At 40.7% G+C, this 576,716-nt stretch overlaps 1 protein-coding gene across 1 annotated transcript; it reads left to right on the top strand.

The window, feature by feature from the left end:
- Nucleotides 1-178,282: 178,282 nt before the first annotated feature.
- Nucleotides 178,283-467,516, top strand: NLGN4X (neuroligin 4 X-linked). The gene is made up of 8 exons (XM_064573691.1): nt 178,283-178,446; nt 207,297-207,467; nt 211,247-211,333; nt 244,095-244,883; nt 348,897-349,049; nt 452,946-453,131; nt 456,650-457,439; nt 465,933-467,516. The coding sequence occupies exons 4-8, from the start codon at nt 244,412-244,414 to the stop codon at nt 466,780-466,782; spliced, it is 2,451 nt and encodes an 816-aa protein (XP_064429761.1). The 5' UTR covers nt 178,283-178,446; nt 207,297-207,467; nt 211,247-211,333; nt 244,095-244,411; the 3' UTR covers nt 466,783-467,516.
- The last annotated feature ends 109,200 nt before the right edge of the window (nt 467,517-576,716 follow it).

The following is a 576,716-nucleotide window of genomic DNA, read 5'->3' as shown; positions in this document are numbered from 1 at the left end:
CCCTGTATTAGACCTTGAATCCCATGACTTATTCCATAACTGGAAGCCTGAGCCTCCCACTCCCCTTCACCCATTTTGCCCACTCCCCAGCCTCTCTCCCCTCTGGCAACCACCACTTTCTTGTTTGTATTTACATGTCTGTTTCTGTTTTTATTGTGTGTGTTTATATATTTTGTTCTTAAATTCCACATATAAGCAAAATCAACAGTATTTATCTTTGTCTGGCTGACTTATTTCACTTAGCATTATGCCCTCTAGGTCCACCCATGTCGTTGCAAAATGCAAGATCTCACTCTTTTTTATGGTTGAATTACACACACACATATACACCACATATTCTTTATCCATTCATCTATGGATGGACATTGGCTTGCTTCCATATCTTGGCTACTGTAAATAATGCTGCAGTAAACATAGGGGTGCATATAGCTTTTTGAGTTGCTGTTTTGAGGGTTGCTTTTGGTAAATACCTAGAAGTGGTATTACTGCATCCTATAGTATTTCTATTTTTCACTTTTTGAGGAACCTCCATACTGTTTTCCACAGTGGCTGCACCAGTTTGCATTCCCACCAACAGTGCACAAGAGTTTCCTTTTTTTCCACACCCAACACTTCTTTCTTATCTTTTTGATACTAGCCATTCTGACAGGTATAAGGTGATATATCTCCTTGTGGTTTTGATTTGCTTTTCCCTTATGATGAGTGATGTGCAGCATCTTTTCATTTGTCTGTTGGCCATCTGTACATCTTCTTTGGAAAAATGTTTATTCAGGTTCTCAGCCCATTTTTAATTGGATTATTTGTGGGGTTTTGGTATTGAGTTGTATAAGTTCTTTATATTTTTTGGATATTAACCCCTTATGGGATATATCATTTGCAAATATCTTCTTCCCTTCAGTAAGTTGCCGTTTTGTTTTGTTGATGCTTTCCTTTGTTGTGCAGAAGCTTTTTATCTTGATGAAGTCCCGATAGTTTATTTTTGTTTTCGTTTCCCTTGCCTCAGGAGACATATCTAGAAAAACATTGCAAAGGCTGATGTCAAAGAGGTGACTGCCTGTGCTGTCTTCTAGGATTTTTACGGTTTCAGGTCTCACATTTAGGTCTCACATCCACTTTGAGTTTATTTTTATGTGTGGTGTAAGAAAGTGGTCCCATTTCATTATTCTGCATGTGGCTGTCCCAGTTATCCCAAAACCACTTGTTGAAGAGATGGGCTTTTTCCCATTGTATATGCTTGCCTCCTTTGCCGTACATTCATTGACCATATAAACATGGGTTTATTTCTGGGCTCTCTGTTCTGTTCCATTGATCTATTGCCTATTTTTGTGCCAGTACCGTACTGTTTTGATCACTGCAGGTTTGTAATACATCTTGAAATTTGGGATTTCAAGCTCTGTTCTTCTTTCTTGAGATTGCTTTTGCTATCTCAGGTCTTTCGTGGTTCTGTACATAATTTAGCATTATTTGCTCTAGTTCTGTGAAAAATACTGTTGGTATTTTGATAGGGGTTGCATTGAATCTGTAGATTGCTTTGGATAATATGGACATTCTAGCAGTATTAATTCTTCTGATCCATGAACATGGAATATTTTTCCATTTGTTTGTTTCATCTCTAATAGTTTTATAGTTTTCAGAGTACAGGTCTTTCTCTCTTTGGCTAAGTTTATTCCTAGGTATTTTAGTCTTTTTGGTGCAATTGTAAATAGATTTGTTTCTTTTTTTTAAAGATTTATTTATTTACTTATTTGAGAGAGAGACAGCACACAAGCAATTGTGTGTGCGGGTGAGCAGAAGGAGAGAGAATCCCAAGCAGATGCTATGCTAAGTGCAGAGCCCACCACAAGGCTCCATCTCATGACCCTCAGATCACAACCTGAGCCAAAACCAAGAGTTGTTTGCTTAACAGACTGTGTTACCCAGGTACCCATTGGATTTGTTTCTTAATTTCTCTTTCTGGTACTTCATTATTAGTATAGAAACACAACCTATTTCTGTGTATTAATTTTTATCTTGCAACTTTACTGAATTCATTTATTATTTCTAATAGTTTTTTGTTGGAGTCATTAGGGTTACCTATGTATGTATCTTCTCATCTGCAAACAGTGACAGATTAATTTCTTCCTTACCAGATTGAATGCTCTTTTTTCTTTCTTTCTTCCTTTCTTCCTTCCTTCCTTCCTTCCTTCCTTCCTTCCTTCCTTCCTTCCTTCCTTCCTTCCTTTCTTTCTTTCTTTCTTTCTTTCTTTCTTTCTTTCTTTCTTTCTTTCAGTTGCTCTGGCCAGGACTTCCCATACTATGTTGAATAAAAGTGCAAAAGCGGACATCCTTTTATGAGTAATTTGACATTAGACAAAGCCTTCAAACTATGTCTCTTTCTTTGAAAAATTAACTTCACATTGTATATGTCACTAGGTAGCACAATGAAAATTGTAAACTATACTTGTTAATTAAAGCAATTACAATTACGAATGTCAAAAATTAGCCATGAGGGTGAGGTTCTCTTTTCAATATCAATGTGAGAAATGATCGTCTTACATCAGTTTTTTGTCATTGCTGCTTCCGACACCCCCAGGGATGATGCTTTGCCAGTGTCAGTAAATGCCACAGAATGCAAGGCAAATTTGGGAAGACAAGAGAAAGGTCCTCAAAGCCTTAATGCCACCCTATTCTTCAAGATCCGACCCAAACATCTCCCTCAATATCTCAGGGAAGCAGAGCTGATTATTTCTGCCTTTCACCATGATGGCACTTAATTCATAATTATAGATTAGTCAGGGCGCCTGGGTGGCTCAGTCGTTAAGCGTCTGCCTTCGGCTCAGGTCATGATCCCAGGGTCCTGGGATCGAGCCCCGTGTTGGGCTCCCTGCTCAGCCAGAAGCCTGCTTCTCGCTCTCCCACTCCCCCTGCTTGTGTTCCCTCTCTCGCTGTGTCTCTCTCTGTCAAATAAATAAATAAAATCTTAAAAAAAAATAATTACAGATTAGGGTAGGGATCACCACACTTTTTCCAGAAAGGCCCACTTGGTATAGATTTTCAACTTTGCAAGCCTTGGTGCCTCTGTCTCAAACATTTGACTCTGGTACTCTAGCAGAAAAAGCAGCCACAGACAATATATAGGTGAATCACTATTATTGTATTCCAATTAAACTTGATTCACAGACGTTTGTGTTTCCTATAGTTTTTAATAGACTCATATTGGAGTTGAACAAAAGGTATAGAAATGTCCCTATGCCCCCTGCCCCCACACATGCACAGCCTCCCTTATCAATACTTTCCCCTCAGAAAAATCCCCTGCCGGAGGGTACATTTGTTGAAAGCAATGAAGTTATATTGACATATCAGATCACCCACTGTCCATAGTTCACAAAAGAATTCACTGTTGGTGTTGCTTTGTGGTTTGTACAAATGTATAATGACAAGAATGTATTACAGTATGATACAGAGGATTTTCAGTGCCTTAAAAATCCTCTGTGTTCTGCTGAGTCATCTCTCTCCCCTTCAACCCTTGGCAACCACGGATCTTTTTACTGTCTCCACAGTTTTGCCTCTTCCAGAATGACACAGAGTTGGAATCATACAAGATGTGCCTTTCTCTCAGATTGGCTTCTTTCACTTAATAATAGGCATTTAAGGATACCCCGTATCTTTCTATGGCTTGAAATCTAATTTTTTTTTTTTTTTTTTTTTTTTAGTGCTGAACGATATTTCATTGTCTGGATGGACTAGTTTATCCATTCACCTGCTGAAGGGCATCTTGGTTGCCTCCAAGTTTTGTCAGTTATGAATGAGGCTGCTGTACCCATTCATGTGCAGGTTTTTCTGTGGACATAACTTATTGACTGATATGGGTGAATACCAATGATGATACTGCTGGGACTATATAATAACAGTAGAGTTTCATATAATTTTCACATGTCACAAAATGCTATTCTTCTTTTTATTTTTCCAACTATTAAAAAAAATTTTTTTTAAAGATTTTATTTATTTGACAGAGAGAACACAAGCAGAGGGAGACAGGGAGAAGCAGGCTCCCTGCTGAGCAAGGAGCCCAATGTGGGACTCGATCCCAGGACCCTGGGATCACGACCCGGGCCGAAGGCAGCCGCTTAACTGACTAAGCCACCCAGGCATCCCTAAAAATATTTTTAAAATTATTCACAGGCCATGCACAAACTAGGTAGCTGGCTGAATATAGCCTGTGGGCTCTAGTTTGTAGATCCTTGGTCTGGACCATGCTCTTGTCTCAATACGTAAGTGTGTTTTTTTTTTTCTCCTCTTTGTCTTTAAGCCTCTTTGGGGTAGGAAGGGTTAACTCACATTCATGTTCAGATCCTGAGCACTTATTATAGTGCCAGGCATAATTATTAGTAGAAAGAATAAAATCTGGAATAAAAATCTGCATTCCCATCAGTGATAACTACCCCCCAAAATGACCTTGAATATCCACATATTTCTCCCACAGCAAAGTTGAGAAAGAGATTTCTGCAACCATAAACCAAATGCATTGACAACGCAATGTAAATAGTTCAAAGGGATATTAAATATTGAATTTTAGACCCCTTATAGTGATAAGTAAATTTCCCGAAACGTGTCTCAATGATGCATTAAAAGTAGAGGCACATCAAAAGATTCGGCAACGACTGCCAAGCTGATGCCGTCTAGTCAATTCGAAGCGAGGTGGGGCTTCCTGTCCTACTTTGCCTTCTGTGTCACAGACTTGTTTGTGGAAATGCATATTAGTTTAGAAGGAAGCACTTTAGGTTCAGAGGCCTGATGCAAATTAATTAATTAATTCAGCCTACAGCAAAACATCTATATCAAAGGACTGCAGTACTGCCAGTGCCATCGATGTTTAAAACATGAGTTTCCATTTCATTTTATTTTTAGAGCATCGCTTTCAAGAATGTATTCAATGCCCTTATCCTCCATGCTGATCTGCAGGTTGACTTCAGGATCTTGGAATTTAAGGGCCTGAGCCAAGTGAGGGGTCATGGTCTTCTGACTCCTTCACAAGATGTCAGGAAAACCCCCGAGAAGCTTTGTCCAGGGACGTGTGGTGATCAAACGAAGACCTATCGAGCCCTGTGTGTCCCCGATCTTTCCAACACCCCAACTTTGCCATCAGCTGCCCTTGACTTTACACATTCAGACTTGAGCTACCTGTCCTCCCCATCCATTGTCTCCTTCCTCATTTTCCACTTTACACAGTACTTAAAACACTCATCAACGCTCTGACTCAGTCTTGTCACCCTTTCTGATCTTTGTTCCTGTTCTGATAACTGGCTTTTGGCTGAAGACCCCACCCCCACCTATGCTCCAAGCCTGCAGACCACTATCTTTACCCAAGCCCTGTCTGCTTCTTTGATAACCCAGCCCCATAAAGACAGGGGTCTTGCCTTGATCTTCCCATTTCATGACAACTGAGTTTGTTTCTTGGACATGGCCCATTGCATATGGCACTGCTGATTCCCAGCATACTTTGCATACATTGGCTATCCTCTTGAGTTTGTGAAGGGGAGCCACTGCAGGGTCCTCAAGCCCACACTCCTCCCATCTTCCAGCAGCTGGGATCTTTGCAGCCTGTGGATACTGATGAACCCTTCTCTGCTCCAGGCCTCTTATTTCCTTTCTGCCAGCTAACTGGGTCTGCACTTGCCTGGCCCTCCATTGTGGGGAGGGTCTAACTCCATGTCATAACTCTCACTACATTCCTTGGTCAACAGCCTAGACCTAGACCTTCCAGTCCCAAGGTTTGAGGATATTTACCTGTGATAAAGTGGGGCCTGGGTTTTTGGATTTAGGGTGCATGTTTAAACCATCCATGTTTTATGAAAACATTATCTCAGTTGGTGATGACTAGGTATAGTGTGTTGATTGTGTCCTTCAGATACTCAGGTCTTAACCTCCGGCACCTGTGAATATGTCCTTTTTTGGAAGTAGGGTCTTTGCAGATATAATTAAGATGAAATCATACTGGGTCAGGGTGGGTCCTTAGTCTAATGCCTGGTGGCTTCACAGGACAAATTAGAAGGAGATTTGGATATAGAAAACATCATGTGAAGACCGAAACAGAGGCTGGAATGATGCATCTGTTGATAAAGAGCTTCAAAGATTGGCAGCAACCACCAGGAGCTGGGCTGGAGGCCTGGAACAGATTCTCCCTCACAGAGCTCAGAAGGAACCAACCCTGCCCACACCTTGATTTTGTGGGCATTTATGACAGCTCCCAGAAATGAATACACTTGTGCAAAGGACCGTGGTTCACAGACATGACATGAGGTAACTCTGGAGACAGAAGAGTCCTGTCATTCCCTCACAGTCCGTTCAGTTGGAGAAAGCTCACTCCTGTGATGCCAAGCAATGTGGTTGAAGCCTCAGGTTTCTCCTTTTCACCAAACCTATGATTTTTTTTTTTTAACGAATGGGGAAACGACTTGCATCTTTGCCTAAGGAATTATCACCCAGACTAATGGCTTTCAATAGTATCTCTCTATGCTGACATCTAAATCTTTGTCTCTAGTACATGCCTCTCACCAAGCTGCAGACACACATACCCACCTGCCTTCTAGGAGCCGATATTTATAAGCCCTGACCACATGCAATGATTTTTATGATTTAAGTGGTTCACCTCCACCTGGGGAGGAATATCGTCTTTCACATCCACTTGCCAGGTAAAGAACTAAGGGCATAGAATAGTTAGGTTCTTGCCCAAGCTCCTACAGCAGTGAGAGAAGCTTTAAGAAATACATTTGATGAGAAGGGGACAACACACGTGGTCTGTAGATCTGCACCATAAATATGCAGTGCGGTATTAGCCAGTGGTGACTAACCAGCAGGGTCGTGTCATGGCTTCAGCATTTGGGCGCGTGACTCAGCCACCCACTATGGCCACAGGCCACCTCTCTCTGAATTTTTGCACTTCTAAAAAGGAAGTACCTTATCTACCCCATAATGTTGTAGGGGAAGATGAACCATCTGGCAAGTATCAAAAGCATAATGAGCGTTATCACGGTTGTTAATATCACTATCATCATTGGGGGGATAGTAATACAAATCATAATTACACTTACCATGGAGTGGCTTTTTTAGTGCGGTGCGTACAATGAGCGTGCATCATCTGTGGGAGACAAAAACACTCCAGGATTTAGTCTTGATCCAGAATGATAATCACAGAGCTTGGATTTAGACTACAAGGAAGGTAAACACAGCCGTGCCTGTTTGTTTACTTATTGTCTATGGCTGTTTCCACAGGGTAGCAGCAGACTGGAATAGTCACAACAGAATCGGATGGCCCATTAAGCCTAAAACATTTATAGTCTGATGCTTTACAGGGAATGTCTGTCAGCCCCTCCTACAGATTATCAGAGGTACTGAGCATGATGTCTGCTGACCCCTACTGCAGATTACCATATGTTCTGAGCACACAACCTTGGTGCTTTATATACATTGTCTTTAGATGCCCAACTACCTGCTTGACAGGGTCTGTGTTTGTCATTGTTGCTGGGTGCTCAGAATAGTTCAATGTTTGCTGAACACCAGATAACAGCCAAGTGGTGTGTTAGGATTCGAGGTTCTGGAATTCTAATTTTGAAGCTCTATTCCACACCCCTGAAAACAGGGAACAAGTTCCTGGGGCTTGAGCAAGTAGAATCAGGGATCCCCTAGCATTGGATTCATTTCAGGGAGAACTTGGGAGAACTGGAAGTTGGTAAGATGCGTCAGGGCTATAGTCCTCTAACAAATGGAGACATGGCAGAATACCAAGGAAACAGGACTTCCCATGTAAATGGAACAGAGGATCCTTCTACACCACGTAGTTCTGTAAACGTAGCCGAAGTGCTCCCCAAGAAATAGTTACAGGCCTATCCGCATATCGACCGCTCGCCTGAATGTGCCTGTACATTTGAAAAGTACCCATGCTTTATAAATACCAACAACACATCAACCAAACATCTAGGTACATAGATATGTATGGGGCCATGAACTGCCACCGCCACACAGACTCATGGGAACAGACTCTCCTCCAGAGGGCTGATCCTCTGTTTCTGTTCAAGGAATGCTAATTTCTGGATGTTCATGGCAAATCCTTATCACGGCAAATTATCCCTGGGAGTTACACAAAAATGTCGTTTGTTTCAAAGAGCTGTCCAACTTTAAAAATTGTTCTAAGACCTCTGTTAGGTAGGTGAATTCAAACAAAATGTATTTAAGCCTTTATTGTTGTTCACAAATAAATGAAAATAAAGAACATTCATGGCAGTTTGCATTTCTTTGCCACCCGGTAAATAAATAAAAGCCCAAGGCTTACTAATAATGAACTCTGAATGAAAGTTTTTATCGGAAGTAGTCACCATGTCTATATCAGCAGGTAATATTCAGCTTCCAACACTGACTTGAACTTTGTTTTAAAGACCAGTTCTGAAAACAATCAACTAGAAACAAAGAGTCTTGGAGTCTACTGGGCGTAATCCATCACGAACAGTGAAAGAGCCAGCATTACGTTTCTGGAAATCTGTCAGGACATCGAACCACACGCACGAGGCAGACAGATATATCTTCCTGCAATTACATTTCCTTTTTGGTTGACATCCTCAGTATAAATGGTGGTCTTCATTTCTTTAGTCCTGTATTTAGTACATAATGACTCCTTTATAGAAATTAATCATCATACGTTTTGCCAAAATAAGAGATCACCATCCAGATTGTAATACCTTTAATCAGCTTACATAGTCTTGAGGGAATCACATCATGAAAAAATCATATTACTTTCTATGCTGATGGAAATCATCTTTATCTCTGCCACCTGGTATCAAAGCCGCTAAAAGTAAGTGTCTATGGAGCTCTTGAAAGGTGGCCGGTATGTTGGAAGAACTGAATTTTACGGGTTTTTTTAACTGAAGTGTAGCTAAAACACAGTATTTCATAGTTTCAGGCGTACAGCATAGTGATTCGACAAGTCTGTATACGTTACGCTATGCTCACCACACCGTAGCTACCATCTGTCACCTGTCTTTACATGCTATTCCAATACCATAGACTATATTCCCTAGGATGTGCCTTTTATCCCTGTGACTTACTCCATAACTGGAAGCCTGTGCCTCCCACTCCCCTTCTCCCCTTTTATCCATCTCTCCCCATCCCCCACCCCTCTGGCAACCATCAGTTTGTCCTCCGTATTTAAGGGCCTGCGTCTGCTTTTTGGGGATCATTTCTTTTGCTTTTTTAGATTCCACATATAAGCAAAATCATATGGTATTTGTCTTTCTCTGACTTACTTCACTTAGCATTATACCCTCTTGATCTGTTCCTGTTGTCATAAATGGCAAGATTTCATTCTTTTTTATGACAAATATTCGTTTGTTTTTAAAGATTTTATTTATTTGACAGAGAGAGAGAGAGCGAGAGCAGGAACACAAGCAGGGGGAGTGGGAGAGGGAGCAGCAGGCTTCCCGCGGAGCAGGGAGCCCGACACGGGGCTTGATCCCAGGACCCTGGGACCATGACCTGAGCCGAAGGCAGACGCTTAACCAACTGAGCCACCTAGGCTCCCCTATGACAAATATTCTATTGTATATATACATACACCACTTTCTCTTTATCCATTCATCTATCTTTGGACGTTTAGGTTACTCCGTATCTTGGCTATTGTAGATAATGCTGCAATAAATATAGAGGTGCATATATCTTTTTGAATTGGTGGTTTTATCTTCTCTGGGTAAATACTCAGTAGTGGATTTACTAGATCATGTAGTGTATCTATCTTTAATTTTTTGAGGAACCTCCATACTGTTTTCTACAGTGGCTGCACCACCTTGCATTCCCACCAACAGTGCATGAGGGTTCCTTTTTCTCCACATCTTCACCAATACTTGTTATTTCTTATCTTTTTGATACTCACCATTCTGACAGGTGTAAGGTGATATATTTCCTTGTGGTTTGATTTGCATTTCCCTGATGACACGTGATGTTGAGCCTCTTTTCATGTGTCTGGCCATCTGTATGTCTTTGGAGAAATGTCTGTTCAGGTCCTCTGCCCATTTTTAATTGGCTAATTTGTGGGGTTTTTGGTGTTGAGTTGTATAAAGTTCTTTATATAGTTTGGATACTAACCCCTTATGGGATATATCATTTGCAAATATCTTCTCCCATTCTGTACGTTGCCTTTTAGTTTTGTTGAAGCTCTTTATTTTTATGAAGTCCCAATAGTTTATTTTTGCTTGTTTCCCTTGCCTCAGGAGACATGTCTACAAAAATGTTGTTAAGGCCAATGTCAAAGCAATTGCTACCTATGTTTTTTCTAGGATTTTTATGGTTTCAGATCTCACATTTAGGTTTTTTATCCATTTTGAGTTTATTTTTGTGTATGGTGTAAGAAAGTGGTCCAGTTTCATTCTTTTGCATATGGCTGTCCAGTTTTCCCAACACCATTTGCTGAAGAGACTGTCTTTCCCCTGTTGTGTATTCTTGCCTCATTTGTCAGACACTAATTGACCATATGATCGTGGGTTTATTTCTGGGCTCTCTATTCTGTTCTGTTGATTTATGTGTCTATTTTGGTGCCAGTACCATACTGTTTGGATGACTATAGCTTTATAGTATGTCTCAAAATGTGGGATTGTGACGCCTCCATTTTTGTTCTTCTTTCTCAAAGCTGCTTTGGCTATTTGGGCCCTTTGAGATCCTTATAAATGTTAGGATTGTTTGTTTGTTCTGGTTCTGTGGAAAATGCTGTTAATATTCTGATAGGGATTGCATTGAATCTATTAGCTGCTTTGTGTAGTATGGACATTTTAATGATCTTGATTCTTCTAATCCATGAGCATGGAATATTTTTCCATTTGTTTATATTATCTTTGTATTCTTTCATCATTGTTTCATAATTGTAGCCAATCCCAATTTTAGCTTAAATTGGCACATGTAGCTAGTGATGCTGTACTGGAAATTCAGATCTCTTTACCAGATGGTATTAATCTGATTAATTAAGTAAAACTTAGAGTCTTTAAAACTAATAATAATACTAAAAATACAGAGTGATTTTTATGTACGCCAAGATATAGGTCAGTGATGGTTACATTTTGAGCCATAGCTAAATTTGCACGTTAGCCCACATGAATATAGGAGCTCCCTTCCATTGTGAGGTTCTAGATGCAAGATTATCTCATGTGTCATGAGGGTGTCCATGAAAACTTTTATCATTGCTTTATAACAATGTGAAGGAGGAATTCTTGGGTTTTTACCTCTTTCTATAAATCTAATCACTTGCTGGTTTTCAAGGTTTCCGCTCTGGTAGGCTGAATAATGCACCCCACCCCTGCCAATGTCCATGTCTTAATCTATGGACCTTTGCATATGTTATTTTACATGACCCTTATGAGCTAAATTGCTCTTCCTCCATTTATATGTTGAAGTCCTTACTCCTACTATCTCAGAACATGACTATATTTGGAGGTGGGGCCTTTAAAGAGGGGATTAAGGTAAAATGAGGTCATTATGGTGGGCACTCATCCCATAGGACTGATGGATGATAAGAAGAGTAGTTGAGGACATAGGCGCGCACAGACGGATGACCATGTGAGGACATGGGGAGAAGACGGAATGTACACGCCAAGGAAAGAGGCCTCAGGAGAAACCAGCCCTGCCTATGCCTGGATCTCAGACTTCCAGCCTCTAGAACAGAGAGTGAATAAACTTTTCTTGTTTAAGCCCCCCAGTTTGTCATACTTTCTTATGGTAACTCTCTCTAATGCATTGGTAAAGGGTCTTTCTGGATGAAGTTTAACCTATGGACCTTGAGATGGAGAGATTATCCCAGATGATGTGAGTGGGCTCAATCTAATAAGAACCATTCCTGGTTGTGTTCAGAGAAACACAGCACAAGAAGAGGCAGGGGAGATTCAAAGCATGAGAAGGACTGAGTCAGCTGGGACTGGCTTTGGAGATGGAAGAAGTGGGTTATGAGCCAAGGAGTGTGGGGCATCTCCAGAGTCAGAGAACAACTTGCAGCCAACAGCCAGCAAGAAAAGGAGAAGCTCAGTTCTACACAAGGACATGTATTTTGCCAAGAGCCTGGCTGAGCTTGCAAATGAATTTCCCTGCAGAACCTCCAGATAGGAGGCCATTTGAGCTAACACCTTGATTTCAGCCTTATCTGTGAAATGCAAACTGAGATTTGCATTGAGCCACTAAGTGTGGTGGTAATTTGTCACAGGATCCATAGAAAATCAACACACATCTATATAATCATTATCATTCAATATTAATAATACCTGGTATTCACAGTTTATGGAGCCCTTTAATTAGCAAACTGTTGAGGGAAGAAATCATTGTTGTTTTCTGAAATCATTGAAATCATTGTGCTGAAATCATTGATGTTTCCTCCAGGTAACCCATCCATAAACAGAAAGGTGACCAAAGGCCAACATACTTAAAATGGTTTTTTGCAACTGCAAGCACCTCTTCTGGGTAAAATACTACTTATGTCAAGGACCCGATTTAAAACCACCTAGGGTAACTACAGAGAGAGTTTCCATGTTTCCTGGAGGAAACCCATCTATAAACAGAAAGGTGACCAAAGGGCAACATACAGAGTAGATACAAAGGTACTTAAAATGCTTTTGTGCAGCTGTAAGCACCTCTTCTGGGTAAAATACTACTTTTGTCAAGGACCCGACTTAAAACCACCTAGGGTAACTACAGAGAGAGTTTCCAAAACCTGATTTACCCACACAGCCTTCATGGTGGAGTGTGTTATAAATCCCCTCAAGGTGTAAGACTCCAGTGGCCACATTCCCGTTCTCAGCATTGTCAGTATAAGTCATTGGATTACTTACAGCAAATTAGCTGCAACTCTGCAGACCAAAGGTTGATATTTATTCCCCGCCCTGGGGTTGACTTGTGGCTTTCTTGGGCATCCTTCTTCCACTTGCTTGGGCTTAGCACACTAACATACCATAAATATTTAAATTTAATTGTATTTTTTCTGTTATTGTTACCAACCAAATCATTTTTCCCTAAAGAAATGCATTAGGCTTTTGGTTCACTATGAAACTGCTAAAGGTACAACATAATGATTATATGAACTCTTCATGACCAACGTTCAACAGCACGATTTATTACCCACCTGCTACTTAATTTATTGTAATAATACTTCATTCTACCAATATTGATTTAGTGCCTACCACATCTCAGGAACCTTTCAAAAGGCTGTGTGGAAATAATGGGAATAGACTTCCAGTGTAGTAGGGGACGTAGGCATGCACAAAGGGGTGATGCCTGCTCCATGGAAAACAAGTGGACAGCCCCCAATAGGGAGATGTCACAGAGGATGAGGAAAATCTGCCCAGGGAAGACCAGCAAAGATGTCCTGTCTTTGAAAAAATGGATGCGTACGTGGTCTTCATGAGTGAGTTGGAGATCCCCAGGAACATCCCAGGAGGAAGAACAGCCGAGGTGGAGAAAAGAGCAAAGGAAAATACTGGGAGATATACAAGAACCTATAGCACTGCTTGAGGTTTGATACGGCTAAAGCAGAGTTAGACAGTGGGGAAATGTAGCCACTTTCTGTATTTTTCCGTCTGGCTCACAAGAGAGGACCGTGGATCTGCACTTCTTCCTCCTAATCTGAAGATCACACAGCTTAGCTCCAATCATTGACTTACCTCATCTCATTGGTTCTGGCTTGTGGCACCATACCACTGATGGTTTGATTCTGGCTTTAGTGAGTCCCAGACATGTTTCATGTTACCCATCTCTGCAACTTTCCAAAAATGTCTCTTCAAGGATCCTGTCCCCTGTTTGTTCAGTTAAATGTGAATCTAGGTTCTGCTGCAAAGGGACCTTACAGATGGAGTTAAGGTCTTATCAGCTGACCTTAAAATAGAATGTTCTGGACTATGCAGGTGAGCACAATATAATCGTATGAGCCCTTAAAAGTGGAAGAAGCACTCAGGGAGACGTGTGGGAGAGGGAGACAGAGGAAGGATGAGGTTCATCAAAGCAGGAGGAAGACTTGACCCTTCATGGGTGGCATCGGGGGGCCCAAAGGCCAAGGAATAGGAGGGACAGATTCCAGAAGCTGACAAACTTGCAAGGAAACAGGGACCTCAGCCCTATAACCCTATTCTTCCAACCACAGGAATGTGTCTGCAAATGAATTCTTTTCATGAACTTCCAGATGAGAACACAGCCCTCTCTACACATTTATCTTATTCTCGTGTGACTCTAAGGGGAACACCAGCTGGGCCACGCAGTGCCAGGAAATCTCATCTACAGAAACCACAAGCTAATAAATGGGTGTCATGTTAAGACACTAACTTTGTATTAATTTGTTATGGAGTCATAGAAAAGGAATTCCCCATGTCTTGGAGATCCCTGGTGACATTGAATGGAAGTGGTTTCACATCTCAACACAGCACTGGGGAAATAAATGCCCTGAAGATCCAGCCTTTTGACACTCGACCTCCTTTTTTAACATGAGGAATTTCGGAGGAGTTACAGCTCCCTGAACGTGATACCAGACTCATGCCTAAACTTGCCTTGTCCTTCCATTGCAACAACACCAAAAGGACATGAGCATTTCCAATTACTTAGCTCTGGGACAGCTCTGGGATTACCACCATCACGTTGACAGGTGCAGACCGAGCGCATACTCTGTGTGGGATTAAAAAGGGGTGCAAATAGTAGAAGCAAACCATCTCTGGATCTTTGTATGGATCTTGCACACATAACAGGATATAAACTTGCCTTTCCAGAAGGTCACTTCAAAAGACAACTAAGTATAAAACAGCACATAGCAAACATGTCTCATGGGTGTGCTGCCCATACAGGGCTGGAGTTGTCTATCAAGGGAGACTGTGGAATGATGATTTAGGTGGGGTTTCAAATCCCCATCAGGACTGGAAACAACACCACCAGCAGGAAAAATAGCATGGAACTGGGGGGAAAGTTCAAGAAAAATTAAGATATTGTGAGCAGGCCAATGGGGCTCAGAGGGCTAGAAATATAACGAGGACAAGACTAGGGAAGTCTGTGGAGTTAAAGAATGAGAAACTGAAGAAGGACTTACAGGGAACAAGTGATTCAATGAAATACATACTTCCCAAGAATTCCTTTATGTGGCCGTGGAACATAAGATGGCATGTACCGGGCGTAATTGAAGGCACAAGACAATTTAGGAGTCATGCATTCCCTTCAGGTTTGACTCTGTAGTGGCTTTATTTCAAGGTGCCTGCATGGAAGAGGCAAGATTCAGAGAGTCTGCAAAACCCTGACCAACAAGAAAAATGACACATAAATGTCGTGGGTGTACGGAGAGATTGAGGGGGTGGGTAATTCATGGTGGTCAAATTAAGCATGGCCGGTTGGTTCCTTTTAATTTTGTGTGACTCAATCCAATTTTCTAAAGCAAAATCCTACAGCTGAAATGAAGGAGAGTACGATTACTGATAGGAAAAAATTGTGTTTTATGAGATTGTCTCTTATGTTTCATGGTCAAGGGGTACATTTGTAAGAGACGGAATTAAATATATGTACATATATGTGTAATATATATACACGTATGTCCACATAAATATCTAGATATAATACATGTGCATAGATATATTTCATCTCTCAGCAATGCACCATTTGGCCATACGATATATGGAGAACTGGACTTTTAAAATCAGGTCAGCCCACAAGAAGACACTCGTTTTAAAGACAAGGAAACTGGAATTGAGTTACTCAAAACTTAAATGGTAAATGGGCCCATTAGAACATTGTCCTTTGAACTCATTCCCAGGGACTCTTGTCTTATTAAGGTATTTCATGTGTCCTGAAAGCATTTGATTTAAATTTGTGAAAACGAATGTTGAAATTAGATTGCACCTGTTACCCATTATTCAAACTTCTAATTTCCACATTTGTAAAAAAAAAAAATCACTTTTCATTGACTGATCTTATGAAGCCACATTATAAAATTTAAGCTAAAAAAAAAAAAGTGCATTCACAAAAATAACCCGTTTACTCTTTTATATTTTGAGCACATGCAAATGGGTTCATTTGGCAGCATGTGAAGAATCCAGGAAGACACACACCATCCAAGGTACATGGCTTTCCCAGGGCAGTAATGCTCCCGCTTCTTGTGTAGAGTCATTCAAGACAATAAACTGGAATGTTCAGCTCTGCTTGGGATAGTAGTTACAGCATGGATTGCCCCAAGTCCCTGCAGAGCCCTGGGCATTATGTCATGCCATAAACATCTTTTATAAGCCTTGCAGATGTTTGTCTTGCAGGTGTTAGCACACCAAGTCAAGTGACTGCAAAAAATAAATAAAAATTGGGGACTGAGGAACGTCACCAATTTCTGCTTGCCATGATCCACTGTTACCGTCTCAAAGCCTGCTTTCAACTGTTTTGGTTTTGGTATCAGCTTTATTGCCATAAAATTCACAAAACATACATTCCACCCATCCAAAGTGTACAATTGAATGGTTTCTAGAATATATGCAGTCTTGTGTAACCACCATCACAACCAGTTATACAACATTCTCATCACCCCCCAAAACACCCTCTGCCTCCCTCAATCTCCCTGATTAACCCCCCAACCCTACGCAACTACTAATCTACTTTCTGTGTCTATATGGATTTGCCTGTTCTGTACATTTCATATAAATGGAATCATACAGTACTGTCATGTGACTGACTGCTTTCACTTAGAATAATGTTTTCAACAAGTGTTGGTGAGGATGAGGAGAGAAAGGATCCCTCTTGCACTGTTGGTGGGCATGCAAACTGGAGCAGCCACCCTGGAAAAGAGTATGGAGGCTCCTCAAAAAGTTAAAACTACAACTACCATATATTCCAATAATTCCACTACTGGGTATTACTCAAGGAATATAATAACCATGAACCCAAAAGATATATGCACCCCATATTTATTGCAGTATTATTTACAATAGCCAAATCATGGAAGCAGCCTAAGTGTCCATTGAAAGATGAATGGATAAAGAAGATATTACTCAACCATAAAGAGAATGAAATCTGGCCATTTGCAACAATATGGGTGGATCTAGAGGATACAGTGCTAAGTAGGATAAGTCAGTCAGAGAAAGATAAATACCATATCATTTTACTTATATGTGCAGTTAAAGAAACAAAACAAAGAAAAGACAAACAAACAAAAAAAAACCCAGACTCTTAACCCTAGAGTTAATGGTTACCAGAGGGGAGGTGGGTGGGGATGAGTGAAATAGGTAAAGGGAATGAAGAGTACACTTATCATGATGAGCACTGAGTCATGTACAGAATTGTTGAATCACTGTATTATATACCTGAAACTAATACAACACTGTACATTAATTGTACTGGAATTAAAAGAATATTTCCAAAGTCTACCCATGTTGTAGGATGTATCAGTCCTTCATTCCTTTTTATGGCCGGATACCATTCCGTTGTATGGATACACCATATTATTTATTCATTTGTCTATTGATGGACATCCAGCTTCAGCAATGTGTTTTGCACTGAGTAGAAATTTGTCCCTGCTGACACAGATGAGCCATGCCTGGTTGTCATGGCATGATTCCCCATCAGTCCTCAGAAAAACCCAGAGGGATTTGGCGGTGGATGACGTGAAAGCTACAGTGAATTCTAGGTCAGCTTCCCATTTATGAGCTCTTCATCCCGGTCCATGTGCTCTCACTAAATGAAGGCAACTGCACATCCATGGGAGGATGGGAGTTCTTTGGACGTGGGTGCTTAAAACAGAATCAGACCTTGAGCACAGAACTTGGCAAGTGTTGCCAGCAGGAGACTGGGGGATGGAAAACAGGACAGAAGGGGAAAGCTAATAAAATAAGCAATGATTTTGAAAACAACATCAACTGGAGGTTGGAAACAATGTGGCTAAGCTTCTCACATTTATTCCAATCAAGAAAATAAGAATTAATTCATAAGGTTCCCGTGACTCAAGACTAGAGGTATTCTTGGTGGTTATGGGAAAAAAATGCCCTTAGGAAAGCCACTCACAAATGAATATGAAAATTGTATTATCACCCTATCCTTCAGAGTCCTTAGCTGTATAGCCTGCCAATTCCCCCCAATAGTTGCCATGGACGAATGTTCTATTGAAAATCCCATCCTCTGCCCAAACCTATCCACTGAAAATTGCATTTTTATTCCACCTATAGTGAATCCGTATTTGCTTTGAGCAATTTCACTCCACTCCACTTCATGAATATCCCACTTCTTAGCAACTTCTAGAAAATCACTTGAAGCTTTTATCGCTTGTGAACATAAGTGTGTTTGTACATACAAATGGAACTCTACACAGATGCATGATGGATCACTTAAAGCAAATCTCTTAAAATAATGGACCAAACTTATGGATCCAAGTGCTATTTGTCAAGGTGCTCTCTACCATTTTTGAAATTCCTTTGGTATAAATTGTTTTAGAAAGACAACATTTCCCATCCCCCCCCCAAAAAAAAATCTGTTGGTTTTTTTTTTTTGCTTTAAAAGTCTCTTGATTTTCACGAAGGCAATATGTTCCAGTTTGCTAAAATTGGTTATACTTATCAATTGCATTACACTTATAGCCCCATTATTAATCTTGAGCTTTACCAACTGAACACACTTTTATGTGCATTATTGTGTTGACTCACAAGAGGCATAGAGGGAAACTGAGGCACAAAGCTACTTGCCTAATGTCACATGATGAGTCTTTAACTTGGGCCAGAACTCACAGGCTTTATCTTCCAAATCTCCTCCCATTCTCTCCCTGCTCTGTCATGCTGCCATTTTGGTTACCCACCATATTCACCATAGTCAGCTCTGAGTGAATTTGGCTATTTCCCAGAGACTTAAAAAAAAAGTCATCATCAATGAAGACAGAAAAATAATGAGTTGCTACCTCTGAAAACAATAGCGCTTATATAAAAATATGTAGGCCACATGGTGTAAGGGAACTACAATTAGCTGGACAGAGAAGGGCGCCCACAGGAGGGTGCCCACAGGAAGTGCTAACTAACTTCTATTTATGCTCTCCATGGGCATCAGAACTGCATTTCACTCCCCCTTGTGCTTTTATTTTGAAAATGTCAAAACTATAGCAACATTGTAATGGTAATACAATGAATACTTATATACCCTTCATTTAGAGTCGCTATTAATATTTACCCTTTTTTCTCACCTCTACTCTTTTGGATTATGCATGCTCTCAAACATATATATACAAATACGTAAATACATAGGCAAGTATATAATGCACATATATGAATACATATCAAATACATAAACATTGTGTATATATACATATACACACATCCTTCTGAATCCATTGGAAGTAACTACATTTTACTGATAAATACTTTAGTGTGCATCTCCTAAGAACAAAGACATCCTCCCACATATCCATAATACATCTCAGGTATTTAAGATCGATAAGATAACATCCAGTGTTTCATCCCATATTAAAATTGTCCAATTGTCACAAGATTTCATATTTGTATTATATATAATGAGATTACATCTATACTGCAATTACGTACATAAAGACTGTACATCTATCTAATCGGACTCTAGTTAATAATCATGCTTGGCATTTGCTTGTAATGCCTTTTCGCCCTCTATAAATCTAAAATTGCCCCTCTGCCGTTTTGGTTCATTTCCAAAAAATTGACATTTTTGAAGAGTCCATCCTGCTTGTTTCATAGACTACTCTTCAATTTGGATTTGTCTAATTGCTTCCTTCTCGTGATTAGATTCAGGTTAAGCTTTTTGGCAAGAATATTACTTATGTGATTTTGAGCAAATCCTATCAGGAGCCCGATAATGTCATTTCCTGCGTTTGTTCCAAGATCATACCTTTGATCTAAGATATGTATCGACTCAAACAGGGTAAGAGGGGCTGAGGAAACATTAGTCTCATCACAATTGCTTGTCTTACCATTCGGTCTTTCAAAGAAAAGAAAAGAGACATACTGGAATATTTTAATTAAGAAACACATTGACGTGGTTTAGGTTAATAGCTCACTGACTCTGGAACAAGTTCCGACATTTTCTAATCGAAATCTACAAAATATTAGAGCATTAGCTTAGCTGTGACATGAAGATCCACTCACTGTGTGTGCACTCAGTATTAGAAATCCCAAGTTCTCTATGTGACTCTAATTGCCCCAAATTGCTGCAATTTTCTGTAATACCTCCATGGCACTTAATCTCACCTCTAATCCTCATACAAGGCAAAATGGGAATTTTCTTATGGCCCAACTGGAAATTAGGCAGGTTTCTGTGAAGGTCGCTGACTTCACTTTACCTTCTGGGGTAGTCAGAAGGAGTTAATCATAAATAAATGAGCATCAAGTGCCTGGCCTAGTCCATCCCTGAAAATTGCATTCAGTGCATACTCATCCTTTCAAACATCCTTGAGCATTTATTCAGGGACATTTTAAAATCTGTAGCAATCACAGAGAGTGTGCATGTTATGATAAAAAGCATCAAGGTGAGAAAGAGAAAGGGACCATTGTTGGTTTTCATAATCAAGGAGTAAAGTTGAGAGAGCCTATCATTCTCATGTGAACAATGATGTATTAATACATTTAGCAGTATGCCCATATGTCTGCCAAAACCTTGAATGTTGGACAAGCAAAATCTGGGGATTCATTCACAGTATTCACATCACAAAGAAAGACATCAGAAAACTTAACTATTAAGCAGGTAAATACAGTCTCTGTGTGTGTGTGTGTGTGTGTAGCTTTTTTACATAATAGCTTTATTACTAAAGCATATATGTAAAATATAAATAATTGCCAGGATACCTTGTGTAACCCTCTGTTTCCATTTTTGGAAAAAAGAAACAAAGAAGTGTCTAGACTTGCGCATAATTGCATTGTGTCTAGACTTGCCCTTATATAAATACACACTAAAAATGCAGAGATTCCTGCAAGCTGAAACTTACAAAAATTTGTGTAATAGGATATATTCCTCCTCAATACCGATCATCATGCATTTATTTTCACAACCAATTTTGACTCAGAGATCAGTGGGCATTCATTTAAGTGACACATTAAAATATCCTCTGGACTGAAGATAGCATTGGTTGAATTATGAGAGACCATGGTAAAGAGAAAATGCATCCTTTCTGAAGCTCATTTCTAGCATCACTGCCTTCAGCATGTCATAATTTTAAGTCTTCTCTTCTGTTACGATTTCCTCCTGGTGAAAATGTAGAATGCCGGCCACAGGGGGCTCAACAATCCTTGTTAAATCATCTCTCTTCTTCAGGCCACAGACGTGTGATTCATATTCCTGTAGTTTTGGGTTTTCCAGTGTCACTAGGGAAGCGGGGTTCTTGCATTCCTCGTTGGAGGTCACCTTCTTTCCAGAATTAAATAGCCAAAGCAGGTTTCAGTATCTTCATATTTTCATGAAAAAACATTATTTTTTGTCTTTAAAAAATTTCTAATTCCAAGTATAATTAACATAAAAGTTAATGTTAGTTTCAGGTGTATAATATAGTGATTTAACAATTCTGTACATTGTTAAATGTACTGTACAGTGCTCATCGTGATTAAATGGGCTCTTCAACCCCTTCACCTGTTTCTCCCATCTCCCCGCCCGCCTCCCCTCTGGTGACCACCAGGGTGTTCTCTAGAGTCAAGAGGCTGTTTCTTGATTTGGATTCTATTTTTCTTGTTCCTTAAATCTCACATACGAATGAAATCATATGGCATTTGTGTTTCTCGGACTGACTCATTTCACTTAGCATTAAATCCTCTAGACCCATCCACGTTGCTGCAAATGGCAACATGTAATCCTCTTTGATGGCTGAACAATATTGATTTGTATATATATGCCACATCTCTCTCCATTCATCTATAGATGCACACTCTGGCTGCTTCCATAATGGAGCTATTGTAAATAATGCTGCTATAAACACAAGCGTGCATATCGCTTTTCAGTTTGGTGTTTTTGTATTCTTTGGGTAAATACCCAGCGGTGCAATTGCTGGATGATAGGGTAGTTCTATTTTTAACTTTCCAAGGAGCTTCCATACTGTTTTCCAGAGTTGCTGTACCAGCTTGCATTCCCACCAACAGCGCACGAGGCTTCCCCTTTCTCCGCATCCTTGACAACACTTGCTGTTTCTTGTGTTTTTATTTTAGTCATTGAAAAACACTATTTTTTAAGTCACTAGGTTGGAATTAGCTTTTGATCTCGAAGCCATGGGTCTTCAGTCTGTATAAGCTATAGCAGGTTGATGGCAAACGATGGAGTTACCTTCCCAGGATGAATTCTTTTCCTAAGGCAAAAGCCTCCCCACCTCCTTTTTTTTTTTTTCTTTTTCTTTTTTTCTACTCTTTGGGAAATACATTCTCTTACTTTCTATAAGTCTTTTGATTCCCACAATGAGTTTCCACATGGGAAATGTTTTAATATACTTAGACCAGAAATTTTCTTCATTTTAAGCTCCATATCGGTCTCCCTGAGACTTTTTCACCCAATAATACAAAGCCCCCTCTGCTCTCTGAAATAAGACTTTTTCATTCATAGATTATACGAGTTAGACTTTATGGAGTGGATCTTTCTATCCCCATGCCATCATTCAGGAATAGACTTGCAGAAAGGTGAACTGAAATACACACCTTTAAAGATCTCAAGGAGAACCTTGCACGGTGTGATTTTGATCATTCCTTCCAGTACTATCGTTATCTAAACCCCAATCTCCTTTACACTTAAGATTCAAGTGACTCTCTTCTTGTGATGAGCACCGGGTGTTGTATGGAAGTGTTGAATCACTAAATGCTACACCTGAAACAAATATTACACTGTATGTTAACTAACTGGAATTTAAGTAAAAACTTGGAGAAGAAAAAAAAAGATTCGAGTGACTCTCCTTTTCCAGACTGACTTCGGGTTCTGTCTCAAGACAGATCTTGGCTCTGGTCAAACTGGTCGGTTTTCGAAAGCTTCAATGTGGGTTGAGTTTTCCTTCACCCCATGCATTAAAGCCACCAAATCCTAATGTTGCACTTATCCTAACGAAGGCAGACTGGTGGTTCTGCTGATCCATCCCCATGCACTCATGGAGAGCCAGCTAAGGCAATAATATCAACAGAGCCCACCCAGCTGAGTCTTCTGTGCTCTGTATTCATGCATGTGTGTGTACATGCAATATGTATGTGCTCTGCATTTGTATGCACACACACACACGTGTGCATTTTCCTCTCCACCTTGAATCCACATCATGCTAGGCACACACGCTGTGGGGTCAAGCAAGCTAGATTTGACATCACAACTCAGCCATGAGCTGATGTGGCCCCTTCTGTCTGTTTTCTCAGCTCTAAAAAGTAGACCAGTGCACCAACGTTTATGAGACTGTTACGGCTGGAAATCAAATGATATACACATAGGGAAAGAACCTCCTACGTACAAAACATTGTTTCTGTTCCTCCTCCTTGCAGGATTGAATGCCACTCACTTTGTATTAAGTTCAATACTATAACAATAGAAGCTTGATAATTATATGTTGGCGCATTAATTGATTTTTAAAATTGATTAAACATCAACCCAGTTAATTATGCCTCCTCAATTTTCAAACTGCTTAAAATGGCATGTCAACCTATCATCTCCTTTACCAATTTTTTTTTTTTAAGATTTTATTTATTTGAGAGAGAGAATGAGAGAGAGTAAGCACATGAGAGCGGGGAGGGTCAGAGGGAGAAGCAGACTCCCTGCCGAGCAGGGAGCCCGATGCGGGACTCGATCCCGGGACTCCGGGATCATGACCTGAGCCGAAGGCAGTCGCTTAACCAACTGAGCCACCCAGGCGCCCCTCCTTTACCAATTTTAAGACCCAGGTTCCTGGGGCAGAACACAAGACAGCGTTTACAACCCTGTCTTTTCGATGATTTCCCTTAAAAGGTCCTTAAATCATCGACAGCCTTCTCTTCCATATCCGGACCCCAGATGACTCCCTGCTTCTGACCATGTTTGAGACAATGCTGGTTTTATTCTCTTCTCTTAGATGTACCATCCCCCGTTTGCCCTCAAGCTACATTGTCTCTTTAAGTAAAAACCAGTCAAGTGAAGAGAGAGAATGAGGTCCCTGTGCCAAGGAAGCCAGGCGTTGGTTGGGACAGTGGCAGGTTCTCCAGAGTGTGTGCAAATAAATTAATTCACTTTACCATTGTGAAAATGGTCTGGGAGGCTTGTTCTTTTTGCCAGCTGGGGAGAGGCCATTAATTTCAGCTCACTGAACTGAGTATTGGATCTTGCTAAGTAGTGAAACACAGCTCGACCTGCCACCCTTTCCCAACACACAATTCTTGAACAGACACAGCAGGTAATTCAGTGGGCGTCGATGGGGAATCAAATCAGTGTGGCCGGAGTTCACGTATCTACCTAATTTTCCCCAAAGTGGGAACCAAATGAGTGATGGATTTCCCACGGATCCGTCCTGGCATTTCGTGCCCTGCTGTCCATTTTAAGGACACTTGTAAACAGAATTACATTTGTTTCCATCTGTTGTTTTGTTACTGTTATGAATTAAGTGAGGGCGTAGTAAATTGTTTCTCTTACAACATGCTTAATGTGCTTTCCAAGCAAATGTAGCCTTATTTGTATGTTTATGGTAGGCACAGACACTTTTGGTCGATGGGTCGGAGTCCAAATTCCAATATCCCCCTTGGTAAGCTTTTTAAATTCGTCACTTCTCCTTGAGTCTTTGTTCCCAAGATGTCAGAGGAGCAGAGAATACCTGTTGTTATTACTATGTCATTGTCAATAAATCTTTTTAAAAATAAAGAATAGGGCGCCTGGGTGGCTCAGTCGGTTGAGCGACTGCCTTCGGCTCAGGTCATGATCCTGGAGTCCTGGGATCGAGTCCCGCATCGGGCTCCCTGCTCAGCGGGGAGTCTGCTTCTCCCTCTGACCCTCCTCCCTCTCGTGCTCTCTGTCTCTCATTCCCTCTCGCAAATAAATAAATAAAATCTTAAAAAAAAATTTAAAAAATAAAAATAAAGAATAGACACTGTTACACAACAAAATCAAAGACAGCCACATTAAGAGTTTTAATTGTGAAGGTCTTCTGCTGCACTCCCTGGTGGAGCCATCGTGGTCCTCCGCCATCTGGTTACCCCATCAGCCTTAGATTCCTTTACTTTTTCTCACAAAATCTATGCTTTAGACAAAGGATTCTTAGGATTCGGAGAATAAGCTGCAACATGTCCAATATTTTTGACCTCGAACATGACCTTCTCTGTGACATTACAAATCAAGGAATTGTCTTCCCCAAAGCACGTGGTGCATTCACCCCTCTTTTTGGAGACGTGATCAAATGCCTTATCCCAACAGACTTTCCCACTCCCTACAGTGAGAATACACTAGGCTTCTAAAAGCACTTGTCAATTTATATGCCTTCCCCTTTTAAACCGCTAGGGTCCTTTTCTTTGTATTGTTGAGATATTTTTGTTCCAAGTTGGGGTAACTGGACCGCAAGAATGAACACAACAGTACTCCCTAATTCTTAGAGCCTCAGGTTGGTCAATCACGACACCTTAGGGTTTCTTTTTGGGAAGATGACCTGATGTGTGGCGATGATCTTTCTTCCAAACCAGATTCAGAGCCTTAGGAACTAAGGCTAGAGCCTGGCGGCTTAGGGTTTACTAGTCCAGCGTGATTTAATTCAGCCTAGGTTATATACCCTTTTGGTCACCTTGACCGCCCTTATCTATTTTAACTCTGAGCCCTGTTGCAGAACCTAGTGGAAGACTTTGTCCACGTAGTATGTCTCCCTCACACAGCATTCTCTCTGAATGACATTGACACAGTTACATTCAGGGCCAGAAGCTAAACCATTTATAGGAGCACATTGGAAAATGTAAAGGAGGGACCGTCCACTGTCCTAGCAGATCCACGGGCATCACTTGCGTTCATCATCACAAGGGTGGCCAAGTCTCCTGCCTATTGCTATGCCAGGTGCATCCCCTTTTCACCATTAATCTGGTTTTCTGCGCCCATGACTCACCCAGGAGAAGGCTGAGATGTGCAGTAGAATCTTCCAAGATGTTTGAAATGTGTGCTCAGTAGTATAGCATTTGCCCAGCTCACTGGTGCCCTCCTCCACCTTCAGACGCCAAAGGATAAAGCAACAATATGATACTAACATCTGCTTGATGGATCCAAAGCCCAGAGCTCCTCCCCCACACCACCACAGAGAGAAATCCTTCCACTTTTGGTACGTTAATTTTGTACTTCATGAACTGTTTCAAGGCAAGCAATTCTTATATAATGCCAAGCAGAGGACGGTGAAGGGGTTCTCTGCTGTTCTTCCTGAAGGACCTGAAAAATGGGAAGTGCCCATTTATGTTCATTGAACACACTGAAGGTATTGCCTGTCCTCTGTATTATAGGTATTTGCCTAAAACATTGATTTCTTCTATGAAAATGTGAAGCTCATTTCATACTGGGACTGTCTTATTTTATACATTTCTCAGAAGATGCCTTTTGTATAAACTCCTCAACTGTTTATAAAGGGGCAGCCTGTTTCTAAATATCACATGCCATCCATGTCAGAATGAATCATAATTCCGGTCTGTCCTCCTTGTGGAACAGCCTGAGGCCATTAATTTGCCATTCCTGAGATGCTCACTTATTTGAGGAAATAACAGGTGTTTGGAGGAACAGAGATGCAGGCAGCACCGAAAGGCAGTTTTCATATAGTTTTAGAACTACCTGCATTTCCATCATAAGGATTCCCCAGATGCAATTTTTACGTGACAAATAAAGATATAGAAAATACGTTTCATTCAGCTACATTGATTTTTTTTTTTTTTCCTAGCCTGCGTCTACAGGACCACAGTGATTATAGTAAGAACAGCTGAAATAAAATGTCTGTTACAGATTGGCTTTGCTCCCCGGTACAGCATTGTGGAATAGAATCCGGAAGCATGATGCTCTTCATCTTGAACAATGCAAGCAGAGTAGGCTGATGTGCTTTATATTCTAACCGCAAAAAAAAAGCAGAAGAAATACATGCCAACATTTAAGTTAGCATAATCACTTGGTGGGATTTATCTTAAAAACCGCATCGTCCACGAAGGATAAAAACAGCTTCAACGAATCACTCCTACATGAAACATATTTTGATACTAAAATTTAATGAACTTATATATGCAATTTTTCTTGCTTTGTGCTTTCACTCTGAAAACCTGGGAGATGCCTGCTAATACGTAATCCTTTCCGTGCACGGGAGCCATGAATCAACTGAAAAGGCGCCGTACCAAGAATCCGATGGGTTCCTGGTTCCATAAGCTTCAAGATCATTGCGGGGACTTCAGCCATTCCCTTCGGTTCTGTCTTCTTTTCTGGTTTGTCCTAAGAGGCTGCTAGGATTAGTCCGTGCTTCTGATAGTAAATAAAGGCAGATTTCTGTCACCACCACCTAGTGAAAGTTGAATTATCTCTGTTTTTAAGTTCTGCTTTTTTGTAGTTGACACACAACATTATATGAGTTTCAGGTGTAACACATAGAGATTTGACAATTCTATCTCTTACTCTGTGCTCACCACCATAAGTATAGTCCCCATTTGCCACCATGCAACACTATTCTAATACCATTGACTATCTTCCCTATGCTGGGAAGACTTAATTATTTTACAATTGGAATTTTACAATTTATACTCCTCAATCCCCGTCACCCCTTTTGCCCATTTCACCCCCCACTCAGCAGCCACAAGTTTGTTCTCTGTATTTATAGGTCTATTTCTGCTTTTTCTCTTTGTTCATTTGTGTGTTTTGTTTGTTTGTTTGTTTTAGATTCCACATGCAAGTGAATTTTTATGGTATTTGTCTTTCTCTGTCTTATTTCACTTAGCGTAACACCCTCTAGGTCCATCCATGTTGTTGCAAATGGCAAGATCTCATTCTTTGTTATGGCTGAGTAATATTCCATTCTGTATATATAGACCCCATCTTCTTTATCCATTCATCTATCAGCAAACACTTGGGCTGCTTCCATATTTTGGCTCTTATGAATACTGCTGCAATAAACATGGGGGTGCATGTAGCTTTTTGAATTGATGTTTCTGTTTCCTTTGGGTAAATACCCAGTATTGGAATTACTGGATCACATGGTAACTCTACTTTTAGTTTTTTGAAGAACATCCATACTGTTTTCCATGGTGGCTGTACCAGCTTGCATTCCCACCAACAGTGCACAAGGGTTCCTTTTTCTCCCCACCCTCACCAACACCTGTTGTTTCTTGTGTTTCTGATTCTAGCCATTCTGACAGGTGTGAAGTGACATATCCTTGTGGTTTTGATTTGTGTTTCCCTGATGATGAGTGATGTTGGGCATCTTTTCATGAGCGTGTTGGCCACCTGGATGTCTTCTTTGGAAAAATGTCTGTTCAGGTCCTGTGGCCATTTTTAAAATCAGATTATTTGATTTGTGGTTTTGGTGTTGAGTTGTATAAGTTCTTCATATATTTGGGATATTAACCCCTTATTGAATACAACATTTGCAAATATCTTCTCCCATTCCATAGGTTGCCTTTTCATTTCTTCTCAGTTCATTTTGATTCGCTGAGCAAAGCTTTTTTATTTCGATGAAGTCCCAGTAGTTTATTTTTGCTTTTGTTTCCCTTGTGTCTGGAGACATATCCAGAAATATGTTGCTACAGCCAGAGTCAGAGACATTCCTGCCTATATTTCTTCTAGGAGTTTACGGTTTTAGGCCTCACATTTAAATGTCAGCTAATGTTAGCTAATAGTCAAGTTAGCTCATGACTTACATTTTCTCTCTTAACCCCTCAGAAAGTGTATGAGGTAAGAATTGTGAGTCCATTTTACAGATGAGGTATAGGGCTGTAAAGCAGGTGTTGGTGAGGTCACATGGTCTATATTGAGACCGCTCGACTCTGCTTCGTTGGGCCAGCAGCCATAGAAGATGCTAAATGAATGGGTGTGTCTGTGTTCCAATAAATCTTTATTTATAACAACAGGCAGTGGGAAGGATTCAGTTCATGGGTCATAGTTTACAGACCCGTTTTCTAAACGATCATTAGTCGTAACCTTAGTTGGGTTGCTAAGCAAGGTTTTGAGCATTCCTGAGTATGTGTTTTTATTTATTACATAAGATCCACGGTGAAAATGTTGGAAACCACAGAAAACGCTAGAAAATGGCAGTCATGCATCTTCCAGAGACAATCCCTCATAACAGGTGTATTTCTGTCTCATCTTGGTGGTACTGCTGGTAGATTCCTATATATACATTGGTTTTGCTTCGCACACATCATATCATTTTTCTTTGCCATTAAAATCCTTCATGAATATGGTCTCTGTGCGCATGCCACCATCACCCGCTGCCTTATGCCTGCATCCAATGACATGCTGAACCCTAGATACAGAAGGCTGTCTCTTTTGCCTCAGGGTGCGTGCTATAGACTCAATGTTGGTGGTTCCTCACACCCCTGCAAAAAAAAAAAAAAAAAAAAAATCCATATGCTAGAATCTAATCCCCAGTGGAATGGCACCAGGAGGTGGAAGATGATTAGTTCTCACAAATAGGATTAGTGTCCTTATAAAAGAGATCTCAGAACCTCTGTTACCCCTTCCTCCATGTGAGGGCACGGCAAGAAGATGGCCATCTGTGAACCAGGAAGCATGTCTCACTGACCAGGAATCTGCCAGCACCTGGATCCTGGACTTCCAGCTTCCAGAGCTGAGAAATCAATGTCTACTGTTTATAGACATCTCCCTATCCCCCCTAAGCCCCCTGTTAGAGCAGCATGAACAGACTAACACAGTGGTACTGAGTGACTTGTGGGTCATGCTCCCAACCTCCCCATGGGATCAGGTTGAAGTAGACGTACATTGAGATCACATCAACCTTGCTTCTCCCACCCCAGCCCTATCCTCCTCTCCTGAGAGCTTGTCTTCCAAAATTCACATGCACACGTGAGATTAATCCTCACATGCTCTTCCAGAAAACCTGACCTAAGATACTGGTTTTATATATATATACAGAGAGAGAGAGACAGACATCTATTTGGATCTTGGTCTTAAAAACCTCATTTTAAAAGATCCTAGGTCTCAAATTCTTATTCTTAATTCCCATTGTTTTATATATTTTGAAAACGAACAGGAAATAAGATCCCTGTGATTTCCTAAGAAAAGTCTAACAAGGTGTTATAAAAGCTTACAAAGCTAATCACTTGTCTTTAGGTATGAGATAATCCATTTGCTGAGTAAGATAATGGGTCTGTCTTCTGAGTATTCAACATCATCTCAAAGTACAGTGGTGAGCTGAAGGCTTTACGGTTGGGAAAAATAAACCAGGGGATTAAAATAAATATAATAGCCGGAGACCAACGTAATTTAAAAGTTCTCCCTGGGAGGGACATAAAAGTAAAATGTTCAGTTTTGATCTTCGGTATAGAATTCAAAGAATGTTACATGTGTGGGAAGGAAAGAACACACTTCTACTGATAAAAAAAAAACAAATCCTGGGTCTAGCTACTGTACTCAAGTCACCATGCGATCAACCCTCGGAATCCATTGCCCCAACTCCAAAGGAGAACTTCTTAAAACCACCATTTCCCTTGCTTTTCCCTCAAGCCATCCAGGTTGTGTCTCTGTTACTGATGTGGGTGTCTTTGTTTGAATGTTCCCAAGCAACTATTTTCACCAACATTCTAAACAAAATGGAGGAATAATCTAACTCCTTATCATCTTTCTTAAGGGTTTTGTTTTCTTTTTAAGTCACCTGAATACACATTTAAAGTAATAGAAACATGACTCTTTTTCTTTTCCACAACAAACACAAATGCTTGTCTTGAGGCAGAATTTTCCCCTAAGGCATAAAAAGCTGGAAGCATTTCAATCCTGTTTGTTTTTCACGAATGCCCGATCTACTCCGTGAAACCTTAGTAGGGTTTACTTGAGCATGAATTACCTTATCGTTTGCCTCTCTGTCACTGTAATTCTAGTAGACAGCTATAAGGCTGTCAGCCCTTCATTCATTTCCGTGATTGCAAGTGCCAACAACTTCTTGGCATCAGAAACGCTGTGGATCTCCCACGAATCCACGCTGGTGGGTGTTCACTACCAGAACCGACCCTGGTCCGTAGGATTCTATGCTGTGTCAGCCGTGTTTTTTGTGTGTCCAAATCATATACCGACACACTCAATGTAGAACCTCCTGGTCCTAACTTTAGTGGAGTCATTAATATAAATTGTGCAGGCTTCTTAGATTTCCATGTGTTTTGGAGTGAGCCTTACAGACAGGTGCTATGCTGTTTGACTTCAGTCAGTGATGCCTGGTATTGCTTTACGTTCAGTGAGCACTGGAGCTGGCTCCCAAAAATGCAACAGGGTGCATCTCTTCCCATTTCCCCACTGAGTGACATCACATGCATAGCTTGACATCAGCCCCAGTAGGAGTACTTAAACCCCAGAAATTGGAAAACACGACGAATCCAAGTTCTCCCCCAGCTCCTTTGGAGAGTCTGTTTTGAAGCGCTTGCTAGTCTTCTGCTGCCTAAACCTCTGACCCAGCAAGAATGATTAAGAATAAGGCCAAAAGCAAATACACCCTTGCACCTGAGTACAGAGGGAATGGGATGCTGAGTGACACAGAAACCGCCCAAATCTTCGCTGCTGATTTATAAAATGGAGGTGGGGTCTTTGGGGGTGATTAGGTAGGGCCCCATGATGGGATTCGTGTCCTTGTGTTAGAAGAAGAGACACCAGAGCTCCCTCGCTCTCCACCAGAAGGTGGCTGTCTCCAAGCCAGGAAGAGAGACCTCACCTGGCACCCTGATCATGGACGTCCCACCTCCAGAACAAGTGTTCTGTGATGGAAGATGCCCGGTGTATGGTACTTTGGTTTGATAACCTGGGAGGATCTGGACACCTGGCAAGGAGGAAACCAGTGGTGGTTGATGATCTTCACTGTGATTTTCAAAGCTTCAGAAGCACTGTTTTGATACCATTGCAGAACACACCCATCTGTACAACCTAATTTTGTGTTGAAGATGGGCGTTTAGAAAGCAGAGCATCACAGTAATTTCCCACTTCAGACAGGTACCTTCTGGATGGAAAATTTAAATAAGCATTCACATTTCAACTGGAGATTAAAATACTCCCATTGGCCAGGTCTGGCCAGGTAGAGGCTCCAGTGGATGGATGGAGATGTAGAGATATCAAAGTTTACTAGATGTACAACATATATTTTTAAAGATTTATTTATGTATTTGCAAGTGGGAGAGGGGCAGAGGGAGAGGGAGAATTTCCAGCAGACTTCCTACAGAGTGCAGAGCCCAACGCAGGGCTCAGTACCAGGACCCTGAGATCACAACCTGAGTGAAATCAAGAGTCAGGCGCCCATCTGACTGACCCACCCAGGCACCCCTACAACATATTTTTTTTTTATACTCTCCTTAAAATGGTCCCATGACAGGAGTGCCTGGGTGGCTCAGTTGGTTAGGCATCAGACTCTTGGTTTCAGCTCAGGTCGTGATCTCAGGGTTGTGGGATTGAACCCCCAGTCGGGTTCACGCTCAGCATGGAGTCTGCTTGTCTCCCTTGGCCTTTCCCCTTCCCCTGCTTGTGTGCACAGGCTTTCCCTCTCTCTGTGAAATAGGTAAATAAATCTTTAAAAAAAAATAGTCCCATGACAATTATATCCAAGTGTTAAATAGCTAGCTTCTGTGTTTCAGATATAATTTTATTTATGGTAAGAAGATCTGGCTGAATGAAGGCTAGCCATGATAAAGGGGGAAACCAGCAACACGTCCCGCAATGAATGACCAACCAGTTCTAAGCACAGATGACGTCTTCCAAAGGAAGGGAGGTGGGTCATTTTGTCTTGAGAGAGACCAGAGAACTGAGAAAAAAGGAGGGATGTTCCAACACCTTTTTTCCCCACTCCGGGATGGGATAATTCTGTAGCAGGTGGAATTGTGTTGCAAATAGAGTGTTGAAGAGCAGAAGAGATTTTTATGTGCAAAGGGGGAAAATAGCACATGATTCAGTAAAGATGGATAAAACTAGTGAATGCGGGAAAATGTTTACCTAATGAAGAGAACGAAGAGAGGGAGTGGAGGACACAAAGGGTGAACAGGAACCTCAGGGGATGCTCAGGGGGGTAAAATTAAGGATGGGTCACTGTCCATCCAAGGGGACCCATACCATGTTCCTGAACCAGATGAGACCCATGGTGCCTGCCTTGGCAAGGTCCAGAGGGAGCTGAAGAGAGAACTGAATTTATTGATGTGGGTCATGTTGAATGGTTCTGTCTGGTGAAAATGTAATAGGAGACACTTGTGTCATTTGAATTTTCTAGTAGCTACATTTGAAAAAAAAAAATGTAGACAAGATAGTGACATTGATTTAAAGTCAGTATTTTATGTAACCCAATATATCTAAACTGTTCTTTCAACATAGATACTCCATATTAAAAATGTTCTGAGGAGGTCATGTACATATTTTGAAATGAGGTGTGTGTTTTGTACTTACAGCCTATGTCTGTTCAGACTCCCACATTTAAAGAGCTTCATTGCCTTACCTGATAAGTGGCCGCCATATTGAATAGCACAGGTCTATGGTGAACAAGTGCCCATGGTATATGGGTCTGTGCCTTTTAAATATGATTTCTCTATCATATGAAAGCTCCAGCCAACCCCCCTGAGATCTTGAGGGTTTCATGATCATGCTTTCCCCTGCCACTTTATCTTGTTACTATCATTTCTTATTACTATTTATTTTTGCCAAAACTTATGATGGGCAAAAGCAGACTCTTCTGTTGATCCAGCACTTCTCAGCATCTCTGCTTGACAGTGACACATTTCCAGATTGTTTTCTTTCTTGTACTCTGGTCTGCTCTGTTTTTTCTCCCCACTTCAGCTGCTCCTGTGAGCTCCATGCCCTGGTGGAAATGAGACAAATGAGGAAACTCTGTTGATGTGAGAGTGATAAATTGCTGAGAGACATCCGGATTTTCCACATTTTCTCTTTGTCCATCAAAGCGAGAGAAACAGCACCAATAAGTGATTGGGAAAATGGGACTGGTCTTAACATGGTGCCTCTGGCCCAGAAATTGCCTCCTGACAGAGCTGAGGTGTTTCCACAGGAGACAAGCCAGCATCCAAGCATTTGTAATTATATACAGAATATGCTTCTTGACGTCTGTATTTAGGTGCTTATTTATTTTGTACCCCAAAGAATAATAAAGGCAGCCCTCCCCAGGATGAACACAAGAAGGGACTAATGGACCCTTGGTTTTTTGTTTGTTTGTTTAAAATTTTTATTATGTTAATCACCATACATTACATCGTTAGTTTTTGATGTACTGTTCCATGATTCACTGTTTGTGCATAACACCCAGTGCTCCATGCAGAACGTGCCCTCCTCAATACCCATCACCAGGCCAACCCATCCTCCCACCCCCTTCCCCTCCAGAACCTTCAGTTTGTTTTTCAGAGTCCATTGTCTCTCATGGTTCGTCTCCCCCTCCGATTTTCCCCCCTTCATTCTTCCCCTCCTACTATCTTCTTCTTCTCCTTTTTTTTCTTAACATATATTGCATTATTTGTTTCAGAGGTACAGATCTGTGATTCAACAGTCTTGCACAATTCACAGCACTCACCATAGCACATACCCTCCCCAGTGTCCATCACCCAGCCACCCCATCCCTCCCACCCCTCCCCACTCCAGCAACCCTCAGTTTGTTTCCTGAGACTAAGAATTCCTCATATCAGTGAGGTCATATGATACATGTCTTTCTTTGATTGACTTATTTCACTCAGCATAACACCCTCCAGTTCCATCCACATCGTTGCAAATGGCAAGATCTCATTCCTTTTGATGGCTGCATAATATTCCATTGTATATATCTACACCACATCTTCTTTATCCATTCATCTGTCGATGGACATCTTGGCTCTTTCCATAGTTTGGCTATTGTGGACATTGCTGCTATAAACATTGGGGAGCACGTACCCCTTCGGATCACTACATTTGTATCTTTGGGGTAAATAACCCAGTAGTACAATTGCTGGGTCATACGGTAGCTCTATTTTCAACTTTTTGAGGAACCTCCATACTGTTTTCCAGAGTGGCTGCACCAGCTTGCATTCCCACCAACAGTGTAAGAGGGTTCCCCTTTCTCTGCATCCCCACCAACATCCGTCCTTTCCTGACTTGTTAATTTTAGCCATTCTGACTCGTGTGAGGTGGTATCTCATTGAGGTTTTGATTTGGATTTCCCTGATGCCGAGTGATGTTGAGCACTTTTTCATGTGTCTCTTGGCCATTTGGAGGTCTTCTTTGGAAAAATGTTCATGTCTTCTGCCCATTTCTTGATTGGATTCTTTGTTCTTTGGGTGTTGAGTTTGATAAGTTCTTTATAGATTTGGGATACTAGCCCTTGTCATCTGCAAATATCTTCTCCCATTCTGTCGGTTGTGTTTTGGTTTTGTTGACTGTTTCCTTTGCTGTGCAAAAGCTTTTTATCTTGATGAAGTCCCAATGGTTCATTTTTGCACTTGCTTTCTTTGCCTTTGGCGATGTTTCTAGGAAGAAGTTGCTGCGGCTGAGGTCGAAGAGGTTGCTGCCTGTGTTCTCCTTTAGGATTTTGATGGACTTCTGTGTCACCTTTAGGTCTTTCAACAATTTGGAGTCTATTTTTGTGTGTGGTGTAAGGAAATGGTCCAGTTTCATTCTTCTACATGTGGCTATCCAATTTTCCCAACACCATTTGTTGAAGAGACTTTCTTTGTTCCATTGGACATTCTTTCCTGCTTTGTCGAAGATGAGTTGACCATAGGGTTGAGGGCCCATTTCTGGGCTCTGTATTCTGTTCCATTGATCTATGTGTCTGTTTTTGTGCCAGTACCATGCCGTCTTGATGATGATAGCTTTGTAATAGAGCTGGAAGTCCAGGATTGTGATGCCGCCGGCTTTGCTTTTCTTTTTCAACATTCCTCTGGCTATTCGGGGTCTTTTCTGGTTCCATACAAATTTTAGGATTATTTGTTCCATTTCTTTGAAAAAAGTGGATGGTATTTTGATGGGGATTATATTGAATGTGTAAATTGCTCTAGGTAGCATTGACATCTTCACAATATTTGTTCTTCCAATCCAGGAGCATGGAACGTTTTTCCATTTCTTTGTGTCTTCCTCAATTTCTTTCATGAGTATTTTATAGTTTTCTGAGTACAAATCCTTTGCCTCTTTGGTTAGATTTATTCCTAGATATCTTGTGGTTTGGGTGCAATTGTAAATGGGATCGACTCCTTAATTTCTCTTTCTTCTGTCTTGTTGTTGGTGTATAGGAATGCCACTGATTTCTGTGTATTGATTTTATATCCTGCCACTTTACTGAATTCCTATATGAGTTCTAGCAGTTTTGGGGTGGAGTCTTTGGGGTTTTCCACATAAAGTATCATATCATCTGCAAACAGTGAGAGTTTGACTTCTTCTTTGCTGATTTGGATGCCTTTTATTTCTTTTTGTTGTCTGATTGCCGTGGCTAGGACTTCTAATACTATGTTGAATAGCAGTGGTGATAGTGGACATCCCTGCCGCGTCCCTGACCTTAGGGGGAAAGCTCTCAGTTTTTCCCCACTGAGAATGATATTCGCTGTAGGTTTTTCATAGATGGCTTTTATGATATTGAGGTATGTACCCTTGATCCCTATACTCTGAAGAGTTTTGATCAAGAAAAGATGCTGTACTTTGTCAAATGCTTTTTCTGCATCTATTGAGAGGATCATATGGGTCTTGTCCTTTCTTTTGTTAATGTATTGTATCACATTGATTGATTTGCGGATGTTGAACCAACCTTGCAGCCCAGGGATAAATCCCACTTGGTCGTGGTGAATAATCCTTTTAATGTACTGTTGGATCCCATTGGCTAGTATTTTGGTGAGAATTTTTGCATCCATGTTCATCAAGGATATTGGTCTGTAATTCTCCTTTTTGATGGGGTCTTTGTCTGGTTTGGGGATCAAGGTAATGGTGGCCTCCTAAAACAAGTTTGGAAGTTTTCCTTCCATTTCTATTTTTTGGAACAGTTTCAGAAGAATAGGTATTAATTCGTCTTTAAATGTTTGGTAGAATTCCTCTGGGAAGCCATCTGACCCTGGGCTTTTGTTTGTTGGGAGATTTTTGATGACTGCTTCAATTTCCTTAGTGGTTATAGGTGTGTTCAGGTTTTCAATTTCTTCCTGGTTCAGTTTTGGTAGTTGATACATCTCTAGGAATGTATCCATTTCTTCCAGGTTATCTAATTTGCTGGCATAGAGTTGCTCATAATATGTTCTAATGATTGTTTGTATTTCTTTGGTGTTGGTTGTGATCTCTCCTCTTTCATTCATGATTTTGTTGATTTGGGTCATTTCTCTTCTCTTTTTGATAAGTCTGGCCAGGGGTTTATCAATCTTGTTAATTCTTTCAAAGAACCAGCTCCTAGTTTCGTTGATCTGTTCTACTGTTCTTTTGGTTTCTATTTCATTGATTTCTGCTCTGATCTTTATTATTTCTCTTCTCCTGCTGGGTTTAAGCTTTATTTGCTGTTCTTTCTCCAGCTCCTTTAGGTATAGGGTTAGGTCGTGTATTTGAGACCTTTCTTGTTTCTTGAGAAAGGCTTTATTGCTATATACTTTCCTCTTAGGGCTGCCTTTGCTGCATCCCAAAGATTTTGAACAGTTGTGTTTTCATTTTCATTGGTTTCCATGAATTTTTTAAATTCTTCTTTAATTTCCTGGATGACCCATTCATTCTTTAGTAGGATGCTCTTTAGCCTCCATGTATTCAAGTTCTTTCCAGCTTTCCTCTTGTGATTGAGTTCTAGTTTCAAAGCACTGTGGTCTGAATATAGGAAGGGAATGATCCCAATCTTTTGGTACCGGTTGAGACCTGATTTGTGACCTAGGTTGTGATCGATTCTGGAGAATGTTCCATGGGCACTAGAGAAGAATGTGTATTCCGTTGCTTTGGGATGGAATGTTCTGAATATGTGTGAAGTCCATTTGGTCTAGTGTGTCATTTAAAGTCTTTATTTCCTTGTTGATCTTTTGCTTAGATGATCTGTCCATTTCAGTGAGGGGGGTGTTAAAGTCCCCCACTATTATTGTATTGTTGTCGATGTGTTTCTTTGCTTTTGTTATTAATTGCCTAATATAATTGGCTGCTCCCATGTTAGGGGCATAGATATTTACAATTGTTAGATCTTCTTGTTGGATAGACCCTTTAAGTAGGATATAGTGTCCTTCCTCATCTCTTATTACAGTCTTTGGTTTAAAATCTAATTTGTCTGATATAAGGATTGCCACCCCAGCTTTCTTTTGGTGTCCATTAGCATGGTAAATGGTTTTCCACCCCCTCACTTTCAATCTGGGGGTGTCTTTGGGTCTAAAATGAGTCTCTTGCAGACAGCATATCGATGGGTCTTGTTTTTTAATCCAATCTGATAGCCTGTGTCTTTTGATTGAAAGATATGAATTTAGTGCCATTGTATTGTCTGTAAGGTGACTGTTACTGTATATTGTCTGTGTTCCTTTCTGGTCTTTGTTGTTTTTAGGGTCTCTCTTTGCTTAGAGGACCCCTTTCAAGATTTCCTGTAGGGCTGGTTTTGTGTTTGCAAATTCCTTTAGTTTTTGTTTGTCCTGGAAGCTTTTTATCTCTCCTTCTGTTTTCAATGACAGCCTAGCTGGATATAGTATTCTTGGCTGCATATTTTTCTCGTTTAGTGTGCTCTGAATATATCCTGCCAGTCCTTTCTGGCCTGCCAGGTCTCTGTGGATAGGTCTGTTGCCAATCTAATGTTTCTGCCATTGTAGGTTACATATCTCTTCTCCCGAGCTGCTTTCAGGATTTTCTCTTTGTCTCTGAGACTCGTTTTACTATTACATGTCGGGGTGTTGACCTATTTTTATTGATTTTGAGAGGGGTTCTCTGTGCCTCCTGGATTTTGATGCCTGTTTCCTTCCCCAAATTAGGGAAGTTCTCTGCTGTAATTTGCTCCAATATACCTTCTGCCCCTCTCTCTCTTTCTTCTTCTTCTGGGATCCCAATTATTTTAATGTTGTTTCATCTTATGGTATCGTTTCTCTCTCAAATTCTACCCTTGTGATCTAGTAGTTGTTTATCTGTCTTTTTCTCAGCTTCTGTATTTTCCATCATTTGGTCTTCTATATCACTGATTCTTTCTTCTGCCTCATTTATCCTAGCAGTTAGCGCCCCCATTTTTTATTGCACCTCATTAATAGCCTTTTTGATTTTGACTTGGTTAGATTTTAGTTCTCTTATTTCTCCAGAAAGGGTTTCTCTAATAACTTCCATGCTTTTTTCAAAATAATGGACCCTTATTGATTGCTTTGCTGTACCCAATATTGCTGTATTCTCCTCCTCATCTCAGATTAAAAATAGGATCTCTGTGTACTTATTTAATAATCTTATTATTTTAGCAACCATCTCTTCCCTTGTCCAAAAGCCATTTCTATTGCTTCTTTTTTAGGAATGGTCAGTTCCTGTTCTTCACCCATTGGGTACCTATCCATTGTGGGTTTGGTAATCATCACATCGTAGGAGCTGCTCGTGGAATAGGGAGTTCAGCCTTTGCTTGTGATATGAGTGTCAATATTGTTTTCTTAGCTGTCACCTGGGAATTCAGTGTAGGATACAAAATAATATGTAAGTGTTGTCCCCACAGATGAGCAACAACCAATTAGAAGAACATGTAGAAAGACAAAAAAAAAAAAAAAAAACAAACCTGAAAAATAAGAACAAGGAGGATAGTTGAAAGCCTTTGAGGTATTAGTATAGTATATTTTATTTTTAAATATTTCATTTATTTAATGGAGAGAGCGAGCACAAGCAGGGGGAGCAGCAGAGGCAGAAGGAGAAGCAGGCTCCCCACTGAGCAAGGAGCCCAATGTGGGACTCGATCCCAGGACCCTGGGTTCATGACCTGAGCTGAAGGCAGATGCTCAACTGACTGAGCCACCGAGGCGCCCCAAGTATGGTGTATTTTAGAGTCCAGCAACATAAACGAGCCCCTGGAAAGCAAAATAAGTATTTCACATTTGTGTAAGTGTAAATACTTAGCCCTGTATTGTCCCTTATGGTAACCACTAGCTGCATGGGGCCATTTAAATTTTCTTTAATTTAAAAAAACACTGTTCCTTAGTTGCATCTGCCGCTTTGAAAGGGATCAGCAGCCACCCTTGGTTCCAGTGGCTACCATATTGGATGACACCAATGTGGACCATTTTTATGATTCTTAAAAGTTCTGTTGGATAGCTCTGGTCCTTTGTCCATTCAGTAAATTTTTCTTGAACTATATTCTAAGCACTGCTGTAGTTATTGTAGATACCAGCAGAGAATAAAACAGAGATGGCTGCCCTGAGAAGTTTATATTCTACTGAGAGTTGCACAACATACAAAGGTGGTCAAGCCTTAATTCATAGTGCGTCTGCCTCATACACAAATTCAGTACAGAACTTATTCACATATTTAGTTTCCTTTTTACCCATGAGCCTCTTGTGAACAGCCAAAGGAGCCCTACTCATCTTTTTAATCCCTGAGCATGATACCGTGCCTGGTACCTGCTGTTAAGTGCGTGACAGGAGTTTGATTAATAAATAAAATCATCTTTATGACTCATCTGCCATCTTGTTCATAGGGAAACAGAAACAAAACTCAAGAGACTAAATATCACTCAGTACGTGGAAGAACCAAATTTAACATCAACTCTCTGAGTGTTACACTATCTACAGAGAATATTAACATTCATGGTGATGGATTCTGGAGCAAACCATCCTATAAAGAAACACATCTGGATCTTCAATATTTGAAGAAAAGATAATTATCATTGGGAAGTTCACTCAATTTAAGATAGAACTTTTCAAGAGAACATAAGGTACACAAAATGTTCTTACTTCCTTTTCCGTGGGTCCTTTTAGCATTAAATCCTCAGTTCATTGCAGGTCCCTCTGAGAAAGAATGGGACAAGCCAGAGAAACACTTAGGCATGGATTGTTATAATGTGTCTTGGTATTCATATTGAATTTCACTTTATGATACCCTCTTTTAACCCAAATTAGTACATAATGATTTAAATACACACAATTATATGTTTTTATTCAAAGTGCTCATTTCCTTTCTAAATTGAATTCCGTTCATCCAAGCACTGGCAGAGTGTTTATTTTCAATATGTGTGATTATTCCAAATTCTATTTTCTCTTACAACCAGTTTTTTTGTGAACATAAAGTAAGTCCTACACAGTTTCCTGGAAAACCAAATTAGTTGTCTGTTGGTGAAGTTGTAAACCATAGATATCTGGAAAGAAAAAAAGTTGTATTTGTCAAATTAAATGCAGCTATTCAGGGCAATATCAAAGTTTGTTATGTGTTCTGGAAAGCTGTGAAAAAATTGTGAAAGTTGCATAATGATGTAGGTTTACAAAGTCCTTCATAAAATGACATGGATTATTTGCACTGCATGCTCACAATTTTAAAATATATATATTTTTAAATTTCATTAGTTTTTTTGACAAATAATAAAAGGTACGGGTAGAAAGGCATTGACAGGAGAGCATAAAGAACAGAAAACACAATCCCCATGACTCCTGAATTTCTTGAAATAATGTCAAGTATCTTTTGGCTTATTTCAAGTATCTTTTTTCTATGTTCGTTTTCGGTTATTTCATTTCATTATTTTATACATTTCATTGTTAAATACACAGTGTCTAACATTCTCATTAAATAGAATGTAATCTAGTGATTGTGATTTCAATCCTGTGTATTTTTAAAATCTTCATTGCTTGTGGCTGTCCAGTTCTCCCAACACCATATATTGAAGAGACTGTCTTTTTTTCCATTGGATAGTCTTTCCTGCTTTGTTGAAGATTAGTTGACCATAGAGTTGAGGGTCCATTTCTGAATTCTCTGTTCTGTTCCACTGATCTATGTGTCTGTTTTTTTGCCAGTACCATACTGTCTTGATGATTATAGCTTTGTAATCGAGCTTGAAGTTCAGAATTGTGATGCCTCTAGCTTTGGTTTTCTTTTTCAACATTCCTTTGGCTATTTGGGGTCTTTAATGGTTCCATACAAATTTTAGAATTATTTGTTCCAGTTCTGTGAAAAAAGCTGGTGGTATTTTGATAGGGATTGCTTTGGATGTGTAGGTTGCTCTAGGTAGCATAGACATTTTAACAATATTTGTTCTTCCAAAGCATGAGCATGGAACGTTTTTCCGTTTCATTGTGTCTTCCTGGGGAGGGTATGTGTTGTAATGATCACTTGGTATTATAAAAGACTGATGAATGACAGACCTGTACCACTGAAACAAATAATACATTATATGTTAATTAATTGAAAAAAATTTTATTGCTTAGTTATTTCTTCCCAGAATCAAAACCATGACTTTCGAATATATGAAAATTTAGTAATTTTGAAGGGGACCTTACATTAAGTATGAATCAGATTTGGAAGCAAAGTTACTCACCTGAGCACTGAGTGTCCAAGGACTTCTGCTTTTCAGGTTGTCAGATTGGACAAACACCCCTTCGGGACACCTGTCCCTCTAGACTATAATTTCCTTCCTGGGCTAAAGTGTGTCCTTCTTTGTCATGACATTGGATGGATCAAGTTACTTCTAGAACATGTGATTATTATGCAGTCTTAGTCTCTAGCATAGATTCCAAGTCTCCCTTCTCCAATTCTGCCCCCTCCCATCAGAAACTGCCTATTTTTATCTGTTCCCCCCCCCCCCTTCCTGCTCTGTCTGAAAGGGCCCCTATGTCCATTTGAGTATTTTCAGTTCAAATATTTCCATGGCCAACCAAGGCACCGAGTAGGCATTTTGAAAGACACCAAGGCAAGCAAAAAAAACTGCAATCAAGGGGTTTAAATCGAGAAGGAGATGAAATAGAAGATTGCCTTATAAATAAATGATGGGAGTATGCCCCTCCTTTTCATCTCCATGTAGCTTACCCTAATTAATGTGCATGTTGTCACTATTCATCATTCAGTAAAGATAAGGATTTGATTCCCAATAATGAGTAGAATGTCCATGTGATATCCATGTTTATAATTGACCCTAGGCTGATTAGTATTGTAGCAAATTAGTAACAATATATTATTAATGACTTAGTGCTAACCGATGGAGGTCAGTCTAAATTAGTGAAAATCATTTATTTCTAGAGTACTCATTTACAAATTAAGTGCTTGCAGATTTTGTCCACACTGCTGATGGATAATGAACAAAATATGCCCGTTTGCCATTATGAAATTAATTATGGCTGAATATATAGCCTTTTTTTTTTTTCCCCCTCACCCAACCTAGGCTGATTTAGCCACTTAGCAATGCCCTCATACTTTGGTTAGATATCAGGACTTTCTGGCCCTCCAAAGCAGCCCAGCAACTTGGCTGTCAGGTGGTAGGATTCCAATGAAGGCCAACTCTGCCAACAATATGAATATTTATAGACACATTTTGATGAACTCAAGAAACTCTCTACTCTCTGTTTCTGGACACAAACCCTCTTCATGAAAGATGCACATAGAGATAGAATGATACTCCAAAGGCAGGATTAAGCAAGCATTAGGGTTGGTTTGGACAAAGTGTCCCTTTGAAATGTGAAGGATGGGGACACATGACACAAGACATATGGGACTGTAGATCAAGAACATTGTCCCAAAGGCATTGGGTGGGAGATGGCTAGTTTCCCTTAACCATGTAAGCTTGCTGTGTGTATTCATTCTTCGTGGCAGCTGAAGCATATAGCCACACTCATGGTCGTTCCAAACAATGCAGATTCACTTATCTTAGAGTTCTGTAGCTCAGCCGTCCGCCATGGGTCTCAGGGGGCTGACAGCAAGGCATCTGCAGGGCTGCGATCCTTCTGGAGGCTCCAGCAGGGAATCTGTTTCCTCGTCCTTCCATCCTCCAGAGGCTACCTACATTCCTTACTTGTGGCCCTTTCCTTCCCCTTCAAAGTCAGGAATAACAGTTGGAGTCCGCACAACTCAAGTCTGATCTCTTCTATGTCCGTCTTTAAAAGTGGGTGATTCCATTTTTTATTCCATTGAGCCCACCTGGATAAACCAGGATAATCGCCCTATTTTAAGGTCAGCTGATAGGCTTTAATACCACGTACAGCCTTAACGATGCCTTGTCAGGCAAAGGAACATTTTCACAGGTGCTGGGAATTTCAGTATGTAAACAGGTAGGAGCAGGGCATTATTCTGACTACCATACTCTACAAGCACATGTCTTGTCTACACCCATCACCAGAGAAGAAGTATTTCTTTTTTTTTTTTTTAAAGATTTTATTTATTTATTTGAGAGAGAGAGAATGAGAGAGAGAGAACACATGAGAGGGGGGAGGGTCAGAGGACGAAGCAGACTCCCTGCCGAGCAGGGAGCCCGATGCGGGACTCGATCCCGGGACTCCAGGATCATGACCTGAGCCGAAGGCAGTCGCTTAACCAACTGAGCCACCCAGGCGCCCAAAGAGAAGTATTTCTTATATCCCTTATAAATAAGGAATCTCTGTTGTAGATTTCAAAAAGGATGTTTGGAATATATCCTTTATGGGTACTTGAGGATTTCTGATTAGTGACTTAGAGTGCTCACTTCTTATACTAGGGAGCAAGTAAAGTTAATTTTCGTACACAAATACATCATTCAGGATATAATGAGGCGATTTAAAGCAAAATGTCAAAAAACGATAAAACACCATGCATGAAATGCAGTTTCTACTAGGAAGTAAGCTGAATGTTATCTCTTCAATTTATTGGGCAAATGCTTTCTGAGTCACAAGTGCCCAAAATACAGGATTAAGAAAGAAATCTCAGAGTAGGAATAGCTCACAGACAGCTTTCGTCCAATTTCCTCATTTTAAAGATGAGATATGTAAACTGAGAGAATTGGTGTAACCTGCTGAAAATCACAGATATAGTTAGTGACAGACAGAGCTGTGACCTAGATCCTCTTAATCCAAGTCTGGTTTTAGTAGCAGAAATAAAAGTTCACCCCTCATCTCTGATAATAACCCTCAAGGAATTTTTATTTAGAATTATTTAAAAATTTCAAATTAGAATTATTAAAAAAGGATGCTGAGGGAAAAAAAAGGAGGGAACAAAACTTTTACCAACAAACTCTACTGAATTCAAAAAAATCCAAGTACAACTCAGTAGTTTGTGAATTATTAAAGTCTGTATCATTAATCTTAGGAGCCGTTACATGATGGGCAGGATGGCAATAGATATTTATTTAATAAATATAAATTAATTAATAGATATTAATCAATATTTAATATAGATATTGAATAAATCCTTTGCAGGGGGTTCATCTGTCTCTTAGATTCAAAAATCTCTTTTCCCCTCTTTTGAGCTATAACATGAATGCATCAACTTTCCATGCAAATAGAATGAGTCTACCAAGTTCAGTCTTAAATACTCAAGTGGGTTTTAAAAGGGCTAACCATAGAATTTAAAAGTTGAGACCTGTGAATGAAAGCGGGTAACTGGGCACCTGGGTGGCTCAGTCGTTAAGAGTCTGCCTTCTACTCAGGTCATGATCCCAGGGTCCTGGGATCGAGCCCCGCATCGGGCTCCCTGCTCCGTGGGAAGCCTGCTTCTCCCTCTCCCACTCCCCCTGCTTGTGTTCCCTCTCTCGCTGTATCTCTCTCTGTCAAATAAATAAAAATCTTTAAAAAAAAAAAAAAAAAAGAAAGCGGGTAACTTCATGAACCCTCGTTAAAAATGTAAAATTTCAACAAAAATTCCTACGAAAAGTCTTAATAGCACACAATGAAAAGAGTTTGCTCATGCAAATTGTAAATGTGACTGAGGGGGAAAAGTATAAAAGTGTGTGACGTGTCCCCCAAGTTACGACATATTTCAAGATAGGTGCTTGTGATAGCATTCTTTATTAAGGCAAAATTTTTACCGACAGATCTTCTGAATGAAAAGACACCCAAATATGTATTTGGACTCTCAGCCTCTTTTCTACAATGTGAAAATTACACCATCATGTAGAAACTGAAATCGCTATTTATATCCTATGTTAGTAGAAACTATATGTTGATATATCTAGGAAATTCCTGATACAAAAGCAACCCCTCAAAAGGGTAACCATAGATCGAGAATATTTTTGTATGTGTTTTTTTTAATAGCTTTGCTGGGGCATAATGATATATAAACGTTCCACCTCTGATTCAAACAATGACCACCTGATATTATAATACTTATGGCAATGCATATTTCCCAAATATTGTCAAGTATGAACAAGAAACTGTGCACTTTAATTATATTTTTCCACATATAACTCGTACACATCACCTCAAATGCGCTAAACAAACAATATGCATATTCAGTGGGTTCAAAGGAAGAGTGAAGTAGAGATTTATAGAGTGATTTGAGAATCTTTCCACTCAACCACTTCAGTAATATAACATCCAAACTATGTTCTCCAGAAAACAGAATGCTAAATTCCAGGCATTTTCCATGATAGGTGATCATTTTGTGCAAAGTAAGTTTGCTTTCCTCATATGGGAAGCCTCTGAGGCCTGCCCGCTGGTTTAAACTTACAGAAAAATCATGAATAAATTGTGGGTTTCAACTTCTCAAATCCACGTGTCAGTAAAAAGCATAAAAAAAAAAAAAAAGCAGGAAAGCACTCTTGATTCTCCACTTAGCCACTGACATAGAGTGAGCCCGTTCTTTGGGAAACAAAGGGAAAATGGTTTAAAAGCCACATCCTCCTAGAAAGGGTAATTTGTTAGGGCAGTTAAGAAGGCAAGTGATTCCGGTATTCTGTAGGGTTGAGAGTGTATTAAGGTGAGCCCCAGGTGAGCAGAAGCAACGCACATTGTCCGTGCCCTGCTGCACCTCACAGGATTATTCCAGACTTTCTGTTTGGGTTCTTGGGAACACAGAAACAAATTGACGTTCCTTAACCTGTGTTCATAGGCGTTGTGAATAGAAAAGAGTTCTTGCCAGCAATGTCCTGCAGGTTGCTGAAAGGGCTTCCCTGTCCCTCCAGCTCACTCCAACCCCCACCAACCCATGCACACACCTCGGCTGGTCACACGGGCGACGTTCATCTCCACCAGTAATTTCTGAACGACAGACTTCTGTTTCACACAAAAGGGCTCCGTTGAGAATCAGTCTTGCGGGTTTTTCAGAATGAGATGTTTCTATTCCATAATTTCAAGCTTGGCCAGCTCTGAGCATTATTCTTGCAGGTAAATAGGAGCCCACGCAAGGAACACATGTGGACTCATTATAGACGAAGGGAAGTGAAAAGGATTTTCTCATTTGGAGTTTATCCAGCTGGATTTATAGTTGATCCAATAATTGCTTTAATAGGGGTGCACGATTCAGAGCACATCTTCAAACATCCCTGTACCTTTGATCATTCCCTGGAACTCGGCCCTTAGAAATCACCTGAGTTGTAATCACCAGGGCTGAACGACGTGAGCAAAGGGTACTCTGGAGACTTGTGTGATCCCGAGTTAACAAGCGAAACGTTGGTACTGCTGTGAATATTGGGATGGTAGCTTCTAACTTTAAATGAAATTTAAGATCAGTTTGAAGGGCAGTTTTTTTAGGGAGCACATTTTTAAGAACAAGTACACAACTGGATAAGGGAATGCGATTGGAGCCCGTTGATGCCTCCAAGAGGGACTCATGGCTTTGTGTGGTAGAAGAAGTCACCGTACTTCGTTCAAATCCTTGCAGATAATTTTCAGAGCACTTGTGGGAACTCTTCTCTGTCTTCGGACCAGCATTCCTGATGCGTTCTCCAGATTACTCTTCCTAGAGTATTAGTCGGTATTTGTTATGGATGGGCTGGATTGTGAGCCCACCCCCTTCCAAATTCAGATGTTGAATTTCTAACCCCAGCTACCTTGTTTGGAGGTAGGACCTTTAAAGAGGGGATTAAAGTAAAATGAGGTCAGTAGGGTAGACCCTAATGCAATATGACTCATGCCCTTATAAGAAGAGGAGATTAGAACACAGGGACAGAGGGACGACCATGTGTGGACACCGAGACAAGATGGCATCTACAGGACGAGGAGAGGGGCTTCAGGAGGAACCAGCCTCTGCCATGCCTGGATCTCAGACTCCCAGCCCTGAGGATTAAATTGTGAGAAATAACTGTTGTTTAAGCGCCCCCAATCTGCATTCTTTGTCACAGCAGCCCTAGCAAACAAATACCACATAAAAAAAGCAATCCCCATTGCCATGAAAGGTTGGGAAGCCGAAGGGAAATGCAATCCAACACAAGTTCTTCGGGTGAGCATTTTGAACAGCATTGTTTTCTTGTGACCCTACAAGAAACAATGATTATATGCAGTGCATTCCAGACTTCTCTGGCCACAGATCCTTTTAACTCCAAGAACTCGGGGAAACCTTTGTTCTGATACATATCCTTTTGGAAACATTGCCCTGCACTGAAGTGCTCTAATTAATAGAAATACCCATTCATCTCCAAATACCCGCTGTTTGCATATCACATTTTGCCAGCATCCCATTTAGTGTTGCTGTGTGGAATTATCAACCAGGAAGAGTCGTCTGAAAAGAGGTAAAGTCCTGATTTCTCTTCCAAGACACATCTTCCAACATAAATGAAAAAAAAAATTGCCTGTAAGCATAACTAAAAAAGCAACACCTCTTACTGGCGTAGTGGTTTGAAGTTAAGCTTTAACACATCTTCCTCCATCCCAGAAATTGTGTGAAAGAAAGAACTTTCTCTTCTTTCCTTCTTTCTCTCCTCCCTTTCTTCCTTCCTTCTTTCGACAGAGAAAGAGATGAGGAATAAATGAAGCAATTTTAGGCAGCTTATTGGGGTATTTAAGACCGTAACTTTGGAGTCCATTCAAGCTGCCTAGAATACTCTGCCTAGGAAAATCCATTAACCCATCCGAATCTCAACTTTACATCTACTCAGTGAGAGAAAATACAGGACACACTTGCACCTCGCGGGGTCAAATTGAGAATTAAATGGGCTGATAAAAATAAGCAAGTAACAAAGAGCCTCGTATAGCAAATACTCAGGAAGCGCTAGGTGTTGTCTCTATCAAGTTTATCTTAGCCCACAAAGGAATGGTGCAGATGACTCCCAAATGGTATCCTCTGATATTCCATCTCCTCTGCTTTTCCACTGCAGATAAATCACTTTTTTGAGACTGGCGAATAGGGACTGATTGCCCAGAGCTTAATCAGAGCTAAGTGATCTGATAAAACCACTATTTTTATCCTACAAAGAAAGATAAGCTCATTGGAATGCAAATAAGCAAAACTGTGGGATCTCCCCCACATTTATGAAGAAACTTAGAACTTCAAAACATATCCCCCCAAAATAGTGATGCCCACCAGTGTGTCAGTGAAATATATTAAAGGGGTGTTGGTGAAAATTACCTACACACCAGAGAAAGCACAATTTACACTCAGCATATGAAAGTCGAGCCCCCAATTCTGCTTTATGACCTTCAAAATCTATCATCCAAATAAAGTGCAATTCTTACCTTTGTTTTGTTTTGTTTTTTTTTAATGGGTTTTGGGCATGCGTGTTTGGGTCTTTGATGTGAGTTTCTTCTGTCTTGCATCTACAGATCTTGGGTTCCTTTTCATGGCTCTGTGTTTACTTTGTATTAGAGACAATCCCAGCAAGCTAGTTACACACCAGTTAGCACATCGAACACTCACATATTATTCAGTGATGCACAGGTGAGCATGACAAATATGCTTCTCTTTGCCAAATTTAAACTTCAGGCCTTTCATGAGGTCAAGTCATTTTCAAGAATAAATACATGTTGCCACAAGCAAACAAAAGAACACAACCCTATTCCAGCAATTCAACCCACAGTCAACTTTTCATACATCAATGTAACACAGAGGTTACAGGCTGCCCGGTGTAAACATGGAGCTGGAGTGCATGGTGTTTTCTTGTATTTGTTTTTTCATTCAAACTTTTTATTTTGAAATAATCATAAATTCACCTGCAATTGCACGGAAGAGTAGAGAGAGATTTTGTGTACCTTGCATCCATTTTTTCCCAAATGTAACTGCTGCTTTTTATTTTTAATTTAAATTCAATTAATTGGGGCGCTTGGGTGGCTCAGTCGGTTAAACATCTGCCTTCAGTTCAGGTCATGATCTTGGGGTCCTGGGATTGAGCCCCATGTCTGGCTCCCTGCTCAGCAGGAAACCTGTTTCTCGCTCTCCCTCTGCCCTTACCCCTGCTTGCTCTCTCTCTCTCAAATAAATAAAATCTTTTAAAAACTAAATTCAATTAATTAACATTTAGTGTATTATTAGTATCGTAGGTAGAGTTTAGTGATTCATCAGTTGCATATAACACCCAGTACTCATTACATCATGTGCCCTCCTTAATGCCCATCACCCAGTTACCCATCACCCCAATGTTTATAGCAGCAATGTCCACAATAGCCAAACTATGGAAAGAGCTCCAGATGTCCAATGACAAATGAATGGATAAAGAAGATGTGGTTTATATACACAATGGAATATTACTCAGCCATCAAAAAGAATGAAATCTTACCATTTGTAACAATGTGGATGGAACTAGAGGGTATTATGCTAATGAAATAAGTCAATCAGAGAAAGATAATTATATGATTTCTCTCATATGTGGAATTTAAGAAACAAAACAGATGAACATAGGGGAAGGAAAGAAAAAATAAAATAAGATCAAAAGAGAGAGGGAGACAAACCATAAGGGACTTTTAACTCTAGGAAACAAACTGAGAGTTGCTGGAGGGGAGGTGGGTAGGTTTTTATTTTTATTCTTTACACACTTATTCATTTAAAGATAGCAATGATGAACACATTACACATTGTTAATAACATCTGGTTTAAAGTATCAGTTTGTTCCATAATATGAAAGAGCTGATGAAAGATGAGATTTGGAAAGAAAATTTTATCGACCTGATTTATAACACCTAAGTTTGACAAAAACATATAAATTTTACTAAAAATCTTAGTGTTTTCAGTTTTGATGGTTCTATTTCCTTGATTTATTGCTTATTGCCTTTGCCTACAATATAAAGGATTATTTTTTAGTTTCTGGACAGCAGAGATTCTGTATCTAGCCAGAATAATTTCCTATACTTTATGTTGACTTTATTATATTCTTCATTATTTAAGAAATAAAAAGAACAAAGATTTCCTTTTCCTCACTTGTGAAAGAACTAAGATTCTTTATAATCATGTTACTTTCTTTTTGTATTACTTTACAATGTTTTATTGACATTACCTGCGGTCTTTTTCAAATGTGATTTATTGAACATCTAAAATTGGCTAGATTTAGATTTTAGAATTTGATGTCTTGTTTCCCTTAAAAATTGAAAGATTCAGCCACAGAAGACCTATATTTTCACAGGCAAACAGGGTGTGGTGCTCTGTGATTCCAAATCAAATAGACACAGAGATTTGTCAGATTTTCAGCAAGAAGTATTTGAGTTTCTGTGTGGCCCCTAATCTCATGCAGATTGCTTAGGAGAGGGGTCACTAGAGCCCTCGCTGGATCCCTAGCTCCCCAGTCGTGTTCTTTCCCTACCTAAAGTCTGGGGCTGCGCTTCTGCATGCTTGCCCCGTTGACCTTCTCGCACCCAGCTTATTCTTTTTTAAAATTCTTTTAATTTAAATTCAATTAATATATAGTGTATTATTAGTCTCAGAGGCAGAGGTCAGTGATTCATTAGTTGTGCATAACACCCAGTGCTCATTATATCAGGTGCCCTCCTCGATGCCCGTCACCCAGTTACCCCTTCCCCCCACCCACCTCCCCTCCAGCAACCCTCAGACTTATTCTTCACTTATTCTTCATGTCAGTTTTACCCTCTGACCTCACTGGCATTTAAGTATGAGCCTCTTGGCTCAAGGTTACTCTGACGTAATTCAGAACCAAATGCACGTTGGTTATACGTCTGAGAAGTAGAAAGACATATCAAGACTGTTGATTGCCCATCAAAGAATATGTGCCTGATCTTGCGCAAGAAGACAGAAATCAGAAAGAGTGAAGGAAAATCACTGGAGAATTTTTGACACTGACTTTCGGTATGAGACCAGATCCGTGTGTGGGCCCTCGTCATGGCTCAGGTTGCTATGTGTTCTGTTGACTCCACAGGTCGTCCACTCTTCAAACCTGCTCAGGAACAAATAGAGTGTCCCAGCTGCCTGTTTGCTGCTACAGATATTGAGGCTGAGTCTACAGAAGTCCCCTTTAAAGGAGTCAGTATGGAGGACCACTGACCTGCCTCGGTGGTAAGCAAATATCGATGAAGTTGGCTTGGTTTGGGTATGGGCCAAGATAGAACATTTGTCATCACGTGGGACGCAGGTTCCTGGTTTTCATGTTCCAGGATGGGCTCACATTCTTTGGTGATGGAGATGACGTTGTGAATGCCAACCTTAAGTTTCCCTGGGTCACTGTGGCTTCATCCGCCACAGGTGTACGAACAACCGACTCGTTAAGAGCCTTCCCGGATGTAGCCTATTTGAAACGGCTCTGGACCCCCTTTTCTGTCCCTAATGCTGGAGGAACTCGTGCCCATCACCTAGAATCAGCAAACCTCTAGTGCCCCCCATTTATAGGGACACTCTGCTATTGCATTTCCTTCCTTTTGCTATATGAGTATCCAACCTCACGGAACTGTGCACCTGACCTGGGGCCAACCTCTGAGCTATTTAGCAGGGAGGTATTTGTGGGTGTGGAGTTCTCTATATATGCATTATATAATATATAATGTAAATATAAATATATATAATTATACAATAATATATATAATGTTATATATAAATATATAATATATAAAACATACACAGGTTGCTCTTCATTCAACCTTTGCTCTTATTCATAATTCATAATCCTCGTCTTGTGGGTGCTGATGGGTATGTGCTGTCCCAGCTGTCCCTTAGATGATCAGGTCAGACTAAACACATTCATCTCCCTCTTACCATATTGAAGCTCTTTTGAGGCTTAGCTCGGTGTCCTTACAGCCCAAGGCATGTTATTTTTGGTACTCAGTTTGGCAAAATGCTGACACTCTTTGAACTTTAGTGTAAAGACATCATGTCTTATTTCTGTTGACAGATTATCTTAGTACATGTAATATTTAATTCGATTGAGCCTGTGGTAAAAAAGTGTCAATATTCTCAAAATAGAAATAGACTAATATCAACCCTAAATGAAGAAAGGCATAAAGTACGATTTTCTCTTCCTGATGCAGATGCTTATATTTGTAATTGAAAAATTTAATCTGTCTTTAGATTACCTGAGGGAATTCCAAGAAGTTTTAGCTACTTTAAATAACAATAATTTTATAAAATGCTCTGAAGTATTTGTCAATACACAATAGTGGTAATCAATCTTTCTAAACTTCCGTTAAGTTACTTGGATTCTGGGTCTTTAATTGATGGGTATTATAAGCGATAATGCTATTTCACTTGCTCTTCAAAGAATGAAGATAGGAGCGAGATATAGCCCTAAATTCATAATTACTTCCACTTATTTTTTCTAATTTACTTTTAAAATTCAGCATTTTGTATTAGGTAAGAAGTCTTTTTTTTTTTTTTTTTTTTTTTTTTTGCTGGTGGCAGGAAAATGGATTTCAACCTTTTAATTTACCTCTTTCTTATAAATCTGGACTGGGGGGGACTTAGTATGTTTAATAATTATTTCTAGAAAGAACATGTACGACTTCCCTGGGTTCTTTTTCTTAACACTAAGTAAACATCAGTAATAGCAAATCTCGTAATCATACGTAAATCCCATTACTGGAATTCAAATTACTTTGTGAAGTTTTGAGAAAGGTGAATGATCATATTTTCCAAAATAATCCACTTTATTATAACTGTGGATTAATTTTTTGGTCAATGCACATTTATTAATTACCATGTTCCTCTTATAAAATATCTCAAATTGAGTCAGAGTAGAAATATAGAGAGAAAATTCTGAAAAACAATTAATCTCAGTATAACATATCATATGTACTTATTTATGCACTTTTGTTCCCCATATATTTTCAAAAGGACTTTGCTACCTTTGGGCTTTCGCTAACTGTGGTCGTTAATTTCATCTCAGGGTAGATATACTTTGGTAGGAGCCTACTTATCCAGAATTTACTCTGTTCTGCATTACAGTTTAAAATCAAGTTTGGGCATATCTAATTCCACAGCAATGGTGTTGTATGCACATTTCTTAGAGTCCAACTGTATGTTTTCTTGAAATAATGTGTGTCGACCCTGTCACTAGAACCTTTTTTGCTTGCATTGACCTACATGATAACATGGACCTACATCCCTACCACAGCTGGTTTGGGTGGTTTTTTTTTTTTTTTTTAGGGACAAGGAACAGAGAGGAGCACAATTAATTCACTGCTCCCTTGACTAGTACAAGTTCTGTATATCTTAGATTGTAGTTCTTTTGGAGTTGCAGACTATTGCATTTCTGCATGGTTTGCAATAATTATTGAGCTTCCTGAATTCAGTCCTTATGTGGAATCCCTGGAAAGATCATTCTGACAAGGGGTATAGTTTCTCTTACATTGAACTCAAGTTAAGACGCTCCCTGGTGATAGACAATCAAACTTGACTTTACCATGCTAAAGTAATGAATGAACATGAGTCACAGAAGTACATTTCAAACCATTATGGGTGATAGCATTTTAAATTTGGGGCTAAGTTAGCAAGACAGATGGCAATCAATGACATATCTTTTTCCTTGACATTTCACATAATCTCCCTGATATTTTACCTGGAAATTAAATTATATTTTCTTGGATATAAGAAAAGCCACACACACAATGAAATGATAGAAAGCATTTGTGATAGGGCACCTGGGTGGCTCAGTTGGTTGGGCGACTGCCTTCGGCTCAGGTCATGATCCTGGAGTCCCTGGATCGAGTCCCGCATCGGGCTCCCTGCTCGGCGGGGAGCCTGCTTCTGCCTCTGACCCTCCCCCCTCTCATGTGCTCTCTCTCTCTCTCATTCTCTCTGTCTCAAATAAATAAATTAAAAAAAAATCTTTAATAAAAAAAAAAAGAAAGCATTTGTGATAGATGGTTGAGTATGGGTTACGGGAGGTGAGCATGGGTAGGCAAAAGGGTAAAAACTATAGAAAGATGCCATCTTCCGTAAAGTATGGCACAAGAGGGACACATAAGATTTCTGACAGATTCCATATTAATTCTATTTGTTGGTGTTTTTATAAATGATGCACCCAGGCATGTTTAGCTCAAGGGGACCATCAGCAGCAGCATATTCGTAAGGCGGAACTCTTTACAGGGAGGTTCCGCATCATGCATTTTGCATATTATGTGAGAGGCTGGGAGGGCCAATCAGAGCAAAACTGAGCTGCTCGGATTTTTGCATCTTTGTGGATCACTCCTTCGCAGCTGAGGTTTTGCTACAAATATTAATGCTTCGAATGGTTTCCCTTCTGCTGAAGGGCATGTTACACTGCAAATTTTCAAGGTAGATAGAATAACAAATGTGCAAAGAGGAAGAAGTCTAGCTCCACAGTGACGGTGGCTGTTGAAAGAGTGGTTCTGCCTAAGGCTCTTTGGAAAGAATATCACTGAGATTGAGCAACACGAATGAAAGGAGAGAATATTGGTATACGTTCCTTCTCTGGTTCTCCAGAAAGAGTACGTCTGTAGTGTGTGAGGTAGGGATTCAACATGGCTGGGCACAAACAGAGACCATGGTCCCTAAAGCACATAAAGAATATATTTTAATTTCTGGATTGGTTAACATTTCTTTCCACACACCAGTTCTCAGATGTGCTTATAGTTGCACTGAATATCTGCGTGACATAATGCCCCAATACTGATTTTATTATAGCAGCATGATCATATCTGAGTCATGAACACTATCCTCTTTCTGAGAAAAACAAAATAATGAATCAAAACTCACATGATATTTAAGAGAATGACTGCTACGCAGGTGGGTGTCAACTCTGTAGAAATAAAGGCATAATTGATCACTGAATGTGTTTATGGAATTAAGCAATGAGGGTCAGAGAATGGAATAAGTTTCAAATAGCTGGATTTAAAAGGGAATCATTTTGGGGGATTGTATGATAGATAAATGCTTTTAGGCAAGTATATCTCAGGGTGACAGTGGCCCTTAACTGGTTGCTTATGGAAAGTAACTAAGAATCCATGCAAACAGACCATTTCCACAGCAGGAGAAATGAATCTGCCCACCAGGATAAAGACACAACAGTTTGAAAGAGAATTCTTTTGCATCCTCACCTTGAACTTGGCATTTGATGGCTAAATTTGCGGCTTATTTCCAAATCCCTCAAAACAATTGCCAGACATGGGGTTTGTAAGGTAAATCCCGTATTGTGGAAGCAAGTGTAAAAGAATAAAACATATGTATAAAAAGATTTGCTGTATCTGAGTGATCAGCACCCACATCATGGGCTCAGTGGAGTGAGATGTAGGTTCATATGCAGACAGATACGATACCATCCCTGCCATTGAGCAAGGCACAAAAAATTAATGTGGGACAAACGCGCCTAATAGTAGAACCATATATTTATCAACTTGATAACGTTTCCTTGATTCACTATGTTTCACCCATAAAATGAAAGAAGGTGGGACACCTTGGTGGCTCAGTCGGTTAAGCATCCAACTCTTCATTTCAGCTCATGCCATGATCTCAGGGTCCTGGGTTTGAGCCCTGCGTCGGGCTCCACACTGAGTGCAAAGTCTGCTTGAGATTCTCTCTCCCTCTCTCCCTCCCACTCATGCTGTCTCTCTCTAAAATAAATAAATAAATCTTTAAAAGAAAGAATGGACATAGCCCACTTGTAAGATCCTTTGCAACTCTGAAATTCTGTGATCATGAAGGGGCCACGATGGGTGCTATGATTATCTTAAGAGCTCAGAAGGGGGGGAAGTAAGGGGAGCTGGTCCAGTTAAAGATGATTTTCGTAGTCGGTGGGTTTGGGGCTAAACCTCAAAGGTGCTTGGCACCCAGGTGGACAAAATGGAAACGGGGAGGGTGATTCTTTGGATGAGAATATTAGCAGAGATTGAGGGAAGGACTGTTGATTGGTGAGACCATAAGACAAAGTTTAACACAGAGTGTTCATTGAGAGGCACAAGTTCTAGAAGCAGACACAAATGTGGGAGCAAGACTTAACATGGCCTTGAGGGACACACCAACAGGTTGCTTTTGGATATGTAGCAACAGCAAGGAAGTAATGCAACATAGAGAGCAATTGGAAAAGACTTGGCTTGGCCAAGTGGCGCAAACAGAAGAAAGACAAACCATGCGTTCCTGTGAGGGGTCCTCCTCTCCTGGAAATGCCGTTATAACAAGAAAAAAAACCATGCACATGTGGTCAAAAGGGACAAGATGAACCTCATGTGGTCCAGCCAGCTCTGCCCTGGGTGGGGGGGTGGACCAGAGGGGATTTGGGTGGAAAATGGGATTTCCCTAAGCATGCGTAATTAGCCCCGTTTTAGCTTCTGCAAACCTACCTGCTGCATCTGCCGCTGCTAACTGTAAAGGATATTGAGGTAACCGGTCTACAGCATGGTCCATGCAACTCTCAACAGACCTCAGATTGAGTTTAGATAGTGCAGTGTCATCTGCTAATGTGATTTCCCAAGGCCGAGCTAGCTGCTTCCTGCTTGGTCTGCCCCTGGGTTTCCCCATCTCGGCACTGATGGTATTTGGGGTCCGATATGTCTTTGCTGGGTGGCTATCCTGGGGAATGTTTAGCAGCATCTCTAGTCTCTACCCACCAGAAGCCAGTAGTGAGCGTCCCCGGCGGGACAGTGAAAACGTCTCTAGACATTGTCAAAATCCCCTAAGGGACCCCATTGCTGCTCCCTTCCCCCTTCTCAGCTAAATGCAGTAAGACACCTCACTTTTGTGTTCATGAATTAAAGACTGCAGGCTCTGAGTTTTCCGTGCTAGGCTCCGCATCTCCCATGCCTTTATGAAGCCAGAGATAATTCGGAAAAAGCCTAGGCATTAAAATTTCCGACTAGGTAGCCTCGGTTATGTGCAAAAACCCTATCCCCTCCTTTGATATTTTGGGCGCTAAAACTGCCGGACAGAAAGGCTCTAGTCAAGCTGCTCCTGCTTTCCCTCATAAAGGACATTTTAGAAAACAGTGTCACCTCTCTGAAATGATTGCTTTCATCGTCCCGTGACACTTTGGAGGATACCTTTCCAAGGTGGTCCCCGGGACTCTGTGCTTTGGGGGCCATGCTTTAACCCAGAGCCTCCGAAGGCCCTTCTGGTCCCCGTGACACGCCAGCCCGGGAATGCAGGCCTGAGCCAAGCAGTGCCGTGCGCTTGCCTCTCCTGTCCCTGGCACCGGGGCGCACGCACCTGGAGCAGGCCTCCAAGGCGCGTCGAGGGCTGTGGGAAAGCCCGGCTGAATGAGCTCATTGAAGGGCAGTGATTACAGTGAGGACACTCTGAAGCTGGCAGAGCCTTCAAAGGGTTCCACGGGGGCATTCCTCTGCCAGGGAGAGCGAGGAGGTAAGAGACCTAAAGCCCTAGGACCCTCCTGCTTATTAGCAAAGCCCTGGAAAGCGGCACTCTCTCCTCCCCCATAAAATGAAGTTATTCGGGATCCTTCACGGGCCGGACAGCACAACAAATCACTTTTCCGAACGTGAGCTTTGAAGTCGAGGACACTCAGCTACAGAGCGTGCCCTTCTGTGTCTGCTTATCCATCGAAGAGGCTCTGCAATTAGGGTGTTTACCCAAGTGCGCCATACGCCCCAGGGTCACAACAGAAGGGGTATAGCAAGCAACGATTAGGCGATTAGGCGCTGACTGTCTTCACTGTGCCGAAGGGGATATGGAAACGCTCCTGGAGCTTGGGTCATTTGCATCACACAGTCCGTGAATGGGATTCAAAGGGTTTGGATATACGTTTTCGAGGTGGAATTCCTTTCACTTTTGGAGATTATGAGCTCTGTCCTCATCAATCCTTCCCTTGGAAAGAACACCGGGGACGACGCCCAAGCCCTTCATCCTCTGGGCACCATGGAGACTGGTTAGATTTTCTGGAAGACAATCGAGTTGGGTGCCCTCCTTGCATGTCCCCGCTGGGTGAGCACGTCTAGCACCCCAAATACTGCTGGCTGACCTTGTTTCTGTAACTCCTCCAGTCCCCGAACCCGCAGTAGGCATCAGTGAGATTGGCAACACTCGCATCTCTGGCTATGGCTCAACGCTCCCATAGTCTGTGGTGCCCCGTCACCCTGATTCCTTCTGAAGTTACTTTTATGCCATCAGGCATCTTGCCCTTCAGCCTGGGTGAATGCATTCCACCCAACATGTACACATCAGCACTTTGAGTTCTCAGTAGAGAAAACCGCAAACCTCACGTCCCCACCAGACAATTGTCTTGCCTACTGGACAGCATCCCCAAGGCCAGCAGAACACACCATTGTGATATCTGGACACCAACACGTTTCCAGGGTCAACGGGCAGCCTCGGTTCTAAGGGGAAGCCATTGGCCATTGGGGAAGCCACTGGTCCTTGCAGCAGATGCGCTGTGGAGCTTGAGATCAGTGGCTCTGCCCAAGGATGCTGCAGACTTGAAATCCTACCGCTATTTGAAAACTCCAAATTGCTACTTCCTTCTCCCCAGAGACTGAGTCCTCTACTCCACTGAGACTGGTATTTGAGGGAACCTCACACAATGCATTCTGTGGACGTTGGAGAAACGTAAGACACGGTTTGACTTTCAGAGGCTCCATGGAAGAGCCATGCATAGATGCAGCTTGACAGCACCGAGTTCCTTTTTCATGCGTTCTTCATGAGCGCTCATCTCCTGAACCTGCAGGAGAAGGAAGCCGTCCTAAATACCTTCCCCTAGGCACATCACTTGGCCTTCAAAAATATAAAGCCAAGGGATAGTAGAACAAAAGTGAAGGATTTGAATCCTGGGAAGGAGTTTGCTTTGGCAGCCTTTCACATGTGTTATTAGGATAGGACATAAAGTTAGTTATTTCCAACTTTTGTTTTGTTTTTTTTAAGAGCAAGACAGGTATAAAGTCAATAAACACCTGCTAGATCAATACTTGCTTCTCAATGACACCAGATGACAGATCAATATCTCTGCAAGATCATTTCTTTAATGTCAAGTGACCAGTTAATTTTCTTGTACTTATTTTTTCGCAGTGAGATTGATAGGAGCATTGTTTTTGTTTTGCTTTAAGAAGAACCTGAACTTAGGTTAATGTTTAAGGAAACCCCCTTTGGGGACACCTGGGTGGCTCAGTCGGCTAAGCATCTGCCTTTGGCTCAGGTCATGATCTTGGGATCCTGAGATTGAGCCCCCAAGTCCAGCCGCATATTGGCCTCTGTGCTCAGCACAGAGCCTGCTTCTTCCTCTACCTCAGCTTCTCCTCCTGTCCATGCTCTGTCCCTCAAATAAATAAATAAAATCTAAAAAGAAAGAAAAGGAAACCCCCTTTGGCATGTCTGTACATGCCCGTCCATCCCCAGAGCTGTGCACAGACCACCTGTGCTTTCTTAGCAGCCTGTGAGCTCGTGAAGTCTGGTCCTGGCCTGCCGTTCTTTTCCCAGAAAGCCCAGAGTAATTAAGTGGAGAGAGCCCGTTTTGTTAACTGGTGCCAAGAAAAAAGATCAGATAAGGAAAGGTCACTGTGAGGAGGAGGGGTGGGCTGTTGCTTCATTTTTAGCAAACACTGTGCCTTCCCTAACGTCGCTGTCTTCTGACACTGCATCATTTGTCAAACGTTCTTCGAATCAAGGGGTGATTTAAACAAAGCAAAATGTGGCACCAAAAAGAATGTTCCTTTTGTTATTGGTGAGAGTAGCCCCAAGATCAGAGAATGATGGGGACTCCAAAGGACAGAAAGAAACACAACTAAGTTTATTTTACATTGGACCCAATCTCTGGGTATTTGGGGAGATGCCAATGTGTGTGTGTGTGTGTGTGTGTATAATTTTTTTTTTTTATTGAGAGAGAGAGCACATGAGTGGGTGATTGGGGTGGTGCAGAGGGAGACGGAGAGAGAGAATCTTAAGCAGGCTCCACACTCAGTATTGGAACTCACTCTGGGCTCGATCTCATGACCCTGAGATCACAACATGAGCCAAAACCAAGAGTCAGATGCTTAAGCGACTGAGCCCCTCAGGCACCTCTAATTTTTAAAAAGAAATATTTCTGCTTTGGCACCATTTATGTTTTCCATAGGCATTTCTTTGGAAGACGGAATATAAAGGAAAAGTGAAGGACTAACTGCTAGACCCCAAATATGGCTGGTGTGGGGACTAAGAAAGGATATATAGTATCCTTTTTTTCAGTTACAAGCCATTGTCCTTCTCCTTTGTTACAGCATCCCTGTTCTGAAAAGGCTCACGGGCCATCACTAAAAATCAGAATTGTTAAAAATAAAATAGGCAGATCAATAGAGGACATAAAGTTGCCCATGTGGTCAGGCAGGTTGCTGGGGGTGGCAAGGAGAATCAGAACCTTACCGGTGTGTCTACCTAAAATCTAGCATAATTTGCCATTGGTAGCATTTCACGCGCCTACGTGGTCTCTCCAAGACAAAACAGTGTATGTCATTAAAAAGAAAGGAAAGGAACCACAAAAGTGGAAGAAAGTAGTAGAATGAGAAGATCTCAAAAGAGATGAGAAGAGGCAATTTGTGAGTCCTGACTGTATCCTGCAGAGGAGGAGGAAGAAGGTATTTTCAGAACAAATGGGTATATTTGGACGAGCACGTGATAGCGCATAATGAGATCAAACTACTGTGATTTTTCATAAGTGAGAAAATGTGGAAGATGGAGAACATCGTCCTTCCAAGGAGAAGCACACCGCGAGCGTGTGAGGCTCACAGCAAAAACATCCGAATGCCAATCCAAAGTCGTCACATTTCACGTGTATCCGGGGTGCATGGTTGGCGTGGCTCCAGATTAAGCTGGGCATCAGGGACATGTGATGAGCTCTATGGGAAACCCCTGCCCGTCTCCAAGGGATCCATGCAGTACGTGGGTTTGAGTTCACGCCTGATAAACAAGGATACAAGGCTGAGAGAAGCCAAGTAGGGGACACTCCAAACAGATGGACATGGAGGTTCTGTGGCAGGACCGAGAGAGAATGACCCATGTGTGGGGCGCCAAGTAGGCTGGTATTGCTGTGTTCCAGCCAGCACACAGTTTGCATGGCACGGGGTAGCACTCAGCCCATAACTCTTACAAGACCACGAATTCAGCAGATCACCTTGTCCTTGTCTCATCTCCACACCCAAAACTGGAAATCAGGATCCCACCCAAGGTAGGCATCTCCCAGGTCATGCAGGAGGGGTAGCCACACCATGCAGTAAAGCTCTGTTGGAAAGCAGGCCAGTGAGACCCAAGGAACAATCATGGCACACACCCTGCCCCTTTGCGGCCTGTGCCCTTGATGGTTGGGGGTGCCCTGTCTCAGCAGGCATGCCATGGAGACTCACAAGGGATGCCATTCATGGAAATATTTATACCCGGAGTGATATCCATGCATTGCATGCATTGCTTATCATTCCTGAATGGAACTCTACAAGCACGCATTGCTTATCATTCCTGAATGGAACTTGACAAGCACGCATTGCTTATCATTCCTGAATGGAACTTGACAAGCATGCATTGCTTATGATTCCTGAATGGAATTCTACAAGCATGCATTGCTTATCATTCCTGAATGGAACTCCACAAGCACGCATTGCTTATCATTCCTGAATGGAACCCTACAAGCAGGAAAGACTCCGCACCCTGAAATTATTACCAGGCTGTGGATCTAGTCCCTTACTCCATGAGTCGGGTGCAACCAGCAAACATGGATCAAGTAACATTGAGCCGCGGAAGACACTGCAGAAAGCAGAGGATCCAAGAAGAAGGAGCCATGCAGAGTTTTCACAGGTGCATGTGGGATTGAGCCAAGCCCACACAAAAAGGTTCCAGAACAATGGGTTTGAACACTCAAATCCAGCATTGGGTGTTGCAGATAAAAAGACCAGAGCCATTATTTATAAGCACGTTTATGAAGACTTTGATGGAGGACAGACCTCTCCTGCTTTGAAGGCAGACGGCTTTCACTGCAGGCCAGGAGTACCTCCTTTGTGGGAAGGGACAGGCTTGAGCGCTCCTAGGACGGGGGATAAAATGGAGGGGAGGCATGCAAGGTGGGACGTGGCCGAATGACTGTGAGTCCTGAGAAGACAGAGGTCTGTGTGAGTCGGAAATGCCCGGGAGCCAGGAACGCTGACAGTATCACTCCCAGTGGGAGGGCACGAGAACATCAGTCAGGCAGAGAGCCAGTTCAACCTTCCCCTGCCCTTTGGTGTAGACAGACCCTCAACAGATTGCACAAGCCCCACCAGCGTTGGGCAGGACCATGTGTTTTACTGGATGCACCAATTCAAATGCTCTTCTCATCCACAAATACCCTCACACACACACACCCAGAAATAACACCTGACCAGCTAGCTGGGCATCATGACCCCTTGGGTGGACACACAAAATTAGCAGTCAGCCTGCCAGGGTGGATTCGGACTGTGCCGTATGCCCCCCTCTCTTCCCTGTGATGCCACAAGGACATTGCAGAGTTCCCGAGACCCCTTTAAAAAAAAAAAATCACGGATGTCCATTTATAACACTGCGCTGAGACATCGGCTGTCCTGAATCAACAGTTGCTATGGTAACAATTAACAGTTCAGATCAAAATGCTATTAACGTGGAGGCAAAAGAGCATTTCTTTGAAAATGAATAAAAAAGGGTTTCCTGGAGTATGAACCATCATTTAGGCTCTGTTCAGAACAGACCTCACTCTGGACCGGCCGCAAGCATACATGATCTAGAAGCTCTCCTTGCAAACTTGCCAAACCTGAGTGCTTTCTCTACAAGTGCGTTGTTTTCGTGGTTGTGTGTGTGTGTCTGTGTGTGCATGCACTCATTCTCGGGGTTCAAGTGCAGAATGATGTAAGAGGTTTATCAACAGGGGCGCCTGGGTGGCTCCGTCGGTTAAGCATCTGCCTTCAGCTCAGGTCATGACTTCAAGGTCCTGGGATCAAGCCCTTGCACTGAGCTCTCTGCTCCCCCTGGGAGCCTGCTTCTCCCCTTCCCTCTGCCTGCCACTCCCCCTGCTTGTGCTCTCTCTGTCAAACAAATAAATAAAATCTCTTAAAAAATAAAAAAGAGGTTTATTAACAGATAGGTGTGAATCTTTCAAAATTGGATCTCCCGAAAGGAAGGGACATTTCCGCACAGCCACCTGCATAACGCGTCCGTCCTCGCTTAAAAGTGCTCCTGAGTAATTAGAAACCGTCCTGATATTACCCACCACCCTCTTTAGAAAGTTATTAAGCTGATTCGTTAGTAAGAACAGTGTAAATAGCATTAGCAGAAGGACTTAAATTGTTTCCTTCTGAAGACTAACTCCTGGGTAACTAAAGCACTTTACTCATAATTATTTCAGAGGGAAATTATCACCAGAGCAGAACAAAAGTGAAATTCTTTACGTTACAAAATGTTTTTCATAGGCTGTAGGGGGAAACAAAAAAGCACGTTCGCATCCTTGGGGGTTTCCTTTGTAAATGATCCAGTGGCATTGGCCTGATTCTATAAATGCTCAGACTCATTCTGAAATGATTTTTGACCTGGGTGCATGATCCACCCCACCCTCTGGGGTTCTTTATAGAATCTGTTGAGGCCCCCTTTTTTGAATTAAATATACACGTATCAAACCAAAATTGTAAGGCGGGGTTCTGCAAATTTCTTCTTGAAGGGCTACATAGTAAATATTTCAGACTTTCAACTTTTACAAACCAAGAAGCAACACTGGAGAGATTATGTAGTTATATATGCTATACAGCCATTTAAAACTTAACCATTTAAAAATGCATCCGACGCTCGAATTCGGCTGAGGTCATGATCTCAGGGTCATGAGCTTGAGCCCCGAGCTGGTGGACTCTGCGCTGGGCGTGGAGTCTGCTTGTGATTCTCTCTCTCTCCCTCTCCTCCTGCCCCTCCCCTGCTCCCACTCTCTCTCTCTCTCTCTCTCTCGAAAATAAATAAATAAATCTTTTTTAAAAAATAAAATTTTAACCATTTAGAAATGTAAAGGCCACTCTTAACTCACCAACCATGACAAAAACAAAGAAACATAGATGGCTGGTCAGATTTGGCCCCTGATCTAAAGTATCAAAAATGCCCTAATACAGAGATGTTGGTAGTAATAAAAGTATTAATACAGTCACTGAAACTTATAGGTCCAAGCTTACGAAATTATTTCACACATTTTACCTTGTTTAATTTACAGAGTTCCTACTTCCCTACCATCATTTTAAGTGATACCCCCAGGGGGAGTTTTTAGGGAACCATTTGATTTAATGCCAAGGGGACAGAACCGTCTTTTTTGTCTGAAATGTTCATAAAAGGGACATGATTTGTGGCATCGGCTGGCATGTGAATGAGGGCCAAGAAGCTCTGTATGCTGTTTTATTGACATTGCCCTCAATGAGACAGGATTTAGAGTAAACCAATAGGTAATGCACAATACCACCAAACCCTTAGAAGGATTTTCAAGGATGAAAGACATGTGATCAGGTTTCCAGTACAGACTTTGGAGTTTTTTTTACCTACTTGCATGTAGGGTCCTCTACTGACTAGCCTGTTCCAACCATTGTTGAAGAAATAAAACTTCCATTGTAGACATTTCTGTGTATTTTTTGGAAGCCCCAATGAGAGTCACCCCATCTCAGTTTTGCAGAAATCATCCTAATGTGTGAGACAGTGGACATTGCCAAATTAAGTACTGCGTGTCAAAAAAGAAAGGAAACTGGAAAATGCGTGCCCTGCTCAACCTCGTAACTAATGTTATACAGAAAAATAATGGGCGTCATGTCCAACGTCATCTCAACACCGAGACAGAAGACAGGAAATCAGTAAAAATCATGGCAGAAGATGTTTGACTTGCTTCTTGACAATGAAGTAAACTGTAACCCCGGGGTCAGGCGGTCCATCCATCACTGACCACTCATCATTCTGTGGTTAGTAACCTGTTTCCCCTTCTCCCCTTGCCCCCACCTCCCGCCAGCCACAGGAATTTGATATCAAACTGAGGAATTTTAACATTCCAGCCAGCTGTAAACATTTCTAGAATGCCTACCTTCCCCCCCCCCCCCCCAACTCGTACGTTTGGCTCAAATGCTCCTTGATTCTTAGGACCCGGTCTTGTTTCTTGGAATACCATCATGATGACTATTCCACAAAAAAAGTATCTTGAAAAGAAACGATCATTAGAGGATGTAATAGAGAGAGGTGCTAACCAAAGTTACAATGGCAATTCTACTACAGGATATACATGTATCAAGACATCACACACCCTAAATGTACACAATGCTCTCTGTCAAATATTTTTTAAATTTTAAAAACCTCAGAAAATATCTTGGCAATGGCTATGTTTTTTCTCTTGTGACCCATATAAACCCAGAGCAGTATAAACCACAAGCATGATGGTCCAGCCAGAAAGAGTGCTTCTCCCTCTCCCTCTGCCTCTCCGCCCATCATGTGCACTGTCTCAAATAAATAAATAAAATCTTTGTTACTATTAAAATGAGAGGAGTTTTTAAACTTACTTGTGAAATACACATAACATAAAATGTACCGTCTCAGCTATTTTTAAGTGAACAGGTCGGGGGCGTTGAGTACATTCCCATGATTGGGCGATCATCACCTCCCACCCATCGCCACAACACTCTGTATGTTGCTAAACTGGATGTCTGTACCCGTTAAACACTACCCTCCCGTCCGCCCCTCCTCCCAGCCCCTGGCAACCACTGCGAATGTGTCTCTATGGTTTTGATGATGTTAAGTACTTCCCATAAGTGGAATCATACTAATGTGTCCTTTTGTGACTGTCTTATTACACTCCGGCATAATGTCCTCAAGGTTAGCAAAGGGAGTTTTTAAAAGCTCGTTTCACAAGGCACAAAACTGTAGAATACAGTAACCCCAATTTAGGATCCTTTAGAACAAGCTCGGGTAGAATTAGTGCTTCTGGGATCCAGTGATTGGTTCCTCCGCATGCAAAGATGAACAACATAATTAAAATGCATGTTTCCCTCCTTCCGACAGTGTCCACTTCCTGTAAAGACATGGGGGCAGGTTCAGACTTTCGTCTGGGGATTTAATTAGAAACTTTGTCCTGAGAGGGAATATCTCCCAATTAAAAAAACAGGACACAGGGTAATAACGAATAAAAATGATTTAAAAGTGCATTGGAAATGTACCCTGATCTATCTGTGCAAAGTGATAAAGATGATTTGGGTGTTTATGGGCGGCTGTGTCCGATAATAGCCAAATGTGCTCAATGCTGGGAAACAACATAACGTGCTTTTGATATTGTTGTTTTCTGAAATGGTCATCTTGTTTTGTGGTTATGTAAAGCCTTATAGGCACTCTGTTTAACAGAGATGGAATGGCTACTGTTTTGTGGCGTTGGGAAGGACTCTTTTTCCCCACGTGTTTTTGCATCTTCTTGCTTCATGGCTTCTTACATGATTATTGATTTTAAAGAACAGTAGGGCATCCCACACTTGGGGTATCAGGAAGAATAATGAGTTTGTTTGGCCTTAATACAGTAGGCCAAACCTGCACTAAGTGTAAAGGGCACTAATTTGTAACACACCGTGACTCCTGAATTTTACTTCGAGCTTCTTCAGCAATTCTCTAACCTCAGATGAGACGCGCGGCTTTTCATGCACAATGTGAAATGAAGCACCTGGGTAGATCGTGAGTCTTCAAAGGAGATGGTAGCTGAAACTGCAATCCATTAAAAAAAAAAAATCGAGACAAAAAAGCCAGAAAGTGAGCAATGCATGAAACAGCCAGATAGTACGTCTGCTTCTCATCCCTGCCCCTCCTCACTCCTGGGGGGGCTCAGTACCACCCTTGGGTCTCCAAGCACAGTTTGAAGACTACTGGTAGTCTCTAAAGGGCCACCGCACTTGGTTGTAAAACACACACATAAAATAATACACAATTATATTAAAACGATGTAAATTAATTTGAAAATGAATGATTAATATTTCTTTTTTAAGATTTTATTTATTTAGGGCGCCTGGGTGGCTCAGATGGTTAAGCATCTGCCTTCGGCTCAGGTCATGATCCCAGGGTCCTGGGATCAAGTCCCACATCGGGCTCCCTGCTCCTTGGGAGCCTGCTTCTCCCTCTGCCTCTCTCTCTCTGTCTCTCATGAATAAATAAATAAAATCTTTAAAAAAAAAAAAAGATTTTATTTATTTATTTGAGAGAGAGAGCGAACATGACCATGGCGGGGAGGAGCAGAGGGAGAGGCAGAAGCAGGCTTCCCACTGGGCAGGGCGCCCAATGTGGGGCTTGATCCCAGGACCCTGGGATCATGACCTGAGCCGAAGGCAGACGCTTAACCAACTGAGCCACTTAGGCGTCCCCAGATGATTAATATTTCTAAAAATAAAAGTTACCATCAACAAAGAAGAAAGTCAAGAATGTGAAAGACTATTTGGAACACGTAGTTTATAAGTGTTTATAAGTGATATCAAGAATAAAATAATTCGGGGCGCCTGGGTGGCTCAGTTGGTTAAGCGACTGCCTTCGGCTCAGGTCATGATCCTGGAGTCCTGGGATCGAGTCCCGCATCGGGCTCCCTGCTCGGCAGGGAGTCTGCTTCTCCCTCTCCCACTCCCCGTTTGTGTTCCCTCTTTCGCTGTGTCTTTCTCTGTCAAATAAATAAATAAAATCTTAAAAAAAAAAAAATAAAAGAATAAAATAATTCGGGGCGCCTGAGTGGCTCAGTTGTTTGAGCGTCTGCTTTTGACTCAGGTCATGATCCCAGGATCTTGGGTTCAGGCCCTGCATCGGGCTCCCTGCTCACGGGGGAGTCTGCTTTCTCCCTTTCCCTTCATGCTCTCTTGCTCTCTCTGTCAAATGAATAAATAAAATCTTTAAAAAATTATTTTAAAAAGAATATAATAATGCAATGTATTATAATGCATTCATATACATAAGAATATATGTATATTATTATATCATCTACAAAGAGAAAAGCCAGGAATGCACAAGACTATTTAAAACATGTTTTACTCCAAACATATCAAGAACATAAGAATGTGTTGTATTATAATACCTTTATATACATAAGAATGTAAATGAATATCTGTGTATATAAGAATATATAAAAGTACATACACATATACACACAGTCTGATAAATCAGTAAGAAAAGTGGCAGAAAGGGCACCTGGCTGGCTCAGTTGGTGGAGTGTGGGACTCTTGATCTCAGGGTTTTGTGTTCAAGCCCCACGTTGGGGATTACTTAAAATCTTAAAAGAAAGAAAAGTGGGGGAAAACTCCATACAAAGTAGGCAAGAAACCAAATAGCACTTGGAAGAAAAAACCCGAATGGCCAATAACACATGAACAGCTGTCTTTTACTCGCGGACAGAGAAATTCAAGTTAAAACATGAATAAAACTCCCTTAAGTTGAGCAAAAAATTACATCACTGTGTAAAGTACTAAGGAAAACATGAAGCAAAAAAAAGAAAAGGGTCCTCTTACTGTTAGAGGGAGCATGGATTGACACACCTCTTTGGGAAGCCTCTGGAAGCCTCCATAGAACTGAAGATGCATTCAGCCTTCCAGCTAGCTGTCTACTTTTGAGAATCTTGTGTGCACAGAATCATGGACAAGAATGTCCCCAGTACTGCTTGTAATAATGAAAAATTAGAAATCAGCCACATTGGAATAATCCATTTTAAGTAAAATGAATGAACTGTGATTGCAGGTATCAATCCAATCCATGTCAAACTTAATTATGAATGAAAGATGACCTTCAGCATACCATTTACATACGTTTTAAAATAGATGTATGGATGGTAGGTAGGTAGATAGATAGATAGATAGATAGATAGATAGATAGATAGATCTAGATGATGAATGGATGGATGGATAGATAGATGGATAGATACATAGATATATTGGATGATGGATGATGGATGGATAGAGATGATAGATACATAGATTGGGTGGATGGATGGCTGGCTGGCTGGATGGATGGATGGATGGATGGATGAACAGACAGACAGATGCATATGTATTAGAATGAAAACCCAGGGATCCAAGAGAATGTTAAACCAAACTGATTAAGGTCTGCTGGGAAGAGAGCTAGGGAAATAAAATCAAGGGCATGTACATAGGGGATTTAAAAATATTTCTCAAGGACGCCTGGGTGGCTCAGTCTTAAGGTTAAGCGGCTGCCTTCAGCTCAGGTCATGATCCCAGGGTCCGGGGATGGAGCCCCGCATCGGGCTTCCTGCTCCACAGGAAGCCTGCTTCTCCCTCTGCAGCTCCCTCTTCTTGTGCACGCTCTCTCTCTCCCCCTGACAAATAAATAAAATTTTAAAATCTTTAAAAAATATTTCTCTAACATGTTTTAAGACCCATCATAGAGAAAGCATGAAGGAAATATGGCAAAGCTCTTGACAGTGCTCTGTCCTCCGCAATATCAAGCCTGCTAACATTATCTCTTCAAAAATATATTTCTAGGATATGAGGAAAATTACATTATTTTCCTAGTGAGAAATGGTGGCTCATAAGTCTCAAGTGTCTTAAGTAATTTCAAGTGGAATATGCAATTAATAATTGATATGTTTATTTTCCTCGTTCATTCATTTCATGTTTCCCCCCCCTGTTTAAATGTGATTGTTTTTATATATCAGCAAACACTATCAAGCAACAAATAGTTGAGACCTTCCCATTTGAAAATATGAATTTTGGGGGGGCGCCTGGGTGGCTCAGTCGGTTAAGCGACTGCCTTTGGCTCAGGTCATGATCCTGGAGTCCCGGGATCGAGTCCCGCATCGGGCTCCCTGCTCAGCGGGGAGTCTGCTTCTCCCTCTGACCCTCCCCCCTCTCATGCTCTCTCTCTCTCATTCTCTCTCTCAAATAAATAAATAAAATCTTTAAAAAAAAAAAAGAAAATATGAATTTTTTTAAGGAATAAGTTAGCTCATGTGTGTTTTATCGCTAGCCTCGGTTAGTTGCAAGAGTGTAAGTACCAATGTCCCCTGAATGTAGCAAAGCTATGCCCCTGTGCATGGTGTCCTCCTGTCCTTGCTGTCTCTTTCTTTCCCGTAATCAGACTTTCTGGTCTGGACTTTGTATCCCTTTCAGCGAGGGAGGCAATCCCGACTGTGGTGCCCCTGAAATCCTCAATGTGTCAGACACCAGAGAGTTGTATACGATTTGATGTTGAGGGAAGCAAGTCTGGGAAGAGAACACCATACTTCCAGGGAGGAGGAGCAGAGGAATAGGCGCCAACCCTTATGGAACCTGCTCAGGTCATCCTTGCTTGAAAGGGAAGAATATTAGAGACTTGTTGCCAATGTTTTTAACTACACACATCCTTTATACATATGTATATGACACACTCACATGAACAAATATGTCTCTATATATGCCCTACATATATGTCTCTCTCTCCCTCTGTCTCTCTGCATACACACAATTATTATTTTTTAAAGATTTTACTTATTTATTTGAAAGAGAGAGAGAGAGAGCACAAGCAGGAGGAGTGGGAGAGGGAGAAGCAGGCTCCCGGCTGAGCAGAGAGCCCGATATGGGGCTCGATCCCAGGACCCTGGAGATCATGACCTGAGCCAAAGGCAGACGCTTAACCGACTGAGCCACCCAGGCACCCCTGCATACACACAATTATTTATTACGATATGTAATTAAACCTTATGTTTATGTTAACATATTGGTTATTAATATATCAACACTAATACATTCATATCTGTAAGAATGCAAATGAATGTTATGCTAATTAACATATTAGCATGTGCCTCATATAATAATATGTTACATGGTATATCATATCACATAATATATAATTTATAATATATAATAATATATCAACCTTTATTATATTCAGATAATATTACTTGATATAATAATATAGTTCATATATTTATATGTATCATATTTATATTGATATAGTATTTATGTATTAAGAAATACTATGTGCACAATAATTTAGAGTGTTTTATGTCACATAGGGTTCTAAATAATGCTACATTTGTTGCTTTCCCAATTTAATCTTCACAACAGCCATGAGCTATTCTTATACCCATTTTATACAGAGTACCAATACCCCAAGAGGCAAGTTACATGAGGTTCCAAGAAAAGAAGCGCTAAGGGTGAGCAGTGATTTGATTCCAGCCTGCGTGGCCTAGAGAGATCCCTTCCTAACTGTTGGAAGTTGCCATTGGTTTCCACTTTTGCCAAGTGCATGATGGCACCTCAGAAGATATGAATGAGCCATATATCCAGAAATCTGTCATATTGAATTTAGCATTAACAGCTTTAAGGTTAGTCCTCACCATATGCATTCAACATGCATTGTCACTCTTAGAAGTATTGGACCACATCTCCATGTAACAAGTGCTTGTCCACCTCCAAAACCAAAAGAGGGAGATGAAGCATCCTTGGTAAATTGCATTTGTCTCGCTGAGGATACAGATGTTGCAAAGGAAAAGTTGTAGATGCATCTAGGTTAATCACCAAAGAGAATCACGAATAGCCCTGGATCTATTTAAGTAGGTCGTGTATGGAACATTCTCTATGTATTGAATATTTTAAGCCCCATTATTATCATTATCATCTACAGCTACATTTATCATCATCCGCAAGTAATGGAAAATGTTTTTGCAAACTCCCAAAGCGCGGTGTGCTCATCTCAGAACGTCCTGTGCTCTTAATGCATTTCTTAATGATGGTTCCAAGTTGTGATGGGGAGCAGGGGCTTTGGAAGTCAAAATGCCAGTATCTCATTGCAGCCTCATGTTCAGGTGGAGACAGCCCTGCCCATCTTACAACAGACACCAATAATACACCGAGCTCAAATTACCAAGACTTCACTTACTGAAACCAAATGAAATATCAATAATCCTTTTTAAGGTAATTATTGCACATATAAAATCCACCTCTGATTTTTGTACAAACAAGCACAAAATGGGAAGATGAAAAGATATTGCAGATGCATTCAGACGTTGAGTTTCTGACCAAGGAGCTTCAGCATAAAATAATTAGTTGCAGCTTTAAAGGAGATCTTATCTTATGCTTATCTTAAATTGGAGTTGGTCATCCAGATGAATTGGAATGGCTATCTGTGTGTGAAGAATTGGTAGAAATACAAGAGCCTTGGGTTGGGTTCTTAAGAAACAGAAGCTGAGACAAGAATGTGGGTGCAGTTGATTCGCGGAAGGAAAAACCAGCAAAGAAGGTCGGTGGGCGGGGGCGGGGAATGCCAGGAAGCAGACAGGCATGACAAAGGGACAGCCTCTGCACAATGCAGCCTTGGTCTGACATCATGGTGGGGCTCGATGTCATGGTCCCCATGGTGGAGAGGTAGGGTGTCACTTTCCGAGTAGGGCAACTCATTGTCAACCAAGGGCAATGCTCTAGGGGGAGACCAGCTGTGAGCCATTGGCACCTAATTCGGACAGCTGATAGACAAGTGCACTGGCCCCGTGAGGGGGCGCTTGGGCAAGGTACCAAAACAGCATCTATCACACCTACCAACTCCTACACATGGAAGTCTCTTTAAGCATTCATTTACAATAATATGTCTCTTCCTGCTGTGACTCCTAACACCTACCACTCAGAAATTCCAACACCTTGAATTCAGATTAAATCATGATTCTTATGCTGGCCAAAATTGTACATAATTTAAGGCCATGGTTTCTAAATCTTTATGTCTATCCCCACTGTAAGGTACAGATTTGTAAATAGCAGGTTGTTGTTTTATAAGATTTATTGGCATGATTTCAAGATCTGTGGTTCGTTTTGTACACGTGTTTTCCTGGCTTATAAATCCATATACTTCAGCTAGAGCTGATGCTTAGAATAAGGATTTCTCAATAAGAAGCTGAACAGGATTTTTATAAATCAAGTGCAAAATATATAGTTGAAACTTCTAAAAGCAAGGATTTATGTATCCTCACAATAAATCATGAGTCTAAATATCCAGAGAGTCCCACTGATTTTGTGTTAATCTGGTCAATTGGTGGGTAAATACTTCATGCCTCTTAATCCAATTCATATTCATAATTAGAACTCTTTATTTCCGTAAATATCTGTTGATTTATGGTTATCCTAAATGCGTGCGTTTGGAGGAGGTTGGAAGCTTGCTTGCATATTACCGAGGATAAGAAATGCTATCACCATGAGAATGAATGAAAAATGTACAACAATAATATTAAGTCCCATATGTAAAGGATAAAGCAGAATTTGAAATCTCTCCACTTCTGTTCTCAAAAATACACCATACAGTAATTATTCTTATGTGATATTAATTCAACTTTATAACTATAGAATGTTTTATGATTGACTTAACATTTTTTTATAATTTTTTTTAAATTTTTTATTTATTTGCGAGAGAGAGAATGAGAGACAGAGAGCATGAGAGGGAGGAGGGGCAGAGGGAGAAGCAGACTCCCTGCTGAGCAGGGAGCCTGATGTGGGACTCGATCCCGGGACTCCAGGATCATGACCTGAGCCGAAGGCAGTCGCTTAACCAACTGAGCCACCCAGGTGCCCGATTGACTTAACATTTTTATGCCTACGTCTTTATTTTATTCTGACACTAGGAAATAGGCAGGGTCCGTAGAATGTCTACTGACTCCAGTTGAGAAACCGAGCCTCAGACACTCCATGCATTTCCGAATGTCACGGAGGCAGTCTGGACATCACGGCTGCTCGCTCTGGGTCCTGCCCTCCAGCTGTCCTCACACTCAACCCCGTGCGCTTTAGCACGGACCCAAATGCTAATCAGGAGGGAAGCCTCTTTATGGAGACTCTCCTCTCTTTCCTCAAAGTCTCTATACTCCAAGAATCATGCAAAAGGTTGGAAAGTTCATTGCTTTATACCCTTCTCCATCACCATGGGAGGGAACAATATGTCGGCAACTCACCGCCAACATAAGCCACATCTATAATTGTTATTACAGCTTACCTCTCAGCATTATATGTGTTGCCAAATGCCAGAGGACACTGACCAGGGCTCACCTGTTATAGTTGATGCACGGACTAACAGTTATGCCCACAGAGAAATCCCATCAGCCTTGCAACTGGGGAGCTGGTTCACTAGTGGTCTTACTGTCATAAAAAAAGAAATATGGATTTAATTTTCAATGAAGAATTAAATACTTTGTTAATATTATTAAACATGAAGGTAATGTCTTAAAATTTTAATCAATGATTAATGTCATGATGGGAAGGCTGTATGCAAGGGGCCTGTCACAGAAAATGTGTTCAGTATTCTATATAAATGACTAAGTGACCATTTAAAAAGATGAAATACAGGGAGGAATTGGAATTTGGGTGTGACTAGGTCAGGAGGATGTTGAACAAGGTGACTATATAATTTCATCATTCATGCAGGACTAGGGAGAAATAGGGACAGAGAAATTTTACAATTTTATGAATTTTATAATTGTAAAATATTAATTAAAAGGAAAAGTTTGATCAAATTGATGGAGCTGTGTATTAGTCCTATTTAAAAGTATATGTTAAAAAAAAAAGATAGTAGGAAGGGAAAAATGAAGGGGTGGGAATCGGAGGGGGAGACTAACCATGAGAGACTATGGACTCTGAGAAACAAACTGAGGGTTTTAGAGGGGAGGGGGGTGGGGGGGTGGGTTAACCCGGTGATGGGTGTTAAAGAGGGCACGTACTGCATGGAGCACTGGGTGTCATACGCAAACAATGAATCATGGAACACTACATCAAAAACTAATGATATACTGTATGGTGACATAACATAATAAAATAAAATTTAAAAAATATATATATGTTTTATTTATTTATTTATCTGAGAGAGAGAGCACAGGCGGGGGGAGAAGCAGGCTCCCCGCTGAGCAAGGAACCAGATGAGGGACTCTATCCCAGGACCCTGGGATCATGACCTAAGCTGAAGGCAGATGATTAACCAACTGAGCCACCCAGGCATCCCTAAAAGTATTTCTTTAGGGGAGCCTGGGTGTCTCAGTTGGTTGAGAATCCAACTCTTGATCTCAGCTCAGGTCTTGATCTCAGGGTCGTGAGTTCAAACCCTGAGGTGGGCCTGAATAAATTAAAAAAATAAAAATAGAAGTATTTTTTATCTATATACAGAGACACATGCATCATTAAAAAATATTTCTTGGGGTGCCTGGGTGGCTCAGTTGGTTAAGTATCCAACTCTTGTTTTCGACTCAGGTCATGATCACACGGTTGTAGGATAGAGCCCCATGTCAGGTTCTGTGCTCAGTGTGGAGTCAGCTTGAGATTCTCTCTCTGTCTCCCTCTCATTTACTCTCTCTCAAATAAATAAATGTTTTAAAAATATATATTTCTTGCATCCTGGTTCTGCGTAAGATGTATATTAGCCTGCTTGGGCTACCGTAACAAGATACCCCAGAATGGTTGGCTTAAATAACAGATTTATTTTCTCATGGTTCTAGAGGCTGGAAGTCCAAGATCAAGGCGGTGGCAGGGTTGGTACCTTCTGAGGATTCTATCCTCAGCTTGTTGATTGCTGTCTTCCCGTGTCCTCACATGGCCCTTTCTCTGCATGTGCTCATGCCTGGTGTCTCTTCCTTTTATGCGGACAGCAGTCCCATTGGATTAGGGCCCCACCTTTCTGATTTCCTTGAACCTTAATTACCTGTTTATACAGTACCCCCAAGAACAGTTATACTGGGGGTTGGGTTTCAACACATGAATTTTGAGGAGATACAATTCCATCTGTGAAATGGGGACAGTGCATTGTATGCTGACTCTCCCTGGACAAGATGCACAGAACAGCAATTTGGAGACTCTGAAAACTGTATGGCCAGTACACAGTCATTGGAATGGCCCAAATCCAACATTAAATGCAGGCAAGGGTGTGGAGAAAAGAGACTCTCATGCATTTCTGGTGAGAACATAAAATGGTACAGTCACATTGGAAGACAGATGGTTAGTTTCTTAGAAAATGAGACATCCTCTCATCGTGCAATCCAGTAATCCTGCTCCTTGCTATTCATTCAGGACATTGAAAACATGTCCACTGGATGCTGACAGCAGATTTATTCATAATTGTCAAAACCACGGTTTGCTAATATCATCAGTCCAATCTGGAAAGATGTTAGGTATGGAAAGCTCTCAGTAGCAGATAAAAACTAGATTTTTCTCTGAAGCCAATGGCTCACTCTGTTCATTTTTGAAGTACTTAGGCGGGTGCATCAGACATTCTTTTCAACTGTTCTTGCACGAAAACAGCCGCTATCTCAGTTTGCAACTCAAGTAACTGCACATATGCTTCCCTGCAAGACAGCAATCATACTTCAGTATGCAGAAGACCTCCATGTGCACCTCGTTTCACCATGCAGGTGACTAGTGGACCTGCGGAGGGGTTGAGATTTAATAAAATCAACAGTTTTTTTGTTTCATAAAGGTTGCTCTTAAGTGAAGCTGTCTTTCCCCCCCCATTGTCTCTGAGGCTGGAAGGTACTGAATAACACAGTGACTAACGGTAGATATTGATGCCATTGCTTTGACTGGTTCTAAGTCAACAGTAGTGTTACTTACTATGTTTTGCATCTTAAGTACAAATATCAACATTGAGAGAAAGGCACAAAACATGATGATGTTCTGAAAATTGTTCTGATCTCCTGTTTTGATCTCCTTCTGATGCTCTTGGGAAATCCAGGGGTCCAGAAACTACATTTTGATCATGGCTGCTTTAGCCCTAGTATGTTCATTTGTAATTATCCACAATCACAGCTTGAATTTTGGTATTTTGATACATTTTGCTAGAGCAGCTGCTCCTGTTGCAATGATGAGTGATTTGTGGACCACAGACACTGCTGAGGACAAGTCTACCCCATTGCTTTTCCATTTTCTACGAACGTCACCTACCAAGACATGCATGCCCTTCCCTAAAATTTGTCTTCATATTATGACAGCAAAACAAACAAGTGCATCTTCCATGTTGAACACAGCATTCATAATACACCAGGTGTTTCAACGAAACACAACAAACTTGGAAAATGTCTACTGTTACTCCTTGAATTGGCAACAATTCGACCAGTGTTAGAATTCACGGATATTTCAATATTCTCAAGTTGTGAATATAAAATTGATGTCATTCCTCTGCTCAGGAAGGTGAGGCTTTGCCAATAGAACCAGCATGCTAACAATCTTTGTGTTACTTTTCGTACATGCACAAGAAAACTGGGGAAAAGGATGGATAATTTCCAAAAGTCATTTGATCTAAATGAAAGATCATGCTTCCCAAAATGGCGTGCAAATTCATTTTCTGCAGCTCTACATGTTAAATCCACTTGCAGTCACAGGCTTACAAAATAACCACAAAATTTTGAAATAAATGCTGTTACATCTACAGATCTGTATCTTCTGCTTTTCATGTGCCTTGTGAGATCCCAACAGCATTCATGCTGAATTATAGATATTGACTGCCCATTTGAAGGACAGTGTTAATTACTTAGCACCTAGAAGGGTGCTTGTATTTCAGGTAGAACCACTCACAAAACTACCTGTTTATTGCACATACCACCAGAGAAAATCACAGCAGAATCTGGAACTTCAGAGTGGAAGAATACCCCACCTATCATAGCTTATTTTAATGTAATGATGGGCAATGATGCAATTAACTAAAAATTAAAAATCCGCCATGAATACTAAATTAAAAATGATGCTGAGGAAGTAGACAAAAACATGCACATTTGGAACATGCAAGAAAAGTCCCATGCAAACCAGAAAATGTGGTTACCAGATGTAGAAAGAATTGGGGGAATAAATAGTCTCGAATGTCATGGAGTACCCAACCTCAGTCGTTCTTGATTTCTGGGAGAAGCGATGATCATCATGATTTGAGAACTTGTTAAAATGTATCAATTGCATCCCCCAGGAGAATGCACCTATACTCAACATTTTGCCTAGAATTTCAGTGTCCAAGGAGATCCTGATTCTATCGATAGATTCCATAAAACCAACTCTTCAACGGTGGCTATAGATTGAGTTGTTGTGACTGTTGTTATAAGAATTTACTGTCACTATTGTCATTTACTGGACAGAAGCCAGGAATGATAAAAACTTCAGCATTGTACATTGAGAAGAGAAGAAACAAAATAAAACAAAAATGGTACCATTCCCCACACAACTTTGAAATATCCCACCAGGTATTCATTTACATTTAAAAAAAAAAAAGCTCCAATAATTATCTGAATCTAGAACCTGACTCGATTTTATATCTAAACTCAAGAAGTACTTTTTTTCACACAGTTTTAATAGGCACTGAGCTTTCCAGGAACACAGCTACCAAGTAATTAGGGGGAAAATTGTCATTTATTTGTTTGGAAATGTACCAAGAGTTGTTAACAATTTCAGAAAAATTTCAACACTGCTCAAGGTGTTTGAGTCACGGCCATGAGCAACTCACCCACCAAAGCTTTGGGCTACGTCATTATGTCAGTAGTGAAGATATATATTATATTATTGCATTTTGCTTCCCATTTACTGCTTGTGTGAATTAGGGAATTCAACCTCATCATTAATGTTATTAAATTAAGTATATAGGTAAGTTATAGCATAGTGGGTAAGATTTCATCCTTTATCAGATTTGCAGTCTTGGTCAAGTTGTGTACCTCTCTCTGACTCTGTTCTGTCATATGTAGAATAGTGATAAAAAGGACTCCCTACACAAAGCTTGAGAATTAAGTGAGTTACCACTTTGTGTGAAAAGTGCTTGTGCCTGAGACTTCGTATACACCATATAAAGTTAGCTATCATTAACATCGTCATTATTAGTTATTGCTATACATGTGTGAGCACCAGGGGTATATTTTAAATATTCGGTATATAATAAATAGAAAAATATTATTATAGAAGTGGGAGATTTATGTCTCTCAAATCGACAGAAGGAATTTAAGGAACCCAGTTGAGAGACAATGAAAATTGCCTTCAGTGAGAGACGTGACTTTAGGTCTACCTTTTTAAAAGAGACATGCTTTACTCCTCTTTCCTGAAATTTATCCTTTTGTTGTTATCATTGAAATGTTCCTACAAACTAGAGAAGAAATCTTAATTATACTTGGACCTGTAGATAAATTAAACATTCCATCACTCAGTACTAGAATGCATTTCCTTTACATTCACTAAGCATTGATTGAAAGGATTTTCTACATATGAGGGAACAGAGTCAGAGAGAGGTACACAACTTGACCAAGACTGCAAATCTGATAAGGATAAAATCTTACCCGTTATGCTATAACTTCCCTAATTCGCATTTACAGAGATGTCTTCAGACATCTGAATTACATTTTCACTCCCACAAAAGCAACATCACGGAGTCACACTGCAAACTATGGCCATGCCACCTTCCTTCGTGTGGCTATTCACGAAGTCTTCGCTTGTCATGTCTGCTCAACGCACATCCAACTGATATTGCAACCTCATCTGTCAAAACTTTTCATAATCAACTGATTTCTTCCTCTGTGCTCTCCTAGGTGCCCCGGGCATTCGGCACCACCACAGTGGTGGTAATACTTCAGTGTCTTGGGGTTGCTGAGATGCAAATCTATTTGATTTCTGCTGGTAAGCATTGGCAACCCTAAGACAAAAGAGATTCTGAGAAATGACAGGGGTTTCATAACTTCTTGTAATACAAGTCAAATCATGTGTGATTTTCTTGGCTCTGTTTTAGGGAGTAGAACCAGGGACTCTTGCTAGCTATATATATATTCATCTTCCTGAAAAAATATGATTGCTTACATTTTTTTCCCTCATTCTCTGGATCTCCCGAGCTTAACTAATGCCTATTTGCCCTCTGCCCACCCCCAAAATTACTCTTTAAAGTCTTGCAATATTGGATGTGGATACTGCTCTTTGGTTCATGAGCCTTAAAGCAAATAGATCCACTGTCTTTCCATATCAGGAAAGAGCAAACTGCAATGACTTATCAGGAAAAAAAAAAAAAATTCCACACTGTCTCCTACCCAAGTTATCAATAAACCCTGTCTGAAGAATTCACTTAATGAAGATTGATGGAAGGAGAAATAGCCCACCTACAGTCTAGCTTTGTGAAACATCAGGAGTTTGTGTTCTCTGATTGTTTGCACAACACTGTTTTGGACATGGCCAAATGGCATTCAAATTTGGCTTGGGTGCTCTACCATCTGCTTGGGTTGAGGACGCCACACAAAAATGTCCTTATAGCCCACCATCTCAGTGGTTGTAGAGATGCTGTGGTCAGTGTTGACCTCTTTGTCTTTTAACCTCACCATATTAGAGCCCATCCAAAAAAATTACAGCTTCATGTTGCGGAACGCTGTTTCTGCTAATGAATCCATTGACTCTGTTGTTTTTAATGGAACGGCAAGTGCTGAGTTCACTCCGATTAACTTAATGGACTAGATTATGGTTTATTTCTATAATTCTAATTTTTATTTACATGTGTTTTTTTCATTTTTATCATATGTATTATAACAGGTGTAGGAAATATCCCTTTTCTCATGTTGCCCATCCCCAACCCACTCTCCTCTAGCAACCAACAGTTTGTTCTCTATATTTATGGGTCTGTTTCTGTTTGTGCTTGTTTGTTCATTTGTTTTGTTTTTTACATTCCACATATAAGTGAAGTCATACAGGATTTGTCTTTCTCTGTCTGGTTTATTTCACTTAGCATAATACCCCCTTGGTCCATCCATGTTGTTGCAAATGGTAAGACCTCATTTCTTTGGTAAGACTGCATAATATTCCATCACACACATTCCACTTCTGTACCCATTCACCTATTGATGGACACTTGGGCTGCTTCCATGTGTTGGCCACTGTTATAATGCTGCAGTAAACGCAGGGCTACATACATCTTTTCAAATTGGTGTTTTCATTTTCTGTGGGTACATACCCAGAAGTAGAACTGCTGGGTCACATGACAATTTTATTTTTAATTTTTCAAGGAAACTCCTTACTGTTTTCCACAGTCACTGGACCAGTTTGCATGCCCACCAACAGTGCACAGGGGTTCCTTTTTCTCCACATCATCACCAACACTTGTTATTTTTTGTGTTTTTGATACTAGTCATTCAGACTGGTATACAGTGATACCTCATCGTGAATTTAATTTGCATTTTCCTTGTGATTAGTGATATTGAACATCTTTTCATGTGTTTATTGGCCACCTGGATGTCTTCTTTGGAAATGTCCATTGAGGTCCTCTGCCCATTTTTTATTTGGATTATTTGGGTTTTTATGGTGTTGAGTTTTGTAAGTTCTTGTGTATTTTGGATATTAACCCCTTATTGGATATATCACTTCCAAATATCTTCTCCCACGCAGTAGGTTGTCTTTTTGTTTTGTTGATGGTTTCCTTCACTGTGAAAAAGCTTTTTGTTTGGTGTAGTCCCAATTGTTTATTTTTGCTTTTGTTTCCCTTGCCTCAGAAGACATATCTAGAAAAGTGTTTCTATGACTGATGTCAAAGAGATTACCACCTATGTTTTCTTCTAGGAATTTTATGGTTTCATGTCTCACATTTAGGTCTTTCATCCATTTTGAATTTATTTTTGTGTGGTATAAGAAAGTGGTCCAGTTTCATTCTGGTGCGTGTCCAGTTTTCCCAACACCACTTGTTGATGAGACTGTCTTCTCCCCATTGTGTATTCTTGCCACCTTTGTTATAGATTAATGGGTCATAGAATGTGTGTTTATTTCTGGGCTCTCAATTCCAGTGATCTATGTGTCTACTTTTGTGCCAGGATCATATTGTTTTGATGATTACAGCTTTGTAGTCTATCTTGAAATCTGGGATTGCGATACCTCCAGTTTTGTTCTTCTTTCTCAAGATTGCTTTGGCTATTTGTGGTCTTTTGTGAATCCATACCAATTTTATGGTTATTTGTTTTAGTTCTGTGAAAAATGCTATTAGTATTTTAATAGGGATTGCACTCAATCTGTCGATTGCTTTGGGCGTGTCTCCTCTGTAGTATTTTTCCTTGATTCTTGATGTACGTGGCTCTGAAGTTGGAAGGTCCTGACTCTCCTGAGAATGTTAAAATGCCCTGTGGTGCAAAGCACAGGGAATGTCTGGAAATTGATTTCCTTTCCTTCCAATATCAGAACAAAGCCATGCCGGGGCGCCTGGGTGGCTCAGTTGGTTAGGCGACTGCCTTCGGCTCAGGTCATGATCCTGGAGTCCCGGGATCAAGTCCCGCATTGGGCTCCCTGCTCAGCGGGGAGTCTGCTTCTCCCTCTGACCCTCCCCCCTCTCATGTACTCTCTCTCTCTCTCATTCTCGCTCTCTCAAATAAATAATCTTAAAAAAAAAAAAAAAAGAACAAAGCCATGCCAATACCCATGTGAGGAGCAGTGTGAGCCCCAAACCTCTCTGTTGGCTTGAGATCATTTTAAAGTAATTGGTACCTGAGACAGAAGCCTGCCAGAACCAGCCTCCCTCCCCCCTTACCTCCAGGAGCAGGAGCTAAGGAGATTTCCATTTCCATCCGGAAGAAAGACACACACTTGCCTTTGCCATGAGTGAAGGGAACTAGCAAAGAAACTGCACATATGTCCATGAGACAAGACGTTAGCCTTGAAATCAGCTAATTCCAGAGAGCAAGAAAATAGAGTATGATTAGTGCCTGCCAAGTAACCATGTCCTGAGATCCTTACCAACTCCCCTTTTCCTATAGACCCTAGTGTAAAACAAAAACAAACACATCAGCCCCCAGGTAGGGAAGAAGGTGAGGCAGAAAAACAGAAGTACCATCACTCCATATACTCTAGTTGGCCAGTCTACAACAGACTCTAGCTGGGGAAAAAGAAATGTTTTAAATTAAAGTCAAGGGGTTTTTTTTTAATTTTTGTCTGTAATCGGATAATTTAAACAACTGAATTAACAGTAGATTATATGACCAAAACCAGTTGAAGGGGAGAGACTCATTGAAGGTGTTCATAGAGGCAGAAAGAGCAACATTAGGATGGATTCTGATTCCATGTTAGGAGTCCAAGTGGTAAGGATCCCAACCATGTGCTCAATGAATATTTATCAAGTTCTGACTAAAGCTACAGACAATGCCAAGTACCAGGGAATCTGAGAGAAATGGGACATGGTGCATCTACTGGATGAGGTCATGGTCTTGGAGAGAAGTACAGAGAGACCTGGGCCCTCGGAGAATGCCTCACCCTCTCTGCTGCATGTTCAGCAATAGATCTCCTATGAACCCAGTGGTCACCCATTCTCAACAGAGACAATATCCTAATTAATTGAAGGAGTGATGCCATGTTCTCCACTCTCAGAAAATAAGATAATTAAATGAACACTAGTTGACATTTACTTTAAAGAGGCCATTCTTAAAGCATTTCTTATGTGGCTCCTCTATTAAGTACAATCAATATTATGCTTTGGGATTAGTGGATCATCTTTTAAAATCTTTGTTACAATTAAAACTGGGAAGACAAAGTGAATGCCCATAAAATAATGAACAATAACAGTCTCAGTGTATTTACCTGTTACTCTGAAGCAATTACAGTAAATGCTGCAGGATTTTACTAGGGTCAGATGTAACCTGATTAGTAAAAAGCCCTCATAAACAAGGTGGGACTTGCAGAATGATTAGGATTTATCCCAAAAGAAGGGGGAAGAGAAGTTTTTCCATAGGAGAAAAGGATAAAATGAGCAAAGGCACTGAGGGTTAGGAGGGAGTGTTTTGTTTTGTTTTTTTTAAGATTTTATTTATTTTTCAACGGAGCGAGACAGCGAGAGAGGGAACACAAGCAGGGGGAGTGGGAGAGGGAGAGGCAGGCTTCCCGCTGAGCAGGGAGCCCGATGTGGGACTCCATCCCAGGACCCTGGGATCATGACCTGAGCCGAAGGCAGACGCTTAACGACTGAGCCACCCAGGCGCCCAGGAGGGAGTGTTTTGAGAGGCTTTGCTTAAATCACACTGATGAAAGTAGACTTTGGTCATTGGAGAATGGTCAACATGAGTTTGCATAACTAAAAAAGTAAAAACTTAAAAGAGTCCTAGAAATCCAGAGGGGAATGGTCAACATGAGTTTGTATAGGTAAAGAGGGAAAAACTTCTTAGGAGAGTCCTAGAAATCCAAAAATTTGCATCTATGAACAATGGAAGAGCACAGTAAGGTTTGGAGCAGGGAGTTGGGATATAAATAAAACTTAAATGAGATCAAGCTCATAGAAGTCATTACCAGTAGACAGAAATAGGAGAGTCTCCAGCTAATGAACTTCACTGGGAGGGTGCTGGCATCCTCCAGTCAAGAAGGTGAGTGGGAGAGGTAAAGTCAGGGTGAATGGAAACAAAGGGTGTGTCAGATTTTCTCGCTTGCACAAGTATGGCCGACTAGCTATGCCAAACCAACATTCCCCCCAGAAAATACATAGCAATTCCGGATAAAGTGTAACAAACATTGTTTTAAATACAGAGTTCATTATAAGGAAATGGAAATAGTTCATTTCTAGGGGTAGAAATGTAACAGCACAAGAAATAAGAGTGTCCAGAGGGATCAAAACTTCTCTAACGGAAGTAGCCATTTCCAGGACAGAGAGTACACAAGACCTTGGTCTGATACCTAGGATGGAGTTGAAATTGAGACCTCTTTTCTGCAACCAAGAACTCAAAAGGCTCCTCTGCTGGTCAAAATTTGCACTAGAAAAAATATCCACCTGTTAATACAAGGAAATAAAGATATGTACTCTTTCGATCTGAAATCGATTGGAAAAATGTCTCCTTTGACAATTTACGTAGAACTGCTGTAGTAAAGATTTGGGAATTCAACCTTATATTTGGTGCATGATTTAAGAAGGCCCAACACAATAAATGATTACCTTAAATAGGACTAGTATTGGTACCACACCAGCACCTTAAAGGTGGTTCTTCCGTGGAGCAATGCACCCTCAAAATGAGCAGGATTCTCGCAGAGAAAGCATATGTTAGGTAAATACACAAACCCCAATGACAAAACACACAAGGCAACAAACCACAGACCACTGAGAACAAGAGTTAGTTATGGGAGCAAACAGCAGGTTAGATCTTTAAAAAATAAATCTTTACACCATACCCATCATCCTCTCCCCAATAAGCTGTATCAACTTCCTTCATCTTATTCCCAATAAACTATTCCTACAACTTCCTTCATCCTTTAACACAAGAAATACACCAACTTTCATCATGCTATTGCCCATAAACTATATCAAACATCTTCCATTATCGGGGTGCCCGGGTAGCTCAGTAGGTTAAGTGTATGCCTTCAGCTCAGGTCATGATCTCAGGGTCCTGGGATCGAGCTTTGTGTCAGGCACCTTGCTCAGCAGGGAGTTTGTTTCTCCCTTTGCCCCGCCCCCCATGTGTGCTTTCTTTATCTCTCAAATAAATAAAATCTTTAAAAAAAAATCTTCCATTATCTTATTCCAAATAACTATTTATACCAATTTCCATCATCCCACCCCCAGTAAACTATTTCTTCTGGAGATGACTCCATGACTGGGGCATCTCCTACAATCTCATTGCATTTTCACCTTCCCACCTTGGTCTAGCGATTCTTACTTGGAACACCAAGTTTGGCTACATCCAGAGATGACCTATTTATCAAGCAATCCTCAAGAAGCCAGGCAAAGCCACAGCCCTGGATGATTGAATGATTATGACAGAGGGGCATCCAGAGCCTTGGAGGGAGATTTATACCTTGGTTGAGAACCGGGACAGTTCAGACCAACTCCACAGGAGATCTGATGCTCCATCTTTGACAATTGTGTAAAGACTTCTTTAAGTGAAGCAATTGCCCTGTGTGGTGTCCTGTCCACAGGTAGGAAGAGAAATCAAATGTCACTGTTTTTTTTTTTTTTCTATTTCCAATGTGGATTCATCATCTTGGACTTTAAGGTCCTTTTATACCCACTTATACTCTCCATCTGTTATAGTCCCTTCCAGAAATGAGTCCTGCATCCTTCTTACCTGGCATGTAAAGAATGCTTTTATGTATCATGAAATGATCATGTTCTGACTTCCAGGAATGCATCCTGGTTCTGCTATTCTGGAATTATGTGAACAAGAAAATACAGGTGTCTACATATACCATGATCTTATAAATGTCAGTCATGACTACTTGCTTCCTTATATTTCCTAGAACAATCAATATTTAACCTATAGCTCCCTAATAACCTTTACTTTTTCAATTTTATACTGGATCAGTAGAGGAAAATCAGTCTTCAGTTACCTTATTACTCTTCCCAGGCAGAAGTTCATACAAAGGCACTTGGACATTCTTGAGGTCATTGATCACACATCCTGAAAGCTGCAGATATTAATTTTGGTTGGTAATTCTTTAATATGCAAAGAGCCTTAATATTGTTTTGATTGTTTGCCATGCATTTTGGCTTTGAGACTATCAGCTGATGTTAAACATTGCCCTTTATGGGCTTATGGAGATTCTGGAAGTTTATCGCTTACAAAACTTGCTGAAGGTAGTAAGAGGCAATATGGCCCAGTTTTGTTTTGTTGGTTAAGGGTAATGGAACCCGTTTTAGGGGAAAGAAATACAGAGTAAATTCCCAAGAGAGGAAATGCCATAGAAGTTGGATTGGGAGGCAGATGATTTTTAGCAGAGAAGAACTGGAATGGTAAAAGAGTTTGAGAGCTGTCAAATAGAATTCTGCTAAATACATGAAGATTCTTTGTTATATGAAAAAAAAATACAGTATAAAATAATGTATATAGAAAGGTAACTTTGGTGTTGGAAAGGGGTTTAAAAAGATTACCTATTCATTTTTTATTTGCATAAAAGAAACACTGGAAGGATACCTAAAAATCTAATAAATAATTTGCAAAAAGATGAAATGTGAGCAGGAAGTGTCACAAAGCATACTTTTTATATTATTTTAAGTTTTGAATTATCAGAAAGTCTTACTCATTTTAACATTAAATGAAATTTAAGTGGTTTGTAAAGGTGATAAAGATATAGATTAAATCATTAATCCCTGATTTTCTAGTGTAAATCCACTATTCAGGACATAATTCTGACCAAGATGGAATTAGTTGAGACAGTAACATTTTGTTTTTTGTTTTTGTTTTTGTTTTTTAAATTTTATTATGTTATGTTAGTCACCATACAATACATCACTGGTTTTTGATGTGGTGATCCACTATCCATTGTTTTCGTATAACACCCAGTGCTCCATGCAGGACATAGTAACATTTTGAAGGTGAGTACAACTCACTCTTTGAAGAGGAGGCAATTTGGATGTGCCCACTGGTTTTAGGCAAATGATTTATTGATATATATGTTTTCATGGCTTGAGATTCTCCACAGAAAAATTACTCAAGCAGAACAGATTTCCTCAAAAATTAGATCAAAATGAGCCTGAGGATCAGGGAGGTTTTTGACTCTAGAATGTTCAAGGAATATGTTCAGATTATCTGACAAGCCCTCAGGGGGAAAATACAGAAGTGAGGCAGGGACTGTACTTTGAGTGTAAAGAAAGCTCAGGTTCAGAATAAGCAGACACACCTTAAAAAATGCCAAGTATACCAGAAAATGTTTCTAATTATGAGTTGCTATCAGAGTAACATGGCCTATTGCTTGCTACAGAAGACATGTTTTTCGTCACTGATGTAGAGAAAGCTCACTGGTCTTCTACTTCTCTTCAGTGAGACTGATGGTTAGGCTAGACAGGATACAGCAGACATGGTTAGATAGGAATGGGAGACTGGGAAGTCTAGAACATTGTCTGCCCAGTGTTCATTGTACTTTCTTTGATACTTGAGTGGTCCTCATACTTTCTTCTGAGCGGCAATATATCCCATCAGGAGAGGACTCCATGGCCCATCCTGCCTTGAAGCTGGGTAATGTCATGTAACGTGGTCTAGGCAATGGAATTTAAGTGGAAATCATTGCTTCGGCTTCCACAAGGATGATCTGACATAAACTAGAATTGGCTGGCTCATCTCTTTTATTCTCTCCTCTTCTTGCCTTGATGGGATGGGACACATGATGGCTAGAGCTACAGCTATCATCTTGTCACCATTGAGGATAGAGAGAGCAAGAGAATGGACTAATTGTAGCCTTGACCTTCCTGAACCACTGAGCCAAAGTAAGCACCTCTCCCTTTATAAATGAGAACAGAAACAGTTCATTTATTAATTACGTTAACAAGAGCTAACATTTCTTCAGCATCTACTATGTGTTAGGTTCTTCTCTAGAACCTTCCCCGGTACTAACCTATGTAATCCTTGCACCATGTCTATGAAATTAATACTACAATTATGCCCATTTGACAGAGGAGGAAATGCAGTGCTAACTCACGTTAACACAGGTCCTAAGAGGCAAGTGGGGATTCCAGGTGGAGATTCACACACTTCTCTACCAGGCCCCACTGCATTCCCAAACCCCCACTGAGCCACCGCTCTGAAAGTCATTGTTGGCTACAATTTGAATAGACCTGGTCCCCAGGGGATAACATGCTAGGAAAGGAGTCCCTGAAGCTGTTCTCCTAAATCCTGTGTTCATCATTTTCTGGTTTCCTCTTTGTATCTACCCTAACAGCATAAATTTATCTTTCTAATATGTGCACCCCTAGAGTGACAGAGATGGAAAAGGAGGGAGGTGTGTATTACAAAATGAGTTGTCTTACCTGGAAAATGAATTTTTTTTTCCTGTAAAAAACACAGAAGTACGACACAGAAGGGTCGCGTGTATATTGACACTAGCCTCTCATCCTCATGACATCTGCTTCTTCCACTCATGTGGGGTTCTAGTGACTGCCGCCCCCATTCCTGTTGTGAGCAAAGAGAATCGCTGAATTAAATGTCTATTTCCCCATCTGCAGGCTTGATTGGAGACCAATGACTACTTGGAGAAAAAGACTTTCTTCTGTCTCTCAGGAACGCTAGATTTGATGTTATTTCAAGTCACTGGTTCACATGGCAACTCCATTCCCCGCCCCCACTCCAAACTCTATCAACCCCCATTTCTATTCCATAGCTGGCCATTTGTAAGGCCTTACAAATTATTTAAATCATCTTAAAATATAATGAGCTTTAATTCACTTAAGCTGAGAGAATATTTTATGTGCCCTGTACAGATTATTTTGTTGAGGTGGTGGAAGGGCAGGGAGACAGGTGTCATGGAAGAATAAGTTCTCCAACGTCTGTCTCAGAGAGTTGTGTCAGCAAAGAATAATTCCTAGGCACACTGAAAAGTAACAAGGCTCTTTCACATAAACTACTTCTCGCAAGATGAGAGCAGTTGCAGCTTAAAGTAAACGTTAATCATTTCTCCAACGTCTGTATCTGCCATATTTATTTTCCTAAAAACCCTGAATAGTCCCTTGAGGGCATTAACAGATACAACCACGGGGAGATGCCTCTGAATTTGGTCCTCCTGCTGCAAAGCAGACATTTGTACAAAACAGCATCTAAGAAATAGGTTAGGGATTCATCCATTCGATCATATTTTATAGTCGATGGGTTCCATATAAAGAAAGGGATGCAATGATAGAACTTACCTTTCCTTCTTGAATACTAAGCTGGTACTTATTATTTATCAAGGCGCTACAGATTGGCTGTGCTGGGTATATTTATTATGGATGGATGTGCATTCAAGAGTTATTGATTTTATTATAGAACACCCCGGATGTGGGAACTAGGAATACATTTTGGAATTCAAATATGTCAGATTCCAGTTTGAGGGGGGGAAGGTGGATGAGGGCAGGAAGAATCAGTATGAGAAGCTTATGAAGTGGACGTGATAAGGCAGAAGCATTGATTTGCACATTATTCATTTGATGAGCCAGAGGCTTGAAGCAAAGAGCTGCGTTGGTTACAGTTTCCATCTTCAAGACCAATACTCATTGTAGTATTGCAGTGATTTGGTTCTTTAACATAACATGTGGTGAACTGTAGGGTTGGTGTACGTTGGCTGTCCATTCAGAAAATACCAAAACGTATTTCTAATTTGTGGGAAAAATATAAAATTTCAGCAATGCATTATGACAACACTTAGTCTACTTTTATAGGCAACCCATCTTTGGCAGTTGTCAAAATATTGGAACCCAAATATTATGAGAATGTTTCATTTGAAAAATACTAATTCTGCACTTCTCATATTATGCTGTGTACTTGTTTCCACTCATAGTCATGGAGTTCATTGCTTTTTCTTGGAAGTCCCTTCAAATCTGCTTCTTTTTTTTAATAAGTTTCTGTCTTCCACACTCTTCCCAAAGAGTGGGTGATAATAAATCATTCTGATTTGATTCCTTAATACATTTCTTGCCATTCCTCACTGAGCCGTGGCATAGCATACTAATTCTTTCATGCCAATCGAATTCACAGATTCTTTTATTTCAATTTTGAATCAAAAAATGAACTTTATTGATCCAAATATTGCGATCTACCAGATTCATTAAACGGTGAGGTTTCTTGTTGATGCTTGGAGAAAAGAAAAGTTTTACAACGTTGCTGTGAAAGAATTTGGTATTTGAAAGTGTGTTGCAGGGTGCCTGGGTTGTTCAGTTGATTGGGTGTCCAACTCTTTATTTTAGCTTGGGTCATGATCTTAGGGTTGTCGGATTGGGCCACGTGTTGGGTTCCGCACTGGGCATGGAGCCTGCTTAGGATTCTTTCTCTCTCCCTCTTTATTAAAAAAAAAAAAAAGTATGTTGCTTCTACTTCTTCACCATATAATAGTGATTAAAATGCCATCATGTAAACATCACTTGTAAACATTCAAATATCAATTATAAAAAATACATTTTATACACGCATTATATAAATTATAAAGATTTTACATAACCTTAGATAAATTTTAAAATTACCATGAGTCTTGGTGGCTCACAAAACCTGAGAGGGGGGACTAGAACTCAAAGTGAGAAAATAGCGCAAACCAGCTGATGAAAATTCTCACTCTGTGCAGAAAGACAAAAGTAGCAATACTCTTCAGCTCATCCTAGTCTCCCGAAACACGGAGACAACAATATTTCTACAGAACCCGAATGTGATGATTGACCTACAGCAGCCCCTGGCAAACACTGCTGCAGAGTCCCAGTTTTCTGGTTTCCTTGTAACAACATCTAACAGCAAGGACACACCTGCAGGCAGCCAGAATCCCAGGTGCTCACAGTTTCATCGGCTGACCTCTTAACCTCTTCATTTTTTTTTTTTTTTTTAAAGATGGCGCCTCTCCAGACACAAATCAGTTCTGGCATTTGGGGCAAAAATCCAAATATGTAAAACTCCATGTGTCTCCGGTGGTTTTGGCTAGGAAGTGTAAAACTAGACAACAGGTAATCTTGCTCCTTGGGAATTATCTTGGAATTATCTTCCCTCCCTGTGCATCTTCAAATGGACGCTGGGTGATATCTGACAATTATAGAACTTCTGCCTGTGACTAATTCCAGTCTGTCACTTCCTCTCCTTTTCCCCTCCCTTCTACTCCCTCCCTCTTTTTAGATCACACACTGACACTCCTGTGTTTGGACCATGCACCTCCAGGTCCACCGAGCATTTCCAAGCTACTGGCTGTCTGGGTCATGTTTAATCATGGTGTCTCCACATCAGATGCCACCAAGTGATGCTAGTGACAGGGAAAGCAAACCCAAATCAAGGCTGACTGCATGATATGCAAAACTCCCGATGATCACCAGTTAAGAATGCAAACATTCCCATTTAGTGATGATGGTCGTCTGGGACACAGCATTACCGTAATCTGGAGTAGCCTGTGTTCCTGTAAGCGGATGCTGATGCACTCCTGATTGCAGCCCAAATAGTAGGTCTGACACAAAACTCAGAAAGGTAGCGTGTGGTAAAAGAAACTCCAACCATGGGTGGACCCTCACCCCCTAGAGGGAATTCAGAAGTCAGCGCCTCCACTTGTCACAGTTCACAGAATTCTGAAGGCGCTTACCCACATGGGGAAGTTAACTGGAGGACACTCAGGATACTCATGGCTTCGATTCTTAAGGGTATGATAATAGGCAAATAGAGGCTCCTCTAGAAACACATGGTTTTTAAAAACGAAATGGTAACTTACTGTTGAGGACAAGTTTATTTTATGATATGCATATTTCAAATCAATTTAAATTCTATGTAGTTTATTAGTTGTAAAATATTAATTTACTGAAGAAACATTTATTGAGCATCTACTCTGTGCTGAGAACAAGCTATTCCTAGGGAGACCATGATTTAAAAAAAAAAAAAAGGGCTTCCTTTTTTGTAGCATAAAATTTTTTAAAAGTAACTTTTTATATGAAAGTGCAGACTTACAGAAATTCTGCAAAATTACTCCAGGCAGCATACATTATTACCCAGATTTATCTAGTGTTGTTTACCCCATTTGTTTTATTTTTGCTCTGCTGATAGATAGCAGGTATAGATAAATAAACATAAATATATAGATGATAGATGTAGGGATAGATACATAGATACATAGGTAAATAGCAGATATAGAAAGATAAATGCATAGGGAGATGATAGGTAGATAGATAGCAGGTATAAACAAACAGATAGATGGTAGATGTAGGGATAGATGGATAGATATGGTGGATGTGTGAATAAATGGATGGATAGATGGATAGTTAGATGATTGATAAATAGATACAGATAGATGATAGACAATTCTGACCCATTTAAAAGTAAATATGCTGGCCCTTTGCCCCTTTGTGTTTCGATGTCTCTTTCCTAATAAATAGACGATTCCCTCTGTAACCACAGAATAGTTTTCAACTTCAGTGTATTTCACAGTTAATATTATGTATTGTACCATCTGAATTCCAGTTTTTTATTCAATTAAATAATGCCTTTTCCACATTTTCCCCTCCAGTGCAGGATCCGGCCTAGGATCAGGGATCACATTAATCGTCATGTCAGCCTGGCCCCTTTAATCGGGAAGAGTATCTCAACTTTGCTTGGGCTTTGGTAACACTGACATTTCAATGACCGTGCGACACTTTGTAATAAACTGTCCTCGTGAGTTTTCTGCTGCTCTCCCATGTTTCAGCCCTCATCGTGCGTGCCCAGCTAGAATATTTCCTAAGTGATGTGTCTTTCTCAGGGTATAGTGAAAGCCCCGCAATGTATGGATATGTGTCCACCTGTGCCTGATGATGCTAATATCGATCACCTGGCCAGCTCTGTATTTTCACCTAACCACAAACAATTAATATGTGTGGAAACACTTTCAGACCATCCAAATAGCATGCTTCTTACGGAATCCCCTCTACCATGGATGGAACATTCATATGGAATTCCTGCTCAAAGGGATCTTTGCGCTGATGACAGCAAAAATGTTGTTTTTCCTATGCTGACCCTCCTTCTGCAATGCATCCCACATTTCACTGGAAACAAGATCTCTCCTTTCTTCCACATTTACTTCTCTCTTTATTATCGGTGAGGAATCATGGATTCCTGATGGTTTTTAATTCTCTACTGTACTGAGATATCTTTTCCCATAGCGATAAGCAGTGATAGGTGTATTTGGGGTGTATATTTTGTTGTTGTATTACACCATACCATGTATGTGATTTTTAAAAAAATAATATATCCTGAAAACCACTTCATATCAGATCATAAAGATCATCCTCATATTTGACAGCTACACAGTACCCCATTCGTGTGCGCCATGATTGGTTCAACCACCTGCCCCCATCTGGGCATTTACAGACCTTCTCGTATTTACTGTGTGATTGGTAGCACTGTGCAAACAACCTCGTGCGTTTGCATTCAGTGTCGGTGGACGTGTATCCCTCCAGAGGGTAAATTTCTAGAAGTGGGGATGATTGAGATGTGTGACGAAGGCATGTGTTGTCCCGTTACCTTTTGTCACCTCCCTTTGGGAGCTGTCCATTTGCAGCTCCACGGGCAATGTTTCCCACCAGCCTGGCCACTAGATCCTATTGCCACGGTCTTAACATCTCCCAGCGAAAGAGGAAAGGTATCCTCATGCTGCGTTAGCCTGCATTTCTCCTTGAGAGTAAAGTTCAACAGCTTTTCACAAGGACTCCTTAAAAGAAAAAATCTTTTCTGTGTGAGTTGTCGTTTTATACCTTTGCCTAATTATTTAAAAATCTGTGCCTTTTCTCATTTTTATAAACCTTTGGGTGTTAGGGATGGTAGCCTGTAATATATTGCAAATACTTTCTCCTCATTTATCTTTGTTTTTAATTTTGTTTATGAAATTTTATACCATGTGCATTTTTTTTTTCCAATGTAGGCAAATGGTTCCATCTTTTCTTTTATAAATTTTGGTTTTATTACATCTAGGTGTGGCTCTTAGAAAGCCTTTTCCCTACACAAAGACCATAGGAGAATTTTTCTAGTTTTTATCTGACTACTTTCTAGTTCTGGTTCTTTTGCCTTTTCTCTGGTCCACTGCAGATCCATTCCTGAGTATGATCTGAGTGGATCTAATTTTATTGTCCCTTAAATGGCTGTGTACCTCTGTCATCGTGCCCTTTATTAAAACATCCATTATCCCTTGGGGCTCCTGGGTGGCTCAGTCGGTTAAGTGACTGACTCTTGATTTTTGGCTTAGGTCATGATCTCGGGGTCGTGGGATCAAGCCCCACAACAGGCTCCTCACTGGGCGTGGATCCTGCTTAGGTCTTCTGCTGCTCCCCCATTATTTGCATGTGCTCTCTCTCAAAAAAAAAAATCCGTTATCCCCAAATGATTTGAGATCTAACTTTATCCTACCCTAGATTTCTCTCTTCTTGGGTCTATTTCTCTTCTTTCTGTTCTCTATTTCATTCCTTTTTTTTTCTTTCTTGGACAGTTCAACATAGTCTTTGTCATAAAGACTTTGCTGTGTATTTGGTATATTTGCTATATGTTTAAAATATACAGTGTGACTAGACTCCTCTCTTAGACCCTCCTTCTCAGTATAAAACATGCTTTTTTGATGAAAACAGTCAGAAATTGGTGGGACCTCTTCAGTCCTGTACTGTTGTTGACCTTGGGTTCTTTTTTAAAATCTTTCAGAGATGTCAGCCTATCCAAACAGTCTTCAATCCACCGATAATCTCTTGAGCGCATTTTTAAAATTTTTTTATTTTTTTTTTTTTGTACACCGATAGGAACATGACAGACACACGTGTCCTATATCTGCATTGCAGAAATGAACAGGGCTGTCTTGATTTTCCATTGCTGCTGACAGAGGCTGTTAAATTATCTCCTCTGTAATTGAACATAATGAACATTAGGGTTTGAGATTGAAATGCTGCAGTATTGTCTTTTATAAACAAATGAAGACCCTATGGACCATTATAAGGCTTCCAGATATTGTATCTCAGTCTCAAACAAAGGTAATTTAGTGTTCAGTTAATCTCAGGAGGTGGGACAAGCTGTCTCACATAATCTCCTGTTACCGATTTATATGTATTGTTGTATCAAGTAATAGCCTGATCTAAACTGTAATAAGTGCATTTTCGGCCAAACATCATCTCCAAGTAGCCCATATGTTTAGTCCAGATACTTCATAAGAATTTTTAAATCTGTAAGAGATTTTTATTTTTTTTTAAGAATATATATTTTTTTAAGATTTTATTTATTTGAGAGAGAGAGAATGAGAGAGAGAGCACATGAGAGGGGGGAGGGTCAGAGGGAGGAGCAGACTCCCCGCCGAGCAGGGAGCCCGATGCGGGACTCGATCCCGGGACTCCAGGATCATGACCTGAGCCGAAGGCAGTCGCTTAACCGACTGAGCCACCCAGGTGCCCCGTAAGAGATTTTTAGAGTATGTTTCCCACTATAAAATATGGTCTCTTAAAAGCTCTCATCAGTTTATTACTATAGCTATAATTGATTATGAATTGTTAGTAAATCATTTTAAAAATTCCCTTGCAATTAGGATGTTTTAGTTCTTATTTTTAATTGTTCCAACCAATGCCTCATAAAAGCTTTCTAATAAATTTTCTGTTGACAATGATTAGGAATGCATAAATACAGTAAAATCCTGACTCATGGAATGTTATGATCCAATCCCACAAAATATTTTCTTTATATTTTATGGTTCAAAAAAATCAGACTGTAAAATAAAATCATATTTTGTCCCATTTCCTAGCCTTCTCAAAGTAAAACTGAATTTTATTCTGAAAACATCACAAGTGGATATAAATCGTTAATAAATTGTCAGTACATATGGAATTGCCATAACATATCTTCATTTTATAAATATACCTTAATTTGTTTTTTTAAAATGATACTAAGTGTATTTGATCTAGACACGTCATTTTAAAATGTAGTTGTGACATGTAGTCTAATCAGGAAACATACATTTATAAAAACAAGTTGATCTTCTTAAGCTTATGTTTCATAAAATTGGAAAATCATTTAGATGGTATCATAAGTCAGTAAGAATATGAAGGAGACCACATTTTAATTATGTATCTTTTCAGATAAAATATGAGTAAAATTCCTACTTTAACTCTGGCTAATGATGCAATTAGATCATAAATATCATAAGTCAACAGATTTAAAGATAGATCAAATACAAGTATCCTATGATACGAGTCTAATTATAGACAATTTAGCTCTCTATTTTTAGTTGTACCATATCCTGTACCCGTTCCATCTTTTTCAACTAATTTATTCTTTCCTCTGGCCTGCCATACAGAAAATTCTGGATTGGAATTGAGCAATAGGCTTCTGGTTCTGAATCAGCCTCTGATTACTGCCAGTTGTCAATGCCTGGTTTTCTCACCTATAAAGTAAGATGTGGGTTGGTCAACATTCAAAATGGCAAACTGGATTTGTCATCAGTTAGAAACAGCTATATGATAGTCTTTGATGAGGAGAAATGAGGCTTCTCTAGAAATAATATTGATCATTAAGTCTACATAGAAGCTGAAAGATGAGCTGGAGGCTTGTGTCCCAAATACCTGCTTCAGATATCTCTCAAATGTCCAACTCTGTGTGTAGAAATGAAGTTTACCATGGATGTGTGGTCTGTGTCTCATGCCCCTATTCTGTTCCACTGATCTATTTGTCTTGATACCAATATTACGCTGTCTTGATCACTATAGCATGAATGTGTCTTGAATAGAAGTAGTATGAGGCCTCCAAATTTGGGGGTGGGGGAGATTCAAACTTTTTTTTTCCCCTTTGGCTATTCTACATATGAATTTTAGAATAAGTTTATCAATTTTAACAAAAAAGCCTGCTGAGATTTTGACTGGGATTGTGTTGAATCTGGAGATTGATTTGGGTAGAAGTGACATGTTGAAACCTACATAGTTTTCCAACGATGAACAAAATATACCTCTCCATTTATTTTGATCTTCAAATTCTCTGAGCAGTGGTTTGTAATTTTCAGTGTACTGGTCTTGCACATCCTATGTCAAAGTTATCCCAAAGTATTTCATACATTTAATGTTCCAGTTATTGATGTTGCTTTCCCAGTTTCAATTTTTGAATGTTCATTGCTGGTATATAGAAATATAATTTATTTTTGTAGATTGATCTTTTATCTTGCAGCCCTGCTAAATACACTTTGTATTTCTGGTAGTTATTTTGTATATTACATTGGATTTTCTACATGGATGATCATGCCATATTCAAATACAGTTTTAATCCTCCTTTTACAATCTGCAGGGTTTTTTTTTTTTTCTCCCCTCATTGAACTGGCCGGAATTTCTAGCACAGTGGTGAAAAGCAGTTGTGCAAGCAGGCGTGTTTGTTTTGTACTGATTTTAGGTGGAAGAATGAATTAGGAAGAATGCTATTAGTTGTAGGATTTATGTAGATGCCTTTTATCAGATGGATCATTTCTTTTTTTTTTAATTTTTTAAAAATTTCATTATGGTATGTTAGTCACCATACAATACCTCATTACTTTTTGATGTTGTGATCCACGATTCATTGTTTTCATATAACACCCAATGCTCCATGCAGTACGTGCCCTCCTTAATACCCATCACCAGGCTAACCAATCCCCCCTCCCCCCTCCCCTCTAGAACCCTGTTTGTTTCTCAGAGTCCATAGTCTCTCATGGTTCATCTTTCCCTATGATTTCCCTCCCTTCAGTTTTCCCTTCCTTCTCCTAATGTCCTCCATGCTATTCCTCGTGTTCCACAAATAAGTGAAATCATATGATAATTGACTTTCTCTGCTTGACTTATTTCACTTAGCATAATCTCCTCCAGTCCCATCCATGTGGATGTAAAAGTTGGGTATTCATCCTTTCTGATGGCTGAGTCATATTCCACTGTATATATGGACCACATCTTCTTTATCCATTCATCTGTAGAAGGGCATCTCGGCTCTTTCCACAGTTTGGCTATTGTGGACATTGCTGCTATGAACATTGGGGTGCATATGGCCCTTCTTTTCACTACATCTGTGTCTTTGGGGTAAATACCCAGTAGTGCAATTGCTGGGTCATAATATGCTCAAAAATAAGAAATTATAATTTCAGGAACACATTGAATTTCAACAAACTGTTTTCTGCAAATACTGAGATAATCAAGTTGGTTTTTCTTTTTTAATCAGTTAGAGGACATTGAGTTTGGATGTTAAAACAACCTTATATATTTGGAATGATCCCCCTTGATGTATTACCCTTTTTATGCAGTTTTGATACACTTTGCTAACATGCATTTAGAATGCTTGACTGTTAGAAATATTCATCCACAGTTTTTGTTTGTTGTGCTCTTTCTCCAGTTTTATGCAACAGAATACCCACCTCCCCCCACCGCATATACTGTTGCCATGCATTTTAGTTTTATATATATAATAAATCCCACAAAACATCCCTTTCACTTTTGTTTATACCATCAATTATATTTTAAAGATATTTCAATAAGAAAAAAATCTTATAGGTTCATGAAGGAGCTTCTGCTTTTCACTCTTGTGTTAATCCAGATATCCTTCCAATACTATTTTCCTTCTGGCTGAAGGTATTCTTTGGACTTTTTTTTTTTTTAAGTAGGCTCCATATGGAGCCCAACATGGAGCTTGAACTCATGACCCTGAGATTGAGACCTGAGCTGAGAACAAGAGTGGGCCACTTAACTGAGCCACCCAGGCGCCCCTGGACATTTATTATGATGCAGATGTGCTGGTCATGAATTCTTTGGGGTTTTATATGTCTGAAAATGTCTTTTCTTTACCTATATCTACTTTAAAGATATTTTTGCTGGGTATAGAAATCTAGGTGACTTTTCTTTAGTACCTTAAATGTGTTTCTTCACCATCTTTCTTAAATTGTTACTGACAAGAAATCTAAAGTTATCCTTATCTTTGCCCATCTATGCAAAACTTTTTTCATCTAGATACTTGTTAAGATTTTATCTTTATCACTGGTTTTGAGCAATTTGATTATGATGTGCCTTGGTAAATTTTTTCTTATATTTCTTGCACTTGGAGTTTGTTGAGATTCTTGGATCTATAGGCTTACAGTTCTTTTTAAATTTTGGGAACTTCTGGCCTCTTTTTTCTCCTTTGAGTATTCTAAATACCCACACATTAGGATACTTGATGTTTTATTACAGTTCACTTATTTTCATTTTTCATTCTTTCTCTCTATATTTAATTTTTGGGTAATTTCTGTTGCCATGCTTCAAATACTCTAATATTTCAATGTAGAATGTTGTGAATTTTACCACTTTGGGGTTGGGTATTTTTATTCTTATAAAAATTCATAGGCTTTCTTGGGGCACCTGGCTGGCTCAGTTGGTTGGGCGTCTGCCTTCCACTCAGGTCATGATCTCAGGGTTCCAGGATCGAGCCCCACATCAGGCTCCCTGCTCAGTGGGAAGTGTGCTTCTACTTCTCCCTCTGCCCCTCCCTCCTGCTCATGCTCTTTCACTCTGTTTCTCTCTCAAATAAATAAATAAAATCTTTTTAAAAATTCATAGGTTTTCTTTTGGGATTTAGTAAAGTTATTTGGAAGGAAATTTATCTCTAGTCTTGTTTCTAAGGTTTGGTAGCAAGACCTGAGCAGTACTCAAGCTGTGGAGAATGATTTCCCCCCTTACTGAGGTGGAAACTTCTTCATTACTTTATGCAATGTCTTAAATACTATGAGATTTGTTTTTCTTTCTGGAGGGTGGAATCAGACACTGCTTACAGTCCTCTCTGAACACTGAGCAGTGTTCTAATTCTTTGGATGGTTGCATCCCATCCTTAGATAATATGTATGCACTGTATTGGCTACATAAATGCATTGATTAGTAATTTGCTAATTACTCAAGGCAGGTACTCTGCAGTTCTTTTGGGTTCTCTATGCAGCTTTCCTTTCTGCAAACTCTGTCCTGAAAATTCTAACTGCCTTGTTCTCTCCACTCTGAGGTCCATCACCTCAAACCAGGAGTCTTCCTGGTTCTGCTTGGGTTCCCATTCTTGCACCACTACCTGGTATCTCTCTCAGAGCAGCAGCTGTTTAATGATAGTACTCATATCATTTGTTAACCATCTTTCTGGAGTAACTGTCATTCACTGACTGATATTCAAGGTCTTGAAAACCCTTGCTTTACATATTGTTTTTTTTTTTTTCTTTTGTCAAGATGACTTCCTGTTAGTTACTCCTTCTTAAGCAGAGGTAGAAGTCTTAAGTCAACTTTCTACATCCAAAGTTACATAATTTCTTGTTATGAAGAAATCTGTAATATTTGATCTAGCTCTGAGAAGTATTGAGAGCATTTTTTACACCAATAATTTTGTTGCCTGGCTACTTTCCCAGATTCAAAGGTACATCTGCTATTGTCTTCAGCCCAAGTGAAACAAGTTTGCACTGGCTTTTCTATAATAGAGAAGCAATGTAGATCAGTGTTTAAAAGGCTAGATTTCAAAGCCAGAATCTATCGGTTTGTATCGTAGCTGCAAAATATTCACCTGTGTTCCATTGGGGAAGTTACCAAAACTTTCCATGCCTCCATTATCTTATGTATAATGTAAGGAAACAGGAGAGCTGCCTTATGGGACTGTGGTAAGGACTAAATGAGCTAGTATTTGTAAAACACTTGGAACAGTGGTTGGCACAGAAGCACAATATGTGGTTGTTAAAAGAAAAAGTAAATGGTAACTCCAAAAAGGAATTATAAATGTTGCAGTGAAATAATGGGAAAGTACTATCTGTGATTTCAGGAACCATTATGTAGACAAATAGCTCTCTCATTCCAGTTGTAATGGTTTTATCAATAAATTATGCTTAAATCTTTTATAGCACTATATCACATCACTATTTTTTTAAATGGGTCACCCAGACAAGATTGAAATTAAATCATTAATCTTATTTTTAATTCAGAATTTAATGATACTTGCTACTAAATACATAGAGTAATTATCAGCCCTCCAGCTACTAACAAAAGAAAAGGCTTTTTTTTTTCTTTTGTTTTTTAGAGGAAATGGATAAACATGTGCTTAAAAGGGAAATGTTAAATGATGTGATGGAAGAATTAGGTCAGTGCCCAGAAACTCAAGGTTGAGTGGATTCAGGAGAGCATCTTAGGATTCTCTCTTTGAAATTGGATCTATAGCACACTTTTTTTCCCAGGAAGGTTAGATGGAGTGACCAAGGTTCCCAGCTGTGATGGTACATTCCAAATGTGGGAAGAGGTAGGCGTCGTGGTTTGATTACCCAGTCACTTTTTGTCTTGAACCCCTTTGCATATGAAGCTTTAACCTCCCACCTCCTTCACTTTATAATTCTCATTCAGTGGTTATAATATAACATTATCCTAATTCAGAATGCTTATGAATTTAGGAGAGACATTAGTTTTAGTGCCTTCTATCACTTGATCAGAACTGGACGCATGAGTTAGGAAAGCATAGTCCTACAGTAGGACAAGTATTTGGACATTTCATGTTGTTTGCTTTGTGCAAGTTCACTTGACTTGGAGCCAGGAAGTCTGGCTCAAGATCCTGGTCATTAAATGCTACATGAACTAAGGAAGGGGGGAAGGCAGGTGTGCCTTTGGAAGTCGGCTTTGCTGAAGTGCCTATTCCAGAAATCCCTTTCCTATGTGTATGATAAATCCCTTTCCTCATCCTGTATGAATCTCTAGAAAAGAGATTCTTGAGGGATTAGGAGGGTAGGAGGGAAGGAGCCGCCATTTTGCAGGTCACCAGTGTAGCTTCTGATTTACTGACTCACCTTGTTGGTGTGAAGCAGTTCTGTGTGCCTCACATTCCCCAGCTCCTTCTGTTTCTCTAGGGCACAGGCTCGGTGTGCGTGTGCACCTCCACCATGAAGAGCCCATGAAGAGCTCCACCATGGAGAGCCACCATGACAGGATGCTGTTGCCACAAGGTGAGAGGCACCAATAATGCACACAAGTTTCCATCCATCTTCACTCATGCTTGTGAGCTCCAGCCCGCCAGGATCTCTTCCCCTAACATCACTTGTCCCTTCGGGACCACCTACTCTGTGTATTCCCAGCCTCAGCATCAGGCACAAGGATGACAGCCTGAGGAAGCATGCTCAGACCACTCCACAACTGTGGGAAGTCAAATCCCTGCCACAAATGTAAACACATCCTCTAAGGGACTGTGTTTCCATGATAGCACCCGGGGTGGTTTGCACGAATTGGGGGAAAGGTAGGTGCACAGCAAATGCATAAATACACATGAGGCCGCAACACTGAGAATAAATACCTTCCTTGCAAATGCGTTGCAACTTGGTCCTGCTCTGAATCACAGGTATCAAACATGTTTACCAGAGTGTATTTTTTTTCTTCCACAATTTCTGGAGAGAAATGATCACCAGTGAGATATCAGTTGGGGTGCTTTAGTTGAATAATTAACATAAGGAGAAACACCTTTAAGTATCTGAGGAATGATTTTTTTTTTTTTTTTTTACACCCTAGGTCATATCCTTTAGATATGAAACAATGAGGATTTTCTTCCTGTTCTTTTAAAAGTAGACATTTATAAAACTAACACAGTAATGAATTATGGATTTTTTAAGAGATAGAAATTAGTGAGAACGAATCCCTTTAAAGATTTCTCTCTTTCTGGATTCCTTAAAAGAAATTAAAAATAAATAGGGGTGCACCAGTCTTTTGATCAGGAAGTAGCCAAGAGTCGAAGGTACCCCAGTCCTCTTACTGGTGTCCACATTTCCAACACAGAGAGCCACCTGGCTGGGAGTCAGAAAGGCAAATGCCTTGCTTTGTTGTGACCCAATTCCTCACCCATCCCTGACTCACTACCCATGCATCTTCACACCAAAGACAGATGAAGGGTTTAATATGCAGGACAGTTACTTCACGAGCACCATCTCTACTAGTAGATGTGTAGAAATGGGATCCCCAAATCATCAGTGTTTCAGGGAACTCTTTCCCTTGGAGCGGTGGTTCTCAAATCGTAACGGATATACATGAATCTCCCCGGAAACTTGTTCGGATGAAGATTATGTCATAGGCATGGGGTCGGTCCTGAAATTCTGCATCTCCTACAAGCTCCCAGGCAATGAGAATATTACTGGTCCAAGAATGACACTTCCCATAACAAGGCCTTTAAAGACCAAAAATTAAATACCTTAAAGAATGAAAGATTCATAAATTCCTCAGATGCATTTCTTTTTTTTTTTAAGTGAGGGGCATGGTGACTAAATTATAAAGACCTTCGTATCTTCAGGATGTATGTATCTGCTAATGTGAGGTGTCACTGCCTTTATAAATGTTTTTTTAATTTTTCTCACCGACTTCACAGTAAAGGATTCGTGATGAAGAGCCTGGATGTTTTTTACTTCTTCCAAATATTGACTTAGATGTGCATCGCAAGGTTTTATTTGTAATTGATGGTAGAATGTGTACCTGTATTCTCCGATTAAGGAGCCAATTTATCTACCTATCACATGCAGAATATTCAAGATGAGGTCTTCAAAAGAATGGTTGCAAAACATGTTTGATTTTCAAACCCTCCTTAGTTACATCCTGACACCCCAAAGTGAAACGGAAATTTAGCAATAATCTTATTAATTCAAAGCCCATACCACGTGGAGTCCTGAATTATGTGGTAAGGTTATTTTGACACAAAACAAATTAACAGCTGAAGCATTAAAAGAACCCAACAGATTGGCCGTGGAGAAGCAAAGGGGAAGAAAAGTAATGTGTTTACAAAAGACAGGAGACAAAACAAATTCAAAAACAATGCTGACATTTAGAAACAAGATAACAGATTAAGAATACAAAATGTATCAAGTCCAGGCTGCTTCTATAATCTGTTGATTTACATTTAAAAATGAAACCCTCATGAATTCCCCAAATTGTTTTGTATACATGGATGTTCACTAGTTTTTTCTTTGAAAAGATAATAATGCTTATTATGTGAGACTCATGTTCTCTCTCATACTTTGTAAGCGGCTGGTAGTAGGCGTGACATGGATAAAAATGATATTTCTTTAAAAAAATGGGGACAGTATTCAAATCTGTGAAATGATCATTGAATTGATGATGATACTAATTCTCCTTGATTTTTCATTAACAATCAGGAAAAACAAATCATCTGTGATGTAGAAATATGTACTTTTTTTTCTTTTTTAAGGACAAACTAAAAAGAGACCCTAGCATGGCATCCATTTTTGGGACATGGGTGAGTCTAAGATTTGAGAATTGTCGATGTGGAATTAGTTTTCACTCTCCTGGGATGACCCCACCCAAACCACAGACGATGTGTTTGAGCTTTCAGACAATAATACTGTACAGGTTAATACCAAGGTCCCTTCTGCTATGGTTTCTACTCAGTAAGTCTGGGATGTGACCTGAGACTTCACTTTTTTTTTTTAACAAGTTTCCAGGACATGTCATGGTGCCCTTCTAGACCATAGTTTGAGAACTGTTATTTTACATCATAATCTCTCCAGCTCCTTTCTTCCAATTTCCTATCCTTTTTTTCTGTATATGCAGGAATTAATTACCAGTGAGAAGGTCTCCATTTTCCTCCTCTTGCTTTTGTACAATACAAATTATCAATACATATGTGCATTGCAGGAAAAGGGAGAAAATGACTTAGGTATTAAGAGAAGCCTTCCCTTGCTTTAGAAATACATAAATCTCTAGCGGAGCCTATCTGTCAAAGAAAGAGCATGTAGAAAAAGTTTTAGAGGTTTTGTCACCATTTAAGAAAAAAATATTTAAGGTTTGGTTACATGTTTAAGTGGATCGATCGATCTTGCCTCTTCCAACCTACCATTTTTGGTATTAAAACTTTTCATGTTTAACAAAGAGATCTGGTGTGACTCAAGGCCCCATCAAGGACAATAAATTTCTACACCTGTTGGCCCCAGAGTATCCTAATCTGGGATTCATCCAAGAAATTGCCCACTGGAGCATCACTGGTCAGGACAAGCCCAATGCCATTTATCTAGAGATGTGGAAATGGCCAGTCCTTATCAAGACTGTTTTGCTAGAGCTTTACTTTTTTACAGAAATGGGACATTTCCCAAACGGGAACAGAAAGAGTTCCTTAGAGAAGGAAACTCTACCAGTTTCCTATTGCTCCCATAGCCAATCACCATGAAACTACTTTGATTGAAACAACACAAATTATATTATCTTACGTTTCTGGAGGTCAAGATTCTTCCGTGGGTTTCCCTGGGCCAAAATCAAGATGTTGGCAGGATCGAATAATCGCATGTATTCAAGCTCGTACCTTTCGCGACAGATTCTACTAGGCTATGGCGGGCTTTGGAAAATGGTCTGTGGATTTGTTTGTGCCACGTTATCTCATCAGTTCATTTTTTGCGTGCCTTTCCACCTTGTAAATGGTGCTCCATAAATCCATTAAAGAACAAATTGGCAAAGTTGGAGGCTGCTTCCAGATGCCTGGGTGGCTCAGTCGGTTAAGCATCTGCCTTCAGCTCAGGTCGTGATCCCAGGGTCCTGGGATCGAATCCCACATCGGGCTCCCTGCTCAGCAAGGAACCTGCTTCTCCTTCTCCCTCTGCTCTTCCCCCTGCTTATTCTCTCTCTCAAATAAATAAATAAAATCTTTTTAAAAATTAGAGGCTGCTTCTCACTTTCTTGGACTTTTTCTGGTTTGGATAATGCCGAGAAGCAACAGCATAAAATTCTCTTCACTCCTATTTTAAATCCTTTTTCTTTTTTTTTAAGTTGTCACCATGATTATCAGAGAAGATATAATACAGATCCACAAATAGTAAGCAGTTAAAACTTAGCTTATTTGACATTACTGAGCTATAACCACTGTTAACATTTTCACATATAACCTTCCAGTTACCCCTGGGTAAACACGCTCTTGGGTGTTTTTTTTGTTTGTTTTTTTAATTTTATTATGTTATGTTAGTCACCCTACAATACCTCATTGGTTTTTGATGTGGTGATCCACGATCCATTGTTTTCGTATAACACCCAGTGCTCCATGCAGTACGTGCCCTCTTAATACCCATCACTGGGCTAACCAATCCCCCCTCCCCCCGCCCCTCTAAAACCCTGTTGATTTCTCAGAGTCCATAGTCTCTCATGGGTCATCTCTCCCTCCAATTCTCCCTCCCCATTTTTCCCTTCCTTCTCCTAATGTCCTCCATGCTATTCCTTATGTTTCACAAATAAGTGAAACCATATGATAATTGACTTTCTCTGCTTGACTTATTTCACTTTGCATAATCTCCTCCAGTCCCATCCATATTGATGTAAAAGTTGGGTATTCATCCTTTCTGAGGGCTGAGTAATATTCCACTGTATATATGGACCACATCTTCTTTATCCATCTGTTGAAGGGCATCTCGGCTCTTTCCACAGTTTGGCTATTGTGGACATTGCTGCTATGAACATTGGGGTGCATATGGCCCTTCTTTTCACTGCATCTGTGTCTTTGGGGTAAATACCCAGGAGTGCAATTGCTGGGTCGTAGGGTAGCTCTATTTTTAAATTTTTGAGGCACCTCCACACTGTTTTCCAAAGTGGCTGTACCCACTTGCATTCCCACCAACAGTGTAAGAGGGTTCCCCTTACTCCACAACCTCTCCAACATTTGTTTCTTTCCCTGTCCATTTTTGCCAGTCTAACTCGTGTAAGGTGGTATCTCAATGTGGTTTTGATTTCCATTTCCCTGATGGCTAATGGTGATGAACATTTTTTCACCTGTCTGTTAGCCATTTGTATGTCTTCTTCAGAGAAGTGTCTGTTCATCTCTTCTGCCCACTTTTTGACTTGATTATTTGTTTTTCGGGTGTTGAGTTTGAGAAGTTCTTTATAGATCTTGGATACCAGCTCTTTATCTGTAGTGTCATTTGCAAATATCTTCTCCCATTCTGTGGTGTATGTGCGTTTTTAATCTCAGTTGGGCAACACTGTAGAACTCTGCTTTTAACTGTTTTCTTCACTTAAGATACTCTGAGCTTCCTTCTTGTTAGTTTAGATCTATATCACTATTAGAATCGGTTCAGGGGGTGCCTGGGTGGCTCAGTCGGTTAAGCATCTGCCTTCAGCTTAGGTCATGATCCCGGGGTCCTGGGATCGAGTCCCATGTGGGGCACCTTGCTCAACAGAGAGCCTGCTTCTCCCTCACCCTCTGCGGCTCCCCCTGCTTATGCTCTCGCTCTCTCTCAAATAAATAAAATCTAAAAAAAAAAAGAGAGAGAATGGGTTCAGATTATCCTGTTGTATGTGTGGAAGTGTATATACGGAATAAGTATGCCCTCTTCCTTGACTCTCAAGTTTTTTTTTTTTTATGTTACGTTAATCCCCATACATTACATCATTAGTTTTAGATGAAGTGTTCCATGATTCATTGTTTGTGCATAACACCCAGTGCTCCATGCAGAATGTGCCCTCCTCAATACCCACCACCAGGCTAACCCATCCTCCCACCCCCCTCCCCTCTAGAACCCTCAGTTTGTTTCTCAGAGTCCATCGTCTCTCATGGTTCATCTCCCCCTCCGATTCCTCCCCCTTCATTTTCCCCTTCCTACTATCTTTTCTTTTTTAACATATAATGTATTATTTGTTTCAGAGGTACTGGTCTGTGATTCAACTGTGATTTCTGTGATTGACTTATTTCGCTCAGCATAACACCCTCCAGTTCCATCCACGTCATTGCAAATGGCAACATTTCATTCCTTTTGATGGCTGCGTAATACTCCATTGTGTGTGTGTGTGTGTGTGTGTGTGTGTGTGTGTGTATACCACATCTTCTTAATCCATTCATCTGTCGATGGACATCTTGGCTCTTTCCACAGTTTGGCTATTGTGGACATTGCTGCTATAAACATCGGGGTGCACGTACCTTTTTGGATCCCTACATTTGTATCTTTGGGGTAAATAACCCAGTAGTACAATTGCTGGGTCATACGGTAGCTCTATTTTCAACTTTTTGAGGAACCTCCATACAGTTTTCCACAGTGGCTGCACCAGCTTGCATTCCCACCAGCAGTGTAGGAGGGTTCCCCTTTCTCCGCATCCCCGCCAACATCTGTCGTTTCCTGACTTGTTAATTTTAGCCATTCTGACTGGTGTGAGGTGGTATCTCATTGAGGTTTTGATTTGGATTTCCCTGATGCCGAGCGATATTGAGCTCTTTTTCATGTGTCTGTTGGCCATTTGGATGTCTTCTTTGCAGAAATGTCTGTTCATGTCTTCTGCCAATTTCTTGGTTGGATTATTTATTTTTGGGGGGTGTTGAGTTTGATAAGTTCTTTATAGATTTGGGATACTAGCCCTTTATCTGATAAGACATTTGCAAATATCTTCTCCCATTCTGTCGGTTGTCTTTTGGTTTTGTTGACTGTTTCCTTTGCTTTGCAAAAGCTTTTTATCTTGATGAGGTACCAATAGTTCATTTTTGCCCTTGCTTCCCTTGCCTTTGGCGATGTTTCTAGGAAGAAGTTGCTTCGGCTGAGGTCAAAGAGGGTGCTGCCTGTGTTCTCCTTTAGGATTTTGATGGACTCCTGTCTCACACTGAGGTCTTTCAACCATTTTGAGTCTATTTTTGTGTGTGGTGTAAGGAAATGGTCCAGTTTCATTCTTCTGCATGTGGCTGTCCAATTTTCTGTTCTCAAGGAGTTTTTGACATACTATTTTAACTTTATAAAATATCTTCATATCTGAAAAAAATGGTCCTCTTTATATTTCAAAACTTACTTGAAAAATCTACAAACCTTATTTGTCCAAAAGAACTTTCAAGTATTTCTTCAATTAAAACTTTGATATTTTGAATGAATTTGCATTAACCGGGTTGCAGTGGAATTTATCTTTATGATTTAAGTCTTTCTAGACCAGCATGAGCTGTGTTTCCCTATGTCCTCAGTGCTTTCTATTAAATCATATCGATTTTGTCTTAAAATGTCCTTCCACTGAGATTGAGAAATCCATCTTTCTTCATATAGGTCCAGAGACTTTCTCATTACTATTATTCCTATTTGGATGTGTGTAGCTTTTGTGCAAACAACACTGTAACATTATGTTTCCTGACTGGTTATGGTTTGAACCTAAAAACCATATTGACTTTATGTTTTATTTTTTTTTTAATTTTTGGAAACATTTTATTTATTTATTTATTTGAGATAGAGAAGAAGAGCAGGGGGCAGAGGGAGAAGCAAGCTCCCCGCTGAGCAGGGAGCCCCACGGGGAACTCGATCCCAGGACCCTGGGATCATGACCTGAGCCAAAGGCAGATGCTTAACCAACTAAATCAACAGTAACAATTTAAAAAAAAAAAACAAAAAACAGTTACTGTTTTGTCCCTGGGCTTCACAATGAACTTACATAATTTTGGATATTATTTGTTTTAAGTTGACTCTTGTGGTCAGCTATCAGACCATCTTCAGACCATCAACAATTTTGCCTCCTGCTATCAAATGTGTCCCATTATCTTTCTGATGGAAAATTATAGACAAAACCAGAATGAGAATTCTTGTCATCTCCTTGATTGCAGTTAAAGGAAAATATCTAGTGCTCACCTTTAGTATGACTATCATTTTGATATGACCATTTTTTTATCATGCTAGGAAATGTCTTTCTCTTGCTATTTTAGTAACCAGTTTTATTAGGTATGCATATTGCATTTTATCAAATTCATTAATGCTGTCTAATTTATGAAGAAAACTGCTTACTCTTTCTGCTCTGCCCACTAATACAGTGAGTTCTATCCTTGGATATCACCATGTTACCTGCCTTGTATTCCTGAAAGGATCCTTATTAGGTAATGACATACTGTTCCGTTATTGTCCTAACTTCTTTCTCTGTTCTTGGAAAATTGTAAATACACAGGAATCCTGTGCTTCATCAGAACTTAAAACAGCTCATTACATTTATGGCGTAGTCCTTTGGCAACCTTCTCAAGGTCTTTTGGAACCATTGGTCTAAGAATTTTCCCTCTTCTGGAGCCAGTTTTGATCATTTATGTTTTTGCAAAAATAATACTCCGGTTCATCCTCATTTTCAAATTATGTATATATATATTGTAATATATATTATGTATCAAGTTATATATAAATATATTACATGTTATATATATAACATGTTTTATAAATTTAAAACATTTGGATATGAACAATGAAAAATAGGATTTTCCTTGTATTCTATATATAAATATATATCTTTCCTGAGTATTAATTTCTTTACATAGCTTATAATTTTTCACTCATTTTGGATATCTGTAGGTTTTTTAAATGCCTTTCATACTTATATACTTGACATATTTTCTTGTTTGTTCCATAGAAAATCCTATTTAGCGTGATTTTATAAAAATATGCTTTTCTCTAATCCATTCACTTCCACTATTATTTATATTACTTCATTTCCATTTGTTCTCGTCCGTCTTTAAAGTCCTTAAATGAAGGCTAAGTTGCCTATCTTCATTTATTTTTAGTAATACATCAGTTTAAAGCTATGCTATTTCCCTTGAGCCCAACATTCCCAGCATGCTAAAGCTGAAGATAAACTTCTCACATTGTTGACTTTTGATCTATTGATGCAGTTTTAATATTCAGCTTCCCTTCAGCCTTACCTCCTCCTTATCCTCCACATTTCTGCCAGAAACCTTAACAACATTCTCATCAGCATGACTTCTACACGTAAATTCTCCATTACCTGCAAAGCGTCCTTTCAACTCTTTAGGATGGTATCTGTCCTTTCTGATCTGTCTTACTGGTTGACCTTGGAGTCCTGCAACCTCCACACAAATCCTCCTGTCAAGCCTGTAGGCAGCAAATTTGATTCTTTGAATACGCCACAACATCTCCTGCCCACCTTTCCACACTTTCATTCCTTCTCTTCCTTTATGGTCTTTTCTGTTCCCTCCTGCTCTGTCAATGTCACCTCAACTCCTAACACACAGAAGATTCACGATCCGCTTTTGCTGAATGAGCAAAGCACATGATTGCCTAACTCATGCCACCATATTTCATGGTTTTCTTCATCTACTGACACAATTTCAGATCCACTCATCTCTCACATAATCATCCCTCAAGGTACAGATAATGAGTAGATAATGCAAATCTCATGACCTTGCCATTGCACAGCCTTTTTGACTTAGTAATGATTCGGCTCCCCCCATGGCAGGGCTAATCTCTGGCATCTTTGTGAATTTCTTCATAGTTGTAGCCATAAAATATCCAAACCAGAGTGACTTTTGAGGCTTCCTGTCCCCACATTGCAAGGAGGCAAAGCTCAGCCCCACAGTGACTGGCCTGCAGACATCATGAAGGTGCAGACAGAGGACTGAGGTCCATTCCCCTGAAACACACCCAATATTCTCTCTGTTTCCCAATAGCTGATCGCCTCTCACTTCCCTTCACACACCTTCACTCTGTCTTTGATTCCTGCTCCCCTGAGCACATGTGGCCAGGACCTCACAGCTGCTGTATTGGCTACATCCCGACCCCACCGCATTAGGTCAACCTGAAAAACCCTGTCAGAGAAAAGAAAAAAAAAAACACAGCTCTCACACCTTCCAACCAAAAGAGACACGATCAAAATATACTAACAGACAGGTTTAAAAAATGCAGTTTAAGGCAAAAACAAGATCCTTACCTCTTGGTGACTGGGGTAGAAATTGGCACCATTTTGGAGGAAAGCTTTTCAGCAAATTGCTTTAGAAACTCTGTATAAGTGTTCATAGTCAACACTGACGATGAATCAAGGTGCCCGTCATAATTGAGAGCATCATGGCCCATCTCCTGGAAACTGCCGATGTCACAAACACGCTGATCCCCAATACTGTGATGTCATCAAGAGCTGGGACTTACACTCAGTTGACAGGTGAGAGATGCATATAAGTCTCAGTCCTGTCCAGCCAGATGCCAAATCGCCTGCTCTAGGATATGATCTAAAAAGTGATCATCATAGGGTATGAGAAGCATACCCCACACCTCCATCCCATTGCTAATGTCAGAGATCTGTGGAGGCACAGAAAAGCGGGAAAAACAGCTTATGGATGGAGGAGGGGGGGTCTAAGATTTGGTAGCCTAGACTGGATGCTCATCAAAGATGCCTGTATTGGGCTCCACGAAGAATCTTTACTTCAAATGAAACCACCCCTTATGCATCTTTCTGAAGGGGGAAACGGGCAGATGTGGATGAAGAGATGGAAAGAGGAAGGTGCTCTTTACCTCTAGAAAACAGACTCATCTTGGTAAATTCTCTCTTTCATGAAGTCCATCTCTATATATACACAAATGTATGCTACATTATTAACTCAAAGGCATACTTCATTTCCTATTTCCTTATTCTATATTTCATATTTCCTAACATCCTTTCTCTGTTCCAGGATCCCTGCTGGGGTCCCACATTACATTCAGTCCACGTGTTTTCCTAGGTCCCTCTTGGCTGTGATGGCTTTCCCAGACTTTCCTTGTTTTTGATGAGCTGGATGATTCGGAGGAGGACTTCTCAGGTAGAACGTCACTCAATCGGGATTTGCGGGATGCTTTTCTCAAGTTTAGACTGGGTTATAGGTTTTGAGAAGACAGAGGCACATCCTAGCTAGGGTATGTTCTGTTAGTATGACCGTACAGTTGGTGTTGAGCTTGATTGCCTGACAGGGGTGGTACTTGTTGGGATTCTCCACAGGAGAGTTACTTTTTTGTTGTTTACTAATATATTTGCTACATACGGAAATGCACAAAGAAGGAAATGTAAATTACCCATAATTATACTACCATTTCCTATTAGGTATCTATCCTTTTAGTTATTTCTGTAACTATACATCTGTATCTATATATAGCTATATTTATATCTATCCAATCATTTTAACTTGTTTTATTCATTAATATATTGCAATTTCGGCCCCTGTCATTACCTATCCTGGAACACCATCTTTAAATAGCTGCATTGAAATTCAGCTCCTTTTTATTTGATCCATTCTCCATTTGGGGCATTCAGCTTCTGCCATCTCTTCACTGTTAATAAACAAAACTTGGAAAAACCTACAATTAAATTTTTGCACACCAACAATTGTTGCAAACCAACAATTGTTTACTTACAGTGTATTTCTAGGAATGGAATTGATCGTCAAAGGATGTTCATCTGTTTACAGCCTTTGCTAGATATCACCGTATTTCCTCCTAGAAAGTTTGTAACAACCCATCAGAAGCCTTCAGTGTGCTTATTTCCCATTAAATATTTCCTAATATTTAATGTAAATATATGTACGATGCACAGACACACACTCTTGGTTCTATTTTGCTGGAGAATTCTTCCCAAAACATCCTGTGAGCTTTCCTTAACCTAACCCTAGCATGCCTTAAGTATGCAAAGGAATAAACCATGGGCAAGACCTGCAGAAGAATAACCTAGAACATTTGCCAACTTTGCCATTTCTTTTCTCAGGCCAGCTCAGATGGCCAATATGCAAGGTTTCCGGGTGTGATGAATCACCCATCCTGATGGTAGTTTTTAAATAAAGCCACACATTGTTGTGAGCAAGAAAGAGAGGCCATCAGGCGATCGGCATACATGGGATGACACATGTTTACACTGCACCCTGTGTACAATTTCAGGGGAAACAGCCCATTGGCTGTCACCGATGCTTCTTAAAATAACAGTACACGTTTCCTAAAGGGCTGCCTACACATTCTGTGGTCATTGCAATTGTGCTTGAAGGAAGAATTGGCCCTGGGCACATGGCTAAGTAGCAGGAAGATGTTCTGTTATAATTCCAGAGGCCTATGCAGGTGGATTTGGACACATTGTGTTGCAACTCCTATTTAAAGGGCCATCCAGGTGTTTGCAGGGCCATGATTTACCTTTCCATTAATAAACACATGTCCTTCTATTCAGCCAACATGCAGGGTAGCTTTGAAATCAATGCTTCTTCGACCAAAGTCTGAAAATCCCTCTGTCATAAAGGAATAACAATTCATTTTCAAACCCTTTTTTATTGACTGGGTGGATCGTTTTTGCTTTGTAGCTCACTCTAACTCATGAAATCCCATCTGGACAAGGATAATTCTCAAAAACTGTTCTCTCTCTTTGCAATACCTTAGAATTCTTTCATATAATCTCCATACCTTGAAACTGAGCACACAGGGCAACACATAGAAATCCAGCTAACCAAGATTAGAAATGATGGCTATCTCTTTAAATATTTTTAAATTGCTTTAATTAACAGAATATTGATTTCAAACTGTTGAGAAAATAGAATCCCATCCTGGAAATTGGAGCGTTTTTACTGAACATATGTATTTAGAAAAGTTTTGAATTAGCATCACACATCATTTAACTCACCTCAGTGTAGCACCTGAATAGGAAAAATAAATTAACATTAATTAGTGCCAACAGCCCATAATCATATTTTTAAATATAGCTTTCATTTTCCATCCCAATGTCATGGGACATTTGAATGTTCTTTTCAGTTCCTGAGCTTTAATTTTTTTTTTTTTTTTATACCGAATCCACTTTTCCCATTCTTGCCCTCTGCTGGAAACTACAGGTGGTGGTCGGGCTGACAACCAATTCTGCAAACTTAGTGTAAAGTGGAGATAGAAGGTCTGGAATGTGGATGAGGAAACGTAACATTTAGTACAAGCATCACTCCTAACCCTCCATGTGCATCTACATAAGCTAATAGATGTCTCTGGAACACAGCTTCCTCGTTCCTCAAAAGAATATACATTTTTACTGGTCCCCAAATTGAGAGATTGACAATGACATAATGATTATAGAAGTTCTTTGTAAACTGAAAAGTGCTGTACAATTGTCAGAACATTATTGTTTGTAAATGGAAGAGGACAAGTTCCTCAAACTTCTCAGCACAATTTAAAAGTACATTTCTCTTAATATATTTTCCATCATTTCTAAGATTACCAATACTTTCATAAGTATTGCTGCATCATACTTAAAACTTGTATTTGAATATCATGGGATCTATCGTATGTCAGGTTTTTTTGTGTGTCTTGTTTATATTTTGGAGGAAGCATTAAAATTGAATTTGAATTTTGGTAAATACTAAATTCTACTAAAGGTATTTGGGGATTCACACTTTCATTACTGTTAACACAAGTTTAAGACTACTTACATAGCACACGTCATTTGGCTGTATATTTTTTAGAATGAATGGACGTATATGGGTCAAAATTTGAACACAGATCATTAAATTCATTGTAGTAGTTTTCCTACATATATGGAAAACCAAGAAAAACATCTGCAGGACATCTGCAAAAGATCAAGGGTTAGCATCTTACTTAATGGTGAAAGGTTGAATGCTTTCCCCTAAGAACAAGAGCATGACAAGGACAAGGATTTCTGCTCTTACCACTTCTACTCAACATTGTTCTGGAAATGCTAGGCAGGACAGGGAAGAAAATACAATCAAAGGTATGCAGATAGGAAAAAAAACAATTTGGTAGTCAGTTTATTTTAATAAATTCAACAATAATTTTTTTTTAAGATTTTATTTATTTATTTGACAGAGAGAGACACAGCGAGAGAGGGAACACAAGCAGGGGGAGTGGGAGAGGGAGAAGCAGGCTTCCCGCGGAGCAGAGAGCCTGATGTGGGGTTCGATCCCAGGACTCTGGGATCGTGACCTGAGCCGAAGGCAGACGTTTAACAACTGAGCCACCCAGGCGCCCCACAACAATAATCTCTTAAAAAGGTATGCAGATAGGAAAATAAGACCATCTTTATTTGCAGATGTCATGATCTCATATAGAATATTCTAAGGATACAAGCTCAATATAAAAAAAAATCAACTGAACTTCTATTCACTTGCAGTGAATAATCCAAAAAATAAAATTAAGAAAACTATTCCATTTATAATAGCTTTGAAAATAATAAAATGCTTATCCCAAGAAAGAAGCACAACTTATATTCTGAAAACTAGGACACACTGTGGAAAGAGGAAAGACATCCCGTGTTCATGATTTGGAACACTTCATCTTTGTTAAGGTTAATAGTACTCACCAAAGCAGCCTACAGATTCCCTGCAAATTCAACAAAACCCCAACGGCCTATTTCAGAAATGGAAAAGTTGACTCTAAACTTCATACATAATTGCCAAGGACCGTGATAGACAAAGCATTCTTGAAAAGGAAGTTGGAGGACTCACATTTCCATCCGTGGGTCCACAGAACGGACCGCCAGTCCCCCATAAAAAGGAATGACCTACTGACATGTCCTGCAACAAGGATGATCTTGGGCAACATGCGGTGTGAGAAAAAGCCAATCATAAAAGACCACATGTTGTGGAACTCCATTTATATGAAACGTCTAGAGTAGGCAAGTCTTTAGAGACAATAAGTGCATTAGTGGTCACGGGGTGGAGCGGAGGGGTGGTGAGGAATCGCATGCAAAATGTACATGCTGTCTTTCTGAGCTGATGAAAATATGCTAAAATTTATTGTGATGGTTGCACAACTCTGTGGCTAGAAGAGAAACCGTTGAATTGTGCGCTTTTAAATGGGTGAATTGCATGATGTGTGAATTATGTCTCAATAAAGCTGTTACAAGAAACCCCAAAACTTGTGGAAATCAAAGCGTTCTATAGCTTGGACCATTTGTAACTTGAGTGAGTTCTCATAGTGTCAATTTATGTTTCCTCCTATATCCCAAAGTTCATGCTTAGCTGAATTCTGGGAGCTTGGATTCCTTTTGCTTCTTGAGGATAAGTGAATTAATTCCTGCCTGGATGTAGAGAAACATTTCATGTTTCAGTGTATGGAGTTCTAATAAACACAATAAACTGACAATCAATCTGATGCATCTGGAGCAACTGTTAATGCTGGGTGCTAAGCCGAGGGCTTTTGATGATACCAAATAATTAAATGCACAAACAAAAGCATTCCCATCTTCAAGTTCAAGATGGCCTAGGCCAAGAGATACCTTTTTTTAAATTTGTTTTTTAATTTCTTGTCTAGTATATATTTGAATGCAGAAATTATAAATTCATGTGTGGTCAAATCAATAATTCTGTCTAGTGCCTGGGGTTTCTATCTTGCTTCAAAGTTGTCTTCAGTTCAGCACTGTATTTCCTGTTCCTTTCTGGAATCTCTACCTCCGTATTTAAATTTATATAAGGAAAAAATAAGCCCTTTAGATAAATAGGAATATCTATCCATCCATCTTGTCTATCAACCTACTTGTCTATCCATCCTATCTATCATCTATCTATATCTATCTATCTATCTATCTATCTATCTATCTATCTATCTATCTTGCCAATCTATTTATCCATCCTGTCAATCTATCCATCCATCCTGTCAATCTATCTACCTATTATCTACCTACCAATCCATCTATCCATCTGTCCATCTATATCCGTCCTATCTATCATTTCTATATACACATAGATACTATTTAGAATTATAGATACATATACACATATATGTCCATGTCCATATGCACCTCTTTTTCCCTCCCGTGGGCACATTACTCTCTCACAAATGCTTGTTAAATGTGCTCTCTCTTCCTCATTGATTGGGATATTCTCTTTGTCATACACTAAATTCCCCTCAGCATGTCAATCTATTTGTGGACCCTTTGTCCTGTTGATCGCTCAGTGATTATTGCTCTGCCAAAATACCAAGTGGCTCTGAAACATGTAGCTTTATAACACATCTGTGTATCTGGAGGGTCTGGTGCCTCCTCACTCCTCTGAGACCCAGCTTTTCTCATGCTCAAAGAAACCCTGTTGGCATTTATATTGAGATTGCTTTCAATTTACAAATTAATTTAGGGAGATTGACATCTTTACAATACTGAGTCTCCCTCGCCAAGAAAAAAAAAACACGTTTTTCCACTTATTTAATTCCTATTTAATATATGTCACTGATGTTTCAACATTTTCTCTAAATATGTTTGTACATGGCTTGTTAAGTTAATTTTGAGGCACTTTATTTTTTGCTTATTTGGTAATGTGAGTTATCTTTCTGTCAGCTTATTCTCTAACATCTTATTACTCATATGTGGGGCAATTATTGAATTTGCGTCAATTCCATAAACAGCTATTTTACTTTAACATCTTAATGTCTCCATTTTTATTTTTCCAGATCATTCCCTTAGGCTTTAGTTATAAAACTAACCTTTCTGAAGATAATAGGTATAAAAGGTATATATTTTATTTCTCCTATGTATTGCATTAGATAGTAATTCTAGAATAACATCAAGCATTGATATTCTGGGTCACCTTGAAGGCAAATAAAGAAAATCTCAAAGGCTCAAGGCAGAAAAGGTAACAAATGAAACATCAGGGAAGTGGTCAAGATCCAGAAAGAAACGGAAGGAGAGCCAGTGGTTCTACACAAGAGAGAATTTTGACCCTGCACGGCTCCTTGGGGATTTCATAGGAGCACACCAACCTGAGATGAGCAAACTCCTGATGGTCCCCCAGGGATCTGTGCCTGCATCTGCTGACCCATAACTCAGTAGCACTTACCACATTGACCCATCCGCCTGGATGGCCTCTCTGGTAGCATGAACTCACCCTGGAACAAAATTGCAGAGATGCAGCTTTTGGAGGGCACAGCCCCCTCATTCCTCAATGGAGGGCATCACCCTCCACTCTGCAGGAAAGGAGATACTTGTTCATCGTTACCTTCTATGACTAAGATTTTTTTTCTGTTCCTCCCTCAACTGTCCCACCTGCATGGGATCCCTACTCTCATATAGGCTGTGAAAAACAGGTCCACCCCCTTATCAGAAGCCTCACAAGAAGAAGCTGATAGTCCATTTCCTTAGTTCTTAACAGAAACCCCTCAAATATACAAAATGTTCTAAATATAGTATAAAAGACTATTTTTATTTTCTGGAACCATTTCTGAGTAAACGCGGTAACTTTGAGGCATCATTAATCCTGAAAATGCACTAATGCTTTCTACAAATCAGGAAACTCTTGCATCAAAATAAAGAGATTATCCTGGATTCATTATGATGGTCTAATCTCCAGACCTTATTTAGGTTTGCCAATTATCCCAATCACATCCTTTAAAGTCAAAAATTACATTTCTAGAATCACACGAGACATTTGATCGTGTCTTTCAATCTGGAGCTGTTCCTCAGATTTTCCCTTGACCTTTATAACCTTGATAATTTTGAAGTTCACAGGCTGGATGTTTTGCAGAATGCCCCTCAAATTGGGTTTGTCTTATTCTCTGTATGATCCCATTCAAGCTATGTATCTTTGGCAGGTATATGTCCGGAAGTAATGATGTGTTTCTCTTTTGTTACGATCTTGTGGTGAACAACATAGTTTAGTGCCATTATCAATTTGTCAGTTCATTCAATGGCTTCTAATCCATTCAAACTGTCCCCAGAGTGCTAGCTCCTCCAAGTTAGCTTCTGTGTCTTTTGACATGATTTCCTCACTCGGGCACTTCCTGACACAAGATATTCCTAACTCAGCTTGTACTTTTCCTGATCCAGCCCTGGACTCTGCCATTTTTTTCTAAGGCGCCCTTGTATCTCTTAATAAACAACGGTGCCTAGAAGCCAAAATCTAGGTCCTTGGTGTGCTCATTACCATTGGACTGTCCTTGTTCCCGGACCCCCTTACTAAACAGAATGAGGGATACATGCACACATTTATATCTGTATCCATTTCTTTATGTCTCTGTATCAAAAACCGGGAGTTCACACAAATACCTCGGATCCTATTTCCACACCACAGGCTTCATTCAAGCTTCTTCCATTCCTAATTTTAACTCTCTTATCTGACCATGAGAACCTTGGCTCCCACTCTGACCTAAGTACATGCTTATTTGTTCATCCCTCTTACATGTTTGCAATCTCCCGTAGCTGATCTTGCTTCCACTCCCCGATACCCGTGCCCCCTCTCCTCCTTTGGACTTCAACATCCCACACCAGGCAGCCTTCCTATGTGGCAACTCCTCACACTGGCTCAGGCGTCTTGGTCTGGACCACTGAGGCTCTCTCCCTGCCCTGGCATGAACATCTGTCATTCTCAGCCCTACCCTATGGATTTAGGATGAACTGATTAAGAAAGGAGAAGGAAGAAGAGCTTGTCGGCAAATTCCATGCTTCTCTAAGGCTGGGCTTACCTGTGAAGAAAATATTTAATTCTATTTTCCGCAACAAAGGAACAATCATGCATTGGATTAGATAAAGTAACCCTGACTGATTAACTAAACCCCAAACTGTATAATGGTCCAAACACTACAGCAACCTTTCTTGCCTGATGTCCAGAAGAGGCTATCTTGAGTCACATATGACTCTTCTCAAAGGAATGGTTCAAGCACAGTTCCTGTCCATTGTTTGGTGCCATAATTTTTCATAGCCAAGTTCTCAGGCTACCATGCTTGTCTTCATCCTGAGAAAGGAAAGAGAAGGAAGCATATCATTAGATGTTTAGGCAGCAGAAGTGAAAGTAGCCCCCATGAATTATGTTCACCTCCTAGAAGTCAGGACCTCACTGCAAGGCAAGCTGGATGCATGCTCACAACGTATCCAAGGAAAGAAAAAATGGGACATGGCAGTTAACCAGTTTCTGCCAGACAGGACATACCACAGTTCAAATGCAGATTAACATATGGGCACTACATAATGGAAAACTCATGATACTATCAAGGGAACAACCTTCTATTATCAATGTGTGTGACTGCAACTCTCCAAACATGTTCACCATTACCATGACTACTCTTTCAGCTTTGCTGTGTCCTCCTCCAAGAAAGGGGGGCCATCTTTTTTCTAAACCATGTTCAATGAGCAGACATGACTCAGTGTGACTGGTTCTGTGAAAATTGTCTTACATTATTAAACACAGAGGTTATTTTTCCCCCTCTGGTTTTTATTATGTCCCTGTTTATGGTGCACTGTAAGGAAGAACAGTGTAATAAACATGTTTTCACTCAACCATCTTTGGCCAGGAACTTCAATAAATGCTTGTTGACAAAAATGTATAAACAAATTCATTTTGCATAAACCCAAGGACTCATTAAAAAACAAAACTATGAGAAGTGGAGATTCCTGGCACAAGACACATTTCTGGTAGGTTCCTCCCACTTGATTATTGGAAGAAATCTCAGGGTTGAGTGATAAGAAAGTCCATTTTCTTGCTAATGCAGCTTCCAACGCATGTGATGCTGAAATCAGCATCATGTAGATGGTGTCAAATGTGTGAACTTTAAAAAGAAAAAAAAAATGTAAATCATGACAGTGATCATATTTACCAAATATTCTAAAGTATGCTGAGAGCTTCACTATCCTAGAGAAAAGGATTAATGGACATTGTGCTCAAATTTGCTTTATTCTAATTCCTTTGGTATCTCTTAGCAAATATTTCATTTTCCTAACATTAAGGAGATGATACCTGGCAGATCATTTTTTATCTGTAGCTCTTTCTAGCTGATCAGGAAAAAAATCGAAAACAAAAACAAATAAAACTAGAGTGGCAAAACCTCCCGTACATTTTAAACTGAACTTGAGACTCTGGCGTAACCAGAATTTGCCATTTGGTCCGTCAACATGGAAAATGTTAAGGGTCTGGCCAAAGGTCAAGATAAAGATGAAGAAAGATGAGGAACAGTGAGGAGAAAGACAGAGTTCACTGAGGTCACCCCTAAGCTGATATCAGGTGGACAGCATCTCTACCATGAACGATGGAGGGGCCCAGACGTCACCCCCACAACTGCATTACTCCGACACTGGCAGCTCGGGTTCGCCTGGTCGACCACGCGTGCTGCCTCCCTTCCCACGTCAGCTGATCCGTGACCCAAGTCATCACTAGCTTTGTTTCCAGACCTGCATAGGATCACCAAGTTCAAAAAGAAAACAATTTTAACGTTTTTACAATAAACGTTCTCCCTGTGTCTATTTAGTAATTATAAAGATGGAACTCTAGTGTAAAATCTAAGGAATGTTAAGAAATAGTGTCCTTGCTGTTTGTGGCCTAACAACCACTTACTGGAAAGACTGTAATTTACTCCATGTGAATTTAAAATGTTCGTGGCAGAGCAGAAGACTTCTCAGTTTGCACAGCATGATTCTTAGAGGGGGTGGTGTTGGAAGTGAGATGGGCAGCAATCCATGTAGGAAAGCAAGCCTTGGGAAGGAACAGGAGTCTCAGTAGTGAAGGAAGAGAGGGAGTGTCGAATTTCCTCTGCCCCGCACGGGCCTCGCCTTGCATGCTGCATGCTGCTAGAGCCGAAATTCGGTGTCCTCAGACCTGTAGCAACCAGGAGGGGCACAGAGCTGGGACGGGAAATGTGGGGTGGGTGCGAGATGGACGGAAATCAGCTCTCCAAATCAAGGAAAGCTTTCAGGTTTCCCCAAAGAGCGCAGCCCAAGGTGTACGTGGAGGGGCAAAGTCTGGGTTTTCGAACCTAAATGATGAAACCAGATTCAGAGCAGCTCGGAGTAGAATCCCGGTGCAAATCATTGGTAGCTGGGCAACCTCTCCCATCGTTCAGTCTCTTCATTTTCAAAGCAGGACTCCTCGAGTCTAGTTTACAAAGCACCTGTGACAATATTTGAAAAGCTGACACACACTGACAACTCCAGAAGTAGGGGTACCTCCTCTGCCGATGTCCTGGTTCAAAAATGCTGATTTGCCTGAGACCTATTCTTAAAGGTGACATCACATAATTTTGGAACACTAATTGGATCTTGAAACCAATCCTTGCAATGACGAGGCTCTGACTCTGCACGCCTTCTGCAAACATCAGGCTTTTGTAGATCTTGCCTCACTCAAGATCTTCCCTCACTCACAGGAGACGTTCTTAAATAATTAATAATGCAGGAGATTTGCTGAATGGTTATTGTTGAGAATGCTCTGAGATAATGTTTTCTGCAATGAAAACAGACTGGTGAGCAGGACATATTCCCCCTGCCTCTTTCTAGCTTAAAATAGACTGGGGCGTTTTGGCCGGTGATCTAGAGAGTCCTCAGAAATACATTTGAGGAACGCCTCACCCGGGGGGCTGGGAACATCCCCTAGGACAAAAAATAGTAGTGTGGAATAGGGGACAAAGGACTACAGGGGAGACAAGCAGGTGAATGAGTCAACAGTTGGGGTCAGAGAACAACATGGGGATTATGATACCATTCTGCCATTTTCAGGGTTGCAGTTCTCAGAGGGATGCTGGAAAGCATTCTTCATGAATGCGGTGGAGTGACAGAGAGAGACGCCATTAGAAACTTAGCGCTCCAAGCTATTAAATGTAGTTTAGATTGCTTATGTGGGGGGAAAAAAAGAAGTAGCAGGCAAGGAAAGAGTAGGCTGAATGAAAAACAGGCAGAGCTGGGAGAGATTGTGTGGCGTTCTGAAATGCTATCCCAAGACGAAGATCTGCTTTGTAGTCTGAAAAAACAGAGCGAAGCATGGGGGAAATCACCCCAGTAACATGGCAGCCAATTTGAGATGGTGGAATGAATACAAAGGAATGGGACACAAATTATTTTTTCACCAAGTGTTTTTTTTTTTTTTTTTTCATGATGAGAGAATGTATTAGATTTCTCAGCCTTAAGGGTCCTCCAGAATGTTAGAACTTGGGAAAATAAAGACCACTGGAGGGGAGGACAGTATTGAAACCATGATACAAAAAAATTTTTCCCAGCCGAGGAAATAATTGAGTTTGGTGACCTGGAGGGCTTGCCAAGAACTTCATGGAAAAGTAAAAGAATCACATACAGGCATTCAAGCAAGAAATACAAGTGACCTAAAAAATGGAAGGAAAAAAATAGATTATTCTCAGGGAGTTTTCCACAACAAATGCCATAAGATGATTTAAAAATAATGCGGAGTCTTTAAGGAAAACGGTCGAGGGAAAACATGTGTAGTCTTAGTTCACTTGTGAAAATAAAACAAAGTCAGTCATAGTGGAAAAGGATCAACAATGTAAATACCTCCTGTTGGCAAATGTTTAAATAGATCACATTGCATCAAGTCAATGGATTATTATGTAATTGTGAAAAGCATACATCAATTTAGAAAATATAATATGCTATATTAAGTGTTAAATAAAGTAGATATAAATAGGATCACGAAACATAGAAGATATACTTGAAAAAAGTGTGGGACGAAATGGAGACAAGTGTTAGTAATTATGTTTAGGGGGCTTTCCTATGATGCTATTTTGTCTCCTAATTATCTGAAATGCAAAGCTGTCTATATTTATCCTGTGTTCATTTAACACAGAAAAACCAAACCTTAATATTTGATTTTTTTTTTATGTTTGATCATCAGCAGTTAACAGATATTTACTCAAATCAGCTTAAAAATAAAGATGATTTCCTTTCCAGGTGCTCACAGACCAGAAAGGAAACCGGACCCGGAGGTCAGGCTGTCAACAGGCTGAGTGCATGGAGGTCAGCGGCTCCTTCCCCATCTTTACTGCGCGGGCCCCTCTTGTTCTATCCTGTGTCCGCTCCTTGCTTCTGCAGGTACCAGCTCCTTTATTTCTCCTCCTGCTGTTCCGTGCCATGATGCCTCTGCTTCTCGTTCTCCTTCCTCACCGTCCTTCTGCATTCCTGCAGACTCAGCTCACCTTCTTTGAGACCTCACCATCTAAGACTTATCTAGCTGAGATTTCTGAAAGGAGCATCTTACTGGCCTGCTTGATCCCTGTGCACCCCAGCCCTCACCTGACATGTCCAGCGTCTCCCCCCGGGGTCAGATGCTTTGCACGGGTCCAGTCCACAGTGTTCAGGGCATGAAAACAAGACTCTCCACAAACACTCCTTCAACAGGGGACATAACCGGGTGCCGCAAATAAGGCAGTCACCATAATTGAAAATCAATAGATAAAACCGTTGACCATTTCGATCATAGACATTTAGTTAATTGCTAGTACTCAGCATGAATCACTGTGCCACTGTCTAAGGGATGGCGCGGAGGGGGCTGAAAACAAATCCTTGCTTCAAAGCACATCCAGTTCTTTTCTGCCACCTTGTTATAGTCCTTGAAACCAGTGGACACTTTCTTTTAAAAGCATCTGTTTATTAGATTCATGACTCGCTGAAAATAACTATAATCATACTTCTTACTGAGTCATGTGCCATGTGCTTGTCACTCATTTAATAACTAACAATCTTCGGAGGCTAGCATTATTACTAATTCATGGCCAAGTCGTGGCTAGAAGTCAGGCTTGGTTAACTTCCAAGACATGGCCCCTCCGTGCTGTCCCCATGATAAGGCATCGTGGCACATAACACACACATGGATATCAGAGACAGGCACAAACTAGACTCCCCTCAAGTTTCCGTGCACTCCTCATAATAGGAAATGAATTTGCTGATGCCTCTCCCAGAATTGTATGACCTGTGTTTACTTCCAAGACCAAGAGACCATGGAGCCTAATTGTGAGTAACAGGCATGGGTAGAGCATTAATTAGCCATGCCCATCCACGTGGGCATAAATTCTTCTCCATCTCTTTGCCCACTCCCATTTGTGCTCATAAAAAGGGGAGTGTGTCTTGTAAGCACATGTGGCTGGTCTACCAGCATACTATCTTTACTTTTCCAATAATTAAGATCATGCCCGATAAGGTCATGCTAAAACAAAAAGCAAGGAACACAAAGTAGTACTTTAGGTACATATCATCCACTGAAGAAAATGTCAGTTAATGACCTGAACAAAAATTAGTGAAAAAAAAAATAAGGTACTTGGAATGGGATTGAGTTTCCCAAGTACAGGGACAAGGCTAAGCTCCTGCGATCAAACCCAGTGCGCCCATATGCTGTGGGAAACGAGACAATTATGCCAGTGATTCAGATGAAACCAAAATGTTTACCAGCAATATAGCAACATCACGTCTCGACTGTGACATGTTTTATCTTGAATTAAGGAAAATAAAATACACAGTTGTGAAGTTTTCTTCTACGTGTGACTCGGATCCATTGCAAAATGTTTTCTTTAATGAAGAGTGCAAGGTTCTGCCATGATAAAGAGCAGGAGGTTGAGAAAACATCTCTGTTCTCATACCTTGTCTATCACTTACAAAAGTGCAAACTTGAGAGAGCCTAATAAGCACACTGAGCCCAATCGTCTCTGTCACAGCATCTGAAAAATAACACTGCCTCTGGTCCTGCTAACCTGTCCGCTTGCACTAAAATAGAAAAATAATTTAATGAAAAAATACCATCAGAGAAATTTAGAATAAAACAATGGTGAGATACCATACACAGGCACTGCAATGGCCAAAGTCCAAAACACTGGCCACACCAAATGTTGGGGAGGACAGGAGCGACAGGAACTCTCGTTCACTGCGGGTGGGAATGCAAGATGGTGCGGCCACTCCAGTGGTTTCTCCAAAAGTCAAACCTACTCTTCCGCTATGATCCAGGAATGGCACTCCTCAGCATTTACCACAAAGAGCTGAAAACTTCTGTCCACAGAAAAACCTGCACACGGACGTTATAGCAGCGTTGTTCATAAATGTACAAACTTGGACACAACCAGGGTGTCCTCCAGTAAGTGAACAAATACACTGTGGTCCATCCAGATGATGGAATATTATGCACACTAAAAAGAAATGAGCTCTCACTACTGGGTATTTACCCCAAAGATACTAAAGTAGGGATCCGAAGGGGTACGTGCACCCCGATGTTTATAGCAGCAGTGTCCACAGTAGCCAAACTGTGGAAAGAGCCAAGATGTCCATCGACAGATGAGTGGATAAAGAAGATGTGGTATATATATACAATGGAATATTATGCAGCCATCAAAAGGAATGAGATCTTGCCATTTGCAACGACATGGATGGAACTGGAGGGTATTATGTTGAGTGAAATAAGTCAAACAGAGAAAGACATGTATCATATGATCTCACTGATATGAGGAATTCTTAATTGCAGGAAACAAACTGAGTGTTGTTGGAGTGGAGGGTGGGGTGGGAGGGATGGGGTGACTGGGTGATAGACACTGGGGAGGGTATGTGCTCTGGTAAGCGCTGTGAATTGTGCAAGACTGTTGAATCTCAGATCTGTACCTCTGAAACAAATAATGCAATATATGTTAAGAAAAAAAAAAAAGAAGAAGGTAGCGGGAGGGGAAGAATGAAGCGGGGGATATCGGAGGGGTAGACGAACCATGAGAGACGATGGACTCTGAAAAACAAACAGGGTTCTAGAGGGGAGGGGGGTGGGAGGATGGGTTAGCCTGGTGGTGGGTATTGAGGAGGCCACATTCTGCATGGAGCACTAGGTGTTATGCACAAACAATGAATCATGGAACACTTCATCTAAAACTCATGATGTAATGTATGGGGATTAACATAAGAATAAAAAAAAAAAAGAAATGAGCTCTCAGGTCATGAAGAGACATGAAGGAACTTTAAGTGCACATAACTAAATGAAAGAAGCCAATTTGAAAAGTCTCTATGGTCTATGATTCCAATTCTGTGACGTTCTGGAAAAGCCAAAACTGTGGAGACAGTAAAGAGATCAGTGGTTGCCAGGAGGTAGGGGGAGGGATGAGCAGGTAGAGCACAGGATTTTTAAGGCAGTGAAACTACTCTGTATGATATAATGGTGAATACATGTCATTACACATTTGTCCAAAATCATACAAGGTACACCACCAGTGGTGAGCATCCACCACCAAGAGGGAACCCTAATGTAAACTACGGATCTGGGCAATAATGATGTGCCAGTGTAGGTTCATCAGTTATAACGAATGTCCCACTCTGGTGGGTTGATGACGCGGGGAAGGTTGTGCATGTGTGGGTGCCTGGGGAGTACGTGAGACATCTCTGCACACCCTTCTCAATTTCACTATCAACCTCAAACTGCTCCAAAAAACAAAATCTTTTAAAAACAGATTTAGGGTGACTTCTAGTAGTAATCGCAATATGGAAGTTAGCTATAACTAATATGCTAAAGCACAACCATATCATGGTAGAAGAAGACAAGGTGTGCATCTGTGTTGCATATGCAATGCCTGCACTATGACCGTGGTTCCTATCTAACTGAGATACTTATTGTGGAAAATAATCTTCTCGCCGCAGGTCCCTGGAATACTATAAAGCACCATGCAACTGTTGGTCTTATTCCACTTCGTGCAGGTATTTTAATGGACCCTATTCCTTAAAGTACAACAGATTTTATTATTTTGTGCTGAAAGTATTCACTGAGACTCCTCAAGCACAATTCCTGCCTGTTTCAAGCCATTGGCAATTACTTAAAAACAAACAAACAAAAACCTGAAAATGTTCTAAGGAGGTTAATAATAATGTAAATTCCACCAGGCGGAGGGAGATGCATTTAATTAGGAAGTTCCAATTTAAGCTTAGGGATTGCAGGTGCTTCTCACCACCACCACCTGCCCCCTCCCCACCCTGTATAAGCTTCCAACTCACTGCCTATGGTTGTGTCCTCCAGGGAAATTTCATACTCCTGTCTTCTTTACTCACTACTTCAAAACTCAGGTGAACAAAGCCCACTCTCCTTTGCTCCCCATGCCTCCAAACAAAGCTGGTCTCTGTAGTATGACAGTCAAAATATCAAACAACCTCTTTTTCCTTCATATCTACTGAGGTTGTCAGAAGCTGCAAAGAATGTCACTTCCACTCTTACAAGGAGAAAGAGATGGATTACCTACAGAAAACTGAACTTGCCTTGAGCCCTCCAATATGGACAAGACCCTCCAACGAGCGATGAGATACTCCAACTCTGTCATCTGTCTCAGCACGAGGGGGAGAGCCATCCTTCAACTTTGGCAAGTGTAGGCAAGGAAAAATCATTCTCCCTCCACCTTTCTAGGTTCTTGGCTGAGAACTCCCTGCAATGAAAGACAGAGGAACAGGACAAGGGTATGGTGGTTCTGCAGATTTAAGCCAGTGTCTTCACTGGTGATAAGAGTTTCTAGAGATTCAGCCATCCTCATCTTTCTGGAATAGAGAAGGAGACACCCTTACAAATGGAAATCTCCCTTATAAATGTAAAAAGTAAATTCTACTAGGTTTTCCGAGCTTTTCCTGTGCCTCTAGCTCCTCAAAAATAATCAGCCAAAGAAGCATTATGCCGAAGAGGCATATTTTGGTGTGCCAAATTCTATTCCCCTTCATCATGTTGGGGAGGAGGAATTTCCTCAGCCCTTCAAGGTCCTTCTAGCTGGACTAAAAGTCAAATTGACATGAGACACATTAACAGGAGAAAATCAAATTTAGTTTATACGTATAAGGAATCCACACAGATTTGGAAATTCCAAAGAGAGGCAACAGGAGACTTAGATGAGCTGAGCAGAGGGATAGGGGTCTGAGGACACAAAGGGGAACAAGACCGTTAGCAGGAAGGTCATAGGAGGTGTTTGGAAAACAAAGTTGCCCGCAGTTTCTTAGGTAAAGAGGAATGTCTTATTAATACCTCTTTTCTTGCACAGGCTCTCCTTTCCAATGTAAATTTAGGCAGAAGTAAAAGGCTTTTCCTGAATCTGCTCGGTTTTGATTGCTTTTAACTCAAAACAATGTTCATGCCAAAGTGGCCCATCTTGAGGCAGCCTGCCATTGGCATCTACAATAAGCAAGGCAAAATCTGCTAAAATATTAACCAACTTTTATAGCTCAACCAAAGGCTAGCATGCCAATTTGGAATAATCCCAAGCCCTCTAAAGTAAATTTTTGCAAGACTTTGAAATGTAATGGATGCCCTAGTTAGCTCATCCATTCAGGTAATCTCTTCCTTCGTTGGCCTTCACCAGCCTATCTACAAGTCTCCAAACCACAACAAACTGATAGCAGTAATTCCTGTCCAGATCAATGCGAATTAGATCCAGTGGAATGCAATTGGTTTTCACCTTGTCAGTTTTGCCAGTGTGATATTCTTTTGATGAGTCAACTTTGCTAGGTTGCATAATGGGAAGCCAATACAAGAGTTGGTCAATTTTACATCCATTTCTAAATTTATTTCAGTGTTTTTTATCAGGCAGTAAATGTGCAAACTGATTATATATCTTACCGATTCCCTCATTAATTAATAAGTTAAATAAAATATTTCGTACATGCTTATTTTATAGCTTACTGAGCATCACGGATTTACCTTTTTCTTTTTCTTTTTTTTTTTAAAGATTTTATTTATTTGACAGAGAGAGAGCACAAGCAGGGGGAGCAACAGGCAGAGGGAGAGGGAGAAGTAGGCTCTCTGCTGACCACAGAGCCCAATGCAGGGCTCTATCCCAGGGCCCTGAGATCATGACCTGAGCATAAGGCAGACACTTAACCAACTGAGCCACCCAGGCGTCCACCTTTTTATTTTTCCTATGTGCTTAGGACCCCAGACACAAGGGGGTCTGCACTTATTCATAAACCCTCAAGTGGTCTTACTGTTTCTCATGAGAGAGGTTGGAAGCAGACTGGGACATGAGACAGAGCCCACCTCAGAGGTGCAGGCAAGACCGAGATGACCAACACCTGCCTGGGGAAAAGCACAAAGACTCACAGGCTTCCCTAAATTCCCCACTCGTAGGGAAAGAAATCTTAAACCTCTGTCCAAAGTTACAACAGATGACATCACCCCCAGGGCCCAGACACAGATGCTTTGAGGCTAGGTCAAGGGTAGCAGACAAAGCCTCTAATCCTAGGGGAGAAGCAGAAATCCTTTTGGCCCCAAGATCCTATGCTGATGAGAAGCAGCACTCTGCTATCTCCAGGAAAAGGGCATACGCTCCCTCCCACCCAAGACCAACTGTAGGTGCCAAGCCAAGTTTGGCTGACATGGAAGGGAGGCCAGGGATGCTGAGAAAGTCCCACCTCCAAACCCTGGGAATAAAAGAGCAGCCTCAATCTGGGACTAGATTACGAAGACAGAACACCCCACCCCTTTCCCCCCAACCCTGCCCATCCTTGCCATCAGCTCAGCATGGATTAACAAGCAACATCAATGTGCTGCTGGAGAAATGAAGGAGCGTGAAGAATCCACTCTGGGGGGGTAAAGTGAGTGGGGCAATCCAAAAGCAGAAACCATGAGAAAACACTTAGCCTCTGACATACAGCCCTAAGCACATAGTAACAATCCCCCAACACCCACCCACACACACATTGGACAAATGTGAAGCCTGTGCTGTCCTGAAGAGCACCCAAACCCAGCTCCATTCATTGCCAACATTACGGGGAGAAATACAATTTATTTCAGTTTTTACCAGGTCTTGCTCTTTTGCAGGCAACCCACTCTTAACAAGACCGCCCCCTCCCTCACCAACCAACTTGGTTTTATGCTCTGTTCCCACCATCTTGAAATGCATGATAACTTTTGATCAAGGGGCTCCGCATTTTTATTTTGTATGGATCCCTGGATATGATGGAGCTGATGCTATCCTCTACTATTCTGTCTGTGACCATCATCTTTCAACAAGTTAGACCATAACTTTCCATACTGTAATTCAGGAAGCCCTCTTGTGTCTGCAGGACCCCTTCAAAAGGTCCTTGGGCCAAAACCCTGTTCATAATAATGCTCAGACATTGTTGCCTTTTTCCCTCTCTCATTCCCTCACTGGTTTGCAGGAAAGTTTTCCAGAGACTACATGACATGTGATATTATAACAGATTGAATGCAGAAGGCAATATGAAAATCCAGCTGTCTTTTATCAAGCTCACTAGGGAGATTTGCACAGATACAAAACAATGAGACCCTAATCACTATTTTTTTTAAAAAAATACAGTCATTTTTAATAAAAGATGTTATTTATATTAGCACACAAAGGGCTTCTTGTATCATACATCAATTTAATGTAATAATAAGTAAATACTTCAAATGTTTCTCGGTTTTCATTTCTACTCTGCTAAATAGTGAATAAATGTAACCCAGATTAAAAAATGTTCATTGAGGTCCTGAATCCTTTTTTAAAAGACAGAGTGGTTCCCAGATTTAAAAAAATTGGAAAACTGTTGAGTTAAAACATGTTGCCTCCTCCCTGCTCCCTAAAATAAAAATTTCAGAAAGGTTAAATGTGCTCAGTGAGCTGATTTGTGTTGACGTGAGATTCTAATGATGAACCCTAACCCAACCTTGAGGAAGACCCGTTGCCCTTCTTTGCTACGGATACTCCATCACTTCTAAACCTCAGAGACACAAATGCCACGTTGTAGAGCTTTCGGAATATTTAACTGTTTCTCTTCTGTTTTTAGAAAAGGCAGCTAAGGATGATAATGCATCAAGAGAAAAGACTAAGTGAACTGAAATGTGTCTATACTGAGGGAAAGGGGACAGGATTTAGTATATGTGTAAAGTATATGGTAAAGTATATGACATTACTACTTTTCACTGAATATTAGTGAGTGCAATTAATACTCCTTTATGCAAAGATGTCCCTGGTCAAGTGGCTTTAGGTGACTTTTCTCTACAAGGATGTCCTATACTTTAATGTGAACATGAATGTGCACATGGTGGTGGTGGGCAGAGGGGGCGGGGTCTATCACATCTTGCTCTCAGAAGCAAGTTTAGGATGGGGTTGAGCTTCTGCCTTTTTTAGCAAGCTCCCAGACAGTGCTCCTGCAGCCCACGGACCAGGCTTTGAGTATCAAGGAGACAAACACAACCGTGTGGGTCTCTCATGCATGTGGTCTTCCTGGGCTCCCAGGAAGAGAAAGTGGGGCGGATGAGCACCTAGCAGCTGTATGACCCACACAGATACTTGCATAGTCATATTTATTTGGGGCTTAGGTGTGTTAGGTATATTTATCTTGGAAAGGACATTTTGCCTAAGTTGTAAAACCTTCTGCATTTTCATGTCTGTACTTAAGGAAAATAGAGTACAATCTCGTTATACTCGATATTACAGGGCCTGCCTCACAAGAATTCACTCAAAGTCCATAAAATTTTCCATTTTGTCCAGAAAATTTCCTCTAAAAAAGTCCATGTTTCATCTCAGTGCCAAGAACTAGGGTTTTAGGTGTCTGCAAAGCAAAATAAACAAGCCCAAATGAATCTGAATGGCCACATGAGAAAATTGTTCTAACTCGTGTTTGTATGACTGATTAAAACATGGCTGTATTTTATAAAACATAAAAATTAAATATGGATGGTCTCTGAAGAGAGCCGTTTACATCTAATTTTTAAAAATAAACCTTTAAATGATTTACATTTTATTTTCCTATCTAAGCACCAAAAGATTTGATTAAAATTTTATCTACTTTGCTATCTGCTGCTTTATGCAATTACTATCCCCTTGGATGATTTTCTTTTTATTATTCTTTAAAGAAAAACTGCAAAGATAATACATGGATAAAGTTGAAGGATTTTACAACAAGGGAATTTTCTCGGTTTTACAACACTTACACTTTCACAAAATTTTGAGTCAGAAAATCCAGAGTTGGGTTCCAAAGGAGGAGTATTCAGTGGTAGGGCAGGTGCTGCCCATTTCTGACAACTGCACTGGAGCGCATATAGGAATACACACAAGGCACATGCACACTTGCAGTTAAATGAATGGCCTTTGAGCTGCTGACACCATGAAGGACTTCTACAGTTTCCTGACATACTTACTGTAATGTGGGACCCTCGTAGCCAACGATGGCAAGACAGAGTGTACTATTTCTGCATCGATATGAGGTTATTACAGAACCTGTTTTAAATCAAATGGGATGAGCAATTGTATGACTTGAAATCCTTTGGTTGCCACTAAGCTTGGCACGGATGTATGTGTCCCATGAAGATAGTGCTAAAGTGGAGATACCGAATATAGCAAAGCCTTTGGGTATTCAGCAACTCAGCCTCATGGCAGAAAACCTACTGGCCTTGCAAAGACACAATGCAGTTTTCCAAATCCTGAGCTAGAAAAATGTCATTGCAAAGTCTGTGGGACTGGAGCGGACTGATTTTCTCCTTCAGTTGAAGGGTTTTCTTTACCTAAGGGTCTGAGGATGGCAATATTGGTAGAATGGAAGGTATTTTAGGAAATTTTTATAGAAAGGCAAACGACTAAACCATTTAACAGGAATATACTTGAGGAGGTACAGAGCAGATTCAACTTCCTTTCGATGGAAGACAATTCAGGGATGAAATCTCGGTAGCAACCATTGTTGTGACAAAGAATTACAGACAGCTCAGATGATTCAGTCTCCTGTGAAGAACATAAGTAGGAACAGGATGTGAATAAGAAGGAAATGCTGGGGGTGGGGATGGGGCGCCTGGCCAGCTCAGCCAGTGGAACCTGCAACTCTTGATCTCAGGGTTATGAGTTCAAGCTCCATGCTCGGTGTAGAGATTATTTAAATAAATAAATTTAAGGAAGAAAATACTGATGTTTTTAAAAGCACATCAAAGTGCCTCAACATACAAAAACTTTAGGTGCCATTCTGTACCAAGACTTTTTTGTTTGCTTGTTTTTACTTTGGTAGGGCATGGACATCATAAAATATATTCTCTTAAATCCCTGGAATGTACGAGTAGAGGAGTAGAGTATGCATATTCTTGAGTGTACTTGTAACTGACTGAGGAGGCCATTACTTTCTTACACAAAACGTTCCTAAAAATTAATACAACATTGCAATATGAGAAAATCAAGTAACAACCTCTTTGCTCAAAAGAGAACACTAGGTCTATAAAACAGAAAATGAGCCCTCAAATGTTTCTTTTAGACAAAATTGTCAATGACACGAGTTCAGCATTTCATATGTGTTTGTTTTTTGTTCTTTTCCTTGAGAATGTCACATGCAGTGGCAAACTTAAGTCCCACAGGGACCTCAAGAGAATGCAATCTCATAACCTGCCTGAGCTTCACTGTGGATTCTTCCCCAGTCAATCCTCTGGATGACAACTCAACCCAGACAATACCTCTATGGAAGCTCAGATAGACTCTGTGCCTGAACTCCTGACCCACAGAAACTGTGAGGTCATAGGGGTTCCTGGGTGGCTCAGTGAAGCGTCTGCCTTCGGCTCAGGTCATGATCCCAGGGTCCTAGGATCAAGCCCGGCACTGGGCTCCCTGCTCGGCAGAGAGCCTGCTTCTCCCTCTCCCACTCCCCCTGCTTGTGCTCTCTCTCTGTGTCAAATAAATAAGTAAAATCTTAAAAAAAAAAAAAAAAATCTGTGAGATCATAAATGTGTGTTATTTTAAGTTTGGCACTAGACGTGGAGGATTAGTAATAATACCTGGAAGAGCGTGACTGGATGCATGACTTAGTCTTGTTGCTGAATGTTTTCTGAAGATGGTGCAATCTCTAAAACAAACACAATTCTAGCATGAAGTAATTCATGTTCGCTCCACAGGTATCAGTAAAGAGGTGAGGACTCTGGACCTGGAAGAGAAAGATTCTACAATTTTATCAATTACTTGAAGGTGTCAACTCATTGAACCTTCCTTGGTCTCCATTTCCTTATTTGGTTGGTGCGGATAATAACACCTCATGGGGAGTTGATTAACTAAATGGAAAGAAATCGCTCAAAGCACCTCAGGCTGTTCTCCATGTTTTAGGTGCTTGATCTATGTGATTTGACTTCCTTTCTTCTGCAGCTAACTGAGGAGCTGTGGTTCTCTAAAAACAAAATGAATCAAATGTCTTCTATTCCATGCATACTATGGTTTTTATTCTTATCATTTTTATTACTCATGGAGAAAGGCAACAGATAGTAAAGCTCCCTGATCTGAGGCAGTTTTCAGTAAATGGAGATCTGTCTCTCTCTCCTTCTATATGTTGTTTGATGGTCTTCCAAACTGCAAGGCACAGCATTTTGCATGTAGGTTAGATGTATTCATTTAATCATCTATCCAATAAATATACATTGAGGACATCATTTATGCCAAGCATGGGGATAGACCCTGAGGATTAAAAAAAATGAAAACATTACTCTAACTCTTCAAAGAGTTTTCTATGGTTCCGAGAGTTAAGGTTTTGCTTTGATTTCCTCTCGCTGTCTCAGCAACAAAATTCTGTAGCATAAGGGATGAAGGCCAGACCAGAGTTGGCCAGGATGTCACCTTAATCGAAGCATCATTCCCATTTATAAGATGAACAGTGCTTTAATAGATAAAACCCTATCTTCCTACACCTGTAGAAAGATTTCAAAGCAGATGGTTTGCATATTTTCCCAGGCTTTGCCAAATTTTTCACTGATATTCAATGACTTATTACACTAGCATCACTTTGGAATATATACTCTTAAAGACAATACTTCTCAGAGATTATGTGTCCACATGAGTAGTACAACATGCCCACTTCCATCTAGCTCCTTACAGTGAACTCTTGATGAATTATGTGTAAATGGACCGACTTAATTCAATTGATAGCATAGTTTGCTCAAGAATGAAAATGAGAATAATTCATTTTTTATAGATGAAAGAAGGCAGAGTCCTGCCCTCAATGAATTTACATTAAAAACAAACATTAAATATAGATGGCAGTCTAAAAAAAAAAAAAAAAACACTTGACAAGATATATTTAGGGACCCAATCACTCTAAACCATTAGAAAAGACAAACATCAAACACTTGACCATATTCTTATTCCCATCTATTTTTGATTCTTATCAAACTAAATAGATCTCTTCACTAATTTAATTCCAATGACAATAAAACTGAGCAAACACAGAAATCATAAATCAGCTCTCTGCTAACTGAAATCATACATTCACTAGAGGATTTCATGGAGAGTTTAAAAGAAATTCACAATTTGCTCACATTCTCCATCATTGAAAAATCGGAAAGGTCAATCATCTTGTTTGGAACTCTCAGGGCACCCCTGGGGGCTTCTACCAATTGTTTCACTGGCCCATTCTGATTCCGTTAATGACTTAAGTCCACAGTACAAGGTACTTTTGAATACGCTTGAATGGCAATTTGAGATTTCATTGTTGTAATAAGATGCCTCTGCGTACTTTCCTTTCATCAAAATGGAAAGAAAGGAAGTCTTTTGGAAACTAAGTGAACAATGGTGAGAGAAGGCGGATGTTAACCTTGACTCCAAGCTGCACAGTGTCCCCGGGTTCTGGAGTCAAGGGCCGCCACCGCCAGGTCTCAGAATCAGCTTGAAGAATGTTGCTTCCTGCAGTGTTCTCCAAGTCCTTAGCTTGGGGGCTTTTCAGCAGCAATCTGTTGTAGCCTGTGAACCCAGCTCCGTCTCTCACACCCCCAAAACGATGAGCTCACTGTCTCTCCCTTTTTTTTTTTTTTTTTTACTTTCTTGGAGAATCTGGGCTGTAGAAAAAGCAGTAAAAACATTTACATCTCACTGTTGGAGCACGAGATGTGGAAACACTCATTTTACAACTTAACCCACTGCTTAAATTGCACTGTGAAGATTGCAGAGATTAAATCATAACTCCCAGGAGCATCGACGGTCTAGAACTTAATGAAGGAGAAGGGCCCATTGAAATATATATCTTTTATATTGCTTCTAGCTGAAACGGTCGGCTCATGGTCGATCTGTCTAGAAGTTCTTAAAAAAAAAAAAAAAGCAAGAGTATAATGGCAGAGGGAGTTACATAATGCTGCAGGTTATTTTTAGAATTATTTCCATGCTCTGAAAAATAACTCAGGAGAGACTTACATTAATAATGTGTGTCTAGCTACCTAGGAACACACTGAACATTCTGAGCAGTGGGGTGTGCTTCCCCTGCTTCTCTGAGAAAAGCCTTGCCGAAGACTATCCTTGCTTTAGCATTTCGGGTCTGACAACGCATGACAAACGTCATCCGGTTTTCATCTCATATTCTGAAGCTTGGGAATCGCCGCAGAAATGAAGGTGCTGATTCGGGCTGCCGATAACTGCCGAAGGCATTTCTCTTCACCAGTTACACGTTCCAGGGTCCGTCCTCTCTTGGACACATACTAAATCAACACTGCTCTGTACCCGTGTTTCATGCCCACGGTTCTTCCCAAGGTAGCGTGGAGAATCTATAAATATCAGCACAGTTTCACATTTCACTTTGTCCTTAAGGTATTTTGTTTTCCCCCAAATCTGCTTTCTTTTGAGAAGAGCCTAATTTCTTTCTGAGCCAGGAGGCAGGAGACACTCAACAGAGGAGCGGAGTCCACAGCCACCATGCCTTCTAGGATGTGGTGGGGAAAGTCACCACCAGCGCTGCCACATGCAGTGTTTGCTCACAATTGCAGGAACGTGGACTCCGCCGCCAGGGGTGGGCATGTGCATATTACAAAACGAGCGGGTGTCATGGCGGAGGTACCAAGCAGGAATGGCACATGGTGCCAAGCAGGAATGTCCCTTCAGTTGTCCCGTGAAGGGACACGGGGAAACTCTGCAGTATCTTCACGGTGAATGCCTCCTTTTCCTGATGCCAGAGACCAAAGCAAAGTAGCTCAGTAGGACTGAGACTAGGGATGTCCGACAAACTTTCTTCTCTCGGAGTGTGCAGACTTTTGGGCTCATAGGTGTTGAGAAGAAGCAGCTCATAGCACCTGCAAGGTCTGCATCCAAGGGGCTCAGTAAGTGCTGAGTGACTTTCAAAGTGTCTTGCCCCCTCCCACTTCTGGGCATATATCCAAAGGAAATGGAATCGGGATCCCAAAGAGATCCCTGCACCCCCATGTGCACTGCAGCACCATTCACAGTAGCCAACATGTAGAAACAACCCAAAGGTCCACTGACAGATGAGTGGATAAAGAAAATGTGGTCTATACCCATACAATGGGATATGAACCCACCTCAAGAAGGAGGAAATCCTGCCATTTGTGACACATGGATGAACTTGGAGGACATTATGCTAAGTGTAATAAGCCAGACACAGAAAGACAAATACTGTATGAAGTCACTTACACATGGAATCTAAAATAGTCAGGTTCATAAGAGGAGTGGGTAGAATGGTGGTTGCCAGGGGCTGGAGAGAGAGGTGTTGGTCAAGGGTACAAAGTTTTGGTTATGTCTAATGAATTAAGTTCTAGAAATCTGTACAGCATAGAGGCTATAGTTAATGATACTGTAGAGTATATTTTAAACTGTGCTAAGAGGGTAGATCTTATATTAAGTGTTATCACACACACAAATGGTAATAATACATAAACAAGGTGAGAGGAAACTTTTGGAGGTATGGATACATTTATGGCATGGATGGTGGCAATAGTTTCACGGGTATACACTCATCTCCAAACTCATGACGTTGTATACATGAAATGTGCATACCTTTGGTATGCCAATCATATCTCAATAGAGCAATTTTTTTAAAGGCTGTTCTGCTACAAATTACAAAAGAGAAGTTGTCCATTTACCCCGAATATGAGTTGGAGAACATTTCTATGAGGGGAATTTCAAGTAGCAAATTAATAAACCTTGTCACCAACGACAGCACGCTGAGTCATATACAAAGTGAAGGCACGTGTTGGAAAGATTTCGGAAAGCCTTTTCCAAATCCCTGCAATGGGCAAGGTGATGAGGATTTGGTGTACCAAATCCAGCTACCTGCCCTGAGATTTCTCTCTTTTCCCATTTTCTAGACCAAGTGCAGAGCTCTGGGTCCTGGGTCAAGGTGTCCCCTCGATGTTAATATCTCTTCCCAAAATAGGTCTCTAAGCTTTGGCTCAAATATCTCCTATCTCATGGTGGGCTCATAATTCTCCTTCCATTTCTCCACTTAATTTCAATAGTGCATGCTCTTCTTTGTGGTCTTCAGAGAAGGACTTTGAAATTTTAAAACCCTTTGCAGGTTATTTAAAAGATGTCATCATTTCTAAGCATCAGGGGCAGATGAGAACTGATAGTAAAAGGCATCTCTCTGAGCCACGGTTGGCTTTCAGGCTTTAGACACCTGAAAAATGGCACACGACACAGTCTTTAGTGTTATGGATATTTGGATGAACTCCTTCCCGTGGGTTGTGAGTGTCTTCTAGTTGTCACTTGTAAGAATGAGCATCTTGCTGTGGCCAAACTCCCCCCACCCCCATAAGAGGTGGTAAAATGTTGAAACTCACCCAATTTGATTAAGTGCCTCCTAACGACCTGCTTATAGTTGGTGGGACAAGATCTCACACAGTGTGAAAGAGCTTGTGTTTTCTTGCTACTCTTTGCTGATGATGGAAATAGACTCTTCCGGTAGGGGTTGAATTGCATTCCTCCCCAGATTTGTGTGTTGAAGTCCTAACCGCCACCCCCACAGAACTGTGAGCTTAATTGAAGACACAATTAAGATGAGGACATTAGTGTGGTCTCTAACCCAGTATGCCTGATGTCCTTCCAAAAAGAGGGGGATTTTGATACAGAGACACACACACAGGGAGAAGACCACCACCTGTAATCAAGGCGAAAGACCTAGAACAGATCCTGTCCTGTCTTCTTGGGCCTCAGAAGGAACCAAGCCTGCCAACCCCTTGGTCTCAGACTTCCAGCCTCCAGGAGACAAGCCACTTCTGTTGTTAAAGCCACCCAGTTCTCTGTGCTCTGTTATGGTGGCCCTAGCAAACTAATGCAATGCATAAGCTAAACATCCCAACATGTGGTAGACCGTGGTCTACCATACTTAAAACATGCCCCAAACAACCACAACGAGGTCTAAACAGAACTTGAGGGGAGCAGAAATATATATAAGTTTAAATAAGTGCAAAATTCTTTCTCTACTCATAAGTAAAGAAATGCAAATCAAAAGTGGTGGGAACCTCTATTTTAAATCTTCGAATTGACAGCAATCTAAAACACAGATAACCCATAGCGAGTGTTTCCATAGTGATACTATGAATCGGGTAGCCCTTTGAAAGGGAGATTTGACCAAGCAGATCCACACTTAAAATGCTTGTGGCCTTTGACCCAGCATTTACTCCCCGTTCTGGGAATGCACACTGAAATACACACTCCCCTGCGGCAGAGGGATTTATGTTTTGCGACGTGTACATTGCAGAACTGTTTTATAATAGCACAGAAATAGGACAAAAACAGCAAAATGACCATCGACAGAAATTAAATGACAGCAATCCACAAAAACAACAACAAAAAAATGACAGCAATCCACAAATGGAATATTAGGTAGCCATGAACACGTGTGTGCGTGTGGGCATGCACGTGCTTATGCACTTCTGAGCTCAGATACACTTCTTCCAGAAGGTTCCAGGAGAAGGATGTAAGAGCCTCCAAGGGAACAGTGTCTCCAAACCTGCTCTCCAGCAATGGTGAATTCATGCTTGCATATCTTTGTGACCCTTGGGCTTTTCACTTTTCCCTATGTGCTCTCACTTTCCGTTAGAATCATCCGTTAAGTATTCTTGAATTCCTTCATTTCCATTAACACGATGCTAGACTGGACTCTGTTTTTATAAAAGAATCATGGGCTTTCGATGAATAGTTGGCACTCTACAGAGGAGGCTATGAAAACAGAACTGTGGCGCTGGCCCCTGCTTATTCACATCAGTGCTCGATGCGGTTGAAATGCAGCCTACTGTAGGATAAAGACTAATAATCAGTTCGTTTCTGAGCAAAGAAAAGGCCAACATTGCCTCGAAGATACGAGAGAGCTTTGAAGTAGTATCTCGTCTTAAGATCATTCGTCATTACTTCCATCTCGTACATAAGAGGGCCGGGTTAAAATTGGCCCTGTCCACATATTCATACCCTGTAATTGATTTGATTTCGAGCACATCTTACAATCTGTGTTTTGTGCTTAAAAGGAAAGAAGAAATCGTTAATAGTAACAAAAACTCGGACCATAAAACTTGCATTAAAGAGCTAGGAAGGGAAAAACCTGACATCTTGGATTTGCAGATTTCTTTCCAGGTTCCAAAAATTATGCCAGGAAGTATGACAACCTTAAAATATTCTCAAGTGCCAACAATTTTCAACGCCGTTGCTGAGCAGACAGGCTGTAATTGTTAAGAACACTTCTGACGAACCCGTGGAAAAGAAAGTACTTGACATTTATTTAATTGTGCTGCATTAAAAGGTGAGTAGTTACCAAAGTGGATATTGTGATGATCAGTAGATGTGTGTAACAGTAAGATACAGATTTGAACTCATGGCCTTTGGAATTTGGCGAAGCCTCTTTGATCAGCCAGACTGTGGATAATTTATAAATATCAAACCAACGGAGTTTGCTTCTGCAGAATTTAGGAAATCTGACAGCTCGACGTGGCAGAAGCAGGAGGCCGCTTTCAAAATGCTGAGCCAGCTTTTTTGTCATGGAATTGAGTCACTCTTGCCAAGGTTTGAGCATTTCTGGGAAGTCCAAAGGGCCCTGAACTTGGAGTCCTGTACTCCAGTACCTTTCTCTGATTCACTGGTGTTGTGTTTGTACCCTCGAAATTCACATGGTGAAGACCTAACCTGGAGCACCTCAGAATATGACCCGACTTGAAAATAGGATCAATGAAGATGTGATTAAGTTGAGACGAGGTCATAAAGGTGGGTCCCAATCCAGTATGACTGCTGCCCTTATGAAAAGGGCAAATTTGGAGACACACACACAAGGAGGGCTGTGTGAGGATGAAGCAGGGATGGGCATGATTCATCCGCAAGCCACGGAGCACCAAAGATGGCCAGCCAGCAAACCACCAGAAGCTGGGAGACAGGCCTGGAACAGAGTCCCTCACTGCCCTCTGAAGGAACCAACCCTCCCCATGCTTCGATCTCACACTTCGATCCCCTATATTGATGAGAGAATAAATTTCAGCAGGGACTCATGTCCCTGAGGAACGCCTATGGCCAACAATGAGGAGGGAACAATTGATTGGTTCCGTCATGGGCAAGACATCCCATCTGCAGAACGAGGCTAAACTGAAAATATTTCAAGGAAAACATGCTGAACCTTCCTCAAAAAATTATATTCGATTATTAAGACCTATACTCAAAAAGTTTAAATTGACCCTATGGCCAAACCCTCTGGAAGTTGGGAAAATCAGTCCCGAAAGGAAAACCATGCCCCAGATTAGACTTTACATTTGCAGTCCTAATGAGATTTGTGTGACTTCTCGTAGACACAATTTTAGAGCATGAAGGAGGCAACCTTTCAAGTTGACATGTGTGAGTGTCTCCGACTGGCAGAAAGGAGGGTATAAAACAAAATCTAACCACGTGAGAAGACTCACACATGAGAGTCCCAGCCCCCATGTTGTATGCCAGTGGGACGTCCCTCGTTTTATTGAATCTCTCCTAAAGCACCTTTGGTCAGCTCCAAAGAGTAGGCATGCATCCCCCAAGATGTGACATCTGAGTGGTCAGCCCTGAGCTCATGTCCTGGCCCCACATTCACTGGCCAGGCATCCACTGGACTTGTCCTGGCCCTGCATCCACTAGGCTGCCCTTATGCTAAACTCTCTGTCTCCCACAGCTCAGCAAATCCTAAGCTGGGACGCTACACAAAACTTGAGTAGAAGGCAGTTGAGAGTGACTACACAGAAAACAAGAGAACCTGAAACAGGTTCCTAGGTATGGTGCTCATACTTCCCATGGGTGAATGTCCCCTGTGCCCAATGTGGCAAGGATGGCAAGGGATGTCAACTCCTAGGAGATAGAAGACTTCTCGGATGATGAGCTTGGCTTGAAGACTCCCAAACCACCTTTCCCAATTTTCCTGTTCCTGTTCTCTCTCTTTTCACTCAAAGTCAGACTTAACATTGAGCTGTGGTTGTTCTCCCAGCCTCACCCAGATCTCGCCCCATCTCTCCCTCAGGCAGGTGTTTCTCCGAAAACCATCCTTTCCTGCTGAATCATGGCTTGTCTGTTCTCCAAGGTCCATCTTGGAGTCGCCTTATCAGGGATCTCAGAAGAACCCAAGCATCCTTCTGTGTAACTCTTCCATCCAAGAAGGTATGTCTGTTTGTTTTTCTAAAATAGTAGCTGTTTTCTGTAAAATGAGAAGTTAAGTCTTCACCAACTCAGGAAGAGGGGAGAAAATGCCCCCAGCTTTCAAAGGACTCTTAGACCATTCTGGAGCCATGATTGTTTCAAAAATGATTATGGTTTTATGGGGCGCCTGGGTGGCTCAGTTGGTTAAGCATCTGACTCTTGATTTCAGCTCAGGTTATGATCTCATGGGTCATGAGTTCAAGCCCCATGTCAGGCTCCCTCTCTCTCTCCACCCCTCCCCCTCCCCCTCTAAAAAGAAATAAGTAAAAATAAACTTTAAAAAATGGTTAGGGTGTAGTTTGGGTAAAAGTATAAGCTGCCCAAGCAATTGTTAGATGTTTACAGTCACGAAGTTTGGCTGTGTCTGATGGATGTACATAATTCTTTTGGGATCGTCTTCAGGACCAAGACAAAGGTAAGTCAGAGCCCATGAATATCAATATTTTTAAAAAAATAGCCTGACATGTAGAATTAAACAATGAGTAAGAGCTAAAGAGAGAGTTGAGCGTGATTTGTATTTTTTTCTTTTTTCTTTTTGAGTTTACTCCTAAGCCGTCCCAAATACATGTATTTAGGTCAAAAGCTAGGCTCTGTTACTCAGTGATACCAATCTGGGTTGACCTGGATAGCATTTTTTTTTTTTTTTTAATGCCAACACCCAGGTCCATCCAATTCACAGAAATCTTGTTTGAACTGGTAGCAACTGGGATTCTTACCAGGCATGAGTGGTTCTAAACCCCTCCCCAACCCTCCCTTCCCCAGTAATTACAACACACAGCTGAAGTGGAGAAGGCCTATCTCCCACGTTTGGCTACCCTGTTAATTTTAAGCAAACTAAATGATCAAATCTGTAACATAAGATTGTCCACAGAAATGTATAAATGTTATAAAAAATATTTCTTAGGATCCTAGCTACTTCAAAGAGCTATGTAATAGTTTTAAGAATAATAAAATAGGCAGAACTTTATATGTAAGAGGAGCTAAGTGATTTATATCTGTTATTCCACTAACTATTCATAACAAGCTCAAATAAACATGATAACATGATCTTCCTTTTGATCTGATGTAAGAATTAGTTACATTTTGGTATGTGAATAAGATGTTTTTATATTTTTCTATGATTTATTATATGAAAATGAATGGTTGTTATCATTGATTAGAAGTTTCAATATACTGCACAAATAAGCCAGTTGAAATACAAAAGCACATACTTAGGAACTTTTGACGAATGTAGATATAATTTTAGATTCATTCAATTGCATTCCTTGCCCTCCCTGCAAAGAGATCCAGCAAGCAAGTGTAAACAGATAGGAAAGAATTTCCTAGATCTTTGTTATGTGATAAAAAGATAAGGCTGGCCAATTGTGTACCTTCAAATTTTCTAGAAACCTCTTAAAAAATAAGCAAAGCAAAACTGGTGAAATCAGTTCTAGCAATATGTGTGATGTGACCAAATATAGACAAAATATCATCATCCCAACATGTGATCAATATAAAAGTCGTCATAGCATATCCGGCATTCTTTCTGTTGTGGTTCTAAGTGTTTGAGATCTGATGTGTATTTTCCACCTTGAGCACATCTCAGGTTGGACTGGCCACGCGTCCAGTGCTTATGGTCACATGGGGCCACCATCTGTGCAGCAAAGACCTGCTTCATCGTTATCTCCAGGCAATAACCTGTGAACACATCATCGATATCCAAGTAACATAGGATGTTGTTAGAGATGGATGAGGCTGTAAATAATTTCTAGTCAAGAGGCATTTTACCAAGGATGATTCTAGGACTCCAGAGAGTTTAACTGGCTTGCCTAGGTCACAAAATCAATAGCAAAACTAGGACTAACCTCATTCTCAGCACTAGATTGATACCTTGTATACTTGTGTGCGTAAATTTAGTTACCATGGTAAATTTAGTTACCGTTTTTCCTACCACTAGTGTCCTAGAATGATATGCTTCCTTGGGATTATCATTCTAGTATGGTATGCAGACACTGGTGTGATCCCTGGGCTTCCCACCCCATAATGTTCATGCACTAAAATCCCCTCCCCTTGCATATGGGCAGGTGCCATGATTTGCTTCTAGCCAAGAATGTAACAATGGCGAAGGAACTTTTCAGATGTAACGAATATCCCAAATCAGTTGATTTTGAGCTTGCTCAAAGGGAGATTCTTCTGGGCTTCATCTAACCAAGTGAATGCCCTCCCAAAGCTGAGGGACTCTCCCTGCAAGCCTGATGACATAAGCCTCTATGTTGCAGAAATCCAAAGGGCAAAGAACAATGGGTGACCTCTAGGGATTGTGGACCGCCTCCAAGACCTGTGGGCAGGCTCCAGACAGTAGGTAGCAAAAAAGGCGGGACCCTCAGTCATATACCTACAAAGAAATGAACTCTGTTGACAAGCTGAATGTGTTTGCAATTGATTCTCCCATTTGAATCTCCAGATGTGAACACAGCCCGGCTATGACCTTGATGGTAGCCTTTTGGGACCCTGAGCCAGGATCCAGCTAACCCATACTCCAGAGGCATGGAAACTATGAGATAATGAATGTTTATTGTCTTCAGTCTCTGTGACAGAGACAAGTTGTTAAACAACAATGCAAAACAAATATTATATCATATCTGTTCCCAAAATTTCATCAAGTGTACCCTACAGATAACTGATGACTTCTTAACAGTGGAATCAATGATTAATTGCTTAAAGACTCTCCTTCAAAGTAAGTGGTTGTTGGAGAGTGAATAAATCAGATAGATCACTTGAATGGAAATTAAGTCATACTTTTTATGCATTAGTATTATATACCTTTCAGGTTTATGTGTCAATTTTCTTGTTTGATCCATTGAGATTAAACAATCTTAAGGGACGTTGCGATTTCCTTTTAGAAAATCAAGAAACTTGGGTGCCCATAAGACATTGTCATTAAAAAAAAAAAAACACAAAAGGCTATTACTTCTTACAACCATAATGTACAAAAGATCAAAATTTTCAAAAGTTATGTTGTGGAGTTACATAACAAGAAGAGGACGATCAATTTTAGATTTTGGTCATGGGTCGCAGTTCGAGCTGCTACAGCATGTGAGGACCATGGGTTTCGATGCCAAGGCTTTATAAATGATCCTGCTTATATATCTGAATGATATCTTAATAGCTGTTCCATCAGGGGATTTCTGTTAGTTCACATAAAGCCTACTGCTCATTTATTAAAAGCCTTTGGCATTGTAATATAAGAGAGAGAAAAAAAAATCAATGTGTTCACTTTAAAAATCAATAGATTGCTGATGTTTGGGGTGAGTGTAGAAAGTACATAATTGCAGAGATCTTGAAAAAGGAGAGACCTCATATTTAAAGATGTCACACAACCAAGAGAGGGTCAGATGTCCTGAAACCATAGGTTCTTCAAACAAGTACTTTCCATCTAGGTAGAACTCACAGTTGGTCTAAGAAGTAGGAGAAAAATACCAGCTAGCAATACTCATTTCTTAGTATGTTCAGTTCCTCGAATAATAAAACAACAGGGATAATACTCATAGCTTGATTAAATATTTATTCTAAATCACTCACTCTGCTAAGGGCTCTAAAAAGTCTACACTGTATCTACCTAATGGCTGTGATGGAGGGAATATTATTTATCCCAATTAATAAATGAGCAAAATGTGCCAGAGAGAAGCAAAGTCTGGATTCGGAACCAAGATCTCCAACTCTCGGCTTCAGTGACATTATAATGGAATCATCCATGTATGGGGTATGTATTGCCATGGGACCAATTATCCCAGAACATAGCAGCTTAACACATTGATTAAATGAAACCATTTATTACCTTAGAGTTTCTGCAGCTCAGGAATCTGGGCATGGCCTGGGTGGGTCTGGTGCTCAGGGTCTCACAAGGGTACCATCAAGATGTTCACCAGCTGAGAAGAATCTGCTTCTCAACTCACCCAGGTTGTTGGCAGCACTGAGTTCCTCGCGGCTACAGCACTGAGCACTCTGGCCGTGTCTGGAGATCAAGCAGAGGCCACTGTCCTATCCCAGGAGCTATCCTCAGCAGCTCACCAGGTGGACCTTCCAACATGACCACCTACTTCTTCAACATCAGCACCAGAAAGCATCTAGAGAGAATCTGGTGGCAGGATGGAGTTCTATGCAGCAGAAGCAAACGTGGACATCCTAAGATTCTGGGCACCCCAAGGAGGGGGGCCTATACAGAACGTTATATCACAAGATGGAGGCCATTGGGGGTCATCTTAAATTCTGTCCAACACAGGTGGAGCGCGAGCCAGCTTCTTCAGTGTGGTTGCTGACTTCAGGGACCCACGGCAGAACCTTTTTCTCGGGGAGGGCCCACTCCATCTTTTAAGGACTTTCATCTGATTAAGTCAGACCCACCCCAGATGACCTTTCTTTAGCTGAACTCGAAATCAATCAATGTGGAACCATAAATGACATCTGCAGTCTCCCTTAAAATTCCCCATACCTCGTGTCTAGAAACAAGTCATTCTAAGGGAATTCACACCTTTCTGAACACCAGGGAATGAGGATCACCAGGGTCACCCTGGAAGTACAGGGTCCATCACACTATATTTGAAATGTTTATGCACAGTATCTGAGAATCTACAATTCCAATCACAGCCATCTATGATGAAAGCTAATAAGAGAAATATATTTTTCAGGCAAAAACAACTCCAAAAATATTTTACCCTTTGTAAAGACACTATGAAAAGATATACTTCAGCACAAAGAGTAATAAACTCGATAGGAGGTGCTAGGATTCAACGTGCTACATAAATAAAGGCCATATGAGCTATTTTGGTAAATCTATAAATACACATTAATTGCAAAAATGGCTTTAATGCAGTATTAATATTTATACTGAAAAGTAAGCTGGAACAGAAATGCTAAAACAATCTGAGCAAGGACTGAGGGGTGACTAGTGTGAGCACATTAACCCCATCGTCTTGGGCAAAAAGAGGATAAAATTACTTAGGTGATTCAAAGTTATTAAGAAATTGGAAATCTGAACATTTAAAAGAGCAAGTCGGGAAAAGTAAGAAAACTGAGAAAGGGAGAAAAAAAAAACAGAAGCCAGACACAGGGCAGGGTGAGAAATGGAAATGCAATTTGAAATAGTAGGAATATGTCCTAATATATCAGGAATCACAGTCCATACAAAAGGCTAACGCCCCTGCCCCCATTAACAGGTACAGACACTCAGACTGGATTAAAACTAGCTAAATAAAATAATAATGCAGCTCCGGACTATTTACTAGCAACCCATCTATAACAAAACAGCAAAAAGCATTTGAAAATAATGGAAATGAAAATTGCACAAGAACCAAAATGCAGCAGACATACAACTGAATTGAAGACAAAAGCAGGGAACAGAGGTTAGGGTATTACATCATCAGAAAAACATCCCACTGGGACGCCTGGGTGGCTCAGTCGTTAAGCGTCTGCCTTTGGCTCAGGTCATGATCCCAGGGTCCAGGGATCCAGCCCCGCATCGGGCTCCCTGCTCGGCGGGAAGCCTGCTTCTCCCTCTCCCGCTCCCCCTGCTTGTGTTCCCTCTCTTGCTGTCTCTCTCTGTCAAATAAATAAATAAAATCTTAAAAAAAAGGAAAGAAGAAAAACATCCCACTAAAAATGCATGATAATCTCAAACTTGTGTTTCAATGCTAACAACAGTCTTGACATACCTAAAGTTCAAAATGACAGAATTACCCAAAGACATTTTGTTTTATTTTTTAAAGATTTTTTTTAAGTAATCTCCATACCCAATGTGGGGCTCAAACTCACAACCCCCAGATCGAGAGTCACATGCCCCAGTGACTGAGCTGGCCAGGTGCCCCTCCCAAAGATATCTTTTAAAAAAGATTTTATTGGGGCGCCTGGGTGGCTCAGTTGGTTAAGCGACTGCCTTCGGCTCAGGTCATGATCCTGGAGTCCCGGGATCGAGTCCCGCATCGGGCTCCCTGCTCAGCAGGGGGTCTGCTTCTCCCTCTGCCCTCTTCCCTCTCATGCTCTCTGTCTCTCATTCTCTCTCTCTCAAATAAATAAATAAAATCTTTAAAAAAATAAAAATAAAAAAGATTTTATTTACTTATTTGAGAGAGAGCACAAGCAGGGGGAAGGGCAAAGGGAGAAGGACAAACAGACGTCCCCCTGAGCAGGGAGCCCGTTGCGGGACTCGATCCCAGGACCCTGAGATCATGACCTGAGCAGAAGGCAGACACTTAATGACTGAGCCACCCAAGGGGCCCCTGAGAACCAAACATATTTTAAAAACCCATCTTCAGTGGGAGAATTGAGTGACCCTCTGTCATGTATTACAAAAGGAAACAGATACAAAAACAAGAGGAGGATAAAACCTGCAATCTGGTCATTAACACGCTCGATCTAATGGATACATCATAAGAAGATAGCTAAATATGCACAACAAAAGAGACATTCAGCATAATTTTTGCAGGGCACCTGAATCACTGACCACGTTTAACCAGTGCTGCAAAGGAAATCTGAGAAAGAATCCCAAAGAACCGAAATCACCAAGACATTGTTCACTTTGCGTTTGCAATTATATTAGACATCAGCAGTAAGAAAGTGTAAAATGTGCGTAGACGACAGGGCAATTGCTACGTAATAAAACACGCAGGATGCATTGGATGGAAGATGGAAATCAGGAAAAAAAAAATTTAAGCCATTATTAGAAAACACGGAACCAGAATGACTAAATATTTGGCTTAAGAACAAGCGTTCTGGAAATTGCTAAATTTCTCAGCCCAATTATAGCCACTACCTACTATTATTGTTCATACAGACCTTAAAATTATTCAAATTATCCCATAAATGCTGATTTTCCACGAGTCACATCATAGTTTTGGGAACATGACTATTCATACAGAGTATAGCACATTCGGCTCAATCATACGTTTCCCCGTGCCCTGAACATTGAAATCGTACGTCTTGGGGCGCCTGGGTGGCTCAGTTGGTTAAGCCACTGCCTTCGGCTCAGGCCATGATCCTGGAGTCCCGGGATCGAGTCCCGCATCGGGCTCCGTGCTGGGCAGGGCGTCTACTTCTCCCTCTAACCCTCCTCCCTCTCATGCTCTGTGTCTCTCATTCTCTCTCTCTCAAATAAATAAATAAAATCTTTGAAAAAAAAAAGATGGAGAAAGATCTTATAAGTTTCCTAAAGTAAATTCTCCAAGAAAGGGAGGGGAAGCATGTCTTTAAAAAAAAAAAAAGAAAAAAAAAGAAATCGTACGTCTTGTTAGGACTTGGGTTGTTTATTCGTTTTCTCTATGATAAAAGTGCTTGCTCGCTCTTTGTCACTGTGCTTATAACATATTTACATTGAGAAACTTCCATTTCAAAACTAGCGTCTTTTATGCCACTCACACACTGTATAACAGGATGTAGAAACCATATGGTATCTGAAAAATGTATGGATTTACAATCTCCCTAAGCGTAGAGGCAGATGATGAAGGGTGAAAACATATTGCGCAGAAAGGTAAAAAAGAGGGTGAGATCACGAATTACGATTTTTTACGTTGATGTCGAAATTTTTGGCACACAGGTTCCTAAAAACCAGGCACTGGATTTTTGCAACACCTTTGTTAGGACACAGGATCTTATTAAATGTCGGGAAAAACAGGTGCCATTCATCAAAGAAAACTATCATTGGGAAAGCTGATAAAAAATGCAACATCATCCATGGATAGGTTGGAAATGTCCTTTTTAAAACTACCCCTTGGGTAATTTAAGAGTTAAATATATAAGATAAATTTCTAACTTTATTTTTGTTAACACTGTAGCTACAATTTAACTCTTTGAAGAGCTGTTTAGGACCTGAAAATGGAAATTTTCTATTTCTATTTCTATATTTCTATAAACTCCCGTAGTTTTTAGGAGGACACCAGCTTTCAGCTGAGGTCATTGCGATACCGTGGGAAATCCCAAAGGGAGAGAAAAAAAGAAAAGGTACTGTTGCTGAACAATCTTTGATGGTAAAATTTCTATAACAATGTAATAATCACATCAAAGTCATCACCTTTCCATATAACCTAGTCCTATAATAAAAGGAACTGAGAAAATTCAATTAGTTGTAGAGCAGTATTAGCCCGAGCACGTTTGATTTTATGTGTGAAGCAATTAAAGAGAAAACAACATTCGTTTAATTATTCTCTCTGAAATAAGATTATCTTCAGAAACCATTTGGCACTTTTCAAAAAACACTATTATTTTCCTCTCTCCTTCCTGTATCCAGATATATATTTGGAGAGTGATTCAGGCGTAGATGTTCTGAACATCTAACAGCTAAGAGAGTGGGTCACGTTAAAGCTAATAAAAAGATGTTGGGGGCGCCTGGGTGGCTCAGTTGGTTAAGCGACTGCCTTCGGCTCAGGTCATGATCCTGGAGTCCCGGGATCGAGTCCCACATCGGGCTCCCTGCTCAGCAGGGAGTCTGCTTCTCCCTCTGACCCTCATGATCTCTCTATCTCATTCTCTCTCTCCAATAAATAAATAAAATCTTTAAAAAAAAAAAAAGATGTTGGCTGATAATTGCACCCGAGTAGATCATGTACCCAAGCATGTTCCCCTTTGTAGCTACAGAATGTAAGCTGAGGGTCAGCCCGGGGCCCCTAAATCCTCCTGTCATAGGCACCTATGAAAGAATGAAGGGCCCATTCATAATCTGCTTGGATGGCCCATCACTGTCCCCAGGGTCTCAGGGCGCTTGCAAACCCTGGTCCCTCAGTTTTGGGGGCTGGGGCACCCCTTGCATGGTTCCTTCCTACTGCAAAGGGCGGGCTGCCTCCTGGGCAACCAACCTCAGTGGACACTCTTAGAAGATTAGGGAAGCTGAGGGTGCTGAAGAGGGATTATGGACAGAACAGTGAGAGCAATTGCTTTCCAATTCCTTTCCCACACTCCTCCCCTAAGCCCACCCTCATCCCCGGCCTCTCTGTTCCTATTCTTCACCCTCTCACCAGAAACCCCAAACTCCTCGACGATGCAGAACAGTTATCTTTCTCTGTCTTTGAGACCTCTCTTTCCAGGTCAGGTGCAGAGACATCACCCTTCACACCCGGAGAGACTTTTCCAGGTGTTTTCCGAAGCCAGGACTGGGCGAACGTCTTGGGCAAAGACACAGATAGTAACTACTCTAGGCTTCATGGGTCGGATGGTCTGTGTGGCGGCCTCTCCGCCCTTCTGGGAAGCACGAAGCACGAAGGCCTGCTGTGTGTTGATAAACATTACATACGGACACTGCAATTTAAATTTCCTTTAACCTCCTTGCATCAATGAAGATTCTTCTTTCATTTATTTTTCCAACAGTTCCAATGTACCATCTTTTCTAGAGCTTGCAAGTTCTCGGATATGGCTGGACTTGGCCCAGAGACCGTGGTTTTCCAAATTCTGCCGTGAAGAACGGGGTTCTCCGATGCTATGGTTCTTGACACTCGGTCTGTGAACATCGCAGCAGGCTGATTTTTAAAATAACCTTTTTAAATGTTTAAAATAACACTTAAAAAACTGTACGACATGAGGACGGGCCTCCACGGAACAGGGACACTTGGATTTGAGACCTAGGTCAGATTCCCTTATGGGACAACTTGAAGAATCAGCATCTGTGGAAAATGACATAATAATAATTCCTCTGTTGCCCAATTCTGTGGATTTTTGAGCAGCAAACTTGAAGGAAAATGGAGAGACTGTAACTATGTATCATTTCCTAAAAACAAAATGGAAAGGAGCTCACGTGGCTGGGATTTGATTATTCAAACATCGAATGGAGAAACGTTATTACTTGCAAGCATTACAACAAACACACCCGGGAAAAGAGATGGAATTTCCCATATTTTCTCTCCCCCATTTTGCCTTCTTTTTTTTAAGTAATTAATAAAGGGGCACCTGGGTGGCTCAGTAGGTGAAGCGTCTGCCTTCGGCTCAGGTCAAGATCTCAGGGTCCTGGGATCGAGTCCTGTGTCAGGCTCCCTGCTCAGCGGGGAATCTGCTTCTCCCTCTGCCCCTCTCCCTGCTCGTGCTCTCTCTCAAATGAATAAATAAAATCTTGAAAAAATAAAGTAATTAATAGATATGGTATCGACTGATTCACATCCATAGCTTAGACACCATGATTGGGATTGCCCCCGAGATGAAAATCATTCTGGAGTGCTCTGCTCAGCACTGATCTTCAATTAAATCTTCAATTCAAAGGTTGGAGGGGGATCAATAAAGAATTACTGGAAGGAAGCACGTTTGCCTTAGGATTTTCCCGTTTGCTCCATCCTTGGCTTCCAAATTCCGGATTCCAGACTCCCGTTAGCAAGCATGCTCTAGCTAACGACCCACAGGGAGGCAGCTTTAATACGATTCTAGTCGAACAGTTGACTTGCAAATTGTACGATGCCCAACCTCTATTCACATTAGTTTTGTTTTAAATTATTTTCATGTTTTTATTGATTGAAACTTTTGTCATTACCCTCTTACCCTCCGGGGTGTGTGTGTACCCAATCCCACAAATTTCCTAGATAGTTTGGGTGCACACATCTCTAACTCTACTGCTCCAAACTAACTAGTGGTCTGGACCCTTCGTATTGGGATCGATGGCAAGAAGCAAATCCATCCTTCCAGGAAAAGAATGGCCATCATGTGAAATGCAGTGCTTGTTGGAGAATAAATGATCAGGGCGTTCAGTTTCTCCTGCTGAGCGTTCTGTCTGCAGAACGAAAACTGAGATCAACATTGCATTCCTTTGTGTTTAATGCAGGGTACGATACTTAATAAATAATAAACCCAACAACAGCTTGTACAATAGCCCTATTCTGCTTAACAAAAACAATCCTCATTGTTTAGGCCCAAATGTAACTATGGGAGACATTCCCTCTATCCTCGTCTCTAGATTTATTTAAGAATGAAATGGGAGGAAGAAATGCATAAATAGGGGGTGGAAAATCCCATTACAGTAAAGTGGAGATAAACATTTTAAAATGGAATTCTTTGCCTGGTCTTTCCTATTTTAGATTCCTGCAGAAAAGCTGTAACGTCTTTTCTTTGATTCTTTCTATAGTCTTGAAATCAAAACTTGTCCTGAATAGTGCCAAACACTGAGCTTAAAAAGTTAAAGGAGAAAATCACACTGGTTGAAGCTTGTCTTCATGCCTAGACCAAATCAACCCTGACTTAATGGCCAGACCAAATTGGTTGTTCAATTTCAAGGTCTACCAAAAGAAATTGGGTGTGCTTTCTATTCATATGACTGCAGAGCTAATGTTAGGACAGCCAATCCACTTCCAAAGAAAAACAAATACAAAACAAAAAAAGAAAACAAAACAAGAACCCCTTAAATTCAACTTTGTGTTCTCTCTGGCTCACCCAGAAACAGAATGAACTGTCTTTGGTTTCAGGTGTTTCTAGATAAATCCACAGTATCTTCCAAGGCAACTTTTCTTTAGGCTGTGTATGGATTTGTTTGCAGAAAAACAGGAGTAGCGCAATACAGGGTTTAGCAAGAAGACTCTGAGCACGAGATGGGGATGTCAGAGATAATTGGTTTTTTCCTTCTCATTTTCCAAATGAAATAAATCCCGAGGGAAGACACTCTTCCAAACGGTTATATTAAGTTATATATTTATTTATCTTGACAGGAAAACGTCCCAGGAAAATTCAGAAGACAGTGTGGCCAACTCCGGTCAGATTTGCCAATATTAAAATGAAGCTGGGTTTCTGGAGTTTTTTCAGGCTTCAAGACACCGTGTTTCTTAGCTAGATTCTCTTCGCTAAGTGCATATATCTACACTACCTTATAACAGGTAGGAGTCAAGATAGATTCTCAGGGCAGATACACCCAGCTCCACCTAAGTGGTAATACCCAAAGCAGATTGCAAAAATCTAGTTGTTAACAACTAAAACCTACCTTCATACAATGGAGGGCACTTCTCAAACTTAAGGCGTCCCACAAAAGCAATCTACAAAGAGGGAGCCAATTTTACCACAATGAGGAGCTCTTTCTAGATGCTTCTGGGCACGGCTTGTGCAATACATGAAAACGGGCCGTGATACATTCTTCTACTGAAAACGTGCTACTACGTACAATGTATCGCATCCACACCCTGAAATAAACATGCACACTGCTTATTAGTTACCTACTAATGCAAGCAACTTGCCACCGAAACCCATTGCCTTTATGACAATCCGAGCGTAATTTACTGGGATTCTACAGTGTGGTGGGAACAGCATGGTTTGGTTTTGTTTTTTGCACATAGTATCTTCAGTGTAGATCTCTGCTTTTCATCCCCAGTAACGTTGGTAGCCATGCCCCCATGCATCCCCGTTAAATGAACACATTCAAAGAAATAAGCACCTGGCCATTCAAACCACCAGGAAGAACTTGGATGTCAGTGATTTGCCTTCCCAGAAATCTCCCCAGCTGGAGAAACTGAGAGCTTTGCACAGCTTTTGGAAAAAAAAAAAAACAAAAAACAAACGTAACATCATTTTCCTAAGTGTTTTTAAACGTCGAACTTGACAAACAAAACATTTCGACTGCCACTCTGAGAAAGTAAGTATGAATGACCTTGTAGGAGTAAAGCTTTTCAATCTGCATAACAGCCGTACTCTGGTGAAAGCTTCCTGCCTCTTAACCTCCCCAGAGCTGAATATAAGAAATCAAATTTAGCACATTCCTGTAGTTAAGTTCATAAATTGTTTCCTGTCTTTTTTTCCTCATAAAATAAAATATTCATCCATTGCAAATGTTCAAATTCAATCACTATATTACTTTTACTGAAATGTCTACTTCAAAAAGAGAAACCAGGAGATATTATAAGACCTAAATCTTATAAAAGGTTTTTACTAAAACCAGTTGAAATTTTGTGTCACTATTATTAATCCTTTTAAAGTGTGAGATTAATGTTTAAATCCCTCTCCCTCAACAAAACAAAACTCCATAATCTCACAGGAAAAAAAAATAGCGTTTTTAATTTTATATCCTTTAATTATCATTTAATAGATCATTGGCTTATGATTTAAAAATAAGAGTTTGCCCGTCTTTGCTTTAGGTGGACAGATGTAGAATATTTTCTTGATGATTCCAGTTGAGTCAGAGTATCCACTGTCATTGTGCCTGATTCATCCCCACGGGGGAAAGGCAGGTCAGCTTTCTCGCTTTCTCCTATTTCCCAGTTGGATCACTGGGATACTGATGGTATTCTGGAATCCAGAATACCCAAGGGAGCTTTTGTGTGCCAAGAACACTTACCGTGTGCATTTTGTTCGTCTGTTTTGCTGAAATATGAAATTTCTTAAGCAACTTCGTAAATGATCTGTAAAGATTATCAGTAAAATGAATAAATGAAATCTATAAATTATACAGTTATTGAATATGCTGAGCTAACAACTTCAATACCTACCTCCTAAACCCAAGAATAAAATCCCATGCCTGATGTCTCAGTTTCTCTTCTGACCATCCCGCCCTCACCCCCCTTCCCAAATCATGAGAACCTGACCCCATCTCCTTTGGAGAAGGGTGGTGGCTCAGGGACGGCGGTAACCAATCACCAATTGCATTATAACCAACTTTGCTTTTTTATCTAAATCTAAATTTGCACTTGCACATGGTAGGTTTGATGAGGTTTTATTTTGAGGAGTTTTTAAGAGTTAAGCATGGTTGGGGCGCCTGGGTGGCTCAGTCGTTAAGCGTCTGCCTTCGGCTCAGGTCATGATCCCAGGGTCCTGGGATCGAGCCCCGCATCGGGCTCCTGCTCGGCAGGAAGCCTGCTTCTCCCTCTCCCACTCCCCCTGCTTGTGTTCCCTCTCTCGCTGTATCTCTCTGTCAAATAAATAAAATCTTAAAAAAAAAAAACAGTTAAGCATGGTTAAATTTTACATATGAAAACTTGATTACCAGGAAGCGTGGTTGCTTTAGAAAGTTCTATGTCAGAGTGCCCGGGTGATGTAGTTGGCTAAGCAACTGACTCTTGGTTTCAGTTAAGTTCGGGATATCTTGGTGGTGAGCTCAGCCGGGAGTCTGCTTGTGATTCTCTCTCTCCCTCTGCCCCTCCCACTCCTGCTCTCTCTGTCTGAAATAAATAAATGAATGTTTTAAAAAAAAAGTTCTTCTATGTTGTCCGTATGAAACTAGTATAATATTGTATGTTAATTATACTTCAGTTAAAAAAAATAAAGTTCTGGATCCGTAGTGAAAGGATCAGAGTAGAAACACAGGGATCAGAAGAGAAGGGCTTACAGTACCTTCATCACAGTAATGTGAATATTTTGCAAAGAATAATAATAAAGCTACCTGGAACAGAGCACGTTTGTGAAAGGCCATCAAAACCCAAAGAAACGCAGAAATGGCAAAGTTAAAGTAGTCCATTAACAGATAGTTATACATACAACAATAGAAAAGTGATGGTAGACTACGTTTAACTCTTTGATTAATGTGAACAGTTGATGCATTAATTATATTTGTGAATTCTGAAAGGGTATCCTACATAATCAAGGCCTTATCCACATACTACCCCCTGATTCTCTTTAGTTTTGGGGGTGCTATTCTGGACCCCACTATATCATCAGATCCCTCTGTTTATCTTCCTATTTCCACATTCTGGGACTTCACGTTGGTATAGAATATCAGCAAAGATCCAAGTATTTCACCACGGAAATCATCACCTGCTACAAATCAGGACATACCTTGACCCAGAAACCCCATAGTTAAATATTTTTCTGCATGTCACTATGCTTCACATATATTTTTTCCACGACATAAATGCATTTCTTGAGGACAATGCCTTATACCATTTCTTGTAAACATTAAAGTGTCCTGCACTATACTGAGCCCATATGCATTACTAAATCTATATTTACTTACTTTTTTGAGTGGCTTTGGACGCTATTTGAAGAAATGTAATGTCTTATAATTTGCACTCATACATTTAATGTCTCGTAGCAGTATTATCAACTTATTGTTCATTATCACTCCAGCCCCAGGGAGGCTTTTAAAACACATTTTCCTAATCCACCTCCCTGTGTTTTGTGTATAATATATATTAGATACATTTATATAATATATATTAGATATGCTCTAAATCTGCTTATGTCCTATGTATATAGAGTTGACCCCTGATAACATGGGTTTGAACTGTGCGGGTCCACTTACATGTGGATTTTTTTTTTCAATAAATACAGTGTAGTACCGTAAATACATTTTCTCTTTTTTGATTTTTTTAGAAGTTTTCCCTTTATTAAGATTTATTTATTTGATAGAGAGAGACTATGCCTATGAGTTGGGGGAAGGGCAGAGGGAGAGCATCTTCAAGCAGACTCCCCGCTGAGCGTGGGGCCCAACCCCAGGCTCAACCCCATGACCCATGAGATCATGACCTGAGCTGAAACCAAGAGTCAGAAGCTCAACTGACTAAGCCACTCAGGCACCCCTTCTCTGCGATTTTCTTAATAATATTTTCTTTTCTCTAGCTTGCTTTATTGTAAGAATGTAGTTTCCAATACATATGTAATATGCGTTAATTGACTGTTTATAGGCTTCTGGTCAATAGTAGGCTATTAGTGGTTAAGTTTTTGGTTACTCATGGATTTTGGACTGCATGGGGGGGTCAGCACCCCTAACCCCTGCATTATTCAAGGGTCAACTGACTATATATGTTTCTTTATACCTAAAAATAATAAGTTTTTTTTTTTTTTTGCCAGTTTTTACCCCCTTAGTACCACTCCTGTAAAGAATGTTTTACTATCTGTCACTGTCTTTTTCCATTCCTTGTTAGGAATGAAAATTCCTACATGAAATTCTTCTTCAGTATTTTACTTACGTGTTTTGCTGTCTCTGCTTCTGTGTAGGAAAGAGAATGTTCTTTGAAGTCCTGCTGGTCGATTTATTAGCTACTTACATCAAAAACATGTTACCCAGACTTGCAAAGCCTCACCTTCCTCATCTGTGTTATGGAGAGATTGAATACCCTCTTGCTCTACTTGTCAAAAATATTCAGTAAGATAATATATTTGGGGGTGCCTGGGTGGCTCAGTTGGTTAAGCGACTGCCTTCAGCTCAGGTCATGATCCTGGAGTCCCGGGATCGAGTCCCACATCGGGCTCCCTGCTCAGCAGGGGGTCTGCTTCTCCCTCTGCCCTCTTCCCTCTCGTGCTCTCTGTCTCTCATTCTCTCTCTCTCAAATAAATAAATAAAATCTTTAAAAAAAAAAAAAGATAATATATTTGGAAAAGTCTCTCCTATTCCCTGACAGGCCTTCCCTCCAGTTCCCTGGCTGTGCATAAAAATCAGCTGTTCGAGCTGCATTCTGATGAGCATCTTTTCAGAGTCGCTGCAACATTTATGTTCCAGGACTGGCTGATGCTGATGAGGCCTTAAAAGAAATGGATGCTGATTCTTGAAAACACAAAGGCAGAGTCGCTGCATAATTGTGCTGTTTTTCCTGGAAATTGATGACAAACTTGTAAGAAAATATCAGCACACGTTGGCCTTCCTGGTTTGGTCACTTCTCTGTCATCCAGCGCACCAAGGCACCTGGCACTGCCTGCTGAGCCAGATTCAGTGATGGATTTGACTCCTTGGTTCTTCTGTGTACACTTTCAGGAGCTAGGTAGCATCTGAGATTTTACTCCGTTTGGAAGCTATCAAGCCAGCCAGCCAGGGTTTCACGGATGCTGGCAGAAGACACAAAACCCCCGGGTCAGAGACAAAACGCTATTATTCACAGCACAGCAAGCAGTATGATTGCTCCCCTCTCCCCTCCAAGCTCCAAAGGGGCAACGCACAGAGGCCCAAGTGGAGGCTCCACATGTATCCTGAGCTGATGGAAGTCAACTATGTTATAATGGGCAGCACACAAACCTGCCCTTTGCTCAGTAAAAAGACACTAGCCATCTTTCCAGGCTGTCGACTCTGCAAACCTTCCTGAAAAGATAGTGCAGAAGACATGAAGAACCAGTACTTCCCTTGCAAGTCATACAGGACGTGAGAGAGACCTATGAAGAGTGTCTCCCCTCATACATCACTTAGGTAACTGTTAGGTTTACGAGGAACGCAAAGCACTCTGTGGATTTGCAAAGGAGAACATGTAAGCCAATAAATTCCATCTCCCCTCTGCTTTGTTACAGCTTTCAGTGATTCCAGCTCTTCATGAGTGTTTTGAGCAGGAGCTAAATGTAGGAGGAACTAAGCATGGTTTCCCTACTGCCTGTCTTGACAGCTTTTTTTTTTTTTTGCCAATTCCAGCAACTTCTCTACCACTTAATGTTTATACCCCACATGGAAGATGTGGGGACTTGAGCTTCTCAGTGCTACAAAGTGCATGGAGCCAGATTAGAAGGGAGAGAAAAAGCAAAGAGAGGAAGTAGTTCCATTCATCCAGATTCATTTTTTTCTGACGCAGGTGTAAGAGTGCAAGTCATTACAATTCTAATGCACTAGTCCTTTGCAAATGGAAAGGTCCCGAGCTCTTCTCAGAGAGACACAGAGATCAGAAATTGGGCACAAAAGAGTAAGGAATATTTGTAGATGAACTACCTGCTTTGCAACTCTACTATATTTAAATAATTAGATATTATTAATTTCATTGTTAAACTCTTAATGCAAGGTTAAATATCTTCATGGGCTCTGTGTAAGATCGAGTTAATAAATGGTATTTTTAAAGTGTTATTATCTACTGACACGAGACCAACCAGACCTGAAAGTGGAAAACAGTTTAAGGGGAAAGACAATTCACTTGGGATTCTGCTGTTTGCTTTTTTTCTCCTTTCTCCTCCTCTTACTGGTGCTCCTCATCCTCCCTCTCCTTTTCCTTCTCCTTCTCTCTCTCTCTTTCTCTGCTTCAGCACTAATACTAAGTAGATTTTCAATGTCTAGACTACCATAATGAGGAAAAAACCCCTAAAATTGGAAATAATGTAAGAGAAAACATGGTGAAGAGCTGACAACTTCAAACGATGCATAGAGGGAAGTTTGTTTCTCAAGGAATTTTCTAGCAGACTTATTTAGCTTCTAAGCCAATGTGGGGTTTCTGATTTCCATGAGAAATGAAAGTGTGTGTTATTAATTAAGAAAAAGGTGGCTTGAAAGAAGCCAGATGGTTGAGGGGTGAGCCTTTGCAGGGAAGACAGCCCCGCTCCTCTGACAAGCCAGGTGTGGTACAGATGGATGAACCCCAGGAACACCCAGTTGCCACACTCCAGGAAAGACTACAGTGAAGTGATGGTGTTTCAGTCGAGTGCCAGCCCGGAGATTAGCTAAAGTCTTAGAGGTTGCAAGTAGCTGCCTAGTTTTTGTGCACCTTTCTGTTCATATAGAGCAGAAAGATTCGAGAAATCCCTCTGGGAGACCATTCTGCATGGTTAGAAGTGCTTTTCCAAAGCCCTGGGCAAGCAGCCTTTGGGGGTGGGGGGAGACCAGGAGTTATCAGAGCTGCTGGGGCCTGGACCCAACCAAGGGGAGGCTCTCCTGGGAGGGGCAGCCCCAGGTGTCTATCTAGACATGTGGATGGATTTGAGGGCGGCTAAAGTCTCAGGCCATCCAGAACTTCTCCACGGAAAGCTGGTGTGGCCCGAACCCCAAGAAAGGGCCATGGGGTCCTGGGGCAAAAGGAGAGAATTGCTGAAGTATGTGAGCCCTGCCTCCTACTGCCCAGTCCTTTCTGGGGTGGCGGCGGGGGGGTGGGGGAGGGAAGAATGTCTGTATGCCTGGGTGTGAGAGAGAGAGACAGACAGACAGAGAGAAAGGGAGGAGGGAGATGTTTTTTTCCTTAGGATTATGAAACACATTTTGAATGTGAATTTAAGAATAGGAGCTCTACATGATTTTTATTTTCTTTAAAATGGCCAACTTGGAATAAACATTCCTTTGTAGTCTTGTAACCCATCTACTAGGTGCTCCCATTAAAGACTATTGATCTCCGATTGCTATCAAAGAGGGCTTGTTTACCATCACTGTCGGGGATCTCTGGACAGAATAGCTTGATTATGCTAGTTATGTGCGGGTGACTTGCGATGCTGTGGGCATGCGGATCATGTTCACCTGGGGCTTCACGTTTCCACTCTGTCGATAAAAACCATGTTGCTTCATTTCATACCAGAGGGTTAGTGATTTTACGACTGGATTAGATGACATTTGCAAATGACTTCACAGTGGTCTCCCCAAGGAGGGAATCTCAACGCTCCAGAACGACGACGCGGTATCGATAGGAAGACAGGTGACACTGACCCTTCCCAGGAGATTTTGATTGATGTTTCTGGAGTAATCTGCCCACGTTATGAGATAAAAGTAGACTAACGAAAATGAAACAAAATTCAACTTCTGTTATGTGAAAAGTAAGGGACATTTTTATTTTATTTAAGATTTTATTTATTTATTTTAAAGAGGGAGAGTGCATGCACACGAGTTGGGGGAGGGCCAGAGGGAGAAGGGGAGACTCTCAAGCAGACTCTGTGCTGAGCACAGAGCCGATATGGGGCTCAAGCTCACAGCCCTGAGATCATGACCTGAGCTGAAATCAAGAGTCTGACGCTTAACCCCACTGAGCACCCAGGGGCCTCATAATGAGCATTTTTAAATTGAAGCATTAGAGAGCTTATAGTCCAGTGAACAAGAAGTGTGTAGACAGGCACACACGCCTCACACACACACGTTCTAAATGCTGTTGGAAGTAGTGGATTAACTGCTTTGAGAATATGGGAGGTGGAGTGATGAATTTTTCTGATGGAGTGTTTGAGGGGAGTGGGTGGTTATATGAGGAAAGCATAAGTCCTTTGGAATTAAGTAATATTTGCAAGCCTCTCACATCCTGGTTAGCCCAGAGCTGAGCAGGTGGAAGGGTGGATTCCCTCATCTCTCCTCCACTTGATGAGCTGTGAAAAGATCAAGGCTGTCGAGGAGCATTCTGAGCCAGGGTGAAGAAAATCTATTTTGCTTGATGCAGAAATTACAGATTCCGTTGTCAACTTCTGCCTTTCCTCTAATTTGATACCTTTTGGCAGGATTTATGAGCAGATGATGTACTTGTGGTTCATTCATCTATGGTGTGTCGGAAAGAGCCAAGCAACCATTCTGAAAGCTGTAGGATTTGTAGCACATTGGTTCAACTTGTCCAATGTTCTTTTCGGGACTGCCATCACTAGGCATATCCACCCAGGCAGACACAGATGCATGCACAGGGACTTATGTCCTATGAGTTAGCTGTTCCAGCACAGCAAATTACCCCAGACCTAGAGGCTGACACTCATACTGACTAGGTCACGGCTTCTGTGCGTCCACAGTTGGACCGTGGCTTAGCTGAGTGCTCTGCTCTAGGATGTTCAGGTCTTGCAATATCAGTGTAAGCCGGGCAGGGGCTGAGGTTTCATCAGAAAACTCGAGTGGGGAAGAAGCCACTTCTGAGATCACATAGTTGTTGGTGGGATTCAGTACCTCCCAGGTGAACGGACTGAGGACTTCACTTCCTCACCAGCTGTGTTTTCACATGAAGATGTGGCACAGAGTCCACGGTTTCCTATGTAATTTTGGTCACACAGACTTGGAAAATACAGAAAATTGTTTTCCATATATACCAGGAAAATACCACCATATTACTAATATAGCAGTGGCGTATAACAGTTGGGTCCCCATTCAAAACACATCCATCAGTCTTAATATATATGTTCCTGCCTCTCTGCTACCACATGTAAACGTACACACACACGTACATATATGTACACACGTGTGTGCACATGTCACATGCAAAGCATATTTGCAATACTTCACATCTCAATGAATGAGCATACAAAGCTAAAATAATTATTTTAATTTTTTAATTATTTTTATTATTTTTTTAAAAAATATTTTATTTATTTATTTCTAGAGAGAGAGTGAGAGAGAGTGAGAGCACAAGCAGGGGGAGTGGAAGGCAGAGGGAGAAGCAGGCTCCCCGCTGAGCAGGGAGCCCGATGCGGGGCTCGATCCCGTGACCCCGGGATCATGACCTGAGCTGAAGGCAGACGCTTAACCACTGAGACACCCAGGTGTCCCTAACATGTTTATTTTTAAAAAAGAAATTCCAAAATGAACCTTTAGTTCAAAAGGATAAACGACAGCATTCGTTCTAATAATTTTTTTGTCAGCTACACTTTATTGTTTCATTCTTTAAAAAGTTTTTATTTAAATTCCAGTTAGTTAACATACAGTTAATATTAGTTGCAGGTGTACAATTGAATGATTCAGCATTTCTGTACAACACCCGTGCTCATCACAACAAGTGCATTTCTTCATCCCCATCACCTGTTTCCCCCATCCCCCCCACCCACATCCCTTCTGGTGACCATCAGCCTGTTCTCTAGAGGGAAGAGCCTGTTTCCTGGTTTGTCTCTCTCTCTTCTTTTCCCTACGCCAACTGCACTTTATTTAAACTGAAAATTACACACCATGTGGCATTCACCAGAGATGTTCCAGTTTCTACTGGCATGGATGACACCTGTCATGAACAAGAGGGAGGGCTGTCTGATCTGGCATCACTACACAGACTACGTCCGTGCTGCCCCTAATATTTAACGTCCTTTTCTGCACCTCCCAGTGCTAAATTTCTTCCTTTTCAAATACAGATTCTCTGAAAAATAAAGTATGGAAGTAGGAAGAGAGGTAGTGTACATACACAGGACAAAGACCTGTGACAGGGCAGAATCAGGCATGAATCAACCATTCTGGGAGCATAAACATCTATCTATTATATATCATATACATATATACAGAAAGTTATATACATATGTACATATAGGTATGTATATGTACCTATTTAGAAAATACATATATATATACAGAAAGTTATATATGTACATATAGTTATTATGTCTATATAGTTCCAATATGCAGAATGATATATATTAATATATAATGATGAAATGCATATGTTTTATATAAATATGACTATAACATATTATATATTATATAATTATATTCTATATTTTATATACAGATATAAATATATATTTAATATAATATACTTAATATAATATGTATTATATATGAATATCTATTATATACAAAATATAATTATACCATATTATATTATTATACATACAATATATTGTATATTTTATATATATTTATAACTATACTATATATCACATTATTATATATAATTATTTTATATATTATATATTGTTATATATAATATACATTTATTTTATATATATATTATAGAGAAATGTAAAAATATATATTATATATGAGTTAATATATACAATATATTATATATAACTAATTATAATTATATTTATAATATAAACATAAACACTGTTTTATAAATGTATAACTATACATACATACAATATTATATATGTATGATGATAATATATTGTATTTTATAAATATACATATTTAGAAATAAAATAGGGGTTATTTAGGGGCGCCTGGGTGGCTCAGTCGTTAAGTGTCTGCCTTCGGCTCAGGTCATGATCCCAGGGTCCTGGGATTGAGCCCCGCATGGGGCTTCCTGCTCAGCAGGAAGCCTGCTTCTCCCTCTCCTACTCCCCCTGCTTGTGTTCCCTCTCTCGCTATCTCTCTCCCTGTCAAATAAATAAATAAAATCTTTAAAAAAATAAAATAAATAAAATAAAATAGGGGTTATTTATAATATATATTATATTGTTTGTAACCCTGTGTATATATTATACATAACCCTATATAATATATAACCTTATATATATTACTAAAGCTATATATATTATATATAAATATATAAATTATAAATATATGCATATTCATATAACTCTATGTATACGACCCATCTCTATTTTATATATAAGTATATATACATTTTATATATGAGATATACATCTGTGTATATATATTTATATATATAATTCCATGTAACCTAGAGAGAGGAAGTTTTATGCACATTTTTCATAATTTTCAAGTGTAGTGTGTGTTCTTACTTGTCAAAGGGACACAGACATTGTGAGAGAATTTCATAAAAAGTCTTAGGCAATAACAGTGAAAAAATTGCTGCAAATGTCATTTAAAAACGAACTCTAGCTATTTGGGATTTAGTATTCTTGGTTTTCAAAAGCAATAGTTAATGGCTTTCACATCCACAGTGAATACTGTGAAATTCAGGAGCTGGAATACTTTCTAAAAATCAGGGCCATTTAAAAGTCATTTAGGCTAAACATGCCCAGTGATGAAATAGTAACCAGGGAAAGAATTTAAAATAATCAGATGGAAAGTCAGCACAGTGCATATCTCTGTATAGTGGATGCATATTACATAATTAATGGTGTTTTATGGGTTTAAAATAATAGAAGGACAAAAGCTTAGGAAAGACTGGAAGTGGACCCTCGTCCAAGAAGTTAATTATTCCCATTTCTCAGATGCAAACATTGCGTTAGGGGCATGCACAGCCTTCTTATTGGAAAATAGAAACTTTAATGTATTTCCTTAAAGCTTTCTAAGTCTTATAAAACACTTTACCTACAAAACCGATGGGGATAGATGAGAAAATCGCTTGTGTCTCTTCCAAGTAAGTGTCTTTAAGTATATTAACATGGAAGAGAAGGTATGTACCTTACACCTCTCTTAAGTGATTGACATGAATTTGAAATTCATTATAATTTAACTTAGACTGAAGTTTACTTTGTATCACTGAAAAGACAAGGTTTATTTAGCAACTTTGGAGGATACCATAAGAATTTGTAAACCACTAAGAGTAAATATTTTTAAGGTTTCCAGCATGTTTCCCTTATTCAATCTATGTTTTTAATCATATTATAATCTAGTCATTAAATCCAATTTGGGAATACTACTACTCAAATATTTTGTAATAAATTAAGTACATTATGAAATCCAGTTTTATTTATTATATGTAATATATATGTCTGAATCTCTGTCTTTTGTATATCTATCTATCATCTATCATATGAAAATTATTTCATGTCCTATCCTTTCTCAAATTTACTAAAATTCATGCTCTGATGTGGTCTCATGTAATTGTGACCACCCAAAGCATTTACCATCATAATGTTGCAGAGATTTTTTTTCCCAAGATTGTGTGTACAATGGTAAATGAATACAAAAAAATACAATGAATAAATAAATACATAAAAATAAAGTGGGACAGTTGTATTGATAAGAAAGGCCTTTGATTAAAAATATTTCAGGATTAACTACTTATGGGCAAAGACCATGTCTTATTTTTCCATCCTTGGTATTTTATTTTATATATATATTTTTAAAGATTTTATTTATTTATTTGACAGAGAGACATAGCGAGAGCAGGAACACAAGCAGTGGGAGTGGGAGAGGGAGAAGCAGGCTCCCCGCTGAGCAGGGAGCCCGATGTGGGACTCGATCCCAGGACCCTGGGATCATGACCTGAGCCGAAGGCAGACGCTTCACGACTGAGCCACCCAGGCGCCCCATCCTTGGTATTTTAAAGAGTTCTTGGAATAAGCAACAATTCTCAGATTCATGTTCATTAAACAAATGAGTAAGAGTAGCAATCAGCAAACTACTTAAAAACAACCCCACCTCAATCCCCCTGCCTCTAAATTTGTCATATCATTTCCACCCCCACCCCACTTCATTGTAAGACTACAATCATGGTTTCAATCTCCTCATCAGGATCCCACTCATGAATATGCCTACAACATTCAGTGGAAGCCTGTCAATAATCTGTTGATTCCCAAAGGCAATGGTGCTCTCCCATCCTCCCCATTACGATCTCTGCAATTTCTGCAGCTCTCCACACAGTTGACTCCTGTCCACTCCTTTGGGAGTTGAGACTCCTCCCTTGAATTCCATACCACACCTTGCTTTGCCAGAGCTCTTCTGCAGGTGGGACCAAGCTGCTGTTTGTGCTCAGACTGCCATTTGGACGCCTACTCCAAAGTCGGTTCCTCCAAAGACCTGTCTCTCCATTTAAGCTAACACTTTCTCTCTTTTACACCAATATTTCAAGTATCCCATGCACTGGGTCTTCCGTCAGATTTATTGACCCTACTCCAAGCTTCCTATTCCTGTCAAATCTCAATCTTCCAAGGTCTGTGTGCCAATCACATTGACAGGCTCTGTCAGGATCTCAAGTCAAAGTCTTCAGTTTTCTTCCCACTCAACTTCTTTTGGTTTTGCATATTATCATTTATCTTAGCCTTTCCATCTTGCAACATCAAGGCCATCTTCTTCTAAGGTCCCAGCCCACTGTTAACCAATTTCTAGGATTTCAAGTCTTATAATCATTATTCCACCCACCTCTTGGTTTTGACTTTTACCATTACCACCTTAGTTTATGAATGCTACAAAAGATTACTACCTGTGCTCTCCTGTTCTAGAATGTTCCTGCTATAAGCCATCCCTAAAATGAAGCCATACCCTAAAATGCTTCAGGGTAAACTCCCTGAAAGTGAATCTGTGTCTCTCGTGTGCTAACGTCACCTATGATTCCAGTCAATGGATGTCCATAACCCTCCATAACTTGGTCTGACCAATGTCTCATTATTCTTCTTCATGAATGCTATGAACCTACCATTAACTCACCACCATTAGTATGGTCACGGTTTAATTTAAAGGCTTCTTACAAAAGATTCACTTAGCAAAGTGTCCCTAAAAATGCAGGTCCCTAGAGCTAACTCAAGACCCACTAAATCTGGATCCTCAGCGTTGAGTTCCAAGAGCATGGAACAAGCTAACAAGGTGGGTCCTTAGGCACCTTGAACTTTCAGAACCTCTGTCTACTCTGTGTCCATTTCTCTCTTCCAGACTTTGTTTACTTGGAATGATTTCCCACCTCTGCTCTCCAATGCTCCAGAAAAACCTTATTTATATATGAAAGATTTTCTCATCTTCCCTTCAGGAAGCATGCTATGCTTCTCATATGCTTCTAAGATGGCATATACCATATATTACCTTGGATTTTACTGATTTAACACCCCCTTAGATTTTAAGCCTCTTGTATATTATACATATTTATATCTCCAATACTGTGTGGCAATTAATCGAATAGTACATATTACTATTACATTAATAATTATTATTCTACTTCATCATATTTCTGTTTTGTTTGAATCCTTGTTTTAGCTGAGTTATGAGTTAGTAGTATTGCAGTGGTCCACCTGGTTTAGCCAAGACTGCATTTAGGGTTAATTGTGTCCACCCCACAGGAGCACAAACATTATCCCAGAATGTGGTTGATGGAGACAACAAGATGGAATCATCAAGAAGAGCAATGGTACAGGAGAGATTATTTGTCAGGTTCTTCCATTTCTCTGGGCCAGGCTCAGTTCATATCAATCGCCCTTCTTTGTAGGCTATGGTTTTGTATCTTCCCATGACCTGTTTCTCCATCTTGCCATACTGCACAATTAGATTTCAAATGGGAGCATAAAGAATTATACTCTTATCTCTCCAAGAATTCTGGATTTAAATCTTTCCAACTCCGGGCGCCTGGGTGGCTCAGTTGGTTAAGCGACTGCCTTCGACTCAGGTCATGATCCTGGAGTCCCGGGATCGAGTCCCGCATCGGGCTCCCTGCTCAGCAGGGAGTCTGCTTCTCCCTCTGACCCTCCTCCCTCTCATGCTCTCTGTCTCTCATTCTCTCTCGCGCAAATAAATAAAAATCTTAAAAAAAAAATAAATCTTTCCAACTCCATTCACCACATTACAATCTGTTCTCCCAACAGGTTAAGAACCGGTGTGTTTGGTTCTTCCTCTTCTGACCCTGGTCTCATGTGATTAGGATTAGGGAAAATTATAAATTCATACAATTACACATTCACTTTTTTCTTAAAATAATTACTCAGTCTGCTTAAGTATTCCCCCCCCCCCCCCCGGGGCCTGAGCCTTTTTTTTTTTTTTTTTTTAATATTTTGTTAAAGCTTAATAAGATCATTCAGAACCAGGTAACAGATCTCAGGAAACAGGTCTGGTACTCAATCAACCCACTGCCCACACTAAGACAGACATTAAGATCGTACCCATGGATCCAAGCTCTCCCTCTCCAAGTTCACGTTTTTTTATGCTGCCTTAATGTATTTAGACATGACCTTTCCTACACCCATATCAATTGCTGTATTCCTTTTCTTCTCTCTCACTCCTCTCTCTCTCCATTATTCAGGACATTTCTCTAGGACATCCACCCTTCCAAGAGACTCAGAAAATTATCTCCTTTGCTTTCAGAGTTTTGTCCCCTCCAACTCATTCTCCATTGTGATTGTCCTAAAATGTAAATCTGATTCTTTCTTTCCTAGGGTGGCTTATACTATGTTATGGGTGCCCTACTGTCAATGGGATAAATTCCATCTGTTCAGCATGGTATTCAGCATCCTCCATACATAGGTCTCAGGACACGTCTTCACCCTCTTGTTTCACCTCCCTTGTTTGCACACTCCGTGCCCTGCTCACACCACACCCCCTCTGCTTCCAATCCCCACCTGCCGGGAGTCGATGATACGCATTATCCACGGTATTTCCGTAGCTTTTTTTTTTTCTCAACTTCTGCATCTGAACCATGACTACTTACTTCTCTTTCAAAGAAAGACCCTTCCTTCAGCATTTCCACCTCTATGGATCCCTATGAATTCATGCATCAGAGGACTTTTTCCACACCTTGTAATCATTTCCTTTTCTTACCTTTTGGCTACCTTGCCCACCAGACCATATGCTTCTTCAAAAATAAATGGGTGTGACTTACTCACAAATGCATTTTCAGTGCTTAGGATTATGCCCGTGCTTAACAAACACTTGAATTCATAAATCAGTCAATTAATTAATACACTCTTGGCAAAGCCAATGACTTTCTAGCCTCCTATAAACTACTGTGTTAAGTGGAAGCTCTTTTCTAAGCTTTGCTTTGGGAAACACATATGTCTACATCTATATTTTTGTACTGAATCTATATACGTCACTGATTTGGGGGAGAGGCCATATTTATTAACGATACTATTATGTTACTGGATCTTACATAGCTATTCAATAATAGAAGAAAAATATATTTGTATAAAACATATAAGTTTCCTCTATATATGCAGGCATATGTATTTGTATACATCTTTTTGATAAAAGGTGTTTTCATACATAGTATCTCACTTAATCATGCTTAGAAACCCACAAAGACCGATTTTACTGTTTAACAGATGTAATCTCTCGGATTCACAGAATATGCCAGACTTTCCAATACGTCAAAGCCAGCAAGGGTAGACACCAAACATGAAAGTAGGTCCCCTGACTCAGTATGCATCACCTTCCCCTTTATTGGCGCCCCCCCCCCCCCCCGAGAGTTCCTCTCTCAAAATGTGTGAGGAATCCCTAATTATCCCAACACAGCAAATACTGAGTGCTGGTTGGATGCCTCTGTCTGTCGTCTAAGTGCAGAAGCAATAGTGAGGATGTCCTTTGGGTAGGGGACAGAATCTCTTTCCTTTAATAAATAAATTCTTGGGCCTGTGAAATAATTTTAAGAAAAGCAAGCATTAATTTAGAGCTTCTTGCATGTTGACTCCTTGTGTTAACCCAGCTCATATCACGATGATACGAGGAAGTCTTTACTTCTATCATCTCCATTTTACGGATGCAGAGACAGAGACAGAACATTTAAATCCACACCTGAGGTCATACGCAACTTCAGCCCAAGCAACGTAGTTTTAGCCACCGCACTACACGGCGTCCCCTGACTTACCACTTAGGGACCCTCAGACTTTGCCCATGCAGAGCCAACTCCTTCTAAGCCAATGATAAATACCAGCTCATATCACCAAAGTTAGAATTGGCCAGGAAAAGATAAACTCCTGGACCCTGGAAGCTAAGATGAGCTATTTAAGAATAACTGGCCAAATCCTAGCAACATCTCCAGGGTTGTATTCATCAAAAACATGACTGTATCAGAAAAGAAACCAACAAAAGCCATCGACCCATCACCTGGGCATGAGGGAGGGTCTGTCCTTTACAGACCTTCCACCGCAATTTGGTGCCAAAAAAAAAAAAAAAAAGATAATCTTGCTTCCCAATATAGCCAACGGTAACACATTTGTGAGCCTGACCACAGGGAATAGCTCCTTAATATAGCTATTTAAGAATAACTGGCCAAATCCTAGCAACATCTCCAGGGTTGTATCCATCAAAAACATGACTGTATCAGAAAAGAAACCAACAAAAGCCATCGACCCATCACCTGGGCATCAGGGAGGGTCCTGTCCTTTACAGACCTTCCACCGCAATCTGGTGCCAAATGAAAAAAAGATACTCTTGCTTCCCAATATAGCCAACAGTAACACATTTGTGAGCCTGACCACAGGGAATAGCTCCTTAATATAGCTATTTAAGAATAACTGGCCAGGGGCGCCTGGGTGGCTCAGTTGGTTAAGCGACTGCCTTCAGCTCAGGTCATGATCCCGGAGTCCCAGGATCAGAGTCCCGCATCGGGCTCCCTGCTCAGCAGGGAGTCTGCTTCTCCCTCTGGCCTTCCTCCCTCTCATGCTCTCTGTCTCTCATTCTCTCTCTCTCAAATAATAAATAAATAAATTAAAAAAAAAAAAAAAGAATAACTGGCCAAATCCTAGCAACATCTCCAGGGTTGTATCCATCAAAAACATGACTGTATCAGAAAAGAAACCAACAAAAGCCATCGACCCATCACCTGGGCATCAGGGAGGGTCCTGTCCTTTACAGACCTTCCACCGCAATCTGGTGCCAAATGAAAAAAAGATACTCTTGCTTCCCAATATAGCCAACAGTAACACATTTGTGAGCCTGACCACAGGGAATAGCTCCTCTCCGCTTGCGCCCTTGCAGTGCAAACCCTCCAAGAGTTAAAGATGTTTGCAAATACTGTAGCGAGCTTGGGGGTGGAGGAGAGCCGAGCAGCCAGGGAGCCAGCTTCGTTGGGCGCCCGGTGGTGGCACGGTGGCCGAGTGTGACGCGCTCACCTGTTTCGCCACCCCGGCCCCGGGGATCTCTGCTACAGCTGCTTTGCCCTGGGATTAGCTGCTCTTCGCATTCGCTTGTAGCTGAGAATGTGGTTTCTGTTGGGACCGAGTGCGGAGATCTATTGGTTGCTGGCTTTCTAAATTTCATTCAGTTTGGTCCAATAGCCGAGGGGGATCGGGGAGACATCGGGAGCTCTGTGTTCCATCTCCCCCTTTCCGCGCAGACCCGTCTCTGCCTCTCAGCACAGAGCTCTTATTCAGACCTCGCTCTGCCCTTTCCTGCTACGACTCGGTTGCTTGCCCCTCCTGACCTTTTAGGGCCGAAACAACGAATTTCCTCCAAAAGGCCGCCGCGGTGGTCCCCACATTCCTTTGGAGGAGCAGCTCTGGTGGGGAGTTGGAGAAGGCACCAGCTCCTGGATGCAACACAGCCTCCCCGAATCCTACCCTCAGCCAGGGCTTCCCTAGAAAAAATCTGGACGTGTTAAAAAAGAGCAGCCCCAGCTAATGCAGCTTTTCCACGACTAAGGTAGGTGCCGTTTTAAGACGTGTCTCTGGGCTCCTGATGCATTTTTAAAGCCTTTTAAACATTCGGACTCGTGTGTGCTCTCCCCAGCAAAAGCCTCACCAAAGGCGCTTGAGCTTCACTTCATCCAGCATTTTTTCTTTCATGTTATTTTGGAAACCCGAACAAGACTTTTCTCCCATCTGCCGCTCCATTTCTTAGGTGTGGGTGGGAGGGTGGACATGTATGTGTGGCGCGTCCTGTGTCAGCTTCATGCACGGCTCCACAGAAACATTTGATTTTGTTTTTCCTTTTCACTTAAAAAAAAAAATTGGGGGACCCCCTTGGTTTGGAAGCATTTTGCTGCAATCAGCTATTTGAAGGGCTCTGGGGCCCTGTGTGATGTGTTTACAAAGTAGCGCTGTCTTACATACAAATAAACAGAAGAGTGTGGCGGGGAGAGGAGGAAAAAAATTTATCTGCAGTAGGGGGAGAGCAGGAGCTCAGCGCCAGTTCTCTGCAAACCGGGACTGGAGATGCACAGACAAGACTACTTCTGGAAGACTGTGAGCAACCACGGGCTGTTTTTTTTGTTTTTTCTTTCCCCCCTTTTTCCCCCTCTTGTTCTTTAAGGAAACTCAGCTACCACCTCCTGGGGTGCTTTTTTTGGCGCGGGGGGGGGGGGTTAACCGAGAGAAAAAAGGAAAACAGGCTTGGCTGGGGTTGCATTAAGCGATTTTTTTTTTTTTCCTCCATCGTCTGCTGGCCTCGTAGAAGATGACGGGTGATGTGATGCACGAAATAACGCACGTGATTGATTAGGACCTGGCTGGGCTTTGCTGGGGAGCGACCCGGGCGCGCCGGAGACCCCGGGTGGAGACCAAATGACGGTAGAGCTGTTCGAGCTGTTTCTGCAAAGCTGGGGAGCGGGCTCCATGCCCCCCTTTTCCCGTGCGTGTGGGTAGGGGGGAGGCAAGCGGAGTTAAGGGGGGGAGGGTGGTGTTTTGCTCCTTCGGGAGCCTTTGGGTCCGGCCTGGACCTTTTCGGGGGGCACGCAGCTGCCTGGCGGGCGCCATCCCCGCGCTGCTTGCTTGTCTGCCGGACCACAAAAGTTGGTAGCTGCGGGGACAGGCGCCGGGCGCCGCAGCCCGGGTCTCAGGGGGTTGCAGACCCCAAGTCGCTGCCCACAGAGAACCCGGTTCCCGGGAGCAGAGCTCGCGGGGCGCACGGCCGGCCGGTACCCTGGCCTGTGCTGGAGGTGGGGAGTCTGGGCAGTCGGTTCCGATATGTGGGCCCCCCCATGGCCTCGGGCAACCTAGCACAAACCCCCCATCCCAAAGCTGTCCGCCGTCCCGCGCTGCAAATTCCCTCCTGCCCCCCCCACCCCGCTCCCGCATTCGCGGCCGATTTCTCCCCCCCCACCCCCAATCCCGCGCGGCCCGGCCTGGCCCCCCTCCCACTCCAGTGGGCAGAGCTGATCGCAAAGATCCGGCTCCCGGCTGCCCGAGGCGGGGTGGGGGCACAATGGGGAGTGGGCGAGCGGCTGTGCGACCCCGGAGCCAGCCGGGGAACTTGAGTCCCGCTCCCTCCCCCAGGCCGCGGCGGCGCCCCTTCGCCTGCGCCGGCATCCGCGTGGCCCGACCTGCGGACGTGCGTGCGGGCGGGCGGGGGTGGGCGGTGGGCGGTGGGGACAAGTGTCGCTCGGCTGCAGACCCTGCGGGCGGGGACCGGGGGCTGGCGGTGGTGCGCGCAGGGGCCGACCCCTCGGCTGTCCCCTCCCCCGCCCGCTCTCCCGGGCGCCCGCCGCCTCCCCGGGCGCGCTCGCCTGGCTGCCTGCTGGACGCCCTCCCGTCTCCCCGCCCGCGCCCCCCAACCCTGCCCCGGCTCCCTCGGCCCTTGGCGGGCGCGCGGGCTCCGCGTCCTCGGCGCGGGTCTCCCGGGCGGCCCCGGGGTCCGCGCGCCCAGTTCGGGGCCCCGTGCGGCGCGCAGCCCTGGGCCCGGGCGCACCATTTCGGCGCCTGCCCGCCGCCAGACACAGCGCCCCTTCTTCCCCGGGGCGGGCGCGGGGGCGGGGGCGCTCGGAGCTCCGCGCCCCGGGCCCGCGGGACCACCTGGGAGCGCGCGTCCCGCTCGGAGGGCGAGGGGTGCGGGGAGGACGTCCTCCGCATCCCTCCCGCCCCTGCCCCAGCGCAGGCTTGCTCCCTGTCTTTCCTTTTTGGTTGCGGGTTGTCTTTGCTCTGACTCCTTCTCCTGGACCGACCGGCAGGTGCGGGTCTCTTTCCATTTATTATCGGGGTCGGGGGGGAGGGCACGCAGCAGGCAGCGTTGGGGGGCCCGGGGGTGGCTGGGGGCCGGCCCCCTTGGTGTGTCCCGGCCGCCCCTCTGGCCAGGCGCCGGGTGCGCGCGGACTGCGTTAACCCGAGCGCGCCGGCGAGACTGGGGCGAGCGAGCACCGCGGATCCCAGTCTGTCTTTTGCACCCAACTTAAGAAATTTGGGGTGAGGGCTGCTGGGTGGGGGTTCTTAAATCTAGCAGGTGCTGTTCTTGCGAGCAGAATCCACAAGGTGGTAGTATGGATTCTTCTTTTGATTGGATTTTTTTTTTTCCCCTATTTGGTCAGTCGTGGGGCGGGGGGGGGGGGGACGGTTTTATGTGCTCATATCCTATGCTTTTTGGAAGGGATCTGCCGCTGGATCGGCTCCCACATCCAGGGCGCGTTGCATTAACTGTCTTCTAGTGAGAGCTGGGGCGAGCGAGGTCCGTGCCCGGAGTCAGCACTTAGCAGGATTTGAGGGACGCAGAGAAGCAAAAAAGAAAAAAGAAAGAAAGAAAGAAAAAAAAGTTTAGGGAGACCTAGTTATCGTGATGCAGAATTTCCAGTCTGTGTGGGCGTTCCGCAGGCAATACGCAAGGGCCAGGTGAAGACCACTGTTGGTAGGTACCTCCTTCGGCCAGAAATTAAATGACCAGGAGAGAAGAAAGATCCGACTTTCCATCAGAACAAACCAACAGCAGCCGCTAACCGAGCTCCACGGTTGGAAGGGAGATGCTTAACCGGTTTCCTAGAGGGTGGCAGAGCGCAGAGAAATGAGCAGACTGCACAGAAATCTGCACTTTTGTGGGGGCGGTGGGGAGCGGGGTGGGGGTGCAGAGTGAGATTCCATGCCTTCAGTTGTCTGTAGGAAGGGGTTAACAGCAATTGTGAAAATCTCAGACAGGTTAATGGCACATTGTTGCATCCATCCCTTATTTCCAGAAAAAAAAAAAAAAATCTGGGTTTTGTATTTGTATTCGTCCCCATATCGAGAAGGTAAGAATTTCACGGAGGGTTCTGCAACTATATATATTTTTTTCAGATTAGACTTCCAGAATTGTGTTATCCAAGGAAATCCAATATGTATATATATATACTGTATATATATATATGGTTTATATGTGTGGCATATATTTGTAGACATGGCCGTTTTCAAGAGTATCATCCTTGACGTGTAAGAAAATGATCAGGACCGGTTGTAGCAAGTGGAAAATTACTTCATCAGTTTTAAATCACTGAATTCAAATGAGAGGATTGTGTTCTTTGGGAAGCCAGAATGATTTGGAGCAGGAATTGAATGATAATTGTATTTTCATAATAATAGCTGTGCTTGGAAGCCGTCTTTAAGGTGTTTTGACATATTTTTCTTGGATAAAGGAATTGTTGCTTTCCTTTGTATTTTTTTTTTTCTTAAATAATGCTGAATGTAGGTTTGGCCTTAAATCCAGAGATCCAGCTAATTTTTACCCAAATCTAAGAACAGAAAAAGATACTTGAGACATAACTGATACATAACTGAGGGGCAGGTACAGAGCTGTTGCTAAATTTGCAAGTGAATGAACTTGAGGATTGTCAAAAGTTCATTATTATTATTTTTTTTTTGGCATGGAATGTGTAGACTAATGATAAGTATATGGGGGTTTTTCTTTATTTCTGAACTTGGCCTTTTCATTTGGTTTTCTTTGTAGTAATTTGTGGAAAGCTTCTGGTCTCTGCACAAAGATAGCGTGCTTACTGACTAAGCCTGTTACATTGCTTTCAGAATGTGCAAGGGTCTTTTTCAGAACTCTTTAGAATATAGGCGCTCTTATGCCCAGACCACAAGGAAAAAAAAAAAAAAAAAAAGCCTGGAGATGGTTTTCACAAAAGTAAACATTCAAGTGTGCATGGGATCCGGCCTCTGTTTAAGATTGTCTTGTTTTAATTGGAGCTCCGTATTTTAAACATTGAGTATATGGTTGAGTATGGTCAGTAATGCAACTTGTTGATGGAATTTATTTTATTCCAGTGAAGTTTCAAGATAAACATATTTTAAGTTCCTAAATCCTCACTCTGCAGATAGGCTTCTCTGGTTAAAACATTGGGAGAGCTGATTTCAGTATGCTGATTTCAAGAGTAAGGAACACTTTTCTTTTTTCTTTTTTGTATATAAACCAGTCTGTGTCCTTTCTATAATGTTTTCCACCTTAACGATATATGTTCTATTCCCAAATGAGAAAAATATGTTCAGGGGTTAGTTTAAACCAGTTGTGCATTTTTTTTTTTCTGGATACCGTATCCTTTGAGAAGAGACTTCATGTTCTGCTTAATTACGTTAAATAATAATAATGATGTGAAGACAGACTGTGCCTTCTATGTCATAACAGCTGATTTCTTAAACTTGTCAGCTATCAGTTTCCGATCCAATAGACCGCGTCTGCCCGGTCAGGGAGAGAAAGTGAGACTCTCCGAGGTGAACGCCACGTGGTCGTAGGCAATTAGGTCATCTCTTGTGCGCTCATTCATGAGCCATTCGCTCAATGAATATTTTCCAGTTTTGTCATTTTTCTCTCAACAACCTACATGGGGCCTTTCAAAGCCTCCACTATTCTTTGGTTCGTGAATGGCACGATGGGAAACCCTCCTTTTCTTGGGGAGAACAGAGGAACAGAAATGAGCAGGGGGTAGAAATCAACTGGTGCAGCCTAGACGTTCGCCATTTTGCTGTCGATGGCCTTTCCGCAAACATGCATGCGAAGCTTTTCTCTCTGCAGTGGTTATAACTAAACAAAGATAAATAAAAGGCTCATAAACTCACAGCAACGGAAGGTCGGTAGAGGGGCACAGCCAGTCCCCTTCGGGCTCTCTTCAAACTCCAGACACTGAGTGCTGAGTTCACCTGTTGCGGGTGTTTGCATACCTGAGCTCCACCTGCCTGCGCAAATTGGCCAGTTTCTGGAATGATCCTCTTATCTCACCCCACCCCCCCCTTCCTTCCTCCCAGAGGCGGTACCTGAAGGAAAACAAACCAAACCCCAATGAACATAAACTATGGAGTAAGATGAGGTTGTATTGAACTGATTCCAGAGGGGAAAAGAGTAATCTTTGTATAATTTAGTGAGGAAATGAGGAAGCATAAAGCCTAAAACCTCATTGGAATAAATCTCCAGGAGACAGATCTTTATTCAGGATAGTGTTAATGAAATGGCATGTGCTTTCACAGCTGTTTGGAAATGTGTGGAAATTATCCAGAGTTTTGTTTGGGTGGCTTTATTTAAAATGTATGTTCTATAAATAGGGAGTCCCTACAGTAACTGAGTTCTGTTTTGGGATTACAATGGGACCTTCTTGGTTCTGCATGTTAATGTTGCTGAGCATTCTGGTTTCAAGAGGCTAATTCCTCATGGGATGATGAGACCCTGCATCTTGAAGTTATCATTCCAGGTGCATTTTTAAATTTTATTTTGTCGGGGTAAGAGCATGGAAGCTGAGATCTGCCCTCTTAGCAAACTTTTCAGCGAACAACACAGTATTGCTGACGCTCGGTACAAGGTTGTGTTGCTCATCTCTAGAATTTACTCACCTGGCTTAGCTGAAAGGTTATGCCCATTGATTGCTAATGCCCATTTCTCGCTTTACCCAGCCCCTGGCAACCAGCATTCCACTCTATGAGTTTTAGAATTTGTCTGTGTTACATACTTGCAGGCATCAGTCCGCTCCTCTTCTAGGCTCCATTGCCTTTTGTGTTTCTGGTTGCTTGTGCTTTTTTTTTTTTTTTGCCCAGGAGGAGCAAAGGATACATATTTTGCAAAGTGCACTTCTTTAAAGTGTGGAAACTTGCCTGCTCTCTTTGGACAATAAAAAGAAACGACTTGGTTAGTTTGAAGTTGCATTTCTTGGTCAGGTTTTGGATCCTTCGAAAAAAAAGAACCAGGGTTAATGACCCTGAGTGGCACTGATGGGAAACAGCACTGAAGGTTGATGCTCATTTTTGCAAAGTGTGGCAAAAGTGTCTTGGTCTGTTCCCACAGCTCTGTTGGGATTTGCTCTCGGTGTCATTTTCCTTGTTTCGTATTTCAACATCACCAAGGCTTGGTTCAGAACTGGGGCACGAACGCATGTTGCATTACTTGGATGGCCTGCGGCATTGAAGGGGTTTTGCTCTCAGGAACAATGGGGTGGGGTGGGGTGTGGAGACCAGAACCCCGTGAGATCGTGTGCCTTCATTGTTTGCAAATGCTTCCTACTTAAGGATAGCTGTCAATGCGCTAGGGGGCGAAACAGAAAAACACTTTTTTTTAAGCAAATGCATCTCCTATACCAGTCGGATATGCCCTTGTTGTCTAAAGGAATGTGGTAATAATTGAAACGTGTGTGTTTATATACACACAGATGCCCAGATGCACAAGAATAACCAAGAGCTATTTCTTTCTTTTTTTTTTTTTTAAGATTTATTTATTTATTTGAGAGATTGAGCATGCAGAGGCAGGGGTAGAGGGAGAAGCAGATTCCCCACTGAGCAGAGAGCCTGATGCGGGACTCGATCCCAGGACCCTGAGATCATGACCTGAGCTGAAGGCAGATGCTTAATCAACTGAGCCACCCAGGCGCCCTGCCAAGAGCTTTTTCTTGCGTAAAATGCTTTTTTTTTCAGCCAGTGCAACACATTACACCTACACAAAGGAAAGATGTGATTTTGTCCCATTTTCCCCGTTTTTCGTGCCTCCTCTCCGTCATGTACCAATCATACGACATACTGAAATATTCATCATGTGAGTGATCTGCAAAGCGCTTGTGAGTATTTCTCATTTGAGGGTGAAGACGTTCATTCATAAAGGGACCTAAATAAATGGAGAGTATGTATTTAGGGGCAACTATCCACGATCTCCATGCGTCCTTGAAGTTTTGTCTCCTGATTGGAGCCATGTTTCCTAACAAGTTATCCATCACCCACGTTAATGGTGAAATCATCTATATGATCATTGCAGTAAGACGCTACCCCATCTATACGATCATTGCAATAAGACGCTACCCCATCTATATGATCATTGCAATAAGACGCTACCCCTTCACAGACATTGATCTCGTAGCTTCTTGCATACTGGGATGGAGAAGTGCACTATTTCTCCACGGACCAAACTGGGCCCTCCTTTGAAAAGGCTAAGCCCATCACCCTTTTATCTGCCTTGCCCTTTATTTGTTTGGTGCCATAGGGGCTGTGCGGATAGGCCGTGGCCATTGAAACATTGTAGCATTGTATTAGCACAGAAGAGAAACCCAGTGATTCCTTTCATAAACACCCAGAAGCTTGAAGTCACAACAGTTGAGAAACTCACAATAGTCTCTTTATGGTCTTGGGTCCCTCCCTTCCTGCAGAACTCCTCTGCATTCCCATTCCGCTCGGACTGTTCATTCATGTGGCGCCTACCCGCGAAGCACTGAGAAATCCCAGCGGACAGTCGCCGGGGAAGGTGAATGCGTGCAGCTTGGCTCTCCTCTCCTGGCTTCTCACTCCACCCCCGGGCACGGGGTCTTTAGAAATAGGATTCCGCATCACAAGACTGCAAACACACTGAGGTCCCCAGCACATCAATATGTTAGCGTGTAGGCATGAGTGGCCTCTAGACACTTAAAGCCACAACATAACCAGGAGCTGTTTCTTTTTTCTTTTTTTAAAGATTTTATTTATTTATTTGAGAGAGAGAGCATGACCTGGGGGAGAGGCAGATGGTGAGAGAGAGGCAGATCCCAGGACCCCGGTATTTATTTATTTGAGAGAGAGAGCATGACCTGGGGGAGAGGCAGATGGTGAGAGAGAGGCAGATCACAGGACCCCGGGATCATGACCTGAGCCAAAGGCAGACGCTCAACCAACTGAGCCACCCAGGAGCCCCAACTATGAACTGTTTCTTGCATAAAATAATTTTATTGGCAAATCGTATCTAGAAACCTTGCATCATTTAACTAGCCAAATTTCATTTAAAAATGTATACAATTGGGCGCCTGGGTGGCTCAGTTGGTTAAGCGACTGCCTTCGGCTCAGGTCATGATCCTGGAGTCCCGGGATCGAGTCCCGCATCGGGCTCCCTGCTCGGCGGGGAGTCTGCTTCTCCCTCTGACCCTCCTCCCTCTCATGCTCTCTGTCTCTCATTCTCTCTCTCTCAAATAAATAAATAAAATCTTTAAAAAAAAAGTATACAATTACTAATATATAGGATTACATTTATATACAGTCATTATTGTACTTCTCTGCTATCCATTTAATTATATTTACATTCAATTTATGTAATTGATGAAGAAAGCCTTCATCATCTAAACTTGGTATATTTCACAATTCACTGGAAAGCTTTTATATATCTTTTTTTTAACTTTTAGATATCTTGATGAATGAATTCATTTAGACATATATATACAATTACGTGTTTTATAATTTTATATAAATATATAACCTACATAATAAATTACATCAAAAATTACTGTAAATATATAGTACATTTGTAGATCTAGGTAGATAGACGGTCCTGCATTTTCCAGAAGAAAGTATCGTATGTGGTGAGTAGGTTTCCAGGCTGGTCCACAGTATCGATATTTAATGGTCCACAGAAACTATCCACAGAAACTACAGCTTGGAAGATCTATTACCGCGCGTGCATGTGGGGAGAGGCATATTGCAGTACTCATGGAAATGTAATTAATTCATATCTTGTGTGCTTTTGTGAACCATTTGGGACCTCTTCTGTCAGGGGGACCATGTGGCTAGCCATGCATCTTTCCTGCTTGGATGGGTAGGTAACTTCTGCTCCTCTCCAAAAAGACTATGAACACCTGAAAGTAATTGTGTCAATGATATTCCAAAAAAAAAAAAAAGCATACCATACAAAAAAGACTGCAGCTATCTACAGGTATGTGGGCAGGAAAGACGACCATGAGCATGGGGGTGGTGGTGGCCACGGCACCCGGTCTGTGCATCTGTCTGCCCACCGTGCGATACGTTCTGTTGGTCTTTTGGTGGCCTTGTTCAACATGAAAAACCAGTATGGTAGACTCAGGAATGGAGCTCCTTAGTGAGCCCTGGCAGGAGAGAAATTGCGTGACTAAGGTATTTCTGTGTTTTTCTGGAAAACTAGCTTCTTCCTGCACTAGAGGTTTGTTTCTTGTGTTTGCTCTTGCCTTCTTCCCTTGAGCTGTTTGACTGAACATGTACTATATGCCAGTTATAGGCTGGGGGGTAAGTTTAGTGCTGGTAGTAAAGAGATGAATTGGGAATATGCCAAAACTCTCAAAAACCCCTGGGTGTGAATGCTCATAAGAACGTGGTTAAGGTCTTTGGGTCATGAATGTATCACCCCGTCCTGTTTGTGGTGTGTATTACGGGTTCTCCCCTTCTGTCCCTGCCCCACCTTGCTTCCTAGCTCTCCTCTGTTTTGGGGAGTAATGAGATCTCTTTGGTCCTTAAAGGGCTGAAGGAATGATAAACTTAACTAGATAAGAGGCAGAGATCAAATCGTCAGGAAACAGTAGCAAATCGTAACAGCAAAGAGTTTCCATGACAATCTGAAAGGATCCTTCTCTTGCCATATGTGTGCGGCTGGGTCTCTTTTTAAAAGCTGTCAAACCCCGTATTTGTAAAACACTGATTTTCAGTTCGGCAAATCTATGAGTAAATGCATAAAGCAGAGGACTTTGACTCCACCAAGAACGGCATGCTCCTGAGACATTTTTGCTGTGCTGGTTGAATGAGCCTTTGGTGGTGGACATGTTCTCGTCGATCCCCGCCGGTTCCTTATGGTCATTATAAAAGTCAATAGGCAGTTGTTAGCTCTGTCAGCATCCCAAGGCGTGAGCAGCACCTGGAGTCCTACTGTCCCCGAGTCTCAGAAACTGAAAAATCACAGATAATCAGCTCCTACTGCACACCGTTGCTGGAATCTCTTTTTTCCACCATGTGAGATCTTTCAGCTTCACGCACCAGCCTTGAAAATAGACCACGTCACTCGGATGGGCAAGATGACATTGTCCCAGAGAAAGGTTTTCTCTTGGGGCGATTCTTTCAAAAATCATGCAGAAGTGATAGCAATTGATGGAAAGAGTTCCGAATCCGAGATTCTCTCTTGAGGAGGATCCCAGCTCAACTAATTTTGGAGAACCTCACCTGTCATACCCCTCTCTTGAATTTTACCCTGAAGACAGGCACATTAAGGACTTGGGGAGCCTCGTGCTAATGGATTCAGGGACGTGACAGATAATTTGAGATTCCTTGTAATGAGTGTTAACCCAAATTACATAACTATCTTCACAGAACTATGTTGAGAATCCTTGTGTTATATTTTATTGACAGAGCAGAAAGAAGAAATAAGAGAATCTAAGGTTCCTTGAGAGTGTTTCAATTGTCAGGGTAATCTGCACAAATAATCTTGCTATTCTTCCCCCCCCCATTCCATTTATTTACTTAATATCTGTTGAAGGCTAAAAAGACTATGTTGCTTATTATCCATATGACAATCCATTTAACAATGCCATTTTGCACCTCTTTCATACAAATTTAAAAAAATATTCTGTGGGGTGGGTAGAAACAGTAAAACATGAACCAAAGTCTTATGATTCAGAACAAGGAAGTCTTATATCAGAATCTCCCTTCTAGTGTGTGTGTGTGTGTGTGTGTGTGTGCATGTGTGTGTTTAATCTCTCATGTCCTATGTTCACTGTTACAAAACAATGGCTTAATTCAATGTTGATAAATCTTTTTCAAATAGTTAAAGGCAAAATCACCAGGGCCATAGAGCTTAAATATTAGCAGTCAGGTTCATTTTATAGTTTTCAGATGAAGATGGTAACACTGTTATATTTTAGCTACATTAAGAGGACAAAGTCCTAGAGTTGGACAGAGAGGTGAAGATGTTCCATACGGGGTGGGGAGGTGACCTGGAGCCTTGGCAAAAAGAAGGCTGCCTGGCCTAGGGGACGCTGGGGTGATACCTGTGACCCAGATTAAGCCAGCAGGAGCTGGGAGATCCAGATTTCATTTAACACTGCCTAATGTGAGTGTTCCATGTCACCTTTTTTTTTTTTTTAGAGATTTTATTTATTCATTTGAGACACAGAGATACAGAGACAGCATGAGCAGGGGGAGAGGCAGAGGGAGAAGGAGAAGCAGGCTCCCCGCTGAGCCAGGAGCCCGACGTGGGTCTCGATCCCAGGACCCTGGGATCATGACCTGAGCCGAAGGCAGATGCTTAAGCATCCGAGCCACCCAGGCGCCCCCCTGCATGTATATATTGTAAACCGTTCACGTGCTGAGCTCATTCTGTGCGAAGAGCTGCAATAGTTAGGATCGCATTACAGACAATTATTTGGAATTCATGCCATTAGAGAATTAGAATCCTTGGGAAGTAGACATTTGGGGAAAAAAAATACAAAAAAATACCCCCCTAAGGCCAACATCTTACTTTGGATTCGACTTTGTCTGTTAGCACAGAGTTCAGGATAAGTAGCTGAAATGTGTACCCCAGTAGGTGACGCAGGAGAAAATAGTTCTCTCCGAGGAAAATGGTAAAGCAGACCCAGGGAGAAAGTCTAAGTTACATGAAAATTAAGTAATAGTTAAATGTGCAGGAGGGCGCCTGGGTGGCTCAGTCGGTGAAGCGTCTGCCTTTGGTTCGGGTCATGATCTCAGGGTCCTGGGATCGAGTCCTGTGTCGAGCTCCCTGCTTAGCAGGGAGCCTGCTTCTCCGTCTCCCTCTCCCCTGCCACTCATGCTCTCTGTCTCTCTCAAATAAATAATCTTTTTAAAAAATAGTTAAATATGCAGAGAAAGATCGTACAGTGCTCCCTCCTCATCCCTGGATTTCAGTTACCCCTGGGTCTTAATGCTGTCCCCGGTGTTGAGGAAGAAGGTACGTCTCCTCCTGACCTAGCCTCCCACTTGGACTGGTCACAACACCTGCATCCTACACTTCACCTACCCCTGCAGGCATCGGATCATTTCCCTTCTTCACGCGAGGGAGGGTGAGGACAGGACAAGAAGGTATTTTGAGAGACAGACCACATTCACATCACTTCTATTAGAATATATGATTATACTTGTTCTTTTGGATTATGAGTTATTGTGACTCTCTTACTGCATCTAATTTATAAATTAAACTTTATCATAGGTATGCATGTATGCTATATGTGGGGTTCGGCACTCTCTGCCGTTTCAGGCATGCACGGGGAGGTCCTGAATCGTATCCCCCACGGAGAGGGGGGGACCCTTGTATAAGTAGCAGGGATTCTAGAATGGCAGAGCAGAAAGTGGGAGAAAACTGAAGTTGTTATAGCATAAAACGGCAATGTGAAAGGAGTGCTAGGTGGTGAATTGTAGAGCATGCAAAAACGGGCAACAAAATTATTACAAAACAACAAAACTAGGGGCACCCGGGTGGCTCAGTTTAGCACCTGACTTTTGGTTTCGGCTCAGGTCGTGATCCCATAGTCGTGAGATCGAGCCCCACTTCGGGCTCTGCACTCAGCATGGAGTCTGCTTGAGATTCTCTCTCCCTCTCCCTCCCCCTCACTCTGTCGCTCTAATAAATAAATAAATAAAATTTTAAAACAACAGCAACAAAAACCCCCCACACAACCCAATAAAACTGGAAGGTAGTCATGGTAGTTATTTGTAATGTGGGAAAAATACCATCTCAACAAAAGACTCCTGACAATCTAGGTTCATAGTAGAAATCAAACGGTAGCATGTTAGGAGGATGAATCAGTTCACACCTTTCTTCAGTTCTTTGTGCAAAGGTGTTTTATGATATATATATAAATATGTATATAAAAACAGCATATTTTGTGTTGGTTTTATATATATATAAAATATAACATGCATGCATATTTTATACATAAAAACTACATGTATCAGTATACGTATAGACTGATATTTTACCTGATAGATAAATATTTTATATATTTATCTAATTTATATATTTTTATATAAAATATCAGCATACATATGTAAATATATATACATCAGTATATATAATTGATATCTATATAATTTATATAAGTTATATAAATATATATATTTACATATGTATACATAATTTACTTTTTATTGGGAAACCTATCTTAAGATTTTTAGTGTATGTGCTGTCGAAGTGAGCGGTTTCTGAAGTCTTTTTTTAATGTTTTATTTATTTATTTGAGAGAGGGCGAGAGAGAGCATGAGCTGGGGGAGGGGCAGAGGGAGAGGGAGGAAACAGACTCCTGCCGAGCAGGAAGCCCTGTGCAGGACTCGATCCCAGGACCTTGAGATCATGACCTGGGCCCAAGGCAGGCACTTCACGGACCGACCGAGCCCCCCAGGCGTCCCCTGACGTTTGTAAAAGACAAAACGTACCCTGCATTCTGTAATAGCATATCGGAATCGGTAAAAATGCAAACCTATTAGTTACAGCGACAAACTTGGGTTCTTACAATTCTATTGCTAAACCTTTCCAAGGTCTCCGTTTACCTTTTCTCTTTTAAACTTAAGGATGAGACAACGAGGAGGGGAAGCAGGTTGCAATGCTATATTTAACCATAAACTATACCCCCCCCACCGCCCCCAAATATGCGGTTTCATTCAGAGAAACCACAGCTGAGCCTGCAAATCCGCAGCATCTGCGGGGCCTCGGGCCATTCCTGGAGCGAGGCGCGGAGCCCGGGGCGTTTTGTGACACGTTGCCGGGCATCCCTGGGTCTCCCAGGTGTTGAAACAACTATCCTTGACCATGCCACCCACGGTCTTTGCTTCCTCTGGTTTCTCTTCAAACTTGCGGGTTGGCAAATTCTCTCTGGAGGAAGGACCCCGTAAACCGCATGTGTTCCTAATGGTGTTGCCAGTCATCTGTGGTGGGTGAGGCAGGTGGCTCCTTCTGGGGCTGATCCTCCCCGGAGCTTCTCTTCCTTCCTCCTCTCCTCCTCCTCTGCTCTGACAACCTTCCCAGCCTGCTTCCCAGGACAAACAAGTAGCTACTATGTAAGCTTTGTGGCTATTTCAATTTTATGGATTATTTTTCCGGGTGGGGAGAGGGTACGGAGTGCAGGGTGCAGTGATTCTAGAAAAGTATACGTCTTCATCCACTTGCAGTTGGGGGAATACAAAAATCCGCCTCAGTGATGATTAAATTGCCTTATCACATACAACATAGAGTTTGTTGGAATATTCATGATAATACTAGGCAATAACTTAGAATCACAGATTGTTAGGACTTGTAAGAAACCGAACAAACGTTTGTATTCCCCTCCATTTATGTGGAAAGAAAGTGAGTCACATGGAGCTTCCATGATTTATCCCAGCTGGTTAGTACTTTTATTTTACTTAATTTAAAGATTTTATTTATTTGAGAGAGAGCATGAGCGTAGGGGAGAGGGAGAGGGAGAAGCAGGTTCTCCGCTGAGCAGGGAGCCGGACGTGGGGCTCCATCCCAGGACCCCAAGATCATGACCTGAGCCGAAGGCAGAGGCTTCACTGACTAAGCCACTCGGGTGCCCCTGCTCAGTACTTTTAAAACACTGTTCACGAACCTGAAGGGGAATTGCCTGAAATTTCAGGGTCTGATACATCTCTGTTTGCCAAATCATCCTATGCATTCACAGAACAAAGCACAGGAGGTCAGTTTCAAAACCTACTTTTCTTTGCAGAAATTTAACAAGGTAAATGATTTTGCTGACAGGTGCCAGGGGAGGTCTTCAGCTGGGGGCGGGGGGAGGGAGGGAAGGCAGATCAGGGCGTTCGGTCCACAGGAGCTGGTCTGTGCATGTCCTGTCTTGGCATGGTATCTTTTGATTACCCCAATCTGGGGGTGACTCGGGGAAACCTGGTTTTTGCTTAATTGGAGTATGATTAGCATACAATGTTATGTGAGTTTCAGGTGTATGATTTTGATTCGAAATGCTATAGATTCCTCCATGCTCCCGGTGAGAAGTGTATCACAATATCATTAACTCTATTCCCTGTGCTGTACTTTTCATCCCTGTGAGTTATTTTTATAACCGGGAGGCTGTCCCTCTGAACCCCCTTCACCTGTTTCTCCCATCCCCACCACCACCCCCTGCGCGCCCTCTGGGGACCGTCAGTTCTCCGGATTGGAGACTTTTTTTTTTTTTTTTTGTAGGGAATTATGCTAACTGAAGTAAGTCAAACAGAGAAACACAAATACCATATGATTTCACTAATATGCGAAATCACACACACACACAAAACCCCAAAACAGATGAACAGACAAAAGACAGGCTCTTCAATGCAGGGAAATCTGTATGTTTACGATTCATCCGTATCAGAGTCAGCATAAGAATGGCTGACTTACCGTGAGCGTCATGCCCTATCTTGTGCGTCAACAAAGCGCACTCTGACCCTCACATTTTTGGATAATGGTCTGTTGTCATGCACACCTGAGGAACCTGGAGGATTGGAACGTCCCGGCTTTTATGGAGATGCCTTCTGTGTCCCTGAGAATTAATTATTGTTTGACACGCAGCTCACCTGCATAATTACCCACCCTTTGTGCTTTGCACTGTGACCTAAGATCCCGAGCCTGGAGCTGTGCGTGGGGAGGGCGCTCTCTTTCTGTTCCACGTACTCAACGCTTTTCCCCACGATGCCTTAATGCAAAAGCACTTTAAACGGATCCTTTCTGATTTCAGTGAGAGGCATTTTGAAACTTGAACTTTGTTGTTACTGCTTTCATACCTCGGGGCTTTGATTCCCCAGGATTAAAACCAGGAGCTGATTATTCCAGTGCATGGAAAATTTCAGCGATAAGAAGTTGGCAGACCCCCCCTCCCTCCCTGGGTTGCAACGCGGATCCTTTGATTCTTAAACGTTGATTGATTGTACAGAATTTAACCCTTTTTTTTCCCCTTTAGGACATTTTTGCAATACTGTTTTCATTTTTAGAAGTAAACTTTAAAGTCGTTCTAGTTTTACAAAACATGATGTGAAGAGTATAGACAGTGCAGGGCGCCTGGGTGGCTCAGTCGTTAAGCGTCTGCCTTCGGCTCACGTCATGATCCCAGGGTCCTGGGATCGAGTCCCACATCGGGCTCCCTGCTTAGCGGGAAGCCTGCTTCTCCCTCTCCCACTCCCCCTGCTTGTGTTCCTGTTCTCGCTGTCTCTCTCTGTCATATAAATAAATTAAATCTTTAAAAAAAATATTTAAAAAAAAAGAGTATAGACAGTGCCTGTTGACCTGCACCCGGTTAGCTCACTGCATTGCCGTTGGGACATCAGTCCCAACCGAGGAGCCCACACCAGCACATTACCGTGAACCAAACCCCAGACTTTACTGCGATTTCACCCGTTTTTACCTAATGCTCCTTTTCTGTTCCAGGATCCCCTCGGGGAAACCACATTGCATACACGGTCCGTTTCCCTTATTTCTCCTGTACTCGGGGGCGCTTTGGATGACCTTGTTTTTCATGACTTTCATCGTTGTGTGGTGTGAGGGTAGAATGCCCCCCAGTTCGAGTCTGTCTGATGTTAGAGAGTATTATGTGTTTTGGGTAGGGGGGGAGGTTGCACAGAGGTGAATGGTCTTTATCACTCTATCAAGGGCGCATACTGTGCACATGACTTTCCCTGATGATGTTGCCCAGCTGAGGTAGTGGTAGGTTGCCGGTTTCTCTACTGTGAAGTCTCCTGACCCCTCACCTTTCCAACCTCTGTGCTTTTGGAAGCGAGTCACTTAAAAGTACATGCAAGGTGAGGAGCACGGAGAATTCAGCTGCATGCCTTGGATGGTGCAGTACTGACCTCAGGGACTTAGAATTCTTCTCTGGGGAAGATGTGCTGCACCCTCCTAATGATTTCTTTATTGCATCATTCATTTACATCGGTATGGACACGTGGATGTTTAATGCATCCTTCCAGTACTACTTGGCAGTATCCTCCAATACATACTGTTACTCCTTTTGCTCCTTCTACTGTTTTGCTGCCGTGATTTGGACCCCAAGAAGTCTTTGCATTTTGGTAACTCCAGATTTCCTGCAGAAAACCTCAGTGGACCGGCCACATGCACAGTATATTTGACAGAGCTTCCTTGCCTTTGCTTGCAAGCTTCCGAGGTAGGAAGCAAAGCCCGGCAGGGGTGTGGGCGCCGTCCCTTCCCACAGCCCACGCTAGCATTTTTCGACAAACACGTATGAAGTTGTAGGAACACACCGCTGACCCGAGACTTCCAGGGCGGACCCAGGGAGGAGGTTCCATTTTGTCACGTTGGCTGCCTGGCCCCATGCTTCTACTGGCCACAATCGATACTTTTAAAAAGTAACCTCATTCTCTCAACCCATGGTGTGCGTTTTGATATAAAACTTTAATATGCATACGGGTGATGGTCACCTAAGTATATCTTAAGAAGCATTCTTGTTGGAATTCTGGGAACTGGGTCCATTTTATGAATAAGGCACACTGTAGCCTTTTCAAGGAGCTTTTTTTTTTTTTTTTTAAGATTTTATTTATTTATTTGAGAGAGAGAGAGCACAAGCAGGGGGAGTGGGAGAGGGAGAAGCAGGCTTCCCGCGGAGCAGGGAGCCCGAGGCGGGACTCGATCCCAAGACCCTGGGATCATGACCTGAGCCGAAGGCAGACGCTTAACGGACTGAGCCACCCAGGGGCCACATCTTTCTTTACATTGTATCTATCCGTATATATGCCATCGTGAGCTTTATACTTCCCACAATATGGTAGCAAAAGCCACTTGAGGATAATTAGAAATCTTCTTAAGCATTATTTCTCATGATTCATTCTGGCAGAAGGTTATAACTTAACTTCATCATCATCATCATCATTATTTTTTTACCTTTAGGATATTTATTCAGTTTTGCTCCTATAACTTATTTTCAAATCCTTCCGTGTACATGCTTCATCATAGGGGCATGATGTATTTTGTTGTGTGTATTTCCATCTAGTGTTTTGATTTGTAAACTTTGATTTGTATCCTTAGAAAAATGACCTTTTCTATGTACTTGAAATCTGACTGGATATTTTACTATGGAGAATTTCAAGTACTTGCAAAAAAATGGAATCATGAATCCCATGTACCCATCACTCAGCTTCAGAAAGGAGGATTGCATAGTCTAGTCTTTCCTATTTAACCTCATCTACTTCCCCTGTTCTCATTAGGGCACCATGGAATTCATCTAAGCATATACCAGTACATTGCTCTAAAACATAAGAACCTTTTTTTTTTTTTTTACATAGCCATTGTATCTTTATCACACCTAAAACTATAATCACCAACTTGCAAGCCAAAAACGTAAAAAATGATTTTTTAATATTTTGCTGCCTCACACAGGGCTACGCATGACAATAGGTCGATTTCTGTTTTGAATTTCTTTTCATCCATCTGCACCCCGCCCTCCATTCTTTACTCTTCATTGCAGAGTCTCATTGAAGAAAGGGCTATTTCTACATAACCTACAGAAAAGTAGGTTATAACATCAGCAAAACGTAGCACTCGGGTTATTTTTAGAGGAACATGAGTGTTGTCCATAATCTTCAGTCTCAGGTTGCAGCAACTCCTTAGTGGGGGATAAGCCCGTGTGGCCTGAGGCAGACCTGTCCCCCAGGAGGAAAGCTGTATGAATACAGCCAGGTGTGTGTGTGTGTGTGTGTGTGTGTGTGTGTGTGTGTGGATGGGGGGCTCTGTGGGCTCCCTGCATCTCCTGTGTTCTGGTTCCCAACAGATGTACCATGCTGACAAGAAGCAACGAGAAAGAGGAATGAAGATAGACTTAGTTCCATCATTCAACACATACACACACACTCTTCCAATTTCTTCCCCTTTGCTGACTCAGTCAACCAAATTATGTCACTTTGGTAGAAGCCCATGTGGTGGATTCTATTGGCAAAGACAAAGACCACAGAATAGCAACCTAATGTACTACAATCGTCATTGGCCGTTGTTCCTACACTAATGTGTATTTGTGCAGGTGATTTTCTGAATCTTGATGGAAGTGTGCCCCGTTTTACTTACTTTTCTCATTTTGTTGAGGAATAATTGCCATCCATCACCGTATACATCTAAGCTGTATGGCGTGGTGGTATGATTTGCGTCCGTTGTGAAATGATTATCACAGTATCACACTTACTGCCCAAGGTTGAGTTAACATCCATCTTGTCACATAGATACAGTTAAAAGAAAAAGAAAAAAAAATGTTCTCCTTGTGATGAGAACTCTTAGGCTCTATTTTCCTAACTTTTCTATGTATCGTGCAGCTTAACTATGATGTTGACGTGGTCCTTGTGCTGTCCATTACGTCCCCAGGACTGACTTAGCGTATCCCTGAGAGTTTGTGTTCTTTGACCAATTTCCTGCAATTCTGCCTCTCCCCACCGCCCTGCCTCTTGTAACCACAAGTCTGCTCTCTCTTTCTATGAGTTTGGGTTGTTTTGTTGTTAGGAGTATTTCCTTCTTGTTTTTTTTTTTTTTTTTTTTTTTATGGCTGAATAGTATATTCTGTTGTGTAAATATACAACATCTTGTTTATCCATTCACCCGTCGATAGACACTTAAGTTGTTTCCGTGTCTTGGTTCTTGTAAATAATGTTGCTATGAACACAGGGATGCAGATACCTTTCAAGCTAGTGTTTTCATTTTTTTTTTTTTTTGCATATATCCCCAAAAGTGCAATGGCTGGATTATATGCTAGCTCTGTTTTTCACGTTCAAGGGAACACCATACTGTCTTCCGCAGTGAAGGTATAACAGTTTACAAGCCCACCATATACATGGCCATCGTTCTCATGCTAATGTGAGCATGCCCTATGTCAAGATAGCTTCGGGACAATCCAAGGACTAACAAAGATGGTTTCTTATCACTCTTGGTTTATTTTATCCCTTTCCCCCCCACAGCTTTTTTGAGATATAATTGGCATATAACACTATATAAGCGTAAGGTGTAGCTGTTGATTGGATATATTTATATGTAATATGATCGCCACCATAGCTTTCATGAACACCTCCACCTGGTCACACAGTTACCATTCCTTTTTGGTGGACAGATAAGATTTCGTCTCAACAATTTCCAAGCGTCTAATCCATTAGTGTTCACTATAATCACAATATCTTGTATTAGATTTCCATGATTATTCACCTTCCCAGTGAAAGTTGGGACCCTCTGAGCAGCATCTCCCCATCTCCCCGTCCTGTGCAGCCCCTGGTAACCAGCATTCTACCCTCTGTTAGTAACATTATATCTCCTCCCTCTATAACAGTGACCTCGAGGCCCTTGGCAAGAATGGCTGTATGTCTGAGAACAATGATACACGTTACATATTTCACTTGTGAAACAAAATAAAAGGAATGACTTACCCACTTTTCAAACGAATGCTTTTGCTAGATGCAGCAAACTGTGCCCCCATTGTTGGTGTGGGTATGGATGCATGTGTCTGTGCCCTTAATAAATCCAAACTTCTACAACGTACACTAGAGATCCTAAATTACTGTAAGTAGAAGATCATTGCAATTGATTACAAGAAGAATGCATCAGAGGACTTTGCAAACCGACAGGTGCTGAATAATACTTAAGAAATGATTGGATGTGCTCAGATGTGTGATAGGAATACATCTCCCTTACAAACAAGATTTACTGCCCTTGGCACTGTTGATATTGGGGCTGGGTAATTCTTTGATGCAGGTGACTTCCCCGTGCATTGTAGGATGCTTCGCTGGATGCCTGGCCTCAAGCCTCTAGATGCCAGGAGCATATCTCTTCCCAGCTGTGACCATCAGAAATGTCTCCAGACGTGGCCAGATGTCCCCTGGGGGCTAACATCCCTCCCACTTAAGAACTCTGTTATAAAATGAGGTGTACCTCAGCCACATTCTCATTCTCTTTGGGGTCTTAGGGGCTGGACGTGACCGGAAACCAGGGGGCAAACAGGACAATACACACAAGATCCTTGGAGCGTTCTCATAACAAGAATCGACTATGAATTGTATCCGTTGTAATAAGCATTAGGTTGATGTTCAGACGCAGTCGTTATGAAGCGCTTTATCGAAAAGGAAAATGGAAGTGATGAATGTAAGAGAGAGCTTTAGAAAAAATAGAAAGAATAAAAAAAAATTCTTGATAAGCATCTTTCAGATCCAAGTACAGAATGCCATGCAGCTAGCTTATCTAAAATTGGGCAAAGGCACGTTGCAGATGGAAATGCAGTAGACGGGAAGACGGTGTTTGAACGTTTGACGCGCAGAATGATTTACCGTTCTATAGACGCCCGCAAATCGGTGAGCGCTGCCCCTTAGTTAGAACTTATTAACATCCATGCAAAATACAAACAATGGGCTGCACAGAAAATGAAATGTAAGACTCATTGGAAACGGGGTTCTATTTTCTGAGCTGTTACGCCGATTGATTAAAATTAGATTCTCCAACAAAGTAAGTTTTAATAGTCTGCGAGTGAATACAAGATGAATTTATATGGAGAAGTGTGTGTTGAAGAGACGGTATTATCAGCCTCAGAGATTTGGAATTAGTGTCACCAACCCCAAAGAAGGCAGATGTAAGATGTGTCGTAAATGACTTCATAATAGCTTATTTTGTGTTATCATCGTTTTTAACTTCTGGAAGAAGTAGTCACCTTTTACATTCTTACGATAAAAGGGTGATGTAAAAACAGTCACTTTTATTCAGATAGTCATAAGTCGGCACGTGAATGTGCCTCATGTGAGGTGCACTCCTTCCCTGGTTTCTGAGAGTCTGAATGATACACTGCTGTTATTAAGAATTTAATTCTGTAACCTTGCATTGTGGGGGGGTGTATGCTGGTCTTTTCCCATACATATTTCAGGTTTTATATTTGCTACGGCGAATATCATTTCATGGCCTTCGTTTCTAAATGTCCTGTCTACCTCTCTCCTTGCCTCCATTTTTAAACCTTTGGTTATATTTTTGAAATGCTGACGTCATGGCTAAAATACCCAAAATAACTAATGGAACAGATTTAAAGTAAGTTTTTGTTGCACAAGGGAAGAGGCAAAGAAGCGAGGGTCCGGCAAAAATACGAGGGGAAACCCATGTATGATGCAACTATTCCATACAGGGTTTGAGGTATGTATGCAAATTGCTCCCACCAACAGTTTGGTTGCAGTCGTCCTTATGTTGATAGCGGATGCATGTGTGAATGAATTATGCCGAGAGCACACATTCTGACCTCATTCCTCAACCTGAAGCGCATGCACAGAAACAGCAAGGTGGTTTTTGTCGGGTGGTAAAATGCCTGGTTGAAAGTAAACCCACCCAGCCAGTCACCCAAATGTTCTGTTTCCGCAATTCCAAATTCCAGTGTCTGTGCGTGTGTGTGTGTGAGAGAGAGACAGCGTGCGACTTTCCCGTTCGGTTTGTCTCCAGGTTTGACACTAGAAGTTCAAGTAGAAACACCACGAATCCAACCATGCACTTTTACAAACAAACCAAGCGTTGTAGGTTGAATTGTGTCCCCCAGCACGATAGAATAAAGTCCTCACGCCCAGCATCTCCAAATGTGACCTTCCTTGGAAAAAGGTTCTTTGCAGATACAGTTAAGAGGTCAGGCAAATGGGCCCCGATTGCATGACTATCTGTCCGTCTAAGACGGGAACACGGCATATGCGGACACAGGCACACACAGTGGGAAGACAAAGTGAAGACTCAGACCCACGGGGAGAATACAGCTGTGGGACGATGGGGACAGAGGGTGCAGCAATGCTCGGGCAGAGCAAACACCAGCAAGGATGGCCAGCAACCCCCCTGAGCATAGAAGAGGCATGAGCCTCTTCCTTTGGATCCTTCTGAGCAGCGTGGTCCTGCCGGCACCTTGATTTTGGCATTTTGCCTCCAGAACCTTGATGGGAGAATAAATTAAACCATCCAGCTTGTGGTGCTTGTCCCTGCAGCCCTGGGAACCCCTCCAAGATGCAGGGCTGTGTGCAGGACCAACCCAAAGGTAAGCAGCCAGCCTGGGTAGAACCGGGTGAAGGGCAGAGCCCTGGCCCAGCCCCTTGCTCGTTCCTTAGCCTCCCCCGACTTCTCTGATACAGTCCGGCAGTTGGGGGGGAGGGGCGGGGGGACATCTGTCCCCCAGAGTCACCTTTGTTTCATCAGCATCTCAAAGACGATGCCACTGCATCCTATCACAACACCCACACATTCTGGGGGTGGGGGTGGCGGTCCCCCTTTTTATTTGGAGCCCTCTGCAGGGACGTGGTGGGGCCTCGTACTCCTCAACTGTAACATGAGTGGGTTGGACTGATCCCCAGGTCCTTTCCAGCTCATTCTGCGGGATTCCAGAGCCATGATCATTGTAATTAAGACTCTTGACTTGAATGTGGCTCATTTTAAACCATGATTAGCGATACGCACGCTCTGTGTATTTTCTGAATAAACTTCACTGTGACCTGGTTAAGGGGTGCGTACGAATTGAGAGGAGGGGGTGTGCAACCAGAAATTGTGAAATCTGTAGCAAATCCAGAGGTGCTGACGTGCTGGACCACGTCTAGATGATCACAAGGCTGGATAGATCTCAAAAGCATGGTGTAGCATTTACGGTAGAAAATCTACATTGCGTTAAACCTAAACGTAGGGCCTGGGTGTGATTTGTCCCCTCCTATCTTTGCCTCTGTCTTGCTTCTGTACCTCACTCTGAGGAAGTATTAAGACCAGCATGGGTTTTCTCCAGCGTATTTTCAACTTCTAATCATGCATTATAAACAGTTGAGTAAAAGAGATTTCTCAACCTTTATAGAGTGGAATAGGATTTCTTTCATCTCCCAGTTGGTGTAAATGTCAGAACCTTTTGACAATATACCGAACATTTTATACATCGAGCAACAAGTGCCTGTTGGACTTTTTGTGGGGAGGAAGGCACGTCAGCTCCCTCTTGGTGCGTGTGGTCTGGTGGGGGATGAAGGCACATCTCAAATGATGACATGAAGTGCATGTGACATCATTGCCTTAAGAGTGGCAGAGTCAATGTTTGTGGGGTTGGGAGGACATGGGGATTCTGGGTCCACGGGACATCTTCCAAGGGAAGTAAGACCTTCCACTTGAGAGGGGGCTGAAACAACCTGAGGAAATGGTGGGGAAGAAACAGATTTTGGACCCTGAAAGTGTGGCGTTCAGAGCTGGTGCTGAAACACCCCTGGGATGTGAATGAGGGACAGAGCTGGCTTTTGGACTCTTGGTTTGCCTCCGTCCTGTGCCCATGCATCCGTGGTTCAGAGTAGATTCCCACCCATTTTATATCTGTCCTCAGAATAATACTGTTGGGAAGATTGTCAGTGAAAGAACCCACTGAACCCTATGTCTTAATTGTTTTGAAGCCTATCATCTATGGCAGTATTTCTCCAAACTTGAGTATCAGAATCCCTTACAGGACTTCTGGGCTCCATCCATTAGAGTTTCTGAGTCAGCGGATCCGAGATGGCACCCACATGAACTTGCTGCTACTGGTCTAGGGGGGTCACACTCTGAGAATCATTGCCTTTGGGTCTTTTCACGTTATATTTCCACAAACGACCTGTTTAATTTTTGAGTCTTGTACTATTTTGGTCCCTCCTATTTGGAAGGTGGCTTTAACACTAACTCTGGGTCTGGTGGTTTGCTTTTGACATCGAGTCTTGCTCTGCGATTTACACGTTGTATTTGTTTTCAGGTTCCCAGTCAGTTCAAGCCAGTGCATATTTATTGGGCCTCTACCATGTGCTATGGACTGTGCGGGATATAAAGATGAATAATAACCACCATAAAAAAAACTCATTGATATGCTGGATGCTGTTTATTCCTCCATGCTTCCAAATGCTTGGCTCATAATTCAAATCACTTGAAGGCAGCTGATTGTTTCCCACTTCAGGGATCCAAGGGCACATTCTGTCTTAAACAACCAGGCTGCATGCAGCTATCTTGCCTTCAGAGACTGAGAAACCATGACTAGAGCTTCACTCATTCATCCATTCATTTGATAGTCACGTATTCACACCTTATTTTGAGAAGGTCACCAGACCAGATAATGCAAGACATAGAAACATAGATAAGATTCAACCCCCCGGTCCCGGTGAGATCACCATCGCAGTAGAGAAGACAAAATGATCAATGAACTCCTTTTACTACAAGGTATGCACACCATATATTCCATAAGGAGGATGAAAACACAGACCTTGGAAATATAGAATCTTATTTTCCACTGTAAGATTCCATATAGAATCTTATTTTGCACTGGTATCACTCAGGACAGTTTGTTGTTTGTCTATCGCCGCATAAAACATTCCCCTAAAACACAGCTTAACACTGCAAATATTTATCATCTCATAGATTTTCTGGAAGTCAGGAATTGAAGAGCTGCACAGCTCGGTAGTTCTGGCTCGGGGTCTGCCGTGATGCTGCACTCCAGTTGGAGACTGGGGTGGAAATTTTACAAAGGCAGTGGAGAATCTCACTTATGTGTCCCTCCCTTCACAGGAGGCTCATGTTCTTTGCCACATGAGACACTCCCTAAGGCCAGTCACACATTGGCTCCTGGCTTCCTTGATTTGGGGAGGAGAGAGACAGGATGAGAGGGAGGGACCCTAAGATGCAAACCATTGTCTTTTCTACCTTGATCTTGGAGGTGGTACATCACCAGGTCTGCATGCTATTGGTCACACCTAGTACCAATCTGGAATGGAACAGCGGGAGGGTGTTGGTACAGGGGGCAGGGACCACTGAGGGCCATGATGGAAGCCAGTTTGTCAGAGAAACTTGTACAAAGGAGGTTGCTTATGATCTGTGTCTCAGGATGCATGGGGTTCTGTGTGAAGAGCAAAGGAGGGTGTGAGTCGATACGGGTGTGCAGCAAGTGTTGATAAAGGCACTTCTCGAATGATGACATACATGCATGTGACATGTCATAATTCACACAAATGCGTGTGAATGGGTTGAGTGTCATTTCAAGCGCAGGTGGTTGCGTTGGATGACTCAGTTGAAGTTGGAGAATTCTAGGTGGTGGAACCCAATGGTAAAGCCAACAGATGTTCTTCCGTTGGATCTGGAGGAGCCCTGTTGTTGCTTTTGCTGAGGTGAACCATTCACGGAATGTCAATTTTATGGCAGATATGATGGAGGGAGGTAGCAGTAGAGATAGAGGTTGAGGCCATGAGGCTATTAGTGTGAATTGAGATCTAGCGGCAGTAGACACTGAGGAAATCATGACATTCCTGCAAAGCCCTGGAAGACAGTATTGATGGCTACGTCTTGCATAGAGAACCAAGTAATGGGGTTGCCATTGGAGGCTGGTGTTATATGTCAGGTGATTTCATTAAGGGAGGAGAGAGGGTTCAGGAGTTGGGTGGACGGGTCAACATTACCAGATGCTACAGAGATCTCTGAGACTCACAGAGAACAGGTTCTTCTTGGTGATTATAACGTAATGGATGGACTTGAAAAGGATGCACTTCTCAGTCCTCCACATTCTCTGGTTTATAGTGTTCCTTTCTGAAACTGGTCTCCCATGCTCATTATCAAGACCTTCCCCACCATTCTCCTCATCTGCCCACAAACGTACTTATGTCCTGACACGTCGTATCTTGAAAGAACTCGTCATAACAAACATTTCTTGATTTCTTCCCACATCTCTCCTGCTTTCTATTCTGACAGCACACCTGGGCTTTGTGGCTTGCTCCGGGCACCAGTGCAGGGGCTGACCCTTCAGCACAGCCAGTGTTCTTCTCGGAGTTTCTCTGTAGACTCTGACAAGTTCTTTGCCCTTTCCTTTAAGGGGTTTTATCCTTCCTTGAATTTCTGAACGTCCTCCCCTCTGGTTCCCCTCTACCGCCTTTCTACTCCTTTCCTGAACTTTTCTGGATCCTGCTGCTCCATCTACTCCAGCCCCAGACCACTTCTCCAGCTTCCAGACTGTCCCACGTAGCTTTGCCTCTGTTCGTGATGTAACCATGCCTTCCACTTGGGAGACCCCCATGTCCTTACTTTCTGCTCTGACTTCTCCCTCAAGCCTCATCCTGCTCTCACAGTTGCCTCTTTTTGGACAACTTCGTCTGTGTGCTCTGCCAAAAGCTCAGTTCAGTGTGTCCAAATTCAGCCCATCATCATTCTTGCCAAGCTTGCCCCATTCCCCGCATTTTGTTTTCCCAGCAGAGGCATCTTCTGCACTCAGTCCCTCATCCTGCACTTTGCATCCCCTCTCCAGTCTGCCTGCTGTAGATCGCTTTCCAGGTCCCTTTCTTGCTCTGGCTATGATACATCTCTACTTTCCATGGCCATGTTCTCACTTGACGTTTGCTCGTTTACTACTGTCCTGTCTATGGCTTTTCACACTCTACCATCTACTTTTAAAACTCTTCCTGCTCTACCTTCCTGAATGATAGCTTGCATCAGAGGACTGTCTCTTCCAGAAACTTTCTGTAAGCACACATGGTCTTCCATCTCCTGAACCGGTGATCTTCAAGTCTGTCCTGACCTCTCTTCCCTGGTACTTCCTGTTCCGTCCAAGCTGACATCTCTGGGATTCACCACACCTGTTCCTGGCCTTTTTGCTCTGCCATCCTCAGGCTCTCCTTCAACCCGGGTACTGTTGTATTCTCTTCCCACGTTGGTTGGGAAAACCACTCCTCCACTCCTGTGTTCCTCCTTCACTCACACACTCAATGCTTCCTGTCACCAAATATGTGGGGTTTATGCCACACAGTGACATTCTCTGTGGCACTAGGAGGGTGTCCTACAATTCAGTTCAATTTGACACTAACTGGAGTCGGCGCAGATGCCACCAGGGAAGAGCTCAGTCCCACAAGACTGTATCCACCACAGATGTCAATTGCAAGCAGTAGGTCCCCAGGTGACTCACAACTTTTCTCCAATTCGACTACAAATCAGAGGTTCCCGCAACCCCCTCCTTGGATTGCATCATTTGCTAGAACACCTCACAGAACTCAGGGAAACATTGCTCTAATGTCTTCCAGTTAATTTTATTATAAAGGAGATGATAAAGGATACAGATGGAGAGATACATAGGACGAGGTCTGTGAGGGTCCTGAGACAGGAGCTTCTGTCCTCCTGGAGTTGGGGTGCACCACCCTCCCAGCCATGGATGTGCTCACCAACCCCAGAAGCTCCTTGAACTCCATACTTTTCCTTTTTTATGGAGGCTTCATCATGTACCCATGACCAATCTTTAACTCAGTCTCTAGCCCCTCCATCTTTCCAGAGGATGGAGAGGGGCTGGACATTCCAAGCTTCCAACCATGACTTGGTTTTCCTGGTGACCAGCCCCATTTTGAAACTATGTAGGTGCCCACAAAGTGTTGCCTCATTAGAACAAAAGACACTCCTATTACCCAGGATATTCCAAGGGATTTAGGAGCTCTGTATGAGGAACCAGGGCCAGAGACCAAATATTAGAACAAAGATGTTCCTAGTGCTGTTATCACTTAGGAAATTCCAAGGGTTTTGGGAACTCTGTGCCAGGAGCCCCAGAGGCAGAGCCTGATACATTTTTTTTTTTCCTAGTATTTCACCCTTATCCATACCTTATCCATCACATGAGGCCTAGACTCTGTCATGCTCACTTTCTTCTCTAGCTTTGGCATGCATTATGGACCCTTGTCTCTGGCACTCATTACTTTCTACCAAAGGAGCCAGGCCCCCTGATGTTTCCTAGCTATGTGAAGTTGATTTTTTTCATGCTCCGGTTTTCTCATCCACAAGAGAGTTAAGTAGAGAGTCCCTCCATCTAGAGGTGTTTGCAAGATGAGTAAGTTAACGAAGCAGGTAAAGTACCTTAAAATATAGGCACATCGTAAGGCAGGCTGTTCGCGGCATTTATTTTTAATCTTATCTTCCTCCTTCTTGCTCTGAAATGTTTCACAAAGGTTGGCTTCATGTTACACTTAAAATCAAACCAAAATTCCCTTTACTGACCTATTTGGCTTCACACAGTGAACCTCCTGCCCACCTCCGCAGCTTCACCCCACAGCATTGTCTGATTACCACCTTGCTGGTATACCAGTTGTCTTTCAGTTTTGTGATCCAACTAAGCATGTACCAAATTAGGGCGTTGCCTGTCCACTTCATCTGCCTTCTCCCTTCCCACATAAAGTGGGTTACATGCTCTCCTGTCTGCATATTTAGCCTCCTGTTTGCTTCCTTCTTGGTGCTCCCTCACATTGGAAAGCGTTTTTATTTTTTTCCCGCTTACATGTGTTTTAATGTTTTCCTGCCTTCCCTTAAACACGTGTGTTTCAGTGAGTTCCGCTCAGAGGAGACGCTCATTGGGTGATTATTGAAAAAATGAGTAGTTACAAGACACTCTGTGGATATTCACTGAATGAATGAGAAAATCAAAGGTTGCAGGTTGAGGACAAGTGTTAACAACCCAGACATCTCAGTTTTTTTAGACAATATAGCCAAACCAGAGAGAGTATGAGAGAACATCTTTGATCCTTTAACCTATTTGTTGTAGAAGGGAGTTTGTCTTCCCCCTAAGGGAACATGGTTCTTCCTCAATTATTGAGCTTATACACTAGCATGATTAACTGAAAATGTGTGGATTATTCAATATACTTATGTGATTTGTTTTTAGATGCCTTTTTATCCTAATTTTTTCCTCTCTTTTTTTTTTTTTTTTTTTTTTTGCTGGTAATCATTTCCCTACACTTTTTACAATTTTTTTTTCTGTATTTTTTTTAAGGATAGCATCAGAGAAAGGCTTCAAATTTCCCATTCTAGTCCATGCCTAGAAAATTGAGAGTGATGAATTTTAGGAATCTTAAGGATTTTGGAGATTAATTATTTACTGTCTTTCACGAAAGCTATAAATTTGCTTTGCTCTGCTGTTTGTTTCTCCTCCTTGCTGAATAGATGACTCGAGTCCTTTTTAATTTTGTTGTAAAGGTTTGGGTCAAAATTAGCAATGTGGGACAAGAAATGAATTCTTTGAGAGTTCATCCGAATTGTGGGTTGACTTAGGAGGATTAGAATTGTGTAGAACTGATGGTATATATTTTAAGTTACGCTTTTCACATTCTAAAGAGAAATTTCTCTCTTCGTTGTTCTTCACTCGACTTCCATAATACTAAAAATTAAACAGTTTGAACATTGTATAAAACTGGGAGCAAATCCAAGGCAGAAGCAGATCTTTTATTAAATATGCATCTTTTCAAAAATGGATATAATTTGGAAGATTGTTCTGTTTGAGAGATGGGAGATAAAATTTGGGTTACATAAATTAGGTTACTTACGTTGATTTGAACATTTATGTACACATCTAGAAATATCCAGGATGACCCCTCTGAAACCTAGACATATGTTCTTTTCTTATGTGAGCATGCCTTTTATTTATTTATTTATTTATTTTTTTATAGCTACCCAAGAAACCTATCAAAATGATGAAAATTCCACTCATTTTCCTTGCAGAAATTTGGCAGGTCATTGTGACTCAAAAGAAAATTAAAGGATAAATAAGCCTAGGAATTTTAAAACAGTTTTAGGGGCACTGGGTGGCTTAGTCGGCTAAGCATGAGCTTTTGGCTCAGGTCATGATCTCAGAGTCCTGGGATCGAGCCCCGCGTTGGGCTCCCTGCTCAGTGGGGAGTCTGCTTTTCCCTCTGCCCCTCTCCCCCTGCTCCTGTTCTCGTTCTCAAATTACATACACAAAAATCTTAAATTTTTTTTAAATACCTCTGAAATATATTTAGGTTTTAAAAATCAGTTTATCGGGGTGCCTGGGTGGCTCAGTTGGTTGAGCGACTGCCTTCGGCTCAGGTCATGATCCCAGGGTCCTGGGATCGAGTCCCGCATCGGGCTCCCTGCTCGGCGGGAGGCCTGCTTCTCCCTCTCCCACTCCCCTGCTTGTGTTCCTGCTCTCGCTGTCTCTGTCTCTGTCAAATAAATAAATAAATAAAATCTTTAAAAAATAAATAAAATAAAAATCAGTTTATCTTCTCCAGTGTTTGCACACGTGTGTGCAGGCCTGGTGCAGTCTTTCATAATGGTGCTGTTGAAGCCTTGGGGGCCCCGAGCCCAGTCGTGGTGCAGACTTCTCCAGGACCCTGCGGGCTCTGTGCAGCTTTCTGCTCATGCTTTCTGTAGGCTGTCCTCTGACAAATATGACCCTTCTCCCCACTTCTTTGTAGCTCCTAAGACTTTCTTAGAGCTGTCACCTCCACCACGCCTGGTACTTTCTATTCCTTTATCAGTGGTACGAGAGCTCCTGCAATTAATTATGAGTACTTGCTCTGATGATGCCCTCCCTCACAAGGACACAAACTCACTGGGGACACGGGTGGTCCCGTTAGTCTTTGGAATTCCTTTTCTGCCCTCATATCTCATTCATGGTCTGCATTCATCAAATGCTTGTGAAATGAAATGAAAGGATTTCTAGACTATATTTATTACAAGTTATTTAGGAACGAAGGGATACAATCATATCAGTGCCCTCTTGGAAAGCCAAGGGTATATGAATGCCATCTTTTATGAACGTATTTATATCTTTCTATCTTATATTGTAGGTATCCTTTTGACCTACTACCCAGGGTGATTTGCAATGGCTATGAACGTCTTCATGAACCCCCAGATCTTCAGTTGTAAAGAAGAAAGTATATGGAGAGGCTTTCTTGAAACATTGTCATAGTGTGGAATAAAACATCATTCTCCGTTCCAAGCCTCATATTCCTCAAAAGGTCTGTATGCTTTGACTAATGTACTCTCCGTATGCTAAGATCCTATTAAAATGATATGATAATTTTATGGTAACATTTGCTAATATATGAGCGAACTATAATGTTGTTAATATACTAGTAACTCATAAATATTGCGTTAATCAGTGCTTCCCCCTTTTTAATACACCTTGACTGTTTGAAAACTATCATCACAGGCCATAGATGTCTTTAAAAGTTTCTTGGGGCACCTAGGTGGTTCAGTCAGTTAAGCATCTGCCTTCGGCTCAGGTCATGATCCCAGGGTCCTGGGATTGAGTCCCGCATCGGGCTCCCTGCTCAGCATGGAGTCTGCTTCTCCCTCTCCCACTCCCCCTGCTTGTGCTCTCTCTCTCCCCTCTTGCAAAAATAAATAAATAAAAATCCTTTGAAAAAATAAATAAAATATTCCTTTCTAGGGGTGCCTGGCTGACTCAATCAGAAGACCATGTGACTCTTGATCTCGGGGTTGTAGGTTCAAGTTGGGTGTAGAGATGACTAAAAAAAATAAACTTAAAAAAATTCTTTTCTATATCAATGAATACATATTAAGTACAGTGTAAGTCTTTACAAATGAGAAGTGTATGATAGGGTATACTTTCTATGTCAAAACTTAGATTATACAATGTAATGTCACATCATTTCCAAAATAATCCAAAATAATCAGCTATTTATAGTCATGTTTATCTGTCCTTTAAGGCCTTCGAGATAGGCCATCCAGGCCAAATGTAATAGTAAAATCAAGAAGTATTTTAATCTAAGAAAAAAAGTAGTATTTTTTTTTAAAGATTTTATTTATTTATTTGAGACAGAGAGAATGAGAGAGACAGAGAGCACATGAGAGGGGGGAGGGTCAGAGGGAGAAGCAGGCTCCCTGCGGAGCAGGGAGCCCGATGGGGGACTCGATCCCGGGACTCCGGGATCATGACCTGAGCCGAAGGCAGTCGCCTAACCAACTGAGCCACCCAGGCGCCCAAAAAAGTAGTATTTTAATCTAGAGAATTTATTCTTTAACCTTTGAGATAACACTATTCAGCTCGTGACTATATCTTATAATTTAGCTTCAAATACACGAAGTAAGGCTTCCTGCATTATGTCCCGTGGTGAATCAGGGAGCAGAAAACACATGAGAAAAATGGCATATTTGCCTGGGGGAGTGTTGGTGATTTGCATCCTCCCTTGATTTCAACGGTTAGTCCCAAAGTGGCATAACTAGGATGGATGTCATAATGGGCCCTTCTCTGTCTCGGACTTCTCAGTGTTGGGGCAGTTTCTCACACAAAAACCAGTCTGGGAGAATGTTATGTTGTGAGTTCACACATGAAGGGTTATCCTCGAAGAAGAAACTAAGAATATTTGGAATGTAGTTAACCTTGCACAGCAGGAGACATAATACACTAAGGTGGGGGGTAGGCTCCAGTAAGAGAAGTAGGGGAGTTGGTCAGAGAGAGGGAAGCAGGACAGGTGGAGACATTCCTGATGGAGGCTATACCAGCTTCAAATACTGTCCTCCCAGGGCGCCTGGGTGGCTCAGTTGGTTAAGCGACTGCCTTCGGCTCAGGTCATGATCCTGGAGTCCCGGGATCGAGTCCCGCATCGGGCTCCCTGCTCGGCGGGGGGTCTGCTTCTCCCTCTGACCCTCCTCCCTCTCATGCTCTCTGTCTCTCATTCTCTCTCTCTCATATAAATAAATAAAATCTTTAAAAAAAAAAATTAAAAAAAAAAAAAATACTGTCCTCCCAGACAGAACCAGTGCGGGTGAACAGAGTACTTTCCAGGGACTTTCGCTCAGCTAGATGTCCACGTGATGGGACTATTGATTTCGTTCTATCAGACTTTAGTAATACCAGATTTTAAAATAAAACGCATGGCAATATGATTAATCATTTCATCCTACTTGTGGACCTTAAAAAAACACACAAACAAAGCAAACCAAGAAACAAAAACTCAACCTTAAGATAATAATGAAGGAACGTTTTTCTCTACCCCATCACAAGAAAAAAAAAAAGTACAGCCAGTCAGACGTAATCCATACTAATGTTTCTAGAACTTTGTAGTTGTGTACTTAACACTTGCCTGTGGGTGAGAGCCAAGAGATGACCTGAGATCAGGTGAAATAGAAATAGGGCCAATTTTCAAGTTGTAGTATTAATGATAAAGCTGGTATTCAGTGAGCATCTACTGTGTGCATCACTCATGCACTAGGAGTTTGTCTTTGCTAGGGATATCAAATAGCCCCCCTTTTGCTGACGAAAACCATTTCAGCTGTAGATTCCCACAGTGTGGGGATGGAGGATGTGGGACAGAAAAGATGCTCATTGTCCCACCTGAGCCCGGGTAGCAAGGTACCTCGTGTGACAGCCCTACTTTTGGCAGCTCTGTGCTCTTGGGCTAGTCGCCCAGTAGCCCTCTGATTCCCTTTTTTTAGCTCATGGTGATAATGCTCTTCCCTACCTTCTACAGTTCTTGAGAAGATAGAACGAGTCCCTATATAAAGCAGTCGGTATGTGAAATGTTGACCCACTGCGTACGTGTTAGCTATGATGGTTCATTTAGCTGAAGAGGCAGCTTGATTTGGTAAAGTGAGTGATGTCCAGGGAGACTCAGTTCTTCCTCCCTCTGCCTCGAAGCCTATGAGCTGTGTGACTTAGCCTGTGGACATCGGTTTTTCTAACTGTAAAATAGATGTCTATAGGCACCCTGCATGGCTATAGAAGGGTCAGCAATGATGAATGCCATTGTGATTGTTTTGACACAGGAATTCATTTTCACAAATATATTTCAATCAACGGTGTTCCTGAAACCCCTAATAATAAGTAATTGTGCTAGTTGTTATGAGTAATCAAAGCATCATTAAAATAGGACCCCACTTTCCCTCAGTTTAATAATGCGCTGGCTCATTACCTTTGAAACCCAAAGACCTCATCTACTTGCTACTGATACTCCTCCAGCCTTGAGGTAGCGCGACAAGTGCATTAAATGAAGTAGTCTCTCTTTCCGTTCACTCTGCTTCCTAGCGCTCTGAAATGGTGGGTGTCGGCAGCAAGTTGGTGTTCTGTCCAATAGCTCACAAGGAGCTACTTGCCTTGTTGTGATCCTCACTTGTAAGTAGAACGAGCAGCATTGGGTGAGAGTCACACTCTAAAGAGAAGATTCAATGTTGAGATGACAAGAATAATGCTCAACGATCCTGGGATGATTACTACTCCAATAGACACAAGTTTTCTCATAGCCGAGCCAAGCACATGGCGCCATGTTGGGTCTCGCCCATCCTGACCCGTTGCTGTAGGGGAAAGAGCAGTGTCTGCAGATAAACGATTTCTAAAACATGGATTGACTCTCTTCACCAATTGCGTTTTGCAAAGATGGAAAACTCTTAGTTTAAATTAGCTGGAAGGCAGGTAGACATGGGCTAAATTGACTGTCATCATCAACAAACATGGAACAGAGCCCCAATGAATGCAGACGAGACTGGAAACCTCAATCTGTCTCCCACTGATTCTAAATCGTCATGCCGCGTGAGGACCAGGATGGATGGTTGTGGCTTCTCCAGTTAAACACAGCTGTGCAGGTGTCCTGTTGTGATTAGTAGCTTGACTTACTAAGTACCCAGTTAAAGATCACTTTCTGCCATTACCAGCTAGTTCCTATAACAACCCAAAAGAAAGGTTATGTGAGCAATAGAACCTTGGCTTTGAAGCAGACACACCAATCTCTTTCATTGCGTGGACCAATATGTCTCTTTGCCGTTTTTATTTTAATAGGGACAGATGTGTTGAGATGGAAAAGACAGCAAGGATATGTCCACGGAGGTGTTTTTGAAGGCATCTTCTTAGAAGGACAATGTAATGGTGAGTATCGAAATCGTGGACTTCTGCCGACTTACGTTATGGATGCGTTTGCAGCCTGGGTAAATCAAATCTAGCAATGCTTTCTGGCTCCTTTGGTAGTAAAAATAGTTTTCTTTCTCACAGTCTATTGGAAATGAACCAAAGGGCAAAGCGCTGATTTCAAGCTCATGTGGAGTGCATAGAATGGCATGCATTGGAAATTGAGGATTTTGTAAAAATTGCTTGTTCCTCCAAATAGCGACAAGGCTGAATATGTCTCATGAATTAGGTATACACAGATGAGAGGCTCAGCTTTCTGACTCACCTCGTATAAACCTTTCCAAAATTTACCCTCAAGTCCGTTGGCCACTGGAAACCCACTCTGTTCTACATTGAGCATCTCAAGCTACAAGGGCATTTGAATGGCAGTGGCCCCTCGAGAATGGGATCCAAAATGTCAGAGGTGTGGTTCTAACGCAGGCCGAGGGGCCCACTGAGACCACAGGATCTTTCTCTCTATCTGGAGAACAGGAATAGAGCACATCACAGGGAAAGGGAAATGGGTGGAACACTTTTGTGGTCTCTGGTTGGGAGCACTTGTTAGTAAAATCATTGCACACTTCAAAATCTGGACCCGTCCCTTCCCATACTTAGATTCGAGAAAGGATGTGTTTTAATATGTTTCAGGTAAATGGTTATGTCTTTTCATGGCTCAGCTGTCATTTCAAGCCCTGCTAAGGTAGTATTTATGATTATATTACTCACATATTCGTTATCTACCATCTTTCTCATCAGTGTGAATACCAGGCTTCCAAACATTTTCCACCATTGAGACCACAAATGGCTTTTAGCTTCTTTAGACCTGACCACGTAATTTCCATCTTTCCTCTGTCGGTAACAAACTTACGTAGGATTCCTGGATTCTACAGGATTGTCAAAGTCGTGTTTTTTCTATGAGACCCTTGTTCCCAGCAAACTGGATTTCCAAACTCCTCCCCCATTTCCTGCCATAAAAAAAAGGGGGGGGCTAGTTCTTTTTTCAAAGACTATTTTTAATTGACAAAGACTCACGCTGTCCCCCTTTTGTTATTAACATGCAAATTTGGAAGATGATGATAGATGGGAAAATGATTACTATTTTTACCTGGTAGGTTATTTTACCAAAGGCATTGGACATACACAGGCATTTCTCATCAGCACATACACCTAAATCATCATTAACAGCCCATTATGTAAATTCCTTTGTCTTCTGAATTGTTCAGCTTTCTAAAAAAAAATTGGGCTTCCCCCCCTTGCCCCCGTTTTTATTTCCTCTTCTCAATCTGGAGGAATATTGCTATCTAACCGGGGCATGAAATCTTGGAACGATTTGTCTTCCTTCTCACACGATTTGATTTTGTAACAGCAACCCGATGCATCTCGGTCATAATCATTTCGGTAGCCGCTGTGCTAGGAGCACTCTGTTTAATACAATCAGGCTGTCCTGCTTCCAAGGAGAAGCCGTGGTAATAGGTCTGGCATTGCGCTCCGAGCTGTGGACCAGTCACAGCTCATAATGTGACAGTTCACATAATGAAACCCAGAGGGAACATTATATAAAGTGCACAATCAGGAGGGGAGAATGAGGACTTCTGAATCTAGAAAGGCCTTTTGGATTTTGGCCACGGGCACTTAGACCAGGCTTTATCGACGTGTGCGTGTGCAAGAGGTTGTCTAAATACCCATCTGAATCCGGGTGTGCTTGGCGCTCACACTTTGGGGTGGCCTCGACGAGGGGTGATCCCAAGTTGGAACTTCCTATATTATATGCTGAGGACAGATGCGTGGCTAGATGCAAAGCTCACGACAGGGAGTTTTCCTGTTCGGGCATTCCCAACATGTCTCCATGAGAACTGAGAACTCCATGGGTCTTCATTTGGAGTCACTGTCATTCACGAGGGGTGCAGGCTTGTGTATGGGGCAATGGTGCCTTGATCTAGGTCTGCTGATAGATGTAAAGAACAGAGAGACAAGCGTCCATTCCCCATTCACAATGGGGCTTCTGAGATTATAAATGAAGAAAACCAGCTGCCTAGGAAAAACAGATCATTCAGGAAGCCTCTCTGATACTTTAAAATTTCAACGTATGCAACTTGAATCACATTTTCTATACAGTGTTGGCTGAGCATTTTCTGCTTTTGTAATCTCTGTGAAGGGAGGCTCTTGGCAATGGATTTTCATAGCCGTCTGGGTTGGCATTAGAAATTCCTTGATTTTATTCCCAAGATGGCTTATTAGTTCAATTCAAAACTGATGACCAAGGATAATTCCTTCCACAGCAATCCCGGAATCGTAATTTTCATTTTTAAATGAGGGGATCCAGAGATGAACCAGGAACTGGGAACTTCGGGATTATATGGAACTGAATTTATGAGTGTATCAAAGATGCTGATGATGAGGACTAGTGTAGGGGCTAAGAATAAATTTGAATGTTGAGATAGTTTGTTTATAGTCTATTTAGTTCTGAACTCGTTATGCCGATAGATCTTTTGTGAAATATTTTGTGATTCAGAGGGACACAGAGGAGTTCTGTAAATCCATTTGGTACAGCAACTGGGATGTAGACTTAAATATAATAATATAAAATTTACATAAATATAATAAATAACGTAAATATTATATGATTTATAATAATACTTTGTTTTTGGTTCTCCTTAATCCTTTTCCTTTCAACTATCTTCCAAACCCATAATGTGTCCTTTGCACCCACACAATACTGGTTGCTTTTACCCCTAATTTAATGCCACTTTTCTGCCAAAATGATATATTTCAGAGTACAATAAAGGGGCAAGTGTATCTAGTTGAGTAGAGCATTTTACACTATTTTTGAGTTATTTATGCATAAGTTAATTCTGTTGCTCTCTGGAGGACATAACTAAACTCGACTTTTGAGTAAATGACCTGGAAACACGTGCAGGCGTAAGGTGAGCTAGCCATGACCTGTCTGCCATGACCTGTGGGCAAGTCACCTGTTTTTAGAGGTTTATTGGAACATAGCCACACCCTGGCATTTACTTTTTTTTGTCTATGGCTGTTTTACATCTGCTGTGTCAGAGTTAAAAGGTTGTCCAGAGCACAGGACCTGGGAAACCAAAAATATTTATTATTTGACCCTATACCATGAGTTTCCCAATCCATACTTTAGGGCGTGGCATGGTTTTTTGGAAAGTGGGAAGGCCATTCATGGAGAACATCTTGGATTCACAAATCAGTCATGAATATTAATATAAAATAAATTATGCATGATTATATAATACATGCATATACACCATGTACATGCATATGTATGTGCATACATGCACGAATGTATTATGTGTGTATACATATATACATAAGACATGTGTGTACATATATGTTCTTACATGGAGAACATCTTGGATTCACAAATCAGTCATGAATATTAACATAAAATAAATTATGCATGCTTATATAATACATGCATATACACATGTACGTGCATACGATATGTGTGTGCAAGCATGTATGCATGTATTATGTATGTACATATATGTATACAATAGTATATGTTTTCACACTGGGAATTCTATCAATGCCTCCTCTACACCCTTTTAGACACAGAGCAGGTGTTTGTAACCTGCAGCGTGGGACGCATGCATGAGTGGGGTCTGGGAGCCCTCGGGAATATCACCTGTGAAATCTCCATGCACCAGGGAGAGATTTGACGACCATCCACACGGCACGTGTGAGGTTGCTGACACGCACCGTTGAGCATGCATCCTCTTTAGCTGTTGCAGCAATAATTCTGATTGCTGTGTCTGGTAGGGCTCAGGCTCCCAATTAAGCCAGTTGACCATGGGGAGCCATCTTGGCTGGTGTTGGCATGCCCCCGTCCGTTTGTTTTGTGATCTAGAAGAAAAGAACACTTGATTAAGTGCAGGCAATTATTGTGACTTTTCATCCTGCGTCACTAAACTTTTCAGCAAAGTGCATTTGGTAAAGTTAAAGCCAGGGGGTTCATGGATTCCATTTTTGGTGTGTTTGAGAATTTGAGGGCAAGATAATTCTGACTCAGCAGGCTTCCTTGAAGTGGGTAATTAATATCCATAGGGAATGGGGTTGTTTTGTTTTTCTCCGGCAGGTTATTGGATGTCATACTTGCCGTGCTGTGATAGTAAATATTAACAAAATATATTTCACTTGTAGATGATGGAGGATCTTTTGCTTAAGAATGTTCCCTTATATGCCCCTACTTCTTTCCCCTTCTGTAGTGATTGATGATACAGGAGTTTCCGTGGTGTCCCTCAGTATGAATTTATTTAACCATGAGGTGGGGTTGATGGGGAAAGGCAAAACTTTGGTGAGGCAGAATGTAACCTAATCCACACGAACGTGGTTAATGCGCTGGAGGGGAGCACCGTTCCCCGTTCCCTCACACGAATCTTCCCAGTGTCCTTTAGAGGCAGTTGGAAATTGAAGTAGAACATTTTCACTCTTCCCCGTACCGGGCCCAGTGCATGGCATGTAGGAGATTCTCAGGAAGTGTTGGGTGAACGCGGGTCAACATGCTCAACCCCGTAGTTTTGAAGTGGGGCAAGGTCTAGTCCTGGCTAAGTAGACCACATAGGAGAGTGACAGTGGATGAATCCTCTTACCTCCTCCTGTCCCTTTAGCTGAGAAGGGAAGGGAATGAGCCTGCAAGATGCCAATTTCATCTGACCCTGGGAAGGCGTCCTTCCACGCCTGAAGTTTCCCTACAAATTGGTCCAGAGCTGACCAGCCTCTAAGAGGATGCACCTTTTTTCTATTATACAGAAAATCCTTCCGCAGTTCTTTCTTACCATGATTACATTATTGCAGAAAATACATTTTAGTAAAGGGGGATCTGACCACCAATTAGGGTATGTGTGCTGGGGAGGGTTTCCCACACTGTGAAGAAGGTCTCTGACAGCCACTGGGTCCTGCAATTTAATGTGATGCCAACATTATCTACGTGCAGACAGTGTCAGATCCCACAGGGTAAGGGCTCAGTCCTACATGAATGCCCACCTTATACTTCAGACACCAACTGCAAGTTCATGCTGGTACTTGTGCTTCTGACCCACAAGCCGTATAGATCAGAGGTTCCAACGGTCCCCTCCGTGGGTTCCATTAATCTACTAAAGCAGCTGGTTCACAGAACGTAAAAAGAAACATGTCACTCACTAGATTATAGGCTTATTATTAAAGGCTGTAACTCAGGAACGGCCCCGAGTAAGGTGTGGACAACGGGCATGGAGCGTCGTCCACGGTCTCCCCACGTCTGCATCTCTCCCCAAACCTCTCCATGTTCACCAACCTGCAAGCTCTCTGAACCCCATCCTTTTGGGTTTTTATGGAGGCTTCTTCATTACACAGACAGGATTGATTAAATCATTGGGCGCTGGTGACAGATCCAACCTCCAGCCCTCGCGGGGGTCAGAGGTAGGTAAGTCAGAGGTAGGACAGAAAGTTCCAGCCCCTCTAGTCAATCACACAGATGTCTCCATTAGCAACCAGCACCCATTCCTAGACGCTTTCCAAAAATCACCTCATAACCTAACCAAAAGCACCTTCATTGCTCTTACGACTTAGTAAATTCCAAGGGTTTTAGGAGCTCTGTGCTAGAAAGAGATGAAGATCAAATAAATTTTTCTTATTATAAATCCCAATATCACATTCAGAAAAACCAAGCATCTTATTTTTACCCAGAGATGAATAAGTATTATTTTCTTCCTTCAATTTTTGCAAACCTGGAATTAGAAGAAAAGAAATACGGTGTCTTACGGCATTTGTCTATAGGTGATAGGCACTTGGAAGCAATGCAGTGTAGACTCTAGAAAGTTGTTTCTCCCTGCCCCCGGTATTTGTTCTAGTCTCATATATATGCACAGAAGAATATAAATTATTTAGCATTGACTTATCTGTAATTAAGTCTTCTAAATGGACTAGTATTTTAGCTGCTGTATTTTCTTCTCCAATTACTTAGAAAATTCAAGCCTTCCTTGGGGAACACTTGGTCTTTCGCTTGGGCTTTTAATGGTAATTGATTGGCTTGTTCAAATTATGCTGTTCTGGGAAGAAGGTTAACAAATAAAATCTGGCAAGGTGATAAGCAGAGGGGGTCGGATAAATGAAGACCACTCTGTGTCCAAGATAGGTGTCCCCATGAATTTCTTACCTTTCCAAAGTTACCGATTCATAACGAAGGTGAAGTTTACAGTGGGAAGTGGGCTGCCCACAGAGTTAGTGTTTCGGAATAGGTGTTCCTGTGGTCTGTCACTCGTAGGATTTACGTGTAAAAGCCTTTTATAACCATGGCTTCATTAGGAGTCTCGAATAATTTAATTATTTTTAAAGATTTATTTATTTTAGAGTGACAGAGAGAATAGGGGGGAGGGGTGGCGGGAGAGGATCTCAAGGGGACTCCCCGCGGAGCGTGGATCCTGACGTGGGGCTCCATCTCACGGCCTTGAGATCATGAGCTGAGCCGAAACCAAGAGTGGGACACTCCACCAACTATACCACCCACGAGCCCCTAATTTAATTCTTTTGATATGATGTCATAAGTTGCATGTTTAAAATATTTAAACCAAATACTTGCTCAAAAATTAATGAATGAGGGCAACTACAGTTGACAGTGAATAACTGTCATTTATCATTTTCTGCTCGGAAACATCAGATTACTGTGTAAATGTCTCACGGTGCCGAACCCGTTTTACCATCAACGAGTTGTCAGGTATTTAAAAAGCATTTCAATTTCTGTGGTTAAGTCCTAGAACCAGTCTTGGAGATGATGTGACATCAGCCATTGCTTACATTTTTTAAAAGGAGTAAGATATTACTGAGTTGGGATTCCAGAATATCTGACCAGAATTAGAACAGATTTAAGGACGAAGTCCGTTTAAATCAGTTTCGTCTACAGTGCATGAGAACATCTGAAGTCATGTTCAACAGTGCTGCCATCTTGTTTTTGTGTAGTAAAGATCCATGAGTGGATCTTCTATATTAAAGAGTCATTGGAGCAATTCTTTTTTTTTTTTTTTTTTGGTATGGAAATGGCTAAACTGCTTTCAAAAGAACTTACCAAATGATTTGACCGTTCGGGGCTGAGAAAGCAAACACCAGCTGTCATGGCGTCTGCGTCCTCACCACTAGATGCTTGAGGATCTTTCATCTAGGTTTCTTGTATGCCCTGTATTTGGAAATGCACTGACAATCTTACACGTCCGAAAGGCACCATCCTGCTGCTCTGTACCTGCTCTGTCTTTCTTAAGAAACTAGTGACAGTTACCTTCCTCCATTGCTATTCTTTCTGCCAGGTATGAATTTCTCATGGCTGCTTTAACTGATGATCACAACCTTAATGGTCTTCACAGCACACCTGAATAAATACAGCTCTGGACGTCAGTTATTGGGGGTAAATACCTGAGTGTTCCCCCCAGGCTGATGCCTTTTGTGAGCTCTAGGAGAGAACGCATTTCCTTGTGTTTTTGCACATCAGGGGGCTGCCAGGAATCCTTAGCTTGGGGTCCCAGATCACTTTTCACCCCTCTGCTTCACTGGTCACATCTGGTCACATCCAGTTCTATCTCCTTTTCTGACTCCCTGCTGCCTTCTTCTATTCAGGACCTTGTCATTCCTCTGGGCTCACCCGGATCATCCAACACCATTCCCCATCTCAAGACCCTACATTTAATCACATCCGCATAGTCCTCGTAAAGTCCTTTGCTGTGGAAGGTTATATAACGTTGACTCTTGAAAAATATGGGTCTGAAATGCCTGGGTTCACTGATACATAGAATTTCTTTTTTAAGATTTTATTTATTTATTGGACAGAGAGAGAAAGAGCACAAGCAGGGAGAGTGGGAGGCAGAGGGAGAGGGAGAAGCAGACTCTCCACTGAGCAGAGTCTGATGCAGGGCTCGATCCCAGGACCCCGAGATCATGACCTGAACTGAAGGCAGATGCTTAACCGACTGAGCCACCCAGATGCCCTGAATTTCTTTTTATCAATACAGTCTTGTAAATGTATTTTCTCTTCCTTGTGATTTTCTTAAGAACGTTTTCTTTTCTCTAGCTTACTTTGTTGTATGAATACAGTACAGAATATGTAGAACGTACAACATATGTGTTAATTGACTTTATGTTTTTAGTAAGACTTGCACTCAACAGTCGGCTGCAAGTAGGTACATTTTGGGGGAGTCAGAAGTTAGATGTGGATTTCCAGTTGCACAGGGGTCAGTGCCCTGTTGCTCCAGGATCAGGGATTCTGGGGATTTGGAAGTGCATGACTTTGGGGGGGGGTGCATTATTCAGCTTACCACGTGTAGGCGGCCATGATCTTGTCCATGACCTTGAGAGTGTCTGTAGATGCATCTCAACTGTCCTCGTCAGTGACCTCCAGGACATCTGTCCCCTTCCTTGGGATGCTCTTATCATGCCTGACAAGCTCTTGTTTCTCCTCCTCCTTCCCGAGGCTGCTTCTCAGACTCTCCATAAGAGCCCTCCTCACTTCTTGTTCATTAAGGTTTAGTTTAGCTCTCGCTCACAAGCATATGCACTTGGCATGTTCCTTCCTTCTTTGCTCTGTCTCCTTCTGGAATCCCACCCTCTGTACTTGAGGGTGGGTGTGTCTGGAGGACCCCTCCCCTTGTATGAACAAAGACTGGGGGCTGCTGCAATGTCCTCTGGTGACTTGGCCCCAGGCTCCCTATTGCATCCCATTTCTCACATCCCTCCACATGCTCTGTCCTGGGCAGCTCAAACTATTCAGAACCTTCCAGAATCAGTGGTGTTGACTCAGACCCTCATGTGTCTTCAGGTATTGCTTTCTTCCCCTCCCTTAGCTGACCTTTCTTCCTGGATCTGAGTTCCTGAAAAAAACCCGGTTCCATCTTATGTCATGAGGTCACCTGAATGTCATTTCCCAGGGAAGCCTTTCTCCTCCATGATAATCATGTATTGAAGAGGGCACCTTCATTTTTGGCATTCTCCTGCCCATTTCCTTAAATGTCTGACTTCCCGATGAGCCTGAAAAATCCCTCAAGTATAGGACATATTTTGTATTATGGAAACCACCACCCCCTCTGACACAGTAACCCCACACGGTCCAACGTGATTTATTGAATTAATTGAACTAATATTTAATTATTGAATTTATTGAATTAATAACACAAGAGTGATGAAGTCGATCCTTGGTGATCGCGTCATGACTTTGTCCATCTCTTCTAAGTGTATTCATGTTCATTCCATAGCATGTGCATCTCTGTGTGAGGTATATTGTAATGGATTATTAAAGAAGGTATTAAACTTGAGGGTTCTTTGTTATCGTCTGCTAGAATTTATTAACATGCATGCAGAGTTGTCAAAAGAGGGCCAAGGTTCCAAATGACCATACCCCATCCTAATGTTCCAGAGAGCTGTGGATGCACCAAGGAAAATGAGAATGAAGTTCTCCCCAAAGCACAAAGACTTATCACTGTTGCTTAGAGGGAGACAGGCAAAGTATTGGTGCCTTCTAATGTGATAGTGTTTTCCCCAGGAATGCTTTACCTTCACTTGACTTAAAGAAAAATATAGGCCCTGGTAGTGGAAATGAACTGATAACCTTGTGCCATGGCTCTGCTCTGCGTATGGCTCTGCTCCAGGGGAGATCCTAAAGAATAATGCTTTCAAAATCACATCAAGAAATCAAAGTGAAGATTAAAAAAAAAAAAAATTGCTGTCAGCAGTTTAGACCTTGTGAAGGTCATGTAGAGAACCACTTACCTGGAGTTTACAGCAACTCTGATCTCTCTCCTATTATTTTTTTGAGGAAAATCATAGTCAAAGATTTTTTTCTTAACACAGTCTCTGCTGCTACTTTCTGTTTATAAACAGTAAACAAATGCATTCAGCATTCATTATCTGCAATAAACGGACATATCCAGCGTTCCACTGGGAGCCTTTCATTAGGTTTAGTGTAGCGCTTGCTCATGTGCGTATGTACTTAGCACTTTTGTTCTTTGTAGGTTTCTTGTGTTCAAGACTTTTCAAATTGAACCCAGTTCCGAAAGCTACACATCCATTTTTCAAGCACAAAATGAGGTGAATTTACTAAAAACTCAAAGGGATCTCAGTGACAGGACATTAATCTATTTTAATCATGTCTCATAAGCTCTGAAAAAGTGGTCACTTGACTTCAGCATGATAACTAGTAAATGACAGGGAGTCATAAGGAGATGTCCTTAGGAAGACAGAAAGGGACCCCACGTCACAGCCTTGTAAGCTGAGAAGAAGCCACCTCCTTCTCCATCTTGTTTTTGCACTTGGCTTCAACTGGAACTTTGATGGTGTCCTTGTGATTTGCGCTTGCCTTTTGGTCCTGAGAGAGAAGCACCTGCTCTCTCCACCTGCTTGACCTGAGAGGTTGGGTTTCAGGTGGCAAGTAGTCAGTAAAGAGAAAGCTGAGCTTAGTGAGAGCCCTCTGAGCAGATGAGGGTGTGAACCCAACACTGAGCAGATGAGGAGCATGTTAACCGAGCACTGAGCAGAGGAGGATGGTGTGAGCCCAACACTGAGCAGAGGAGGATGGTGTGAGCCCAACACTGAGCGGATGAGGGTGGTGTGAACCCAACACTGAGCAGATGAGGAGCATGTTAACCGAGCACTGAGCAGAGGAGGATGGTATGAGCCCAACACTGAGCAGATGAGGTTGGTGTGAGCCCAACACTGAGCAGATGAGGAGGGTGTGAACCCAACACTGAGCAGATGAGGAGCACGTGAACCGAGCACTGAGCTGAGGAGGATGGTGTGAACCCAATACTGAGCTGATGAGGGCATCAGAGTCAATGAGCACCCATCTAGTGGCCAGACCATGGTACCCCACATGCACCCTGGGAAATTCCAACATCAGGGTTTCTCTCTCTTAGCAATGCCATAAAAATCACATAAATAGCAGGACTCTAAAGTTTAGCCTACTCTCTTTTTTTAAATGACTTTTCAAAGCCCTTGACACTCACGGAAAATGGCTTACATTTAGGATGGCATGATCGTATTGCTGGGATGACATTACCGGAGGCTTTATCCCCTTCTCTTGAGTATATTAATGTTTTATAGCTTTTTGTCATCAAAATATGCCTGATTTTCCTTACCATGCCATTCTCAGAGGTTTGGTGTTTTTTTAGGTCTTAAGATACAGGAGCTTTCTTGGCTGCGACCTTCAAAAGCTTGACTTGATGTTGTCTCTTTGCCAGTACCATGGAATTTAGCTTTCCTCGGTTTTACCTGAGTTATGTAAACTGTGTCAGCACACTCACACGAGTGACAAGATCAGTATATGCTTAGCATTTCTATATTTTACTCCTTTTTAGGATAAGTCCTAAGTGAGGGAGATGTGTTTCTCAGGCTCATGTGCACATGATCTTGAATGATGTGCGTGCTGGTGATGATAGTGACTGTCAGCACATTGCAATATCTGATTTTAAATAAAATGAAATAGTCCGTGCCCGCTACAATAATTATGGATGCGTTTGTTTGCTCTGTGGTTTTCAACCTTCCTTTCATATACATGGTCCTATTTGATTGTGGAACAGGTTAAGCAGAGATATCGTATCCATTTTCCATGGGTAGAAAGTGAGCTCTAAGGAAGTGAATTGGTTGCCAGAAAAATCACTGTGGGCTCTTGTTCAGTGATTGTCTTGTCCATTGGGTCCACAAGGATCAAAGGAGATGGTGCCTTCCTAGAACTACAGAGTGACAAAATCAGTAGATGAATTGTGTGATTTCCTCAGTTATCGGAAGTTAGTGGGTGAACATGATCACATCTGATTGTGCTCCAGTATGTCATGTAGACCGCCTTTTATGTCTGGTGGTTATAGAAGCCATAGTAATATTCGAGAACACAGAGGGAGAGCGCTACGAGCAGGCCAGGTTCATAGCACCATCTGAAATCTGTCGACCTCCATCATCGTCCCACTTTCTAAACGTCGGATGTGTCAACTTTGTAGATGCCTCCTGGTGTTCTTTAAAAATGTCCAGAGGTTCTTCCATCTCTAAGCAGTTTTTCATGTTCAAAGGACATGATTCTGCATGAGTAATCTGTTATGTGGCAACTGGCTAGAATTATAAGTCAGTCTAGACCATCCTATACAGGAAATAGACACATACCAAGATATTTTATGATGCTTGTGGAATCAAAACAATGATAGATGGAACAGGATGTTATTTACGTGCACAATATAAGGGGAATCATGTGCCCCCAAATACCGTTATTTCTTTTTTCACCGTACCACCCTAGCATTCTACCTCCTGAACCCAGCGTTATCTCTTTGGGCTATCAACCATAACGTAGGCTGACAATCAGATAGCTTTTCATCTGTGCTAGGATCTGTTCCAAGTGCTTTTTATATACTGACTCAATCATCTCAACCGCTGTATCCAGTACTTACCATTCATATTGGTTTCCTATGGCAGCTGCAACAAATTATTACAAACTCAGTGGCTTAAGACAACACACATTTATGATGTTACACTTCTGGAGTTCCGAAGTCCACAATGAGTCTTACGGATCTAGAATCAACATGGCAGCAGGGCTGCATTTCTTCTCAGGCTGTAGGGGAGAATCTGTTTCTTTGCCAGAGCTCCCAGAGGCTGCCCCATTCCTTGGCTCATTGCCCCCTTCCTCTGGCTCCAAAGCCCCTGGCTTCAGTCCTTCTCATACTATGATCTCTCTGGTTCGCTCTCTTCTGTGTCCCTCGTTCTTTTCTAACGATCCTCATCCTTCCTTTGGGCCCACCTGGGGGGATCCAGGATCATCTCCCCATCTCCAGGTCAACCGATTAGCACCCGTAATTCTATCTGCAACCTATATGCCTATTTTCCACATAACAACATATTCAGAGGTTCTGGGGATTAACATGGGGGCATCTTCGGGGGGCCATCATTCTACCTACCACACAATTATGATCTTTACTTTAGAGCTGAGGTCTTCACCAAGGTCATAGGGTGGATATGAGGTAGAGGCATGGGAGAGGATGACCACGGCGTGAAGCCAGGAGGCCACTGTCAGTGTTTGCTCTGGGCTTGGGGGTAGGGCACATACTTAACCAGAGATCCTTGTGAATCCAAATCTCTCAGGAGCTGCCTTTTGACCTTGAATATGAAGGAGCAGGTACAAGGCAATGGGTTAAAAATAAGGGGGAGGGGGAAGCAGAGTGAAATTAACATAGACAATGAAATAGACCCAGAATATTAAGCCAATCTGAGCAATTTTGGAGTCCTAGATTTTTGTGTGTATGTGGAAATAGCAGGCACCACCTTCTTCAAAATCTGAACTTAGTGGGTGCTCTTTTTTCCCCAAGAAGACTTAGAAATTTTCCATGAATTGTCAGAAGATAAAGGTGTCTAATGATTCCCCAGACAGGATATGGAGGGAATGCGTGCCCCTCCTCTGTCCTTTGTAAGCACTTTGATCGTGGCTTCAGACACGTGTTAATTGCTTCCATAAACTTGTAAATAATATTTCCACAACATGAATGGAAACTTCCTCAGTAATCCTTTTTGTTTTGCACATTGTGGCTTTTATTTTAAATATTCAATTTTGCTGATGTATTTTAAGAACTCAGTTAAATTACAGAGGGATTGATTTGAAGTCAGCAACCTCTTTATATTAACGCTGCCAAATATCCTTTAACGTGAGAGTGCTAAGAGACACCAGAAAATTTAAAGCTCAATTAACACTGAGGGCTTATATTATTGAATCGTTTCGGCTCTACTGTGTAGAATGCCATCACATCGGAAAGACTTTATTTATTTATTTTTTTTTTTAAAGATTATTTTATTTACTTATTTGAGAGAGAGAATGAGAGAGAGCAAGCACATGAGAGGGGAGAGGGTCAGAGGGAGAAGCAGACTCCCCGCCGAGTAGGGAGCCCGATGCGGGACTCGATCCAGGGACTCCAGGATCACGACCTGAGCCGAAGGCAGTCGCTTAACCAACTGAGCCACCCAGGTGCCCTGGAAAGACTTTATATCCCAGTGGTTAAGAGCACAGGATTTAGAAGAAAAAAAAAACCCAAAAAAGTGTGAATACTTGGCACCACCTCTCTCTCCTTAGACAGGTGTCAACTTTATATATATATTTTTTATTACCAAGGAAGAACCTACATTGACACGTCATTATCCCCCAAACTTCACAGCTTTCATTAGGGCTCCCTCTTGGTGGTGTACATTCTGTGGTTTTGACCTATATCCAGCATGACAGCATCATACAGAATACGTTTATTGCCCTAAATTTTCTCTGTGCTCTGCCTAGTCATCCCTCCCACCCCCTGCCCCAACCCCTGGCGACCACTGATCTTTTTACTGTCTCCATGGTTTTGCCTTTTCCAGAATGTCCTAGAGCTGAAATCATAGACCATGGAGCCTTTTCAGATTGGCTTCTTTCACTTAGTAATGTGCATTTAAGATTCGTCCACATCTTTTGAAACATAGCTTGATTGCTCACTTCCTTTTAGCCCTGAGTGCTATCCAATTGTCTGGATGGACCCCAGTTTATCCATTCACCTAGGGAGGGACATCTTGGTTGTTTCTGAGTTTGGGCCATTGTGAATAAAGCCACTATAAACATCCACGTGTAGGTGTTTGTATGGATGTAAGGATTCAACCCCTTTGGGTAAACACCAAGGAGCATGATGATTGCTGGAATATACATTATTTGTCACGTTCTATAAAAGGGAAGAAGCTACTTCTTGTCTTGACTTCTGAAATGGTTATGTGCATTGGGAATGAGAATGCACTCAGCAAAATCATTCTTCCAAAGACAGTGGCAGTTTGTTTGCCAACGGGATTAATCAGAGCTATTTTTAGGGTAGCATTTCTAGCATGGAAAACAAGCAAGTAAGAGGAGGCGTATGGAAGTGCCCATTTCTCGGCAGACCAGCCCACTGACCTCCGTTTTTTGGGTGAGGATGGTGTAGTAGGCAACGTGAGCTTACTGACATCCACATCCGTTGTCACGTGTGTCTTAGTAACAGACATCTACCACGGTGAGCTTAACGGAGACCAATGTAATAAATCATTGATGTTACAGAAAATTACATCTGCTTCCTTGTCATCTGCTTTCCTTCCCCTACATGTACATGTTTTCCACATCTTTGCAACCTTTCCCTGTGTAAGCTTCTCCTCTAGGGAAAATGTATGGGATTTAATTTTCTGTAGATGTAATCCTAAAATTGGAAAGTTAATCCCACAGTACTGTTTAGATAAGCCATGGACTTTTCATTTGCAAATTCAAGGATATGGAAATTGTCATAGACGGCTGATATATTTCGGATAAAAGACTAAAGGGCCAGAGAATGTCTGTAATTCTGAATGAATGCGCGGTCTGGCGTTTTTTGCAAAACAGCTGTATCGCATTCTTCTGCTTTGATAGGCAACTCTGTTTAATAGTTTCTTTTCTATACTTTTCAAAGTCATCTTTGTGCTTCTTACCCTGCGGAAATGAAGGGGGGTCAGCAGCGTAACCGGTTGCAGGGATAGGCGGTTCTCCCACCCTGCGTTAACGTCAGTTTTGCTGCTGCCTCAAACAAGGTGATTGAGGTGTGGGGAAAATGCCAGTGACCACGGCGCCGATGTCTACTCTTTCCTCGCATTGGATTTTGGGGACTGCTTACTCCCACGTAGCATATTAGCATGTCCATTGACCTTAGAGCTTTGTCGGGAGACCTGCAAACAGTCCGTTCCACTAAATGTTCGGGTGTCTAAACATATACATGAGGTTCTTCCTTAGGGTTTAGATGGGAGACCCTAGCCTTAGTGGAAATGCTGGTGGCCATTAGGAGAACTTTTGGCAACATATGATGGACAGGACACAGCTTACAGTCTTGAGCTGATTGGATGATGTAGATGGAAGAAAGTGAGAATATTAATTGAGGAAAGTTTAGAGCTCAGTGTTGGCAAATATATTTTGTCGTGCATTTGATGCATGACACTCCCCCTCGCTCCTGGGGCCATCTTATGCTTCCACGTGAATTTTTACTCTTAGCCCTATTTCTTAGTAATCTAAAAATTGCTTTAATCTAAGATGCATAGATTAGATTATGTATTAGATGCATCTGTGCCAGATAAAAATGAAAAACAAAAAGAAATACTTGGTGACATGCTATGTAAGAAGAATGAAATAATACACGAAATATATTGGATCAAGCTAGGTCTTAAATGACTTTGGAAAGCATTTACTTTGATGTAATGAGATTGCATCTCGTAGAGTGCATTCTCCATGCTTCCGGGTGGTATAATGGTACATGATCTTATGCTACCCCACCATTTCTCTTGCTAGTTTATTTTTTAGTGCAGGTTCTTGTATTATGTGCAGAGCTATTTTTGTCAGAGTAAGAAAAATAAATCATTTCCACGGTGGTGGAGAATTCCATGTTTCCCTTTTTGCAGGCTGGATTGAACACATGCATCAATCTTGCTACCTCTTCCAAAACCTTGTGCTCAATTGAAGTTCTGTGAGACCACACATTTCCATCCTCTGTAGCAAAGTAGTGTCCTTCACCCCACTCCTCAGGAAACTGAAGAAATTTATGCGGGAGGAATTCAACCCAGACAAGAAGCACCAGGCACTTGAAGATTTAGTGAAGTGAGCACTGAGCGCTTAGACCGAAAACTAGGGAATTAGATAGAGTTTGCTTGCCAGTGGCCAGTCAGCCTTTTCTTTCACCCTCTCCTCCCACCAGGGTGAAAGCCACTGGACATGCACAAACTGATATTGGAGGATTCTTTTTTTTAGATTTTTTTTTTTTTTTTTTTTTATTCATGAGAGAGCGAGAGAGAAAGGCAGAGGGAGAAGCAGGCTCCCAAGGAGCAGGGAGCCTGATGCGGGACTCCATCCCAGGACCCTGGGATCATGACCTGAGCCAAAGGCAGACGCTTAACCATCTGAGCCACCCAGGTGCCCTGGAGGATTCTTTTTTATGGGGAAGCTGAATAGGCAGTTTCTTCTGAAAAGAATCCCATAAATGGCATTTGAAGACCATTTGAGTAAATTGCTTTTTCATTGTACAAAGTTCCACCTGCTGAAAACCCCCACATAGAGCTTATTCTCAAATGAAAAAAGATAGTCTTAATCCTACATATTATAGTGAAACCTGTAGTAAGAGAGTCTAAAGATAGCCAATCGAAAAGGGTTATCTGGATGAAGCACACAAAGCATCAAATAGAAAACACACAAAAAATCTCTAATCTATAGCTTGTGGGGGATAAGGCAAAATATTGATCCTTAAAACAAACAAACAAAAAAGAAATGCAGATCCTATGAAAAAGTAACATAATAAACATGCTTTTAAAGCTTGGATGGGAAAATAAATATGAGGATATTTCCTGTTGGTAAAAGCTAATGAGAGAGTGATAGGAAAAAAATGAAAAAATTAAAACTCAGTCCAGGAATTTATCATACATGCAGTGATTCTGGAAAGACATAGATATGACTTCTAAATAATTTAATTTTTCCTTTGGCATCAAAAGACCTGAGCTTCCAGATTTTGTGGCTCACTGGATGCCCAACACGTGACTGGAATGAACCTTACTCCCAAGCACACTGTCCTGGGATTTCAGGACAGTAGCTACATTGGGGAGATACTGAGAGGTTGGGATCCTCAGAGCGGTTGGAGGAGCATATAAAAAAAGACAACAACCCATAAATAATCAAGAGTTAGAAGGCCATGGGACCCTTCCAAGTCTTTACCGGAAGTTTGGAGACAGAGAAACACTTTCGCAGTTGTAAGAAAAGCAGATTTTGACAAGGTAGAACTCTATCCTGAACCAAACTGTCAATGTGAAGTCAAAGTAAAGAAATTTTTACTCATGCAGGTTTTGAAAGATTTACCTTTCATGCACTCTTTCTCAGAAAGCTGTGTATTCCTTCAAATGTCTTCCTTCCAATAGCAGAGTAAATAAAATGGAAATACTTGGTTTCCAAGAAACCAAAATGGACTCAGTGGAAGATGGTGGAAGGAATTGGGTCTGAAATGAATGCTAGGAGCACATTGGGACAAAAAGGCTCCTAGAGAGACAGACCTGGAGGAAAAAAATAAAAGGAAATAGGCATTTGACCCTGTGCAAAGAGTACTTGAGATGAGCTATAGTTTTGTGGGAGCATTTAGAAAAATTGAACAGTAGACAACAGAGAAAACATGAAAATGAAAACCTGAGGCTGTTACTGTCTCCAGATAGAATAGGTTATTCAGGGAAGGAGATTTTATAGAGTACAAAGCTCAGTTCATGAGTGACCATGAATCTCCTGGTTACAATAATGTTAATATTGAAGAGTGATATACCCCAGAATAGTGTTGTCACTCTGCTGGGATGTGCGGAGGGAGGATGCAAACAGGGTGGTGGTTGCCTGTAGAAAAATTTTAGATAGCATCCAGAAATAATATATAATATATCTCCTGAGCAGGCGTGGTCATGGCATGGCTGTGGGGCTGGTGTGTGTCGGGGCAGGGATTTGCTAGTTGGTGTTACTGATGCTGTTTAAATGATGCTCATAGTTTGGGTTTTAGGACTTCATGCGAGTCTTTGTTGAGACACAGTTTTTCAAAAAGAAGAAAATAAAATAAGGCCCCAGTTGCCTGGCGTATGTGCAGAGCCCCATCAGAAGCAGCACCATTTTGCAAATTTGGCTGACCCTTAGCATGACCTGGAGAATTTCAAACATACCCGATACCTATGCTTTAGTCCCCCAGAGATGCTGGCTGGCTGGGTCCTGGGTGCCACCTGTGCAGTGAGATTTTTAGGAGTCCCCCAAGGATCCTAGCACACGGTCAAATGTGAGAACCACGGGTCTAGAGTAGCACAGGTCATTGCTTTGACTTAAAATCCCATCCACTGTTCCCTTCATCTAGACACAGTGCTTTGGGTTAAAAGAATAAGTCAAGGATGCCTATTGAGCAAATTTCATCACTCAGTCGTTTATTTTGTCCCCTCTCTTCTGTGATGTGTTCTTTAGAGAAAGCCTGTAATCACTTAAAAATGACCTAATGTTTTCTCCCAAAAGCTTTCTATTTTCTGGTTGTTTTACTTTTATTTCCCCCCCTTAACTGAAGTCACAGAATGTTCTTGTTTTGGAGTGCTTTGCCTATCCTACGGGAAGCCCATTGTGCATGGTCCGTGGCGCTGTTCCAATGTAATTGTTCCAGTTTCTCCTGTTTCTGTGACTGCACATGAGGTTGAATTAAATATAATTTTCTCTGCTTGCATTTCCCTGGCACTCATCCCAAGTGGCCCCGCGCAGGAGCTCCGTGTATCCGCTGGTCTCATTCCGTGAGGTCCTTTCAGTCAAGGGCCAGGGACATCATTACCAGTGCCAGAAATTTGTTCAGTGGTCAAGGATGCTTGTATTGAAGCAAAATTTTCTTTCATTATAACCTGCTCTTTCCCAAGCTGCTACAATGGGGAGGACTGAGTTCCTATGCACGAGCACTGGCGATGATCCATAGACCGCTTTCCCTACCTTTTGCAGCAAGCCTCGTCTACCTTTCTTCAATGCACCTTCCACCTGGTCAATATTAGACAGGTTGTAGGTCTGCATGTTCTCCAACGAGATGCTGCTAGCTTTCACCAACATTTATGTTTGAGTCCCTTTTATCCTCGGAGAAGCTAACTCATTAAAACCATGCAGTGCTGACATTTAGAGTTGGCACCATGACACAATCTTCATCTTGAGTCTCTTTGTCCAAGTATTGATTTTTGGAGAACTGACTCATTTGTTCTCCCTCTCTGCTGGAGATGCCTGTGGTCTCTCCTCCTTTGAGGTCCCTTCCGTGATCCGAGAAACCAAAGTGTTTCTGATGGGGAGCTATGTCTCTACCCTGCCTCTTCCGATTTTCCTTTGCTTTTTATGAGTTTTGGCTTTCTAATCTTGCTCTTTTAGAATATCCTTACAGCTGATGAATTTTTTAAAAATATTCCTTTGTGTATTTCTATAAGCTTTTAATCTGTGAGATAAAATTGAACACCCAAAATGTCCTGATTGGGGGTGGGTCTTGTAATTTTAATCTAGTCTGTGAAAATCTTAGGGAAGAAGCTACTGTCTCTCACATACACAACAATGTGTACACACCTATTCACACACACATATAAAACTGAAGCTTATTTGTTTTTTTTTGTCGTTGTTTTTAAAGATTTTATTTATTTATTTGAGAGAGAGAGAATGAGAGACAGAGAGCATGAGAGGGAGGAGGGTCAGAGAGAGAAGCAGACTCCCTGCCGAGCAGGGAGCCCGACGCAGGACTCGATCCTGTGACTCCAGGATCATGACCTGAGCCGAAGGCAGTCGCTCAACCAACTGAGCCACCCAGGCGCCCGAAGCTTATTTGTTAATACATATTGAAGCCAGTTATCTGGGCTGCATAAATTCAACACATTTTCCTAGTGACCTAGTTAATTCAAAGGACATACTTCATAGAGGCAAACTGTTTTATATTTGTTGTTTTAAGACCTTTTTGATGCGATCGGCTGGCGGTGCTCTCATATTTGAAGTTGCAGTAGGAACTCTTAAAATGGAACCTTCCCAGTTGGTACATTTCCACTCGGGGGAGTTTGCCAGGTGATAATTTCACATCCAGATTTCACTGATGTGAGTGCCACATACTCTCAGTGACACTGTCTGGGATGGCCAATTGAAAACATGCAGAAACACTCTTGTTAAGAGATAATTAAACATGGGGGAAATAGAACAATCATGGCAGAGGATTTAATTGGGTTTAATTGGGTTCGGAGGAACAGGCTTCGGTAAGAGAATAGCTCTTAATAGGAGGTCTGAAAATAGCCAAGGAAAGCATTAATTGCAGAAAATCTGTGACATCTGATTACCTTAGGGAAAAAAAAAAAAAAGGACCAACCTTTTTATATCCTTCTGTATAGAGAAGGAGGGGACTGGGAGAAAGAAATCGTCCCATACATATATTTAAGAAACACAAGGAGTTTTGAGATTCAAAAGGGATCAAAAATGATGCCCATACCAGCAAGAGAGAGACCTACCCTTTTAGAGTTTCAGGATTTTGCCATTTGTTATGAAGTACTCTGGAGCTTATATAATATTGAGCCTTTCCTGGTCTTTTCTCTGAGAAAGGGAGCATGGGGGTTGGAGGGTGGGGATTGAGAAGCATCAGGGTGATGCACGCCCCTATCAATTCTATTTATCACTGGCATTCTTTCTCATGGCTTCATAGAAGAGACTCCCCTTGAGCACATAGCATCCAATTTAACATTCCTTTATTTTCAGGTTGTAGGTGTGAAATTTAAGGGGCTTTGTTCAGAGAAAAAGACCATGTGGTTGCTGGAGTCTCTCCGGAGGTTAGAGGTGCCCTGGTCTTGCAGGTGATCCTGCCCCCCCAACCCCCCACACCCATGCAAAGGGCACACACAAGTGTTTCAGTTCCTGGATGAGAGAAGCTCCAATGTTGCTATTAGCTACTTGTTGTGGGCACAGCTTTGGCCTTTAGGGATGCCAAGATGACATGATCTCAGGTTCCACCAAAGGTGTCCAGGGAGAGGTGACCAGGAAGACGTCCTTCACCTGGGTGGATATGACCAGAGCCAAGCGAGACCTGCAGGTGGAGGGAAGGGTCATTTATTTTCATGGTGGACTGATGCAAAGGGCAGGTCTTCCCAAGGGAGGGAAGAAGAGCTAGAAACGCCTGTACGAAAGAGTTGAGTAGTTAGTCTTCATTTATCCAACCACAGCCACCTTCTCCACCAACAGAGAGCTGTGCTGTAACCTTGCTGTATCCACAAGGTCATGATAGCTGACTATCTCCTCACCACCCTGAGGCAGGTTGTGTCAATAGTTTGGCCATTAGTCAAGGGTTCTTAACCATCAATGCTTGGGGTACGTGTGTGTGTGTGTGTGTGAGAGAGAGAGAGAGAGAGAGAGAGAGAGATCCCTTTGTCAGCTTGGTGAAAAATAGACCTTTTTTCTAAAAATAACACTTTTAGGGGCACCTGGTTGGCTCAGTCAGTTAAGCATCTGCCTTTGGCTCGGGTCATGATCCCAGGGTCCTGGGATCGAGTCCCGCATTGGGCTCCCTGCTCGGCGGGAAGCCTGCTTCTCCCTCTCCCACTCCCCCTGCCTGATGCTCCACCTGCTTGTGCCCCGTCTGTCAAATAAGTAAGTAAATAAAATCTTTAAAAAAATAAAAATAAAAACAACACTTTTAAGTCCTGAGATAAATAAGCTTAAAAGGAAACCAGTTTTAATGGAAGAGTTATCAAGATATTTTTTTAAATGTGCCATAATAACGTATGTACTTCTTTCCTGTTTATTACATATTCAGATCTGGTTAAGAGCCTCATTAATGCCACAATTTCAAAATGGCAGTGAGTTTATGTAGTATTGTCTGTTGTCTGCAATAGCATTAATTTGATAGGGAAATATATGTGATTTTTATTGGGGGAAAATTGCAGGAATTTCTGATACTGAGTGTGTGTGTGTGTCTGTGTGTGTTGCACTTAGCCTTTGTAATTGAAGAAGAAAATACCACATTTCAGTTTACATTCAGCAAAAACAAAGATGAGATTTATCTCTTCACATTCATAGAACCCTCGAAGGGCATCCACTGAAGGGCATCTGGGTAGGAGTGGGGATCATGGAGTCTGGGTAGAGGGAAGGGTTTTAAACATTTTTCTATCCAGATTTTCTTTTTAAAGCCTGCATGTGTAGGTAGGGATTTTTGCCAGAGCTGGGGGATGGGTGTGAGACTGACTAGGTCTCAGTATGGTGGGTGGAGTGTGAGAATTCTCTGTCAAAAACCCCCCCCAAAAACAGCAATGTAGTGGCTTACACTCTTCCTATCATTTTTACTGAAGACATTTTAAGGCCTCAAGAGCAGTTATTGTTGAATGCTATTTACTGCCTTTCTTGGCAAAATACTTTTCATTTTAGTGAATTTTGCCTTGTGATAATATTCATGAGGCTTTGGAGGTAGATTTGCAAGGAGATGCCCACCATGTATTCTGGACTTGACCCTGGTTCTGTCTCTCAACTTTGAACTTCTTATTCTTGCCTTTCTGACTCTTATCCTTTATTTTGCAGCCTTTTCCCCCTTCCCTTTTCTTCTCCCTTCCCATGCAAATGTGCGGGAAAGGCTTTTGAGGGAAGCCTCTTGCCCATATTCCCGGTCTCAGAAGCCCTGGTCATGTCCTAGAGCTGGAAGGTCATCTCACTTAGGTTCTGATCCCCAAGCAGGAAACCTCTCTGTAGTGCCTCCATTTCTGGGGAAGACTGTTTTCACACACAAATACTCCCACGGGAGGGATGCAGAGCAGATATTTCGGGAGAATGGGTTGGGGGGATGTGGTGCTCAAGACCGAAGACAAATCCTGCCTCTCCTGGGAGCTTGTGCAAGAGTCATGCTCAGGAAGGAAGATGTGTGGAGAAAGGATTGTTTCATAACCTGGAGCTCTACAGCTTATAAGCCTGTCACCTTGTCATTTCAGGCGACTGTGCGATCAGAAACCCAGGAGAGGAGAATGTGAACAGTCAGAGAAAACCTCACACAAACGTAGTAATTTCCAAAATACAGGCTCTTCCATAAAAGATGGAGCAGCCTTCCCTAGGAGATAAAGTAGGCATCTCCTGCCCTCATTTTTCAACCTGCTGGGGTCATGTAACATCGAAGTGGTCCTTGGGTCATGGATGGTGTCTTGGGATGCGTTCTAAAGACACTCTCCATTTTGGACAGCACACAGCTCATTAGGGGAGGCTGTGAACAGCGGTTTCAAAGCTACTTATTGAAGACCCGCAGAGACATCCTTCTCACTATCGATGGTTCTTGCCATTGTCTCTCCCTCGGGAGCACACCCTTCGTGTGCACACTCACCTCAGAGGGTCCAAGTGCTCAGGCATCTGTCTGCAGACCCACCACATCTGAGGTTCCAACTCCACGTCAAACTGGGTTATTAATAACTATGCAACTCTTCTTTTACTCAAACGGATAGTTTTCCTTTGCAGGAGAACCCGTTCAAAGTCCTCTCTATCTTAAATATTGCCTTTCAGTGATTGAGATTATGTCTGCTCATCGTTTATTGCTGCGACATAGCCTTTCTGTAGTATGGCAAGAGGGCCTGGCACCCGGGAGTCGTTCCTTTGCTTGCAGACGTGCAAACAAATTTAGTCTCAACACTGCATCAGAATGCTATTTTTTTTTTTTACGTTTTCATTGAGATTGGCCGAAACTGGTAAAGTGCCAAAGGCTCTACCATGTTCTACTGCTGTGTCAAAGAGGGAACCAAGACTCCCTGTTTTCAAGATAAAATTCCTATGGGTAGAAACCGCAGGCGCTAGACCAGGGGACCCAAAGGAAGTTTATGTCAGAAACATGACTGGAGCTGGGGGTGGGCATAGAGGTTTACCCACAGCAGATGAGCTAAGGAGAACATCAGGGAACCTGACCTTGCCAATTCTTCTCTGCCTTTCCTGTCTTTCTGACTTCCTTCTGCATCTTTTCTCTTCCCTTTAATTTAATAACCTCTGCTGAGACCTTCTGTTTTCCAAGCGTGAGTATTAATCATCTCTGGTCTTTGCCCTTAGATTGCTCATAGTCTAGCAATGAATGTAAACATTTAGGAAGTAACTATGACATAATGTGAGTGTTCCTTCTGGTATTATCTTTTCCACGCTCCATAAATCTTGGTGAGCTTGTATTCACATTCTTGAAGTTCAAAGCTTAACTCCTCCATTACTGTCTTGAAGAACCCAGCTCTCTCAACATACCTAAAATTTTAAATGCGTCTCTTAGGCACTCCATCCCAAATTCCATCCTGCGCAAGCCCATGGTCCCCACAGAAGGAGGAAATGGGCCGCACTCGTGCTTAATTGTAGCAATTTCAATACAGGCTTTATGTTATCAACTGGGATGTAGACTGGGTTCAGATGGGAATTGGATTGGCGTCTCTTTATATTTATCAGAGTGGGTTCTGCGGTGGAAGCATTTACTAGAACCTCAGAAAGTAATTCTAATTAGTTAGCATTTCTTGGGAGGATACTTCTTGTTCTAAAGTTACATGTTTATGTACATACTTATATATGTTTATATCTATGTGTATTTATATATACTATATAATTAGAGGTCTGTATTCACACACACATGTATATTCCCACACACTTACAGTCGCATACCCGCTGACATCCATACGTTACATCCTGTATTCTGCCCATTTTATAGATAAGAAACTGGAGGCGTTGATGCTTTGCATCCTCCTGTGTGGTTGCTGAAGGAGTTCAAGGCTGGGTTTATGGTAGGCAGCATGAGTCTAGAGGGCATGTTCTTGACCAAGCCCCAGATGCGCCCCCCCCCCCCCCAGGTATTTAACACGTGGACAAATATGTGTTGCGATGCGTCTCGTGGTGTATTTGAGTCTTGTTCTTCTGGCTCATGCCTAGAGCCCTCTATTTGGAAAGGGATAATCAGCATCACATAGAACATGTTTTATTGATTATCTGCAACATAAAGGGCATTGAACAAGATACCGTGGGGATTTACAAAGAATGGAGAAGGCATAATTTCTGAACCTAAGGGGCTTAATATTTCAGTGGCTTATTTGGAGACACACATGTATATGTGCATATTCATACCACATTATTAGTTTGGATTAGTAGACATATATATTTAAGAACTTGTGTATATGGGATATATAGTGTTTCTGTATAATGTATACTCCATGTGTATGTACGTAAACTGTGTGTATATATATATATATATATATATATAATATATATGTATGTAAAGTTTAAGAACAAACTTATGAATTAACTCCGTATAGTTAGGTGATAGAGGAGGGCAGTGGATTATTTATACTGAACCAATGGTACAATAAATCAGTGGGTATTGGAAAAAAGAACATCTTCATTCTGAGTCTTGATGAAGGAGTCATGTGAGTGACGTTGGTGACATTTTTACCCCGCTGATCAATGTCTGACACAATAGACCTTCCCTTGTTTTTCTGGATCAGTTATCTCGTTGAAGTAAGTTCCTCCTGCAGAGTGTTCTGTACCCACCGGCTTCCATACTTCCATACTTCATGTACACTCCGTTTCAAGGATAATAGTGTGAGCTTTCAGAGAATCCTCAGGCTGAAGGCATCTTAAGGGGTGATTTTGTCCGAGCCCTCCTTGGCTAGCTCAGGGAGTGGAAGCCCTGGGCGCTAAGTGATGGGCGGCAGTCCCCCGGCTAATTAGTGACCCGGGCAGGAGTGCTCTCAGCTGACCCGACTCTCCATTTCAGCCATGCCACCAGGACCCTACTCCTTTTTATGGACTGTCAGCAGATGGCCTCTTCTCCCTTGGGCTCCTAACATAACTTTGGAGAAAACAGTTCTCTATCTTTCCTTCAGGTTTTAAATCTCTTTCGATAGTGCATGGGAAGATGACGTTACTGAGCCAAACCCATAGACACATGCAACTCTTGATTAAAACTTGCATTGTTAAAGAATCATACTCCTAAAATGTGCACTATATATAAAAATGTAAATATATGAATAATATATATTTATTTAAAAGCAAAAAATTAAACACACATACCCACTGCCCGTCTACCAAATAGAACATTATCGATTATCTTGGCATATCCCTGTGGGTTGAGTCCCATTGTCCTGTGTCTCAGACTCAAGTGCTATCCCAGAATTTGGCCTTAACGATGCCCTTGCACTTTTAATATTTTAGTATAAATATAGTTCTAAGCAATGCCCTGCCTAGTCTTCTATGATAGTATATAAATAAAACCACGCCATATGTATTCTTCTGTGGCTTCCTTTTCATTTTTGAGATTTCTCCATTTTGATACATATGTCTGTATTTTATTCATTTTTCACTCTTGTGTAGTATTCTGTTTGGGTATGCCAACATCTATTAGTCCATTCTCCTGCTAATGGACATCTGGGTTATCCTAGTTCTCTCTCTTTTTTTTTTTTTCTCCTGTGACTATGGCTACACATGGACACTCTTGTGCATGTCTCCAGACACAAATCTTTAAGAATCTCTCTAGGGGCACCTAGGTGGCTCAGTCAGTTAAGCATTTGACTCTTGGTTTTGGCTCAGGTCATGATCTCAGGGTGTGGGATCGAGCATTGCATCGGGTTCTGCGCTCAGTGCAGAGTCTGCTGGAGATTCTCTCTCTCTCTCTGCCCCTCCCCCTGCTCATGCTCTCTCTTTCAAATAAATGAATAAATAAAGTCTTTTTTTTTGAAAGAAGCTCTATACATACTACCTACATATACCAGGTAGTATGTATATGTGTCTCTCTGTGTGTGCATATTTATTGGCATCAAAGTCTTCTGTATGCTCGACTTCCACATGGCATACAAAATTGGTTTTCAGTGGGATTGCACTGATTTCCACCAGGATGGTATGAGGTTCTAGCTGTACCATACATCTTTGCTCAACACTTGGTACCATTTGTCTTCTGAATGTTTGCTAATCCTTTCTGATCTCTTCTGTATCTGGCCAAGAATGAATGAGGTCAAGCCTCCTGTCCTGTGAGACTGTTGGCCGATTTGAGGGCTTACCATATGGACTCGTGGAAGGAGAGCCACCAAAGATGGTTTTTAATTTCACCAGCATAACTAAAAATATAATGGTAGTAGTTCTTGAAATATAGAACAAAATATGGGGGCAAAGTGAGTGGATCAAAAATGAGATTTTTCCGAACATTGCAAGATATGTAAATAACAGTCGTCAAGAGACAGGGCGCTTTGAGTTTGAAGATGTATGACTGAGTTTGGTGACAAAAGTCCACACACACCCTGGAGGTGTTTGCAAGTTATTTGATTTGGATTTGGAAATCATATTTGGTAATAGTTGAATTAGACACAGAAAATGAAGCATTTAATGAGTCGTTCACACATGCCGATCCCTGTGCTTTCTTTCGATGTGCAGAACATGAATAAGGAAGCAAGCGGCCCTGTTAGGGATAGTTTCATGAAAATGCAAACTTGTTGCGGGCTGGGATCATATCTTCTTCCCCCACGGTGTCCCCATTACGTAAAATGGTGATCTTTATGAAATACGTATTGACCTGTGGCTAGGTTTTGGTGTCGCTTTCTTTCTGTGGCCATTGTAGGTCCTCCTGTCCACACAGTTCTTCTAGAAAAATCCATATCTTATTTCAAATCCTATTTTCGGGCTACATACTATTGAATGTCTTTCTATCCAGCCAGTTTTGACTGGACCCTGTAGAAGCCACTATCTCTTTGTCCTGGGTTTAGTCTGTGTTCTGCATATCCTCTTGCTGCAAACTCCAGATCCTTCCACTGTGGCTCACATGTGTTCCTGACCCATTATCCTTCCATGGAAGAACAGAAGTAGGGCGGGCAGGTGATGGAGTTGTTGCTCTGAGGTTATGGTGGGTAACAAAACCACCTTGAAGATCATCTTGCCACCTTGGCATCTTTATTTTCCTCTCCAATTACTTTATTTACATCTTAGCTTCATGGTTCAACATGGCGGGCTTGTATGGGATCTGATTTTCAGAACTGAAAGCAAGTGCAGAGATCAGTGCACAATGAGCTGTAACATTTGACAAAAGACTATTGATAGATTGTAACCTTGCTCCCCTAGGAGATAAGACCAGAATATAAATATATGCAAATAATATACTAGTTGGCTGATGGCTGGCATTGAGTGAATCTTGGTGGGGATTGACAGGGGTGTGTGTGTATGTGTGTGTGTATGTTGTAAGCGCATGCACAAAGTGGACGTTGTACCTCTAGGTAACACATTTCCTGGGCTACCTCATGGCCGAGCTCTATCTTGTAGGACAAAAGATGAACTGCACCCCACTCAGGCACTGGAAAATGTTGGTGTCCTCCCCAGAAACAAAAGGGAGGGACCCCAGCAATGTCTACAGGTTGCATGCAGTTTGAAGAATGGCTGTCATAGGCTTTCGTAGTAAACAGTATAGGAAGATGATTGTACCAGCTCATTAATTTGGGCAAGGACCAGAGTCTGCGGTTCTTACTTCTGATGCTTCATAAACATCAGATGAAAGTGAGTCTTCATAGTCCCTCTTGGCAGCAGATCTGTCTGTGAGTCTCAGGCCTTCCATGTAGCTGAGAGCAGCACGGACCAGGGCTCCTTCCAGCTCATTCATCCTCTCTCCCTTTTTGGGGGGACAGGGGGTTGGGTTTTTGAAGATGCATTCACAGAGTTCTCTGTCCTCTAATGTATTTTTCACAGCCTGGAAAGGAAAGGCCTTGAATGCCGGGGAGACATGATTTTATTCCTTGTTGGTTCAAAATAGCAAAATATGTTTGGTCTGGGCTCATCTTAATGAGACACATATTTTAACATGAAAACCAATCTCCGTTTGAGGGATGGACACTTTGGGGAGAAATGCATTGTGACTTTTATTTTGACCCATTTGTATTCTGATATGCTTGCATAGTTTGAGCCTTGTCTTAATTACAATCTCAGGCAGGATGTCTGCCCTGTAGAGAATCATCCTAAAATACCCAGCCAAGGTATAAATCACGTCAAACGCCAGTCTGAAATATTCCTCTTTGTGCAACCTTTGCAGAGAAAGCATGCTAGAAAGCCCTTCTTCGCTTTCATATCGTATGTATTCAATGAAACTATGATTTTTACTTTTTTTTTCATTAAAATTTTTTATTCAGCTAATTCCTTTTCTAGTGTGCCTTTTTTATTTTGGGAAAAACAAAAAAAACAATATATGAAACAGCTATATGTATATAAGTATATGTAATATATACTATATACTAAATCTATATGTTTATATGCATATATAACCATATTTCACCCCTTGAGAAATACTTTGCAGTGTGTGAGGTTTGCATGGGAGGTCTTTTATTTTTTTTGTCCCCAGATGTATTGGTTGATTAAATGTATAGGGTTTTTTTTTTTTAATGATCATGAGGCATATTTAATAGATTTATTTTAAAATTCTTTATGACTTGTAATGTTAAAACTTTTAAAGTTGACCAATACTTGAATGTATGACATATGCACACACATCATATTCTTTACTTGTACCCACGGATACTTAATCATTTACATGGCCACCAGAATTCCAAACTGGATGACTCAGACCTCTGGCTCTCACTCTGGGGGGATGCTGCCCCCAGGGCTCATTTAGCAATGTTTGGAGATATTTTTGATGGTGAAAATTGGGTGGGGAGGTGTTACTGGCATCTACTAGCTGAAGACCAGGGAGGCTGCCCCACCCCCTACAGGGCACAGGACGGCACCCGCTGGAAAGAACTATATGGTCCACGATGTCAGCAGTGCCGAGGTTCAGAAACCATGGGTTTCAGATTGTACGACTTGTATGCAAATTAGCCAAATTTCAAAAAAGTGAGGAGATAAATAAGATAGCCCTGAACGTATGTACATTACGTAGAAAGTGCTCACATCCCCTGGGTACCTTCTTCTAGATTCTGCTGGTCCATGATCTCTCTCTGGCCCTCAAAACTCTCTTGGGGGGCAGGGGAGGTAGATTTGGGCAGAGAGACTTGATCCTTGGACTCAGCATGAAGTCTAGACCTGACCCTACTTATTAATGCATATGTGGCTCGTAGATAGTCTCATCCGCATTGAGTTGGAGAAGTGTGGAGTGGGCCAGAATTTCCCAATGGAACTAACTTTGTAAGTGCTGACGTAAACCCACCGAGTCCCACCTCTGCTGAGCTCTGCATTCCAGGGACTGTATGCTGCCTCGATCTCATTTCATTCTCAGACAGTGATAAACACATCAGGAAAGGGAGGCTCAAAGAATTTAAAGTCCTTGCTCTACACTTGCTCAGCACCAACCCTGGGCTGACTTCAGAGCCTGTGTATTTTGTCTCTGTATGCAGGATTCTTTCGAGCACACCCCTGGGCAAAATCCTAGCATTTTGTGTTTATTGAGTGGGCATTTGCTCTGCCCTACACCTTTGCATAGTGCCTCATTCCTGCTCACCAGACCCCATGAAGAAGGTATGACAGAGCATTTACCTAAATCCCAGGCAGCTCAGCTCACTTTCCTCAGCTCACAGACTTAGCATTCGAGGACCCAAGTCCGCCAGAGTCACAAATTAATGGTGTCTCCTTTTATCGCCAGGAAGGCTCCAGAAGGAGCAGCTAATACTGATTCAACATCAGAAGGGCTTTCGGGAAAACAAAAGAGTCCAAACATGTCATCACCTCTTTCTTGTTCTTGTCTGCCTCCTAATTATTCAGAAATTGGATCACGGTGTGGCAGAAATCCAAATGTTGTCCACGGCAGAATTCAAAGATAGAAGCAAACACATACATCCACCGTTTGGTGTGATGCTATTTTTCACTTTCAATGGTACTACCCAGACTCGGAGTGCATTTTCATTCAGCTCTGATGAAATTGGCCCAGGGTGTCCGTGACTATGGAATTTCCTCCGGAGGTGGTGTAGCTCCATGACAGATCCAGCTCTGGTAGCTTTCCCTAAAAAAAAAAAAAAGAGCTTATTGACATATTAGTCAATAAGTGCTCAACCGTCCACTTAAATGCATCATTATCCTCTAGTCCAGAAATACTCTGAATCACCCATGACATCTTTCCAGGCTCGTGTGTCTTGTTTCTGAGTTGAAGAACACTCTATTTAAAGCTATACTGCTTCCAACATGTAATGTAATGTTTTCTTTCCCTAATGGGTCATTTACAATCCTCTCCCAGTCAGGCCCAACATTCTTTACTGTCATAAGAGGAATGATTTATCTAGTGAGAGTCATAGGTTCTACATCCAGACAACTCTGGGAGATCCCACTCAACGGAGGGTAGCTCAAATGTACCATCAGCTTTTAAAATGGGGTGCTTGGGGCACCCACCTCGGGTGGCTCAGTCGGTTAAGCGTCTGCCTTCAGCTCAAGTCATGATCTCGGAGTCCTGGGATCGAGCCCTGCATCGGGCTCCCAGCTCAGCAGGGAGCCTGCCTCTCTCTCTCAAATAAATAAATAAAATCTTTAAAAAATTTGAAATGGGCCACACAGACAAACAAAAATAAATAAAATGGGCTGTGAGGTGAAAGGTTTGCCGTGGATGGCTGTATGTGAAAATCAGGATGGTCGTATGGACGCTTTTACTTATGATTGATGTTCTGGTGGCACATAATACAGCCGATATGTGAATTGTTCCGTCTTGCTCTGTTTTTACGAGGAGCAGAGTTCCAGGGTGATGATGTGTGTAGCCTCATGGTATACGCCATGGAATAGCTCAAGAAGGGTTAGAATCCAGAGCCTACGCTCTTTCCGTTAGGTCACGCTCCGTTTGCGTATCTGATAAATATCCGCATGACATAAAGCCCTGTCCCACATTTCTCCTACTCTGATACCGAAAACCGTTGATAGGCCCCGTGCATATCCCCTTAGGCAGAAGTGGCAGTTTCCTTAGATATTTGAGAAACACTGTTTGGGGGCTACCTATCTACTGGCCGACCAGTCTTTGTAAATAGTGAAATTGGGAGACATCGTTACAGTCTTCTGAACGAGATGTGTAACTTGTGGGGATTTGTGTGTTGATTCAACGGAGACTTGTTGAATGTTTTCTAAATGCCGTGCATCGTTCCAGATCATGGGGTGCCCGGCAAGAATTAAGGCAAGTCATGCTCTTGCTAGATTCTTCTCCGTGGAGATGTGAGTGGACAGATTCATCAGTGAATGAGCATCTCATCGAGTGACGTTGAGTGTTGCAGGGAAGACCTGTGGGTTGCTCGGCTTCCCTTGGCTTCATTATTCTCATCTGCTTTCTTTCCCCATTAGGCGGACTGCTCTGCCTTGGAGTTTTCCTAAGGAATCCTTGTCCTTGGGAGGTGTCGGATGGTCGCCGCGTCCTTGGAGTCTCACACCTGCTGGAATTCCCTTCCAGGATTAAGAGAGGGCTGCTCTCTCCCGCAATGGGCTGCCGAGAAGACAGCTGGGTGTGTCCTTAACCTCGGGCTCTGTCTATGACCCATCTCAGAGGCTCCTCTCCCGGGCCTTCTGCTCCCTGGAAAGCCCTCTCTGTCTGCAGGCTCGCTTCCCGGCTTTGCTCGCTTGGAGTTGCATCACACAGACCCCCACGGATGTGGCAGTGAACAATGTCGAGACCCAAGGGACTGTTATGGCTGCCACTGTTCTTCACCCCGGTCTGCGTCATGTTGAACTCCAACGTTCTCCTGTGGATAACCGCTCTTGCCATTCGCTTCACGCTCATTGACAGCCAAGCACAGTATCCAGTCGTCAACACAAATTATGGCAAAATCCGGGGCCTAAGAACACCATTGCCCAATGAGATTTTGGGTCCCGTGGAGCAATACTTGGGGGTTCCCTATGCCTCGCCTCCCACTGGAGAGAGGCGGTTTCAGCCCCCAGAACCCCCATCCTCATGGACTGGAGTTCGAAATGCCACCCAGTTCGCGGCTGTGTGCCCCCAACACCTAGATGAGAGGTCTTTATTGCACGATATGCTGCCCATCTGGTTTACTGCCAATTTGGATACTTTAATGACCTATGTTCAAGATCAAAACGAAGACTGCCTTTACCTAAACATCTACGTGCCCACCGAAGATGGTAAGTACTTTACTGAAAACCGGAAACAGCACCTGCTCACTCGGGTGTCAGGTTGGCCAAGAGGCGTTTAGAATATCTTGTGCATGATTTTTTTTCTATAACCCAGTTATTTTCTTTTTCATATTCTGAATGTAGCTATTGCCCTACCTTATAAATCATGACACTTGTATTTATTGAGCATCTAGGAAGTGGGCAATGCTATAATTAATGACTTATTATCATGTATTGCCTTTTCAGTGTGTTACAGGGTTTGAAGTTGGTCACCAGTCTGAGCATAGACAGTTACATAGTATACCTTTATTATCTATATAGGAAAATGAAATCTAGAGAAAACAATAGAATTAAGAACATTATCATGCTCGAGTTAGCAAACTGAAGATTATAAGGCATGGTTTCTTTTGCTTTAATGCCTTAAGATTTTAGCTCTCTCTTCCTTCCTTCCTTCCTTCCTTCCTTCCTTCCTTCCTTCCTTCTCCCTTTCTTTCTCTTTCTTCTTTCTTTCTTTCTCTTTTCTTTCTTTCTTTCTTCCTTCTTTCTTTCTTTCTCTTTTCTTTCTTCTTCCTTCCTTCCTTTCTTTCTTTTTTCTTTCTTCCTTTCCTTTCTTTCTTTCTTTCTTTCTTTCTTTCTTTCTTTCTTTCTTTCTTTCTTTCTTTCTTTCTTTCTTTCTTCTTTCTTCTATTGAGGCTTGAAAGGAAAACCACGGATTGTTTTAAATACAGAAGCAAGGGATATTTCATAAAATGGTTGGATTTCTTTGTTTAGAATCTGTGTTGCTAACATCAATTTGCACCTTGTTTCCTCCCAATATTCACAGCAATCAGATGGCAGACGGCTGTCCTTAGATGATTCTAGCTATATTAGGAAATAATGTGCTTGCTTGAACAAAATGGCTCCTTTGTTTTCAATAACACAGCAGTGAAAATCTGTAAGAAACGATGATGTTTGATTTATTAATTTAATCCAATGGTAGTAAAATTCGATTGTCTCCTTCTCTGTGTAGGTTTCAAATTAAAAACATTTTTTTAGAAAGGCTAACCAGACTAAAGTTACACCACAATGTGAACACATTCCTCACTTACCATTTGCATGTGCTATTTTTAGACAAGGAGCGAGAAAAGCCTGGAATGTAAATCGTCCTGGAATTAAAAGAAGTAATTTACAGGAATCAGAGACATCATCTACTGTAGAAACTGCAGTGTGTCCTTTGTAACTTTTAGGGGAGAAATTCCATTTTTCTTTCCCTTGAATACTCGCAGAATGATTTTCAGTTGAGATTTGGCTGAAGGTCTGAAAGAGAGGATGACATTATCCACGATCTCCAAAGTTGTCCTGGACCCGCCATATTGTGCTTTCTGCATGTAAATGCTACCACGTAGCTCATGTAGGGTGTCTTGAAACGCCAGGCCAGGGTTGCGTTACCGAGATCACAGAGAACACCCAGAGAAAGAAATGGGAAGATGGTGCTTTATTATATTCGCAGTCTCTGGTGGGTGGGGCCCTCGTCATCATGGGAAGAGATCACACAATTATCTTGCAAAGCCTAGGTCTGAACGCGACGTTCACGGGTTAGAGTGACACTTGGATGCCGTATTTGCACGCAGTGCTCGGACCTGCCTCAGTGACTGCCTTGTGCATAAGCGTGGGCAAAGCTCACTGCACCCAAAACCCAATGACACGCCTCACTTCTAAAATCGCCTGGCGCGTGCTCCTTTTCGTCGTCAACGGTGCAAATAAAAAGCAAAAAGAAGGGAAGGCAGAAAAGGAGACGGGGAGAACAAAGCAGGATAAATGATTCAAATCCCTCTCCCGGAGAAAAATCAGGAACCTCCCTGATTACAGAACCACCGTGGATGTGCAGTTATGTGTCTCAAAACCATAAACACTTGGGCCATTTCACTGTGGGCCATTTTCTATGCCCAAATATAAAATGCAAAAAGTGCTACCCCACGGGAAAGCCGTCGCACCTTAAGAATAAACCCGGGGCCACCTCTTTACGTTTTCAGGATTCTCAGAACATGTTTGCCTGCGGCCTCGCGCGATCTTGACAAGAGAATCAGAAATCCAGTAGGGGCTGAAAAACGTAGGATCTGTTTTCCTACAATATGTAAATACTGGCATTTTGTACAAACAAATCACAGCCCGTTGGGTCAGGAGTTTTCTAGTTTCTTTTCTTTCTTTTTTTTAAAAATATTTGCATCCATTTGAGAAGCAATGTGGAGCTGTAGATATTTAATTATTGGCTATTCACTTAATGAATAAACTCCCCGTCCTTAATAACACATGAAAATTATGGCATTGTGCTGATTCCTCCAAAGACCTCCCTTTATGGGCGATCTTATCATATCAGTGCCTTGATTTAACAGTGTAAACAGCAGTATTGGATATTCAGGATTAAAAATTGCACTCTGATACCTCAGTTTTTTAGATTGATCTCTCTGCATCACCCAGATAGTGCAGGTGATGACCAGGTACAAACTGACTTCACTGCCAAAAACAGTTCTGAGTATCTACTATGTGCCGGGCATGCTTTAGATGTTAATGGTTGCAAAAGACACAAGAATTCCTAATTTCGGGACAAGTGTCTACTTGGAGGCAGAATACGGACTCCCCCAAGGTGTCTCCATCCTAATCCCTGGAACCCGTGACTCTGTGACCTTCCATGGCAAAGGGGAATGAATTTAGCTTGCAGGTGGAATTAGATTTGCTCATCAGCTGACTTGACGATAAAGGGAGCGCATGTTGGATTACCTGGTTGGGCCCAGTATTTAAGAGCGAAGACCCTCAATTAGGGAACAGGGAGACACAAATCATCAGAGCTCGTGAGCAACAGTAAAGACACAACTAGCCTTCCTGGCTTGGAGGATACCAGGAGGCGAGGAGTGTGGGCCGCTTCTGGATGCTAGAAAAGACCAGGAAATAGATTCTCCCCGAGGGCCCCAGAAAGACGCCCGGCCACTCTTGCCACGTTGATTTTAGCCCCATGCAACTCTGAGCTACAAAACTGTAAGGTAGCTCCCGTTGGCTGTTTGGGGAAGCGGCGACATTTGTGAGGGTGTGTTAAAATCCTAATTGAAATGCAGTCAAGTCTCCACCCTAATTGAAAACAAAGAAATCGCTGAAAACATTATTTTGTTGTGAGCCTTCCGAACGCCTACCCTTTCGGAGACTCTTCTTGGCTTCCCTTTCAACCTCAAGTATTATTGACAGAAAAACACTCTTATCTTAATGCTGGGTGGTTAAAACATGCTGCTTCCTGCTTGGGTAGCAAGAAGACAATGCTCGCCCCAGTTTGTGGGCAGACACTTGGCAGATTAGAGGCACACATGCAACCTTTTTGTCCACTGGGTTATTACAGCGTCAGGGAAAATCCTACTAAATGCCATATTTAGGAAATACGACGATTTTACATAGGGACGTAATAAAGGGACCTTTAAATTTACCCAGGCACCTAAAACGAATTTCCAGAGTCAGTGTCCATGGAGGACCTACAGCAAAACATCCAAGTTGTCCTCTTAGGTCTTAAAGCTACACCTCTCAATGGCTTCTTGTCCTCTTTGCACCTACGCTGGCTAAATATTTTGGGCTCCCCACTCTTCCTGTCTAGACCTCAAGATCTGATCTGTTCTGGGCAGAGTGACTCTTTTGTTTTGTTTTCTTCAAGCTTTTTAATGTAAATTTGGTTCACTCCTCCTGCTGAGCTTATAGGAATAGCTCTAAGAACATGCCTGCTTGGGTTAAAAATGCCATCTTGTCCCCTTACCAGCCGAGGGACTGTAGGCAGCGTCCTTGGCTTGTTTTGCTTCCCATTTCCTTCTGTGTCTGATTGAGAAGTGCCGGGAGGTTAAGGCATTCATCCACGTAGAGTGCTTTACCCTCATCTCCTGCACATGTGACCTCTCTCTAGTCCTGTATTCGTGGAACATAATTAATCGTCAAAAAGGGAACCAGAATGTATCAGCGAAATTGCATGTGCACATGGGGTCTAATATAAATGTCAGCCCCATGCATAATACATGTTTCCTGTCTAGAACATAATTATTTACTGGATTCGTGCAGGGGTCAGCTTAAGGAATAAGACCAAGGGACCATCATTTCTGCCAGGACTGAGTATGGCTTTAATAAAAGGGAATTTAGAGGGAATACAATTTTTTTTTTCAAAGAGCAGAGAATTATTCTGCTCTGCTTTATTCCTAAACTCTGTCTTTTTCAGCCTCAGTTGTGAAATGAATTTCCAGCATCTTATGTGAGTTACAGAAATTAATCATCGAGAAAGCATTAAAATTCATTTCTTGGGAGAGTGCCTTAGAACATCCAAAGACAATAATACTCTTTTTTTTTTTTATGTGAGATAAAGGAGAAATTAATTTCCTTTCTCTTGTCATCAAGTCACAGATAGTCCAAGTGTATGTAGATACTGGCAGAATCCAGGTGACAAAGTAAAACTTAAGTGAGTTAACACAGGGAGACAGACGTTTTAACCAATCCGCATCAGCATGCAACGACATGAAAACAATTCAGTGATTGCCGTTGCCATGTGTCACCTGGATGTTTGACGTTGCGTAGACGTAGCTTGTGAGGGAAGATAATTATGAAAGATGATTGAACAAATATCTCCCTGACAGCGATTCATTGAAAGGAATTTAGTATTTTGTGAAGACGGTTCGACTGGAGTGGATTTCTGAAAACATGCATTTTTCCATCAGCTCAGAAGATTTTGCCCACTTGATCATAGAATCATACCCTTACTGAGGGTTGAGCAATTGTGTATGTTTAGAAAATACTATTTGGATAGTGTGAATTATACTTGTTTGGAAAATAGAGCAAAATCATTCCCTAAAAAGAGACTTATCCCTTACTTTCCATCAGATGGACTGTAACTCCATCCCATTTGCAACTTAGATGTTTCTCACAATTAGAACAAGTCTCAATTATGTAAAACGTGTTAAGAACCCGACTCCCCATATGGTGCATATCATAAACGATATTGCAAAAAAACGTTTAAGATGGGAACTGGGCACGCGACTGGTCTGCTAGAATCTGTCCGTTTCCAACAATTTGCTCATTATTTTCTTGCACACTCTTGCTTCCGGGACACCGAAGAGCTTTATTTGTTGCCAACTGACACCGCTGGTTTGGACACGGCCATTTATTTTCCATATTGTCTTGGCTGAGACAATATTGGCTCAATATTTAGTGACCTCGGCTATTAGTAATAATAACACTCCTGGTATACCTCCTCCGAATGTTGTTTAGGGTTATAGCAATTTTGGAGTAAGCCACTGGATCATTATAAATTATGAGTAACAATATAATTATAGAAATAATGGTGAAATGGAAAAGGTCAATATGTTATACATTTAACTTCATGTGAATTTTAATACGAATCTCCTTACATGACCATTTACTGGAAGATCCCATTTCTTGGGTACGGTGGTCCGGAGTAGGTCCCTGCCTTCCTACTGTGTGTTTTGGTTCTAAACCAGGCTGTTTTCACACTGGATTTGTGTCACGTTCCTCCTCTGTGTGTAAGAACACTTGTCCTTGGTGCATTGACCTATAAACTGTAGCAAACACGGACAGAAGGAGAGATTTCCTTAGCTTTGGATTCGAGGACCACAGAGGGTGTGTGAGATGCAAAACTGACCCTACGTAAATAAATCAGACCCACAGATCATACACGGAACTCACAGGCGACAACGGGGTGGGGGGAGATAGTCTGAGTGATCTATTCCCCTACTAATACTTGTTAAGGAAGATGAGGAGTCTCTATTTTGTTAATTCAATCAGATATTCTATATTTCTTTTCAGAGAAATAGGTTTCCACAAACGTGAAGCAGATTTCTTAAAAAATGGGAAAAAATTCCTATTAGATTTCTCTTTGGAAAAGATATTTGGAGAGTGAAGGTATATTGTGTGTGTGTGTGTGTTTGTATAAGGTGTTGGAGGAAAGCCAACGAGAGAGATCCACAGTTCAATTAAGATCAAATGTGTTATGATTTTTGGGAAAGTCTACTTGAACAGAGGAATTCCTATACTGCTCTGTCCTCTCTAAAATCCCAAGCATTCTGATGTCCCAGCTCAGCAGAACGCCCTCTTGTCTGCTGGGAATGTGGTCCTGAGCACAATACTCAACAAGTCTGCCCCGGGGCGTGGGACAGGGTGGTGTTCCCATCAGAAAGGGAAGAAACACAGAAAGTTTTTAGTCTTTTCAAGCAAAGGAGCTTTTGTGGTACATTTCCACAAGATAGGAAAATGCTCATTAACCCTCTTTCTTCCTTAAATGGATGCCTTCAGCTACGTTCTGCTCCATCTCTTTGACCTAATCATCACTCCACCCAAAAGTGATCATCCAGTATTCCCCTAACATCCCATCCACCTGCTATGCATTGACTTTACTCCCACCTCAAGCCACACCATCTATTGATCTCCTGACCTCAGCTCTGATTCTTTGTGTTTTCTTCCCTCTTTCAACCTGCACTCTCCTAAGAGCCCTTTTATTGGACTCATTTAAATATTATTGATTTGAAAAAAAGATAAAAAAATAAAAATTATTGATTTGAAAAATGACTCTTTGCACTTACCCCACACAAGACATTGGACCAGTCCAACTGGGGATAACAAGGAAATGTAAGCTCTTTGCTTGGAAAATGAATGAGCCCCAACAAAACTCGAGGTTCAGAAAGTGGTCAGAAGAATTCAGAGAGTTCTTTAGGATTTCAAGAAAAAAAAAAAAAAAGGCAGGTAATCTGTGAGTTGATGTTTTCCGTTGAGGATCCACGGTGGAAAGTTTTCCACCAATCCTGACATGAATACACAAGGAATACATATCTATGTTGTGCAGCGAGGAAGTGGTTTCTGAGCCTCCCAAAGTAAGCTCCTTGTTTATTGCTTCTCTAGATGGGCCAAGACATAAAAAGTGCAAAAATGGGACGGAAGGAGAGATAAAACCTAACAAAACGATAGAAAGGTGCACTGATACTATAATCTAACATGCAAAGCACCCACTTGGGTGTTTTTTGCAGGGTTTTCATTTTTTTTTTTTTTTTAAAGATTTTATTTATTTATTTGACAGAGAGAGAGAGAACACAAGTAGGCAGAAGGAGAGGGAGAAGCAGGCTCCCCACAGAGCAGGGAGCCCGATGCGGGACTCGATCCCAGGACTCTGGGATCATGACCTGAGCCGAAGGCAGCCGCTTAACCGACTGAGCCACCCAGGCGCCCTTCATTTTTGACATTGAAGGATTCAGAACTGGAATTCCAACCCAAGGAATCCTAACACACATTTTTCTTAGCGGACTGTGTGGTGAGTTTAAATCAAAGAACATAAGGTTCCATTCTTATCAAATTCCAATGTACTTTTATCACCTGAAATTTTTTTAAAAATCATTTATTAAAAGCTTTCTGCCTTACCCCCAATTTTTTTATCTACTGAAGTACTTTTATCACTGTGTTTTGTCATGTATCCAGATAATATGCAACAAAGTTATATTAATTTTGCATATTTAAAAATAGTTTAGATCCAAAAATAGTAGCAAAGCACAGACAGAAAGCTGTGTCTTTCCCAAGAAAATTTAAATGTTTAAAATATATCGACGTAGATTAGATCTTTCCTCTGAGCTTAAAGCATATGATAATGAGATCAAATTCCAGTGTAGCGCAAGTTGTTTGCATTTCCCTAAAGATTTTATTTATTTATTTGAGGACGGGGAGAGAGAGAGGGAGAAGCAGACTCCTCACTGAGCAGGGAGCCCACGTGGGACTCGATCCCAGGATTCCAGGACTATGACCTGAGCTCCAATCAGACACCTAACCCACTGAGCCATCCAGTCACCTGCATCCTTTTTTTTTGTTTTTTTTAAGAAAGAGATTTTGGCATGTTGACTATCATTGTCAGAGTTTATCTGGAGTAAGTGATGGAACCCAGCAGGACATCCATCACAGAATTATAAAGACCTCCACGTGGGAGGAACTGGAGGAGTCATTCCATCCCCAGTCTTCTGCAACGCGGTACCTCCCTATTCTTGACACTCTGGGGCCCTACGCAGAGATGCAGCATCCTCCCGTGTGTTGGTAGAGTTTTGACGCAAGCATTATTTTACAAGTCTACACCTCCAGTAGACTGTAGAACTTTAAAAAATATATTCATTCATTTATACCTTCTACAACTATTCCTGGGCATCCGCTGTGCCGCGGGCATTGCCTCCTGGCCGCCACCCACACTCGGGGGAGAGACACAGACAGGGAACGTCAGCCAAGCTGCCAGGGACCACCCCAGGACTCCTGATACATTGCCAGGGCCTCCCTGCACCAAACCATCCTCCAAGTGGCATTGGTATGAGCAAAGCTGAATCTCACAAAGCAAGACGATCGCGAACAGAACAAAGTCCCTGCTGTTACCAGGCTGGCGATGAGAGACGGGCAGTACGTACGTAACAAATACGCAGACACCCAGTAGACTGTAAACCTTTTATAGGCAGGGGGACATTGGCGGGATAAAGGAATGAATGCATTGTGTGTCGACTGGTACGCACGGCATGAATGAATGAATGGGAGGCACCTGACCACGCGGCCGTTTTTCAACCTGGCCCAGAAAGACTTTTGCAGCTTTATGAGAGCGTTCACTTCATTGTTACAAAGGGTTGGTGACCCATACGTGTGAAATCTCTACCAACAGAGCTGGAGCAATTTGGGAGGCTGCTTTCTCTCACTCTGTTGCTTGCAAAGTCTTTGAAGACAAGACGTTATGCCCTTTCTGGGCCGTCTTTTGCAAACCTCCTCAGCAGGTTTACCTTTCTCCTGCAAGTGTCTTTGAGACTGTCCTATCCTCCTACCTAGCTTACTGAGCATAGGCTGCCCACGATGATTTGTTCTGATATGGAGCTCTCGGTAACCATGATTACTGCTGATGTCCACCAATAGGCATGCATTTCTATGTACTTTTTAAAAAATATATCGATGTATGTCCTAAATATACCCAGAGTCGATGTTAGATATTTTTGTTGTTCTTGTTGTTTGGCAAATGCATGAAGCTCTTGGCTTATGTGTACTGTGCCTGAAAGTCAGATGTCCTCCCAATTTTTTAAAGAAGTAGTGTCCTCGTTTATGATGAGATTTAGAAAGTAGTAGAAGGTAGGATCCCTCCGCTTCCTATGACAAACTGTGGGCACACACTGGGGCGAAGCGATTTCCCGCTATGGCTGAGCTCACCCCTCAGGATGTCGACTTGTATCATCTCAACCAGTTACAGCCACACCAAAGTCTGTCTGCTGACGTTTCCCTAAAATACCAAGCCCCAGAGGTGTTACAAGGGAAGGCAGCTTAAAATCGTGATAGAACGGCCAGCAAGCTAACTGATTTGTGGTTTTGAGAAAGCAGCGCTTTGCCTGATTTTAAATACCGTTGACTATGATTTGCTTTCATTTTCATGGTTCTGGACTCCTTTCCAAGAACGTAATTAAAGTTCACAGGTTACAGTCATTGACATGAGAGGAATCATCATCTTAGAAGGCTTTCTCTAGACTTAGGGGAAAATGAGCTTCCGCCAGCATTTTGTTCTACTTAAGGCTTTGTTGTTATTATTACTGTGGCTCTCATCACTGTCAACAACAGCAATATCATCATCATTGATATTAGATTACCTCTGAGGAGACATTATGAGGTCCCGGCCCAAGAGATATTTGGGGTCTACAGGATTTGAAATTGTTATTCTAAGGCTGCAGAATATCAGTTAGAATCTTTTAAAAACATTTACAGATCATAGCATGGCTATTAATCTTTCAAACTTTTCTCTTGTCGAAGGGTTTTTGAGTTGATCTGTGTTATGGGTTGAATTGTGTTGCCCCCCTCCCCAAAAAGAGGATATGTTGAGGTCCTAATCCTGGAACCTATGAATGTCAGCTTACTTGGAGATAGGGTTTTTAATAGATGTAATCAAGGTAAGATGAGGTCAGACTGTATTCGGAAGGACACTAAATCCATTATGGGTGGTGTCCTTACAAGAGGAGACACAGGGACAAAGACAGAGACACATAGAACATGATATGAAGATGGAGGCAAAGGAGTGAGGGATGGATCTCCCAGCCAGGGAACTCCCAACGATCTCTGAAAACCACCAGAAACTAAGAACTGAGAGAGACAGACATCGTGATCCCCCAGACTCTAGGCAAGTAACCAACCCTGCTGACTCCATAATTTCAGACATCAAGAAGAATTTATTGTCCCACTGTGTTGCAGGATGACTCTATAATTTCATACATCTGTCCTGCAATACAGTGGGACAATAAATTCTTGTTGTTTAAAGCCACCTGGATTTAGGGCTGAATCATTGCTATTAGTAACCTCTCATTTTTGGTTTATCATTGGCTTTCTTTTGTCTCTCTGTGATGCTATTTCCATATGGGGCAAAAAAAAAAATGGTCACCAGCATTTCCCTGGGATATCACCCTTGAGCTCTGAGAAGCACATTGGCCTGGGGATGATGCCACTGGCCCAGTTGGGGTCACAGGCCAACTCAAACCAATTTCCAAATCTAGCGGGGGAAACACCCTTTGATCGGCATGGCCTGGGTTAGCATTCATTTCTGAAATGGGAGAGGGATATGTGAGTCCAACAGGACCCAGCTTAGGGTTGATGTAGGCAAGGTAGCTCCCCAAAGGAAAATAGGATGCTAAGCAGGCAAAACCCATTGATGTCCATTACCCTCCCTCCTATTTGGGATAGAAAGTAGACAAGAAAGACTGGTATGGCTTCGGGGGCGGAAAAGCCCTACCTAGGGTAGTTCTTCCTTTTTAGCCCCAGAGAAGACCCTGAGGATTTGAAAATGGGAAACCTTGTTTATGAGTTGTTGCTGTTGTTGTCTTGTAAGCACTGGGGACCCTTGCATGATGTAGAGCGATAAAGTGACAGGAATGTCTCGCACATCAGGAAATTGATATTCAGACAACGCTGAGGCAGGATCACATTGGATACTGCACTCCAGAGGGACATCTGGATCTGGAAGTTGTCCTCTGGTGGCAAAGCAGGGGTAGCATGACCAATAACTCCAGGTAGAAAATGTGCCCTGAAGGGGGCCAAGCTGTTTAGGACAGGGTGTATCCTACTGTGTCTACTATTTCTTTTAACTGTTCCAGCTAATGGGCTAGGTTTACTGAAGGAGTATCCAATTTAGAGAGTTGATCTAGGGGAAATGAAATTGAATTTGAACAAAATCTCAGCCCAAGCTCTTAGCAAGGGGAAGGGCTTGGTAAGAGTTGCCTTGTAGGGCACTGGGCAAATGGTTGACAAGGTGGCATCTATGGAATTCTGCAAGAAGCACAGGACATCCCACTCAGCATCTTCCTTTGCTCATTGGGCTTCTCTGAGAGTTTGAGGTGGGTGGGTTCTCGGGATGGCGATAAAACCTAGTCTTCAATTCTTGTGCAGCTCTGTCAATCCAAGTAGGTGCCACCTAGACCCTCACTTCATTGCATTTCTTTGGCTTGTTTGTTAACATTTCCTTCTGTATGAGCCCCTGACATTAGCAAAAGTGCAGTTTATAAATGTATTCATTCAGAGCATCCTTACAGAGCATGTTCTAATTGACCACTTTCCTGAATGTGGTACCATCTTTTCCCTTGCAGATCATATGGGGGGAGGGGAGGATACACAATGAGCCAGAATTACCATTTCATATGATCAGTGCTATGATGTGACCAGTTGGAGAGATATGGGAACATCTGGGAGGAACATGTTTCTAGACTCAGAGGTCAGAATACGCTAAGGAGAACTTCGAAGGACAGCAGATGGCCAAATTGGTGGGTTAGGGGGACTTCAGGTGGAGGGGACAATGTGGTCAAAGATGGCGCCTGGAGGCTGATGTTAATGTTGATTCTCTTGGCTGCGCATGGCTTAAGAGACTGAGTAAGTGAATTTGAAGTTTTGGCTCGGCCAAACATCCCAAGTACAGTCACTGTTGTGGTCAGTTTATTGCATGGCGGCATGATCCCGTCATCAGCTGAGCTACAGGGACTATTGGTCGATGTGATCTTATGAAAATTGAGAAACCCAACAAGGATGAGTGTTCAGGGAAAGGAGGGCCTCTCTTCCTTTCAGAGATGTGAAACAAGAGGGGACAGTATGACTCATAGGCAGAATCCATCATGCTGCTGCCTATTTTTGCAAAAAAGTTTAATGGGACACAACCTTCCACATAAATGTGCCTAATTTCTGTGGCTGCTTTCACAGTACAATGGCAGAATCAAACAGCTTCAAAAGAGGGCATATGGTCCGCAAAGTCTAAAATATTTATAGAGAAAGTTTGCTGACCCTTGATGTACAGGGAAATCTTCATGAAGTCATTTGGGTATCTTCTAGTTAATGCATAGGATGGCAGGGTCCAGAGTTGCCATAGCACAGTTGTTCTCAAACTAACCAGGAACTTTTTCATAGGCAGACTCCCAGGCTCCACCCAGGCTGCTACCGACTCATCATTTCTGGGGATGGGCCCCAAGAATTTGAATTTTAATGACTGTGAAGGTGATACTGACAAAGATTTTGTCATATAATAGTCATAACAGATATGTTTGTATATCAGTTAGAGTCATACTGATAGGGCTCTTTACATGATGGCTAATGATAGGATTAATGATATGGAAAATAGTCATAAATAGGGCCTCAGAAAATTGGACCTAAAACATTGTTAAACCAAATATAAACAAATAGTCCTTTCTGCCATTAGAAAAAAATAGGAAGAAAAAAATAATGACACCCATTAAAGAAACCATGGTCCATATAGCCTAGACCAAGGTAAATTTCTGGAGTGACCTCTAAGAGCAACTAGATGCAAAGTGTATCTGTAGGCAGTTAAGAGACACACAACAAGGGATTGTTAGCTATAGATCCTTAAAATCAAATTTTAAGGAAAACACTGATAGAATAGTGGCCCAAGGACACAACCAACCCATAAATAAATAAATATAGACAGTAATAGTAGAAGTAATAATAGTAGATGACGATTTTGATAATAGTGGTGGAAGAGATGATGGAAATGAAGATAATCATGGCCGTGATTATGATGATGGAGGTGATAATGACCATCCTGGTGATGATGATGATGATTTTGATGTTAGTGGTGATCGTGATAGCCATGAAGATGGTGATTGATGATGGTGATGGTGTTGATGGTGTTGATGATGGTATTGAAGATGGTGATGGTGATTTTGATGTTAGTGGTGATGGTGATAGCCATGAAGATGGTGATTGATGATGGTGATGGTGTTGATGGTGTTGATGATGGTATTGAAGATGGTGATGGTGATGGTGATTTTGATGTTAGTGGTGATGGTGATAGCCATGAAGATGGGGATGATGATGGTGATGGAGTTGATGATGGTGTTGAAGATGGTGCTGAGGACAGTGGTGATGGGGGTGATGATGATGGTGATGTGATCATGGTGGGGGTGCTGATGCTGGTGACAATAATGATAGTGATGATGGTGAGGGCAAAGAAGATGACATTAGTTGCTACTCAGAGAATGAGTTTTTTACAGCAAGCACTTTGCACTAAAGCTTGTGCATTTTCTATCAGTGAGTGCACCTAATAGTTCTCCAAAGTGCTAAGTCACAAAGGGGAAACATAAAGCTAGGAGTAGTGGTTCATCCTTTACCTAAATCACCCAGTATGTAAAAGGGAAAAGCAGAATTCAGATCTAAGTCTTTCTGAGAGTTTCCCAGGTAATTTTCTTGAGAGTTATTAATGCAATTTAATAAAAGCAAACACCATTTTACTGATAATATTAGCAAAGCCATAATAAAATAATATTCAGTGCTAAAGAGAATGTGCATGCATGACTTCTTTTGGTAGGCGTTTTTGTGAAGTGCTACATAGGTTTTTCAAAAAACAGTATAACAGTATGTGTGAAAAAACATTTTAAATGCCCATAACTTTTGAACCAGTAATTCTATCTCAATAAATCCACCTAACGAAATAGTTATTTTAATGCTTTTAGAGATTAATGCCTAAAAACCTGTGTTTTGTTATGGTTTATGATAGGAAAATAAAAGATAAATAAAAAGAGATGAGATGTAAGTTATGACATATTCCTGGAATGAAGTACTGATCAGCGTGCTTCCATTTTTAGCTCTCTGTTGAGAGTCTACCTCCTTCATTGGTAGCTGGTTGGCCCGCAACACGTCATGAACCAATTCTAGACCTATCCTCTCATTTTCACACGACCCCTATGACCCCTACAAACACACGTAGTCCATTGGCTCACTCGGCGATACTGTCTTTAGGTTCTAGATCATTGGCTTCTTAAATAGTATAGGGGAGTAGTTGACATGCAAGCGAACCCTGGGGCTGGTGCATTGAACACAGGGTTGCAAGGTATGTGGGGTCTTAACAGGACAAAATCTCAACCTGGAATATGAGCAGGACCTCACTCAACTCTTTCCGGAACAAAGTCTTGTCAGTCTTCTCTATAAGAATTCTTAATCTAACTTTATAGCAGATTGATGAACAGCAATGACAAAAAAATGAAATGTGCAGGGTATATATTTAGGACTCGTATTTTTTAACAAGTCAGTGTTCCTCACGGATAAATAACATACTTTCCCCCAAATTTTAGTGACCAGCCAAGTGTGTATGGTATCTGTCGTTCAGTCACCCCTGGGATCAATTCCTGCAGAAGCAGATTGGAACCAAATTGCAGTCGCTCTCCAACGGGACGGGGAAAGGGGAGAGAGTCCAACATTTCTTGACCACTTGCTAAAGTGCCAGGCTCTGTACTAGGCAGTTTGCATGTATTACTTTATTTATCCTGTTTGGGAATTATCTTGTTGACAGCGGGAGTCCCATGAAGGAATATTTTTAGGAAGTGAAATGACAGGCTCTGATTTGCATTTGGAGATTAATTACTCAGGCTGCCAGTTATCCGTTAACTTGCCCAGCTTGGCCTAAGCCAGCATCGAGAGGGTGTAATTGGATTTATTCTGCAGAGAGGTGATTTGCCCCTACATTATTTTGGCTTGCTGCCTAAATTTCTGACCACTAGAGACTTATTTGCTTAGGTTAGGCATCTCATTTCTGAAACCCATCAAAGAAGTGAGCATGGATTAGATTATCGACTAACTTGACCAGTGGGTTCGTTTATGAGATGATGAGTTTGCCAAGCTAGTTTATTAAGAAAGGGGGCATCTTTTAGGGTAAAGTAACACTTACAGGGAAAATGGAAGACCTTTATCTCAATGACTTTCTATTTTTTTTTTTTTTTTTTTTTTTAAGATTTCATCTATCTATTTGACAGAGAGTGAAAGAGAGAGATCATGAGCAGAGGGGAACGGTAGAGGGAGAAGCAGACTTCCCGCTGAGCAGGGAGCCCGACGTGGTTCTCGATCCCAGGACCCTGGGATCATGACCAGAGCCGAAGGCAGATGATTAACTGACAGAGCCCCCCAGGTGCCCCAGTGACTTTCCATTTTTAATCTTTGTATGAATAAGTCTGTTGGTAAATACACTGAGTGGTTGGTTCTGCTTCCTAATTTAGGCTGTAAAAAATTTTTATCAGTGTTGAGCGAACTCTAGCAAGACCATAGGGGAGTATCCATAGGTGCACTTAAAAAAAAAAAAAATCAATCTTTCATCCTTTGTAGAAAAAGTAAGCTGTTGAGTATTGTATGAAATAGAAAGCCGAATTTAGCTATTTCCATTAGGAAGTGACAGATAATTCCTATGAGCTTTTTCCTCTATGCCATCATTATAGCTACTCGATGATATAAAAAAGAAATATTTGGCCCTCTTATATACAATTGGTACAAAAAGGTCCACATACAGGAATAGTCTAAAGAATGCACTACAAAAAGAAATGTCCAGCGCTATTAATGAAATGAATCCGTGGTCATTAACATGGGATTTGTGATATATTTTATGTGTTCTTGATTAGATTCAAGAACCGAAGTATAAGGCCTCATTGATGAAAATGGGCTGTAATTTTATGCTTTTAATATAATGGCCTCTGGCCAAATCTGGACAAAAGAAGAGCATTTGATTTGTTGCTTTAGATTTGTTTCTCCCATCCTCCTTGAAAATAGAAATGATTTACAGTTTTAATATATTTTTCAGGTACAATTAGCATCATTGTTGCCAGATTTACAGAGGAGAAAGGAGAACAGAGCTGTAGTGATTTATTAGGGGCACGTGGAACGGAATTAATGCTACCACCAGCAGCAGAGTTTAATGGGAAAAAGTGAAAACACAAAAATCTTAAAAATTAAAAGAACCCTTGGTGTTAAAAGCGTGTTTGCTTTAGGTAAGCTCTTGGTCTTACAGGATGCTTTTTTTTTTTTTTTTTAACAGCAACAACAAAAAATGATATTTACATTGGGGACTTCTTTCCATTTCAGGTTTCACATGGAATTTCAATATGGTAAAATACGTAATGTTGTTATACGAGGAACCCAGGGAAAATCCAGTTAAGATCAACATTTTTAGAAAGAAATGGGGCATGGGGGATATTTTAAAGATTCAGTATCTTCTTTCCCAATTGGCATAGAATTGAAAACCATGTCTTTGAGAGCAAATAGAGTTTTTTTTTTAAAAACATTCCCATATTAAAAAAAAAAAAATTGTCAGGCTTGTATGTTTGTTCATGATGTTGCTTTGTGTATTTGTTTTCTTTGGAAGACTCTTTCATTGGATTTTGGAAGATGAACACATATTTGCCCAGAGGTGCTCATCACAGACTTAATATTTTCTTCACGGACCACCTGTCCTTGTTTGAGACTGGGGAAGTAGGCAGAGCTTCCTTGGAGTTAGAAACTCTAACACCTGCTATTCGGGCATTGTCTTTTGAAAGAAAGAGAGCCATGTTGCAGAAAAGGAGGATAAACCAAAGATCTTGCTGCAAAGCATTCAGGTATCTGTGAATTTAATGTTTCGGAGGAAAGACTCTAATGAGGGGTAGCTCTTTGTCTATTTAGCCAGTAAATGTGTGCAGACAGAATCAAGCATCAGTGAATAGGCTCAACCAAGCTTGCTTCCAAAATGCTTTCTCTGCCTCCGGACCTTGAAGGTAACTCCTGGGTGCATTGTGGATTATCCATCCCCTGCATTGGTCTTCATCCTTTCCTGTTTCGATAAATGGTATGCTTACCTTTTAAATCTATCAGTAGTAGTATTCTATGGACAGGGAAAGGGTGGTGTTAGTCTCCGTGAATCTTCCAAGCTGCTAACAACGGAGACCATAGTTATCTGTGAAAACATACATGAATCTTGGCATAAACATTAGACCAGCACTTTCTTTTCCACTTTGGAAGGATCACTTCAGTTTTCTCTGCAGCTGTTGTACTTTTCAGAATCGTTCCCTCTAACATCTCCTAAAACCACAGTTAGTAAGCGCCTCATTGGCAGTGGATTTTAGCTGTGGGAAATGCCCGCTCATGCAAGGCTGGAGTATTTGCAAACGGTCCTAATTTTTTGGGGAGACAACATGACAGTAGGTTGCAAAATGCCTTGAAATACATTGCACTGCAAGGAATCTTATCCTCAAGAAGTAACTGGACAGGTGCAGAAGGATGAATGTATAGGGATTTTCATTGTCAAGGGTTTATGATAGCCAAATAAATAAATACATACATACGTACAAATCGGAAAGGCTACAACAATTTTTAACAGTCTAGAAATTGTTATATAATTAGAGGTAAAATACAAGCGTGGAATACTAGCCATTAAAATTGCATTACAGGATAATATTTAGTGATATGGGGAAATACTCAGAGTGCGGTAAGTATTATGTTAAAAAATCTTAATCATATTATCTTCTGTTGGTCTTGCAACTTTTAAGTTCTCTTGTACAAATTACTCTGGAGCTTCTCAGTTTTATTTCATATAATGACAAGAACGGAAGATGATGACAGGTTGGCATGTTGTGTGCTGAGAATCTTTACAGTGGTGTGAACAGAAATGCTGGGGGAGGGAGGAGGAACCTGCCAGGCAGCTCTGTATCCTTTTATACCAGTCCTTAGGACCCCACGTCCTGGTTCTGTTTTAACCCTACACCTAAGACTGTGAGAGTGCTCTGCTTTAAGTAGTCCACCAGTGTTTGTGTTCACATTGCAAATCTCTTCTCTGTGTCCTATCCACAATCGTCATTTCTGATATTCTTGAAACAGAAATCAATAGTATTGATTTAGCAAAGATTCCTCAATGTTTTTTTTTTTTTCTCCCTTATGTCTTTTTCTAAGTAGGACACATTTAAGAAATCCTGACCTCTACCCCAGCATCGCAAAATGTCCTCCTACATATTTCTCTATGAGTGTTAGAGTTCAGGTATACATTGTTAATCTTCACAGAGTTAATTTTTTTATGTATGGTGTGAGATAGGGATCCAGTGTTATTTTTCTTCAAAGAGAGAACCGATGTGTTCAACATGTAATATAAACCATGTCTCCTTTTCCAGTGATTTGGTGTCAGGCAGCATCCTAATAAAAACATATGACACCCAAAGGTATTCTATTAATAAGTGGGGCAGGATATAAGGGAAACCAGCAGAGGGTAGTGCGGTAAGCCTGGAGTGGCCATTTTCACGAGCCCTTATGAGAAGTTACGGATGCCCATTTGGGTTTGTACTGATCATACCTGCTGGGGACGTGACTGGAGGTTGTACATACAGTCTCTTCTCTCTTTCTGCTTCCAGTCTTCCTTGGTTTCCCTCAGGGGAAGCCAGAGGCAAGAGTGATTCCCTATGGGTTCAGGCCAGAGAACCTGAGAGTCTCTGTGGGTCTGAGCTCAAGAGAGTAAATCTCAAAGGAGTCTGCCAAAAAATAACCCAGTTCAAAGTTCTAACATCCACCCCATATGCATAGGGCAAGCTCTGTGTTTTATATTTGGTCTGGTTCCTTCGCCAGTCCATTCCCACAGTAGGCAAAGGGTCACTCATGTAGAACAAAATGGCCCTATGCTGTTCTCCTTCCACATTCTCTTCACGTTTGTAGGTGTCTATTCTTTTATGGACAATTTAGAATAAACGTGTCAAATTCTGCAAAATTCTGCCATCTTTGTTGGGAGTTGTATTGAGTTGAAAGATGACTTTAGGAAGAAGAGATATCATTCTGCATTCACGTTAATTTTCTCCTCCTCCTCCTTCTCCTTCTTGCACATAGCATCTTATTTTGTATGACATTTCCTACTCCTGCTATAAAAGAGTATCTTGATTGTATATTCAGAAGTCTTTTTGGATTATCTGTTATTTCTAGTAGCTTATCTATCAAATTGCATGGATTCCATAAAAGTGACCATACTCTCTACAAATCATGACCATTTTCTCTCTTCCCCTTTGAATATTTATACTCTTCGTTTCCTTTATCCCTGTTGTCATTGCATTGATTCAGGACATCCAGTGCTGATTTGAACTGTGTTGGGGCAAACTGACATCCCTGTTCATGATTTTATAGGAAAGGAGTCCAACACTCTTTTAACAAATGTGATATTGACTAGATGTTTTGGGGAAATGGCCATTATCAGGTAAAAAGAAATTACCTTCTATTTCCAGTTTTCTACTAAGTTAAAACATTTTTAAAAATCATAAATAAGCATTGAATATTGTCGGAATCATTTCTAGCATCTTTTTGGCTGGTCACAAGATTTTTCTTTCTTTTTTTTATTTATTTGGTTGAATAATACAGTAGGTTTTTTGTGTTAGGGCATTTTGGAAACAGCCCCATGTTGATCATAAGGTGAACTTTCAAAAATCTGCTAGTACTTTATTGTATTTGCTTTGTTAATATTCACTTAAGATGTCTACATCTTTATTCATAAGTGAATTTGATTTATAATTTTGATTTAAATTCAAGTTTGATTCAGTTTCTTAATTTTATCTTCTGATCTTGTACAGTCCTTATAGTTAAACTAATCTTACAAAACTATTTTGGCTGCTTTTCATTTTGTATTTTCTGAGCAAAACTTCAGAAAGAACTGAATTACTAGAAATTGCTTGAAAATAATCTTGACTGTTGAGTTTTTATGTGGGAGAATTTTTTTATTACTATTTTGCATTAATAGTCTTTATTTAGATCTATCTCTGTTCTAGATTCTTTATTTTTCTCAAATATTTTAAATTTATTTATTTTTTAAAGAATTTTTTTCTTTATTTGAGAGAGAGAATGAGATAGAGAGCATGAGAGGGGGGAGGGTCAGAGGGAGAAGCAGACTCCCTGCTGAGCAGGGAGCCTGATGTGGGACTCGGTCCCGGGAGTCCAGGATCATGACCTGAGCCGAAGGCAGTTGCTTAACCAACTGACCCACCCAGGTGCCCCTTAAATTTATTTTTTAACATCAGTATTTATATCATTAAAATATTTCTATTTTAATATTTTTATTTTATTTGGAATTATTTAAAGTGAGTTCCCTCACTTTTCAAGACTATTAATTTTCATTATTTCTGTTTTGCTTGATCAATGTTGCCAGAAGTTTGCTTATATTAATAAGCTTTCAGTAAACTAGCTTTCATTTTGATAATTAGCTTGACTCTTTTTTCGTTCCCTATTTCACAGATTTCTACTCTTTATCCTATATTATTTTCTGATTGAGTTGGATTTATCCTGTTCCTATTAGTCTAGCTTTTTGATTTGCCTCCATGGCTCATTTATTTGCAATCTTTCTTATTATCTTGTAAATGTAGTTGAAGTGTTAATTATCCCCATAAACACTTCTTTAGACCTGTCAGACAAATTTTCACATGTGACACCTAAATTATCATGGGATTTCATGTAGTTTGTATTTTTTACTTTAGCTTAAAGGTACACACACACACACGTTCAGTGTTCTAACACTTTTATAGGATGTTTCTTTTTTATTTATTTATTTATTTATTTTTTATAGGATGTTCCTATCAACTTTTATTTTATTTGATTAGGTTCAAAGAATATATTGCTGTATGGTACTCCTTCTTTAAAGTACCGTTTATGAATGGTACCTTTTCAAATCATTCTGCATGTGCTCAGAGAACACTTAATGGGATTACTCAAACATTCTGTATCTCCCATTACTCTTTGATCTCCTACATCTATCCATTTCAAGAAGGTGTTATGGTAATCTCTCACAACATTTTTTCCTTAACATTCCTTTATTTTAAGCATATAGTATATATGAACACAAATATATGAGAGAGATTATTGACTTTTTACATGCTTTGATGTTTTACTAGGTGCGTTCATAAAAGTGTTGGTGATATCTTCTTAACTACTGTTCGTCTTCCAGTCTTTAATGGCTAGTTGTGACATGTATGATATTTTTGTCTGATCTTAAATTTGGCTCCTGGATATTTTTCAATCCTATTTACCTTCTATTTTGCATTTTGGATTTCTTCATTTTCCAAGTCGAGGACTCCTCTTGTGTTAAATATATCTATTCAAATATATCCATTTTAAGTTTATATGTATGTTGATAAAGCTATTTGTAATCCTATTTTATCAGTTTATCCCACTTCTAATTTTCCAACTGCCATTATTATGCAGCTTATAATTTTTGTCATTCTATTTTCGGTTTTCTGTTTACCACCTTGTTTGATTTTTATTTGTTTTCTTTGGTTTTCCCAACATATGTTGTATCATTTTTAAGTTTCTATTGCTGATGTCATTGTCCCACTAGTCTTTCTTCTGTGCTCTCTTTTTCCTTCTTACACATAGGATTCATGAAGCGTTCCTTTACTTGTTTGAGAGTGATATCCCGCAATTATATTTCCGTGTAAGACCCATATCTATTCTCATTGCCTATCAACCTTTTGAATATCCACTGTTTGCTTCAGAGCAAAATCTGGAGTAAGCCCACTCCTACCTCCCAACTCTCACTGTGCCAGATTCTAAGAGAACTTTGGCTCGAGATTATTTTGGGATTTCTTTTTAGATTATCATCTTCTGAGACTATTAATACTTTCTGCCTACCTGAACTCTGTTGCTCTGTTCCAGATTCATTTCTCTCTTTGCAGAAATAATTTTTTTCAAAATTTTCTCCAAGAGGGTTTAATGTGGCACATTTTGTAAGATTTTTCATGCCTGGATATATCTTCGGTTTTCTTTTTCATTTAAGAGATAAATTTTACTGGGTATAAGAGTCTAGGTTTCTTCCTCTCCCTTCACCTTATTGAAAGTAATTTGCCATTTGTATCCTGTGTCACTTTTTCTATCCCGTGTTGGTGTGAAAAAGCCCATATTAGCCACATTGTCCTCCCTTTGAATGTCATCAGCTTTTTTCCTCATTGCAAGATTTAAATATATTCTGTGTGTATTTAATGTTCTTAACCTTTGGACCAATTATCGTGATTTTTATTTTTTAATTTGTTTTTAGAAATAGGCTTGTTTAACTTGTACTTTTTGTCTTAAGCCTTGCATTTTCTTGACTCCTTGGAAATTCTCAGCCATTATTTCTAGCCATTAATCTTTGTTACTCTCTCTTTATATGAGTGTTCCTGTCAGACGGAGGATGACACTTACATTTATGTCTTCCTTATTTTGGTGTTTAGGGGATTTTTCTCCCTGTGTCGCTCTCCTAGGTACCTTTTGGGAAAATGCCTCTCTTTAGGTGCACCTGTGTATTCCTTGGCTGCATTCTTCCATTTCAGTGCATTCTTTGAGCTCTCACGTTCAACAATTGTATTTTTCCTCTCCTCATATCTCTCTTGACGCCCCCCTTCATAATTGTGTGTTCCCACTTCCTGTAGCCTCCCAGTGTGGAATATTTAATACACTTTCTACTGAATCCCTTGTTTGTGTGGGTCATTTGTCCTTCTAATAAATAGATTATTCTATTTGTTTTTAGTGCTTCTGCTCTTCAGCTGGCTCCTAAATATTTCTTACGAGTTTATCACTGTTTCCACGGGGCCAGCAGATAACATGGCAGGTGATTCATGTTCGAGGGCTGAGCAAGAACCCTGCTCTCGATCTAATACCTCTGGGAAGTTTGGAAGAAAAATGGGGTCCTTTCAGAGGTGCCTCTGGAATTCCAGTTCGAGTTCCTGGAACATTATATTCTTTCCTTCCTTTCTATCCCTCCCATCCGCATGCAGGCTCTTACCTGAGACTCTGCGAAGTTCAGTTGTAAATACTCAGCCTACTGCATATGGGGCATGGGGAGGGGATGGGAACGTGTTTTTCCCACCTGGCTCTTTTCATTGCCATAAAATCCCCCCTCCGGTAGGGAACCAGAAACCTCAGGACCTTTGGTTCTCCTGGGTCTGCACCCTGAACTTCCTGATTCAGCATCATGATGGTAGAAAAAGCAAGCAGTCCACCCACGCAGTGAGGGGGAGATGAAGCTCTTTCTCACCTGTGAGAGGCTCTTGGGTTGTCAAGATCCTAAGACCTACTTCACCTCGCAAAGGAGCGCAGCTCTGCTATTTACCTCTCCCAGCGTCTCTCCTTTTTTGTAGTGATTTCAGAAGAGGTGAATACTTTGATCAGAGAAACAGACAAAGAAATTTAGGTGGCTTGTTCAGAAAATGGAGTGGAAAGATCTGTGACTGCAGTGCTTTTGGAGGATCATGATTTCTGTAAATAAAAGGAAGCCGTTTCCAGATGTCATTTAAAAAAAAAGAAGAAAGCAAGAAAGAGGAATTACTTCTGGCTCCAAGAATATTCTCTCACAACATCTTGCTGCATCTCCATCTGTTATTGTTAACTGGTGGGCCAACAAACCTACAACAGTCTGGGGTTCTTCAATTGCCAATGGTTTTCAATGCGTTAGAACCCGATGTGTCTGTCTTCTGTCAGAGTGTATTTCCGTGGTTGGCTTCGTGTTAGTTCCTTCATATCCTTCATTTAGGACATCAGGACGATCTCCAAGACCCGAAGTGAACTTGGGAAGCTCTTTGTATCAAGACAAAATAATGCACCGGATTGCAGTCATGTGGAAATCATGACCAAAAGAATGTTTGAGTATTCCAGAATATTGTATGTTCCAACCCAGGCTTTGATAGACGGTAAGATTTCTCCCACCTGAAACCCTTGGGATAATAGCCTTTTTATTTCAATTAGATTTTTGTAGAGGCCTTAGCCCTCAAGCAGGAGTTCCCCTCTCATCAAAAGATTTTTCATGGAGCTCTTTGTAATTGGTTAAAAAATACATGCTTCCTGAGACAGAAGTACCAAAGGATGTGGGACCTTGAATTGTTGACCAACGCTGCAGAAATTGTTTACTGTAGGAGATGTCTTCAAGATCGGCCGTGTTCTCTACACTTTCTTGGGCTTGTGTGAAATCGCAACAGACCACTGTGGATTTTTCATGCTCAATTTTGCTTTGGATAATTTTTCTTTCTTCCCCTTTGCTGGCCAGCGTTCCTAAAAGTACTTACCCTGTTTCCTCTTCATCATGTGATCTGTGCTACAAAATCTGATTAAGAAGCTCACTAGAGTCCTGCTTGAAACAGAACAAAGAAACCCATAGAGTCCTCTCTTCTGGGTTGAATATGGTCATTTGCCCTTTCAAGGTCTGGCATTGGACAGGTTACTTACCTTCTCAAAATCTCAGTTGTATCTGACGGGTAAAAAGGGGCTAATAATAGGACCTACCTCACAGGGGCTGTTGTAAGGATTCGTGCGATAATTGACGTAGATTCTAACCGTAGCGCCCCACTCATGGGAGGTCCTTCATTAACGTGAGCAGTAACTAATATTATTATCCATAATGACACTTAAACTGATTTGACTGAGCTACCAGGGAACTCATCCACTCCCAGTATTGATTGTTCTTTCATTCAGTGACTTCTTTGTTTCCTTTTCTTTTTTTTTAATAGCTCAAAATAAGTGCGAGACATGATCTAGGTGTGGGTATAAGGTGATGACTCAAACAGTGTTTGCATTCAAGATTCCCATCATTTTGGGGACTGGCCTTTAATTTGTCCTGCTCAGAGATGCTTGTGTTTAATTGACATCTTGATTCTTGCCTCTATTCTGGGTAGCAAGGATTATGTAGCTACTTTCCAAATCAGTGATAAGATGTGTTGCATATTTTTTCCCCTGGGGGTTAATTAATTGCTCTAATCTCCATTTGGGGCTATTTTTGGAGTGTTAATATCATCATAATAAATATGATGGCATTGCCAGTGGTAATATAAATATGGTGGTACCCTAATAGTATAATAGAGAAGTCATGTCTTCATGATTTAGGAGGTCCTGAAAAGCACTGTACAAAAATTAAAATTTCTGGAATTTTTTTTGCAAAAATCCACATTTACAACATTGCTTACAAATATGTAAGATTGAGCAACACTGGGCCAATGGTTCACTAGGGATGAGGAGTGGCTCTTCCTTTTAGACATGATATTCACTTTGCTATGTAGCCACACTCCCCGCCACTCCCTAATGTGGCCCCAACACTCAGGATGAATGTGTGTTTCCTGCTTTTTTTCTCCTATATTCTCACCTGACTCTTATATTTTTTTTTGAAAGCTCTGAATTTATGCTTTTGATCATGTGGTGGTCTTAGCATTTTTTAAAATCAATAATCCAACATCAAGTATTGACTCAAAAATTCTCGTATCTACCAGATCATCTCACAGAGAACTTAGAAAACATTTCTTTTGACGTTTGCATCAACATACAATATATGCATAATTATCCAACTAGATACCAAATATGATAAAGATTCTTCCTAAAATCTTGTATCTGTAAGTGGCTTTATTCTTAAGCAGAGGCATACACTCATTCATTCACACATATCTGAGTACATATTATGAACCAGGTACTTTTCCAGGTAGTAAAATAATAGACCCCAGTAGATAACCATCCCTTTCCTTATGGAATTTAAGTGAATAAAGAAGTTAATATGTGGTGTTTTAAATAGCGATACAAGCTGTGGAGGAAAATCCTACAGATTAAAGTAGATAGGGAATTATAGGAATGAGCTGGTACGATTGTCAAGTGCAGAGGACAGTGGAGGCCAGGCTTGAAGGGAAGACTTTTCTGGAAGTTGGGAACAGCTTGTGCAAAGACCCTGATGTGGTATAGACCTTCGTGTGTTCAGGGAATGTCATGGTGACCAGCATGGCTGGACTGCAGAAAGAAGCAGAGTGGAGATGAGAATGGAGAAGGGCTGGGCGTTGGACCCTACAAGATTTGTAAGCCATGGAAAGGACTTAGCTTTTCAATGACAGCGATGAGAAGCCGCAACTGAGTGTCAAGCAGATGAGTGACAAGCTAAGACTCACATTTTATTGGATCACTCCGAGTCCTGGTTGGGAAACGAGCTGTAAGGAAGGAAGTATGGGCATATTTAGGGAGACCACTTGGCTGACATCCCCAGTTGGATGATGGTGGGGAGCTGGCTGGTGAGAAGTGTTCTGCTTCTGGGACTATTTCAGGGGAAGAACCAACAGATTGATGATGGCTTGGATGGGGAATGAGAGAGGAGTCAAGTCAGGGCTGACCATAGTTCCTTTGGCCAGAGTAGCAGGAAGGATGGAGTTGCCCGAGGACAGGGAGCTTGTACAAGGAGCAGTTTGGGAGTAAGGAACTGGATTTTCTGCAAGTTAGGGACAACTGAGTATAGCTGAGTATGGAAGTAGGGTGTGAAGGGCGAGGTCTGGCCTGGAGATACCCATTAAGGAGACAACAGAAAGTAGATGGCATTTGTAGTTAGGAGACTGAATCAGGGTTACATGGAGAAGCAAGTGGGGTAGAAGAGGAAGAGGAGGAGGAAGAGAAGAAAGGGAAGAAGAAGAGGGACAAGAGGGAGAGACAGAGACAATAAGGTAAAGCTGCATTATCCAAAAACCAACATTTCAATTATTTGCAACAGTGGTTCATTTTCTCTCTCTCTTGGGATGCAGGCAAGTGATGGGTTGGTGTCAGCCCTGCTCTTAATCCGTGTCTTCCTCATTCCCAAATCCAAGCTGGGGGCACCCCCCCAGAACTGAGGAGGTTGGTCTTTTTGGCACTTGAACATTTGTTGACTGAGAGTGATGTGTGAATCCAGCGTCTGTTCTTTTACAGTATTCATTACCTTCTTTATTTCTTCTGTAAAAATTACCCTCACCGAATTACGCAGTGCCTTTCGTCATTTTCACACCTTGCTCTTTGTGCAAAGACAGATGTGCATGATACGGCTGTGGGGAGGGTGGGACCACCCTCTTTGAAGACCCTCTTCCATCCTAACAGCTCAGAGGAAGCCACTGGCCATGTGAAACAGGCGGTATGTCTTGGGGATGCCCGTTGAAGGGCGAGTCTGTGTGTTGCTTGGAGACATTCTGGAGAATTCCAAAACACCTTGTCCTCCTCACCTCCCCAGTTCTGAAAAGATTTCTCTCACTGCAGGGGCCATCCATCTGTCTGCTTTGTTTTGTCTCTGCGTGTCCCTATTTCTGGAATGCTTCTTCTTCCCGGTTTCCACCGTTTCAGTTTCTCTTCCATCAGTGGAATGCTGGGTTTGGGGTTAACTTGTCTCTCTCTATGAGGAGACCCTGAGGACAGGGGCGTATTTTTGCTAACTTCACCTCTAAGAACACAGGTGCTCCATAATCTCGGTTAGAGAAAGGCTGAACTGAATTTCCGTTTCAGCTTTTTATCAAAAGGATGCATGAGATCCCCTATATCGTCAAGACACAGCATGACTATCCTGGCATGAGTTGCAGTGGGGATTATGTAGAATTTATGTTTTGCTACCAACCCGACCTCTCCTCCCAACAATCAAGATGTCTTGGAATGGTTGATGCTGAATTATTAAACGGTCCTCTCTGCCCCTTGCTCATAGAAGAACACACCTCTTTCACAACACAGGCATCATTCCTAATATTTTTTTCTCTTTCCAGAAACCCCTTAGAGATGAAGAGGCACTTTAGAAAATGGGTTGATTTTCAAAACTGAGTTATAGGCAGCAGCAGTTGGAGACATGATGACTGATGTTTATTTCCATTAGGGATTGTTTTTCTGGATTTAATAAAGAAGATAAGGTGCCAAGTAGCCGTTTATCAGCAGGATTCCATGGTTTGTAGCAAGACAACAATGCTATGTGAGAAGCAGAAACTCGGGAAGCTGTCAAGAACGTTTATTAAACTTCCTCGAGGATAAAATTATTTGATAAATAAGTTGTCCACCACCATCACCACGGACAACCCTGTGCCATACCTTCATTTTAATAATCATAGGGATGCTCGAATTTGATGTTTAGTTTACCTGACTTTGATGACTATAACAACAAAGGGGAAAGTAAGTAAGTAAGAGACAATTGAACTTTGATGGTTCAAGTTATGAAACGTTGGACGTGTGTGTGTTTATGTGTGTGGGGGTGTGTTTGCCACTTGGATGGAAAGAGACTTGCAGAGACTAGTTCTTGTTAAGAGCTCTCCATTTGAGTAGAGCTTTACCTACATTTTGACACATGACTGCGTCCTGTCGGGAAAAACGTGAGGGTGTGGTTGAAAGGGGGAACCACACCTCGTAATGGAAGTGTCTCCACTGGGAATGTCTCGAAACCGTTACAGCTTTTGTCTCAGTATAAACAAGAGCTGAGCATTGGGATTTGTCTGAGTACATTCCATAAGTAAAATATATTCAATGAATAAGAAAGGTGACTAATATCCCACTCAGACAGTTCCTTCTTACATGCTTCTTGCCAGAGAAACCATTTAAAGTCTCGGAGGCTTTAAATGGATGAGTATCTAATACAGTACAAGGAACCCAGGGAATGTGAAAATATAGAAAAACTTCATTGGTTCAACAGAAGCAGTTCTAATTCTGTAGAAATCTACAACAATTCAGATATAGCCGGATTCTTTTAAGTCCATCTGCTAAATCATATCCTATGTTTTTGGGGAAGAAGCATATCCCAGCCTGAATTAGCCCTTACGATCCAGTCCGAGTCAGGACATTTCCAAAAGACCTTGACGATGCTACAAAGCTGGGCCATTTTTATGGTTTCAGGATTGGGATTTATTGCAAAGTTGTACATTCTTATAGCTTTTATTCCCCTTCTTATTAGAGTTTTTTTATTTCCCTGGTAAGTTTAAAAACTTGAACTACCAATTAATTTTTTCCTACATACTTTTCTCATGGGGCCCCTGGCTGGTTCAGTCAGTACAGCATGTGACCCTTGATCTCAGGGTTGTGAGTTCAAGCCCCACGTTGGGTGTAGAGATGACTTAAAAATAAAATCTTTAAAAAAATAGATAAAATAAATATTCACTACTTTCTGCTTTTAGATTTTTTTGCTTTCTAAATTGAGTTTAAAATTTTTTGTTTTTGAAGATTTTATTTGTTTATTTGTTTATTTGTGAGAGAGTGAGCACATGAGCTGGGGGGAGGGGCAGAGGGAGAAGCAGACTCCCCGCTGAGCAGGGAGCCTGATGCGGGGCTCGATCCCAGGACCCTGGCATCATGACCTGAGCTGAAGGCAGATGCTTAACCGACTGAGCCATCCAGGCGCCCTATTTGAGTTTAAAATCATATATATAAATTTTAATTGTATTTCTTTTAAATTCATATATATATATGAATTACTCTTTTGAGAAAACGATATGTAAGAGTAATGCTTCTGAGAAACTATTATCTACAATGGGTTTTTAAATACATTTTTTAAATTTTGTTTTAGATTTATGGAAAATTTTGGAAGATAGTATGGTTTCCATATACCCCACCCACCAAAGTCCCCTGTTACTAATATCTTATATTACTATGACACATTTGATACAGTGAACCAATATTTATACATCACTATTGACTAAAGACCACACATTATCAGATTTTCTCAGTTTCTATCTATTGTGTTGTTCTGTTCTAGGATCCCACATTACGTTTGGTCTCTGTATCTCCTTAGGCTCCGCTTAACTGTGACAATTTCTTATTCTTCCCTTGTTTTCTTGTGACCTTGGCAGTTGTGAGGAAGACTGCTCCTTCAATTTAAATTTGAGTGATGTTTTTCTCATGATTAGATTGGGATTTTGGCTTCTGGGGAGGAAGTCCCCAGAGACCGAGTGCCCTTCTCCTTACACCATATCAGGGGTTCATGCTGTCACCAGCATGACTTATCACTGATGACTTTGACCTTGATTGCCTAGGGGAGGTCATGTTCATCACATTCTCCACTGCAGAATGATGTTGTCCCCTTTCTAATCTGTGCTCTTTGGAAGGAAGTCACTAATGTGCACCCCACACTTAGGGAATGGCGGTTTACCCTCTCCCTCCTTGAGGGCAGGTTTACCCTCATGAGACATTTGTCTCTTTTCCCCCCACTTCTTTATTTATGTATCATTTACTTTTATCAGTATAGATTGGATATTTATTTTATATGTTGGGTTTTGATCCAATATTATGTTATTTACCTACAGCAAATTTTAGGAAATAACCTGGAACTGAAAATTTTTCATTTTTGAGCATTAAGCTTGCTGTAATTTTATCTAGGAGATAGGCCAGCAGAACAAAGTTATATGTCACATTTTAGGATGTAAGTATTTTCGAATTAATCTTGATTTCCAAGAAACTGGGTTATCTATCCATTTACTTAAGACCCCAGGTTGCTTAGTTAAACTCACTTTCCTAAAAACTAAGGGCTATCTTGAATGATTTTTTGACAAATATTTACAGTATTCTTTCCTTTAACACCTAAATTTTTTTAACAAATATTTACAATATTCTTTCTTTTAACAGCTGAATTTTTTAACAAATATTTACAATATTCTTTCCTTTAACAGCTTTGGTTTGATGTCTAAATATCCCAAGGCCTGATATTTTACATATGATGAATATAAGAGCTGAAGGCCCACATTAGGTCAGGGGTGTTCTGGACATGAATGCATCTACAAAAGCTTTCACATATTTTTACTTTCCTTAAATAAAACTGAATAAAACAATCAGTGATACCATATAAATCTTAAAATAGTAATGGTGGGGAATAGCCATGAATAGGCATCGGGATCTTTGTAGGGCCTCACCCCTCTTGTGGGTTTCGTGATGGGCTGTGCTTTGCCAGGTGGGGTCTGTATTTTCCCATCCCACAGCCCATGCATGTTGTTTTCATGGTGCACTTGCCCCTTCTGATTCACACCTTGGTTCCTCCCTCTGCACAGACTCAGGAATGGATGACAATGGATCCAAGCATTCTTTGTCATTGTCTTTGATTTCCTCCCAAGGAAATCTTTGTTCAAGATTACACCCAACAGGGACGCCTGGGTGGCTCAGTCGGTTAAGCGACTGCCTTCGGCTCAGGTCATGATCCTGGAGTCCCGGGATCGAGTCCCGCATCGGGCTCCCTGCTCGGCGGGGAGTCTGCTTCTCCCTCTGACCCTCCCCCCTCTTGTGTGCGCTCTCTCTCTCTCTCACTCTCTCAAATAAATGAATAAATAAAATCTTTAAAAAAAAAAGATTACACCCAACAGGAGACCCTCAAAGACTGGGGAACCAAGGCTCCCAAAGGCACTCAGAAGCGGTTTCTCCTAGGGGTACATTATGAGTACCTCCAAGGGCCAAGGCACTTCTATCTTTCTTCCCAGAATTTTTGCCCGCTCTGCTGTTCCTAGTGAGATTGGTACTTATGTTTCGATCTCTGCAGAGTGAAGGCTTTGAAGATGATGCTCTGCACAGCTTCTTTGCTACTTTAGCATTCTGCCATTAAATATATTCCCGGAAAGAAGGATGCCTATGACTAGAGAAGTATATTAGGGAGAACCAACCTGCCAGGGGTAACTGCCTGCAGGTTTCAGCCTCTTGAGGGGATGCACAGATGTCCAGGGCTCTGATAGCTCAGCTGTCTAGGAAAGGGAGGGTCACCGGCTTTCGTCCTCATGAGGCTTCTGTGTTTGTGGGTGGAAGTCTCTTGTGTGGGAGATAAAATAGCAAAGGGACCATAGCATCCCAGGGAGAACCCTAGGGAACCCCTTGCAGGGCCTGGGATCAAGAAACCTGCCACGTGGACTACATCCTTCCGCCTCCCTCTCTCCCGCTTTGCTCCGCACCTTTCAGCAAAGGTTGTGAGAGTGCCTTGTATCCCCAGAGCACATCTGTTTGCTGAGACAGAGATTACTCTTAATTCCCAAAGGCTTTTAGTGTCTTCCTGGGGGCTGCACTTTTACCTTTCCATGTGGCTTGGCAGAAGAGGAAAGCAGTATGCACACCCAGGACCCTGCCTCTGAGGGAGTGAAACCCTGTGGTTTTTCTTTTCTGCATCACAAAAGCGTTATTTTCTTGCCTGACGGGCCAGCTCCAGGACACATTTACCCATCAGGGGATGCTGAAATTTGGACCCACTTAGCTGGCTTATTTCTGAAACCCTCTCTTTGGGACATCACTGCTGTAGTTAGGAGAACTGGTGTCTTCGGATTTGGAAAAAGTTTGCAGTCACAAAATAAAGCAGGACTTCCGAAAGAGAAGGTACATTAGATTCAGCTATGTTGCGTGCACATTGTGCATTTTTTGTTATTTGGCTTCTTTGTTCCTTGTGTTGTTTTTCACCTGGACTGCTCAGAGAATAAACCCCAGAGTGCACGTGATCAATGCATATGTCATGTTTGCTGTTGAAAGTCTGGGTTTATACTTGATGGGCCAAAAAGTCAGAGATCAGGAAATTTACAAAAAGAATGAAATCCATCACTTAATTCATACATTCTTTTGGTTCATTAGGATTAATCAGCTAATGAAGTTGACCATTTTCCTACATGAGGGTTAGGGGCACTGATTCTGCACATAGCCAAAAATCCATGTATAACTTTTTTTTTTAATAAAGATTTTATTTATGAGAGAGAGAGTGCACGTGAGGAGAGGGAGAAGCAGACTCTCCGCAGAGCAGGGAGCGTGATGCAGGACTCCAACCCAGGACCCTGAGATCATGATCTGAGCCGAAGGCAGAGGTTTACCCCACGGAGCCACCCCGGGACTCCTTAAATCCATGTAAAACTTTGACTCCGCAAAACCTTGACTCACAGCCTTCTGTTGACCAGAAGTCTTACCGATACCATAAAAAGTAGAGTAACATGTATTTTGTATGTTACATGTCTTACATACCGTATTCTTACAGTAAACTAAGTAGGAGAAACAAAAGTTAAGAAAATCACAAAGAAGAGAAAATACATTTATAGGACTGTTGTACTGTATCTGTTGAAAAAAAAATCCATCTCTAAGTGGACCTGCACACTTCAAACCCATGTTGTTCGAGGGTCAACTGTACAAGATGTGCCAATATCTTGATGTTTAGGTCATGTCATGGTTAGTCCCCATTTTTTTTTTCTTTTTAGAGAGAGGAGGTCCATGCACGTGTGCGAGCAGGGTCGGGGGGAGGGGGAGGGGCAGACGGAGAGAGACTCTCAAGCAGACTCTGCACTGAGCATGGAGCCTGACGTGGGACTCGATCCCACGACCCTGAGATCATGACCTGAGCCCAAATCAAGAGTTGATGGCTTAACCAACTGACCCACCCAGGACATCTGTCCCCATTTTTAATGCTGTTCTTATTCTCATTTCATGGGCCCTGCCCTTGCATAACCCCACATTTAATGTGATTCAGGGGTTTGCTCCAGACTTAGACTATGTGGCTCGTTGTTACTGGATTTCTAGTGGTTGACAGCGCTGTGAGTGTGATACATCAGAGTTCTTGCTAAAAGGGAACAGAGATGATTAAATTTGAATGAGTTTAGAATGAGATTAGTCCCTTGCTCTGTCTGGGAGCTGCTAGGAGCAACATCGCACCTGATGTTGGAGACAGCCTGGAGGGCTTCCCAGAGGAAGTGTAATTTTGCCCCAAACCTGAAAGATGAGAATGGAGAGATTGCTCAAGCAGTGAAAACCCATGCATAAAATTCTGCCGTCGGTTCCTTTGATGGTATGGAAAATTGATTTCTCCAACCAAGCATTATGTTTCCTCTGTTCTTATTTTGCAAGCATGCATTAATAAGCATTTTAGGAAAAAAAAAAAAAAAACCAACCCCCAGGATTGTGCAAGTTTAATCCAAAGTAAAACTCAAGTACATTTCCGTGAGAAGGCTCCAGTGGAAGGAGGAAGTGGAAGTCAACATTAGAGTTCGAAATCCGTCTGTTTTGATTCTTCATTTTGCTGGCAATAGAACCTCAAAATTTTGACTCAAAAAGTATCCGCTTAGCTCAGATTCTCTTAAAAGCAGAGAATTAAAAGTTTTGTTCAGGATTATTGTTACATTATACATCGCTCTGTACATTATTATTATATTATACAAAATTTTGTATGGTGATTTTATTATTGCAGATAACATGCCAAGAGTAGGGATATAGGACAAGGGCATGAAGCTTGGAAGGCGTGAGAAGCTATGCAATGTTCTGTTGATTGGGTAGCTCTTGCTTCGCCCACTGGGGCTGCCTGAAAACCTTTCAGGTGTGTGTCCCAGGACCATCACCTCGTCCACTTTCACCCCCTCTTACCTTACTGTGGGTAAGCTCCCCAAACTCTTGGGGAGTGCTAAGTAGGTTTCAGCAAGCTGGTCCCTGTGAGACGCCAGAGACCATTCAACCATCGAGAGCTTGGAAACCGGCACCCCACTGACCGTGGCTGAGCCGGGGTCCAAGGGTGTCCATGTCTTAAAGATTCTTTGTGTTGAAGTTCAAGCTCATGGTTTACTTGTGTATCTGTCAGCGAGACTGTCCGTAGGTTAGTAAGGAAAGGGTAAAAAATAAATCCATACTTCAAAATTGAGGTTATCTGCACCACGGTGACTCTCAAGAGTTCTTCAGTCTTTTTTTTTTTCAGGTTGAATGCAGGTTGTTTCCTGGAAAGGCATTGGCGATTTTTAGTTCTGTCATCCCCGTCTCCCGCTCTGTGTCAGCTCAGCTGCTGGTTCCCCGCTGTGTGTTGTGGGCAGCATACACATCAAAAGTGCTTCTCGCATGTCAGCTAACCCCTTGACAGAAATGAGAGAACCTTACTTGGAAGGATTGTTTTTGAGTATGACCAGAAATAATAGTCAGGCAAGCCCAGCCTTAGATATACTCCTCTCTATCAGATTGTTCTAATTCCTGACTTATGCTAAAGACAAACAGAATTGTTCTCCTGAGGGTCACATGTTTCAAATATCTTCTGAAATGCCAGCCAACTTGTGCATGACAGAGGAAACGTGTGTTCTGCTCTTGGTTCTTGTCACCACCTCCCGAGGGAGCGGCGAGTCACAGACATCATGACCTCGAGGACTTTCGGGGCCAGTGAACAAGGCTGTTTGGAGATTGTGGGTGCTGACACAGGAGGAGATGGTCTAATGGGATGGGTCTCCTGATTCCACATCGAGTTGTCTGGGCGTGGCTAAAACTTAATAACAGACCATAACAGTGTTACTAATAGAGAAGCAGGAACATCAGCTTTCATTCTTGAGCACCTGTGAGCTTCCGCACGCTTACAACCCGGTGAAGTCGGGGTTACGCATTTGGACCCTTTCCATGGATCACCACTGTGTTTGGGGTCCTTTACAAAGTGTTTCTTTTCCACTGGACAGATGAAGTCACGGTTCAGAATGCTTCCAAATTCCATTCAGAGACTCAGATGCAGGAGGGGATGAAGGTAGGTTGTCAGTGCATCTGACCAGTGAGGCTCCCCACATCTGTGGGTGTTCACAGCATGACTGGAAATGGTTAAAATGGTCTAATTAACTATTCACATCCATCATAATGGATCCCATCTAGAGTGCGTGGATTTCCAGCACCCAAGGGTTAACCAACTTGGATGAACATAACCTAAAACTCGTTTTTTCTAAACGGGATGTTCTTGGGTCCTTGTTTTGGTGTTGTCTTCAGACTGGTTAATAAACATCAGGAGAGGCACCTGTTGGTAAAGCGTCCGACTTCGGCTCAGGTCATAATCTGAGTGTCCTGGGATTGAGTCCCATGTCAGACTCCTTGTCCCTCTCCCTCTGACCTTCCCCTCGCTTGTGCTCTCTCTTTCTCAAACAAATAAATAAAATCTTAAAAAAAAACTATTTAAAAAAAATAAAAAATAAACATCAGGACAAGTGTAGATCCAGAGTCCACTATCCACAAAATACCCTGATCCAACAAAAAAAGAGTCAAAACCAGTTCAAATCACCGAAGTGGTTTTGTAACTCATTTGGCACAAAACCTGACCTGACAGATGGCAACGGATGGTCTTTATTGTCCAGTCTGGGGTAGACATTTAGATGCTTTGCTGTGGAAATATTAATGAATTGGATTCTGTATGAGATGATGTTCCCGGGTTCCTCTGGAGGTGTCACATCATATTTGTAAAGACCAACAGACTCTCAATTCCCTCCTTCTGCACAAAGCATAATCATCCTCAAGGGCTGCAGATCACCAGCGGTTGATCAGGGGTCATGGTGGTCAATGGTCAAGGGGACATTAGGTTGCAAAGAATAGCAAACAAGCATGGAATTCATAACAGTTGTTGCAGTAATAAGTCATATTTACTCATTTCCCCAAGACACCACGCAGCTCAACTATCTCCCTTACCTTTACTGACTTGAGTCTGGGTGATGTTTATGGAAGATTATACAAGCCAAAAAAAAAAAAAAAAAGAAAGAAAAAAAATCAGCTCCCATCAAAATAATGGCATTTCTCTGTGGAGCAATGAGGTGATGGAGAAGTCTTGGTTTCATGTGTTCAATTTGCAAGTTAAACTCCCCACGTAATTATTAGGATAGATTTCCAAGACATGGTTCTGGGATTCTGTCAGTCAGAGCAAGGTGATAATTTCCAAGTTAACACTCATTAGGAAAATAATAATTCATTTAATATAACAGGTTTGATGACACTTTCTAAGCACTGACAAGTAACGAACCTGCTTATATTTGCTCACATAAAACCCGTTAGTCTGTTTTAAACAAGCTAATCTAAAGTCTTAACACGAGACATCTTTTAAGGTACTATTTTTTTTTTGCTCATTGTTTGCCTGCATTAAAGGACATCAGTTTAAATATTTCATTCCATGTTCTGAATTATATTTGTATATACACACATACACATATTCTATGCTGTGAGTTAAATTCATATAAAAAGTGGATATACGTTTTCAGGTAGTTGTAAAGTAACGTTGATTCCATGGTCTAAGTTCATTTGATTTTGTTAATGAAATTACTGCTCTGATATACGCATTATTATTCTGGCTGCAAAGTCTAACACCTGTGAGTCCATCCAGACTCCTGTTGGTGCCAGCCCTTAGGTCTGTTTGACTCAACGTGGGTCAGGGTGTGAGGTTCCTTGCCTGCCCTCCATCCTTTAACACCTCCCCCACCCCCACAAGTGTCTACTTCTCATTTAATGGTGAGAGCCCCCAGGTAATGTTCAGGGAGCTGGCTTAGATACTCTAGCAGAGCTGCCCCTCTGTCCGCTGGTCATTGCTTGTCCTCCCTTTCACTTACCGAGTCTTCCCAGATGGCCCACCATCCCTCTCCCTTGAACTATGCTTTCTTTTTCTCCTGTAGAAACTTCCCCCAAGTGTGTAGGTCTGAGTGTCTTCTGCATGTTCGTTTCTCCATCAGTCTTCAGCTTAGAGGGATAGAGAGAGAAAGACCTTCAGGATACAAGCAAGAGAACGAAGATGAGGAAGGAGACAGACACGCAGCAGAAGAACACTCTGAGATATAACCCCTTCCCCCCATGAGATTAACACAGAAACCCATGCATATTTAGATCCTATCCACCTGTGACGGGAGTTAATTATACATTGCTTCCATGTATAATACTGTCTGAAGCCCTCACTTGGAAAGATTATACAGAAAGCTAAAGGCTATGCAATATGTTCTTCCTTCTCACCGAAAAACACCAGGTTTCATTTCTGTATTTCTAGAAATGTGTAGGTACTTGCAATTCCAGGAATTCTTCAGGCTGGTTATCACTAAGTAGAAAACAAATGTGCAATTATAAAAGAGTTTGTGGAGGAGGTGAAATTTTGGATAAACATTAGCATTTTTGGAATCTAAAATGTACAGCTCTGCGGTATCTGAAAACACTAAATAGATTTTAAAGAGAGTGGGACTATATGTATATATATGGACATGTACCTCTCAAGCACATAAATATGTACACATAGATGTATGAACACCCACACCACTCATACACCTGTTCCACCCAGACACAGAGACATCACGCACACGCAATCATCTCCTACACAGACACACACCTGACACAGATAGATTCCGTAACTATTATTTGCTGGTCATCTGCACAGAATTCTAGAATGAGTGCAACATGCCACCATTATGGTTGCATTGGAAACACCCTGACGGTTCTCCCGCTTTAGAGATATTACGGGTTTCTGTGTAGTGCTGAACTGCAAAGTATTAATGTCTTAACCTACAATTAGGCAACACTGTGAAATGAAATCCTGAAGCATTACGTGCTGAGGTTTTGAAATCGCGTTGCGCAGGTGCTGAGCCGTAGCGAGTCATCCATTAGCAGGTGTTGTGGGGTAAGGCTGTGCCGCGAGGGAGCCACGTGTCATGATAGTAGACTACCAGAACGACGGTGCTGACATTCGGCATCAATGCCGTATTGTCCAGGAGGGCTCAGTATGTTGTAAGAAATTTGGCAGATGCTGTACGTGATGACATTTGGCTTATTGCGTTTGGCTGCCTGCTGGGTCCCAGGGAGTCCAGAATCCCATTTAATCACCTTTAACTTCACCTTACTGTGGTCACCCTTTCCTGGGAGCATGGACTCTTGGCTGCCCGTTAGCCTCAGTTGGATTTCCTCCTAAACTGTAGGAAAAGAACAAGTGGAGCTGGCCCTCCAGGGGTAGAAAGACCGCAGGCAAATCATCCAATCTGGTAGAGTGGCGACCACATGAGCTTGGCCATGTAATTTTGTTTTCCTTCCCTTGTGTTGGTAAAATATTCTTCATGCGCCGCCAAAGGAAGTGAATCTTAAAATTCAACTCAGTGAATATCTCCTCTCTGTTTGACAGAGATATGTTTAGTAGTACCAGGAAATGTCCAAAGGAAAGGAGCCTCAGGACACCCTCTGGAGGTGAGCGTTATATCCTCTCAAGAAGCACTCTTGTCTTTTCAAACCTTAGTAATTCCCCAAAACAGGAATTCCACAGTTTCCCTAGGGAGCATCTTCACACAGTAAGTCAGACCATCGCGTGCTTTTAATGGAGTGATATGTTGATGATCAGAGTGCTTATCAAATTGACTAAATATCTTGGCTCTGTCACCCTAATAAATAGCTTCTCTGCAGGGTGACTGGGTGGTGCAGTTGGTTGGGCCTTTGACTCTTGGTTTCGGCTCAGGTTGTGATCTCAGGGTCATGGGATCGACCCCCATGTCAGGCTCCATTCTCAGTGCGGAGTCTGCTTGGGATGCTCTCTGCCCCTCCCCTTGTGCCCTCTTTCTAAAATAAATCCTTCTTGAAAAGACTAGCTTCTCTACATGTGAACTGAGTCTTTTTACATATATATAAAGTCAACTAATTATATATATATATATATATATATATACACACTTACAAAATTTAGATGAGCAAATGAGTTTCAGGTCTTTGTTAAGTAACTGAGCAAGACTATATACACATATGTAAGATTACATATACGTATATATATAATGTATGAATATGTGATTCGGTATGTTTGCATATGTATGCAAGGGTTTCTGCCTATCTGTATCACCTGTATCTCCGACTTATTGATCGATCTATCGTCTATCTAACTCCTGGTGGATATTGGATTTTACAATAAGATGACATTTCAGACAGACCTCGTGTGGGGGCACCTTGCCAAGGCGCATGAAGCTTAGAGTTTGAAAATACTGTTTCTCTTCACTTTGTTTTTTTCTTCTTCGGTACGATGTTCCTATTCCTTTCCAACACCATTTGCCTGCGTCTCGGGGCTCCTCCAAGTCCCCTGTTTTCTGAAATCCAATCAATGTCTAATCTGTGTCAGGTATAAAGATGGCGTCCACGGTGATGGTGTCACATAAGGATCAGTAGGAGGGAATTGATTGTACCGGAGAGATATGTATTTATCGTATGTGTAACTTCTGCCTGCCGTTCTTCCCCAGATATCAACTCCAAAATTGCAGGCTTTGTTTTCTTCAGTACTATACTTTTGGTACTTAGTACAACTTAGTAAATATTTGTGGAGTGCAGGGATGAATAAATAAATCATAACATTGCCCCTGGTACGGTATGGCTGGTATTTCCCTACTTGGATTCCCCGGCCTACCGTCCAGTGTCTAATTCCCACCGTGAAGACTGATTGCAGGTGGCTCCTTCTGTAAGATGCTTTTGCTAACTGCTCCAGTGTAGAGATAGATTTCCCCCCACTGAACTCCCCATTGAACTTTATCTGCATCAATATATTACACTCTATTTCCTAACACTCACTCATCCCAGACGGTAAGATTTGATTGAGTGAAGATCCTGGCTTTGCGTTTCATAAAACCAAAGAAAGTGCCTTCTTTGTAGCCGTTCACAGATATACTCTCATTTTGTACAGCAGCTGATGAAGGAGGTGGTGAAGACATAGTTTCACTTTGCTCAATAGATAAGAAAAACAAGGCTCAGAGAGACTGATTCTGCAGGATTTTACTCCCAAGCCAAGCCAAGTCTGTTGAGTTTCCATCAACCACATCTCATCGTTGTCTGATCGTTTTCCCAGCAGCCTTTATTTCATCCATGTGGAAGTATTAATTCATGCTGATGTACGCAAATCCTGCCTGTTCCACACATACTTGATGAGCACTTGCTCTGCACAAAACATTATGAGGTTAAGAAGTTCCTGATGATGTCACAATGGGCGGTAGGTTTATTATCCCATCAGCTTTGAAAGGCTGGTGCCTAGTGATGGATACCTAGGACCAAGCCCCTGAGTGAATAAAGAAATGTGTTCTGCCATCTTGGAGACCAATCAGGCATCAACTGGAGAGCAAGGGAGACCAAAATAATTGTGGTAACAACAAAAGTCAGAGGACGAAAGGAGAGTCCCCAAAGCTTGATAGAAATTAGGTAAGACTTGCTGAACTAGGTATCCCAGCGTATCTTACCAACATCCTTGTAGGTTACGGCTGGTATGTTCATTTACCCACCAAATGTCACGAGCACCTCCTATGTGCTCTCCTATGGCTCTAGACTCGGGAAACAGAACATTGAATAAAACAAGACAGGTTTCTAAGTTAATGTAGCTTATACTCTAGTGCAGTGGTTCTCAATGGGGGGTGAGTTTTCACCCAGGAGCATTTGGCAATGTCTTGAGACAGTTTGGGTTGTCACGGGTGGGGTTTGCTGCTGACAGGTGGTGGGTAGAAGCCAGGGCTGCTGCTGAACGTCCTTCAACACAGCAGACAGCCCCCACAACGATCATCAGACCCAAAGTGTCAGTAGTACTGAGATTGAGAAGCTCTGGTCTACTGGCAGAGGAAAACCTATCCACTAATTACCCACACATATAATTTCAGACTGGAGTTAAGTTTTCGATGCTGGTAGCGATTGTTTCAGGGGCTTCTTCTCGAGCCAGCAGCAGGATACACACTGATAATGGGGACAAGAGTCTGAAGAATAGGGATGGGTCCTTAGGGTAGGCAGGTGCTGATGGGCAGAGGGACTGGGGTGTACAAGGACTCTGGGGTCAGAGGGTGTCTGGCACTGTCCAGGGTCTGAGGGTACACATGGGGCTCGAAGGCGAAGGGCAAAAGGGTGATAGCAGTAGGGAATAGTGAAAGACCTGGCAGGGGAACTTGGGAGTGTGCCAGCGATTGGTAGTGTGGGCACAGATGTGATCTGACGGGCTCCTTTCCCCTGTTACTTTCCCACAATAACATTGAGTCATTGGATCAACATCTTCTGTTTCTACTCTCATCTAACCCAATGACAGACCTTGGGGATACAATGACAACTAAAAAGTGGTCTCTTCCCTGGAGAATTCCTATTCCCAGTCAGAAGACACTTGCTGGGCAAGATGAATGATTCTCAAATGCATCTAATTTTCACCTAATCCTAATACCTTGTGCTGTTCTAGTTTTTCATTGGCTCATTTTCGTCCTTTTTTAAAAAATACTTTTTAAAATTTATTTATCTGAGACAGCATGAGCAGGGGGAGGGGCAGAGGAAGAGGGAGAAGCAGACTCCCCGCGGAGCAGGGAGCCCAATACGGAACTCGATCCCAGGACCCTGGGATCATGACCTAAGCCGAAGGCAGACGTGTAACCAACTGAGCCACCCAGGCGCCTGGCTCATTTTCTTCCTACATGTTAGGTTAGAGTTCTTGATTACTCACTGTGAGATTTTCCCTTTTTCCTTTTTCTCCTTTCCTAAATTAGATTGCAAACAATCAAGCCTTGTTTCTCACAGATTTGAAATGCTGGATGTTGATTCTTAACGTTGCAACTGCAAAGGGCCATGAATTGAGGACATCTGTCTTTTTTTTTTTTTTTTTTTTGGAAGTCTGAGCTGGAATGGCTTTGAGTTGCATGTGTGTGAAGCATCCCTGAACTAGTGAGTCACATGGAGTCTTTTTTTAGTTGAGAGGACACATGATAAAGGCATTGTTGTAGAACACAAAAAGGTCACAGGACATATTTGTGGCAAGAGCCAAGAGTTCACTCTGTTTCCCTTCGTTTGTAATCTTTCACGATTTCTCCCCCATCTCATTAAATCATATCTTTACATCTGGGGTTCTAGTTTTGCTCGAGGCTCACATAGCGGGGCTAACTAGCTGGGGTTAGGGTGAGGGAATCTCCAGGATTCCATCCTTCTACAACCAGAGCAATAGCATCGAGACTTTCTTGTTAGATTTTATTTGTTGCACATTGTAGACCACTACTAAAGTATTTTCAGAAGAATAGCCAACAGAACATCATCACAGCCTATTAATTGCTTTCCTCTTAAGATCTGAAACAAAGCAAGGATGCCTACTCTTCCCACCTCTAGCTAACAACAAGTTGGAGGTCCAACAAGAAACATGGGGATATGAAACTTAAAATATGCCATTCACAATAGCAACCCAAAGCATAAAATATTAGGAATAAGTTTAGCAGAGATTCATGTAAGTCCATATAGATTTATAGAATATGTGTCATTTTTAATAAAGAAATGGGATTTGGGGATTTTTATTAAAATAGTGATGAATCTTTGAGTAATTTGGGAAATTGACAATTTAAGACTTTTGAGCCTTTCAATCCATTAACATGATTTAGCCCTCTATTTTATCTGAACCTTCTTTAATTTTTTTTTTCCTCAGGAGTATTTGTCATTTTCAGCATACAAGTCTTACCCATTTTTTTTTTTTTTTGGTTAAATTTATCCCTAAATGAACATGTGTCCACACAACAGGATTGCAGTTCTGAGGCATGTATAAGCAGTAAGCATCCTCTGTTGATGACACAAAATTAAACTAGTAATACACCCTAAATTTTTTAGTATCTGGAAAGAATATGATGACGTTTGATAAACCAACGTACTAATATTACTACTGGATTTGTCTCCTGAAATATGAACACCCAGTTAACATTTATTGATTTAATATTTAGTAATTCTTATTTAATCTGGTCTTAAAAATCTTTATCTTGTTTGTAGAGCACAGTGGCCAAATTCAACATTCCCCTGTTTGTATGGATTTTTCTTTCCTTTTTTAAAAAAGATTTTATTTATTTGACAGAGAGACAGCAAGAGAGGGAACACAAGCAGGGGGAGTGTGAGAGGGAGAAGCAGGCTTCCCACAGAGCAGGGAACCTGATGCGGGGCTCGATCCCAGGACCCCGGGATCATGACCTGAGCCAAAGGCAGATGCTTAACGGCTGAGCCACCCAGGCACCCCTGGATTTTTCTTTCTTATAAAGTGGAACCATGTCTATACTTTACCAGCCTCATACCACAGAGACTACTATTTCTACGGCTGTCATTCACTGCGGTTGTCTCTCCCCCACGCTCTTCCTTAGCCCCCGGTATTCTGAATCTCCTGTGTTTCCTTCTACATTTAGACCAATAATTTCAAAAGGAGTATTTTTAGGGGAGATAAGATAGCAGTAAGGAGGTAGACAGAGGTATAGGATACACTAGTTTCAAAGGCACACTTATCCAAACTCATGGGACTAGGAGAACGTCCATCTGTTGGTTTCTTAAGTATTGTCCTCCTGTTTGTAGAGTTTGCCAAGTGTGCCTTCTCATGGCCCCACTTACACCGTTTCAGCTTATTATCAACACATTCGGGAGCATGAAGATTCTTTCTAGATAACATAGTCATCCTTTCTTGAAGGGAGAAAATAAAATCTATGCAAGCATTTCTTGTTCATGGATGTATGTCAAGGGTCCGCCGTGATCATACCCAGCATTCTTTAGTCTTCACCCCACCGAAATCATTTTCAAAGGTCCTATAGTTATAGACTAAGAGGACAGATGCCTTTGAAATCAGCATTTTATCAATGCATTCAGTTGGCTAGTCTTTGCTCACATTTTTGGTAGGACTTTTTAGTGACCAAAGTGCTACACAAATGTTAAGATGGTATTACTCTATTCATATAAGATGGATAGCATAAGTCCATCCATTGATAGGTGAGCTAACCATGTGTGAGAATTGAGTGACCCGTACAAGGTCTAGTTAATGTACTTAGAGTTCAGATCTCGGCGTTCAGGCAGAATCTCCCCATCCGTTCTAGGAATCCAGCTGCCTAGAGATAATGATGAGTCCTTGAGATGTCCAACTAGCCCAACACACGATTTCAGTGATTAACTAGACTTGGAAACCTCCTTTCGCTGGGGCAGAAATAGTTGATTCTAGCCAAGTATGTTCCTGAATTTTGTTGTTTCTGTGCTAAGAAGACATGCTCATTGTCCATATGTGTTTGCTTCTGTCAGTGGGATTTTAACATCCACTAGCCAAAGCCCTCAGCAAATTAACATCTTTGACCTTGAAGTCCTCACATCATGGCATATGAGTGTCCACTCTTCTGCAAGTGGCATTTGAGTAGTCCAGGAAGACATGAGCATTCCTTTCCAAAACTGAATGCCAATTGCTTTGCTAATACAATTATTGTGTGAGGGCGCCTGGGTGGCTCAGTTGGTTAAGTGACTGCCTTCGGCTCAGGTCATGATCCTGGAGTCCAGGGGTCGAGTCCCGCATCAGGTTCCCTGCTCAGCAGGGAGTCTGCTTCTCCCTCTGACCCTCCCCCCTCTCATGTGCTCTCTCTCATTCTCTCTCTCAAATAAATAAATAAAATCTTTAAAAAAAACAATTATTGTGTGAGAGATATTGTACCCCCCCTTTTTTTAAGATGCATATTCTAAAGGTTAATTCTGAGGATAACACATTAAAGTTTCACATCTTACCAGGGACAGTACAGAGTGGATTTTCGATGACAGCAATCTCAAATAATGAGATTATCGTTTCCATTTTCCATTGATGCTGGTCTTTATGTGCAGGAAATGTGACTGGATAAGACAGGAAGATGCAGTGTTAATTGGCTTTGACAGCCCAAGAAAGAACATGAGGTAGAGCAAAGGAGCTGCCCTCTTGCAGGCTTTGTGTGCGTTAGACGAGTGGATAGACGTCCTCTCAGCTCTCCAGAAGGTCACTTGGCTGAACTCTCAGGAGCAACACCATGTGGGGAGTAAACTAGACCTTTTCCACAGAATTTGCATCTCACTGTGAAGCATAGTTTCTTCCTGGGGTGCATGACATAAACAGTTCTTGCTGTTGTAGAAACAGGCAGTTCTAGCTTAGGGGTGAGTGTTCTCCATCTGTATAATTAATTGGCTTAAAGATGAATATTTTCAGATGTCCTCTGAGAAACTCCAAGACATTGGACGTTGGAGACTGTGTTCAGATCTAGATGCTGCACAAAGCAGGTGCATGGAGCCAAGCCAGGGACCATTTTGATTCTTCCATCTATTTCTTTCCCAAATACTGACCTTATCGACAATAGTTCTACTGACATTTGTCGGGGGCTGTCCTGTGCATATACGATGTTTAGCAGCATTCCTCTACCCACTTAATGTCATCAGAAATCCCCAGTGTGATAACCAAAAATGTCTCCAAGATAATGCCAAGTGTCCACCAAGAAGGTAGTATTTGTCCCCATTGTGCATCACTACCAGAATTCATTGTCTTCTGTTATTACCCTTGGCATTCGGGGGTAGAATTTGCCTACGATACTACATGAATGTAAATTTCTTTGGATCGTTATTTACAGTCACTGCAATCACGAACGGTGGAATCCCTCTTTCCAAAGACCGGAAAACAACATGTCATATTGAAAAAAAAGAAGCCCCAAACCAAAACTCTTTTAGTATTTAAAAGAGCATTGTGAAAAGTCTAGTTCTTTAAGATGGCGGTTGCTTGAAAGATAAAGTGCAGTTTAGGAGGTTAACAAGCACAGATTGATTCACAGCAATGAGGCATTGCTGTTTGGAACCTACTGCGTCTCAACGCCCATTGTTGTCTTAATTGTCTTTTTTTTTTTTTTTTTTAAGATTTTATCTATTTATTTGAGAGAGATAGCAAGAGAGAGCCCAAGCAGGGGAAGAGGGAGAGGGAGCCTGACGCAGGGCTCGATCCCAGGACCCTGGGATCATGACCTGAGCCGAAGGCAGATGCTTAACCAACTGGAGCCGCCCAGGCGCCCCTTAATTGTCATCTAAACACCAGCATCAACAAGAGTGTAGAATTACATGTGTTCTCCCGATTAGAATGTGATCACTGAAGAGCGTGCAACCCGAGTACAGTATGCATTTGTCAACATTACCATAATCACACGCACATACCGTAGTTTTGGAATTGAACAATTAAGTGTCATAAAGATGCGATTGTATTCAGGGTGTGATTTTGAACGTTCTAATAGAATACACATATTCTAGAAAATAATTGTCTAGTACAAATTTAATGCAATTGCCTGTTGCTTTGGTTTTACTTAATGCAACCTTTCTTTCAACACTCTAAACTTTTACACATGGTTCACCCTGGATGTGTGCACCCTGACTTGGCAACTTCACGCTGTATTTCCCTATTGTCTCTTCCCCTTCAGTACAGATACCCATAGCTGATGATTCTTCCATATTTTGTGGTTGGGTTCCTTATCATTTAAGTCCCCATGGCCAGCCAGATAAATAACTCATGCTAATTTATAACTTGAAGTAGATCCTCTGGGGTCTTCTTTGTAAATTTCCTCCAAGATCTTTGCCTCACCCATTATCCGGTATATTCGAGATGCAGTGCTTGTCCTTTTTAGCGTCCTGTCCACCTCCATGATGGAAATCTCCAGTAGACTGACCTACTCACCTTGGTTTGTGAAAGACTTCCCGAGATCTGGCACTGAAAGCCCTATGACTCAGGAGCATCTCAATCCCAAGCAAACTGGGGCATTTGGTCGCTGATTTTAGGTTCAGTGGAAGCAACACTGGATCCCAGCAGGTCTGAGATAAAAATGTCTGAAATTTGGCAACGTCTTTCAATCACTCCACTTAGATGCCCTACATCAGTCCTAACACTTAGGGATACAACACGGATAAAAAATGAAATATTCTTTTACAAAACTTGCATGTTAGTGATGCTAGATTAATGCACATAACCTCTTTGCATCTCACTTGTGGTAAAATGAGAAAAACACTTAGCTTCTCCCATGGTTATCGTGGCAATGAATGAGAATAATCTGTAAGTTACTTTGCATAATGCAATTCATTAGAAGACTTGCTAAAACTAGAATTATAGACTTCGGTAACTTTCCAATCAGGACACTGTAATGCATTTCATATTTATTTATCACTAGGGTGAAAAAACGGATTGTGGTAAAAAAAGTACTTTATTTTTTCATTGTTGGTTTTATTTTTTCCATGTGGTATTTCCATTGTTTAAGAATATAAAATACATTAAGGAAATCCAATTTAATACTAGGATATTTTTTTTTTAAGATTTTATTTATTTGACAGAGAGAGACACAGTGAGAGAGGGAACACAAGCAGGGGGAGTGGGAGAGGGAGAAGCAGGCTTCCCATGGAGCAGGGAGCCCGATGTGGGGCTCGATCCCAGGACCCTGGGATCATGACCTGAGCTGAAGGCAGACGCTTAACGACTGAGCCACCCAGGCGCCCCGTGCTAGGATATTTTTGTTGATAAGATTTATATGTATGACTAAATAACAAGAAGCATCTATTTGGGGAATACAGTCCAAGTTACTCATATTACTAAATGCATATACACTTAGCTACACACATACATCATATATATCATAAATATTTGCTAGCATTTTCCAATATTTGCTTAGGCATTAAAAGAGTGTTCAAATATATGTCTTCTCCATTCTTCATATGTTCTCCTTCTGGAACTTTGGTTGGATAAGATAGACATTTTTCTCTCTTTTTTTTTTAAGATTTATTTATTTGAGAGAGAGGGAGGAAGAGAAAGCATGAGCGGGGGGCGGGGATGGAGCAGAGGGAGAGGCAGATGTAGATTCCCCGCTGAGCAGGGAGCCCCATGCGGGACTCGATTCTAGGACCCTGGGATCATGACCTGAGCTGAAGGCAAAGACAACCGACTGAGCCACCCAGGTGCCCCGAAATTTTTATTTTCATACAAATGTCACCTAAGTTCACTTCCAGTTGTTAATTTCCGTATTTTTGCTGTGCTTTATAAAATTCTTTATTTACTATTATTTTTTAAAGTAAGCTCTGTACCCAACGTGGGGCTTGAACACATGACCCCAAGATAAAGAGTTGCACGCTCCACCAACTAAGCCAGCCGGGTGCCCCCAAAGAGGAGCTTGTTTGTGTATAAAATTTTCTAGATATAGCTTCCATTTATTCTCTTTTCTACTGTGTCTGATCTGCTTCTTTGACTAGTCCATGAGTTTGTATGTATTTCAACACTCATGGTTTCCACTTTTTAATTTCTGTGTGGTCTTTTTAAAGATCTTTGTAATTCCTAGTGATTTCCTGATTCTTGTTTCTCTTCTCATATTCCATCCTTCATTTATCAAAACATTTCTTACATAGCTATTTATATTTTACATAGAGCTCTCAGGGCTGTATGTGTATGTGTGTTTGTGGGTCTATCTCAGTGACCTCTGACTGTGAGCTCATTTGATCTTAATCTGTGGGGACTTTCAAGACTATGTTGGTGATTCTTTGCCCAGACAGGTTTGCTGTTCCATCAGACAGGAGCTTCGTGTGTGAGATTTGAGCCCACTTAGGGGCCCAGCTTCTCCACCATGCCAGAGCACCCCTCTCTTACTGATCTGACCACTGGATAGGTGCCTACTCACGCGCGCTGATGTTCATGCAACTGTGGACATAGTCTCTTCATGGCCAATCTCTTCCAGTTTTCCCATTACTCAGGACACTCAGGTATCCTTCAGCTCACACCGTTGGGGCAACATGTATGGGGGAGATCAACCTTGGTTAGTTCTCTTACAACCTTGGATAGTGAGCTCAGAAATTCACTAACAAACTATGTCTTATCACGATGTGATTTTCCCATAGAGGGAATGTCTCTCAGGGTTGTTTTATGTGCTAACAATGTAAGTGGAAGCTATTTCCTTTGAGAGATTTCCACCCTATCAAGGAAGCGTGAGACAGAGGGGGCCAGGTGGAAAGAAGAAAGGAGACAGAAGGAAGATGGAAGGAAGGAGGAAGGAAGTGGAAAGGGAGGGAGGAAATAGTGAGAAACATCTTCCTCAATTGGGAAAGCCAGTTCTCATACACTCTTACTCTATGAGCCAATTTTTTTTTTCCAGAGAGAGTTGGGCTATGTCTTACTCTATAATCCATGTCTGTGAGAAAATAGGTTTCATGAAAAGGGCTTTTATAGTATTACACAGTTGGCTGGAATACAGCTGCATGTTGTAAGGATGAATGATGATCTAAAATCAGAGGATGAGAACAAAAATAGGATTAAAACAGTAATGCCACTTATTATTATTTTTTTGGAACATCCAGTATCAATTTTGAATAATGTCTAAATTCCAGGAGCTGATAGTCAACCCTCGGTAGAATCTCTTGTAATGTTCTGTAGAGAAGGGCATTTTTAGAAACTAGATCTGTGAGGGTTCTGTCTTCTGGAACACAAGACATAAGACAGGAAACCTTGATTTTAGGGATGTAGGAGGCCTCCCAGTAGCAGGGTCTTGGGACCAGCACAGTTTGGGGCAACTCATTGACCAACACAAGAGGACAGGACAGGAAAATGGAGATTAAAATCTTGAGCTTTCAGAGGTTGTCTTCATAAAAAATGACCAGGTTTTTTTTTTTGTTTTGTTTTTGTTTTTTTTTTTAACACATATCAGACCCTCAGTAGTACCAACTTGTTTTATTCCTTCTCTCCTTCCCTAATTCCCTACCTACGACCTCCCTTCTGTTCTCCCTTCCTTTCTTTTTTCTTTCTTTCCTTCACCCCTCCTTCCTTCCCTCCTTCTTTCTTCTTTCCTCCCCTCCTTCCCCTGTTTCTTCCCTGTAAGACTAGATTTCTCAACCTTGGCCCTGCTGTCCCTGTGGGCTGCATAATTCTTTATTAGGTGGGGCCACCCTGTGCATTGTAAGAAGTTTAGCACCATCCCTGGCTTGTGCCCCCACCTCAAGTTATGTAAACCAATAATGTCTCTAGATACTGTCAAATAACCTCTGTGGGCCAAAATCACCTCTGCTTGAGAACTACTGCTTTTGAATATGCCACATGCCAATGAAAATCCTGCTTTAGATCTTTCCCACAGTTCAAACTTATAAGATTGTAAGATTCTGATATTTTTTTTTTTTTTTTTTTTTTTTAAAGATTTTATTTATTTATTTGAGACAGAGAGAATGAGAGACAGAGAGCATGAGAAGGAGGAGGGTCAGAGGGAGAAGCAGACTCCCTGCCGAGCAGGGAGCCCGATGCGGGACTCGATCCCGGGACTCCAGGATCATGACCTGAGCCAAAGGCAGTCGCTTAACCAACTGAGCCACCCAGGCGCCCAAGATTCTGATATTTTTATACAATTTGCAGGGATGCTCTTTAATTGATTCTTAAAACTTACACTATTGATTTAAAAAATGAAATTATATTGTTATTTTTATATTCCTACATACCGCACCATAAACATGGTTTTTTATGGGAACAAACATGCAACTCAGTGTACTTAGATTAACTACTTTCATACATCCTAAAATGAGGTTCTAATAAAGTAGAATCAAAACAGGGTAAAAGTAAACGTGGGCGCCTGGGTGGCTCAGATGGTTAAGCGTCTGCCTTCGGCTCAGGTCACGATCCCAGGGTCCTGGGATCGAGTTCCGCATCGGGCTCCCTGCTCCTTGGGAGCCTGCTTCTCCCTCTGCTTCTCTCTCTCTCTCTCTGTCTCTCATGAATAAATAAATAAAATCTTAAAAAAAAAAAAAGTAAACGTAAAGATAAAGATATGACATAATAATTATTTGCTGATTTTCCATGTCAGGTATGTGACACTAACATTCTACTCCATTGTCCCTAGTACCTTCTTGAAATTCTTAAGATGAAAATAATTTTTACTTACGTTTATCTAAATATATTAATAGTGGAATGGATAGATGATAGATATGTTCATGATGGGAGAATATGGGAAGATCAAACCCTACAAGTTCAGCTCAACCCTGAGATTATTAGGAAGTATGTACAAAAGGAAAAACTAAAATTAGGTTATTAAAGCATGTTCCAGCTTCATCCTTCCAGGAGAGGTGATCTTAGTGCAGAGCTTGGAGACTGTTAGTGTTCATATTATCAGGTCCTATTAGGACTGTTCTCACATTTAGCCTCACCTTGGTCCACCATCTTGCAGGTGCATGGTTCCTGACACCAAATACCACAGCATTGTTAATTACCCTCCTTTTACAGAGCAAGAAATGGAGGTACTTGGCGGTTACATATATCAATGGTGCATAATCTCTAGTGGCCAAGTGAGGTGGTCCCCTACTTGCCCAAGTCTGAAGTCAAGATATTTCCCCACTCCTACTTGGCCTGCAGGCATGCACACAGCAGACATTTGCAAGTTTGCCATACTGAACCCTTTCTGCAAGATCCTACTTGACCTGGCATCACCACCCCATAAACCTTTTGCTAAATGGAATGGTGGGTGGTTTCCACTCTTTTCTACCTATGTCCCCCTCCCCCGCCAACCCTTTTTCTGGATGGGGAGAGGGTCGTCCTTCTCCACACTGACTTCTGCTTTCTCACTTCCTTATACTCTTGGGGTGGATATATGGGTAAGAAAAGGCTGAAAATAATTACATACCACTTGTAGATTTTTAAAAGGTATCTTTTACTATTGGTAGGCAACTCCAGTTTAAATAAGAATACTCCTCAATTCCTTTAGCATTCAATTTTGCTATTATTTCTCAAACACCTGCTGTGTTCTTAGAAAAATTCTAGGTGCTGTATGGAATTATTTTATGATAATAATTAAGGCTTGCACAGATATTAATGAGCTCTTGTTTTTACCCAGACAGTATAGCCATGCATAAAAGTCCTAATGGGTAATGGAGGATGACAGGGAGATACAATCTCAAAATGTAGAGGGTTAGGTATTCATTCAGTTTTGTTTGCTCAATAGACATTAACATTTACTCATCTTTAACTACCTGCTTTTAACAAACAGCACCTACATACCACTCATTGCAATTTACTTATGTGATACGTCAGATTATACATAGTCTTTGTAGAAATTTAGTTTAATGCTCTGTTCGCAATTTTCTTATTATGGAAAAATGTCTAGTGGATGAAATGAAGTTCTTGCCAAATTATGAATTGCTTTATGGAATTTACTTACCAATTATCTTAGATGCTAAGTTAACATGTTGATATTGTCCCTTTATTATGTAGGGATTGTTTTTGTTCCATTCATTGATTTAACGAGCATTTTTTTACAAAAGAGATATTTATTTATTTATTTATTTGAGAGAGAGAGCACGGGTGAGCAGGAGGGAGGGGCAGAGGGAGAGGGATATGTAGACTCCGTGCTGAGTGCAGGGCTGGCTGTGGGACTTGATCCCACGACGCTGAGATCATGACCTGAGCCAAAATCAAGAGACAAATGCTTAACCGACTGGACCACCCAGGGACCCCATGAGCATTTTTTAACCATGTAACTTGTGTGAGGCGCTTTGCTAGGCTCTGTGGGAAAAATGTTCAAGGGAGGGATGCTCAGTCTTTGCCTTCTGGGAGCTTACGGTAGAAATACAGGGACAACCAACAACCGAACGAACAGCCCAGTGAATATAAAGTACAAAGTGGGATCAGTGCCATGGAGGAAAAGGAGTGTTGTGGTCATGAGCAAGCCAGCTGACCTCATGTTTCAGAGAAGGATAGAATGGGCGTTCCACAGTGGGGAGGTGAAGAGTTGTGAGTGAGAACATCCTGTTCATGGGCCTTGGGCTGGAACATTTGTCGGTACAGATACCAACCAAAGAGAGGCATGAATTCCCTAAAGAAACGTAGAGAGTGGCCAGGTCATTCTGGTCCCTGTTGGAGGATGTGGAGCAAGGGTGAGTCACAGTCAGTGTTGGGATAGGTTCCTCTGGGCGGGGAGCAATGGGGACATCTCATCAGCAGATCACTCTGGGGTCCAGCAATAATACACTTAGACTTGGGTGGTGGAGGGGTGGGTGATGGGGATTAAGAAGGGCTCTTGCTGTGCTGAGGGCTGGGTGTTGTATGTAAGTGATGAATCCCTAAATTCTACACCTGAAACCAATATTACCATGTATGTTAACTAACTAGAATTTGAATAAAAAGTTGAAATAAAAAAATAATACATTTAGACTTTGGGTAAGGGAATAGAAGGTCAGATGGGCTCTCCCCTTAGCTTCTGTCTGGATCACTTACCTTTGTGGGAAACACTTACAAAGTGCTCAAGTACAAGCCCATGTAAAGAGTTGATCTTTTTCTATATTTCTGTCTGAACTGAGGTTGTAAAGAGCATTGTCTTTTCCTACAATGCAGCCTCATGATGTATGATTTTGGAAGCCATTGCCTTCACGGCAAGCGTCCTTTGAGATTAATGCTTGGTACAAAATATTATTCAAGGAATAATTATTTAAATATCATAACCTCCATAATAAGTAATGTATACATGATAAATAGCAACATAAACATATAATGTAAAAGTCCTACATAGTAAATGTTAATATGAATGATATGTATTTAATAGGAAAATCGGAGGGGTGTCAGTGATTTAGGGACCGTGGCGACCTCCCACGATTATAAGATGTTCAGTATCATTTCTGTCACATCAAGCATTGTCTGATTGCAAAATCCTGCTCAAATAATAATAGTTTAAATGTAATAATATCAACAATAAGCCATTCACCTATAATAAATAATAATATTATTTATTATTAATATCATAAATATAATGAATGGCATATAAGTATTATGTAATAAATTATAATATGAATGATGAAGGATGATCTGAAATAGAACATTTTAGGCAGGTAACTTGAGTTAACAGAAAATCATAAAACTTGGTACGGAAACGTGCTTGTTTGCAGTTGTCTGAACGTTACTTGCACACCACTGTCTTTTTAAGGATACAACAAAAACAACCAAAGGCAAACTTAGCAATTATAAAATTGGAAATGGGTCGATGGGGATACACCAAATTTTTCTTGGAGATGCGAGTAATTGAGCGGGCTTACTGGATAATAAAGTCAAAAGCCATGTGTTCATGTCATAATGCCCCGTGGTGTATGCAAGCCATGGCCATGGGTTATGTCACCGTCCCTGACAGGAAGGACCCCGGTGCCACGTGATGTATGCATTGTCAGGAAGGAGCAATGCCCTCAGTTGTGTCTTGGGGGAAATAGGTGATTTGCTTTCTACCTAACCAAGCAAAGCATTTTGATCGCAACCAAAAGATGCTTTAGGACTTTAATTTTCATGTACTGCCGTGACTAATCCTCGTGGGTCAACGAAGCCAACAGAGCACACGTTTGTGCAAGACTTTCTAGGAAGCAGACACTACATAAGGCGGGGTGTTTTTCTTTTTTACTATTTATTTATTTTTTTTGAGAGAGAGTGATAGAGCATGAGGGGGAGGGGTCAAAGGGAGAGGTAAGCAGACAGAGTGGCGGGGGCCGGGGGAGGGCGGACAGATACCATGCTGGACACAAGCAAGAGCAGGGTTTTTATTTCTGTATTTTTTATTTTTTTACTCCTCTTTCCAATGCCTTGGATTCTTTTTCTTCCCCCTCCTCCCCCCATCCCTGGGATTCTTATTGTTGCAATAATTCTTACGATTATGAAGACGGTTGCATTTTATGGTCTGTTTACGACAAATCGGAATCTCAATGCCTCCCCTGATGCTGTGATTTTAAGAACTGAAAGTCTAAATACATAAAAGAAAAATAGATATTGAATAGCCTGTTTTGAAAATGGGATGGTCAAGATATGTTTCTGAAAGGAAACTGAAGAATTTCACACGATGCATGTTTTCCTTAATTTAACATGAAAACTCACACTTTAGATCTTGTATCCGTGCTATTTTATTTTTTGACATTTTGAAAAAAATAAGTGATTTTGATTTCAAAGACATATAACCAGAAATCTACTGTCCATAAAAGAAAGTAGTTCAGATAATAGAGAAGTACTTCTTAATATTTCATCTTAATTAATTCTTAAATCGCAGCAATTAAAAAATTATTTTACTGCGATTAAGTCTGCCCAAATTCCAATGACTATATATACTCATATTCTTCATTGTGTGCTGTGAATGGTACGCTCTCACCTCTGTGGAGATGTGTTCATTAATTTAAGATAACTACGTGAATTTGGCATTATATATTCTTCTTCGGTCATCATTAAACAGGTTCAACACTCAGCAAACATCCATTGTTACTACGGTTCAAAAGCTAAGTAGAAACTAGTAGATACGGTGCTTTGGTGGACAAAGTGTAAGTTTATTATTTCTCTTCTTTCTGGTGTGGATTCCTAAGGGTTACTGGGAGAAGACTTTTATTGCCCGCTCTTGAGTAACCAGATAGGATTTAAGGAATTCTGTTCTTAAAATGGTGACGGGGACTTGTCAGTTTATACCCTAGGGCTGATTTCCTCTTTATCTTAGTCTGACTCATGTAGGATTATGCAGCAGCTTTTGTTAACCAGAGCTAAGGAAATCAAGGTCCCTACAACATGCCACACGCTTGCGTGATGTTCTCCTGGATGGATGGAAAACTGCTTGGAAATGGATGGCTTGTTTCAGGCACCTTGACAATCTTATCATAGACTCTAGCCATGGACCGTGAAAAATGGCTTCTATGGGGGCTTAAGGGAGAAAATGAAGAGCTTTGCATTTTCTCTTGGCATTTCCTGCTATTGTTAAAAAGGTCAGGTGTGCAATTTAAAATATTCCGTGCGTGGAGCATGACAAATGTCACATAGAAAATGAAACTGCTTTAGTTGGCATTTTTGGCTAATTTCCAAAAGGTACCACTTTTCACCTTTCCCCTGCTCGCGGATTTGCAAATTTCGGTGCATGCAAAACGCCCCACTGTGAATTGTAGCAGGGAAATGCTACGGGTAGGATATGGAAATTGTGTATAGATGAGAATAGCAAATTGAGAATAAAAGTGACAAATTACATGGCACCAGAAAGGAGAGGAACAAGTTGCAAATGACTGTGTCAAAGCCATTAAGGAAGCTCATAGTCGAAGAAATAAAATGTCTAAAACTCAAGAGACGTCCCCGAACACATTCACATTAAAGGAAAGTCAAGACTATTTTACTTTATTGTATTATCCTTTTGCCTGGCTTAATGACAAAAATAAATTCAGTTATCTGTGGGCATGGTCAAATAAGTGTTTTTACACCTTGCTAGTGGATGGATGAATTGGTGGAGAGTTTTGAAAGAAATTTCATATTCTATATTAAAATTTAAAAAGAGACCTTTCCCTCCAGCCGTTCATTCCCAGGAATCTCTGAGGCGCCCGTAGATTTGGTGTCTGGTGAGGACCAGCCTCTTGGTTCCTAGATGGCTGTCTTCTTTCTGTGTCCTCACATGGTAGAAGGGACCAGAAGGCTCACTGGGGTCTCTTTGATATGGACGCTAATCCCATTCATGGGAGCTCCACCTGCCTGACCCAATCACCTCCCAAAGACCCCACCTCCAAATACCATCCCATTGGGAGTTAGGTTTCAGCATAAACATTTTGAGGGGACACAAAACATTCCGTTTATGGCTTCATGGACATAGACGTCCATTGCTAATGAAGTTTTTCTCATCAGGGGAATGAGTAAATGAATTTTTGTATACACTTGTAAATATAAAACAACTTTTCACTTAAAAGAAAACAAGCAAAGCAAAAATGTGAAGATCCATAATATTTACATTAACACTTAAATCTATATAGGCATTGTATAGATACTTATATATGTACATATATAAGAATATACACCTATGTGTATTTATAGGTATCCACACATTTGCGTGTGGGTTACATATGTAAATTTAAAATGTTCTGTATGTATGCATGTGTGTATACAAATATGTGTCTGTGTATGTCACAGCCCAGAAAAGAGTCCAGAAATAAACAAATAAGCAGTGTTTACTTCTAAGAAGGGGAGTAAGGTACCGTGCCTTGCGGACAGACAGGGATTGGCAGAGAAAGCGAAAACCATAATTATTTCTATGCTCACGCATTCTTTGAATTCTTCACAATAAGCCTGATACTAAGAAAAAATAATCCTGAAGGCTGTGCAGATCTACACCTGTGTGAGAATCCATGGGGAGAGCAGATGGTTTAAGAAGAATAAAAAAGGTTAGAGTTTGGACTCAGCTGATGGGATGATTTTTTTCCCAAATCCATTTAGTCAAATCTCCCTTGCATGGAAGAAAGCCACACATTGAAACAAACACAAACAATCCCTTGATATTTGGGAGAGAATTGATGCATTGTCAAAATGATCGTCCCCATCAGCCCAATTTTGAGATCTGGGCTGAGAACCTCAAAGGGTCCCAGAAGCTTTCTTGTGCTTCACTGGTACAGGGAAATCCACTCAGAGGAATATATGGCTTGCAGATCATTCTGCTTTATAGTTCTGTTTCCTATTTGTCACTGCCTTTTTTTTTTTTTTTTTTTTGGCTTGGGAGAAACCCGTCAACCAAGGAGCAATACACTATATCATTTACAACATCTTGGCTTTCAAAAATTTTATTTCATATCCTGAAAGCAGTCATTACACATGAAAACACTTTTTTTCCTCCCTAAACCCTGTTTCCCTGGCCTCACCCACGCCACCTTTTAACTCCTATCCATTTGTCTTTTGGAAAGCTAGCGCACTGACATGCATCTCCTTATGCCTCATAATTCCGTCAGCATCTGGTAAGTGTGACAGATTCCATCTGAGGTTAATGGAATCATAACCTACCTGCCAACAAATAATAGTAATAATGATAATCATAGTTCATTTTTCTAATGTTTACATGAGTTTTCTTGCTTGACTTTTTTTTTTTTTTTTACAATCACCATGAAATAGTGTGCATGAAACTCATGCAATGTCCAGGAAACAGACACTGATTTAAAGGTGTTAGAAGTAAGAAGTGACAGAGTGTGCACATGCAGGATGCCAACCCCCTGCAGCCACCCTATTCCAGATCCCCTTGCCATGCCTGCACTGCTCCTCTCATGGCCCTTTGCCTGCCTCTAACCCCATAAAGACAAATTCTTCCGAGTTATCAGTCACCCCTGAGAGAGAGAGGCACCAGAATCAGCCATAGATGGTTTTCTGAAGACCCTGGCTTGATTCACATCATCAACAAGACCATATTTCAGTGTCTGCCCTCTGCCAGGTGCAACGTGCTGCTGTGGTCCACCAAGCTTAGGGAGATCCTCATAATGGGTATTGAAAACATGTCGGAAAACATTACATGAGCCTGTATAGGCTGAGTCTCTGTGCAGACTTGGAATACCATGTGCATTCTAGTTAGGGTTATCCCAGATAGACATAAATGCCCCAAACCAACCTATCACATAAATATTTGAAGCAAGAGCTTTTCTATCATACAAGTGAAGGACGAGAGTGCACCTATTTTAACATGGATTTGGAAATGTTGGTGTTCTCTCTGTGCCACCAGCATTGACTGAAAGGGCCCAGAAACAATGGAAGCATACGAGCTTCTTGATCTCCCCTGTTTGGAAGACTTAGGCTCATTTCATCAGCCCTCCCCTAGGTCCTCAGTAGGATCTTATCATTCCTCAAGCTTCCCCTCTTCCTGTTCCTGACCCCTTTTACAACAGTGGCGCTGAGCTTCTACTCTGCCTCCCACTTTGATAGGTCTTCCATCAAGCCTTGCAGCTCTCCAAGTGGTGCCTCTGTTTTCAGCCACCAGGTGTGAGGCATAGGTTACGGGATCTGAATTGAACCCTCCCTGACACCCTCGATTCCCTCCTCTGCTTGGGTTGAGCTTATCCTGCTGACCCAGACATCCGTTTCTTTGGTCCCATAGTGTTGGTCCCTGGAGCCAATGGAGTTTTGGCACGGATTTGCTTCACCATCAATCAGTATGTGGTTTCTGGAAACAATGGCGACCTCATGGATGGTTGGCAGCTCTCAGACCCATTTCCCTTGGCATCCATTCCACTATTCTCTATCTTCCCACCTTCATTGTTATCATAAAATAGCCTCCTCCCTCTTCACAGAGAGAACAAAGAATCCATCAAGAATGAACTCCCCGAGACCATACAGCACAGCACATTTGCACCCACCTCTCTCCTGTTCCCCAGAATCTGGGCGGTGCTCAACCTTACACTTGTGATCTAGAAGCTAACCCCTAGAACCAACTCAAGTACTTCTTCCCTATCCATTGGCCATTCTGTCTTTCCACCCTAAACAGCCTCAACCTTGTCTACCTGTTCCTTCTTTTGTTAGGGCAGAAAATCAATCATTTTATTCATTTCTTAGGTATTTCCGCATGTTAACAGAATGAATAATTCTATGAAAATTTAAATTGAGGTATATTGACATAGTTATTTCAGGTGTATAACTTAATGATTTGGTATTTCTATATATTGTGAAATGATCAAAATGTCCAGTTAACATCTACATAATTACTATCAATTTTTTTCTTATGAGGACTTTTAAGTTGACTCTATTAGCAACTTCCAAATATGCAACGCAGTCTTATTCATTATAGTCCTCACGCTGTACATTACGTCTCCATGACTTAATTTTATAACTGAGTTTGTATCTTTGGACCCCCTTCACCCATTTTCCCCTCCCCCACCTCTGGTGACCACCAGTCTGTTCTCTGTATCTATGAGCTTGTTGTTGCTGTTTTTAAGATTTCACCTATAATGAGATATACAGTATTTGTCTTACTCCATCTGGTCTTTTTCACTTAGCATAATGCCCTCAAGTTCTATCTGTATTGTCACAAATGGTGGTGTTTCCTCTTTTCATGGTAGAATAATAATCTGTTGTATATACATATACCAATGTATAAGATGCATGTTCTTTATCCATGTGTCTATCTTGGCTGTTGTAAATCATGCTGCAGAGAACATAGGGGTGCATATGTTCAAATTATTGTTTTCATTTTCTTTGGATAAATACCTAAAAGTAGGATTGATGGATCATATGGTACCTCTACTTTTAATTTTTGAGGAACCTCCATACTGTTTTCCATACTGGCTATACCAGTTTACATTAGGACCTATATTCCTCCTTTCATTCACAGACACATTTCTTGAAATCAGAAGTTTCATTTCCTTCTTTCTCTTCCATTTCTCCCAAAATCCATTTTCCACCCTCCTCAACCTCATGCTAAAATAATCTCATTACAGTATGGCCAGTAATGTCTACATTGCCAAAACCAGTGGCAACTCCTTATCACATTTGATGAGTGCTTGTCACCCTGGTCCAGTCTTTATTCCTAAATTTTCATTGTGCTCCCATCTGCTGGTTCTCTGCCATAGCCCCATGAGGTCCTTCTCTACTTACTTCCCTCTTCAATATTGGCCTCTTCAACATTTTGTCCTTGACCTCATTCACCTCATAGTTAATCTATGATTCAGTCTACCCACACAGTTTCAGCTGCACATCTTTATGAATGTTTCTTGTCTTCATTGGCTACCCAGACCACTAATTTCAGTCACAGAGATTGTATTTTTAACTCCTCTGAAAAGGCTGTTTCTGAATGTCATATCGACACTCCAAACTCAACATGTCCAAATGTTGACAGATGATTTTCCTTCAAAACCTTTTTCTCGCTTCGCCCCTCGTGTTGGTCAAAGGCACCCCAAACACCAGCATGTCCAAGGTAAGAACTCGGGCATAATTTACTTCCTCTTTCTCACCACTTACTCAGAAGCTGTCTATATACCATCATTTCTGCCTGGAAAAGATCTCCGAGTATATGCAGCGACTGCCGTAACTCTTAGCGTCATTATCTTAGCTTGGATGGCCACTTAAACTGTCACTCTCCTACCTCCAATCCATCCTTCATGGGACTGTCATACGCATGTCCCAATTCTCAGGTCTGATGACTTCATTTCCTGATTAAGGATGATCATGACCACATCTCTCTAGGCTGCCTGTTTACTACCCCAGAGAACCAAAGACATTTGAGACAATGCAGAAGGATCTTTAAAATATGTCTGTGTGTTTCTTTTCCAGGGTCAGCTCCCTGCATTTTCCACCTCCATATACCGCGCATGTACTCTTGCCGTTTGCAACAAACTGCTCACATTTCCCTGAGCACACCCTGCTCTCCTACAGGCCCCTAGGCCTTCTTTATATTGAGCTGTATTCCGATGTCTTCCTCCCCACTCTCCATCTGGGAAGGTCCCAGTCCATTATTAAATCTCGTAAAAAGGTTTTTCCCCACTTCATTTTCCTGGAAAATATATACAAACATACATATATACCATACATACATGCATATAGACATGCATATATCTAAGTGAATTCTTTGACATATTTATGTGTTGTTGATGCTTAGGCCATTTGTCTTTTCAAATATTACTTAGCAAATGATCTCTGGTTTGACCAATGCATGAAGTAGATGACTCTTTGCCAAATTACAGAATATTAGAACCACAGCATTGCTTTGGGTGAAACTAGGCTAAAAGGGGGGGGGGGGGCAGGACTTGTTTTTATTTTATATTGGAAAATTTTCCAGTGCATTATTAAAAATGTTCATTTGCCTCATTTGTGCTAAGTGTCAAGAATTTAACAGAGAATGGGGCATGAATGGTTTAAGCCTTTATGCGTCCTTGCATAGTCGAAGAAATGTAGGGGGTCTTGTGCTGTTTTATCTCAATCTTTGATAAAACTTCCTGTGGTCACAACTGTATGTTGGCAGCATGACCCCATTTTTGGAAAATAAGATGAATGTACTCTTTCTTTCCTCTTGCATCACCTTGTTTTTTTACCCCTCTTGCAAGACCTGTTCTGAGTTTGGTTTCTGGTTTCTAGAATATGGACCAAGGGTAGAAGGAAGGATGAAAGGAAAATACTGCTTCCTCTAGTGATACAGTGTCATGCCTTCTGGACCCGGTATCTCTTTATGCCCTTGATGTGGGCAATGCTTTTCTTGAAGTGGTATGCCTCTGTTCCTCTCCCAGCTTCTTCCCCAGGGAGGCAAACCCTGTCCTCTTGTTGCTGGGGCCATGTTGTCCAGCAAGCGTGCCGACCTGGAAGAAGCCTACTCAGACACACTCTCTCACCCTGAGGCTTTGTCTGGACTAGCCAGGCGTGAGTCTGGAAGCTTCCACTGCAAGGAAGAGTATCAAGGGGATCTCTCCCTGGGAAATCCCTCTAGGAGACTTTGGGTTTGGAGGTACCTCTCCATTAGCTACCTCTCCACCATGGGGTAGACCAGCTGTCATGTTTGCTGCTCTGCCTACTTTGCATTTTCTTTCTGTTAAGAAAATATTTATGGGGGCGCCTGGGTGGCTCAGTTGGTTAAGTGTCTGACTCTTGATTTTGGCTCAGGTCATGATCTCAGGTTTGTGGGATTGAACCCCATGTTGGGCTGCTCAGCAGGAAATCTGCTTGAGATTCTCTCTTTCCTTTCCCTCTGCCTCCACTCCCCTCCCCACCGCTCTCTCTCTCAAATAAATAGAGCTTTTAAAAATATATATTTATGGAAACCTGATAACCAAGCTGTTTAATAGAATTGTGCATACAATTAAAGTTTAAAATTTTGGTTCTGAGAGTCTAAGCACAGAGTATACCTGCTATATTAATTGGTGACGATTAGTTTTTATTTTAGTTTATCAGGCTTTTTAAAAATAAGCTTAATGTTTTTATTAGATTCAATAGACATCTAATTCCATTTCAATAAATGCAATCAGAACAAATATAACCTAGAAAAAAGGAAAAGAATTGCAGATACTATCCATCTTGTTTGTGAAAGTCTATCCACAGGCATTGAAAAGAGAGAATTACTATTATACTCAAGTTTTTATTATTATTATTATTAATAATAATAATAATAATTATTATTCCATACCATAATATCGGGTGAATTTTTGCTTTGGTGGTGATTCTTACATATATTCTTATGAGTTCATTTTGATAGACTGAGGATGTATCTAGGGACTCACCCATCAATTCACATATATGTGTGTCTGACTATTATACGCATATGCATGAATCAACCCACCTATATGCAAGCCCCACCTGCTTCCTTCCCCTTAGGCAGGAGGTTGAAGAGTGAGAGAATTCTTTTCACCCTCTTCTGTTCTGCGTTCTCTGTTCCTTTCTGGCCTGTCCAGGATTCACATTGTCATCACCTGCATATCCAACTGGTTCCTGCAGTACTAATGTGTACTGGGTGTGGGGGGTAAGGGTGTCATTACAAGGGCCTTGAGAGGGTAGAGAGAATGCTTTTCTATTGCACAAGAGGAGGAAAACAATAACTTGGGTTGACCAGTTCTGCTGTGTGTCCAGTAGTTCTACAAAGTTGTGTTAAAAGTGATCCAGATCTGCGGGTCCCCGATGGTGGATTGTTCATCTGCAGCCATCTCTAAAGATCATATCATCTAAACCTCATCTTAAAGACGTGGCTCATAACTGTGGTCAGATGAATAGTTGGTAGCAGAGAAGGGAAAAATTAGGGACAAGCTTCTGGACTGAAGTTTGAAACCCCTGCCCAAGATCCTCCCACCATCCCCTCAACTATACAGGCACTTTCTCTCTCCATGAGATTGGAGATGCCCGGAGATTGCTTATCAAAGATTGACTATTACATTAAATACTATAATCTTGTATCAACCAGGTCAATTTGTTTTCTAAAGAAAGGCACTATTGCTGTTATTTTCCAAGGGACAGTGTTCAAGCTAAATATATTCCTCCCAAATAATAGAGAGCTTGCTTTTGGTCAATATTGCCTGAGTGGCTTTATGTAAACACGCCAATCCCTTGAGAATACATTTAGATCAGAGAAGAGAGATGTGCTCCTCTCACTTAAATGTCAAATTTCCACTTAGTCCTAAGAGTCTGATTCCATACACATTTCCTATATCACATCTAGGTCAAGCTAAAGATAATTTTGTGTCCTTGGAAGTAGATGTTCTTCAGCTGAGACCCATGGATTCCCAGGAGGTCTAAGAAGCACCCCTTAACCTGTGTGGCACTTTTGTGGGTAGATGAGAATGTATTTTGCATTGAAAGGATCCTGTCCTCAGAGGAGTCTGTGACCTAGAAAAGGTAAGGAATTCCTGGTAGGGATTCAGAATGTCAGGAACAGTCACTTGGAACATAACAGGACTTTCTTCTTAGTATATATGAGTTGGAACCATACGGGATTGCCATGTGCTTAGACCGAAAATGGTCAATTATTGTCATTTCCATGGGGCTCCTACTGTGTTTTTCATACATTCACATTATCTCCTAAACAGAAAGCTCCTCAACAAGACAGGGGATCTAACGGCTTCACATCCTCCCCCAGCTATTTTTAGAGAATGTGACCAAAAAGAGAAAACCTTTTCACATCGAAGACCCGAGTGTGTTTGAGTCAGATAGACCTTGTTTGAAACCTCTCCTGTGTACTCTGGAGGGAGTTGGTACAACTCTCCGGGAAACTGGGATAATGAGTCCACAGAGGGTTGTGGTAAGCATTCCTAGAAGGTGGGCATTCACAATCAACGTCAGTCCCCTTTCCCCTTGGGTGGCAAAATAACAGGATGGTGCCAATGATCTCCTTAGTATTTTAAGCATACAATCTCAGCTCACATTTATTGACTGTTTACTATGTGCCGGATGTAATTCCGTGTTTTAGGATATTCGCTCTCATAGGAAACACATGGGCACAAGTCCCTACTATGTGTCCAACACTGAAGACAGAGCCGTAATGAGTACTGACTGCTCTGTGCCATCCTGATGCGCATGTTCTAATGTGGGGACGTGAACTCACACAGGTAGGCTCCGAAATAGAAAATGGGCCAACTTGTGCATGACTTTGGGATCACCAAAGCAGGATGGGGGGTTGGCACTGGTTGAGGAGGAGCTAGGTTAGCACAGGCATCTGTCCTAGGTGGCATTTGAGTAGACAACTGAAGGAAGACTTATCTCAGTCAGTCTACTTAGTTGGGCCAGAAGGCGATAGTATGCATTAACTCCACTATAACTCCACATATGGAACCTGAGAATGACAACGAGTGAATAACTCCACAGAGATCAGTTGAGGACTGGGGCTCACAGCCTGTTAACCGTGAACCCCGTGCTCCCCAGCATGACACAAGAGCAGAACACACCCCCGTCTCCTTCCCCATGGCATGTCCCCCATAGAGTCACTTCATTCCTGCTCCCCAACCATGACTAAGGGACAACAGAACAACACTCCTGAATGCTTTCAGTATAATGCTTAAATTCTCAATACTTTCTTGTAATTTGTTATAAATTGGAAAATGATCAAACTTGTTTTTGTGGCTGGGATCACCGGATAACATGCTGGACATGTTAGGGTCCACATGTTCCTGTGGACATATTCCTAGAGGTTTTGTTCTTCATAGTCATGGAAACCACTCTGTCCCTTCATTCCCCACCCTAACCAGCTTGGCCAGGGTGAGATGCTAGACATCATGAGGGATCAGAAGTTAGTGGAGAAGGACCAGTGGGCCAGCACAAGAGCAGACCCAAGACGGATGCATGGGAGCAGGTTAAATGGCCTACGTATAGGCTTAGTCATTCACTTATTCATCCACCATTCATTTATTCTTTCATTCACTCCATCAGTGAATATTGATGAACCATTGTTCTAGACTCTGAGGATATAATAGTAAACAGGATGCAAAACTGTCCTTTCCTCACCCAAGTTGGGGAGGAAGTAGATACCCAGGCAAACAAAATTTATTAAGGACAGAATTTCCAAGTGGGATAGGAGCTATAAGGCAAATAAGAACATGAAAGAGGTATGGCTGATGGGGTTACTTTAGATTTCATGACCAGGACAGGTCTTTAAGACGATGAACTATTGAAGGTGATAGGTAAAGGACCAAACAACACAAAGAACAGGACAAATATATCCCAGACAGATTTTGGGTTAAACATTGGTCTTTTCACCATGTGAGACAGGCTTGCAAGTTTGCTAAAATTTAATAAAGTTAACGATAGGAGTTCAGGGTCGAGCTGCAGGGAACCCAGCTTTGTGGTTTCCAAAGCTGGTAATGGGCTAAAATGAAGAGTCTCTTATCATTTGCCAAGCAACAAAAAAATGCACTGAACCTGGCAAAGGACAAGTATCTTCCTATAAACCCTTGTCTTTTCATAAGCCAAACTTCTGTATTCATTTCCATTTTGGGTGAGTCAGTGGGTAGTTGGATAATTAGCTGGATGTTGCTGAAATAGGAGGAAGGTAGATGAAAGGGGAAAAAAAACCCAACAAAGGGCAATTTAATGCTGGGGAAAAAAAGGTTGATTAGACAAAATTTTAAGGAGAAATGACATAATTTTGGTGTGTAAAACTAGAATTTTGGAATGCGATAATATTGATGCTAAAGTGAATTATGAAAAAGGAGCATATAAAATATATTTGAATCCCATGATATAAATTTTTCTCTATGCATTAGTTACCCAAAACTTCAATGTAAACATTTTCATATACCCACCCGTGCAAATGTAAGAATGGCGGGTGGGATATCACTTTTTCTATTTAACCACTGAGCCACCCAGGCGCCCCTCACTTTTTCTATTTAAAACATAAGTGGGAGTGAAAGGAAAAAGGTAAAAAAAAAAAAAAAAATTAAATCTAAAATTTTAATGAAAGAACATATTGGAAATATGAAAACATTATTTAAGACTTTGTTCTTTTAGGGACTGATCACAGATGATGCTAAAAATAGTCTTTTTTTTGGTGTTGGCATCTATTTGAAATGAGCACACTGAACACAGAGAAGCATCAGCATAAAGAACCACAGAACAGTAGGCAGGCAGATATCATATCTCCTCATTCGCCTCTTTTGAGGAGATAAGAAAGACCCACAAGGGTTTGTCTAATTATTTGGTATTTTATTTCACTGGTGAAATAATGAGTGCAATTGAGCACACCCAGAGTCTTTATCTGCAACCTTCCTCCAAGGTACAAGGTGTTAGCATTTCACCCAGATTGCATCGAGGAGTCGGTTAAGAGAAAACCACAACCCTGGTCTCAGAGTATTTATCCCACTGTGGGTCAGCCAAGCTTAGCTGCTAAGAAATGAACAGAGCTGGGCCATTCTACCTATGTTTGGTTCCATGAAACTATAAAACAATGCATCCAAACAACTGGGAAAAGGGCCAGATCCATACAAAAACTCTTAGTTCCCGAATGATAATGCAGGAAGCCCTTTTAATCTATTGCGTGGCTATGGATGGGAGTTTGCACTTGTGACAGTGCTAGCTGATTTTGCTAGGATCCATGTAAGGCCAGTTTATGGGGCTATACCTGGGCCGTTTTTGGTTTTTGTGGCTTTGTACTTATATTGGATGGATCTGTGATGCTCAACATTAATTCCCATTGCAGCATTTTATGAAGGGTCGCCGATACCTGTTCTGTCATCCTCCAGATGCTCAAAAGCTGAGGCATCATGTCCAACTGAAGGGCAGGTATCAGATTATCCTGGAATTAGAGTCATATAGAGATTTTTTTGCAAGTAGACCTGGCAAGGTGTGGAAGCTGATTTTAACGACGGGTTGGAAGCAAAAGAAGAAGATGAGTCTAGGGAGATTTCATGTTTCTGGCTTGAGTGACCAGTTGAGGAGGGAGCGAAAACCACAGGAGTTGTTTCTAAGTGTCCCTCACTTCTTACCTCTCCTTCTTTTGTCCCTTTCCTGCTTAGTTCAAGTCCCCATTGCCTTTGTTTGTATGCTGGCCACGTCTCCCTCCCTGGAGCCGCCATCTTTGGTGACTCACCTAGAGTTATCTTTAGGAAAGGCAGATGGGTCACCTTTCTTTCTTGCTCCAAGCACTTTCCTGGTTCCCTGTTCTTCACAGCACCAAGTCCTGTCACCATCTCCAGTGAGCCAGTTGATGAAGACCAGGTCAGCCTCTTGATGGGCCCCATCGAGTTTCTGAACAAGTACAACCTTACCCATGAAGCTTTCTCTCTCTAACCTGGTCAGGTGTGGCCATGCCGACTCAAGTGTATCTTTCTTATTACCTTCCCTAGGCTCTTATTTGCACTGGGTTAGCTGCTTTCTTGACCATCTTGCCTATATGAGAATGGGCTGTTCTATGTGCCTGTCCAGTGATTGGCATGCAGCAAGCCCTCCAGAAAGGATTGTTCAGCTATTAGAGTACCCTTTGCTGTGATCACACCATACATTTATTCTGCTTGTTCTTGGGTATCTCTCATCTGTACCTTGGCTCTTCGTTCTTCATGAATCAATATCAATAGTATGAGCATGGTAATCATACAGACCTATGTTTCACTCTTACTTCCTCATATCATTGTTTTTTCCTGCCCAGCCAGTGGCTATTACCTTCCCCTCTGGGATTCTCAGTCTCTTCGTCTGTTTAATTTTGGCTGTGTACCATTGCTATAATGATTGAGCGGGCTCAGACACGCAAAATATCTGTGCATAAATGTAACATGACCTTCGCCCTCATGAGAATCTGATCTTTGTTTGTCTAGCTGGATTCTTCTTTCAACCAGATGAAAGGCATGGCAACAATGATCCTGGCCATACGGCTTACCATAAAGAGAATCTCCATTTTGGTAAATCACGTCTGGATCAGGAAGAATCCAAAAGAACTACAAGACTCCATGGGCGATGCCACAGGCTTGGGATTCCCTGAGGGCAGTGCCTTTTGCAAGTGCCACATTCCCTATGGGGACCCTGGCATCTTTGCTTATGTGGTTTTTATAGGAGATATTCACTCCTGTGAGGCCTGGAGTTTCTGTGCCAAGAAGGAGCTAACCCCCACGGATGGAGACCTTGTAGACATCTTGTCTTTGCACCTGATCTATCACCTTTGAGGCAGACAGCTCCCAGATGCCTACTGCCAACCCTGCTGACAAATTCAGCTTCCTTTTTGTCCTTCTGAGTTAGCTAGCACCATGGTGACTTTTGGAGGTCTTGTGATCTTGCATGTTCAATTAAACCTAAGAAGACCCTCACTGGGCATTAAAGAGTTTGGATCAGAATCCGCTGTCACAGAATACTGGCTTAACAATTAGTTTTCTCTCTGATGCTTCTTCCCTGCTTAGGAAACATATTTCTTTCTCATTAATCACTTTTAAAACCCAGATTACCCTTCACCACTAGCAGTCTTTCTTGGTCTTCTCTCATTTCAGACTTTCTTTTTTTTTTTTTTTTTAAGATTTTATTTATTTATTTGAGAGAGAGAGAGAATGAGAGACAGAGAGCATGAGAGGGAGGAGGGTCAGAGGGAGAAGCAGACTCCCTGCCGAGCAGGGAGCCTGATGCGGGACTCGATCCCGAGACTCCAGGATCATGACCTGAGCTGAAGGCAGTCGCTTAACCAACTGAGCCACCCAGGCGCCCCTCATTTCAGACTTTCTTAAATTGTTTACTCTGTCTTCTCATTTTTCTCTTTTCTAGCTTATGTTGCAGTCCTATATATTACCTCATAACTGCCCCCCATCATCTTACCTTTGCTTATGCTGCTTCTCTGCTGTATCACATACTCCACGGGGGTAGAGAGCATGCCTTACTTGTTTTCCTTCTTCAAAGCATGAACTGCTATGCTAGCACACTCAATTCTCTTTCATGAGCATCCCTGTTACTTTCTTTGAACATAGTGACACCAATTTGGCAAGGATGTCAGATGTCCTCTAGGTGTAATTTCACCACTGAGAATAACACTAGAATCCACCATAAATACTAAATCAAATGCTAATTTATTCTAATTTTAAATATATAAGCTTGGTGCTAAAATTGTCATTCTTTATGAGTCACTAATTCATTTCATCAAATATTTATTGAGCTCCAAATCTCTACAAATCATTGCAATATGTGCCACTGAGCAAATGTGTAATAAGTCAGTGCCTACTACTGTAAGGGAAATAAAATATGGGAATAAAAGAAAATATTATTTCCTGGACAAGGTAAGAGAGTGAATCTGGGCTTGTGTAATGGGGATACGAGGGAAGCATAATGCTGTCTGGATTGTAGCATTAGGAAAGGAATCCTAAAAGAGGTGAATTTTAACTGCTTCCTAAAGGAAATATATGAAGTGGAGCCATTCAACATTATGGTTGAGGGACTGTTGTAAGTAAGGTGTCAGAAAAAGAAAGTGTGAGGCATAACTTGGAAAGAACAAGGGATCCTTCTTGTCTAAAGCAAGTATATTTCAGGATGGAGCAAAAGGGGAACCTGTGGCTAGATTTGGGAATGACCTAGAGTATAGTGAATGTGGGAGTAAAGAGTTCGGGCTTAACTGGGGTTATTGGTAAGACTGACCCTAGTTTCTGGAGAGATGGGTCTCTCAGCATTGAATAGCATGGACAAAGGTGGAGGACAAGAATTGGAGACTCCAGTTTAGGAGCTAGGGCAGAAGGTCAGTGAGGGATGAGGCAGGATTAACAAGGGGTCTGGAGGCAGTGAAAAGGAGAGTGGATAAACACAAGGGTCATTCCAAAGGTGGACTCAATGTGACAGCAGCAAGGAGAGTGAGGGGTCATGGCAGATGCTAAGGGGAGGCTCACATACCCACACAAGTCAGGGGGAAGATCTGGGATTAGCAGATAACTTGTAAAGCATAAAGCTAACCCAATGCCTAGAAAAAAATGGAGGAGTAAGATGTAGGAGTAAAATGGGGAGATCCCTAGAAATAGAACTGTTGGAAGACTATTAGTCCATATCCAGAGGCCATGATTTGTGGTGTTAAGTGGTTCAGTTTGTTTCACAGAGTTAAAAAAAAAAAAAAACAACAATCACCTAAAGATAAGTATTTCCAACATTCAGATGTTTAGACTACAAAACCGCCCCCTTCAACATCAGGGAAATCTGTCTCCAGCGTTCTCTTACAGTCCCTAAAAGTGAAAGGAAGTATATGCCCTCCATGCCATCACTCGGACCAATACCTATCTTCGCTCATGGAAAGGAACATGATTTTGCTGTGAATGGTTTTTTGTGTCTCTTGTGTAGTCATCAGCTGTCCGTGGTTCTGAATTTATAATGGAGGTGCGGCATCGACGAGCCAAATCCTTGCAGTATGCAAAAAACTCCCCGGGTGCTGCTTTTATGCTTTCAAGCCCTCTTCTAGTATCTTCATTAATGATATTGGGCAAGGGGCCCTGTTGTCCCTGTTAAAATTCAAATCTTGCTTATGACAAATTAAGGGCAGGATTTCAATTGACATTTGGAGATTTCTCCAGCCACATTAAACACAAAATGCATTTAAGTGATGTCATGCTGTATAACATGTTGCTGGCTATGTCCAGGATCATGAGGATATCTATCTGATGAGGGCTCCTCTCCCATCCCACTCAACCACAGTGGGAAGCAGAACAAAACTTCAAGCAGTTATAATCTGGCCGCATCTCACTTCATTTCTTCCTCACGGGAATGCCAGTTCTCAACATAGGACAATCTTTGGCTTCACTGGTTTTAGATTTTGTTCTAGACCCATATTTTATTATTGTTATCAAGGTGTTGTGTTTAACCTTAAGTTAATTGAAATGAACCGCATTTTTCCCTCCCACCACCACCAATGATCCAGAACATGAAAATAATCCAAAGGACCAGGGATATCATCTCTTGGCTGCAATTATTATCTTCTTAATTGTCTTGAAAACATAATGGTTTTCTGTTTTATGCAAAGATAACTTTCTTACTGTCTTATGAAAAGATATCGTATGAACTGAGCTAGAAAATGAGTTTCAAATGGGTATGGCTTGATGTTTTCTATCGAAGATGTAGCTTCTGTGCCCAAGTCTGTAGGAAATCTCTACAGAGTGGAATGAACAGAATGTATTATGCTAAGTGAAATAAGTCAGATAGAGAAAGACAACTACCATATGATTTCACTCCTCTGTGGAATTTAAGAAACAAAACAGATGAACATATGGGGGGTGGGGGGAAGAGAGGGAAACAAACCATTAGAGACTCGTAAAGATAGAGAACAAACTCAGGGTTGATGAAGGGTGTGGTGGGGTTATGGGCTAATTGGGGGATGGGCATTAAGGAGGGCACTTGTTGTGTTGAGCACTGGGTGTTGTAAGAAAGTGACGAATCACTGAGTTCTACTCCTGAAACCAATATTGCACTGTATGTTAACTAAGTAGAATTTAAATAAGAATTTGAAAAAAAATTTAAAAATAAAATATACTATATGAATATTTGGGGAACAACCAAATTTTCAGTATCAGCTCTTTAGCATCTTAATCAGTTTTAATAGCTGACGTGTTTCTAAAATCTTTCGTGTGCTTCTTTAAGGGTGATACACATTCTTGTTTGTTGATGTTGGTTTTGTTTTTGCTATTTTCCTGTTCTGCTAATCTCAGGCATGGGGACACTGTCTTATTTTAACAAGTAGTGTGGAAGCAGGCACCTAGGCAAAAAGCTTAATGACTATGGCTTGAGTTGATTATAGTGACTTTTTGTTGTATTGGAGTTATACATCATTATTTTCCATCTGTGGAAACTTGAATACCATCCAATTATCTCATAGATATATAACCATCAGGCATTTCTTATATCAGCCATCCAGAAAGTTTGGCTCCATTTTTCATTTCAGTTATGAATAAAATTATTCTGAAGTTTCACAGTGAAGTGTCTTACCTCATCCAAGGGCATGTCTTGTTACAAACACAAATAGCATCAGTCCAACCAATGCAGTCCTCTCTAAAATGATGAAAGGTGGTTTATAGATCCTGGTTCTGCATGAGCTATTAGATTGTTATGCACTTCTGCGTGATTTTTTTTTTTAATTGTTGGGGGCATTGTTTGAATTTTCTGTTGTACTTTCTGTATTGATTTCTGAGGTTTGAGATCTACAAGAAAAGAATTCCTGATGATAATTAATGATCATTAACCTTCCTTTGTAACAATAATTGGCTGTACAATTACTTTGGACTGTTATTAGTACTATCATAATATTACTTTCAGGTCTAGATCCTCCTTTTTATTTAATTTTCATTCAACTTTTTGTTTTCATAAGTCTTGTCCCTTCAATCCTTAGCATCAGAATTGTGCCTTTAATTCTTTTATGTCTTCCTTCACACTTAACAGGATATCATTTGCTCCTGGATGTTAGATTAACTAGTGTGATAGGGCTTTATTCTTTTGTGATTGAGTGTTCATCTACACTGTTGCTTTCAGATGAAGATTGTGATTAATTAGAAAAATAATTGAACCTTACTTCAATGAAACTCAAGCATCCCAACAGATTTTCCCATTGAGAGCCAAATAATCCTGAGATCTGGGCACACTTGGGTCAGCTGGTCCAATACACTTTCCCAACCTGCCTGGAGTGGGTGGGGGGTGGGAGGCATCAGAGATGAATGCCCACCTGTGGACTCTTATGGAGAGAATTTCTGAGAAATCTTTCTTATAATAAAAAGGACCCAAACATCTTGTACCAACTACCTCCCTTCCCCCTACCTGGTTGTGGGTGGCCTGCATGGTATTGTCGCATCAGGATCCACAGGCTTGAGGACGAGATGAAAACCTAACAGCCAAACATGGCGGAACGGTGAGAGAGAGAGATGACATGAGCTCCTGGAGGCATTGTGGAATAGCTGAGTTATAAACCTCTCTCTCTGGTCTTCTTGTCTACGTCTCTTTCTTCTTTTTTAAAGTTCCCAGTTTGGAATTTTCCAGACATGCTGCCAAATACTTCCTAACGACGACTGTGGTCTTTAATCGGTGATAAGATTTTATGTACTAACATAAAACTGTACAGTAAACACTAAGAGACTGGACTTCAAAACATGGATCACAGAGAGGGCGAGATGCTCTAAAGCTACATGGATGAGTCACCAATTACTGGGGATGTGGAAAAGGACATTTGTTTTAGTTTTTAAGCAAAATAAATGCTGCCAAAACAGAGTTTCTTCTCTACTTTGCTTTGGAGAGCAACAGAATCCAGTAAAACGTTGGAGAGAGATTATCACTGCAGTGTTACTTTAAATGAGTGACTCCAACATGAACGCGTATGCCATTTGTCTCCATCTGTTTTAATATTTCTGTGAACATAGACATTGATGTAAGTGGTAAAAAATAATAATGTGACATGCAGATTGTTCTAGATCCTCTAGATAATGCCCACATGAAAGGAGACAGCGGAGGTCTGTGATATGTGGTCAGTGGTATGAGGCAGAACTAGCCTAACCAGGCAAGTCCTTGGAGATACACCATAAGCCCATGTGAACACAAAACACTGCAATAGAATTCTACTCCAATGAGCCCAGCTCAACTACAATATTGGAGCAAAGGAATGTACAAAGACAAAGCCTTTTTCATAAGCAAGCACACATGTGAGTGTGTGTGTGTCCCCTTCAGGGTCAAGGTGTCATGGTAACGCTGTCATATGAACATAATAGTGGAGGAAGGGTAAGATGGAAGAGAAGAAATATCCAAAGCAAGAACAAGAAGTTGTCCAGCAAGGGATAATGGGAAAGAAAAGGGAATCTCTGAAGGATGTGAGGACCACAGGATCACTCCACACAGGATCCGTGAATGAAGGAAGCCCTTACTCACCACAAAGCCAGCTCTCTCAGGGATAGACACAGAATGGCAGGGATAGGCTGCTGAGTGATGCATAAAACTCCATGCCTTCTGAGAGTTTACTGAATCAAAATTGCACACATTTGCTGGTTTATTTTCTTGAACAGGACTTAAACAGTGAAAGAAAACATGAAAATGGCAAAGCCATGTGAAAAAAACAAAAAACAAAAAACAAAACAAAACAAAAAACACCAAGAGTCTGAATAGGGCATACAGAGAAGACAGGAGAGGAACTAATACGTAGACTCTGAGACCAACATGAAAGTATAGGGCCAGAATAAGGGCTGAGAATGTGTAAGAAAGAGAAGATACACAAATGACGGAATGATGGGACACTGAATGTCTAGTTAGTAGACGATGTTCATAAGCCAAGGAAATCACTGAGGAGGAGGAGAACACACAGGAAATGTTAAACCTCTGAGCAAGCATCCAGAATGTCAACATCTAACACCACACATAATTTTAACACCATGTGGAAATACTGATTCTCTACTAAACCGCCTTAAAATATCTCAGGACACTAAATTTCAAACCTACTATAGATAATGTCATTTAAAAAGTGAATATCCTACTTAATGATCAATCTTAAGGTTATTATAATTTGTTTAAACCACCAACTTTAATTCCTAGATGAGCATATAATTGAATTGAATGTTAAAAATGTTTGGCATGTTTTATTTTTTTATATATATTTTTAAATCAGAAATTTAAAGACTTTAAAAGTGATGTTAAAGACAAAACGAATAATCCTACTGTCAAGAAATGTAAGACAATTTAAGCCCCAAATAAAGAAGGCAATGTTTCCTGACCCATCTTTTGGATAGAGTTTTTAAAAGAAAAAATAGATTCTATTTTTTGGCACACCAAAGCAAAATTTCCAGAGATTGTACATTGGATTCAGCTTTAAAGAGGAGACTCCAGCTGTAGGCTGAGCATCGTAATCAACTATTCAATTAGTTGATGCCCAAATCTTTCACCCTCCCCCCAAAAACTTGGACAATAAGATAGGATAAAAGTGACCATTGTGTGTGGCTCAGTTATCTGTACTGCTTTCTCTCTCTCTTTTAACTTTTCTGTATTTCCTAAAGTTCTGTAATGACATGTACTAGTTTTTCATCAGAAGCAAGGATGATGTCCTTCTCTTTGCCCACCTATTTGTCTCTTACTAAGAGCTTCCTAAGAGTTTGTGTTCCTGCCTGCTTCTCCTGGGTATCCCCTGTCTTCTACTGACAACACCCTTGGTCCCTGTTTCCACGTGTACCCCCACAAACACACATGTACATGGACCTCACCTAAGAGGCTTCTCTCTCTCTCCCCTGGGGTCTCTATCTTTAGCTTACTGCAGCCCCTCTCTACCTGGCTTTAAGATGACATGACTACAAGTGTGCCTCCTGAATGGAATGGCTCCCAGAAAAATTAGGTCCTAACCTTTCTTCTCGGAGACCGTGAGACACCACACAGGTCTGCGTGTTTCTGAGGCAGTGTGGCATTTGTCCTCACATGAAAGATGGAGGTTGGCTTTATAAGCATTGAAACACTTTTCCCAGGTATGCAGCTGCATTCCTAGGGCAGGTGATGGTAACATCTTGGCAAAGCCAACCCCAGCTTTTCAAGAACCTTCTAGGAATCTGAGATTTCTAAGGCTCTGTAAGGATGATGCTGGGAGAAAGGAGGTGCAGAATGGGATGGGGTGACAGAAAAAGGAGCAATCCTCAGGAGACCGGAGAACACGTGCAGTTCATCAACTTGTTACAAGTCTGTGCAGAAGGAATATAGATTCACTGATGGTATCCCAAAAATAGGACAGAAATAAGAAATAAAAGGAAATGAAATACCGGTTCACCTGTGACAAAAAGAGCCAAATGAGCAAATGAAGGCAAAGCCACCTGCATGACTGGAAGCGACCATCTGAATAATTATGCTTCAATAACCTTGGAAGGACATCTCAAGTATTTTTGTATTTGCTGAAGCACATTCTGTACATTTTCTTGATGTGTCCTTAAATGGTTCTCTCTGAACTCACCTGAAATTCAACTTTTCAAATAATTTATTCTCTAAGATTTTTTTAAAAGATTTTATTCATTTATTTGAGAGAGAGAATGAGAGAGAGAGCACACGAGAAGGGGGAGGGTCAGAGGGAGAAGCAGACTCCCTGCCGAGCAGGGAGCCCGATGCGGGACTCGATCCAGGGACTTCAGGATCATGACCTGAGCCTAAGGCAGTCGTTCAACCAACTGAGCCACCCAGGCGCCCATTCTCTAAGATTTTTAAACGTTCATTTTCATGCTTTACATCATGTAATTCCAAAAACATTGCCATTATATTGTTTTCGATTATTTTATTTTTATTACTGATTCCCTCTTTCACATCATGTATTCTAAGCATTGTAGATGCATCAACATACCCAGTAGACAAAATTTCCTGCCTAGTGCAATTTATATTTTATGGGGACCCTGGAAAATTAAGAATTAAATAAGTTACATATTATTTTGGAAGGTGAGGGGTGTTATGATAAAAATGAAAAGGGGATAAGGAGAATCAGGATTGTGGAGGAAAGTACAAATGTAGGCACGGTGGACAATTTGACCTCACTGAAAAGGAAAAGCCTGAGTAAAGAATTGAAAGAGGTGACAGAGGAAGCCTCGATGATGTACCAGAAGGGTGTTCCAGGCAGAAGGAACGTACCAGTGCAAAGGCCCTGGGGTGGAAGCATTCCCATTGTGTTGGGGAAGACCGCTAGATAGCAGTGGGTGACTGGGATTCAAGTGGGATGAAGCCATTAAGAACTTTGACTTTAATTCTGGGAACAAAAGGAGAAAAATTGGCGGCATTTAAGCAGAGGAGTGACTGACATGGTGAGGTGTGTTTTAAAGAACCACGTTAGCTGCCTTGCTGAGATTAGCCTGTAGGGGCAAGAGCAGAAAGCAGGAGACTGGTTAGAAGGCTCATTTAAGAGTCACCATGAGAAATTATGACCGTACATCTAGGATGGGAGTAGTGAGGTGGGGAAAATTGCTTGGCTTTCTTCTATTTTTGAAAATAAGATTTGCAAATGATTTGCATGTAGAATGTGGGGAAAGGAAAGGAATCCAAATTGGTTGACCTAAGCATGGAAAAGGAAGGAGGTGTTCATGGATGAAATTGGAGAAAGTGCTGGTGGAGAGAATCTTGAGGATGAATTGAGGCTTGGGAGTTTGACTTTGAAATGAATATAGGACATCAGAGACAAGATACCCCATAGATGAGTGGATGTCTGAGTTTAGGGGAATCTCAAGAGACAGGTCCATGCTGAGGAGGAAAATGTTGGACTAGTCCACATAGGTGGTATTTAGAGTCATGAAGAGTCTGAAGATAAAAAACAGAAAGGAGAAAACAGAGTCTGAGTCCACCGACGTAGCAGCCTGGAGGTCATGGGCAAGTTTTACCAGAGTAGCAGTAATTTTGGTGACATGTTACGTGGACCAGCCTGGTTGGAGTAACTTTAGTGGTGAATAGGAGCCATGGAATTGGAGTCTGGGTGTGTAGACGACAATTTTAAAGAGATTTCCTGTAAAGGAGCAGAGAACTAGGCAACAGTTGGAGGGATATATAAACCCAAGAGAAAGTTATTGTATTTCTCATATGATGGAAGGTCTAATAGCACATCTAACGATCTCTAGATCGTGCAATAGGAATGATCTAGAGGCATGTTGTATCAATCAGTTTAGCTTGCCTTATGCTGCATTAACAAATATCCCTAAAATGTCAAGGACATGTGACTAGAGAGCATTATTTCTCTCTCATGTTGTGCGTTCTTCAGGGATTCGCTTCAGCTCTTCTCCATCTCTTTTCATTCCAGGACCCAACATAAGGGTGCAGACACATTTCTGATGTTCTGGCAAAGTGGAAGGGAAACATGGCAGAGCCACATCAGCTTTCTCAAGGATTTTTCTTAGAAATGGCACTCTTAAATTCTGTTCATGCATGATTGGCTAAAACATATCAAACAGGTATATCTCATGTCATTGAGGTGGGGCAATAAAATTCTTCCCAGGGAGGGACACTGTAAGTCTTTTGGCCAAGCCTGCCATCAAAGAGCAGCCAGGGTATATTTTTTTCCCCACAGGGGACTGGAACGTACTTCGAATAATAACACAATCAGCAGATTGGATTTCCTCTGCAAGAGGAAAGCGATTCCAGTCTAGCAAGAGAGGGGTGTCTTGTTGTTGGATTGGTAAACTGATGGAATTGGATGGGTAATAGTTAGTCTTAGGTGGGAGCCCTACCATTTACCTATAGGGAAACAAAGGAGCACAGAAGATGGGGTAGTTGTTGGCTGGTGTACGGGTAAATGGGTTCATGGGGACTTATGGATGTTCTCTTTAGATTGTTGCTTCTTCCTACACTGAAAAAAAAAATTGTGAGATCATAAACCAACAGGGAAGATGGGACAAGGGGGTTTGGGGATGGCAGGAAGCCAGAGAAGGTGTTGGTTGTTTAGGGAATCTTCAAAGGAAAATTTTTGGAGAAATTCAGTATGATCTCCAGTTTGAACCTCCTGCACATTTATGATCATGAATTGAAAGTGAGACCAGTCAGCATGGGTCCGTGTTTTCCTTCATCTATGCTCATGGGCAAGGGTGCAGGTGTGCACTGGATGAAAGTTGGGATTTCTCCAGGGCTAGCATTTTGCTGGGCGAGAATCAAGAATTAAGAATGCTAATATGGGAACTAAGGCTGTTTGCAAAGTCATGACTCTTACAACTCCAAGGAAGAGAAGGTATCACTAGCTCCATCTTGGAAACCCAAAGAAAGAAACTTATCTACCAGGTCCCACAGGATTCTGAGCGTTTTTGTGTCTATGCTCTTAGGGTTTGAAAAGAGTTAATAGGTTGCCTGTTTCCCTGCAATTCTCCGTGTCTGAGTTGGAACAACTCTCAGGGTTTGCCCTGAAATATAAACAGCACAGATTCTTCAAACAATAGCAATGAGTAAGAGAAAGAAGCGAGTTTATGGTTTTGGATTCTCCGTAACTAAAGTTGTACCACTGTGAATGATTTACGCAAACGGAAAAAGAAAAATGTATCAATTTCTGCCCAAGTGTAGTAAGGGGGAGGCAGCTAACTATATAATTACATATGCGCCTGATAAAATATTAGGTATTTTGTTGAAATTCCTTGGCTCAGGAAAGAGTCCTTGAGCCATGTGGAAAAACAAAACAAAACAAAACAAAACAAGGTACTTGGTGTGATGCAAAAGAAAACAAGGTATGACATCAAAACCGTATTTGTTGAGATAAAAGGAGCAAAACCAAGTGTTTTCTCAGTAAATAAGTGGCTGGCTGAAGTTCTCATCCTTTCTGGTCACGGTCTTATTGTGGTGTCCCAGCTGAAGTTTGGGTTACCCTCTTCTCAACCCACTGAATGTTGTGACATTTGATTATTATCAGGCAGAAACAATTTGTTGGGAAGATCCCATGCCATGCAGGTAGGGCGGTTAGCACAAAAGAATCTCAGGTTTTGATGCAGTTCATGAGGAGCTTCAAGTCTTGTTGGGAAAACCAACAAGATTGTAATTACGGAATAAGAGAATGTATAATTAACTGCCAGCATGTGTGGGGTAGATAATTAGAGAATAAGGCAACAGATGTTTTAAGGTGATGATTGTGGATCTCAGACAATAGTGAAAAATGGAAGAAAACCCCATCAGTGTGGGCTGAAATTTGTCAAGGGGTGCTTTATGCCTCTGTTGTCTTCTTCCGCTCTAAGCAGTGTTACAGCTGAGCTTGATTTCATTCCCATGAATGGTTGAATCTTTCGGCTTCTCTTACTTTACCAGAGAATTACCATTAACAGAGAGATTAACTTATAGATACTACGAATTTCCTTTGCACTGGGAGGTGACATACAGCTACCAACAAAATCATATTCACTGCTTTTCTGGAAGTTGTCCAAATACACAGTAGTGACTCCAGCCCACATGTTGAAGTCTGCTGTGGTCCAATGCATATTTTTTTGTTTTGTTTTGTTTTTAATTCCAGTTAGCAATGCATGTTTTTGAGTTAATTCCAAAATCTAATACATTTTGATCAATACGGATTCTCATATGGATTCCTTGTGTTTTCTTCACTATAAAATAGCTCCATGATTAATTTTTCAGGAGACCAAAGGTCAGGTATTTTAGGATTATCTTTATACTAAGTTTTCAGTGATTCATCCTTTAATGAACGGAAGCACATCCATCATATTGAATCCATAATCCTCTGTTGTGTATTCTTAAGTCAGTATTTTTAAGTAGGTGATGCAGATGGCATAGAATTTCAGATTGTCTACAGACAAAGCATCTGATATAAAAGTGCATTGTTCACAATTGATCTTGCTTGTTTGAAACCATGTTTAATGATTTTAATTATAGGTAAACTTAATGTACCAAATTTATTTTTAACTTGTTAATTTGATAGGCCTTTTCCTAAAAAAGCGTAAAATTCCCTTTGCTTGTAATATGCTCGAAATAAAAATTGCTAACAACGAACTGGTCATTTTTATAAACCTGCAAAATAATTCAGGGAGGGATTTGAATAACAATTTAAACAGAATAACTATTTTGTCTGTATTCCATTCCTTTTGTTTTTCTACCAGATAGTTTTTTTCATGCAGTCTTTAATGATGTTTGTATAGTGGAAACTTTGATTTGCTTTTTTCAAGTCACATAGCTGGATGTCTTGAACACATTGTCTACATCAAAATTGTCTACATCAAATGGTGACTATTAAAAATTAGTCTTAGGGGCACCTGGGTGGCTCAGTTGGTGAAGCTGTTGGCTCTTGATTTCGGCTCAGGTCATGATCTCAGGGTGCTAGTATTCAGCCCTGCATTGGGCTCTGTGCATAATGGGGAGTATGCTGGAGATTTTCTCTGTTCCTCTGCCCCTTCCCCTGCTTGTGTGCATGTGCTTTCTCTCAAATAAATAAATCTTTAAAAAAAATTAGTCTGGGGTGCCTGGGTGGTTTGGTCGGTTAAAGGTCTGTCTTCGGCTCAGGTCATGATTGCAGGGTCCTGGGATCAAGCCCTGCATCGGGGTTCCTGCACAGAAGGGAGTCTGCTTCTCCCTCTGCCCCTTCCCCTGCTCATGTGCTCTCTCTCAAATAAATCTTAAAATTAGTCTTAGAGGTGAAAACTGTAATTTCTTCTATATCCTAGCTACCAATGCTTCAGTTATTATATGTATGTTACATACATGTATATGTGTGTGTATATATATATATATATACATGTTTTATCAAAACTTACTGGAAACTTCTTGTCCCTTCAGTATGATTATGATGCTTGAAATTCCACCCCAAACCCTAAGATGCTGTACCGTGTTGATTAATTTCACTGTGTCTATAACATCTCTTTGTTGATCTTTCAAAATTTGAAGTGTTCATTATACTACATGTAAAAGTTTTATTTTGTTATGATGAGTCGATCAGACCTGTTACGTCAAGAACTTTTTAGGTTGGAACTCAATGTAGTTTCTACCCACAGTGAGTGTGAAGCTAAGTTGCTTTTGGCTCATGGGGAGGCATTTTCGTGTTGACTTACACTTCATTCTACCAGTTTGGAAATAAAGGTTGTTGTTGGTGGTGGTTCTTCTTCTTCTTCCTCTTCTCCTTCTTCTTGTAATGGTTCGATTTATGTAACATCTTCCTTTACATCACACCATGTAATCAATTACCAGGAAAAAAAGTAGACTTTGCAAAAAATGAGAACTTCGAGCCTCCGTGGAGATGCATCACGTTAAATCAGCTTGAGGGTCAGCCATAATCACGTGATCATGACACCTGTGAGCCTTACATATAGACACGATGTACACTGTAATTGTTTTAAATATGAAAAAGATTTAAAGGCACTTTGTAACTTAATCTGCTTGATAAACTATTAATAGAGTAGTCGCTGGTTCTTATTCTAAATGATTTTGAGCCTCTTCATGGTTTTCATACTATTGAACTTCCTCTGGGTGTCTGCCTGGTCCTCTCAGCCTTGGTGTGTGTGTGAAAATTGTTTGAGACCCTGTAATCCCTATGCAGCCTCTGATTCTGCAGAATCAAACCACCTCTCGACAGCAGGCAAAAATCCGCTTTCTTGTGGCCACGTTCCTAGATCCCTTTTCCCATAGCCGGCGAAATAGTGCCTCTTCATCTAGGCAAAAACCAAGGATGTAGGCACATTACTCCGTCAACGTTATAAAACTGCATTTTGCCATACTTGTGTTTTCAAACATGATCCTAGGACAGTACGAACTATTGGTTCAAATCATCTTGACGTCTTACGTCAGCACCGTTGATAACGTCCCTATTGGATGCTGGTGTCTCAGACTGTTCTCTTTGTGTACCTATGCTGCTTTCTTTCATGAAACCTGTATCATTAAAAATATTCATAGCATCACTGAAGTCCCTCCCCAGGAGCTAAGAAATTGGTTGATCTTTAGGCTGATCCGATTACCACCGACATTTGCTTAGATAAAAGGCCATCCACCTCCTTCTGCTGACTTTTGTCAATAGCCTCCTTGTCTTGGTGACCTATGAACCGTTTTGTAACTCTGTGTCCAAAGCCATGCATGTTGGATTCATTAATAGAATTTATCTTCACAGCGAACTGGTCCCAATCTGCTCGGCTTCACTCAGTCTGTCAACTCATAATATCTGGTTAAAAGATGCTAATGCAGTGTTGGCTGATCTCCTGTCAGTTCTCCCTAATTATTTGGTTTCAAAGCAATAGTGCATGTTACACATACTCATCTAGCTGTCCAATTAACACATGTTTCCAGGCAATTCTGATAGGGAGGTTGACTTCTTCCTTTAGCCCCAACAAAACAAAACAGAAAAGTGGTCACTTGCGTGACATTGAGCTTGGCTTTAGTTTTCAATCTCTTACGCTGAGGTTTATCACACGGCTCCACTTATCCATCCCTCCACGGTGTGAAATTGCCCACTTAACCGTTACAGCTCTGTCCTGATGGTGTTGACTCCTCATTTGGGTTTAATGAAATAGGAATAGGGTATGAACAACAAAATTACTGCATCCATCATGGATGATGGTATAGGGTTGACACTAGAGAAGCTTAACGTTGTCAACAGATAGTTTGCATCAAGTGTCCCTCTCTTAGGAAACAGGACTGGAATAGTAAAGTGGGCAAATGGATACTCCCACTTGGGTGGATTTGGACTTCCAAGGTGGCAGGAGGAAAGCAGACATATGCCAGATACTCGAGGGTTTTAGGCAGTTGGAGAGCTTTTCCGCTCAGTGAGTTTAGCTGCTGGCCACCAGCCTCCCATCACTGTGAGCTGTGTTTGCTGAGACGGTAGTGTAGCTGACCCTTCGTCCACCTGAATGATGTGGCTGACTGACACTGGGAGACCGAGGGTTGTTCTGGGGGTCCTAAGGGAGAACCACAAAAGCCTGCAAGGAAGGCAAGCCTGCAGCTTTCATCAGGCATCAAATCACTGTGGAGAATCCCCAGTCTGAATTTAATTCCTCTTTCACTGCTCTTTTCAGATGTGTACGTTTATCCTCCTCCAAGAATTCCAAACACAGCACTGGAAGAAATGGGTCAAACGGAACACTTTTTTTTGGATCTGTGGTTAAATTGGATGGATTTTAGAATGCAGCTCACCTTACTATTCCTCCAAAGAACATGAGAGGTTGTCGTGTGGGGACAAAAAAAAGAAAAATCCTTATGTGTCTTAACTCCGTCTCTTTGGTAAATGACAGCCAAAAAGATTTTACTTGGAAATAATCATTAGTTCCTAACGAATGCTCATAATACATGCAACCTATTGATTTTTAGTAGCATCTGTGCTTGGATTATTATAGATCGTTGCTCTCTTTGCAAATTACTCTGGAATACAAAGGTGGCCCTATTGTCATGAGTAAAGGAAGGACACTCTTCCAGGTGACGTGAAAAACATCATGTGATGTCACGTGGCAACTAAAGCGATGGTTTCCTGGTGTTCCTTTCCAATAGGAAGGAGAGCATCCAACCGAAATATAATACCTCTCCTTCGAAAGGCTTAGTTAGCTCACCATTTTTGAGAGCTTCCAAAGTAAAATGGGCACTGAGAGATTCCTTTTTTTTTTTTTGAGGAGCCAGAATCAATTTGGATTATGTGTAGGGAATGCTGTTGGAAAACGTGGTGGTGTTTTCTGAAGGATTTCCATGGCAATGAAAGGATGCTATAACTCAGGGAGGTTGCCGCTTCTCTAGATGGTAATGTATCGCCACATTCTTGTAAGGACAGTGATTTGACCGTTCAAAAAAAAAGCAAAAACCCTCTTTGGCTCCTCATTTTTGTGATGATCCTGTGCCATCCCAGCTGCAAGGAACCCGTTGGCTTGCCTCCCCTTGGGCGAGGCTGGGGACGCTCGCCGCGGCTCTGCCCGGCCCCGAGCCAGCGTGCTCATGGAGTTCCAGTCTGCTGCACGAACAAATGGAGAAACACAAGCTTTCCCGATTGCTCACAAGCTGCTAAGGGAATGATTTGTGTTCCTTGGAATGTGTGCCGGACGTGGGAATGCTTGCTCCGTACCGAGTTATGGCTCTATGTACATGCCCTCGGACGATGCAGATAATTGCGGCCTCTACCGAAGCATCGCACCTTGGTCCACATGTCTGTTCTTTACACACCGAAAGGGCATCGTGGGGCTTGGCAGACAAGGCAGGCTCCAGGCTCGTGGGGAATTCCTTTCCTTTATCCACCTCTGTCCGGATCTTTCCAGCCTCTATCGTTAATCTCATGTGTCATATGATGGATGTCCACCCCGCTGAGCATGCTGGCTCAGTGGGGGCTCATGGAACCAAGGTGGACAGAGGGACATAAATCAAAAGGGGAAACAGACAAAGAAAAAGAGCCAAAGCTCACCAGAGAAAGCTTTACAAAGCACACCCCGGGAAACTCAGATGCAGTCCAGATACTGCTTTCTCTCTCCAGTGGCGGTACAATTTGAGATGTCAGGGGCTCATAAAGGAACGTTTGCCTACACTCGGAAATACCTTGAGGGCTGCCGGGTGCCTTGTCTGTTAGGCGTTTAGAAGCCATGGCTAAATCATGGTATCTGTGATGCTCGTTAATTCCAATAAAGGACGGGCAGCCCAAATGCCCGTGCACATGGCTAGACTCCAGATGGCTTGCTGGTCCTGCCTTGCTTGAGTCCCGAACAGAATGCACATTACCTGGAATTGGAGGGAATGTGTGGGGCTGGCTGCACAGATTCCTTCCCTAACTAGAGACGGGCAGTCAGAGAGAGCAGATGACAGAGGATGCCATCCCTTTCAAAGGATTACCTTGGTGGCCCACAGGTTCTAGTCTTCCTTGGCGGCTAACCAAATTACCACTAACTCGGTGGCTTAACATCATGCTCATGTCTCACCTTGTAGTTTCTGTGGGTCAGGAATTTGGGTGTATCTCAGCTGTGTTCCCTGCTCAGGGTCCCACAGAGACACAGGTATCAGCTACCCTTGCCTTCCTGTCTGGGGCTCCTGCTTTTCCGAGCTCACCGCGGTGTGGTCAGGTTTCTGTCCCTTGTGGTTGTCGGATCGTGGCCCCTTTCTCGCCAGCGACCAGTGAAGTCTGCCTTCAGCTCCTGCAGGCTGCCAAAAGCCCCTTTACCACATGGGCAGTCTCTTACTCAGGTCGGCTGAGCAAGAATCCTACACAGCAGCATATTCTAATCAAGCCCTTGGCATCGCATCTCAAGTCCATGTAATGTAACCAGATCCCAGGAGGATACTTCTGTCATCTAACAGGTGCAGCTCATACCCAATTAGCTGGGATTCTAGAAGGGATTGACTCACTAGGCGTTGCCTTAGGGTATGCTCACCACCCCATTGTTAAATGCCCACTATAGGAGTTTCCTGGAACTCCCATAACAAACTACCATAAATTTGGTGGCTTACAACGACAGAAATGTATTCCGTCACAGCTCAGCAGCCCAGAAGTCCAGGATCAAGGTGTGGGCAGGGTTGGTTTCCTCTGGAGGCTCTGAGGAAGAACCTACCCATCCCTTGCCTCCCTCTTTGCTGGTGGGGCTCCCAGTAACCCCCCGTGTTCCTTGGCTAGTGGGTTCTCTGCCTCCGTGTCCACATCACTTCCTTGTCTCTGTGTCTCCATCTGTCTTCTCTTCTTGGAAAGACACCAATCATTGGATTGAGAGGCCACCATAAATCCAAGAGGATTTCGTCTAATGACATTGACAAAGACCCTCTAAATAAGGTCTCACGCTGACTTCTCACAGCATGAGTTTTGGGGATGCTGTTCAGTGCATGACCGTCCACCCCCAAGCTCTGCCCATGGTCTGATGCTGCCTAACTCCCCGGTTTCATTTTTATCGGACTCTCCTGACCGAATGTTTTCTCATGTCTTTTCATCTTTTTAAATCCTGGTTCAGGGCACGTCTCCTTTGCTTCTTCAGGGGAAATTCCCCCAACCATGACAGATTATTAGTGGGTTGCCAAGATGTATATTGCCATGTTATAGTCACATGGTAACCAGCCCATGCATAATTTTTTCATGGTAGGAACTTAAAAATTTGGTGTGATTATTAAATTAATCGTCTCATATTCTAGGAGACTATGGGCTTCATAAGAGCAAAGACAGAGTCTCCTTGCGGTCCATCTACTCAGCCCTAGCTTTTTAGAACAAATGGACAGTAGGAAGACTCAACTTGCCTTCCTATGCAAAGCATTCTGTAGTTCTGACAGGGAAGAAATGGAGATTTTGGTCCTGGCTCTGTGCTGTGTTTCCCACATGGGCATTTCACATAGTCATGAAAGGAGGAACAAAGCATCCTATGAAATGAATTCATGCACATAAATATTGTCTACGCATCTGGTATGGCCTGAATGTGTTCTCCCAGATTTCACTGGTTGAATGGCTAACCCCCAAGTTGATGGTATTAGGAGGTGGGTGGGGCCTTTCGGAGGTGATCAGATCATCAGGGGGAACCCCCCATGATGGGATTAGTGTTTTTGAATAGGAAACCCCAGAGAGCTCCCTTGCCCTTTCAGCCATGTGACAACCCCATGAGCAGATCGCCACATATGAACCAAGATGCAGGTGTCAGCAAATTCCAAATCTGTGGACACTTTGATCTTGGACTTCCAACCTCTAGAATGTGAGAAACAAGTGTCTGTTTTTTAAGACCCCCTTCATCTGTGCTTTTGTGTTATAGCTGCCCAAATGCTGTGAGGTTGCATCTCTGAAGAAGACAACAGGTACTATGGAGAAAGTATCACACCCTGATTTGTAGGGACTGGTTTTTTTTTGTTTGTTTGTTGTTAGGATTTAAAAAAATTATTTTGCATGAATTTCTTCACTTGAACACAGTACAATCATTTGCAACCTTCCATTCATCTTCAGTTTCTTCTGTTACAACTTGAAATTTTTAAGAACTATTGGGTGTGGTTGTCATACATAGTTTTTTATTGCATTATTAAGTGAAAATATTCTTTTGACAAATGATGTTTACTTGGCCTTGTTCTAGTACTTCATAAGGTATTTTAAATGGTGATTTTTCTGTGTATAATTTTTATTTCTTCTGGCCCATAATTTCCCCATTCTTTACCTTTATTTTGACTTCATCCTCCTTGAATTCGTGAGCTTCCTGGAGTTTAATTGTGCTTGATTTATTAGATGATTGGAGTGTTGCTTCCTAGGAATTCTACTAGGCATTGGGGAGGATATAGTCTTGGAGTCTGTTCATCTCTGAAAATACCTTCTTAAAGGATGGGTTGGCAAAGGTTTTCTACCAGAACCTGATAGATCTTGCTCCGTCATCATCTGCACTTGGCATTGCAGAGACTTTTTTCAGGGGAGAGAGACTTTTGTGTGTTTGTCATCATCCTAAAGACGTTTGGGGAGCTACGGCAAGCACATGGGCAGACAGAGCACACATTGTTCCAAGTGCATGGAAATGGGTTGGAGCCCCAGGAAAGGGTGCATGAGGAGACTCACAGGAGCAGAAGGAGGGATGGATGGCCACCACACTAGGACGCTCTTTGCCCTTCCAGGCTTTCATGCTTCATCTCATCCTTCCGCCACGTGCCTCCTGGAGCATTTTCTGGCTGGCCAGCACCTTTGGCTTCTTTGGGAAATCCTGCATAGCTGAGGATGCCTGCATACCTGAATCTCTAGCCCTCAGTCATCCCAGCCGGGCATGTGGGGCCCCCGGGGTGGGGACAGTCAGCAGAGCCTTTGATGCCTTTGCTACGGCTTACCTCCCCTTGCATTATTCTGCGAACGACAGGGCTGGTAACTCAGAAATACCATCTTCATGCTCAGCTCTGGTTTCCCTCAGGTATCTGCTTCTCTCCATCTTCTCCATCATCCCGCTTCTGTTCTTCACGACTCGTTTCCGTTCCCTTTCTGTCCCTGACTTACTAACATGGCTGATGGACACAACATGACTTCTCCTTTGGATTCCCTTCAGCGAGCCTCCCTTTTCTTTATTTTATGTAGACTTACATAATATAAATTTGTCTTACATATATACAGAAAATGCAAATATTTATATATTATATTTAATTAAGCATGTATTTATATATTTAATACCTATTAAATACTTAATAATATGTATAAAATATTTATAATACATAAATAATAATACTCATTAAATATTTATAATATAAATATATAATACATACTTATTAATACCAAATATTTATAATATAGATAAATAATAAATACTCATTCAATATTTATAATATAATATATAGATATATAATAAATACTTATCAATACTTACCAAATATTTATCATATAAATATATAATAATATTCATTAAATATTTATAATATATCTAAATATATAATACATACTTATTAAATATGTTTTATATATTTGTATAAGTATATATACAAAATAAATATATATTATATGTATGCAAAATAAATGTATACAAAATAAATATATATTATATATAAATGTAAATATATGTAATAAATACTTATTAATACTTATTAAATATTTATATTTTATATATTTGTATGTTAGAAGTACATATACAAAATAAATACATATTATAGATATACAAAATAAACATGTATACAAATAAATATGTATTATGTATAAATTTAAATATATATACTTCCTGAGTGATACTATTCTTTATTAAATATATATGTATATGTGTATGTGTTTGTACAAAATATACATATATATTTCCTGACTGATTCTATTATTCATTAAAATGTATATATGTACATTTTATATACATTTGCTTCTATTATTTATCATTTTAAGTTATATATATTTATGTACACATATAAATATATACTGTTTAATAAATGATAAAAGTACACGCATATATCTGTATGTGTGTATATGGGTGTGTGTCTGCATAGACAATCATGGCCACATGCAGAGAATGTCACAATAAAACCTGACCATATAATCATGTGTGTATGTATGTGTATATGTGTGTATAATGCAAAAATGTCAGCATCTCTATTAATAAATGCTGTCTTTCTTAATAAATATATGTTGGCTCAAAATCTCACCCTAAACCTTATAGAATACTTTGGTAAACATAATCATTGCTTTTTTAAGTATAAATATTTAATTAATCCAGAATTTATTTTGCCCTAAGATGAACTTGTTATGCTTCCCTCTTTTTCAAATATTTAGCTAGTGGTACTTTCTAAATAGAAAGACTTCATCATACTCAGGCTAAAATTATTGAAAGTACAATAAATAATATAATGAGGGCAGAAGACCTGGTTTTACCTTCTTCAAGCCAGAATTATTGACACTTACATATTTTTTTTCAGAATCGATGTTAGAATGATTTTGTTGTTGCCAAAAAATCTTACTATTTTTAAAAATACATTGATATTGTTACACACTAAATTTCTGCCACCAGAAGCTTCTGATTAAAGACAAGTCTTTTATGTATCTCAGATTTTATATTATACAGTGTGTCTTACATGCTTCATAAGGTATGATCAGACCATTTATTATTGTTAATATGAAACGGCTTTCTATTTAGATATGTTAATGTTCGTATGTATGAAAATTGATTTTGTGTATTGATTTCATAACATCATAACTAATACCTCATCTACCCTAATTTATTTAGTTGATGTTCTGAATTATTTCCCCCGTGTACATAATCATATGCAAGAATGACTTTATTGTGTCTCCTTTTGAATATTTTCAGTTCTCATGACATATTTTTAACATATTGACTAGAACTTGCAGCAGTATCTTGAAAAATGATGATCGTGACATCATTTACTTGTTTACGCTTTTAGTGGAAACTCACATTGTTCACCCTTCTCCAGGGCGTGTTCCATGTAAGGATATGTCTGCACTTCATTGGCAGGATTACAAAAATGTTCCGTCAAAGTAAATATTCCAGATACTCAAATCCTTTAATGAAACATATCAATTGTGCCAAATGCTATTTGCTGTCTTTCAAATCCTTAGTTTGCCTTTGATCTTTCATTTGGTTTCCATTCAACTTTGCTCTTTCCATGGTTCATGAGACCAATGAAATACCACCCTTTCTTCCCGTTGAACCATGTTCAGCATCCCTACCATAAACATAATTCCTGGTGGCTCATGACATAGTCTTCTTTTAAAAGAAATGAACATTTTATTCATCAGAGTGGTCACCAGAAGACACATCAGAATGTGCTCGGATTCCTTACGGTAAATTTGTTTGGTGTATGGTTGCCATTTGAAATGCCCTTCTGCTGCAGAGCACCCTGTGATTTCCTGCATTTGGAAACCTTGATGGTCTTTACACCGGAGGAGACGTCAAGAGTTGATCATGAGTATCTTTCTATTAAAGTTCTTCTCTCCTCATGGTAGTTCTCTTCCAAATTATCCTTACATGAAGATGTTCAAATGGATAGACGCAGTGTGCACCTAGTTTCCCCCTGAAGACTTACTTCCGTGGCGTCTTCTATCTAAGTTACGCTTGGGTTTACGAGTTTTTCCTTACAAAGAGCGTGCATTTTATTTCTCTCTCTCTCTACACTTCCTGTATCTCAACATCTCCCTTGACCTGCTCTTCCTCTTCTTTCTGTCTCAGGCTCTTCTCTTTTTATGCCTCTGCACTGAAGAAATTACATCTTATTTTTACTCCATGAGAAATGGCCAATGGTTTATCTAAATGTTCCCTTAGAGTTTTCCGAAGGTTGTGGTTATCTTTTGTTCTCTGCCACTCCATTCCCATTCTCTTTCCTCATCTTTGGGCAAGTCACGATGTACCCACCAAAGATGTGTGCCAGCAGGTGGATCTGTGAGAGGTCTTTCCCTGTACCAGCCGTCCGGCGAGTCCTTGTCACTCAACAGGGCAGCCCCAGGCCTCCAGCACACATATCTGGGGGACTCCTTGCCGATGCAGACCCTTAGCAGTTGTTGACCCATTGAACTGACCCTCAAATTCCATTTCCAACAAGGTACTCTTCCAGGCTGCACTGTCCCTTACTAAGACATGAAGTAAGTATTAGTTGACATTAAGTATTAATTAAGTAGTAGTGACTCTAAGCGTTAGTGGACACTCTAATACTCTGTACTAGCTGAGTGTGCGGAAAAGGATATCGAGCACCTACGGCTTTTCCTGAATTGTCCAACTCTGCAGCAATTGGCTGCTGGCCATTTCCATGCACCCACCCGCTCTCTCACCTGTATGTTTAGGCTGGTTTAAATTTTGTCTAATTTAAACCCATATCTAGAGATGTTGGAGACAGGAGATTTTCTGAAATAATGCCCAGGCAACATTTCCTAGGTTTTTTCGTTTTTTTTTTTTGGTTTGTATAGACAGGTGCTTCTTCTCTGTGATACATGGCTACATGCAGGGAGGTCCCAAATGTTTTATTTCCTATCACATTTATAGAACAATTCCCAATGTGGTAGTACCATAGGAAGATCCTTGAGCAAGACTGAACTCTCTTTAGGCTCCTTAATAGGGTTGATAGAAATCCACCAGATGTAGCCTTATGTTTTCTGTTGTTCTTGGTTTCCTATGATGTTCACATCTTTGTCTTTGTTTTTATGGGAATTTCCGTTGGGAACTTTGTATTGGGGGATGCTAGCTAGACACTATAGTAGGGAGGTACTTCTTAAGGGTTCTTAGGGAGGGACCCTGCAAAGGAGAGGTTTTATCCAAATCTTGGAAGCTTGTTGGGATATTGACCAGCAGGGAGGTGTGGCCATGGCGGCAAGAATGGGTTTTCTTGGTGAAGGACAGGCATTTGAAGATATTTTAACACTATTTACCACCTTCTTATTAACTGTTTTTTATACTGTTAAGTATTTTGAGCTGAATTTCATCCTTCCCAGTTTCTAAAACTGAAAGTAATAATAATATAAACCAAAATCCATTACCTGGAAAGATTTTCATAAATACCTAAAATTGCATATAATTACCAAAGAAATGAAATCATTAAGCTAGCAGTGACTTTGTGGATCTCAGAATAACATGCTTTTAAAAATGGAACTAATTTAGCATAAATCTGTAAACACCTAGAGAGATATTAAGCTTACATCTTGGCCCGAAGCAAATGCTTTATGGGTTTATAATAGAATGAGTTGATTGGCTTAGAGTCATTAAGGGTATGGGATTAAACAGTTGTGTTAAAGAAAATCCCATTGAAATTCCATTGTACAATCACCGCAAGGTATTCTTTTCTAAAGTCATACAATGCTAATGTAAATATATAATAATGTTGAAATCAAGGTAAATTAGGGATTATCAAGAAGTGTTTAATAAAGCTGGGTAGTATTTTACATGTAGAGCATTGCCTAAGGATTCTGAGTCCTTGGAGGCAATGGCTTGCCATGTCTTAAAAAAATCTCTTTATCACTAACGCCTAGGAGTGTCTCCAAAACACAAGTGTGTCCTTCAAGTTCATTGCCACAGTCTTGCGTTAAGAATGGGCTATCCTTGATAAATGAGACTCTGATGATTCCGAGACCCACCGCCAATCAGACAGGTCTCTGCATTTACTCCTGTTCTAGAATGTCTTTTTTCCTTCAAACCATCATTTCCAAGGTCCAGGTGGTGCCTTGCCCTAAACACCAGCTGTACTTCATTGGCTTAATTTTATACCTAAATAAGGTCTTAGGGCTTACTTATCTCTGTGTTTTATCATTTATTTCCAGATGCCAAACACAGCTACCTCGCCAGAGACTAACTTATCACATTGCCTAAAACAATTTTCCCCATTTGCTCAGATGTTGCCTTTTGTGTTGACGTGATGTGTTGGGGTCCTGGGTTGGAATCCCGAAACTGTGGCAGGTTGATCTCTTGGATCAAGGTACTTGGACCTCTGTTCCTTCCAGTTGTCTCATCTGTACAGTGGGGGGCCAAAATCATTCCTGACTAGTTTTCAGATGGTTATAAAGTACCTAGAGCAGCATCCGTCCCCCTCATTTAAGCAAACATTGCAGTTTATTTAAGAATAGTGCCATAATGAAATAACTGTTGTAGTAATAGAGAGACCAGCAGGATGAGTAAAGGGAATGAAGTGAACATTTTTACTCTGTCACCAGCCAGTATGAATTCGAGACACGGGTGTGTGCTGTAAAGTCTATGATGTCACTGGGTCCCCAACTAGGTCTTGCATTGCTTGGGCAAGTCATCCACCTTTGGTCTCCTTCAGCTTCTTGACCTGTAAAATGCAAATGTCAAGTAGAAGGAATCTGGGCTCCTTGGAAAAGTATCTGATTCTAGAAATGGGGCAGGAAATAGACAAGCTGAGCCTGGATCACTTTATAGCAAGTGAGCGCTAACAAAGCAGAACAAAACAGAACAATCCAAATAAAACCAAAACCAAATCACAGTGATGGGGATAGATCGAAGGGGCACAGAAGCCAAGTAAAAAGCATTCTCACTGGCCAATGCTTGAGCAATTTGTATAAATAAGTATAAAATAAATATCCATAACCTCATATTGACATAAATGACTGAATGAATAAATAAAACAGGGTTTATGAGCTTCTTATTTCTGCTGTAATCAATCACCACATTGTTAGTGGCTTAAAACAACACAAATTTATCTTATCGTTTTGGAGGTCAGAAATCCCAAATGGATCTCACTGGGCTAGAATCAAGGTTTTGATAAGATGGCATTCTTCTTTTGGAGGATCTAGGGGAAAATGCCTTCCTTGCCTTTTTCAATTATAGAGGACACCTGCATTTCTTGGTTGACAGCCCCCTCTTCAATCCACTCTGAATCCACTTTTGATTACATTGCGCCCATCTGGATAATCCTGGATCATTCCCTTATTTAAAGGTCAGCTGATTCTTACTCTTAACTGCATCTACAAATTTCATTCCCTCTTGTCTGTATCATACCATATTCTCAGTATATGTAGATCCTCTCCTTCAACCTCTACTCCTGAGGTTTGGCTGTGCATATTGACTTCCTTCCAAAGAGTATGATACGGAGAGAGGCAGAGAACATGTAATTTTACAGTGGAGAAATTTGGCAAACATACCTCAGCCAGGTGGTCAAGGCCAACATCAGCAGTGATGAGTCATGGGGACAAACATGCACCCTTCATATGATGTGATCAGGAGGGCCCTTTATCTCTGTGGGCTTCCTCCCCAAATTTCATAAATTCTCTACGAAGTATTTCTCTTCCATTTAGCGTACAAAGTACTCCTTTAAATAGTCTTACTTCAGGAAATGATGGAGTTAGAGCACAAAAACAGAACATGAGGAGAACAGGTATAAAGAAATGATGGACATCCTTCAGGACCAGGGACGTTGAGATATTTTATTTATAAAATCATACTTAAATTTTAATAATGGAACAGTTATATATTTGTTTGAAGTTGCTTAAATATTCTCTTTAAAATTTAGAGCTATTTCCCCATGGAGGTTTGATAGAGAGGCTAATTATTAGATGTAAAGGAGTATTTTTTCTAGCATTTGGGGGAAGGTGTAGATGTGGAGAGGGAGGAAAAAAACTCATGGTGTGTATGGGTTTTGAAATGCCTTTTTTTTGGCATGCACAAGACGGGTTTACTCAGGAATAAAGTCCAGCAGAGCCTATTTTTCCATAGTTCATGATTCTAACGAAATTAGATATTTAAGAGAACTCCGTTGGTTTTGAGGTCATTTAATTAGCTATATTTGCAAGGAAAAATACAGCAACAGCTTATTGAAAAAGAACAAAAGGGTGAAAAATTAAGTACACATAGTACATTAAAGGTGATATCTAATTATGTTTCTGGGTCACACTTGCTATCTACAATTAATTCAAAATTGCGGTTGGGCAAACACTTTCTGTCACAATCTCAGTGGGTGGGGTTTTTTTCTTCAGTTGACAAGCTCATTTGAAAATTCGTGTGGAAAGGCAGAAGACCTAGAATAAGCAAACTATCTTGAAAAAGCAGGAGAAAGTTGGAGAGCTTCTCCTTCCCCGTTTTAAAGCATACTCTAAAGCTATATTCATCAGGACAGTCGGGGGCTCCTGTGGAGAGAAACGCAGGATGGAATATAATTAAAAGAGTCCAGAAATAAATACAGTCCTGGCATTTATAGTCAACCGGCTTTCAGCAATGGTGTCTCAAGAATTTAATGAGGGAGAAGTTAGTGTTTCAGTAAATGGTGCTGAAACAATGGGATATTCAGATGCAAACAATGAATTTCAACCCTATCCTCCTATCATACACTGGAAGTAACTCAAATACTTAAAAGGTGTAAGAACTACAGCTCTTAAACGTTTAGGAAAGAGCATAAGACATCATTTCTTGGCCTTTTGGCTACGATCAAGTGTAGGAAAGAGCATAAGAGAAGATCTTCAGGGTCTTGGGTTAGGCAAGGATTTCTTAGATATGAGATGAAAAGCACAAGCATTGAAAGAAAATTGATAAAATCGACCTCATCAAAATTAACAGCAAACTTTTGCACTTCAAAGGACGCCATTGGGAAAAGCAAAAGAGAAGCCCCAGACTAGGAGAAAAGATTTGCAGATCATATTTCCGGGAAAAGACCTGCATCTGAAAAATGTAAAGAACACTTATATTCCAATAATAGGGGACAAAGAACCCCATTTTAAAGATGGGCAAAATATTTGAGCAAACATCCCACCAAAGAAGATGGTACGTGAGAAGATGCTGGACATCGCTCTGTCATTAGCAAGCTGCAGATTAAAACCACAAGGAGACACCATTTTACACCCTTTAAGATGGCTATCACCAAAACGATAATGCAAGGCTTGGCTACAGGATGTAGAAACTGGAACCCCTATACCGGCTGATGGAAATGCAGCATGATGCAGCTGATTTGGAACACAGTGTGGCAGTTTCTTAAAATATCAATTTGCCCTATAAAATAGCAATCCACTCCTAGATATCTAACCAAGAGCCAGGGAAACAAATATCCCAACAAAAACATTGTCCTCAAGTGTTTATAGCAGCATTATTCATAAGAGCTGCCAAATGAAAACAGTCCAAATGCCCATCAACTGATGGATGGAACAACAAAATTTGGTGTGTCCATACAGTGGGGTATTATTCGTCCATACAAAAGAATGAAGAACTGATCCCTGCTATAGCATGCAGGACTTTGGAAACAATACGCTAAGTGAAAGGAAGCAGACACTAGAGACGACATAGGATATGAATTCTTTTATACAAAACACTCAAAAATGGCGAATCTAGAAAGATAGAAAGTAGATAAACGAGGCTGAGGATAGGAACATGGAACCCGCAGTTGGACACAGTCTTTTTGGGATTGATGGAAATGTTCTAAAGTTAGTTCGTTATGCCGATGGTTGCACAAGTCCATGAAAAAGCGGATGTTATGCTTTGATGAGTTGATTTTATGATATGTAAGTCATACGTCCGTAAAAGTCTTAAAAATCACACTTTGGCTAACAGAGAAATTTGGCAGGGAATCAAAGAGGCAGGAGGTTATCCCGGATTGCTACTTTATCCTTGATGGAAATACGTTACGGAAATTGTGAAAGCATTACTAATCTTCAGACCTTTGCTCTCTCTGTTGGGGAACAGAGAGCATCCAGCCTGAGACGTATTTCAGATCACTCCCATTTTGCGCCCTGACAGTGAGCCTGAAGGTACGGAGAGGTGGGTCTTAGGGGAGGTTTCTGGCGTTTCACTCCCCTGACACCTGGCTTGCGGAATGGACTTTGGGCTCACGCTAGGACACAGCACACAGCTCGGAAGAGAAGAGAGATTCCCAACAAGAATATTCAGGAAGGGGCAGGATTATAAGGACGTGTTCCTGGGGAGGGTAAAGTGCAGTTGTGGGGTCTTCATTAAAGAACGCCTTCTCCATGTTGAGAGCGTGTGTTCTGGACGCTGCGTTAGAACAAGAGGGAGTCGGGGCGCCTGGGTGGCTCAGTCGGTTAAGCGACTGCCTTCGGCTCAGGTCATGATCCTGGAGTCCCGGGATCGAGTCCCGCATCGGGCTCCCTGCTCGGCAGGGAGTCTGCTTCTCCTCCCTCTGACCCTCCTCCCTCTCCTGCTCTCTGTCTCTCGTTCTCTCTGTCTCAAATAAATAAATAAAATCTTTAAAAAAAAAAATTAAAAAAAAAGAACAAGAGGGAGTCAAACTTGAAAGGAACACATTTTGTTGGAAGGAATCTGCTGAATTGGGGAGTACCTTCTCACTCCTGTGGATTTGACTACACCTTAATTTTTTTCCAGCCATTTTTTTTTCTTTTTAAATGAAAGAACTGGCCTGTTTCTATAGAAGCTTATAAAATCTTCCATGAATGAATGGAATTTTTTTTTTTCCCGAAAATGAGAGGACTTGTTTTGTAAAACCGTTTTGTGTATCGTTTCATGTCGCGTACTTTAGGAAGGGCGTCCCTTTTAGGCTCCTGTACACAATTTCATCATAAATTCAAGTCCATGAGTTCGCTTTGAGATAGGTTCTAGACTGATAAACCCTGACAAAAACATCCCCAAAGACAGTCAAGCTCATTTGATTTTTTTTAAGGTTTTTTCTTGTGATATTTCAATGCAGTGCTGTTGTTGGATATAAATAGATTTTGGTATCAAGCTAATGACTGTAAGAGATTGACATATCAATGTTATGATACTTTCTAAGGGTTTGGAAATGAATGTGTTGTAAGGAGAACAGGTGGGTTCCGACAAGACTCAACTCTGCTTTTAGGTAGATGAGGTTGAATTACTGGTAACCTGGAGTTTCAAGGGGTCCCAGACACCTCTTCCTGGCTGTCTTCAGTGACCTTAAATTAGAGGCTTGAAATTATCTAGAGTGGGAATAGTTAAGCCTCAAAAATCAGCAAATCAGATTTCCCACCCATCCACCCAGGTCTGCTTGCTAAGAAGTGTTGAACCGCATAAAATGGACAATATGTAAACCGTAACTGACCTACAAAAACAGCAACTTCAAATCTTGGTTTTGAAACATGATGAGTTCCTTTGAGTTAAGTAGAACTTCTAGAAGAATGTCATTCAGGCACTTTTGAAGTTACTGGATCTGGGATACCCATTCCCCCGGGGCCATGTCTGTCTATAAAAAGAAGACAATTGAGCTAATTAACCAAACAATTCAAGCAGTGTGAAATGTTTTAGCGTGTTGTGTCTGGAAAATAGGAGAAACCAAAATGGTGCATTCTATATACAGAATGTGTAAGAGAGTGTTTTTTGGTGTAGTTAAGGGATGCCCCCACCTCCCATGGAGATTCTTAGGTTAGCTTATGTTACAGGTCATCAAGGTAGGTGGTTTTATTTATTTATCTTAAATTCAAGGAGCAATGACACCAAAGTAATATTTAATAAGTGTTTCAAACACAGAGAACGTGATGTATAATGTTTTCTCTTGTCTTAAGAAAACCTTATTGAAAATGGTAGTTGTGTTGTTGCTGTTTTCTTTTTATACTGAACAGGAGCAAGTGCTGGGCAATAGCTCTCTAATCACTGATGAGAGGTGACTGTCATGATTTAAATTAACAAATTGACTGACATTTCTGATCTGTATTTGAAATGCTCTGTTTTAAGTTCTTCTGCATGAAATGAATGTCAATTTTAAGTGTCTTATTGAAAGTCCTTCTGTGTTTATTGCATAAATGTGTTTTCTCTTACCCTGTGGAATGTCCTAACGAAAGTGTATTGGTGACATTTCATGAATTTATGTAGATTATCACATGTTAAAATTAGAGGAACATTGAATACTTCATATGCATTTCTTTTAAGAATGTGGGAGATCCTTTTTAATAATTTAATTTTCTTTTTTTCGAACTCACATTAGCTCTTTTTTTTTTTTTTTGCAGTATTATCATTTTAACGCCCAAACTGCATTTTCACAGGATAGAGAATATTTTTTGCAAGTAACATTTTGAATTTGTTCTTCTTGACATCTTTATGTTTTTATGCATTTTGCATTGCCCTATCTCATTTTTTTGAAATCCAAATGTAACAACTTTCAACTTTTTGTGTGACATTTTTTTTTTCTTTTACTGGGTGGTATCTCTCTCTCTTCTGATTTTTTTTGCAAACCTGTTGTTTTTGAATTCTTTTTTCCCTTTATTTTCCTTCTCAATATGACCCCAGGAGCCAACACAAAGAAAAACGCAGATGATATAAGGAGTAATGACCGTGGTGAAGATGAAGGTATTTTTTGTTTTTTCAAAGCTCGACCCTGATGCATGGTTTTATATCTCTCTCTTTTTTTTTTTTTAATTTCAATCTCTTTTTCCTCCTCTTCTCTGAAATGAGTACACGTTCGTGTGCTTCTTTATTTCCTTCTTGTTTGGAAACCACTGTCCCTTTTAGTCCCAAGGACCCTGTACATGAATGCAAACCACCTGTGAGAAGTATAAACGTTTCTAAATATGAAGTGAGTAAAAAAAAAAATATGTTATTTACAAGGAAGCGCATCTTTTTCTTTTTGTTTTTTCCTTTTTTTTTTCTTTTTTTGGCTTGGTCATAAGAAGAGAAAATGAAATTTTAGAACATGCATGTATATGTTCTTTTCTTCCTTCCAAAGGTTATTTTGTAAGTTATATTGTATTTTGGAGCTTTGGTCTTCTTAATTCCTTCTATGAGTTGCCAAACTCTGAGAGACACCTTCGTACAACTTTTTGGGTGTCTGGCATTTCTGCTTTTGTTTGTTTCTTTTTCTTTTTCTTTTTCTTTTTTTTTAATATATGGATTTAAAAGTAGGTTTCAAAGAATCTTCTCTGGTTCACAGTGAAATACATGAAAAAATATTTTAGCGAGATGTTATTTCTCTGAGGGCTGCTCTTTAGCATTTAAGGGGGTTGGTGGGGAACAGGGATAGCATAGATCCGAAAACAAAAAGGTCAGAAACCCTACATCTATGCCTTTTCCTTTTCCCACCCTGGCTAGTTTGAAAACTTTTTTCACCAGTCACCGCCCCCACCCCACCCCCAAATGTTTGGTTGCTATGGAAAGTTGCTTCGTGAAGGATCCCAAGTTACTTGACAGATTAGACACCGGATGTCAATTCCTGTTCTTGACAATATGGAAGATAGTGGCCTCCGAGCGAGAAGGAACGCAAGGTATCCCGATGCCTTCAGCAGAATCCATACTTTCAAAGAAAGCAAACGGCCCAAGTATGTTGCCGTGCAGGCCCCGTAGGGTGGGTGAGAAGCACCATTCTCCCATCAAGGGGGAGCAAAATGCACGGACCTCCGTTTATTTACCACAGAGGACGAAGGCCCTTGAAGAACTTTTGGGTTTGGGGCTGACAGGCAATGTAAGGCAGGGAAGCGTCCGGTGAGTTCTACCCCCCCAGGCAGTGAGAAGTCCCTCCGGGGGCCCTCCCCTCTACAGCTTGCGTTACTGGCTTTGACCTCTTTTCTAAATCCACTGCAATCCTGGAAGTTTGGCCCATGTTGCTTTCATGCCTGCCTCTCTTCACATTGTTATTATTTTACTATTATTGTCATTCCCCTGCGTTCGCAGGGCTGTCCCTACCTCTGAACGTCTGTTTGCGAGATCTTTTGTGATGGCCTTAGGGGGGAGCATATCCTGCACCTTGCCCGTCCACCTGTCCTTTGCAGACGGCCCCGGAATACCTGCAGTCTTACCAGAATTAAAAAATGTATTAAAGCAAAAAAACTCTTTTTAATTTTAAAAAGATTCTATCAGACCACATAAAAATAAGAAAAAATGTATTAAAACTAAACCCCAAACCTTTTCTTTGTTCCTGTTGCCCAGCCAGAAAGATCATTTGCCTCTTGTTCTGTATCCCTTATTTGTGCATTTCCGTTTGAGGCTTAGGACCTGTTTTCCCAATGCTCGAAATGCAACTTTCTTACCATAAAATGCCCCCTAATTTTCATTGAATAGCAATAACTTGTGATTTCTTTTTTCTTTTTACTTTGCATTAATAGGACATCTTGTTATTACTTCCTCAAGATCATTGGAACCTTGTTCTATAGGTTTAGAGAGCTCAGAGATGTTAGCCTAACATTTTCTCCAAGGAAACCCCTTCAAACAGCCCTCAAAATCTCTACTTATTCCTTTCCCACGTTGCAGTAGCCAACAGCATGTACTGGGAAAAGAAATGAGGGCAAATCCACTAAATCAGGATCCAGAGAGAGAGAGGAATTAATCATGCACAACGCCACACCTTTCCAGAACAACCATGTCTTTCAAAATCCCACGAAGTGCATGATGCTTAGATGATGAATAAAGGACTTTTACTCTATATTTGCATTTTATTTGAGAAAATAAGATCTGTTCTGCTATCTATTCATTATCTGCAGAACCACGGGGCCGTGATACTCTTTCCTGTACTTGACTGTGACCAGTGGGTTTCTCGAGCCTTATGCATGCCTTAGTGAAGCAGCCAGTGAACTCGTTCTGACATTGTGATCATAATTCATTTTATTAGCAGCCACCATCTAAATGATAGTGGTTCATTTCCTTGAAATTCCTTTCTGATATTTCAAAAGTGTCTTGGTGAATTAAGAGAGGAAAAAAAAAAAAAGCCTTGATTGATAAAAAGGTGAAAATAAATGTACATGGGTACATTTGGGTTTCTTTTGATAACATACAGATATTTAAATTATTTACACACACATATGTGTGGATATATCCATATATATACATAGAGATTCAGAAATAATCATCACTGAGGTTAGTCTTCTGAAACATTCAATAGAAGTGTAAGGACTGATTAAGCAGGTTACGTAATCAATACCTTTTTAGAAAGCAGTTTCTGCAAATGGACACATGGTCTCCGAATTTCTGTGCTCACAGACCATTGCAAAACATTGTTTTTACATCACTGCTCAGTAAAGCAACAAAGGAATGACTAAGGGTTCCCATTGGTTGCACATCACAATGGGAGTTCATAGTCCCTGTGAAAATATGTAGCATTTCACGATTTCCATCTTGAGGCCAGAGTCTTGTGTCATTTTTATTATGTGGTTTTCGTGTTTGTTAGTTAAATGTGTCGAGCTCTGACTACAGCCAGTAAATTAGAACAAAGACGTTTGCTTGGGCATCTTGTTTTGCTTTGTTTTCGATGGTACTCATTTCTGTTCTGTTGATAATTTTCCACCCTTTGTTTGGTTTTTGTCGTCATCTGTCCCGTATTGAGCATTTACAGTCTCACTGCTAGTCTTGTGTGCTCATTGTGAGGTTGAGAATGAATCTGTAAGCTCACCTTTGAATGAAGAGGGCAGTAATAGTAAAGAGCAATGATCATTTTGAAGTTGATTTCACACCTACCTAGAGGCTGAAAACATCATGCTACGTGCTTCTTCAATAAGTCGGATCTTAGGACTGGAGCCCTGTTTAGGAAATAAGTATTTCATCTAAATTCTCTATATTTCAATGTTTTAGATATATACAGCAATGTACACATGCATTCCTATGACTTCAAATGTCTGTATGCTTCTCAAAATACCATTTGTAGGACTAGAAAACATCATCCCATGGACCCCTTTTCTTAAGCAGTCTTATCAAGGTGTATATAACTCAAAAGTAGACACCTGGTTGATTCCGGTCGAAACAGGGAAAAGTAATCCATGTCCCTTGCCCTTAGCCTCTGTTAATCAGTGTGATTTTTTATTGTGTTTCCTTACTTGACTTTTTTTCCAGACATCCATGATCAGAACAGTAAGAAGCCGGTAATGGTCTATATCCACGGCGGGTCTTACATGGAAGGCACCGGCAATATGATAGATGGGAGCGTTCTGGCAAGCTACGGAAACGTCATTGTGATAACCATTAACTACCGGCTGGGCATCCTAGGTAAGTCATTGCCTCATGTCAACGCTGCACCAGGCGCCGTGACAAACGCTTTTCGTTGTGCGGGGACTGACGGATTTGAACCGTGTTAGTCCAATGCGTAGGAAGTTCTGCCTCCCTGGGCTTCCTGGTTGGGGCAAGAGATGTTTGTAGCAGGGTCTGCCTTCTTAGCTTGCACTGCTTAATTCTTGGATTGTATTCCAGGGAACCCCCACCCTTCCTCAAACAAAAGGCAGACTCCAAGGTCACCTAAGTAAAAGGAAACTCTTCTTTTCGGGGGGTGCCGCGAGAATATCCTGGGAGGCTACACACCTCTGTAGAGTGAACACCTTTGCTGATGGGTGATACTTTGCTAACAGGTGATGGTAGCCATAGACATTGGCTTTCTTCTGTGGTTAAGTAGTTACGTTACTTTGTTTCTCTTGTGTTGGAAAACCTTTCACCTAATTCCTTACACTGATTATCTGTGTGCGTTGGGCCCCTGCTTTGGGGTCACAAGGACCATTGCAGTTGCATACAATGGAGCTCAGCTCTTGATCGAATTTTTGCAACAGTTCACAATTTACCATAAAAGGACGCTTGCTAAGTTCATGGAAATCCACCAACGTGGCTCTCCATTTGTTCTGATGTTTCCTTCATTTTTTTCCCCAGCGGGGGAACTTAGAGAAAATACAGATTTGGCAGGGGGCAATATTTGCAGATTTATCTTCCTTTGCAGTTTTGTCTGCTTGTTGTACACTTTGTGACTGGTATTCCTAGGCGTACGTAAAAACGTTTTCAGGACAGCAATGCTTTAAGATGGTGCTGGAAATTGAGTCTTTCACAGTGTGACTCTGCAGAGTGAAACGTGTATATCACAATGTGGTTACAGTAAGATAAATAAAGGGCACAATGGAGCTGTATGAAATGAAAATACAGCTGAGAATGTTATCTCCAAGTAGGCAAATATTAGCAAGAATATTTTATTTTTGCCTTGATGTTTTAATTTTATTTTGAACATTTTTTTTTTTTTTCTTTTTCATGGGAAGACATTCACCTGTGAGAGACCCCTGGAGCGGGGTGTCTGGTAGAAACGCATTTCTAACTTAGAAATGCAAATCGCCTACAGATGTTTTGCCAAGTTGTGCCTTTTGGAACATCAATAAAGCCCTCGAAGTTCCGAAATTCCCCATTGTTTTTTTTCTTCCATTCTTTTCTTTTTCTTTTTCTTTGCCTTTTTTTTTTTTGCTTTAAAGGAAGTAAAAAGCTTTAGCATCAAGAGCCCACTCACTTTGTGATCTTATTTCTTTTTCTTTTTTTGTAGGTCTCATGAGCCAGGTCTTGGTAGAATCATTTTAGTTAACTTCACGTAGCACTGATTGCGTGCGCGTCCCTACATTTTCCAGCGGCTTCTGGTTAGTCCCTTTGGCCGCTGGTGCTTGAAACAGGAAATCGTGTTTCTTGATCTCTTACAAAAGGTCCATTCTAACAAAGAGGTGGAGAGAGGAAACCACGCGTTGCAGCACTGCACAGAGCCTTTTCAAAGAGGACAGTGTGTAGGGTTGTGCGTAGTCCCATCCCACTGAGGAGGAGCTCTGGGCTCTGTTTTCTGAATGAAGCCATGGACTTGCAGCAAGTCCTTGCTTTGGTGGAGTAACAAAATGTTCTCTTGCGTGCACGATGTGTTGACATTCCTTAAAAGGTTAGATTTCAGAGCAAATTGATTTTCCCCCTGTCAAGCTAAGCGGTATTATGCAGCTTTACATAGAGATCTCCTATCAATCTGGCCGGTTTGTGAAATGATGTGCAGATCTGGAAAACGCTGTGAGGATGGTGCACACACACACACACACAATATGTCTGCACATATATATACATATATGTAATTTAAGAAAATGCTGTAGGGATTATGCATATACATTATATATATATATATACATATAATTTAAGAAAAGAGGTTTGCTTTTAGAATTTTTCTCATTGAAAGATTTGAAGTCTACCTTTGGCAACTGAGAGTTAAAAAAAGAAATCATGGTACATAACAGAGCTGTAGTGGGTGACCGAGAAATCAAAGAATCAGTTTAGCATTTCTATGCCAGTCTATTTACATTCCGCGAATGAGCTACTGTGGAGGCGCTTAGAACACCACAGACCCCCTTTTATTTGCTGGGGTGAAATGTGCCAACTTTGCTGATTATACACGGGTGGTAGAGATTTCCAAATGTGACTTAGTTTATCTCCATCACGGATCTTGCATGTGCTCAGATCCTCTTGAAAACCGTCCCCGGCCCGCACTTTAGCTTCAATGAAGTCGCTATTTTGAGTCTTGAGACATATTTTTAAACCACGGGGATCCAGATATTTAAAAAGATGATCAAATAAAATGGCCCAGCCCGCGCGGCGACGAACGTTCTAATTAGTGCTTTTGATACGGGTAGATATGTTTTGAGCAAAACATTGAAATACTGAGTTTCTTCTTCAAAACGTCATTAGTGCATAAATGCTCTTTTCCTGCCTAAGAAATGGAAAAATATTGCTGGATATCATTATTTTTATGGAGTAATAAACGCTGTTTCCCCACCCAAAAGAGAGGGTTAACAAGAGGAATTATGGTCCAAGCAGGAGGCTGGTGCATGGTGTGAACATAGATTTCAGAACGAGGCGGAAGTGAACTAGCATCTTCCCCACACCCCATGTCTGAGCTGTGATGCCCAGAAAGGCAGTGAATTTCATCAGATTCTCTGTAGAAAGTTGTAGCCTTCTCTGCCTTGCAAGGTGATTGTGGGAAGTTTCACAGCCCACGACCGGCACCCAGGGCACCCGATCCCCTTATAATTTCCATTCTTATTAACATCGCTGGACAGCATATTAAGATCATTGTTGATCCCCAGAAGCAGTTGCAACTAGCCAAATATGGCATGGCTGATACCTGTCAAATACCGTCCTCTAAACTGAGCCTTAGTTAAAAAAATAATTATTATAAGACACTTGTCCTATAAACGGGACGATCTTCACGCTTGCTTTTTGAAATAGGGATGTTTTCTTTAGTCAGAACTGTGTGACTCAATCTTGCTGGCCATCAACCCTATAATTTATGGGCTAGTCCGGGATGCTTGAGAGTAGTTAATATGCTGTTAATAAACTGGGATCGTCCCAGGCAAACTGGGAGGTATCATCATAGCTATAAGGAAGTTAATTGTGCCTATTTTAAGTCTAGTGATCGAACTGGTGTTCCATTTATTTTCAAAGAAGATGCTCTTTTATCAACTTATTTCCTCTTTGTTTTGCTCTACACCTTGGTCATTGGGAAGGCACATCTATCCAACACTTGTGTCCCATCAAATCTACCTCGTATTTATTTTTTCATGACAAGGGTCTAAAGACCTCCGATATAAAAGAGAAATCTCCTCTCCCATGCTTTCTGATGGGAATGCCTGGAATTTATTGATGGGTGGTTCTTGCCTCTCCTTCCCCTCGTTAATTGTCTCCCATTTTGCCTTTATATCTTGAGTTGGTTAGTTCTACCTCCACTCAAATACTCATTTTCGTTTACCTCCCATGGACTTACTACCTTTTTGGTTACCCTGCCACGTGATGCGTCCTGCATGCTTTACCTCATTTTTGCTTTAAAACGGTCCGACCACTATGCATCAGCAGCAGACTCATGGAGGGCCTGCAGCGTGGCCAGCCTTGGATTGCTGTAGCTGTTCACTCAATCCTCGCAAACCTCCCTGCAGGGGTTCGCTTACTTTATTTTAAAGACACGAAGGCTAGGAGGTGATAGGGATGCCCCCCAGTGGGTTTTTGTTTGCTCATTCATTATTAGGGTGCTTCGGCGATGGTGATGTCCACCAGGCAATACCACTGAGGGGTCCTGTCAAAGCTCTTTGGCTCCATTGACCTAATGCGTTATGGGCCAGTTGTGTGTGAGACGGCTGTTGTCCCTTCTTTGCCTGTCTGCTGAGCATTGCCCATCACGGAGTCAACACCACCGAGGCAGATGGTGACCTCAACAGATTTCTCACCTGATGGGTATTTTATGGTCTTAAGGAATTATATAACTGACTTTTTCCAGGATTCAGAAAAAAGCACCAGAAACACCTGCTTGTTTTTCAGGTGCTGGTAGCTATTCTGAAATTTTTGTCTCAGGAAAGGTTGTGTAGGGGTGTCCTGAAGTTGTGTTTAAGACCAGTAATTGCATATATTCGGTTAAGTGCAGTGATGTCATGACTGAATAGAACACAGAGATGGTTTGAAATAAAGGTAGTCTACTTGCGGAGGGAAAAGAGCAGGGGACTTAAAATTCACGAGACGAGAGCTGTATGCATGCTGCAATGCTCTGTTCTCCTTCGCAGTTTTGGTCTCCTTTGGGGGGTCTTGGTTTCCATCTGAAATGGAAGGTGGGTGGGTGGCATTTGGACGCAGCTCTTTGACATCAGTCAGAGAAGTCTCACTCTTTTTTTTTTTAAAGATTTTATTTATTTATTTTGAGAGAGAGAGAATGAGAGAGAACACATGAGAGGGGATAGGGTCAGAGGGCAAAGCAGACTCCCCGCCGAGCAGGGAGCCCAATGCGGGACCCGATCCCGGGACTCCAGGATCTTGACCTGAGCCGAAGGCAGTCGCTTAACCAACTGAGCCACCCAGGCACCCCGAGAAGTGTCACTCTTATGCATTTGGTATGTTGGTGTTCCATGTCAGATTCCATAAAAGGAGTCTGGGAATCGTTGGGGCACAGGATCAACAAGTTCCTATGTGAAGAGCTATGATCTGAATTGCATATTGTGTGCATCATGCATGAGCATTTTGCATCCGTGAAAATTTGGTGGCTCCCTATAATATGCCTTATGCACCTGTATTGAAAACTGTCAAGGTGCCGTGCAGAACATACCTCCGTCCCTCTTTCTTTGGGAGTTAAATATGTTCGCTCTTTGCTAATTGCCGTGTTTTATTGTTTTCTTAGACTGTTGTCTTTTCATTGTTTTTATGTTTTATTAAGGATTTTGTTTTAAATTACAAATGGAACCCATCTTATTTATCAAGTCAAGAGTTCGTAAGTGCATATACAAAGGGAAAAAAATAATTTCCTCCTTCAAGGATCTGCACGTCTTGACACACTACTCTCCTAACTCCCATTATGTTTCCTCTCCTCGCAGGTTTGCCCTGATTTGATTTCCCATGGGAACAGTTGCATTTATTCTAGTTATTTATTTTAAAGATTTTATTTATTTATTTTGACATAGATGGAGAGAGCATGAGCAGAGGGGAGGGGCAGAGGGAGAGGGACAAGCAGACCCCCCGCTGAGCAGGGAAACCGATGATGCAGGGCTCGATCCCAGGACCCTGAGATCATAACCTGAGCCAAAGGCAGGTGCTTAACTGACTGAGCCACCCAGGCCGCCCAAGAGTTGCATTTAAAATGCAGTTAAAAGTTCAATGGGGGGGCGCCTGGGTGGCTCAGTTCGTTGAGCGACTGCCTTCGGCTCCGGTCATGATCCTGGAGTCCTGGGATCGAGTCCCGGGATCGAGTCCCGCATCGGGCTCCCTGCTCGGTGGGGAGCCTGCTTCTCCCTCTGACCCTCCCCCCTCTCATGTGCTCTCTCTCTCTCATTCTCTCTGTCTCAAATAAATAAATAAAATCTTTAAAAAAAAAAAAAGTTCAATGGGTAGAGCAGAGAGGTGAAGTGTTGCATTTAAGGAAAAATAAACAATAGTAGAGAAGTCAAGGAATATGGGAGAAATGACAGGAAATGGGATCCAGAGGCAAGAGGAATTGTGCAGGAGCACCCAAAACCAGGATATCGAAAAGTCGGTGGTGGAAAGCATGGGAACCCTTAGCATAATATCCTCTGGTGGGCGGCAGAGGTGATCAGCGCCCCCTGAGAACAGGCTCGGGGTCTCCCTGCTGCACTAGTCTCTAAGATGGGCTGGGAGGTGGCAGAGGGGTAGACTCTCCAGATAACAAGTCATAACATGCATACATTGTGCGAGAGAGCATGGGCCTTGCAAAAAAGAGAAAGTCAAGAAATGTTTCTGTGCAAAATATTGTCTTTCATCGTCTTCTTCATCAGTAGTTTTCTATGCATTTAATCCTCGCTTGAAAACACCGTACTCCAGTCTTTGTTGTTGCTGGTGTGGAACATGAACTCTGGGAGTGGACAAGTTCTTGGTCCCGGTCTGTCCTTGGTGGCCATTGGTTTGGACTTTTGTCTTCTGCCTCCTGGTGGCCGAAAACGCCCACTGCATTGATTTGATTTATTCCACAAAGAAGAGGCATCGTTCAGGATTAAAGTCCTGTCTTTGGGACTTTAGAAGAGCCCTGGAACAAACATGGAAACCAAACCAAGGCATTGGGGTAAAGACTCTGTAATGGGGAGGGTGCCTCCATGGAAACGTGGACATAAATCATGACCCAAAGAGGCTCCCTCCTCCTCGGAGGCGACAGGGGTCCATGTCTGCGGCAGGTGGAGACCCCCAAGGAGACGAAGCAGTGTTTTGGGGTGAAGAAAGTCATGGTGGGGGAGAAGTTAGAACCCAAGACTTTTTTCTTTTAATCTCAAGTGCACGAAATCATTGACCAGCCTGTGCCATCCTGTGGAGAATCTCCTTGATCCCTTATGAATGATTCAGAATTTCCTAAAGGAAGGTGGCATTTTATTTTTATGGGCATCGCCGTTTTGGGAAATCACTTGATAGGAGAATCTATGAATACGTAATTTCCAGTTAGCTGACTGCAGAGCATCATATAAGCTTGAGTTACCAGTCACACGATATACCTTCACAACTGTCCTTTCCTGGGAATGTTTGCATTCAGAACAGAGCCTCTCCAGACTATTAATTCGAACACAAGCCACGTTCTTTCTTTTGCATGTTTTCTTCATTTCTCTTCTCAGCCATTGTATGAACAGTAGATCATCTTGAGTTGTTTTCCTGGGAATGTTTGCATTCAGAACAGAGTCTTAATTTGAACACAAGCCACGTTCTTTCTTTTGCATGTTTTCTTCATTTCTCTAGTGTCTCCAGACGATTAATTCGAACACAAGCCGCGTTCTTTCTTTTGCATGTTTTCTTCATTTCTCTTCTCAGCCATTGTATGAACAGTAGATCATCTTGAGTTGTTTTCCTGGGAATGTTTGCATTCAGAACAGAGTCTTAATTTGAACACAAGCCACGTTCTTTCTTTTGCATGTTTTCTTCATTTCTCTAGTGTCTCCAGACGATTAATTCGAACACAAGCCACGTTCTTTCTTTTGCATGTTTTCTTCATTTCTCTTCTCAGCCATTGTATGAACAGTAGATCATCTTGAGTTGTTTGAGGTCAGGTAGTTGCAAGGTGCAAATTCAAAGTGAATTTCTTGGGAACAAAGAAATGGAACTCGGGTATGGTAGCTATCTTGCACATTTAGGAATATAAATGTATTTCTCAGATAAAAGTCCATTATAACATTATTAATTGGGTATGTTGGGTCTAATGCTTAAAGTAGTGTATCCTTTATTTGAAAAAATAACAGCTTTTTTGAATGAAAAATCAAATATTATAGAACGCCCCGTGCAACCATCCTTTGGTGTTATAGACATTGGATGTGCGTGAGCTAAAGTCTTGAAGCAGGTAAATCAAATACAAGGCTCTGGCGATCCTGTTAATGATTCAAGATTATATGTCCTGACTTTCATTGCATTCAGTACGACGGCTTTTATTATAGGTTCAGATGTTACGGAGGGAAGACTGTGTCCTGTGAAATGGGTACAGTCATAAACAGGTGGGTAGTGGGGCACCTGGGTGGCTCAGTCGTTAAGCATCTGCCTTCGGCTCAGGTCGTGGTCCCCGGGTCCTGGGGTCGAGCCCCGCATCGGGCTCCCTGCTCGGCGGGAAGCCTGCTTCTCCCTCTCCCACTCCCCCTGCTTGTGTTCCTGCTCTCTCTGTGTCTCTCTCTATCAAATAAATCAAATCTTTTTTTTTTTAAAGATTTTATTTATTTATTTGACAGAGAGAGACACAGCGAGAGAGGGAACACAAGCAGGGGGAGTGGGAGAGAGAGAGAAGCAGGCTTCCCGCGGAGCAGGGAGCCCGATGCGGGGCTCGATCCCAGGACCCTGGGATCACGACCTAAGCCGAAGGCAGACGCTGAACGACTGAGCCACCCAGGTGCCCCTAAATCAAATCTTTAAAAAAAAAAAAAAAACAGGTGGGTAGCATAAATGCATTATAATATGTATGACCTGATCTCCCAGAGAAAGAGCATCAATTCTACCTAATATAACTAAGACTTGTACCAGAATCAAGAGAACAGTTTTGCAATAAGGAAATGTTTCCAGTTGGGACTGAGAAATGATTTCTGTCATTTAAAGTGACCCCCTGCCTCTTTACTAAAATATCCCGATAACGGTTTAGATGGCCCCACTGCTCTTTTTTCTTAGAGATCTGCCATACGTTTCTGGATGTCTGAATACCTTTCCCCCTCATTGTTCTCTCTGTCTCCCTCCTAAGCATCAACTGACACCATTTAGAAATATCACTCATGCTTTTCTACGGTACTTCTTCATGAAAAGCATGCGTGGATGTCCCATCTTTCCAAAAAAGCATCCTGGGTGAATGGTACCTACTTTAACACTCCTACTTCTCATTTTTCCACGCTCTTGACTTTTTAAGTTCTACTATGTCTATTTCATCCCCCTATCTTGTCGTTAACCCATTTCCTCCTTTTTAATCGTATTTCATCGAAACTGTTCTCTGGAGGATCACTCAGATGTCACAGGTATTTCCTGTGGCCCTCCAAATACTTCTCACAGCTTTTCACACCTCTTCATCTTCTTAATCTTCTTGTATATGACCCACTGGGCTTGTCTGCACTTGTTTGTTCTCATCTGTATCCTTTCTTTAAAACACTATACACCACGTGCACCTTTAAAGTACACAATTCAGTGGCCTTTTGTATATTCACAGAGTGGCACCACCACCAACCCCACCTACGTTTTGAACATTATCATCCCTCCAAAACCAAACCCAGCACCTACCCCCCCAAGCCCCCAAAGACTCAGGCCATCCCTAATATCCCATCTCCATGCCTTTGCCTTTCCCGGACATTTTCGTATAAATGGAATCACACACTGTGTGTTCTCCGCGTCTGACTCCTTTCACCGAGCAGAATGTTTTCAACGTTCATCCATGCATCTGTAAACTTTGGACTTTGTTATGTTTTGAGGGCCAAAGAATAATCCATTGTACGGATATGATGCGTTTGGTGTATCCATCCATCTTTCGACGGGCATTTTGGTTGTCCCCACTTTTTTGGATATTATGCATCACGGTGCCTTGGATATTCACGTACAAGTTTTTGCCTGACTACATGTCTGCGTCTCTCTTGTGTATATGCCTAGGGGTAGAATAGCTGGGCCATAGGATAACTGTTTAGCCATTGGAGTAACTTCCAATTTCTTTTCGAAAGTGACTGCATTAGTACCAGTATAAAGGTTCTGGGCTCTCCACATCCTCGCCAACGTGCTCGTTCATGTCTGTCTTTTTGACTGTAGTGGTGTCATTTTTGTGCATTTCCCCAAAGGCTAATGATGTTGAACATCTTTTCACGTGCTCAAGGGCCATATATCTTCCTTGGGGAAATGTCTATACAGATCCTGTGCTCACTTTTTACTTCGCTTTTATTGAGTTGTTAAAGGTTTTTTAAAAAAATAACGTTTTAGATACATGTTTCTTATCAGTATAGGATTTGCAAATATGTGTTTCCATTTTGTGTTTTCCCCCACTTTTCTGACGGTTCCTTTTGAAGCACGAATGTGTTGTAATTGTGAGGCGCTTCCATTTGTGTATTTTTTTCTTTTGTTTGCTTTTGCTTTGTCTTGTGAGTAAAGAGTCTGCCTGAGCCGAGATGATGCCAAGTTACTTCTGTATTTTTTTCAAAGAGTTGTATGGTCTTAGGTCTTATTTTCAACCTGCTCCATTTTGACTCGACATTTTAACTATCATCATGTGCTTTTTGTCCTGTTTTCTATCGACAGAATACATCACACAAAGCAGTTTTTGAATATTAAATGAAATGTGCATCCCGGAATAAACCCCACTTGGGCCCACTGAATAATCCTTGGTATATGTTGCTGGATTTGGTTTGATAGTATTTTTTTCTTGAGGACTTTTACATCTCTATTCATAAAAAAGATGAATCCTTAGATCTGTTCTGGTGATGTATTTGTCAGCTTCTGGTATCAGAGGACTAGTCTCCCCACAGAATGAGTGGGAAGTGTCCCCTTCGCTTCCATGGTTTTCAAGGGAGTGTGAACGGTTGGTGTTAATGCTCCTTTAAACAATTGGTAGGATTCACCAGGGAAGCCATCTGGGCCTGAGATTTTCTTGGAGGAACATTTTTTTTCATTACTACTTCGCTTCCTCGGCTCGTTCTGTTCGGATTTTGTCATCCGTCCTTGGAGCTCATTTGCCGTCAGACATCCACATGGAAGGTGCCCACTTGGAAGGTGATGGCCCTTCTGGGCATATCTCTCACACTACATTGTCCCGACCCGTTTCATTTCCATCGTCCTACCCATCCACACCATAGTTCCCCCAGAAATTGCAAAACCAGCACTTTCGACGGAAAAGTTCCATATTACTCGTAACACTGACCACGAAGAGGGAAAATTTCACTCACTTTTGTGTCTCTCTCTTATCCCTTGCGGATCTGAAAACTTAGGTCTTCAGCTTCACATGGCCACAGCTCTGCAAAATGACTCTTGTTGCCCAAACAGCCTGGCCCCCTTCCATCCCCGCATCTCGCAAACCCTCTGCTGTCAGGCCTGCCCACCCAGGGCAGAGCCCATCTGCCGCCCCCCACTGTCAGCCTTGCCTAATCATTGCACTCACCTGATGTACAGATGCAAGAATGGGTGAAGCGTAGCCAGGATAGGCCACTCTGCAAAGGTCTACAGATATGGACTCCTTTCAACCAGTATTACCATGATTGGGGATTTGATCCTGATATTGTGGGTTTGGAAATCTAAATTTGTGAGCTAGGCAGAACTTGATACATCTATCAGGGGAAGACCAGCATTGACCAAACTGCAATGATTTATGCATTGACCATGAGGCATAAAACTCTCCGTAACTTTCAAGAAAACTTGATAAGGCATCCTTCATCTGGGAATTGGCATGCAAAAGTCACAAGGTGTTATAGGGAGAGCCCTGAATTTAAATTTTAAAGAAATGAGAGAGGGTGAAAGAGAGCTATATGTCTATAACTTAAGTGATAACATATGCTTTCCTACCCTTGCAAACATAGCTTTGCCAAGAAAAATACAATAGTGGATTTCTTTCTTGCTTTCTTGCTTTCTTGCTTTCTTGCTTCTTTCTTTCTTTCTTTCTTTCTTTCTTTCTTTCTTTCTTTCTTTCTCTTTCTTCTCTCTTTCTTTTATTCATTCTTTGATTCAGTAAATATATACTGAAGTCCTGCTGTTTTCCACATGGTGCCTTTCATTGGGAATAGGGTAGTGAACAAAAAAGACAATACAAATCCCTGAGCATATAACATTTTTATTGCAGTGAGGAAAAAATAAAGACCAGACACATCTCATAAAATGCACAGTCTCATACAATATGGTGAGGGCTATGGATAAATATTTAGCATGGAAGCCTGCTAGATTGGCTTCTATTTCATGATTTTCGTACCTCTGCTCAAATTCATTATGCTTTGTTTCTATTTATCATAGAGTAGACTTACTTCCCTTAATCTCATGTCCCGGGGAAGGACGTGGCCTCTTATGCTGGTATATTAGTGATGTCATGTTTTTGAACTATTGGGTCAGCACTATTGATGTTTTGGACCGATGTTCTTTTTGTGTGGGGGTCTGTATTGTACCCTGTGGATGTGAGCAGCGTACCTGGCCTCTACCTGTCCCTGCTCGGTGTCCCATCATGAGACGGAGCAGGGATGCAGACTTCCACAAGGCTGAGAACCACCTGCCTTTGGGTACTTGCCCTCTCTGAGAACAGAGGGTCACACTGGCGTGATGTTCCCTGTCCCTCAATTAATTTTGAACTGTGAAATTCGCACACCGGTGTATATGGCTTTGTTTCTTCCTGTGCATAATGTTTGCTTCCTGTAACCTAGTTCTAAGCTCCGCGAGGTTTGGGGTCATAGCTCATATTGCCTTTTGTCTTTGGAATGTCTACCAGATAATAAAACACCTTCTGGATGATTAGCTGTTGTAGTGTGTTTGACTCCAAATTGCAAAGTGGAAGCCAATTAACGGAAGAGAGAATATATTTACTTGAACATTTTTTTTTTTTTAAATTGCAGTATGGGTGAACTCCTGCTTGTCAAAATCTGTGAATGCCTAATTCTACCTAAACCGTATTTATTTCCACTTCTTACATTCAGCAGATGTTCCTTTTTCACAGATACCGAAAGGTTCCGTTTTCCTCGAAACATCTACTTATGCTGCTGTCATGAGTTCAGGATTTATCTTCATAACGTGTGGCTTAGCTTGAAGAGAGACAGTTCATACTTGTGGCATGCACATGATCTTGAATGGAAACCTTTTTTTAAAAAAAAAACTGCATATCTTATATGAAGCCTGCATATCTTTATATTTTTATCAGGTTTTGATAGTTATAAAAAGAAACCAAAATAATAGAGCTCTATTATAGAGATTTTCTTTCTTTGGCTCTTTCCACGGATATTTAAAACAATGATGGTAAGCAAGACAATAATAGTGATTTTTCCAACGGCTATCTTAATTTTTTTTTGCAAATGGCCGGCAAGTTTCTTAGATGATCCTAAGATCTCAATGTATTAGTTTTCTAGGGCTGCCTTAACAAATTACCACAAACTTGTTGGCTTAAAACAACAGAAGTCTATTCTCCCCCAGCCTTGGAGACCAGAACTCTGAGATCCGGGTGGGGCAGGGCTGTGCTCCCTCAGGAGGCTCCAGGCTGTCTCTTCCAGCTTCCGGGAGCTCTGGACATCCCTGGGCTGGTGGCCACATCCCTCCCATCTCTGCCTCTGTCCTCACGTGGCTTCTCTGTGTGTCTCTCCTCTTCTTATCAAGAGACCAGTCATTGGACCTAGGGCTCACCTAAATCCAGGATGATTTCATCTCAAGATCCTTACTGAATGACATCTGCAAATACCCCTTCCTAAATAAGGTGGTGTTCTGAGATTTCAAGTAAGCATGGATTGTTGGAGGACACCATTCAACCCATGTACCTAACTTTCTCAAATGGGTCATTATTGTGATTTGCGTGTGTGGGGATACAGGGGGTGTCCGATGTTTCCGTCCATGTGTTGGGGTGTCACTGGGCTCAGGATGAAACCTGGTCCTTCACTCCCTAGACCAACTTCATAGAAGACCCTAGGACTTTCTGTGACTTCACCTCCTTCTTGTGTCCTCTTTGCTTTCAAATAATGTAGTCATTCAGTGTCAAGAAGTTTGTTTTCTGAACCTTTAAAACCTCTCCACTAGTTTTAAAAGCAACAAAAGCGTTTTTCCCTGTTAGCTACAAAACTCATGCCTTTGTTCCAGCAACAGGTAGGGCTATATCTCACGTATTTGTCTAAAATTCCAAAGCTATAAATATGAAGTGAAACTATCACTTAGCTGTATTCTTTCCACCTTTTCTCTTTTATAAAATCCAATTACAAATGCTCCTTAATGTCCTGTCTGGGAATTGCAAGTTGGCCACTTGCCATCTCGAAATGCAGGTCCTAAAATTTAACATATCAGATTAATACCGGTTTTTAAAAACAGACTTATTCAAATCCATCTGAAGTTTTCAAGTGACTCATGCACTTTTAATGAAACCAATGGCCTTCTTATAATGCCTCCTGATTTCTTTTCAAATCAATCACTTTAGGCATCGCCCTTGAGAGCCCCTTTGGTGCACCCGAATCCAGGATTGGCGAGGTGATGTTCTTTATTTCATATTTTCACTCTTGTCCCAGGTCGCTATGAAGAGATTATTTAACACTCTTGTCTGGATTTATTTTTATTTTTATTTATTTTTAATTTTTTTTAAAGATTTTATTTATTTATTTGACAGAGACAGAGACAGCGAGAGCAGGAACACAAGCAGGGGGAATGGGGAGGGAGAAGCAGGCTTCCCGCCGAGCAGGGAGCCCGATGTGGGACTCAATCCTGGGACTCCAGGATCATGACCTGAGCCGAAGGCAGTCGCTTAACCAACTGAGCCACCCAGGCGCCCTTTTTTAAATTTTTTTTTTTTTTTTAAAGATTTCTTGTCTGGTTTTAAACACAGGTGAGTGACGATGGTTTTCCTTACACACAAGCTTAGGCAGGTCTTGTTGCTGGTGCCCCGTGCCTGACTCACGGATGCTACGTGGCCTTCACCTGGGGAAGGACGAATACTCTGATGGCATGTGGCTGAGGTGGTGGGTGGGATGCAGGATAGCACGAACAGAGATGCGTGAACCCCGTGAGGTCTGCGCCCATAGCTCATACAGAGGTGATTTTTTTTCCCTGAAAAAATGATATCTTCTTTTTTTTTTTTAAAGATTTTATTTATTTATTTGAGAGAGAGAGAATGAGAGAGAGCACATGAGATGGGGGAGGGTCAGAGGGAGAAGCAGACTCCCCGCCGAGCAGGGAGCCCGATGCGGGACTCGATCCCGGGACTCCAGGATCATGACCTGAGCCGAAGGCAGTCGCCCAACCAACTGAGCCACCCAGGCGCCCAAAAATGATATCTTCTTATTGCTTCAACAGCAGAGCATTTTGCCAGTGAAAATAAAATATTCCTAATTATAGGGAATTCTTAGGTTTTATTTTTTATTTCCTAGAAAGTAAAAGCTGAGAATCCTGCTTCAGATTGCTCGTAGTTTCTGATAGTACTAGCCCTGTTCATTAAGAATCTTTATTCCTTTATTAATTTACACAGAGAGCCTCTTTATTCTGAGAGCTTTTTTTCCTGTTTTACTGAGATACAATTGACCTATAACATTGTAACAGATTCAGCTACACAACACAATACATTGTAACAGATCTAGGCACACATCACAGTCCATTGTAACAGCTTTAGGTGCACAATATGATACATTGTATCAGCAGTAGGTGTGCAAACACGATCCATTGTAACAGCTTTAGGTGTGCAGCATCATGGTTGGATGTACGTAGATATTGTGAAATGAGCACCACATCGGTTCAGTTAACATCTATCACCTCATATAGTTGCAACTTTTTTTCTTGTGATGAGAAATTTTTTAAAGATTTTATTTATTTGACAGAGAGAGAAAGAACGAGTAAGGGGAGGGGCAGAGGGAGAAGCAGACTCTCCGCTGAGCAAGGAGCCCGATGCGGGGCTCGATCCCAGGACGCTGGAATCGTGACCTGAGCCAAAGGCAGATGCTTAACCAACTGAGCCACCCAGGCATCCCTGGTGATGAGAATATTTAAGATCCGCTGTTGGGGGATGTTAGCCTCGGTGCAAGTATAAATTTAGACACTGTTACATACTTTCACATAAAGATGAACAGGACAAATAAGATTTATAATTAACGATTAGAATTTTCGCATTTTTGAATTGCAGTGGGATTTGTGTCAAAAAAAAAGATCTATGACATTCATGTTCTATAAAAACTATAATCAGAAGTCGGTAGAAGCCCCAACCTACCACCCCATCATCCGTCAGTTCTTTCAGATGGTAGGCAGCGTGTTGGAGACCTGGAGGCTTACTGAGCCATGGGGAAGCGTGTTGGGTTGCTGGATCACGGAGGAGACCCAGGAGGGGTCTTCCGGGAGGGGGCCGCAAGCAGGAACTCCTGCTCAGGGCTCCCGGGCACAGCAGCCGGCCATCCGAGAAGCGTTTCCCTGATGTCAGCAACCAGCACAGCGGCGCGGGGGCTCTGCAGTCACTTACCTGTACGTTACAGGTAAGATTACACCTGCCTGCACGTATTCCACCTGCCCTGTGTGCTTGTGGATTCCTCTTACTGACCCAGCACATGAACTGGCGCCTCCTTCCCCACACTTACCACTGTCACTGATGCTACACTTGCTCATTCTCTGCCCCATTTATAACCAGCCGTGGGATCCATTTGGAGTTGCACCTCCAGTGCAGATCCCCACGGAACTTCAAATGTGAGAAGAAACGCGATAGAGGAAAAACACAGATGGAGAGCTTATGAGTCAGAGGACCCTCTTTGGATAACAAAGGGCAGATGAGGGTGCCTTAGCTCGGGGCCGAATCCGGCTCAAAGAGGGACCTAGGGCACGCCTTTGAATTGGACATTTTAACACGGTTAATTTTATGCTACGTGAATTTCAGTGCAGTACAAGAAAAATAAAGTCTGAAGCTGGCTAAAGTCCTCCCTGAGTTCCCCTCTTTAAGCTTTCCTAAAAGGAGCCCAGTTTGTGAGCAGTTCTTCAAAGGAACTTGTAAACAAACCAAACGGCAAACAAACAGAACGGGTCAAGACACACCACAACATCCTGAAATGCAAAAAGTAATAGTAATAATAGTAATAATAATTATTATAATAATATAACAAAAGAAACTGGCCCTAAGGACCTCTTTTTTCCTTTCTGCTGCATTCAGGGGCATTTCATCACGAGGTCAAACACAGCCTTTTTCAACTCCAGTGTCTCAGTTTGAGTTGATAATTGAATTCCTATGCTTTTGACTGGGTAAAGACCTAATTTAAAGAAATTCCTTTGAACCTGCAAACTTGTACAAATGAGAGATTTCGGGGTGCCTGGGTGGCTCAGTTAGTGAAGCATCTGCCTTCAGCTCAGGTCATGATCCCAGGGTACTGGGATCGAGTCCCATTCGGGCTCCCTGCTCTGCGGGGAGTCTGCATTCTCCCTCTCCCTCTCCCTGCTCGCTCACGCTCTCTCTCTCTCAAATAAATAAATGCAATCTTAAAAAAAAAAGGAATTAGAGACTTTTATCTATATGCACTTGTCTGTTCCTAACCATTCCTTTAGGTATTTATTCAACAATCACTTGTTGCAAACATGCCATTTACAGGGCCCTGGGCTCACGCATGCATATTTTATTTTGTATTTATACCCACTACTTTGTTAGCAAGTGTAGCTTAACTTTGTGGAATCATGACATTTACATTCTTTTTTAAATTTTATTATGTTAGTCACCATACAATACATCATTAGTTTTTGATGTGGTGATCCACGATCCATTGTTTTCTTATAACACCCAGTGCTCCATGCAGTACGCGCCCTCCTTAATACCCATCACCGGGCATTTACATTTAAATGGAAACCACTCTGAGTTTGAAAAAAAATTGAACACATTATTATGTGAATTTAACATTGTTCATCTCCTACTCTAACTTCTTGAGAATCACCAAAACCACCTCATCAACTTTAATTGCATACATCAGTGACTTTTTACGCTTGCTAAAGAAATGATTTTATTTTATTTTTTAAAGGTTTATTTATTTATTTTAGAGAGAGAGTGGGGGAGGGGCAGAAGGGGAGAGCATCTCAAGCAGATTTGGTGTTGAGCAGGGAGCCCACATGGGGCTCAATCTCATGACCTTGAGATCATGACCTGAGCCAAAATCAAGAGTCGGACGCTCAACTGACTGACCCACCCAGGTGCCCCTAAAGTAATGATTTTAAATATTTACTGATGCACATCAATTGAATACCTGTTGCTGTTTTGGGGGAAGGAGGAAAACACAGTGGTATCTTAAGTGATTACTTTAAATTAGGGATAACTCTTTAAGGAAAAGCATGTTTCAACTTATCTTTTGTTAGTCAACATGTCATTCATTTCTGTTTTTATTATAATTAGTTAAAAATGGTGACTTCTAATAAAGAGAAGGGAAAGTTAATTAATACCATACCATATCCAGTTACAAAGCCACAGCTAAGCCCCATGTGGACAGAAAGTGGATGAAACAGCATATGGGATTCAAATAAAAGCCCTTTGGAAAGTGAACTTGTTTTCAGAATGATGACAGTCTTCTAAGAATCAGTTTTGGCCTGGGTTTTCTACTTTTTCTTAGTGCTGTCTTGTAAACCCTGAATTATTCTGTCTGGCGAAATGCCAAAATGTTACTTTTCCTTTTCCTTGGATTGTCATACAGTTTGAGACTCTTGATGAGTGGGTGGTTTTCAGTGGTGCTATCCTGCTTGGACATTTAGATTTAGTGCTGAGACTTATTCTCATGTATTCAGTTGCTTCTCAAACTATTAGAAATTCTTCTTCTTGACTTTTTCTTTCCCTGCACAACAGTGAGACAAGAAGGTGGCTCTGTTCCCATCCCTTAGAGCCCACTTATTTTCCCATCATTATTAACCTGTGGGCTTGAGAACCACGCAAGGACCCTTCCTGGGTGCTGAGGACCTCCAAGAGCTGCACGCCAGGGTGTAAAATGTACCTTGCTTAGGAGGACAGAGGGCTCCACTGGGAGATGCAACACTATCTCAAAAGTCTTTATAATATCTGGGATTCTCTCTCTTTTTTTTAAGTAGGCTCCATGCCCAACGTGGGGCTTGAGCTCACGGCCCCAAGATCAAGAGCTACATGTTCAATGGACTGAATCAGCCAAGCACCCCTATATATTTGGGACTCTTGGCACAACAGTGTGTGCCTTGTGACTTCAGCCACTTGCTGACAAGACTTTAAAGGCCCGAGACATGCATTTATCTACCCGTTTCTTGGAAGAATGCATTTTGGTTACAAAAACAGTACACCATACATTGAGAGCACCTTTATAGGACCTCTGTCATACCTTTGTCTTGGAGTTTTCTATATAGCACTTGCAAAGGATTTATTTTTTAAACAAAACAAAACAAAACAAAAAATTACAGGTAGTCTGAAGGTAAAATATAATTTAAAAAAAGAGTTATATTGTTATATCGGGCTATGTGAACCTGATTGGTCTTGAGATTTCTCACCCTAGATCCAAATGTCTTTTTTTGCCAAACTGGAATCCCAGCCTGACAGTGGTTACATGTCAATATGTCCATGTGATAGCCTGTAATTTAAATCCCCAAACATCTAGTTAAATTTTGATACCTCATCTTAGTGGGCTACATTTATTGTTAAAGTGCTGTATTCATCCAACTCGAGAGTTTTCTGGTTTTAAAACCAACTCAAGCTGAGCTGGGAGGAAAGAGCAAATCGGTGCCACTTCATGTTAAGTGGTCAAGAAGAAAAGTGTGCCTTTGCCTACTTTTACTTTCCTATTTGTGGCTCTATGCTCCATATCAAATGCAACATTGTTTTCATGTCCTCAGGATAATTTGTACTTTTCCCTGAGAAGAGGAGCCCTCTGTGGTGAAGCATTACTTTTGCTTTCATCTAAATGGATAGATAGTATCCATTCTGAGAAGAATCTAGTACATGATACCAAGTTTTGTCTTCCTTTTCCATCCCATTTTACAATTTAAATGTGTCTGGCTGCATTCAGGATCATTGTCAACAAATGTGATTTTGTCTTCACTCGTGGTGTGCAAGACAAACATCTGTGTGGGGTTTGAAAATGATTAATTTTCAAATCCCCTTTCACACATTGGACACACATTCCTGTCGAATTCAGAGTGTGCGTCTGGTTCATCCCATGTGATCCCTGATTTAGGGAAGCTCCCAACCCAATGCAACAAATAAACACAGATCCTATTAGTTCCTTCCAAGTTCCTGAGCCGATTAATTTTACATGTTCCACATCCTTTAAGAGAAGTGAGTGGCCAAAATCCAACAGTTTACACTATAAGAGAATAGAATTGAGTGCATTTCCTTGTGGATTTGCCCTTCATTTCTTTCCTACAGTTTTGGTTCATACTACATATAATTAGTAACTGGTTTGCCTTCCCAGGGCACTGGTAGGACTTGGTTTTCTTGTTCAAAAGCCACGACTCTGAGAACACTTCCAGGATCTTGACTCATTCTTCTACCTGTTTCTGAAATGGTCCATAAGAGGGGTGGGATCTTCTCAATCCTCAAGCAAAATGCTTTTTGCTTCAATGTCTCAGATCTAAGACCAGCACATATTCCTTTATCAGAGTCCTCGTTCTGCAGGTGGAAAGTTTCTCATCACTGCCCGTGACCCTGATCTATGTATTGGCCATTTGCTGTAAGAAATTTGGGACTTTCCTGTCCTGACCACAGCCCGTCCCTTCCAAACACAGTGAAAAATCATTTCATATGGAGCCATTTCTTGGTGATGTATGTTCAGTGAGCCACACATAGTCTTCCCTCTGATTCTGTCTGTACAGCAAAGCTGAATTTTCTTTTCACGTGGTTTGGTTTTCTTTGTACAGTTCACATAGGCACTTGTGGGCATGACTAAAGACTCCTGCTGATCTCAACTCGATAGCGTTGCACACAGAAATATTTCTGGGGGTTCCCAAGCAAGGTTGAGAGTGTTTTTTTCATTCAGGAGTGAAGGGGTTCATCGGGAAGTCATTTCATAGATAACACCCAGACTTGCTGTGGCAGGAGATTTCCCTGGATCAGACATCCTTGTAGGTGTACTTAAAGTATTATCGGAGTCAGCACTCAATATCTAATCAATGCTCCTCCGCATACCAGGCTAACTCCTCTGACACAATCCGCATGTCGCACTCACCACAGAAACCTGTAGAATGTGTGTGGAGTGGCACGATTTTTGCTCTTAGGACTGAAATGTCCATCTGACCTAAAGAGAAGCAAAGATCAGGCTGAAGAAGTTTTGCTGACTTTATCATTTGTTGGCCCAAATCAGACACATGTCAGAGAGACGTTGAGTTACACAGATGAGCATAAGAAAACCATACTCCCGTTGACATGATTTACAGAATTTTCACTCAAAAAAGCTAGAACTTCCCAAGTAAATATTTTTCTAGACTTGTTTTAGAATGATTCTAACAGATTGCAAGAAGGTTAAAGCAGAGACAGCAAAATGCAAAAGCCGTCTGCTCATCAATAACCATGGCATAGCAATATTCTTTTTTTTTTTTAAAGATTTTATTTATTTATTTGAGACAGAGAGAATGAGAGAGACAGAGAGCACATGAGAGGGGGAAGGGTCAGAGGGAGGAGCAGACTCCCTGCTGAGCAGGGAGCCCGATGCAGGACTCGATCCCGGGACTCCAGGATCATGACCTGAGCCGAAGGCAGTCGCTTAACCAACTGAGCCGCCCAGTCGCCCGGCATAGAAATATTCTTGCTGTGAAAAATCTGTTAGGATTTTTTTAAGTTTAAATATTTTCACTATTTTGCAAATCAATACATTAAAACATTAAAATTCATATTTTATGAAGGCCACACTAACCAGCCTCTTTATGATAACTGTTGCTTGCTTTTTATATGGTAAAATTATTAAGGAAAAAATTTTCTCTTTTTATTTTTGCTGTGGGTTTTTTTGCCTTTTTTTAAAAGGCTATGATATATGGTTAAAGCTTGTGTTCCCTCTCTCGCTGTGTCTCTGTCAAATAAATAAATAGTATCTTTAAAAAAAAAATAGGAAAAATCTATTCCCTCAGGGGTTTCATAATGATCCCAAGAGCAGTAATGATAACGATGGCTTTCTGTCTTTCACCGAGTCCCTTTGTAAAGATCTTTGCTTGTGATGTCCTACTCAATCCCATCTAAAGGGAAGACTCTATTTGCTTTCCTTTACCAGACATTTACTGCAAGGCTCAGAGGGGTTGAGCTCCTTCTCACTGACAGCCTGGCTGGTCATCTTTGCAGATATGTTTAGAATCCACGTGGTTTAACTGCAGAGCCTCATGGGTGGCCATTAGGAGGATTTGTTACTTTAGGAGGGATATGTATATAAAACCTTCTTATATAACCTCAGGGCTCTTATACCCCTTTTCTAATTAGTCCTTTGCCTTAATATCACACAATCGCAGAAGCTGTGTGAGGTGTCCAGGGTGTGTGAATGTTAGCAGTAGAATAATGTCAGCAACGACGTTGATGCCCATGCTCTGGGCTGTGTAGGTTACATGTTCTGATTAACTGAAATGTCAACGTTTGAGAGAAAGTTGGATTGTCAGAGAATGTTGAGTGAGATGTCCTCGGCAGGTTGAATCATTCTGGGTGAGCTTACAGCCGTTCGTGAAAACCCATTGGCTCTGCGGGCGGAGACACATTTTCTTGTGCCCAGCGCACAGTAGGGATGCCCATGCTGGCTCACACATTCCTCCAGAGGCTGACGTCCTAAGGAAAACGCCATGCTCGTCATCTACTTGGTAACTTCCAACGACTTCCCATGGCATCTTTATTTTCCCAGGTCATATATTAGCGCTCTTCAAACAGAGACTACTAGATACATCCTCCTGTTTGAATCAAGTTGGCTTTATTGACTCTTTGCAAGAAGGGAGAATGCACACCGTACGGGGTGCTCAGTAAGAGGAAGTCGGAAGGACTTACGGGATGTGGGCTTCTATGAAATGACTTTAGGGAGAATCCCAGGAAGCTAGGCACGGTTTTGGAGTGGAAACTCTTAGGAAGTAGGGTAATTCTATGATTGCTTATCCAAAAGGGGGAAAAATTAGATGAAAGCTGGATGCTGTAGCTGGCAGAGAATCGCTGAGTGTCCCTCAGTGTTCTTGCCTGATGTTGCTGTTCATGAAATATTTATATTCCAGAGGAGAGCACCACAGCCTGGCTGTGTGGACTGCGCCAGCTCCCAGCCGTGCTTATGTGGTAACCCCTGGCCACCAACCAGGTACCAAGGCCTGCTTTTCTCTTTCTCGGGTAACCGAGGATTAAATAAACCGAGGAACATGCTCCAAATTACACAGAGAGCAGGAAGCAGCACTGATACCTCAACAAAGACTGTAGCATGGGGTCTAGACTATCAACGTCCAGCTTTTCTCTCGGAAACTGAATGCCAGCATGTTATTCTTTGCAGAAATGAGACGTCATACGGGGTCAGCCCATTCTCAGCGGGATCTCATTTTCATCAGACACAGCCTTCAGAGAATTTAAGGAAGCTGAATCGCAGAGTTGTGCAGCTGGTGGACAGGGAGGCGCTCTGTGGCCAGCCAGCAGGTGTTGCCTCTATTCTAGGGAGGAGGGTATGGCGAGGACAGGAGAGCTCCGTGTATAGCCTGGACAACCTCCTCCATTGGCCTTGCTTGGGTGGGGATGGTCAGTACCAACGTCTTTGCCTTTTTAATCTTGCTCTACTTCCCGTGGCTGATTAAGACCTGTCCCTGCTGAACGGTGTGTTCTCTGAGTTTGATCACTGTGGTTGAGTCTTCCCAGGGTGAAGGCGCCGGGTTGAGTGCAAAGCTGTGACTTTCTGCACTTCTGCCGAATTCCACAGACCAACCCCTCACTCCCGTTTCTTTCTTTTTTTCTTTTTTTCTTTTTATTATTTTTTAAAGATTTTTATTTATTTATTTGACAGAGAGAGACACAGCGAGAGAGGGAACACAAGCAGGGGGAGGGGGAGAGGGAGAAGCAGGTTCCCCCCAGAGCAGGGAGCTCGATGCAGGACTCGATCCCGGGACTCCAGGATCATGACCTGAGCCGAAGGCAGTCGCTTAACCGACTGAGCCACCCAGGCGCCCCTCACTCCCGTTTCTTGTTCCCTTCCAATGACAGCTATCGTGTGCAAGGCACACTGGGAAGGGTCTCAAATTCACCCAGAGCTGGAAGTAATTGTACAGCATGCACAGGGAGTACATGTACAAGAAAGGCTAAGGTGCATGTTCATGTGCATTTCTTCGTAGATTTGAAAAGCACAGTGAGGGAGAAAAACCATGAGAGATTGTTAACTTTAGGAAACAAGCAGGGTTGCTGGAGGGGAAGGGGGTGGAGGGATGGGGTAACTGGGGGATGGGCATTAAGGACAGCACGTGATGAGATGAGCACTGGGTGTTATATGCAACCGATAAATTATTGAACACTGTATCTGAAACTAATGATGTGCTGTATGTTGGCTAATTGAATTTAAATTTTAAAAAAAGAGCACAATGAGATTTAAAGAAAAACACGGACAAAGGACATCTTGCAGTCGGAAGGCTGATTCTCACAAATTCAACCTTACTCTTCTAAAGTCTATGATTCTGGTCTTTGAGAGCCAGAAGCCTACACAAGGAAAAAAATTCTTGTTGATCCAATATGTTAATCCTATGTTCTGTTGTTCCTGAGGTGTGAACAAACCTCATTTGGGATGAGGTTGCGTGAACCACGAGAATATCAGTTACTTATTTTTTTAAAATAGCAGTATGTCTTAGGTTGTCAAAAATTCATTTAAAGATTGTAAGAGAACCCGGTTAGAAAACAAGCTGATTGGCAGCTTTGATTCTTAGATCAAGAACTTTATACTTTCTCTCCTTTAGGCGGGTAATGAGTCTTGTGCCATTTCAACCACCTTTTTTTTTTTTTAAGATTTTATTTATTTATTTATTTGACAGAGAGAGAGACAGCGAGAGAGGGAACACAAGCAGGGGGAGAGGCAGAGGGAGAGGGAGAGGGAGAAGCAAGCTCCCTGCTGAGCGGGGAGCCCGATGCGGGGCTCGATCCCACTACCCACCTGTTTATGACTGGGTGGCTCAGTCGTTAGGCGTCTGCCTTCGGCTCCGGTCATGATCCCAGGGTCCTGGGATCAAGCCCCGCATCGGGCTCCCTGCTCAGCGGGAAGCCTGCTTCTCCCTCTCCCACTCCCCCTGCTTGTGTTCCCTCTCTCGCTGTGTCTCTCTCTTCAAATAAATAAATAAAATCTTAAAAAAAAAAATCACTAGTGAGCAAAGAGAAGAAAGAAAAAATATATATATGTATTTCTCCTCTTGTGTAATTAACTGCTTCTGATTAACTAACTGCTTCTGAAGTCAGGCTGGGTCAACACCATGTTGGGGCCTCCACCTGGGTTTTTGTTTGCTTTAAAGCTCAGGGCGAGGAAAAAAAAAAAAAACTGCTCTGAAACCTTCCCTAAAACAAAGTGTGTGTTCATGAACAGAAGGCAAGGAGACACGGTAATTTCTAAAGCACTGAGGAGGCAAATTGTGCACATTTTTCAATAGAATCCACTTCATGCAAGCATATCTACCTGCACTGTATTAAAATGAAACTGTGACAATTTAAACTGCAAATTTCAAATATACCATATAACATGTTTCAAGTCTTATTTCTGGCAAATTTTCTCAAAAAACCATACCCCATATAGATTCATCTATTAATTTTGGCATTTATTTATTGCCAAGAATGTCATATTTTCAAAGCAGTTGGGCCAAGTGCATGATCAATTTTTGGCTTTTTTTTTTTTTTTTTAATGCAACCACAGCATGCCTTTTCATTTTAGCTGCTAGGGAAAAAAAAAAATCCATGATTTTTTTTTTTTTTAAAGATTTTATTTATTTTTTAGAGAGCGAGCGAGAGAGAAACAGCATGAGAGGGGACAGGGTCAGAGGAGAAGCAGGCTCCCTGCTGAGCCGGGAGCCCGATGGGGGACTCGATCCCAGGACCCTGGGATCATGACCTGAGCCGAAGGCAGACGCTTAACCATCTGAGCCACCCAGGCGCCCCATGATGTTTTTGACGGTATCTTTGAATGATCAGAAACTCTGGAGATAATTTTTTGGCATATCCCTCAAACATTTTAACACATTTTAACATGATACAGAGTCCTTTTTTCATATCTTGGGGTTGCGTCAGCCAAGAATAGAACTCCACCAACGGTGCTCATGTTGAGAAATGGATCTAAATAAAACTGCTCTTGAAAGGCGCCATAGGGGACGTGATGAAACGATGCACAGTCAAGTTCTGTATGTGCAGTTTTCCTACACGGAGAATGTCCCATGAGATATTAGAAACATGTGCAGAGAACTTGAAGATGCAGCATTAAAGCAAAGATTAGACGGAAGCAGCCCAGAATTGCGTCTGCCCTACTGGGTGCCTTCCCATGTGGTCAAGCCTGTATTGGCCGGCGGCCTCATGAGCCGTGTGAGGCTGAGCCGTTGACTTAATATCTCGGGTGTCATTTGCTTATCTGTAAAGTGGAGATCATGACAGAACTCCTTTGATTCTCCGGGAGTCTCAAACTTGTTATTACACATGATGTGGTAGGAGAAACACCTGCCGTGTGGAAGGGCTAACTCAAGGGAGTGGTTATTATCTTTACTTAGAGATGGTGAACTAGGGTTTCCAAGAATGTAGGTAAGTGTGCCCAAAGTTACATCTCTGGCTCCTAGCTGATAAACAGAATTGAATGGGCACCTGGGTGGCTCAGTCAGTTAAGCGTGTGCCTTCGGCTCAGGTCATGATCCCGGGGTCCTGGGATCGAGCCCCGCATCGGGCTCCCTCCTCTGCGGGAAGCCTCCTTCTCCCTCTCCCACTCCCCCTGCTTGTGTTCCCTCTCTCGCTGTCTCTTTCTGTAAAATAAATAAATAAAATCTTTAAAAAAAAAAAAAAGGACAACAAATGGAATTGAAATCCATGTGATGCTAAAGGTCTCCTTCTTCTTAGGGCCCGGAAGCTACCCACACATCACGGAAACCCTTTCTTAGTCAATGCCTTTAGTCTATACCCTCTCCTTTGGAAGAGGTCACCTGGCAATACTTGTCTGGACCTAAAAGGCTTGATTTTAAGAAAGTCCTCTGGTAACTTGGTTATCCACTGTCTTCCCCGACTCCTGCTCTGTTTCTGGCTACTGCTTTGTGCAAGTCTTCTAATTTTTTTAATTCCGCATTGCTAATTTATATTTTCCTCTCAGATAAAGGGAATTTGAATAAATCTTTCTTGGAGAAAGCACGTGATGTGATGAGCACTGGGTGTTATATGCAACTGATAAATCATTGAACACTACATCTGGAACTAATGATGTACTGTCAGTTGACTAATTGAATTTAAATTTAAAAAAAGAAAGAAAGAAAAGACTTCCAAGGTGAAAAAGCAAAAGAAATTTTTAAAAATATGCTTACACACTGTATGTTAACTAAGCAAAAAAAAAGAAAAATATGAAATATACCAGAATGGAAAAATAAGTTTATCATTCATAAAAATGAAGTTTTATGATTAAATAAAAAAATTAAAATACACTTACAAATTTTAGAAAGGATAATGAAGTGCAGACTCCATGATCCCAATTTCATAGTGTAAATAATATATATGTATGAAAAAAAGGCTGTACTCTATATATCCCTAAATTGACAGGTGACCTCTCTGGATGAGAGGAAAGATGGTGTTTTTATCTTTCTTGCCAATTCTCTATAATTAGAACAATACAATAATTTTTTTAAAACTTCTGTGCACCTGTTGGGAGAGAACGCCCATGTGCAGACTTTCACTTACGTGTTCTTGCAATCCTTTCTTCTCCCTGCCCTGCCTGCCCCTCTCTCAGCCCAGTGCCCTGGGCCTTCTTCCCACATGTGGTCCAATACCAACATCCTCCCACCCGGGGCCCTTTCGTTCTCCAGATGCATCCCTCTGGTGCCCATTCTCCCCAGGGCCAATGGAGTGATTCATCCACAGTCACTCCTCCCCCCCTGTCCTGGCCCCAAGTCTTTCCTTGCTCTTCCGGTCCCTGCTGAATGACTTCTCACCTCTCCATTGTGTATGAGAATTTCCAAGGTCTGGCTGCAGGCAAAAGATCATCGTTTCGTGCAGGGATGTCCTTTTGGGTAATAAAGAAAGAAAGAATGGGTGGCAGATGGTAGGGGATCTTGGGAGATGGTGGAAGAAATGGTTGCTCAGGCAGAAGACTTGGAAAAGTGTGTGTATATACTATACTATATATTTACACATATACACATATGTATATATAGTATATATACTTATATATAAGTTCATATAGTACTATAAATGTAAGTTCATACTATATGAAGTTATATAGCATATTGTATTATGGTATAGTATATAGAATGTGCTATACTATATTTTAGTGTATATATGATATGGTATAGTATATAGTATACTAGCATTTAGTGTATATATACTATAGTGTATACAATAATACTGTACTGTAGTATATACAATAATACTACACTATACAATAATACGATGGTGTATACAATAATACTGTGCTGTAGTATATACAATAATACTACACTATACACTAATACTATACAATAATACTATGGTGTATACAATAATACTGTACTGTAGTATATACCATAAGACTACACTATACACTAATACTATACAATAATACTATGGTGTATACAATAATACTGTACTGTAGTATATACCATAAGACTACACTATACACTAATACTATACAATAATACTATGGTGTATACAATAATACTGTACTGTAGTATATACCATAAGACTATACTATACAATAATACTATACAATAATACTATGGTGTATACAATAATACTGTACTGTAGTATATACCATAAGACTATACTGTACACTAATACTATACAATAATACTATGGTGTATACAATAATACTGTACTGTAGTATATACCATAAGACTATACTATACAATAATACTATACAATAATACTATGGTGTATACAATAATACTGTACTGTAGTATATACCATTAGACTATACTATACAATAATACTACACTATACAATAATACTATGGTGTATACAATAATACTGTACTGTAGTATATACAATAATACTACACTGTACAATAATACTATACAATAATACCATGGTGTATACAATAATACTGTACTGTAGTATATACAATAATACTACACTGTACAATAATACTATACAATAATACTATGGTGTATACAATAATACTGTACTGTAGTATATACCATAAGACTATACTATACAATAATACTATACAATAATACTATACAATAATACTATGGTGTATACAACAATACTGTACTGTAGTATATACCATAAGACTATACTATACAATAATACTACACTATACAATAATACTATGGTGTATACAATAATACTGTACTGTAGTATATACAATAATACTACACTGTACAATAATACTATACAATAATACTATGGTGTATACAATAATACTGTACTGCAGTATATACCATAAGACTACACTGTACAATAATACTATACAATAATACTATGGTGTATACAATAATACTGTACTGTAGTATATACAACAATTACTACACTGTACAATAATACTATACCATAATACTATGGTGTATACAATAATACTGTACTGTAGTATATACCACAATACTACACTATACAATAATACTATACAATAATACTATGGTGTATACAATAATAGAATAGTACATAAATAATACTATATATAATACTGTATGAACCTACAAGTGTATAGTATATATATATCTTTATATATGTAAAAATATGTGCTATTTATACATGCTATATATACTGAATATATATACATATATATAGAAATATGAAAATATGTAGTATATACATGCATATATGTATATACATATTTCCAAGTAATATATATAATATATAAGTATATAAAAAACATAAAATATATATGTAAAACTTTCCAAGCTTTGTTATAGATGCATGTATATATAATTTATATGTATAACATTTGATATTATATATAATGTATATATTTATTATAATATATACATGGTTTCGTATAAATATACACTTATATATAACAGAGACCTATATGTATATATTTTATATATTATCTATACATACATATAGTACATATATATCTTCACAGAGTCTGACTCTGTTCAAGTAGTCCTCTCCCCCACTCCCCCAGAAAGAAGTAGACACTAAAAGAAAACGAATTTCAAGTCCCACATGATTTATCTGGAAGCAACAAAGTATACTGATAATAACCACACTATCTTACCACACAGCATTTCCTTTGAGGCTTTTTTGGAAGCACAATATATATTTAAGGGGACATTATTATCTATGCAATAATTAACTGTGTTCTTCCATGGTTCTGCCTCCCTCTCCATTAAGAGAACAAGACATGGATTCTTGCTGTCATCTTTGAGGGCAGGTGCACACCACTCGATCCCTGGGACATTGCACCTGCAAATGTACAAATCTCCAGTTATCTCTGTGTGGAAGCAGACCCTTCACCCTCTGTCATCTTCCAGCACCTAAGTGATGGGGGCAGGCAGAAAACAGAGCTGAAACCAAACTCGGCAGCAACACAAAATTCCCCAAGGGCAATGACGACAGAGAAGCCATAATCCCACGTGTCTACGTCATGCTCTCATCTGCAGGGGGCTCTGGCAAAACTGCAATTCTGGATCACCTTTAGACATCTGATTGCATTTTGATCTTTTCTTTATACCGACAGAGACGCTGTCTGATCCTAGCCCCTGTATAATCAGCATGTTCTTTTTTTTTTAAATTTATTTTTATAAATAAATGGGTGCAGCTTTCTACAGCATTGGATTGCCTTATGCACCTAGAAGCACAATTGTACATAAAGTTCCCCAAGGGAAGAAGAGGCCAGTGCCTTCATGAGACATTATTTTCTATTAAATTACTTAACCAAGGGAGTTCCTTCAGTTTAGCAAGTGAGGGTGGAGAAAGTCTTGTAAAAATATAGCTAAGTTGGGGAACCTGGGTGGCTCTGTCAGTTAAGCGTCTGCCTTCGGCTCAGGTCATGATCCCAGGGTCCTGGGATCGAGTCCCACATCGGGCTCCTTGCTCAGCGGGGAGTCTGATTCTTACTTTCCCTCTGCCTCTCCCCCTGCTCATTCTCTCTCGCCCTCTCTCTCAAATAAATAAATGAAATCTTTAAAAATATGGCTAAATTGAGAGAGATTATTAAAAGTATTTACTCATTCATTGGATGAGCAGTTACAAAGCTTATTGAAGCAGAAATAATATCAAACAGGATTATCAAAAGTATTATAAAACATCAAAATATTGGGGAAGACCAGTGTCCAAGAACATATAATTTTTGGCATTATTGATATACTGACTTTCTTACCACCATCAGTACATACATCTTCTAACATAATTGGTATTCAGACAGCGATGAGTATGTTTAACCCACAAGGATTGCCACAATACAGTGAATGTGTCTTCCACCTGCCATACAGCCGTGACAATCTTCTTCATTGTAATTACCATGTTGCAAACAGGTGAGAATTGTCTACAAGTCCCATTGGGGTTATTGCATTCTACAGGGCATGGCCAGGAGGTCAGAGACCTTTCCCACCAGGCTGACACCCTCACTATCCCTATGGATCTTCTAAGCATCTCCAAGAAGGGCCAACACGAACTCATCCTTATCCTCCAAAGTCCAGTGGGTAGGCCTGCTGATAAGTTTCTCCATGGCAAAACACAGAATGCATCCACCACTTTGCTTTGGGCTGAGGATATGTAATCTTTATTATTGTTTTGTTAAAAAGAGAGTTAAAGACAGAATGAGATTCCAGGGACCTCGTGGGTTGTCTTGTTCCAGCCTCAACACTTGATGAGTTTCTGGTGTAAAATATTAGAAGTCCAGTAGTTCTCCAGGGTCCTGGAGGTGGAGACCAAGAGATGGGTTCCAGTAAGGTTCAGACCAACATCATTCAGCATAGCATAAGTGGGAAGTGAAATGATTCTTTCCGTGGTTTGCATTTTCAGTGCACTCTGTAGACTTCTCCCTCCCCTTTGGCTGAAATATGAGGCATGAGGCATAGCAATTCTGGGCATTCCCAGATTGTAACAATCCAGTTCGCTTGATTGCAATGTTTCCAATGTCTCCTCCCGTGTAAGGTTTTCTCAGTCTCTGGGCCGACCACAGTTGGGGCAACTATTCAGCAAGAAAGGAGGGTGATGTTGGCTTCATCCCCCCACCAAGAGGAGGGAGGAAATTTGAGGAAACAACAAAACTCTCACAAGGCTGGCAGAGTTAAAATCTGATGCCACTGCTTTCTGAGGGTGATGGGTGTCTACAGCTGAATTTTACTTTGGATGCATCTATAATTTCCAGGGTCCTGTCGTGGGTCCCACCAACTGCCGTTTGTTGGAGTTGGGTTAACTCTCTTCTGTTGAATGTTCTCACCCATGGCTATCTTCAGATGGATCTATTCTCTTAACACCCACCTGGCCCTAGGGGTGGTGTTCTTAAGCAAGGACAATTTCTAGATGACCAAAGAATGATTCTTCCTAGGAGGTTCACCTTTGGCTCTACATCATCATGGTTCACAGCATCCTCTCTTCGGAAGCCCTCCAGTATCTTCAACCTCTACCATGTTCTTTTCTCTGTCTGACAAAACCTGTATGAGCCTGATGGGCCAGTGATTGCAGAGCCAGCCTCAAGTGTGTTAGCAGGTCTGGCATGGATGAACTAGTCCCTTGATTAAAATCCTTGGCTCTCCTCCCCCATGGACGATTGCACTTCCCACAGGACAGGAGGCATTTCTGGTTGTCACTATGAGAGCAGGGAAGGCTACTAACATCTAGTGGGTGCAGGACGGGGCTGCTGCTAAGCCCCTGCAATGCACAGGACAGCCCCCACAGAGGATGGTCTGATTCCAAAAGTCAACAGTGCCAACATGCTCTAAGTGAAAGCATTGTCTTACTCATTTATTAGATGATTATTCCACAGCATTAGCTCTCAACTGGGGGCAAGTTTGCTTCCAAGGGCACATTTGGCTATGTCTGGAAATATGTTTGGTTGTCCCAGCTTGAGGTTTGGGAATGGCAACGACAGAGTAGAGATCGAGGATGTTACTACACATCCCTCAATTCACAGAACACCCCCCAACAATAGAGTCATCTGTTCCATAATGTCACTCGTGGTCTTGAGCCTTAGAATATAGGGGATGCTTATTGGTGCCCATCAAGCTTCTACCAGATGGTAGCTTTGATGAAGAGCAAAGAGCACAGATCCTGAACTCCCTAGATATGAATCAAGTCCCTGGACACTCCCTGGATATGAGTCACAGCTTGGGCACATCTAGCTCTGTTTGTGATCTTAGCTCGTGGACATATTACTTCATCTTTCTGTGTCTCTAAAACCTTTGTTTGCTTCTCTATGCTTCATAAGGTCCAGCGCTGAAGATAATTAGATTGTACATGCTGGTGAGGTTTGCCTGGCCAAGAGTGAGCATTTCGGATGTGTTACCCTATTCATAATGTCCTGTTTGCAGCTTTAGGAGGTACCAGGAGCAAAGGGGGATATTAGCATCCCTCACACACAAAACCCTGTCTCTCCAGAGATAGACCCTCCATTGTCAAATAATCCCACTGGTCGAAATGTATTAAATTCCTCTTTTCCTGCCTCTTCCCTCATTCATTAAATGGAATCAGATCATGCCACTCTCAGGATATTAAAGCGAAGGTAAAATAAAGCAAACAGAAGGAAGGCTGTCTCCACGTTGCACACGTGAGTATTAGTGTCTTTATCATCCCTTTCAATTATAACTCATTGGCATTATCAGCCCCAGTGGATGTTACGTGTCTTCTTGGGGGTTTTAATCAGTGGCTGGCATCATTCAGACTTGTTTACTGTTATTAGCGCTGATGGGGATATAATCTTCACGTCTTCCTCTGAATCCTGCCTCCCAAGGCAGAGACTTATTTCTTTGCAGGTTTCTGCACCTGGCAATTCTGAAACTCCACCTCATCGATTTCCATCTTGCTGGTGCAAGAACACACCAGCTTGAGGAAACTCCAAGCATGACCGGCAGCCACGGGCAGCATGGGGCTGCAGGTCTGCCTTGCCTTTGAGGAATAAGGAGGACATCAGACGTAGGGAGGAGGTTTTCCACTCTCCCATTACTTGTCTGACCTGGGAGATGGGTGATTCCGCCACGTTTGATGAAGCCTTGAGGGGAGCAAACAAGGACGCAGTCTGCAAGACAAACCTCATCTCCTCTGATACTGCTCCCTTGCAAAATAAGCAAATACAGGACCATTTTCTTCTTACTTTCTCCTACCCTAGGATCTGTGTGCCACCCCAAGTCAGGTCCCCATTTCACAAGAAGAGGACTATGCAAAGGCAAGAGGCTAAGGGAACTGGTAGACCCTGGCGTTCAACCCTGGACTTGCTCAGGAAGCCCTATACCTGTGGGGCTGCATTACCTGGCCAGAGGTGATCCTTTTTCCACCTCACCTGATAGCAGGTGCCTCATTGGAGGAAGGTTCCCCCAACCCTCCCGTCCCTCACCCTATTCCTGTCATGTGCTATGTAGTTGCTTGTTAATATATTTATTGTCTGTTCGACCCAACGTGATTGGTTTGTAGTCTGCCTCAACCTCAGGGGCTAAATCATTCCTTGGAAACTGGAAGGCCTTCCACAAAGACATGTTGAATCAAAGAACTAAATGTTTGAAATAGCAAATGCACGAAAGTCAGAATGAATATGTCCATTGTCTTGTTTTTAAATATAATTCTGATTCTACTTCTCTTATGATTCATTTAATTTGTGTGCAGTTTTTATTTTTTGAAATACTTAGGATCGTTGGCTTGACCTTCTGGTATTCAGAAATTTCAGGGTGGTGTGTGCAGGTATGAGTCTTATTTATTTATTTTTTTTTTATGACAGACAGGTCTCCCTTTGGAGACTTATTTCATATGGTATTGGGAAATATTCCAATTTATTGTTTTTTTCTTGGCAATTTCCTCCCATCTGATCTTTATACTCTTGTCTTTGAAAAATCTCCCAAATTCTAGAACTCAGATATTTAAACTACTTTTGTTTTTTTTTTTAACTTTCTCACATACTTTTACCTACTTTTTTTTTTTGTATTACTGTCTAGGAAATTAACTTTGATTTTTAATTCTAGCCAGTAAAAATTTTTTGGAATTTTTAAAATCTTATAAAGTGATAAGATAAAATTTTATTTTATTTATTTTATTTTTTTAAAGATTTTATTTATTTGAGAGAGAGAATGAGAGAGAGAGAGCACATGAGAGGGGGGAGGGTTAGAGGGAGAAGCAGACTCCCTGCTGAGCAGGGAGCCCGATGCGGGACTCGATCCCGGGACTCCAGGATCATGACCTGAGCCGAAGGCAGTCGCTCAACCAACTGAGCCACCCAGGCGCCCCTAAAATTTTATTTTTTATATGTAAAATAAAATCTAAGAACTTTTCCAAAGTCTTTTTTCCTATCATCCCTGTTTATGTAATAGACATGCCATTTTTAAAATTTTTATTTTTTTAAAGATTTTTTTATTTATTTGACAGAGAGAGAAAGCGCAAGCAGGGGGAGTGGCAGAAGGAGAGGGAGAAGCAGACTCCCTGTTGAGCAGGGAGCCCAACATGAGGCTCAATCCCAGGACCTTGGAACCATGACCTGAGCCAAAGGCAGACCCTTAACCAACTGAGCCACCCAGGTGTCCCTATGTGCCATTTTTTTAAAAAAATTCTCATAATAGTCAATATATTTTCAGGGATTTTAGGAGATTTACTTGTGTTTTCTTCAGGTCTCCATTATCCTCCAAAGTCTGGTATTCAGTTCTTTATGTCTTTTTTAAGAATGTATTGTTTTAGGGGCACCTGGGTGGCTCAGTTGGTTAAGCGACTGCCTTCGGCTCAGGTCGTGATCCTGGCGTCCCGGGATCGAGTCCCGCATCGGGCTCCCTGCTCAACGGGGAGTCTGCTTCTCCCTCTGACCCTCCCCCCTCTCATGTGCTTGCTCTCTCTCATTCTCTCTCTCAAATAAATAAATAAAATCTTAAAAAAAAAAAGAATGTATTGTTTTAGAGCAATGTTAGGCTTATAATAAAATTGAGAGGAAGATACAACAATTTCTTTTATGCCCTCCACCCTCAGACATGCACAGCCTCTGTGTTCATCAACATCCTCACCAGAGTAGCTCATTTCTTACCAAGGATGAACCCCCATTGGCATGACATCATCACCCAGAGCCTATCATGTATATTAGGGTTCACTCTTGGTGTTGCTAGTCTAGGAATTTGGGCCAATGTACAATGACATGTATCCATCATTAAAATATCATACATAGTTTCCCTGCCCTACAGATCCTCTGTGTTCTGCGTATTCATGCCTCTCTCCCCTTTATCTTTTGCCACCACGGATCATTTCAGTGTCTCCATAGTTTTCCCCTTTGTAGAGTGTGGTAGAGTTGGACTCATACTACACATACATACACAATCATACAAAAGGTCTGAGGCCTTTTCAGATTGGCCTCTTTCACTTACCAGTTTGCATTTGGGATTCCTCTGTGTCCTTCGTGGCTTGATAGCTCATTTCTTTTTGGTGCTGAATAATATTCCATTGTCTGGATGGGCCCCCAGTTGATGTATCCATTCACATACAGAAGGACGATGTTAGTTGAGAAATAGTTTAATATAAGTAATAGTAAAAATATGGAAGGCACATGAGTGCTGACTCTTAGGTAGGTAGGCTGAAATAATCTAGCAGGTGTATCAAATTATATACTCAAATGAGCATGATTATATACAAATCAGTCACTGTGTTGCCAATACACTAATTATAATAAAGAAGATTGCTTGAACCTTTTGTGTTTCTGCTCATTCAAATCTCTTCAGAGCCCATAGTAATTTATTTTTCAATATCTTGGTATGAGGCAAGTTTTAATCCTTAAAGAGGGATTTATGTTTCAACACAGCCAAGGTTTTGTGGAGTAAGATCAGTGGCCACATTGTCTAATGCACTTTTACTTGAAAAACAAGCTACAGCTATCACTAAATGGAAGGCTTGATTGAAATCACTGTTAAGGCACATTGAAAAGAGAAAATCAAAATGCTTTGCACAACCTAAGTTTCACACACACGGCGTCCAAAATTGGCTATTCTAAGGGCCGGCACTCATTGGGAGCTCTGATTTCTACCCTGCTGATTGTCACAATGCTCATTTTGCATCCTCACCTTTTAAAAGTCTATTGAATGAAGTGGTTCCTGATGATTTCATGCATCTTCAACCTAATTTGGCCCAGTCACACCGTCGCCGATAATCAAATGCAGGTAACCTGCTCGGTGTTTAAAATCTAGCCAATCTGCTTTCCATTGAATTTAGCCTTTTCCCCCCAAAATGTTTTGAGTAATTAAAAATTGCATATTACCATCTGTGTACAGATAACTCTGAATATTTCATGTGGCCAGATACATTGCTAGAGATAGAGTAGCAATTGCTATAGACCTGTAGCGAGTTCTGGTACGTCATTGTACATGCAGACGTGCAATCAGAAACAACTAACTCCCAGATAAGCCTCAGCCAGTGCTATGGAGGTGAGTAGAGACATGGCTTGTGTGAATGGACAGCTCCATTTCACCATAACATCTGGGAATGAGTGGATTCAGGGCCCTCAACTGCTGATTTTGTAGGAAACTGTGCAGATGTAGGGATTTCCTGGTATCTGTTCTGGCCATGTTTCTCTCGGTATTGTCTTCAGTGGCAGAATGGGTAATTGAAAGACACCCGTCAGAAGCTACAAATAATGGGACCATATGAAGGAATACAATAGATCTATAAGGCAAATTGGTCAACGTTCGTGCTGCAATTAAATTGACACTGATTGAACAATAAAACACCTGTGTTTGAAATATAACACGCAGAAACAAAAGCTCATGCAGCATCAGTATTCAGCGCAACGTGAAAACATCAACAGATAGTCCTGTTCCCACCATCATGTCAAGAAATAGGATGTCTCCAACCTCATAGAAGCGCCTGTTCTTTTCTTAGCTGGGTCATATCTTCTTCCCCACCCAGGGGATAACCAGTATTCTGACTTTTATGCAAATCACTTCCCTGCTTTTTCCTTATATTTTCCCCACATCTATATAGGCATTGCCGAATCACATTTAAATTTTACTTTAAATGCATGGAGCTTTGTATTCTTTCCAGATGTGTTATTTTTAGGCACAATGGTGTTTAAAATCCATATATGTTCCTACATGTAGATCTATTCCACTCGTTTCCATTCCTGTATATTCCATTGTGTGGATACATTATTTTGCATTTTCCCATTTCATCGTTAATACGTATGTGTGTTATTTCCAGCCCTGGCTATTACAAACTTTTAACGTGGCAACCATTCTTGGAAATGCACCCTCATTTCTCAAGAGCATGGGTCTTCTGAGGCACATGCCCATTATGGAATTGCTGCTTTAAATCTACTTTAAGACCAAGCCATTTTCCAAGATGGAAATCCATGTTTTCACCAGCAGCTTGCAGTCTGCACCAATATTTGGCAGTATGGGAATTTCATTTTTGTTTTCCTGTCGAGTGTTTTGTACATGGAAACTCCCCGTGTTTATCATTTGTTGTTTCCTGAGGTTGAGGTATGTCCGTTTATCTCTTGGCCATTTGTATTTCCTGTTTGATGAGCTTTCTTTTTTTTTTTTTTAAAGATTGATTTATTTATTTGAGAGAGCGAGAATGAGAGAGCGTACATGAGAGGGGGGAGGGTCAGAGGGAGAAGCAGGCTCCTCGCCGAGCAGGGAGCCCAATGCGGGACTCGATCCCGGGACTCCAGGATCGTGACCTGAGCCGAAGGCAGTTGCTTAACCAACTGAGCCACCCAGGCGCTCTTGGTGAGCTTTCTGTCATGTTTTTGTATTAGGTTGTTTATCTTTCTCTTACCGATTTGTTTTGATTAGGGAGCTTCCACAATTATACATGTTGCAAAAAAATCTTCCATCCTCTGGCGTGCCTTTCACTGTTTTTAAGGGTGGCTTTTCATGAGCTACTGTTCCTAAAGTTAGTTATTGACTTTACAATATTTTTGGGATTTTAAGATGTCTTTTCCTAAAAAGAAAGAAAGAAAGGAAGAAGATTTTTTTTTTCTCCCCAAATATAAGAGCATATCTTTCTAGAGTATCTTCAACACACGTGTTTTTTTTTATTTTTATATTAAAATTCACATAGACTTGACATTTTTGTCTTGTATGGATAATGGTTACAATTTATCTTTCCATATAGAGAATTCGACATCACAATATAATTTTTTGAAAAAAAAATGTATACTGTATTGCTGCTGGTTGCTTTGTCTATCTGTATGCCAATATCATATTTTCATAAACATATTTTAAAATAATTTACAATATATAGTATAACATGTTTTTTTCTTGTCCTTTTTTAAGAGTATCTGAGCTATTTTTCAAACTTTGCGTTTTTATTTACACCTTAGAATCTCCCCTTGGGAAAACATCTGATTTTTAATTAAGAACTTAATCTCTTGGCCCAGTCAGGCTTCCTGGACATCTTTCAGTATTTAATAGACCCATTCACAAAAATGGCATATCCTTATAACTTATTTAGGTGTTTTTATTTTTTTCTCCGTAATACTTTCTAATGTTTCAAACAGACGTCTTGTACACATTTTGTGTCACTGATTTGTAGGAATAGTATTCAGAACTATTCTAATGTTTATTTTGTTAAATCTTTTTTTTTTACACAGAAACCTCCATTGCTGGTGTAATTCGCAGCGAATTATTAGGGGCTTGAGAAGTTATTAGCCAATTGCTCATGCAGCAGGTTGGGAGGAGTTAAATCCACCATATCACAGCTGGGACCTGGGAACCAGGGCTCATGACAACCCCCCTTTGGGTTTTGGCAAACCTGGCAATCTTTATTGCCTGTTATTGCTGGAATATAAAACACAGTTTTTGTTTAATCAATTTTATAGCCAGCAGATTTATTAAATTATGTTATCTGAGATTTCCTACATACACGCTAATATCATCTTTGAGTAAAAACAATTTTGATACTTCCTTTTCGTTCTTTATACATGTTTGTTTTTCTCACCTTGGTACAGTAACCGCCAAAAAGACACAAAGATTTGAGTATTTCTTTTTTTGCTTCTGGCTGTAAAGACAATGTTTCCAACATTTAAACAATATCTTTTTGTATCTTCTAATGTTAATACAAGTTCGTGACTTGGGGTAAACCCAACTTGGTAGTGGTATATTCTTGTGCTTTTCAGATGTTGCTGAACATTGTTCATGTTGGCTTGTTGGCTTATCTTTTTTTTTCTGGGTTTGGGATGCATGGTATACTCTCATATGACACATGGAAGGATATGTCCTTTTCTTACACACACTTGAAGAGTTCAAGTTCGAGAATATCTCTTCCTAATGTTTCCCAGACGATAAGTGCAGCCATTTCTGCATTGAGTTTTCTTTGTGGCATGAGTTCTGACACCCAGTTTAGTATCTTAAATGGCTATGGAATCATTCAGGTTTTCTTTTTACTTTTCTTTTTTTTTCTTTAAGATTTTATTTGTTTGACAGAGAGAGCACAAGCAGGGGGAGTAGCAGAGGGGAGAAGCAGGCTCCCTGCTGAGCAAGGAGCCCAATGTGGGACTCGATCCCAGGACCCTGGGATCATGACCTGAGCTAAAGGCAGACACTTAACCGACTGAGCCACCCAGGCAACCTCGTTCTGGTTTCCTGTTTATTTCTGAGTTTGTTATGCTATATGTTTTTGGAAGTCTTTCCGTTTCTTTTAAATATTCTGTGATCAGAACATTTCTTTTATCTATTTACTTCTACAAGTGTATGGTGGTGTTCTATTTTGAATGCCCCAAATATGTATGCCTTTTCACTTTATCAATAAAACTCATCAGTTTATATCTTTGATTACACTTTTCAAGGAACCAATTTTTGGTTTTCTTCTTCACTCTATTATATGTTGACTTAATTTTCATTAATTACTATTCTTTTAAGATTTTTATTTCTTTATTTTAGATAGATAGAGAGAGCATGAGTAGGGGAAGGGGCAAACGGAGAGGGAGAGAGACAATCTCAAGCCGATTCTGTGCTGAGCGCAGAGCCTGATGCGGGCTCGATCTCACAACCCTGAGATCATGACCTGAGCCGAAACTGAGAGTCGCTCACTTAACTCGACTGAGCCACCCAGCCATCTCTCATTAATTACTGTTCTTATCTTTATTACTTCCTTCTCATTAATGTTACTGTTGTTTTACCTATTGTCTTCTTGAAACAGAAGCCTATTTTATTAATGTTCCAATACCCTCATTTTCTTTTTTTTTTTTTTTTAAAGATTTTTTATTTATTTATTTGACAGAGAGACACAACGAGAGAGGGAACACAAGCAGGGGGAATGGGAGAGGGAGAAGCAGGCTCCCCGCTGAGCAGGGAGCCCGATGCGGGACTCGATCCCAGGACCCTGGGATCATGACCTGAGCTGAAGGCAGTCACTTAACCAACTGAGCCACCCAGGCGCCCAATACCCTCATTTTCTAATGTGTTAATACATACTTGTAAATTTTGCTCAAGGAGTGCATTAGCTGCATTCCACAAATTGGGTGATACTTCCATGGTTCATAGGAAATATTATGTGATTTCCATTATGAGTTTTTCTTTGACTTGTGAATTTTAGCAGAGGCAATTCTTGAGTTTCCGAATGTGCTTTTCCTAGTTACATTTATTTAATTTTATTTCTTGTCAATGTGTTTCCCATCCTTGAGGAAATTATTTTGCAGCAGTTAGTAGCAATATTCTATATACATCTAACAACTCAGGTTGTTGAATTACATAGTGCATATATTCTATGACTTTATCAATAGTTTGCATTTTTTATCATTTACTAGAGTCTCTTAAATTTTCCCATGATGGTTATGGAGTTTTCTCCTCTTTGTTTATATTTTTCTATACTTTTATTTCGCACGTTTTATGTGCTTATTGATTTAGGAGATAATTTCTAGAATTTTTATACATTGTGACAAATTGAAATTCTTATTATGATGTGATCCTTTATTTCTGGTGGTACTTCATGCCTTAATGTCTATTTAGCTCAATATTAACATTGCTACATTTTTAGTAATTGAGTTGTGTATCATTTCCATGTTTTTACTTCTGGCCTTTCTGCTGACTCATGTGTTAATTGTAAGGTTTTTTGTTTTTTTTTTTTAATTTTATTTATTTATTTGACAGAGAGAGACAAAGCGAGAGAGGGAACACAAGCAGGGGGAGTGGGAGAGGGAGAAACAGGCTTCCCGCGGAGCAGGGAGCCCGATGCAGGGCTTGATCCCAGTACCCTGGGATCATGACCTGAGCCAAAGGCAGATTAGCCTAATGACTGAGCCACCCAGGCGCCCCTTAATTGTGTGTTTTATAGGTAGTACATATCAAGGTCTGACGCTCTTTGCTTTTTTAACTGTAGATCCACTTATATTTACATTTCCTTTTTGATATATTTGGGTTTAAGTCTTCTATCCTAAATTTGTGCTTTTATTAATTCACGTCTATATTTTCCTTTCTTGCTTTCCTGTGAATTGCTCATTTTTTAAATCATCTAGTTGCTTTCCTCCCCCCTCCCACTATGTTATAAATTAAAACATTTTGACTGTAATCTTTTAATGAGAATGCTAGAAATTACAACAGGGGCCCTTAATATAATCACTAATTTTAATTAATATGATTTCCACTTCTCTGGAAATATACCTAATTAGTATATTATACCTCTATATTCATCCACCTAACTTACCTTCTCTTACTGCCATTTGATTTTGTGTGTTTGTTTAGGAATCTCATAGGAAATGTGTTTATTTGATTTAGTCTACATTAATTTTGATTTCCTCACAGCCACATCATTTACTTGTTCCTCCTTATTCTTATGCCTCTAACTTTATGTGTGAGCATTCTCTTAAAACAAACAAACAAACAAACCAACCAAATGATGATCTAAAATATGTTTTCAGAGCATGTGAATTTTGGTGAAACCCTCAGATAACTTGATGAAAGTGTCTTTATGATTCCTTCCTTTTGAAGAATATCCTTTTTTTTTTTTTTTAAGATTTTATTTATTTATTTGACAGAGAGAGATATAGCGAGAGCAGGAACACAAGCAGGGGGAGTGGAAGAGGGAGAAGCAGGCTTCCTGCTGAGCAGGGAGCCCGATGTGGGACTCGATCCCAGGACCCTGGGATCATGACCTGAGCCGAAGGCAGACGCTTAACGACTGAGCCACCCAGGCGCCCTTGAAGAATATCCTTGCTGAATTTTAATTTTCAGTTATTTCTTTCCAGTCATTAGAGAAATTCTTCTCCTCTTCTCTGGAGTCCAACAGAATTTAGCTGTCCTTTTAAGAGTTACTTCTTTGAAAATAATACATTCCCTATATCTCATTCCCATTCCCATGATTTTTTAAGATTGATTTCCTTAGAGTTCCTGCAGTGAGGTATTGCATTCTTTTCTTTTATCTGATTGGAATAACTTAATCACCTTTTACTTTTGCAAGGGTGATTTTCTTAAGTTCTGAGAATGCTTCATCATGACCTCTTCCAACATTGTATTTTCTGCCTTCTTTTCTATTGGTGGTCAAATTGCATATAGCTTAGACTTTATCCTTGTGACCACATGTTTACCCCTTTTGTTTGTATTTGCACTTAATTTCATTCTCAAGCTTCCTTCTGAATATTTTTCTCCCAGACCTACATTCTATTCCCTGAAGTCTCCTTTCTTCTGTATCTAATGGGTGGTTAAGCCAATACATCAAACAAATCATTTTGTTACATAGTTTCTTTACACTTCTGGAATAATTTTTGGACCTTCCTTACAATTTCCACATTTTGGAGATTCTTATTTCTGTATTTTCTTGCATATACTCTTCCTCATTGTCTTAAGTGCTACCTTTTGTATTTCCATTATCTCAAATGCCTATGGCTCTGTTTCTCTTCCTTGTTTGTTTATCTCATTGTCTGATAGCTTCATGTCCCAGGCATGGAGATAAAGCACATTTTAGAAATTCTTATATGGCTTTCCCTATTTCTAATGCTGTTTTTATATTCTCTTTTGGTACCTTTCCATGACACATTCTGTACAGTTTCTTCTCACCTGTGTTGATACTCACTCCTTTTCCCTTCAGCTTTATGTAATCTGTCCTTCAGCTCGACTCATAAGTTCTTTTTTTTTTTTCATTCCTGTGATCCTCTGATCTAGAATTTCTTTTTTTTTTTTTTTTAAGATTTTATTTATTTATTTGACAGAGAGAAACACTGCGAGAGAGGGAACACAAGCAGGGGGAGCAGGAGAGGGAGAAGCAGGCTTCCCGCCGAGCAGGGAGCCCGATGCAGGGCTTGATCCCAAGACCCCGGGATCATGATCTGAGCCGAAGGCAGACGCTTAATGATTGAGCCATCCGGGCACCCCTTGATGTAGAATTTCTCTTTGGTCTTTTATGATGTTTCTTTTACCCCTGTTTTAACAGTTTCTCACTCTCTGCAGAAATTTTCAATCTCTTTTTTTATAGTTCTTTGTACATTCTTCCAAAATAGTTGGGTTATCATATATGTCTCATCATCATTACACTATCTCAATTTTTGCAAGGTCTCTTTCTAGTGACTGTTACTTCTCCTTGGTCTTACCAGTGGCTTCTTCTTTCTTTCTTTCTTTATGTGCTTGGTCATCTTTGTGAACTGGTCATTATAGTTGAAAAGAAACTACTTATAGTAATAAATTGATGTTGGGGTTAATGGCCTCTTCCTCTAGGGCAGATGCCTATGGACATTAGAATCTCATATTATTTCATTCACCAAGACCTGATGTTCTCTGAATTGTTTAGATGTTGTGGAGGTAGGCTGCATGGTCCTGCAAGTCTGAATTTCCTTTTGTCTCATGCCTCACCTGAGAGTGAAACCCACGGAGGGAAATATTAGGGAGAATCTGTCAAATTGCCCACCTTTAGCAGACACTGGGGCTTGACATTTGCCTCCTTACACCATGGTGTTGGGCAAGCCACACCAGTTCTCTTCACATTGGAAAATGTCCCAGGGAAGAAGCTGCTTTGGGTGCTGCATATCTTACTGGTCTACCTACCTGGATCATCACTTTCTCATTGGTTTTAGTACTGCAATCTCTAAATATGATTTTAGCCTTAAAATTTTTTTAAGACGTTTTATTTAATCATGCAAATTTTAACTTGTTTTCAGTAAGGGGGTTGGCTTGAATTACCTAGTCTGTTACTACAAGATGTAGATGTCTGATTTATTCTAATTTTAACACAAATGAGAAGGTAGGAGATACCAGTTTATAGAGATAATGCAAAATATTTTATTAGAGCTATATTCTCTTAAGAGCAGTTCAGAATTCAGAGAATTACTACTTTATATTACAGGCATTAAATAGGCAATCTTGTTTCTAACAACCCGAACTTCAAAGAGATTTCAGACAGTTCATCATCATTTAACAAGACAGCATATGCAACTTGGATTTTAATTAGGATTTATGTTAGAGTTATGGATGAGAAGATATTTTCATTAACATTTCTCTGGGAAACACTGAGTCATACTCTTGGTTTTTCACAGATTTCTTTACACTTTTCAATCACTATTTGAGTGTTTCCTGGGAAATGTGAGTTTGGTTATTTTGATTTATTTGAGAGTGTTTGATCTTTTAAAGTGCACGATTAAACACCATTTTAGAAATACACTCACGAGTGTTTTAAATAGAAATTACTAAAGCTAGTGTTTCATTGAAAATTCAGATATTTAAATTTTCGCAATCAAAATATTCTCCTTTATATTTGCATAATGTGATGTAAGATCATTGACCTTAAAGATTAACGACAGAGTTATTGCCAGGTGTTCATGAGTATATCTGATTTAAATCTATCATATGGCAATCATGATAGCTACTTTGCAGAGTTACCATGAGAAATAAATTAGACAATGCCTGTAAAGAACCTGGCTAGCTTCTTTGTATATAATAATTACTCAATAAATAATAGTCCTGTGATTATAGAACTACTGATCAGTCCTATAGCAGTGAATTCATGTTTGAAATCCAAGCATAATATAAAAGAATAATGCTATATTTTACGCCAAAATTAAAATTTCCTGGGATAGTAACAATAATACTTTTTTCTAGGAATGCAAGTTAGGTTTTTCTATTGGTAATTTTGAGTATTTGACTCTGCTTGGACTCCTTTCCAAGCTTAGTTGCTTTACTCTTCATGCAAACCAACTTTGAAAATTTGCAGTCTTGAGTGTGCTTGAATAACAGTGAATTTCAATTCAAGAGAAGGGAAATGTGTACCTCAAGAGCACCCATGCAAACCAAGTTTGTAAACTGGCTCAGTGGAATTTGGATAAAACTTTTATCAATTGCTCAATGAAAAGCAGAAAGAAGAGCAACCTAAAATGTAACCAGAATATTCATACTTTAGAAATGGGAACATTTCAAAATTATCATATCTCTCAAGAATACCTCATAGCATAACATTTTCAACTATCTGTCATGGATAATTAGGCTTTTTGTTTGGTTGTTTATCTTTTATTTCCAGTTCATCATAGAAAGGTACTCTGGTGTATGAATATATACATTATGTAGTAATCTGAGAAAATACACACAAAGTCTCTGCATTGAAAACTATCACTGAGGGACATTAATGAAGACCTCAGCAAATGGGGGAAATACACATATATATATGTATATATGTGTATGTGTATATATATATATGTATGTATTTTTTTAAAGATTTTATTTTTTAAGTAATCTCCACACCCAACATGGGGCTCGAACTCACAACCCTGAGATCAAGAGTGCACATTCCATTGACCGAGCCAGCCAGGCACCACCACATATATTTTTTAATAAAAATATTTACATATTAAATATATTTCATATATTATATACACATCATACATGTTATTATGTTATATATTTAATATATGTATTAAATATATATTTATATAACATATACACATTTACTTTTATATATATTTATGTATTATATGTATTCTATTATATATATTATATATACACATATATAATATATACATATATATTTGTTTCCTTTTCATAAGAACACTCATGGGATGATTCAATATTTTTAAGATGTTCCCTTGTCCTGAACAGTAATTAATAAGGGACTAACATTTCATCAGATAAAAATAATTGATTGAATTTTGTGAAGTGCTTGAAAATGATTCTTTTTCAACCTGGCATGTATTTACTGAAGTTTAATTAATTTCTGTGCATACATCCTTCAGCAGACATCTGGAGAACATCTGCTTCATGTAAGAGCAACTTGCCAGGCATTATAAACTGAATGTTTGTGCCCCCCACCAATTCAAATGTTGAAATCTTGACCTGAAATTGGATGCTATTAGGTGGTAGGGTGCAGGTCCACCCAGGTGGGAGATCATTAGGTCATGAGGGAAGAGCCTTATGAATAGGTTTGATGAATAGTCTCTTTATAAAAAGAGACTCCAAAGAGTTCCCTTATGCCTTCCTTCATGTGAGGACACAGCAAGAATGTGTGTGTCTACGAACCAAAAGAGAGCCTGCCCCAGACACTGAATCTACCCACACCTTGATCTTGGACTTCCAGCCTCCAGAACTGTGAAAAATCCATGTCTGTTGTTTATAAGCCCCCCAGTCTATGGTATTCTGTTGTAGCAGCTGATCAGACTTACACACCAGGTGTGTGCCTACAGACTGGTTCAAGGAGAAGGCACTTGGGACCCATGAGCAGGGAGCAAGACTAACTTTAAGCATTTGGTGGACCTCAGTGGACCTCATCTGGTGGATGCTCAATGGACCAACTTTAAGCATCTGGTGGACCTCAGTGGACCAGCATCTGGTGGACCTCAGTGGACCCAACATAGCCCTTCCATGAGCTGTCAAGTAATGGGTTGATTTTTGAAACAAACTACTTTGTCCAGCGATGAAAAGATGGGGCCCCATGTTCCAGTTTTTTGAACCACATCTCCTTAAATCTATGGTAGGGTTTCTTAACCTTGGGCTGGATCGTTCTCCATGGTGGGAGCTGTCCTGTGCTCTGTAGGGTAATGAGCAGTATCCTTGGCCTCCACCCACTAGAGTTTGTAACACCACCACCCCACTTCTTCCCTCAATTGAAAAAAAAAAAATTCTCCAGACACCATTACATATCCTGGGGGAGACAGGGAGCTACACAGCATTAATGAAATGATTTATACTATTTTTTATATGGACAAGAATTACATTGAATGAGTGGTTTTCTCTAGTCTAAAACTATAATGTGAACTGTTAAAGCAACAGAGTCTGTTTAAATAGTGATAAATATTATTCAACACTAAATCTGGTTTCCACCCCAAAAATGTGATCAATTTTCCCCATTTCTTTTATTTTATTAGCATTTTTTAAAAATGCAAACCATTACACTATAGCCTACTGTTGACAGTATGCTTCCTTATATGATTTGTATATTGAGTTTGGTTGTGAAATCCAGTTTGGCTTTGAAATCCAGTTGTGAAATCGTTGAAGACTTTTTTTTTTTTAAAGTGCTTTTTTTTTTTTAAGATTTTATTTATTTATTTGAGAGAGAGAGAATGAGAGAGAAAGAACACATGAGAGGGGATAGGGTCAGAGGGCGAAACAGACTCCCTGCTGAGCAAGGAGCCCGATGTGGGACTCATCCAGGGACTCCAGGATCATGACCTGAGCCGAAGGCAGTCGCTTAACCAACTGAGCCACCCAGGCGCCTGGTTGAAGACTTTTTAAGTGATGTGGATTGAGAAGTTTGTTTCAACAGTTTGAAATCTTTGAAGGGTAAAAATATGGCACATAGTAGATGATTATCAGGAAATCTCTTACAGAATGTGATTTTTTTTTAATTACTGATTTTTTAAATTTGAGTATAGTTGTTATACGGTGTTACATTAGTTTCAGGTGTACAACTTAGTGACTTGACAAGTTTATACATCATATTATGCTCACCACAGTATAGCTACTCTCTGTCCCACTACAGCTACTCTCTGTCCCATTGCAATATCATTGACTGTATTCCTTATGCTGTGCTTTGTATTCATGATGACTTACTCATTCCATAACTGGAAGCCCGTATCTCCCTCTCCCCTTCATCCATTTTGCCCACCTGCCAACTCCCTCCCCTCTGGCAACTATCAGTTTGTTCTCCATATTTATAGTTCTCATTGTGCTTTTTTGTTTATTTATTCATTTTTTACATTCCATTTATGAGTGAAATCATGTGGTATTTGTCTTTCTCAGTCTGACTTACTTCACTTAACATAATACCCTCTCAGTCTATCCATGTTGTCTCAGCTGGCAAGATCGCATAGCTTTTCATGGCTGTGTCATATTCCATTGTGTATAAACCACATTTTCCTTTTCCATTCACCTTATCAATAGCTTTTGGGTTATTTCCATGTCTTAGCTGTTGTAAATATTGCTGCAACAAATATAGGACTGCATATATCTTTTTGAGTTAGTGTTTTCATTTTCTCTGAGTAAATACCCAATAGGGAAATTATTGGATCATATGATATGTCTATTTTTAATTTTCTGAGGCACCTCCATACTGTTGTCCACCATGACTGCACCAGTTTGCATTCCCACCAACAGTGCATGAGCGTTTCTTTCTCTTCACATCCTCGCCAACAATTGTTTCCTATCTTTTTAATGTTAGCTGTTCTGACAGGTGGGAGGTGATAACTCATTTTAGTTCTGATTTTCATTTCCCTGATGATGAGTGATGTTGAGCATCCTTTCATGTGTCTGTTGACCTCTTCTTTGGAAAAATGTCTATTTGGGTCCTCTGCCCATGTTTTAATCAGATTGTTTGTTTTTTTGGTGTTGAGTTGTGTAAGTTCTTCACATATTTTGAATATTAATCCCTTATCAGATATATCATTTGCAAATATCTTTTCCCCTTCAGTAAGTTATCTTTCTGTTTTCTTGATGGTTTCCTTTGTTGTGCAAAAGCTTTTTATTTTGATGCAGAATGTCATTTTCAATTCAAAAGCATCTGACTTATTTTACAATTATTTATCTAGGAATATTGGTTAAATTTCTGAGTAAAAATAAATTCTACCCAATATGCAATGAATATGTATTTGTATTTCTACCACTGTTTCTTTTTTTTTCTTTTTTTCAGCTTCAACAAGGTTTAAAATTGGCTAACATGTCTTCCTGACCCTTACTCTCCCCATGAGGTCTGGCATATCTAGAAACTAATGAATAGTGAAAAAAATTTATTTTCCTTCCATTCTCTTCTTTATGATCTATGTAATTAAACAGGAAAGAAATTAAATTCAATAATTACTTACCTTATAAAAGACAATTTTACGGGGCGCCTGGGTGGCTCAGGTCATGGTCCCAGGGTCCTGGGATGGAGCCCTGCGTCAGGCTCCCTGCTCGACGGGAAGCCTGCTTCTCCCTCTCCCACTCCCTCTGCTTGTGTTCCCTCTCTTGCTGTGTCTCTCTGTCAAATAAATAAAATCTTTAAAAAAAAAAAGACAATTTTACTTCACTACTTACATTGGATATTAGAACAGAAATGGATATATGGAAAAATGATAGGCCTTTCTCTTTAGTTCAGTCCTGTTAATGTGAATTTAATGCTCCCTTATGTGAGACCAGTTATTGAGAAAAAAAAAGTGTAGATCTGTCTTAAAGTGTATTTACTAATATTGTTTATATTCATGAGGAAGATATGAGGTGCTATTATTGGACACATTTTAAAAAATATTTGAATACCAAAAAATATATATATTTGAATACCACAGGAAAGTAGAAAAAATCATAGTTTTATGAAATTGTTCATCTCTCTTTTTCATCATTAGAAAAACACACAATTGGGACAGACTACCATAGCACCTGTTTCCATATAAGCAGAGGGCTAGGAAGCTGGACAGATTTTCCTGTTGTTTTCTGTCTTTCTCAAAATGCTATGGAGACTTAGAAGAAAGTACCTTAAACATACTGATGCAAAGATCTTGGTGATCAACAAAGTTATTTGTATAGTCCAAAGTAAAGGCTGTTGATATGGGAGGCAATCTGTTCAATTTCGAAAGCTATAATATAAGCATACCAGCCACGAAAGGGGCCCACTTATTTTCTTTTTTGAGAGCAATAAAAGAAAAACACATTAACAAAAGGGTAAGACTCTTCAGTGTATATTATTTCCTCTCGAAAAATGAGTTAAGTGATTTCGCAGCAGGAAAGAAGCATATTTGTAAGAAGTTCCATTAGTTACCAAATGAGTTTTCTCTGTACTATGTTTTTTGTTTTTGTTTTTGTTTTTTTTTTAAAGATTTTTATTTGTTTATTTGACAGAGAGAGAGATAGCGAGAGCAGGAACACAAGCAGGGGGAGTGGGAGAGGGAGAAGCAGGCTTCCCGTGGAGCAGGGAGCCCGATGCGGGACTCGATCCCAGGATCCTGGGATCATGACCTGAGCCGAAGGCAGACGCTTAACGACTGAGCCACCCAGGTGCCCTGTACTATGTTTTCACAGAATGAGCAGCATGGAAAACTCTAGCCTTTGTATTTCTCTTGTGTTTACTCACTTTGCTGTAAGATCTCTACCTCAGCCTTCATGGCTTTGATGGTCCAGTCTCCATGGAGTGGCCTTTGGTAACTAGGCAAGACATGATCAATTTGTGTCTACCCAAAGGATACTTTCATGTATCTGCAATTTAACGTGCAGCATCAGACAGACTGTATGTTTGCTGGAAACTCTGTAATTATTAACATCAAGGAAGGTACCTATGAGATGGTGCTCTTGGTTTGAAATTACATGGCAGTCGTAGATGTTGCTTTGTGTTTACTGGAGTTCTCAATTGCCTATCCCTTTTTCTTTGGCCAACCGACCTTCCCAAAAGGGACATGTCAGTTGTGGGCTCCATGAAGAGTGGATTGAGTTGGCTTTATACCTGGGTGGTGTGGCATTAAGGAGGAGGCAAAGGGAAGGAGAGAGAAGCTCTGCAGCTGGAGGTCCTTGTTGCTTCTGTGGGAGTCTTGTCTTAATATTAAAAAATTTAAAATTGAAGGTTCTGCTGAGAAATAGAAAATAGCTTTTTCCTTTAGTATACAATAATCTTTATCTTTGGTCAAGCCATTTATGTATTTAGTCTTGCTAAACAATTGTGTATTTTGTCAAGCCATTTATGGTCTTACTAAATAATTGTGTAAACATTAGTTCTACCCAAAATGGCTTCTGTAGAATGATAATCAAGTCTACATGTTTTGTTAAACTATAATAAATTCACTTTGTACAACATTTTTGCAGTATTTCAAGGGATTTAGATTTATTGTTTCTCTTTTCTCCTTTGGTGAATTTGAATTGGCATCCCCTCAGCTTCGGCTTTTTAGCTCTTGATCCACTATATCCTGCAGAAGAATTTTAAATTTATTATGATGTCAGTCAGTATAATTCAGGGAAGGAAAAACTCATACGTTTATTTTCTCTTTGAATTCATGGTTTCTCTTTCCTCCTTTTCTTACTTTCCCTTGAGCCTCCCCAACTACAGTTTCTCCTCGCTTGACTTATTTCATGATTTTGGATTGAAATTGAATTTGTCTTTCTTTTACGGACTGTCTCTCAAGCCTGTCCCTTTTGCTGCATCCACAGATAGGTTTCAAATACCCATATCTGAACTACTTTTCATTTAAGCAGGCCAGGTATTTGTTCTTATTTCTGAAAAATTAATTGTATCTCTTGTTGCAACTCCAATATAACGAAAGGTATATGGGGAACTATCTGTTTACACTCCAACACACCTTGTGCTCAGGTCTTCCAGATAACACCACTGTTCTTCCTGTCTACAGAATTCTTCCAGAGATACTTGTATCTGATCAGCATTTAAATGCCAGTTTGTAATATACCCTCCCTAACATTTTGCTTTTTCTGCTTAATAACATAAAATTGAGATGGCCTGTTTTGACACGTATAAATCTACCCTGTTTTCAGGTAGTTTCCATGACAGTTGGGCAGTTAGGGACATAATCATAATTCTTGACCAGCTTAGATTGTTTCTAAACACTGCTATACACCGTGGTGCAGTAAAAACAGACTCTTGGAGTGAGGGTTGGATTCCATATCTATTTTAAATTTATATAGATGTTGGACTATTTACAGAGTTTAGGAGGCTTAACCAATTTAGCTTCTAACTGTAATCTATGAAAGTGCATCTTGGCCACATTCTTGTCAACACAAAGTATTATAAAATGTGTACTTTCTGAATATCCCAGGTCAGTAAACTTCTATAAAGGGGCAGATAGTAAATATTTTAGACTTATGGACCATATGGTTACTGTCCTAACTGCTCTGATCTGTCATTGTAGTTTGGTAGCACCATAGATGATAGGTAAATGAACAGGTGTGGCTTTGTCCCAGTCTCTATTTGCAAAAACAGGTGGCATGTTGGATTTGGCTTATGAACCATAATTTGCTGACTGATCTATCCAATAGCTCAATAATAATTTTTAATCTGTTTCTTTATATGAGTTAGGTTGGGAATCTTTTCATGTGATTAAAATCCATTTAGGTATCAATCTCTGTTAACTTTTAAATCCTTTGCTCATATTTCAAAATGCAATTGAACTTTCTTTTATTGGTTTGTGAGAGCTTTTTATATATTGGAAACCTAATCATTTTCTTTTTTTCTTTTTCTTTTTTTATTATTATGTTATGTTAATCATCATACATTACACCATTAGTTTTTGATATAGTGTTCCATGATTCAGTGTTTGCATATAACACCAAGTGCTCCGTGCAGAACGTACCCTCTTCAATACCCATCACCAGGCTAACCCATCCTCCCACCCCCCTCCCCTCTAGAACCCTCAGTTTGTTTTTCAGAGTCCATCATCTCTTATGGCTCGTCTCCCCTCCGACTCCCCCCCTTCATTCTTCCCCTCCTGCTATCTTCTTTTTCTTTTTCTTTTTTTTAACATAAAATGTATTATTTGTTTCAGAGGTACAGATCTGTGATTCAACAGTCTTGCACAATTCACAGCGCTCACCATAGCACATACCCTCCCCAATGTCTATCATCCCTCCCACCCCCTACCACGCCAGCAACCCTCAGTTTGTTTCCTGAGATTAAGAATTCCTCAATCAGTGAGGTCATATGATACATGTCTTTCTCTGATTGACTTATTTCGCTCAGCATAACACTCTCCAGTTCCATCCACGTCGTATATATGCTGAAAATTTAATGATCTCTTGCTCAGCTGTTGCAACAGCTGATTTTCTTATAAATTCCTATTTTTACATAGAACTAAGTAAAAATGATTTTATGTCCCTCTGGTTTGTGACATTTGCACTTAAAAACAATTGAACCTTATATTGGTGTTCACTTATATAGTTTTCTAAAGATTTTCAAGCAACAGTGTTGTATGTGACCCTTACAACCTTATTTTGAGATGCCTTCTAATTTTACAGATGAAGAAACTGCGGCTCAGAGTAGCCTGAGCTGGAGGTTGTAAGCATGGAAGTGAGACTATAACTCAACTTTGGACTTTAGTCCTAGGGTCGTCTTTTTCCTTGTACCTCCCAGCTGTGGCTGTCAGTTGCCATAGGGATTACAACAAAACCTCAACCATCAGGCAGCCTACTTTCTTGGAAGTACAGCTTAACTCCCAACCAGGGAGGTGCAGTCATGCACCAACAGGGTCTTCTTCCCACGCTAGCTCACCAGCAACTCTGTTCTCTTCAAAACCCTTCACTTCTGCCAAAGTTTACTTTTGCTTACCTTCCCTACCATGGGATGTCACAATGGGGCAGGGAAGTGCTGTAGATGGGATACTAACTCAGATAGTGGCAACAATTTAAAAACACTTGTTGACATGACTTCCTAATGCAGAGATAGATATTAGAGCGGTCTCTCACAGAGAAGTGAGATTTCCTAGGTTTTTCACCATTACTGTGGGACAGCCAGCCATGGATATTAGCCACCCAAACACACCGAGGGTATCTTTTAGGTGCTTACATTTCTCTTTGGTACATCACTCACTCATGCATGTGCAGACTTTTAAATGGACAAGAATCACGTATTCAAGTTTTCCCAGAGTAGGCAGTAGATACAGTTGACTAACTTTTATATTAACTATGTTCATTTTGCAGTAATTTTAATACGTCGCCAAGTTTTTTTTTTCTGTTACATGTTTAGTAAAGGGTTAGTGCTTAAAAACATGGCATGCAGGGTGCCTGGGTGGCTCAGTCATTAAGCATCTGCCATCGGCTCAGATCATGATCCCAGGGTCCTGGGATCGAGTCCCACATTGGGCTCCCTGCTCAGCGGGAAGCCTGCTTCTCACTCTCCCACTCCCCCGTGTTGTGTTCCTGCTCTCGCTATCTCTCTCTCTGTCAAATAAATAAATAAAATCTTTAAAAAAAAAAAAACATGGCATGTAGATTTCTTTGGACTTTTAGTGATCAATCACTTGTTTCTTGGTATAGGAAGGATAGCAGTATGGAATTAGTCTCAAAATACCAGCTTCCGTGAGTAAATGCACAAAACAAAAAGAATTTGAGAAGCCATTGAGAGACAAGATCTGGGGGATTATTTTCCTTAGTTAAATCATTACAAAAAATTATGAACACACATTCCAAATTATTTATTCCTAGTTTGGTATTTTGCGTTTGTTTCTCTTAAGTCTAAAGATTTGGTAGTAAATCAAGTAAACGGGATGAGATTATATGGACACACAGTGTGGGTTTGGAGAATTACCTTTCACATTCCTTCTATGTCTTAAACACTTCCATCATTCCTCAGGCAATGTTTATTGAGATAGGTGCAATGCTCTAGATTACCATTATCTAAAAAAATGTTTCAAATTGCACTCAGAACAGAAAGCAATTGCCATTAAGGGTGTTCTTGCATCTGGCACAGGGCAAAGCATTAAAATAAAATTAAAAAAAGTTCTTGAAGTAACGTCCTACTTCAGTCTCTCCACCTACAAAGAGTGGTCTTTGCTTTCAGGACACACATTATGATTCAATTAATATTTTCACTCCTCTGACCCAGAACAGAACATACTGTGGGAACACAGCAGGGTGGCTGTGTTTGAAACCCAATTCTGTCTAGTATAATTTCCCCAAAGCATGTTATGTCATTTATTGTGCAAATCATGCCCAAATGAGGATATGGGCAGTTGAGATGAAATTGATTAAAGAAATGTGTCATCCCCTTGCAAAAAGGAAAGTGTCATGGAGGAAATTGAGCGTGATGGGACCCAAGCATTAACATCACTCCTTGTTCCCTTCCTATTTGCTAAATTAACATCTACCTGCTGAAATAATTTCTCTGAAGTGAAAATCTGGGTGCATTATCCTCAGTTCTTGTGACTTGCTCCTTCTATTAGGGGCAGTTTTAAAGTCCGAGAGGAGGCAATGATTCACATCATGACTGCAGGGTTCTTGTAGCTGGTGTGTAAAGGAATAGTTGAAAATCATTGCAAATCATTGCAAATGCAACTTCACGGTTTTCATGAAGACTTGCTGGACAGGATTTGTTATGATTTTCCCAGGCTCCAGAAACACTGGCCAAAACTCAGCAGCTGATTTGCAAAGCATGGAACTAGGCGCAGATGGGGTCTGAGTTAGACTTGTCCCAAAGCTGGTCCCGTGGAGGGTTCCTAGGAAGAAGACGTAATGATCCAGCCCTGGTATTAGTCACATGGAGAGGGGTGACATTCCTCTGCTGACATGCTCTGATCTGGTGAATGACAAGTCTAAATGTCTAGGCAACCATGGTTTTAGGAACTAGATGAGAGAGGTGGAACTAGGGATGATTTTTCCCATTATTTGAGAGAGATAAGCTAAGTTTCTGCCTGGCCTATGGGGTTTCCCATAACTATTTCCAATAATAGAAATTTTATTTATAATAATTATTAATTATTTATAATAGCTCTCAGTATTGCTTACAATTGAGCTCTCTAGCTGTGGGATGGGCTTCCTCGGGACACTGTGAATTCCCCATCATGGAAGTTGTTTAAACATCAGCTAGGAAAGCAGTAATCATGATGGTGCAAAGAGCATTCCCATTTTGGAAGGACATTTGGGTTGAACCAGCTCTGTGGTTCTTTGCCATTCTGAGATTCTCTAAGTCCAGGTCCTTAATATCAAAACCTTCCCCATCATCATTGTTCTAATCATTGCCAACTGTATTGATTGACGGTTGAGTTAAGGTATGCCTCTCCCCACCCCTCCAAAGCTCAGAAGTTAAGGTTGAAAGCAGAGGCTTCTAGCCAGATAAGAGAGTCATATACTCTTAGATACCAATATGTCTCAGCAGCTGGTGCGTAAATGGTCCAGAAAAACTTAGCAATAAAAATCACACCTTTTTTAAAACCACAAATTGCTGTTTACTGGATGTTTGGGACCTAGATTTCATAAACTCCTCCGGGAATACTGTGATTACTCAGATTACTCAGATGCATGAATTCATTCATAGGAGTTAGTTTTCTTTTCAAATATGTTGGAATTTTAGATAAACCGTATAAACATACAAAAGCTCACAGTTGTAGGGAAGGAAAAAGTTTTCCTTGACTCCTGTGGCTCCTGGATAGGTCTGAGAATTAAACCAATAAAGACACATGAACATAAGAAAAGCATAGACATTTATTTGGTATAAGTTTTGCATGACATGGGAGAAACAAAGATTGGACGACACAGATCTCAGTTTTGATGCTGGGTTTGATGACATGTGGACAGCCATGCAGAAATGTGATAGGGTGGTTTAACATAAGTATAGTTATCCAGTGGAAACAGGCCTCTTTATGGGGATTCTTCTCAGGGTCCCTTTGGCTTTAGAGATAAGGATGCTCCTTTGATGGAGGAAGTGGTCAGAAAGATCGGTGTCCCATGAAGCACAGTTTCTAGCCCTTTCAGAAAAGAATGAAACGTCTAGGACAGGAGAGCTCGGTGAGATGAGTTTTCAAGGGTCCTTTCCATATGATTCATTGATTCCTTCATTGAAAAAAATATAATGATCAGCTGCTTAGCTGATTAGTCCTCCTCCTAACGTTTGAGGTCACACTCTGCTGGGGAGGTATATCCATAAGTGGAGCTTTGCCATCTGGAGGTAAGTACAGGGTGAAATGCTCCTTGACACCCAGCCCAGATTGGAAATGAGATTTCAGAGCTCTAAATTTGAGGACTTTGAGGAGTTAAATAGATAATGAGGGGCAGATATTTTGTGCTGGGTTTGGTGACGTGTGGACAGCCATGGAGAAATACGATAGGACAGAGTTTGAGGTAAGTATAGTTAACCAGGGGATAATGTGTCATAGGAGCAGGGTTGAGTCCTTAGCAAACATCACCTTAGTCACTGTCTGGGGATAGCAAGTAAGCAAGGCTCCATACTTCATGGCTAACATTTCCAGACCTTATGGGCCATACTCTTTCCTGCCTGTCCTCTGAGCCCTTTTCTTTGTGTGTGTTTCTGTGGTTTGAAGGACGGGCAGCCAATCTGTATCTGCTTCTCTCCCATGGACCCAGGCATGGTGCTGCAGATACAAATTTAACAAATAAACTTTTTTTGGGAACCACTTTCCCACCAGCCAGATTCAACTCCCTTGGGCAAGACTGAGTGACAGGGAAGCTTAATGCCCACAAAGAGAAAGGGGAGTGGAATGGCTCAGCTTTTTCCCTGAATTTCTTCTGCCTTCCTTAGCTTTCGGTCTGGAGATTTTATAGGGGAGTTCCCCTGTGCTGTTCCAGAAGCATCCACAAGAAAAACCAGACAGGGGCCAGGACACAGAAGAAAAGGAAGCATCTTTTTCCTATCCAACCCCTACCTGGCACTTCTACTATAAAGCATGTTAGCACTCTTAGATGGTAGATTAAAAAAACTGAATTCCACGATGAAGATTTAAAGACAATTCTGTGACAGTCACTCTTTTGTAATATTTTAGTGGGGTCCACAATACATTTTACTGTAAAAATTAGTATTAGTATTTCGTCCTAATCAAGACCCCAATGACATCCAATGCTCTCTGTGTCACTGGTGTTGAATCTCTTCGCCCATCATAAAATGGCTTCATTCTGTCAACTGAAGTCCTTTCTGTCTTCATCTCAGATGACAGACTGAACTTGTCCCCATTTTGGAGCATGATTGCTGCCCACTGTATTGAGAGGTATGAGGAGAAATGTGCAGGGACACCGTGTTTCACGGAAATAGTAAAACTGGACATGATCTTACAGATGTTGCCTCCACTGTCAGGTGTAGACTTCTACAAGTCTGCCTCTTCCTTCCACATTTTAAGTCATCGAGTTCCACAACAATCCATCCTAATATCCAGTTTGGACCATAGCCAGTTTCTCAAATGATCGCATCCTGGCAAGGCAGCTGAACCTTGACATTTCACTAAATGATGTATCTTCTACCTTTGCCATTGAAACTGTCTTGAAGGCGTCATTTCAGAATTAAAATTTTATATATGGTTGCCGTGCTTTTATCTCTGATGTCACACAGAAGCTTCTCTGAAGAGTGTATTTAAATGTGACATTAAAGCATGTCAACATTTGTCTGTATTTATTTGGCTTTAAGTACCTTGAATTATTAATGACGGACCAATGTGGTATGTGGTGAGTCACTACTTTTCAGTGTCCTAAAGTACAATATATTCATTGGCTTTTCCACTTACACTCCTTAATATCGACATACTGTTATATAAATTGTACCTTCTCTATGAATTTTCATGTTCTGTGAGGTATAGGAACAGATCAGCTTTGTAAAGAAGTAGTAAAGTATGCCCTGAAAATTTAAGCTGTGTGAGTGGAAAATCAAAATGATTAATTTACTAAGTGTTTATTAATGTTTACATTAAGCTGTGCATGACTCAGCATCTTACTCATACTCAACGTCTGTTACTTTACCAACTGTCGGTATTATTTTGTGACAGCATATCAAAAACAGCAATAAAAGTAAAGGATATACCATATTTTCCCTTTGGAGCGCTCCAATGAACAAATGTTGCTCGGTGCTTTTTTTTTTTTTTTTTTATCATCATTAAGAATATTTCAAAGCTGTACCTTTTCCGTTTCTGAGAAGTTGATCAATGATCAACTTGCAGAGATAATTTGCAGAGATCTTGGCATGTGGCTTGTTTTTCTTTATACAGTGACACTTTTCCCCCCAGGGCTCCTTGCAGCCAATGAGGCATTAAATTTTATTAACTGAAAAATACGTTAAAACTGAAGTCTAGTGAAACAGATCCTAAGAGCTGTTTCTTGGGTTTTTTTTTTTTATGGGGTTTGGGCAACACATACAGAATTTTCCCTGTCATTCAAACCGAATGACACTATTTAAAATGCCTAGATAACCTAACATACATTTGCCTGGTGGGGGTCATTGCCTACATGTGTGGTAGAACATTTACCTGGAAATGAGGTTTTCTTACTTACAAAAAGTTTGAATGTGGGTCCATGACTTACCTTTTCCCAGCTTCCGCCTTATCATTTGCCTCATACACATATGCTTAGGAGGGAAGGACCATAGCAGACAAGCCTGGTGTTCTGCTCATCACTTTGCTGCCTGATTTCAGCACCTTCCCAGTGGACAGTTCAAATGGTGCTTGTCACCATCGTCCCACGGATTAAAAATCGTATGCCATGGTGGTCTCTCTTCGCCATGCTCACTTTGAAGCTGTTGAGGACCACGCTATATGTAGGCACAACCCAAAAGAGCAGTGGAAATCACCCCAGCAGAGTCCAGGGATGGCTCTCAACTGAAAATGGGGAAATGGAAAAATGCCTCCTTCAGCCTCCTTTCTGTCAGGCAGTGGAACAGCTCTGAAATGCATTCTACGGAGTTTCTTAGAGAATTTCCCATAAGAACTGAATTCCAGCTGCCCACATTAGAAGCACACTCTGGCAAGCTCCATTTATTGATCGTTCCCCTATCCACATAAACTGCCCAGACCCCAGTGCTTCTCTCCGGGGGTGCTTTTAGGGTAACCATAAAATAAGGCAATGGGTGTAGAGGTTAGTAGTTTGATGTGTGATGCTTGTCTTGGCTTGCCGTGCGGTGAGTAAGAATCCTCAGGTACACTGAACACTGCTGTACGCACGCACCGTATATACATCACAGGTAGTGAGGCTGTTCTTGGATTCACGCTGGTAACCCATTCAATTAGTGTCTTGGTCTGTTGCAGCTTCTAGAACAGAATACCATAGATTGAGGGGCTTATAAACAACAGACACTAATTTCTCCAGTTCTGGAGGCTGAAAGTCCCAGACCAGGGCACATATAGATTCAGTGTCCGGGCCCTCTTCCTAGTTCATAGATGGCCATCTTCTCTCCATGTCTTCACTTGGTAGAAGGGGTGAGGACGTTCTCTGGGGTCCATCCTCTCATAAGGACACTGATCCCATTCGTGTGGGCTCCACCCTCATGACCTGGTTACCTCCTAGTGGCCGCATTTCCTAATTCCATCTCACTGGGGGGATAAGTTTCAGTTTATGAATTGTAGGGGGACAGAGACATTGAGTCTATAAGACTTACATGGGATATGCTTAGTCCGAATGCCAGCTATCACTGCCCAGCTGTCCCTTCAATTCAACATATATATTCGTGGGTGCCTGCGTGGCTCAGTTGGTTAAGCGACTGCCTTCGGCTCAGGTCATGATCCTGGAGTCCCGGGATCGAGTCCCGCATCGGGCTCCCTGCTCGGCAGGGAGTCTGCTTCTCCCTCTGACCCTCCTCCCTCTCATGCTCTCTGTCTCTCATTCTCTCTCTCGCAAATAAATAAAATCTTTAAAAACAAAACAAAACAAAATATATATATTCGTTACCCTCATGATCCACATAGCACAGGTTTGTATAATTGGTTTAGACTTATTTGGTGCTCTACATACATCAGATAACTTAATATAGAGGAGGGTGATATTCTCATATTTTTATAAATTTGAACTGTTACTACTGAAGGACTTGTATAGAAGATTCTTTCTTCTTGAAGTTGCTAAGCATTCGAAGAGATACACATGTCGTCTTACTTCCATTTTAGTAGAAACGACTCCTGTCTAAAACGAAAAAGAGTGGCCGGGCTGCACTCGTCTTTGGAGGCATTAATTGGCCGATTCAACCTAGCTTCCTTTCTCTTTCTGCCCCTTTTTAGATGGCAGCCAGTTCTTACCTTAGTTGTAATCTTTTTAGAATACTAGGACTGAAATAAATTGTACCCTTCCAGGCATACAGTATAATGACTGTTATTTTAGTAACTTTGCACTGTATTTTAATGATTTCCGTTGGATGCTTCCATCAGCCAAGTGTGCTAACAAAGCTTGAAATTGAGGATTCTTTTATTTGTTTCTGCATACCCAGCAAGCGACACAGGATTTTGTGTGCTGCCCATCACTGCCGCTGTGGACAGGATTCCCTACACACTCTTTTTTTTCTTTTTTAAAGATTTTATTTATTTATTTGAGAGAGAGAGAATGAGAGAGAGCACATGAGAGGGGGGAGGGTCAGAGGGAGAAGCAGGCTCCCAAGGAGCAGGGAGCCCGATGCGGGACTCGATCCCGGGACTCCAGGATCATGACCTGAGCTGAAGGCAGACGCTTAACCAACTGAGCCACCCAGGCGCCCCCTACACACTCTCTTAAAGGCAGTTACTTATATTATTATCAAGATAAAATCCACCTTATTCTTTCTCCTTATTTTTGTTTTTAAAATATTTGTTGGAGAGCTAAGGAGATGGTAGAGGAAAACCATGGAAATCCATAAACTCTCCTCCTGTTTTGATTAAGATACACTCAAGTATGTTTTTGGTTCTACCACATTTACTGTCTGTATGATGTTCTTTATCCAAAAAATGAATGTACATGGTTGTATTTAATTCTCTCCGAAGGTACTGGCAGGAGTGTGGCTTCGGATTTGCTGTAAGTCTCCTCTCTGAGTTTATGTGAGCTTGGGAAAGTTACCCAATATCTGAGAACTTGGTCTTTTGTGTCTTAAAATGAGTGCATGGGGGAGAAGACCATAATTTTTCTGGTACCCTTCTAGGTTCCTGGCTGGGGCCCTTGGCACAAAAGACAGATCAGCAAGAGCTCTGATACCCCAGCCCTAGGCATTATTATAATCCATTTGACTTTCTACTTCCCTTATCTATGGAAACATATATAAACACTTAATAGTGTTTGGACTCCTATATTATTTGGACTCCTATATTGACTAATATATGTCAGTACTATCTTCTTCCATCTTATTATTTGGGAACCCTTCTCCCTAGAACTCAGGACAAAATGAGTTTTTGATTCCCATTTATATGAACATGGGGGCAGAGTAACCTGGTTACAACAGACGAGAAAGAGGTATAAGATGGCATGGTATGAAGTGACAGTGAGGCTTTCAGATTTCTCTTTGACTCATCCCGTGTCTTGGAGAGGTGATTGACTCTATGTGTGTATCTGTGGTTGAACTATAAGGCCACCTTTGGACACGACTTTTGAGTGTTTAACATACAGGCATACCCCATTTTCTTGCACATTGCTTTATTGTGCTTTGCAGATACTGCATTTTTTTAACAAATGAAGTTTGTGGCAAGCCTGCCATTGATCAAGACTACTGGCGCCATTTTTTTTTTTTTTGACAGCATTTGCTCACTTCATGTTTCTTTGTCCTGTTTTGGTTATTCCCACAATTTCACATCTTTTTTCATTATTCTTCTATGCAATGGTGATCTGTGATCAGTGATTATGACTCACTGAAACCTCAAATGATGGCCAGCATTTTTTTAGGAATGAGGTATTTTTAATTAAGGTATAGACATTATTTTTTTTTAGACATAGTGCTATTGGACACTTAATAGACTACAGTGTAATGTAAACATAACTTTGATATGCACTGGAAAACAAAACAATTCACGTGACTCACTCTATTGCACCATTCCCTTTATTATGATAGCCCCTTTATTGTAGCTGTCTGGAATGGAACCTGCAGGAAACCCGAGGTATGCCTGTAGTATATATTTTTGTGTGTTTTAAGACTTCCAGGTGATAAATCCTCCTAAAGATACCTCAAAGGTTCACAAAAATGTAAAAACATGTTTAAAGTTTGACATGACTCATGTGTTTCAGTATCCATGGCAAAGAACTTCTCTTTCAACCTTAATAGGATTTCAAATTGACATTGACATTTTAGTAAATCAGAATTAGCTTTTTCTTTTTAAACTCCAGTGTCTTATGTAAATGGCTGTGCTGACTTTTATGGAATGGAATATTCCAGAAAATGTCACGGAACCTAATATAAAACAAGTTAACATTCTCATTTTTAGATCTTAAAGGGATATGGTGTTAAAATATAGATTTTGATATCCATCCAGCCTGTGCTACATTTTCTATGCATGTGAATTTCAAATTCAAGAATTTAGCATGTCTGTGAAGGGATGTCTATCTTTATTGAAAACGGGGTTGAAATTCTGAAGGAATTATTATAATTTACATAAGTAAGAACTGCTTTGAACGTCAAAGACTCTCTTAATGGAGTGTCAACAGGTTTCTACAAAGAACATTAAAAGCTTTTCCGTTTTATTATCATGACTCTACCAAAATATCTATTCAATTCTGAAAGTGAACCTCTTGTTGCAAAAATCACTATTCAAAATTTAACTTATTTTCACAAAAAAGATCCTATAGTGTTATACACACATGATAAAATTTCTCTCCTAAAATCTGAAATTTATTATTGATGTGAAAATTGGAAACATTTTTAGAAGAAATGAAACAATATTGTTTAATTGTTCAATATTGAAACAATATTTCAAGAAGTTTCTATTTCTTGAAACAAGATTGCAAGTTATGGAAAACACCACAGTAAAGTGTCAAAAACTTGACAGAATACTTAACACTAATTATAAACTAATTGTTGGACCATATGGCCAGGCTCTGATGGCAAGCTGGTTGGTTGCATATTTTTTTTTAATGAATATACATTTGGTTTCCAAAAACCTCCCTTTCTGAGATGCCATTTTACGTGATATTCTCCTCAATTTTATGATTATTTTGTCTTAAGGGATCATGTCTTTGGAAGGCTCCTGATTAATGCGCTTATAGAGAAGATAGTAAATTAGGTCTCTCACACATGGTGTATATGATTTTACTGTGATGTATAAGACACAACCACATAATAAAGATAAATTCTTCCTCATTCTCCATCAGAATAGAAGCATCCTTTGGCATTCTTATAACTTATTACTTCCTAACTTCCACTATGACATTTGAGTAAGTCCTTTAACATATCTATTTAAGATACATTCACACTTGAAAATATATTGTTTTTAACATCTTCAAACAATACAGAAATGTATGGCATAGACAGTGAACTTCCTCCAACAGTATGTTCTGTATATATATTTCAGTTGTTTCTTGAATCATGTACATCGAATATACAGCTACACCACACACACTTACGCATTTATACACATTTATTTTTAACATCTTTGCACAAAATTGGTATTCTGTCATTTCTGCTACTCTACAACTTCCTCGATTCACTAAAATCTATATCCATATGGAAGTTTACAGAAACACATCATTTTTAAACAATTGCATAATATTCAACTTCATGCACTGCTATTTAACTGCTTCCTTGTGTTAAAAGATAAACAAGCATATTAAAAATTTTAGGAGTTTATCTGAGCAAAAATCCATTCAAATCACGCATACAATCTAGCAGATAGAAAGGAGCTCCCAGGAGCTGTACCAAATGAAAGCCTTTTATAGGCAGAAGGAAGTTGTACTCATAAGCAAAAAAAAAAAAGAAAGAAAGAAAGAGAGAAAAGCTGGTTGGTTATTGCAAGGTTACCTTCCTTTGGTGGTTGGCAGAGGTCTGTCAGGCAAATTACCTAACTAGTGCTGACCAGGCGATTTCTGATTGACTGGTACTCCCATTTTTAGGAGAGCCGAAAATGTAGCGAAACTAAGTCTCAGTTTCATGACCTAGAGCTTAACATAAGTGACTCCATTTGGGGCCTGTTTTCTTCTTTTTAATACTTTGTTTTAATCTTCCTTTGGGGTCATTTGTGGACAATATTGCCATGAAAACTCTCTTTTTCTACATTTGTACTTTGGAAATTCTGTAAGAAATCAGAAGCTGATTAGGACTCAATCCATTCACAGTGTCCATGACACGTTATAATGGCACTGGAATAAGTCAGACCTGCCGTGCCAATTAGCTCACATCTCCATAGGTAACTTTTTTGTTATTGATAAAATGCAGACTGATCTTTCTCATGCGAGGTTGGAAGTGCCGTATAGTAGAAATGGAAATCACAACAAAACAAGCAAATGTTACCCACCCCCAGAAACTAACAAAAACGTTCCTTGAGGGTCTTGTGCCCCAATTCCCAAAATACTTTTATTTTAGCTTTTAAAGGAAGATCTGAAAGTTTGCTTTGTCTACCCTTGCCTTATGCCCTGTAGTTTATGTGATGTGGAACACAGCCTATGTATACAGCTGGAAGGGAAGTTGAGATGACAGAAAGCATAGACAGCATGATATCCTGTATGTGCTAGTTATTTTGAGGAGTATACCGTTATTTTAATGGCATGTCCACACTCCAGGAGCGGTCAGCTAGCCCTCCATCAGACAGCCCACTCCCACAGGTATCCACATCCCAGTCCACTGAGCTGCTTATCGTTAGCATATCAGAAACTCATTTTGCTCATGAAATGAATTGCTATGTCACAGTGAATGTGAGGTTGGACTCTTGTGGGTGATGTTAAAGATATTCAAGATACGTGGATTGCCTGAAATATTTTAGAGACCGTCTTCAAGGTGTCCAGATCCAGAGCTGTCCATGACGTGGCCCCTTTTGACGTGGCCCCACGCTTCTGGCTTGAAGTAGCAAGAGTCCTGTGCAAAGCCATTGAGTAGGGAAAATTTCTCACAGCTGGGTGCTATTGAAAGAATACCCCTGTGCTGTCCTCAGAGATTTGTCAGTTAGAGGAGCTGCAGGATAGACCTCTTGAAGGTGTATAGAACAATTTACACAAACTGTTGTGTGTCTGTTATGGGGATCTAATAAATGATTGTATGTGGGACATTTGGGTTCAGGATGTATAGGATAGAACAGGAGCAGAGAGGGAGCATAGCTAACCATCCTCTCCATAGTCTTCAGGGGTTACTGTTACCTACCAAAATGAACCTCAGAATTGTACATTAGCAAATTGGCTTAGGGAGCTTTGTAACCTTGACGTTACAGTTTGACCCAGGGCTGTCCCAGGGGCTAAGCCTAATGAAACTCAGCCAAGTTACGTAAAATTGCAGGATAGTGTATTTGCTTCGCTTTCCACAACCTCCTTTCTGTATAGGGAAATGCTGCATGCATTTGCTGTAGGCAAATCTTAAATAAACCATGACTAAGCGAGAAGTGGAAGAAAATTAGGTGGAGGGGTTGTTTAGGGAATTGATAAGACAACAATGTTGAATGTGAGCCAACATGGTATAAATACTCATGTTCCATTATGAATTTAGGAGGCATAATTATTTTGGAAAACCGTGTTTAAGGTTATACTAATGCCTTGTCAAGCATTTAAAGTGGTCTGCAACAGCCATAGCTCCTGAGATCCCAGGTAGGAAAAAATACACTTTTATCCACTTAGTGGAACTTAGGCAGGAGGTTCGGAGAATGTCAAGTTAATCATTGTGTAGCCCTAGTCATTCTGCTATTCCTTGCTCAGTCCTCATGGCCGCCATTTAATGATAGATGGAAAGAAAGATGCATGGTTGGGTAGATGGATGGGTGGATGGATGGACATATGGACAGATGGATGGACAGCTATGTAGACAGATGCATAGATGGGTGCGTGGATGGATGGATGGATGGATAGATCATGGGTGGATGGATAGATGGACAATAGATGATAGAATAGATAGATACAAGGATGGATAGATGATGGATGGATATTTAGATGATAGATGATAGATAGATAGGTAGATAGATAGATAGATGATAGATAGATAATGACACTGAGTTGGGGGAAGATAATACCTGTTTAACCTCACTCTGATCAATTTAATATTATACTCTTCTGTTTTGTCCAGAAGTCTGTAAGAGATCCAAGAATCATTATTACCCGTGTCAAATGCATGGATGTGCTTTTTTTGTAAATGTTCAGCTTTTTCCCCTCACTGCTTCCTGCCCTCCCAGACCCTGAGTTTGAGTTGATTTCTCAGCAAACATCATTTAACAGCATTCCACATGCCCATCACCTGTAGTCTACAAATTTGGGTAGACAGACACTTTTCCTTGTGGGGGAGAAGGCAAAAAGGGTTATTACAGTAAATGTATAAAAATGGTTCTCATTGCTCAGTGGTACTAAAAACCCAGAAAAATGACATTTGAAAGGAAATCACTTAAAAATATTTTTAAAAAAAGAACCAACATTTTATTTCTCTCCATCATAGGGAAAGCACTGGTCTTAAATGCTTTTGGAAACATTATAAGGGGGGAATTAATTTGATCTCATATTTAAGAAAAGGTAAGATATACATGAAACTGTATGGAAAGCTGTTTACAACAAAAATCGGCCAAGGGCTATTGGTTACTGTTGTTGACAGGGTTTGGTTTTTGGACATGATGTGTGGCTCACCCACATCTCAGTTTATTAGGAGTTCAGGGAATGATTCTAGCTCTCTTAGTTAAATTCACAAAATCCTGTAAACTTTGCAGGGTATGCGATTTTACTTCACGTGCCCCTTGCTGTGTTTGGCCGACTAACACATCTGGAAGGTGGACAGCGCTGACCAGTGGCTGCCTGGGTGCATCCGTGGGAGACCCAAGGGGGTGTGGCGTTACCGATGTTTGGATACATATTTCATATCACGACATAGCCTCCCCGTGAGGAAACAAAATCTCGTCTAGGGCTTTCACACACAATGATTGTATCAATGCCAAGGCAATAAGCTCATGTCACATGTGTTAAATGCAAGAGTCAGTCCTGGGGCTCCTCTTCCCTGGGGTTTCTCCCCGGAATTATGGTGCTAACGATTACAAGACAAAGTAACACATGGAAGCAAGGCCCGTTGCAAATAGGGCAAGTCATAAGGCAGAGATTAATATTTTATTTATTGACACATGAAGATGCAGGTGGTTATAGAGTGCATTGCATTTGTATCAGTAACTGGCACTTGCTAAAAAAAAAAGGGTTCAAGAGGGATGCTTGTGGATGGATGGAAGACAGTTTTGAGGTGTCCCTTGCAAATGATTGACTTCTCTTTTTTGTCTCTCTCCGTGTGTGTCTATTTCTCTCTGTCCCTGTGCATCTTTCTTCCTTTTCCTTTTGTGCACACACACACCCTTGCTTTTCTTACATCTTAACACACAATACCAGCAAGAAATGCCAGTAACAGGATTGCAAAGCAGACGGTTCTTTTAGGGGCAAAGTAGCTTTCTATTTTATTGTCTCTTAGATACACAAACGAACACACACAGGAATAAAACAGATCAGGATACATTTTGTCATGTTCAACTTTGTAGCGATCCAAAACGAGCGCAGAGTGGATTGTTTTCTAACGTTATGCCCATTTTTTCCAAACGCGCGTTCCCTACCTCCATGGCTTTTGGTTGTCGGTTAATCCGTGAGTGCTGGCGACCGCTGCCCTGTGTGACAAGAGGCTTTGAGCCACGATGTAGGTGATTGTCTGCAAAGTGGTCTACGAATCTGTTCGTTCCCTTAACAGTGACTAATTCAGAGGACGATGGGAGCGTGAACAAGGACCGCTAGGTCTTGGGAATTCTGAGATCGCGTGGCTTAGGCGGCTACATTCTGTAGCAGATTAATTTTTGCAGGTCCTTTCAACTTCTGCCCAACATGTAAATTTATATCTGTATATCACCTCCAAAGAGTACATGCTGATACTGTTTGGAAGTCACGTGGTTACAATTCATCCATTTCCTGTTGCCCCAGTGAACTTCTTGTGTCCTTGACTCTTCAAAAATATCCTGCATTGTCTTCCAAACAAACACGCTCTACAACCAGCATTTCTTGCATCTTTGAGTGGTGTGGTTTGGAGGTCTGCACTTGCAGAGGATTTTTGTCTCTTGTTGTATTTTGTATCCCTCCTTGTTTCTTGAATTTAATAGATACTGGGAGACCTCAGATTTTAGAGACCGGTCTTACTGGGAATGGCACTCGACTCCAGTTTTCTTTGCCAGGATAATGTCATAATGTCACCTGTGACGGACACGATAGTTGTAAACTGTTGTTAATGTTATGGTTAAATATGTTTCTATCACTATTCGCCCATTTTGTATTATACAAGGTTACATCGTTATTTTACGACCTCTTTGAATTCCAGCCCTGGGAACTGGTTTTTATTTGACTGGACCTGTTACGGAGATACTTGTTTCCCCTGAGATATTAAGCCTGAGCCTGAATTTTCTTTTTCTTCACTACATGCATGGAAATTACCATTCTTTTCCACTGGTTCAATGCATACTTCTTGAAGAATATATTTCTTTTTATGATTAGATGTGTTAAGGCTTTAAATATCTGTATGAGAGTGGGGTTTGGAATTCTCATTGGTGACGAATACGTTTATTTTCTTTTTTTTTCCTCCATTTATTTTCTTACCTGACAAATCGGCTGTGTCTAGCATCACCGAACTATTTCTATATCAGTTACTGATAAGGAAAGGACTCTCTTCTAGTGCTGAGTGGATTGTTAGGCCATAATCTGGTTATTCTGAGCTACGCCCTGAGGTGTTGCTCAATGATCAGGATCTGTATTCGGGAAATATTACAGAAATACGATAAGCTGATAACGGCAGGGTCTAGCATAGATGCTATAAAGTCAAAGGCTTCTTTGCAAGTTTGCCAGTTTTGTTTTAGAATCATTTTATGTTTAAAACATCTGATTTAATCGATGAAGACTTTGATCTGTTTTGAGAGCCTCTAGGATATAGTTTGAGAGAGAGAACACACCTAAGGTGTAATAGAATGGGGACATTTTGCTGGGGATTGTCATGTTATGCCATGGGCTGGTGATTCTCCAGTCCCTTCTATTCCTTAAATGCCTCACAATCTCCTAAAAATGGATTTTCTCTCTGAATTCCCCAGACCGAAGGGAACTAGAGCTCAGGATCCAAGTTTTCAAAACGGCTGCCCACATCACCTGGAATCCCTGGCGAAAGGCCAGTGCTCCTCCCCTCCAGGCTTTGTGGTGCGGGCATAAATTACTACTTTATTAGGGTGAGCATGGGTGCCCGGTACACACCGGAGACTCTCCACGGCCCCGTCCGTCGGCAAAGATGGTATCTTTACTTCCCTTTCAATTCACATGCCATGGCAGGAAGGATGAGCCCATCAAGACTACGGCATGCCGCAAGCCTCCTTAGGACGCTTCCAATCCTGGCTGGAAACGGTGCAGTGAAACCTAGGCCACATGTTCCAACACCCGTTTGCTCCTAGGAGAATAAAAACCCCTCGTGTTGCGTTTCCAAACGAGGAAGACAGAAGAACCGTAGTCCAGCCTATTCAACAGAATTTGGTACGTTGAAATTAAAAAAGAAAGTTCTCAGTTTTTAATTCTAGCGGGAGCTTTTCAAATAAACATAGTGATGTCTTTGACTGGACATTTTTTTGTAAATTGCTTTTTTTAAAAAAAATACTTTTCAAAATTTGTTTTAAGTAATCTTGACACCCAATGTGGGGCTTTGAACTCACAACCCTGAGATCAAGAGTTGCATGCTCTACCGACTGAGCCAGCCAGGTGCCCCTTGTAAATCGCTTTTATTTAGAGACTTTATAAAAAGTATTTATTTTACGGCGTACAACATAGTGATTCGACGGTTCTGTACATCACTCAGGAGTCACCTCGGTGAGTATAGTTACAGTCTGTCCCACTACATTATCACGGTGTCATTGACTCTATTCCCTATGCTGTACTTTTCATCCCTGTGACTTATTTGACTTGACTCTTTGATGGAATTCCCCAACAACTGGGCCTTCAGAGATACCTGCACTGAAAGATAACCAGAAGATCTCTCAAAATAGCACCGACCTGACCTAGTGGGTGGGTGGCAGGCAGAAGGACCTTGGGTTACTATACAAACACACCAAGGTTACTTCCATTGCTCTGTTAACCTAGAAGCAAAGAGGTGTGTTGATTTTTTACCAAATTTGCAGGTTAATAGGAGAACAACGCCAATGAGGCATACACTATGGGGCAGATGCAAATTTGGTTTGGGGGTATGGTGTGCTATAGGTCTTTGTGCTGCACCAGTTATATGTCACGGCAAACTACAGTGTAAAAACCAGCAGGCCTTCCTTCATGGAATGGTGGTTAGTCATTTCCCAGAGATATCCAAGGTTGTACAGCTCACTTTTAATAATGGAATTTTCCTGTTGAACCCATATGATGGTCCATTGGATGCGACACCTTGATTAGACCGTAGTACCCAGTTATTTAATCAAACCGATGTAAGTGTTGCTGCGTAGGTAGTCTTGTCGATGCGGTTAATATCTACAGTCAGTTGACTCCAAGTCAACTTGAGGTCACCCCCCATAATGGGGGGTGAGCCCCATCCAAAGAGCCAAGATCTTAATGGCAAAACCTGAGGTCTCTGAAAGGAGAAGGAATTCTGAACCAACTCTACAGCATTACCTTTTGCCTGAGTTTCTGGGTTGCCAGCCTGTCCGATAGATGTCTGCCTCATCAGCCCCCTCACTCACACAAGCCAATTCCTTAAAATAGACTGCTTCAATCAATTTAACCTCTACAGGTGAGCACACGTTACAGAGAGCAGTGACTGATTCATCTTGGTACCACTCTTGCTTGGCTGTTTTCGGAGAAATTGGAATAACTTAGACTAAAATATAAGTCACTGTCTGGCATCCATGTCACACATGCACACACCCACTCACCAAGAGATCTATCAACAACCCGATATAAAAATAGGCAATGCATACAGGAAGAGAGACTCAACTGTAGATGATCCCGTGGAGAAAACCCCATCCTTCGTGCACCTGCTCAAGAACACTGTTGCCACTCTCCTCCACCAACTCCTACCTCTTGTATATCTTCATATCTGCTGGTGGTACCTGACACTGTGTAAATGTTCTCTCGTTTATCCCATTCACAAGTACTTACCTTAGCCTCACTTTCACTGCTCCCGTGGACCCACTTCTTTGTTCTTCTAACACCAGTCCCCTCCTCATGGAAAGTTCTGACCAATCACTGTCTCAGTCTCTCTTGAGTCTTCTTGCATCGATGTATGCCTCTGGCCACTCCCATCAAACTCCTGTTGCTAATTCACCACGGACCTCTCAGCTGCTCCATGCAGAGTTAACTCCTCAGCTATCCTGCTTGCTCTGGTGGGATTTCAGGAATCCACATCTCAAAATGCTTGGGGGAAAGTAATGAGGCTGGGCTTGTCAGTAGAAAATACTGAGAAGGGGTAGAGGAGCCCTCAGACTCCCTGTGACCTGCACTGCTTTGCACCTTCATGCCCCCAGCAGACAGACTAGGGAGGGCCCTTCTGTCCACCAGGTTGAACCAACAGGCTGCTCTATATTTCTAATTTTCTTGGTCCATCTGGTCAATTGTCCAATTGCTCAAACATCAGAAAAATGGGTCAGATGACCTCTTTGGGATTTTGGAGTAGAATCTGAAAAGGCAGGTGGTCAGACTCTGGTGCAGTCTTGAGCTGGAGGTAAGTTCTTGTTTTATTAGAGCCATTAAAAAATAGGACATTCCTGGTGCCTGAGAATTTGCAGCAGGTCATAATCCTATGAGGTGAGTAGGTATTTTCTGTAACAGAAAAATTAGTTGAAAACACTGTGAACCACTGTAAATGTCACTATCCAGAAAGAAGTGTGGAGGATGGGTGAAACAGGTGATGGGGATGAAAGAGGGCGTGTGTCGTGATGAGCACCAGGTGTTGCATGGAAGTGCTGAATCACTATATTGTACACCTGAAACTAACATAACACAGTATGTTAACTAACTGGAATTTAAACAAAAACTTTACAAAAAGAAAGAAACATACTACTTTGCTTTGGGTGAATTCTAATTATTAAAGGTTAATGGTGATTCTGATTTGCAGTGACAGAAACACAAGAGAAAAGGCAGTTGAAGGACCACGTCCAATCCAAGCCTTCTTTTTTTTTTTTTTTTAAAGATTTTATTTATTTATTTGAGAGAGAGTGAGAGACAGGGTGAGCATGTGGAATGGCATAGGGAGAGGGAGAAGCAGACTCCCCACTGAGCATGGAGCCCAACACGGGACTCGATCCCAGGACCCTGAGCCAAAGGTAGACACCCAACCGACTGAGCCACCCAGGCGCCCCTCTAAGCCTTCTTATACTCACCTTGGGTGGCGACTATTCCTTCTCCATTCTCCGTCCTGAGAATGGTGTAAGGATTTTGCCACACTGAAGGCAGATCAGAAGACATCCCGGTCTCTTCCATAGTTCATGCCTGGACCGAAGTTTTTCAAGGTCAGAGTGATTGAAGAATATAAACAATTTCAGAAATTCTTCATCCTCAACTACACACCTTTGTAGAATAGTCCATCAGCACTTGAGATTCTCCTTCACATGTTCTATAGGTAACTTTGGAGCCTTCATTGTTCTCTGCATTCATCTCATAAAGAAAAGTTATTAGTGCCAAAGTTTCAGGAAATAGGTAACATTGTATGACACACATTAAGCTGTTAAATTTGGTTATTTATGTCTGGAAACCTCTGCAAACCTTAGAAAACCAAGACATATAAGAGCCACGAATTTCTTCCAGTGTACCAGTATGCCATCAACATGTCAGATGTACTACATGTGTAACTTTAAATTTTCTAGTAACAACATGAAAGAGAGTAAAAAGAAACCAGTAGGGATAATTTTAGTAATACATTTAGGTTATCCCAATATTTCCAAAGGATTATTAACTCAACATGTAATCCAAACTTAATTAAGGGGATATTTTGCATATATTTTGCTAAATAATTGATATCCAGATACACTTAATCACATCTCAACTTGGGCAGGTCACATTTCAAGGGCTCAGTAGCCATATGTGGTTACAGCTACCATATTGGAAAGCATGGTGTGACCACTTTGATCATTATCAGCCATCCCTTCTGACTTATACCTCAGTGACAATCTCTTGGCTTCTAGATATCCAATCCTATCACACCAAATTCATTGGCTTCTGGAAAGACCAAATGATCTTTTCAACCGTAGATGACCAAAACTCATCTATATCTTTGAATCACCTCTATAGTTGGGTACTGGTCTTCCAGACTCAAAATGGTGTGTTACTTGCTAAACCATTTTCCCTCTTCTCACATCATCTTTCCTTCATTCTTCATATTGTAGGTCTTCTGGACTAAACTCCAAGTACGTTGCACTTCTACTTGACATTTGACGTGCCTTTGGTCTCTAGTGTATATCTGGTTTCTGTTCTGGCTCCAAGAGAGCACAGCATCTCCCTTCTTCACTAGCCATTCATCACGTCTAGCAGAGAGCCTAAAACGTAGTGCATCCAGAACTCTCTCAACTGAGTTGAATGAATGTATGAAACGTTCCATCTGCTTGTGTAATGCATTATGCCATATATACTGTTGTGGTGCATCATTTTTAAAAAATCATGAACTAGGGTGCCTGGGTGGCTCAGTTGGTTAAGCGACTGCCTTCGGCTCAGGTCATGATCCTGGAGTCCCGGGATCGAGTTCCGCATCGGGCTCCCTGCTCGGCAGGGAGTCTGCTTCTCCCTCTGACCCTCCTCCCTCTCATGTGCTCTCTCTCATTCTCTCTCTCAAATAAATAAGTAAAATCTTTAAATAAATAAATAAATAAATAAATAAAAAATCGTGAACTAAAGCAAGTTCCATCTATGTCCTTATTACTGCTACAGAAATCAATCTATAACATTTCAACAGTGATGCCGTTGAAATTCGTAGTTAATACAATATGTCAGAGCACACTTGATGGACAATTTGTGATCAACCACGTATGTATGATTTGACATAGGATGTATGATTTGGGACAGTTTATGGGCATGTTATTCATCTGCACCCTCAAGTTCCCTGTGTTTGAAGGGATGAGTTTGTGAATAACCCAGATCTTCAACTCATAAGCCATTGTTGCAGTTGGTAGGTATCACGAATTGATCACAGCACTCTGTTTTTCTGAGTCAAGAGGTGACTCTATTATTTATCTTTTGGAATCAGCACATGTGATTGCACAGATTTAACATACTGGGTGCAACAGACAGAAATCAACACAAATATTCAGCTGCTTTCCCAACTTAGAAGTGGAGGCTTTGCATACTGTGTTGGCCCCAGTGGCTTTCTTCACCAGTAGAATGTTCTGGAAGTAATGTGCTCGCACTTCTGGAGCTGAGTCATAAGAAGCCATGTAGTTTCTGCTTAGGCTACTTGGAATGCTGGTCCTTGGGACACTTCCTTTTGGAACCCAGACACCATATTGCAAGATGTTCAAGCCGCATGGGGAGACTGTGTGTCCTGCTCCCATCAATAACCTTGGCTGTGCTCTTAGTTGAGAGTCAGCATCAACTACCTGCAATGTGAGTACACCATCCCAGGCATCCCAACTCCTTAAGCCCTCAAATGATTCTGTCCCTAGCTTCTAACCGATGAGAACCCAGGAAATCTCAAGAGAGAACTTCCCAGTTGAACTCAGTTAACCCCCAGACCCATGAGAGATAATCATAAACTGTTCTAGTAAGCCTCACCATTTTGGGCTGGTTGGTTACATGGCATGAGCTAAGCAGAACACCATTGAAACCAGGAGTTTTTGTTGTAACAAAAACCCCAAACCTAAAATATATGGTGTTGACCTCTGGAACTAGATGGCAGATGGGAGCTGGAAAGGCCATGGGTAGAAGGCAATGGGCTAGGGAGCCAGGAGGAAAATGGGAGGCTGGCAAATTGGAATGGAAAAAGAGAACCCTATTAAAGACCAGCTTATTCAGGCTCTTACAGGAAAAAAAATAGCTTTGGGTATTGTACCATTTCACATAAATTTGTATTTGTCTTTTCAAATAGAGAAATGGCATCCCAATGAACATATTTGTCATAAGTAGTTCCTAAGGAACATAATAGTTAACATGAATTTCAGAGGTGTGTGTTAGTTATAATCTTAGTATAGTATAATTTCCATTGCATAGCAAAAGGTCAAGGATGTAATTATAATAATAGATTCCTTTTTATTTCTTTTTGTTATGCTTAAATGTCAGTTGTGAGCACCATTTTTATTTTGTCTTATAATCCATGACTTTCCCATTGTTTGAGTCACATAAAGATCTATTTTTACATTATGAATTTTGTGAAACATATTCCCACAGAAGATAACAATTTATAAAACATGCAGTTTGTAGTTATCTTTCATTTCAGAGTGAATGTTCAACTAGCTTTCCTTCATTTCTATTCCTATGCAACTGTCTACTTACTCTTTTGTTCAATTCATTCCTACCTATTCTTGAATGTTTTTGTAAAGTCAGAAAATGCCTTTCAAATTCCTTTCAGTCTCTATCTGCCTAACAAGTATTTACGTTACGTATTTATTTCATTTTCTACTTACAGATACATATTTCCATTCTCAGGTTCAAGTTATAATGCCAATGTCTGCATTCTGAGGATCCAACATGCATAAAGAAAGGACATTTATAGCTTCTTGCAGAAGGGTTGTTTCTTTTTGTGAATATATTACTTCCCTGTCTGACCATCTCAAGCACACACACACATATGTAATATATATGTGTGTATATACACGCAATGCCATCAGCTTCTAAAAAATGAAATGAAAGCTCCATCAAAATTATATCCACTTAATCTATGTTCTTCAAATGGAACCCAGATCCTCTGCCCCCAGTATCCAGCCATCTACAGGGTCTAAAATCACTTGAAGCTATTTTTGTTTCTCTAAAGAATTTCAGATTTCCTTCTTGCAAACTTTTCCTGAATTTGCATGCATTTTGTACCTCAGTCCTGCATGCAGCCCTCTGGAAACATTCCCTCATCCCTCTGATTCCTTGTCTAATCCTAAATGATATGCCCTTATCCAATATATTTACATACTGACTTTTTAAGTTTCATCTTAGAGACACTCTCTCAAAGCTCAAAAACATTTTCTTTATTACTTGTGCTTAAAAGTCAGCTTCTGTCTGCTTTGCCATGATTCTTACCCAAACGAATTCTTTATAAACCATGGAAGCACTGCTTACTGATCTCATTCTCTATGTACAATAATGTCATACTCTCTTATTTTTTTTCCTTGGGGGCATATACAAACACTGTAAAAAAATATTTGGGTTGTCTAATACATTCAACACATGCCATAATGACTAAGTACATTTTTGAAAAGTCAGCAACAAGAAGTAAAGGAGGTACATAGATGTCTCATTGTCTAGGCAGTGGTTCTCAACTAGGGGAGTTTTCCAGTATCTGGACACATTTGTGGTTGCCACGACCACGTGGAAGAAGGGATAGTACTGATATCTAGGGCGTAGAGGCTAGGGATTCTGCTAAACATCCTATAATGCCCAGGACAGCCCCCAGTGACAAAGAATTAATCCATCTCCAAGTGTTACTAGTGGCAACATTGAGGATCCCTGGTCTAGGATTATATTGATAAGCACAAAGTACGGTTTGGAACTGCTTTTTCTGTACATGGTTGATGCCAGATTTTTTAACAACAACAACAACAACAACAAAAAACAAGATCATGGGAGAAAATAAAGCCTTGGTTATATAGAATTCATGAGTGGCATTTTGCCTGTGAGCTCTATGCACCCTCGGTTTGGAGCAGAGAGACGTATCAGGTAAGATACTTCCCAGAATGGTCCATGTGAATGAAAACATGGCACCCACTAACTTCCCTGAGGACCCATATTTCCCAACCCAACCCAACCCAACCCAAGTGCCATGCCCCGGAAATGGTAACGTCTGTGTGCTTTTGCATCTTAATGCCAATTACCTCCTTCACCTTTGCAAAATTCACTTCCAAATCCGATGGCTCCGGGCTGACCAACAAGGCATGCAGGCAGCCTACTTTCTTCTGCTGGAACCTTTCACAAAATGAATCATATGTCACTTTTCTTTTCCGAAGCATATGCCATTTTATTTTATTCTGGGAGTTGAAATCACGCCGTACATCTGGTTAAGTGTTGTTCCTGGTGAGTTTCACGATCGTTGCTTCCTCGGGCTGGTTTCTTGTAAGGACGCTTGCTGACCTCAGCCATCCATCTTGCCGCCATGGCCTCTAGTGTTTCTATAGTGTTTACTGCAACACTTATCTCCTCCCAGCCTTGCTGCACTTTTTACGGGCTCCCCCTTCTCCCTCTCCTTGGCATTTATCATTACGTAGTGCAACTCTTGCATATTGGACAGTGAGACAAGATACCCGGTAGCCCTTCTAATATGCTCTCCTCCTTTTCTGCTATTATTACTGTTACTTTTTGTTTCCTTTTCATAAATACTCTTTCCAAAGGCTTCCACCTGCTTTTCTCCTCATTTTGTTCTCAACGACAATTTCGCAACAAAAGTAGTATTATTACCCCCATGTTTTATGCGACGGAAGAAGGGTTTTGTAACCTGCCAGGATTTCCAAGCTGATAATCCACAAAACTGGGGATCTGAAATCCGTCTTCTGGCTCCATATTGATTATCCTTTCCATGCTGCTTACTATTATTCTACTAAAAATAACACCCAATAAAGTTTTAATGGTGTTTCTCCTTTGGCTGGTTTCTTTTTTCAGACCAGAGGTGTTCCCAGGTTTGCGGTGAGCCCCTGATGTAGGTATCTTCCTAACTGGTGTAGATTCCTTGGCTTTATTCACTTGTGTCTTGAAGTGAACTAATGATGAAGGGCAGCTTAAGGTCCCGCTGGGTGGTTCTGGGGATCAGTGGGGACAAAAGCACCAGGAGAAGACCCCTGCAGAATGAGAACTTAAAGCAGCTTCCCTGCTCCTCAGCAAATATACACTTGTCTCAAGGGTTTCAGACCACAACTCTCTGTGAATTCTGTCCTCGTTAGGGAAGATGTTGCCTGTGTTAGACTGATGGCGACTCTTTGCATTATAACAAAACTGAAATTTCAACTGAGCTACCCTTGTTCACTCAAGATGGGGTGTTGGCATGGCAGGTGGGGTGCCCCCAAAGAGGTGGCTTCTTCATTGAACCTCTGGGTCACCTTCATCTAGTAGAGTAGATATGCAATCAGCCCTTTATAACCTTGAAGGTTAGAGATGGTGTCCACAGTTGCATTTTCCTCTCAAATCTTTCTGGCCTTTGTCAGTCCCGGTAGATATTGTTCAGGGATCATCAGTTAGGCATATAGCGATGAGACAATTCTATCCCTAAACGATTATACAAGCTGCTGATATGCATGTTACTCACGTTCCTTCAGGGTGGGAAGGCACCGTGACTAATCAAGAAATGGTCACTCTATACGTTTAAATGATCTCTTTAACTTGGAAGGAGAATTCACCTGCCAGTGGGTTCTGAGACCCTCACCCTCCATGGAAATATATTTCTGAGCATTTTCAGTAATTATTTCTCCAAATCCCAAACTTGCATCTTCAGCTTCATCTGTGGGATCAGCACTGCCTGCTTGTCCCTGAATTTGTTTCTTATGGCTGCTGGAACGAAGAACCCCACACTCCGTGGCTTAAAACAACACACCTGTATCCTCTCACGCTCCTGTAGATCAGAAATCTCTATTTCTAGGATGGCTTCTCAATCAAGTCTTAAAGAGCCAAAATCAATGTATGGGACGGACTATGTTCCTTCCTTGAGACACTAGGGATGAATCCATTTCCAGCAACATTTGGTTTGTTGGCTGAATTCTGTGCCATGCGGTTAAGGTTCTTCTCTCTTTGGTGGCTCTTGGCTGTGGGTCATTCTCAGCTTCCTGAGGACCTGAGCATCACTTACCTCCTGTCCCGTTCCTCTGTCTTCAAAGCCACAATGGCAACTTCAAATGCTTTCAATCACCCTGACTTCCCTTTCACCTTGTTGATCCTTTTCTACTTTCTGTGGCATCTCTCTGATTGTCCTGTCTCCATCTTTTGCTTTTAAGGGTCACGGGACTCCATTGGACCCCTTTGGATATTCCAGAATGATCTGCTCCTCTTCGGGTCTGCTGGCTAGTACCTTTGATTACATTAGCAAACTTTCTTCCCCAAAATACCTGGATTCACAGTTGACTCAATAACCATGGGGAGAAGAGTCTTGGGGGGACGTCTTTAGAATTCTGCTTACTACCTTATATAATCAAATGTGGAGGTTGGTTGAAGTATCTTCAACAATTGGCTTTGACTAGGCTAGATTCAACTCAACCAGTAGGCTCCCCCAGTGGAAGGAAAAGCCAAATTAGGGAAGATATGCCATTAGTTGCTTACCCTGCCCCATTCTAAGCAATAATCCTCAGGTGGCACCACATATAGTCTGGGACAATCGAGTTTGCTGCTCATCTCTGATATGGCTGGCCACCACCCCAATTTTTGTGCTTTCTTATTTAATAGAATTCCAAAATCCTTCTATCCCTTAACTTTGTCGTCTGCTTAGCATTTCTTTTTTCTCAAAATTCTGCATTCTGCACCCTGAAATCGACTGACCCTTGCAATATGGCGGTTGCTATTCCAATAATTCTACTTAGGGTATGATTTTCATGTCACCTTAAAAGGGACTTAGTAACTGAACCCCCTTGAATTCCCATCTTGTTTCCTCTGTTCCTGTGAAAAAATCACAGGTTAATTTTTTCCCCTTCACTGGTTTCCAGCAGTGAATCAAAAGGTGGATACATTTTCATCAGTCAGCCATTTGGCAACCTTTGCATTTTTTATGAGCTTTCAATCACATCAAAGAACAAGGGAAGACCTTGGGAATTCATCCTGTGCTTTGGAAGTCTTCATGTTCTTAGCAAGAAAGTTACAATGACTTTGGTCCTAATGCTCTGTTCCAGATATTCAAAACTGTTAATATTTACATGTTTCCTCACTGAAATTCAGAGTCATTGCTCCAATCATCTTCTATACATATCCTTACCTGTTTTATTCAAAGTGATTTTGCAACCCAAGAGAGCTCGGTAAGGATGTTAATCTGTACAACTCAATCTGACCTACACACATTTTCCAATATTTGTTTTTCCTGGTGTTCAGCTGCTGGCTTGGGGTCTTGCTTAGGCCATCCTGGTACACACATTTTCCATTTCTTAGGAGATACTGCTTTGGATGTGAAACAGTCTGTCTTTAAACTACCTTTCATCATAATAATTTTAAGACTTTAGCCTGACATCCAGACCAACATTTTAGCTTTGTTTCTAACTGGGATTTCCATTGCCTTGTGCTATTTCGGGATGAGTTTGTAGGCAGTAGCCTGGCTTGCCAATTTAGTGTTCTAGATTCTTATGTCTTAACAGCTTCTCTGGGGCCATCATAGGTTATAATTGAGGTAAGGAAAGAAAGGTATTTTCAAGTAATTTCTGATTTTAGATCCCATTTTGCTCAGCTAAAAATGTATTTTGGGTGTGGGGGATAGAACCAAGCGGTATCACTGGGTTATACATTTCTCTTAATATATTGAACTTAATGTGATCTTTGTAGCATGTTATCTTCACAAGCATAGGATTCTATTTCCCCCCATTTATTAAACCATTTTGCCAAAGGAAATAAAATTAGCTTCTTCTAAGACAGTATATTGAAGATGAACTTTAAGAGAGGGTCCTACTCATCTACTTAGCCCTCAAAAGTTCTCTATCCATTGCAGTTCAATTAAGAATTAGACTAAATTGGAGGGACACCTGTGGCTCAGTCGTTAAGCGTCTGCCTTCAGCTCAGGTCATGGTCCCAGGGTTCTGGGTTCGAGCCCCGCGTCGGGCTCCCTGCTCAGCGGGAAGCCTGCCTCTCCCTCTCCCACTCCCCCTGCTTGTGTTCCCTCTCTCACTGTGTCTCTCTCTGTCAAATAAATAAATAAAATCTTAAAAAAAAAAAGAATTAGACTAAATTGGATATTTTAATAAAAATGCACTTAAAAGATAGGAAAGTGACTTTTAAATCCACCACTGGTACAAGAGAGTAGAAGAAATTTAAAATAAAGTTATAGATGATGATTGAATCTCTGAAAAACATGGTTTTATGTCCATAAATGACTATTAGAAATGAGGGTTTTTTTTTTCCTAAATGCAGCTCTTAGTAGAAGAAATGTATGAGAAAGAACATATTTGGGCATGTACCTAACACTGCGGCGGCATGATCTCAGCGATCTTCCAGATGGCCGAGCTCAGGTAGAAAAAGTGATGAGATGACATCTTCTATTTTTCTGTGTGTGGTTGCCCCTTCTCAAGTGAGTTTGGGCTTCCACGAGTATTGCAAGACTCCCTTACCTAGGCAGGAAATGTAGGTTTCCAGGGAAGACTTTAAAAAATCAACATCGAAGCAGGAAGAGCCTCCAGGTACTTAAATATAAGGAGCTCAGGGGCGCCTGGGTGGCTCAGTCGTTAGGCGTCTGCCTTTGGCTCAGGTCATGATCCCAGGGTCCTGGGATCGAGCCCCGCATCGGGTTCCCTGCTCTGTGGGAAGCCTGCTTCTCCCTCTCCCACTCCCCCTGCTTGTGTTCCCTCTCTCGCTGTGTCTCTCTCTGTCAAATAAATAAATAAAACCTTAAAAAAAAAAAAAGAAACAGTAGCCCTATTATAAAAAACAAAAAATATATAAGGAGCTCGTTGGTACTTCATGTCTCGCATGGCTAGTGTTGCTAAGTAAACCAAATTATTTTAGGTGTTTCTTCCTGACCTTTTTTTTTTCCTCTCGTGTTATTTTAATTTCGGAACATCGCTGAAAACTGAGAGCACCACAGGGGTCTTTACCTCGTTCATCACTATGATTGAAGATCATAATTAGAAAAATGCCTGAAAAGGGAAAACTTCAGAACCCATGCATCCTTTTATGAGACAGAAATGTGGAAAGAGATCAACCATACAGTAATTAGGCATGGGAGGGGAAAGATTATTAAAAAAGTAAATTATCTTGATTTTAGAGCACAAAAGATATCAGGAAATGGATGTTCTATAAACACAGTAATTCAGCCAATTTGCATGATGGAATATGGATGTCCTGACCTCCTTGTAGCTCAGACAGCACATTGATTCTGATCGCAGACCAGCCCACTGGGAGCTACAGAGTGTGTGTCTGTATCAGGCTCCATGCTCAGTGGGGAGCCTGCTTCTCCCTCATGTACTCTCTCTCTCTCATTCTCGCTCTGTCAAATAAATAATAAATAAATAAGTCTTAAAAAAAAAAAAAGAATCCACTATCTAATGTAAAAAAAAAAGATTTTATTTATTCATTTGATGGAGAGAGAGAGCACGAGCAGGCGTTGGGGGGGAAGCAGGCTCCCCCGCTGAGCAGGGAGCCTGATGTGGGACTCGATCCCAGCACCCTGAGATCATAACCTGAGCCAAAGGCAGATGCTTAACCATCTGAGCCACCCAGGCACCCCTGAACTCCTTGATTCTTCACCATTGTGTTGACCCATCATCTCAAATAGTAAACGTGGACCCGAACCCAAACTCAAACCAAAACCCTAACTGGAAGCTAGGACTAAAACCTAATGGAACCAAATATGAACATGAATCCAAAGCTAAACACAAAGCTAAACCCAATCCAAACACCTACCTACCCGTTACCCTTGAGTTTGGACCATAACCCCTGACTTTCAACCCCTGACTCAACCCCTGACTCAAACTCCAAACCGAGACCCTAAAGATAGCCTCTGACCATTGGTCTTTGATCCTAGTCCTGACCTTTGACCTCTGCTCTAATAACATGAGTATGATCCCTTAATCTTAACATTGACCTTTGACCCTAACTCAATATCCAATCAGAAATCTACCTGAACTTGAATCCATACTCAAAACCTTTCACCCCTTGACTCTGTATCGTGAACCCTCATCCTGGACGGGAATCCAAATCTGTCCTCAAAACTTTTTTCTCACCTGAATCATAATCCAAACCCACCCTTGAACTCAAACCTTGACCCCACCCAGCACAGCTACAGATGGGAACCCCACACTTGTCCCCAACCCCAACATGGGCAAATGAGTATCTCAGTCCTAGAGGGTACGTGTGGGATTTGCAGCCCTACAACCCTGCAGGTAACCACAGAGGTGGGCAAATTCTCACATGTCCTTTCTGAAAGGTTTAGCCACTGGAGAACCAGGTATGGAAGGTTCTTGTTGACCTCTGTGTGTACAGACCACGAAGGGACATTCATGCGGCTTGACCTGTGGTATTGCCAATGACATCAGGTTGAGATTCAGAGATCATAGTGGGGTTCTGTGTCCCTGAAAACCCATTTACTCAACAAATATTTAGGGAGTACCTGTGGTATGCCAGGGACCAGCTAGCCACCTGGAGACAGCCATGAACAATAGAGACCCAGAGGCCTGGCCCCTTGGAATGGAATTCTTGTGGTGGCTTGGAGGTAAGTCTGACTCGGATCCAAGATTCACTCCATGTAGAAGACCTAACTCCTCCCCTCTTATTTCTGCAAAGTTTGCATAGGGCATGCATGGAGACTCTGGTTAACATGGCTCTTTCTGGAGCCAATTTCTTCCTTTTCTCATTTAGGCATAATGCAGTTTCCACTTTGGTCACCAACATGGGAAACTTAGCTACTTCTCCATTTATACAAACACCCACTTAACTATGTGAATCGTGGTGTGTGTATCTGTGTGTGAATCGTGGTGGTGTTCTTATTAAGTTTAATTTAGGAGATTTGAGGAGAAACTGGGAGCATTTTATCAAAAGAATCGAAAGATAAGCCTTCCAAATTGAACATACCCTAGCCCTTGTGATAGATAACCTCTCGGGCATCCGAAAATTGGGCATTTTCTACTAGATGTCTCAACTGTAACTCATCAAACCCACTGATAGCAGATTTGTAGTTTGTTCTTCTGTTGGAGTTTCCCTCTGTCATTCAGGATTTAAGAAAGAATGCTACAGTTTTCTCCCTGAGATGATGAGTTTTGCTTCTTTGTGGAAAAATAATAGTAAATATGTGCTTCTATTAAAACAGTTCTGCATACACAAGGGGGGCCCCTTTGAAGCTGTATCCTTTCTCCTAGCTACACTTGCAATTTGAGTAATTATTCTCTACCAATTCCAGCAGCCAGTCAATAGGTCAGAATCCCCAGGCAGTATCACCTGGGACTTTTCTTGCAAAACACATCCCAGGTGTTCGGCTATGTCTGGAAACCACGGTTAAAATTTTATAATAAGTAATAAATTCTCCAGACTTGTCAACTGAGAATGGTTGAATATAAGTTTAAGAGAGCATTTAAATAAATCCTTTCTACATACTAATTGAGGCTTAATTATTGAGAGTTTTTTGTTCTAGCTACTGAGAAATGGCATTTGGCATGAGACACAGAAGAATTAGAACACATATCATTTTCTTCATTCCAGATAAACAACTCTTTTCATGTTTACCTGGAACTATACCATACACATAAACCCACTGGTTTCTTTGCATTAGGAAATTCAAGGTTGGTGGTTATCCTGGTTGTTGAACTGATGGGTTTGACCTGAAACACAAAAAAGGATTTATCGATAGGATATATCTCTAGCTATTTCATACAATTACGGGATTAGCTTTTTAGGACAATTTCATTTTTTTTCTCTCTCATTATTATTAGGAAATGCTTCATACATGGACAAGAATAATGAAGCAAACATCTTTCTATACCCAATCTGGCATGAAATTAGGACACAGTGAAGGTTTTCGGATCCTTTTTCCCCTTCTAAACTACATCCCATTGGTCCCACCCTAAGGATACTAACCTTTCTGAATCTCGTTTATCATTTCCTTCTTTTAGGAAATTTTATTTCTTCAAAATTGTCACTCCTAGTATGGCCCTAATAATGTGTATTAGGTATGGTCTGTTTTTTATCTTTTATAAATTGATTGTTATCTATTCTTCACCTGGTGTTTCATTGAATACTCTTATTTTGGGTATGCAGCCCAGGTGATGTTTATCTTATACTCACTGATACACAGAACAACATTGTATGGCTACACCACAAAGCATGTACCTCTTTTCCTGGGAACTGGAAATTTACTCTGGGTTGACTTTTCATAAACAGTGCAACCATGAACACTTCGCACAGATCTCTTGTAAAAGCAGAAATATCTTAACTGATCGATCAATCCACTGTACCATATTTTACGTGTATGTTTACATACACTTCACAAACCTTTTTAAATGATCGGGCTTTTATCCTCCCAAGGATGGCATATGAGTTTCCGTTGCTCTTCATCTCTGCTGGGCCAGGAATTGAGTAAATTTTATGTTATTTTTTTTAACCTCATGACTGTAAACATTTATTTCTAAAGATAAAGTTTACATACAAAATACACTTCGCTTAGGTGTACAATTCCATGAGTCTGAAATTTGGGGCACAATATTGTGGCAGAATTTTTTGACAAACAATTTTAATAAGTGGTTTTCTATTTTTCCATATAGATCTTGTACAACTGTATAGTTTTCTTGTACATTCCCATGTGCTGCCAAATGAGATCTTCTAAAAAACTTTCCATAAACTCTTGCTGATACATCGAAACAGTATTGGCCCTTGTATGTTGATGTTCTCTGTAGGGACCTTATTAAATGTTGTCGTTGGTGTGAATAATTTTTAAATTCTGTTGGGTTTCACAGGTCCTAGAGAATATGATTCACAGTACCAAAGCAACTTCCCAGCCTCCTTTTCCCTCAGACTTTTTTGTTGTTATTCTTGTTTGTGTTTCTTACAGGGCTGGTGAGGGCATCCGAATACATTGTTGAATGGAAATGAGATTGTGTATCTTTGTATCTTGTCTTTAGAAGAAAGTCTTCTACAGTTTTACCATCCATGTAAGATTTGGAGTAGCTTATTGATAAATGTCCTTTTTCATGAAGGTTAAGATTAAGAAGCGTTAGTACTAAGTGGTTATCCCACAGCTCATTCCCATTGACCCCATACGATACCAGATTCAGATGTTATATGGAAGAGGGACCACCCGTCTTCCCCCAACAACCCAGAATATAATGAGTCCTATTTATACACAAGTCTGAAGACTCCCTTCCATCTCATTCATGGAACTACAGTTTGTTAGTTGATCTGTCAAGTGTCTTCTTAATACATGTATCCAAATATATCATTTTGGGTGATAGTTATTTCTGTGACCATGTTCTTCCAGAATGCTTCTCATGCTTTAGCATTTATAAGAATCCCCTAAAGGGCTTGCTGAAATGCAGACTCCAGAGCCCATCCTCCAAAATTTGGATTCAGTGACTCTAGGGAATGGTGGGGGGAGGGCAGAGGATTCATATAGCTAACTGGTTCCCACATGATGTGGTCATTGTGGTCCATGGACACACTTTGAGTAGTTCTGTGTATGGCCTTCTGGATGTCATAAAAATTGTGTGAATTATCATCCTTACTTCTTATTGCTGGCCAATTCCCAATCACTCTGTTCATAAAATCTGTATCCATATTAGGCTAAAAGGAACTTATTCCAGCCTAAAACTACAGAGAAAAGCCTACTTCATGAGTTTTCTCAAACAATTCCTTAATTATGCACAATAGCTTAGGTTAAATCTTACAGAGAATATCAATGTCATGTACGTATGCATTTTTAATATGATGTGTAAAGAAGTATGTGTTAAACAAAAGTTAACATACAGTGGTTGATTAACAAATCTTGTATACGTCTTGTTTCAAAATGGGCAAGCTTGAATCTCTAAGATGAGGCTTGAGAAATAACACACATTGCAATTCTCCCTCAACAGATTAATTAGTAGCTCAAGTAAGATAAAAACTAGTCTACCTCATGACAGGCTACGGTAACATTTTTGAAAGGGGATTCGCATTTCACAAGTTAGCAAGCTCCGTCAGGCCACGTCGTTCCTGATGGAAGGCACAGGGCTCATGGGCTTTTGCAAAGCTCAGAGACAGCATTTTCAGCTGGAAGTCACCGCCACGTATCCTTGCAAAATACGCAATTGCACAACCGATGAGTAACTCTGCAAAAGATCTGCTATTCAATATTGTCTGTTGAACAACAAACGAATCTAGCAAGCATGCAGTCTGGAATATGTGCACACCCTTATAAATGTAACCACGTCTGCCTTCCTCTCAATTAATCCCTGTCCCTTTCCCCACTCAAACCACCCTGCCACTGTAAAAGTGATTTTTGGAAGGGAGATGGGGCCATGTGTCACCTGTGAAGAGGCCATTTATCGATTCATTCAACCTCCATTTAACAAGAGCATAAAATGGACATCATATGAGTTTGAGAACGTATGGTTTCCAGGACAAACCCAACTGCAGAGAAAGAGGATAGTAACAAATATTAGATGAAAAAAAAACAAGATTGTGTGTATGGCTTTGAAAGATAAGTCTAGGAACATAATTATGTTTGTATCACACAACGCCTACAGATTGCTGAGGAATACAAGTTTTAAGCAAGATTGAGCATGAGGACAGTCAACAAAGTGTGGGCATTCGGTAGAGTTTAGAATAGGGGTGGGGTGAATAACTGGGAAGCTGTTTCTTTACAGTGGAGATGGGTCTTCCCTCTGGACTTGGGGATGGGTGCGAGAATGAGTAGGCATGGCTACGATAAATGAGAGAAAAATCAGCCCAGCCCGAATGCTGGGTTTCTCAAAGATCAGTGATGCCAAAAACACGAATTCAAATGATTCAACCTCCGAAGCTGGAGACATGCTCGTGATAACGGATTCAGGAAGTGGGAAGGAAGACCAGGTTGAGGGAAATAAAGATGATTTGCTCCATATTGGACACATTGGGCTTTCTAGGACAGGAGGATATCCAAGTGGCACAACTCCATGATGCCTGGGGACATGTGTGATGCTTGGGGACAAACTGGAGCTCTTGGGATTCCCTAAAGATACAGGCTGGAATTGTCATCAGATGAATGACAAAGCAGGTCAATGTTGGCTCATGGACTCATGTTGGGAGCAGTTCCTTATTGAAAGATGTGCTTTCGTGCTGTAAAAACTAATGGAAATTCACCCTTGCCTCCTTTTATGCTCCCCTTGGTACTTTTGATGAAGAGAATAATAGTGATTCACCGATACTCTCCATCTGTTAGAAAAACAGATAAAGAAGAAATATTTGTTTTAGCGGAGTTCCAAACTTAATATTTAACGATTTTTTTTCTTGAAGTTTGTTGATACACACTACATTTCCACATACAGTTTGCTTTCAGTAATTCCCAGATTTGCTACAGAAAGGACAATTGATCAAAAGTTGGCTGCAGAAACTCCACAGCAATCCTTTTAGAGCCTTTTTGCGGCTTCCCAAAACTATACTAAGATCATAAAACACCTTCGCTGTGGAGTGTCTGAGTTCCATTTAGGATAATATCCTTCTTTAAGTATAGTATTTTTCTATTTTTCTAATTGCCTCGTGGCTGAAACAACACACCTTCAGTGCTATAAATTTAGAAAGTCGAAGGGCGTAAAGAAGAAAAAATAAATATATGTGTAAAAGTGCAGTTGACCCTTGAACATAGGTGGGGACGGTTCTTGTAGGTAGATTTTGGGGGGCAAATACCGTACAGCACCAGAAATGTATTTTCTCTTCCTTGTGATTTTTCTTAATGACATTTTTTTTTTCTCGGGCATACTTTGTTGTAAGAATACCATATATAATATACATAACATACAAAATATGTGTTAATCAACTATTTATGTCCTCAGTAAGGCTTCTAGTCAAGAGTAGGCTATTAGCTGTTAACTTTCTGGGGAATCAAGAGTTAGACTTAGATTTTTAACTGCAGAGATGGTGGGGTCAGTGCTCCTGACGCTTGCATTGTTCAAGGCTCAACTGTAAGTGTATATAAATATATATATTTATATATCCATATATATATATATGGATCCATATATATATGGAAGGCCCCTCACTGGCCGCAATGGGACAGTTCCAGCATCCTTAAGAATAACAGGTATACTGAATTGAAACATGACAAATCTATAATAACCCATGCATTCACCACGATACTCAATATAACAATTCATTGGTTACAAAGAATTCTTAAAACTTGGTGGTGAGGACACAAATAATGGGCCAAAGACTTCAAGAGACACCTCAGAAGATATACAGATGGCAAATAATTATATGAAAAGACGCTCCTCCTCATATGGGTTCAGGGAAATGCAAATTGAGACATCAATCAGGTACCACTTCACACCAATTAGAACGGCCCAAATCCAGGACACGAACAGCACCAAACGTTGGAGAGGATACAGAGCATCAGGAACTCCCATTCACTGCTGGTGGGAACGCAAAATGGTGCAGCCACTTTGGAAGACAGTTCTGCAGTCTCTTACAAAACTAAAGATACCCTTACCATAAGATCCAGCAGTCATGGACTTTGGTCTTTACTCAGAGAAGCTGAAAATACATCCACACAAAAAAACCCATCCCATGGATGTTTATAGCACATGTATTCAAAATTGCTCAAGCTTGGAAATAACCAAGATATCTTCGGTAGGTGAACGGATAAATAAACTGTGGCCCATCCAGACACGGGATGTTATTCAGTACTAAGAAGAAATGAGCTGTCAAGGCTTGAAAAGTCACAGAGGAACCTTACATGTGTATTATTAAATGAAAGAAACTGACCTGAAAAGGCTTCATCGTACGGTATACTTCCAACTTTATGACATTCTGGAAAAGGCAAAACCATGGAGACAGTAAACAGATCAGTGGTTGCCAGGAGATGGGTGGGGGGAGGGATGAGCAGGTAGAACACAGAGGATTTTTATCATCCTATAACGGTAGATCTATGTCATTATCCACTCATCATAATCCATAGAATATGCACCACCAAGAGTGATCACTCATGCAAACTCCAGACTCTGGGTGGCTATGATGAGACCATGTAGGTTCATTGACTGTCACAAAGGTACCACTCTTGTGGGGGACTTTGATAATTCAGGAGCATATGCAGATATGGGGGCAGGGGGTCCATGTGAAATCTCTGCACCTTCCTCTCTGTTTTTCTGTGAACCTAAAACTCCTCTAAAAAATGAAGTGTATGTAAAAAGTACAACTCATTGGTTCCATCACTAGGGTGCTACCACATTTCTCTGAATACCGATAAATATAAGAACCATGCTTTTTCCCCCACTTTCCCTCTCTGTACTGAATTTCAGAGTAACTTCAAAACTTGGTGAATTTTTATGGATTTCCAGATAATAAATGCAAGAGGACTAATAAAAACAGGCAGTCAGCCTTTTTTAGAACCCCGAATGAAGTCATAGCTGTAGGAGATCATCACCAATGATTTGTAAAACATCAGTTGAAAAGCTTGGTAGATATTTTTCATAAATGGTGGGATTAGTCGCCACCTGCATCCAATTATCAATCACTATTAAGATAAATAAAAATAAGACAGGTTGGGAGGGCCTCCTGGCGATTTTGATGCCTGCTAACATGTAGAACTATCACTTTCCATGAATATTTACCTGATTTTTCTAAGATATCAATGACATAAGAACATGCAAAGAATTTTATAACAGAAAAGATCTTGTCTTTATATTTATTTGCTTTCTCTCCAGATCAGCAGATCACATTATTTGCTATTCACTAAAATTGTACAATTTTTTTTAAATGTGTGTGCCTACACCCTACCCGAAAACAACTACTTAAGAATCTTGAGCACAGGGGCTTAGGCATGAGTATTTCCTTTTTTTTTTTTTTTTTAAGATTTTATTTATTTATTTGACAGAGAGAGACACAGCGAGAGAGGGAACACAAGCAGGGGGGAGTGGGAGAGGGAGAAGCGATGCGGGCCTCGATCCCAGGACCCTGGGATCATGACCGGAGCCAAAGGCAGACACCCAATGACTGAGCCACCCAGGTTCCCCAGGCATGAGTATTTCTTAAAAGATGTGCAGATGTTTAGTGTGGACAGGGAGGGTAATCAAGTATTTAGTGTTACCCAATTCTTTGAAACCAGTATGTGTTTAACCACAGACATAACCCAAGAAACCAGAAATATTGGTAACTGAAAGGAACCTCCATTTCAGTGGGACAGATAAAAGAAGGTGTAAAAAGCACCTTGTAAATGATAAAAGGTGTTTTGCATGAAGAAGTTAGCTGTTATTTGAAGGGTCTATTTAAATGCTGTGGTCAATTAAGTAATTTTTTTCATTTGATTTTTATTGTCCTGAAAACATTTAAAAGTAGAAATTTACTATTAAAAAAACGTGTTCAAGATCATGGGATCTTTCTTGCAAAGTGAACATAATGCCGTGTGTTCGAGTCATCCTGTTGACAATTAGCCATGATTCCACATGGAGCAAATTGGACAGAGGGACATCTTGGCTGACCCAAGTTCTCCCTAGGATGAGGAATATTAGTTGGCTTTGAAATCAACCTTGGATAATGAGACCCAAAGTATTTCATTTTCCATCATTTGCTTTTAACTCCCCTCAAGGTAGACAGGTTGTGGAGGTGCTTTATGTATGTGAATAGAGATTCCAAAACAACAGTGTTAAAGTGATGTCAAGGGATCTAACCAGTTGAGTACTATGGTGGGCATTTTCAAGGACCTTTACTCTTAGTGGGAGGCATGTCTGTTCGGCTCTCGTAACCAGTACGCACACACTCCTGGTGTCTGTTACTGGTTACAAGCAGACTACCATAGACTGGGTGCCTTGAAAACAACAGACATTTCTTCCTCACCCTTCTGGAGGCTGCAAGAGGAGGGTTCCGCCATGGTCATGTTCTGGGGAGGACCATCTTGCGGGTTGCAGTCCACTGACTTCCCCATTGCATCCTTGCATGGCTAGATCTATGGCTTCTTCTTATAGGGCACCAATCCCATTCATGATTACCCTCCACCCTCATGACCAAATCATCTTCCAAAGGTGCCGCCTCCTAATAATAAACCTCAACCCTGGGGATTAGGGTTTCAACATAGGAATGTTTGGTCCATCGCAATTCGACGTGGAAGGGGGTTTGCATTGGTCATTCAATACGTATCATACCTTATTAACCGGATTTGGCCCAATGTGTAGGTAGCACATTTTATGGACACTACAATTAAAAATATTTCCCCCATGGGGACTTGTAGCTTCCTAGAGTTTCTGTTTGGGGTGATGGAAATATTTTGGAAATGGACAATGGTGATGGTTGTTGCACGTCCCTGTGAATATAAATAATCCTCTTGAACTGTGCACTTAGAAATGATGAAAACAGAAAAATGTGTATTATACATACACACACACACATATATATCTTTATATGACTTTTCATTTTAGTTGTACTCGATTTAAGGACAGTGTGAGGCAGAGTATAATACCCCACACATTTTTTTTTCTCAAAAATAAACCAAATTTCCTCACAGGGACACAAAATGAACACTTTCAGGTGCCTGAGGTAAGCATAAATTTGGTCACAATTTGTAGCGGATGAAGCAAAAAAAAGAGAGAGCGAAAGGCATTTGACGTTGGGATTTTTATATCTGGCAAGAGAAAGCTTTTCCCTTTTCCTTCTGCTTCTTTCGGATATAGGGTCGGTGATAATAGAGGAGGTTGCTGGTTCTCTTTTTTCTTTGGTGGTTGGCACATTCGCTGATGATGTTAAGAAGAATATACTAAAGTCTGGGGTGGCCTCGCTCAGTGGAGGCTCTGCCCATTGTGTGTAATGACTGCCTACACTGTTAAGCCTTGAAAAACACTACATTGGTTGTGCTCAGTTTATTCTTCAAATGCCAATCCTGGATGACTACATCTGCCAGATGCAAGTAGGAATCCTGCTTGGTTTTTAGGGTCTACCCCTGGGTTGTATCGCAAGAGATTGCACTTTTGTGGTCTGGGATGGAGCCTACTTGCGTCTGTTTTTCCTGAGAACTCAGCGTGGTTCAGACGAATCCCTCACCCCGGTTCTGAGCTAGCCCAGCCGTTCCTGGCTCGAAGCACCGTGGAGGCTGGAAGAGGATGATCCTAGCTCACCCAGGGATCACAGTGCAGGATGCAGAGCTGCCCATAACAAGTGGGCTCGGGAGAAAAAGGGACACCTGTACCTGGAGTTGCTCAGTGGCATCTCTCTCTCTCTGGTTCATTTTCAACATAGCTGAGTCACATATTGAGAGGCAGCATCTGGTCGTGTAGCAGAAGCACCTGGGAGAGGGATTGAGCGCATTTCCCTCAGAGCCCCTATTTTTAGCACTTTCTGCCCTTGTCTGTCAGGTTTGCAACCTTGAAACTGTTGTGATGAAATGAGTCTATGCTATGCTTTAGCTTTTGAAATAATTGTATCTTTCTTTCTATCTGTGTGTTCATCCCTCCCTCCTTCCCTCCCTCCTTCTATCGCTATCTGTCCATCCGTCCATCTATCCATCCATCCATCCATCCATCCCTCCCTCTCTCCCTCCTTCTCTCCCTCCCTTCATCCATTCTTCTATCTATTATCTGTCATCTATCTATCCATCCATCCATCCACCCACCTGGCCACCTACCCAGCCACCCATCCACCCACTCAAACATTCATCCATCCATCCACCCATCTATCCATCCATCCATCCATCCATCCCTCTCTTCCTCCTTCTCTCCCTCCATTCTTCTATTATCTATCATCTATCTTTCTATCATCTATCTATCCATCCATCCATCCCTCCCTTTCTCCCTCCTTCTCTCCCTCCATCCATCCTTCTATCGATTATCTGCCATCTATCTATCTATCTATCTATCTATCTATCTATCATCTATCCATCCATCCACCCAACCACCCATCCATCCACTCAAACATCCATCCATCCATCCATCCATCCATCCATCCATCCATCCATCCATCCTTCTATCCATCATCTATCTATCCGTCCCTCCCTCCTTCTGTCTTCTTTCTATCTATCTGTCTGGATTTCAGAGTCTAAAACTGTATGGTAAGAACTCGTGTGGAATGAAGGTACCAGGTTTGTGGTAATTTGTTACAGCTGTAAAATAGGGAACTAACATACTACATCATTTAATTTGTATTTGTTTGTTGTCGATCTGCCTATGCTAGAATATGAGTTCCAGGCAGTCGAAGATACAGTTTAACTGGTTCATTGCTACATTTTCACCACAAGGACAATGAGAGCCTGGAATATTATAGGCACCCATGACAGTATGGTGAATTGAGCCATATTTCACTGAGTTAAATGAATTAACGCCATATGCCTGTTAAATATTTTATCTCCATTACATCTTCGTTATTTTAAGATCTGTGCTTTTTCTGCAGTTGACTCCAACTCCGGCTGCTTTTGCTTTTTGGCCATTGCAAGGTTAATGATATTTGGTTGAATCCAAGGGTAATGGCTAAAATTCAGGGGACCCAATGTGATCCGCACATGCTGTCTGTGTAGGGAAGACTTAATATGTTCTTGACTCTGGAAAATTACTTTGTTTAAGCAAAAGTTGGCGAGATAACATTCCTTAAGTGGAGAATCAGTGTAAGATTATGTCTAATCTTTAAGGACAGAGAGTTATGGGGGCACCTGGCTGGCTCAGTGGGTAGAGCAGGCACTCTTCATCTTGGGGTTGTGAGTTTGAGCCCCATGTTGGGTGTAGAGATCACTTAAAATCTGTTAAAAAAAAGAGCAGACAGTTATTTTCTTTGTGAGTTGAATTTACTCATACCTGTTTTGTTATATGATCTGCTTAATATTTTTGTATGTTATTTTTCGGTGAGAAATCTTCATTTCTGCCTTTTAAATTCCTCAGGAAAGCCTTCCCTGCGTCTTCCAGTGCCACACCAGGCCAGAGTTATCAAAAATGATGATGGCAATTGTAACAATAAACGTTAGTACAGTAAGAGGTAGAGTGGGATGTCGTAGCTGCTCACAAATCAGGAGTGTCTCCTGGCCAGTGAACACAGAATTGCAAAGATCTCATCTCCAGCCCTTGGTGAAATGGCCTTCAATTTCTACAAGAGATTAGATTACATTTCTACCTCTCAAAATCAACCACGACGGCAGGTCCCGTAAGCAGAGTTAACTCTAAAGAGTCTTAGGAAAAGCATCCCACAACATCCCTGTGTTGTGGTTGTGGGTAACAGGATCTTGAGTGCTGTGTACCTATGGGCTAGCCATTTTGGGAAGAAAAATAGCAAAGACGGCAAACACACTGATCTTACAACAGTTATGAACATAATACATAATAAGCGAGGATGCAATAAAGCAGAGAGCACTTCAAAGTGTCAACCAAAGGCATGCGTCCCTGCCACTCCATTCTGGAAAATACCTTCAAAAACCTCCCTGTTCCCGAAACTAAGCTTTTCCATTGGGATTTTAGCTCTTTCCTATGTTATCATGCTTACTTGTTACTCATGGGTGTGCTGTTACATCTCAGATCTTGTTGTTCTTTCTTAACTAAAACAATTTCGGTGCTTCAGCTTTGCCGGAGAAAACCAATGTTGGAAATCTTGGGGATATTTCTGGGCACAAAAAAAAGATGATGTGCGCTAGGAGATAATGTTGGATTTTGATCGAGTTGGAAAAGAATGCATTGTCCTTATTACATTTACTTGTTCTGATTGTCTTATGGAAAAATAAGAACAGACTAGATTAGTTCTGGTCCGCCCCCGGATAGTACCTAGCAGTAAGTACTCATAAATAACACTAGTAGGTCCAGCACCATCCTTGTTTGCAATCGAGGATAGAAACGCATATCTAAACAGAGAAGCATGTTTTGAGCATAGAGCATTCTCTCATATATATAGTATACCTTAAAAGAAATTATGACAATTATGTTAAAAATAGGATTGTATAAATTGTCTTTTCTCCTATGTGCACTTTCTAGGGCTCTGAATACCATATAGGGACAAAATGTGTGTCCTCTGTGTGCTTTATAAGTGTAGTTTCCTGGAAAAACTAGGACTTTCAATTCTAATCAGTTTTAAAATATTCTTTTTTTAATTAGAGTATAGTTTACAATGTTACATTAGTCTCATCAGTACAACAGAGTGATTCCACAAGTCTGTATGTTATGCTTTGCTCAGCACAAGTGTGGCAAATGTCTGTCACTTGTGGTCCTAAAGTATTCTCATTAAAAAACAAACAGAAGCATGCAAATGCAGAAAAATTGTGTAAGTTTTCAATATAACTATGGAAATCTACTCAAATACTCTATTTGTCCCCAGCTTTTACCATGTTCCTGGGTCATCGTGGGTACATATAAATGTTGGTGAATGGTGTCTCCTAATTCACAGCATGGATGAAATCTATAGTATGTGGTGGTTTGGGTTTTTCTTTTCTCTTTTTCTTTTTTTGCCTCGCTTTTCTTTAAGCATATACTGAACACTTAATAAACAGAATTAACAAATACATATGCATCACCTTCACGCCAAATCATTTCATAAACAACACGTGCAATCAGGCAGCATGGAAGTTTTCTCTATCACGTGCCTGATCTTCATGTCAGAGTCTTAGGTAGACCAGTAGTCAGTTTTCCCTGTGGACCCATTCCATTTACCAAAAGGGCATCTCTTCCGACTTGCTGTGGGCTTGGGGTATTTGGATGCGCCCTCTCCACTCTTCAATTCCACATGTGAGAAAACTGGGACTTGGAAACCTGCAACTACATGACGCCCCGAGGTGTCACCATAGATTCCAACCCGAAGGTGACTGACTCCAACCCCAGCCCACACGGTAACCCGCTACTGAATGACAAGCACGTATCCTTCCCAGACAGTGGGAATTCTGTAATAGAAATCTGCTGAAAGAAATGTACGGAGCTGAGAGATCGGAGACAATCAGGAAACTTTTGAGAAGGGACCCGCATGTGTAGAGGGAAAGAAAGCAAGGACACTGAATTCCTGCCTCAGGGGTTGGAGCAGGGAGGGGATGGGGTTGGTCTATGCTCCGTGAGCAAAGAGTGAGGCCAGGTCTACGGGAGGAAGGCCGGTTCGGGCAGTGTGGACAGGGCAGCTTACAGGCCCAAGGCAGCCCTTTAAAGAGCATCCTGGATGTAGTCGACCACGTCTAAAGCCAAAGAGATACAGAAATGCAAGCCTTATCCTGGGGGCAGTCAAAAAGTAACACGGTGTTTGTGTGCTTGCTAAAGAATGCTTAATGCACACGTTTCCAAACACGGGGCCCATTAAGTTGTTAACGGGATTCCTTACATTAGTTCCATAAAGTATATTATATTCCCCCACAGTAATTGAGACTCCTTGCTAAAGAGTGAGCTACAAATTGGAAAAAGTGTAAACCCATATTTAGAATTAAGTGGAAAAATCACCTAAAACCACATTCCCAGAATTAAGCACTACTAAATGTTGGATTTCCTTCCAGAGTTTGTATCTTACAGCTCGCTTTATTATGTTAATAAACATGGGATCATAGGACCCAGTATTCAGCAGCTCACTGTTTTCCCTCGAGAGATCTTAGATGTGTTTTTGTGTCTCCACAAATGAAGAACCGCCCATTATATGGTTCAGCCAACAGAATTCATGCAACGTAACTTTTATTCATGAACACTGACATTGCTCTCATCCCTTATTTTCAAAATTACCATCAATAGGAATTGATCCTTGGGTGGCTGGCTACCTCTGTGCATTCAAATAAAGGGGTTTTTGTTGTTGTTGTTGTTTTTAATAGAATAGGCCTTCAGGATCTAAGGGCTTTAGGGTTATCTTTTTCATGGTATGGAAATGGCCAGCCAGGATGGAAGAGTCAACTGGATGTCTCATGTCAGGTACTAGGGTGCATACCCAGCCCAGGAACAAGGTGTATGAGCTGTTTCAGAAATAAAAGCAAAAAGATTTGACGGCCAATTGAAAGCAAGTCCCACAAATCTAGACCAATGTTCTAGTATGGGGTTTCGAATGGAAACGCATCCATAGTTGACTCACAGGGGATTTGGTTCCAGACCGGCCACTGACAAAATTTCATCTCTGTGAAACTTGTTAAGCAATGACCTTCACGTTTTGATCTCTATTGTGTAATAAACAAAACTGTATTTATTATTTTGTATTTTGTTTCCAGAATATAACTTTGGTTTTAGTGTGTGAGTTAATATAATTCAGCTGAAGTACTTTAAAAACGCCTGTGCAGACTCGTTCTCAATTACTGTGCGGGAATATAATATACTTTATGGAACTAATGTAAGGAATCCCGTTAACAACTTAATGGGCCCCGTGTTTGGAAACGTGTGCATAGAAATCATCTGTCCTCGTAACTGTCTTACATTTATTCTACTGACATTGGAAATAGATTTTGACCCTGTATGACATTGATGTGATAATTAAATAGGGTAGGTTATGACTCATGTCATTTGTTAAGTAAACTAAAAACTACAAATGGAGACACTAAATTTCAAGAGCTTTCCCCCATCAGGCTCACAGAATTGGAGTTTATACCTTTCCTCCCCTTCCACCCATAGGTATAGACCCTTTCGTCAAATCATACACGATTCCACTAAGAAAACTTAACTTTCACGTTGTAATAAATGCACCCAGTGAAGGATTTCCTATAAACGTCCGAGAAGATAGATTTGCATGTCTTTGGCTGATTTTCATCTTTATACCTCTGCTCTAATTCTTATCACACGTTTCTTTCTGGGCTCATTCGTGTGATCTAAAATGAATTCTCTCTCTTCTCACTGGGGAATTTTTATGCAAACATTCCTTTTTGCTTTTACTCCATTAAATTAAGTGTGTGTGCACACACATATAGGAATGAGGTGTTATGATTTAATAAGGACTAGTGATTTGCTAATCCTCAGGCTGCTCTGTATGTCTGTATATGTATATATCATGTATTTATATATATGTGTGCTCTCACAGAAGGACCTATTTATACAGATACATTCTCATATGTTACAGAAATATGTCTATATGTATATGCACATATGTGTATATATGCAATTAATAAGAATTAATTTAGTCTCAACTGTATTTCAGAAATTCCTTTAGAAATAGTTGAGACTCTAATTCTAGCAATTACAGGTGAATGCACACCCTAAAAATATAAAATATATCATTCTTTATACACTTAGCACTTGTCTTGTGGTTAATGGTCACCCAAAAAATGGTCTACTCTGCTTATCTAATGAATCATCTCCTAAAATAAAATGGATTGTAGCTTTAAAGTCCTATTACAAATGAACAAAAGGGCAGCCCCATCTGACACATTGGGCTTCTAACCATTGACCTGCAGTGCACGGACAGCCGTGTGACCTGGAATCATTCTCCTTTGGTGCAATTCACAAGAATGAGAAAACTTTGGATTGTGATAACCTATCATAAAAGCCTGAAACTTTCTATTCTAGCACCAGTAAGAAGACCAAATACAGTGCTTCGTTTTTATATGATGTTGAATTTCATTCAGCATGCAGGGGGAAAATGTGAGTTCGGGTGTTCAGGCATTTCTCATGGATAAACCGGCTGTCTCTTGTGTGAATGTATATGTTTTTGTTCCTTCCAGTGCTTTGAATGAAACTTGGTATCAATATAGTGACAGTACGTGTGAATTCCAGTGTCTGTTTTGTATCTCCCTCCCATTGTCCCATTGTTGGGGTGGGGTGGAGGGGCTGACTGATTTACAACCTTCATTACAGAGACCTTAACTCTCAAAAGCCAAATGTTTCATCAGCTGAAATGCTTGAAGGATCTGCAGCCAAGAGTGCTTATCAGTGAAAGAAGCCGTTTGTTTAAAAGCTCTGGTTTTAGCCAGCCAAGGGGCTGCTTCTGTTAATTCATCGGCAGCGTATATGGGGAGTTAAGTCCTCCGCGGTGGGACAGACTTCTTAGGATGCTTCTACCAGCGCTCAGCTTTGGTGACGTGCCTGGCTGTTTCCAAATTGATTACCTTGCTCTCACGTTCATAGAATTCCACGATAGTAAATGCATAGACATCTCGTATCTGGATTATATCAAATACCGCATTTTCACGATCAGAATAGCAAAGGAATACACTCTTGCAGAGAAAATAAAATTGCTTGCATTCATTGTGTACCTGCAATGGAAACTCTGCCTTGAGGATTGTTTAAATTACAAGAGAAAGGGGGGGAAAAAAGTCTCTGGGTGTTGCAGTAAATGAAGATTCTGTGGCAGAAACTATGGAAACACCAACTTCAAAAAAAAAAACAAACCCAAAAAGCCCCACGTTCATTTGCTGAACTTCAGAGATGCATGGAGGAGCTGTTTCCCTCAGGACTTTTGGAAGGAATTCAGAATCGCAAAGATCCAACCTTTCAATAGGAGGCTGTTAGGAAAGCTAAGATTTGCCAGGGTATAGAATATTAATTAGCCTGGCATTTGAAAGGTTACAAGAGACACGTTTTGCTCGGGAGGGGCCCCAGTTTAATAAAGGCTGGTGATTTACCGTATGTTGCAAATCCTCACGGTGCTCTGCGGAAACAAAATAAGCAAATAGGTCATTCTGGGAGAGTGGACAGAGGGTGGAGGTGGGGAGAGGCGGTGAAGGAAGGATGTGTTAAAGACAGAGCCGTTCTGCCAAAAAATTACTAGAGCCTTTAGGAATTAATCACCTCTTTCCTTAATGGGGAAAGAGAGGCTTGTCTTATGGTTATTATACGGCACCCAAACTGCCATTAGGAGCGGGTTTCATACATAAAGCTGCATGAAAGGGGCTTTTCTCCCAAGCAGAGCGTGATGCATTTTATGAGAAACTGTGTAAAAGGTTGCATGATGAATGCCAGAGCCAGGGAACATTCGCTGGCATGAAACGCTAATTAGTAATTGCTAATTAAATGAGGGAGGGGTTGGTAATGTCTGAACATTCCCACTAATCACAGCTAATCTCAGCTCAATCCCCGTGAACGCCAGAGGAGCCTGGATCTGCGGGACGTGCCTAAATGCACAACCTTGCAGGTTTCACCCTGCATCTGTTTGCAGATACAGGAGATTGTGAGTCCGATTGTTGCAATTTTAGAAACCCCCAACCCTCCCCCAAAAAAGCCTTCCCATTGCTTTATTTTAAACTGGGGCCCATTCATTTCTGATACCCTCCCAGCTCACACTGTGCATTTTTCTCAGGTGCCCGGGGAACGAAGCCTCGCTTCCTCAGTGGGTACAAGCCTTCATCCCCTACTTATTTTGTTTTAGGTTTTAGAAGCCGGCGCTCAGGTGCTCCTTAGATTTGCTGTCAGCTTTGGTTAGAGAGGAGGTTTGATCGCCTTGGTTCTGATTCCTGTTATTTCCGGGCCCGAATCAGTCCACGTTCACATCAACACTGCAGCGGGTGGTCACTTAATACGCACTAATTGAAATGAGGTGAATGGCATGGCCCTTGCAAATGCAACGGAAGAGGGAGATACCATAACTGGGTGTTTGGGGGCAGGAACAAATAACAAAGTAAAATGGTTAAAAAAAACACTTTTTATGACTTGCTTTTTTTTTTTTTTTTTTTTTTGGTCAGAAGGCTTATGCAAGAAAGAAAGGGATATAAAGTTGGGTTGATGTTTGTGCAATAAATTAACCTTGGCAGGTGCTTTAACAAAATAATCATAGTTTTGAATTTCAGCGGGAGAGTATCTGTCAACTTCAAACGTCAGACGGAAGCCTTTTTTTCCAGGTCAGGATCTTTTTGTCACGTGGAACAGGCAAGGAGTCCGATGTCGATGTGATCACTTTACTCCCATAAATGCCTTATTTGCAGCTTCTAAGGGAGAATTAGCGATCTGATGCCTTGAGTGAAATTAGTTCCTCAAGGTACCGAATCTTCCTTCTTCTTGAAATAAAACGTACCAGCTCATCCCATTTCGGGGACAGTTGGAGTGATTTGAATACGTATTGTCATTTGGCCAAGATTAAAGACTTGTTTCTGTGTTTGGCAGTAGTTTTTGTTTTGGAGGGCGAAGATAGAAGTGCATGCTAAGTGACACTGGGATCTCATGACGTCTCTCATTTACTTTGAAACTGAAGCATTAAAGGGAATTAAATGAAAATATTAATAACAAATTCAATGGGAGAAAGCTGACCCATATTGCCTTTATATACATGCACGGTCTCTTAAACATCGACACAGAAATCCCCCCAGCCCAACACATGCACTGATCTTTCCCTGAAAAACTCCTTTTATGATTTTCCCTGAAAAACTTCTTTTAGGAAACTTGGCCACTTTGCAACCAACACGTGCACCGGAATGACAACTCAAATCTGGTCAGATTTACAGTCTCTGGTATTGTCACGTGGTGTAGATAATTTAGACTGATTGTGCCCGACAGGGTAGGGTGGCCCCATACAAACTCACAGATGAGAGAGACATTGTATTATAGGATCAGCAGGAACAGTAACCGTCATAACAATGATTTACATAACATAATCCCTCCTGCCTTGAAAAATGCTCCCCGGTGGTGCTTCTCACTTATAGGGAGATGAGCAAAGAATGAACAAGGTAGACCATGAGATACCTTTTCAAGGACCAGCGATGTGCTTTTTTATACTTGACAACCCCAAATATCCTGTGTTCTCTTGCAGGATTTTTAAGTACCGGCGACCAGGCGGCCAAAGGCAACTATGGGCTCCTGGATCAGATCCAGGCGCTACGGTGGATCGAGGAGAACGTCGGGGCCTTCGGTGGGGATCCCAAGCGAGTGACCATCTTCGGCTCGGGGGCGGGAGCCTCTTGCGTCAGCCTCTTGACCTTGTCACACTATTCAGAAGGTAAGAAGGGCATCGCCGTGCTGGTGCAAGACCCACAGGGCTGAGAAGTGAACACACACAGAGTGCATATCCCAGGTGCTGGGTGCTGGTGTTGTCCTAAGTCTCTCTTGCCTCCACCGAAAATCCCCAAAAGGACACAGACTCCCTTTCTTCTAACTCCACTTTCTTTCCACGTGAACCGTATTTTGTCATCTCACTTAAATTAACAATTAGATGCCGGTTACAACAATTGGGACAAAATGACTTCTTTAGCAAGACCAGCACTTGGCTTCTACCTTTCTGACTTTATCCGGTCAATTTTAAATTTTTTCATTTTGGTCAACTTTAAAGTCGGTCAACTTGTCATCTCAATTTGGGAAAGGTAAGACAGAAGAGAAACAGCGATGTGGGTAAGGGATGCAGATTTGTACATTCGGTAAGCAACGTGGCTCATGGCCACGTGATTTTAAAACTTGCTTGTCTGGGGCGCCCGGGTGGCTCAGTCCGTTAAGAGTCTGACTCTTGATCTCAGCTCAGGTCATGATCTCAGGGTCCTGGGATCGAGCCCTGCGTGGGGCTCCATGCCGGGCATACAGCCGACTTACGAGTCTCTCCCTCCCTCTCCCTCTGCCTCTCCCCCACCGCCGCTAAAAAAAAAATTACGTTAAATGAAGAAAAAAAAAAATGACCCACCCTAACTCAAGGTGGCTCCCTCATGTCCATTGGTAACCTGTAGCACTGAAGGGGACCTTGAAGCTCATCTACTCCAAAACCATCATTTATAGAAAGGAAATTGAGGCTCAGAGAGGTTGCTTAACCTGCCTCGGGTCACACAGCAAGAGTCAGAGCCAGAGAAGAAACCAAACTTCCCAGACCCCGATTCAAACCTATTTCCATCATTCCCCTTTAGCTATGAAACATCGGGGAAGAGTGGATGGTAGTCTTGATCTTCTGTACAGAATAGTCTTGCTTACGGATTCATGAATATCTGTGCCAATTCCCGGTGGCCTCTCCTAGTTGCTGTTTTATGTACCAACTGCTTTTCCACTTTGATTTTCCGTCGTGAACTTCAGACTTCCTCTGAAGGTGTTCGGCAGGCCTTAGGAAATAAAAATGTTTGGCTTGAGAAGAAATTTTAGCTGGTCACAGGCACCGAAGTGACAAGCAGATTTTCAGCATGGTGAGGAGGTTCAGAATTCACCTGTCAATAAGATGCTCAGTGCAAGAACCACAAGCAACCATCAGTCAAATCAAGGCTGACAAGGTTGTAGGTGATTTTGTAACATTAAGGAGAGCTCGAATTAGGGGCTCACACTTGTATTAACCCTTCGTTTTTACAAAAATGAAATAGTGACTAACGAGAGGGGTCATTGGTAGTATCCATTCCTACAGCATTCCAGAAAATATTTAGACTTCCCCATTTGTCAGTGGATATAATCCCAGTTCTCGAGTGAGCAAGTAGTCAGGACCGGCTTCCATAGGAATCAAACACAGTAAACCAAATCTAATTGGAGGAAGAGCATGAATTACTTAAATCAACAGATCGGAAATGAGCAAGTTCTACGGCAAGGCTGTGCATGGGTCACGTCTCTGCAGCTTTTCGAAACAACCCAACAATAAATAAATACCCAGACCGTCAGCCTTAGAATTGTACTTCTAGCCATGTAGACTAAAAAACGATCACCGCATGCCTGGAAAATGATGCTTTCGTGAAGATGTTCACCACGATATTAGAGCAAAGACTCAAATGAAAAGCTCCAAGATTCAAAAGACGAGAAGTTTATAAGGAACAGGTGCATTTGCTCAAAGGAACAATAATTAGCATCAAAAACAGGTGTCCAAAAGCCTGGGAAACACAATGTCAAAGCTAAACGTATATTGGACTCCGTTGTTACAAACAAAACATTGAGTGGGGAAACAGCCAAGTGGGCATGACCCCAAAATGCTGATGTAACTTGTATCTTCTGGTACGAATTATGGGTGGCATTTTTCTGGACCCATTTTTTCAAGGTTTATCAGGGATTATATTCTGTAACAAACACACACACACACACACACACACACAGAGCTACATCAGTCATGGCCGATCAGTGTTATAGGAAAAAGAAAAAAAAAAAAGAACAAACCGGGTAACTTGTAGCAAAATTCTTCTAATCCTGATTTTTTTAACTTATGAAAGTCTTCACGATGGATCAAGCATCGACATCATTTCTTTCCCGGGCTTCCACACATTAACCTTGAGAGCTGAACACGCAAGTCCATAGTTGTGCATCTCCGCGAGTGTTATCAACTGTGGGAAACTGGCCCTCAAATAACTTTGATGTTGAATTGAGCAAAGCCAGATCCATTTAAAAATCTTCTGTTGGGTGTCATCTTTGGGCAATGCTCCAGTCTTTAGAATCGCATCTTCCTGATTGCAATCATGTTTTCCTCCCTTGATTGCTTGCATGACCTTAAAACTCTACGGGGCACGAACTTCTGGGCTCCCGGCTGAATTATTCTTCCAGCAACTCCCAACCCATCAGAGCTAGATCATGTGGAATCCAAGAAAATGTCAGGAAGAGATAAGAAACAGAATACTATCATTTCATACCCCATCATCTCTTGTCCTGTAGTCGTGAAAAACAGAGGGTTTAAAAAATTTTTTTTTTTTTTTTTTACTGACTGACATTCATATACTAGACTGATCTGATAGGAAATTGTAAGCTACACAGAATTTTACTCATCAACTAGCCCAATTTTTATTTTTTTCCACTTCTCACCAAACACACGCTTTTAACTTGTAGCAGAATACAGGACAGAAAAGTCTGGGCTTTGAATTATGTGATTTTGAGATCAGCGATTTGTTGAAAAATACATTTTCGTTGGGCAGTCAACTGAGGATTCCTTTAGGAATCGCTAATTTAATTAATATTTTAGTTGTAAAAGCTTCATGCATTTAATATATTGAGGGTGGAAATAGAAATACATGTCTGAATTTATACTCTAAAATTGATTTCAGTGCAAGTTTCTTTTTTTTTTCCCCCATAATGAAGTGGAACCTGGTTTCTGGTTTCACCAGTGAGGCAAAACGGTCTTTGACGTCTTCTTGGCACAAAGCATACTTTTAAGGGATGGGGGAGGTGATGACTCTGTGAGGCTTTATATATAGCATCTGGGGATGGGGATGTCAACACAACATGAAACTGGGGAAGGGTAAATGGAGTGCACCTTTTTTCTTTTAACCACTGCAGCTAAATTGTGAATGCAGTTTCGTTCTCTGAGACCCTGTGTGTGTGCGTGTGCTTGCGTGTGTGTGTGTGTGTGTGTGTGTGTGTGTGAGAGAGAGAGTGAAGAACATCCCAGAAAACCAGTGTCCAGTGGGAGGGGGAGGGGAACAGAAAGAGATGGAAATGAGTAAAAAATCCTGAAAGACCTGAATGCCACTGTATCCAGAAATTCACATGCCCGAGAGACAATCAGAGCCTTCTTTGCCCAGTAAAAGCTGCTTTTCTATCTTTCGGGTTTTCATTTGCATGTCTACAACTTTGCACCTGCAGGTCTGTTCCAGAAGGCGATCATCCAGAGCGGGACCGCCCTGTCCAGCTGGGCAGTGAACTACCAGCCTGCCAAGTACACTCGGATATTGGCAGATAAAGTCGGCTGCAACATGCTGGATACCACGGACATGGTCGAATGTCTTCGGAATAAGAACTACAAAGAGCTCATTCAGCAGACCATCACCCCCGCCACGTACCACATTTCCTTTGGCCCCGTCATCGACGGCGATGTCATCCCGGACGACCCTCAGATCCTGATGGAGCAGGGAGAGTTCCTGAATTATGACATCATGCTGGGCGTCAACCAGGGGGAAGGCTTGAAGTTTGTGGATGGTATCGTGGACAACGAGGATGGCGTGACGCCCAATGACTTTGACTTCTCCGTGTCCAACTTTGTGGACAACCTTTATGGCTACCCAGAGGGCAAAGACACGCTGCGGGAGACCATCAAATTCATGTACACGGACTGGGCCGACAAGGAAAACCCGGAGACGCGACGGAAGACCCTGGTGGCTCTCTTCACGGACCACCAGTGGGTGGCCCCCGCCGTGGCCACAGCCGACCTCCACGCCCAGTATGGCTCTCCGACCTACTTCTACGCCTTCTATCACCACTGCCAAAGTGAAATGAAACCCAGCTGGGCGGACTCAGCCCACGGCGACGAAGTGCCCTATGTCTTTGGGATCCCCATGATCGGCCCCACGGAACTCTTCAGTTGTAACTTCTCCAAGAACGATGTCATGCTCAGCGCGGTGGTCATGACGTACTGGACCAACTTCGCCAAAACCGGGTATGTCCTTCCCACACCGGCTTCTTACTTCTCTTCTGCTCTGTCTGGTTCCTCCATACAAGTCTTGTTTCCATGACCGAATGGTACATAGGATGCCGACATGCACACGCACGCACACACAGTAACGGAGGGGGGTCTCGTAGTTTGCACACCCCCCAACTGCATCGTGTCAACCAGAGTTTTACCAGAGTTCAGAGTGCTAATAGCATCCCTAAAAAAAAGTCTGTTTCCCACCTGCCAGTTCAAGGCTGAGACGTACCTGGCAATTCTACGGGATGCTGATCCCAGAATTTCAGGTCTCGGTAGGACCTTGTCTCCTTTGATAAATAATAGGGTTATTAAAATCCATGTGCCACATGGCAAATTGTGTTTATTGTGTAGCCAAGAGAATAAAGTCAATCCCATGATACATCTAGGAAATACTATGTGTGTATATACTCTTTATTAACACACATATATGTATATACATCTGTAGTGTTTCTCTACAGTTAGGAGATTTATTTCCTATATATACGTATATTTACAACATATTTATTCATGTAACTATGTCACACACATTTATTTCATAAATAAATACACATTTCATATTTGCAAATATGTGCATATATAGGAAATAAATCTATATAAATATATATAATACACCTCAAAGGGAAGCTTCGTTGGCTAAGCATAGTGGAAAATATACAAGACCCACACACATAACAGATGTTGCCAATGTCCTCTTGAGCAGCGACTCTGCAAACAATAAGAGAAAAAGACTCCCCAACATTCCCAATAGCTACAAACATCACAGCATCTTTTCATTTTTCTCTGGCCTGATGACAGAACTGTGGAAATTAATGAGCTATCATTCTGTTCTACCTGCGTCTCTGCTTCTCTCATTAACCTTGAGCCTCATGCACGGAATTAACATCGGAGATGCTCTCCGAGGGTTGGTGAATCTCCCCGTGGAGAGCCGGGTGTTGGAATTGGGCTCCCGCCCGGGGGCAGCCCTGCAGTGCCTGAGTCTTACGCACCTCGAGAGAGAGAATGTGGGGATGCCGCGGTTTTGCATGCTTACTTAGGGCTTTAGTGGGTGTCATTCTTTACAATGACCCCAAATATTATTGGGTGGCAAGTGGTTTCAGAACATTTTGTGGTCTCAGCAAAAGTATGGCGTGCTTAGAGAGTGGCAAGCTATTGCATGGATACCCACTTTGACCTCGGATTTGACAAGTTTGGTCTAAGAAAGGCTCACATGGAGGCGGGAGGGGCGGGGGAACAGGATAGTATACGGACGTTTGGGAGAGGTGCTTTCCTATCACCTGAAGGTTCTTTCTTCGACGAGGAGATGACTGAGGTCAAGTCCACAAGTATTTTAATATAATCCTTGTTTATTATATTATTACAACATCCTTAGGGGTGCTATAACTGTGTACCACAAATGGTGTGGACTAAAACCACAAAAACTTATTGTCTCACAGTTTGGATGCTAGAAGTCCAAAATGCAGGCATTGGTGAGAACGAAGCTCCCTCTAAAACCTGCAAGGGAAGGTTTCGTGCTCCTTCCTAGTTCTTGCTGCTCTGCAGGCTCTCTTCCAGCGACATCCCTCCAACTTCTGCATCTGCATCCCGCGGCAGGCTCCCTATGTGTCTCTGTCTTTAGATGGCCATCTACTTACCAAGGCATTGGTCATATTGGCTTAGTAGTCCAACCAGCTCCATCTTATCTTGACTGATTCCATCGGCAATGACCCTATTTCCAAATAAGGCCACATTCTGAGGGGCTGGGGGTTAGCATTTCAGCCTATATTAATTTGAGGGGGGAACACTTCAACCCATCTGCCCTTTTGAAGGCACGACAATGCCCAATTTTGTCATTGAACTCAGATGTGTGATGCGTCTCCTAGCAAAGGGATTTTTGCTAGAGTTGCAGAGTTGACCCACAGACCATCACACTAGCAAAGTGTCACATTCTTGAAGCAGAAAGACTCAGAAGGCCATTTCCCAAATGGTGGTCATGCCACCGGCATCCACACGTAGCATTCTTCGTGTAATATCTAAACACACCGTCGTTGCTTACCTTAGCTAAAACCACATACTTTTTTCCCTTACATGTTTGGAAATGAGCTTCATATGATTTTCTTAAATGAGAAGCTAGGATCATTCATCACCAGTGTAACTGAACCATTAAAAAAAATGGTAAAATCCAAACAAAGCTATTAAATTCTCATTAGCTCCTCTCACCTTGCCAAAGGCTCTGAGGCTGATGCTCTCACGCTGTTTAAAAAAGAAAGAAAAAAAGATAAAGGAAATTGATCAATGTCACAAGATGGGAAAGAGCTCCTAACACCAAATGGACCTTTTCACCAAGACCTATCAAAGACTGAGCCAGGATTAAAAATACCACAACGTTCTCTTATTGGGTGCTTTTTCATGCCCACCATGCCTGAGATTCTATTGGATGCTGATTCCGGAATTTCAAGTCTCCGTGCCTAGCGCCTTATTTGGAAATAGGGTCATTGCAGATAGAATCAGTCAAGATAAGATGGAGCAGGTTGGACTTCTAAGCCAATATGAACGATGCCTTCATAAGAAGATGGATGGCCATCTAAAGACACAGGCACATGGGGAGGTTGCCATGGGATGCAGATGCAGAAACTGGAGGGACATGAACTTCCTCTAATATGAAATGCAAAGCACCATTTTCCAGAGTAAGTAACTAGGGGATAACATTTGCATAGCCGCTGGTTTAACAAGAAAACAGAGGATCGAGGAGACGTGCAGTCTGCTGATTTAGGTACTTGTCAATATGTGGCAAGGTCTTACGAGGTAGTTGTTAGTTATTTATTTAAATAGGGCAGTGGTACACCAAGGTCTGTGGAGAGGAGTATTTCCTTGTCCCCAGGGGGCTGCTTGAGGGGTACAAAGGAAGATGAGCCAAAATGGCGCCTGTAAGGGAACAGCGTAGGATAAACCATATCTGATGCCACTGGACTCAGGCCATGACCCACAGACCATGACAGAAGACACAGAGTACCATCAACTGCTCCTGTAAGCACTAGAGACACTGGATTATAGGAGTATCTCGCCCTCTGTCCATCACAACACGTTGCTACGGGGACAGGAATATATGGCGTCAAGACATGCATCCCCATGATCATTTGCTGTTGCTTCCAATCTTCTGCACCTTACCGACAGCACGCTGGTGTTCCTTATTGCTCATACGTCAGGCAAGGCGAATGTATGCTGGTGCTTCTTCATGTACAACCCAAAACTCACAGGTGTGACCTTCTGTCTAGGTTTCGATGTCTATATTCCATAGTTTGTTTGTTGTTAAGCGTGGGAAAGTAATGTTGGGAATATGCTTGTAGGAGGCAGAGAGGAAGGAGAGAGGAGAGTTCCTTGTAGCTAGGAGGGTGTTTCCGTGACCCAGCTTAGAAGACACACCCAAAACAGTGCGGGAAAAACAACAGCGTAGGCCAAAACATGTACTAGTCTACAAAAAAAGCCGACGTGGAAAGTTTTGATTAAAGAGAAGTAAGGTCAAGGAAAAACTAAAACAAATTCCAAGGCTTACAGAGGATGAGGAAGAATTGAAATCTGTGTCACCTAAAATCCCTTTGGGAATACGAGACCTGACTGGCCCATAGAATCCAGGTGCTCACGGGCCAAACACCAATTTGGTTTGAGCTCTTTGTGGGAAGAAGTGCCAATCAAGGGAACACCAAGGAAGACCCAATCTCTCTAGAACACGTTGCAACAAATAGCACTTTCCACAAAACCAAACGATGCCTTGTCCATCGAAGGGCTTCCTTGAATGGTATCAGAGTTGAGAGAATGGAAACATAGTTCTGAGACGGCCAATGCAACCAACACAGATTTCCATTTTTTGATTTGTTCTCAGGACACTGATGTAGGCCTGCATCAGAGGCCATGACTCTCGATTGTGCTGGTTATGCTGTGATGAATTTGTATTCAACCTTTGCGAAAAAGTGAGAGGTGCTTAGGGTGGATGGCTTAGGGAGAGCTGTAGCCTATGTCTGGTCTTAAAATGACCAGCTGCTACATTATGTTAGGTGTGAGAAGGACCTTATACCATCAAAAAGAGCCTCTCAGAGAGCTTACTGATATTTTTAAAGAAATCATAATACCTATCTCTAGCAAATAAAATGGATCACAAGAGCTTAGAAATGCACTTGACTATTCTCTGCCAAATGATGTCTCCAACTACAACAGGTGAAAATGTGTGTTTCAGGTGCTGGGAAATGTAGATGCAGATACGCATTGAGGTCTTTACTAGGGAGAGAAGATACGTCCGTTTCTTTCTATCCTTAATCATTATGACCTTTAATTTTCCTCATGGAAATTAAAACATGTTGCCTGCGGAAGTCAAGTTTAAAAAAGCAAGACACTGATATCCCACTTAGAGGTCTTGCTGTCTTTGGAGTTTTTGACAAGGAAAATGATGGACTTTCGTGAGCTCTGTGAGTTTATCTTGGGTTAAGGCTTCTGACTGTGCATCTCCAAGAACTTTAATGGATAGATTGTATCAGGCTAAATCTTACTTACCTGGATTTTCAAAATCCTCTGCTCTATTCTTTGAGAACAAAATAAATGTGTTTCTTTACCTTTCAGATGCACACCGAATTTCATCAAAAATAGCCCAACATCCAACATGAACAGAATGCTCTCTTTCCTCATTGCCCTCTGCTTAATAAAAGGTCCACACAGCTAATAGACCCTATTCAGTGAAATCAGATCAATGGACAAATAGTAGGAATTCTCACCACCTTTCCTTGCTTTTAGAACAATAAAAATCGATGACAAATGTTCCCATGGCAGATTCCAATTAAATAGGAATTTTTTCAAAAACTTATTCCAGAAGACTCAAATAAAAGAAACATGAGGTACTACATTGAAGCCAACATTTTAAAAAGAAGAGATAAAACGTTTATTTTTAAATATACTAATGCTTATAAATGAACACATAAGAAAACTCATGGCAATAGGACTTATAATTTTATGTTTTATTTTCTTAATCCCATTAGTAAAATGGAAGCACTGCAGTGAGTGTGTAGTTAAAAGGTAAAAGTTCTTTTTCTTGTATACCACATATATAATTATATCTATATGTCATATAGATAGATACCTATATATGTATTTTATGCAGCATATACTATGGTATACAATATGCTTTCATACAGTATATACTATAGAGTATACTTTTATATGGCATATACTATAATATACAGTATACCAAATATACTGTGGTATAGAATATATACTATATGTACTGTATAGTACACTGTATATACTGTGGTATACAATACATACTATATATATAGTACATAATATGCTAGGGTATAATTTTATACAATGTATACTATACATAGTATATACGCTGTGATATCCAATCAATACTATATACAGTATATAGTATACCGTATATAGTATATGCTGTATACTATACACAGTATATAACATACTGTAGTATACAGTATACTTTTATACAATGTAAACCATAGACAGTATATAATATACTGCATATGCTATGGTTTATAACATTGCAATATACAAATATACCATATATACTGAGGTATAGAACATATATACACTATATAGTATATTGTATATACTGATACAATGTAAATCATAGACATTATATAATATACTGTAGTATACAGTATACTTTTATACAATGCAAACCATAGACAGTATATAATAGACTGCATATGCTATGGTTTATAACATTGCAATATACAAATATACCATATATACTGAGGTATAGAACATATATACACTATATATTATACTGTATATACTGATACAATGTATACCATAGACAGTATATAATATACTGCATATGCTATGGTTTATAACATTGCAATATACAAATACAGTAGACCATATATACTGTGGTATACAGTAAATACTATGTACAGTGTATGGCATACCATATATACCGTGGTGTCCAGTATACTATAGACAGTATAGAATATATTGTATATATTATGATTTGTAATATATACAATATATAAATACAGTATACCGTATGTACTGTGGTATATAGTAAATACTATGTACAGTATACAGTGTACCTTATATACTGTGATGTACAGTATACTTTTATACAGTGTATACTACAGACAGTATATAATATACTGCATATGCTATGATTTATAATATATGCAATATACAAATATAGTATACCGTATATCCTGTGGTATACAGTAAATACCATGTACGGTGTATAGTATACCGTATATCCTGTGGTATACAGTACCATGTACAGTGTATAGTATACCGTATATCCTGTGGTATACAGTAAATACCATGCACGGTGTATAGTATACCGTATATCCTGTGGTATACAGTAAATACCATGTACGGTGTATAGTATACCGTATATCCTGTGGTATACAGTATACTCCATGCGGCATGCACCATATACAGTATATGGTAAACTGTACATGCTGTGGGTATTACCATATATGACTTTATAGTCCTCTCTCCCTAAGCGATTTTTGGGTATTCTACTTTCCATATTGGCAGAAGAGGATAATATTTATTAATTTGCCCACACTTGGCAGTGGTTATTTAACCTGCATCACTTACTTCCAATATTCTCACCCCTTCTATAGATGAAGACGGTGAGGCCAAGAGAGGCTTGAGGGTTTGCTCAAGATTTCACAGCTATAAAGAGGGACAGCTGCAGAGGTTAATGCATGGAAATGCTTTTGACAGCCTCACGCTGAGGGCAAAAGTCCTTCCCTTAGCAAACGCTGCACCTGTTGGTCACTGTGTTGTGTGCATCCTGCATAATGCAGGGCCATGTGTGTGGACTGGGGATCTTCACAGAGAACCTTCTCGTCCCCCAGTCTTCTAGCATGTGAGCTGATAGGCAGTGGCTAGAAGTAGCTTTATAAATGCTGCCCAGAAGTTGTTGCCTGCAAAGGAGAAGTTTGAGCACCCAGGGCAATCGATGTGGGTGTGCAGGTCCCTCCTAGCTTGTTCTGGCCCATCCGTGATGTCTGAATGCTCAGTGTCATCCACCAGGTGACATTTGCAGTGCATGACCTCAACATTTTCTTCTTTTTTTTTTTTAATATATTTTTTAAAGATTTTATTTATTTACTTGAGAGAGAGAGACATAGCGAGAGCAGGAACACAAGCAGGGGGAGTGGGAGAGGGAGAAGCAGGCTCCCCACAGAGCAGGGAGCCCGATGTGGGACTCGATCCCAGGACCCCGGGATCATGACCTGAGCCGAAGGCAGACGCTTAACAACTGAGCCACCCAGGCGCCCGTCCTCAACATTTTCAAAACAAATAAACACTAAGATGAAGTATTAAGATGAAGTGTATGTCACTTTACCAACCCTAAAAATAAACGGAAGAAATGAGAATATGATATTTTGGGGAGGTTGGTTGTTATATTAAGAAAGTTGGTGGCAAGGACATTTAAAGTACCATGTTTGTGGATTATCCTTTAATTTTGACGATCTTTCTGCCTGCGCCCACTTATGTGAATAATAGGACAAATCTCAGGTTCAAAGTTGGCCTGACGCACTTAACATCTACAAAACCCCTCACTTTCTGGCACTGGGTGTTACTTTTTCTAAACATGTTAACTTCACCATATCTAAAAGTGTGATCTTATCAAAATTCTTAGAATGAGTAGAATGTTGTTTGATCTTGACGTGGCTCAGTCTTCAAATATACTCAGTATATAAGTATTCCTCTTTCAAACAGAAAGCAAACACATGATGCATATTACTGTTTACTCACATTTTGCAATTATAAAGCCTGTTTTTGTTTGAATTTTAACATACATTTTAGTTATTAAACCTGCACTGTGTATTCGTCCACCCCAGAAGCCAGTCTTGAGCAAAGAGAGAATGCCTACTTTTTGAACAGTAGCCTCCAAATCAGGATTTCTCAACCTCAATACTATTGACATTTGTGACAAGAGACTTTCTTGGGTGGGGGACTCTGTTGTGCACTGAAGAATGTTGAACAGTGCCCCCAGGCTCTCCACGCATTCATGACACTGCCCCCCATCCACGACAACCAAAAATGTCTCCAGACATTTGCCAAATGTCCCTGTGTGGGCAAAACACCTTTGGCTGAGACTGATGGCTCAAAAGTAGGTAAACGTGAAATCCAGAAAAATTTTTTACATCCATCTTTTTTTTCACTTTTTCCTTGTTGAAGAGCATTTGGTGCATTCAAAACATAGTACAAATGTTATGGAAATGCCATAACTCTGCCGTCAGGAATTATTTTTTAAAATAAAGGGAAGAGGGGATGTTAATGAAAAGACAAAATGGTAGCCATGCTTGGATGACAGCAGAATGAGTCTGTCGCTCCGCGGGTACTTGGTGCTCATCAATAAACATGTGTGAGTAACTGGTTGTAATTCCCTGTTGTACTTGATGAAGAGATTTACTTGTCCCATGTCGAAGAGTGTGACCTTCTTCCTCTTTTTTTTTTTTTCCTCCCTTCTATCTCCAGTGACCCCAATCAGCCTGTTCCTCAGGACACCAAGTTCATTCATACAAAACCCAATCGCTTTGAGGAAGTGGCCTGGTCCAAGTATAACCCCAAAGACCAGCTCTATCTGCATATTGGCCTAAAGCCCAGAGTGAGGGATCACTACCGAGCCACCAAGGTGGCTTTCTGGCTGGAATTGGTGCCCCACCTGCACAACCTGAATGAGATCTTCCAGTATGTCTCCACCACCACAAAGGTCCCTCCTCCTGACATGACCTCCTTTCCCTATGGAACCCGGCGGTCTCCCGCCAAGATCTGGCCCACGACCAAACGCCCAGCCATCACTCCCGCTAACAACCCCAAACACTCCAAGGACCCTCATAAGACGGGGCCCGAGGACACAACCGTCCTCATCGAAACCAAACGGGATTACTCCACCGAACTGAGCGTCACCATCGCCGTGGGGGCCTCCCTGCTCTTCCTCAACATTTTGGCCTTCGCGGCTCTGTACTACAAGAAGGACAAGAGACGCCACGAGACTCACAGGCGCCCCAGTCCCCAGAGGAACACGACCAACGACATCGCTCACATCCAGAACGAGGAGATCATGTCGCTGCAGATGAAGCAGCTGGAGCACGACCACGAGTGCGAGTCCCTGCAGGCTCACGACACGCTGAGGCTCACCTGTCCCCCAGACTACACCCTGACGCTGCGCCGCTCTCCGGATGACATCCCACTCATGACACCAAACACCATCACCATGATTCCAAACACACTGACGGGGATTCAGCCTTTGCACACGTTCAACACCTTCAGTGGAGGACAAAACAGTACGAATCTCCCCCACGGACACTCGACCACCAGAGTATAGCTGTGCGGTTCCCTTCCCCTTCCTCGGCTCCTCCCCCACCGGAGAGAGGGAGAAAGAGAGAAGCAGCATCCCCACGCGAGGAATGTCTGTCACCCCACTGACTTAGGACAGAAACAAACAAACAAAAGAAGCAACGGGGCCGCCGTTGTGTCCCCGTGGACCCATCCTGTTGGCATTTCCCAGTATTACGAGATCAACTTCTGACCCTATGAAATGTGAAAACGTGTACATCGCCGTTCCAGGACTGCTTTACCATCCCCGTCTCTCCAGCGACCGTTTAGCGGGACTAGGACATCACCGTCTCAAGGCCCTGGATGCTTCCGATGCAACGATCGAAGCTGACCCTTGGGGAACTCAGCCAGGGACACTTAAAAAAAAAAAAATTTTTTTTTTTTTAATTACACCCGAAAAGCAGAACAAAACAAACAACAGAAAAGAGTTCTTTGTGTGCCATATGACGGATGGCTCTATGGAAGGAAAGAGTCTGTGGGCTTTTACCCAGCATACGGAACTGTAATCCAGAGAGGAGGAAAAGTAGAATTTTATTATCAAAAGAGCAGACTATGTAGTAACATACCTATAGTTCTGGGCAAAGAGATGTCTTGCCGGCCTGAACTATATTTAAAAAAACTTTGTAAAAAGCAGAACAAAAAAGTGTATATAGCTGTGAGTTTAAACAAAAACGCACACAGAGGAAAAAAAAAGAAAAAAAAAAACAACCAACCAACCAACAAAAAAGCTTTTATTGGTGTTTTCAGTTTGAAAGAGCTTTTACCAAGATTGTGCTTTTCATTGTGGTCTGTATGTATATAAATATATATATACATTTAGTCATTCACCTCTGTTTCCTCCCGGACACAGGAGGGTTTTCTTCTTAATTCCTTGTGGTAAGCAAAGACACGGGGCTTTCTAATGCATTTCCTTTGTAGGAGGATGTGGTGTGGCACCGCGGACCCAGACTCTCTGTGGGGTGGGGCTCTCCCCCTCTGTGGGTTGCACAAATGCATGCAACAGCATTCTTAGGAGACCGTGGTTTGAGAAAACTTTTATGTTCGTGTGTTAGCTTCACGAAGTTGCAACGCCAGGACGGATCCCCAGCGTGCAGTCTCCACTGAAACCTTTGCGGAAAAAATTAGAAACACGCACGCACAGAGTGACGGCAGGAAAAACAAAACACAGATCTCGGTCTGTAGTTGCGGTTCTTTGAATATGTTGAGGGAGACTTGCTTCCCACCCCAGGGTCCTGCCAAAAAAGGAAAGAAAGCTTGCCTTTGGTGGGGCCGTGCCCTGCCGAGTAAATACGGCTCAGTGTTCACCCACAGCTGCAGAAGGCTGAAGCTGCTGAACTACCTGCTCAGCTTAGCTAATCAGATTGAAGCGAGGGCATGTGTCTTTCCTTTTTTCTTTTCTTTTTCCTTTTTTTTTGTTTTTGTTTTTGTTTAAGCAGTAAGTCCCTTATTTATCAGTAAGCAAGACTTTTTCATTCTTTCTATCATTTATCGGGTAAAACATATGCTTGTCTGAAAAGTCCTGCCTTTCGTGGACTTGTGTATCAGACCCTGATCAATGACTATTTGCAGGCACGAAACCCACCCACAGAAAAGGACAAAACATTAAAAAGTGCTTTGCATGGGTTTTCCGGGAAGTTAGGGTAGCTTTGACCGTCGAGGTAAGATAACGGAAATTACTCACCCATTTTAAATCAGCAAGCTGGGGACCGGAGATTCGCCCTCCGACACCTTCCCATGTTCCCGTCGTCCTTTTCCTTCTCCTGAACGAATATTTTGAGTGTCATAAAGTGGAAGGAACACATAGCCAGTGGTTACTCTGTATTGTGTCTTTCGAGAATTATTGCAACATCAGGAATTAGTAGCCAAAGATATTTGAAAATACTGCCTCTGGGCTCGACTGGCGTTGTTTTGGAAACCCAGGCTTAGAAGTCATTGCTGAGTTGGGGATTCTCCCCAAAAAAGAGTCCAACGTCCTTTTGCCCCCCGGGCACTACCTTCGCCAACTGACTCCCCCCTTCCCCGCCCCAGCGCTAAACCTGCAGTGATCTCCATCGACGTGTTCGAAAACGCCCTCTAGAAAAAGACAGTCCTTAGAAACGCCTGGAGGTCACCCAATCAGTCCTGTCGTTTATCTGGGTTTAAATTGGAGAGTGGTTGTCTGTATATACGTATGTGAACTCTTTCAATCCCTACTTTGCACATGGTGAAACCACACTCCTTTTCTGCAGCTAGAGGTGTCATGGATACAAGTTTTGTCCCCCAATTAATTCATCACTTTCTAAAGGTATCGTCAGGTCCTTTCTGCAAGCTGTGTATTCCCCCCCCCCCCACACACACACCTGGGCTACGGCAAGTAGGCTCTCCATCAATCTACCATGGGAAGTGATGCTCAGCATCAGTGTGGGTCCGGTATGTTTGTAATGTGAATTCCAATATTTGTTTAGTATTTCCAATTGTCTTCTGCTAGCAATATGCACACTAATGTGTCAGGCTTGTGACATTTGGATAAAGGGGAAAAAAAAAGAGTTCTTGTTAAGTGAATAACTTTAGCTTTTACAGAGGATATGATCAAAAGAAATTTAATACATCTTAAAGGATATCTTATTTCTACATGGAAAGAAGTTATAGAATCTTCATAGAGTTCTATGAGAATAAAATATACTTGCTATCTATAAAAAAGTGAAAAAAGAGAAAAAAAATGGGAAAAAAATTAAGTAAAAAAAAAAAAAAAAAAAAACAACTTTCCTAGGCTTTTATTCTTGACCTTCACAGGCACGCAGGGTTTAATGGTTTCTTGGGTTATTATTTTGCTATTTTGTTTTTGATTTTGCCTTAAGTAATGATAGAAGATATATATGGCTGGACACATATGTATAAACTTTTCAGCAGCATTTTTAATAATAAAATATCACAGTATTTTCTAATGCTTTGTGCAAATAATTAAGCGTCCGTTCTTTTGTTGTAGGTGGTCTATTTTATTTACTCTTTTCCTTTCCCCCGCTCCCACTGCCTTTTTCGTTTTAAGAGCTCAGTGGTACATCAGACCTAAAGGGACCCACTCAACTGATAGTGGATGGATTTCTTACTGTGTCTCCTGGTGCACGATGTTTGTGTCATCATGGGGGGTGTCCTGCCTGAACGCTGGAGGATCCAGGAAACCCTGGAAGAGGATGCTGACGTTTCCTGAACGTTTCTGACTTGCAACACTAGGATCTATGACTTCTCCCACTGCCCCTTTGTTCTCAGGGTGCTGGGTTTGACATCGTGTGCGACCTAATCATGCCCTGCAGCTTTCAAACAGCCTCCGTTGAGTAAATCTTCAAGAGACAGAAATTCTGAGTCGATCTCAAGAGGCTCAAAATCCCCACCATAGAAGGGGGAGCAAATTTGCCAAGTGCTCACGATGCATCTGGCCATCGCCTATCCTGTTCACCGTTCAGGAGAGCCCCCAGGGACACGCACCTGTGTTACCCCCTTTTTAAAGTGGAGGGAGTTGAGGGTCAGAAACGTTTAGCGGCCAGGCAGCAGAACTTAGGTTCAAAGGGTCATAGCCTGCTTCCAAGCCCAACCACCAATAAGACAGCAGGAATTTCTACCCCACGGGCATGCATGGCATCATGAATGAGCCAATTATCACAAAAAGAACCCCAGCAAATCCTGTGACTGTTTGCTGCATTTATATATTGATTCAGGTCATTTGCTGAGTATGAGGCAAACAGGATATATAGATTACATGTTATATATATATATATATATTAATAATACATTCCATTATTAATTCAATTGAATTAATAATATATAAATAAGAATATCTAAGTATATTCTATATAAAACATGAAAACATTATGTATAATTATATAAAGTAAAATATATTTTATTAAATTTAAAGTATATGAAACAAATTTATATATATACATATATCTAATATATAATATAAATATATTTAATATAGTACAAAATACATAAAATATAGCATATACCATATATTATATAATCTGTAATGTATATAGTTTATATATACAATACATATAATACATTATATATATAAATTAAATATATAAATATATAAATAATTACAGTTTTATATATATTTGTTATGTATATTATATATTATGTTATATAAATATATATTACATATAAATATGTATAAATTAATATATCAATATATAAAATAAATATATTTTATGTAAATATATAAAATATACATTATATATTTTATATAAATATATAAACATACATATTCAATTTTATATATTTACATATTTTACATATTTATGTAGATATTACTTGTATTATACATGTGAATATACTCATACACATACATATAAATATATATTTAATGGAAACACTATTTTCATGAATTCAAAATTGAAAAAGTTCAAAAAATAAAACAAAGTAAAACTGAATGCTCAGCAAACATTAGGTAGAGGAAATCACTGTTTTCTCCATCACTGGATGCGTTCTTGACCGTTCTAAGTTGGAGAGTGGTAAAAAATGGATGTATTCTTTCATTTGACTGAGTCCCTCACCCATTGATTCACCCAGCAAACTTTTACCCAGCATGTCCATCGCCCCAGGCCATGTCCTGGGGGGTGGCATTAGAAATGAAAGGAAACACTCTTTCCATCCTAGAACTGGGCATGAAAGATGGGGAAGTACGGGGACGGAGTGTTAGTAGGCTTTGGAGATGGTACCCACCGTGCCAAGAGGAGTCTACACGCACCCCCCAACCCCATCTGCCAGGAGTGGCCAGCCTTCTCTAGGAAGCTCCCCCAAACCCCGTGTCTCCAAATACAGGTAGGAGTCCATGTGACTTAACAGTGGTGGTGAGTGCTCGGGGAGGTCAGCCGTACACCTTCGAACTGAGAAGACAGGACGTGTGGGGGACCATAGCTTTGTGGTCATAGCTGGAAACTAGAAGGTGTCTCTGGGAAGGGTGTGGGGAACAGCATCGAGCTCATTAAATGCCCCAAATCACAAGACGTGCAGTTTGCACACTGTCCTGAATGCAAGCGGGAGTCAGTGCAAGATTGCACAGAAGGGGTGTGAACCTATTTGTCATATTTAAGAGCACTCCCCACCGCCCTAGCAGGGAATGTGCTGGATGTCGGGCTATTCTGGATGTTGGACGATTCTGTTGGGCTGCAGTCTCCCCATTTCCAACAACCTCTCAAAGTGATGGAGATCTTGCTTCCTAAGGATCCCCCAACTACTAGGGGGCTCATTCCAGCTGTAGCCGTGATGGTCACAATCAGGGGTTTCCGTGGCGGGGAGGGGGCAGTGAAAGGTGTTCAGTGGGAAGCTAGAGCAATTAAGACCACCCTCTTGGGGGTGGTGAGGACAGGGATGGGAGCGAGCGCCATTTTACACCTGTATGTTCCAGAGCTGATCAAGCACAGTGGTCAGAGAGGACCAGAGGCACTTGGTCGTCCAGAGTGAGCTTGGTCACTTGCAGCAAAGGCAAGAAGGGTAAGCCATCGGGTGAGGACCCCACATGTGCGCTTATCCCGAGCGGTCCTTTAGGAGGGCTGCAAGGAGCAAGAATTTGTTCTGGGTCCATGGCTCAGGATAATTTCAGGTTGATAACTTTTAGGCAGAAAGGGAGAGGAGCAGAGCAGGTCGAGACTTGTCATCAGCAAAGAAACTGGAGTAAAAGCAGATATTGGGTCATTTTTGGTGGTGCCCACCATGACCGAGCCATGAACCATCAGACGAAATCTAGCCTCGGCTAAGGCGGCAAAAGGAATACTTTCTCTGCAGAGCATACTTAGAAAACCTACATATAATTGTGTTTTCTCAAGGCGAAGGTTTTAGGGAAAAACTGGAAGTCTGTCTGCTCTTATACATTAGTCCAAAGCGCAGAAGCAGCTAGCTGGGAGGAACAGACGGAATGCATTAAAGCAAAGTCTTCACACCTCTTGTCGAAGGTCAGTGGTCCTGATACAAGTGACTTGGAGCTTCCGGGTAATGAGAAAAACCGCTGGGGGCTTCAGCCGGCAGAAGCTTTGGAAAGAAAGCTCTTCTAAGCCCCTCCTTCTCAGGTCCTGAATGCAGGAGCTTGGAATCGAGTGCCTCCGTGGATGTAAGAAGGAAATGGGGAGACACATTTCTGGCACCCCAATATACACCCCTGAAGATGTCTCTTTAAAAAACTGGGGAATCAGATGATGCTTAATTGCAAATATTGGAAGCGTTATAAAGCTTCAGTGGTAAGATCTGTTCTGAGTGCTTATCTAGTCTCTAATGTACTTGGTTAGTAGAGAAATATCTCTGGTAGGAATTCTGGAAGATATATAAAAAAAAAAAAAAGAAAAGCCCATCATCTCTCTCTGCCTTGAGAAAATGGATAGCTTTAGATTTTAGAACTCTTTTCATGTAGACACACGCCCAGATACACACCCCCACACACACACAAATACATAGACACACATTCTGATGCATAAACAATTTTGTAGAGTGTTGCTTTATTTTTTTAAGAAGAACATAATTTATCAGTTTCACCTATTGTCTTACAATTTTAGCTTCCTTATGTGTCATTAATCACTGGGATCTCATTTTGCTGAAATAATATTTTTAGATACCTGCTGTGGTTGCATCTCACCTGAATGGATGAATATAGGACAGGAAACTTGGCCTATTAAGGTAAGAGAACATAAAGGAGACGGAGGTACACAAGGAAACAGGGTAAGTAATTCATAACCTAAGAAGAAGGAAACGCGACCTGCTGTAGATGTTTACCGTGTGCGTTATAAACCCGTTTTTGAAAGAAGCCACATTTGCATGCCGAGAAACCACAGAGAAGCCCTGTTCCTAGCCAGGTGTGCTGGTGACCTAAGCAATGTGGCCTCAGCAAATGCTTTGTGAAATACCACTTATTATCATAATGCCACGAACCCCAGTGCACTGAGCTGTCCCCATGAGCAGGGGGAACCCCACTTCCCAGATGTATGCAGGTGTATTATCTGATCCGACTACAGGCACCAACCCCACGTGCCTGTTTCGGGAGCTCTTTCCCCTGGAGGAGCATCCACACTCTGATGGAGGCCCGATCCCAGGAACTGGCATCATCCTGATTAAAAAAAAGGAAGAAATTGAGGGAGGGAGGAAGGAAGGAAGAAAGAAAAGAAAGAGAAAGAAAGAAAGAAAGAAAGAAAGAAAGAAAGAAAGAAAGAAAGAAAGAAAGAAAGAAAGAAAGAAAGAAAGAAAGAAGAAAGAAAGAAAGAAAGGAAAGAAAAAGAAAGAAAGAAGAAAAAGGAAAGAAAGAAAGAAGAAAGGAAGAAAGAAGGAAGGAAGGAAGAAAGAAAAGAAAGAGAAAGAAAGAAAGAAAGAGAGAGAGAAAGAAAGAAATTAGCAGGACATCTGGTTGCCCTGGGCACCCATTACCACATTTTTATTATAGACCTAAATGCAATTCAGCAAAGAACATGTTTTAACCTTGTTCTTCCAAATCCCTTTGTAATCGCATATAAATGTATCCAACACACTAACAGAGACAGACATAAGGCCCAAACTAACATTTTAAGATGTGCCTCTCTGTTAATTTAGATATCATGTAATGTGGAGAGCTGAAGTTTTGTATTTTAAATGAATTATTGGGGTTGGGGGGGGCGGCCAGGGAAAGTAGCAATTCACATCCTATCTGCAAAAAAGTATGCAAAAGTATCAGAGTGTTGGGTGATTTCTGTGTGCTAGAAAAACAGCAACATTCCTTTTATGAAAAAAAAAAATTAGCAGATGACAGTAATCTACGAGATGATCTGGATCTCCAGAATTATGCTATCCTTGTTGGTATTTCGTGCACAAAATTAGAGGAACGATGACCTTCAATTGTAATTAGAGGAACGATGACCTTCAATTGTAAGCCATGAAAATTAAACCCTACATTTACCTTTGTCCTCATAGGAGCTTTGAACGCCGGATCTCTGGGGAAAATAACATAGTAGAAATTGTATGCACTTTGGACCCAAGATTCCCAGAATGTATGGATTCTTGTCACGGTGTTTCCACCAACAAACCGTAAAGTGCCTCATATTTAATTCTTTCATTAACCATAACATGCTTTATTGCTTGCCACAATTGAGAGAAACGTTGGAACGATGTAATGCAGTATTTCTTTTTTTTTTTTTTTAAGATTTTATTTATTTGATAGAGACACAGAGAGAGGGAACACAAGCAGGGGGAGTGGGAGAGGGAGAAGCAGGCTTCCCGCGGAGCAGGGAGCCCGACGCGGGGCTCGATCCCAGGACCCTGGGATCACGACCTGAGCCGAAGGCAGACGCTTAATGCCTGAGCCACCCAGGCGCCCCGTAATGCAGTATTTCTATGAATAAGCATCAGGAATCTGACTTTGATTATATGAGCCCACGATAGAATCAATATAAGCCAGTCTCCAAGTGATCCTTTCAACAGACCAATAGCGTGTAGTTTGAGCCCACACCACCTTTATTCGTTGTAGATGGTGCAGCCCCTGCTTTAAGTGCATACCGTTGAATGCTATAGCCTTCACCTTGAAATCAATGTAATTTGGGACAGCGGTTGGATTTCATGCAGATTTTGTTATTCCTCCCATTTCCTTTCTTAGCAGCGAAGCGGATTGTGCATTGTGTGTGTGTGTGTGTGTGTTTGCTTTCTTAGCTTCAGTAACTTGTTAAAACGTGCTTGCCTTTCCCCTCATTGTTCCCTGTTGGAACAGCCTAGGGGTTCCTCAGTAAGAAAAACTCAATTCCTCCACGATAAAGTAATAACGGTAACGGTCGTAATCATGATGCTGATCCGGATCAAAGAGAGCCTCTTGCTGCAAAGACAGGGAGCCCAGGATGGGCGTGTTGGACGTAGAGGTGAAGTCAAAGACAGTGACATTAGATTACGGTCACTGCACGAGCAGCATGTCAAAAGCAAAACAACAGTGACTGGGGAGGGGGAGCCCACAAATAGCCCGGGAAGGAGAAGGAGGGATGAAGCAGAGAGAGAGAGAGAGAAGGCTCTGGAAAGGGAGCGTTGCTAATGAAACTTTCCTAATCCGCATGCAGGAACCCTTGTGTCACGAGTCCCTTTTCCTTGGAACAACATCCAAAACCACAGACAAACCTCGTTATAAACCCAATTCTTCACGGCCCAAGCACTGGTTTTTGGCGTTCATGGATCCCACGACCCTTCCTATCCCCCTAGGCTTTATCTCGGCTGCAGGGCGCTGAGTGAAGCTCTTCATTAAGGATTTCATCGTGAGCTCGGATGAAGGACATAAGAGAGGAAATTAGAAATAAAAGAACATCAGTGGTACTTTGTGCCTTGGATTCACTCAGCACCCTTTCCTTTCAACCTCTTACGGGGATTTTTCTTCCTAAATCTTCTACTTCCACAAAACGCAAACCTTTGTCTCTATTCTGTGTACTTCACATTCTTTGTCTTCATCCCCAAACACATCCCATCTTCATTTTCTTTGGAACTGTGATACCAAAATCACCTCGAAGTGACCTTCCTATGAGGCTACTCACATGGGTGTCACGAACCCTATTCTGTTTTATGCTACATTTTTAAAGATTCCTCCATAAGACCCGTGGTGCATAGAAATGGCAGGCAAGCAAGGTAGGTCCGTGTTCTTTACTACAGCAGGTCCAATATGGACCGGCAAGGCATCCTCCAGCCCGAGGGATCAGATCGGAGAGGGCTGTTCATTTATTGGAAGGGATGGGTGTCCACAGCGCTCACCAAAGAAGCGCATCAAAGAGAAAGCATAATGCAGTTGGCGGTCAGGACAAACACCTCTGAGATTTGAATGGGAAAAAGAAAATCATGTGTTTGTTCTAGTCTGTTGCAAAGAAAATACGGTATTAAGGGTCAGTTGTTGGAATAGTATGAAATGATACTTTATAAAATACGGCTATGCAGAATGTCTCTTTTTATTCTGCATGGTTTCAGTCGAAAACCAGCTGGTAGCCTGTCCCTTGATGTACAAGGTAGAGACAGTATGATCTTCCATGTGCAATGGGGGAAAAAAAGAAAAAAAATGCAGCTTCTCATTGACGCCCTTATTTACGATTGAGCTATAGGTGGGAAATACAAAGAACACATTTGCTATGTTTCTTGGTTGCAATGGACGCTGATAGTAACTAGTGGTCTCACTGGTCCTTTTAAAGATGTGATTGCAGAATAATGACAGTGTTAAGATCCCACACTTTCTTGCAGAATTTTAAGTAAAGGCAATTGGAGGACAATTTTTAATCAATGAATGATCACAAGAGATACATCAATAAGGCAAATAAAAGCTCTCTTGCTTTTTCAACAATGGAAATAAATCCACACCCAACTAGCCGAGGGAATGACTTGTATCTTTGTGCTAAGGAAGCTGGTTAATTAACCTGCAAAGCGTGAGTTTCGATAAGAGGGTAACACCCAGGGGCCGTGAGCCAGAATCCGGTGACCGGGACCTTTCTCCGGCTTCCGTCCGAACAAAGGTCAAGTGACCTCAGACCAGCCACTTAATTTCTATGCATTTATCTGCTAACAAGGGACAGCATTAGACCAGCTTGCTCCCCTACGTCCAGTTAAAGATAAAACAAAATTGCAGGTTTGAGCATTTTTTATAAACTCCTATACATCTCAACAGTTCCTGGGTCATGTGATTCCTTCTCAGGTTTATTCCTAGACACTCCTTGAAGAAAGCAGTCACTCTCTCTTGCTGGCCTCTTAGCAACTCTGTGTATCAACCCGGCCTTGTGTGTTTTCCGTTTTTCTCTACTCGTTTCCTATCTTCACAGCTAGCACGCCGCCGGGTCCAGGGGGGGATGCACGAGAAATGGAAGACAGTGCTTGTTGATCTCACTTTGGGGGAAGACTGCACGTGGGACACCCGAGGACACGCCATAAGGGAAAGGAGAACATGAGAACGTTTAGGAAATCACACTGAACGATAACATAGGGGAGGAGGTAAAGCAGAGAGGAAGCTGCGTTTAGCAGGTGGGAGTGTCTCAGACACGATGGGTCTGCTGTCAAAAGAAGCAGGAGATGTCAGTGCTGGAGAGAAACTCCTAGAATTGCATCCCCATCATGACCACACACGTACACCCACAGGCATGCCTTACTGGGATTGTAAATGCTAATTATATCCTTCAGAGGATAAAAAGAAGAAGGGATAACATTGAAAAATCTACCATTTGGGCGATTTCCCAAGATTTTTGTGGAACACAAAGTTATTGGAAATTTTCCTTAAATTTTTTGATCAGCAGCAAGTCTTAATATATATTCACATGTAGTGGTAAGTGTATATATATATCCTCCTAGTATATATCCTAGTATATATCCTAGTATTATACTGGCTATTAAATATATATTATATATAATTTTATTATATATAATTTTATTTATATTATTTTCTATATAATTATACAGAATTTCATTATGGCTATATATATATTATATATAATTACATATTTTATTATATATAATTTTATTTATATTATTTTCTACATAATCATACAGAATTTCATTATGGCTGTATATATATTATATATAATTACATATTTTCTTATTATATATAATTTTATTTATATTATTTTCTATATAATCATACAGAATTTCAAAACGGCTATATATATATTATATATAATTACATATTTTATTATATATAATTTTATTTATATTATTTTCTATATAATTATACAGAATTTCATTACAGCTTTATATATATTATATATAATTACGTATTTTATTGTTATATATAATTTTATTTATATTATTTTCTATATAATTATACAGAATTTCATTACGGCTATATATATTTTATATGTATAATTACATATATAAAATGTTATTATGGCTCTCTATATTGCATACATACACACAATACAAAATAGGAGAGGACTGCCAAGGTTTAACTCCTGACCCTTCTGTTTATTGACTTTCTGCCCTTGGGGCACATGTTTAAATTCTTTTTTTTTTTATTTATTTGAGAGAGAGAATGAGATTGAGAGCATGAGAGGAGGGAGGTTCAGAGAGAGAAGCAGACTCCCTGCCGAGCAGGGAGCCCGATGCGCGACTCGATCCCGGGACTCCAGGATCATGACCTGAGCCAAAGGCAGTCGCTTAACCAACTGAGCCACCCAGGCACCCACATGTTTAAATTCTTAAAATCTTAATTCCTTCATCTGTAAAATGGAAATAATAATTGTACCTGCCACGTGGAGTTGTTGAAGATTAACCGAGTTAATGTATGTTAAGAACCAGCATCTAGCACAGAGTAAGAACTGTACAAATGATTTTCAAATAAGTAAAATAAAATACATTTACGGTTGCATAAGAAAATAATGACACATATATAGTATATAACATATACAATGTATACCATACTATATACTATGGTATATGTGCAATATTATACACATATACCATACGTGGTATATACAATATTATACATACAGTATACTGCAGATATTACATGCACATGCACATACGTGCATTCTACATATACGTACTCGTCACTAACCATTGATGGGGAGAAAAAAGGTCTGTAGGGCATACAAACTTTGGTTTGAAAATGTAACAATTGTATATTTTTTTCTGCTTTACTCCTGTGATTGTTACACATAGTATTTGAACATAACTTTTTACTTTTCTAACTGCTTGAATGATCTTAGGGCAAGCACAACCTCTACCCTCTATTTCAAAGGAATTTAAACCTACACAAATAAGATTAAAGAATATTCTTGGGACGTGTGGTTCGTGTGTTAACCTTAGCGTCGCACTGGAGGACGGTGGCCGAGATCATGGTGTTATACCTCCATCATGACAGAACAAATACCGGGTTACGTATGAGTGGGTATCCAATGTGGACAATCTCTGCTTTTCACGTTGTTATGCCAGAAACATAGAAACCATTACTTGCAAGTGAAAAAGGTTATAGCATCCAGGTCAACTTTCCCTGGTTCGGCTGGATATACATCTCTATCAGCTTTTGGAGGACAACCAAAGGCCAGCTCTGCTTCTTGCTTTAGAAGGTATCTTTACTGGCTAAGGATGCTCGCACAGAGACTGTATTACAAATGGTGCAGAAGATGTGTGTGTTTGTCTACAAAACATACACTCCATATTCACCATATTTGTTTTCATGAACATATATAAATATAAATGTATATAATATATTTATAAGTATAAATACTATACTTGTGTGAATTTTACTGTATTTGTGCATACACACATGTCTATGTACATATACATGTTTTACTAACGCATTACCAATTCTTGCTCTGACGTTGATCAGAGTGCTTTGAAACGGTGTCCTTACAAGAAAATTAGACAACGACCCTGGACTCCATTCACGTCTTCTCTCACCGAGAGACGGTATTTTGTGAGAGGTCAGAGAACAAACTCTGATACCACCCTGGTTTCCATTTCTACCTCCCACACTTAACGTGGACACGTCACTGAGAGATTTTTTCCTTTCTTCCTCGTACGATTTTTAGGGTCATAATATCACAATGCCATATGAATGACACAAATATGATCACGGTAGTTGGGTGTTCCTATTTTTCCATTCCCTCTCTATTCCCTGTGAAAATCAGAACAACGTTATTTTCACAAGAGGAAGAACACACCTGCGGTGTGTGCTCTGGAGACACATGAGTGGCCCAGTAGCTGGTGCTATGAGCTCTGTGTCCACAGAGAGGGATGGTGGATGGTGTGGCCCAGGGACCAGGTGGACAATCTGCAAACACAGCCAGGTGACGAGGCTTCCCATCAGTCCTTCCCAAAGCTGCCTTAAGGCATTGATCTCCATCCTGCAAACACAGCCCGCCGCCTGATGGTTGAGTTTATCTTAAAGATGGAGATTCCATGTATTTGCAGAATCCCTTCCAGCTCCACTTCTTTCATTCCCCCGGGGGGAGGGCGGAGAACAAGCAGTTAACCTAACCTGGATTTTGCTCTCAGTCAGCAAACTAGAAATTCTGACAAGAGTAGAAGAACATCTATTCTCTTAAAGTTCTTGGATTCATGGTACATCCTCTAAAAATTATATCATTTATCTATCTATTTATCTATCATCTATCTATATCCCAAATCTTACACTGGGAATTTACAGCATCTCAAACTGGAGAAATTTCCACCGCTTTCATACAAATTGGGGAATGAGTATATTCAGGGCTGGTAAAATTGGTTCTAGGAAAATGTAATTATTTCAAAATGACTATATACACAAATAGATCATTCTCAACGTGAAGTGAATTATACGATGTTAGACCCTCAGTTGGGACAAAGGAGTTTTGCATCCTATGTGACGTCATGATCCGTAAGAGCTCCAGTGTCCTGTGTCTATATTACGTTTTTCACTGGAAATTCCACTTGAAATTCTATTTTACCACGAAATGTATTTCATGGCACCACTAAAATAATTCTGTACTGTGTTAGAATATCTTCACACTGGTGATCCTTTAGGACACATTCTTATTTTTATGGCTCAGGAGCCTTAACATCCTGAAGTGCTAAATGATTTGTACTGAAAGCTCGTTGGGAAAATTGGTCTATTCGGGGGTATTTATTTAGTGATTTTTTTAGGTGCCTGATTTCCTGCTAGCTTCTGGGACACACTCAGTTTCCAAGAGAAGAGTTGACATTTTAGCTCAGAAGGTAAACAACAGGAACAAGGGGAAAGAACCTCATTTTTTGGATAGTACAGGATATATGGTGACAAAATAAAGCAGGTGTGTGTGGGGGGCATTCTCAGACAAGAACTGCCCAAGAGTGCATCACAGTCTGGTGGGGAACTGAATCCAACCAGAAGGGTGGGAAGAAGCTCATCTTTAGGGTCAGGGATGAGGAAGATATCTAGACAGAAGTGGACTCATTAGGAGGTGAAGATCTTTATAAGAACAGAAGGAAACCCTGAGTGATGGGGTTGGGCAGGAGGTGAGGATAGAAGGAACTCCTGAGTGGGGCGCCTGGGTGGCTCAGATGGTTAAGCGTCTGCTTTCGGCTCAGGTCATGATCCCAGAGTCCTGGGATCAAGTCCCACATCGGGCTCCCTGCTCAGCAGGGAGCCTGCTTCTCCCTCTGCCTCTGCCTCTGCCTCTCTCTCTCTCTCCCTCTCCCTGTCTCTCATGAATAAATAAATAAAATCTTTAAAAAAAAAAAAAAAGAAGGAAGTCCTGAGTGATGGGGATGGTGGGAGGTGAGGAAAGAAGGAAGTCCTGAGTGATGGGGTTGGGCAGGAGGTGAGGATAGAAGGAAGTCCTGAGTGATGGGGTTGGGCAGGAGGTGAGGAGGGAAGGAAGTCCTGAGTGATGGGAATGGTGGGAGGTGAGGAAAGAAGGAAGTCCTGAGTGATGGGGTTGGGCAGGAGGTGAGGATAGAAGGAAGTCCTGAGTGATGGGGTTGGGCAGGAGGTGAGGAGGGAAGGAAGTCCTGAGTGATGGGAATGGTGGGAGGTGAGGAAAGAAGGAAGTCCTGAGTGATGGGGTTGGGCAGGAGGTGAGGATAGAAGGAAGTCCTGAGTGATGGGGATGGGCAGGAGGTGAGGATAGAAGGTAGTCCTGAGTGATGAGGATGGGCAGGGAGAATGCAGGTTAAAAGGTGATGTCATAACTGTGCACAGATACCCAATCTAGGATCTTGCAGTCCTGGGGAGAGATTGCTAGACTCTTGTAGACTGGCTGACAAGGTGCTGGTTTAAGCAGAATAGTGACAGGGGCCATGCATCTGTACAGCCCTGCAGAGGTCAGGAGCTGCCTGGGTGCAGGGGTGAGAGGGGTGGGGAGACAGCAACCCTAGCTCCTCAAACATGAGTTTGGACGTGTTCCCTCCTCTTCGATTCCTGAGAAGAATGTGACAGGATTGGCATTAGTTCCCTTATGCATTTGTCAGAATTCACCACTGAAGTCATCTGGTCTTGAGCTTTTTTTTTAATTGAGATTTTTTAATTCCAGATCTGTTCTCTTTACCATTGTTGGTCTGCAGAGATTTTCTATTTCTTCATATGCAGGCTTGGTAGGTTTGTGTGCTTCTAGGAACTTATTAATTCCTTGTAGATGATCGGACCCTTTTGCACACCGTTGTTCACAGTATGATCCTGTTGATTTCTGCAGCATCTTTTTTTAATATCTCCTTTTTAATTTCTTGTTGTATTTTTTTTTGAAAAACAACTGTTGGGCGCCTGGGTGGCTCAGTTGGTTAAGCAACTGCCTTCGGCTCAGGTCATGATCCTGGAGTCCCGGGATCGAGTCCCGCATCGGGCTCCCTGCTCGGCGGGGAGTCTGCTTCTCCCTCTGACCCTCCTCCCTCTCATGCTCTCTCTCATTCTCTCTGTCTCAAATAAATAAATAAAATTAAAAAAAAAAAAAAGAAAAACAACTGTTACTCTCACTGATTTTTTTTCTATTTTTTTCTATTCTCCATTTCACTTGTTCCTGCTCTAATCTTTATTGCTCCTTCCTTCTGCAAACTTTGGCCTTTGTTGGTTCTTCTTTTTCTAGTTCCTTGAAGGGTAAGTTAGTTTGTTTCTGGAAGACCTTTCTTCTGTTTTAATGGAGGCACTTACTGCTATAAACGTCCCTCTAAGTACTGGTTTTGCTTTATCTCATAAGTGGTATGTGGTATTTTTGTTTTCATATATCTCAAGATAGTTTCTAATTTTCCTCCTAATTTCTTCTTTGACCCATTGGTTGATTGGGTGGGCAGGACAGGTGATAGGGAGTAAGGAGAGCACTCGCCAGGATGAGCACTGGTAGAACCACTAAATTCTACTCTGAAACTGATATTATAGGTTATATGGTTAACTAACTAGAATTTAAATATAAACTTGAAACAAAAAAATAGATAAGTAAAAGTAGTGTTTAATTTCCACCTATTTGTGAAATTCTACCTATAATTTTTTAAAAATAACAATTGGTTTCAAGTATAATCCACAAATGTACCATTTAGCATAGGTTAATGTGTTCACAATGTTGTGCAACCATCATTACTATTCAGTTGCGTAATGCTTTTATCATCCCAAAGAAAACTCCATGCCATTAGCAGTCACCTCAATCCCTCCTTGCCCTCAGCCCCTGGAAATCACAAATCTACTTGCTGTCTCTATAGATTTGCTTATCTTAGACATTTCTTATGAATGGAATCATCCAAAAGTGGCCTTTTGTGTCTGACTTCTTTCACTTAGCATAACATGATCAAGGTCCAGCCACATTTTAGCACATATTCGGACTTAATTCCTTTTTGTTACTGAATAATATTCCATCATAATAGCTACACTGCATTCATCAGTTGATGGACATTGAGGCTTTTTTTTTTCTCTCTCTCTTTGTAATTATTACAAACAATGCGTTTGTGAACATTTGTATGCCAGTTTTTGTGTGGACGTATGTTTTAATTTCTCCTACGTATATATCTTGGAGAAGGAACGCTGGGTCATGGGCAACTCCAGGTTTACTATTTTGAAGGACGGCCAAATTGTTTCCTAGAGGAGCTGCCCCATTTTACATTTTTTAGGAATCTACATTTACCTTTTAGGAATCTACCAGGAGAGTATCAGAATTCCAACTCTGAGCTGCATCCTCTTGAGTACTTAACCACTTTCCTTTTTTTTCAATTTTCACCACTCTGATTGTGCTGTGGATCTCACTGAGGCTTTGATTTGCATTTCTCTAATGACTAATGATATCAAGCATCTTTTTATGTGCTTAGTAGCCATTTATACCTCTTTGGTGAAAAATTTATTCAAATCCTTTGTTCATTTTTTTTTAATTGGGCTATTTGTCTTTTTATTGTTACATTTAAAGCATTTTGGGGGGAAACTAAGTGAGATGAGTATATGGCAGAAAGATAACTCAGTGGATAGGGTAAGGAAATACGAAAAACTGAAAAATACAGCTGCATCTCTCCCTCTCCAATGCCAACAACTATATTCATTCTTAAATCAAGTGTGTTTTTCTTTCAAAGATGTATACCAGCAAGACTTTCAGATCATGGATATGCTGAGAAAGCAGAGTTATTAAAATATGTCATGTTTTGATACCTCTTTAATTTAGAGAGATACCAACAGTGTAAAATGTGGATTCACCATAGACTAAGGCATGCTGTAAGAAAATAATGTATTCAAACATACTATTATCTTGTTGTAATGGCCATGGGCAGGTTCTTTCCAACTCCACAAACTCCAAAAGAGTTACTGCTTCTGGAGCAGTATTTTTGATCGCACTGTTTGCTAAAATGACATCGCATAAAACGAACCAGTGTCCCAATCTCCTGCCCAGACATAGACGACTGACATTACATTATTAAGAAGTCACCCTTTCCTGAGAAACTTCTTGCTCTTATTGGTGCTCTTTTAAGTTGAAAAATTACTAGAAAAAATATTTTTATAGGAATTAATTTCTCCAATTATTTTCCAACCTCTTATCATCTTTCTACTCCATGTATTGAAATGACATAAGGAAGAGTGGTCAGATAAGACTTCACCATGTTTTGTGATCACTCTTGGATGAACACTTTGAAATGTGAACTAAGTCTCCTTTCAGCTTTATCCGTGTACATTCTGAAATCCAAAACTCTGTGATAGAAAAATTATGTATCACCCAACATCTATTGTCGTTGATGAGTAACAGCAACGATGTCTCTCTCTCTCTCTTTTTTTAATTAATGTAGACTTGGAGTTAAAAGGGTTATTATTGTTTCTGCCATATGAAGATACTCAGAACTTTTGCATCCCAAATTTTCAAATGAAATCTAGCTTCCCTCATTTCTCCTGAAATTTAAGACCAGTTTTCCTCATTCTGGCTTTTGCGATAGAAATCGAAAGAAACTACCCACTTCCACCTCCTTAGCATCTCCTCTCCTCCTCCTGCTAAATGCCAGTGATGACATTTGTGGCCTCCAAGGAAAGATCCCACTGAAATATAAATGCCAACAGAGTCCCCTTTGCTATTTAATGGGCTAAAGTGAGTTAAGCCTACTCATCGTAATTCAGTTCTGTAGGGTTCTCATGTAGTTCGTTGCTTTGAGCTTGTTATTGCCATAATGAACAAGAGATTTAGAACATCAAAGGAAGATATGTAATGTTTTATTTAGTGCTATCACCTACTAAAGTAAATTTGATTAAAGGAGCAAAATCACTATTTGCCTAGGTTTGGTCCAGAATTTACTCATAGCCTCGTGAATGAATGACTCCTCTTGTTGATTGGAAAGACTTAACTAACAGTATTCTTATCAGATGAAGATTGTGAATTATGGATGTGCACTCTACAGCAAGTCTTTTCTAGCACAAGCAAAAGTTATGCCATTCCAGCTCCCTCTAGGTCCTCCCTATGTGCAACCCATCTTCCACGCACAGTGGTTAGGGCCCCCATTACTTTGTTCCAGCATCAAAACTATCCCCCTTCATTCTCTAACTTTTGGCAAGAGCATGGGAAATAGAGACCCAAGGGGATGGCAAAAAAAAAAAAAAATCCTATGTGACTACCAGAATTCAACAGGGCAAATAAGATTCCTTGACTTCAGGGATTGGCTTCTGCCAATAGTGTGGCTAATGAGCCAAATAAGACAAACGAAATAGAGAATGGAAGAGACTCAGATGTTTGAGCAAATCATGGCACGTTTTTCCTCCTTGTACTCCATTCCCTGCTTCTGATTTACTGCCCTGCAAATTATATGCTAGAATTTATTTTTCCAGAATATCTGGCACTGGTCATCTTCCCAACTGAAACCCATGATTCTACCTGCAGTCTTACATTCTCATAAATTGTTATCTATGGCTTCATCACAAATCACAGCAAATGTGTCACTTAAAGACAACACACTTCTCTCTCAGTCTCTGTGTGAGGAGTCTAGGCATGGCTGAGCTGGGTCATCTGTCTCAGGGTCTCCCACAAGACTGCCATTGAGGTGGTGGCCTAACTACAGTCTCATCCAAAGGCTTGACTGGGGAAAGATCCACTGGCAAGCTCAGTCAAGCTGTTGGCAGAATTCAGTTCTTCCTGGGTTGTTGGATTAAGGGTCTTCATTGGTGTTGTTGTCTGCTTGAGCTGTCATAACAAAGTACTATAGACTGGGTGACTCAAACAATAGACATTTCTTTCTTACAGTTCTGGAGACTGGGAAGTCCAAGATCAAGGTGTCAACAAGGTAAGGTTTTACTCTGAGTTCTCTTCTCTTGACATGTAGATGGCCACCATCTCCCTTTGTGTTCACATGACCTCGTCTCTGTGTGCATGCAGAGAGAAAAACAGAAAGAGAGAGAGCTTGGTATCTCTTCTTACTATAAGGACACTGACCCATCATGGTGGCCCCCAACCTCATGTAAACCTAATTATTTCCAAAGGCCCCACCTCAAATACCATCACATTGGGAGTCTGGGTGATAATAGATGAATTTGTGGGGGACACAAACATTCAGTTCATAACAGTTGGTCAGAGCGCCCCCCAATATCCTAGCCATGTGAACCTCTCAAACATGGCTACTTATTCTATCAAAGCCTGTAAGTTGAGAAGATTAAAAAAAGGGTTAGCAAGACAGAAGTCAGAGTCTTTTAGGAACCAATCATGGAAATGACATCCTATCACTTCTTTCCTGTTCCTTTGGATAGAAGGAAATCACTGGGACAGCCAACACTCAATGAAACAGAATTATGCAAAGATGTGAATACCAGGATTTGAGACTCATTGGAGCCTATCTTAGAATGAGCCTTCTACAAGGAGCTTCTCCCCGACTATCCAGCTTGATATTCTCTGGGTGAGGTTCAGATGTGAACAGAGATGAAAGATGCCTCTAGTCCATGTCTGCCTCTCAGCCTGGCATCCACTGTGGGGTGGTATCTCCATATGCCAGAAGGCAAAGAACATATGAAAATCGTGGATTCCAAACTACTTATTGTAGAATTCAGAATCTGAAGAATGTTAACCACATCCCTATAAAAATGCCTCAGGGATTACAGAAGGGGTTCCTCCATATTCCTTGCCACAACCCAAAATCTTTTCACAAAAGATAATAAGTGACTGATTCTGTCCTTCACCCTCTCCAGATAAAATCTTTGTGATTGTTTCAAAATATTTGACACTTTATGAAAGTTGCTATTAATAATATCAATAAAAACAAGGTCTTCCAATTTTTAATGGTGTCTAAAAATATAGAGGAGAATGCATAGAGTCATATAGGTAGAAAAACATTTACAAATTATTACAAGAATATAAGGAGCGATACCTACCTACTGTCTCCTCTTGAAAGAACCACTGTTTATTCTTCTCCATGTAAAACTCCCAGTGAAGACTGAGTCTATTAGAATATAACCAGACATCCTGATTCTGAGTTAATTCTGGTTAAAAATAAAGTTAGAGTGACACCTTCTCTAAAATCCTTGTCTCATCATTATTCTACAGCACATTTTCTTATAAATTTTATTAGAGTGATTATTCACTCTTTTAATCAATGTAAATTTCATGTCAGTTATAACTCCTCAAATACCTCCATGCCACTTCTCTGTTCCTACATAATGAATATGAACATAATTCCATCTTGGCCATGTACAATTACTTGAAGTCTACTTAAATGTCAAAGTTTTAAAATTTCTGCTTAGAAGGGTATATTTCTACTAAATGATATAATAAAGAGAGCCTATCTGCTGGGCATAATATGTGCCCTCTTGTGTTCTTCATCTGCGTGAAAAGAGAATTATTGCACAGAAGTACGTGAGCTTAGGTTTGCCCACAGAAAACTGAAGTACATTTACTGGTTTTCCTATAGATCATTTTTGTTATATATAAAATGAAATATAAAAGAAATCTATTGGGTTGTAAGAGAGAATACCACGGAGTTGCAAATCAGCTCTAAATATTTGATTTGGTCCTCTCAGAGGTGAAATGCACCATGTACAATGTCTTGTCTGAAAGCCTTGTCCAGCCTGGCCCTCGGTAGACTCTTCATCTGTTGAACTAGCCTGAAGCATCTGTAAGGGAAAAGAAAGGTACCGATAAGAATGAATACATAATTTCCACTATCATCACATGCTAGGTGAAGGTGTTCTGATTGTGTAATGGAATAATCGAGCCTGTCCACAGTCTACCTGTAATGAGACAACAGTGTGGGACATATAACATGTTTTCTTTAACGTGTTGAGGAAATGCAAGAAATATTATCTGTATCTGTTCCCAGTATTCAATGAGGGGCTCAGTTTTCATTTATATTTCCAACGAATGACCGCAAGGAATCTTTAATGGCATGAATGTCCTCCCAAATCCTTAAAATTCCTTCACATTTTTAAAAAGGTGTTTAAGATAATGCTATAGATTTACCTTTCCATTCCTTATTGCCATCAGAATAAATGGGACAGTCATGATGAGGTCACTATTTCATCTTCTCAATAATAAAAAGAAAAGCTTTTTAATAGGCACCAGTCACATACCTGAATCTTTACTTACATCCAGTCCTTATCATATTGTCATACTGGTATTATTATGGGTCTCATACATCTGAGATCACAGACATTCAGAGAATTGATATATGTCCTGAAGCTATAGAGCTCATCTATGGCCAATTTGAGATTGATATTCACATCTGTTGCACCTCAAAATTGGTGCTGTTTTTACTACGGTACTTTGTTCCCTCATTATTTGGGTATTGTTTCACGTTTCAAGTTGTAAAGCAGATGGATGATCTTAATGGGTACATTTTGAGTCTCCTGAGAGATATTGCATTCAAGTCCATGATAAATATTAATTCCAATACCAGAAATATAGAGCCACTTAAATGGCCTTTGTTTCCCCATGATGAACTAGAGCTCTAAGAGTTTCTATGCATCCTCAAAGGCTGAGTTGGTACCTACAAGCTAGATCTGTTGATTTACTTTAATACCTTCTTCTGTATACTAATAACTAATCTTAACATATGGCTGATTTTAAGAAAACTTTCACAATTATATTTATAATATACAGGAAGGAACCAGAAGCCATACATACCACAAAAGCCACACTTAGATCCTTATGAATTTATGCTGAAAAATACAAGAGGCATCAAATGAAAAGCTCAGAGTCTGAAGAAATCATTGTTGTCAGAGAAAGAAGCAATTTCTTTGGACATATTAATGATTTATGAGGATGTCATTCCTTCTTGCCAAAAAGGATATTATGTACACACCTGATGTATAATGAAATCATTACAGCCATATGAATGTAGCTGCTCAGTGGGTTCTTTAGACTGAATGTGCTTTAGACTGAACTAATTCATAGGTTGAAACTGAATCCCCGAGAGAATGGTATGGAGGCAAGGCTCTGGGGAGGTGATTAGGTCATGAGGGTGGACACCACATGAATGGGTTTAGTGTCTTTATAAAAGAGATCCCAGAGAGCCCCCTTGTCCCTTCCATCATGGGAGGACATGGTGAGGAGATGGCCATCTATGAACCAGGAAGTGGGTTTTGACCACACCAAATCTACCAGCCCCTTGATCCTCAACTTTCAGCCTCCAGAAATGTGAGAAATAAGTGTTTCTTCCTTAAGCTTCCCAGTCTGTGGCATTCTTGTCATAGCATCCTGAACAGACCAAGAGAGTGTGAATCATGTAAACCTATTCACCTCACAAATCTGTATATCAAAATAGATCGTTTACTGCACTTTTACACTAATATTCTCTTAGGTGCCTAAGTAGCCTTTACAGGTAGGCTTTTCAACCCAAAGATGAGCAAGTTACCAAAAACTCTGAAGCTATTAGAAATGATGGGAAGAGAGAGAATGTGTCCAAGTTCTCAGCAATTCACTTAAGGAATATTGTGAGATCCTGTATTTCAGATGAGCACTTTGCTTCAAGACATGTGTGACTCTGGGAACCACAGAGATTTGGAGGTTGGAAGGGAAATTTTCACAAGCCACCATCCGCAGATTGTATTTGTACTCGGACAAACAAGAAGCCCAAACACTAGAAGGAAAATAATGCATTAACCCAGCAGTTCATGCTATCACCAGCTAGACAGCTCTCTCCTGGGAGCCAAGCAGTATTTATAAGTGTAGGACACTCCCTCCTACATTCTACTCCTTTTTAAAATTATCTTGGCTATTGCTTTCTACTTATTTCATTCCCACTTCTTATATATGGGCAGTCCCTTCCCAGTCACCATCACCATCATCCCCATAATCCCTATCACCACCATCACCATCATCATCACCATCATTACCATCATCAGCACTATGATAACCATCTTCCCCCCCCAAATATTTAATCAACACTTTCCCCTCTCCAAATACAAGGAAAATAAGATTTTTTTTTTAAGGGACAGAACCAGGTTTTTCTTCTACTGTGTTCAAAAGGGCATATCACAAAGGATGCTATAGACTCTTTACCAAAATCTTCCTTAGAGATAATCTTCGAATCCAGACATGCCCAGTGTATGATTCCATGGGTAGGAGACTCAGGGCCTCATTCAAGAAGGCTAATGCCCTGGTGTAGGAGATTCAAGTAATCTACAGGGGTAACCTAAGTATCCTTTACCTTCACTTGTCCTTTTGTTAGTTAGAACACCAACATGATCCTGGAGGATTTCTCCAGTGAGCTGCTGAGAACATCTCTCATGCTGTCCTCTCTACATGAAGAATTGGTTTAGTGACAGTCAACCAAGAACTTTCATCAGTGGTTGTAATCTGATGCCCATCCAAATGAACTCTTTGGACTCCAATCTAAAGCAACACGAAAACTCATGCTTCCAGGGTATAAAAATTAGTTGCCTAGGAGCTATGAGAAGCCAAAAGCAGTAGTCAGCCTTGGCAGCCATAAAGATGTGCCAGGCAGATCTCTGAATGCATCATCGATTGAGGAGCCCAGCTGCTGAGCTCTGCAATCCACCACTGCATCTGAACCAAATTTAAGCCTCTTGGGACTGCTTCCTGCCAGTGCCTGGAAGCAGAAGGAACACTAAGGCAGGCTTGTTCCCTGGGGTCACAGGATGCCTTTGGCAGCTGGTTTGTGACTTTGATTTGAGAATCCACAGCCTTGTGGATCTGTCTTTGAATTGTGCTGCAAGCCAACATGCTTCCTCACCACCTTCCTTCCTGCCTGCCCCGATGAACCACTGGTTAGATACCCATCATGGTCTGATGGTTCCCGCAGTCCCTGCAGGCTCCTTCCCCATGGTCCCTCACAAATATCCCCTAATAAATCTTTGCAGAGGCTCTGGACTACTTAAAGAAAAAAAAAAAAAAAGCAAGGAAATGAAGAACATCTGAAAAATAGATGCACATCTTAATTCTGGCTTTAAACTATATGTTGCACCCATAATTTCCCCATGGAAAGTAGAAACAGTAGTTCTGTAAATTATTAATAGTTTATTGTCCAAGAAAAGGCACTAAATCTGATGTATTTTTTTGTTTTTGCCTAACTTTTGACTTCTATCGCAGGCACTCACCACCTCAGATGAAATAATATCACCAGGAATGTCTCCAGCTCAACTCAACACAGTTGTACTCACTTTGCAAAACAGCAGGAACCTGAGATTCTTTCTGAAATGCTCAGCATTCTCTCGAATTTCAAATCTGTGCCGTTTGCTGCCTAAAATACATTTCCATGTGAATGCTTTGCCTTTACCTGGAATCTATATAAAACTGAACTCATTCACCTCAGTGGAAGTTGGAAACATCTCTCCTGTGTCTTTTCCCAAATAGCAGCCTTTCTCCCACAGGCAATGTGAATTTCTCTCCTCCGGGTGACATTTAGGTGGAGCCCTGGACTGCCAGAGCTGACATTCACAGTTGTCTCTGAGTTTGCTTGTCTCTGGTTGGTGGAGTTAATTCAGTCCATTCTCTGCTTGCCACTAATCGATCCCCCACTTAATAGGTGTAAGATGGAAGGCTTTGATTTCTTGACCTAACTGGGTCATTCACTCAACCCTTGGTGAGAAGGGGAAAAGATCCCTAATTAAATATTGTAACTAGATGGAAATCCCAAAGGTGGATGGATGATTCCAGGGGAAAAAAAAAAAAAAAAAAGGTAAGAAAATTCTCTGGTGTGTGAAATAACTTTAACTTCCTCTTTCATCCCTGACACTCATTCCATCCATCTGATTCCATTATCATCCTCTATCCAATCATTGACCTTTGTCTCTGGGGGCGGGGGTAAGGTGAGGTTTTGGATGAGGTTCAGTGATGATTGGGTTAGTTTCCTATTGCCTCTGGAACAAATTACTACAAACTTAGTGTCTTAAACACTACATGTGTAACCTTATAGTGTGCTCGATGTCTTGTTGGGCTATCAAGCTGTTGGTACTTCTGTATTTCTTCCCAGAAGCTCTGGTGGAGAATCTGTTTCCCTGCCCTTTCTAGCTTCTAGAAGCTTCTTGCATTCCTGGCCTCATGGGTCCTTCCATCTTCATCGTCAACAATTGCCAGTTGGATCTTCCTCCTACTGCTGTCTATGTGACAAGAACTCTTGTGCCCTCCTCTTCCACATTTAAGAAGGTGATCATAGGATGCTCATGCAGATAATCCAGGATAATCTCCGTACATCAGCCATCAGCCAACAACTTTAATTCCATCGGGGAAGTCAACTTCTTTTGGCGGGTGACCCTAACATATTCTCAGGGTCTGAAGACCAGGGCGTGGATATCTTTGAAGGGTGGGTTTGTTCCCCATAAATCTTACCAGTGAAAGAGCAGTGAGTTTAAAATTGGCACAACCATTTTTAACACAGCTTCCTCAAACCATCCAGGCACAAGGGCCCCTTGCATAAAACAGCTGAGTCCATTTTTCCCCCTCAAAATGGCATGAAATGGCAACCACTCAGCGTTTGTGTTTGCTTTGTTGTGTTTTTAAAGATTTTATTTATTTATTTGACAGAGAGAGACAGCAAGAGGGAATACAAGCAGGGGGAGTGGGAGAGGGAGAAGCAGGCTCCCCGCAGAGCAGGGAGGTCAATGTGGGGCTCGATCCCAGGACCCTGGGTTCATGACCTGAGCCGAAGGCAGACGCTTAACTGACTGAGCCACCCAGGCGCCCCTCAAACAGCATTTGATCATGTCACCTCTCAACTTCCAGAGCTAGAGCTGGAAAAAAAAAAAATGTGCTTTGGTAATGTTTGGCATTGTGATTCTTCATACTTTTAACCTAAGAAAACAAACCGCTAGCTTGGTAAAGTGGCACGAAGGTATCTGATGTCGGAAAACGCCAAACGTCACCCTGTGCGGTGATTCCTACTTCGTTGTCTACTTGAGTTTATTCATTAGGTTGAGAGCATAGGCTATTGATTTAACCATAAGAAGTGGAGTAACAAAGATTCAAACCTCAGAAGGGCCACTCCTGTCCGACATTGAGGAAGTGCCCCAAGGGGGCCAGAAGGGAGAGTCGTGACTTCATAGACAGATGGGAAGAAAGGGCGAATTCCCAGACTCCCCCAGACCTCACAGGACATCTGAAACGGAAAGTCAAGGTTGTTCTTAGTTTTAATCAAGGAAGATGGGCTGTCAGGCAAGCTAATGGTCAGCCTAGGGGCGTGACTCCTGGCTGCTCCAGGTGTCTGCACTTGGGAGTGGAGACCCAGCAGCCTACACAGTTATTTCAAGAGTTTACGGAAAGTGGGGTGTTGAACTATACACACACACACACACACGCACACAAGATAGATCATGGTGCACAGTAGCTGTTTAAGGGTAAAAGTAATCCAGATGGTCTTTGTATCTCAGCCCTAGTATCTGCTACCACAAAATATTGATAATATCTTTGTATTAAAAAGAGTACATTTTCCAATGATAGATATTTGAACAAAACATAAATCAAAAACATGTTCCCAACTGGGGTATATTAAAGATAGTGTTCATACTGGTAATTGCCCCTTTTTTTTTCTTCCACACTTAAGCTCACAAACTACCACATTTCAAAAAATAAAATTTTACCAAAGACAGATCATCCTTCTTTAAAAAAAGATCATGTAGTGTTTCGTCCTGTTGTGTTATAGGAACTTTGTGACGGCTTCTTGGCAAACTCAGAATGCCAAGTGATTTCTTCCCAAAGCCACCCAAATCATTTATCACTCCCTTCCTTAGCCAGCATTTATATTCTGTAGTGCGACAAGTGGGGAGTGGGGGGACCTGGCCTTTGACAATGCACTGCTTTATATTTCCTCCCTGTCTTCAGCATACACTGAGAATACAATCCAGTCTTTACTATATATTGTGAAAATTTAGCACAGGTCACTTATCACTGGCCCTTTTTCAAATGGACTTCCAATCAAGTCTTCACACCTGATGATTTCAGAATACAATTTTGTTGGGATTGAAAAGACTTCTTTCAGAAATTAAGGACAGTCAGCATAGATGATTTGCACTTGGCCCAGGGTACGAAAGCCCCCTTTGGAAATATGTTCTACTCCTTTTGCTGGTCAGCAGGGTCCAGCTCCAACCGCCTTTAATCAACAAAGCAATCTCCATCCCACCTTTAGTCCTTATAAAAACAAAATGCTCTCAGCATTAGGGTTTCTTTCATCTTCTTTATCTTCTGCCGTGTAAGGCTCCTGGGCCAAATGCAGCCCACCACCTGTTTTTATGAATAAAGTTTTGTTGGAAAACAGCTCTATGCATTTATTTGCACATTATCTATGACTACCTTCTCACCATGATGGCAAAGTTCAGTAGTTTTCATGTAAAGCAGCGATACTTACTACCTAACCACTTAAAAAGAAGAAAGATTGTTGATGGCTCTCTAGATAAAAGGCATTTCCAGTGTGAAGTCCAAACTTGTGGTGGTAGTTTCTGGCACAACAAAATCCTGGTTTGAAGGACAAAGGCTTGAAAAATATCCACACAAGCTCATTAATTGATCGTACAGGGTGATTTGTTTTGAACTCAGGATTTCAGAAGGAACCCCCGAGAAGAGGAAGGGTCAAACTTAACACAGTATCTCAAAGACCCATCCCACATTTGTCTGATTAATGCAGCATTTAAATTACAGCTGAACCTTAGACAACACTGGGTCCACTTAGAAGTGGATTTTTCTTTTCAATAAATATGTGTTCCGTACTGTAAATGGATTATCTCTTCTTTGTGATTTTTAAATAACATTTTCTTTTCTCTAGCATACTTTAGGATGAGGATACAGTATATAATGCCTAGAACATACAAAATATGTGTTAGTGGACCGTGTACGTGATTTGTAAAGCTTCCGGTTGATAGTACACTATTAGTAGTTAAGGTTTGGGGGAATCCAAAGTTATATGTGGATTTTTTACTTTGCACAGCTTTGGCACCTTTAACCCATGAGTTGTGCAAGGGTCCACTGTAATGTCCCTGGAGCTAAGACTGTTTTGTCACACTGACATAAATTTCAGTTGTTTTTGTACTAGGTTTGTTGATATCTGGAAGCACAGCTGGGTCCAACCAAGTCAAATGTAACCATTAAGCTAGCCTCTAAAATATTGGAATCATCAAGAAAAGGGCATGAAATAACCTTGAGATTATTTCTCAGTTGCTTTTGCCATTGAAAAGTGATTTCTTCCCAAAGCCACCCAAATCATTTATCACTCCCTTCCTTAGCCAGCGTTTATATTCTGTAAATATTCTCCAATCTTTCTCATCCCAAAGCTGATGTCTTGGTTATATGAACACATCAGTTTACATTATCCGACGCCCTTAAATCAATTGTTTCGGCTGCATTTTATATGATGTCTCTTGACGACAGTATTTAGATTTTTTTTGGTATGGCTTTTAATTCTGCAGCATATACATTTTAGCTCTATTATAGTCATCACCGCAGTTAATCTTAATTTACTCACAAAATATGGTTGTCTGCATTTTTAATTTTCTAGCATCACGGCTTGATTTATTTGACTGGAAATTTATTGTAGCTTAATTACTACCCTTTATTTATTTGGAGTAATATTTGCTCCAAACTTTGTGTTTAATGAGTATTTTATATGGAATGCTAATTCTATTGATTGGAATCTCTTAATTCATCCAAACATTTTTCATACAAATATATAGCAATGTTTCTTCTCGTAATACCTTACAAATGCCACATCTAAATTATGGGTCATGGTATACGCAGCTCAGAAAGCTCTTTTAAATAGTTAGTAATCGAGTAATTACTCTGAATTATATTCAGGAATAGAGAAACTGGGAATTTATTTATGTTTAAAGGTAACAGTGAAGAATATTTCCAAATAAATATTTCTAAGTAAAGCTGACTCCAATCCAGTTGCCAACAAATCTATCCAACACATGTATATGACTTTAAAATACTTATCAAACATGGTATTAGATTTTGAGAAACAATATAGAAACTATGTTATGACTAGGAGCTTAATCGGTGTACATAGATCTCTATGATTATTCCTTAACTAAAAGCAGGTAGCCTTTTAGAAAAATGCCCAAATGTACACACACACACACACACACTCACACACACACAATTATGCACACTCATGGGCTTCAGATGGAGAATTTCCAATTTACAGTCCAGTAGGGAAGACACGAAAGCTAAGATCAAGAATCTATAAATCAAGACAGAAAATGTATCATAACATTAGTACCCTACCAAGTAGCAAATGCACCTTTCTCTTCGTGGAAGAACTTTGTAGCCAGGAGCAGCGAGGGGGATTTCTTTCCAAAATATTGTAGGGTGCAGCAAACCCCCAAGTATTAGTGTGGGACCCCAGGACTAGTGGGAGTGGGGCTGTCACCACCCCTAGGGCCCAGAGAAATAAAGACAAAGGCAGGTTATCAGTGCCTGAAAGAGGGAGCTTTGATCTGACCTTTTGAAAACCCATGATAAGATCACTGCACCAATTTGGAATCAGGAACCCTCTTTTTCCTACCAGAGATTCCCATTGGAATTACCGACCTGGCTTCCAGCTCTCAGAGGATCCCATGGATGTAATCCATCCAGTTAAGCCACAAGGGACAGAGAACAGAATAGACTATGGAACTGAAGTCAAATAAAAGATATTTTCTGTAATTCTGGTATTTCTCAGATATGAAGGCAAGATGTCTCAAAAAATCTTGACCTTATCCCTTGATTCCAGGATAATTTTGCTTGGTGTGAGCCATTCTCACAAGTCTCTTTCTTGAGATTTGATTAGGAGGGAGAAAGTCCCCAGTTCAAACCAATGAAAAGTTTAGATGATGTTACTGGGGGGGGGTTCTGGAAAGGAGATGAGGAGACAGATTCTCTTCTACCACTGGACATTACTGTCTGTACTGTGTATTGATCGTCTTGTTCTGTGAAGTGTGGTGTGACATGTAGGACTGGAGCTGCTCTCTTGGGGAAGGAAAGAAGCTAGCTTGAAGAGCAAGATGGCAGAATGGAAAGATGGAAGGAGGGCGAGCCTTTGCAAGTTTTGTTGAATCACTGGATTTGTCCACATGAGAGCACCTCTGCTTTGGTGTTTAATGTTTCATGGAATCATACATGGTTCTCACAGTTAAAGCCATTCTGAACTGGAGATTTTTGTTACTTTCAGCCAAAGACATTCCAATCTGTGCAGGTTCCATTAAGGGAGTTATGGGTAACCTGAGTGGTGAGTTGAGACAAGTTTGTGGAGCCCAGACTGGTGGAAGTCTTGAATGGAAGGAATTTTATAATGAGAACTAATGAAAGTTCTTAAGCATTGGAGTGTCTCTTAGAAGGAATAAGTTCGGGGCGCCTGGGTGGCTCAGTCAGTTAAGCGTCTGCCTTTGGCTCAAGTCAGGATCCCAGGGTCCTGGGATCGAGTTCCGCATCTGACTCCCTGCTCAGTGGGGAGTCTGCTTCTCCCCCTCCCACTGCTGCTCCCCCTGCTTGTGTTCCCTCTCTCGCTGTCTCTCTCTCTGTCGAGAAATAAATAAAATGTTAAAAAAAAAAAAGAAGGGATACGTTATGTGAGATTAACTGAATCAGAGTGAGATACAATGCAGAGAGATAAGTGAGAGCACTTACGCAATAATCGAAAATGCAAATATCAAGAATGTGAAATAGAATGCAAATCTATGAAATTGAAAGCACAACAGTAGGAGAAATTCACTAGAAAATAAGAAACCATGAAGCAGGTTGACTGGGTCAAGAGCAGAGAAAGGAAGAAAAAGAATTAAAAAACTCTTTGGCCCCAAATATGTCTTTCTTTAATGCAATTCAAAGACTTAATATGTTTTTTAAGAAACTATCTGGTCTATAATTCAGATTTTGTTGCAACTCAAATTATCAATGTAAGAAAACACATTTAGCCGAGGATCATTTTATTTCAAGAATTATTAATGCAGATAAAATCCCAACTCAGTAAATAGATTTGATTAACAGGAACATCTTTTCCAAAAACAAAATAAATTCCGAAGAAATTAAATAATAGTTTCAGTGTCCTTAAACTTAGGCAAGATATCAGTGAAATTATTGTTCATCTTTTTTTTTTTTTTTTTGAAACTCATGGCTGACAATATGTAATAAATGGCCAGACATTGTGTTGGGAGTAAGTGTGGGAGGGGTGGAAAACACAGGACCTGCCTTCAAGCCATCTTCAATTGTTGTAGATTAAATTTTACAGTTGTCAAACTTAAGAGCCAACAAACAGCGGAAGCAAAGATAGAAAGTACTGTAGTTTAAGTATACGTGGGTGTCACAAAGAAGTATCATCTAACAAGCCTTGGGGTGGGATGGTAGAGAGGATCAGGGCACAGTTCCTGGAGAAAGTGAACCTAAGGTGAATTTTGAGGTATGTCAGTGAGTTGAGGAGAAGGAAGCCATGAGTATGACATTCTTTCCAAGAAGGAAGTTGCTGCCCCAGCCCATCAGGCATGGCTGAGGGATAAGCTGGTTGCTCAAGAAGGGAACGAGTCAAGGGTAGAAGCATAAGCGTGCCCACATCTGGAGCTTGATATTCCAAAATGAGATGCCTTGTTCTTGTCTCCTTGCTTTGGGTGACAAAGGAGACTTGGCTTTTCACAAGTGAACGTTGCACGTAGTTTTTACGCATTTGAAATGCTTAGGAGAATCTAAATAAGTACTTATGTTCTTGCTAAATCAACCCATTCTTCCTCCCATGGGGCTTGTAGGACAAAAAATAAAAAATAAAAATCCAAGGTTATACTGGTTTTCAGATTTTTTTGTTTTGCCAGGAAATAAAAACATGCAATTTTATTATTAAAATCATAGTTATTTTCTTTAACCCCAGATGGAATTTATTCAAAGACTCCTTTTATTTCCATGATTAAAAAGTATGTGTGTGTGTGTGTGTCCAATAAGTGATTAAACATTTATGAGTTGATAAATTAATCAGGGTCAATAAGAGCAACTTGCTTGTACATATGTTAATAAGAAATTATTTGAGTTTGATTTTGTAAAATAAATCATTAGCATTTACATATTTAATTTTAGCTTCAATTGGTGCGGTTCTTAAAATAAGATTTATAATCCCAAGTGTTCTCGCTTGTTATTTTTGCAAAGACCAAATTGAAATTTAACTACCTTCATTCTAAATCAGTGGACTGACAGAGTAAATTTAGAAACAAAATTAAATTGAAAAGTATTTTAATACCCCTTTCTAAGTATAAAATTATAATATTAATGAAACGATTCTATAACTTCCTAAAAGGATATTTGTGAATATAACTTTTCTACCCTGTCCCAACATAAAATCACTTTATGGATGCACTTTACTTCCATATCTTCTTTGTGGTTGGAAGGTCTGAACCATGCTCTGTAATTGCATGGATTCAATAAACTGGCAAAAGTTTTCATTTTCTTTAAATTTTCTTAGGTTTTTTTTTTTTTTTTGCAAATTTTTATTTAAATTCTAGTTAGCTAACATATAGTGTAATATTGGCTTCAAGAGTAGAATTTAGCGATTCATCACTTACATATAACACCCAGGGCTCATCACAAGTGCCCTCCTTAACATCCATCCCTCATCTAGCCCATCCTCCACCCACCTCCCTCCATCAACCCTCAGTGTGTTCTCTATAGCTAAGAGTCTCTTTTGGTCTGTTTCCCTCTGTTTGTTTTCCCCCTAAATTTTCTTAGTTTTTGAACAGTCTGAAACTTGGAAGAATTTATCAGAAGGTAAAATCTCTGCTTTTATAGAAATCTTGGCTGCCATCTGAAAACAGGAATCACTGGCTTTTAAGAACTGACAGATTGGTTCACTAAATTATAAGAAATTCTTCTTTTCTGATATTTCTCAAGACTGTCAGCAACGTTAAACAAGGTATCATTATTTAAATAGCAATTATTAACATATTTTGAGTCGTAAACACCTGTGAGTATCTGATCAAAACTATTGACCTTGACCAGACAAATGCTTACATGTGTCTTTGCACATAACACCGTTCCAGAGATTTTCAGCCCACATATGGATCACTGGTTAAGAATGCCTCCTACGGAAAGTAAATTATCCTTGGAAGAACAAGCCACCTCTCTTAATTTGGGAGAAAGTAGAACTTAAAGAGAGAACTACCAGCAAAGATTCACAATAAAAATGGTATGTTACCAGAATCTCCCGAAATGCGCACGCATAAAAGAGAGTGATTTTCAGGAGTGAGAATTCTTCATGGCCTTGGTGTTCATGTAGATGTTATAAGAATAATATGTGACTCTCAATGTTCAAACACAACTTCCTAAAGGTGGAGTTTCTTAGGTTGAAATCTGAGGTAAGATCTAACGCTGAAGGATTTTTCAGTCAGTTCCTGGTAGGTACCAGAGTGAGAAGTTGTCTTTTGTTGTTGCTGGTGTTAGAGTTTAGATTCTCTACCAAATTCTGTTTAAGAACACTCAACCACTAGGGACACCTGGGTGGCTCAGTTGGTGAAGCGTCTGACTTTGGCTCAGGTCATGATCTCGGGGTCCTGGGATCCAGCCCCACGTTGAACTCTGCTTCTCCTTCTCCTTCTCCCTCTGCCCCTTCCCCCACTTGCGTGCTTTCTCTCTCTCTAATAAATAAATAAAAGCTTTAAAAAAATTCAACCAATAGATAAAATGTATATTTTAGATAATATTAAGAAGATTCCCCTTTGGACCATTCTGATTTCACATCTGCTTCCTTGAATTGTTCCACATTATACTTTCTTACAATATTAAAAACCAAATGCAGTTAGATAATTCAGTTTCTATTAGATGGATTAGCATGGCTCAAAATTAATAACTTTGCTTCTCGTAAGTTTGATAGCACAACCCACAATCACCGATCTCCATGATTGTAACCCTGAATCATCAAGTAAAAGCGAAATTAAACTGGGGAAAAGAGCTAAATGCCCACCAATAAAATTTAAAAAAATAATGTCGTGTTCATACGGGGAATTCCATTAAACAAACAAAATATTGCTGATTTGACAATAGCCTACACGAATCTCAGGAACATTTCATCTAGCGAAAGAAGCCTCAGTCTAAAGAGCATGTACCATGTGATGCCAATGATGGGAAGTCTAAGGTCGGGCAAGACTAACCCATCATGATCTTGACATGAGGAATTCTTTGGAAATGGGCATGAAGAACGTTCCTTCCTGATGCATGATGGAAATATTTTATATCTTGTTCTGGGTGATGATCACATGGATACATCTATTTTCCAAATCCATGAAGCTGCGTACTTTAAGATGGATTCACTCTGTTGTACTTTTATTATGCCTAATTGAAATATCATTTTTAAAGATAATACATTAAGTTAGCATCTGCGAAAATATATCTATGGAAGCAGCAATTCTACAGGGTTTTAATAGGTGTTAAGGCAATACATTTCATATATCAAATAATACCCCATGGGACTAGTGTGCTTGACCTCACAATTTGGGAAACTCTCATTTAAATGGCACTGAATACTTAAGGAACACATTGGATTATTATAACCTGCTTTTTTTTTAGAACTGTTTTCCTCCAAAATGGTCACACTTTGGCAAACTTAACTTGAGTGGAAGAGCTCATTTGTGAATGATTCCTGATAAATGACACATTACTGCAGAGAGATGAGGTGAAGATTTTGAATTTCACTATTTGCACCAAAAACTCATTCTAAAGGAGTAAATTTCAGTGAAAGGAAATAATCAAAACACGTTACAAAGTTTCTTTATTGCCTTCATCTGTTTACTTAACAAACGTAAATAACAGACGGGTAATTTTTAAAATTTGGTTTCTTTGTTTCATAATGATGCTACAAAAATATATTTTTTAGATTTTTCTCTCAAATTTCATTGCGAGCATCCCACATTCTGGCGGTAATAGGTAACTGACTAATTCTTCCAATGGACACAAGTAACTATACACCTAGAAATCCATGACGTGATCAAAGTAAAAACCAAAATGGGCCTTACAGACAGTTGTTTATCACATGTGATTATCTTACCTACGAGATCGTGATAACCTAGAAACAATATTTTTCTATTTGGTAGCCATCTTAAATAATTTAAATTATTTGGGGAAGAAAATGTGAAGCTCCCAACTCTTTAGAAACAATGTAACATTGTGGATCTCCTGAGCACACTTTAAATTGGGGGATTCTGTGATATTATGGGTTAAATCGATAGGGGTTCATTTTTAAGCCCACTCACTTCATGAAAATTCATGAAGGTGTATTTTTCCCCTTAAATTCTCAGTACATGCTAAATCTGAAAACTTCGACGCTTCCAAATGAGACCGAAATGCTTTGCTGCACATTCTGAGCAAAGTAATGTGAGATGAGGATTCTGACAGAGCCTTTTAAGTTAATGATCTCTGCATTGCTGCCTGTCTCTCGTCTCAATAGATTTTTCTCTGACATTTTCAGCTAGGACTGCAGGGCCATTTTTGTCTGCCACTGGTAAACAGGTCTGTTATTTTTATCAGATACAGAGCACACTCAGAAGGAGGTCAGGGATACATTCTCCCCAGAGTCTAAACACCCAGCTTACTCAGAAACGATGAGTGAGACCGTATTTGTCATCACAAACTGAGCAAGAAAGATTTGAATTCTGTGGTTTGTTCTAGCATCAAATTAGAATACAATAAAGTATATGAAGCTGACATTCCTTGAATAAAAACGGGATATAATTTAATAGAATTTGCATCTGGAACTAAACTTGCTGCCACCAATTACTACAAATTCAATCCATCTTTTGGCTACTGGCTGAATCGCTAACCCTGCTCATTCTCTCTTTTTTTGGTTCCCTACTCTTTAAACACAGCAGAGCATGCCAATAGAGAAAAGAATATGTCTTATACATCGTTTGGAGAAAATTATAACCCAGCAAAGAATGGAAAAATCCCCAAAGATATTGGTAGGGTGTGGACTGGGATTTTTTATATTTTCTTTTCATATTTGTGGGCTAATTCTCATTCTAAAAACTCAGACGCATCACACTTGATCCTCAGTGTACGTTTGGTTCTTTTTTTCTTTTTTAAGATTTTACTTATTTATTTGAGTCAGAGTGAGTGTGAGAGGGGTGAGGAGCAGAGACGGGGGGGCAAATCGGCTCCACACTGAGCAGGGAGCTCATTGCGGACTTGACCCTGAGATCGTGACCTGAGCCGAAACCAAGAGTCCGATGCCTAATTGACTGAGCCACCCGGGTGCCCCTAGGTCTTAAATAGAATTTGTGCTAAATATGAAATCATTTGCTTCAGGGTTTTTGCCTTTTATTCTTTCATGGCCTTGAGCTCGACAGAGGTCATTTTCTCTTAGGTTTTATGGAGAGGCATTTGATGTTGAAATATATTATACATTTTTATCGAGATATGGTTCACACACAAAAAATGCACTCATCTTTAAGTTCTCAACTTGATGCTTTCTGTCGATTGCGTGCAGAACTATTCGATATATGCACAGAACATTTCCATTATCCTAGGCGACACCCTCCTCCACCATAAACCTATTCCCACCAGTAAACTCCACACCAGAGGAAAGCATTTTTTAGTTCCTATTGCCATGGGAAAGTTTTCCCAGTTCTTGTATTTCTTACGAATTTGGTAACACTATGTACATCTATCTCATTTTTTAAACTCAATATAACATTGATGGGATTCATCATAGTGTTGTGTGTATCAATAGATCATTCATTTTGATTGCATATTAGTACTCCCTTGACGAAATACATACAGTTGTTTATCTATTCTCCAGACGTTGGATATTGGGATGTTTTCCAGATTTAGACGGTTACACATATGGGTTCTGTAAACATCTGTGCACTTTTTTTGCATGGACATTTGTGTGTGTGTGTTGTCAGGACTTGTTGAGTTGTACTATTGATATGCGTTTAGTGCCATAAGAAACTACCCATTTGTTTATATTTAATATACAATATAAATATTAAATATTTTATATTTGTATATAAGGATTCACCGAGGTTTCCAAAAACGTCATCCAATTGTGTACTCTCAGCAGTGTGTGAAAATTCTACTTGTCCCCTGTCTTCACCAATAATTGGAATTGTCAGTCTTTGTCATTTAGATCATTCTGGTAGATATGGTTTCAGTTTAATGTTGAGCAAATTTTCACGTGCTTATTGGCAATTTTTACGCATTCAGTTGTGAATTGCCCATTTTTAGCCCATTTCATTGCATTGTTCATCCTTCATTGTTCATTTGTAGGCATTTTTTGTATATCCTGGATATGAGTCTTGATATATATGTGCCTATATGTAGAGATTTATGCATAACAAAATATACATGTATGGAGTTTTTCTCAGTCCATTGTTAGCCTAAATATTTTATCCACGGTATCTTTGATGTACAGAAATTATCACTTTTGATTGAGTATAATTTTTCCATTTGCTCTTTCATATTTGGTTGCTTTTGTGTCCTTTCTATGAAACCCTGCTACCTCATGGTCAAATTGAAATGCTCCTATATTTTCTTCCTCAATATTTCTCTCAAATTCACGTACATATCCCATATAGAATTAATTGTTAGATGTTATCATTCAGAATTGTAGGTCCTCATGTTTTTTAGTTTACCAGCTATTCCAACACCATTTATTGAAAATATTTTTATATATGCTTGGGTCTATTTCCGCGCATTCTATTTCTTTCTGTGGTCTACTTGTCCACCCTAATGACACAATGACATTATACTGACGTTGGTATTGTGGTGCATCCTAATATCACATAGTGTAAATTCTCCTTTCTTTTTTTTTTAAAGTCATGATGTAACCACCTTTCTATATATGTTGCTGGATTCAATTGCTTAATATTTTGTTAAGCATTCTTTCACCTATATTCATGAAGTTGTTCTTTAATATTCTTATCTAGTGATGTGTTTATCAGGTTTTGCTTTCAAGTTAATGCTGATTTTTCGAACAAGGTGGAAAGTATTCTTGGTTTGTTTTTTTTTAAAGATTTTATTTATTTATTTGAGAGAGAGAGAGTGAGAGAGAGCATGAGAGGGGGGAGGGTCAGAGGGAAAAGCAGACTCCCCACTGAGCAGGGAGCCCGATGCGGGACTCGATACAGGGACTCCAGGATCATGACCTGAGCTAAAGGCAGTCGCTCAACCAACTGAGCCACCCAGGCGTCCCTATTCTTGGTTTTTTAAAAGTGTTTCCGCACTATTGGTATCATATCTTCCTTAAATGTTTTAGAGAATTTACCATTAAATCGATCTGGACCTGGAGGGTTTTTTTTTAATTTTTAAAAATAAAAATTTTAAATTTTTATTATCCTATATCAAATGAATTGTAATAGTTATATACGCACTGATACATATCCAACTGATAAATTGTGCTGTTTGAGGAAATGTTTTTTATGTAAGTTTTTGCATTTATTATCATAAAGTTACTCATGGTGTGACCTTATCATCATTTTAACATCTGCTGTCCCTTGAGCACTCCTGATATCAGTAATTTCTGTTTTGTCTTTTTCCTTATCAACCTTAGTAAATGTTTAGAATTTCATTAAAATTCCCCCCCCAAACCCACCTAATCTTGGTATTTCTATTTCACATGTTTTTAAAATATTAATTTCTGCATTAATTTTATTAATTCCTTCAGTTTACTTTGGTTTCATTTCGCTTTTGTTTTTCTAGCTTGTTAATGTGGAATCTTAGATTATTGATTTTATATTCTTCCTTACATGTAAACACTGTTTAACTGCATCACACATATTTGATATTTTGATATGTTGGACTTTTCATCAGCGGGCAGGTCAATATTTTCTATTTTCTCTTGTGTTTTTTTTTTTTCTTTGACCACTGGGTTTTTACAAATGTTTTCTTAATTTTCAAATATATAGGTTTTCCCTGTTTCTCTCTGTTTCTGTCTGTCTCTCTCTCACAAGACACACACATATGCATGAATACAAACAAACCCCCCTCTTGCTTTCTTAAAGTGCCTTGGAGATTTTCTACCTATTTAACTGCTATTAATGTATAATTTAATATCCTTTTAGTCAGTGAATTCATTGAGTATGATTCCAGTCCTTTAGTGATTTTTGAGCTTTACTTCTAGGGCAGCCTATGATCTAACTGAATGTTCCACGAGCACTTGAAAATCAGTGTATATTCTGGAGGTGCTGGATATACCGTTACATAAATTTCGATTAGGTAAATTTGTTCAAACCTTCCCTGTCTTCACTGAATATTTCTCCCATCTGTTACTAAATAAATGTGGGTGGGTTTTTTTTTTTTTAATGTCTCCCTTTAAAACTAAATTATTTCCTACATTTTAAAGCTCCATCATTAACATTTCTTATATTGAAAGTTTTCTAGAGAACAATTCTTTCAGCAATTTAGTTTTCAATTCATTGTTTTCTGGGCTCCCCTTCTTAGGGGAAATTGTCGGATTTTTTTCCCTTTTGTTGTTTTCCTGAATAAAATGTGTCTTTCATCTCTGACTGCTGTAAAGTTTTAAATATAATGTGTCTTTTATGTCTGACTGCTCTAAGGCTTATGTATAACTTCATTTTTCATCAGTTTGAGTATGATGTGGCCAGGTACAGTTTTCTTTGTATTAATCCTGCTTGGGGATTGTTAGACTTCTCACCTTACTTGGGTTATGTATTTTATCAACTCTAGAATTTTGGGGGTTATTTTGTTTTCAAATATTTACCCTGCCCTTTTCTATCTTAGATCTCTTTTGAAACTCCAATTGTACATGTGTTTAGCTTTTGATAATTTCCATCGGACGTCAGGTGCTCTATTCTGTTTGTTTTCCAACATTTTATTTAAAAGTTTTATCAGTTTGGATACTTTTCTATGGACCCATGTCAATGGATCATACACATTTTCTTTTGCTGTTCCAATCTCCTGTTGAGTGAATATGTCATTACTTATACTGCAGTTTGTACTTTCTAGTATTACTTTTTAGTGCCTTTTTAGAATTTCCATCTTTTTACCAAAACAGTCACTCTTGGTTCTTTTGTTCATCTTCTACATTAACTCCTATTACCTATCTCTATCTATCTATCTATCTATCTATCTATCTATCTATCTATCTATCATCTATCTATCTATCTATCTATCATCTATCATCTTCTATCTATCTATAATCTATCTATCTATATCTATCTATCTATCTATCATCTATCTATCTATCATCATCTATCTACCTATCATATCTATTTATCTATCATCTATCTATATCTATCATCTATCTATCTATCTATCTATCTATCTATCTATCTATCAATCATCATAGTTATTTTAAATACCTTGTCTGGTAATTCCAGTATCTGGACCACATCTGGGTCTGCTTTTTTTGACTATTTCTCTATTAAGCATGTGTTACACATATAAGATTTTTAATTCTTTGGATATCTCACGATGCTTGATTTGCACACCAGATATTTTACATACAACAATAGTAGAATGTGAACCAAATAATCTTTAACCCCATGGGAGAAACATATCCTTTTTCCTATTAAGCCCCTAGAGTGTGGGGCTGTGTCAGTGTGACCTCTAGTTCAGCTAAATCTGTCTTTTACAGCTTTGGTTTGACTTAACTCACTAATGCCTTCAAATGTTTGGAGAGTATGCTTTAGGGAGTTTTTTTTTAACATAATTTGATGCTGAGCATTAGCATGATTTCATCCCATGGGTGGTCTTTTTTGTTTACTGCCCAGCATCCAGCTTTTAGGTGTGTTAAGTATTTCCCCCTTATTCTCTAGTGCTGCTCTAATATTTGTTTTGCGGAGGCCTGTTTCGGCACTGATGCTCTTCCCCAGATTTTAGCACACTGTTGTCTTACAATCTAGGAAGACCAGGAATGCTTTGGAGGATCTCTGTTAGCTCTTCTCCCATGCTCCTGCCTTCAGGATGTGGCTATATGGCACTTGGATGAGGCCTGAAAACCTAGTAGGGGATGTACACCAACTCTCTTGTCCTGCCCTCAGTGGTGTGTGAGCTCTTTGTACATTTAGCCAAGATCTCGTGTGAAGTCAGAGGGAAATGCAGAGCCCCTTTGTGGCTGACCCTCCTCAGATTTCTAATCGGTCTCACCAGCCCATGCAGTTATGGAAAATTACTTTCAATTTTGGCTTTTGACAAAAATCTTCCTCCTTATCTGCTTGCCTTCCCCTTCTCTTACTCCTTCCCGCAAACTCCTCAGGGGTAAGAACAGCCATGGGCTATTCTCTCACACAGAGAGCTCATCTCCTTTACAATTTAACTTAATAGGTTTCTCGCCTTCCTCAAATCTCTGATGTGTTTATAATAAATAGGATTTGTACCATATCCAGTCCGTTTGATAGCGTAAGAGTGATTTCTTCTCGTTACTTTCTATATCCTAACTGGAATCAGAAGACCCAATATAAAATTTAAATTGAATGCCTACCAAAAAACAAATGCTGGGAGCTATTCATGTAACCAGTCGTGGTATATGTGTGCATGTGTGCGTGTTTGTGTGTATATTATAATATTATATGTATAATATATGTTTACATGTTTATATAATTGTATGTATAAGTATGTAAGTATATACAAGTTTGTATACATAAATACATACTATATATAAATATGTATACTTTTATGCATATAAGTATATACATATTTATATGCTTATATATTTATAAGTATGTATATATGTATTTATTTGTAAATATTAATATAAATATTATATATTTATATATAAAATTATATTATATATTACATAAATATCAATATATAAACATATAGTATATATTAATATATATAATATATAATATATAAAATATATTTATATTAATATAAATATATAATATATAATATAATAAACATATATTTATTTGTATATAAATTTATATTTATATGTTTACTTATATGTAAATATAAGTTTATATTTATAAAATTTATAAAATATGTTTATATAAAATATATAAAATATATATTTATTTGTATATATGTTATATATTTATATTAATATGTTATGTTATATATTTATATTAATATAAATATATATTTATTTGTATATATTTATATATAATACATAATATATAAAATATATATTTATTTGTATATATTATATATTTATAAATATATATTTATTTGTATATAAATTTATATTTATATATTTACTTATATGTAAATATAAGTTTATATTTATAAAATTGTATATGTATAAAATTTATAAAATATATATAAATAAAAATATAAAAATATATTTATTTGAATATATTAATATATATTAATATATAAATATATAATATATAAATATATATTTATTTGTATATATTATATATTTATATTAATATAAATATATATTTATTTGTATATATATGTTATATATTTATTTGTATATATTTATATATAATACATAATATATAAAATATATATTTATTTGTATATATTATATATTTGTAAATATATATTTATTTGTATATAAATTTATATTTATATACTTATATGTAAATATAAGTTTATATTTATAAAATTGTATATGTATAAAATTTATAAAATATATATAAATAAAAATATATTTATTTGAATATATTAATATATATTAATATATAAATATATAATATATAAAATATATATTTATTTGTATATATTATATATTTATAGTAATATAAATATATATTTATTTGTATATAAATTTATATTTATATGTTTACTTATATATAAATATAAGTTTATATTTACCTTATGTTTTATATTTCCTTTTTGGCATATTTTTGGTATAAGTAAATATTTATATATCTAAGTGTGTATATACAGTATACAGTATATATATAATATTATATATAGTATATATATGTATACAGAAGCATGTAAGTCTATATATACTTTTATATAAGTATATACATATATACATATATTTGTGTATAGTATATACTTATACACACATGCTCATATACTTATATATAAATTCATACCTGTGAATCTGGTGAAGTCTTTTGTGTTTATGACATTATACAAGGTCTGGCCATTGAGAACAATAATGGGAACCTTTTTATTTGCACTCAGTATTATATGACCTAGCAACATGGATGAAAATGGCTACTTAGTTTCCCACAATAGACTTTTCAGTTTCACAGACCATTTTGTAATCCCCACTTATCCAAGTCTCCATAAAGTTATTCTAATGGGTTTTATTCAAAATGCCTATCTTAGGAAAGCATTCAGTTCTTTATAACCTCAAATATTAAAAAGTTCAAATAATTATATTTTTACAAAGCTGGCATGTGGGATATTACGCTTTCTAAATTAGAGAATGCATGTGTAGAATGGAGATAAAACGAAATAGGGATATTCTGTTCAAGAAGAGTCTCTTGGGAATTAGAGGTTCTATGTCCCTCTGTATTTAGGAGCCGGTAGAAAGCAGACCCTCCTGACTCAGACACTAAAACAGTGCTGAAGACCTCTTCTTCAGGACCAGAGGGTGAACTGACTTCCCTACCAGGCAGTTGCCTCTTTCCTGACGTTTCTAATTCTGGATCTTCTTTATGCTTCTGTTTTAACACAAACATTACCTAATGCCATCCCATTTTGACCAAGCTTGCATCATCAAATACCCATGTCTTCCCCACCTGCTGCTGTTACGACAGCAAGTGTGATCATTTAGCTTGCCGTTCTTTGAATTAGGGTGAGTGTAGCTGCCTGGTTCTGTTGGTATGGGCTGGGCTGCCACAGGGCTCTGGCCTGTCCTTGTCAGCCTGTTGGCTCTCTTCCTGGAGGGTGGCTGGCAGTTGACCGAGAGATCCCTGGTCTAGGATGGCTTCAGATGGGACGACTTGTCTGGGGTGACAGAGGACAGTGCAGGTACAAGAGAAAGAATTTATATTGGAACTTAGATATACAGAAGGCTGAAAACCCATGGCCAATATTGTAATCAATCCACCAACCTCTTGAGACTAGCTGATATTCTTGACTAATTCTACCTTCCTGACTCATTTTCATGCTCTGGTTCATCCCAAATTGCCCTGTTTATTCTCACCTCTCCCCAGCATGAAATGTATATCCCCACTAGACCCCAAATATGATTTTATGGTGTGCAAGCTTCCATCTGAAGGACAATCCTATAATCAGTGATTATGACCTTGTAGTTAATATATGATTTAAAATGGAATCATTCAGGTGGATAATATGGGTTTGATGTGGAACCCATAAACTTAATAGTAAAGATTTTTCTGGGGAAAAGAAATTTATAAAATGAGAGATATGCAGTGCATGAACTTGTTCCTTACCTTTATGTAAAATTATATCTATTCTTCCAAATATACCAAAAAGCATCCCTACCATCAAATTTCTACTTAGAAAAAAATGAAGTCTACAATTAAAAAAAAATTAAAAAGCATAAATCTGTATTGTCCAATATATTCAGTGTGCGGCTATTTACTTTGAAAGTGAAATATGTTTAAATTAAGTACAAATTAAAAACGAAGGTCTCCAGAGATACTTACCACAGTTCATGCTTGGTTACCACATAACTTACAAGTCACTAAACTATTAATACCAGCCATGTCCAGTAGTACTTTTTGCAAAGAACATTTCCATCTATTGAACATTGCTGATATAAATTGTTAAGTGTGTGTAAATCACAGGATCATAGAACCTCATACCTGATACTTGATGCTATTAATCACTGCTGCCTCTAATTTCAGTCCTCTGATTTGGATGAAGGAGAAAATAAAGATGGACTCACCCCTGACATCTCTGTGCTATTAGAAAGGTTCATGGATAGAGTGACCTATGGAGGTTTCGTAGCTTCACTCTCTTGGTTCTTTGAAAGCCACTAAATTTGGAGTGCCTAGGTGGCTCAGTCCCTTAAGCATCTGCCTTTGGCTCAGGTCATGATCTCAGGATCCTGAGATTGGGCCCCACGTCAGGCTCCCTGCTCAGCGGGGAGTCTGCTTCTCCCTCTCTCTCTGCCCCTGCCCACCCCACTCATGCTCTCTCCCTCAAATAAAGAAATAAAATTGACAAAAAAGCCACTAAATTTGCATGCATTCTGATTATTGATCAGAGGATTATTCCTCAACCTAGGACTCAAATTGCCAAGATGTCCATGTTTCTCACTCAACCTGCCCTACATTGAACTTCCTCTAAGATATCAGAGTACCAACAAGATGGTCCCATTGAGTACAATTTCCAGAAGAGAAGCCCGTTCACTGGATACAAAATCATGATTAGGATGGCTAGCTTGGAGCGCTGAGTAGAAGAGATTATAGCTGGCCCCTGTCATTGGAAAGTGGCAACAGGGAAAATAGGCCTTATCACTCAATTCTGATACTCTCTGTCTTTATACATAACCAAAAAGCAGAGTATTGCCTCAGTTGGTGAAACCAAACTGTTGATCATTGCATGGCTTGCTGTTAAAAAGCATGAGTATCCATTTTAAATTCTATCCAGGAGGTGATGAGTTAGTTATGCTTTGTGTTAATGAAAGCATTCCCTCTCTTGTTGACCATGTGGATTGAGGACTATTTACTCAGGGCATAATTGTTGCATAAAAGTGGAAACACAGCATATAAAATAGAAGTATGACGGTGTAGCCTCACCAGCTTTCTTGACGGGTCTTACCTAAAATTTATTGAAGGGCTGAAGGTAGTCTCCCAAAATGACCCTTGGCTCTCATGCCTGGTCTGCCATATGCCCCAATTGCTTTTTCACTTGCTAGTAGCAACTTGACAGTGAAGTCCAATTTTCAATGGACTCTAGGTAGTGTCTGGGGAGAAGAGAAATCAGTTGGATTTCAGTGCCAATTTGGGTCTTATTTAAAAGCTGATAGATGAAGCATTACATACCCAAGCTGATGGCTGAGTCAAGATTAAATACCAACAATTTCTTTTGTTTCCCGGGACAGGTGCTTTCTTTCTACCTGAGGAGAATATTTCTTCAAGTTGTGATATCGTTATTCAAACTCTCCTGGAATGCAATTAGGTAGATCATTCTGTTATAGATTTTTCAATGCCTCTTCTCTTGTCCTCTTGGAAAAATAAAAAAGTGCATGCCATTCAAATACATGATTTGGTTGATTTAAATGTACAATGAGTTGAATCAGATACTCTTTTTATCTGATAGGAAGAATCCAATTTCAATTTCTAATGTTGACAGATCTTTGCATCCAAAGTAGGTCAGAGGATTGAGTCATGGACAAGAAGCCTCTGCCAAATTGAGGATGGGCTTGAATGGAGGGGAGGCCTTAGGGAGAAGCTGGCCTTTTTCTTATCAACACTTGCTTGGAAAAGAGGATTAGGTCCAAGGAAAAGTAGGGAGTGCGTGCTGCAATCTACCACTTGCTTTCTCAGATAATGTTCAGACTAAATTTTATACTGATGATTTCTTTAAGAGCCTAAAACCAACAGCTGGTAAATTTCAGAGGGAAAGAGGACATTAGTATGACATCTAGTGCTGGCCATAGTTCTGAAATCATGATAATATTTGACTTAGGTGAGCTCATTATACCAATTTACTGCCTGTACCTTACAAAGAATACATAATCTCTTCTCTTTCCTAAGACCTGATATTTATAAAGGCCAGAGCTAAAGTGGTTGACATGTGCTGAAGAGCTAAGATGACTACAGATAGGTTACACACACATTAATTCAGCTCTTAAGATTTCCTGGAAACACAATTGTAGATCCTGGTCACCAATGTGTTTCCCTGCTTTGAAGTGTCTACTTATTAGGGCAAAGGTGCCGGTTGATGTTCTATACAGGCACCAAGAGAAAAAGCCACTCCTTGGAAATGTGTGTCAATTACCTCAGAAAGAATTTATGGCCACTCTACCATAGTGGTCCAATAGTTCTCCAACGTGACCTCACTTCTGAATTCTGAAAAGAATGGTCGACGTGGACTAGTCTGAGCCTCTCTGCTCCTGCCTGGGGCTGGGCTCAAGGGTACAGTTCACTTCAGGCGCGTTTCATGGACATTTCTTCAGGAGACCAGACAGGAGGGACAGAGACACCTCACTGGAGCTCAAGTATAACTATATCAGTGCAGGCATTTTTTTTTTTTTGTCTTTTCTTCACATAGTATTGGCTCATTTCTATTGTCCAAAAAAAAGTCATATTGTCCAACCCAAACCCCCAAATACATGGTAAGGTTGTGGATATATAATTCATAGCAGGGGAGTCAAAACTTGGGGCTGATTATTGAATCTTCCAGAAACAATTTTTTATGTAATTTGGACAATAAACTATATACTGATAAACAAGTGTTAAACACACACCGAAGCTCTGAGAGATTTATTCTTTGAGGGGCTATCACATATGATTAAGATTAACTCACTGAGCAAAGTATGCCGAGTCAAGCATGGGATACAGAAATGCCCAAGATTGAGGCACTGGCCTAAAATTTCCATGGACACAAACATAAAAACATGAATTAATATGAAGAAAAAGGGGATATATACAAGAGAAGAGTATGCATTTACACCAAATATGGAAGCTGGGAGGTAGACAGAAGTTTTGAAAAGATCACAGGTTTCAGTTGGAAGGCGAGCATTGTGATGATGAGTTCGCCTTCATCACATAAGACCTTGGGGACTCCACATTCTTCACATCAAACGTCCATGAGGAAGTCCATCTGGATGACTTGACTCTCTAGGATTCACCTATCTCAAAGTAGGATTCACGATTTGAGGGAGGATCTGGCAAATTGTAATAATGACTCTGAGACCCCTAGAGCTTAATGAGTTTATGGAAGTCACCTAGCAAGTCAATGAAAGATCCAAAAATGTGGAGCTGATGTCTTTCAAGTGGCCAAATGATCATATCAGAAACTCCTGATAATTCTATAAAATTCCATTTGTTCTGCTTGCTGGGATTTTTCTTCACATGACTTTTCAGACAGTGGGTTATCAATCTCCCATGATCTCAGGGTATAAATAAGTGACACACATATCCTCCTAGTATACCCTGGTGCAATATACTAATCCTTTTTTCCAGCTTTATGAGGTATAATTGACAAAAATTATGCATATTTAAAGTGTGCAACATGGTGTTTTGATATATGTACATATTTTGAAATGATAATCACAATCCAGCCAATCAGCTGTCCATCATCTCACGTAGTTATCATTTGTGTGTGTGTGTGTGTGTGTGTGTGTGTTTGTGGTGAGAACATTTAAAATCTACTTTCTTAGCAACTTTCAAGTATACAATGTAGTATTATTAACTGTGGTCACCAAACTGTATGTTAGATCACCAGGCGTATTTACCATGCATAAATGAAACTTTCTATTCCTTGACCAACATCTCACCAATTTCTCCTAGCTCCTGACTACTACCATTCTACCTGCTGCTTCTATGAGTTCAACATTTTTATTTTTCATTTTTTATTTTTTAAAATATTTTATTTATTTGAGAGAGCAAGAGAGCACACAGAGGGGAGGTGCAGAAGGAGAGGAAGAGTCTTAAGCAGACTCCACAATGAGCATGGAGCCTGATGTGGGGCTCGATTAAAAACTCAATAATAGGGCACCTGGGTGGCTCAGTTGGTTAAGCGACTGCCTTCAGCTCAGGTCATGATCCCAGGGTCCTGGGATCGAGTCCCGCGTCAGGCTCCCTGCTCTGCGGGGAGCCTGCTTCTCCCTCTCCCACTCCCCCTGCTTGTGTTCCCTCTCTCGCTGTGTCTCTCTCTGTCAAATAAATAAATAAAATCTTAAAAAAAAAAAAACAAAAAAAAACCCTCAATAATATTCCATTGTGTGTCTGTCTATTATCTATCTATCATCTACCTATCATCTCTCTATAATCTATCATCCATCCATCCATCCATCATATCAACCCATCTATCATCTATCTATCCATTTATCCATCCATCCGTCTATCCTTCCATCTATCTATCCATCCATCCAACTATCATATCTATCTACCCATCCATCCATCTATTTATTATCTATCTCTTTATCTATCCCTCTCATATTTTCTTGATCTACTCTTCCATCATTGGACACTTAGGCTGCCTCCATACCTTGGATATTGGAAACAATGCTGCCATGAACACAGGAGTGTGGCTACCTCTTTGAGATACTAATTTCATCACCACTGCTTTTTAACAACTTGGCATTAGATTGTCAACTTTTCTAGATGAGATGATACAGCCCTTGCATACAGATCTGTGACAGCAATGCTCTCCTACAATGGACAGTTGCCCCTAATATGTGCCCTTAAGTGTTTGCCCAAACCTTCAAGAAGCACTGGAATTGTTGAGTTGCTTTGGAGCCTGGTTAGCTGTTATTCGGTTATTACTGTCACCAGGCTAAATCAGTGTCTCAGGCAGTGTAGAATAAAGAGCTTGGTAAAACCAGTGGTTTTATGCATTTTTGTAATAAGTGTCTCCAACTTGAACCACTTCTTCACTTAAAAATGACTTCGAAATTGAGTATCATCACATACTTTTGTGACAGCCCACTTACATTTTCGAGGTGAGATATTTAGAAATAACTAACCTTGCATGTGGATGACAAGACATGTTATAAATGAAGACAGAAAAGTGCCACCTTTCACCTTTTTTTATTTTTTTCACATGTGTCTCCTACAAACCCGAGAGTTAGACTGTTCCACCCCTCAGCAGATTTCTCTTTCCAGGAAAAAAAAAAAAGCAAACTTGAAACTGAAAGCAATGTTCTTTCGGCAACTTCCAGAAGGCTATGTTTCAGTCTCGCATGTTTTCAAGATCCCTATATACATGTGTGTTCGTGACGTATAAATTGCAACTGGTAAAATTAGCATTAGTTTCGAAAATAAGCCAAGCATAGATTTCCAAATTCAACTGAAGATATTCCAGATGATATATTTCATTGTTTTCTTACTAAACTGGAGGAAGCTATGGTCATGTGAAAGAACGAAAATATTCTTATATTTTCAGATAATATAATCTGTTATCAAACATGTATCTGCCTAGCAGAAAATGAAGTGGGGAAAGGGTCTATGCTGTGATTTAGTAAAAAAAATTTTCATATCAGTTAATTATTGCCATGAGATAGAAATCTTCAGATGCAAAAGGAAACAGAGAATATTTTATTCAACTCACTTAATATATACACCAAAAGAAGCCAAAGACAACGATCGTATTTTATTTTTACTCCCAAATCAGTAATTTTTTTCATCTTTTATCTGTATCCCTCAAAGAGATATGTCCATACGGGGTACGGAGGAAAAAATTACACATTTTATAAATGCAGGGGAAAACAAAGGAGAGCAGGATTCTCCCTGCAGGGTATTTCAGAGGTTTTAATACTCTAATCTATATTGCAAGTCTGTGCATCTCATTTGACCCCAGGACCTACCCCCACCATTGTGTCTCAGACAACATTCTTAAATGAGAGTTCTGAGGAATAATGCCTGGTAGAAAGGATGGTTATATCCATGCTCTATCACAGCCTGCCTGGGAGAGTGACAGCTTTCTGTGTTATTTCTGCACCCCCAGAGGATGTCCGAGGACGGTCCATCCCGAGGAATCGACAGGAAGTACTTTCTGTCTACACCACCTTTCTGTCTCAGACTGGCCGACCTACCTATTGCCCTTAAGAAGATGGGGATCCCGGGGCGCCTGGGTGGCTCAGTCATTAAGTGTCTGCCTTCAGCTCAGGTCATGATCCCAGGGTCCTGGGATCGAGCCCCGCATCGGGCTCCCTGCTTGGCGGAAGCCTGCTTCTCCCTCTCCCACTCCCCCCTGCTTGTGTTCCCTCTCTCACTGTCTCTCTCTCTCTGTCAAATAAATAAATAAAATCATAAAAAAAAGATGGGGATCCCTAAACTTCTTAAGGGCCATCAGAAATTTCAGTGTGAATTCCCACACCAGTTTTAGAATGTAATTTGTATAAGCATGCTTAACTCTTAATGTTTAAAATACTGCTGTTCTTACAACATTAATATCAAGAAAACAGTGGATTCAATAGGAAACAGAATGTTCACTGCTTTAGAATAAAAAATGGATTGCACTTATATATTTATACTCTCCTAAGAAACACATCATAATGTCATGATGTCATGAGTGCTCTATTATACAAGCACACATATATTTTTGCTGTAAATATGTATCATTGCTATGTAGATATAGATTTGTCATTCCTGTATCGTTATAGATATCTCACTGATGAGATATATATATATCTCACAATCCTTTTCCATTCCAATCATTTACTGCCTTTATAGGAGCATTACCTGTGGAACAATACCAACTTTTCTGTAACACACCGGGAATCATAGTCCCAAAGGGAAATGAGAGAAAAAAATAGGACATAAAAAATTGAGAACACTAATGAAAAAACAAACAATCCAATTAAAAAGGGGGCAGAGGATTTGAGTAGACATTTTTCCAAAGAAAACATCCAGATGGACAACAGACACATGAATAGATGCTCATCATCAGTCATCGTGAGGGAAATAGGCATCAAAACGACAATGAGGGCGCTCCTGGGTGGCTCAATTGGTTAAGTGTCTGCCTTTGGCTCGGGTCATGATCCCAGGGTCCTGGGATCAAGCCCCATAGTGGACTCCCTGCTCAGCGGAGAGTCTGCTTCTCCCTCTCTGTCTGTGCCCCCTACTCATGCTCTCTCTCTCTCCAATAAATAAATAAAATCTTAAAAAAAACCCACAATGAGATATAGCCGTACACCTGTCAGAATGGCTAAAATCGGTAACACAAGAAACAGCAGGTGTTGGTGAGGATGTGGAGAAAGGGGAACCCTCTTGCACTGTTGGTGGGAATGGAAACTGGTGCAGCCACTCTGGAAAACAGTACGGAGGGTCCTCAAAAAATTAAAAATACAAGTACCATATGATCCAGCAATTCCAATAAAAAACCCAAACAAACCAAAACACTAATTTGAATAGATATCTGTACCCTGTGCTCATTACAGCGTTATTTATAATAGCCAAAATATGGAAATAACCTAAGTGTCCATGGGTGAATGGATAAAGAAGATACACACACACACACACACACACACAAGACTACTACTCCGTCGTTTAAAAAAATACAATCTTGCCATTTGTGACAACATGGATGGACCTAGAAGGTATTATGCTAAGTGAGATAAGTCAGAGAAAGACAAATAACATGTGATTTCACTTATACGTGGGTCTAAAAAGCAAAATCGACCAACCAACAAAACAAAACCCAGACTCAGAGACAGAACAGATGGATGGTTGCTAGAAGGAAAAGGGTAGGGATAGGGGACAAAATGTCGGAGGGGATTAGGAAGTCCAAACTTCTAGTTATAAAATAAATATAAGTCATGGGGATGTAATGAACAGTATGGGGAATAGAGCAGATGATATTGTATTACTTTTGTAAGGTGACAGATGGTAACTAGAATTATACTGCATACTATTTCACAATGTATACAAACACTAAATCACTATGTTGTATGCCTGAAACAAACATAATATTATATGTTAATTATCCCTCAATGGAAAAAATTGAGAACACAAATTCTTGAGGAGAAACACTTAGGTTATCACACACATATATTTGATATCCCCAAAGAAAAAAACAAATAAACCAGCAAAATTTCGTACTTTTAATTCAAGTATAATTTCCTGATATAAACACAAACTTAATGGTCAACACATACTAAATCAAAGTAAAAATTAAATATATACTGAAAAGGTGCAACGTTTGTCAAGAAATATTATTCACACAGCTGCATCACCTCTTGAGTGCATCTTTAAACTTATTAAATGTTAAATCTAAGAAATATGATTCAGCATCACCTTCAGTCGTATTTTTTATCAGAAATATGTGGTAGGAGGTTCGAAAGGCATATATGTATTGGTTTGAATTGCATTTTCTTCCCACTCACCATGTGCTAAAATACGAATAAGGAAAGGGCAATCCTGAAGGTTAAAACCAGATTTGCTTTAGGGGAAGAAAAAGTGGAAACATGCAATGCTATCATCAGGAAACTCTTCATAGGTTCCATTTCAATGCAATGCACAGAGCCAGTTTGGAAGGGTCCCTAGTCCACTGAATTTTTGTCACAATCCAGATTGCCTGGGAAATTTATGGAACTTTTATTTTGGATCAGGTCTCCTAAAGGGGATAACATAACAGACCTTCCCTGCATAGCTTCTGTTTAATTAGGATTATGACGCTCGTTTTTTTTTTGGAAGGGAGCTAAAAGGATAATTCAATCATCCTAGCCACCAAATTCCATCTTGAAAAGGCCCTTAAATGACATCTGACAATAAGTTGATTTTCTATTTTAATTTGATGTAATTATGGGACTGTATTTTTGTGAAGGAAACATCCAACCCAATTATTGTAATTGGTTCCTTATTTACCTTCTCAGAAACCATCACCGAACTTATTAAAAGTGGGCCAAATCCCTTGATGCAGTTTTAAAGATCAATTTGTAATTCTCTACTTCATTTGGGTTGTTTTTACCTCCTAGCTGAACATATATATAATATATGTATTTATGTTCCCCGTGTTTAATTTCCATTTCACATTGGTGTTCGCATTAGTTCTGTTTCTGAATTTAATGAACATTTTACATTTCTTAATTTCTTTCCTGGATTTGAGTAATTTTGTCTTATTAGCACTTCAAAGTCAGACTGAGAGCTCCAAGCTGGGGCCTTACTTGCATGAGTACTTATTTTCCTATTACAGACAAACTCATACATAGTAAGTGGTCTTTAACCTTTTAAATGTTCACAGGAAGATTAAAGTGTGAAGACATTAAATACATAGACATTTTCTCCAAACTTCCACGAAATAATAAAAGAGAAGAAAATAGTATATATTGCTCTCATTCCAAATAATCAAAATCTGGTGCATTTTGTTAACAAATCACAATTTTTTAAGCCTGAAGCACTTTTCTTAAGACTTGTACACCAGAGTTTGCCATCCCAATTCAGCTTAGAGAATTTAATGCATTGCACCTTTTTTTTTTTTGGTGGGGGGGGCAGTTTGCCCTTTCTGGAGGAGATATCAACACAATTTTCATTTGAAAAATAAAAATGGGGGCTCCTGGGTAGCTCAGTTGGTTAAGCATCTGACTCTTGGTTTTGGCTCAGGTCATGATCTCAGGGTCGTGAGACCGAGCTCCGTGTTGGGGGGGGGGGGTCTGTGCTCAGCAGGGAGTCTGCTTGAGATTCTCTCTCTGCCTCTCCCTCTGTCCTTCCTCCTGCTTGCTCTGTCTCTCACAAATAAATAAATAAATCTTTAAAAAAAAAAAACAAAAATAAAAACATAACAATAAAAAATAACAAAAAATTTGTTTAAAAAGATTCCATTTTAGGAATTTTCTTCAGGAAATGATGGGGGTGTGTTTAAGGTTTTCAATGAGGCTATTTACCACCACATAGCTTATAAAAAGGATACTTCAACTTTCTAAATATCTAGCATTAAAGGGCTGAATAAATGATTTGTAATACATCCATATATTTCATCAATTACTGTCATAATACAGAAAAATATTTCATAGCAAAGGGTATTGTTTATTATTTACCAACTGAAAAAAAAGCATATTTCAAAGAAAGTGTAGAACATGTGAATATTATGGTAAAACATCACATACTATGTATTTCTATCCATAGACAATGACTGGAGGAATATAAAACAAAATATTAAGAGTAATCTCTACATAACAGAGAAAGGTCATTTTTTTCTTTAGGATTTTTGGAGCTGTGCAGACTTTTTGACAATGTGTGTGTTTGTTTATACAATGAGACAAAATGGTGAAATCACATTAAAAATGTATATTTACAAATGCACGTTGCCAGTCTTTCAGAGATTAATTTACATCATAGCTATAGGATTGTGGGGCTAGAAACCTAGGATTGTGTATCAAAATGTTATACACAGGGTACCTGGGTGTCGCATTAGGTTCGGCATCTGACTCTCGATCTCAGCTCAAGTTTTGATCTTAGGGTCATGAGTTCAAGCCCAGCATGGAGCCTACTTTATTTTTTTTTATTTTTTTATTTTTTTTAAAGATTTTATTTATTTATTTGAGAGAGAGAATGAGAGCACAAGAGGGAAGAGGGTCAGAGGGAGAAGCAGACCCCCCGCCGAGCAGGGAGCCCGATGCGGGACTCGATCCAGGGACTCCAGGATCATGACCTGAGCCGAAGGCAGTCGCTTAACCAACTGAGCCACCCAGGCGCCCCTGGAGCCTACTTTAAAAAAAAAATGTAATATACAATGACGACAATATCCCTTCTTTCTCTGGTGTTCTTGGAATCAATCTTGCCTTCCTGGTCATTAATGCCTGGAGGCTAAGGGAGAGGAAAACATGACACACAGTTGAAATCCTTCCTGATGAAAGCTAAGAAAGAAAAAGCAGAGACATATCGTACATGACAAAGAGGTGAGTAGTAACTTAGACTATACCATAAAACCTATTAACATGAAAAATCACTCCCCAAGCTCACATTTGTCTGTGTTCATTCATATTCCTTTGGACCTCTTATGCTCCATACATGTGGCCTTCCGAGTGGCCTTAAATTGGCATGGAGCATTTGCCGGTGAGTTATCGGCAATGAAGTTTATTAAGGAAAATCTCAAAGACGTGGAACAGCTTGACGTGTAGGAGTTATTAAGGACTGGTGGGAGACTACAGTGATCCTAATTTACCCATTGTCAGAATGGCATGCTCATCCTGATCTGCTGGAAATGCTGACCGCTCACTGCTCCTAGCTTCATCCCTTTGTAAGAATGGCCCTAGACTGCAGGGTATTGCCTAACTTCAAGGGTATACATCCCCCAAGTGGTGGACCTTGACCAGTGTTTGGCGTGGAGATCAAAGCCATTGGCCACTTACTTCATTTTGGGAGAAACCCAGTGGGTTCAGTGCCAGAGCTCCCTATCAGGTAGTGTGAACCCTCTGTTGCACTTGTATTTCAGTGTCTAGAATTTTAACCAGATTCGAGACTAGCTTGAATTTAGCAAGACTGTTTCATAAGTGGTATTCAGTCCTTCCACCAGGATCTGCAAAAGCATGCTTGTCTCTCTCTTTGGGATGTTGGAAGACCTTGATGTTCATTGTCTAAACACATTAATTCCTAAGGGGCTGAAAAATAGTGATAATTTCCTTATACCCATCTTTCTTAATGGTCCACTTGCAATTCAACTATTAAAGAATTCTCTTTATCAGCTGTGTGGTTACTAGAAAGCAAGACTCTGTAAGATTTCTACGATGGTGTCGAAAGGGCTCAAGAGCCAACTTGAATGGGCTCCCTCTGGCTAAAGGTGACACATCCTGACCATTAATAAAGGTAATGTTTAAATGTATGAAAACATACCAAATTTTATTAAATGCATGAGTTCATGATGATGCTAAAAATATGCACATCGATTATCTTTAGAAAATACTTGTGAATCAGCTTATTACTTTGTAAACTAGTAAGTAAAGGGAAAGAAACATGTATCCCACTTGTCCTATCAAAAACTCTAAACAAAAACCAAAACCAAAAAAAAAAAAAAACCCAAACAACTCTAGTTCAGGTTAGTCGATGGAATTTTAATTTTTAAAAACTGAATTTAAAGCAATTTTTCATTGAATCCCATTGAAACCCTGCAAATACATATTATGTAAACATAGATCTTCAGTTTTCTATAAAAATCTGTTAACAAGATACATAATCCATGGTAATATATTGTGCTCACGGTACAGTAGGGAAAGACCAAAAGATGTGCAAAACCCCCCAAAACTGGAAAAGAAAACCCAGAAAACCAAAGCCACTATATTGCATTCTAACAATGGCACAGAATCCATTGGGCTGTTTCTTATCATGAAACCTCAGGAGCTAGTCAAGGCTGTGCTTTGTGTGCCTGGAAAAAAGTATTTTTCTTACTTTGCTGACTGTTGTCACATAGCATCTATCTTTGAGTTTAACCTCAGAAGAAATAAAGATAATTTATTGGAGCATATTAAAGCCTCATCATTACCTGTGGTGTGAATTATTTCCTAATGATTCCAATGCCTCTAATAATAAATGAGATAAATTAAGTCCAACAAAATAGGTGAGATGAAAGAATCAAATGAATTATGACAAAATTAGATAAATATGAAATAAATTATAATAACTCCCTTAAAATACAAATGGGATAAGTTCAGATATCATCATTTTAACTTCCAGCTTCATTTATTATGCAGTAGGATCATTCTTTAATTTCCTTAGAAGCAAAATGCGCCATAAAGGTGATTATAGCTCGTGCCACATATTTAAGAAATCTCCTTTATCACGACCGTACATTTTAAATCAGAAGAAAGCAGATACGATGGTGGAATTTGGGGAATATCTCTGAAACACAAAGGCTTGACGGTCTGCCATCCCACAGGTTGTAAATCACTGAGCATGACACAAGTAATTTAATAATATTCCAGGCAGTGTTCCCAGAGTTCATCATCTTTTCTGCTCTCCACCGGAAGCCCACCGAAGGGGGCTGGAGGGTGGGGGAATAGGCAACAGGATAAAGTATTTTACAAACACTGGTTATTTAATCTACTTGTCACTATTGTTATGTAGGGCACTACTATTTGCTACTGAGAAAAGAGATTTGGAAATTTAAACACGTATACATTGAAATCACCATTTAGTTGTATCACACAAAGCATAACCTGGTTTAATGAGGTCCCAAAAATGTCGTCTGAGCAGGTGCCAGGATCGAAAGAAAATTGATTCCTTATAGTTGGCTTACTCTTTCATCCTAAATAGAGATGGTGATTTGCGTGTATAGGAATATATTTTTAAATCAATTCTTTTCATATCTCCCCAAAGAATCATGTGTGAAGAACAATCCTCCAGGTTTAACAACCAGCTGGTCTAGGGTTCAAAGCCTGATGCTGGCCTTGTTGGCTGTGACCTCTTGGCTGCTTGACTGAACTCTACTTATTTTGGGGGGGGGGTGCGCTATGAGAATGAGAGCTCATGGAGCTGACACTCTTGGCAGAAGTTGTCTACTCACTGAAGTGTAACTATCACTCTGTGGCTGAGAGAGGGGGTTAGCAGAGATTTGACAAGGCATCCCCCCAAACATAGCTTTTTAACGGGCCCTCCACCACCAGGGATGGTCTTAACCATTAATTTATATAGAGAGCAAATTTTCAGCACTGCCCCCTGGCTAAGCATAGAGATATAGGACAAATACATGCATTTTAGGACAGCACATTCCAGCTGGATGGAAAGATAAATCAGCTAACAGTGCCATATGTGAACCAAAGAATAAATTGGGGTGGGCATGGGGATTCAAAATGGTGCCCGTCAGTGGCTGAAAGTGTACTGGGTACCCAGCCCAGGATGGATGCCACGATAGATACTCAGGAACATATAGAGGGTCTTTGGTAACCTAATCTCAGACGTGACACACCATCACTTTTCCCATATTCTATTCATTAGAAGCATATTGCTAGTGCCATGCCAAGGAGGCAAAGTCTGTCGTACCTTCTACCTTTAGATCCAAAAAGGTGCATGATACCTGACACAGATGTCAGCAAAATAAATATTTCTGTGTTGCCTAAACTACCATAAATCTGGAACTGAGGCAGGAGGTTACTGCTAGGAATAAGATAACAGTAATAATAGTCTATAGGTAATGATAACACTTTTATAGCACTTAATAGGAGCAAGATACTCTTCCATGGACCTTCCATATATTTGCTCATCTAATCCCTATAAGAACCTTATGAGGTAGTTAGTACTTTATTCACAATTTATAGATGAGGACAATGAGAAAGAGGGGGAGTCAGTGACTTGAATTCTCCCTGCTAGTATGCACTGAATCCATAATTTGAAACCAGAAGGTTTGGCTTGCATGTCTGTGCACCTCACCAAGATGTTGAAGCATTTGAATAATAAATAGATATTTCAAAAATAATAAATATATAATATGAACTTCCCTAACATAGATACAATTTATAGATAGTATTTGCTTTGAGGGATATTAGCTTTAGAATACTTAGAAAAAAATAAATAAGTCACTCAACACCACCCATGTTAGGGACTCACACACATCTCCAGGTGGGGGTAATCCTTATGTGTTTATGATGCCTTTTGCTCCTTTTTTCCCCTTGAGTTGGCCATCTGAGCCACTGAATCAATGAGTGCATAAATTATCCAGTGGCACAACCATCCAGAGCCAGGAAGTGGGTCCAAGGGAACATGTAACTAGACCCACCCAACAGAAAACCACCCATTGACCAGCACATTCAAATTAGCATATCGATGTAAATGCACGGCCTCCATAACAGATTTTCAAAAAAAACGAAGAGGCAAATGAGCATGTTTTTTGGATCCCTGTCTGCATGCTGAGGGTTAATCGTGTTTCTAATGGAATGAGAACTTGAGCTTAGACTCTAGATGTTTCCTTCTCACCTCCACTGCTTAGTCTTGTGACATACAATGTGGAAGGAATTAGTAGAGTCTACTGATTTTCCATCTTTATCATCCTTTCTTTCAGAATCCTGTGACTTTCGGGGGATATGTGAAAAATTTGATTCCCATGATAATTGCTTTAGTGAGTAACCAAGAAATATGTGATCTGAATCTTTATCAATAAAAAGCTTTCTTCCCTGTGGATTGCATTGGTGTGTAACCAGGATTCCAGTAGGCAAAATCAGATTGACACTGTAAATTCCTGGAAAATAAATCTCAGCTTTCTGTGACAGGTGGTGCTGATTTTATGCGCCTTTGAAAATGACAACACAAAGCTATCCTATCATCACAAAAATTCGTCTAACTCTAAGACCCATAAAAACGGGGTTGTGTTGAACTTTTATCTCAGTAACTTCTATAAATTTTATTGAGAATCGTGAATTATGGGACAAACCATTGTGCTCTTTGTAAGCAGATTTTACTTTCTTTACTAGAAGCCCATAAGCAAATGGCTTCTGACCTTCCTATCTCACATAAAGCCGAGCACCACATCAGCATGCCTCCTGCACCCACAAAGCACACATGATTAGAGTTTGGGGAGCATCCAATTAGAATTTCCCATAGCCCGTCCCACCTGACCCTCTTTGTTTGGATTTTATGCTCTTAAAACACACATGTGGCTACCATTTTAAATCCACAGTGATTTTTGAAGACCAGTAAAGTTCATGGGACAGACATTCCATTTGGGTTTGTGGTTTTTGTGTTCCAAATCCCCCTCCCTCCTGCCTCGGTATCTGGTGAAGTCCAGTTGAATGAATGAAGTCAGTGTTCTAGACCTGCCGTCTGGGACTCAGGACCCAGACCCTCCAGGGCTCACCGAGCTCAGGTGACCACTTCTATACTCCCTAAAATGCCAACCACCTTCATTAACACGTCTTAAGTACGACATCCATCAAGACACTTGATTACATGAAGATTTGGGTCAAGACCGCAGATTATTTTCAGCTACTAAGTAGTTAAAATTCACTTGTGAAAATCAAAGTGCTTCTGCTTTCAGAAAGATTTCTTTGCTAGCTGAGCAGTTCATTCTCCCTGTGCTTATTTTTTTAATTGCTTTTCATAGAATTTCACCTGTACTTGGGATACATCTGTCAGCATCACCTGTGTCGGACCCTCCTGGCTCAGTTCTGAATTATTATTTTTCCTACAACCTCATGACATCACCTTTGATGCATCCCTGCCACTCCTGCATTTCTCTAGAGTAGGCCATCCTAGCAAGTGACACACCGTAACTCAACATTTTATTACTAGATTTCTGAGAAAAGCCAGGTCATTCAGCGAGTGACACAAGTCACCCAAATCTTATGAATTTAAAAAAATGGTAATTTTGTAGTAACTTTTGAAAATTGAAGTAATTTCTATTTCTGGGTTTGCAACAGATACTTTTATAAGAAGAGTCCATGTCTTGCTGGCCATGCTATCTGCTGCTGACTTACTTCTTTTTTACTCTTGAGCAAGAGTCAAGAGTGATAGTTCCAATTGTGGTTGTTTAATAAAATTGATATATTTCTGCAAAAACAGTTCCTTCCCAGAAGCAGGGAATAATGTAACATATATATGTATTTTTGTATTACATATATATTTTTTAATTAACACGTTGGCTTAGAAATGAATGAAATCACAAAATACCAGGGACAATTGACCCGAACACCATTTAGTAATAAAACCCAACATACTATTCTACATTCTATTGTGTCTTTTCCAAGTCACATAAAACCAAGACATCACATCATTCTGGCAAATCCCTGCCAAAACATTTCCCCAAGAGATACCTTGCCTTTCAATGTCTTCCTATTTCTGATTTATTAGTCATGAAGACCAGCAGGAAATAGTTAATTACTTAAACACATAGAAATACACTATGGATTCATTAGACATTCCAGTGCACTGAAGCCGCGGCCCCCGTCCTCAAGACGACCAAAGACGTTTATTGTGTATAACACTGAAGCACGTCCTCTCACTGCCGTTAAGAATGCCAAGACGAAATTAATGTTCCAAGGAGGGCAGCATATAATTAGTCCCTTTAAGTTCACTTAACCAGCACAAAATAAATCCTCCCTTCAATTATGTTAATGAAAACACTAGGGGATCAAACATCCAGACTTTGCAAGGAAACCTCATCACAGCAGAGGGCTGTCACCACCTCCTCAAGGCCTGCTGGCCCCTTCAGAGTTTCCCAGCAATACCGACATTAATTTTACTTTTGGTACCAAGTCCTTTCCGGCTGCCCTGGGTTGGCATCAACCTGCTATCTAGCTTTAGAAGCCATTCACGGAGAAAAGCAAAATGAGTTCCTGACTTTGAAAGAATGGCCATCTTCGGGGTTTGTTTGAAACCAACATAAAATGCGGCTCTTCTTCCCAAATCGTTGCTAATACCGACATACCGATGTTAGCGGATGCTTGGTTTGACCCTCCGATTCTCCTCATCTGGTCATTGCACGTGAAACCGGCTGCCGTGAGTACTGGCTGCCCATCCCACAAAGATTCATTCCTCTCCAGAAACGGGTCCTTTGGGGTTTCCAACCTTGGAGCTATTGACATTTCAGCCTGGATAACCCAAGCTTGCGGGGGCTTTCTGTGCATTATATGATGTTTAACAGGATCCCTGGGTTCTACTCACTCAATGCCAGTAGCATCCTCCGTGCTGACAACCCAAAGTGTCTTCACATATTGCCAAAAGTCTGCTAGTAGGCAAACACATCCTTGGTTTAGAAATGGTGTCCTCGGCTGATGAGAGCTGCATTGCCTAGAAGTGCCTAAGAGGTCGCTCCTCTCTCTGCTGGGTTAGCCCCTAACCAATGACTATTGAATAAGAGGACACAAAGCTCTGAGCCCTCCCTCAGACCCAGAGCTCCCTGTAGGAATAGGATGAGGCTGGACTCCAGCTGAAACACCCACTTGGCTTAACTGCTTCCCCTGTCCTCCTGGCTTGCCTTACCCTCTTCCAAGCTTTTCTTGGGAAGACACTACCCTCTCAATAAATCACCCACCTCAGGTGCTGCTTTTAGGGAATTCAGGCCAAGAGAGCAAACTCTTTCAACATGTTTATGTTCCTCTTTCTCCTCTTCATCTTTATCATCCTCATCATCACCCTCATCATCATCATCCTCACTATCATCTTAATAGGCTCTGTACCCCAGATAGTACATCACATATTTTGCTCGTGTCAATTCTTATCCACCTATCATCCCTACATATGAGAACAGGCAACATCGGAAGGATAGAAAAACTCGCCCACAGGCTTATGGCTGATCCATGACAAATAGGAAGCGCATTAGATCTACATATTTGAAAAATAGTTCTGGACATAAGCACTGCAAAACAGCATTGCAAACTCTAAAGGGCCCTACCCGTTGGTCATTAATTTGGGCACTGGACAATACAGGGGCAGATTTTGTTACAAATGAATTGCACACAGTATTTCCTACAAATATGGTCACTACTTCGGTCATTCCTGACCATTTAGGTTCAAATAGTATGCAGAGACTGTTTCTAAAGACCAACATCCATTTCAGGACAGAAGCAGAAATGCATTACCGTCTCTGTGTGTGCGTGCATGCTCACGTGCATGCATACTAAGATGGCCTGAGAAGTCAGCAAGGGGCTTGTGGTCACACCTGAAAACCTACTAGTATCCATAGAGCTGAAATTCACCCTGGTGCCCATTTTTCCACAGTCAGAAACTCCAAGCTGGTGGTTTGCAGAAAGATCTCCAGTAATTAGTTTTATAGGCTGAGCTGAACTTTCTGTTTGCTTTTATGGTATGCGAGAGGTCTCAGGTACATGATAAATCTTGACATTCTGGTTTACAACACCCTAATTTGATTCACCGATGTAGAAGTTCTCTCCCTTGAATGAGGAAAATAAATGAAGGCTGAAGTCCCCTTCTTTCTTATTTTTATTTGCAGGGTCGTCTCCTGCTATAAGACCCATGGACATCCAGAGTAAGTGACTCGTTCGGTTTCTGCAATAAGCAAGCTCTTTGTATTTCTAAACTCTAAACAATCTCCTGTGCTCATTTGTCACTGTTCCTGGACCAGCATATTTCTGTCTGTTCGGTGCCACATTTGATCTGATACTACTATATCTTTATTTTGGGAAGGAGTTGTTTTTTTTTTTTTTTTTTTTTTTTTTTTTTTTTTTAACAATGAGAGATAGAATTATAGCATAAACCATTGTAACTCAGGCCATTCTTTCAAGACTATGGTATTCTATGTTCAAATCATCCAATCTGGAATATAATTTCTCATGGTCAAAATTGCATAGAACTCTGTTAGCCTCCAGGTAGATGTTAGTCCTGCAAGGCAACGCCAGCAGTTTGGAAAGATTGCATTTTATTTACTGAATAGTGAGCCATGCCAACATTGCCCGAAAGAGTCATTTACCATTGCCTCATAAATAAATCCCGCTGCTCCTTTCCCCAAGGCAGTGTCTGCAGAGGGAGGGGGCAGAGGGGAAAGCTGCTCAGTCACCAGTGAATCACAGCTCACTCCCCGATGAAACCCTGCCCTTTGGGGCTCCTAGTGAACCCCCTGTTTGTTTCCTCTGCCAGAGCATCTCAAAAGGGGGCACATTGCTCCCTACCACAAGGGGGACTGTTCTCCCTGTGTCTACGTTGGCTGCAAAGACAGCTGAGTGTCACTCCCATTGGCTTCTTGGTGCACCACATCCCCTGTGGTTTTGGTAAGAATGCTTCAAACACTCTCCAAAATGGGTGGAAATGTTTCCTGGAATACATTTGGGCTGAAGAAAGAGACAATCATTTCAAGAGTGAATTGCCTATATGTTCCTGACATTCATATAGCTGATGGATAGATGTATAGATGATAGATGATAGATAGATGATGATAGATAGATGATAGATAGATAGATGACAGATACAGGGATGGATGGATGGATGGATGGTGGATGGATGGATAGAGATGATAGATAATAATAGATAGATATAGGGATAGGTGGATGGATGGATGATGGATGGATGGAGATGATAGATGATAGATAGATGATATATATATATATAATTGTATATCACCATTAAATATTTATAATTCCATAACATAATATACTTAAATTTCTATTATATGCTTTAATTCTTGAGATAATCAGTTAAGAATCAAAAATCCACATAATTAACTGACATTCCTAGAAATTACAATCTGGGGTAGATTTAAAACTTGCCTTTCATGAAACAAAAAGATTTTTGGTGTTTTTCAAAAATACGTTATGTAATTTTTCAGACATAGACACAGATGAAAGTTCTTCTCAATAGGCAGGTGGCATTAGGAGTATAGAATGTGAATGGTGGCCCAATCCCAGGAAACAAGGACACTTGTGAAACTCATCTTGAAAACTCCTTTACAAAGCTGAGGCAAATGACCCACACAACGTCTGGATAGAAATGTACACGTGGGCCTGTTTTCTGTCCTCCTTTATCTTTTCAAAGATTCTTCTTTCCTCTCTTCTGTCCCTTCTCCTACACCTCTTCTCTTTTCCTTTCTTTCCTTCCTTCCTCTTCATCTCCTAGGGAAAAGAGAATGTAAAAGTGCATTAGGTGTGTTGAATTCCTTTTGAGGGGGAAAAAATCCATTTTTTCTTTGTCCTGTTTTAATAGATTTCATGGGCCCATTCATGTTCTCCCATGCTGGGGCAATGGTGGGAAGTACACGGTGTTCCGTGCAGGTGACTCTTCCAAGGAAAAGCATAGTGCTGAGCATGTTGTTTGCAGCATCTGAAATCAACCTCATGGAAGATGGTGAACAGCCAGGGAATATTTTCTGTAAAACTAAAATCCATCCAAGTTGTACAATTAGCCAACAATTAAAATATGATTTTCATTGCCACGGTGCACATTTACACCGTTTCTCAAGAGGATCGTATGTCGTTAGCCTTTCCAGAGTGGGGTTGGAACTCAGGGGTCATAGAATCATGACAATACTAATCTATGAAGAAGCATATGTGTATCTAGGGAGCAAAGAGACATTTCTCAAAATGCATTGAGTATTTTTGCTAACGTGACACTCCTTGGCTAAGGCAAATAAGGAAGTGGGTTTGAAATACAGCTCTTACATCTGAGCTGAACAAATATATCATGAAGAAAGAAAACTGGCACCTTCCCTGTCCCGCCCTCCAGGAGCACTCTCTGCTTTAGAACAGAAAACAAAACAGTGACGCCTTTCAGTTTATTTGGGGCTCAAAGACATAGACTTTATAAAATAGACCCCTCCAAGCAAAGTGTGGAGACAGACAGACAACACCCTGGCTCCCAGGAGACGTTGGGTTCTCTCTGAGCCCTCCCCCCATGCTTCTTGGTATCTGGAGGCAGACAGCTTCAAAGAGGGTAACGGTGAGTGTTCTCTGATGTTCCCAAGAACACACTTGCTCAATAGATCTGTTCTGGGCTTGCACTGTTCTTTTTTTTTTTTTTTTTTCTTAATATTTTATTTATTTATTTGAGACAGAGAGAGACAGAGCACAAGTGAGAGAGGGGCAGAAGCAGAAGGAGTAGACTCCCTGCTGAGCAGGGAGCCCTACACGGGGCTCGATCCCAGAACCCCAAGATCATGACCTGAGCCAAAGGCAGATGCTTAACCAACTGAGCCACCCAGGCACCCCATACATTGTTCTTATGCATCTTGTCCGTTGGATCATTAGGTTGGGAAAATGTCTCAAATTTTCTAACGAAGTAAAACAAATATATTTCGATTCACTGATAATAAATTTTTGAGTGGGCACACTAAGGATTAGAAATATTCTCAGGAGATGAAAAGTCTGGTGTCACATACAGAGAGCTTGGCTTGAATAGGTGTCAAAGGGCGCAGAAAGCTGGGTGCACATGGACATCTCATGTGTGTCTCATGCTTCGATATTGAACGGTGTGTTGAGTTCCAGATGGAAATGTAGCAGCGATATTTTCTCTCAGCTGAATTTTATGCTGAGCCAAGTGATGCAACAGATACATCTGAGTGTATGCTTAGGTTCTTCCTCATCCTGCTGTGGCTGCAGGGACTCCCCCCTCCATGGGATCCCAAGCCTCCAGGGAACGTGGGCTGGAGAGCACGATGGTCCCAGCTGAGGGCAAGCACAGCTGGATTTAAGTAAGGGCCCCCATGGACCAACCCCCGAGTCCCAACTTGGTCAATTCTCTGTTTCCTTACCAGTAAAACTGGCATAATAATGTCTCCAAGAGTTACAGGAAGTATAGAATGAGATGACACATATAAACGCTTGGCTCATAGCAGACCCTTCATCAATAACTATTGGTTTAGTTTAACTTGGCACTTCAGGTCTTACTCCCATCACTAAGGTCATACATCCTTCCCCGACCACACCTTGAAATCCATCCCTGTGCACATCCACCCAACACAGGAAAGGCTCTTCCTGAAGAGCTCCCCAGCTTGTGAACAATTTGGGATTAGCCCTAATATTCTCTCCATCTTTCTGTTTGACACATTCCAGCAGGATGTAAATGCTCAGTATCTGTGGTTAGAATGCAATTGTCTCCTATTATTCACAAGACTACAGTCTCCTACAAGCACAAGGGTGCTTCCTCATCACACTCATGCACTTTAAACATATGTATATAATGCATACATTATATATAATGTATATTAATACATCTATTCATATGTATTACACATAAACATATATTTATGTAAGTATACAAATATTTTTATGTTGCGATGTCTACAATATGTATTATGTACAAAATATACTTAAATGTATGTGCAAAAATATATACAACGCATATAGACATACACCCTAGACGTGATAGGCACTGAACGTCTGTGTCCTCTAGTCTGGCCTTTTATTTTATTGACCTTTTTGAATAGCAGGGTTTTGCTTTCATTGATTTTTCTCTGTTGATTTCCTTTTTCCAAGTTTATTGATTTCTGCTTTCATCTTTTTTTTTTAAAGATTTTATTTATTTATTTGAGAGAGAGAGAATGAGAGAGAGCACATGAGAGGGGGGAGGGGTAGAGGGAGAAGCAGATTCCCCACCGTGCAGGGAGCCTGATGCGGGACTCGATCCCGGGACTCCAGGATCATGACCTGAGCCGAAGGCAGTCGCTTAACCAACTGAGCCACCCAGGCGCCCTCTGCTTTCGTCTTTATTATTTCTTTTCTTCTGCTAGCTTTAGACTTAAATTGTTCTTCTTTTTCTGGGTTCCTAAGGCAGGAATTTAGATTATAGATTGTCAATCTCTCTTCTTTCCTAAAGGATGCGCTGAGTGGTAAAAATTTCCCTGTAAATACTGTTTTCACAGCATCTCACGAATTTTGATCAGGTTCCCTTTCCTTTTGACTTACTTTTAATATTGTAGAATTTTTCTTGAGCTACTTGTCTTTGGGCTAATGTGTTTTTCAGAATAGTGTTCTTTACTCTCCAAATACTTTGGGATTTTCCAACTATCTTTCTTTTGTTGATTTCAAGTTTAAATCTGTTATTTTCTGAAAACATACTCTGCATGACTTCTGTTATTTTAAGTTTGTTAGGGAGTGTATTATGGCCTAGGGTGTGGTCTATCTTGGTAAATATTCCATTTGAATTTGAAAATAATGTGTATTTTGCTGGTGGTGGACGGAGTATTCTATAAATATCAATTAGATCAAGTTGATTGACAGTCTTGTTTAGGTCAATGACATTTCTACTGACTTCGTGCCTGTTTATCAGTTACTAAAAGAGGGGTGTTGAAGTTCTCCAATTATAATAGTGGATTTGCCTATTTTTTCTTGCAGTTCTGTGAATGTTTGTTCGTGTATTTTGATGTTCTTTTGCCCAGCACATGCATAATAAATGCTTTCACATCTTCCTAGAGAATTGTCCTCTTTGTCATTGCATAATGCATGTCTTTACCCTTGACAATTTTCCTTGCCCTGAAGTATGCTTTGTATGAAATTAATACAGCTACTCCAGCTTTCTTTGGGTTGTTTCATGGTATATCTTCCTCCCTTAACTTTGATCTTATCCATGTCTTTATACTTGAATTGAGCCTCTTAGAGACAACCTATTTTGAGTCTTATATTTTTATCCACTCTGATAATTTCTGTCCTTTAATCCTATGTTTAGACCATCCCCATTTCAAGGGATTACTTATGTAGTAAGATTAATATCTACCATATTTATAAATATTTTCATTATACTTGTTCTTTCTTTTTCCCCTATTTTTCTGTCTTCTCTGGTTTAAATTATGCATTTTGTAGAATTTCTATTTATCATCCCTTACAGTATTAATTATAATTCTTTTAAAAATGTATTCTTTTCCCTAGAATTCTCAATATACCTTTTAAACTAATTCATATCCACCTTCAATAATCATTGTATCATTTCATGTACAGTGAAAGCAACTTATAATAAAGTATCCCTAATTCCTCTCTTCTCCATTACAACATTGCTCTAATTTATTACATTTATCTGTATGTTGAAATCACGCAATATAGTGTTATAATGACAAGGAGTTATCTATTAGCTCAATTAAGCATAAAATATTAAGATATTTTATTCTACCTTCATTTTATTCCCTATCTGAAGCTTTCCTTCCTTTATCAGATCCAAAGATCCTGTTTATATGATTGATATAATTTCCTTCACCCTATCAATATTTCTGGGAGGAAGACCTGAAGTGCCAAGTTAAACTAAACCAATAGTTATTGATGAAGGGTCTGCTATGAGCCAAGCGTTTATATGTGTCATCTCATTCTATACTTCCTGTAACTCTTGGGAGACATTATTATGCCGGTTTTACTGGCAAGGAAACAGAGAATGGATTTCTTCAGCCTTTGTTTCTACGAGAAAATCTATGTCTCCTTCATGTTTAAAGGATCATTTCACTGGACATAGAATTTTATGTTGGGGATTGTTTTCTCTCAACACTAAATATGTCACTCTGTCTCTTCCTGCTTTCGTGATTTCTGATGGGAAATCCACTTAAATTCTTATCTTTGTTTATATATAGGTGAGATGTTTCTCTTCCACCTTCTGGCTGCATTCAAGATTTTGTCTTGTTTTGTTTTGAAATTTCTGCAGTTTGAATGTGAAACACAGAGATGTCACTTTGGGTATTTATCTGGTTTGGTGTTATGTGGTCAGTGTCGGTCACCGATCTTGGAAAACCCTGTCATTATTAACTTTAAATATTTCTTTTACTGCATTATCTGTTTCTTTGCCTTCTGGCATGTCAAGCATGAGTAATCTACGACTTCTGAAATTGTTCCACAATTCTTGGTCATTTGGTTATTGCTTTCTTTTCATTCTCTTTGAGTTTTGGCTTGGGAAGCTTCCAAGTGAATTCCATGTGTCATAGCTGAAACTGGAAGTCTGTCTCCATTCTCTTCACCACCGTAGTTTGTGGTCCACAATAATATTGGTGCTTCAGGAGTGTGGCGGATTGTGTCGGGATCCTGGGTGTCCCGTCACGTGGGGGCACGAGCAAGTGTGGAAATATGGTTCCAACAGGGTATAATCAATCACCTCAAAGCAAACACCAACACCCACATGATGGGTATCTTGCAATGGTCCTTCAGGAGTTTACAACTTTACATTAAAAAATATTGCTGGTGTCATAAAAAATGTTTCCAGTTACCCAAGAGATGGCGGGATAGTTGGAAAAACTTTAGGAACCCACTACCCTCTAGGCATTACAAACACTGTTGAAGAAAGCCTGCTTTCTGTCTAATCTAACATTGGTATGATATAGAGCCCTGGGCTGGGGTCAGGTGTATGATTTCCTGACTTGTGCAATCGTACAAAAGAGAACAGAAGGGAATTACTTTTATTTTATTTTATTTTTTAAAGATTTTATTTATTTGACAGGGAGAGAGAGAGCACAAGCAGGGGGAGTGGGAGAGGGAGAAGTAGGCTTCCCGCGGAGCAGGGAGCCCGATGCGGGGCTCGATCCCAGGACCCTGGGATCATGACCTGAGCTGAAGGCAGACACTTAACTGACTGAGCCACCCAGGCGCCCCTAAAAGGGAATTACTTTTAATGATGCATCCATTTTATACCAGGCAGCATCCTGGGCAGGCATCATCCAATGGTAGCCTACGTTGAGGTTTTAGGCTGACATGAATTGTAGTTTTTCTTACTATCCACTAATGCTGTACAGGAGTAGGCTCTCAGTGTTACCCCTACCATAGAACTTAAACTACATTTTAATTTCTTACTTCAATTCTGTCTCCCCAAATACCATTAGGACAGGGACTTTCCCTTCTGCCTTTTCTTCCCTCCCTCCTCCCTTCCTTCCTTCCTCCCTTCCTTCCTTCCTTCCTTCCTTCCTTCCTTCCTTCCTTCCTTCCTTCCTTCCTTCCTTCCTACCTTCCTTACTACCTTCCTTCCTTCCTTCTTTCCTTCCTTCCTCTGTCTCGCTCTTGGTCTCTGTTTCTTTCTGCAGGAACTGTTTCTAGGTTAACCACATCTTCACCTGCAGAACTCAGCTAAGGGCATAGCCCAGGTTGTTCTCATTCCCTGCCTTCTCCTCTGAGGGCTGAGGACTAATCCTAGGAGCTCACGAACTCGAGCTGTCATTCTCTTGCCCCCAGCTCCTCCTGAACCATATATGTGGAGGAGCCTGAGAAGGAAGGATGCCCTTCAGAGAAACAAACCAAATAGTGAGCGGCCCTGCCTTAGGTAAGTGACGTGGCGGCATTTCTGTGGATGGGGCTGGAGGGGAAAACAGAGTTGACGCTGTTGACAAAAGACAGGCAGGTGAATGTCTGACTTCTGCATCGGGTGGTGCAGCCTGAACTGCGTGAGCACATCTCTCTCTGTGTGTGTAGCCTAATGTTTGCCTCTATATATCTAAATCTGCATCTCATCTCAGGTTGCTACAGAATCCTTAACGGAATAGCATCACTAATTTTAAGCAGCGGGATGATAATATCGTCTGGGTCGGGAAAGTAAATATAGAACAAAAGCCAATGTTTCCACAAGACTTACAGAAACAAGGGCCAGTGCCAGGGAAATGAGCTAAAATAGCCCTTCCAGAGTGACTTGCTTGTGTTTTCCAAAATGCTCGATGTTGATTCATTAAGGAGCTTTTGAACCAGAAGTGGCCACAAGGAAGAAAGTTCTTGTGTAAGTCATGTAATTATTAATCAAACTCGAACATGTTACTGGTGGAGCAAAAACGATTTAGAAGGAGTCCATACCCATAGATTTTTCTCCTGAACCCCCCCCCCCCCCTCCCGTGCAGCGAACAGGCCAGCAGGAAGTTGCTTGAGCATTCAAGGCTTCCTTTACTCTTTCCTGGTCTGCGCGGGAGATAGTGACAGGCTTCCGACGCAAAATCCTAAAAATCTTTGCAGTTTCCGGAGGCATTGAAGGAAAGCCCCCTAAGAGCCCGAGCAAAGCCAGCTTCCTGATATTTGGAAGCCTGGCCCCATCGTGGAAGGAAGGTCAGACAGGATAATTACTTCCCCCTAAGAAAGTGAAGTTGTTGGATTCCAAAGAGCCCGCAAAGCTATTTGTATCCGTGAGCCGCTTGATAGTGCCTTTGCTATCAGAAGGGCACTCTGATTTTTATCAACAGTGTACATTTCTCTCCTATCGGCTTCAGACCCCAGCCCTTATCTCTGATCCCTGACATTGACTAAGAAAGTCCCAGAGAGTGGCCAACAGTGGAAACAATTTATATTCTTCAAAGAACGCAAAAGTATTTGATTCTATCTGGACCCGCAGACAGAGGCTTAAAAATGAAGTTCGTGTAATATTACAGATCTTCCTTAACTGCCCTCCATTTGTCAGTTTTCGATTATTTTTAAAAAATAACCTTCTAAATAAATGTTTAGGTTAGGCAGATAATGACCTCGGTCTGGGTACTTAGTCATTTTTTTTAGTGTAACCACCAACTGCATTCACAAGTAGACCTTAAAATTCTACTAACACACATGGAGATGATCTTTATCCATAAACTTCGTAAATGAACACAAAGGGGACACAAATCATCTTTGCCAGGCTTTTCCTGCCTAGCGTATTCGAATGTCCTTCACTGCCCTTGTAATCCATGGACCTTTTATAATGAACAAAAGGAAAATCGATTCAAAATTTGGTGAAAAGGAGTACCTCTAAAGCACATTTCTGTACAAGAAAGGCCTACTTTGAACTCTGGTCTAGATATTTACGTATCAAAGTATGAAAATGATCTAGCAACAATTAGACAATTTGTACATGAGTAGGTGATAACATGCGGTGTGAAATGAGGGACAGAGAGAAGTTAACAGTACCTGATGTACTGAAGCCGCTATGTGTCCTGGTGATGGATTTGATGGTGTTTATGGAAAATCTGCTGGGTGGATCAAGACATCTATATATGCTTATTTATTTTTCAGTTCGTGTGAACGACAATTAGAATTTATAGGTATGTGCGTATGTGTCTTTATATATATTTATATACTATATATTTATATATATATACTTTATATATATTTATATATTTATATATGTATCTATATGTATCTGTAATCTATATCTGTAATGTGTATCTATAATGTTTATCTATAATCTACATACCTATTATCTTTTTATCTGTCTACCGAGTGCTTAAGCTCTAGAATATCAGATGAGAATATTTGCTGGTAATTTCCCAAGACCAAGAGCCGTGTATGGTCATGTATATCCAATAGATGCTTATAGAATGAATATTTCTGCCATGAAGGAAGAAATAAATGAATAAAGAGATCACCATTAAGACAAGAGTCTTCTTGTCACTGAAGATTAGTATTCAATAGAAATTAAGTGGGGAAAATCACCCATGGAAAGTAAAGATAAATTTGAAGACACATCACAGCAATGTTATTTATAAAATACTTATGGTGACCTATATGTGTTTCTTGCATTATTTGCCTAGAACGTGACAACAAGTGTGTATGCCTGCATCTGATTTTGTTTAAAATAGAAATAATCTGGTACCACCTGAACCACTTACATAACAATTTCACTGGTGTGCAGTCGTCGTTAAATGCTCCTTCAATTTTTACTTAAAACTTGATTTCCTGCTTCACTTTTTCCCCAGTACAACTTCTAGCAGCAATTTTAATCCAATCATGACATGTCCAATAAGTTGCTCATTATAGGTATATGTTGATCAAATAATCTGTCCTTTAAAATCCTATAATGTTTCCTTTCCATAACTTATAAAACTCATCAAGAAGCAGAAAACATTTACCAAGCCCTAACTCCTCAGTATAAGTTTTGTTGAGAAATTTTGTTTGATCAGTATGTGTTCAAAAAAACACGTATACAACTATCATCAGAGTAAACAATGAGAAGGAATACATATTACAAATATTTTGTTTCCTGCAGAAATTAAAACTGTTCTTTAAGAAATATTTTAATTAATAGTGTGTCTTGGAAGAAAGCCTTGCATGCTAATCCTAAAAAAAAAAAAAAAAAAAGATCACCATGAAGATACTTGATATAGGAATCCTGTGTTACTCTCGGGAACTGGGAATCTGTGAAACAGACCTTAAAATGAAAGTTGAAAGGCAGCAGGGAGGAAGGAAGCGGGGAGAATAAAACATAGAGAGCAGATGGACAGAACCAATGGCACCATCCTTCCAGAGCAAAGCGATGCATGAGACAAGAGCATTCTACTCGAATTTGGTGTGACTCCTGGTGGGTAGCCCGTGGGAAAGACCTGGATTTCCAGAGAAGCTCTGCCCCTTGCTAGTTGTGTGATTGGGCAACTGCTGGGCATTTTTAGTCTGTTGGATAACAGAGATGAAGAGAGATCTCTCCCTCTCATAGTTGATATGTAGGTGCAATGGGACCTTTTCACGGTACCTGGAAGACTGACCGCCTTTCAATTATTGCCAACCATGTTTTAGTCCCTTACGTCCTCTCTTTATATTTTAGAAACTGGGATTTGGTTGAACCAAAATATTACCCATTTGCTGTACCCTCTTCCCGTTGTCCTCATTTTGCATACTTTTCTCTCTTGGCACAATGTGATAAGTGTTTTAAATCCACAGTGCGGGTAATCCTATCAGATAAAGCAAGGAGGGAGTAAGAGTGTTCTTAAGCCCCAATATAGTTTTCAGTGTCTCGAAATAAATTCATTCGATTTCATGAAATAATTATTTTATATATATAGTCTCCATTTCTCACCTTTCCTGACTATAATCGTTTGGAGGCTACTAGCTTTGTCTCTGCCACATGAATATTTCTAAATACATTAAGTCATTTGTTTTAAATATGTATTTACATGAAGAAATATTTAGATTTGTCCAAAAAATAGTAGTGTGCTTTTTGTTCCCTTTCCTGTTCCTGTTTCAAAATGTTGAAATCATATCTGATTGAACTTCTACATTAATATTTTCCAAACAGTCCATATCCACAAGTCAATTCATCTAACATTTGGATAACTAATATGTGCAAAGTTCTGGTGAACAAACCTATAGCAATTGCGCCCTTCATGAGGTGATGTATAGTGAGGATGGTGTATGAGAATGATTAGTTTATAAATTGTAAAGATAGATATTTATACCAGAGATACTAAAGGAAGAAAGGAAGTCATTAACTAAACCTTAGAGGATGGAGGTATAGATTCTTAGAGATGTGGGCATTTTATCTGAAAAGTAGAGAGGAATGAAGATTTTTAATAGACAATGGGGCAAAGAAATTCTAGTGTAAGATAAATAGCATTAGCCAAGGCATCAAACACTAAAATTATAAAGTTACGCACCCAACTTTTAATCTGCTTTATGTCTGGGGAGCAAAATCAGAGTTGAGCCAAGTTCTCAAAAGATGTTTATTGGTGTAATAAGATATCCTTATCCTAGTGCAATGTGGGGATTGTCGCTAAGGTTACAATGATTAATTATTAAAAATAGTTTGTTTTTGAATTTAAGGAGGTTCATCTAAAAAAAAAAACAGTAGAAGGAACAGATAGGGCAGGAGAAGGCAAAATTAATCAAAAAATGACACATCTGGAAGTAAACCAAATAGATCTATTGGAATGAAAAACCACAGATCTTATTTTAAAAATATATACCTTGATCATCAGAATTAAACATACATAAGAAATATGTAAGAAAGAGTCAGTAAATTTCATACACTTGGGGGCAGGGAAAGAAAAGATTACCATGAAGGAATTGATAAAGAATGGCAACCACCATTCTACTCTCTGTTTCTATGAGTTGGCTTTTTTCAGACCCCACATATAAGTGAGATCATGCCATGTTTGACTCTCTGTCTGACTTACCTCATTTAGGGTAATATCATCAAGGTCCATCCATATTGTTGCAAATGGCGGGAGGAAATCCAGCAGAAGCAGAGATGATCTGAGAACTCCAGAGCTGTTCTTTCTTACCGTATGAGGAAAGCTCTGGCCAGACCTACATGCATTCACTCATCTATGTAATGAAGTCACATTACTCACCCAGAAGGGAGCCATTTTCCTTATGAAACATCTCGTTTCTACTCACACAGTTACATACCCTATGGATGAATGTCCTATAAATTCCTAGAGCCCAGGTTTGTTTTCCATAAGCAATTCTATCCAAGCTAGGTACACCCTCCCCAAAGCATTCCATACATAGAGACTTTCCCTCTGACAAATTACAATAGAGTGCTTGCCACCCTTTTTCCAGGAGATTTGACCAGTTTATCTTCCTTCTTTCTTTACCAGGGAAGAGAAAGGATGGATTACAGATCCCTTACTTATCATTTCCTTCCTACTGCTAGTAATAAGCAGTCACACAGAGTGGTTCTCAAGTGGTGTTTTCCAGAACTGGAGATACTATGTAGAGGGTCCTCAGGGTGTCAGCTTGGTAATTCCTTCTGTGATCTATTGCAGGTACCGAGCTTCTGCATGTGGTTCAGCAGGACTCAAGGATTTTCAGGCTCAAAAAGTCATGCCATCTTTGAAGAAAATACAAATGTTTTCCTCTGTGAAAGGCAAAATCTGTCCATCATATACAGCCATGGTTGAAGGAAATGTTTTGTGGACCATTTAAAAGATTCAGACCATTGGTCTGAAATGGAATGCTTTGCTTTCATAACTCTACATTCTTTCTTGATTTCTGCAACTATTATTATTATTTTTTATTATTATTTTGATGGCATAGTTTCTGTTTGAAGGCCGCCTGACTTGAGACCAGTTTGAGTCTGAAGGCAGGAGAAACCAGTGTCCCAGATCTAAGGCATTCAGACAGGAGAATTCCCTCTTACTCATGGGAGAAACAGCCTTTATGGTCGATTCAGGCCTTCAACTGGTTGGGTGAGGCCCACCCAAGTCAGGGAGAGCAGTCTGCTTTACTCAGTCTACCAGTTCACATGTTCACATGTGATCTTAACACGATCATCCCAAAACAGCCTTATGGACAAACCCAGAATGATGTCTGACCAAATATCTGGGCACCCCATGGCCCATTCAAGTTGATGCATCAAGTTAATCATCACTGTTAATATTAAATTTTATCACAAATGTTTTACTTTAGGCCAAAAGGGAAATGATGTGCACTGTTGATTCCTTGGCCCCAGTTCTTCCATGGATAGAAAATACTTTTTCCAAGGAAATGGAGCAAAGAGAAACAAAAGTACTCCATATATATTCATTGACTGTCCATAGTATATTATTTCATCCGTAGTTGTAGAAAATATCAGAATGGAAAGCGAGTTGCCTCTTTAAACACCAAGCAACCTCCTATGCTAATTTAAGGCCATTTCATGGCCTGACCATTCCCCACAAGGAGTCACTTACTTCATGGTTATTAATGTTGAAATAGGCTCCAGACCCACCCTGGGCTGTTCGAAGGATTAGCCCTAAGTACCAGGAAGACTTTTCCCAAACATTTCCCACCTGATTATCTAAAGCTAAGAAACACGCAACCTATTCACTGTGTCAATCACCAAGACAAAAGAAGTTCTAGCAGTCTTCGACCAAAGCTACCCATAACTTGGTTGAATTCATGTTACTCTTACCAAAACTGTCTTCCAGGTATCCAGGCTCCAAGGTAGCTTGACAGTTAGTTCTGAGGAAGGAGAAAGAGACAGGTCTAAGTGGCAGGAGATATATCTGTTCCTTGTTGAGATCAGTAGGCTTTGCTCCAAGAGCCCTTTCAGTCCCACATAACAGGATCCACCTGACACCAGCCCAGTGGGGCCGTCTGTTCCTTCCATCGATGGCAAAGGAACCCTTCCCTTGCATCACCTCTGCTGCCGCAGAGATGTCATCAACCTCGGCAAATAGCTTCACCTCTTTTGTACTACCCTTCAGATGTTTCCTTTCTTCCTCGTTTTAATCCACAATGTACACACGTCACATTAGTTTAGTGTTTCCACATCATTTATTATTGAAGACTATGTCATGCATTTTTGATTAGTGATTTCCATTTCTTTTTTTTTCACACTCTCAGTCTGAGCTGCGGTTTTTTCTTTTTTTTTTTTTCACCACCCTTACATTAGTAATTTTCTGATATTTCCCCTGAGGCCAAAACTTCATTTTCCAATTCTTTCTTGCTAGGATTTCATTTTCTGCTGGTTTAGCTTCCCTTAAACCATAAAATAAAATTTAATTTTTAAAACCTGACCTGTGTCTATGATTTCTTCCATCCCGCATGCTTCGTTACGTGCTATCTAGAATAACATACCTTCGGCTGGATTCCATAGTTGGGGAGCATCTGCTTGGATAATTAGGAAGAATAGTGATTTCTATTCCATAACACTGTTGAAAGGAAGCTATTCGTGTGGGAGCAAAAGTTGCAAAGATGCAACACATCCAATTACTCGACACAGTAAAACGTGTTTAAATGTGCCTAATGCATGTCCAATGAACATTTTCCCATGCACGCCAATGAATGTATCTATCAGGCTGCACGTGGATTTTGGGCTTTACAACGTATGCTCCTCCCTTCTGGGTCAGCTCTGGTACCTGGAGCCATGTCCGTCTCCTGCTCATTGGAACCCCTCGGGGGCCGTGAGCAAGGGACATCAGCTTGCCCAAGGACTGTTCTTGGCTGACAGGAGCTGCTGTATCTCAGCAGAGACTGTGGAATCTCCACCATCCAGTTGCTCCCGTAGAAATCTGGATCGTCCTCACTTTTGTTGCTGCTTGCTTACCTCCCCAGCCTGGAAGTCCTGCACCGAGCCTTGTGCTCTGTGATCCACAGTGGTACCTGCCCTGTCCTTAATGAGCAGCCTTGTTGTAGAACAGCCCCGTGGACACCGGTAAAGAGTCATCGGATCAGGGAACAAAGGGTCCCCGTCTGTTCTCCACATTTCGGATTTCACTTAAACAAATGATCCCTGGTGCTAAGGCAGTTTCTTTTTCCTGCCATTCTGGAGCGGTGAGCTATTTTAGATTTATATTCTTTGCTTAGAGACTCTAGCTGTCATTCCCATTCTTTTATTCTGCATCTATGTGTGTGAGTTTCCTTTCCTCGTCTGGAATAAGGCGAGATCGCTGTCCCCAGGCTGGAGGAGGGGAATCCCTAAAACTCACTGCTTGACAGCCTGGGGCCGTGCAGGGGGGCAGCCTGGCATGCACAGTCTCGGGTCCTCTCTGCTCCAAAGAGCAGGGCGAGCATCCTGTCTCCCTGCGTTTCTGAGCTGAACTGATATCAATGTGTTTTGAAGTTACCGTACCCAGATGCAGAGCCTGCATGGGCAGGAGGGTTCTTTTCTCTGCCCTCACTTCCAACATCCTATTTGGGAAATGCTGTTTGAGGACCTGCTGTGAACCTCAGAGCCTGCACCCTCTCCCTGCATGCAAGGAAACAGCAATGGAAACGTGCGGATACAGGTGCAAGATGGTCTGGGTGGAGAACCACACAGCGCTCTGCTCTGGACGGATGGAGAACTCCTACACTGTTCACGCTTTTGCTTTCCTTGTGATTTTTCGTGTGTTTCATTTAAGCCCCAGCATTGCATGCACGGTGAGGAGCCTATTCCGACCCTTCTTCGGTGGGTTCTGTGCTGTGGCCGTTTTTGTTGAGTTTTACAGGAAGCCAGCCATCCCGTGCGTTTGCATTTTGCCAACGGCTGCTTTCGTGCTCTCCAGTCAGAACGGGCCACCTGATGCGTACGACCAAGACTACTGATGATCTGTCCCCTTGTAGAAAAACGTGCTGATCCCTATTCTGTGTCACAAGGTGATGCCTGTAGCCTTTTCTGGTTTGTTTGATTTTTTTTTTTTTCCCGCCACAAAACAATTTGTGTTGCTGCCCCCTCTGAATTCATCCCAGATGTATTGGCATCGGGTTCTTGGTGGTGTTTGTGGATGTGATGTCCACCTGTCTGTCCCTCTCAGACCTTCACAGCATAAACTTGGAAAAGATAAAGTCTTTGTTATGCCTATCCAGAGAGCTGTGTCTTGAATACCGGATATATGTGTTAGAAACATTGTTTTTTTCATTAGGACTTGGAAATTCATGGGAAGGCTGTTTGTTCTCTATGGTAGATATTCCCAGGCACATTCTAGAAAAAAAAAAGCAAATGAGACGGCATTTTGCAAAGTGTGAGGGAGCTAAGGAGAAAGAAGAGCTTATATAAAAAATGCACAGAGGAAAGGAATACAGGTAAATAATGACGTACTAATTGATATAGGATATCCTATATTTAGCTCAAAAACTGGCCTTGATTTGTGTGTGTGTGTGTGTGTGTGTAAGTACAGGTTAATATTGTAAAGAATTCCAGGGGGAAAAAATACATCAGTTTCAAGTGATCATAATATGACAAAAACCCTATATCTACCAGATGAAGACAAAGAGTTAAGAGGGGGAAGAAACGGATCTTTTAGTTTGTAATGTCAGTTAAAAGAAGGGGGATCTTCACTTGCACTAAATGTACAAAGGAAAAAAATTAGCAGTATCCTACCACCCTAAAAATAACTATTACACAATTTAACATTGTGATGCCTTGTCCCTTTCCCCCTTGCTAAACATTTAATATTTAAGTGGTCGGATTGCCCGGGGGGAAGAGGGCATTGCAGCACTTCAATGCTAATCATGAAAGAATATTTAAACGTCGAATATAATGTAAAAATGAACATCACGACCAACGTTTGCATGTGCCTGCTTGAGGTGTGTGTGTCGAAATCTGAATGCTAGAGTAAAAATTCAGTGTAATGTGATTTTCGTAAGAAATTCAAGACTTATTTAAGTGGGGAATTAAACAGGACTCAGCTTTCTTGTATAAAAGTGTTTTGAAAGCAAATTATGAACAAACAGTTTAGTCCCACAAGTGCCCTTCGGGGAAATACTATTTGCTTATTGAAACATTACAAAGTATTGAGCATGATTCCGTTTAATCACTCTCTCAAAAGAACAATTATAAAAAAAAAAAAAAATCCCAAACCAAAAACTATACTTTGGAAAGAATCATTATTTGGATACAGCGATTTTTTTTTTCCTTTTAATTTTAATGTTTAACAACTGCTTTAAGCCCATTGCCAAATCGCGCATTTACATTTTTATTTTATAACTAAGTAATAGGAACTTTCTTCTCCAGTGATATTTTGTCCCTTTGGGAGAACTGTATTCATAATAACAAAAATTAATGATAGGAAGTGTTTCCAGGATTTGATGATAACTGGGATTCTAGTTCCATGCTCCAAGTACAACCATTGGTCATGGGTATAATTGGATAGGGTTCAATATCATCTCTCTTATCTGCCTTTAAGGGGATCACCACTACCGAAATGTATTCTTTCCCTCCAACTTTTGTTTTGTCCCTAAGAAATCTGACAAATGATGGAAGCTATCACATCTAGGCTTTCCTCTGTAAAAATAATAAATATGTATGTATTTAAAATACTCCAGACATGACTGTAAGCATTTAGTATTCTACCATTTATGTGTCACGTTCCCCTTTTAACATCTGAAGAAGTTGAGGCACGGAAAAATGAAGCAGAGTCCCATGGACAGTTGTCCACAGTCCCAGGGGTAGTCAACAGAAGAGTCAAGATGGGAATCCAGTTGATGATATTCCATGTCCCTTGCTCTTAAATAGTTACATAGTAATTTACATAAGGTAGTGCATTTGGTCATTATCTTTGATACAGATATGATTGTATAAGATGTAGGTGCAGCAAGTCACAATTGTTCTTTTTTTTTTTAGATTTTATTTATTTATTTGAGAGAGACAGAGATAGCGACAGAGATAGCAAGAGAGAGCAGAAGAGGGGAGAAGAGGCAGAAGCAGACTCCCCGCCAAGCAGAGAGCCCGACGCAGGTTTCCGTCCCAGGACTCCAGGATCATGACCTGAGCCGAAGGCAGATGCTTCACCTACTGAGCCACCCAGGCGCCCCAAGTCACAATTATTCTATAACTTGTTCTCTAAGCCAAGAAACTGGCTGCCCCTGGGTACCATAAGCCTTCAGAAGCCCACAGTCTTTCCATGCTGCCATGTTCTTTCTGTAGCAATGTATTCCACGTGAAATCCCTACCAGCTCTCTGCAAACGTTGACCCAAGTCACTTCCTAGCGGTAAAAATGGAGTTTCAGGTCCTGATCTCTCTGTTCTCTTTTGCCCAACCCTCTTTGTGAACGAAAGCATTCATTTATAAAACAACCGGCCAGGATCAAGTTTTGGGAGCAAATATTATACTAGTATAATAGACCCTTAGTGAAACCCCCAGAGCCCCCAGAAGCTGGAAGAGGCAGGAAGGCCCCTCCTCTAGAGCACCCAGAGGAGAGCAATCCTGCCCCGCCTGGATCTCAGACTTCTGGTCTCTAGATGTGATTTTTGACCCTATTCTTATCAGCAGGCTACTTGTCCCTGTGGAGTTGAGCTCAGGGCTGTGCGCATGGGGACAGATAAAGATGTAGGATATCCAGCATTATAGACCTTTCTCCCCAACTTTTCATGGACCTGTATATCTTCCATAAATACCTACATAGGTAACTTTCTCCCATCACAGGGTAAAAAACATGGCCCCAAAGGACTACATTTTTCAACAAAATCCTGGCTCAAAATCCAAGCTCTTTCACCCATGACAGATAGGCTTACTTTACTGTATGTAGAATTAATTTTCCCCTAGAAAATATACAAAGATGTTATAAGCCATATTCCGAAGTTAATCATTATTAATTGTATTCCCAATATAACGGAAGAAGCTGGATTTAGTGGTGGGAGTCTAACATCCGTCAGAAGGCATGGCAAGCTATTGTTTAAAGTTCGCTCTTCTTGTGACATTTTAATTTCACACTTAGAAAATCAATTTGGGAGGTAGATGGTAAGGGCAGAGTGCATCCAGCTTACTCAACAACAAATTGGTTACTGCGATAAAACAAATTAAGCCAAATATATTTAGATAGAAGCATCAGATGCATGCAAAATAAAATAGGCAATAAGCAGGACAATTTAGCTGTATTCTTAAATCTGCAGGGATTTCTGCTGATGGGCAGAATCACAAAACTTCAGTAGAACTGGCTAGGTAATAAACATCCAAGTAAATGTCTTGGCCATGGAGTCCTCTGATGGTTTGTACATAGAGAAGGGACGCTATCACACTGAACAAAGGAAGAGAAAAAAATCACCAAAGGAAAAGGTTAAAGGAAGGAAGGTATAATAGATTTCCTTCTACAAATACTGTTGCTTTTTTCTTTTCTTTTTTTTTTTTTTTCAGAAAAGGGTCTGTGGAGAGGAATGTGAGAGGAATAACAGATTTATGGAAAGGTCAGTGGCACATCCAGGAAAACATTGTACGTAGAATCAGAAAATGGATGCATTGTGGAAAATAAATCATCTGCCTCCATGGGAATCCAGCGTGCACAGACACATTGTCCCTGTTCCTGAGTGATTCCATCATAGTTTTTACTTCTGACTTGTGTGGATATGTATTTGCTTCGTGTTTTTATTAGCAGCTTTATTGAGGTAATAATTGTTTTTCAAAGAACTGCACATAGTTAATACACACAATTTGATACAATTAGATACCTGTGAACATAGTCATGGATCTTTGATGTCATCACCGCTGGTAACCAAGGAAATGAATATATCCATCGCTTCCAAGATCTTCCTCCTGTCCACCCTCCTTTTCTTTATGGTAAGAACATTTAACTTGAGATCCATTCTCTTCACAAACGTTTTGGGGTCCAGTACAAGATTTTTAACTGTAGGCACTATGCTGTACAGGAAATCTCTAGAACTGGGATGATGTGTTTTCCACAGTGGTCACCTCTGTGGACTAAGCACCATCCTCCATGTGGTCAGACTTGTCTAAAATCATGCAAATGTGCTGTGAATCACTTCTCCTCTTGAAGGTCACCCTACTGGGTTGACGAGTGCCCCCTCAAAAGTCATGCCCACCCAGAACCTGTGAAGGTGACCTTATTTGGAAAGAGGGTCTTTGCAGATGTGATCAAGGTAAGAAGAGGTCATCGTAGATTGGGGCGCACCCCAATCCAGTGATTGATGTGCTTATGAGAAGACAGCAATTTGGATGGGGACACAGAGGGAAGAAGACTTTGTAAAGGCAAAGGTAGAAATGGGACCCACGTAGCTGCCAAGCAAGGAGCATGAAGGATTTCCAGGAACCCCCAGAAGCTGGAAGAGGCAGGGAGGCCCCTCCTCTAGAACACCCAGAGGAGAGCAATCCTGCCCCGCCTGGATCTCAGACTTCTGGTCTCCAGAACCGAGAGACAATTTCAGGACTTGGCGCCACCCAGCATGAGGTACTTAGCAGCCCTAGGAAATGAACACAGGAGTGGTAGCATATTGGACCTTTATAATCACGAGGACTTTCGCATCTGATTAAGAAATAGAAGTTCTTCACTATATACAAACTTACACAGAATGTACATTGTGTCTTTCCTGCTTTAGCCATACATCAATGCAAATCAGTGATGCATTTCTTATCATTTATCTTCCCTGTGGTGGTTTTAAGAGGATTACTCTTCACGTTTTATAAATTGCTCTATGAAAAATACAGTGTATAATTAGCCGAAAGACCTCAGGAGATCATCGCAAAGCTGTCACTGAATTTCTAAGTCCTGAGAATGTAAAGCTGAAAGCGGCTTTGAAACCAATTTCACAGGGCAAGCAGCGATTCTCAGATTTTGGGGTACTTACAAATCACTTGTAAAATGCACTCCAAATGCACATCCCAGGCCTTGCCCAGTGATTCGGATTCGGTAGGTCTGGGCAGGGCCCAGACAGGTGCGTGTGAGTGAGCACCCAGGTGGTCCTGAGGCAGGTGATGAAACCGGGCATTACCCAAGAGCCACCTTGGGGTTCTATTCCCGTCCATGCCCCTGGAAAGTCCACGTAACTCTGGGCCTCGGTTTCTCACCTGTAGAATAGGGAAAAGAAATGACAACACCTTCTCTTGATATAAAGATAGAATGAAGTTAAAGAATACATATATACATTCATATGCTATACTAATTCACATTGCACGGTATACACATCATATAAATATAAATTTTATATAATGTATTACACAAACACTAATATACTATCTATAATATGGATGTGTGCATGTATTATCCATATACAAATAAATGTATGTGTATTATATGTAAATGTCATTGTATTAATGTATATCTCTATAGAATATAGTCACAACATATATATTTCTCAGCCCAGTGTGTGGGTCCTATAGAGTTTTGCATAAACAACAGAACTTTTCCTTTTTAATTTCAAACCCATTGTTTCACAGATGAGAATACTAGAATTGTAGAAATCAGAATGTTCTCAGAATAAATGACATACCTGGGGTTACACACTGACTTCACACCAAGTCCTTAATAAAGATCAGTTTTTTCTCCAACCCTCTCCTTAAAAAAAAAAAAAGAAAAAAAACTAAACTAAAAATGATGCGTTATTTTATACGTGTGTTTTATTTCACATGCTTCATATTTTTAGAGCCACGTTATTTTTATGCAGTTTACCCTTTTAGGGTAGAAAATAAAATAAAAGATTTTGCTTACTGAACTTTTGGTCATATCATTTAAAATCATGATTGATTATTAAAGTATTTAACTTGAGTGCAATGCTTTCTTTCCATGAACAGACACTTGTGAAAGAAGCTATAGATTAGGCTCTGAATATAAGAATTTATCATTAGTAATTTTTCTAAATATGTATAATTGGGGCGCCTGGGTGGCTCAGTCGTTAAGCGTCTGCCTTCGGCTCAGGTCATGATCTCAGGGTCCTGGGATCGAGTCCCACATCGGGCTCCCTGCTCGGCGGGAAGCCCGCTTTTCCCTCTCCCACTCCCCCTGCTTGTGTTCGCTCTCTCACTGTGTCTCTCTCTGTCAAATAAATAAATAAAATCTTTAAAAAAATAAAATAAAATACGTATAATTTCTGAGTAATACTTCTCCCTGCTGTAAATTATTTCAGCATGCAGAAAACCTACCTATGCACTTTTTCTACCCGGCATATACATCTCGAAGCCCATCCCCCTGCAGTTAGAAATCATCCATCGGAGGCAAGGAGGTTCCTAGATATTTAATATTTGCAAAGCACCTGCAGCCGGCAGAATAGAGATCCATCACTCACAACGTACACTGACCTTTGGCTCCCGGGAGAGTGATCCCCTTGTGGCTGGAGAATGATATCTTGCTCAGTAGCAAAGACCCAGACACGCTTTATCTTCATCAAGGCTGTAATTACGCCAGAGCAGGTGGCCCAGGGACTGAATTGCCTTGGGGTGCATGGAGGTATTAGGTAAAGGATTGGTGGGGGGAGGGGGGGTGACCGCCCATCAGGCTTTGATTAGGCTGCTTGAGTTAAGATGAAGGAATATCAATCTTCATGCGGCTCGCTCTAAGGGACTCACCGGGGAGGCAGGCACACGTGAACCTCAGTCTCCCTGTCGTGCGAAGCTGCCTGTCAGATGGTCGTGGGCAGCAGAGTAGAGGGCATGACTCCTTGCCTGAGGCTTCAACCCCGAGACACCTTGCAAAGGTCTTCCTTTTCTCTCATGCTTTGTGTTTTGTGTTTGGCGTTGGTTTTTTCTTGCTCAGTCATTCACTCCACATTGTCCTGTCTCCTGTGGAATGGGGAGCGGGTTGAGTCCCTATAGATAGAGCCAAGGGTCTAGGGCTTGAAGGTACAATGAGATTTTTCCTGTGTCCTTCCATGTCCACGTGTCATGTGAGGAGTGATGGAGTCACAGTTGGGAAAGCAGGCAGAACCAACCTCACCTCAACAGGTAAGTCTACACCCCCGACTATAATGGTCCGAATGGGGGCGACCTGCATTGAGTCTGGATGAGTCTCCTATGGCTGCCATAACGATATGTCACAGATTTAGTGGCTTAAAACAACACGGATGTATCATGGGACAGTTCTGCAGGGCAGAATCTACAACGGGTCTCGCCGGGCTCACATCCAGGTGTTGGTGAGGCTGCATTCCTTCTGGAGGCTCTAAGGGAGAATCCATATTCTTGCCTTAATGCTTAAGGGCACCTTCCTGCATCTTCGGAGTGCATCATGCTGGCCCCTGCTTGCATCTTTACATCTCCTCTTCTGACTGTGACGTCCCTCCTCCCTCTTACAAGGACCCTTGTGACTACAGTCAGCCCACCTGGATAATGCAGGATCATCTCCCCAGCTCAGAACTTTTAACGTGACCACCTCTGCAAAGTCCCCTTTACTGAGTGAGCTCACACATGCACACGTTGCCGGGGACTGGGATGTGGGCATCCTTGAGGGTGGTTGTCTTGCCTGCCCTGATTCCTCTCCCACTTCTGAGTTCAGCATACATGAGCAGCCAAGGTGGACCACCAGTGGTTCTTAATTTACGGCAGGTTTGCAGAGCCCGGGGGCGGGGGGAGGGGACCACGACTTCTACAATGACACAGTAAAAAAAAAAAAAAAAAAAAAGAGGTCAATCCCGTAAACCCGAATTAGAACACCAAATTAGACTACTCACTTAACTTTATTTGACTGTGTTGGAGAGATTTAGCTATCGAGAAAATAGCTCTATGAACTAATATAAGATGGGGTTGTAAATTTTCATTTGTGATGGGATTTAATTTTCATAGATATTGGGAAGGTGATCTTTATTTGCATTTAAAATGGTGCATGGATGGATTAAGAAAAAAAAATATGATTGATGGACAGGATTATTAGAAGCTATATTCAAAGGGTGATTGCTTTCACAAATGATCATTCAGCAAGCCAGGCATGGAAAATGGATGCTATCTCACTTACTATATGCAATAAGGATTCTGCAATACGATATACTTATAAATATTTTCCTAACGGCTGTATGAATTTTAGAAATAACAAAGCCGTATCTGTCCTACTTGAAAGACTATTTTAACACTATTTCAGGAAGAAGGGGTTTAGAATGAGTTTTATTAGCCTGTAATTTGGAAGTTGAAAACACTATAACCTCCGATGATTTCATGTTTATTGCTCAATCTCTTCCTGATTCTTTAACCATTTCATTGGAATAAAAAAGAGAAAACAGTTACATTATTCCTAAGATAGACTTTTTAGGTTTGGTTTGTTTGCATGAGGATCTCATTTAGGTTTGTAGCACCATCTTAATGAGACATGCCAAACTACAAAATGTCCTGTGTTGAACGGAGTCTAAATTTAGCCATACACATAATAAACCTGGTCTCCCTAATTGCATAGGATAACTTGGTGGAAAATTGTTGCTCAGATTTAGATGAAATCTAAAGGTAAGCAATCCAAAAGTCACACATGACTTGCTGTGTCACCATGGATACACTAAAGCAAAAACAGGAGAAAAATCAAGGAAGGATCAAACGTAGGGTCTTAATTTGTGACGTGCAAACAGGGCACTCAGGATGACTCAAGCAACTGTGTTCTTTTTTTTTTTTTTTCTTTTCTTTTCCCAGAAGATTCGGGAATGCTGTTTCCTGGTTAGAATACTGCACTGAATGTACGTTCATGTCGTTCTTATGCCCCACCCCACCCAAGATCTTCAGATTCAGCACCTGCTTTATAGCCAGATACCCCAGGGATTCATACGTGCCCTGGAAGGTGAGACAGACTTCCTTAGTACCTGTTGGATACCCGGTAAGCCAAGAAGATTCTGGCATGTTTTCTGTCCTCCCTGGAAATAGCTCCTGAGGCTGACGCATCTAGGATCAAGGTTTATTTCCATCGGATTTGGCTTTTGTACTTGGACCTGGGTCTGACCTTCTCAGGGCAGCGCATCGATCTGGGATCTGTCGAGCATTTCCCTCGAAGACACATCGGGAGAGATTTTTCACCATTTTCCACGCTACTATGAAGCTAATGAATGCCCTGGACAGAAGTAATTAATAAGTAGATTTGAGCTATCTGAGAGAAATAATGAATTCCTTATATGTTACTAATTTACCCCTTCCTCATGGGCAGACTTGCTTACATAAAGATCCTAATTTAGAAGTGTGATTAAGAAGCCTGATGCCTCGCAGTGATGGGTCAGGGGAGATAAATTCCTCAGTATTTTCACATCTCACATTTTAATTTTGTACTCCATATTGCACATCGGACGCCCGCACACATAGCTCCTTTGAAGGTCACCGTGTGCTTTTTAATGTGTTAGTAAAAGTGTCGTTCAGACTAGGTGTTTTAAAACCCCTGGTGGAAAAAAAACGATTAAATAAAAATCAACCAAAATGTGCCCTCAGGTGCTTCAAAATAAATGTCAGTGTGTTTGAGTTTTTGATTGCAACATTTATACCTGTTATGAATGTGATCATCACAATCCTGTATTTATTAAAATGAGATGTTCTACTCTTGCAGTTTTAGAAAAGATAATTTCAAAGTCCTATCATTGTGTTTTAATTTTATATTATAATTGGATTTTCAATACTAATACATCTTCAAGACTAATAAATAGTAATCTAATGCGTTAATAAGAATTTTAAGGATAGCCATGAAAGTGAATTCTGAAATGGTGCATTGATAATTCTTTTGAGGGGCATGCACAAATAATGATTGTTTGAAATTTTCCAAATGTATGTCTTCCTTGCAATAAGAGGAAGCAAAGATACTCATGAAGATTGTAACTAGGAGATTCCCATTTGTTTACAGCATATGAGTTCTCAGATTTGACCCAAGCAAAGCACTCAATCTGGACTGTAGAAAACGATATCTGAATTTAGGTAATTTTTGAGCACAAACCCACTAAAAAGAGAACATTTCACTCATGAGACGCATCCTTTAATTCATAAATCAATACCCAATCCTCCTGATTAAGGAGATGAGAAATCTGAGGTCAAACAATGATGCAATTTTATTTCCCAATTTGTCCCCAAACCAGGGCTGGAGAACAGGTTCCACCAAGAGCTGAATCCCCCCAAAAATGCGCTCCCTATGCATAGAGCAAGGTGAGCGGTGGTGGTTCAGCGAGAGCTGACACCACTGTACGTTTTCTTTGCTTTGGGCTCTTGCATCTCACTCCAAGGCTTCCTGCCTGGGATATTCCAAGTTTCCCCAGTAAATGATTCAGAGGTTTCCCAGGACATCACTGTCTGTTTGTGGCATTTCTGTTTGACCAGAGTCATGTTTGGAATGGGTAGCTCCTTGTTCCCTACAGCAATGCAAATATTGACCTTAAGCTTGCAAAAAATGTGATTATAATCTGTCCACCCTGTCCCTGTCCCCTCTTTTTTCTATTAGTTACCAAGGAAACCAAGGTCATTATGAGAGTTTTCTTGAGGAGAGTCATGCCCACCCAATCCAAAATGAGCCATCAACAGCTTCACTTTGCAGGGAAGGGGGATGGAAATACTTTGAGGGTATTTGCTTGAATCCTTTGGCTAACCTGCGGAGCCCATGTGGCCCCCTTCCCCACCTGTGTGCTTAGGGACTGTTTACCATCATGGTCTCTACGAAGTGAATACAATAGACCGATATCTTTATTTTTGCCCTTTTGGGAATGAACACATTGAGCCTCAGTGAAATGTGGGACTCAGTGCGTCACTAAATTTCTTCTCACTTCTTCAAAGGAGAGCAGCAATTTATATTCTCTTTATTGCTTTCTTCCATTCCTGCAACTTGGCATATTCTCTTTGAATATTTCCGAGGCATCTCATATGCCTGCCATAGCACAGTAGACTTTAATTCGATAGATAGTGATCATTATATTTTTTTCACAGAAGTTCAAATCTTACACGTTACACATTTCAAAAGCAAAGGTTGCACATGTGAGACGTATTGTTTGATTCTTGTTTGTTGCATGCTGTGATCCCTATGTGGTATGTTGCCTGAACACGAGGTTTAAGAAAGTGCCCAGTATTCCTGTTTTTTTTTTAAGTTTAAGTAATCTCTACACCCCATGTGGGGATCGAACCTATGGCCCCAAGATCAAGAGGTGCATGTTCCACCAACTGAGCCAGCCAGGCACCCCAGAAAGTGCCCATTATTCTGAAATACTGACACACACCTTATGTTTAGTGGACCATAAAATACTAATAATTTATCATTCTATGAATGCATAGCAATTCTGAATCAGGTATAGGATAAAATTTTCTGAACATGTGTTTGGAGAAACTAGCAAGAGGACATCAGTTTCAGGTGCGAGCTGACATGACATATTCTTTGATTTGCAATCATAAGATACAAAGATGGCTAGGGAAAAGTAGCATCTTTTTTTTTTTTTTTTTTTGGTCCCTATTACACAAATGTGTGATTATATGAACCTGGAATCAGCGAGGAATTCATTTTGTTAAGTTTTTTTACACAGAAGTTAATAAGTCATTGAAGCTGAGTTTCCAGAGCTGTCATCTCTGGGGTATGGCGGACATAGGCAACAATTCTCACCTCATAAGATTACTTTGAGGACCAAATGAGGGACAGGAGCACATAGAAGTTTTCCATAAAAGTCTGTTATCATGGTTTCTTTTATACTGTATCCATTTTATGTTTCCTTCTGTTCCTTGAAAAAAAAAACCCATTATTATATTAATATTTATTATTATACTGAGACTGCTTGATTTGTCCATTCATGTTGAATATCAACCACATTTGTGCAATATTTTAGGAACTCTGCCCTATCTAAAGATCTATTGATTCAAGAATCTGAGGGAAGGGGGGGTGCTAAAAACTTTACAATGCCTAAAAAGGATTACTTTGAAATAATTAAATGATCACAGTTCTGGGAAATTTACTGTCTTTAAAGTAGACACTTAAAATGGCTGAATGTTAACTGTTGTAGATTATAATTCAATAGAGATGTTTAAAGAGCACATTGATTTATTATACAGCCAGTTGGAGTAGATCTTTATAAAATAATATCTAAAGTAGACTAGAAACTAAGTTTGTGATTTAAAAAAATCCCTATTTACAAAACTAAGGGATTGGCAAAATTCTCTAACTCCTTTGTAGCTAAAAAAGCAGATAGCATTTTGCCATATCAATACTGACTTTCTCCTCATTGTCTGAGACTGCTGAGGCTCTTCCACCTGGAAATCCCTTGCTTTCCATATCTCATGGTGGTGTATGTACTCCAGGATGTCATGTCCATAGAATTGGCCCTTAGGATAAATTTCAGACAGTTCCATCTTTATGCATATCTAATTGTTGAGTTTAAATATGTCTTAGCTATGTCTTCCTGAGGGCCATTCCCTCAGGGATTTGCATGGTTAAAATCTTGACCATTTTTTACTTACTATTGTAGGAATGACAAAGCATCTTCCAAGGGAGAAAAATACATACGTGTCTACCTAGGATTATATATTTAGTAAAAATAGCCTTCAGAAGGAAATCATAAAGAACAGAGTAGAGAGGGGCATGTGGGTGGTTCAGTTGGTCAAGTGTCTGCCTTCAGCCCAGGTCATGATCCCAGGGTCCTGGGATCCAGTCCTCCATCAGGCTCCCTGCTCAACAGGCTGTCTGCTTCTCCCTCTCTCTCTACCCCTCCCCCCTGCTTGTGCTCTCTCTCATGTACTTTCTCTCTCTCTCATGTAAATAAATAAAATCTTAAAAAAAAAAAAAAGAACAGAGTGGAAGAAAAACAGAATAGAAAATTGAAAGCGAATACAGAGAATCAACAGACCCAAAATTTGGTTCTTTGAAAAGATGACCAAAATTGACACATCTTTACCTAGACAGACCAAGAAAAAAGAGAAGACCCAAATTACTAAAATCAGAAATGAAAGTGTGGACATTGCTATCAATCTTATCAAAATGAAATGGATGTCAAGAGAATGCTATGAACAACTGCATGCCAAACATCCCATAAAATAGATGACATGCTCAAGATGTTGGAAACATATAAACTACCAAAGCCAAAGAAAGAAGAAATAAGAAATATGACATACCTGTAAAAATTATACTTCAAAAATTAGGGGAAAATGAAAATATTTTTAGATGAATCAAAGCTGAGTAAATTCACAACCCAGCAGACATACACCACCAGAAATTCTAATGAATGTGCATCATCTTGAAGGGAAGTAAAACCAGATAGAAACCTATCTACACAGGAATGAAGAGGGCTAGAAAGGGTAATTATACATGAAAATAGGAAATAACTGTCTTTTATTTCATTAAATCATAATTCATTGTGTAAAACAAAACAATATAAAAATATATTCTGCATTATGTAATATATGCATACCAAAAAATGTGTGACAAGACAGCACAAATAAAGGAGAATAAGGATGTGTCCAATGTGAGGTTCTTAACATGATATACAAAATGGTATAAATTATTTGAAAGTAGCTGGGGATAAGTTAAAATACTGTAGACCACTGAATAAGCACTAAACCAATGAGCAAAGAGTCACCAAAAAAAGGCCATAGCAGAGCTAAAATGGAATACTAAAATAGACCCAATCCAAGGAAAAAAGGAAGGTATGACAGAGAACAAATAATAAAATGGCAGATTTATACCTTTCTTTTAATAGTCATAACTGCATCAAAGGTAAATGGCCTCATCCAGTCCTATTTCAAAAGAAATATAAAGTGAACTCAAAGTCTGAACCACAGGTGTATTTTTAAATATTCTACCAGCTACCTTTCAAAAAGTAAATTGAAACAGGTAAAATCAACTTTAAGAATATTTTAGGGGCACCTGGCTGGCTCAGTCAGTAGAGCATGTGACTTGACCTCAGGGTTATGAGTTCAAGCCCCAAGTTAGGTGTAGAAATTACTTTAAAAAATTTTAATAAGAGAATATTTTATATAACCCAATATACACAATATCTTACTGTGTTAGGATGTAATAATGTTAAAATATGAATGACATGTCATATCATTTTTTGTTGTTGACCATTGGAAAATTACCCAAGGATTAAATAAGGAATCACAAGGGAAATTAAAACTATTTTGGATTGAATCATACAGAAAATGTAACATAGCTTTTGTCTTGTAGCATTTGAGGTGATGGAAATTCCTTTATTTTGATAGGGATGTCAATTATACACGTGAATACATTAGTCAAAACTCAAACTATTTCCTTTTATTTGTGTAAAAAGCAGATGTATAAGAAATTAATACAAAGGAAAACCCAAATGGTCAAACAATATCACCAACAAAAATGTAACAGTTGTGAAAACAAGGCAGAAAAATAAAATTTTATATATTGAAATTTTATTTATATGAATAAATGAATTCTATATAAATAACTAATTTGCATGAACATATTTATATTAATATAAATTCTAGAGGTCCAGTCAGGACAAATTTGTGTGCAGCAAGAAGGCAAAATATTTGGAAAAATTATCCAAAAAAAAAAAATTATCCGAACAACTCAGAGGAAAACATATGAGGGTAGTCTTCAATTGGCTCTCAGTACAGACTGCATTAGGCACTTTAGGGGACAATTTTTATTTTTTATATCATTTCTTTTTTTAAAAGATTTTATTTATTTATTTGGGACAGAGAGATAGAGAGCACGAAGGGGAGAGGGGCAGAGGAAGAGGGAGAAGCAGACTCCCCACTGAGCAGGGAGCCCAATGCGGGGCTCCATCCCAGGACCCCAGGATCATGACCTGGGCTGAAGGCAGATGCTTAACTGACTGAGTCACCCAGGTGCCCCAAGGGGACATTTTTTAAATAGAACTCAAAATGTTTCTATTGCTTGGCAGTGGTGGTCATTTTACAAAACACACAATATTTTTACATAAATCACCATATTTGGCCCATCAAAATATGACTTCACTGCCAGCCTCCAATGACATATGACACCGGTACCTCTTCTGGAATCTCTTCCTACCACCCTCTGGGGGGGTACCTTTCTCTAAGTTGTTTAATGGTTGAATACCTGCATTCCATCATCCAGAAATTTATGAGGTTTCTCACCTGTTGGTGACTTCCCCTTCTATTTACTTCATAGACTTGTGGTGACTACATGCTCATCTTGCCTCCAACTGTCGGTCTGTGTCTCTCGAGGGATGGGAATGAAAGCTATGAGTAAACACTTCCCGACTCAACCAGATGCCTGCACTCCACCATATGTCCCTTGCCACTTGCTTAAGCACATATCACAGTTCACAGGAAGGTTTTATGACCACCAATCTCTCCTTTTGGGAAAGCATCTACACACATGTGTGGGCATGATCTTGTTATTCCAAAGAACCAGTTATGCTCTTCTGCTCAAAAGGGAAAAAGACAAATATCCTAATTTGGTAGACAAAGACCTTCATCATGTTTTCTTAATTTACTTTCCCAAGTCCCCAAAAACTGTTTTTTGTGGTCATTGTGTTTGCCTATAACCATGGCATATGCGAAGAGTCCCCTACAAGATTTGACGGACTCTGATCTAAGGTGTAGACAATCCAGCAGTCAGGAGATCAAACACTGTGCAGTTGGAAGATGTTATCTTGTAACTGGTTTATGAGAGAGAAGGTATGAGGGAGGGAGAAAAAAAAGGGAAGTCAGGATGGATTTTTTTTTTTTTTTTTTTTACTATTGGGAACTTGTCCATACATGAAAAACTTGACAGAATTGTTTCCAGAATTTACCTTGCAGAGAATCGACCACGTGGAGCTAGATAATGAGGTCTGTCCATATTGTAGAGTTTACCCATGGATTCACACTACACTTTTATCTATTCTGCCCATCTCTTATTTGAATAAGATTTATCAGAATCAGGACAGGGTGCTCTCTCACCAAATTTATAACATCTGTCAGTCTCCTATCTTCCTGATCTCTCTCTACCTTTTTCCAAAATCAGAAGAACTCTATGGGACTATGATTTCAGCAACACCATTTCACAGAAGTCAAATAGATCTCAGAAAATAACATTCCAAAGGTCCTATGACCCCATGAGCTTGCAAAATACATTGAATAATGTGAATGTATTACACATGCACTAATATCCCAAGGGGTAACTTGGGTAAGAGGGAGAATCCGCTGAATAATGAGATAGCTAGGTAAAGCAAAATAGATCACTGTGTGTCCGTTTATATCATAAATTTTACAGTTTATTCTTTTTAAAAAAGTCTGTCTCAGCATCTATTGCTTTTTCTTAATCTTATAGCCATTTCCGTGAAGACAAAATGAGTGTTAGACCAAAATAAAAATGTGAAGGGGAAAGAGCATACTTTATTTTTCTTTTCTATTCCTCCCAGAATGAGCTCCACTGGAGACACCTTCTGTTCATCTGAAAATTATACATCCAAAGAAATGTGTTCATGACGGATCTTTGGGTCTTCCCTCTATTTTTTTTTCCTAAAACTTAGACAAAAATCAGCAATTATCTGAACAAACAAGGCTTTGGTTGTTTTTACTTTTATATTGGAAATCTTCACTTTAAGTGCATGGATATGACAAAAGGAAGTCTCTGGATACCTCCTCCTTCTTCTGATTTTCTTTTTAATTATTTCAGTGAAACCATGAAAATGAGTCTGGTCGAGTCTATGAAAACTAGACAGGAGCTTTTCTCTTCAGTAACTTTATCTTTTCTTGGTAAACGGTTGAGTTTATCATGCCTTCCCCAGCTATTTATGCTATTTGAAAAGATCCAAACTGGTGCATTTCATTCATATTTCATTCAGAATCATGTCTTCGTATGAAGGCTTGATTTTTTTTCCCCCTGAAAGCATTCAGACTTTCATTTCTTATTTTATACCTTACATGGAAAAATCCCTTAATCTTTCTGTAATGGAATTCTCGGACAGTCAAATAAATCAATTTGAGCCAGTTGCATTATTTAGTCTTTAGAATTGTTTTATGTGCATTTGCCATTTGTGAACTGAGAGCACATCATATTTTATAAAATAGATGCATATGGCAATAATGAAATGTATCTGTCACTTGCTCATTAATGTTTGTATTCATATTTCTGTCATGGGTTGAGCTCCTACAAAAAAATGTAATAAACTGCATCTTTCTTTTTCTTTTTTTGTATCGCAAATGCAATTCTGGTAATTTTACCCCCAATGGCGGTAAATGCATAGAGGCTCAGCGTAAATGCTATTAAGCCAAATATGCCATAAATAAAACTTTCTTTTGCTTTATCATTTCTATTTTACTTTTTTTGCTGTGTCAGAGAAGTTTCTTTTAATTGGGAACTCTCTTGCCTGTAAGGTGCATTTCTCCAGGATACTGTCTGGTTTACTGAATTGGAGATGGAACTTCCCTATGGTATTAATTAATCCATTTCTTCCTTGCTTCCTCTCCAGCATACACGGTGACAAACCCCAGAGGAGGGGAAGAAAACCCACCTCTCCATCGGCCTCAGTTCTATACACCAAGAAGGACTGGAGGAAATGGGGACACATATGTTTGAAATAATGTGGTGTCCAAGATTTCCATATATATATATTCAAAATGAATACGAATGATACACTGTTCTTCCATATGATCATGGAAAAATCCTTGGCAATCTTCAGTAAATTTGTTATTGTCCTTATCATTACTTTATATTCCATAACTAAAGTGCGAGACTTTTAGAAACACAAATTTGACAAAGTTTTGTTCACTTTAATGTCCGTTCACTCTGTATGCTAAACCAAAGTATAGACATTATAAGAAAATTGAAGGGCCACGTGCAACTAGCCCATTCCAGTCTCTTTTTATGATGATTATTTTTTTAAGATTTTATTTATTTATTTGAGAGAGAGAACAGAGAGAGCACAAGAGGGGGAAGGGGCAGAGGGAGAAGCAGCCTCCCTGCTGAGCAAGGAGCTTGATGTGGGGATCATTCCCAGGACCCCGGGATCATGACTTGAGCCAAAGGCAGTTGCTTAACCGACTGAGCCACCCAGACACCCCTATTATGATTATGATTATTCTTCTTCAAATATTTTTAATGCTTCAGGGAAGGGAAGATGATTTACAGATTCTGGGGAATCACTGGATCATGTAGATATTTTCCACTTTTAATCCTTGGGTCACCTACCAGTCAATGGAAAGAGGGCAAAAGGAAGAAGATACTCATCATAAAGGCATTAAAAGTCACTGAGATTGGTTAGTGGGGTGAAGCATTTGTTAAAAGGAAGTGAGCTCCTTTCTGACGGCAGCCGTCAGAGAGTCCCACAGACTGAATGGGATTAAATAATGAAAAGTTTATTCTCTGATGGTCCTGGGGCTAGAAACCTGAGATCAGAGGGTTGGCGGGCTTGGTCCCTGCTGAGGATGTAAGGGGAAATCTGCTTCCATGCTTCCACGCTCCATGTTCCATGCATCTCTCCTGGCTTCTGGGGGTTTCCTGTCCACGTTGATCATGTCTTGGCTAACACATCTCTGTCTTCATCTGCACATGACATTCCCCCTGCGTGAGTGTCTGTGTCTCCCCTTTTCATGAGGACACCACCGGGCATATCAGGGCCCCACCCTACTGGGGCCCGACCTCGTCTAAATTAGTTCTATCTGCCGTGACCCCATTTCCAAATAGAGTAATTTAGGAAGATTCTATCTTACAGTGTTCTCTGGTCATTGGACACAGTTGGTTAGAGCCTGCTGGTAGTTATGGCTCTGATCTCCATGATGAGCGTCTATTGTTAGTAAGTCCACGTGAGGAATGTGGCTGATGGCCCCTGTTGGGATCTCCATCTCTATTGCTTTCTTCTGTCCTCCTCCTCCTTCTCCTCTTCCCCCAGGTCTCCCTTTCTCCCTCCTCTTCCTCCCCCTCCTCCTGTTCCTCATCCTCTTCTCTCCTCCCTTCACCTCCTCTTTCCCCCTTCTACCTCTTCTCCTTCTTCTGTCTCTTTTCCACACACAATGTCACACATTGCATTGACTCCACAGATCACTTTTGGAACCACTGACCCCTTTATGACAGACACTATTTCCTTCTGCAAACACGATATAACCCTCTACTGATGGGCGTGTCGTCTGCTTCTCCCTGTACGTGCCTCGCACAGCCGTGGGAAGATATTATGGTGAACGTGCCATTGTCAACCTTACCACATCCTTAAAGGAAAGCTTATTTTATTTTATTTTTTTACTGGAATAATCAATAGAGACATGGAATGTTATTGGTGACCTTCTTTATTAACCAGTAAAGTAACTAATTCTAATAACTTAGTTGTAGAATTTTTTTCTGATTTTAAGCTCATAAAGGCTTGACTCTCCTTTTCAAGTCATATTATTTTCAATTATTTTTACTGTTCTGAGTATGCTGCCCCGTACTCTCAGTGCGCCTGGAGAGACCGGAGAATGTCAGGTACACTTGTCTCATTCCTGATCTCAGGGGACTCTTTCACCATTTCAGCCCCAAAAGATGCTGTTTGACGTGCTGTTGAGATTTCTTTTTTTAACATAGAAATCCTTTGTATGTTTAGGGAAGCTCCCTTCTATTCCATGCTGCTAATACATTTTATTAATTATAGTTAGGAATTAATCTCCTCTTAAAATATACTTTTCTGCACTTATGGAGATGTCATGTATATATTTTCCTGTTTCTTTTAATGTGGTTGCTTACTTTAAATGATTCAAATTTTAATCACCTTTATATGCTTGTATTCCCGAAATTAATCTTCCTTGAAAATGCTGTGTTATGTGATCTATTTTCCTTTGACTTATCACTGGAATATATATACATGTATATTTATAAATTACATCACAGAATACATCTTACTATATATAATAATTACACATAATTTTATAAATTTTGCATCAATAAGAAAGATTGTTGGAAGATTGGACTCTGATTTTCTTCCTTTTGATTGTTTTTATTAGGGTTTAGTATCAGGGTTACGCTGACCTCAAGAACATTTCAGAAAGATTCATGAGTCTTGCTAGTTTTGTCAAATATATATCGTTTCCGTGCTGCTATAAATTCTGTCTCCTGTTATAGTTTCTAATCCTTTTCTCAAAATTTATAGAATATGTATTCTATGCATTATTCTAACTTACTAACCTTGTTATTTGCTGTCATTCCTTGACATCCTTGGGTTTTCTACTCACGCAATCAAAAATCTGCAGTGATCATAAAAATCTCCTCCTTCCTTCAAATATGGACGCCCTTTGTGTTTTTACCTCTTGTGTTAACTAGTACCTTTAATGTTATATGCATTTACGTTATATGTCCTTACATCGTATATATATTGTATATAGCATCTATACTAATATGATACATATCTTAACATCATACATAAACATTATATAGATATATATATAATACACATCTGTTTCTCTTTTATTGTTTTTTTTTTTTAAGATTTTTTAATTTATTTGACAGAGAGAGAGAGAGAGAGAGAGACAGCGAGAGAAGGAACACAAGCAAGGGGAGCAGGATGGGGAGAAGCAGACTCCTTGCTGAGCAGGGAGCCCGATGAGGGGCTCAATCCCAGGACCCTGGGATCATGACCTGAGCCGAAGGCAGACGCTAAACGACTGAGCCACCCAGGCGCCCTTTTATTGTTTTTTTCTTTCATGAAAGATGAACGTTAACTTTTATTCAATGCCTTTCATTTCTTATGGAAATGACCTATGTAGACTGTGATTATCTTAACACATTTAATAAATTCACTAATAATGGGAATTCACATTTATCATCGAAATTCATCTCAGGTCACCACAGTGAATTTTTCTTGAAAATCAGCTGGATTCTTTTTGGTAGTTGTTGGAAATATTTCTATCTGTGTGTTGTTGTTTGTGCTGTGTTTCTTGGAGTTCATGTCAGTGCTTTGCTTGCTTCACAGTGAAAATGTGGAACTATTTCTCCTTTTCTATGTTCTCAACCAGGGTAAGTATTAACAAGTAAATCTTGTTTTCAAAGAAAAAAACTGTAAGGCCATCTGGAAATGCTGACTTTGATGGAGAAAGTGGGTGAGGCAGGGAATGAGGTTTGGTCTCTCTGGGATTATATAATTAGTCAGTTTCCAGTTCCTATTTTTTCTGGGGGAAAAAATATGTACATACAGAAAATCACCCATGTCATCAGAGTCCTCAAATGCATTTGCACAAAATGGATCAAACAAGTTGGTTTTGGTTCCTTAATGTCCTTCATTGTTGCGATTCCTGTCATCAGTTCTCACTTTATGTATTTGGGCTTTCTCCCCACTTTTAATGATTATCATATTAAACACTTTATCTGCCACATTGTATTTTTACCAAAGAACCAATACTAGGCATTTCCATTAAGTTTTATCCTCATTTAGGTCCTTTTTTAAAATTTTAATTTTTATTAATTCATCTCTAATTGCTCAAGCACCTATGTGCTATTGTATTTTGGATAATGCTTGGAAAATCCAACTTAGGTAAGAATGCTTCCTTAGGGCATTTCCGCCATTCAGCAGGATTAATGACTTGGTGTAGTTTCTGGCCTAAAACGGCTAAATAAATTACTCAGTGTGACTGTGCAGAGATCAGCGCTCTTGGCTATAGCACTCTGAAAGGTAACTATTTAACGTTTCGAGCCCTGGGGTTCCTGGCTGGCTCAGTCCGTGGAATGTGCAACTCTTGATCTCAGGGTTGTGAGTTCAAGCCCCACACTGGGTGTAGAGATTACTTAAAAATAAAATATTTTAAAATAAAAAAATATATAAGATAAAATAATAAAGTAAAATAAAAATAATTTTAAGCCTACTTAAAGTATCGCAAAGTATCTCCAAAATGAGCATGAGGAAAAAGCCTGGATTTCTGCCACCAAACAGTAGTACAGTTTAGGGTGTCTGGCTGGCTCAGTCAGTAGACCGTGCAACTCTCAATCTTGGGGCTATGAGTTCTCGCCCCACGTTGGGGATCAAGGTTACTAAAAAAGAAAAAAAGCAAACAGTAGTGGAATTTTATATGCTTTAGGAATTTAAGCACAGCATTGTTTTCCAAAAGAGTGAGGGAGGCAGGGATATGCTGTTGAAAACATTATTTAGAATTTAAACGAGTCTTGCCAGTAGAACCCTAGGCAAGAAAAAGTTTAATCTATTACTTCCATTGACTATTGCCCTAAATTTATAAGCTTCATTATCAAAATTTCCATTTTCTTCTTTATTCTTCTGGGTTTCCATTACTCTGCATTTAACTTAGGGATTTCCCATCATATGTACAAATGTAAGAATCCCAGGGTGTTTCAAATATGGCTTTTTCATTGAATCTGAAGTAGGGATGGTTCATTCCATGAACCCAATCCATCGATTTGAGCCAATCTTTTTGGTGCTACTGTTAAGAATGTTACCCCAGCTTTCTTTGCTGACAAGCCCAATGTTAAATTTTGCCACTTACAAGATGGATTTCTAGTATGATAGTGACCTTCGGCTCTTTCACAATGTCTGTATAAAATACTTTGTACTGAAGAAGCGTGATTACCCATATTAGCGTTAATGGAAAGTGTCTCGAAGCCAAATCTTTTTCAATAAACGTGCATTAGGACACTGTGAATAGAACTATCACAGGAGATTAAGGTGGTGCCCTGAGGAAATTATGTGCTTTTTGAAATTTTAGCACAATTTTACTTTGTTATTTTTAAAAACTTGTAAAATAACCTTTCAAAAGCAAAATCCCTACTTTCATTCTCATTAACAGCAAGAATTCTTAAAGTTTAGTGTCATCCACATATTAATTACTCTGAGAGATGACATTAAAGCTTGAGTCACCAAAAAAAATAAAAGGAGGACAGTCACGTTAGATGTCACTTTTTAATTTCTAAAATTTTTCCCAACATTATTGAGATATAATTGACATATAATGTAACATATAATTTAATATAATAGACATATGTGTACATTTAAAGTGTACAACATGATGATCTGATATATATACCTATTGCTGCCAAAAAATGGTTAGTTAACACATCACCCGACAAACATTTTTGTGTTGGTGAGAACTCTTAAGATCTACTGTCTTAGCAACTTGTAAGTATCCAATTCATTGTTGATAAACTATAGTTATCATGCTATACATTAGATCCCCAGAACTTACCATCTGATGATTGAGAGTGGATACTTTTTGATCACCTTCATCCATTATACGAATCTATGTTCTGTTTCTGTGCTTTTTTTCTTTCTTTGTTTTTAGATTCCACCTGTAAGTCAGATCAGACAATATTCGTCTTTCTTTGTGTGACTTATTTCACTAGCATAATGCCCTCAAGGTTCATCCATATCACCCCAAATGTCATGATTCCTATTTACAGCTGAACTACAAACACACACACACACACACACAAACACACATCGCTGTTTCCTTATCCACTTCTCCTTCAGTGGACACTTAGGTTGTTTCCATGTCTTTGTTATTATAAATAATGCTTCAGTGAATACAGGGTTGCCGATATGTCTTCAACATAATGATTTCATTTATTTTGGATATATACCCAGAAGTGGGATGCTCGGTCACATCGTAGTTCTATTTTTAACTGTTTGAGAAACCTCCATACTGTTTTCCACAGTGGTTGCACCAGCTTGCATTCCCACCAACAGTGCATGAGAGTTCCCCTTTCTCCACATCCTCACCAACACCTGTAATCTCTTGTGTTTTTGATAATAATCATTCTAACAGGTGTCAGACAATATCTTATGGAGATTTTAATTTGCTTTTCCCTGATGATTAGTGATGTGGAGCATGTTTCCAGTACCTGTTGGCCATTTGCATGTGTTTGGTTTATTTGGGGTTTTTTTGCTATTGAGTTGTATGAGTTCCTTATAAATTTTAGATAGTAATCCTTTATCAGATATATGACCTGCAAATATTTTCTTTCATCCCTCAGGATGCTTTTTCATTTTGTTGATTTTCTGCTGTGCTGAAGCCTTTGCATGTGATATGGATCCCCTTGTTTATTTTTACTTTTGTTGGTTCCCCTTTGCTGACATATCCAGAAAATCATTGCCGAGATGTATGTCAAGGAGCTTTTCTCCTATTCTTTCTTTTAAGAGTTGTATGGTTTCAGGTTTTCATTCTTTTGCACATGAATGTCCAGTTTCCTCAACACCAGGTATGAAAGAGACTATCTTTTCCCCATTGAATATTCTTGGCTCCCTTGCTAAATATTAGTTGACTATACAGTAGATGCCAATTTTAAGTTGTGATAATTCTAGATCGACTATAAATACTGACATATAAATGTCAGTATAAATACTGACATCCCACACAATGTGGGATTCTGTAATAATTTAACTCAGTAGGGAAATGAAATGGCTGTAAAATCAATACAAGTTATCCAAAGCAAGAATTAATTCATTAATTGTTTCTTTAAAAATTTTCAGACAGTATTAGCCAAAAGAAAGAAAAATGACCACAATTTATTTATGTTCAAACTCAAAGTCATATGAAGTAAATCTGTGTCTATTCTGAATGTTCTTAAGGCAATTTTCATATTCACAGATAACAATCTCTTTGGACGTAAAAGTCCAACCCATCTAGTGTAATTGTGTCCTAGAGTCTGTCTGGGTGAAGTGTGAAATGTGATCATCACACAGGAGAATAAGAAGGATGGAGTGCATTTGCTGGAATTCTCCACTGTTTTGTAGGGACACAGATTTTGTAGGGCTGCAGGCTTTGGATCTTCCCAGGGGAGCAAGGATTGTCTAGACACTTCACAGTGGTGATGGGCCTAATATAAGACTCTCTGTCTGAAATTGACATATTATAGTTTCATCTCTTTTTCCTTCCTTTTTGATGGAAGTGCTAATAAGTAGAAAAATGGCCAAGAGACTGTCAAAGCAAAAAAAAAAAAAGAATACTAGAAAAAGAATAGCTCATTGGGACGTGACTGAATTTTTAAGCAGTTAAGGAATGAAACCCTGTATTACCATTGTTCTATTCAGCTTTGTTTTCAAGAAAACGATTCCTATATTATCCTTCAAAACAAATCCCGAATCACCTTGCATAGATCTTGCTGGTTAAATCACACACACACACACACACACACACACACACATAGTGAGGGGGTAAAGAGAGAAAGAATAAGTAGGTTCCTACATTTAATTTCATTATTCAGAGTTCTAGGCAAGCCAACCTTTGTTTTATGGTCAAAGATTTTTCATTAATGCCAATAAATAGGTAAATCACAGAAGTTATCCAAAGAGCAAGTGCCCCTGGCTCAACAGACGTTCACAATAACATGTAGAGAAGAAAGAAAAGGAGAAAGGAAATACTCTTCCTTCTAAAATCAACAAGACTTGTGCTTTTCATCTTATCCACCCCAATGGGGACACCAGGGGGAACCGGCCACCATGTTCTCCTTGCTATCCTTCCTTTGGGGTTCCATTGTGACCAGGTTGCTCTGTGGGAAGGTCCCATGTTGCATCCCAAACCAACCCACCCCCATCCTTCTCCATCCAGCAAGAGTTCATGACTTCATTATCACTTCCTTCTTTTTGAGCATTGTATCCTGGAATATTCTCCCAACACCTCAGCAAAATGCATTCATGGAGTCCAACAATGATTTCCTTTGGCCAAGTCTTGTCATCTTTCTCCTCTACTTCTTCTCTTTGACTTTGGATAGTAGCTATCTTCTTCCCAGAGATAACATGGCTAGGATTGGCTTGGACTGCATGTGTGAATCCAGCTTTTCCTCTAGTGGGCTTGTTTGTAAGTCCCCACCACCTCCTCCCCTTTATGCCCCTTCCCTCCCAGTCTCCCTTACTGGAAACATCAGTATTCAAGGCTGCAAACTACCACCTCTATGAACAATCTGCACACTTCCAATTTTATTCCCACTTTCTCTACAGTATTTTAAATTATTTCCAGGATGTATTTTCCTAACCAACCCTACTCTTATCTAAAACTTTTGGGACCCCTCTTCAGAAAGAATATCCATTGAGTGGGATCAGTCAGTACAAGGAGTCATTCTTAAACACTCAGGAAAAGGAAGAAAAATTGGATGTTTTTGATATTTTTTTTAAGTACACAAATTTCTGCTCCCTGCTGTAATTTCTTCCATGCTGCCCTCCTGACACACACTGAGATGGGAACAGGGGCCATACAGGTGTGTGCATGGCTTGAGAAACTTTCTCAGTTGATTTTGACACTCATCCTTTATTCTACAGGAGAGATTCATCTCCTAGAAAAGGCTCTTGGAAGTACCGGCCAGTGGGTTGAAGTCTCGGGTCAGAATCATTACAACTTGGTTACATTCTCCCAAACAACTCTATGGTTAGAACTTTCCCACTCATGGTTTTGGTACTTATTCACATCTTCAGCACACAGGTCATTTCCCAATACTTTTCAGTCATTGTGATTTTCTCATACTATGGTTATTTTCAAGCCACATATTTATTGGTCTCAGGACACCCAAGAGATATCAATGATGTAAGATGGAGGAAAAAGCCATGAACTCGGAAAAATTTCTCTCTGACGAACACGCTGCGCTACACATTCTGTCCTTGCACACCAGGACTTAGTTCTCCACACACAGCATTCCAGTAACTCCACAGCATCAAAGATTTATACATTCTTGCCAGTGGGAATGTTCACCCAGCGTCATGCAGTAGGTGATAGATCAGGAGTTAAAATTCAGGGGATACACCTGGGCATTTGTTTCGTTAGTGAGACCAAAGATTATTAGGAAGAATAACTGCCTCAGAACACCTGGGTTCTAGTTCTAGGTACTGCTTTCCAACTGATAGATCTTGTGCAAGTCACACAATGATTTGGGGTTACATTTCTTCTCTATAAAATGAGCTAATAATACTTATCCTCTCAATTTTTTTTTCTGCACTGCAAGAATAAAAAGAGAAAATGGATGAAAAGCACTATGTAAATTCCACAGCATTATAAAGATGAAAGTTATTATTACAGCAGATATTTTTATGCTTCACTTAAAAGCTCAAATAAAGCAGTCCTTCCTAGAAAGGGCAGTTTGCTTCTGCCTGGCATAAGTTCTGCTCCTGAAAAAATCAGGTTTTTTTTTTTTTTCTTAATGAGAAATGAACAAGTTGCCTGTAGTACTTTTGGCCTCTGGCTTGAACAGAAATGTGCAAGATATACTTTTGTGTGGAAGACATCCTATAAAATGACCTGAAATTCAATAGGATTTTGACAATTATCCAAGTATCAGGACCCCAGGATTGCATTCTTGTAGAACTCTACCACACACTGGGGCAGGTGGGCACACCTGTACACAAAGGTTCAAACTACAGGAGGTTAAATTGTAACTTGATCTTTTCTTGAGGACCAATCAACCTGAAATCAGCTGGTGTACCCCAAGTGCAGATAACTGATGGTGTCGTACTATACTTAAGACTCCTAATATATAGAATTGCAGTTAATAATACATTTTAGTGTGTAAAATTAAACTTCCAAAGCTATAAAACTACGCACAACTTATTTATGGAGAGCTGACCTTTTCATTTTATTTAATTTTTTAAAGTTTCTTTTGCATGAACAACGCTTTTTAAATTTCCTTTGCCGGGACAAAATATCACCTTTGGAATTTGCATGTGGTTATTCTTTGAGGCTTCCATTTTTATTTTACACTCCACAAACTGAAATTATGGAAGACATATTGATTTTAAAAAATATAAGCTTTTAAAAATAATTTTTGGGGGGGCACCTGGGTGGCTCAGTCGTTAAGCGTCTGCCTTCGGCTCAGGTCATGATCCCAGGGTCCTGGGATCGAGTCCCACATCGGGCTCCCTGCTCAGCAGGAAGCCTGCTTCTCCTCTCCCACTCCCCCTGCTTGTGTTCCCTCATTCGCTGTGTCTCTCTCTGTCAAATAAATAAATAAAAAATCTTAAAAAAAAATAAAAAATAAAAACAATTTTTTTCAGTGATTTTGGATTCAAATGTTTGGATGACTGCTTTCTTTTTCAATGATGCTGTACAGTGATGAATACCCACCATCAATATTTGCCAGTTGATTGACACTGTTGTTAAAATAGTCCAACTATTGTAGAATATATGATTCTTTCTGTAAGATGAACACTATTACACAAAATAAATATCAGAATATAAATTTCAGTTTGGCGTTTTTCCCCATGGTGATTGTTTGAAAATAAACAAGAGTTCCTTAAAAAATTTTTTTGAGTTCTTTGGAAGCCTCTACACAGACTAGTATAGTCCATTGTTATTGTGGATTTCCAAATTCTGAATTGGGTGGCATAACAGAAATAAATAAAATCTAATTTCAGAGGCTAGACCTGTTTTCCCAACCAGGCTACTGATTTTAGTAAAACCACTATAATTTTCCTTCTCTAAAATTATTCACCCTTCCTCCCTTCCTCAACTTCATGGCTAGGCTCCTCCCTCTAATCTCCTGCTAGAAGAAATCCAGAACATAGAATGGCATAGCTAGAATAAATATTAAATAATTAGTACACACTGTAGTAGGCAAGAGAAGAGAATACTCCTGCTTCCATTGTTGGACTCATTTAATATCAGTCCCCCCCACCATTTTTAAAAGATTTTATTTTTAAGTAATCTCTACACCCAATGTGAGGCTCGAACTCACAACCTCGAGATCAAGAGGCCCAAGCTACACCCACTGAGCCAGCGAGGTGCCCCTCCCTTTATTTCATATCAAATCATGCTCACAGAGAGGTGATCTCGTCAGTCTTCCGACACTTTTCTTTCTCTCACTGCTGCATTTTATATTTTATCCCAGGACTGGGACCCACAATGTGTTTTATTGGAAAAGTGCACATACCGAGACGTTATCATTGCAAAGCAGATAAAGACTTGGGTACAGCAGGTGTTTCTATGTCATCAGAAGCTGTTCACCCTCCAATGGCTTATCAGTTCTGTTGGTGGTGGAGTGGTTGCTGAAACTTGAAAAACGTACAGTACAGAAGGTTAGCAGACTGTCCTCTGAGATAGGATTGAGAGAGCGAGTGGGATGCTGGGGGCACGCTTGACCGACACCCAATGTGGCTATTGTCAAACTGTCGTGGCCTGAGTCACATTACTGAAAAAAAAATCCCTCAGATGTGTAGAGAGAATGATCTGGCTTCTCTTACTAGAAGCTTTGAGGAGCAGAGAGAACTTTCCCAAACTTGTGAGCTTTTTTTTTCAGGATTTTATTGTATTTGTGCTCCTCAGCCTTTTTCTGAGCAAGATTCATTGGTTTTATATCTTTTGCATGTTTTTGCAGATCTTCAAAGGAAAATACATGTCTACAACCTCTTGCTTTCCTTATTCT

This window comes from Mirounga angustirostris, unplaced genomic scaffold, assembly GCF_029215605.1.
Source record: "Mirounga angustirostris isolate CCGP_5_RB_7025 unplaced genomic scaffold, mMirAng1.0.hap1 SCAF_11, whole genome shotgun sequence".
NCBI lineage: Eukaryota > Metazoa > Chordata > Mammalia > Carnivora > Phocidae > Mirounga > Mirounga angustirostris.
Note: the sequence above shows the minus strand (reverse complement) of the source record. Positions and strands in the feature narration are given on the sequence as shown.

What these genes read in the sequence shown, in the direction of transcription:
- NLGN4X (XM_064573691.1), top strand. Translation starts at nt 244,412, where the DNA reads ATGTCGAGACCCAAGGGACTGTTATGGCTGCCACTGTTCTTCACCCCG. An exon ending in CTACGTGCCCACCGAAGATG is followed by an intron (nt 244,884 to 348,896) that starts GTAAGTACTTTA and finishes CTTTTTTTCCAG; the next exon opens with ACATCCATGATCAGAACAGT. An exon ending in CTACCGGCTGGGCATCCTAG is followed by an intron (nt 349,050 to 452,945) that starts GTAAGTCATTGC and finishes GTTCTCTTGCAG; the next exon opens with GATTTTTAAGTACCGGCGAC.